Source organism: Aythya ferina (assembly GCF_964211825.1).
Source record: "Aythya ferina genome assembly, chromosome: 17".
Classification (NCBI taxonomy): Eukaryota; Metazoa; Chordata; class Aves; order Anseriformes; family Anatidae; genus Aythya; species Aythya ferina.
In genome coordinates, this window is record NC_140316.1 from 1,215,055 (window position 1) to 1,702,641 (window position 487,587).

General features: G+C 39.4%; 1 protein-coding gene and 1 long non-coding RNA gene across 3 annotated transcripts; both read left to right on the top strand.

Annotated features, from left to right (window-relative positions):
* Positions 1–240,241: 240,241 nt before the first annotated feature.
* On the top strand, positions 240,242–465,757 carry TMEM132C (transmembrane protein 132C). 2 transcript variants are annotated; one of them, XM_084491633.1, is made up of 10 exons: positions 240,242–240,712; positions 301,658–302,543; positions 358,845–358,991; positions 401,746–401,929; positions 428,126–428,269; positions 449,641–449,846; positions 450,355–450,628; positions 451,696–451,887; positions 462,627–463,658; positions 464,032–465,757. In XM_084491633.1, the coding sequence occupies exons 1-10, from the start codon at positions 240,616–240,618 to the stop codon at positions 464,053–464,055; spliced, it is 3,186 nt and encodes a 1,061-aa protein (XP_084347759.1). In that variant the 5' UTR covers positions 240,242–240,615; the 3' UTR covers positions 464,056–465,757. The 2 variants fall into 2 exon arrangements, with proteins under 2 accessions (XP_084347759.1, XP_084347758.1); XM_084491632.1 differs by having other exon boundaries at positions 240,243–240,712; positions 462,627–465,757.
* Positions 249,434–295,081, top strand: LOC311420600. Its single transcript, XR_014684414.1, has 4 exons — positions 249,434–249,541; positions 280,244–280,317; positions 292,382–292,500; positions 293,750–295,081. It is a non-coding gene; the product is annotated as an uncharacterized lncRNA (long non-coding RNA).
* Positions 465,758–487,587: the final 21,830 nt, after the last annotated feature.

Here is a 487,587-nt window from a genome sequence, read left to right on the forward strand (position 1 = left end):
AAGCGTAAATAGTATATCTGAGTATTCAAATACATGCAATATTATAAGTATACAATGTTATAATGAAAATAAGAGTCACGTTGCCAAAAACAATATATAAGTTATAGTATTAAAGAACAGCACAGAAAGAGAGGTCTTGGGAAAATAGGGACATATTTCCAGATTAAATTTACCAGATGCAGTGTGATTTCATGACAGAAACATTAGATAGAAACAGTAGGGTTACCTTAATAGACCATATGGTCACCTTCTAATGTCCCTATAAACCTTGGAATACAAAACTGGCCTATGAAACACAAAGGCAAGAAATAATGCTCACTGTTGTCCTAATCTTTTAAGAATTAAGTCAAAATCACATTGTACATCTAAGACTATATGATTGACTTCAATGGAATTAGGTGCATCAATAACTGGAAAGGTTATTTTCTCAGTCTGACTCCTTCAAATACGTACATCATCTTGCCCAACCAAACCATTCTGAATTGCACAATAATTCTGAACATATATCAAGGTTAATCTGAACAAGGACAGAAAAGGTGGCTTTTTAACTTCATTCTTTGCATTCCAGAATGTACAGTAAAGGTGCCAGTGGAATTAGACACAATCATCAAATACTGATTGGCAGCAAAATAACTGCTATGAAATATGTTGGGAAAAATGGAAGTATTATTCAAATTCTAGTTCTACTTTCAACATTTTTTCACTGGAGGGCAAGAATTTCTGGATTTCTGCACTGTGTTGAGACTGTTGACTAACACCTTTTTTAAAAATAATGATTTACAGCATTTGTTAAGCATCTTGCACAAGTCTATTCATAAACGGACTTTTTAGACATTAAACCAAAAAGTAGATGTTATTGGATTAGTCCTTAGAAAGTAATCAAAACCACAGCACTATTCCACTATCAACATCAGAGATAATCCTGGTGATTTTTTTTTTCTCTTTTTATTTGTATAAGGACCATGCACAAATCATCATGTAAAGGCCACAGAAGAAGTAATCAGAAAGGAACTGAGCTGGATCAAATACTTTACATTAAAAATAAATAAATAAATAAATAAATTCACGACTTCTTGCCTGCTTAAGAGATCAAGGACCAATGAATTCTCATATATTTTAGGACATGAAGAACTGCAAGCCAAGCCACATGAACTGTGCTATGCTGCAAAATGTTTGAGGACTTTAAAATATTTTCATACTCCAGAGGTTGGCATAGGCTGTGAATTTACGCTTTTTTTGTTGCTATGGTAATTTGTATTGTCAGAGTTTTAATAACCTCATCAAAAACATGCATTCAAGAGCAATGTGGCACCTCTACATAATTTAACACCAAGCCATTCATAGCTTGTGGTACCATTTGAAACACTGTGTAAGGAAATTAAAAACAAATAGAAATAAATCACCACAATACTGAAACCAATAAATATTTAGGCTGAAAAAGTGAGCAGCCACTGGAAAGAAAAATATATTTCCAGAGAAATGATGGAAACCTCTAACACAATTATTCTGCTACTAACAGCAACAGCAAGGTTAGCCAACATCAGCTGCAATTAGACCAGGACTATGTTTTTGTTTGCTCACGGGCATGCATGTGTGTGTGAAAAGTAATTTTATTCAACTGCTTTTCAAAAATCAGACTTGTTCGTCTTGAAAAACAAAGTGTACGAGCTATAAATGTTTGGTTAGTACAGGTTACAAATTACAGTTTAAAACCTACAGAATATTAGGACTACTACACATGACAAATTCTTTTTGAGTTCAACTTCATTAATGCCAATGGCATATAATCAGGGTGTAATTTTGTCCTGTGTCTAAATTTCCTTGGTGTCCTAATACACTATTAAATTACTTGTATCATTTATTTGGTAGCTTTACATGCTGCTTGTGCGTCATTTGCAGGAAGAGATAATTATGTTACAGTTCTTTAGTTTATTTTTCTGCTTGAACTTTATTGCCTTTTAACATTTTTCTAACTCTCTCTAGTAACTAAATAATGGAGGGAAAGGGGTCTTTAATAAATAATTATTTTTCCTGTGCTGTTATGGTACATTACATAAAAACAGAAACACCTTCAACCTCCATAGGTTTTTAAGCTGAATTAAGAGATCTCAAGTTATACAGGGCTATATTAAATATAATGTGTTAATTAATATATAAATTGATATATGTAAAAACAAACAAACAAAAAAACTTCTGACAAATAAGAATCTCATATACTGTGAATTTACACAAACCAGAGGTAACATGGTTTCATTTCAATGCCTGACCAATTCACAAAGTGTTACAATGAACAGTTCCCCCCTGAATGCATAGTTTTCCTATGGATTTTTTAAATATTTTTTTCTTCTCTGTACTGATTCTTTGCATCTGATTTGTACGTGTATTCTAGCCTTTCAGCCACAATCATACAATAACCAATATCTTATTCTATAGGCATGGTTTTGGTCCTACTGAAAACAAGACAACAAACACTTATGTTTTGCCCTAGCTTCTTTTTGCTAGTATGTATAGAAGTACTGCTGATACTGCTGGCTTCATATCACTATTGAATAGGAGAGAAGACAACTTAGAAGACAAGCACTTCAAGGAGCAAATATACATGGCATTTTAATGGAATGGACAACAAATTCAGTAGATTTGCAGAAAACCTTGTAGCAGATAGCTCCAAAGAGACTGGTAAAAATCCTGCAGGAAATCAAATTTCTTTTAATGCCATGATATTGGGTTTAGTACAGTGAGGCCAAGCTTATGAATTAGGGAATAGACAAAAGCTTCTGGATCAGTGAAAGTATTTCTTAAACAAACAAACAAAAAATAGCTCTCTCCCCATTGCTAGAGTTGTTCTAGTAAACAAATTGCTTCCTTATCAGGATAAGGAAGAGTTCACAATCTGAAATGGAAAAGTATTGTAAACAAACTTCTTGAGTTTGGATCTCTCCCGCCACTTAAGACACACAGTTCTGCTAAGTAACACAGGCCTGTTCTGTGGCACCACAGTGAGCGTATTTACTGCCTTCTAGTCCTCAAGGAATTGAAATTCTCCCTCAGTGCAAGGAGCTAGAAAGAGGCCTATTCACTGTGAATATTTTAATTTTCTTGAATACCTTAGGTAGTAATCAGAGGTTCCCCAGGTGCACAATTGTAAATGAATCTCATGTTGAGCTTTTATTTTTAGAGAAATATAATGATCATAATGCAGAATAGCACAGCTACATTTGTCACTTCATTTTAAGGGACTTCAAAAATAACTAGACTTAAAATATTTAAGGTTAATTGAGAAAAACACAGATTTATACTGTATAGACAAGGCTTGTGTAAAACTTGTGAATTGCCACAGGATAACAAGTGAACATATCTCTTTGATGGCCCTATGATGTGAGTGAGGGTGGGAGGATAGAAATGCATAGAATAAATAAGACAGAAGCAAAGGTTTTATACTAGGTGAAGCTAGTCAAGAAAGTTCCACTCATGTCAATGGTGACATCATCTATGGATGATCTATTTGAACATCATGGGAGGACACACCAAGAATTACAGGTCATGCCATCAACTTTTCAATTGTGGCATGGCAGGATCTTATGAACCTTGCTCCACAAGCAAGGATATCTCTGTTGAGATATCCTTGATGTTGCAAGTCAAATGCTATTTTTTCCATCTGTATGCTCTGGTAAGTGTTAAAATAACACTTTTGTTGCAACCACACAAAATTACTTTCTCTTTCCATGCTTTCAAATTTCAGATGTTTACCATCACTAGATCCTCCATATTAAATACTGTTTAAGTACTTTTCTCTCTTTTTAACAACTGTAGATGCCAGCAAAGACAAAGGCCCTTTCTAAGACTCTCTATAGAAGATAATGTCTTCCTCTAAGTAGAGAGTACAGTTGCTTAGCTAGAAAACTGTAAATCTCACTCCAAGACCCTGTAAGAATTTTGGTAGCTGTAATGTGGGATTCTATTGTATCAAAGCAAGTTTTAGCATCAATCAAATAATTACAATTCAATTCCTCTTTAAAACACTGATCCGTTCTATCTCATAATGAGAGTGTGCCAAGCCTTAGCAAGAGGGGCTCTTTAGATACCTGTCTAGAAATAATGAGGAGTTGACTCCATGCAAGCTGTTTGAGAAGGAAGACATCTGTCTACTTAAGTACCCAACCTGGGGCCAGGCTGCATCTTCTCTGATTTCAGTGAGCTATGAAAGCATATGAGAGAGGAAGCCAGTCATAAAATTCTTCCCTCCTACCAAAAATCACTTAAAAAAAAAAAAATCTTTCTCTTCTTGAAGAAATGTTGCCTACCCACATAAAACTGTTCCATACTTTTATAAAACCATGTCTCAGATAGCCAGTGACTAGACCAATCAATATGACATTTAGGGAAAAAATTGACAGTCAGTGATACTGCAATAAAGTATGTGGCTGCTGCCCAGTAAGCAGGCACTGTAGGTAATGGCCTACCTGTGCTGGGAGGTACGGCAGGATCAATGAGCTGTGTCAGGCTGGTGCAGGTAGGGACGGCAGTGATGGTATAAGCAAATGTCAAAAAAGTTGTCTCCGATTCATGATTCTTTTCTTAACATGGTCCCTAGATGGCTTGAGGAAAGTGCTGACCTTCACCACAGCAAAAAGCAAAAGCTTAAATCTAGCTTTCAATGTATCTTAGTAAGTGAGGCAAGTCATGCCTGTAATCCAGAGATTTTATTGTTCATTTTTTACAAGCCATATTCCAGACATAAACAAAGCCAGAACTTTCTGATGAAAATGAAGTCCTATGAATAGCTCTGTCCAATTATTCAAATAAATTCTTTGAAAATTTTGCTTACAGACATGAAAGGGAAATTTGACTTTCAGAACATCACATTTAGGGTGAACAATGAATTCTTTTTTCAAAGTGAAATGTCACCGAAGTTTTCAACAGAGGCTATCACAGCAAGTACAGCAATTTATTCAATATTCTTGAAACTGCCAAGGAAAAACTGATGATAACATGTCCAAGTTTGCAATTCAATTTGTTTTTGTTCTTTTCATTTTTATTTATTTTTTAATTAAATCTGATAGTTGTAGGACAGGTCTGCTTTCTGTATCACAAATGAACACACTAAATTCAGATGCTCCTTTACGCTTTTTATTCTCCTGGCTGAAGAAAGAAAAGAGGTTCCCTCTCCTCTTCCCTCCACCCTCAGCTAGCTGCAATGTTTACTTTAAACTTGTCTCTTTTTACTGTCCAAAGGCTTATCTAGTTCTACAGATTATGTTTAGACCTAAGCCTGAAAGTGTTTTAAACCACCTTATGTGTGACTGTAATTGACTCCAGTTCCTTCAAAACTTGGTTGCTGAGCTTGATCTCTGGGAACACTGGGTTAGTGCTCAGGAACCACACCCTTGCTCTCTGTACCTTGCTGAATGGATGCGAAAGGTAGCAAGACAGAGTCCTGAGCAAAAGCATCACTTGGTCATCCTTCACTCAAATAAAAGTAATCAAATTGCCACTGTCAGTCTGCCTCTCCCAGGCAGCTCTTCTACCTCCCCTCAGCCTATCAGGGACAATGACAGCAACTGAAATTCTTAAAGACAGCAGTTTCACACTGATTGAACACAAAATCTGCAATATTTTTGCATGTTGTATGTACTTTACAGATTTCTTATATTAAAGTATATCTGATTTCATTTACATTTAAAAGATCTGTCAGTAATTCACAGGGGATTTCAAAGTATAGGGGGAAAAGGTCTACAAATATAACAAAATATCACCTGCTGTCTTGACCAGTTTAATCCTACATAAAACACAAGATTTGGGCACAAATCTGTGTCCCAAACTTAAACACTTAAAAGGATGTCCATGAAGATGGAGTACATAGCATGAAGTTACAACTGAATACTCATTCTCGGTGATACTCAGTGACTACAATAAACAATACAGAAATGGTTACAGAAGAAGTATTTGGTTAATGGCATAAACCAAATAAAAACTTCAAGACAGAGAAATGTTGCAGATAATAAAGGCATATTGTGGATAGCAGAGACAGTCAGGCAATGCTGGTCTCATGGATATATTGCTCACGAGGTTAAGAGTAAGAATTGAAAAGGCTGTATCTGAGGTTTTGAGGAACTACTATTTTCAAGAAAACAATATGAGGTTTTAGTAGCTGGGGATGTGGGTTATTGCTGTGGTCACTCCAAAGTACTCTCTAGAGGTCCTTTGCCTTCAAAGCTGTAATTATATAAATGCTTAACTATAGTCGCAGTAGGCAGACCTAGGCTTGGGTGTTAACTTATAAAGTTGAGTTCAAACAGGGTAATCATGAAAGATGAAGTGCAGCTGAAGTTAATGGAGAGAAAAACAAGCAGTACATGCTGAAGACCATGGGATCAGAGAAAACTGCTTTTCCTTCAGCTGAAGGTTTTCTTTCAGAACAGAGAAGTGCCTTCACACTGATGGTAACTAAGCCAGTTCTAGGCACAACAAAGTAATACTGAGCAATAAATAGCTCATCGAAACAAAAAAAGGATAGGCACCAGAACTGATGCTGAGTTTTTTCATGGTCACGTGGTTGCAGTATAGGGAAAGTAGAAAGATGGAGACAGCAGATGAGGTTCTGCTGTTCTGTTGTTTAATCAGAGCTCCAAAGCATCCTTAAAGCACTGCCCTAGGCCAAAAAGCATTTCTGCAAATTCAAGTAGCTTTTTACAGCCAGGGATGGAAACCAACCATAACTTCTAATATGCCATTTCAGAGCTGGTAACCTATGCTGACTTCAACACCAGCATTCACCCTCCTTCTTGTCACCAAAACCTTGTCCCATAACAGAGAAAAAAAATAAACAGATGTAATCATTCTACTCCACATAGTCCAACTGGGGAGGAAGGCTGTGCTTGATCTGAAGAAAAGAAAGATTCCCCAGAAATGAGGCTGAAACAAAGAGATGCATAACAAGGAGCCAATCAATAAACTTCATTGGCGATGACAAGCACATCTCTGTTGATTTGAGTGCAGAGGTTGTTCTCAGACTTGTTGCGTAACAAATGTATTACTGTCAATTTAAAAAAAAAATAAAAACAAAACAACAACAAAAAAAGAAAACAAACAGAGAAAAAAAGCAAAAAGTATGCTGAAGCAGTTTTGACAGAAAAAAAAAACAACACTTTATTTTTGTGAAAACTCATTAGAAAAGCTTAATTTGAAATGCTGAACTATTTATTTAAAGTACTTTGGAAACAGAATAGTTTGGAAATTAAATATTTTGAAATGAAAAAATTTTTATAAATGAAAATATTGCCACAAATTAAATATGGCTTGATTGTGAAATACACGTTACTGACCCACTACCAAATCCCCTTATTCATTTCTACATACATTGCCACCACTTATTTGCAACTTGCTAATGTTCACTGATAATGCATCAGGGAGCTGAGACACAAAGAATCTGAGTGTTTCATGCATAGGTTGACCATTGTGCATTGTGCAGAATGACCCTAGGTAGACAATAGGCAATCTGTAACATTATTAGTGAGTAAGGTGTCTGTGATGCCAAACTGTATGGACTATAGAGTTTATCTACGATCTTTTCTTGTGCAAAAGATGACAGCAGTAGGTAGAGATGGGGAAGGATTTAAATCTCACAGCACAGCTGGAGAGATCACATGTACAGACAAGGATTTGTCTGAGGAGGGATTATGTACCTTCAGATAATCTCAAAAGGACCTAAAATCCTACTCTGTGGAAAGTAGAGCTTGTTTTTACCTACTGAATTATCATGTCAAGTTTGGAGGGGTGAACAGGATTTAGGAATATGGACAGCAGACAAAGACAGCTACTTTGGAACAAGAAAGGACTCACTGCCCATACCCCAATAGTATACTGTACACTGTATCTTTATTTCAGAGAAAAATGTGTAGATCCCATGGCATATAACTATTTGCTGAAGTACAACATTTTAAATTATGAATGAATATCTTTATCAGCAGTCTGAAAAGGAAATAACATGCCTATTTCTAAGTAAGAAGATAATTCACCAGCTAAAGAGTTTACCACATTCCAAGGTATGACACTGAGACTTAGAGGCATCCTTCCAACAGTTCATTTTTTAAAGTCTGTGAAAGTCTTCAAACTCGCCTGTCACAAGTTTCTAATTTTGTCCCTTGGAATACTCAAAAATAAAATAAAGTAAAATAAAATATTCAAGAAGGCTATTGAAAAGTGTCATAGGCTCATTAAATCACTCTTCCAGAAGTGAATCATATAAGTATAGCAATTATACTACTGAAGACTTTTATACACATACTACATTGTATTACATCAAAGTTAATCTTTGCACTGACACCTGACTTGCAGCAGTGTGTATAGAACCAAAATTATAAAAGAATGAACACCATAATGTGCTCCTAATTGTTGTGCTAAGCCTTAATACAAGATGGGGTCAGAGAGACAAGGAGCTTAATTGATTTTATTCCAGGAAACAAAGACAGCATGCAAAGAATCTGCTGCTATGATATCAGTGGGAACAGTCATTAAAAGCTTATTAGTGGGAGAGGTCCAGGCAATCAAGATATAAACACAGAACATTAAAGGAAATAAAGTTTGTCCAAAAAAAGCAGTATGACTTTATTTTACTCACTGAATTTATTCTGTACTTTAATATGATTAAGATAATTACCACACTGTAAATATGAAACTTAAGAGCCTATTCAGCAGGCAAAGAAAGTAGTTTAATGACTGTAATCAAGCAGCAACATCTAAGACTGAGATAGGTTTGGGACACAGCTGAACTCTGGGGAAGTTTGGTTCTATAGTCTGCATCTCCTCCAAGCATTATGAATGCAGGACTTAGAAATGTTGCGGAATTCCTCTTTAATTCTTCATGCAAATAGGCATACACATCCTTTTGGCAACAGCAGCATAAACCCTTTAAGAGATCAGACCATGCCTATTCCCCTGCAAGCGTGGAGGAATGATGACATTCCTCTGCTCACAATAGGATAAATTGCAATTCAAGGCTACAGAGGAACAGGGAATCCAGCTCTACAGCATGAGGGAAGCCTTTGATAACCTCTAACAGAGGAAATTCAGAATCCTGTTGGATGTTTAATGGTGTACTCATCACATCAAAGGAAGGGAATATTTACCTACCACCTAACAGGCAAAAGAAAGACACAATAAAATCACATACAGGATTATAATGTGATGTGGCTCCAGCCACACAAAAGTATGATGTTTTTTGGTAATTAACACTGCTGACTGCATATGAGAGGCCCCCTGTCTGTCTTCCCAAAATCCAGGACTACTACAATTGCTCTGAAATACAGCCTGTTTTCCTAAGTCCCATTCATCATGCTAGAAGTATACTCATAATTTGTATTATAGTGATAATGATCATTTTATGTCCTGAAGTGATAACAGTGTTGTGACCTGTAAGACCTTTTGGAAAAGCAGCATATCTACTAATTAGTGTGGAAATGGAAATCCATTTGTTGTTTACCAGTATGGTGGCTCTTCATATTTAACCATTTCAATTTTAGATAGTATTTATTCTTCTAATGACTATTAATTGTGGGCTTTAATGAGAGGGTTTGTAATGGTTTACTTCATTCCAATTTACTATACTAACTATTGGGCTACTATTACTTTGAGAAATCTAAGTTTATATTCTTTAAGCAGTCAGATAAGAAAGGAAGGTAGTATTTCTGAAAGAGGTAATATCTTTCTGGTGACCAAGTATTATGAGCAGACAAGCAGTAATTCAGTCATATCATTTGAAACTAGTTCCTAAAGTTAATAATATATCAGCAGAGTCAGTGCCTCTGGTGAGGTTACTAGAGGTCTTTGTTTAAAAAATGCTTATCGTTTAATATATCCTTGAGGGTAAAGCAATGTGCCAGGAATTCATAAGCCATATTGCTGCTGCTCTCTCTTTTCAAGTGGCCTCCTTTCAAGACCAGCTGCAGCACCAGAGGCAGAGGGGAAAGAAGAATAGATTGCAGAATCCCTGTGGAATATAGGTTTCAGAGAATGAGCACATCAGAAGGGGCTTGCATGCTCCCAGCTCTGGGAGGCCTGATATCAAGAGAATAGGGCTTTTTCATTAAAATGCAGCGAATTATTAGGACCCCAGCATTTAGTGAAGTTACTCACTGAAGGAAGACTAGACAGTAGAATAAAATCGGTGATGGAATGATTGGCAGAGTAGGAGGGAAAGCACAAAAGAGCAAGAAAAACTAGAACATGAGCAAAATAACTGACTTGTGTCTGCATTGCTGTGTCTTTGCCAGTTCCTGTCTTTGTTGGGTTCTTAAGAGGTAAGGAAGTGATGGCATGGGGAAAATCACAGCATGAAGATGTACTCAAATGAAAAATGTAATGAAATCCTAAAAATTATATACATTTAATTTGACAGCTGCAAAAATAACCAAAGTGGCAGAGGGAAAGGCTATGATCTGGTGGTCAATGGACTAGTGCTCAAGAAACTGGGGTTCAGTTCTGTGTTTTGTTGTCAATTTTTCCTCTTGCATTAAGAAACTTAAGGTCCTTGAAATGCAGTAAGAGGGGAGACTTCCCTTCTTTATGGTGGCAGTAAGGAATACATTTCCACTCTACACTTGGTTTTGTAAGGACTTAAGATCTTCTGAAATCAGCAATGGGCTCTATATGGACATTTCACAATGGCAGTTCAGCAAATGTCCAAGATTGGCAGCAAATAACATTGTTATTTAGACATAAACTGAGGCAGAAAGCTGTTAAGAAACTTAGCCAAAGTCACACACAAAGTCATATCCAAAGTCATGAACAGATCAGAAAATACAAATCCAATACTCCTGGGTAAAACAATACAGTTAAATACAGAGCTTAAAAAAATCAGATACAAATGGTGAGCTTCTTCTATACCAGAGGCCTATACTCTGTATTCTAAAAAGCCCTCCATTCCAAACTGCGTAGTCAGTTAAGAGCTGTCCGTTCCATATAGATAGGCCTGATCTGGCAAGATCTCAACTCTTCTATTTCCAGTGTGAACTACTTCAGTTTGATATCAGACTGATATGAGATACAATGGCAAACATTCCCCATTTTGAGTTATGATTTGGATCAGCTCTTGTTGAACTGCTGTTGCTGGTGTTAAGAAGAGGAGACCAAATAATGATGCCCTTGGTGCTATGTAAATTACCTTATTCCAAGAGTAGCTCCATGGAGATGACACACTTCTCTTCATGGACAGCAGTGCTATTTGAGATGAACAAAACACAGTGCAAATCAGTGTGAGTAGAGAGAGATAATCATGTTCTCACCTAAAATGAAGTAGATATTTTTTTTACCACAATGAGGTCTGCTTTGGGAACGTACAGACTTAACACATTTCAGCTTATTATGTAGCTAGAAAAAGAGGACCCTGTGTCTCTTTTTATATATAGGCTCATATGCACAGAAACATCTGCAGATATAAGGATAGACACAAGTCAGATACGGTGCATTACATGTTTTCAGAAAGAAAGAAAAAAAAGGAGAAAGAATAGTTCATGAAAAATAAAACTTTCAGAATAGTATTGCAATAAAAATGACCATGACCTCTGTGGTTGTGATGTGGATGTCCCCATCCATAACATGAAAAGCTTTTATTTATTTATTTATTTATTTATTTATTTATTTATTTATTTATTTATTTTTATTTTTTATTTTATTTTCTTCAAAAAACTCTACTAAACCTCATGGCCAAACACAGATGTATTTTTATCAACTGGTATTGAAGAAATTTTGGCCAAATCTGTAGACAGACTATGAGATCTCATTCTTAACACTCTTTATTAAATTTATTAAATTAAAAATGTGTTTTTTCAAAGATTTTCCACACACACCACATAACTCCATAAAAAATATTTATAGTTTGTCCAAAAAAAAAAAAAAGTTACTAGTAAAATCAAGTGCCCGCTGATATAGAAAAATGAAACAAAGGAAAATACATATTTAAAATTATAAGCAGTGAGAAAATAAAGTACATATGAATGCTAAAAGCATGGGATCCTAAATGAGAAAATCCTGAAGTCTCAGCCTGGCACTAACACTGACTTTTTACATGGCTGTAAGCACATCAACAGACCTACAAGCATGCCCATACAGCCTGCTCCTTGATACATACATTCCAGGGATAGGACATCTGTTTAACATAAGACTCTGATGCCTGAGTATGGGTAATATTTAACTCAACTAATTTTATTGACTCATGAAATGAAGTGAATATTCTGGCAAGCAACAGTATCAGGATCTGACTCTGAGCTATTTGGATTTAAAACTTGTTGTGGAAAGACTCATGCCGATTTTGAGAGACTTTGTATTGAGACTTACATTAAACTGTTTTTTTTTTTTTTTTTTTTTTTTTTTTTTTTTTTTTTGAAGATATAAAGCTCTATATAACTTCTAAACAGGGCTACTATTCACGGTGTTTTCATTTTTTAAAATACCCTATTGTCAGAAAATTTTAGAGACAAATAGCTGCAGTTCCAAACAAATGAAAACTAGATATGAGCCACAATGCTAAAATATAAAGAAAATCTAGATAAGCTAATCTATAGAATTTGTATGTAACTGGATGTACAACTTACTCTGAAAAGTTAATTGAACAGGTAGAAGCTGGTAGAAGCTACATGGAAGGTGGCTACCTTCCATGGGAAACTGATTAAGTAATAAATTCAAGCATCATCAATCTATTGTCAATCTAAAATAATGCACTTAAAATTGTTTCTTTGCTTGTTACTGCATTTCACTGTGTTGAATCATCAGTTTTTATTAAAATGTGACAATGCTGCACAGTAAACTACTAACCAGTTTTTAACAGAGAGGTTTAAGAGACAAAAACCCATAAAGTTATCTTCCTGGATGTTATCTGGCCATAAATGAGAGATATGTTATGATGATCTGACTTGACTTTATATGCTATGTAGGTGGAGAAAGGGAGCAGAAATCGTATCCAAGAAAGCTGAGAGAAAATTGAGACATCTGGATGCAGCAAAAAAGCAACTCAAAAGACAAGTGTAGGAACACCCTGGATTTTGGAGAGAGGAGAGGTGAGCAAGAGAACATTTTTGGTATTGCTTTGCATTTTTTATCATAAGTATAGATTCAGTTTTAATTAGAAAATCTGATTCAGAAAAATGCTTATGCCATCAACAAATACCTCTTTCATTTTGCCACTGCTCAGAACTTTAACAGGTGGTTAACTAACTCATTATTTCATGCAGGCTTTTTACCTACCTTTGTTTCTGAAGGCAGAAAAAAAAATCTTTACTGTTACATGTTTTTTTGGTAATACAGCAGCTGCTGTTTATGCTAATTCTTGCTTACTTGCAAATAGACCTATGTTTATTTTGTGCCATGCCAGCTGTCAACAAAGACATTTGAAGAATAATTTCCATATGTAGAAGAAAGGCTCTGCTCGCTCTTCCTATTGCTCTTTTTTTTTTTTTTTTTTTTTTTTTTTTTTTTTTTTTTTTTCCTCTGCATTTCAGGCTCAAAGGGTGTTCAACTGGAAAACTGTAAAAGATGAACTGAACCTGAAATGCCCAATGGTCCCACAGGAATCCATCAATTATTTTGAACATATGCATTGGGCATTCTGAACTCCTACTGTCTCTGTCGTTATTCTGAACTTGTACTCACAAACACATTGCTCTCCAAACCACTGCTAAGGACACCGTAACATTGGCATCCTCAAGTGGGAATGTCCAACTGTTGCAGGGTAACTGACTTGCAAGCTTTGGTGTTTAGCTGTATTTGAGATAAGTCACTCTACACAGCCTTATAATCAAAAATTTGTAAGTGCAGCCTTGCTAAACAGAGCATGTCACTGTATTTGGATCAGGTTCAGAGAACAGAGAGGGCTGGCAGACTTGAGGCCTATACCTGATTTTATCACCAGTAAACTGTACCTATAAACAACATAGTTTATCCCTTACTTATACTTTCATAATAAATAAATCTTTGGGGAACGGAGACAGAATGTCTGAGTTGTGTCTTCTTCCAACATCTAAATATGAGGCCATTCCCCAACTGAATATTATCTCAACTAAATTTTCCCTAGGCTCATGCTATTTTCCAAAGCATCTGGAATTTCTTGTATTTTCTTGTGAGGTCTGAAGTGAATAGTACCTTAATCCCTGAGACATTGCATTACCACATATTAGCCTTTAGTACTTTTACTGTTAGTATCATCAGAATCAAGCGGGAAAAAACACGTTAAAATCAATCACTCAGGCAGTCTTAGTCCTTATAGACAGAACTCCTTTATATCCTAGTGGTTCTACAGGCCTAGGTGAAAAAAGAAAAAAACTCCCAAAGAAACATATGCAGACCAAACAGCTATCAAGCAAGATGAAGAGATATTGATCAATTGTGTGTATATCACCTGGCAAGGCATGTAGAGCAGATATTGCTGCCAGCTTCTACTGAATGCATACCTGTATGGGTGCCTGTGCCCAGGTACAGGCTGCAGGGCCCCATGAGGTGAGGCCGGGGCCACTTCCAGAAGGTTCTCGGGCAGTGTGAGGGAAGGGCTATGTGCTGCAGGACAGCCAGTGCTGAGGTAAAAGGTGTGAGGAACAGCCCTGCCAGCACCATGCGGAGAGGAGGAGGAGGATGGGGAGGAAGTGCTGCAGGTGCCGGGGCAGAGGTTCACCTGCAGCCCATGGGGAGACCATGGCAGAGCAGGGCATGTGCCCTGAAGGAGCTGCTGCCCAGGGAAGGGCCTATGATGATGCAGGGGAAAGGTGTGAGGAGAAAGGAGCAGCAGAGGACCAGTTGTGGACTGACTGAAAAGGAGTTAGGAATGAAGGAGTGAAGTTTAGTCAGGGAAAAAAGGAGGAGGTGGCAGGCAAGCATTTTTTTGTTTGTTTGTTTTTGTAGTTTTTTATTTGTTTCTTAGTATCCAACTCTTATTTAAACTGGCAATAAATTAATTTTCCCCAAATTTTCCCCAAGTTTTCACCAAGATTACCATCATTTTAGCAATGATGTTAATCTAATTGGTGACTTCCCTGTCTTTATGTTGAGAGTTTTCATCTTATTTTCTCCCACATCCTGTTGAGCAGGAGGACTGAGAGCAGCTGGGTTGGCAACTGGCAGTCAGCAAAGGTCAACCCACCACAACGCTCAAAATGCTGATGCATGTGTTTTGTTTGTTGCATGAATCTGCAATTGTACATGGGAATTGTTTTCTTAATTTACTGTAATGACTTTGCAAGCACACCCTTCCACAGCTTTCACCTTTGAGTAGCAGTTCTTCCCATGCTGTGGGTAATATGTTCTCCTCTCATTTAGATACTCCACTTGATGAAGTATATGCCAGTTCCAAATTGTAACTGTTGTGTTATTTTATACAACATCCACAGCCACAGTATCTGGGTGCCTCCTACAGATTTACCAATGCATCCTCACAACACTGTATGGAACAGTGAGATTAAATAATTCACCCGAGGTTAGATGGAAAATCTGTGGCGAACAAGGAACTCAGCTGAGACCATTTACGTCTGAGTTGGTTACAATAATCATCAAACTATCTTTGATTGTTTTATTATATTCCATAGCAGGACAGAAAACTTCTGGCAAATACAGCAATTCCATTGTTTTGGAATAGATTCATAGCAGCTACTTGTAGCCAAATGACACAAGTATGTTGTCACCACCATGTCTCATTCAGGAATACCTGCCTGAAGTCTGCATCCACTTATTGCCAAGTCTTGGCTGGCCATGGATACCTACATTTATAAATCTAAGCAGGCAGAAGAACATGCCAGTACAAGTTGGTGATTTCTTTTTCTGCTACAATTATTTCCCAGCCAGCAGACATGAAGAGCATCACTGAATCTATTCTCACTCAGTGCACTCAATATGTTCCCAAGGACTCAATCTAAGATGATGCCAACAGAAATACAGTTACACTACTGTGATATATCTTATCCTATGTTAGCTGTCTAAGAGTCAGTTACCAAGGTTCAGTTAGAAGAAATGTCCCCCTAAAAGGCAAACAATCCAGTTTCAAGCAGTAACTTAACAACAGGGAATTTAACTCATCCTTCACTTTGCATCACTTTCACAAGAGACATATAGCAAAGATTTTTCTGAGCTTCCATTTAAGAGTAAGATATGTTTCTACTAACGTTTTGCTGTATATACAGAGCTGTTCTTGAAGAAAGTGATGTATAAATGTTATATAACATTGTTACAAAAATCAGAAGCCCAATATTTGGGTATATACAGTGTTAATCAGTTGAAGGAACTGATCCCAACTAGGTGTTCTTGTAAAAGTTATTAGCCAAAATATTTACATGAGGTATGTTTTAAGTCAGTGAAATGGAGGCTGCTAAACGAGAAAGAATCTGTGCATATTTCATTTATCTCCACTGCAGTCAGGAGTATGCTGGAGAAAAACATGAGGAAACATCCTTTTAATCATGGCTTTATATGCTGGTTGGCTCTTGTAGTTGTTGAGAAGGAAGGAAGGAGGAAAAAGCTGATATGCAAAGGGATTATGAAAAAGGGATATGTCACAGTAGATGTAATCTTGGCACATGGAAATTTTTGTGCAACCTGCCTTCTGGCTTTCAGCCAATAAAGGATGATCGCCAAAGCTGAGCTCTGGTAGGAAGAAGTGTGGGTAAATCAGTACAAAGTGAACCACTGGAGTGAGAAGAAGGTAGACGTGGTCCCAGCTTGACAGACTTATGTTAAATCCCCATTTCAGAGCTCCTGTGTGCCTTGACCTGAATGTTTTCATTAGGCAGGAGACTCCACGGCCGGGTGCTTCTTCAGCTCCAGCAGCTAAGAGTCAGTTTCACTGCTTCCAGGCCAGCAGCTGGCAGATAAGCTTTGAAGCCAACAGAAGTATGTCAAGTATTGCAAGCTACTGGCACACACATATCCAGGCTTTAGACTTGAACGCTATTTTTGGGAAAATGTTCTGAATTTCCATGTGGTTGGCAAGAGAGAGAAAAGTGGGTGGAGGAGGGAGAGCAAGTGCAGTAAAGCAGAAAGGCTCTGTGAATTGCCTCACCCTGTCTCTGAGAGTGGCTGATGTGTCGTCAAGGGGTAAATGGGAATACCAGCTTTCAGTTTAAATGTCTTCAAACAGTTTTCTTTAGTAACTTGTCATTTCTTGTTGAAAAGAACTCCTGCAGCGATGATTTGAGATGGTAATTTTAACAGTGAAAAACACCATTGGAATTATGAAAAATAAAATCCTGCTGTGCTACCATGTTACAGTATCTGTGTCAGTTTAGTGAAAAAAAAAAAACTAGCAGAACCAGGAAAGAAACAGCTTCTGTCTGTCTGGGAGGCTGTCTGCAATGTTGCAGCTCTCAACTGAGGACCAGCTGGGCTCTACCGTGAGATCTAATGAGCAATGCACAAAGGCTGGTTTACGAATGGGCACTGGATGGTGACACTACCAGGTGTTCTCATCACCTGCCATCTAGCAGGACAAGTGTGTACGGCCAGCAAGGGCCAAGGCAGGGGAACCAGTCAGTGTCAGGAAAGTTATGCATGTATGTTTAACCTTCCAGGTTTAAGTGCTCAGCATTCTAACTTGCAATTAAAGCTGACGAAGTTGTTGCTGAAAATTGAGTTTGTGGTATCAAGCTCTCACTATCCAGCCATAACAGGTTTGCAGCTTGAAGGAACCCAGATTTTGCTTACAGTTATCCAAACTAACGTTTGCTTTCAATACCTGGTCCATGTGTGCAGTTACAGTGATGGCCAAACTTGTCCTATCTCACTTGCATACTTTTGCATGTCCATTTGGACTGAGGAAAAGGAAGTGCATCATGACCGAGGGAGACCCTGAATGAACTGTCAACATTTTCTTGCAAAACAGTAAATAGTTTCTGAGAAAATGATTCATAAATGATGTATTGTTTTCTGACTCTCTCTCTTCCCCTGAGAAACTCCCCAAACTAATTCTGTGAAAATGAATGCTCTGGCTTAAAATATAGGGATAATGCAGTCCTGAAGTATGCTTTCATTTAACAGGTTTGAATTTATGGAACCAGTTTCCATATGCTGTTAACTACATGCACTATCAGTAAATGAAGTCATAAATAAATTACCATGAATATGAACAAACATCCAAAGTTATCCACAATAATAAAGTAATAATAATGAAACTATGAAAGAAACACTGCATATTTACCAGTTATTCCTCACACAGTATTTTGTAGGGTGAAAACCAATGCATCAGAACAGAAAAGTTAGATACTTTTGCTAGAAGGTTTCTATTTAAAAAATAAATAAATAAATAATGGACTAATGGTAAGTAAGCTTCAAATTCCTTGGCACAAGTTGTTTACATAGATTCTACATCTTTGTAGAATTTATACAAATTTATACAGATTGGCACTGTAGGTGGGCAGAAAACTGTGGAGGCATCCACATAGATCCAGTATCCTAAGACAAATCTTGAAAGGGCTCACAGATACCAACTGGCAGTATTGGAAATATAGAAGTCTAACTGCACATTCCTGAATTATATAACTGACATTTCTTTCACCTACAGTCATTAAACTCAATGAAATTTAAAGATCTATAAGTTCTCCTTTAAGTGGTCCATTTAGTCACCAGGCATTTGGGGCCAGTATGGAAAAAATATTCCATCTACATCATAGCAATTTCATAGCACTCTTCTGAAGAGTCCAGCCTTAGCCATTGCTGAACAGAGACTTGGTATGACACACTATGCTCTTTCTTACCATGGCACCCCTTAAAATATTTGAAGCTGAGTGAATCCGAAAATGGGTGGAAGCAAAACAAAAACAATTAAGGCAAAAATTCGATTCTTCATTATAGAATGATTAATGTCAAAGGGCAGGAGCTGATGGGAAACTGGCATACATGCATATAGATATTCAGAAAATTTAATCTCTGTCTGAAATCAGTAGAGTTCCATCAACTTGATATAGATACCTAAATGTTTAAGTAGATCAGGGTCCTGTTACCTCCTCACACCACACAGCCTGCCTTGCAATGCATTGCAATTCATCTTGTGGCTGAGACATTGGCTGACTTTTACAATGCACCAAGCGATGCATACATGTATCTGAAGACAGGACTGAGTAGCTTCCAATTAGTGGTTATATCATATGACAAGAAAGAGAAAATACAGCAGAGCTGTGAACTCCTTTTTATAGTTGTTGTCTAGAGATGGGATCAGAATAGCAGCTTCAGGCAGAACATCTGTAATGTGGACGGACAAATGTTTGCAGTTCTAGACTTTATTCTAGACTTTAGATTTTCCAGAAATTAAAATATGTTCATGGAATTTCATTCCCTCGCATGATAAAAAGGGGTAATCCTCCCTTAAAGCATTTCACTCTTCTATTTTACTATAAATGGAGAGGTGGGTGAGATTTATTTGTTAAACATTGCCATAAATATTTATCAGAGCAGGGCTCGGTTGAGAACAGGACATCTAAACAGATTGCTAGTGAGCTAACCCTTGGAGATCTTCCAGATTTCTCTCTTTTCCTCCCAGTTTTTGCCTCTTTGCAGAAAAACTAAATAAACATTTGAAAAGAAGTGCATGACTGGAACGATCCACCCTCTTCAAGATAGTGGTTTCTGATTATCAGCATGGCTGTTACTTTTTATTTATTTATTTATTTATTTTACAGTAGCAACCAGCTAGTACAGTGCATAATGTTAATCAGTTAGTGTCTTTCACATTTTTGAAATTCCTTGGAAATACATCCCCATCAAACTGCTTTGAAGTTCAATTTTAATTTAGATAAAAACTATCCCAAATGTATTGATAGTCTAAAAAGTGCCTCTGGCAGTTTATAATTATAATGCAATAGAGCTGTCAGATTTGATTAAAATATCATTTCAGTCACTCAAGTCCATGCAGCACCGTTTAGCCTCACATGATCATTTAAACATTCCTTCCCACTACTCAGTACTTCACCAACATTTGGGTATGTAATAGATATGGCTTTATTTACATGTTGGTTTTCAATCTTTCAGATCCGCCAGACCATCGGAATGATAAAGTTGTGCAGAAAAGCATCCTCCAATTTCCTTATTGTGCAGATATTCCTGTTGCAGCATTTCATTTGCAAGAGATTCACAACATAAGGCTTAAAACAATCTACTAGCATTATGGCTTAATAAAAGAGCAATATTGTATCACAAAGCAGGGTTTTGATGAATATCACTAAAGCTTAAAAGACCCATTCCAATCCAAATAAATAACATTTGGAGGATGAGAGTAATTCGAAGTTCTTGCTACTTTCAATACATACCACGAACAGTGAAAACAGAGCAGCTGAACTGCAGATAACACAGAAAGCTTAAACAACCACACTGACTTCAAATACTCAAAAAAAAAAAGCTGAAGAATTTTTCCTGGCCCAAAGCTTCAACCCCACACCTTTTGCACTCAGACTATGCAGGCGGGCATTTGGGAGATGGCAAATTTTGAGAGTGAAATGATATTAGGAATATCTGAAGAAAAATCTCTCACCCAAGCAGAAAGGCAACACCAAATATGAGGGATACTAATAAGAGATACTAATTTCTGTCCAGCTGTGGGGCTAATTCTGTGAAGTTCCAGGTGCTGTTGCTCTTCTTTAGGCCCATGGCAAGCAGGCTGCCTCCCCACTCTCCCTGTATATTCAAGATTTTCATATGTTCTTAGAATCCTGTTTCTGAAAAAGACACTGTGTCTGCAGCATCTGAAAAGCAGGAGACCTCTAACATCCTGTGACATGTATTTCCTTCAGCTCCACTGTCTCAGTCATTTCAAGAGATGAGAATCTGGCAATGGTTGGGTCTTGGCAATATTGGCTAAATGTCACTCTTTGTGACCCCCATCTCTTCTAGATGCTTTTCAGAAACAAAGACAGAAAAAATCAGTTCTGAGGGTTCATCCTTCACACAGCCCAAGTGCTGTGAATCCCACAGACCACCTAAATTCATCCTGTACAAGCTTTTCCTCCTTCCCACCCATAAAATAAGATCTCATTATAGGGTAAAGCTCTTATTCCTAGCCAGATCTGAAGGTCACAGCAGCAACCCCACTGATTTTAGTACTCAGAAAAAGTTCAACTTTTCATCTCTTTTACTGTGCACCTCAAACACACCAATAGTCTTTTGGGTCTGTTCACGGTCATGTTGAAAAATAAGCCTATTAATACAGCAGGGTTTCAAAATATTTGAAGAGCTAATTCAGCAGAGTTTATATCTCTTGTGTAGACTTCACTGGAGCCAGCATTCTTCACTTTGTATTCAGTCACTCTGAATATCAGTCAGGGCACTTTACTCAGCCATAAAAGAACTGCAAGCAGAGATGAATCTCATCTTTTTTCTTTCAGACATTTAGGAAGCCACCAGCCTCTCATTTTAAACCTAACTACTGAAGACAGCTTAATGAGGCTCAGGGAAGATCACCTTGAATGTTAGCCAACAGCCCATTGTCACAAGAAAAGTTATTTTTGCATCAAAAACCATGTAACCCTTGAATAAATCTCTTTGATTTTGCTTACACTGGGGCTGTGCTCATTTTTGCTCCTTCAGCTGTCGCAGTGGGAGGTGTGAATGTGTGTGGGATGCTTACGGTGAAAAAGACAAGGCTATCATATTAAAATCTTGGTTCTAATCATTAATTTAGGAAGAGCTATATAGAAGGTAGTGAAGAATGAAGAGTTTAGAGACAGATTCTTTCATTCATTTTTAAGTTTATCAGAGACAGCCAACACCACATAAAAAGCCCTGCACATATGCATGGACACTCAGCTCTCATCTTGCTACTTGCTAGTGAAATATTCTCATGTTAGGGCTTCATGGGCTTCATTTTACTTGGGGGGGGGGAAGGGGAGGGAACATAGGCATGCATACATATCCATCTTTTCATGCTATGTCCAGTTTGAGAGTCTATTCTGAGAAGAAATTAAGAGGAAATAAAAATAGCATAATTTCAGGATTGTGTATTTTCACACAGGCAGGGCATATATTAACACTCCTCTTTCCACAAGAACAGAGGCATACACTGGAATCTGATTCATTTAGAAGCTAATGCTGACCTTCAAATGGCTCAGAAATAATTCTGAAAGTTTCAGTATGATTGTTTAAATATGCCTTCAGCATTTTTTTGCCTGCCATTGATCAGGCAATTATTGCTAATAACTTCTTACCTATCGTTTATCTGTAAACCAATCATTATAATTATGCAATGGGGGTGCTCTGACCACTGCTTAATATGTGGAGCACAGAAGTCTCATCACTGATTTGAATCCTCTCATCTGACTGTTTCACTTGCCTGCCATCCTTTCATGTGTGGAAGCTATTTCAGGCAGGGGAGAATCATTCTTGTTGCATGTTTGCACAGCACTTATCACAAGGGGATTCAAACGTAATGAGAATGAAATTTCTGTTCCTGTTATATCAACTGGTCTTGATATGAAAATCATGTCTTTAAAGGAACATGCAACTGAAAAGCAGTTTGCATCAGAAAAAAAATGACCTTTTTCTTTTTACTTAACAAATCATGAATTTTTCTCATTTCTCTTGTGGATTAAGAATGTACAAAGTCAAGAGAAAACATCTGTCCAAATGGTGAGGAATGAAAGAAAGCCATATGCCTGAATTAACTGCTGCTTAGGAATAAGTAAAGAAAATCCAGAGGACTGGCTTGGGATTTAGTTCTCTGGAGGGGAAAAAAAATAAAAAATAAATAAATAAAATCACTGCAATCTGTTCATGTATGAGAGAGGGACAGGGGAAAAGACAGGAGGGCATAGTGATGGGAACATCTGCAGAAGTAATCCTTTTGAATAACAAGCAGCATGTACTGGTTTAGGACAAATAGCTGTTCAATGTGCAATAGAAACATCCACACAGGTGTAAGCAACTCTCCTTCCCCCAGTATGGCCATAGGAAAGGGGTGGGAATGATACCTAACAGACTGAAAACAGATGAGGGACAGGTACTCCATTAAATGGCACAACATCCAATTTCCAGTTGCTCCTATGTGCTCAGTCCAAAGATCGTGTTAATAGAGGAAGCTGTAGGCAAGCAAATTACCTGTCAGATGCTAGAGGCTTCTAATGAAGAAAGATTCAAAAAGCATGGGAAAATGCAGCCAGTAAAACAGCTTCAATTGCAAAATGGGTGAGAATATTTGGCAGAGGTGTGCAGCTCTTTTTTCAGTGTGGACACAGAAAGCTTGGTCTGGTTAACACCCACACTGAGTTAGTTTCTCAGCTCCTAGTGTTACAGAATATGATATTCTCTGGGAAGTGGTGACTAGGACTACTTGCAGTAGGTGTATGCTGGAATGCATGGAGGACTGGATGGGAAATATAGCTTCATTGTTGGGCTGCAGTTCTGGAGACTTTGTTTTAATTATGCAAATCACTTGGATTCCCACATCACTCTCTGAAAGCTGGGCGTTTGTGTGAGCTGTCCAAACTACTTTCGCAAGATGATAAATCATCCCCTAAAAGTCTCCTTCTCTCTACTGCGTACAGAGGGAGTCTAGCTTATTTAGACCAGAAATCTATTTTTCATATCTCATATATCTAAAGTTATGTGAGATAAGCCTCACCATTTTTCTACTTTTTTTTTTTTTTTTTTTTTTTTTTTTTTTTTTTTTTTTATCTTCTAAGTATCTGTCAGCAAACTAGGAATAACATTTCCAGTCACACTGTTGTGCTCTGAAGATATCATCCATTACAGTTTCGGAGGTGACTGTAATAACAGCTCTGTAAGAATATGAACAGATAAAAAGAGCCAGAGCTGTTTTTTGTTTGTTTGTTTGATTGTTTTTTCCTTTGTTTGTTTATTTTGATTTGTTGTTTAGGTATCAGTGTTATTTATATTTTTTATATCTAGCTGGAATTAAAAGTCCACTGTGAACCTGTGAACTGCAGTTCTAAAAGGAGTTCTATAGAATATCAAAGGCAATACTACAAAGCAACTTTTTATTTGGATGGAGCAGCTTGGGTGTTTTTGAATAACAAAGGGAGAGGATTTGGGTTTACATTCTAATAGTCTCAATTCTGTGAGGTTTGACAGAAGTAGCACCGAAAAACTCTTATCTGTCATGGTCCATTTCTGTATTGGGCAGATGAAAATGTTCGCAACTTCACATTAGAGCTGACTGGATGGAGCATTTCTAAATGTAAAAATGTTATATATGAAAACGGATTTGACAGGATTGAAGTGCTTCAAAAACAAATATCAATCTCCTGAAATCTAAACAAAACAAAACAAAACAAAACAAAACAACAACAACAACAAAAGCCTGAATGAATAGGGTCAAAATATTTGTTGTTCTTGAAGTATGAATTAAATGTTTTAGGTAGCTATGACTTTTAGATTACATGCTGAATGATACCTGTCAGAAAGATACAACTAGAATATGTCAGAAAGAGCAACGTTAAATATTTCAGCAAAGTTAATTGTAAGAGGCTCTGAGGTTTTCAAGAAATCTTGGCACTTCTTTGATTTGGAACTAACTAGATTATATCTTCAAGGGGCACAAATCCCATTTCAGATCCAGCTCTATGCAAGGTATCCATATGACCATACACCCTGCTGTTACCTATTAGTTGTACAAGGGTCATTTCTTGAAGGAATATCAGAGTGAAGACATTACACATTTCAGGGGGCCATTTTCTTTGTTCTTCAGATAACTTGACATTCAGTTGCATTGTAAGGAGGAGCAAGACACAGTACAAGAAAGCCATTTAAAGATGGTGATGACTTAAAGGCATCTAAGCTTTTGAGTTACTCAGATTTCTAAGGAATTGCTATTTCAATACTGAAAATCATTATTGTATTATACAAGCAGTTCTTAATGCTACATTCCAAACATATCTCAGGAAGTTTCAGCTACCAGGTGCTATTTTGATATAAAATGTACACAGAAGAGTTTGCAAAGAGTATATTATTTCCACCTGCATTTGCCACTGACAAAATGTATTAATTGCACATGGAAATCACTGCAAAGCTTTCAACCAAGTCACAGAGTTAAATACAGGGCCTACCAAATATAACAATCCCTCATTGAATCAAACACATTGCCAAGGTCACCAAAAATAAGTAGTCTGTTAAATATATCAGAAAACAGTAAATCACATGTACAACTGTGTTGGTGGATGCATGCATTATAGTACATATACTTCATAGCAGTTGCTGTTAAACATATCCAAAAACACCACATTGTTATAAATAAGATGTTTTCTGTTAGAAATTAACAATTTGGAAGAGGGAAGGGATGTTGTTATGGGACTCAAAGAATCAAGGCACAGATCTTGGCTCGGTCTCAGAATTTCTGCAAATTACCTCATTTTTCTCTACTTTGGTTCCATATTTGGAGCAGACTAATGCTGGATCAAAGTATTTACTTTCTCCATAGAACTATTCCACTTGGAGAGTACTTTTAATCGAATTTCAGGAACTGAATGACATATGTCACCAAAAGGGCTCTTTCAGTAATGCAACTGTCACTACAGATTATCAATGATTAACATCAAGTAAAGATTTTGAACATAAAAGTTTAGATAGAAAGTGATTGCCTATTAAAGAAAATATCAGGTTGCTCAAACCAATCATCAGTCACACATTTCAATGCAGCATGCTGAAGTTAGATAGGCACTGATGGACACCAATAGCGTCATCTGGCTGCTCCCTACACCAATTTTGACTTAATATTCTCTCCTCTCTGCTGTTTGGCTTTTTACTGCAACTTCCTTGCTCTCCTCTTGTTTCTTAAGGTAGCTACCTTTGTAACTTGAATCCACTGGCAAGACTGAAATTACACAATGACACACATCACAGAGTGAAAAGGATATTTGCAGACGTCTTATTGCATGCTCATCAGTACCTGCTGTTCCTTTTCCTCACCCTTTACCCATCTTGTCTCTTTGGATTTGTAAGGTCTTTGGCTCTGGGACTGATTCTTGTTCTCTAGGAGAAGGAAAGTCAAAGGGGAAAAAACCCTGTTGTTTACAAGTTCTTGGTCATTTCCAAAATAATGTGGTATTAGGATTCATAGGTACCCGATTATCAAGTCCATACCATACTTGGAACAATACACAGATTTGTTATTTTTAAAACAATGCACAGCTTTCTTCTTGGTAATTCTGGCTGTTTCATTCTCAAGAGTTCCTTTGATTTATTAGCCCTCTGTGTTAAAATAATGAATTATGTGTTGGCACATTGCATTTAACATAGTATACACAGGGGCAAGTGCATCTGCTAGCTATTAATCAAATATTCACTAATAAAGGTTGATTAAATGCATTTTATATATTTACAACAACAATGAAAAGCATAACAAAGCTCCACCAAAATTACTTGATAATAAATTATTAAAATGCATTTATCTGAGCTCTGGTTAGTGCATGGGATAGACAGAATTGCAAGATGGTTTTGTTCAGCACACAATAGCATTTACTTACTGAAACAAACAAGACAATTTTTTCATCCGTGACTTTCAGTTTCTAAAAAGAGAGAAGGAGAGAAGGAGAGAAGGAGAGAAGGAGAGAAGGAGAGAAAGAGAGAAAGAGAGAAAGAGAGAAAGAGAGAAAGAAAGAGAGAAAGAGAGAAAGAGAGAAAGAGAGAAAGAGAGAAAGAGAGAAAGAAAGAAAGAAAGAAAGAAAGAAAGAAAGAAAGAAAGAAAGAAAGAAAGAAAGAAAGAAAGAAAGAAAGAAAGAAAGAAAGAAAGGAAGGAAGGAAGGAAGGAAGGAAGGAAGGAAGGAAGGAAGGAAGGAAGGAAGGAAGGAAGGAAGGAAGGAAGGAAGGAAGGAAGGAAGGAAGGAAGGAAGGAAGGAAGGAAGGAAGGAAGAAAGGAAGAAAGAAAAAAAGAAAGAAAGAAAGAAAGAAAGAAAGAAAGAAAGAAAGAAAGAAAGAAAGAAAGAAAGAAAGAAAGAAAGAAGCCCCCCAATGCTGCATACAGCTGTGCACATCTTAAGTTAAATTTTAAGAAAGTTTTTCCCTACATATAATTTTCCTGTCCGCCAATCTACAGATTTAAGGTTTCAAATCAACTGTGTTGTTGATGTTGAAAATGTGTTGTAATATATAGCTGACATTGGCTTCCCCCCAAGCCAAAGTTTGTTGTGACTTTGGGTAACTACCTTGAAGCTGTCCAGTCTTCAGTAAGTACTACAAGTGGAACTTTGACAGGCAGTACCAAGACATCTGAGGCCTTTAAAAGGGATATTTAAGAATTCTTTCTGTTAGGAGTAGGTATTACAAAATCTTATTCCTATATTTAATATCTGGAGAGAAGAGTGGGGGCCTTTTTCTTTTTACTGAAGCTGAACAGATTTGCACAGAGCTAAGTGTAATTTTCTTAGAGAGGCCCAGTTCCCAGCTATAACAACAGATAAATACTCGGGAGTCTGTGTACCCCACTAAATCCTAAGTCAGTAAGAAAGCTGCATGTTTACAGGCAGCCAGATCTCCCTTGTTAATTATTGGCAGTTTCTTTAACTAGACTTAAGAGAAAACCACATTTTTTATTTATTTTTTTTTTCCTAAGTTGCCTTTTTATTGATTTTCAAGAAAACAGTATCCTGGAAAGTAAACATGGACTATAAATGAGATATTAAACATGCAGTGCACATACTGTTGAATGGGGGAGAACAGTATAGTATGTTAATTAACCCAGCTAAAAGAATACAAACCAGAAAGGCAATAAACAGATGTGGGAATTATAGGGGCTCAGAATCTGAGTTCAGGGAGAACAAATTAGGATTTGCAATAAAGAAAATTACGGTACAAGGCAAAATATTACAGGGAAAATATTTGCATCTGGTGTAAATCAATATTGACTCTGTTAATTCACTCCAGCTGAGAATCTGGCCTGTACATGCTTATGTTAGTAGTTAGGAAAACAACTCATTTGTTCTTAATGGAAAATATTTCTAGATGAAAAAAATCTTTCTCCTGATCACTTATATAACAGCTCATTTGTAAAGCATTCTACAGAGAGTAAATCACTTACCATTCTTTTCCATAAAACAAAGGCAGACATAGAGAGAATCTCACATTTAATCTGTTGTGAATGGCACTGCATGGTCAAGTAAGAAATTTATAAATAAGAGTGCAATTAAAATGACCTTTAAAGTTCTGCACTATAAAGAAGTACAAACTTGAGAAATTTAAATAATGAACAGCATATGAAATCTAAACTGAACGTCTCTTACAGATATTTATCTTCCAGAGTCTTAACTCTCTTCCAAGAACACAGGTGGGCAGAAGACATTTGATATGTGCCAATTAGTTACACTGAGTTTTGTTCCAGTGGTTAAGTCATCTTTGCCTGTATTTATTTGAGGGTATTGCGATGAGTTGGATGTGGAACAGCAGTCCATAGGAATACAGGCTTCATTTGTTTGACTTTTCACAGAACAACTTGGTTAATTGCTTTGATGATAAAACAGGATACCTGTTTGAGATGAGATGTGGGGATGGTATGAAACTGGTGGGGTTGCACCACGTCACTGGAGGAGATCAGTCTTCAAAATGACTTGATAGCTAGAGATCCGTAGATAGGATGAAATTCAATAGACAAGTGCCAAGAACTGTCTTTAGAAGGAGAAATCAAACACACGAATACAAAATAGGGAACTACAAGCAAGGCAAAAGAACTACAGAAGAGGAGTCTACCACAGACTGCATATGAATCAACAATATGTCACTGTTGAAAAAAAAAAAAAAAAAAAGGCAACTCTAATTCTGGGGTGTATTAAATGGAATTTTATGCAAGATGCAGGAAGAAGAAACTTCTCTGGAAGTTTTTAAAACAAGTGAAACAGGCATCTTCTAGGAAAGATGACAATACATGTAATCCTACCTCAGTGTGGGCAGGCAGACAGCAGATCTGCTGAGGTGCTTTACACTTTTCATCCTATGATCTTGTGCTCTCAGATGGAATTTAAAAGTATGAAGCCAGACAAAAGCAAACATATCATCAATAAGTTGATTTGAATTCCTGTTTGTATAGATGAGTACCTTCTCTGCTGCCTAGCTAATAATTTCACCCAGACTGTGATTCGGGCATTGAGTGAAAAATACACACTACATTCTTTGCTGAGCTCCTCAAGTTCATGAAGCTTTCAAGAGAATCTGGATTCATATGAAGTGCTATACGCTGTCTGTAGTTTTCTTTAGTTTTGACTATGCAGTTTATCTGAATTTAGAATTCAGAAGATAAAATTCCGTAGAAACCCAAACTAGAGTTTTACAACAAAAGCCACTGCATTTTGTGAAGTGAAAACTGTAAGAGCTCTTCATTCTCCCTTTCAATCCATAAAAAATCGAATGGAATTAGAGATCAGTCAAATGTCCAAGCAAAAGAGGCACTGTAATCATACTGAAGGATATTAATTGTGACTCCTGATTGAACTCTGTAGCTGCAATCAAACCAATGCCAGCTCCACCAAGAGTCAAAAGGAAGAAGTTGTGCTCACCTCAGCATGCAGAAAGTAACAAATATACGATACTTGGGGGGGGGGGGGGAAGGAAAAAAAAAGGTTAATTGACTTACTTTTCTCATTATCAACTAAATTTCTCTTTTTAATAATTGTGCTGCATTTCTGCTCTCAATTTATCTACAAAATTGAAAAAAATAGATGTAATTGGTTTTGATAAAGACAGATGAAAAAAGTTACTTAATTTTTCTAACTCTAAAAAAGTAACACCTTCACTGGGTTTCATTTTTAGTACTAAATGATCAGAGGCCATGTAATAATATGACCAAGTGTCATTATAAATTGAAGGAATAATTATAAAGTACACTTTCAATAAATCATGAATCTCAGAGCAAATTTATTAGTTGAGTTTCAGAGCTCCCTTCCCTCCCTTCACAAAAGCAGTTGGAAAGATGGAACAACCGGACCACATGGAGTAGATCCAAGGGGATTTTTTGGTCTCTATTTTCTGTTGTATCTGTAAAAGGTCTGAAACAATATGAAGGTGTTCAGACGTGGGAGGCTTTTCCCTATCAAAGCAACTGAAAAAATGTGTGTTTCAAAGAATGTGGACATGGCAGGAGGAGGAGGGGGGTGATGGAGAACACAGAATCTGCAGGCAGCACTGTCATCAGCTGGGGAGATTTGAGGAGGTGGCATGGGGAGCCCTAAGCCCCATCATTTTTCTGATTCCTCCCATCCAGGCCACCCCATGCTGGCACTGCCTCTCTGCTGCACTGACAGCAGGGCTTTTGCTCACTGGGCTGGCTTAGGAGTAGCAGCAGCTGAAAAACAGCCTGCCAGAAGAAAGGGAGAGTCGGTGCAGTGTGTTTTGGAATGAGCAGCAGGGGTCAGTAATTATGGAAATTGGTACCGGTTAGAAAATACCTCCAGATATGGCTTCTGCAAACCCTAGTGAATAGAGGAGCACAGCACAGGGTTCTGACCTCCATCCCTAAATCCCCATCCTTGGTTCCTTATCCTGTTTTCCTCCATATCATCAAACAGCTGTGCATCCCCATGACTATGTGAGCTCACACATGTTGTAGAGTTGTAGGTACAAGCAAGAACGTCTCAGAAAGTGGGGCACAGTAAGAACACTTAATACTATATTTAAGAAGGAAAAAAAAAAAAGGCAAAAAAAAAAAGAAAAAGCTGAGATGCCATTAATTGGTGCTAGTAGTGCATTGATTATCAACAGAATTGTGTAACTTCTATAGCCTGCTGAGTCTTTGCAAAATGTACTCTGAAGTTATTTAGGTAACTCTCTGTCTCAGTGGCTAGATATGATCACAGCAATAAAACTTTTTCCTGACATACATTATGCTCTGTCATCTATGTGCTCATTTTTCCTTCATCTGAAACATTATCAGAAATGTATGGTACTGTAAAGTTGCTGAAAATCTCTGGAGCTAGTGAGCAGAGCCTCCTGCTCACAGCAAAATGAATTAAGATATTAAATCAGAAAATTTTTACATCTGATGCTAACAGCTGTGGGTTAAAAAATACAAACACCTCAAAGCCTACTGTATCCAGCAACATGCTGAAGCTGGAAAGGAGATCACAACCAGTTCCCCAAACACCTGGCACACCTTGATTCTATCATGCCACTGATGTGCCTACTTGCAGAATTGCAGCATTCAGGTGTTTCCACAACAAAGAAACCTCCTCTAATCTCTCCAAGCTACCAAACACACTTTTTGTTTTTAAACACTATATTTAATCTGAGAAAATATCCATATTCAGACTATGTTGATGGGTGCTTATTACAAATTATCATTGAAGATGTATGAGAGTTTAGTTGGGACACTAAACATGTACATATTACTCTAGAATATATTTTCAGACTGTTTCATTATTATAAATTAGCACCACACTGTGCTGATGATGACAGATTTGGTTCTAAATTTAAACTAAAATTGGATTACAATTCCTGTTAGAAGCTTTTTTTATTATTATTTATATATATATATATATATATAATGCACATTACTCTTTTTCTGTCTTCTTAACATAGAATTCTCTTTGTCAGTGTTACCTGCAACTTACAAAAAATAGGAGCAATTCTGCTTTCTGGAAATATGCAGCTATCAATGCTTGAGAGAATATCTTTGATCAAACACCTGCTATCTAAGATGAAGAACACATACTTGCTGTGAAAGATTTTCTTCTAGTCAGATATACTAATAGTCCATTATCTGACACGTCATGTTCTAGAATGACTAGAAAAATACAGGTGTAGACTGCTAGCCAGTACATTAACTGTGTAAGCAACAATTTTGTTGGTTACAAATCTTATTTTGCTACTCATTAATACCCAATCATAACTGGGAATGTAAGATTTGCAAACCAGCTCTTATTGACTGACATCTTTTATGTCTTAGATTTAGTCAAAAACCTGGTGTTAGCATGTCTAAGAGTTGTCAGTAAGCAATGAGCTCTGTGCTTGACTGGGGCAGGGGAACACGGAAAGAACTGACACAGAAGGTGTAATAGGATGCATTTTCAGCTGTAATTAATGTACATAGTACCCTTGCATGCTAATGGTCTGGTCTGTCTGAAGCATGTCACAAGTTTTCAAGCTCTTACAACTTTATTGCCATGATGTTACTGATATAATTGAAATTACGTGACCATGTCCATCAATTGTACAAGCTGCATGATTAACTGTAAATCAATTCTTGGTTATAAGCAGTTCCAGTTTAACAAAGATCTCTCCATTGAAAGAAGCTTCTATTAACAAGAGATTTCTGTGACAAAGGGACTACTTTACCATTAAAAAAATTCTGTACCAGGAAGAAATTTTAGTGCTAATGAAGTATATATTTTCCTTCTATCATAATCTCCCACTCCAGGATCTCAGTGCAGTTCAAGGCTGCGTAGATACTGTGTTAGCAATGTCATTTTGCTTGTGAGGCAACTCAGATACAGACTCCATGAAAATCTTGCCCAAGCTAACATGCAGAATGTATTATTATCAGTGCACTTTATAGTCTTTCATCAACTCATCTTCACAACAGCCCTATGCAGTAAAGATGTCATAGCCTCATTTTACAGATGCAGAACTCCCGTGCAAACAAAAGATAGAGGTGTAGTTAATTGCATCTTGAAGATGGGCATCGGCTGGGGAGCCTAAACATTCCATAAGTTCAATGGAGTAGAACAGGCTCCTCCTCAGGTTGGTTGAGAGCCTTGTAACCAAGTGCTAGGCCTGCAGTAGAAATGCTTTTCTCTTTCCTTTCCTTTTTTCTTTTTTTTTTTTTTTTTTTTTTTTTTTTTTTTTTTTTTTGAGTGAGGTACTCTGTGTTCAGGGATCTTGCACAAGATGAATAAAAAACTTGCCCAGGGCTATACAGGAAGGCTGCAGAGAAGACCTGAACCCCAGCTGCTAAAATGTAAGACTGGTGCCGACTGAAGATCTACTGCCCTCCAGCTCCCCTATGGAGTCTGTGGTAAGAGGGAAACAAGGGAACCCATTTGCAGTGCACAGCAGTGCCCTGGTTTTAGAAACTCTTTGTAATGCTGCTTATTTTTGAGCACCATCTACTGGTATGTTAAATATCTACCCACCTATCTATAGAACATCTAGGTCATACACATGCTAGCGCCAGAAAGGGAAATGAGAACTCTTCACATCCAGTGTTGAGCCTTAATAAAACCGCTGTCCTCTTTGTCAGACAGGATTTACCATTACATTTTGTCATGTCTTGCAACAACACTGTTTTAACATGTTCATCTGAGTTACTGCAGCACAGCAACTATTTTGCAGTGACTGTCAAGCTCTTAATGTTACTGTGTGTGATTTGCACATGGAATTACTATGTATCATCCCTTCAAAACATAAACAGGTAACTCAGATGTGTCAAGAACTGTGCATCAAATTCATCTGTAGTGTAACTCAGTGGGAATTCAATGAAGTTGGTACTAGAGATGGATTTGGTCCACTGTCTCTTGATTCTTGATATATTGGAATCAGAGCCTTGCCAGGGATCCCACTGTGTATGAAATGGTTGCATTTGTCAGTGTTCAGACATCTGGTGATATGCTCCCCAGTGTTTCCTCCTTTCCAGAAAGAAACAAAACATATTCAATAATAAAAGCCTAAACCAAATACAAGCAACTGCAAATGCAGAAAATTTGTCTTGATCATCTGCAGAAATTAATCAAAATCTGACAGGCCATTTATGAATAGATTACTGGTTATAATAACTTTCTATTAATTTTTCCTTCTTGTATGTAGCTAGACTGGGATGCTCTAAAGCCATGTCATGGTATTTTTTAGCTTTCTAGGTGAAATATAAAAAAGGATAAGTATTATTTCTGACAGGGTTCTAATCATGCAGGAAATAGAGTGCAATGCTGGGTTGGCAGTAATTCATTTTCCAAGATCAAGTTACATCTCCTATCAATAACACCACAGTCATCAGTATCATTGTTTGGAATTGCACAGTATTTGTGGATCACCATGCTGAATACCTGCCACCTCCCTGAAACTTTGGCAGTCAAAAGTAAATTCCAGCCTCCCCACCCCAATTTTAAGTTACATTAAGGCCTTTTACTTCATTGGCAAAGGTTACATGGTTCTCTTTCTGTAATAGTCTTCTCAAAACTAGCAAAAAATGCACAGAAGGTCAACAGAACACATTTCTGTTTCCTCGCCTACATCAACAAAACCTTTAAATGAACCCTTGCCTACATCTATCCTCCTACTGCAATGCATGGTTAGCACTTAAAAGATTCATAATCATAACAACAATGCTGGCACACACATATCCAGATGATATGGAGGTTGAAATTGTCTTTTAAAGTGTGCCTTGATTTGGACATTTTTTTTGAAGAAAAGTGAGTATAACACATCTGGTGTCAGGTGTCTTTCAGTCTTACTCAGCACACACACAAGGAGACATATGGCAAAAGTATAATTTCTCTTTTTCAAAAAAGCAATTTTTCTTTCTGGGATTCTTAGAAGAAAAAAGCTTTTTATTTTTTATTTTAGTCATATGTCTCTCCTATGTATATGTTGGAGTTCGAACTGTGTGGTAGCTCAGACGAGAAAAGGACGTGTTAAAAGCTGTTCTCTTTTCTCTGTTCAAGAAAATAAGAAGAAATAAATAGCAGACACTAAAATCAAAGTAATACCTAACATTGATTACAGTAGTAATCAAGTCAGAGCCACACTGTTCCTCAGTGTGATTATTTGTTTGCTTTTCTAAAATTAAGCAGAGTGGTTGACAGTTGTTGTGGTTTAACCCGTCCAGCAGCTAAACACCACACAGCTGTTTGCTCCTCTCTCTGGGATGGGGGAGAGAAATGGGAAAGTGAAGCCTGTGAGTTGAGATAAAGACAGCTTAATAGACAACTCTTTAAGTTGGTGGAACTCTTCAGAAAGTTTCTCCACAGCCGAGATGCAGGCCTGTAATAAGAGGAGAGACTTTCTTTGTACTGCCGGAGTTGCTTAGCCACTTCATCCACTGTGGGTTCCTCATCCTCTTTCCAGGCCATTATTGCCAATGAGCTGGCATATGGTGATGGTGCATCCTGTACAAACTTCTGCCACATGGGTAGTGTACACTTGACTTCATCTGGATCTGTGGATACTTGTCCATTGTCTAGGTCCTCATAAATCACCTCCTGTATGGCTAATTCCCTCAGGTACTGGATTCCCTTCTCCATAGCGGTCCACTTGCCTGGTAGACATACAAGTTCTTTATTGAAGGGATACCTTTCCTTCACAGCTGACAGGAGATGCCTCCAGAGGCTGTAAGATCATGCTCCATCTCCAATTGCTTTGTCAATGCCTGCATCTCTAGCAAGGGATCCCAGCTGCCTGGCTTCCCTGCCCTCTAATTCCACACAGTTTTTGGCTCCAGAAACTCCGGCACCGGAGCAGCCAGGTGACAAGTTGCTCACCTATGCAGCAACCAAAATCTTTTCACACATCTCATAGCTCACGCTGGTATAGGTTTTGGGTAATTACTGTTGATTTTTTGACATTCTCATCTTCATCCTCCTGCATCTCTGATGGCCCAGCTTAGTCTTCTCTATACCTAGACCTAGCAGAAGACTCTCTGCATTCTAAATGACCTGAATCTCTATACCATTTTTTCACCTTGTCTACAGGGGCAACTTGCACTGCTACAGCTCATTTCTCTGACCCAGCCACAGGAGCTGGAGCAGCTGCAGGAGCTGGAACTAGAATGGCTGCAGGGGCTGGAGTAGTTTCAGGGTCCATCATAGGGGTTTTAGTTGAGCTTGTTGGGCCTGTCATAGGACTTGGAGTGGCCACAGAGTCTGTCACTAGGTTGACAGCATCAATTGCAGCTCGACAGGCATAGGCCAGATCCCAGCACGCTACAGTGATTTGTGTCACTTTGGAATTGCCAGAGCCATTGCTCCCTTTTTTCAAGTGTTCTACCAGTATTTTAGGATTTCACAGTTGTTCAGGGGTGAATTTCCAAAACACTGGAGGTGCCCACTGCTCTAGAAATCTGCCCTTATCCTCCCACACTCCCTGCCACTCACAACTATCCCACCTCAGGACAGATCTCTGGATGAGATCCCTAAGTAGTTGTTTAACATTAAACAAAAACTGAAGTGCATTCAGGAGACATAACAACAAGAACATGCTGGTCTGAGTATCCTAAGGATTTTCAACATCTTGAAGAACTATCATAAATAACTCGGAGGATAAGAGGGTGGTGAAGGAGAAAGGGAGAGTGAACAAGTAGGAAAAAATATCTTCCCCTTTCCCCTGCACAGGTTGGCTCCCTGACGAAAAAAGAGAATAGGTATAATTGTTAATAGTTTCCAAGATGTGGTTGCCAAAGTATAGAGTTGACAACAGTGCTGAGTACAAATACTAGGTTAGAGTCATGACCAGAAATTTCATATCATAAGCCATTGTTACACTGCACAGTACCATAACGATCTTAAAACAGGGCCTGGAAAGGATAAACAGCATGACAGGGAGTACATACAGAAAGCAACGTGCTATAAAACTCAATTTGGAAAACAGGCACAGCAGACTTGAAATTAAAGCCATCAACATTGTGACTAGCAACTATTAAGCAGTTCTAATACCAATTTTAGTTTAGCACACTCTGGTCAGATCTGTCACTATCTCAATCCTTCATGCCCCACGTTAGGTGCCAAAAAGGACTGTTGTGGTTTAACCTGTCTGGCAGCTAAACACCACACAGCCGTTCCCTCACCCTCCCTCTCTGGGATGGGGGAGAGAAATGGGAAAGTGAAGCCTGTGAGCTGAGATAAAGACAGTTTATTAAGACGGAAAAATAATAATAACAATAATAATAATAACGATGATAATAGTACTACTACTAATAATGTTACGAAACAAGTGATGCACAATACAATTGCTCACCACCCACTGACCAATGACCAGCCTATTCCCAAGCAGCCGGCCCCCCCACCCCGGCTAGCCACCCCTATATATTGTTCAGCATGATATCAGATGATATGGAATGGCCCTTTGGCCAGTTTGGGTCAGCTGTTCTGGGTCTGTCCCCTCCCAGCTCTTGCTGCACCCCCAGCCTGCCCACTGGCAGGACAGAGCAAGAAGCTGAGACTTCCTTGGCTTGGTGTAAGCACTGCTCTGCAACAATTAAAACATCAGCTTGTTATCAGCACTTTTCTCATCCTAATCCAGAACATGGCACGCTACCAGCTGCTAGGAGGAAAATTAACTCTATCCTAACTGAAACCAGGACAACAGCATATTCTGTTCTGGTACTGCACATGCTTATGCAGACGCATAAAGAGAGTATCAGACATACAAGTAAAAAGGATTCCACAGAAGTGAAGTATGACGAATTAGAAGAAACAATCAATGTAAGCATCATTATAAAAGTCATAGAAATGATTGAAGCAACTTTAAAGCACCCATGAAAATCTAGTGCTGTAAATTAAACAAAAACGACAGATTTCCTAAAAATGTTCATTAAATGTTGTTTTGAGTGAACCTGTCTTTCTTGGAGACATGACTGTAATTTCTCAGGCATTCAACCTTTGCTCTTTATTATTCCATGGTACATACAATCTAGGATTGAACTATACTAAAGATAGTTCAATAATAGCTCTTTGCCCCGATTAATACTTTAATGATTATTTAAAGAACCATACCTATCTGAATACGGTGTGTAGGTAGCTATCATTAAATAGCCATTGAAAGAGTTAACAATTACTTACACTTTTCTCTTATAAAGTTTTTTTTTTCACAATGAAGGACAGATCTGTCCCATTGTTTCACCTAAAAATTAAATAATTTTAATAATGGCATTGGACACGGTGTCTCTGATGGACCCAGTATTCCCCAGAAAAACAGACACTTCTTACACACACACACACACACACATTCACACACAATATCATTTTTCCATTGTAAAAATCAGAGCTGGAGAATTTCAATCAGTCATGTGGCACTGAAATTTAAACACTATCATTTAAATTTTTTACTTAAACAGGGAACATGAAGAAGTAAAGAAAAAAAAATAAAGAAAACCGAAAAGTAGACTTAAGTTTTGCAATGTTCCACTGAAAAACTGAGTGGATGTGTTATTTGATTCTGAGGACAACCAACACTGATCACAAGCACCCTTCCTTCCTTCTTTCACTTGAAACTGTGAATTTGTCCAAGTCCAAGGCAAGTTTAGATCTATGCAATTGCCCCTATTATTCCTGCTTAGCAACATTCAGTTGGCAAGTCCTGCAAGTCCTGCAGATCTGTCTCTCTGTCTCTCTCTCTCTCACCCTACCTTTTCTTTTTAAATTTCCAGCTACTGAAATACTTCATTTAAGGTATAGCTTTTCCATTAATGAAATCTAAGGGTTTTGGTGGAAACGTTCTGCAAGCTTTTTACCTTTAGGCTGTTTAAAGGAAGTAGTGAGAGGTAAATCAAAACATGTAATGTTGGGAGGGGAAAAACAAGTGAGGAATAATTCAGAGAAAATATTAAAAAAAAAAAAAAAAGTGAAGAGAAAAAAAAGAGAAAACAAAGGAGGCAATGTAAAAATTATTCTGATTCCTAAGTAATTTCTGCCACTTGTGATCCAAATGATAACGTCTGTGCCCTTAAAAAGCAAATTACTATTTACAGGCTTCTTGTCTCTGGCTGTAATCATTTATACATCTTTCAAAACTGCTGTTGGGACTGTCAGTAAAACAACAAAAAATAGTGGCAAACTATCATCTATTTCTTCCTCTGTCATTTCTCACTGTCCATTCGCAGTCCCCATCATCCATGTTGAAAATAAGCTTTTGGCACAAGGGTATATGTATATCAAAACAACTTCAAATGCCTGTGAAATATGAAGTCAGAATAATGTTTTCTTTTATTTTCTAGCATTTTTTCCCTAAAAATACTTAACACGAACCCCCCTGGAGCCTTTCTGTCAGCTGGCTGATCGGTTTGCGTACCTGCCACCTGACGATGGGTAGGTGACACGCTCTCCCATAGAGCAGGGGACAGAGGACTCCAAGCACGCAGCTAGTGCTGAATAGTGTCTTTCTCTCTGTATTGCATAATGAATGCATCATGATAAGGGTCTAATGCCTTGCAGATAACAATGAATGAGAGCCTAATATATAATGCATTTATTTATTTATTTTATGTGGGTTGTAGGTCACATTTGCTACTGTTGTTTGACAAAATCATAATAAACAGATGCATTTAGATGCAAGTGTCTCTAGCTTGCAATGTTCAAAAATGCCTAGGAAAATCTGAAATTCATGCCTGGGAAACTGTTTACCAGAAAAAGAACTGCAGCAGTGAGAGAAGAGAGCACACAGAGGGATGATTCACTTCAAGATTTTCTTTTAATTAGGAAGTTGGTTGCTACCTTCCTACAAGGTGACTTCTTTTGCTTTACTGTGACTTGTCAGTAGCCTGTTTTGTTGCATTGGTTGGATTTCTAATGCCACTCTGATTTACTGTGGGTATTAAAGCCAGCAACAAAGTTCTGCCATGTCCTAATATAGACTTAATAATCCTTATTTGCACCAAATGGCTGCTGAAAGACTCAAATCATTCACGTTCATAGAGGGCTTCAATATCATCAAGAGAAACACAGTAGAGAATATAATAATCAAATAAATTATTATATGCTACCATTCCAATATGGGTTGCAATAAGAAACACACAGAGGGGTCTTCACACTGGCTAATTTTAGGCACAGAAGATTGGTCTCTGTAAGCACTTTCTGTAATCAATAGAAAGGGACAGGCATCTTCAGATGGCAATTCAGAGCAGGAGCTAATTTAAGTCCACTGAATTGCACTCTTGAAATCCCCATCTCTCAGTGTTTTATATATTGGAGCCTAGGGAGATATACCTTGAATACTGACACAGAAAGGGAGGTAAATCTTCTGTGTTTTGTAAAAGAGTCGTGACACTTGTAAACTTGGGGTATGTCAACGCTGCAAAATAAGACAAAGTGCATGGAGGTCCAATTTAGCATTGCCTTGGACGGGTAAGTCCAAAAAACATGGTAACAAGCAGGTGTACTGGCAACAAAGCCCTTCTGGAAAGGTTTCTCATCTTGCAACAAGCACAGGACAAACCAGCTGTGCAGTTCTGGGGTGCAGCCTGACCCAGGTAAGGCCATTTGTACTGCCTGTCCACGCTGCTCCCCTGCCTGCCTGGTCCTGCAGGATGCCTGCCCCCACCTGCACAGCCATGTGCTGAGGGCTCCCTGCCCTCCCATTCCCAAGGGATGGTGTCCTCCTTGGCATTTTTCCTCCCTGCTACAGAACAGTCCCCTTGGCTTCCAGAGAAACAGAGAGAAGTGCAAGAGAACTGGAACTGCTGGGGATCCTCCTAGCACGACAAAGATGAACAAATAGAGAAAGTAGGACACATCAGACGTGTGCATTGCATGAGATGATACCTATTCATGTTTACTTTTAAACAAAGACTTTGCTGACAACTTAAAAAAAAGGTGTTTTTTATTATTATTATTTTTATTTATTGTTGATGCACAAAACAGAATAAATTCATATTCAAAAACACTAATGAGGTTCTGTACAAACTCTTTTCTTCTTTGGGAGACAGATGTTATTTTGAGGTGTGACAGTGATGGGGCTATTGCATCTTATCATCAAGGGCTGTGTTATCTGAAAATCAATTTTGCAGAAACATTACAGTGTATGTATGAGTCAGCAAGTCAAATTTGTCTACTATGTAAAGCAGTTGGAATAATGGGATTTCCGCCTTTGAACTCAGACAGCCATCTTACATCCTGTCCTTCCAAGCCAGCCTCTTAAATTTATTCATGTTGGTTATTTGTGAGTTAAGGGCAGCAAATAAAGCCACAGTCTCCAAAGCCAACCAGGGAAGGAGCTGGGACTCAGAGAGCTTCTTTCTTCCTGGACCCACAACTTCTTGCTATGGCAAGTTAAGTTATTTCATAGCCATACTACTTTAGGAGAGGAACTGAGGGAAAAATAAAGGAGCAGAGTCTTTTCTCTGTCTTCTGCCATTGCCTTATCCCTGACTTGCAACAAAGGGAGAAAATGAGGAGCTACTAATACATAACACACAATGGCTGCTTGAGCCACCTTCCTCCTGCAAGCTCTCTTGGAGATATTCATTATTTACCTAGTGCTAGAATGAGCAGCATGAAAGAGAAACAGAAGTAGAGTTACTTATTGCAATCTAAGAAAAAAAAAAAAAAAAGAAAAAAAAAAAAGAAGAACTGAGAAGATGGAAAGGAAATCAATATGTGTGATTGCTCTTCTCCATCCACTGTAATGTGTTGGTGAGGGACATGATTCATCTCTGCTGGTGAAAATTGGATTATAAGTGTTGTTGAAGCAGAAAGAGAATTTTGAAAGGAAAATATGTTCCTGGATTCATGGCTGAGCAGTCTGCAGAGAGACTTTTAATTGGGTATATGACAAATCCTGTAATAGAAGAGCAGTCCTGGCTAGAACCCTGAGGAACAGAAGTCAGCAGTTGTTCTGTTTCCCTGGCTTCAGACACTGGACCTCCTTTACAGACAACTTTACATTCCTCGGGCTTTCTGTGTTTCTTCCCAAATGCAGGTGAAACTTTGACATAGCAATACTCCTATTAAGGCTCCCATCAGAAAGGCAGAAAACGAATGTTAATAGAAATATTTCCTATTTACCAACTTGTTCCATTTGAAAATGCTAAACAACTTTAGAAATATTTCAGAACAGTGTGCCTGAGCAGTAAGATAAAGTAGCAAGGGCATGCCAAATTAGGAGAGTTACTTAACTGACCAAAGTGATTTTAGCTTTTAATTTTAGTTTATTTATTTATTTATTTATTTTTACTCATGGACACCTGCATATAAATGAACACACACTCTGCAGAAGGATGGATTCAACAGATTTAGTTATGTCGCTTGACCTGTTTTCTTCCTAGTTAATGGTGAGAACAGGCAAGCCAGGTTTTATTTAGATAATTAAGACCAGAGGTAGGGAAGAAATGTCAGAAAATCTATTTCTTGTCACATCCAGAACAGACAATGACTACTTAGACAATTAGGCAACCTCATCACAGGCAACGGGAGCATTCACTGTGCTCCGTTTGTCATCTGTGCCACTGACCTGCTGTATCTTTGGCAAATAGCTGCTTGTCCAGCTTGCCTCTCCACAGTACAGGATTGGACATTGTTCAGGTGCAGCATGGAAAAGAAATGGCATTGATGGCAGTTCCTCTACCAGCAGTCATGGGGGAACACTTAAAAACCTCCCCAAATTGCTCTTTTACAGTCTGCTCTAGAACTGGCCTTCGTCAATCCAGTGCAAACCAAGCAAAACTATAAATCATTAAAAATTAGAGTTTCAGCTTGTTAATCTCCGGCAGTTCACAGGCAGCAGTTTTACCTAACATTGGCTCCGGAGGACAGGTAGAAGCTTCTGGGACACCAGAGCTGCCCAGAGAATAAGCCAGGCTGCTCCTTCCAAGGAGAAAGCAGCAGCTGCATTGTCACTGTTTTCATGGAAGTTTTTCCTACTCTGAATTAGTGTAGACAAAAATAATTTTTTAGCAGCTTTACATAGTTGTAATAATCAACATTTAAAGGGTTGTGGAACATTATAATGAAGGGGTTTGATTTCAGTCCCTGACAACTAGAGAGGTAACTTCATTTAACATGGGAATGCAGCAGCAACCATGCTTCTGAGCCATTGTGGCTAATTCTGAAGACCCCATAGTGATAAAAGAACAATAGTGATTGAGGACTAATAAAAACAAAATCAGTGATGGTTTAATCACCAGCAGAAGAACAAGAATTGAGTGTTAGAAAACATCTTCTCTTTAGAAGAGTTAAGCTGTTATGCATACTGAAGGATAATTTGCTGTCGCTATTTTATTGTCATGCAATATATATTGTAAAGTAATCATTTTAATCTGCATGCAGATTATTAATTAGTGAAATAATAATTTAGCCCCGAGTGAAAACACAGGCAGGAAGAGGAAGCAGCTGGCTATTTCTCCAACCTTTTCCCCTTAATGACCCAGCTGCTGTTCAGGGACATATGATACAATTTTTATATTAACTCGTTGCAAAAAAAGCTGGTATGTGTAAGGCTGCATTGAGAGGATGTACTGACATAGATTGTGATGTGTATATATTATTTGTGCCAGGCTAATAAACTATACTTTGCCATTAATTTTAGTGGACATCTGCTGCTGAAAGGTGGCTTTCACTCACCAGTCAGACTTGTAACACTAATGACAGGTTCGTGCACATTGCAAGCGGGCATGCCAGAGCCTGTGCAGTCAGTAACAGCAAAAATTACAGGGCAAACAGCAGCAGAGGTTTCATGTGCCCATGGGAACTGTATGGTATTTCACTGCTCCAGTTATCTCTGTCTGGTCTTTGTCCTCTCTTGGGCCTAACTCAGAAGTGTTCCTTAGCTGCATCTAACTAAATACATACAGATATATATATACATGTACATGTACACACATATATAATATGGCAAAAAGCAGAGATGTTTAGTTATCTCATTTGCATCCTTGAGAATCTAAATAACTCCGCAGTTTTGTCTATACTGTGTTTGCTTCCATTTCTGTAGATACCTCGGTCATTTCTGGAAGTAGAATTCATTACCTGAAACATCCAAAGCATGCCAGTTGGGAGGAAGGAGCGAGTGTCTTAGCAATGAGTAAAGAGCTGGCCACTGTAATTGCTGATTCCACCCGCTGCAACCTGACATGACCAGCCCAATGTCTGAGAGCTAAAACCTGCAAAGTTACATTGTTTATATAAAAGATAAATTCTTATTAAATGTAATGAAATCTCTGTCTTTAAATTTCCTTGACTGAATGATAAGAATGATAAGAATTACCCTCCCGCGAAAGAGGTGCTGGTTCACAGAACTGATAATGAAATATTTCTTCTTTAACTATTTCCTTTTCTTTTAGTTCAAATCTGGACCAGAGTGCCCTGAAATTGAAACCAAGACTAACTCATGGGTGCTCCCCTTCTCTGATTTTCACTAGGGAAGTTGTGGTTCAATTAATGGGTCATGGTGACATCTGGAAGATGGCATGGGAAATCTATTTAATGCACAACCCTAAATGCAACTGGCTAGGAACGGGGTGTTTTTTTTCTGGCAATTCCCTTCACACCACAAGGGTGCAAGTAAAGGCAGCATGCAACACTCGCTACTTCTAAACTTCTCTTTTTTGACCACAGAAATGTATGTGTTCAATTACAAAGGTGATACTGGAGAGCCGAACCTGTCCTTTGCTACTCCATTGTGGTTCTCAGAATTCTCCCCTTGTAGTAGACCTGCAGGCTTGTTCAAATCAAGACAGACAGTTGTGGACAGCTGTAAGCAGCAAGGTGATTAAGGGATTTGCTGACTTTGGTGAAAGCAAATAGAAATGAAAACAGAATATGAATATATGTGGGAAAATCAATGCAAGAAATGCAGTGGAGTTTTAAAAGGCTTAAAGAAAGGATTTTCATAGCTTGTGGTTTCTTAGTAAGCTTTTGTTTTTACCTTAGTCAATACTATGACTTATTTTGATAGGGAGGAAAAAGTAATCTCAGCGATTGTTGCTGTATCTCAATCTGGAATTTCTGAGGAATGTATTTTGACTCCCAAGAAACCAGTCTACTGCATTGCTGAGAACTATGTGGCTGGTACTTAGCAATAAGACTTCTTTTAATCTACATGCTCCAAAAGAGACAAGATTTTTAGAAGATTTAGATTTAAAAAAAAAAAAAAATTATTGAGACCTCCTATGCTGTACATTTTGTGAATATGCATTCCATCAAAAGCTTTACAGTTTCCTTATCTAAGCAGGCTGCAATTATGAGGGCTCTAGATATCTTTGAAAACTGCAATGCACACCTACACTCAGCCAGCACTTTTCTAATTATATCAGCAACTCTTTGAATTATTGCTGGTTAAACTCTGCATATACACCTCTGAATAGAGGTGATCAGGGATTGTGCTCCACCTTCATTAGACAACGTGCACAAAGCAGCCAATTTTTGTCAGTCTAAAAATAAAAGCATTACTTTGCTTGGTAAGGGAGTCTTATTAACAGGCTACAGAGCTTCCCTGCTTCAGGGCAGTACAGCAGCAATTGAGGGGTGAAAGGACTGAAAATTGTTAACAGCAAAAGTTTGTTTTTAAGCTGGAAGAAATAATAAGATGGTCTCACACCACTGCCTGAAGTGTAAGTACTCAAGAAAACAAGGTACCTCGACAGCTGCTCTCCTTCAGAGTAAAGCAATGATTTTCATATTCAAATCCTAACACTCCTATACAAAAGGCTGTCATTAATTCAAAGTAGTCTTTTCTATTTTCAAGGAGTTAGTCTAAAAATAAAAGCAAAACCACAACAATGTCTTATTCTTTCCAACTTTATCTAATTTATTAAAGTTTAACGAGTCTTTGGCTTTTCATATGCTCACATATAGGTGGGAATTAACACAGAATTTTCAGAGAATGCCACTAGATTCAACACATTTGTTTTTGATTTGTTTTTAATTATCAGAGCAGCTTGCTTCTTAGCAAAAGCATAGGTGGGCTCTTGTAGCATATCTTACATGAGTTCTGTCCATTAAAATACGCCAGCACATCAGAAGTCTATGACTCAGTGTGCCTAGCTGTTTATGTGTGCAGACTGTTAATGAATATGGATCATACAAAGTGGATACTTGTTCTGATCCAATACAGGCATGACTATCTCTGCCAGTCTTCTGCTTGCTTTCCTCCAACATACAAATACATTCATCACTTGGATTTATGTCTTTTCAGCTGGTAGCTCACATTTCACTGTAAGCTTGTAACATGTCTTTTGAGTTTAGCCATCTTCACTCTTCTACAGTTCATTGCCCTGCCCAGGTGATACTGCATGAGACTTGATTGCCTTCCTCCGGTGAGCCCCCAGCACAGTAATTTCTGTTACACAGTGCCCAACATCCCCAGTAATTGCAGTGGGTTTTGAGAGCACCCACTGAAACACAGCACCATTTTACTGCAGCATGTGCTTTGCCTCCCTGCAGGCTTTCACTTGCAAGCCTGACCTCTGTGAGAGGAGCTGTCAGGTTGTGCCCTCCCTGTCACTTCCCCACTGGAGAGCAACATGGAAATAACCATGGCTGGAAGTGATTGATCAGGAATGGCACTAATCTACATCAAAATGCTGCCCAGGACACTGTATCTTGTGTTATCACACAAGCACAGTGAAATTTCTAAATACAAGCTCTTTAGAAGAGCATAAATCACTCCAAACCTACACATTTAAAATGTATAGATAAAACAGTTCATGTAACTGTCATACTTAGAAATTAGCAAAGCTCCATTAACGTTCCCCTAACTTACCATGAAAGTAGATGGAATATTTGAACACATCTGAAAATAGGACAGCTAAGTGCTATAGATCATGAATGCACCTTTCTAAACCATACTTAAATTCCACTGGTGTTTCAAAGAAGAAGATAAATAAGCTACACTATCAGATCTTTTTTTTTTTTGGCAATTCTCCTTACTTAGGATCATATGTAGAGAGAGCTTCTTCATCTACAGAATTTTAAGAAGCTTTTCAAACGAAGGACCACATTGTGCAAATAATCTTTATGCAGGGCTTCTAGTGGCTTCTTTCTAAGTATGAGAACAGCATTGCTGTTGCACTGTGATGTTTAAATACAGTTTGTGGGGCATCATGGACCAGTGGCTTCAATAGGGTTAGGAATTAGTTTTCTAGATAGGTATAGAAATACCATTCACTGCTGAAATGTATCCAAGATGTTCCAAGAGGAACATCAAAATAGTCCTATAATTTAGGTCAAATCAGGACACAATTTCAGAAAATATAATCAGGCATCCACCTATATCTTTATTTGCAAACTTGCATGATTCAAGGAATTATGTTCAGGCCATGGGTATATTGTTTAGCTTCCTACTATGAAGGTGTCTATGCAAATAAAAGTAGCATTGGTGTAGGGCATTTGAGAAAAAAATACACATGGGACTTTGAATTCTGCAAATATGTGAAACTATCTGTCCTCTGAATAAGCTATGGTTTGTATCCACTTACAACAGAAAATGGCTGCAGATGAAGATTAACAAACCAAAGAGAATGTATCATGAAAGAGGACTGTTAAGTATGCAAAAATATGATTAAAATAACAATAAAATATAGTGTTCTTATTAACCCTGAAAATAATGTTGGACCACTAGATGAACTAAATGTAAGTACGACAGTCTCTCATTTAGGTACATACTTGATATATCCAAATCCTCTCATCTGTGCCTTTTTTTTTTTTTTTTTTTTAACACATTCACCTACCCATTAAAGAGACACAGAACCAATATCTATGTTTTTTGATCCTCCTGTAAAATAAAAGAAACCCACCTAGTTATAGTCCTGTTCAAGAGCTGGATAAAAGAAGAGCATAGCTGAAGTGGATTCAGAGAAGAAATAATAATCAGCCATGTAAAGTTTCTGACTGGTATTAAATTTTTAGACCGAATCCCATTCCTCTGCTGACCCCTATTTGCTGCTCTACAGTGGCTGCACCCCTCTGCAATGTGACAAAGCCAATCTCAGTGGTGCAAACTGGCCCCACAGATTGCAAATCATAACAGCAAGGGCTGTTAAAACCTGAAACAGCAAGGGCTGGAAATGTAACCAGAAAGGTGAGGACTCGGTATTTTCCCATTTCTTTCTCTGTACTTTTTATGCCTGCAGACAAATTATTCTTTATCTCTTCATTTCACAAATTAGCACCTACAACAGCACATTGGAAAAGTTGCCCTCCCAGGCAACTGTACTGTTGGAAACCACTAAGTTTTCCTCAAATAACCACATGGACAGCTATTCTGGAGAATGCAGGAAGAGAATTCTACTTGGGAAGATGAAAAGGTTTAAGCTGCTGTGAAAATGAGGACCCAAACTGATACAGAGATTTATGGGCTATTGTCTTTAATCTCTCACTCTCTCTCTCCAATGAATGCTTCTTCCTACACTGAGTTGCCATAGTTTCAGATTTCTGTGGTTCCCTGGCTGCTGGTTACTACAACATTTTGATATGCCCTGATGATTTTATGATGTGTACAGTGTCTGAATTTGTTTTCACACTGTATATGGCATCAAACCTGCCATACTAAAACAGCTGTAATTATTCTTTACTCTTAAAATCTTTTCTTTCAGGGGTTCCTTTCCAGTTTGAATCTTTAAAAAAGGATTTCAAATTTCTTTTTGTTTAGTCCAACATATAGTTTTCAAAAATCTCTTTGAAAACTGCAGCTTAAAGAAAGAAGTAATTAAGTTTACATTATCAGAGTTTTCTCCAGTGCTGCATACTAGAGGGAGGTAGTAGTTAATGCAAAGTACATACAGTTCTGTGCTGTCAGTGGAAAAAATGCTGCTGGGACCTCTGGAGCAAGCTTCTTTTCCTGTGATTAATCCATACAATCTGCACAGATGTTTAATTATTGTTGTTTTCTTTTTCTTTTGCAGATTACATGTTTATACAGTGTATTATAAGCATGAAACTAACAATAGATATTTATGGTTTATATGATTTTTAGCAATTCAGCTTCCAGTCTGGAAGGCGTTAAAAACCAGGATTTGAAAAGTCTCTCTATTCTCTTTTATTTTCAGCATCTTCCACATTTGGATAGACATGCCAATTTGGTTCTGTTACGGTACGTTTGTTTCTATCTCCTTTGCCCAGATCTACATGTTTCTCTACAATAATCCTTGCCTCTTTATTGTATCCCTAACAAATTAATCTTTCCAAGTCTCTTTTTCCAGGTTGCCAGTCCTCCTTTCTTTGTGTCTGGTCTTGGCAAGATCTCTTTGCACTTCTTTCCCAACAAGGCCAGGTTTTAGCTTTATCTCTGCCTCATTTATTTTGCAGCTGCTTTGTTCTCATGCCCAGGCTAGTTAGCAACATGTCCTGTGGAAATGTAAAAAAAAATCCCCCCAACAACCAAACATCTAGTTCCCTCAATGTATTTGCATCAAATGCCAGTGCTGCTGCTTGAATCAGATTTCCAGGCATTTTCACTAATTTCTTTCATCCCCTAAGAAAAAAATCAAAACAAAACAAAAAGTCATGGCTTAAAAAGTTTGGAACAGAAGCACTTGATATTGGAGAGCTATGCATGATTACTGATGTTTGAGAATGTGGCAGCAAGCAGCAACTGGTCTGTCTGGAAGTAGGATGTCGTTCACTGCAAAATGTTTATTTCTAATCATTTTCTTCCTCATTGATTTTTTCTTCCTGTAGGTTTACTTTATCCTTCAGGCACTCTCTCTAGATGCAAAACTATGCTATACCTTGATAAAAGATCTCAAGACAGCACTCTGATGAAGCATTCCCGCTCTTTCAATGTTTCTATATCCATCAGTCTACAATTCTTCATGGCATGATCTCAAGAAGCAGAGGTAGGGAATTGTATCATACAGGACTGCAAGAAAATATTACTTTCTGTTGGCATTGCTGCTTGTGAATGCAGCATGAGAGGATGGAATACTCAAATACCCAGAGGTCCATTTAAATATCCAGGGCTGAAACCTTTTTGCCTGACTGATACGACAAAAGTGGACAGTTCTTGAATTAGATTTATACTGGTTTTATTTATCTATTGTTTTGTGAATTTGGGTTTATTTTTTAAAACGGCTGCCTTTAAGAACTGCTAATACCTTCCCGTGATATTACAGTCAGCAGCTGTTCTTCTCTTAGGAAAGAAATAACCAGCTGGTCATACTGTATGCACAATTTCATCTTTTTTATACACAGGATTTGTTGCTAATGGAAAATTCCTAAGGGCCACAAACCAGTATTATGAAGATAAATTACCTCTGCTTATATCAATGTGAATGCCACTCTTTCTGCAGCCTAATGTCACAAGTTTATCCCTGAATTGTGTGATTGAGATCTGTAGAGTGAAGGAATCCACAGGATGGTAAAGGAAGGCATTGTATGTTCATAAAGACTGGTTTTACTTCAGAGATAAATCTGCTGTGCATCAATGCCTTATTACATCCTTTCCTTACAAATGGAAATTATTGAATTTCTTTTGCCTCATTTAATTCTTTTTAATCCTTTTTCTTTTTGCCTTCTGGTGATTGCTTTTGCTTACTAATCGTTCTAAATGACTGCTATCTAAGGAAACCTCAATTCTGGATTTTTATTTATTTATTTATTTATTTATTGTGATGCTGAAAGGTCTAGGTCATTAGTTTGGCTTATTTTATGGGGAGTGAAAGCTGATTTCAGACTTGCTTGTTTTGAACTATTTTGTAGAATTTCAAGACAGGCAGGTACAAATCCAGGTCTCAAATAAAATAACTTCGAACTGTCAATGCTCAGACTCAGTGTAAATCTGGAGTTTTGTGGTCTGATCCCACAAAGGGTACTCTGTTTCTGTAAATTTATGTTCTCCCAGCTACAAGTAGTTCCGTATAAGACTACTTGAATGAATGGAGTCATTTGTTGGAATATCTATTTCCAGCACGGTCCCTAGAATCATTTGTGGGAATATCTATTTCCAGCACTGTCCCTAGATAATTCTGATTTAGCCGGTATACAAAGTCAGAATTTTATCCATCTTGCACTAACCTGCTACACATGGCCCCCATGCATGCACTTCTTCTGTACTATATCTCACTTCAGCCCAACAAAGCAACACATTTAGATGAATCATGCAGAGAACCCAGTTTGATTGTGAATTTGATCATGAACTGCAAAACCTAGAAATGCGTTATAAACACAAGTAAAATAGGGAGGCCCACCTACACAATATGTGGATTACCATCATCTTAAAACTATAGCAGTGGATAAGTAATTAGTTTTTGTTTCTTTGTGCAGTGTTTGAAAAAAAAACACACACTTTAATATAAATTAGATCCATCATTATTATAATACGCCAAGTGATTAAGATAAAATACAGGGAGACATAATGAAAATGTCAGCATTAGTGAAGTTAAAATTTCTCACCTCAACATATTGACTAGAAAGAGTGTGCAAAGGGGAGCAAAACCTGAAGTAGCCAAAGGCTTAGGCAAATTTTGCTCTGAGCCTGAAAACCCAGGCACTGGGTCATTTCACTTGGACAAAGTTTCCTAAAAGCTGATATAGGCTTTCCTCAACATAGTTTGTCAAAGCTGGGAAAAGACTTGTAGAAGATGTTATGTGGTTTGGCTAACATTTTTCTAATATAATATTGTAACAAAGTGTGGTAACTCTTGAGGACTCAAAGTCCTGAAGTCTCTGCCAAACACTTCAACAATTCTTGCTGAGAGAAGATGTCAATATAGTCACTGAGAGTTTGTCAGGGAAAGAACACTGAGGGGAAAATAAATAAATAAATACATTCAAATCTATAACTGATACAGCATGTTTCAAATCAGTAAAGCCTTTATTATTTTGGCTAGCAATTCCTAGATTAAGGCATGGACTACGAGGTATGTATGTGAGAGTGTCTTAAACACTCAGACCTTTCTGAAATATTGAACTGTAATGGCACTCTGCATTTTGCCTCTCTGGCTAGTCTGTGCATTGTATAAACACATCGAGGGACAGAGAGAAATGCCATGAAACATAATATAGAGTCTCTTTCAATAAGCAAGCAAGGCCACAGGGACAGATATAATCCTGCCTGTGCACCAAAAACAAACAATGCACTGAGATATCTTTCTTCATTATGGGAAAGTGCATATGTAGTAAGTTTTTTGAACCCCAGAGAAGAAAGTCAAACATAGTAAGACAGATAAGTATCTAAGTAGTATATAAGAGTAGTATTAATGTAGAGAGAAAGGGGGGGGTGAGGGGGGGGAGATAAATTAATCTCCATGCTTAGTCTGAGCCTTGCAGGTGTTGATTTTCATTGAACTACTAAGATGTTATTGATGTTCTCCCCCAGACAATTGGGGGAGGACAAACTGAACATTTGGCTTCTGCATAAATGGCAAAAACTGCAGATTAAGCACTAGGCTATTGCTTGCCTTTGGAAAATTGCCATGTAATAGCAAAGGAGCAAAGCAGTCTGAAGCAGCAGCCTTCTTTAAGAGTCTGATAATAGAGAAGGACTTCTCATAAAATATCTTTTTAACCTGATCACCCAGATGGAAGAACTGCCATGTGGTAGCATCCTGACCTTTACTGCCAAATATGAACCATCTCCACAGAGTACTAATCTGTTCATAATAGTTATTGCTTTATTTATTTATTTATTTATTAACATATTAATGCTTTACTCTTTCCTCCATTGCCTTTGAAAATTTGTGTTTGTTATTCAGGGGTTTCCTCTAAACTCACAAAGGAAAGATGATGCCACTGTATTAACATAGGTGCCAGACGTACTCTAAAATATATGGGACCTATTCTGTACAAAATAATTTCTTATTGTATATCATTTGCATTACAGTGATTTATGCCAGTAGAGGATTTTGCCCTGCAAGTAAAGAAAAACTAACCAAAGCTTTGCTACCTTGGGCTAGGGAGGTGATCGTCCCCCTGTACTCAGCTCTGGTGAGGCCGCACCTCGAGTACTGTGTATAGTTTTGGGCCCCTCACTACAAGAAGGACATGGAGGTGCTCGAGAGAGTCCAGAGAAGGGCGACCAAGCTGGTGAAGGGCCTGGAGAACAAGTCCTATGAGGAGCGGCTGAGGGAGCTGGGCTTGTTCAGCATGGAGAAAAGGAGGCTCAGGGGCGACCTTATCGCTCTCTACAGATACCTTAAAGGAGGCTGTAGAGAGGTGGGGGTTGGTCTGTTTGCCCATGTGCCTGGTGACAGGACAAGGGGGAATGGGCTAAAGTTGCACCAGGGGAGTTTTAGGTTGGATCTTAGGAAGAACTTCTTTACTGAGAGGGTTGTTAGACATTGGAACAGGCTGCCCAGGGAAGTGGTGGAGTCACCATCCCTGGAAGTCTTTAAAAGACGTTTAGACGTAGAGCTTAGGGATATGGTTTAGTGGGGACTGTTAGCGTTAGGTCAGAGGTTCGACTCGATGATCCTGAGGTCTCTTGCAACCTTGAAATTCTGTGAAACTCTGTGAAACTCTAACTGAGCCACTAGTGACTGTCATCTTGGTTCTCACATCTTTTAAGCCCAGGTTTTACTGAAGTTGCAGAACCAGCAAAACCGATGCAACCTAAGATCCAACTAGGAAACTTGGTCACATGGACAGCTGTGATTTCAATGCACCTCAGTAAAACCAGCAGGCTTATATACTGAATGTGACCTGATTTGTTGCGTTGGCTGCAGGTCCTTGGGGTGACTTAAGGATCTTTATCATTTTTCTCTGTTACTCATCCCTTTTGAGTTTCTGTAGATTTTCTCTGCAAGGACTGAACAAATTTAGCCCGATCGCACAACCAATTAAGGGGAGAAGATACTACAGTTAGCCATATCCTTCCCCTATTGCAAGTGAAATTACATTAAGATACATATTTTCTTATTTTTTCCATACTTGAGTACCTCCTCATTCAATAAGCAAAAACACTGCAGACACTGTCAACAATGTACCTCCTGTACTAGCATTCGGTTTTGGGGTTGTGATTAAACCACCTCCATTTCTCAGTCTTCATCTACTCACACTTTTTCTTTGGAGGTGGGCTGCAAAGCAAATCTCTTGCCAGCAGGAGGGCAGCAGCTCTCTTGACTGCCCCACGTACACCCTATGTGCAACTCCAATGGCAAGGAACCCAACAACCAAGAACGGAGCTGGAAGATAACGGGAGTGACAAAGAGAGGAAACAAGGACTCACTAAGACAGGGATGGATATGAAAAGACTGAGAAAAGGAGGAAGATCTGCCTGTCATATAGTAAGTATTTTCAAGCTCTTCCATGTCTGATTTTCCAGTATTAGGATTCTTGTAGTGGAGTTTTATTTGCATATAATAGACAGGTAATGTCAAGAAGAAATTCTGCATCTCTGACATAGTTTTGCTGCATACAGTATACTGTAACTGTACCTAGCAATTACTATGGATATGCTGCAATTACTACTGCCTTTTGTCAATGCTTCTTTGTTATTTTGTCAAGTACAAGATTTATGTGTTGGACCAAATTCTACTTTGAGTTACACAAGTTTAAAATGAGAGGAAAAAAAAAGCAGTAGCATGGTACTAAGAAACAATCTGGAAAATCATTTTAAAGGGACAATAATCCTGTGTAAAGATAACTGATCCACTGAAGGAAGAATGTGCTAGTTCCTCAGACACTGAAATAGAATCAAAGAGCCTCAAATTGACGAAGATCATACAGATGTGCTTGTTTTCAAGACTTAAGTTTGAAAGGTTGGTCCAGTTAAACCCTCTTGCTCATACAGTACCTCAATCCCAGGTACCTTGCAAGAGTCAGACCAAGTCCACATTCATGATGTGAAATACAGCACTTAATAGCATGTCAGATATAATGTGCTTTTGCATACAGAACAAAATCCTCTGTGTTGGTGGCCTTCCAACCAGCCAACTGACATTTCTAGAGGCCACAAAAAACTTCCTCAAAAGCTGAATCCAGTTCTCTGCCATCATTTGTATATGCTTGACCAAAGCTATGATCCTGACCTACTCCTTGTTTACGTTCAGGCTTTGACTTGTCTCACCGACTGGTTACCTCTCTGCTTAAGCACACATAGGTGTGTGTGTGTGTGTGTGTGTGTGTGTGTGTTCAGAATCAGTGATAAACATATTAAAAATAATACGTTGTTTCACAAACTCTAAAGAGGAGAATAAAGCAATATCCAAACTAAATAGGAATTGCTATCTAATGCAATGATCTCGTACATATCTCACCTCTCAGCACCTACTGTCAGCCACTGAAAGAGTCAAAATATTGGACTAAATTAAGCTATTTCTCTCTTCTAGATGAATTATATTTATTACTACACTAATCCTATGCATACTGATGCTACTTAAAAAGGAATCTGTACACAGACAACTGCACAGTGCCAGTTCTACAGAAAGACTTAGTATACCCTGAAGAATCAAAACCAACCAAAACATAATAGTATTTTTTTGCTCTCTTGGTGGCTGTGGTTAAATTTCCACAAGGAGTATTAGTTTACCTCCTATGCAAATCAACAATAGTGAACAGCCTTCAAGGTCAGGGCTAAGGAAATAAGACTAATAGCAAATGAGAATGGTACTGACAACAACTGATAAGGTGAGTTTTACAGGTGCTGAGTAGCTCATCAATCACATTTTGAGTCTATGGCATGGAAGATCTGTCCCAACTACTATAGTTCATAAATTATATAATGAAATAGAAATAAAATGAACCTGAGCATAGAAGAATTTACCATTCCTCATGACCTAGATTAAAGAACATTTAATCTTTTGATATCTTCAAGTCTGAATACAAAACATGATGCAATTAGCTTCTTTAGTTTAACCAGCAAGAAAATCATACCTTAAAGCACCATGACCATATTAGAAAATGTCACTGAGTTTCATATTGGTTCTAACTCCCCTGAGAACTGGCTTACTCCTCTTGATAAGACCATTTCCTCCCTACATTGGACATTTTGCCATAAACTGGATCTTATCTGAAATGAACTTACTGTTTTCTGTTTGATTTATTGCTGCCATTTCTGGATGTGTATTTTGAAGTCATGAGCTGTTACATGGATTGGAAGCATCTCCAAAAGCCTCATGTTTTTCACTGAAATGCATTATGAGCTGATCTTGTTTGAGAAGATAGGAGGAAAATCTGTACTTATATCACAGTATATATGTGCGGTTCAGATGATTTCTCATTTAATTTGTCTTGCCAGTACCTGACTCTCCCCTCCACAATACATAGCTGAGTGTTCTGGTGTGCAGCTAATCAGTCTGTCTTCAACTTTCACTGTTAAGTTATGGTGCCTTAGTAACAAAACTCATCATGTCTTGCTGCCAAACTAGCCCAGCTCTACCAGAGAGATTAACAGTTAAACTACATATTAATTCTGATACCACACCACCTTAAAGTTATGGTAATGGGTGTGAATAGGCAGTGAACAAACAAAGCAGTGATTTCTGTGTCACCAAAGACCAGATAGATCATCTTTTACTGGAATAATTTCATTTAAAATAAACATGTAAAATGCCAAACTACTAAACATGCATCACAGGTGGTATTTCAAAGGTTTGGAGCTAACCTGAACCTTGTATTTTACATTAACTGTTGGAGTCTGCATCTTACCAACAAGCCTGATTATTCTGCTTCTTGCTGTGTTTATTGTTTGCAGCAAAATTGTATTAATATAAGAATGAAAACAGCGAGAACAGTACTATATGAAAGCCTGGCTATGAGAATAGAAAAAATAACTCAAGTACTTGTGATCACTGATTATTGCATTTTCAGTGCTGCTGAAGAGATTTTTTTGAAGTATGTTTACAATCATCTCCAAGTTCTATAAATACTGCTTTGCTATTGACTTTGTGCCATGAATCTAGTACCAACAAAAATACTCACCCTCATCACTGCCAATGGCAAAGCAGCGCTTTCATTTTGCTTGGCCTTTGTGCAATTTTAGTATTCATAGGACTGAGAGTTCAATGGCTTAAAAACAATAAAAAGTGTGAAGAAAACAACTGCCAGAATGAAAAAATAATATGTTTGAAATGCTATGTCCTGTTTATATAAGAGCACAGAAAAAAATAGAAAAAAATCAGCAATATTACACAACTGTTCAAAAGAACTGGGTAGAAAACCTCGTTAAATATGTTCATACAAAGATTTTTATCTGTTCACTAGGTTCAAATAAAAATATAGCAGTGCTATTGAATTAAAATGTACAATTCGTATTACTTTTAAGGAAAGACTACTAAGTCTAAAATAAAATGTTCGTATAAACAGAGCGCAGGAATTTATTTGCCATGCCTACATTCCCCTCAACCAAGCGAACGTCAAAAATCCCTTGGATAGGAACTGGTAATATCCTAATAACTACCCCAGAGTTAAACACTGTTGGCATGGCTGAGCTCCTGCACTACAGGAGCACAGGGATGGGACAGTCCTGATACTGGCAGGGCAGTCCTACAGATCCATTTTAAGAAATTAGAGACTGTTAATTGCAGCTATAATTACCTCCTTAAATTCTGATATCAGACAGATCAGCATTATATTCTTTTACAGCTGCAGATCAGATACACTGAAAATGCCACAAGTTAGAGATGTCATGAATGGCCCAAAACCTTAATTTTAATTGTTGTTTTTTGTTGTTGTTGTTTTTGTTTGTTTGTTTTGTTTTGTTTTGTTTTTTCTTTTATTTCCATTTAATTGAGCAGCTTCTAAAGGCTATATTTGTTCTGTCATAGTGATTCTACTTTTAAGACAAAGCTCTACCCCCGACACTCTACAGTCCTGGTATAATATTAAAGACAGCAAACCAGGGAAGAGACAATAGCAAGGAACTTATTCTGCTATTACTGTCCTTACTATAGTTCTCCAGCGATATCTGTTTGGGTAAGAAGGACCTAAAGTACAAAAAATATAACTTGCTTTACAGAGCCTGTGTCTTCACCCTTTCCACACCCTAGATATCAAATGTATGCTCAGTCTTACATGCTAGCTAACTGTTAGAAACAAATGCTTCCAACTAGATTAATGTCATCAAAAAGTATACAAAGATGAATGCAGAGCATGTAGAACTTGGATTATTTAATGCATGAAGCTGAGACTCTGCTAAGCTTGGAATAAATGTGAGAGGTTGTTCAAGGACAAAAAGGCTCTGCACAAGGACCTGTCTCCAACTCTTCCAGAAGGAATTCTGAAACTGTAGAATAAGGAGCTACAGTAGGTGCAGAAGGTTTCTCACCACCAACTTAATGAAAACACATCCCTATTGTATCTGTAGACCTACTGGCAGTGAGGTTTTTAATTTGATTAAAAAAAAAATTCCTCATGGCATAATTTATGGAAGTCACCCTGAATTTCCCACATTTTCCTGAATATCAGATAGAAGCAGAGCAAAGAACAGGTAGTTTAAAGTAACATTTTGGTGAAGTTGGGACATTAACATTCACACGATACTTTGCTTATTTTTTATTTCAATTGTCACTCTAAATATAACATTGAATGACCTATTTTTCAGATCACTAGGAATTTGCAAAATTTTCTGCCTTTGCTTAGGGCCATGTCATAACATTCAACATATTGTGAAAGAAAAAGAAAAACATTATCATCAGCAACTCAGCCATAGGTATCACTAGTCTCTTGACTCTTCTTGCCTTGTACTACCTCAATTCCTTCAAGCATCATTTATCCCATAGCAAAACAAACCAGAAGTGGCATGAGGAAATGGCACAAGTGCTCTTCATGACAGAAGGAAAGGTATGGATACTAGTAAGTATTAACTTTTGATTGTGACACTTAGAATTGAGACTAGTATTTTCTGTTCCCTGATAGAGGAGAAAATAGCTTTTTCTAGTTGTAGTGTCTGTTTTGACCAATATTGTTGCCTGTTATACTTCTGGATAAAGGTCTGCCATACTGTCACAAGAATCTTCTTCTTCTGAACACTCTTCATGTACATCCTGAGCTCATGAATCCCCCTTGTTCATCCCTCTTATACTTATCTTGTCTACTTTTCATTACATTTATTGACATTTAGTTCAAGATTGCATATTTCCCAAAAGATTTCCTGGTTCTGTGGTAATACATCTTAATCATTGTTTTTTTTCTGCCTTTGACCTTACATCTATTAAAACAGCTTGTCATAAAATAGCAGTACTGTGGGTCTTTTATCATACTGGATACTTACAATCACCTCCCATTTTGTTTTTGTAGGTGATTCACCTCTATCATCTTGAAATGTTAATTTAACTTCCATTCAGGAACAAGAAAAAGAAATCAGTTAAAATAGCAGAAATGGCTAGGCTGCCTCAAATCAAAGTGAGTTGGTCCAGTCTCATAATTTAGTATCACACAAACATATTAAAATAAAAAATTTCCAATAATTACATTATTTTCAAAAAAAAGTTACAAAATATTATTAAGAGCTAATAAGATACACTAAGATTCAACAACTGCCAATAAAAATTAAGTTGAGTTAAAACAATCAGCATAAATAGCATGAAGGAATAATATTTAAAAAAATGGCATGTAAAAAAAATATAGTTTATTTTATTTATATGGTTGTATTCCTCTGTCACATGTGTCAGGGGACAAACAATGTTAAAAGTGTTCACTGAGAAAGTTGAGGATTAACAAAGCCAACAAAAAGGGTCTATAAATAAAAGCTGAAGTGATACAGTGGGAGAAAATGCTTCTCAAATGACTGGGAGGGAAAAAGCGCTATTAGTAGATGTGGTTTTGCTTTGAGTTTGATAAACTGAAAGAGGAAAGTGAGATATTGAAGTCACTCTCTTCTGTGGCCAATGCTAATCAACAAACGTGTTAAAGTATATATGGAAAAGGATTAATAATTCAGGATAGGTAGACAAAGCATGTTTGCCAATGAGCTTCACAAAAGAGTAATTAGATAGCTTTCTGTAGTTGGTGAGCATCAATAAAAAGAGATCAGTGCTGTTAAACATAATTAACCTTCATTTAAAAATCTGTTGATTCAGATGAATAGGTTATAAGGAAATATTTGCATTGTCTGGCTGCAGACTATATGAGGCCTACTCTTGTAGCCTCTGCAAAGTATCCTAGAAGACAAGTAGGAGTTTTTCTCATGTTAATAGTTCCTTTTACATCAGTGGGAAAATCTGTGAGTATTTCAACATGAGAAAGTTAGCCCAACCTCTCATTATCATAATTCACAATGGTCAGCCTTCTACTTGGGACTGTTAACTTTGCAGGGGATAAAATCTTAGTGCAATATCAACAAAAGACATTAGAAGGTGTCTGAAATCTTCCAAGATAATTTGGCAAGACGTAGAGGACCAGCTTTGGTTTGCACCTAATTAGAGAAACCTCTGAATTCTGGGGAACCTGTGACAACTTTTTTAAAATTTGCCACAACGATAATTGCAACACAGCCACAATGAGAAAAAAAAAGAAATCAGTACAGAAAGATGTTATTTGATAGTTGAGTATGAGAAAAATATTGTATAATAACAACAACAACAAACAAACAAAACAAAACAAAAACCGACCAAACAAAAAACAAAACAAAACAAAACAAGCTGAGATTGGACTGAGTGACTAAGAGAGACAAATGGAAGCTGCTGACAGATTAGACTGATTTCCAGGATCCACAGCCCAGTTTGATGGCAGATGGTAAAGTTGAAAATTAATGACAAATAACATAGATGTTGTTCTTGGTTGGTTAACTGTTGTTTATGTGATGTGAGAAACTAAGTTCACAGTCTACGATAAACAGGAAAAAAATACTCAAGGAGAAGCAAGAAAGGAAAAATACTTGATATGTGAAGAACTTTAATACTTTTCTGTGATTACTCTCTTCTCATTCAAATGCTGTAATTGAGTCTTTCATTTGAGCATTTTGCTACTGGTCTAAGACACTCCCCCTTTTTCTTCCTGTAAAACTTTGCTTCTGGTGACTATTATCATCAGCTGAGCAACAGGAAAATGAATGGCACAAACTAAGGAGTCCAGGATGGGCAATTGCTGTATGATAGAAACTCATCTCACATGCCCAACAATACTACTGACGAACATGTAAACTATGCATAAAGTTAAGAATTAAGGCTTTAAAAAAAAAAAAAAAAGATTATTTATTATTATTTTAAAAAAGAGGCATGTGGGATTCCACTGATTTCAAATGGATTAGTAGTGAATTCCTGGCATTTTGTAAACTTGTTTTTAAGAAATGATCCAAGGGGGAAAGCTTAGTGCACATCATGCTGGTAGACAAAGTTGTCTGGAATTCATTGACTTGGTAATGTCAAGGTTTATGGAAAAGTAGTAGCAACATTATGCGTAACATATTTGAGTTGTTGTTATAAGATATTTTGGTCACTGCATTGTAAGAGCATCCTCTCAGAGTACACCATTACAACTCAAGGCAAGCCCTTTTAGGGAGTTGTGCTCTAGAAAAGTATTAAATGGCTGTTGCCTAAAAGAACATCTGGGGAAAGGATCCCAGTAAGCTGTACGATGCTCTAGGGCATAAAGAAGATGGCTAGTCATGAAAATCACAACACTTCCAAACACGTCTTCATAAAATGTTATTGTTGAGCTTCAGAGACAAACAAAGCAGGCCAAGGTTCTCTATAAGTTTTTGGAGTTAGTATATAGCTCAGAAACATGTTCAGATGCCAACGTTAATTAGAAAATTTTGTTCTAGGAGAAATAAAAACAATTTGTTACATGTAACAGATCATGAAAGAACACATTTTCTTTTCCTGGAAAAAAAAGTGGTCCACACAGAGTTCAGGACAGCAAGTTCTGTGACTTTTTGCTCAGCTTTACATCTGATTTAGTGACCGACCCCCCCCCCCCCCCCCCCCCCCGCCTCTTTTTGTGCATCTCCTTTTTTTTTTTGTATTTTACCAAGATGGAAAACATTTTCTGCATATAACTTACTTCTCTATTATTTACTTGCCTCTTGAATTCAGAATTATGCTCTTGGGGATGGAATGGGAAGGTGATGATTTAGCTGCAAGTTTCTTCCAAATAGGTGTTCCAAAGTTCTACATAAAAATTCAGTTTAGTTAATTCCAGTAATATCATTCAGAAATAGGAAAGTATCATCAAGAAATCGTTTGACAGAGAACATAGAAGTTGCTGACTTTACCCTGAGCATACTCAGTCATATCTTCACCTTTGTCTTCTCTACAGAGTTGTTATCTCCATCATGCAGCTGGAATAGACAGTAAGGAGAATCCTCCAAACCCATATGTGGCTGTGCTCTCAGATATGACTTAGTTACTGTTGAAAATCTGAAATAAATCTACCTTGAATATATTCTCAAAAAGTTTCTTACTTGTAAATTTTATTTCTAAAATCTTCAGATAAAACATGTAGAGATATTGCGCATATCATCCCTTGTGTTCCTACATCTATCCAGTGCCTTGAAATTTCAAGTCTTCAGAACAGTAGTTTCATGTATAATAAATATAAAATTATCTAACAAAGGCTTTCTAAGCAATTCTGACAGAACATGAATGTGAAATAACACTCAAGAGATCACTCAGAAATCAATAAACTCAATCAGCTAGGATCTTAACTCTGCCTACAACAATAATACAGGGAAAGTGATGAAGACTGCAAGGCTACATTGTGGTTTAAAAAATGAACACAGAAAAGATCCTCCAAATGTTTTCATTAGGCTGGGAAATGAGTGAAAGGGGGAAAAAACAAAGCCAAACCAAACAAAAAATCACCAAAACCAAAAAGCTCAATCCCAAATTATGCATGCCATGGAAATGCTGAAATACAGAGTATGGAACTTGCCATCACAGACTATCCTAAGGAATACATCACTCTAATCTGAAAGTGGCCAGACCCACATGTTTCAAGAAGAGAAACTGCTATAGGAAAAGATTTTTTATTTTTATTTTTTTTCTAACTCAGGCGGTTTCTAACTTTCTAAGTAAGGATTGAGCAATGAAAATTACATTCAGATTTGCCAGCTTCAGTCATCTGGATTCAGCTTGTAGGAAATGAGAGAAAGAATGGACTCAGAAATTTACCCAAAATATTAATATTTGAGAAAAGAGAGATTGAAGCTGCAGGTTGATGGTATATCCTAGTTTGAGCAGACTACAATGAATCAAAAATTAATAGTAGTTAAAAATATTGAGCTTCCTTTTAATCGCTAATCACCATCATATTGATTTCAATGAGAGCAATATCTGACCAAAATTGTCCTTAAGAATTCCAAAAACCCATAGCTCTTCTATAAAGAAGGACTTAGTAACATCACTGGAAGTTATATGCCTCAAAAGAAAATCCTTGAGACCGTGTTTCTTCCAGACGTTCATAGGGATTCCACCACAATCCATAGAAGGGCTTGGGGCCTTCATACTGAAAAAAGATTAACAAGTAAAATGGAGCAAGCAGCAATGCTTGAGGTTAATCAGCATTACATGTACCCAAAGCATAGCATTAGAAACAATGCAGTGAGAGGGAATAAGGTGGCTGGTAGCTGCTCCTAGGAGGGATGACATGCAAGAGACAAATCTGTCCCCTGAATTTTCAGGAACACTGGGCATGCCAATTATCAATGAGGGATATGAAGGTCTGCCACAAAGCAGATCTTCATGCCACATGCATCAACCCAATTGTCCATGTGCTGCTTCATTCAGTTCTTTCAAAATACATTTTTACATCAGCTTCAGGTCCTCCATCAGGACATTACCTAAACATCATGATGTCTATCAGTGCCCACCTCTCCATTTTACAGGAAAATGAGCTGCAACATAAAAATAAGGAGTTTGCTACCACTGAAAGCCTACAGAAGAGCACTGACTTGAACACAGCCTCAACAGTCTCTCAGTAGTGTTGCCCACTCTCCCCTCTCCTGTTCTTTTCCCCCATGCAACATCACACAGTGCTATATATAAAGTTTTCCCAGTGCTGGTTTAATTTATTTAAAGTCCATCCCATCATTTACCAAATGAATGATTTTGTGGAAAAAGTCATAAGGAGCTTGCTAAGCTGGTAAAATTACCAAGTGGCTCAGTTTGGATTCCATATGTTCTTAATAAATGCATTTCCACACCAGCTCGTATTTGGTTGCTACAATTCATTTGCAAGCATGATTAATAATTCAGTCAAGATTAATCTTTATTTTTCACTCAGCTACCTTCAAACAAAATCACCTACTGCAATATGTATGGTAATCAACTGAAGAAGAAAAAAAAAAGCTTAGAAAAGGAAAAAACACATAGGTGAAAAAGTAAGGTTATTAAAATTTGAATTATTTCTTGCCTACAAAGTTTTAGGTAGTACTCGTTAACTTTGGATATGGCAGTTCCTCTACAGCTGCTCCACCTGATATGAATAAATAATTGACAGTCATTTGACAGCCCTTTAGAGAAAGCACATGAAATGTATAAATAAAACGTTACAGGATAATAGCAAACCTCCATACAATAGACATGAAAGAGAATTTGCATATGTATTGTATAAACTCTACTACTTTTGAAACTACTCAGATGAATATTGGGACAGCTAAGTTAGGTGCAGCAATGTAAATACCAAATGTAAATATGTAAATACCTCTTCTCTTTGCCAAGGGGTAGAGAAGAGTTACCAAAAAGTACAAAGCACCAGCGTATTGGTGTGCCTCTGAGAGCAGCCTTCCTCCCGAAAGTCTACCATCATGACAAGGTGGATGTTGTCCCTTGCTTCACAGAGGCAGCTGGTAGAAACTGTCAGAAGCAGTGCTGCTGGATTGCAGTTGTTGATTACTATGGATTAAGAAGGCAAACAATTCATCAAGTCATAAAGCTACATCTGCCAAATGCAGCATTTGTCTAGTCAGAACACTCACAAAATAGGCACAGAAATCATGCCATTGTGCAGTGTGGGAGCCTTAGAGAAGCAGGGAGAAGGCTCTTGCCTGAGAAATGCTCTGAGAATCTCAGATGAAATAAAACACTCTGGAAGGATACTTGTTCTTCTGATGACTATATATACATGTATATATAGTTATGTTGGTGTGACATAACCAGATACGTGGAAAAGGCAAAGGTGAAGATGCAGGGTTTCCTTCCCTCCAGTTCAGGACCTTCTCAGGCTATAGGAAGGTTTATTTTCTTGAATCACAAGGCTAGTCCCTAGTCCTGGCTGAGATTCTAGTTGCTTCCTATCAGTTTCAATTTACGTCATTTGTCTTTGAACCTACAGCAGCAGGGAAACCCCCCAAAAATATTTCCAATTGTAGGAGTGACAGGGAATAAAGCCTTTCTGGAGCTTTTTTCTTTTGTTTCAAGCAGAGTGCAGGCTGGCTGCAGGGATAAGGTGCTCAAATAAAATAATGAGGATTAGAAGGCATAAGAACATTAACTTCAGGCAGCATTAGAAGTGCTCTTTTTCACAGAAAAAAAAAAAAAAAAAAGAAATCGAGGAGAGTGCCCAGTACACACATTAAGAGTTGGTCTGAAGTTACAGAACTAAGCACTTTTCACTAAAGCTGTCTGAAGAGGATGAGGGCTCCTATTTAAATATGGGAAAGTGAAAAGAATTTACAGATTCTTGGTGGGTGTGGAAAAATATAGTGATAGAGAACTTGCTTTTCAGTGTCTGCAATCTATTCTGCTAGCTTGGCAAAAGATCAGAGATCTGCCTGTTCTTTTGCACAACACAGTTCGCACCTGGTCTGCCTGGCAGAATAGCTGAGAAACCCATGCAGCAGAGTGCCACAATGCAGGGACTCGCTACTTGTGCAGGAATTTCACAGGGCTGTTCCCAGCAGAGGAACAGTTGCCCTGAATACTTGTTGTGAGACAAACCAAAACACACACACACGCACAATTCCACGCTGAGCCCACCGCCAGGTGAGCTCTCCTGGCCAGATCCCATCCCCCCACAGCTGTTCTCCTGCATGAAGATGACTTCTTTCCTTTTTTATTTTTTAATCTTTCAGAATTATAATGAATTTGGATTTGACAATTCTATTCTTTCCTTTCTTTCCCCAAACAGCAAACTCAAATGATAATGAATACATAATGTGCAGTGAACTACTACATAAAGTGACGGCTGTTTTGGTGATGTCTCCAACCCATTAACACCTGGAGGTCATTAAGACAGCACAACAGGATGACCCTTGCTAAGGAGGTAGACTAGGAAAATATGTTTGTTTTTTTTTTCTTTAAGATATGAAATTAGAATAACATTATTTCAAAAGTGATAAAGACCAGAGAGATGTAACATAAGGAAGATGAAAACTGACTCACTGACTTATTGAGGGTGGAATATCCTATTGATTCCTTCTGTGAGAAACACTCCGTAGCCAATAACTTAGGCTCAGGCGAGGATCTCAGTGAAGTAGTAATTTATTCGCGATTGCAATGGCGGGCGCCCCACAAGCAGGAGAGAGCGCATCTACTAGTTCCAAAACACAGTTTATATACCTTTTGATGGCAGGACCCTCCCCTGTTTCCCCACTGAGTGGGTAATCCAGGTTCACAATCTATCTGATGCTTCACAAACAATGCATGGCCTTCAGTTGCCGGCCTGTTAAATTTCAAATTTCTTTTGACATTTTTACTGCTTGAAGTGGTAATGTTTCTTCACTTATCTGACTTGACTTGACACCGTCATTTTCACCTAATTGTCCTAAGGAGTCTGATTGTCTGCATTTTACAAGGTCGCCTGCTAAACTTTCTTATCACTGTAAGCATATCTCAGTACCACATTCCCTCCTTCTAAACAATGTAACTCTGCAAAAACAACATTTCTATTCCCACACTTCTTTCAGCACAGACAGCCCATTCTTGTTCAGCTGAGTTTGGGTCAAAGAATCCACAAGTATTTCATTATTTAGACAAGCTAACCTACTTAAACAAAAACATTATCAGCTACCACAGGATGATTCGAACTGACATAAATCCTCTGAACACGAAACAATGTCAAAAAGCAGACATTGATGGCAGTAAGTGTGCAGCTCAAAGACACTCAGCAACAACCAGCATTTACTTACAAATTATTTGTTCAAGCAGCTACTAATGTGTATAGGAAATAAGGAATTAATAGACTTAAGACATTGAAAACTACTGTGTTTTCAATTTGCAAACCCGAGTTTTCCAGCTGCAGAACAGACACTGGTATAATGACTTTCAGTCTGCCATTAACAGCCCTGTTTTTATTTTATTTTAATCACAGACTCCTTAGAGGTAATCCGTACATCTCACTGCAACCTGCAGATCACTGGTTAAAACCTACCAATGTACTGAGTTTGACTGAATCTGTGAAGGAAATAGGATTTTTATTTCGGGAATGTTTTAATTTCCAAGCTCATTCTGTAGTTTTCTTCAAAAAATAAACAAAAGAATAATTTTGAAAATTTCTGAAGAGAGGTTTCCCAAGAATTGCTTCAGTTAAGTAAAAAAGCTTTATATCAAATTTGACTTTTAAACTATAGAATACTTTTCCACTGAAAGGTCATTTCAAAACAAAAATTTACAATACGTATTCCAATGTCTCTAAAATACTGTCTTTGATCTGGTCAAAATACATTTGAGTAATCACAACAAAATAAATTATAAAATAGGTGTTCTATGAAAAACCTGAATTCTGGAAAAAGGTAGAGCCTGACAGATGCTAGAGAAGCATCTTTCAGAAGTTTTTGACCTACTGGGCAAAAATGACCTGTAAACAGCCAGCTGAATTGGCAGCTCTACAGAGGAGGAATTTGGAGAAATATGTAAGAGTTTATCAAAAAGAACCTAAAAGGACATCTACAGAATTTGCATAAAGTCTATTTAAGAATACAGTTTTCTAGCTGCAAATACACATGCATGAGATTCTGAGATTTAAAATTTTGTGAAGAAAGAGGTTTTCAGATAGAACGAAGTAAGGTTTTGCAGGGTTGAGATAAAAGTTTTGTTATTATTAAACCTTTGTTTTAAAAATGTAGTAAGTGATAATAGCTTTCTTTTATATAATAAAGAGCATAGGGTTCCTACTAATGGAGTAAGAGCAGCAATTAACCTTTTGGCGCATCAGTATGCCAAGTTTTAAATATTTGTAAATTAGGTGATTAGGATGCTTTAGCTTTAAAGCACTAGTGAAGTAAACCTGGGTTTTCCAAAATTTCTGCAAAACTGCTCTACTCTAAGAATTTTTGAAAGTTCAATAGTACTATAGTGGAAATATGAGGCATGTATCAATTTAGTCAGCAAAATAACGTGCATAACCCATTAACGTAGTTTACAAATGCATATGGATGGTTTAAAGACAAAAACTGTTATGCCAGAGTGTTTCACCTGGTTAGAATAAAAGCAGATCTGGTGTCTGTCTTCTGTGTCTATCAGCTTGCAGAGACAGGGAAAGGTGTAACTTGGCAAAGATTTTCTTGTTGAAGGTGTATCTTTTTTACTGCTTTTTTTTTTTTTTTTTTTTTTTTTTTCCAACATACATTTCCTAAAATAAAAGTAATTTCTATGCAAGAGAAGGAAAATCTAACCACTAAGCATTTATTTAACAAGCCCATTTGTAGCTTAATATTATTGTGCCAGGGAAAAATAGGCAGGGACAAACAGAGCCAAACTTCCCTCAATATGAGACCATTCTCCTGCAAGCCTGCTCTGGTCCCAAAGCCACTCAGCTACCCTGACCCAAACTGGCCAAAGGGGGTATTCCATACCATCTGACGTCATGCTGAACAATATATAGGGGTGGCTAGCCAGGGGGAGGAGGGCCAGACTGCTCAGGGTTAGGCGGGTGGTGAGCAAATGCATTGTGCATCACTTGTTTCATACACATTATTAGTAGCAGTACTATTTTAATCGTTATTGTTATTATTATTATTATTTTCCTGTCTTAATAAACTGTCTTTATCTCAGCACACAGGCTTCACTTTCCCATTTCTCTCCCCCATCCCAGAGAGGGAGGGGGGAGGGTGAGCGAATGTCTGTGTGGTGTTTAGCTGCCGGCCAGGTTAAAACACAACACTCATACAACTAAATGAAAGGGTCCCTCTGGTACTTTTATATTCCCAGATGCTTGCTTAATTGTCTAAGTCACTTGCTATTGTTTTTCCCATATCATTGCTGGCACTTACAGTTGGGCAAACGAGTTTAAACCTTGCTTTGAGGAACTATCTCTGCAAGCTGCTATGAACAACATATGCAGAGCTACTGGAAGGAGTAGACTTGGTCACCCAGGATTTTGTGGAGAATAACAATACAAATGAATGAACATGGGCTAAAAGATTTCTTTTTAAATTTGTGTGAAATAATTTGTCCAGTTGAGGCATCTGTCCAGCTCATTGCACAGTGACCTCATGTTGTCCAAATTAACGTGTCTTTGGAAAAAATCATGAAAATTAGTAAACCAGCACATTGTTCAAGCCACATGTATTGCTCAATATGTCCCTTTCTGTGATATATGCAGGCTGTGGTACCGAGATGGATTGATTCTTACTTATCACCATCGACTGGAAAATGGTCCTTCCGCTTTATAGTGTGTTCTCCTTGAGGTGTAATTCACATGAATCATCCCAACCGTTACTGTGGCCATTAGTGGGAATGATGAAAGGGCTACTAAGCATGAGGGCACAGGGAAGAGTAAACATAGGAGGACCAGTATGGGCAGGGATTTGAACTAGAAATAGTGGCAGCAGGAGACTTCTTCAAACACTACAGCAGGTATTATGGTGGTCTGCAGCAGACAACCCTGTCTTATGCTTTGTTAAGTAAATATGAATCAGCAAGTGCTCCACATTTGCTACCAACTGGCAGTGACTCTTGCCTGCTGTTTCGTTCAGTCTGTTCTGCCTAGTGAAATATAACCATTTTTATTACATTCCAAACATGTGAGTCTTCTCAGCAGGTTTCAATAATACTAGCTTGTTCAAACAGCCCATTTGTAAATATTTCAACTCCTCTTCTCTGGTGAAGAACAGGAAATTAAATAATTTCTTTTCATGTTCTTTCACTATATAAGTTTGTTCACTTTCTTGCTCTTATGCTAAATGTTTTTTTCTTCTCTCCTTTTTGCTTTCAGTTTCATTATTTAAAGCCCACTTCACTGGAATCAGTCCTCCATCTGCTAAGGAACAGTTCAGACAAAGTCCTCCTTATTCCTCCTTATTCCTCAAATCCTGATGACATGCTTGACTTACAGCTTACGGTAAGCATTCAGCCACAGACACATCCATTTAACAAAAAGACATTCACAGGTATTGTCTGAAGTTTCCATGCTCTGTCTCAGCCACACAGCACCTGATGAAGCATCTCCCCAGCCCTGCTGAGCAGCTCTGGGTGCTGCAGCAAAGCTGTGCAGCAACTGTTCCTGTGTCATGTAATGAGCACAAGCCCAGCTTCCTTCCCTTTTGGCTTCCACCTTGACAGGCCAAAAGAAAATCCTCATACAGCCATGGTCCCTGCATCTGCACCCAGCACCTGGTGCTCTGGAAGGGATTTTAGGCACAGACATGCTGCCGAATGCTGTTCCCATCCTCTTGCCTCAGCACTGGGGACCCCAGGGGAACAACACCCCCAGGTACTGCTGAAGACAGACTCAGCTAGCAGGCTGGTGCTCAGCAGGAACAGATTCACCCTGCTGGCTGGGAGCTGGCTCCCTGCAGAAGCTGGGCAACGTTCCTGCACCAGGCTCAGCAGCATATCCTTTATCAACTTATTGTTGCCCGGATTTTCTTCAGCAGCCCACAGATAGCACAGCTGAATAGAAGAACCTATTAGATCTTTGCTTTCCTGGAACATTAAAAAACAACTTTATAAACACAGAAGTCATTGGTTAAGTCAGACCATTCTGTTATTCCGTTGTGTATGCCCTTGAAGAGTTTCTATGGCACAGAGATGATGTGCAGGAGAAATTATAACCAGCATCACGCTAAATTTGTTTGTGCAGTTGTCTCTGTACAGTCAGCTGATGGAACTGACCCAGATTTTTATCTCTCCCTCCCTCCCCACCCAACAGATACCTTGCCCTTTGGATCCCAGAAACTTTTGTGAAATTAGGCAACAGTTTTCCCTGCTTCTGAAGTGGGAGAGCTCCAGAAGGAGAGAAAAAAAAAAAAAAAAAAAAAAAAAAGAGAAAAAAAAAAGCCAACCATAAAGAACTAGATTTAAGTTAAGAGAAGTTTCTCAGAAAGAATGGACCAGAAGAGGAAATGTCACTGCCATGAGCTGGCAGAGTCCATTTAACACAGTACCTAGCACCAGGGGTCAGATGAATGTGCTGTTCTACAAGAAAACCTATTAGCAGCCTGAAGAAAGGAGACATACTCTCAGTATATTCACAGAGAGGGTTAATGAGATTCCTTAATTAGGTACAATGGAGAAGAGAATTTGAAGCTTTATGTTTTAGCTCTATGATCAAACAAGACCTTAATACCCTCAGGGCATTGTCTGTAACAAGAAACAGTAAAGTGAGTAATTCCACAACCACAGAATCAGAGAGGAAGCAGATCCAGCCAGCTAGGAAACCACAGAGGGAACATATAAAATATGCAGCCTGAGTTTTGCCAAACAATATTCCCATGTTATCAGTTCTCACGTCATTGTGAGCTCCGAATTTTGTTTACTAGTCTATGTACATCACAGTCTAGCATCAGCTCTTTGTCCAGGTGACAGTAAGGCTCCTGGATGCAGAGAGACTTCCACTGGAGGGAATTTGATGTCCAGGAGAAAGAAGTCATCCCACTCTCACTGGCCAGAGGACCCATACTGCAGCTGAAATGAAGAGAAAGATGTGCATGCTTAGATACTTATTTGGATCAAAGTACCTTCATACCATGGCCTCTGCAACTTTCTGCAGGACAAGAGGTGCAAGAGCTCACAGTTATAAAACTGTCGCTTTAAGGGGTGTAGCCAATTAACCGTCATGGGTCCAGTCAGATTCAGGGTACTGAACTATCATAATCACAGATTCACCAATAACGCGTTAACCATTAGGGGTCTGGTTGGATTCAGAGCACTGAACTACCACGGTTACGGATTCACCAATAATGTACAACCACCCTTATTCTAGTCGTGTTTAGTGAGAACTGTCACGACTAGGAACAATGCAATCAAGTGTAATTTATTACAGCAACAGGTACACAGGTTCTTTGGATTGCCGGTGATAGTTACTGTTTGCAAAAGCAAGCTAGCATGCATGAAATACACAGGTGACACAGCTGTGCAGCCTGGAAATGAACACAGTAAAAAGGCACAAAGACTCTACAGAGATTTCTAAGTTTCCGCAGAGACACAGAGTATAACCAAGTGTTCAAATCTCACCCAAAGGCGTCCCAAATGGGGGGGGGAGTTGGGGGGGGGGGGGAGGAGAGGCTCAGCACATCGACTGATCCTAGGAGTTGGGAGGTCCTCAGGATGATGTATTCCATTAGGATAGTATCTCCCCTGGCGGCGGTATCTTCCTTAACAATGGTATCTTCCCCAATGATGGTATCTTCCCCTGACATCCCCTCTCTCTTAGGCCAATTTATATTATTTTCTATCTTTTAGGTGGAGCTTGAGTGATTCTAGTCAAGCATATCTTAGTTATGAATGGTGAAAAGTTCTCCCGTCTCCATTTAAAGTAATAGGCTCCAAGAAATTCAGAGCGCATGCTCAGTGACGGGTGGTCGCACATTGGAGGCGGGTAGCTTTTGGGATTGAGGTGTGTTTTGGTATTATAATGATGTTATAATGAGCAAAAGTACACTAGGGTACAGCATTTGTCAAAACATGACAGGTCGTTGGCTCAGGGCAGCAAAAAGTGCAGCTTATCAGTCTCCGTGTGCACAAGAACAATCAAGTCCCCACCTGGTCACAGAGCCTAGCCATGGTGTCTCCACTCTACACTCCGTACTGTTCCTTAGAGCTAGCACACCAGGTTCCCCAGTGAGATAGCATCTAAGGTTGGAAGCCTAGGGAGCACTCAGCTGTGTGCTACATGCACTAAATGCAGCTACATGCTAAATGCAGCTACATGCTAAACGCAGCTACATGCTAAACGCAGCTACGCCCTAACCTGAAAGCTCTTCAGTGTTGTACATTTTCTCTAAAATGTGAATATCAGTTTTATTTTCCTAGTTACTTTAGGCAATTACACCACAAAAACTCGTGGTTAATCTTTGTGTTTTACTGCTCATTAGGGGGAAAAAAGAAGTTTTGTTCACATATTTGAGAACATTGGTTTGAAAAACTCATTTTCAATAGTTTAGAGTACATTCTCTCCTGTCCTAGAGTCCCTCAGCTTTCTGATAGTCTTTAACCTAGATCCTGTACTGATACCTCACAACCCAATTTCAAAAAAAAAAAGAGATCTGAGAGCGGTCAGCACCTCTAAAAATTGGGGTGAAATCTCAACTCCATTGCCTTCACCAGGTCTCAGACATCATCCTGTTTCTGAGGGAGGTAGGCAGAGGCAATCTTTAATTACAAAGGTAAAAAGACTTCTTTTTTTTTTTTTTTTTTTTTGATCAAATATTTGTGGGGAGAGAGAGGGAGGATGTAGAATAAATCTGTGGGTTTGCAACACATTTTGGAAGCTGATTCAAACACATTATTCTTCAAAACAGGCTACATGCCCCTAAGTAAAAAAAAAGGTTGATGTGTTAGGGAACCAGGTCTTAATCCTTCCCAATTCTTGCTCTTGTAAGTCAGGAGGAATCTCAAATATGGTACACCCCAAGGAGCTAACCGCAGCCAGTTACCATAAATGTCCTCACAAGCAAAGCCAGTTTCTTGTTCAAACAGTTACAACTCCACTGAAGTTAATGGAGTTATTTTTGCAACAACTCCAATGATCACATTGTATTTTTCCCTTTCACTCCTTAAGCAGACGGACAGCTAAATGAAACACATACCCCTAGATAACTCCCATGAGGGACTGCCTTGCTGTGTTATGAAGATATCTATTCAGCTGAGAGATGTCTCATTTCTTAACTTTATTTTTCTACACTAGCTGCTAAGTCTGTGAAAGGAGGAGGAAGATCTACCTTTCCTCAAGAGTGAACATTTATGTCACCATAATAAGCTGTCAGTAGAGGTGTTTGTATCAGTAACACAAAGGCAATTCTGTACAACACTTACAACATTTATGCTAACATCAAATGCTATTAGGAGAGACTTACCAAATCTAGGAACCACAATGTGAACACTTTCAGATGTTAAGGGAAGTTGACAACACTGAAATGTGGTTCCTTGTTATTCTCTGAAAGTTCTTCCTTCTATCCCTGTCATAGGGGTTTGGGAGGGAGAAGACGACTTTCTCATTGTCTAAAGTGAATCTAAAATCATTTGGGTAAAAGAGTTTTTGCTACAGATTTTGTGTGTTAGCCAGCTCTGTCTATGCTCAAACATAGGCAAGCCAGTCCTACATTTGAGCTCTTATGCTGCACCGGTAATATTCACAGAGAAAAGTGTTAAAATTACTATCTTCTCTATTAACAAAATAATACATACTAAAATATATGTTGTTCTATATATTAATCCCTTATAAACAAAACAACTTTCTTTAAAAAGTAAGAAATGGAAAGAATTATTATTATTTTTTTTTTTACTTAACTCACCTGAGAAAATGAATGAAAAGTGAAAGCTAAAAGAAGCTTTTATATCCTTTTATCCTTTGACATTAGTGCATCAGGAGTAATACTGAACAAGCTAATGCATTTCCAAGGTTTATGAAGATGAAGAAAGGACAATTTTTAAGCAACTTAATAGCAAGATGATAATGGAAGAGGTGGCCTGGGAAATCACACAGAAATCTGGGGGAGCTGAACATCTCAATCTGAAGATTGCTACTAAGGGGAGGAGAAAGCAACATACCAGGTTATGTTTGGTTCTGAGTAGGTGAAATGCACCAGGAAGCTATTACACAGTACCAACTTTTTGTATTGATCCTCCAGGTAACACATGCCCACACAGTCTAAGTACTTTTGTAAAATTAATTTTGTCTCCAGACAACACAGATTTCCAGTGTCATGCATTTATTGCAAAGTAACTGAAATCTTAAGATTAAGTGGCCTGTGGAGTCTTTCATTAAACACTGCAAATCCTAGAGAAGAGCTTGCAGAATACCAGAAGTCAAAATTGACCAGCCTAAATGTAAGGAGATGCACAGCCAAGCATTTGCAAAGTCTGAGCAGCTGTCTTAATACAGTTTTATATAGCAACAGAAGCATGCACAGGCAACATCCACTTTAATAATTCAAAATAGATTTAACATAAGAAAGAAATAACAATTACATGCTACTGGAAATTGAAGCAGAAAGAAAAGATGTAAGCAGAGAAGAAATGGAAAAAAAATCTTTATATGAATTTACATTTTGTCACAATCAGGAGCACCCATGTGAAAAAAGAGGTATGTATATGTTCCATGGGTGGACAACTATTAACTTAAAGAGATTTACCTTGATCAACAACCAGATTCCTGATATTCTGAATCAGAAAGTGTGAAAATATATTCCAAAGCTTTCAAAGTCAACAAATGAAACTAAAAAAAAAAAGTCCTTGACAACAAGCTATTTGAAAATTTAAAGGTAAGTATCAGTTACTTATATGGGAAATTTAATATTTTATATATATATGTGTGTGTGTAGGGATATATATGTAAACATAAACACACATCACAGACACCCCACATGTAAATTAATCCCTTATAAAGGACTAGTAGCAGATTAGAAAAAAAGACTCCAAGGGACTGTGACAAAAATAAATATTTAGTAGCTTCCAAAAATGATGTGATCTAATGAGGGGAAAAAATAAGCTTTGAAATGAGATAGCATGTACAGAATTGTCTCTAAAACATCATTTATGTGATAAAACAGAACTAAAGTATGGACAATGATTCCCTTTGCTCCTGTAAATGACTATCTGATAGCCTTGAAGGGTTTTCCAGCACAGTTCATCAATTCTTATCATATTTAATTCATATACTTTCAAGAGAACTGTAGGGAAAACTGGTGCTAGCTCATCAAATAAATCCCCAAAGTAGGAAACCAACACCTCATTCTTAATCACATGGCATATCACTTCATGCTTGATGTTTTAGGGCCAAGTGCCGGGTCCTGCACCTGGGGTGCAACAACCCCAAGCAGAGCTACAGGCTGGGATCTGAGTGGTTGGAAAGCTGCCTGGCAGAGAAGGATCTGGGAGTATTGGTTGATAGTTTGCTGAATACGAGCCAGCAGTGTGCTCAGGTGGCCAAGAAGGCCAACAGCATCCTGGCTTGTATAAGAAGCAGTGTGGCCAGCAGGGCTAGGGAAGTGATTGTCCCCCTGTACTTGGCTCTGGTGAGGCTGCACCTCGAGTACTGTGTTCAGTTTTGGGCCCCTCACTACAAGAAGGACATGGAGGTGCTTGAGCGGGTGCAGAGAAGGGCGACGAAGCTGGTGAGGGGCCTGGAGAACAAGTCCTACGAGGAGCGGCTGAGGGAGCTGGGCTTGTTCAGCATGGAGAAAAGGAGGCTCAGGGGCAACCTTATTGCTCTCTACAGGTACCTTAAAGGAGGCTGTAGTGAGGTGGGGATTGGTCTATTCTCCCATGTACCTGGTGATAGGGCGAGGGGGAATGGGCTAAAGTCGCGCCAGGGGAGTTTTAGGCTGGATGTTAGAAAGAACTTCATTACCGAAAGGGTTGTTAGACATTGGAATGGGCTGCCCAGGGAAGTGGTGGAGTCACCATCCCTGGAGGTCTTTAAAAGACATTTAGATGTTGAACTTAGCAATATGGTTTAGTGGAGGACTGTTAGTGTTAGGTCAGAGGTTGGACTCGATGATCTTGAGGTCTCTTCCAACCTAGAAATTCTGTGATTCTGTGATTCTGTGATATCCTGAGCTTTGGGCAAAGCCAGCATTCAGATGAATAAACATAAGAGGCCCAAAGATCTTACGGTACCTATTTTTGGATATCAAGGATATTGCAAGTTTTTTCTAGTCTGCTTCTACCAGGAGCCTGCAGCTAGCTGATGTAGCAACACACGGTAGGATTCTGTCTGAGATGATAGATCTTGTCTCCTAGAAGATGATTATGCAGATGCCTTTGGAAGATGAGAGCATGGTAGGGAGATGTCCACATGGCATGTAACGGTACTGGTATAATTCCCATACACTGTCTGGCAGCAGATTTACGTTCCAATGAAAAAAAAAATAAATTGAAATGACTTACAGATTTTAAAAATATCAATTATTGTAAATTAGATTATTATTAAGTAACTCTGATCCTTATAGGAGGATGGAAATACCTTTCTTGAGAATATAAATTCAGAATGGGAGGTACATGTTTCAGACTTTTTTTTTTTTTTTTTTTTGTAAACATGATCATTCTGAGCTTTTCTTCTGTTCTGACTGGTTTGGTTTAACTTTTACTTCATCTCTAAGGAACCAGACTGCTTTGTCATCATGTCCCAGGATGTCACAATGGAGTCTGGCACAGGCACCAAGTGCGTGTGAAGTGTAACAGGGAGCTACACTAAAGGAAGACCTCCTCACAGCCATGGCTGAGCAGAGAAGCTGCCAGATCTTACACTGAAATCAAGAGGATCATGATGTGAAATTAATTCTAGCAAGGTCAAAAAGTGTTAGTAAATTTCAGAGGAGTTTTTGTGCTTCCAGCTGCTAGTATCTGTTCCTTCATCCCTACTCCTTGATGTGCCATCACCGTCGGCCAGGGAGCTCCTAGCTCTGAGCCTGTTTGAAGTTTGTTTTTCACAAATACCAACATGGCAGAGGTGAATAATAGGGCTGTTGTACTGGCTCTTTCACTGAACAAATAGGCTTTGAAAAACATTTATAACTACACTCTAACCTCTAGCACCTCCTCCTTCTTCAATAACTCTCTGAAATGCAACTCTGTTTTAATTAAGGTCTCAGCCTCTGTTTCTTGCTTTCATCATATTTCAGTTTGTTACTTAAAACCAAATCCTGTTCTTGTCCTACAAAGGTCCATAGGCCCTAAAGGAAAGTTTGTAATGATGAACAAAAAACACTTAATAGCATATTTTCAATTAGATTATAAGTAATAAATACTTTCCACAAGCATCAGTTAACAGTCTGCTACTGTAAATTAATCATTTACACAAGCATGACCTAACAGCACAGCTGTTCCCTTAACTTGAAGAAGTATATTCCTTACAAATTACAGTTCTACCAAGTGTTACACTTTCAGGTTTATTCTCAAAGGAATACAAATATTTAGATTATTGGAAGAGCCTTAATATAGCCTGAACACTCATGTCCATTTTTGATGATACAATTCCTTTTCCAAAGGAATCACTCTTCAGCTAGGATGCACCATTACAACTTAAGGATGTATTTGCATGCCAGAATCCCAATCTTCACAGCTGCTTAGGCTATCCTCTAAAAGATGTTCTTTGTAAGCATGACAAAAATCTCAAAATAGACACCCCTCATCCCCCTCACAACACAGTAACAAACACTGTGGTTTGGTCCTTGCGGGAGGTTTCTGCTGCCTCCCGTAAACACAGTTTCCTAGAATAACCTACCTCTGAATGGCAAGAAGTACATCAGGTCTGAGATGTTTCAAACTGAACATCTGCAACAACAGAGAATTTGATGACAAATATTCTTCCTCAGAAAGTTTCTGCACTGATCTCTAACTGTGTCAAAACACCAAAATTCCACCCACTTTCTATCCAAGCACTTACAAATGTTCTCACTACCGTTTGAAACCACAGTTTCAAAAGAGCTCCCCCTTAATTGATATATTTCTAATATGGAGGTAAGAAGTAAATGTTGCCACAAAGCTGTCTAACAGTTTTAACTGTAGCTTCTTGATTCTGAACGAAGCAATTGGCATAATAAGCATTAGCTGATGTGTGTAGTGTAATCTGCTTGACATGGACCACAAAATGTGACCTTTTTCCTTGGGATCTGCTTGTCTGCTGAATGATAGCAAAAAGCAGTATATGAAGACATTGTAAGTACTAAAAATTTTGCAGCAAGCTCTTGGAGCTTTCAGAAAACATTGATTTTTTTTTTTTTAATTATTATTATTTTTACTAAACCATTAGTATCGCAAAGGACAGATTCATTGAAAGATTGTTTCTCGGATATATATTTCCCTTTGCTCTCTTGATAAGATGTTTTCTCAAAAAATAAACTGAAGGAAAAAGTGATATATGTTTTTGAAAATAGCAAAATAATCTCACTAGAGATTGGAAGGGTATGCTTCAATATTCAAATTTCTAGGATTTGTATGCATTTTTCTCCAATGCTGTAAGCATAGTTGTCACTATCAATTTGATACCCAAACAGTGGAAAACAACTACACTCCAGCAAGAAAGTTAAAATATATAGCAATGGAATGCCCTTCAACTGCAGGTGAGAACAGATCAGAAGTCAGAACACACTGACAAAACTATTCAGAAAATACAAAATAATAACCAGCCTCTAGATGAGGCACTTACTGTGTGAGATGGTCAAACAACTATGAACACAGTGAGGGATTTCCCATCCTGCAAGAGTTGCTCCTGGAAAAAGGAGGGGGAAAAATGGTGGAAAGTGGGTGAATTTTAAAGCAATGCCAACTGTTAAATAGAGTTGTCTTTGCTGATATATTAGATTCAGGCTAGATTTTGACATAATTGAGATTCATGTAGCATGGAGAGGGCTCCATTCTGCTGAAGGGATTTGATTCTTCAGGGAGAGAATACTGGGAGTGAACTGCTCACTTGGGCAGGTGTAACCAACCTGCTAAATCCACAGGCCAGTTAGGGCTGAGGATTAATTGGGTTCATTAGGTTTCATCTCTGAAACCAGACTATTCAAACCTCAAAGTCATCTCATTAAATCCTGGATTTTCTTATGGGCAAACAGTGATCTTGTACTAAAAATCTTCAATACACATTGACCAGCTTTGGGCATTAGAAAGTTAGGACAAGACCAGAAGGCACTGCATTGTCATTTTTTCCTTTTTCTCAGGGGTTGAGGAGCATGAATTTTAAGCTTACTATGATGAGGACATGTGGTAATGAGCAGGGAAGTAAGCACTGCTCCTTTCTACCAAGCCTAATGGAAACCTGAGCAGCTGGGAATTCGATTCATTCTTACTTCACCCAGAAAAGAGGAAAATTTTTGCAGCTGGAGATAGTGACGGACTATTTTGTATCAGTCTACAAGCACCAATTCTACCAAAAGAGTGAGAAGTATACTAACTTAATGGATGAATAGACTTCAAAATCTTGATGATACGTTTTCTTTGATGCCTGAGCAAATGACACAGTCCTGGCTGTATTTTAATTTTTCGTGTGCTAGCTATATTATAATCCTAAATAGACTCCTGCAAATCTATTTAGAAGCATAATGAAACAAAAATCAAGTTTGAATAGAGAATGCATTGATTTTCTATGTCAGAAATTAAGCAATTTAGTATTTCTTTCAGTCAAGGTGCTACTGTTCTGTGCCAGTACTAATTAAATTCTAATGTGTTCTGAGCACAGAAATTATGTTGTCTCATAGTAAAGTAACTATATCAAATCGAAGGGTAGAGATGGCCTGATCAGATGAATTAACATAAACCAGCAGTCCTTGTCATTGCGCAAGTACATTTTTCATTAGAATTGACATTTCTTGATTATATATATATTTTAATAAGTTACTAAATGGAAGGGATAGGAGGAAGAGTTAAGTATTTCACAACTCTAGGTCACAGGATTAGGGATTGCAGAAAAGCAACTGAAAATTATTTAGAGGTTTAAAACTCTAACTCACATGACAAAACCCTCATAGGCTCTCCCAAATTTTCACATATCACAGAATCACAGAATCACAGAATTTTCTAGGTTGGAAGAGACCTCAAGGTCATCAAGTCCAACCTCTGACCTAACGCTAACAGCCCTCCACTAAACCATATCCCTAAGCTCTACATCTAAACGTCTTTTGAAGACTTCCAGGGACGGTGACTCCACCACTTCCCTGGGCAGCCTGTTCCAGTGCCTCACAACCCCTTCAGTGAAGAAGTTCTTCCTAACATCTAACCTAAAACTCCCCTGGCTCAACTTAAGCCCATTCCCCCTCGTCCTGTCACCAGGCACGTGGGAGAACAGGCCAACCCCCACCTCGCTACAGCCTCCCTTGAGGTACCTGTAGAGAGCGATAAGGTCGCCCCTGAACCTCCTCTTCTCCAGGCTGAACAAGCCCAGCTCCCTCAGCCGCTCCTCGTAGGACTTGTTCTCCAGGCCCCTCACCAGCTTCGTCGCCCTTCTCTGCACCCGCTCAAGCACCTCGATGTCCTTCTTGTAGCGAGGGGCCCAAAACTGAACACAGTACTCGAGGTGCGGCCTCACCAGAGCCAAGTACAGGGGGACGATCACTTCCCTAGCCCTGCTGGTCACACCGTTTCTGATACAAGCCAGGATGCCGTTGGCCTTCTTGGCCACCTGGGCACACTGCTGGCTCATATTCAGCCGACTATCCACCATCACTCCCAGGTCCTTCTCTGCCAGGCAGCTTTCCAACCATTCCTCTCCCAGCCTGTAGCTCTGCTTGGGGTTATTGCGCCCCAGGTGCAGGACCCGGCCCTTGGCCTTGTTGAACTTCATGCAGTTGACCTCAGCCCATCGGTGCAGCCTATCCAGATCCTCCTGCAGAGCTTTCCTACCCTCAAGCAGATATATATAGCTTTTCTCTGAAAAAAAGGAATTAGGATTGGTATTTGTGATTTTTCCTCCTAGTTGAGAGAAGAAAAATAATGAAATCTGAGAATTTTCCACATGACAAAAAAAAATTTCCCCACTCAGTTTTATTCGTAGCCTGTACTACCTCCCTTAGGGTGTGGTCACAAAAAGAAGACCATTTTCCATGTGTTACAAGTTAGTCTCCAGGTAAGAAATGTTCTCATCTTGCCTGAGGCTGAGCTCCTCAGGGAGTTAAACTGCTTGGCTTTCTTTTGCCTTCGTTAATTCTGATTCCAAAAGGCCAAAGTGAGATAGGAAGGAGGCATGGAGGTAAACCACTCTTTCCTTTGGGAAGAGCCTCTTGATGATGATGCTGTTCTCGTTGAGTTAAGACACATATCACAAACCTACAGAACCTGGTGAAACCTTGCTTCAGAGCATGCCTTCTACCTATTTGCAACATAATTTTGTACTAAATTCAGAAAAACACATGCAAATGTAATTCCTATCTCCCTCCCAGAGGCTAAGTCAGCTTCCTCTTTGCTGCTTAGATGCTGTGGCTGAGTCTAGACTGCCCTGCCAGAGATCCTAAGCCAAGGGCTGCCAGGAGTCCAAGACACACAGATCTCAGGGGAACAGCACAAAGTGAGCAGACCTAGGCCAGGCAATACAGCATATTCTGACTCTTCAGAATCTTTTAAACACAGTTTTTCAGCTCCTGCTTTCAATGAGAAATAGAAGTTTGGTAGTGAACTTGAACTAACTGCTCTTATTTCAAAGGATGTCTGCCTTAATAATTCACCTTAAACAATTTGAATTTGTGCCTCGGTTTACTTTTATGTAAAAATTGGAGAATATCTAACTCCTACAGCTCTAGTAACACTTAAATTAATGTACTGCTTTAACATTTTCCTTGATCAAAATTAGCTCTAGGTATACATGTTGCAACAGCTCATTAGGAAATCTGGTTGAGATTTATGTGAACAGTCAAGCCCAATGCTTTGGGCTGGTGTGCAAAGAATACTCGCATCATGTAACCGAAACTAATCAGACAGATTGGCTCTGCCAGCAGCAATGTGTCTTAACTGTCAAATATCCTGAACTTTCCAGCCACCTACACAACACACAGCCACATATGTGAACACCCAGAGAAATTAGTATGGATATTAGACTTCACCATTCATTATCTTGTCATCATTTTAAAGCCCAATTTTGAAGTGAGAGGACACATTGCAGCTTTTTAATTACCACTTGCCCCAGCTACTGCAATCACAGACCCATAAAGGAATCCCAGCATAAATTGTTTTTTGCTAATAAATATCAGTCAGGGATAAATAATGGACCTGAGCTCTTTCACCTTTTTATTAATCCATGATATCTGCTGTAAAAGTCTTGATGAAGGGAGCTCTAGCCTTGCAAGCAATGAGGTGCAAAGAAATGCACGTTAGGTTTCTGGATCTGCTGGGATTAAATCTTCCAGCAATGACAGTACAAGCGGGGAGACATGAAATACAGAACATGCCTCATTACCAACTAGCGCAGTATTCATAAACATTTTTTTTCTTAATTTATTAGTTTTGCAAGATTCACATAGGTACTATCCAATCCAAATCCTGAAAGGTATTTATCTTAGTAGGAAATGGGGACTACCTTAGGGTTGCTGTGGGGAGGAGAAGAGCTGGATTACAACTCCAGCACCTGGTACTGGAATTTGAGTGGGGTGGTCTTTTTGCATTGGCAAATCTATGCATGGGACTGATTAAACTTTAATTGTGTGATTTGAAGAGAACCCTCGCCATCCCAAGTCTTAACAGAAAACTGAATTATTTGCTCAGCTAGTATCAGTCTGAGGAAAAGGATCGTTTACCTTTTGGCCAACATGAAAATACAGGCATGTAGTAAGTGGAAATATTTGTGGGAAAAGAAGCCAGGATGTACCTGAGAGCTTGTTGTGGTTTAACCCGGCTGGCAGTTAAACACCACACAGCCGTTCGCTCACCCTCCCCCCTCCCTCTCTGGGATGGGGGAGAGAAATGGGAAAGTGAAGCCTGTGAGTTGAGATAAAGACAGTTTATTAAGACAGGAAAATAATAATAACAATAATAATAATAACAATAGTGATGATAATAGTACTACTAATAATAATATGTACAAAACAAGTGATGCGCAATGCAATTTCTCACCACTCGCTGACCGATGCCCAGATTAACCCTGAGCAGTCCAACCCTCCTTGCCCTGGCTAGCCACCCCTATCTGTTGTTTAGCATGACGTCAGATGGTATTAGAGTACATTGTGCACCAGTTTCTACTAAAGCCTTATACTTCTGTGTGTCTGACCTGCCAGGCCATCAAATCCACACAGTCTAATAAACTCAATTGCCCTTTCCTCCCCCTTCATTTCTGTGTTTGAAGGACTACCTGCTGGAAGTTGGAGCAGCAAATTTTTCAGAGAATCCCTTTTTCCTGATTGTTTTCTTTTGCAACTCACGTACCCATGCCTCTAGGGTCACGGTAGATTTTCCATTCCATTTTCTCATGTCCTCTCCATGGTCCCTTAGGTAAAACCACAGGGTGGCACAGGGTGTGTACCCACCATATCATCTTCCTTGTATGGATGAACACTTACCCTGTTAGCTGAGACACTGGTTTGTTCAAGTGGGGAGGAAGATAGATTCTCTTTAAGTTGGTAGAACTCTTCAGAAAGTTTCTCCTCAGCTGAGACGCAGGCCTCGGCTGCAGGAACCAGAGCGACTGCAGGAGCTGGAACTGCAGCAGCTGCAGGAACTGGAACCAGGACAAAGCTCCGCAGCAAAAGCCTTTATGCTCATCTGTGAGGCAGTTAATAATGAGCATCAGAGGATTTCCATGTTTTGGAGCATGCCAGGTTGCTCCTCTTATTAACTTTGGTATTTTAAGTCCCTATACGTTCTGTGATGCCTCCTTTCCACCCCCACCCCTCCCCCCCCTTGAGCCCACTGCCTTACTGAACAAACTGGGAACTAGTTTGGGGTTAAGTTTACTAAGCAGGTATTACATAAAAATGCAGTTTGAAGTCCAGAAGCAGAATATCCCAGGACATCCACATCGCCTGAAGTCCAGATTTTACAGACACATTTCATTTTCATATTTAGAATAACACCTTAGCCAACTGAACTGAAGGGATCTGAAGGCAACCATGAAGTTTACCCATGGTATATATGGAAAGACTGCATCACTGAATTAGTAATGTCTCCATGCTCCAACTACATGACAAGACAGTATAGTACCCAAGATATGAATAAGGACTAAAAGACTTAATGGTGTTTTTCAGAATAACAAAAATAATAGAAGCATAAAATTTTTATAAAGTGATTTACAATGTATTTCCTTTAACTCTTAAATCTTTAGCAGATGCCTTATTCCCGCTACTCATATTTTGTTTTGACACTTATATTCCACCCTCATCCCAAGGAGTTGTGCAAGCTTTCCTTTTTAGTCCTTTGAAGTTTTTACCTTTTCTCAACACTCAGCAAATTAGACTGCATGGGGGGTATCTTTTAAAGCTGCTTAAAGTAACAGAGGGTTAAACATTTTGTAATCCTTCTCCTCTTCCTTTTGCTTTCCCTTTTTCTTCACTTCTGCAGAAACACCTTGAAAGCTCTGTCTTGATGAGGATATAATTATGCCACAGTCTAGAGACAGTCACGGCTCATGGCATTTTTGACTTGCAGTAGAGGACTTTGGTCCTCCAAGCAGCACGTTCTCCTCCTGTCTCATCCTAGGAACAACCTTGAAGTTCTTTAAATCCAGAATTAGAATTCTGAACTTGCTCCAGAGTGGTTCAAAAATGGTGTATATGAAATACACGTAGCTGTTTCCTGTCAGACTTCTAAAATCCCTAGCAGTTAAACATATTTTTTTTAAGTCTTTATTTGCTATCAAGCACCTGAATCCTTTATATTTTACAAGCTAATGAGTGAGTTTTTGAGAAGAAAATGTAGCTGTTAGGAATATTAACTGAAGTTACGCTTAATGGAGAAGTGTGGTGTGTGTGTAAAAATCCCACTTTAATGTCTAATCTTGGAGAAAGTCCCAGAAGAGATTGATTCAATTTCCATTCAGTATGAGAGCAAAACTTAAAATTACTCTGGTGTATAGACACTTGCTATTCCCAGCATCTTTCAGGCAGCAGAGATTAGTGATGTGTGGCAAGACCTATGATGACTAGTAACAAAGGGCCTTAAAATGATGGTACAGTGTGTATTAATGGAAAAGCTTAAGGATTGGGTCTGTGTTACGTTAAGGGCTCTACAGTCAACAGCTTTCATTAACAGGTCTCCAAACCACAGATCAGAAATCTACAGTTGCTCACCCTTTTCAGGTAAAAGGATACTTAGAAAAAAAAATCTCTAAATTATCATTCCTTATTTGTGTTGCCTTGGGAACTGAAGCACAAGTTTTGAATAAAAATTTGTAACTTACAATGTGTTTTCAATCAACACTTAAGGGAAACTAGAACACTTCCACAAAGGGACAAAACCCAAACCTTTTGAAAATTCTTTTGAAATTCATCTTGCAGTATTATAAAATCACGACCATGTGGAGGAACTCACCATGAATTAATACCTGTAGCCAGCCACAGAAAAACATCTAAGGTTTAGATAATACCTGTCCTTCCTGAGCATCGGTTCAGTGAACTGAATACTTGCCATTGATAGATTTGAAAGCAGAACATTTAGGAAGAGCAGAAATACACAGCAAAATAATGACAATGCCAAATCAATTGCAGAATGAGTAGCAGTATTTACTGAACTAAATCACAAGGAAGCAGGAGGTATTTGCACTAAGGTTTCAGCTGGAGTGTCTTACTTCTACTTGAACTTCCTTAAACATTTAAAAGATGTGAAGATATATGGGCTTAAAATTGTTTCATTGCTAACAATCTCAGCTCTGTTAAGGATGGTTCACGTATTATAGTGGATTCAGAAACCCGTCTTGTATCAGATAACTTAGCTGCTTCAGGCTCCACTTTTCCTTCTACTGTGGGATATGACTGTTCTGAAAGGCTCAGTGCCACACTGGTGGGGAAATAAAAATTGTCCAATATATTTTGTATCCAGCATGAAGAATAAAAATATGCCCAAAGAAATTTAAATATTTTACAGTCATATATTTGTTTTAGAACTTTAAAAATAAAGAATCAAACATTCTCTAACATTCAAATTAAATACTTGAACTGAAACAGTTCAGTACAAGTATTTCATCATTTTATATATGTGTGTGTGCATGTGTACTTACTTATAAATTTTATTTTATTTTATTATTATTATTTTTTTAATGAATTCAAGACTAAATAAACCTGGGAACATGAGAGTCTCTGGAAAATAAAAAAAAAATAGTGTGCTCTAATAAGGAGAATGGATGTCTTATATTGGACTGTATGTGTGAAATATGAAATCATCTGTTAAAATAGAGGAAACCTTTTTGATATTGGTTAGGATGGAAGTTAGCTGTTTAAACCTGACAAGAAGCTACCTGAAATTCACAAGAAAGCATCATACAGCTGTTCCAGAATCAGCACATTATACAAACACTGTGGGTTTGTTGTTTTTATCAGGTGTTGTTTTGAGAGATGGGGGAAAAGGAGAAAAAGATGGTATTTCATTATTCATAGAATAAATATATTTTAATTGTCTATTGAATAAACTGAATTCGTTGTTAAAAAAAAAAAAAAAAAATGTCAGCCTTTAGTTAAGTGTAACAAAGGCTTTCCAAGAAAATGAATACATCAAGTTCAGTATTTAGATTTGTCCTTGAAGAGCTGGGGACACTGCACTTCTACATGAATGGCCTTAGGCAACAAAGACTAAAATAAAAGATGTGAAGGGGGGGTGAGGTAGTAGTACTTTATATATATATATATATATATATATATATATAAAAATATAATTTTTTTTTAATTATTTTTATTTTTTAGCTTTTCCACTTTGCAGTTCAGAGTCATTTTCATTAATCACTTGAAAAGTCATTATTATTTGCAGATTGAACAATGTTGATCCAGAAGGTAAAACACTTAATTTCCAAATAGCACATAGTTGATCCTGAAGAATGCCAAGAGAAAAGGATAAGAAAAGCCTCAGGATTTTAGCATAGCAAAATGTCATGGTATGCTTTCCCCAAAAACACATGCAACATTAATCATGTATGACTGAAATTATTTTCCTGTTCCTAATTTATAAAGCTTTAATAATTAAAGGAATAAATTATTCCATATGGAGATCAACCTATGGACTGTGTATATTAAAACCAGCTAACAGCATAATAGAAAACATACATGTACTTTCATTTCCGTTCATGCATCACAGTGCATTATCTTCCTTGTCAAAGAACCTCAATCATAGCTTCATTGACTAATTATACATAACTGTGTACACATGTACATTGTTAGGAGTTTCCTGGTGTTGACATTTAGTGAAGAATGTGTGTGCCTTCATCAATTAAATTTACTTTTCAAACTAATTTTCCACTTTGGCTGTTTCATAGATACTTTCTTTAGTGGCACAGTCTTGACAAGTCTTTAGCAAAAGATTTTGAGTTTCTAATAAGCATTATAATTGTTGTAGTTAAGGGCTGGAACAGACCTTGCATCATTGAACAAAACCTTGGGAGTCCAGCTAATTCCCTTCTTCTGATTCCATCCTGTCAAAAATGTAAAGTATGGAGAGGGGTGAGCCGTGTGTAATTCACAAGAATGCCAGGACACTTTACAGCTGGTATTTACCTCCATGCTAATTTATTTTGAGTGATGAAACACTTGTCCTGTTAGTGTCACACAAAATTAATTGTTAGTATTACTTGACTAAAGCAAAATAGACTGCAGAAAGGCAGAGTGTGTTGCAGAAGCCTAGTGGGATTTTCAAGAGGCTCTGAAGCCACACAGAATTGCAGCAGTTTCAGTTAAGCTGACATTTATAAGGGGCTAGTGAGCAGTGTATAATTATTAATATTAATAAAAAGTTTCCAGAGAAATCGGGGAACTAGATTTAGTGAGTTTGCATTCCAACGTATACAGATAGTATGAACATGTTACAGACATAGTCAGGATTCATTCATGAATAGTCACATCAGCAACCCAAAAACAAGAGCTTTAATCAATGCTTAATTTAAAAAAATCCAAATACAACCCTTTAATTATCCTTTAATAAATCAAACTTTAAATACAAGCAGATAAAAATACAAGCAGATCTCCTTGCCGAGGCGATCTGCTCCGGGGCAGATGCGTTCTGCAGCGGAGCGGGGGATCGGACTGGCGGGGCTAATTCTTCCGGCACCGAGCCCACTCGAGGGAGCCGCCAGGACCCGGCAGCCCTTGAGAGGGAGGTGAATGAGGCGAGAACGAGGCGTATGCGGAGCCAGCAGCGCCCCCTCCCCGGCCGTTCACAAGCTTCCCCTAGGGAGCGCGGCGACCAGGACGAGCAAACAGGGTGTGGCGCGTCAGAAGGGAGGGGCGCGGCAGTTAGCGCGGCGGTTCGCGCAGGCAGGGCGAGTAGGAAGGGCGAGCAACCCCCACGCCCATACGAACACCTCCTCTCACGGCGGTCTGCTGCTAGCTCAGCTGCAATGGTGTACACTGTAATACACAATAAATGTTTGTTCATTGTCTTTTGTATTATAAAAACAAGGAGTTCTGTTTGAGGAGCGGGAGTTGCAAAAGCTTCCTGCTGAAGTAAGGAGCTGTATAATACTTGGCTAGACACTATGAAAATTCTTTTTCTTAATGTAACAAAAAAGAGAACCCCCTCCCCTTCTCTCCTTCTGCATCTGAGTTGCCTCTTTTGTTCAAAGACACTGCTGCAAAGCTCATGTAACCATCTCTTGATAAGTTGCTAAACTAGTGTATCAGCATCCTGCCTTCCTGTCTCACGCTGGGCCAACATGACCAAATAAAAAAAGAAGTTGAACCACAACGCTGAGGAAGACTACGGCCTTCATCTTCACGACCACCAGAGGGACAGAGACGACCCCCTAGCAACAGTGCGCACAGTTGCAGAATATACCAGGATGTGTTGCGTAATCCCGGAATTACCAAGATATAAAAAGGGACCCTGGCGGGGGTGAGGTGCGCGCCGTTGACGGAGCTGAGACTCCCCGGCCGCCCAGTGCTGTTTTGCTTGCTGTTGCTTACTCAATAAATTCCTTCCTATTATTAATGCAATGCTCTCTGAAAATTAATTAAGGGCGCAATTTATAACAAATTTGGTGCCGTGACTCGGATGAAGGCAATCTGATTGAAAGACCTTCGGAGGGGGCACCCCGCTGATTTCAGCGGCCTTCGCTAGGACTACTTTCATTCAAATCCTTCACCAACTAACCCTAAATTCGGCAGCAAGCAAATAAAGCCGGCAACCCCTAGTAATCTTTGTGCACGAAGACCGAACGAAGACTCAAGAGTGAGTAAGTATAGGCCGGTGATCCGTTCGGTTGGTGTTGGGTATCCTAGAGCATGTCGCTGTGAGATGTCCAGCAGGACGAAGCGAGTGTGGACCCCTTGGTAGTGCGGTTCCCACATCCCGTGAGGGACTGGGCCACGAAAAGGGGGAAGCAATTCGTGCGTGTGTGTGTGAAGGTGCTCCGGAAGATGGGACAGAAGAAGAGTAAGCCTTCTGGTCCCATGGGTGGGGTAATGTCTGATGTTAGGTTACCCTGGGATTAATGATTAAAAATTGGGAGGATTCCCCTTTTAGGCGGGGAGGAATAAAGTAAAAATGATACATTATTGTGTTGAAGTCTGGGATGGTAAACAGATTCGAGGAGACCACCTTTACTGGCCCGTATTTGGGTCCTTTGAAGACTGGGTTTGCCAGACCCTAAATATTTATGTAAACTCAAAGGAACATTTTAGTTTGGAAAAAAGTGAATATGTACATTTGTGGATCAGCTCGGAAACTCAAGCCAATTTATACCCTCTAAAAGAAAAAGGAGGGGATGGGAGGTGCAAGAAAAACTGAGAATTAGAGATCCCAGTCCCACTGCCTCCCTATATTCCACCACCCCCACCTGCAGCCCCTCCGACTCCTGGGCTTCCTAATCCGCAACCCCAGGGAGACTCTGATAGCGACTCTGACTCTAGCGCTCAGGGAACAGTGACTAGGAATATGTGGCCGTCCCCATTAACTCCGGGGATGTCCGAGATTTTAAGAAAGAGACAGGAGGAGGGTAAGCAAGCTTTAATGGCAACTGGCATAATGTTTGCAGCTGCTGAGGAATAATTCTAACTGGAATAATAACTGTACATTTTATATTGTATATATAAAAGCCTGGGCATTTTTGTTAAAGCGTTCTTTTATACATATGTTAATATGTAAATATGAAAATATAAGAACTGCCATTGAGGTGTATGTCTAAGGGAACAAAATTTGCCCAGGCATATTATCCGCTCATCAGGTTTAAATGTCCCCAGTGTAATTGTCTACAGGCAGTTAATTTACAGTGGTCTGATTTTACTTATGTATCTATATATTGTGGATTTTGGGGGGATTGGGATTGACTAGTAAAGAGCTTCTAGGAAAACGGTGGAATATTAACCACTGTAGATTACAATAGGAAAAGTTCAAAGCAAAGAAATCCCGAGGAAAACCTCCTAGGATGTATACTAACACATTGGAGGGATATAGTGGGGTGAGAAGGTACAGAAAGTAAAAGAACTCTTATCAAATGTTGTAATCAATGGTGGCCACTTTATAAACTAGAGGATGGAGTGGAGTGGCCCCTAAATGGAACTATTAATTATACCACCATATTACGGTCAATGTTGTTTTTGTGGAGAGAAGGAAAACAGGATGAAATGTTGTATATTGATGTTGTTTCAGCATCTTGGAGGGAAAAGGTACGGAATTAAGTTGGCCCCTGACTGAGCCTTTGATGTTGGCATTAGAAAAGTAAAGACTAGAGAAAGATAAAGGAAGTGTTAAAAGGTTTGTTGAAAGTGTTAAAGGTATTCGAAGTTGAATGAGCAGGGAAAGAGGATGTAGGAATGTTAATAGTTCTGCCTCAGCCCGAGGCTGAGATCCTAAAATTAGGGATGTTAGCCCTCTGGGGCAAAGGGATCATGACCGTCCGAGAGAGAGTTGTTATGGAAACAGAAAAGCAGCTAACTCTTATAACAACCTGAGTTCATGTGCGAGCTCAGATTGCTGATGGGACCACTCAGGGAATTGCAGACAACTGCATTCCCCTGACCAACCCAACTGAGACCCTAATCATCCCGAAAATTATGATTGGTTAAGTAAATACTAAAATCTGGTTGAATTGGGAATTGAGAATATTATTCCGAGATACGGAATTATAGAAACACTTGACTCTGACCGAGGCCCTCATTTTGTCTCCAAAGTGTCTCAAGAGATTACAAAAGCTCTAGGAACAAGTTGAGAATACCACACTCCGTGGCATCCCCAAAGTGCTGGAAAGGTAGAGCGAATGAATGGTGAAATTAAGAAACAACTGACAAAACTTATGCTGGAAACTAAGGCTTCTTGGGTAAAATGTTTACCTCTTGCACTGTTAAACATATGGACACAGCCCAGAACTGATGTAGGAATTTCTCCTTTTGAAATGCTATATGGTATGCCCTATGACTTGGAATTGCCACTTGATCACCCTCAATTCTAATTAAGACTTGGAAAAAGACTTCTTTAACATCACAATGGGGAAGGTCCCTATGTTGTTTTGCTTACCACAGAAACAGCTATTTGAACTGCGGAGAAAGGATGGACGCATGCCAGCCATGTGAAAGGACCAATCCGGGAAGGTAAATGGGAGGCAGCTCTAGGCCCTGACGACTTGAAGCTGACACTAAGACGGACTCGATAAATATTTTATATTATCTGAGTATCGTGGGAAGGGGAGGAGGCCCTGTTTCGAAGGCTCCCTAGTAGGTTCCCCTGAAGAACACTGCTGCTACCAAGAAGAACCGATACCTTGTAGTTCGCTGCAACCGAACTGACAAGCGAGGCAGAGAAGTGAAAACGGTGGGGGACTGAGGTGCCGACAATTTAAAAACATCCTGGAGAGATGGGCTCCGACCACCTCCTATGATACATGGGAGTCAGTATCATCGTTTTGGTCAGCTATGGGTCTGCGCATCCCCACCAGCCTTTTAAATGGAGCTTGATCAGATGGAAGGATCAATTCGTCATCCAGCAAACAACGACAGCGGGTGCTCCCAGTTTCCGCATCACATTATGTGACCTGGTGTCAGTGCAGCCATGCTTTAACCAATCAGGATTTTATTTCTGCCCAAGTTCTAACCTGGGAAAGGGGTACTGTAATTACTCAAACGTGTATTATTGTGCATACTGGGGGTGTGAAACCATTGCTACGGACTGGACACTCGGGGCTGGTCGGGATAAATTCTTACAAGTGGGATATGGGTCGCAAGGTTGTAACTGACAAGTGGATCCCCGTTACAGGTGGCAAGGGCGTGGTATAGGGTATACAGGAACCTTCCACGGAAATAAAGAAATTTGCAAGGTTCTATATATAAATATAACAAACTTGGACGATACTAGCTGGGTACTAGGAAAAATGTCAGATTTTACAAACACAGAACAGATAGGGGAGGACTCATACTAATAAAAAGGAGGATGCTGATAGGCCCCAGGCAGTAGGACCAAATGAGGTATTGTCAGAAAGTGTCCAGGGAATCCAGCCTGCGGAAAATACTACAGTGCCAACCCTTGGCAGCCCTACAAGCTCAGGTAAAGCCGAGAATGATAACATAGCTGAGAATAACATATGGGGGGGGTCATGAATGCCAGCTACCAATTATTAAACAAAACAAGCCCAAATGTAACAAAACATTGTTGATTATGCTTTAGTATAAGGCCTTCATATTATGATGCTATCGGGGATACTGGGGAGCCCACCCGCACAAACGAGAACAACCCTCTACAATGCAGTTGGGGAAAAGACATAAGGGTAACACTAACACAAGTCACTGGAGGTGGTAGGTGTGTGTGCACGGTTCCTAGTGGGAAGTGTCACCTATGTAATATCATGGAGAATGGAAAACAATCAGCCGAGTGGTTAATCCCAGCCAACAACGCTAGGTGGGTTTGTTCGTGAGTGGACGTAACTCCTTGTCTATCACTAAAACTCTTTAATGTGTCTCGTGATTTTTGTATACAGGTAATAATTATACCAAGGATTCTATACCACCCTGAGGATTATATGTACACCCAGACACAGTGGAAAGTCATCATCTGGAAAGACAGGAACCATTCACGGTTCTAACTTTGGCCACCCTAATAATCCTGGAGGGAGATGGAGTGGGGACCAGGGTAGCGTCATTGGTTAAACAAAATCAAGAATTAACTTCCTTACGCATTGCTGTGGATGAGGACCTGACCCAAATTGAACAATCCATCTCGGCCCTGGAAAATCTATCAGGTCGCTTTCAGAGGTAGTGTTAAAAATCGTAGGGGATTAGATTTTTTTTTTTTACAACAGGGCGGGCTGTGTGCAGCCCTGAAAGAGGAATGCTGTGTGTATGCTGATCACGCTGGAGTGGTAAGAGATACAATGGCAAGACCCAGGGAAGGGTTGAAAAAAAAATAAAAAGGAAACGGGAGAATGAAGCCTGACAGAGTTGGTACGAATCTTGGTTTAATTATTCACCTTGGCTTACTACTTTATTATCAACAATAACAGGACCTTTGTTGTTATTAATGATAGCACTAACTTTTGGACCATGTATTTTTAATAAATTGATTGCTGACAAAACTTGTGAAACTGTCAGTGCTTGTTCTTGTGGGGGACTTCAACTTCCCAGATATATCCTGGAAGCACAACACAGCCCAGAGAAAGCACTCTAGGAGGTTTCTGGAGAGCGTGGAAGATAGCTTCCTGACGCAGCTGGTTAGTGAGCCTACCAGGGGAGGTACCCCACTAGACCTTCTCTTCACAAACAGAGAAGGACTGGTGGGAGATGTGGTGGTTGGAAACTGTCTTGGGCAGAGTGACCATAAAATGGTAGAGTTCTCCATTCTTGGAGAAGCTAGGAAGGAGACCAGTAAAACTGCTGTATTGGACTTCTGGAGGGCTGACTATGAGCTGTTCAGGACACTGGTAGGCAGAATCCCTTGGGAGGCGGTTCTGAAGGGCAGAAGAGTCCAGGAAGGCTGGGCGCTCTTCAAGAAGGAAATCTTAATGGCACAGGAGGAGTCTGTCGCCACGAGCCCAAAGATGAGCTGGCGGGGAGGAAGACTGGCCTGGCTGAACAGAGAATTGTGGCTTGAGCTTAGCAGGAAAAAGAAGGTTTATAATCTTTGGAAAAGAGGGCAGGCCACTCAGGAGGACTATAAGGATGTTGCACGGCAGTGCAGGGACAAAAGTAGAAAGGCCAAAGCTCATCTGGAGCTCAATCTGGCTACTGCTGATAAAGATAACAAAAAATGTTTTTACAAATACATCAGTGCAAAACGGAGGACTAAGGAGAATCTCCATCCTTTACTGGATGTGGGAAGAAACTTAGTTACGAAAGATGAGGAAAAGGCAGAGGTGCTTAATGCCTTCTTTGCCTCAGTCTTTAGCGGCAAGAGCAGTTGCTCTCTGGATACCCAGTACCCTGAGCTGGTGGAAGGGGAGCAGGATGTGGCCCTCACTATCCATGAAGAAATGGTTGTCGACCTGCTACGGCACTTGGATATATGCAAGTCAATGGGGCTGGGTAGGAGCCACCCACTGAGAAAGCTAGTGGAGGAGCTGGCCAAGCTGCTTTCCATCATTTATCAACAGTCCTGGCTATCGGGGGAGGTCCCAGTTGACTGGCGGCTAGCAAACGTGACGCCAATCTACAAGAAGGGCCAGAGGGCAGACCCAGAAAACTACAGGCCTGTCAGTTTGACCTCAGTGCCAGGGAAACTCATGGAGCAGATTATCTTGAGTGTCATCACACAGCACTTATAGGGCAACCAAGTGATCAGGCCCAGTCAGTATGGCTTTATGAAAGGCAGGTCCTGCTTGATGAACCTGATCTCCTTCTATGACAAAGTGACGCACTGGGTGGACAAGGGAAAGGCTGTGGATGTGGTCTACCTTGACTTCAGCAAGGCTTTTGACACCATTTCCCACAACATTCTCTTCAAGAAACTGGCTGCTCATGGCTTGGACTGGTGTATGCTTTGTTGGTTTAAAAACTGGCTGGATAGCTGGGCCCAAAGAGTCGTGGTGAATGGAGTCAAACCAACTGGAGGTCGGTCACTAGTGGCATTCCCCAGGGCTTGGTACTGGGGCCAGTCCTCTTTAATATCTTTATCGATGATCTGGATGAGGACATCGAGTGCACCCTCTCAGTAAGTTTGCAGATGACACTAAGTTAGGTGTGCGTGTCGATCTGCTCGAGGGCAGGAAGGCTCTGCAGGAGGATCTGGATAGGCTGGACCGATGGGCCGAGGTCACCTGTATGGAGTTCAACAAAGCCAAGTGCCGGGTCCTGCACCTGGGGTGCAACAACCCCAAGCAGAGCTACAGGCTGGGAGCTGAGTGGTTGGAAAGCTGCCTGGCAGAGAAGGACCTGGGAGTATTGGTTGATAGTTGGCTGAATATGAGCCAGCAGTGTGCTCAGGTGTCCAAGAAGGCCAACAGCATCCTGGCTTGTATAAGAAGCAGTGTGGCCAGCAGGGCTAGGGAAGTGATTGTCCCCCTGTACTTGGCTCTGGTGAGGCCGCACCTCGAGTACTGTGTTCAGTTTTGGGCCCCTCACTACAAGAAGGACATGGAGGTGCTCGAGAGAGTCCAGAGAAGGGCGACGAAGCTGGTGAGGGGTCTGGAGAACAAGTCTTACGAGAAGCAGCTGAGGGAGCTGGGCTTGTTCAGCATGGAGAAAAGGAGGCTCAGGGGCGACCTTATTGCTCTCTACAGGTACCTTAAAGGAGGCTGTAGTGAGGTGGGGATTGGTCTGTTCTTAGAACACAGACATTTCACACAATTTTCCCAAACGACTTAAGCACATGTTGGGCTACAACATCCCAAAATGGGGATACAGTCATCTGTAAGCCTGTGACAAACCTACTGTCTTGAAGATGAGCTTCTACAGTTTGTTATATCTGCATTTGTTCTCTATTCCTAACTCTCTCTAAACCATCACAAAAGAAATATACATCTGGTATAAAATCATAGAAATTTATACGAATTCAAGAATAGGTCTGTAGCAGAACACATAGTAAATGTTGTACAAACCCTTCTCTTTCTCTAGAGAGTTTAAATAAACTTCCTATCTCATTAAATCAGGAAATAGAACATGAATTTTTGAAAGGTTTATTTCTCAAAATTGTATTAATAGTAACACTCTTAATTTACAAGCAAGTAATTCAATTCTTAACCTATAACACGACACGAGACTGACAGAAATCCCTGGTTAAACACTGGTTGAGATTTCTACCACACTAGCTGTTCCAACAAATTTGGGAGTTTATCAACTTATTTCTCAAAGCAGCTTGTTCAGATATTTTTTCAGATTTTTTTTTTTTTTTTCTTCCTAATTTTCAGCTTGTCTAAGAAGGACAGGGAGACGTTCGTATTCCTTTGTATGTCACCTTTGCTGCTAATGCCTTGAACATTCAAGGTCAGTTCTTTATCAAATGTATCTATTGTTTTTGCTTACCTACTCAAATACATCAAAAGCCTAATTGACAATTTTTTGGGGGTGGGAAAGCAAAATATGAGCTTCTTGTAAAGTCTTAATGATGTATTTCAAATTTATATAAGTGGTTAGACTTTAAGGGTTACTTCATTGCGTGTTCTCTTGCTTATTGGCACCAACTCTTGTCACATAATGCCACACCTGGAAGTTTTAGTACCTCCTTGTTAACAATAGGATTGATATCAGCATATTGCAAAGCTAGACTAGAGACACCAAATCCAAGGAAGTCAGTGAGAGAAAATCTCTATTAATGTCAACAGACTTAGGATCAGTCCCAAGCAAAGAAAAAATGTTTAATGTCATGATGTCATCTTTCCTATATCTTACTTTCTTCATTCCCAGAGGGATCAATTTGTATTGGTATGTTATTGTACATCCATAGATGCTACCCAAAAAAGTGATTTCAAAGAGAATAATCTGTCAAACCTACTACTGAAATAAACCTGTGTAAGTAAGAATCCAACAACCATTTGCATATTTACTAACACTGTTATTACAAAAGTTGAAATGTATTGGCTGTAAAGTGAGGATAAGTAAGCATGATTAGGATGGCCAAAGAGAAATTATTTAGAATTGTTCATCTTTCAGAAACCACATGTATTGTTCTTAAGGAGATTATTTTTTCCAGTACAGTCCAACAATTAGTCTACATAATCATTGTTATAATTTGCCTACTGTATAAAAATTTAATGCTATGCTCCTGAAACTCTCACTTGCAAGAGAGGCTGCAATCAGTCTCAATAAAGTTCACACAAAGATGCACTTTCTCCCACTTTGGTGGATTTTTAGCAACTAGTAATATGTACTTGAAAACTAGTAATATGTACTTTTCATTCAAATGCAACAAATGTCAAAGAGTTGAGGGAGAGTCTCCTAGAAATACTGACTTTTGGAGGTGAAAGTTGTGCGTGATGTAGTAGTATTACTTTAAAAGATTTACATGAGAGATTCCTATGTAGATTTCTACAGAAGATGCATACGTTGTGGTGGTACCAAATACACATCTCATTCTTCATCCTGAACTAGCACATTTCTCCATCACTTGGGCTTCTACATACTATTATAATAAAATCATCCAAATGGTTGATAGGAAGTGATAGCATACTGATTATGATATTCCAAAAGCTCAGATTTGATCATGTCTCATTACAGATTTAGTTTCCTTGATACTTGAAAGAGGGATTCCTCCATTTGTTCTAAGAAGATGTGGGTGTTAATATTAATAACCATAAGACTGTTGCATTTTTGGCAGGCCAGACACTTCGTAGTGGAAGTCAGCTGACATAAAAGACTCATTAACTTCTCAAGCCTGCCTCTTCGTGCCTGGTGTGGAAATGTGACTTGCTCCACTGAGCTGGACTGAACACAGCTTTTGTTAACACTAGGGGTTTTTAATAATGACAAATACCAAGGTGGTCATCATCAAAGCTTGAAAGCAAAGATATTTATCTTAGATCAAAGGGGTGAAACAGCACTTCACAAGTTACTCTTTAAAAGTCTTCTCTTGGAAATGACTAAACGCTACAAACATGTTATAAGATTGAAAAGAAGTCCTGCTGACTTGCTATTTAAAATAAATACATTTCTAAAGAATGTTGAATACCAGAATTATTTCTTAATTAAACATTTATGGTGTCAGATCAAGCTTTCAGACTCCAGGAAATTTCAAGCCTTGAGGTTTCTTTAGTTGTATTAACACAGTGAATATGTATCTGAGTTAAGTGTTTAAGACATCAATAAGCGTTATGCAATTTGAATGTCTGTCTCAATATGGAAGTTAGAGGATGAACTGCTTGATTATCTAGCCATGCACCTAAACCCTGGTGATCTCCTTCTTAAACTGCATTAAGTCAGAATCTATACCACACGCAAGTCCTTCATTACTCTCCCTTCAAGGATGTCTCTCTTTTGCCATGGACTATGGCAGCAAGGAAGTTATAAAATATAATGTATCAGCCTGTTTAACACAGGAAGTGTTTGTTAAAGAAAACAAACAAAATCACAAACACAAGCTGACAGGCTTCCTGCACAGCTTGATTTATTTATTTATTTATTTATTTATTTATTTATTTAATCTAGAATTTCTGGAGAGCCCACAGAGACATCTTGTGCCTGGATAACAAATAGCAAGTCATCAGTATGAGACTATGGCCCTTCTTCCTCATTGCTCTAGTCCCCTTGAGAGACCAGGAACGCAGATAGCTGGCACTTACCAGAGTCAGTGCTAGGGATTGCGAAGCTTACATCATCTCTCTTGTATTTAGATAGATCAGCAGAAGGTGGTAGGGAAAGCTCAGTCTATTGAGCACCCAGAATAGCCGTAGTAGAATCCTTTTTTTTTTTTTTTTTTTTTTTTTTTGAATCATTATGTCTTAATAAAATGCTCTAATAGCTACTGGTAGGCATTGTGTCTTGAATCATACGTCACTCATATGTGCTGGTAACTGCATTGCAGCAAGGCAAGCTTTGTACAACATTCCTCAGTTTGAAACCAAACACTCAGATTCCTATACCTCTTCTTATTTTTTTGGTCAAAAATTTTGGTTTTAGTTACAAAACAGGTGTAAACAGCATGCCAGTATTTGAAGCAGAGTTAAAATATTCCAGCCACTTGTCAGTGAGATAAAGTACAAGCATTCTGAGCTGACAAGCACGGAGTGTGGTTTAGTCATAGGCAGCAAGAGGGGCTGTAGGCTACCTCAAGGAGGACAAAGCAGGACTGAGATTATTTCCTATTAAACTAATTCCTCAGCATAAATAATATTTACCATTTCCCCACATGAAATATCTGTCTCCCTCTCAAAACTAGATACTATTGTATAGAATTAACATTCATGTTGGGAATTCAGGGCCTAATCATACTTTCACTTATTTTTCAGAAAACCTTCAGAAAATGGCCTGATTATACCTGAGTAGTTAAAGCATTCACAAACATTCACTATTACTCTTAAATACATGTATTCAACCTAGTTATCAGTATTGATATAACTACCTTAGTGTAAGGTTGTATGTATATATATATATACACACAATCACACACCTTTACTCTTAAATATATATATGAATGAGAAAGACCTGTAGGGAGAGGTGCAGAGGGTGGCACAGTCCCACAGTTCAAGACTGCTCCACATCAAGGAGCACCCATGTCTGCAATGCTACAGAAAACAGTGTGGGGAAAACATTCCCAAGGACAAACCAGCTGCTTGCTGACATTCCAGCCAGCAAGAGCACACTCAGAGTGCTGCATTTTTGAAGTGCCTGCTGTTGAGGTAGGTAAGCACCAGCACTCTGTGCAGCCTCTGACTACCTCATTTGCCCTTAGATTTTTAATATCAGGCAGACAAAAAGGGAGGCAAACCACATGAGATGCCTATTCTCCTGATGTAGCCTTTGGATCATACCATGGGGAAGTATAACACTCAGAGGCTATACAGGCCACCTAAGATCCAAAGGAGACGGACAGGAAGACTACTTCTACACATGTAGTAGAATTCACAAATATCCCCTAAAAGAGCTTTCCTGATGTCACTTGTAAAAGGCGATCATTAAAGTTTTACTGTCATTTACTTAACCACTAACTGTGAAACCAAACTGACCAGTATAGACATGGCTTACAGTGTGCACCATTAACCCAATGAAAGATCTGCCATCTGCCTCCCTTATTTTCATGGCAGTATTATGCCAGGGCTTACACAAGCTATTTTTATTCCTAGTGTTACTGCTACACAGAATGGTAATTAAGAAAGGCATGCACTGAACTGAAAGGAGATGTGTAAGAGGCTCTGGAAAAGTGGCCCTGAAGCTATACTAGCAATAAAAATGAAGTTGTTATTCAGAGGCAAAAAAATGAGGTCACTAAAGGTGATGTTGGCACAGGATTTACTTATCCTCACTCTCTTCACAAGAGGCTCCTTAAGATTATCACTTGCTCAAAGGTACATTAATCTTTCAGAGATGAGAGAAGAATGAGAGTAACTGATTTATTTATTTTAGGTAGGCACGTGAAATAACTGTAAGTTTATCTGAACAAGAAAGTATGCCATGACCCCTCCCTCTCTCCCAATCTATCCTGGAAAGAAAAAAAAGGAAAAAAACCAGCCTCTTGGTTGAATATGGCATGTGACAACTTCAGAATGACTCTTGACCTGCCTGATGAAGAGTAGATGACTTGCCTGAGAAAAAGGCAGAAGCGATGCTGGAGAGCAGACCATATCAAAGAATTACAGCTTTGGGATTTGTGACAGTGCATCCAGCATCCAGGACAATAATAGTTTATGATGTGGAAAATGGTTGGCATTCTGGACAGTTGCAGTAGGAAACAGGTTTGATTCCCATCTGTGTAAAACCCTCCTTTGTATCTAGGAAGCAGACAGAAACATCTGCCTATCTGCTTAGCTTATGACTTGATTTCAGAGTGCCACATGTTGAGCTGTTGCAGTTTTGCAAGAAAGCATAGCATCAGATAAAAGTCCCTCACTCTCCACCTCAGCAATGTGCCTTAAATAGCAGCTGAAAAGCTGATTTAACCAGCTCACTGAAGAACGCCCTGGAGTAACACACAAGTATTCCTTCTGTCCTATAAAAGAAGGTGGATAGGCCTAACAGCAAGGATTCATAGCTGAGACATCTCTACATCCCAGTTGGCTGCTACAGTCGTCAGACATCATTTAGACAGAGCAGCTATTAGAAGTTCCAGGTGGCATGAACTAGCCTGGAGGACACCACTGTTCTGCTCCCTAGCCATGCATCAAGCACACATAAAAACAAAAACAAACAAACAAAAAAATCCAACCTGCAACATCAACAGTATTTCTCAACCAGTTCCTCTCATATCAGGTTAGAGCACAAGTACTGTGCATCTTTAACACCATTAATTTCCTTTTCAGAAAGAAGGCAGCCAAATTCCTTTGGCATATATACTCTCATCCATACTGCTTTAGTCTGCATAACTTTAGTGGTCAGGCACCTACTTTGGGTAACATTTTTTCTATCCTTAATGGAAACTCACAACAGAAAATTACATCCTCCTGTCTGTAGGCAAGTAGTTTGCTTGTGTGGATTGCCACAGTCTGGTTGGGCACTCTGTAACACTTCCCCTTCCAGCCAAACATGTTCACTACTAACCACAAAAAAAGAATCTGTGTAATAGCCAAATAGACACACACACACACACACACAAAAGGAATTAGCTTTAAACTTGATTATTGCTGAACTTGCATTATATATACACAAGCACAGTTGTATCAGGCTTGATTTTCTCCTAGGACATTTCTATGTCTGGTATAGTGATTTCAAGAACGGGAACACAGAGAAACACTAAAGTGTTAGTCTGATTTGTCCACATTTTACAGAGGGGGAAATTGCTTCCCAGGATGTAATGCTGGTGACTTTATCCAACATTAGACTTATTCCCGATGTACAAAACAGAAATCCACCAAGATTATACTGATGTAAAGTTTGCACATGCTCAGAATGAAGCTTTTTGTAGCTAGAGAAATTAAGAGATTTTTGTCTATTTAAAAATGGTTGTTACCAACAGCCCACTTACTATTTCCAACAGTATTTCATTTTTTAAATATCACATATAAACCTGAAACAGATTAAGGCAAGTCAACTTTGGACTCACACAGAACTGTTTCTTTCTTCCTTGATACAAACTGGCTTCATGGAAAAAAAGCACCACTGAAAAAATGAAGTAAAAATAACAAAAAGTTTTAAAAAAAGATGAAGTTCTTTGTATAGAATGAAGGAAAAAAAAAAGATGTTCTCTAAAAAAAAAAGTCACCTGAGATGTTGATGCTGCAGATAACATCTTTAAAAAAAAAGAACACTAAGAAAACTGCCATTGTTTGGGATATAGCAAAGCAAATGGGATTGCTTGATAGTGCAACTGATCTCTGTTCCATGAACTCTCTTCCAACCTTGAAACGTTTGATTTGTATGATCTGGATGGGACTGCTAAAAAGTTGAGAATTACAAGAATAAAATTTAAAAGACAAATCTCTTATTGACTTTCACAGATGCTGTAGGGCTGGTTCAAGAATCTGCACATACACTCATCAGTTGCGATTCATGACAGATCAACAGAACAAATTATGACAGCACTGAAGTATGCAGATTACATAATCCCATCAACATCAACAAAACATTCAGAAAAGGAGAAAAGGAGAAACCAAAAACTTTTATTGCAGTCAGTGTTAATATTGAAATTTTGTTCTTTTGTGCAGTGTTGTTCCATGGAAACCATCTGAAATCTCATCTAGTAACCCAATGGAGTATAAGAAAACAAAACCATAAAGCAAAACATTTATCTACATTTTAAGCAATCTACTTCTAAAGTGGATCAAATCACCTGCTCCCTTCTGAACAAGGAAGCTCATCCTTATAGAGAAAGATCAGTGGTATAAATCAGCATAATATAGAGGTATTTGGGAACTGTGCTGATTTCCCATTTGCCTTTTCAATGCTGTTCTGAAGGTGATGCATAAGATCAGGCACTTTAATTACAACAAGGTGTGCTCTGAAGGCAGGCCCTATGGTGCCTGGCTACTTCTAGCAGTCCAACACCCCCATTAACACATTGTCCCTTCATTGTACATACAGATTCTGCCACCCTATTTCCTCTTGCTAGGGAAAGAAGTAGGTGCAGTGAGCTAATATGTTACCACTGAATCCCTGTGGGATTGAACAATTTTTGCAAGTTGTTTGTAAGCAGCAAATATCTACCTCCTGCTGGTTCCTGCCATGAAAAAGGTCCCTGGTAAGGCTGCCAGGTTTGCTCAAACCTGGTATGGATACAAAGACAGCATTTGGTACAGGGTAAAGACAGAGAGCAGATGGGAGGTGGTCAAGCACACAGTGGAAAGGAACCAAAAAATTGACATCTTGCATTCAGATTATTTTGTTCTTGTCCTTAGGGCAGGAAAGGGGAAAGAAAAAAAAAAAAAAAAGATGTTTGCTCACATCATTAATGAACTCTGAGCCAGTCTCAAGTATCATCGCTTTCATCACTTTATATTGACTATTTTCTAACTGGGATTTTGAGCAACCTGATCTAGTGGAAGGTGTCCCTGCCTATAGCGGAGGGTTGGAACTAGATGATCTTCAAGTCCATTCCAACTCAAACCATTTTATGATTGTATGAGTGCTCTGGCTATAAGACACAGCATGCTTAGTCACAGACATTCCTGAATATTCTATGTATGGTCATTGTACATCTGCCACTGAATGGCCTACAAACCTCAAGGTAGAGGAAAAAAAGCAACCTGCACCCGGACAAGTTATCATGTAACTTCTCCTTGGAAATGATTTCCTACACTGTTTCCTGAAAGTAGAGCAGTCTTGAAATACTTCAAAAACGACATCCAGGCCAGCTACAGATGCTACAACAGACAAGGTGGGAAATCTGTAACATGATCAGAAACTGCTTTGAAACAAGAAGCGTGAACTTTGGTCAGCCATAAGGGTAGAGCCACGTAAGAACAAAACAGCCTGCTGTTGTCAAGAACAAGCCAAGTTCCCCATGTGTAACCGTACCTGAAGTCTCACAGTTCTCTCCTCTTTCCTGTATATGTGCAGTATTTGCTGAGTTTTGCATGTTATAGCTTATAAAATGAGCAGTCGCATGCATTTTTTTTTCCCCAACGACAAAATTCCGAAGTTTATACGTTCAAGAGACCTAATTCTGAGGATTTATGAAGAGATGGAAGACAAGTAATACTTCTGAGGATTTCTAAAGAGAAGGGAGACAAGTTCTTCTGACAGATCCTAACCCTCTTTAAAATCCAAATTCAAGTGTGTTCCTCTGTTAAAGTTCGAATCCTCTGCCTTTCTGCCAGCAGTGGCAATTGTGCCTCTGTGCTATCTTTAGCGAGGAGTTTGCATTCACCCAGCTCACCCATTTCATACAGCATTACAAGACACTAAGTAGATCAAATGAGTGTTTGGTTCAGTTGGTAATTTACCTTAGCATGAAAAGATTAAAAGCAGTTTTCTCATCTCTTTGTCTCCTGTTGTATACTCCTCTATTTTGTGGCTCCCATGCCATGTAGTTTCCACTTTGAGTAGAGATCTGCCAAGCCCCATAAAACCTCACAGAGAAAAATGACTGCACTGACATCACTAGACAGCTGGATAAGTGTAAATTCCCACACAGCCTCCCATGGTCCTTGCTCCCCGTGAAGAATTCCTAGAAGTACATGACACTGGATGTATTTGAGAGATACAGTGATCCTCGTAGCCAAAACAGCCCCTCTGACAAAGCTCATCTTCTCTGGAACACGTAGTTCTGTCCAGGTACACCTAGGCCATTGACAAAAAATAATTCTTGCCAACGAACACCATACAAAGTTATGCTAGCAACTTAGTTTCAGTAATTTAAATCCAGACTCTCATCACAAAATACATGCCATGTAGCCAAACTTACTTAACCCACTGCATTTAGAACAAAAACTATTTTCAAGTCAGTGTCCAAGTCAGATTTTACATTCCATACTATCAAGCACAGCCAGAAATTCAGAACTAAACATTTTGTCCCTTATAACTGCCATAGCAGCAAACTTTAATCATCTTTCCACCTTTCATGTGTGATGATGTACCTCAGTGGAAGGCAGGAACAAGTCCCTAAGGCTGTTTTGACAGCCAGCAGAGACAGTACAAATGTGCACCTCTAGCAAGTCCCCTGTGCTCTCAGATCGCAGAATAGCACAGGTTGCATCTGTGCTGCCAAGAGTTTCCCTCATGGTAACATGTTCCCAGGTTTTTTATAACAGATTTTTAAAGCCACACAGATCAGGCTTTACATGATGCCAGCTCCTGCCCTTAACACTTACTTTATTTTGGTAAACACGGATTTCTCCTGAAGTCTTACAGTCTGTATGATTGAAGGGCCTACAATAGTCTTTATTGTAAAATGCACAACTAAACTATGACCAAACATATAATTTGGGATCCTCAGATCAGTGTCAATCATTCTGTTGAAGCTTGAACACAGCAAAGTGGAACATATTTTTCTTTTATCCCAAATATCCATAAATAGGTCTCTTTTTATTTACTTGTGACCAATATTCCATGAAGTAATCCCTTTGCTATACTTCATCACAAAGCAATTGTTGTATCTGTTTATGAAAATTAAATTCAAATGGAGCACTGAACCACAAAATAATGGCACCTGGACTTTTCAACCGCTGTCAGTTCTGAGGGGAGGCACCAGGTTTGCAGGCATGGCTTGAAATGTTCAGCAACATTCCGTAGAATGCAGTATAGACTACAAATAAAAAGCAGAGTGACTCATTTACAGATTACTCTTTTTTTTTTTTTTTTAAATGTATTATAAAGCTTCAGACATGATACTGTTTTACACAAAAGGTCAGCACATGTCCAACACAGCAGGATCACTCAGATTGATTTAAAAGGGTATAACTACAAAAAAAAAAAAAACCACTTCAGGGAAAGCTAGAGAAAATTTGAGGGGATTTCTGGAATAACCCATCTAATTAATGAATTAAAACACACATTTTCTATTGGAAGTGTGGAAATAGGAGAGTTGCTGCCCGAAACAGGGCAACTAGCCACTACAATTGTTCTTGCCGTTTTCTCTAAGCATGAATTTTCCTGCAATGGAAAAGTTTGAGAATTCTGACGCCTAACTATTCGTAGAGTTATTCCACCTTTGCAATCAATAAAGAATTTCTCCATATTTTTAGTATCCTGCCTGCAGACAGGAAATTGTTGCATGGTACATGTTAAGAGACAGAAATGAAACAAACTGCTCTTACTGGGATGAAGTAAAAGAACAGACTGCTCCATGTTACATTGACATGTGCAAAGGGGAAGTTGCAGAGTTGCATGGTATCCATTACCTTTCCTTTAACAGTCAGTAATTTCCTATGCTTGTTTTCTCTTTCCTCTCTTTCATCTTATAGCTTTCTCTGTCCAGCATTATCATATTCTGCCAATGAATAGAGACTGGCACACTACATGTATTTACCATGCTCTGTGTCTTCAAGACATTTGTGTGCCATCTTCTCTCAGATAAATCACTTGGTGCATTTGCTCTTTAGTCTGTGCATGCAATATTTCATTTTTATGATACTAAGTTACATTATGACCTCAAGGGATGAGGTGGTTAAGTTCTAGGACAACTAATTTAGCAATTAGAAGCTGAATTGCTCTACTGAAAGCAAACTTATAATGACAAAATGTCATAAGCAAGGAAAGAGAGGATGGAGCACCATCCTCCAGCACAATTCATTTTTTACTGCTCTGTTCTCCACAAGGCTTCAAATCAAGATACAGTCAGAAGTTAACTTGGAATTTGCCTGGAATTTTCTTCTGAAAACACCTTCAGAACCACATGCACACATTACCTATGGATCTGATCCAGCTCCTGGGTTAGCAATTGCATTTGCCTGTAGGCACTTGGCAAAGAGCTTGCAAGTCTAAACGGTGCAGACAGTACTCTATGAACATCCTTGGGACTAGCTCTGAACAAGCCATACACAACACTCCATGGTGCCGTACAGATGTACTAACTTGAGCTGCAGAAACTGCAGAGCAAAGCACTCAGTCTGAAATAATATGGCATGGCTGATTGTTTCAGGTTGGCTACTTTCAGCTTTGACAGCTTTACAGAGGACTGCACTGCACTGCATAAAAGTAGCCTGACACTGAGTTAGAAACCCCCTGAGAAAAAGAATCACAAGATTACAACCTTAATCATTTTAACTTGGCTTATATTAGGAAGATCCTCCTCCTCCCCCCGCTTTTTTTTTTTTTTTTTTTTTTTTAAACTGCTAAGAACATTTCTCTACTGCTATAAATTGGGAGCTAACGCTAAGTGGAATGACTGAAGTGAGAAAGTTTGGCATTTGATACTTTAGCCATGGCTTCCTAGAAAGTTAAAAACACTTTGCTATGATTTAGTGCAATTAAATAGAGAGAGGTAGGTGTAATATATATATACATATCATGTGGTAGGTATAAACAAGGCAGCCTTGTTAATCCAAGCTGATATGAAATTGCCCTTTAAATAGTGTTAACATTCTTTTAAATATATTTTTTCTTACAGCTGTATTTCTATTATTCAGTTAAACAGGATGGGAAAGTACTAAAATAGAAAGTTGTTTTTTTTTTCTTCTAATTATAATGATTTTTACTTTTTTTTTTTAAATCATCTGATTTGAGATGTTTCTGCATGGTTTCATAAATGATTTTTCTCCAATGCCAAATAATGCCCAGACTTTGATATTACAGTGGAGTAACTCCTCATGCTAAGTGAAAACCGATTTTACTTCTCTAAACGAGGAGAGAGAAGAGTCTTGCAAAAGTTAAAAAGTTTTTAACTCAGTTTTCCACTACTTGAGACAAAAGACAGATAAAGTTCAAGTTTCAGAGCTGAGGTCTGTTCCTGTCTCATTTCTGAATTTTCTGGCCTGTACTGAAGCTCTGGGCAAACAGATTTGAGTGACATAGCTAGATACCAACAGATAATTATGTGCAATTGAGCATCTCAACCTGAACTTTTTCTATGGTTCCCTCAACTCCCACCATCTTCCTTGTGCATCCTTACTGCTCAGCTCTGGGCAGTCCAGATTTGGTGGAACTTAGGAGAGGGGGGAGTAAAAAAAATAGCAACCACCACCAACCAAAAATGACAAACACTACAACCAACAGAAATGTGAAGCTTACATGAAGCTTACATTTCTGGCCGAAGATTTTCCATTTACAGGAAAAGAGCCAATTCAACAGCCGGTTCAATTTAGGAGACTGAGGAATCCAGTCCTTTCATTCCATGTCTGCATCTCTGCAGAGTCAAACATTAAAAATGATTCAAGGCAGAGATAACTCAGTTTCAGTACTGGCAAAACTTCTTCAGCTGCTCATCATTCAGGTATATTTTTGAATTCCTGAGCAGTGTAGGAAGCAACAGTAAAGCTTGTATTTTATGCCTGGCTCAGTTACAAACGGAGACAAGCTATTACTTTCTCTTTCCAGGAATTCATTCAATTGAATCCAATTTTGAATGCTTTGGAGAATAATTTGAAATATAAGGAATTTTAGGTTCCTTCCCAGCCTTCACACTAGCATTATTCATCCACATCTTGCCAGTGGCTTGGAGACCATAAATTCGAGCAGAACTAATAGCAAATAGCAAAACAACATCTTTGATTACATTGTGAAGGTATAGCTTGTGTAAGCAAATATCTGGCAACTGTTCCCACTTCTGTGAAGCTCTTACACATAGTTTCTTCAAGTGGAAGTATTTTAGTATAATTGCCATTAAATGAATTATAGGAAGCCAATATAGTTTTATTACTAGTGAAAAATATTGCTGCTTTACATCATTAAAATGATTTTTAGAACTGTTGCAATCACATTGTGCCAATATATTTTCTGTCGATATACTTGAGATTCATTAAAATAGGTCAGTTTCACAGATCACTTCAGATATAGTTTATGTGCAGCTGGAGACATTTTATATTCTCCAGCATATGCTTTTCATTCTTCATTGTGTGCTCATCATACCATATACAACACATACTGGGAATAGAAAGCTTTTCCCTCTGTATTTGCTGCAATGTCCTTTACAATGTCCCTGTGGTATTCAGCTCTGTAGGCATCTCTAAGTCCAGACACGGTGCATCTGTGGAGCTGCAGCAACCCCTTTTTAAGATCAACTCCAAGTTTTATGGTAGATGTTGCCTCAACCAGCAATTTATCTGGCACAGATAAAGCTTTTCCCCTTTCAAAACTGCCAATTCATGATTTCAGGGCAGGCTGAGGAGAAACTCCATGCATAACCCATCCTTGCCTTCCCACTTGCCACCTGCTCACTAGGGGACACAGCAAGCATCTCCAGTAAGCTGTCCCTTGCAACAAAGCTAACCAGGTAGGCATGTTGGAGTGAGTTTTATCTCCTACCTTATTTCCCTGCAGAGATGCCTAATGCAAGTTACTCTTGCACCCAATATGATTAATTAGCACACCAGCAAATCTGAAAATCTATACACAATGACAGATGACAGGGCTCTCAGGAGCAAGTGAATAGAACTTTGCTTTCTGTTTATTACTGAAAACAACATTACCAGCCTAATGCTCACACAGCCCCAGAAGACATTATTCTAGAGTTAAAAGGACTGTCTATAACTGCTGCGAGTCCTCTCACAGGCTGGCACATAAGTGCTGACAAGGGTCTGTATAGCAGACCACTCATCCCACCTGCACAGATGTCAGCTGTCTCTTACAAATGACAGCTCGTCAGTATGTAGGGAGAGCAACAGAAGACAGCCTGGGAGGATAAGGAAGTCAAGCAAAAGCAGACCCCTTCTTAATAGTCAGGGGGAAGAGGTGGCAATAAAATAAGTTCCAGTAATCTAATGCTTAGTGTTCTGTCATCCAAGATGACCCATAATTCTGTCTATAAACCATGCAGAATTTATTTTCTTCAGTATTTTCAGGCTGGTTGTAAACTGTTGGCTCAATAAATTGATAGTTTAATTCATAGGACAAAAGAGAGGAGGCAAGTCCTCCTAGAACACTAACGAGTGTCAGGAGACATCAGGATTTTGATGAGTGGCCCATTGTTGGTCTTGTCATGCTGGCAAAGGGAATCTCAACAAACAAGTGTAAACTAATTAACGGCACCAAACACAGCAAGAAAAATAAATTTGCCCATGTTATTGTGCAGAAGAAAATGCATAAAACAACGAACTTGAATAACTAAGCTCAGAATTGATGGCTGAGTTTGCATTAGTAATCTCTTTCAGTGGGGAGCAATCTTCATCTTGCTTGAGCAGACAGTGGAAGAGAAATGACTTACTATTGTCATTGCTTATGTAAAAGGACTAGCAAAAGACTTCAAAGATGTAAAGATGAGGGAATACCAGCCCGGCAAGGAAGGACCAAGTCGTTCCTATAATGAATAATAAATAATGAGTAATCAAAAGAAAACCCATCCCAATAACTCCCTCAAAACCAAATTACTGAGAAGAAAAATAATACATAGGTTGTTTATTAATTCCAAAACAATTGCAATATTTAAGCCCTATTCTGAATGGTAAGAAGTAAGGTCTTCTGCACCTCTTCTGAATAGAATCAAAGTTTTTTTCTTAACAATCACTTCCAAGTAGTTTTAGTGAAATCCACACAATCACCCTTAGGAACAACACCTTACACATAAACATTAAGGACTATCCAATTTTAAGCCAAGTACTGTTGGTTCTTCATATCCAGCAGAAAGCAAATGAGGTATTTATTGTAGCCACTACAAAATAAATAGTTTAAAAGTAATAATATAATAATGTCAGAAAGCATAGTGAAAACAAAGACTGATGAAATAGCTAAAAGACAATAGGGTATTGCTACATGATGTATACACAACCACATTAGTGAAGCTGCAACGTGTTAAGTTTGGAGGCTCTTTTAATACTTGGTCTAGCTACAGTTTCCCATGTAATTGAATTGGGGTTGGGGTGGGAGGGGTGGGTATTGTTGCAGTATATGCCACCACAAGGGATAGTTAAAATGCTGTTTATGATTCTTCAGGATTTGATATTTCCATTACACAGGTAAGCACTGTAACTGTGGGTAAATTACAGCAACATACTGTATTACATAAGGAACCGGCATAAGCTTCTCAGGCTCAGATTCATTCCAATTCTTTACCGCACTGGGTCAACAAAAAGGAATGACTTTGGTATTTTTGGAATGTGTAATAAAATCTGATAATGAATGATATTTGTCTCTCATTACTACCAGCAGCCAGCCAGGTTTTACAAATGACAATTTAAACATTTGTTAAAGAGATTTTGCATGAAACATGCAAGTGAAGCACAATATTTAGTTATGTTTCCAGCCACCAGAACAAGTAGTCCCACTGTGACTGCATAAAATCAGAAACAAGTATAAAAGAAGTAAAAAATATTATGCTAATCACAGAGCTAGCAAACTACTGGTGGCCAAATCTTCAGCTCTTCCAAGTTTGAACTGCTACTGTTGGAAGTCTACAGAGGTACCTAACTGCCTTTGTAGAGCTGACCCTAAGTGCGTAACTTCTGTCACTCTGTAAAGCAAGGATTTGTTTCTATTTATTGAGGTTGCATTCTGAAGAGCACCTGTAAATCCTATTTTCAAAGGCAATTTAGATACTTAATAAGAATTACTATGGAGCTTTTACAGGGATGATAAATACAGACTTCTAAATTATCAGACATGTCACATCTCAAAAAAATAAAACCGAACATTTGAATATTATCCTGCACTTACAGCAAGAAAAAGACACCTTTCATCTTTTCCCAAAAGAAATATTTTTGATGAGATAAGACTTAACTATGCATCAGAAAAGGCAGCATCTCCAGGACAAGAATTTCCCGCTCCAGTTTGCTATTCTAACAATCATACAAAATTTCTAGATATGTATTACACTCTTCAAAAAAGTCATATGTGGACTTGAGACCATTCCACACAGCCAGTGGATAAAATTAGAAAATGCGTAATGTTCCATTCCTTATTAGGGGATAGGATGGCTTGAAAGTTAAAAGTGTATTCATACAGCAAGTAATTTTGCTTGTCTTGGTTGCAGTAAGGCTACTGAAAAAGAGACTCTGGAAAGTAAATATTCCATAAAATATACTAACACAAAATTTGGCTTCCTATGGCTGTCATTCTTCTAATGATAACAGCTATGTGTTCATCTTCATGAGAAAGATTCAGTTTATTGTATGTTATTCCACTGCTGGCTCTGGAACACATGAGTGTAACTTCATGATTACAAGCAGAATTAGAAACTCCTGCATCTCAATATATATTTCCCATCACGGGAAGAGAATACTTGTCACATTTCTTTCATTTACTCCATTTGGTCTGGTATCTTTGAAAGTCCAACTAAATGTGGAAGTCCAAAGATTAAAGGAATTTGCTTTCAAAACAGCAAATTTGAATGGTTTAATGGCCTGGAAATAGTTTACAAGCAGTTGGCTGTCTGCTCAACTTCTCATTACTTGAATTTCTGTTATCCCCTGTAATAAAAAGAAGGGGACTGCAATTACAGAGATAGGGCTACTGGCATGCAGTGTGACTTCCAGCTAAAAGCCACCATTTCTTATCAGATGGCTTCAGCTTTTGAAGCATGGGACATTTCACTGTGTTTTCTTATCTTTTTTAAAGGGGAATCCGGAGGAGAAAGGTGGTTGGAGGGTGCTAATGAAAAGGTACGTGGGGTAACCCAAGCACAGTCTGGGAGTCAAATGCATGTCCAGAAGATAAGAGACAGAAGTTGTAATATAAGCTGGTTGGCAGCAACAAGATGAATGGCACAGAATGAGATGTGCAAATTATGAATAAAGTCCAAGCTGTGTCATTGACTGGATTTAACAGAAGCTAAGAAAGTTAATAAAACTAAAATAAATAAACAAACCCCTGGGCTAGCAGGCAAAAGATGCATCCTATTCTCTACTACTGACCTGTTTTGCAATTTTGCAAAAGTTATTTTTCTTCTTTATACCTGCATCTTCTGCTTGTTATTGAAAGCTCTTTCAGATGTGAATAATTCCTTGTCATGGAGAATACTCTAAAATACCAGAGGTAGAAAATCCATTTCACTTGGTGTAACAGGCTCCCCACCAGATCCTTCACTTCTTTTTTTTTTTTCAGGTCTCCAAGGCAGTGAGTCCAATGTCTCCAATAAACAGTAATTAAATGTAGGAGGGAACAGAAATAGTAGAAATTTTCCTCTAGAGAAAGGAAAGGACAATACCATCATTTTTAAAGAAGATATATTAAAATGATACCTGCTCTGGCTTTGTACCAAGCTGGTAGCAGACTTATTTAAAAGGAACAAGTCATTTTAATTAGCTCTCCCTGGACTCACAAACACATGAGTCCTGGGTGGGATGGGCGAAGCAGAGAGAAATAAATATATATAAGCTTAAATAAAGAGCAAGCTGGCCTTGTTGCATACTGGCTCAGGTCTGCCAGTAATCACTTTCAACAACACAAGTCCACAGTGACCTCTGTTGTTCCTTTCATACTGGATATTAAAAGATGAAGCACTCATATTGTGGCTGGTAAATGTGCTGAGAGCAAGGAAATCAATGACTCCAGACAGGTCTCCATGCAGAAAGGGTTATCCAACATGAAATAATGAATTTTAGTTCAACTGTTTAAAGATAGATGCTGCAAAAAGAAAAACCCCTTCCTGATAAACTTTTTTTTTTTTTTTTAAAGCTAACATTTCTTTCATGCCCGCAGATCCTTCTTATTTTAAAGTAAGATTTGAAATGCATTTTTCTTTTTCCATTTCTTTTCCATCAATGTATTTCGTTAATGTGCTAAATATACTTCCAGCAGGAGAATTTCAAGTAGTCCCCCACCTACTGTGAGGTCCTACAGTTTCACAAGGGTAACCATTTCCATCAGTGTATCACACAAAGCCTACGAGCAGTGGATTGCCACAGACACAAATCTATCCAGAAAGGCAGCCTCACAGGTTAGCAAATGATTAGAACAAGACTGTGCTCAAGTCATACATAAAGCAGCTACATGTTTCATCAATACCTTCATGCCATTTCATTTAGGAAAACTTGCAACACTTTTTCATATTACAGATACGGATGTTTTCTCTCTTCAAAGACACTGAAAAGCTGGTATAATGCTGGAGCCTCCGGTTTCCTGCAGGAGGCAAAAATATTGGTAAGGAAGCTGAAGTCTCTCATCTGCACATCAGGCTTACCAGACCGTGAACACAGCATGTACTCATTTACACCCAGATGTGAGATTAGGCTCAGTCATTCTCAATCTTCCTTGACATTTGAGTTAAAGTAATATAGTTCCCCCAGCCTAACACCTTCTATGCTGCTTGAGGTTTAAAAGTCAACATCCTCTGAACCTGGAACTGAACGCTCCTGCCTTGATCTCTCAAAGGGGGACCTCTGAAGGCTTATTTGACTTCTATACTACATCAAGCTGCTAAGGAGTGATAAGCAATTCAGCATGAAAAGAAGCTCAAGACAGCATTTGCTTTTCCTTCACATTTACCACAATATTGATCTATATTTTTGGAAAACAGCCTCGATTTGTGATTTAGTAACAGCAGCCAGGTTAATTGCACTTTTATCTCTCCTGTCCATTTCTACAATTCCTCTGGAGAGCACAAAATGTTTGAGTAGATGATGCACCATAGATCTAGAAGGAGAGGAACAAATAGCAGTGGACCTGTATAAACACTGAGAATAGAGAAGCAATGCAAGAATTTACAAGCAGTCCTTATGCAGGGTCTAACATATCCCATGTGGATAGAATACAATTTATTTATTGAAACATAAAAATATTTATAAAGACCCTGAGCAAAGCAAACTGCCATAATTAAGCCACTGAGCAAATGAAAGTCATGCCAAACACACCAAGGCACCAAGTCTGTGAGTGGATTTCCTCATAATCATTTCTCCAGTAGAAAAGCAGTCCTCCTGTTTCATAACCCAGGCCAGGAGCTCTAACAGAACTATTTCCTCACATATGAAGGTATCAACTTATTCAGCAGATGCTTGTTAAAAAAATGCATTAACATACCCTAATACTGATCATTAGGACTTCAGCTTGAGTATATTACCAGCTGAGTTTTTCCCACTTGCAGATTACCAAAAGATTTTGATTTTCTTATCTGTGTGCTCACTGTTCAGGAGTCTTCAACCGAATGCTTTTTTCCTGCAGTTTTTGTAATTCTTGATGTGATGCTTGTTGCCTAACCCCCTCTCTGGGGCACAAACTGTACTGTGAATATAAAAAGAGAACTGATGGAGCTCTGTAACCAATCATGAGTTTGTCTGGCATCAACTATTACTCAAATACAATTATATAAGATTCTGAACTATTTAGAATACCTAAAAATAACCTCTCCTCCAGCTGGTTGCTCTCTGAACCATTATCATCTGCCATAATGATAACAGAGACTGCTATCAGACACAGGCTGCGTGGAGGGCTGCAGAAACTTCCTCCTACTAGTGTTTCCATGTGTTACAGGGAACAGACCCAGTCAGAAAACCCCTTTACTCCGATATCAGAGTTCACAGGTTGATTGGCAAAGGAGGCCATTTAGATGAAGCTTTTCTGCATACATGGCAATGTCTTGAACTCTTCCTTCTATGGGAGAGAAGGCATAAATTAAACAGCTACCTGGCAGTGTTGCAACTTCTTTAGTAATTAATGTTACTACACCAAAGTGCTTGAAGAACTGGAAGCCAAGATACAGCAATCTCCAAGACAGTTAAAATAATGAGAGCTTCTAGACATAGCATCATTGCTTAGTATTTTCCAGCAAGAATTCCTGCCATACCCTTCACCTGCTTGAGTCCTAGCCTATGTTTATAGAAGTCAGAAAAACCTCTCCTCTCATAGGCACATATTCCTAACATGTTCATTGTCAAAACCCAGGTAGGTTCAGGTAACTGTTCAGCCAAAGATTCACACAATTCTAGATAAATAGTCTCATCTTTCCATGGTTTTGCCTTTAAGACCACAACCCACTTACAACAAGGCTTCGCCCCCCCCCCCCTCCACATTTTATACATACCCAAATACAAAAGGAACTTCTAGGAACTACCATCATGCAAATAGAAATAGTAACAGACGGTTAACACTATTGATTTTGCAGGAAATAAATATTACACATCATCCTAAGCCAGTTCATCAGTAATTCCCCATAGGGGAGTCTGCCTTAGTTTCTCTAATAGCTGTACAACATAACTATGCTTCTAAGCCATCAGAAATAACATTTGACTGAATATTTTCCAGAATATACATCTGGGGCAAAAGCCGAAGCTACGATGTGAACAATTTAAACATTCACCCTCACACAGAGATCTAGCATGTGGCTTTATCCATCAGACATCTACTATTTTGGATATTTGAGTTGTGGTAGAATAGATCTGCCCACAATGAATTAAACCCTGGGTGATCATCAGGAAGCGAGGAACTGCTTGATTACTTAACTAATGGAAACTGAACAGGTGTACTCAAAGTTAGGATAAAATGCTTGTTTCTTTTGATAATAGTTTTATTTACTGATGAAAGTCATAATGATCTAGTGTCATAAAAATTAGCCTCAATTAATTTTTGAATTAATCAGATGTGTTCCTGGTAATTTCCTTGTCCTATACCCTTTTAAAAAATCTTCAATTGATAAAAGGAATTTTAGTTCAAAGAAACTCAGAGATTTCTTTTTAGTAGAGATTCAAGATAATTCAATTGGATTCAAGATTCAAGAGAATAGATGCAGAAGTTATGAGGGTGAATCTCATCACACTGCTTTGAAACCATGTATTAGAAGCCAATTACTATATCAAAGTCATCACAAATCATCAAATATCCTCATTAGCCACCATTTTATTTTGTTTTTAGTTTTCAAAAGTGACAAAGACTAATATAAACACAAATTTTTAACCCAAAGCCGAAACTATACCCAGCAGCAAGCTAGAGAATCTAGACACCAAGAGGGAGATGTGACTGGGGAAATCTCTTTCAAAATATCTTGCATGCACCTGTGCCTCAGTTACTTAATTTGCCTTCAAAGGGTACTTGTACATCTTCTAACTCTTGTCAGAACTTCATTTACACCTGCAGAAGATCAGACCCACGCAGATTAAATGTTTTGTGCTGGCATTTGCAACAGGGTGGATTTCAGTCACTGATTTAAGTAAACAGGAGTAAAGATGCAAAGTTCAAAATGTTACTGACTCACAGGAGTGAGTGGTCATTGCTAAAGACTCAGGACCATGCATTTTGTCTTGGAAATGCTGCCAGGCTCCAGGGGCTGAGGATGAAAAGGAGCATGAGTGAGCAAACCAAACTGACTGTGTAGTTCCCCAGACTGCTCTACTTCCCAAGAACGGGCCCTAAAGCTACTGTATGGTCCACAGTGACCCCAAGATAGGGCCACAAGGTACAGCAAATGGCTGCTCTGCCCACAAGGACTTCTGGGTTGGGGTGGTAGGATTCCCACATAATTGTTGCATTCATTAATCAAAATAAGAATGACAAACAACCTATAGATTTTTCAGGAGGTGGGGGATGGGACAAATGAAGGGAATGAAATTGTATTTCTCACTGCTCCTTCTGAGAATTGCCAGAGGGAGTCTTTGGGTGCTGCAAGTAAGTAACAGTAAAACTGTTTTTAATCTAAATCAACTTGTTACAGTATATTACACACTCTTTAGCATTACTTCGATGTTTCTAAAATATGTTAAACTGTATAATATGATAAGAAGTTACAGCTTTTTTTTTTTTTTTGTCACAGGAACAAAAATAAAAAATAAAAAGGAACTGATACCACTGACATGTTCAAGAGCACATGATCTGTTTTGATAGCACATTATATTTACAAAGTCTATCCCCAGGCAGGCTGTGCTTAAATGAATTTGGAATCAAAAAGTATGTGGTCAGGATAACTGGGAATAACTCTAGTACTTTTGTTTCTAGCAGTACATAAGTGACACAAAACATAGATGATCCAAAGCATACATCCAAATATATCTCCTCAAAACTTAATTAGAGAAAATTATTCCTGTCCACCTAGGATAACTTTTTTTTTTTTTTTTTTTTTTTTTTTTTAATGGCTGTTAGCATCACATATGCTTACAGATAAATGTTGTTTCTTCTGTCTGCTTCTGATTTAATTAGGCCATCACTAATTACAATCATGCACGGTCAGTTCTACAAGAAGAGAACATATAAAAACCAACCTGGCTTTTAACAAACAGACCTCGAGCTACATGTTTTGGGGGGAATACTAGTTTGGTTTCACCAATGCTGGATGATCAAATTTGTCTTTGGCTATATACTCTGGCATTTAATTGTAGAACTTTTTCCCTCATTCTTCCTCCTCCTCCTTCCCTCCTTTCCACAGGAACGTAACCCCTCTGAAATTAAGCATCAATGCCTAAGATACACAATTTTTTAATACAATCCAGAAGTCATAATCATACCCTTAGAAACAAGCAATCCATAAAGTAAAATGCATTCAGTGCCTGAATGTTAATGCAGCAATTAATCATTTTGATATTTTTGCTCTCTCTTGCTCATTTTCTCTTGATTTTTTGATGTCAATGCCAACTCAGCACACCATACTTTTAAAAAATCATCTTTCAAGCAGCAGCATTAAACACTTCACAGTGGAAAGCAAACAAAATCAATACATATTATAGTATTCATGGTATAACAAACACTACAGTTATGGTTGCAAAGACACTTCTGTGCTAAGCCTCCTTTCCCCACTCACTCTCACCAGCGTGAAACACAACAGCTTCTTCACAAAATCTACTGTTCAGTTGAGATGCCATGGGAAAATACTGTTACTTCTTTCACCAAGAACAACCAGCACTGTATCTGTGGAAGTCTTTATATATATTTGAAAAGGAACAAGCCTTATGAGGTCATCCAAAAACACCATAGAGTGTGCCAGGGTGAGCTGTGCAAGGCAGGGCATTCCTATTAACTCAGCATGGCACAAAGATCCCCATCGAGGAAGCCAATGCAAGAACAAAGGGAAATGAGAGGAAAGGAACGATTTCTATCAACAATGCAAGTTTTGAGGGATCTCCCCAAATTTTTGTTGTTTGAGCCTTCCCTTACCTTTCAGGGCACAACAGCGAGGACCCAGAACGAGCAAGACCAGGAACCCTCCTGCTGCTGCGACTGATGAGGAAACGTTCTAGCACCTTCCAGCCTCCCTCTCCAGGACTTGTAGTGCCAATAACAAGCCCTTCGCTAGCTCCACATAGGCAAGGCTGAACTGCCTGCCATGCCCCAGCTGAACCAGCCCTGTGCAGGTGCTTTCAGGTGCACTGCTCGCATGTGGGCACACCTGTGCATGGGGAACACTAACATGGGGCGTACTTGTGCTTGAGGCCCACACACACGTAGGCTACACTTGCGTGTGGGGTGCACCACTTGTACACAGTGCAGTGTTTGCATGTGGGCTGGCTGGCACGCAGGGCACACCACTGGCACACTGCTGGCTGTGCCGCCTCACAGCACTGTGAGAGCTCAGAGTTGCTAAGCAACATGGTCCTGCCCTTGGGGGGCATTCAGCCGGTATAGATGAAAAATTCCCACATAACGTTTTAATACACTGGGCATGTAGATATGCACGTGACAATTAGAATTCATTTAAAACAATGAAATGATTTATCAGCTGGGTTTGCAAATGACAAACTGACACTCGAGGTTCATTTTGTTTAGAGCTGTGCCTAGTATTTAGCCAAATCTCTGATTAAAGGCCAAGTTCTAAGGTTCCAAAGAATGAACTTCAGCTTTGATGCTGTAAACATCAGGTTTCTTCGCTGAATTAAATTTTGTGGGGGAGGAAAAAGAAATGAGGTGTTTGGTTTTTATTTCAGAGATTATGAAATCCAGGCGCATCTTCAATACAATGATTTGTCTCTTCCATCAAACTGCTGCATATGGGGCATGGTATTTTATTAGCAGAGGAGCGAAGAGGGATAATGTAGGACAAGATTAAAACCAAAATGCAGAAATCATAGAGACAGGAAAACAGAGTGTTTTGCTGTTTCAAATTTAAGGAGATTATGCACTGTAGTATTGATTCCAGTTTATCCTGAGGTTTACATGCATATTCTGGTACTATACATGGGAACAATAAATAAAAATCATCTCATGTTACTCAGTACTTGCTTCTAATGACATTTATCACTTTTTTATTTTCAAGGCTCTCTAGTTATTGCAGAAACTGTTTATATTGATTTATGGACATGAGTCCAGAAAGACTCCAGAGGACTTTGTGGGGTTTTTGAGGCAGTCCAGTTGCTGTGGGTGTGCAGTCACCCACATGGCTGCTGTGTGCAGCAAGCCCAAGCTGTGCCACCACATTGTGCACCCCAGGGACCTGCCACAATTCCCTCCTTGAGCTGGCTCCAGCTGCACGGCATTTGTTACCGTATTACAACAGGAGATCTGAACGTGGCTCAGGAGTCCCCTGCACAGGTAGCAGATGCATATGCAAACACATAGGAAAAGACATCCTTGACTGTGAAGAGTTTACTGGGGATCAGATTGCCCTAAATTATGCACAAGGTCACTTGCAGCACTGAGAGTATGACCATCTCCCAGTCTACCATGCTATCTCCACCAGCATTCTCTATGTAATTAAACATCCAGCACCTATACTGTTACTCATGTGCATGTTGTTACAATTCTCATTCCTTTTAATGATCATGAAAACCCACTACCTTTCTCTCATTTTATAGTTCCTGCTGCATTTGTTGCCATCGCTTTTGCTCAGTCTGCTTGCAACTCAGCTTTCTGCTAGTATTGTAAGTGCAATGATTTCTCTGCTTCTTTCTCTCCATTTTCTAACTCTCCCTCATGTTCATTCACATTCTAAAATTTTCCTTGCCTATTGCTTCTCCCAACAAGATTTGCTGTCTCACCTCTTTGAGCAAGACTGATATTTTCTTTCCCTCAGTGCTGAGTCATTGTTACCTTTTGCCAGCCTTTTGCATCCAAAGTGCTACATAACCAAATATCAGTGTGTTACTCTTTGTGCAATTTATAGCCCTGAGTTGTAGAAGAATCCTTGGTATTCAGGTCAAAACTTGGAGTGAGCCACAATGTACTGACTCTGTGAAAATGGTGATTCTGTCTTTGAATGACTAAGGGTAAATAATTCCTTAACTGAAGTGATAATAAACTACTGCATTGCAACAGAAATACCAGGGTTCCCAGCAAGGTTCTTTTCTACTAAATTAGGTCTATTATTACATTTGTTACTCTGAATCTGTTGCTTATACCTCAGAAATCACCACTAGCAGCTGATGCTGTGAACTGGGATGAAGAAGAAGAAATTCCCCTCCCATTGCAGCAGGCAAATACAGATCTATGATTACTTCTGTCCTTCCCTTCACATACTGTTGCTATTACCTCACTGCACAGAGATATTACCATATTACACTTTCCCTTGCAGTGTTGTGAAGCAGCTTCCACATAAGTTTTCACTCCATCAGAGCATGTTGAATTGGCATCATTTATTCTCAAAAAGATTTTTTAATGGAATGATAAAATTCACAACCAATGTTATTTGCATGAGATCATTGAACCAACCTGAATGACATTTGTTCTATCAACCATCAGTTCGTAGATAAGCAGCAACAAACAGTGAAGGACTTCATTCTTCAGTCTGAGCCTTGCTAAGAAGAGTTCTCCTAATAATTAAATGCTAATGTTCTTTCATGAGTACATTATAATGAAATAAATTGCTTCTAGGGAACAATAAACTTCAGGCAGCATCTGAAGCATTTTAACAGCACAGAGCATTTGGCTGCTGCAAGATTCACTCGAAAAGGAGAAAGGTAATAACATCTCAGAAACAATTTAGAAAACAATCTTCTGCACTTTCAGTGTTTCTAATAGCAAACTGGGACACTCCAATGTGTGATTTTACTCCTTCTCAATCACTCACTGCCACCTGGAATGGAAACACATATATGATGTGACTGCAAACCACTGCACTCCAGCTCCCAAAGCTTACCGTGCTTTGGGTTAAAGTTCTTCTTTCATACATGGAAACACTTGATTCTTCAGCCATTACACAATTAAACTTACTTCATGTGCTGCTTGCTTCCTGGAGAGGTTGTTCACAAAACTCAAGATATTTTTACACAAATCAGGTTTGCAAATTTGGAGGCTTGATCAAACTCTGAAAGAGCATTGGGAATCCCTGTGCTGCCTGGCCAGGAAGGTTTGGTACAACTGTCAAGCATTTTACAGCATCTCTGAGGATACAGCTCACATAAAATTCAATACAAATGCCATGCAAAAGCCAGGCTCCACGCACCACAACATTTATTTGTCTTCAGAAGCAGAATAAATGAAATGATCATTGTAGCTTCCTAATACTTTAAAGTTAGTTATAGAAATGTTTATAAAGGACCAAGAGAGTGTATAGCAAGTATCTTTCCAATGAAATGAAAGTATGCATGTACCCATCCAATTTAAGATATCATCATGCCATTTTAAAACACAGTAGGTGTAAGCAGCAAGCAGAGCAGCTAAAAAAAAAAAAAAGTAATGATTTATTCTCTTGCTGCAGGGCAGCAGTAGGAATTCATTTTTCTATTGTGGCTATTTTAACATTTAAATGGTGGTGGAAAAATCATATTTCTGCCATGCTGCTGTTTCAAAGTAACTGGGTAGAGCTTCTTCTGCTCGAAAATTGTTAGTTGCTACAAAGAGTTGATACTATGAGTGTTTTAAAAGAATAAAACATACTCATTTTTATAGTGCAATTTCCAAGAAGTGATAAACACACTAGCAAGTATGCTATAGAGATGTGAATGTAAGCTGTTCATGCTAAAGACTATCTGGCATCCTATTCAGAAAAGCTATTGTGACTGTTGCTAGGAATATAAAAGTATACAGAGGTCATTCTGAGTCATGTGGAAGAAGGAAAGGAAATTTTTCTTCTACTTTTTTTTTTTTTTTTTTTTCCTTCAAGTGGCACAATTACTTGTACATTGGCCTTTATCCAAGACAGATGGATTATCACCAGAACAATTTTCAGTAAACCCTTCTTGCATTTACATAATGTAAGTTTTTAACATTTAGCCAATTAAAAGAATTGGTGCTTATGGCTTTAAAGAACTTGTAGGTTAATTATGACTCTCTTTGTAGATACAATAGAAGTGATAAAAATAAAGCACTTTGGTAGTTAAGGAACCTGCTCACTAATTTATGCTACATGGATAAGACTACTATGTAGAAGTTGTTTTTTTGTTTGTTTGTTTGTTTGTTTGTTTTGTTTTGTTTTGTTTTTTTCCTTGAGTAAGAATAATGTGTTTATGTTCAATTTGTTTATGAAACAAAAACAAATAGTCCCCCTCCTTAATATCTATTCTACCAGTGGAAGTCTTGCAGGATGAGACTGATTTTCTAAGAAAAGTTCTGAAGACACTGCTTTGTTTTAAATAAAAAAGCTAAATATATTTCTTCTCATCTGTATTCTAAATCTGAACCCTTTATTTGAACTCTGTCCTTACAAGTTCTGATGTACATACACCTTTGCAAGAGACTTCAAAACCTGCAGAATGGAAATTTGGATTTAACCATTATCACATAGATAATCCTTGGCTAGACATGTTCTGTTTCTAGAAATGTAATTCCCCACAGAAAGGTCAGTAAGCACCTTTTAAAATTCTTTCTGAAAATGGTTGGTTGCACCATGTATGAAAGGATGGCATTTTGTTGGCATGTATGAAAGACACCATGAAATATATATATATATATATATATATACACACATATATAATACATATAGTGTATATATATTTATATATACACAGAAAGGCTTCAGTAGATTCTCCAATTTAAAGTGAATGAGGGTTAAGTGAAAGTTGGCAAAGTACAACATAGTTTGTATTACTACAGCAGAGCATATAGGCTCTGATTTTGATCCACTAAAATTTAAAGCAACTCACTCTGGTAGGTGCTGCACAAAGAGGAAGTAAGTTTTCTGTATTAATAAAAGTACTTAAACAAGAAAATCACAATAAAATAAAATAAAAAAAAAACCTTTTTAGATTTATTAGCTTATTGATCCGAGGACATTCAGAAAGTCTTCAACAGGATCAAACATTTACATTCAGAGCTCTGTATTCCTATTATCTCAATCCTTAAACAACCTCTCTTCTCAAAACATAAACAAAGTTTTACCGATCTATTACTACTTGTTTGTTGTTGTTGTTCTGTCCAAATTTATTACTCTAAATTACAAAAGTTCTTAGAACCATAGAAATAATCCAAAAATATTTAAAGGACGTTAAGTTTTCTCTTGTGAAAACTAACTATTAACTAACATTAAAGCACCACCTTTTTATTTCTCTGCCAAGGAGCAAATTCAAGACTATGTTAGCCAAAGGATATAGGAATAATCCTTTGTCTATGAAGTTTACTTTTTTTTTTTTCCTCCCATATTTTCTGTTTTAGAAAAATAGACCTCCTAGTATGTACTGTTAATAGTAATTACTTTATTTAGAATAATTTTTTTGTAGAGAAACATAAATCATCCTAGATTTCTTGAAACTTACTCTGTAATGCATATCATATGGATGGCTTCATAAGTCTTTCTAATGCCCAATAAAATATGCTACTCAATAGCATACTCATTACATATTAAACTGAGAATTCTGTTGCACAAGCACTAGTGTGTGATTTGAAAACAATAAAACCAGCATGAAGTTATGAATTATAATAAGGTTTCTGCATTTCTGATTTGTAAAAATACATTTTTATACTCTATCCTTAGCCAGCACTTGAACTTTTCGTCTAGTCTTGCTAAGTGAACATAATCAAAACATATTGTCTTTGTTTACTGGTACATATGAAGAAGATTCATCGCTTCTAAATTTGTACCTGTGTATATGTTCAGAAGGTTGGTTTTCCTTCTTCTTGTTCTTTATTTTGTTCTCCAGGTCTGGGATCAAAAAATTGAAAATTCCTCCTCTAAATGACTTTAAATTACCCTCTACTTCCCTTCGTACTGTTTTGGTATTCTGAATATGTGCATTTGGACTTCTATATACTTGGGTTTTGTATGGCATTCCCATTCCTCTTCTTATCCTTCCAGTTTCTTAGAAGAGATCCTTATATATGGAAGTGTAATTAGAAAACAAACAAACAAACAAACAGCAATGCATTTTTTCTCTTTAGAAAAAAAAATTGCTCTCTTCTATGATTTCATCATTCCTTAAATATCTAGTACCACAAGCTACCTGCATAGGCGAAAAAATGCTTTTGAAGAGAATGTCATTTCTAAAAGAACCAGAACAATAGTAACTTCAACATTGCATTGTGAAGGGGGAAGGTACTCAGACAATGGCCTACATCATCTAATGGAGTGCTGAAAAGCAAAACTATCCGCATTTACTGCCATCATTCACAGCATTGTTAATCTAGATTAACGGGCTCTACACCTGGAGAAGGAATAATAAAGAGGCAGTTTCTGCTAAATGCATTGTGACATGAAAAGGAATTAGCTCACAATGCTGTTATCACCACTGCAGCTACTTACTGGGTTTGGCAATTACAGCAGAGATTGATGGTACTTGGTAGCATACAGATTGCTTTATTGGCATGTGTCTGATAAATACATGCTAATCCATTAAACTAATGTCACAATTGATTCTTAGGTAGAATGCAGAAGAAAATCCAGGCACTAATCACCACTAACTATCATAAAGAAAACACAATAGCTTAATAATGAATTTCATTATGGTGGGATAAATTTAGCTAATGCCATCAGATTTATTATATACTGAATACTACTCCTGAATATTGTTATGTTGGAAGGAAACAATTCAGTAATGTGAAAAAGTCTCTGCTGATTTCTCTGTGCTAGGTTCTTCTACAACCAATGATAAACAGCTATTTTCAGTTTGAATGACTTTGATGTGAACAACAAGAGGAGAAAAAGACAACAAAAATGAGATTTTCCTGAAAGCATTGCCTGCAGGTAGGTGTCTCTGTCTCAGTCTATGCTGAACTGAACACCCATGCATCACTGCAGTTTAAAGGTGCATTACACAAAAAAATAAAAGCAAACAGCTGCAGAAATAAGTGCAAAACGGTCTGCTGAGTAAGGTGCTCTAGTATAATAGCTTATTATCCTCAGAAGAAGTCAAAAAGAGCCAAACTTTATGACTTCTCATGGGTTTCTTATTAAATAACTTGTCTGATATTTTCTGTTAGTCCACACATACAAGTGAATATCACTGTCTTTTAGGTCCTGCACAATATGATGATTGACACAGGAATGATTTTTAATACTTTGCAGTTGTATTTTTCTTGCAGAAGATTAACTGAAAGTTTTTTAATGAGGAAGAGACATTTTCAATGGCAGCACCTCTTTGAATTCTTGTCCCCACATAAAAAATATATACATTCATTTTCATTTTTCAGTTCAAATGTTCATCCAGGTACATTTTAACATACTTTGCTATAGGTTTGAAACGAACCTTGAAAGTATAGCTTTTAAAAATACAGATTTTCATTACTACGTTATGTGTGGCCATGTACCAAGACTACCTGAACATGCTCTAAAGTACTGAAGATTTTATAGGAATTGAAATCTCAAGTTACACTTCTCCGTCTGAATATAAATCTGTGATTACCAGCCTCTATTTGAGCTGAAAATTGCATTCTTCCAGATTAAGGCATGGTGCTAGACCAGAAACGTTGCCTCCCTGTGGCTGGAGGTCCCTAAGGTTGCCAGCCCCAACAGCAGCAGATCTCAGAGGGCTAATGTGCTAAGTAAATGATGAGGACTATCACGTTTTATTTTATGTTTGCAACAAGCTAAGCCTACGTACACATCTAATGAACATCTAATACACATCTTTTATGGCTCCTAATGTGACTGGTACACTAGTGCACAGACAGTAGTAGCTCGAAGACCAAAGCAACTTCCCCAGCATTGAAAGAGGTCCATGGCACAGCCAGAAAAGCAAAGTATTTCATAGCCTCATCCATTTTGTAATCTGTTAGACAGTTTTTCGTGTCTTCCAATTTAAATATCAAGAAAATTAAATGAAATTTAGCTGTCTTAGAGCACAGGTACTAGTCAACAAGAACAACAACAAAAAAGGCGATCCCTTACACTATCAAACTAGCTCCAAAGATTGACTTTTTTATTTTTTTTTTTCCATTTAGTTATTTCTGTGTGTCATCAAAACAAGATGAAAGGTAGGTTAAGCTTTTAAAATGAATAGATGAAATCACTTTGGAGTTTCATCACTGTCTACTAATCCAAGTCCACATTAAAACCACAGTGATAACGTTGGCTGTCCTATTAAATTCCAAAGGAAAAAAAAAATACCTCCTGCATTTTTGCTGGTTTTATTCCATGTTTTACAAATCTTGATGACTGAAGGTTTTGTTGTTGTTGTTTTTTGTCCATTTTCTTAAATATCAGTCTATATCATACATTTGTCATTTAATGACTAAAAGGGCTTGAGAGATTAAGGTATTACTATGCCAAATTGCATATAGGGAACTGAGACACAGAAATAACTAAATGAGCTGCCTAAGATGACGCAGCATATCAGCAGAAGACCTGGAAATTAAATCACCTGATTAATTGCCCAGTTGTCCACAGTAGGAAGAGCCTACAGATACATCAGGATCTTACTTTTTGTATTATTAGAATGATTAGAAGTGAGCATAATTCACTGGAAAATTGGACAGTTAGATCTCTCTAGCAGAGATCTAACTGTTCATAGCTCCTTTTTTTTTTTTTTTTTTTTTTTTTTTTTTGCCAAGCTTCTTTGTAATTTCTTTCTTTTCATGTCTGCCTAGCTTTGACAGTTTCTCAAGCAATTCTTGATGATCACGAAGATGTAGGTTTTCAAATATTTGGGAAAGCTTCTAAGATGTCACATCTCCTTTTCACCAGTACGAAAACAAGACAAGCAGTTGGCATGTGACTGGAAGTTAATTATTAAATAAAAAAAGAAGCTTTTCTACTGTTATAGTGGTTTTCTCTTCAGAACATTAACCCTTTTTACAGCCCAGGGGACACAATGACATATTTCTTGTTGCTCTTTCCAGTATTAATTTTTCTTTTCAGCTTCAGATAAATTACTCTAAGCATGTAGCTGTAAAATAGCTGATAACAATCACTTATAAATACCAGCTTTTTTTTTTTTTTTTTTTTTTTTAAAAAAAAAAAAAGGCTAATGGTGAAATTAAGTAAACACAGTTAAAATGTCTGTTCATAGCCTATGCAATTCACTATCACACAGCTTTTAGGACTAAGAGCTTAACATTGTTCAATGGATAATAATCAGTAGAGCTCCTTGCTATAGAATATTAATATTGCCACAACCTTAAAATGATTCAAAACAGGTTAGTGATATAAACAAAAATGTGGATGTCTAAACTCACACTGACAAATGGCTATGGGAATACATGCTGTTTGCCAGGCATCAGGCTGCTGTGAAGACACACAGATCTCCAGGGGTTTTGAGCTCCAAGCTATAACTAAACTTCAGCCATGGACAGGTACCTGACATGGGCTTGCTCCTACAGCTGCAGAGATTTTTCAAGTTTGGAAAACAAAGTCCAGGCCCATTTTCCCTCTATTAAACACTCACTTCACAAATTCTCACTTAAATATACTATTTCTCAGATTCTTTTCACTAAAAAAAAAAAAAAATCTAATATATGTTTTTAAATGATGAGGGAAACACTAGTTCTGTTGTGACCCTTGAAAACAGCAAGAAGTAGTACTGATTATGCAGTCACTAGATACTTGAACTGAATATAAGAGAGAGGCTGATGAAGCTGCTGTATGAGAAGTGGAGCTACAGTGAGTAAAAAAAAAAATAAAAAAATTCTGAGAGCCAAGTACAAAACTCCATGTGATAAGGAAGCATTGTTTTTGTAAGGGAACTAGAAGTTTATGGTGATAAAAAATACAGATAATACTTTTGCAAGCATGTGTTTTAAAACACCTTAAAGCATGTGATACAAGTTTCTGTCAGGACCTGTGGTTTTAAATGAAAAGTTATCATTTAGTACTTGGATAACAAAAAATATATTAACAGCAAGAACGGTGATAGAAGCCTCTTACCCTGGGAGTTTTTACTTCATGGAGGTTCCAATTTGCTCCTCAAATGTATTGATATAGATAAGAAACAATTTAAATGAATGCTGTAACTTTTACCACTGTAATGCTCACATAAGCAAGAAGAAAAAGACCGTATCTTGTAATTTTGTATATAAACGTATATAAATGACACGATTTGAAAATTATCTAGCAGGTATGGTTAGGAAAAAGGAGATAGAGTTTTACTGTTATACTGTATCAAACTGCATGATATTTTAGACAATAGGCCTGCAAGTACTCAGAAGACCTATGAAATACACCAAATGCATCTAACAGGCCCTTTCACCCTGGATCTGAATGTTAAGCACAGCTGATTTAAAGGCAAGGCATGGAATTGGCAACAGCCCAAAGGTATCTATGTGCTAACAGGTGCTGTAACTCCCTGGGTAATAAATGAGAGCACTCTGTAGTGGCATGTTTGTCACAAGGCCTAAGGGCTTACAACTCACCATTCCTATTTGTTTAGCAGAGCTTGATTTGTTAACCTTGTAGTGGCCTGTCTTTTCTTCTGTGTAGTACATGAAGTAATTACAGGTTTCATGCTACAACAGGTGGTTGCCAGGGTACTTTCCAGAGCTTGCAGCAATGATGCAGACAAGAAATCACAGACAGATGCCTGCAGTTGTGATGGCTACCTTAATTTGCTTCTTTCACTGGTCACAACTTCGGGTGCTTTATTATTCAGACTCTGTTCAGCAGCAGTAGGCTTACTGGGAACTTCCCAGTCCCTCCCACACATGGGTATTAAGAGAGGCTCATTTTCAATGCTAAAGGAGTGCTCAGGCTGGTTGATCCTAATGTGAAGGTTCTGTATTTTCTTACATGTTAATCTGCATCGCTGCCCTTGCATCTTGCATCTTATATAAAGTAACTCCAACTAGGTGAAACTGTACAGTCTGGAGGTACAGACTGAAGTGTGAACTAGTTCTCTACCTCTACCCAAGCTTCTCGGCTAAGAGGATTTTTGGACTGCAGCCAGAAGCAACATGTAGGTGGCATGGACAGCAAGGAATGGTTCTGAGAGTGCCTTAGGAGTTTTTGGGATAAGTCCTTGGAATACTGAACCTTAAATACTCCAGGTTGCTTCTGAAAATGAAAAGTACAAGCGTTAAATACAGACAGTCTGTATAAAATTTGGTCTCTCTTTCTTAATGAGGTGGTTGGTGAAGTCAGGAGAAGGCACTGCCTTTCCTCAGGGCAGTATCAGACCCTTATGTTAGAAAGCTGGGGTCAGTCAGTTCAATCTTATATTCACCCTTTCTATCCTTTGCTATCTCTGAGTACAGGGGAGCAGTTACAGTGGCTGAGGTCTTTCAATATATTACCAGATCTGTAACTCAACCTTCTGCCAGTAGTTTTAATTTTAAAATACTTTATTTTTGAGAAAATAGCTAGCATAATCACATTCACAAAAAAGATGATGTTCAGGACCTGAAAGTTCTGTCTTGAAATAAAGGCAGCCATGATATTTTTAGGAACTGTCTTGCTTTCTACAGGCACACCTTTCTTCAAAGGAACTCTGTCTTAGAAACATAGAAATTCAGGTTATTAAATAAGCAAGATGATAAATGCATTTATGAGAATCCTTTCTGGAAAGTATTTCCCCACCTTGAGGGATGAGGTGCTTTTATTGCAGAATTATCTCCTTACTGTTGAACATGAACAAGTGGAAGCTGTGGAGCTTAAACCATTCTAACTTTAGGGTTTCAAGTAAGTATGATGTTGGCCACACTGTATTTATGCTACTTGATTTTCTTGACTTTATGACATGGGTGTGACTTCTGATAAGCAGCTACATACAAAAGACTAGAACCAAGCACTATCATTTTGTACTAAGAAAAAAAACTAACCATTTTGCATCTTCTCATTGATAGGATGAATGAAGACTATAACTAGTGTATAATGGCTTATTACAATGAACAGACATTTTGACCACATATGCAATGCAACTTCAAACAAGTGCAATATAGCCGATACACTCTCTATAAAAATATTATACAAAATAGAAACAAGAAATCACCTAACATTCTGCTGTCTCCCAAAGCTCTGCTAACACTATAAAGCTTGGGAAAGTCTTGATATTGCTGTAGCAACTTCATGTAGAAAACCTCCCCAGACAGAAAACAACCTCATAAACTTTCTGTTCAATTGGTTGAAATTCACTTAAAAGTTAAAAAGAAATGTAAAAAAAAAAAAAAAAATTAAATTAAATGTCACAATTGGAAGCTCTTTGAAAACTGTATAACAGTGGCTGTTGTTATCCCTGCCTGTTCTATTTTTTTTGCCACAGACAAGTTTTCCCAGATAAAAATCTGAAAGAACAAATTCTGAAGGTAAAATTGTATACAAACCTGTATACAAGTGTAGGGATCAGTAGGGCTAACAATGTGATGCAGAATCATAAACATACCAATATATGAAATATATTCTATTATTCACTCAGGTACGTGGTGTACTATTTTGGCATGCAGACACATCTTAATCTTGAAACACATTGCATGGAAGTCAGCTGTGACACTGGTGATTTGTCATTACATGAAACCAATTCAGATTAAAATTTCTGACCTAGAAAATACTGAAACAAAGCAAATAAATGCTTAAATGCTACAAACTTAAAGTTAGCAGTGGCAATTACTGACTAAAAGTATAGCCTCTTGCTCATGTTAAGATTCTAATTATTTTGGTGGAGACATTTAAATCATTACATTTGTGATAATATCTACAGTTCCCAAATACTATTAGACTATCACAATTACTGTCCATATCATCTTTGCCTTGATGACCTTACTATGTGAATGAACAAGGATACAAAATATGGGAGATAAAGAGCAGTGTCACAGAATTTGGATAACAACCAAAATTCTGGTAGAAAACAACACTAAGGAAACACCAATAATGTTATTTTCCAATTTCAACCTGATAGAATAGCATTTCTTTATATTCATTGGAAAAGCAAATGAAAAAAAAAATGAATTAACCTCAGGCACATGATATTTCTATTGTTATTTGCAACACTGAAGTTTAATTAAAATAATTTCAAAATGAAAAACATAATTACATAAAATATTAAAATGCTTCATTCAGAAAAAGGTTAAAATAGAATAAAATAGCTTCACTGTAAAACAAAATGAAGTATCTGACATGGATGTAGACAGTCGGAGGCTACAACCTTCTTTCCCCTAAATTTAAGATTTCTGATGGGAAAAAATATGCTTCATCATATACTTTCTAACCTGCTTGGATTATTAATCCTACTCAATATATGCTACACCACAGCATAATGAAATCTTTGAAGTTACAGAGGAAGCTTGAAAGAGCAGTTCAGAGACAGAATCCTGCTTGTGCAGAGATGGAGGACAAAGACTTCATCCCATTGCACTTCTGGGTGTAAGAGTGTGAAACATATGGTTAGCTTGAGCACAATAGAAAGGATGAATTTTCAGAAACAGCTAAACCACAAGGAAACAATCAAAGGAAAAAGTAAAACCACCTCCAACTATTCTAGCTCTAGGGATGAGCAGCACAGCCCAGTGATAATCTGGGCACAGGAAAAAGGAAACAAATGCCATCAAAAATCAAAACGACTTAGAATTTGCTATCAGAAATTTGTAAACAGAGGGAAATCAGTGAGACAGAAAAAGATGTAAACCTGGCAGGAGACAGCAGGAATCCTACTGATAGCCACTGGAGATCTAGTCTTGAGGATAAGAAGAATCCTTCAATTCATAGTAGTGACATTCGCTCATCTTTTGCTTACACATGTGTTTTTTTCAAGACCGCAGCTCAAGAAAGTTCTGCTATGTATGACCTACTGAGTGATGAGCTTTGAAAAGAGGTACAGCAACAGCTAAGACAAGTGTCTTCACTAACCCACTGCAACACTGCAGCAATCTCCTTAAGTGGCAACTCACACATTTCAGGGTGCTGGTAATTAACAGCTGACTGTGCTCATGATTCAATTTCTCAATGTATAAAAGTAAAGATAATGTCTAAAGGTTACAATTTAAGTTTTTCATAGGATTTTTAGGATTAATAGATTTTTTCATCCCCCAACTCTTCAGCCTTTCTTCAGTTAATTAAAAGAAAGCTGGCCAGAATTTAATGGAAGAATTAACATCTTGCCTGGAATCATTGTGGGTTAAAAACTCACCTTGCTCTGCAAGGTTTTTCAGCACCAAGACTCTCATTGCCAAAAGAAAAATAAGGTATAAGCTTGCAAGAAATTCTGTCATTTCACCTGTGTGAATTATTTTCACCCCAGCACGAGATGGGAAAAATAGGAGAGGGAATGCTGTGCATTGGCACAGTGGGAAGGAAAGAGGGCTGCAGCAGCAGCCTGGGACTGTCCCACATGTTGCGTTAGGGAGCCTCCCTGTCCCTGAGCTCTAGATATGAGGAGGTGAGGTGGTAGTCACCACACCAGCCACAGGATGTGTTAGGGACTACAGTATATATCAGTATATACAGTATATAAAGTATATATCTTCATGAAGCCAGAATGCCTGGTTTAATTAATGACATAGCTACTCAGTATAGCTACTTCTAGCTAATATAGATACTTACAGCTACTATGAGTAGCTCATAGCTATTCATAGTTACTCAATCAATAGATGCACTTCGGGTGGATTTTCCAATCACCACTGCCAAACAAAAGGTACTTCCTTTATATTAACAGGCTTCTACTAGTGTCAGCAAACAAAGATTCATGAGCAACAATTTTTAAATGCAAGGACTTTCAGAACATTTGCAATATTCAGTCTTTTTCACCACTGTAAAATCTGAATTAAGAACCACTGAAAAGTTTTTTGCACTGAGGAAACTACTGGTAGGATCATTCTGTGAGGAACGAGGAACTTCCCCCTGCATTGTTCTGTGATCAAATGTAAACAAACATCGAAGAACAAACCTTTGAGATTTATTTTCTCACTAGTAAATGAGGCTTCCTTTATAGTCCAAGTTTAGTCTTTTCTTACAACCATTTAGTGTAAACTTTAAAAATCATTTCCCACATATATTTCATGCTTTTTTAAATTACTTATTTTATTTTATCCCTATCCATTTGCCATAGACTCCTCCTCCCCAGTTAGCTTTTCACAAATCTGTTCTTATAAATGAGTTTTTGGTCAGATCACGTATGGCTGTTTTAAGATGTTTTAAGATATATCAGATATTGTTTTATAGGCATCAGAAGGACTGACACATTGGGGTCTCCGTTTTCCATTATCACCTTTTAATTCAAATCCACACATTTATTAACAGCTTTAAGCAACAAAGGAAAAGTATTGTCTTGTTTGTAGAAGTGAACAAGTGCACTGCCACTGACAGAATTCTAGCTGGGACAGTGCTGCAGTAGGATGACTGCATAATAGAGCTTCAAAGGGGAGGGTTAAAATATATAGAAATATAAAATTTGTGCTTTGTTTAGCTTGCATAGTTTATGTGCAGGTGTAGACAGAGAGAGCCCTTCTCCATGTATCCAGTGAGTCTGATACAGGACACACATCCCTCAGCCCACACCCACCCTTCTATATGACCTGAACTTGGTCTGTCTCTAGAGCATGTATTTAGACACTATCACACTGACACCTAATTTTAGAGATTATGATGCCTCTCTTGTAACAATTAAAAACACTTCTGTAGGGAATATACATATAATCTGTAAACACATCAGTACAGAATTTAAGACTAAATTAGCTGCCATACACATCCCAACACCCGAGTAGAGTGTATGAGTAGAGAACAGCAGAGCAGCATGCTGAACAAATATTAACTTCAGCTAGAAATCAGGTCTATGAGAAAAAAAATAATAATAATAAACAAAACCAACCAACAAAACCCCAAACCTGTCAAAGTCCTTGGAAAATTAGCTGGTGTCAAGTTACAACAGAAATGTAAAGTAACCAAGAATAAACATGTTTCCCAGCAGAGACCAGCTGACCAGTGGTCTTTCAGCTGGGGTCAGGGGTGTCCTGGTTCAAATGCAGATGGGCAGTGAAAGGTGGTAGAAATCCACTTGCTTAAATTACGAGTTGATAAACTTACTTTTCCACATTCATACTTTATGAAAGTAGTTATTGTAAATCAGCATAGCTGCACTGACACTGGCAGAACTGGGCCCATTTTTCAGCTACATATAATCTAATCTGAGACTGTAGACTGAGAAACACGTACTTCACCACAAAAATTGGCTTGGAATATTTCATTACTCAATGTCATTTCCTTGTAGGAGCTGGGAACCTTGTGGCTGTTTTCTTTCTGCTGCTTTCAAAGATTCTTAACAATGCTTGCTTTGAAATTGTGTCCGCTCTTTTAAATGTGGATGCTCACCACTTCTGAGAGTGCTTGGGAGGAACTGAAGCAGACTGGCAAGGAGAATGGAAAGAAAAGACAAGAGTGTCTGGGGGAGGATATTAGAATTAAGAAAAAAATAAGTCAAAGGTCGTGGTTTGTTCACCAGTACAAAGTTCAGGGTAAATATATTCTGTAGGTGAGCACTGTACTTTGACTTTCTAGCAAAAACACTCATTTTTTGCTGCTGCATTGATGACAATCTAAGAAGCTTTGACAAATATTTGACCATTTCTTCAAATAGATTACTTCTTCATTCCTACGATATAAACAGTTATCACTGGATAATCTTTATAGTGTTTGATAAAAAGAAAATATAAAAATTAACTTGTTTTTCTTCTAATCAGAAGCAGTTTCTTTCTCTGCACACTCTATTTATTGTGAGGGCTCAGAGCTCCTTTTAATCAGCAGTCCAGACTACAAAACTGTACTGTGGTCGTTCTGTTACTTTGAAATGACTCTGTGCCGGTGGTTAAGGAGAGATACAGAAATATCTCATTTAATCTTCTAATTCTAAAATACAAAATACTTTTTCTCTCCACTGGTGGCTTGCTCTCTTCAGCTTATCGATGAACTCATATAGCTTCAAGTATTTAAACGATAGGGTGCAAGTAAGAACACATGTTTCCAAGCAGTGTGAAGGCTAAGTATTTCTTGTTTTAAATACGTGTTTTTCTTTGCATGAAAACAATTCTGCCAAATGACTTTTAAAAAGTTCATACTCAGTGTCCTGCCTTCAAATATATGGTTATAAGATTATCACTAAGTCTCATGAAGTGTTTATTTAACTTAGGAAGTCTGATAAACTCTTTCCTTGACAAAGAAAGTAGTCTTGACACACAATCTTTATTAACTATATTTTGCTTTTGAAAAATCTAAGAGCAGTTTTTTCTTTAGTGTTTTATATAACTTTGGACTTTGACTGACTGGACTACATGACATAGCTGTAGTTATTTAACTACTCACTATTTTTTTTTTCAGATAACTTTTTGTTTTGTTAAAAAGGCAAAAATACTTAGTTGATTGACAAGGAAAAAAATCCAAAAGTTTTTATTATTATGACCATTCCCATTATTTTCACATGCTCAAAAGTTTTTTTGGCAGAATTGTATTTTTATTGGATCAAATCCTGATTATTTTATCAGAAGTTTAATGGAAGATTATGCATGAATTAATACCTTCCATAAAGTGCAGCTAATCATTTGAAGTGTTTGGGCATAAATACAGTAAGATTCTTTTATGAAATGTCATTCATTCATTTTGGTAACAAACTTCAAAAGCCAAGAGAGTGTCTGAAAATTTTCATGTCACCGCCTCAATTTGAGATTAATTTTTCTTTTTAGCTACTGCTATAAGTACACATTACAAGTCAAATCCTGCACCAATAAACTTCTGCTACCTGTAGAGTTTTGACTGATTTGAACAACTTGAAACGTAAGTAGTTCAGCAGAAATCAGCAGAGAGAGTCTGGTATTCAATATTCTACTCAATCTATTGAGAAGATAGATTATTAGATTAAAGCTCTTGCTGATTTAAAGCTTCATATACATCCACAAAGGAAAGAATATGAAAATGAAAGGCTGCAGTGGGGTACAGAAATCATACTGGCCATAGGATTAGTGCAATTTTAGACATGTAGCTAAAGGCAAGAGAACAAGACCCAAGTATGGTGGTTTAACCCAGCCGGCAGCTAAACACCACACAGACATTCGCTCACCCTCCCCCCTCCCTCTCTGGGTTGGGGAAGAGTGAAGCCTGTGAGTTGAGATAAAGACAGTTTATTAAGACAGGAAAATAATAATAATAATAACAATAACGATTAAAATAGTACTGCTACTAATAATGTGTATGAAACAAGTGATGCACAATGAATTTGCTCACCACCCGCTGACCGATGCCCAGCCTAACCCTGAGCAGTCTGGCCCTCCTCCCCCTGGCTAGCCACCCCTATATATTGTTCAGCATGACGTCAGATGGTATGGAATACCCCTTTTGGCCAGTTTGGGTCAGCTGTTCTGGATCTGTCCCCTCCCAGCTCTTGCTGCAACCCCAGCCTGCCTGTTGGCAGGAAAGAGTGAGAAGCTGAGACGCCCTTGGCTTGGTGTAAGCACTGCTCTGCAACAATTAAAACATCAGCATGTTATCAGCATTCCTCATCCTAAGCGAAAACGTAGCATTCTACCAGATACTAGGAAGAAAATTGACTCTGTCCTAACTGAAACCAGGACACCAAGATAAATGAGACTCTCCATCTTCTTTTACTGAGAGAACTGGCAGAGGAGCTGGCCAAGCTTCTTTACATCATTTATCGGCAGTCCTGGCTATCGGGGATGGTCCCAGTTGACTGGCAGTTAGCAAACATGACGCCTATCTACAACAAGGGCTGGAGGGCAGACCCAGGGAACTATAGGCCTGTCAGTTTGACCTCAGTTCCAGGGAAACTCATGGAGCCGATTATCATGTGTATCATCATACGGCACTTACAGGGCAAGCAGGCAATCAGGCCCAGTCAGCATGGGTTTATAAAAGGCAGGTCCTGCTTGAAAAACCTGATCTCCTTCTATGACAAAGTGACGTACTTGGTGGATGAGGGAAAGGTGGATGAGGGAAAGGATGTGGATGTGGTGTACCTTGACTTCAGTAAGGCTTTTGACACTGTTTCCCACAACATTCTCCTCAAGAAACTGGCTGCTCGTGGCTTAGACTGGTGTACGCTCCGTTGGGTTAGAAACTGGCTGGATAGCTGGGCCCAAAGAGTTGTAGTGAACAGAGTCAAATCCAGCTGGAAACCGGTCACTAGTGGAGTCCCCAAGGGCTCGGTGCTGGGGCCAGTCCTCTTTAACATCTTTATCGATGATCTGGATGAGGACATCGAGTGCACCTTCAGTAAGTTAGCAGATGACACCGAGTTAGGTGTGTGTGTCGATCTCCTCAAGGGTAGGAAGGCTCTGCAGGAGGATCTGGAAAGGCTGGACTGATGGACTGAGGTCAACTTTAAGAGATTCAACAAGGCCAAGTGCCGGGTCCTGCACCTGGGGTGCAACAACCCCAAGCAGAGCTACAGGCTGGGAGCTGAGTGGTTGGAAAGCTGCCTGGCGGAGAAGGACCTGGGAGTGATGGTTGATAGCCAGATGAATATGAGCCAGCAGTGTGCTCAGGTGGCCAAGAAGGCCAACAGCATCCATTTTGTATCAGGAACAGTGTGACCAGCAGGTCTAGGGAAGTGATTGTCCCTCTGTACTCAGCTCTGGTGAGGCCACACCTCAAGTACTGTGTTCAGTTTTGGGCCCCTCACTACAAGAAGGACATGGAGGTGCTCAAGAGAGTCCAGAGAAGGGCGACCAAGCTGGTGAGGGGTCTGGAGAACAAGCCTTATGAGGAGCGGCTGAGGGAGCTGGGTTTATTCAGCCTGGAGAAGAGGAGGCTCAGGGGCGACCTTATCGCTCTCTATAGGTACATTAAAGGAGGCTGTAGCGAGGTGGGGGTTGGTCTATTCTCCCACGTGCCTGGTGACAGGACGAGGGGGAATGGGCTAAAGTTGCTCCAGGGGAGTTTTAGGTTGGATGTTAGAAAGAACTTCTTTACCGAAAGGGTTGTTAGGCATTGGAATGGGCTGCCAAGGAAAGTGTTTGAGTCACCAACCATGGAGTTCTTTAGACGTTTAGATGTTGAACTTTCCCTATACCTTGGGTCTTTATATATACCTTATATACCTATATAATTTCCCTATACCCTGGGTCCTTTCCATTATATATTCTCCCCCTTTTCCTTTGAGGAGGGGGAGTGAGAGAACGGTTGTTGTGGAGCTCAGCTGTCCAGCAGAGTAAAACTACCACAGCAACCACTTTACCAGAAAATGTATACGACTGAGCCAGAAAATCATTTTGAGCACCAAACTGTCCTCTTCAGCATTACAGATAAATCCCAAACTAAGCCTGGAAATTAAAAAATATAGTTGAACTTGGTGTATGAATGGACATGTCATGGAGCTATACAGTATTAGGCCACCAAAGACTAATCCTGAGCTTAAACAGCAGTTAATTTATTACTGGGCTAATTGAATAATGCATGAGACCTTCCATCTTTGACTAGTGAGCTCCATTTACAATTGCTGTCCAGTTCCCATAGGACTGCAATTGTCCTCTCTTGGTACTTAAATTCAAACATTCTGAATGTCATTTTGCATAAGTATTCTGAAATACATAAGCATGGCTACACATTACTGAAATTTGGCTGAAATTTGGCGAGTATTTAACTATGCTTTCCATGTTTTCCTCCTGAAACTTTTAACATCCCAATCAATTCAGACTCAGATATAATATTCAGATCTTAATAAGGCTGTAAGCAAGCATTCATTTCCTTTATAATTTTCTATTAATTACAGAGCAGCTAATGCATTTTAAGAGTCAGCTATTAATTCATTTACATTGGCTGTCTTTTTAATTGCCTATTAAGTACCTGTACTCATTTGAAAGATTTACATGGAGTTGTTGCCAAAAATGTCTAGTGCAACTGTACCAGATTCATTTTCCACCTGAGTTCTCTATTGTTTCCTTCCAATATTTATCATGGTTACTTTCTTGTCACACAGTTAGCCTTTTAGCAGTTTAGATCTAAAAGCAGTTAAAGCAGTTATCTTAAGTATCTTCCTCCATTTCCCTACCTGATGTTCTGATATTTAAAAAAAAAAAGGGGGGGCGGGGGGGGGGACAGGGAGAGGAGGATGGGCAGACTTGAGCAGATGTTGGCCAGACATGAATTATTTACAGTGAATAATTTTGTAATCTACAAAAGAGTATATACTAAAAATTAAGACATGTCCCTGCAGCCATCTCTCTTACCATTTAATCCAGGAGATTACAATGTCATCCAATTATTGTTGCTGAGTATTTCAAAGATCTGAAAACCTGAATTTGACTGGGCTGAATCAACTGAGGATCATATGGAAAGTTATAAGATCAGATTAAAATGAGCAAGAAGACAGAAAATGAGCAGCAAATGAACATAAGGAACACAAAGCACAGGGATTTGGCCAAAATCACCACCATAACAATAACTTATCTATAACAAAAATCCACAGCCTAGTCAAACAATCTTCAAACAAAAGAACTCTTAATGAAAGAACCATCTCATTAAACTAATATGTCTCCAGATTCATTACTTGCTACCAGATACTTATGTCAATAAGTTCAATAAAATGTAACAGCAAAATATGGAACAACAGCCTGAGGAAACTTCCAACTCAGATTCTGAGGCAGAAAGAGGAAGTTTATGTTTCACACAAGAACTAAAAAATGCAAAAATTATGCAATTCCATGTTGGAAAGAAAAGGAGACATTTTTAACATCTCAAAATGTACAAATAGTTTTCTTAGTCATTGCATGTAGCAATACAAATGAGGTTTACTGTCTCAGACAAATTAGACAATAACCTATTCTGCAACACATCATTCCATTTTCCAGATTCCCAGTTCATGGTTAGTTGCCAGATAAACAAGATTTGAAGCAGAATCTATTAGAAGATTTACTGGAATGAATCTATCACTGCACAATACTTGCACTTTACAAAAAGCATTTTCCAGAAGAATATTCTACTAGAAGATTTCTGTCTCTATCAGTAATTGGTTGATGCCCTGAAGCAGGAGTCCTTTTATCTTTTTCCCCTCCTCTAATCTTATCTAACATAGCTGTGGATGTTCTTATTATCCATAGAAATGTATAATCCCTTTTGAATCCTACTAAGTCCTTATCTGTCCCACAGGGTAAATTTTCTTTGTGTTAAAAAAAATCTGATTTCTTTTAGCCTTTTTAGTATCTGTAAGTGATCTATCTCCCTTGTCCTTGTATTATGAGAAAGGGTAAATAGAAGTTTCCTTCTGTATACTGTGTTATTTTGCATACCTCTTACACATTCTCATTTGATGAGGTTCTCCACCAGGATAACATTCTTAATCCTTTTCAACCTCATTTCACAGGGAAGCTGTTTGTTTAAATAGGACCTTTTTCCATTTAGAGGTACAAGGAAATAAAACTACGAGGTCTGAAATACATCATTTGATTCACCAGAGCTTTAATTTTACAGAAGTAGAATTCTATTGAAATCACCTTCTCCAAATTTTTAAGGCTCGTTTCTCCACTCCACCTGTGTCTATAATGGCAATATGTCATTTTCTGACCTCTTCTACATACTAGTTAATTTTGTTGTCCTTTTCAAAACCTCTTCTATACACTGAGCAGGCAGTTCACTGCAACTATCCAAAACAATTCCCAAATCTTTTTGTTCCAAGTCATTTGAATCCCAACACCATGCATAAACAAATCTCTAGGAGAGACAATCTGCACGTTGATTTCTCTACTTGAAATGTACTTGGTAAGTAATTGAAGAGGGATGGGGAGGAGTGAGGGACCATGCATGGATATTTATTTTAAGACATGTAAATGGCTGTAATACTCCCATTCTATAGCACTTTATACTAGCAGTTGAATCTCAATAATAGATAAAGCTATATTTTATTTTGATGACATCCAGAGCCCCCATCTTAGCTTGCATAAGGTGCACTTAACACAGATGTCTCAGCTACATAAAGTTGGTTACTCAAGTAGTGTGGATAAAAGGAAGATTATTATACCAGCTGTACAGATGAGGCAATGAGACAGAGAGAATTAATGTTTTGCCCAAAGTCTCGTAAGACATTCGTTATGAAGGTGGAAATTGAATCTAAAGTTCCCAAGACACAGTCTGGAACTTCAAACAAAACCACTGCTCTTCCCTATTCCTTAGAGGAAAAACAACAACAACAACAACAACAAAAACACAACAACAAGCTAAATGAAATCAACCTCCCTTAGTATTCCTGTATTTTGTTTCATCCTCCTATGTCCATCTAATCTTATTTTGTTGTTGTTATTATTATTGTTTTAATTGTTTATCATCCTTTTTCAAACTTGGTATCTTTTTGGGAAACCAGCACACTAGAGAGGTAGATGTTTAATACATAGATAATCCACTCATAATGACAAGCAAATCTTAAGGAAGGCAAAATGCTTGCATGCACAAAGACTGGCTTTTGAATAGTAATTAAAGAACACGCATGAGGCTTTTCAGTAACACTCAGCTGCACAAAAGAAGCAGAAGCTACAGTGATAAGGCAGCTCTTTTTCAGCCAGCAGTGCTGATAATTAAGTGACCTTGTCAGAAATTATAGATGTTTACCAATTCAGCAGAGAATATGTGAGGAGGAAACAGAAAAGATAAAATTGTTTTTATATGTCAAATCAACTGTAAAAAAATGCTGGCTTAAGATAGAAGAAGAAAAAAAGTGACACCTAAATCTTTATATTCAGAAGCCAGTATATAATGGAACTGATATGACAAAAGGTTGAAGCATACCTTTGTGCAGTTTTCAAATTTTATATATGTAAATCAACTAAATGTAGGGTGTTGGGCTGCTTATTTAACAGCTGTACAAAAGGGGCATTAATGTGACTTGGCTTGAGACATATTTCAGGCACAAGGAATATTTGTATCACTAAAAAAAAAACCACCTGATAACTGCAATTAATTCATTACTATTTTACAAATTATAGAACTTTGTGGATGTACATCCTAATGAATAAGTAGGGCAGTAAATGATAAAGACCATGGTTATTTTTGAGTCTCACATAATGAATTTGAGTCCTTTGTTGCCATGAGTAAGCACCCGTACTCTATGCACTACACTTTCCCCTGGTGAGAAGTGCAGCTTCCTTACATGCTCACAAAACCTTAGTGGAGTTGATGGAGTGGGGATCCCAACAAACAGTGCTGTCCTATTTTTAGGATAAATCTAGGAAGTAAGAATTATCCCAAAACTGACTTTAAACATTGCTTCTTCAAAACTCTCATTGTTTTAGCAGTTTGAGCATTGCACAGGCTGTCATTGGCTCAGGCCCTGAATATAACTGGATAAGCTGTTCACACTAAGTTGCTTGTCAGTGTTTTGCATGTGAAAAGCCAAAATTCCCATCTGTACTAATGTCTTGGTACATGATTAAGGATGATAAGTTTGTTATATCTCTTTATTGTTGTGATGAACCTATGCTAGCTCCATGGGAGGTCAATAAACCCTAGGGGCTTCTTAAGAAGAAGGCAACTAGCCCATGTGATGAGGATTTTCCTCATCACATGCTCCGGTAGCAGGGCCAGTTTGGAAACCAAGGCCATGAGCCACCAGCTCTGCACCAGCTGAAAGCTCCCGTCTTTTGGTGCAGTTCTCAGCCATTCCAACCAAACTGCATGATGCTTCCTTTTGCAGACAATGGATGGCAAAACACTGGGCTTTGTGTACTCCTTAACAGCAGTCCTCTGCCCCCTTTGCAGTCACAAAACCATGGTCCAGACTATTACTTAGACCATCTACACTGAAGGACAGAATTTATCTTCTGCTTTTACAACATACATTGAGATCCCAGCAGCTTCACTAGCCAGGTTCTATGATCTTGCCGAGACGATCAGCTCTGGGGCAGATGCATTCTGCAGCAGAGCAGGGGATTGAGACAGGCAGGGCTTTTTTTCGGCATTGAGGCCACTCAAAGAAGCCAAGGGAGCCACCAGGGCCCGGCAGCCCTTGCGAGGGAGGTTGATGAGGCGTAGGCAGAGCCAGCAGCGCCCCCTCCCTAGCCGTTCAAAAGCTGCTCCTAGGGAGCGGGAGTGACCAGGAGCCCAGCAAACAGGATGTGATGCGGCAGAAGTGCACGGCACACCAGTTTGCATGGCAGTTCACACAGGCAGGGCAAGCAGGTGGGGTGAGCAGGCAGGTTGCCCTCGTGGGTCACCCTCACCACTCTTTTGCAGCGGTCTTTCCCATCAGTACTTGTAAGCTGCTTGCAAGGAACCTGGCCATGGTATCAACCAGGCAGAAATCCGTGGCCTCCATATCTCTTGCAGCCTTTCCAGCCTCAGTCACCAACCTGACTACTCAGACAGAGGGCTCAGGGAAACACACCACTGTCCAGGTCTTGGGCTGCAGGGTATGCCTGAGTCGCCTGTCAGTATCCAACAGCAGCAGCAAGGGGTATGCCTGTGGGAGGTGTGCCCAGGTTGAAGAGCTGCTCAGCCAGGTTGCAGAGTTTTGGTGGTAGGTGAGCAGGCTCAGGAGCACCAGAGAGTCAGAGAGGGAAATTGACTGGTGGAGCTGTAGTCTACCCTCTCTGAGACAGAGAGCCTGCCACAACACAAGTGTCCCCTGCTTACACAGAAGACAAAAGTTCTCTCATCCCGCCGGGCAGTAGGAGGAGACCTAGGCCAAGCGGGGAGAATGAAGGCAGGTTCCTGTTCGGGGTGGTAGGTGAGCCCTGCCCCTGCCCACCTCACCTTTCCATCTACCCTTTTATAACATGTATGAGGTTCTAGAACACAACAGTCAGAACAATGAAGTAGACAAAAGCCCGTCCCAGCTGGGGAGGGTGCCTAGGGCAAGGCAACCTACCCCCAGCATTACTACATCATCTGTCAAAAAAGAAAGAAGGGTTATTCTCATGGGGGACTCCCTTTTGAAAGGGACAGAGGGCCCAATATGCTGACCGGACCCAACCCACAGGGAAGTCTGTTGCCTCCCCGGGGCTCAGGTGAAAGACTTAGCTAACAAAATTAAGCGCCTGGTACAGCCCACCGACTACTGCCCACTACTGGTCTTTCAGGCTGGTAATGACAAGGTAGCAATGAGAAGTCTGAGAAAGATCAAAAGGGACATTAGGGCTTTGGGGCGATTACTTAAAGGATCAGGGGTACAGGTTGTGTTTGCCTTTGTCCTTCCAATAGGGGGGATTGGTGCTGACGAGCGGGCTCATCACGTTAATGCATGGCTTCGGGACTGGTGAAACTGGCAGAACTTTGGGTTTGTTGATCATGGGAAGGTGTACGTGACACCAGGCCTGCTGGCACCAGATGGGATGCACAGAGAGGGGTAAGGATTTTTGCTCAGGAGTTGTCAGGGCTGATAGATAGGGCTTTAAACTAGAGTCAAAGGGGGAAGGGCATAAAACCAGGCATGCCAGTGATGAGCTAAGGGATGGTGTACTAGAATCAGAGGGACTGTGTGCCACAGAGGTCCTTCGGTTGGCTCCACAAGGTGCTGCTTGTAGGGAGGTGCATTTGAAGTACTTCTACGCAAACACACGCAGTATGAGGAATAAAATGGATGTGCTAGAAGTCTTGGTCCAGTCCCACAGCTATGACATCACCAGCATAAGTGAAACCTGTGGCTGGTGTGCTGCAATATATGGTTACAGGCTCTTCAGGAGGGATAGGCAGAGTAGACGAGGTAGCAGGGTGGCGATGTATGTGAAGCATGGGCTGGACTGTGTGGAACTTCAAGTTGGCTATGGCAAAGTTGAGAGCCTCTGGGTAAGGATTAAGGGACAAACAGATAAAGGATGTCGTAGTGGGAGTCTATTACAGTCCACCAGGTCAGGACAACAATGCCGATGAATTACTCTTTGCAGAACTATGAGATGCCTCGAGATCAACTCCCCTTGTCCTTATGGGGGATTTCAACTTGCCAGACGTCAACTGGGATCACCACATGACTGACATGAGCAAGTCCAGGAGTTTTGTAAAGCACCTAGATAACTTGGTGCAGGTGCTAAGGGAGCCAACTAGGAAAGGTGCCCTCCTAGATCTGTTGCTGGAGAACAGAGAGAGTCTTGTAGGAGACGTGGCAATTGGCAGCTGTCTTGGTCATAGTGACCATGAAGTGTTTGAGTTTAGAATTCATGCTGACAGAAGGAAAACTGCCACCAAAATTTCAACCCTGAATATGGGAAAAGCAGACTTCAGACTGCTCAGGGAACTAGTCAGCAAGGTCAACCTGGAAAATTGCTTTTGAAGGCATTGGCATCCATCAGTGCTGGACAATCTTTAAGCTCTGCCTCCTAAAAGCACAAGATCAGGTAATTCCAAAATATCAGAAGTCAGGCAAGCGGGGCAGGAGGCCGGCCTGGCTGACCAGGGTTCTTCTACTGGAGCTTAGGCGAAAAAAGAAAGTGTATGGCTGTTGGAAGACAGGTTAGGTGATGAGGAAGGAATATAGGGATGCTGTTCGTGTTTCTAGGGAGAAAATTTGTGTGGCCAAAGCCCAACTAGAGTTGAAGCTGGCCATTTCTGTGAGAGAGAATAAAATAGTTTTTTTTAGATATGTGAAGAGAAAAAAGTAGACCAAAGAAAACATAGGTCTGCTACTTGATGGGGAAGGTCTCCTCACAGGCAATGACATAGGCAAGGCAGAGACATTTAATGCCTTCTTCGCCTCTGTCTTCAGCACTGATGATGGGCTTCAGGACCCAGGGTACTCTGAGCGGGGGGACCATGATGGTGGGAATGACAAACTCCCAACTGACCCTGAACACGTGCGGGATTTGCTGCTCCGCCTGGATCCGTACAAGTCCATGGGTCCAGATGGGATTCATCCCAGAGTGCTTAAAGAGCTGGCTGATGTCATCATGGGACCTCTCTCAATTATTTTTCGATGACCTTGGGAATCTGGAGAGGTCCCAGTAGTCTGGAAGCTGGCAAATGTTGTGCCAATTTTCAAGAAGGGTAAGAAAGAAGACCGTAGCAATTACAGGCCTGTCAGTCTGTCGTGGTTCCGCTCGAGTGGGCAGCCGAGCTCCACCACAGCCGCTCTCTCACTCCCCCTCCTCAAAGAGGAATGGGGAGAAAATATGTGAAAAGGGCTCAAGGATTGAGATAAGGACGAGAAAATCACACAATAATTATTGTAACGGGCAAAACAGACTCGGCATAAGGAGATAGTAAGATTTATTGCCTACAACTAACAAGCGAGAGAAGTGAGAAAACAAAGGAAAAAAAAAACAAAAAACCAAAAGCACCTTCCCCCCCCATCCACCCTCTTCCACCTCCTCCCCCCGAGCGGCGCAGGGGAACGGGGAATGGGGGTTATGGTCAGTCTACAGCACTTCTTCTCTGCCGCTCCTTCTCGGTCACTCTTGTCCCCTGTGCTGTGGGGTCCCACCCATGGGATGCAGTCCCTGATGAACTGATCCGGCGTGGGCTTCCCACAGGCAGCAGCTCTTCCAGAACTGCTCCAGATATGGGTCCGTACCACGGGGTCCATCCCTCAGGAGAAAACTGCTCCAACCTGGCTCCCCTACGGGCAGCAGCTCCTGCCAGGTCACCTGCTCCTGCGTGGGCTCCTCTCCACGGGCTACAGGTCCGGCCCGGAATCTGCTCCGGCAGGGGTCTTCCACAGGCGGCAGCCTCCGTCAGTGCAGGGCCACCTGCTCCACCGTGGTCTCCTCCACGGGCTGCAGCGTGGAACCCTGCTCCACCGTGGTACTCCATGGGCTGCAGGGGGACATCCTGCTTCACCATGGTCCTCACCACAGGCCGCAGGGGACTTCTGCTCCGGCGCCTGGAGCACCTCTCCCCCTCCTTCTACACTGACCTTGGTGCAAGGCTGTTCTCTCACTCCCTTGACTCTCCCGGCTGCTGTGTGGCGCAGCGTTTTTTCCCTGTCTTAAATATGCTCTCACAGAGGCGCAAAACAACATCGCTTATTGGCTCGGATCTGGAAAACAATGGGGCCCTTCCCAAACATGGGGCAGCTTCTAGATCTTTCTCACAGAAACCACCCCTATGGCTCCCTGCTACCAAAACCTTGCCACGTAAACCCACTACATTCCACCCCTCGCCTCTGTTAAAAGCATATTTAAGACTACTCACAACATACCATCACTTTACAATTATCACAACAACCTTCACAAACTTCACTTACATCAAAAAGAAAAAGAATTCACCACACCAAAATAAACATAACATCATCACAGCACCGACAAGGTGGACATTTTACACACACATCACCCCTCGTCCCTTCACCACACTAACATCTCACAGTTACTGCTTTCTTAAATTCTTCACAACTTGTACATTCCTAACAATCATCCTGCACATATTTTTGCCCGTTACTTCTACTAACTATCATCCTTATCTCAAATTCCTCGAGCCCCACGTTGGGCGCCAAAAAAGACTGTCGTGGTTCCGCTCGAGTGGGCAGCCGAGCTCCACCACAGCCGCTCTCTCACTCCCCCTCCTCAAAGAGGAATGGGGAGAAAATATGTGAAAAGGGCTCAAGGATTGAGATAAGGACGAGAAAATCACACAATAATTATTGTAACGGGCAAAACAGACTCGGCATAAGGAGATAGTAAGATTTATTGCCTACAACTAACAAGCGAGAGAAGTGAGAAAACAAAGGAAAAAAAAAAAAAAAAACCAAAAGCACCTTCCCCCCCCATCCACCCTCTTCCACCTCCTCCCCCCGAGCGGCGCAGGGGAACGGGGAATGGGGGTTATGGTCAGTCTACAGCACTTCTTCTCTGCCGCTCCTTCTCGGTCACTCTTGTCCCCTGTGCTGTGGGGTCCCACCCACGGGATGCAGTCCCTGATGAACTGATCCGGCGTGGGCTTCCCACAGGCAGCAGCTCTTCCAGAACTGCTCCAGATATGGGTCCGTACCACGGGGTCCATCCCTCAGGAGAAAACTGCTCCAACCTGGCTCCCCTACGGGCAGCAGCTCCTGCCAGGTCACCTGCTCCTGCGTGGGCTCCTCTCCACGGGCTACAGGTCCGGCCCGGAATCTGCTCCGGCAGGGGTCTTCCACAGGCGGCAGCCTCCGTCAGTGCAGGGCCACCTGCTCCACCGTGGTCTCCTCCACGGGCTGCAGCGTGGAACCCTGCTCCACCGTGGTACTCCATGGGCTGCAGGGGGACATCCTGCTTCACCATGGTCCTCACCACAGGCCGCAGGGGACTTCTGCTCCGGCGCCTGGAGCACCTCTCCCCCTCCTTCTACACTGACCTTGGTGCAAGGCTGTTCTCTCACTCCCTTGACTCTCCCGGCTGCTGTGTGGCGCAGCGTTTTTTCCCTGTCTTAAATATGCTCTCACAGAGGCGCAAAACAACATCGCTTATTGGCTCGGATCTGGAAAACAATGGGGCCCTTCCCAAACATGGGGCAGCTTCTAGATCTTTCTCACAGAAACCACCCCTATGGCTCCCTGCTACCAAAACCTTGCCACGTAAACCCACTACACAGTCTCACATCAGTGCCTGGTAAAGTTATGGAGAAGTTGATTCTTGAAGTTATTGAAGTGCACCTGGGGGACAATGCGGTCATTGGTCCCAGCCAACATGGGGTAGGTCCTGCCTAACAAATTTGACTTCCTTTTATGACAAGATCACCCATCTAGTCGATCAAGGGAAACCAGCTGATGTGATCTTTTTGGACTTCAGCAAAGCTTTTGACACGGTTTCCCATAGGATCCTACTGGACAAAATGTCCAGCATACAACTTAACATAAACATCATCCAATGGGTGAGCAATTGGCTGACAAGCAGGAACCAAAGGTTTGTGGTAAATGGGGCCACATCTGGCTGGTGGATGGTCACTAGTGGGGTCCCTCAAGGCTCCATTTTAGAGCCAGTCCTCTTCAATGTTTTTATAAATGATTTGGATGTAGGACTAGAAGGTGTTCTGAGCAAATTTGCTGACGACACCAAACTTGGAGGAGTTGTGGACTCAGATGAGGGTGGAAAGGCCTTGCAGAGAGACCTGGACAGATTGGAGGGCTAGGCAATCACCAACTGCATTAAGTTTAACAAGAGCAAGTGCTGGGTCCTGCACCTGGGATGGGGCAACCCTGGCTTTAAATACAGACTGGGCGATGAGATGCTGGAGAGCAGCCCAGCAGAGAGGGATCTAGGGGTTGTGGTTGATAGCAAGTGAATATGAGCCAGCAGTGTGCCCTGGCAGCCAGGAGGGCCAACAGTATCCTGGGGTGCATCAAGAATGGCATTGCTAGTTGGCTGAGAGGGGGTGATTGTCCTGCTATACTTTGCGCTGGTACAGCCTCACCTCAAATACTGTGTGCAGTTCTGGGCACCACAGTACAAGAAGGACATTAATTATTAATTAATAATTATTAATTAATTGGAGAGTGTCCAGAGGAGGGTGACAAAGATGGTGAAGGGCCTAGAGGGGAATATGAGGAGCAGCTGAGGTCACTGGGCTCGTTCAGCCTGGAGAAGAGGAGGCTGAGGGGGGACCTCATTGCAGTCTACAACTTTCTCACGAGGGGGAGTGGAGAGGCAGGTGACCCATTCTGTGTAAACGCCAGTGATAGGGCCTGTGGGAATGGTGTTAAGCTGAGAAAGGGGAAGTCTAGGCTTGACATCCGGAAGAGGTTCTTCACCGAGAGGGTTGCTGCACAGTGGAACGGGCTCCCTGGTGAAGTAGTCACTGCAGCAAGCCTGTCTGAATTTAAAAAGCAATTGGACTGTTCACTTAGTCACATGGTCTAAACTTTTGTGTAGACATTTGTGGTGCCAGGAGTTGGACTTGACGATCCTTATGGGTCCCTTCCAACTCGGGATATTCTATCACTCTATGATCTCTCCTGATAGTGCCAAGTTCTGGAATTAGCAGAGAGAATGGAGTTCACATAACAGACACACAAACATTTCCAGAGTAGTGCCTGAACTCTTAAAACCAGAAGACATTTCTGTTTCTCATATTAAGACAGTACTTTACTTCATAAAGTAATTATGACATTTACTCATCAATTCTCAGAAAGAAATCATACACTTCAGAAGCAAATGTCATAATTTCATATATATATTTTTAATAAAGTGATTACACCTCTGCTTTACATTAAAAAAAAAAAAAAAAAAATCAGCCTTTAGTATCACACTGTGACTGGCTTCTTTAGAACAATAAAGTTTCACCATTTAAAAGTTACCCACATGCTATTGCAGAGTACTAAAACTACTGTACTGTGGCTGCTCCCATGCAGTGCTCCAGTAACCTAGTGGAGGGACTAAGGGATTACATGCAGCAATGAGCCCTGCACTGTGCTCCAGCCAGCTAGCAGCAATCCCCAGCTCACTATTATGCCAAAGGTCTCTTCAGTTTTACTTGGAAAAGATTAAAAAAAAAAAAAAAAAAAAAAAAGTAAAAATAAATAAATAAATCACACCCTGCAAAATGTTTAAGGAAGGAAATTCATTGGCAATGGCAGTATTTGCATTTCCTTAAGTATGATAGCTGTAAAACATACCTGGCAAATTAATAATAGTATGAATTTTAAATTATGCACCAGGTCTCTGTGAGATTATATCAATGTGGCATAATTAACACTGTTCTCTTCCAGATAAAGGTTTTCTGTTCTGTCAAAAATTTTTAATATACTTCAGTCTGAATAGATGATTTATTTTTTTTCAATACATATTAGTCAGCAGGGAAAAAAGCAAAATCACTCGTGACCTCTTAACTTACAGAAATAAATCAGGGTTTTTCAGAAGTCTGCATGCAGCATTTTCCAAAATAAGCAGCAAAACAGAATGGGAATAATACTGTTTTAACATTTGGTGCTAGGTGGTTGTTTTCATGTAGAAAAATTCAGTTTTTTATTTGTCGGCTTTTAGGACTATAGACCAAGAAAAACAGAATTTCAGTATTAGACCATGCAAATAGTTAGCCACCATGTGTGCCATCAGTACTCACAATATTTGGGATACTCTTATTAGATTTGGTATGCGCACCAAAATGTTATAAACCAATAGGTTTTAAGACATAACAGTTGTGAATATTCTGTCCCTCATGTGGCATGGACAAGAGTGAGGAGAAATACTGATTCTCTAGCAGACACATCTTTGTTCTGTAACACTGCAATGGAGAATTGCTTGTCTGGATTTTGTAAGGTTCTATATAAGCAAGTTCAGAAAATGATTAAGAGCAGAGGAGCCACTCTCAGAAATTCTGGTTAATAGTTTAATGTCCATTTCCAATGAAGTAGATCTCAAGTTGTTTAATACCAGTGAACTGCAGACAAAGGGCAGATGTTTCCTTCAAAATCCAGATGTGCTTGTGGAAGAAGTTACTTCCAAAATATTTACGGCAGTGAATATTCTACAATTTAGAGATGTGGACAAAGTTGAAAATAAGGGTAGAATTTTATCGTATATACAATTTGGGAGTTACATACGCTTACATTATTGACACTCACCACTGAAATTGATTTTGGCATGGGTCCCTGATTTGTCCAAGTAAACAAAGTTAATACTTAAAGGTATTTTTTTTCTAACATTATGTGTTAACAAGAATTGAACAGAGCTGTTAAGAAATATTGTTTTTTCAAAATATTGTATAGTCAAGAACAAGCCACAATTACCTTCAGTTCAGAAACCCAAGCATCACAACTATTTTTGTGCTGCTGCTTTTGCAGTTAAAACATGTCCACCCTTAGTTCAGTTGTACCACTAGTGTGAGCAATGGATAGCTTTCAGCACATACAAGGTTTGTGGAAATTGAAATGAATAGAAAAGCTGCAGCAACTAGTACCTGCTAGAGATGGCTGAAAAACCTGCAGAAAAACACAAAATTGCTCAAAATTCCATGTACTACATTAAGAATGTAGAGTGGGACCTTTTTTCCAATATGGAAGACAGAATAATTCAGTTATTTCTATAGACAATGAAACTTTTAAAGACACTTAAGATTTTAATAGAAAGCAAACATTTTGTTGCATATACAAACACATTTTAAGCAAAAATACCCAAATCTGAGTCAACCATTTGATATTAGGATATTAATATTCTGTCATGCAGAGAAGAAAAAAAAATCCCACGCCATCAGCTTTCATCTGGAGTGAAACATGTCAAAATTTCAATAAAATACAAGTTCTGTATAGTGAAGTGTAAACCCTTCTGTGGGTAAAGTGGGTGACAATTTTGTTTCAAAATTAAAATCCTCCCCCCAAAAATAGGTAGTTGTGCCCACCTTGACTAGCTGGTTTTGTGTAACTATGGGAGAGGTCTTACAGTCTCTTGCTTGTCATCATATATAATCCTTACTTTTCCTATCTGCTAGAAGGAGCAATTTACTACTCATTAGTGTATTTTTCATGTTAAATAAGTTTTGCAATAGCTACAACAATGAACAACACTGCTCAGTCCCAGGTAAGCAAGACTATGCCACATTCAATTTATGCTGTACCATTACCACCGGATGGCATTAGTTAGTTGTGCTACAGGAATGGATGTGAAAAGGAATAATTACATCTGCACAGCTTTTACCAATAAGAATTAAAGCATTAAAACCTAGTAGTTATAGTATTATAAGGGAAGGCCTATTGACTTTGCATTTTCTTCACAGTGCTCATGACTGGATTTCATGAACAAAGACTAATAAAGTAGTGGGTCATGCTGTTTACATATAGAAAGAACAAGTGACTGTATGTCAGTAATAAACCAGAATGCAATAATATTCCAGTTGCTTTTTTCCCCTCACATATTGGCATTTTGAGTACTGTTACTGTACCCCTCATAACAGGTAAATTCAAGTCCCAGCAATGGAAAACAACGCAGGTCAAAGCCATATTGCTGACAACCAATTTTCAGAGCATTTCCAAAATCCCAAGGATCTTGAAATTGAGTGCTTCAGTCCAGGCTGATAGATGGGTTTCCTTCCCTTCACTGTGTGTTTTAGAATCACACCAAAAATAAATAAATAGTGAAACTGAACAACCCCTGCCCTCAGATCTTTAACCCAACACAGCGAGACCTACATCTTGGCCCGTGACAGTGTTTCATTCACTGCTCCCCATGATGTCCCTTCTTTTCTTTTGGAGCACTGAAGGCAAAGAAACCAAACCTCTGAGGGGAGCATTGAACTCTTCCCCCCCCCCCCCTTCCCTCTAAATGTTTCCTCTTAAGGGTATTTTCACAGGAGAGAGATGACATTGGACTATAGACCTCATTACTTCCCCTCTCTCCTGCTCCCCCAAGATGACTCCAAATTTGTCTTTGCATCACTTCAGCAGAAGTAACTGAAAAGTGAAAAGAGCAGTATAGAAGTGAAGGAGGTGGTAGGGCGTCTTTGTGTTCAGGTGTTTGTGAGAGAATGGAAATCTTAGGAAGGTTGTTGAATTATCTCTCAAGTGCTATATTGTCTTGTTTTTCTCCAGGCCAGCTTAGCCATTCGCTGGGTGACCGAAAACGATCGCATGATGATCTGGAGAGGTGAGGGAAAAGAGGAAAGGAGAAAAGAATTTCTTTAGAAAAGGAAATGTGGAATAATTAAAAACCACACACACAGAAACCACTCTGAAAACAGGAAGCTCACTGCTTCCAAATACAAATAGAAATTGAAAACAAAAATACACATCAAAACATAATTCCCTGAAGTGTGATTATTAAGCCATATATATGATTTGTTGTTGATTGAGATGCTCAGGGCTGGAAGTGGTGATGCCTGCAACAAAACCATAGTAAATCTGACTATTCTTGATTATTTCATGCTTTGAGCAAAACACATCTTTTGAGAAGCAGTTTTAAATGCTCAGTGAAGAGTAAGGGACAGTTTCCACTGTATCATGGTAGAGATAAATTAATAACTAAAAATTAATTTGTTTGCTGTAAAAGTTAACATTAATCACTTTTAGACTTATGAACACTTAAAGCATCAAGAGCACAACTTGAAAGCAATGTTTTCTTCTCCATAACCTGTAGTAAAGAACAGTATTTGATAGAGAAAAGGGGTTGTGTTTGTTTTATGAAGCTCCTGGATACATTTCCCTTATGTAAGGTCTAATTTATGTTAATCTAATCAGCATTCTGCTGGATATATTTTTTTTTTTTTTTAAATAAGGGCCAATGGAATTATTATTATGAGCAATTCCTGAACACTAACATTCACCATGATACAAGAAGCGCCCTTCACACTGCTCCTAATTGCTAACACAAAACCTAGCAAAGGGCTAATACAATCTGCTGCTGCCACAAAACACAAAGAAATTACTTGTATGAAGTAGAATCAAAGCCTTGAATGACCACATGGTAAATTTTAGGATTGGAATAATGCTATGAATCTAATAGGACAGAATACAAATGTGCATATTAGGCACTGGCCAGATCACTAGTTCCTTTTAACTAAGGCAGACATTGACACGGGGAAGCTGAGGCTCAGGTAGCATGGGCACAAGTAACAGTACAACTCAGCAACTAACCCGAAGAATGGTATGAATCTCCATTTTTCATCTCACATACATAACTGGAAAGCCAGATGGCAACAGAATTTTAGTCATTAGCAACCTGGGGTAAATATGAAGAAATAGCCTACAGACAAAAGCCTGTTCTCCTAGAAGCTCACTGCATTTTAACTGTGTAACCCCCGAACTCTTAGAATAGTTTTATTCTCATTCAACTTATGTAATGAAATGATATTCAAACAGTTTGTAAACTTGTAAGCTCCTAAAATGCTGTTATCGAGAATATAGGTTATGGTAACTCAGGAAAAAAAAAAACAACAACAACAACAAAAAAACAATACTGAAAAATTGGAAAAGCTGGAGAAAGCTTTTCAGCAAGCTCCTCTGAAAACGGCAAAGCCAAATTGTAGTCTTGCTACCTATATCATGCATCTGGAAATGTGTGAACCATTATACTTACATGGCAAACACAACAGACTGATATCTCATAAAACATGACTAGCAGTTTACTAAAGAGAGCATAGGAGTCATTTGCTACTACTGTACCTCTGCTTTTTGTCAGAAGTGTGGTTACATCCCCTAAAAAACCTCTCTGGACATCTTCCCTTGCCTTCACGCTTTTTTTTACCTCACATCCAAACAAAAGGGAAAATACATGTATAGTAGCAAATCTCTTCTCCTATAAGAGGATCTAAATGTAATGTATTTATGAATCACATTAATAGTGGAATAATGAACAGATGAATAAGAATGAAAGCATTTAAATAGCAAAAAGAATCAGGTTTTACTATAAATTATTAATAACCAAATAATGACAATATGAAATAATAATAAACAAAGGCACAGTGATTATCACCCAAGGAGAAATAGCTTGACCTAAAGAATCCTACATAACAGATATGCTAATCTTATTTTCCAATTTCTAGAAACATTTTCTGTTACTTTTCAAAAACTCATTATCAAAGTCACAAGTAGGTAACTACTCAACCATTGCAATATTTTGGTTGTAAAACAATTTCATAGTTATTATAAAGTTTCTCTCATCGCTCTGTGGGAGATCAGGATGAATTCATTTATGCAAGAGTAATTTCTTCCACAGTCATTTTGTGAGATGATTTATTTGTAGAGGGGGACAGAAAATAATAAAGTCCCAGATTTAAATAGCACGTTTCATCCCAAAGGATCCTAACGTGCTTTACAAGATATATCTCTACACAGGAATGTCACTCGCCCCTGAAGTGATAGATGGCACCTGTTTAGGAGCATGCACAGAAACACTCCATAACAGTTTAAAGCAGGCAGTGAAGAATACCAGAGCCAGTAGAAACCACAGGTGGGATTGGAATATACTCCTAGTAAGTACATCAAAACTTTTGCAAGATATCACAATATACTTTATCAAGAACAACTGCATGGCTTTTAAGTCCCACAATGTACTTCTACTGCTACTACTTCTGCTGCATAATTTACAGAAGATCCCAATTCTGCAGGACACTCAAGTTCCATTTTTAAATGTTATAAGGAAAAATAATGTTCAGAGTTGATATTTGCTAGCAATAAAACACACCCTACCATTTGATCCATGCAGAGGAACCCACTCGTACATATTTCAGAGGCACTTAACCATTGTGAATCTCCAGCTTAATATCGCCAGAACATTGAGGGGGAAGAGAGGAAGGAGGAGAAAAACAACAAACAAACAAAGGAGCACCTGAATTTTCCAGGCAGTTAACCCTCACCATATTTTTCTTCTACAATAATTTCTAAAACATCTCATATGCCATGCCATGCCCTGCCCTCCCTCCCCCCCCCCCAAAACAAACAAACAAACAAACAAAAAACAACACTGAAATATAAGCAAACAACCCCCCAACCAATAAAAATATTAAACAGCAAATCATTGCTGAAGTATCAGGTGACCAGCATTTGTTCAGTAATTCTCTTGCTAATAAAACAGGGTCCTAAATAACAGCCAGGCATAATAACATTCACCTGTTCACAGAGTCAACCTTATACAAAATTAATTGCAGTCAACCAAAAGGCTTCCACTGACTTCACTGGCTTCGGGCTATGTACTGTTTTGCTCTTTCAATTCTACTGGAAACAGGACACTTCTTTTTAATTTTACTTTTTCCATTTTATCACGTAGTACTTGAATCTACTTTTTTGGCCAGCAGTTTCTCCTTTTGCCCCAAAGGACTTATTATTCAGCACCCACAGCTGCCAACAGCAGACCAGAACCACACAGATAGAATTATTGAATGCAAAGTCTGTTGATGACAGCAGTTCAAGAAAAAACCAGCAGCATAACTGCAGACAATTTATTGTACGTTTGATATGCATTTTTAATGGTGTCTAAGTAGTAGGTGGTGCAGTCTTTCCAAAAGAAGAAAGTAAATAACAATTGCATGCATAAAATTTATAGAACATTCAGGTTTCCCATAGAACAATTATTTAGGTCACAAGAATTACAGACAGGGAATTTAGGCATGGATTAATAAAAAAGCAATTTCCACTATCAGTGTTTTTCAGTATGTTTGATAATCCTTTTCTTTCTTTTTTTTTTTTTTTTTTTTTTTAATGAGACATAACCACCCTTACCCCTTAGGTCAATACCCAAATGGTTTGCATAATGTGTACAGAGGATAATAAATCGGGTCCACCATTTTCTGACCGTCATTTAGTTCTGAAGCAATCTGTTACACAAATCTGTTCCATGCTTGTTGGTAGTACAGCTTCAGCTTATTTTACAAAATATTGCTTGTTCAGGATTTTTTTTTTTTTTAATTTTTGTTGTTGTAGTTCTGTTTTGTTTTATTTTTTAGCTATGTCCCTTTTTCATGTATGCATCCTGCAATTATAATGTCCTTTTCAGGTCATGGTAGGGTTTGTATGTGCCTGAAAACCACAAGCGTTGCCATAATAAGAAAGTATTAACACTGAAGTTGTGCATGTGCTTGATTTTCATCCTTAAGACTCTGTTGTCATATACATGCCAAAACGCAGTAGAAACAAAGCAGCTCTATAAATTTATTGCATATGTTTCAAAATGTATTCGTTCTTTGTTTTCTATAACTATGTCCAGAGAACAATTCAATTTCTCAGCCACTTCTTGCTGTTTCCAGGTATGGTTCCATCCCACACTAAAAACAAAATAGCATGCAGACATTTGGAGGAGCCAGAATCACCTTATGCTGTGTATTTTCAGGTATACAAAGTTGAGTTTTCCTTCCACACTTTTCTCTTTCTCCCTCATTCTCTTGAGGAATGGATAAACTTTGATTGGTGGATGTTTAGTAAAGGTCACTACATTTTTAAATATGATCAGAATCATCCACTAAAGCATGAAAGTTTCTGTGTTTCCTGACAAAATGTAATTAATTTCTACAATCTTCCTTGTCTATGAGTACATGAAAGTACACTTTTAAATTATCGTAAATCTAAATAAAACAATGATGTGCACAAGGTTTGTATGAGGGATTGTCAATTAAAGCCCTATTTCTGTAAGGGAAAGCCTAAAACTTGCTTGTAGCAGCTGATGTATGAAGTATCATATGCATGTATTAAGGTCAGGTTTCAAATTTATGGTAACTAGCTATCACTAAATGTTTAGAAGCTGACATATTTCAGTCATTATGCCCAATTGGTGGATTTTTTCCAGACAACTCATTAACAGCAGCAGCAGTCTTCTGCAAGGGCACAGAGATATTTTCCTTGACAGGATTTTTATGACACCTGATGGGTACTTCTGGACAATGCTGCAACATAAATATGTAAATATTTATATTTATATTTATTTTTATTTTTCCATCATAAAGGTGCAAAACAAGGACTTCTAGGGATGTCTTTTTTAATATCTGCATTAAATAAGGCAGTGGTTTTCCAGCATACAAAAATACCATGTGTTACAGTTTAGAAAACAGAGAAGTATACAATATGCAATAGCAAGATGAAAAGTATCTTTACTAGAACATTACTACTCATACCTTAGTCCTGTTGGCATCTCTTGGGAAAACTGCATTCCTAAAATGATTTAAATTGTCACGGGAGATTTAATTACCTCAGATTAAAACATCTCATCCCATTAAAAAAAAAAAAATAGGAACTCCAGAACTATTAAGTTCCTTAAAAGATATGGATATACTCTTTGAAAATTGATTTAGAATATTACTCAATAAAAATAAAAAAATGCACAAAACCATTAAATGTAAAACATCGGTGTAAACGTGTCTTGGTTCCAGCCACTTGCTACTATGATGAGAAAAACAGAAAAGAATTCAGTTTTCCTGTGTGCTGATGATTCCCAATGAGCTTCTTATGTGAAATTAAAGAATGAAGTCAAAGCAGGCACGAAGAAACTATGCTATCAATTATGTGAACCATCACAGGTATCTGGATTTGTCTACCAGACACAGTTGTTGAGGCAAAAACATCGGGGTCATTAAAAATCATGATAGCATCTTGTGGTTAATGGAGTACTACAGAAAAAGGAAATGAGCCTTGAGAAGCCGAATGCCCTTTACTCAGTCCCCAAACATTATTTCTTCTTGTCCTTATGTTCTAAATTAATATCTTGTTTTCCAACCAGTGTAGCATTTCCATTACAATCACATGCCACTTTGGTTTAGCAAAGCCATTAACCACACTATTTACATCAATTACCATGCAACACTTTCTCCCACTATTGCTACTAATTCTCTCATCTGAAACATCTTTCTGTGAGGAAACTTAACATGTCAGCTATATCTAGAAAGTGTTATCAATGCTGTTGCTGCTTAATCACTAATCAGTGTACCCCAAGAGCTGCAGACAACAATGATCTGTGGTTATATATTTGTATTAACTATGTGATTTTCAGTTAGCCACATGAAATTAGCTGGAGAAATAGAGCACAGAGCACTCTATAAAAAAATAGTAATATGAGTCAGCTTTGAGATGGAACGAGGCAAGAAGTTGGCAGGGTCTATATATTCTTATACATCTCCCTATATCATGTGCTGAAATAATATATTCCTCAACGAATGCTGCATTGTAGCTGACATTTAGGTAATGATGTCAATGTGGACAATCAGAACTTATCCAAGGCACAAAATTTGCCCAGATGTTTTTCCCAATAGTTAACAGTGGTTTTTTGTTTGTTTGTTTGTTTGTTTGTTTTTTCCCAGATAAAAAAAAACAATGCAGTAATTTTTGCAACTATTCTGAAGCTGAAGAATCAAGTTCCCACAAACACAGTAATACAATGATTTGCAAAACAACACATCTCTCAGACTACAAACTTATTCTATGGCAATATCAGAATAATTTAACATGTGACGTAAGCACCATTAAAAACAAACATTTATCCATTTCTAGCACTGTGTATATTGCTAGTAACAATCATTTGTAAATGATTGTTAAAAACAAAGCAAAACAAAACAAAACTTGTAAAAACCATTTACTGTGTCCGAGTTTGCACGCTCTCTGTGGTTTTCAGGAAAGGCTGGTAGAGGAGTAAGAAGAACAGTGTTGAACAGGTTGTTTCATATCTGAGCTATAAAACTGGAGTCACGACATTTGTCATGATCTTTTTCCAGATGTTACAAATTAAATCAATGTAAGATTTCTACAGCCAGTCCTAAAATAGAACTGATGGTCCAGCTATACATTAAATAATGTAATTCATATTTAATATATAAATAATGTAATTCAGACAAAAAGATTTAAGTGGGACAGATTTAATTTATATTGTAATTCTGCCCTGTATTCAAATGCCTAACTCTGCCATGAACTCTGCCCACTGAACACTCAAAATTAAAGTTATTATTTGGAACCTGGTATTTTGTATCCTCAGCAGGGCTTGATATTTCTCATTGAATGAAGACTAGGATATCTTACAAATGTTTTGTCCCGGGGTCAAATTCATCTATGTCCAACAAAAGAGGAAGAGACTGAAATGAGTCTTCTACTAAAATAAAAATGAATGATGCCTATCTGCCCAGAAAAGTTGTGGATGGCCCATCCCTGGTGTGTTCAAGGTCAGGTTAGATGGGGCCAACCTGATCTAGTTGGGTAGCATCCCTGCCCATGGCAGGGGGTTGGAACTACATGATCTTTAAGGTCCCTTCCAACCCAAGCCATTCTGTGATTCTATACCTAAGAAAAAGTGGCTGGTCAGAAGTTATGAGACTGCTCTGATAATGTGCCAGTTCATTTGAAGCTCAGAGTGGAGACCATGTGAACAGACAGTCAAGTCGGTCTTCTGCCTTCCTCTTGGGCTGGATTCCCTGGATTTGTAAGTGATGGGTAGCTGAATCTCCCACCTCTAAAACAAGACAGCCTGGGCACCTGCACATTGGGTACTCATGCAGCCGGTAGAAATTAAAATTTCTGCTTCAGAGTGAGTGCAGTGAAATTTCTGAGTGCCTCAATACAGTTAAATATTTTAAAATTATCCACACAGAAAGGAATTAGACTATTGTACTTTCAAAACTGAGAATATTCTCCTGGAATGAAATGACATTATTTCAATAGACTTACTACATTCTTTATGTATGTTTTCTATTATTTTTCCCTCAACATCAGAAAGATACACATTCCTCCTCCTGCTGTCCCCCTAAACTCTTTAAATACTGTCACTGAATTACCTTTGTTTCTTTCCTTTCCTGGTATTCTAAGATTTACTTATAATCAATAATAATGGTGCAGAGAGTTTTTTGGCCAACATTTTAGGAGTCCAAGATACAGCCTAATCTGATTTGCCAACTTAAATATGACACTTTAGTGTCTGCTGTTTAACATCTACCATAATTATCACCATTATAGGAAAATATTTTATCACTATATGAGATTTTCTCATATGTCAAAATATTTCTGCATAGCACCTAGAAAAAAATATTCTTACAGTCTTGAAATATTCAAAATTTTCTGTCTTAATTCTTTCTCTAAATCAATGTAACTCAATTATTTTTAGCTTTATGAAATTAGGTCTTTTAAAAGCACTGCTATATACTTATGACAGATTTGGGCTTCCTTCTGTTTGCGCATTATAAATGTAATCTATCTATAATCATCTAGATAGTTTCTCTCTCAGGCTGGACAGTTTCATCAAATGGGTGATATTATGTTAACCTTAACAATGCCTTCCACTCAAGCAGGGAAAGACTAAATCCTAAATTTACAGATGTTAACACATTCTCAAGAAGATAAAAATTTTATCATATAGAATGCTCTTTTGGATATTTTTCCAAGTACATGGTTGTTTAGAAAATTTAAATAGCATTGGATTGGACTGGAAAGATAAACTGAGATTACTTCATGAGGCATATACCAACAAATAAGAAGAGGGAGAGAGTAGGCTGCAGGAAGGGAGAAGGTGGCTGGTGACCATTCAGGATCTGTTGTGAACTGACAGATGTGTCAGACAAATGTAAAGATAATGGAAAAAAATTATAATTTTGTGCAATACAGACTTTGCATATAGGCCCCACTTAACACTGTTCCTTCAATCACAAGTAACCAAAAGAGTGGACAAGAAGTGATTAAAAGCACAAGTAAATAAAAATCTGCATCCCTTGACATCTTGAAAAAACACACAGATGTAATATCTATGTAATTATTGTTCTTTAAAATGGACCACGCTGCAAATGGGAATGTGAAATGACATTTACTTGTTCGTAGTTTTAATAACATACGCAGATATTGTATAATGTGTGTCAAATGCCATTTGGCTCAGTAGAATCTGATTAATCTTAGTTCTTTCCACTGTATCTTCTGTCATACGTAGTCAATAATATGTGTATGTTGGGGAAAATTTCTGTAGCTGTCATAGTTACCTTGAGAAATGTTTACTTTCTCTAACAGTCCTTGTTTCTTTAACATCAGCAACAGACCTCTCTCTTTAACTAATACCAAAACTTCAGTTTTAAGAAAAGGGAGAGAGGAGAGAATTATCATTGACTTCAGAGAATAGATAAAGTGCTCAGAATCTAAAAGAACTAGGCTCTGACATAAGAAATTTGATTTTCTTTTCCATGACTGTTCTACAAATAGAGAGCCTGGTTGCCTAAAACAAACTAAAACAAACTAAGTTACTGGCACAGATGATACGATTTAATTTATCAGCACAGAGACACTGTTAGCATCTTGCTGGAATCCTGGGCTCAGAGTTAAGACAACAGGAATTTGGTTCTATTTCTTTTGTATAACCTTCTGCAAGCCACTTCACTGGGTCTTCGTTTTCTATGATAAAAAAAAAAAAAAAAAAAAAAAAAAAGCTCTATCTTTCAAAAGTATTCAGTGACTTTGGAAATCTGCAAATCCACATCTTACTAAAAGTCGGTACTACCAGGGCTCCTAATTCATCTCAACACAACAGGAAAGCGTAACCCAATGTCACTTATTTCTAGAGATCTTTGGTATCTGTGGACCATAACAAACATGTAAGAGTTAACCAACTCTTCCATATCCAACTCTACAATCAGTGACAGTTGTAAATCATGAGTAAAAATGAACTTCTGTATTTAAATTGTCACTCCATCTTTATTAACGTGTTCTATTATATTAAACTATTGAAAAAGATCTTAGACCAGAGCACAATCCTATGCACTGTAATGTATTTTGAAATGAATACTCACAATGAGCTGAAAAACTAGTAGGGGTCTGTCTTTAAATATTCCCAGGTTTTGACTTAAACTGACAAAAGCGGGAATTATTTTATTTTAATGTATCTTTTCTTTTCATTTCCACTAGGGTACTGTTTGAACTGTAATGTAAAATGAAAAACCCATTACCATCTTTCTGTATTCAAAACCTAAATACACAAAGCTGTAACTATCCAGCTGATCTATGAGGAGCTTACAAGCTGATTCACATTTTCTAGTCATTCAAAGTCCTTAAAATTGAAGGAAAGCAATAAGGTTTGTGTACGTGTATGTGTGGATACAAACACATATATATGCAGACATATATATATAACTGTAAATATATATAAATATACCTGCAGAGCAGGTCAACAATAACGATGTCTTTCTATTGCCAGGTACAGATTTTGTTTTGATAATCCAGCAGGAATCCTAAAATATTTACATCTATAAACTTCGTGCATTATAGGGATCAAAGATGTGGCTAATCAAAGCATATTCAGATTGGCAGTATGTGATAGAAGTACTCGGTGTTGACTTGCATTTTTGATAAAGGACTAATTTTAACCTGGACTTCTACTTTCAAACATAGAAAGTCTTTGGAGAATTTCTCATTTGTCTTAGTGATGTGCAAGAACCTTGAATAAGAGCACCCTAAATAGAGACCTAGTGAGGTGATCTGGAGCAACAAGATTGGATAAAAGTACTTTTATTCATGCCTTCTCTAAAGAAACGAACTGAGATTTATGGGTAACAATCAAACAGTAACAAATGGTAATCAAGATTTCCATTCTCCATGGTAGAGTTTGTTGATGTTCACTTCCCTACACAATACATACAAATCAGGAATGGAACAGAGTCAAACCCAGCCAAACAAGAATGAAGATAGAGAAACCATACACAGGCAGTTCTCACAAGCCAAACAACACTGTTAGGAAATTAGAGGACCTGGTAAGATATTTTTATATGAATGTCTGAACTCCTCAATGTTAATCTAAACCAGTAAAAGCATCAAAGGCTTAAAGAGTCATCCACTTACTCCTAGGAATTGCAGAGACACATTTAACTCCTAAGAACAATGTCACAGGAACATTAAGAGTCAGTCATGAGTAATCAATGATTTCAGCTTTAAGCCATATGAATTTCTAATGTCAGTCATCAAAACACTAACTGTCTTGAAATTATTTCTAGGATGCAAATTAAAAAAAAAAAAAAAAGAAAAGTTATATGGAAATTGTTTGAAGAAGTGAAACCCTGCATCAGTCATGGCCTGCCAGAAGCTATTTGACCAGGTTCAACTACTAGGAAGTCTCTTTCACTGCTCATTTATTCTCCCTTTGCCATGCCTATTGATGTCAAGTGTGAACCATGAGAAAGTTTAGAAAGCCAAAAAACAAGCTGTAAACAAGTGACTGAGGTAGAGCTACATGTTTTATTGCTGGCCTCTTGCATCAGGCTCAGAGTCTGGTGTATTAAACTGCCTTGCACAGTTATACTGTGCACTGATTTATAGTGTTTATGGCAACCAAAATTAGATGACTGTACAGTGTAAAAGAATGTCAGCCCTGCATTACAATCACTGTGTCTTGCTCCATCTGAGTGATTTACAGGAAAACACATTCTGTCATCAAGCATTTTTTAATTTTTTTTTTCTTTTCAGGAAATTTGACTTCACTTTTGTATTAAATGATGATTGCTCGCAAACTGGAATGGGTGAGCAATTGTGAATGCAACAGAAGCTGAAGCCCTTGGAGCTTTTAAATTTTATTTTTTGTATAAAAACAATTCCATTTTTAGATGGATGTGCACTACTAGTGGGAGGAGAAGGAAACAATGAACATGAGAAATGGAGTAGGTGAATATAACAGGATCCAATATTCTGTGCTTTACAGTTGATCAAAAACTTAAAGATGAATACTCTGGAACCAAAAAAGTGTTAATTTAAAACAGAAAATGTTATTAATGTAGATACATGCTTTGCTGAACAGAAAACTTTCCTGATAATAAACTTCAGGTAAATCACAAGGACAGCTTTGTTTTGATTCTGAATTGGATGCATTCTGATTTAGTTTACTATTCCAGCCCACTAGGTCTTATTCTGATTTTCATATCTGTCTTCTGAGATAGCCTCAGAAGTATTTTGAAGTTTCTGGTCCAAATTTTAGAGTTTTGATTGACCAGAAAGTTTTAAGACCAGAAGTCAGAAAGTTAAATGGAAAAAGTTGTTTGTTTGTTTGTTTGTTTTGTTTTGTTTTCCTAGCAAGAACAGAAGAACACTTAAAGAACCAGAAAAAAAATAATAATAATTACACTTAGTCTACAGGCAAATTGTCTTTAAGCAGGGAGAGCTGAATTCTTTGACCTCTGCAGAAAACAGAGACAAGGTTTCTTACACCTGTCTATTACTTTATGCAAACATACATGGAAATAGGATGATCTGGCCCTCCAAAAATCCTCCCAGGGAATACTCATCCTTTCACAGAGGATGTTAAAGAGATGAGAACAGCCTGCTGGTGCTGCAACACAGAGCTGATTTTCTTTGAAAACAAAATAAAAAAATAAAAAAGGGAATATATTGTCACTACAATGCCTAAGATAACACACTGCATTTGCACAATAAACAGTATCTGGGAGTTGCTTCCCAAATAAATATTCGAAGTTATTTAATTGACAAATACATCCCTTAAAGGAGAGTGAGATCTGCCACTGCCTCTGCAAGGTGAAACCAATTAAAGTTTCCACTGTTACTATCACAAAGGAATAAAAGAAACCCAACAATAAGAGTAAAATGCAATTATAAATATTTTATGACAAAGGAAACACCTGACAAAAAGGAAAAAAAAGTGTAAAATTTTATGAAGAAGAAAAGTATGTCTGCTTCCCTAGAAGAGATAGTTTGAATTGTGACTGGAACTTATAGGTCTCGTTAGTGAGACTGTTCTTTATGATAACCGATTTTTTATTTTTATAGAAGACAGTAGTAAGAAAAAGTGTATACACATTTAGGCACATTGATGAAGGGAGAGTATAAGAACACACATGGCCACTGCAGACAACTGATTCCACAGGAAGCACTCTGTGTCTTCTTTATGTTATAAATTCTGAGTCAATTTAGCTTTATAATATTTATTTATGGGGTCTATAAAAGGCAAGTAAACAGCGCTGGGTGCGTGGGGAGTATGGGCTCCTCCAACACACACACGTTACATCAGGTGTCTGGTTTTTATGCTCCTAGGCTAATACATATTCATTAGTACTTCTAGAAAAGGCAGGGTTATTATAATTAGTTCCCAGAATCTGAACCCTCCCACTAGCGCATGAGTACCAGTCTCCAGTGGTCCCTCTGGAGGTCTCTCATGCTGAAGAGTCGTAGTCTTCCTCCCAGGCTTTGTCCTTTTCCTTCTCCTTTGTCCATCTTGACCAGACATCAGAGACTAGCTCAGCGTCTCCAAACTTTGTCTTTTAGTTGTCCTTCAGCTTTCCCCTTCTCCTTAATCTCTTGGACAGATATCAGAGGCTTGCATAATGTCCCATGCAATAGTTACAATAGTTAGCAGTTAGTCTGAAACCCCTTTGTTCTCTTATCCCCAGATATCAGAGACTCAAGGTTTACCCTTCAAGCCCTCTATGGACATGAATAGCTGGAACATTCCTTACATTTACAAGCATCTTTTTGGATAATGGATTAGATAGACCATTGTCTGATTCTGTTCATATACAGCTTGATTTGCTTCAAAGCATCTAAAAACACTAAAATAGAAAGGTATTAGAGAGACTTCTTCACCTCCTCTTGAAAGGAGGGGAGTATAAATGTTTATAATATTTCAGTTTGAAGAAAAAGATTAACCTTTGCTTTCAGTCAACCTTGATATGGATATTTATCAGTAAAGAGAATATTTCTTTTAGAAATTTCAGCACTGTTCAGCAAGCTATAAGTAACTAACTCTCATTTGGTGATGTAGTTGTTGAGCCTACGGGTGGTACAAATCAGGATAGGACAGAGGGACCAAAGTAATAGTCTACTAAGACTATTGTCACTACATGAGGTAGCAACAATAGCACCCCATTTCATTACTTGCACCAGCATCCATTCCCATCACAGAGCATCCCTACAAAATGTACCAAAATCCTGCCATCCTAGATGTTCTGCCGCTTAAAAAAAAAAAAAAAGAAAAGAAAACAGGAAGATAAGGTCAGGATGAAACATATAAGAGCAAATTTCTCAAGAGATTTCCCCATTGCTGCTCTTGTCTTTCTTCATCCCATACTGACAGGAAGTGTGCTAACAGCAGCCTCGAATGGATTGCAGCAGTATTCCCACACTGTTCATCAGCATTTACCTACCCTCAAGATCCTTAGGTAGGCAGAAAAGCATTAACTTCCTTGCCCTTTCCTAGGTACATTTAACAGTGATAAGACCAGCATTGTTTTGATATCTGACCACTTGGACTTGAGCTGGTTATTTCCAGCTGACCACCAGAGAAGATGACAATTTACAATAACTATAAACATGAATGGTATTGGAGACAGTGATAAGTTGAAAGTTTTAACTTAGTCATTTATTACAAAAGTATGCTTCCCTGTGCCAGCTAGCACTGGCAACTCTTTTTCTCATTACTTCTTTCAATATACAGGCCTATGCTTTCCCCTAAGTGCCTTATTTTGTTCCAGCTCCTACTGATTGCAGTGAAGCCCAAAGACATTTTTTACCCTTTTTATCCCCCCACCCATTTTTACTATTGTATCCCTGCAGCTTTCAGACTACATTATGAAAACTGAATTTGCCTTGAAATGCAACAAGGCAGAGCCCCAGTAATGGGAGATCTCCTCATCCGTACAGGACCTGGTCCTTCAGAGACATAAATCAGGATGTACCTGTTGCTATCTAAAGACTAGGCCTATAAACAATACAACTGTGACCTAGCTGTTCCTCTTTCTCTGCGCTAAATAGTTACAAACCTGCATGCACTGTGTGCTTATCTATGTGCTAATACATCACCAGCATAGCTTGGATTTTCACAGAGTTATCCCTTGCATCCACAAGCTGATTTCTGTAGATTAGAACAGAAAAATTTTTGAAATATCTGAAGAATTCTAGAGCTGCCATCTATAACACCTCCTTCATTTTTATAAAGTAAACACTGTTGTTGGATTAACCATTTCTTAGTTTCACAATTCAGTGAGTCTGAAAAAAATCACACTAATTCATATCAAAGCAACTGAATTATGTCTTAGGAATACAGTGGATAAGAGCTACCATGAAGAGAAGAAATGATAAAAGCAAGCAATTACTGTAGTCTGAAAACTCAAAATCCATTCAGCATCCTTGTGGATCTGTTGACAAACAAGTCATACACTGCATTTGTAAAGGATGAATGGCTGTATCACTGATTTTCCTGAGATAATTCATGCATTTTTGGAGGAGGAATGGGCCCCTTCTGTGAAAAGCAAACAGGAAAAGTACAGATATTCCTATGTATTTTTAAGTGAAGAATCTGCAAAAGCAAGTGCATCCAGTAAAGACAGCTCATTAATAGTCAGAGGGACACCACTGAGCATGAATCCAATAATGCCTTCACACTTTGGATGTCTCTAATCATCTGTCACACTGTGGGCAAAAGCAGTTTAAAGTAATATTTTAGTAAAGGCATGAAAGAAAAAGTTAATCCTTCATTCTTTACCCCTTTAGTAAAGTACTACCCATCTTTTCAACGAAATACGGTTCTTGGGACAAAAGAGGGGTAAGATTTTTTGAGTTAGCCTCCCAATTTGAACCTTCAAGTCTAACATATAATATTCAGAAACCTATATTTCTTGCTATAATATACATTATTTATTCCTTCAGTTTTTAGTGGCATTACTATCTACAAATAGATAAAGTATCTACTCTAAATTCATGTTTAGTGTCACCTTACCTGTTCCCACTCTCCTACATTGTTTCTTTAAATAGAGTTTCAGTTAGATTTTCTAAATTTGGGAATGAGACTGTCCAGAGTTGGACTTGAATGCAAAGTAGTCACCTGTCATTTAGCTAACACTGGACAAAAAACCTTTCTGAAAACCCAAGGAAAAAACATAACCAGAAATCATCACCTGCACTACCACTGCAATGTGGGTTAATTATCAGAAGGAAACACAGCTGAAGCACTTATTTCTTAGTGATTGCTTTTCTTCCCTTTTTCTCCATCACAAATCATGGCAACAATGGGTGGCAGAATGAAGTATTTTCTCGACAAATGTTGCTAAAAGCAAAGGAAAAGAGACCAACTTCTGTGAGCAATAGAAACCATTAGAGAAGAAAATGCAGCTGGTTCTTTTAAAAAATATATTTACAAAACTGCTGCTTACAACAAATAGCACAACATTGAGATCAGCAAAACCTTAACTTTCAAAGGCATCTGTCTCCCTGGTAGAGCTTGACATTAATAGTGAGGTGTCTTCTTCAAGCAGGAGAAAAAAGTTTCTCAAATACAAGTTTCTCATTAAGAAAATTTCTATTTTCTCCCAGTCTTCTGAGAAAATGCATTACTCAGAAGCTTCCATATATACATTTTCTTATATAACTCCATGCATCATGCATTATACATGGGTATATATTTGATTCCTAAAAGACTGGTTTATAAACCTATCAGGATAAATTTGCAAGTAATGTTTCCATGGATAGATGCTGAACTATTGTTATTTATATTGTGGTAGAATTAGGAGGCTCTTATCCATGATACTTAAATGTATTAAGTGCACAATAAGATCACTTCTTCAGTGGATTTTGTGGTTTAAGTTGAAAAAAAAGAAAGAAAAGAATCACAAGGAAGTATTTTACAACAGGAAAACAGAATTAAAGAAAACAAGGGTATTTTGCAAAAGGCAGGAAAATCTTAGTGACTTTTTAAAAAAAGTCTAGCATGTCTATTCTGTGCTGTCTGATTTTATAAACAAAAGATAAATATGTAGTTTGAGGCTGACTTTCCAAGTCAACCCCAAAAGCTGTCTGAGAAGCAGCATATCAACATCTGGTGCTTGAAGTTACAAGCCTCTGAGCAGGCTGGAACTATGAGTAAACACTGATTTTCTTTCTTCCTGTCTTCCTTTCTTTATGAAAAGGTGGTCTTGAAAAACAGAAGGGAAGTTTAATGGAATTTATCTGATTCTGGTAAGATCAAAAGAAAGCTTATACTATATTATAATATTCCATACTATCTGGAAACTTCTCTGATCCTTTTGAAGCTGGATTATGCCAATCTGTGTTGTGCATTTGCTTGCATTGGGAAATTTATAGACTGCAATCAAATCATTATTAGACATACAGCTGTTAAGAGCCAGCAACCAACTCACATGCTTACTGGCAGTCCTCGCTTTAAGGGGTGGGGGGGGGTGGAGGAAAGAGATGACAAAGTACAAGACTGATTGCTTAGAAAATTTAGCAGGACCCAACCAGTAACTGCCTTTAAATCAAAGTTATTTTAAATGGCACATGGGTGAGGTAGGAATTCTAATTCATTTCAGCCAGAATCTTTTACTAAAGAAAATGGATATTCTAAATTAGCAGGAAGAACAACAAAGCAGGTTCTGATCTTACTATGGATAATTCTTATGAGTATTGCTTACCTAGGGAAGTAGATCTGTTGACTTCAGTGACATTTAGTCAGTTGGGCTACAGTGTGAGCTGGCCTGCGCATTTCTGGAAATAAGCAACTCCCCTTCCCCACCTCTTGAAACCACATAGAGAATTTGGAACAGGTCATCTAAATTAACCTAAGCATGGGACAATACTACTGACTGCAAGCTTTTACATCCTAGAAGCAGTGGGGAAGGAAAAGGCATAGAATCGTGTCTCCCTGCACTGTAATTCCTTACAAAGATGGCTGATCAATACGCTGTCACTTACTGTATCCCTGTAATAAAATACTGTCATTCATGGCATTAAGTGTGCCAGCAATTATGGAAGGACTGGGCTCTATGTGATGTGATTTATTTTATAAAACTTTCCACGGTGTATTTGCAAAAAAAAAAAAAACACCTTACACCTATTCATTAGCATGTGCTCAGCTCGAAGAAGGAAAATGATTATGCAAAGACTTGCAAGAATTTCAGTCATTTCTGTCCCTTTATGGATCACATAAAATACAGATTTACTTCTGTCCTCTTTCTATAAAAAGAGATTTTTGTGTATTTTGTACTGTTTGCTGTTGATTACATTATACTGATGAGAAATTTGCTACCTTTCCCACAAGCATGCTAAGCACTCAGGATGCAGAGCTCCCTTTATTCCTACTGGCTCAGGAGATGATCATAAGAGTACTGTTTTCTCTATGATAGTGTGTCTTCCTGTAATTTATCACAATTTGATTACATTTATTGATAATGCCACCACCGACACTACCAATTTTTATTATTTGTAATGGTTCAGAGAGAGGATGTTGAGTTTTTTATTCAGAAATCAGTGACTACTCACTTTGGGATTGCTGGCAACTTAAGTTAAGCGGGTCACTAAATCTTTGGAAGGAGGATAGAGTTATGGGAGCTTTCCTCTAAAAGATGTTCACTCATGTATTATGACTTCAGTCACTATAAATTACACCACTTTTAAGATGAAAGTAAGGAAACCAGTTGACATGGCACTTGGTAGGACATGGAGTGAAAGTTTGGCTGGGGACACCTCTACCTTGAGGTGGAGGTTATGAATCTAATATCTATATAAAACCAGCAGGACCTTAGTATAATGAGGTCTCATCCAAACAAATTGCAGACTAAACGACATGGAATTCAATTTCTCTACTTCTGAAAGATGAAGGCCAAGTTGATCCTGCCAGGGATTCAAATTTATGGTTTCACAGCTTCAAAATATGAACAGTATATCATTAAATAAAAGCCTCCTTAGTGGCTAGATAATATCACATGGTTATCTGAGCTATTGTCGAAAAAGGAGGAAAAGACTGGATAATTTGTACCACATATTGCATATACACTTTACAGCATGGATCAGACATAGGCATTTGCCTGAAAAAAGAAAAAAAAAAAAAAGGAAAAAGGAAAAAATTGGCAAAATATATTTATAAAGAATGAAAGGAGAAGTAAACAGCAAAATGACAGAAAGAAAAAATAGTTAATTTCCTGTAATCAGTTTTCCCATTTGCCTAGAAGTCACTTCTGTAAATCATAAAGTATCTTTACAGTTATCAGTGGCTAAATCTGGGCCAGATGAAAAGCTATTGTAAATGACTTAATTTAGTAACATTTTGTCAATTCTCAGCAGGTCGGGATATCACTCACTGTCAGCTTATGTCCTGTGGGAAGCATGTTCAAATACTGCCATCTCTCAGGTGAAATTCACCAGGGCAATGGTCATAAAAGCCAGCCAGCCTCACTGGTCAGGTTCATCCAAAAAGTATTACAGTTTCATCATAAATCCTGGATCATCTGTTTACGTGCAACAAAAGCAGATATAGAATCATAGCTTTCACCCACTGTGTAAGCTAGCAAAAACAATTACTTCTGTTCACATAGGGTAGTAACTTTCTCTTCCAGGCTAATTAAGTGGAAAGCTTTTGCTCGGATTTGGCTCCTCAGTTTAAAATTGAAGGCTGAAATGAGCAGGGTATCCTTGCAATTTCCACAGCAGACCATTTTTCTGCATGTAATCCATTACTGCAAATCTGAACAATAATTTAAAGCAGTGATAATCACCCATAGCATTGACCCTAAAGATCCTTACAGCAACACAAATGAGATCAAAGGACTAATGAAAGTCTCTTAATCTCTCTAAGCATGAGTTCAGTCTAATCTTACGTTTCTGTTTTTTAATCCTCTATAAATCTGTTTTTAACTTTGCTTAACATTTACCATCCATTTTCATGCCCTAATCTTGGAAAAAAAATAAAGAAACAGCATACATCTAGGTGTCCATTTGAGCATTTCTCCACATGGATATTTTTCGGTATGAAATACTATCTCTTGCCAGGTATTGGAGTGGGAAGTAGATGGAAGGGAGAAGTAGGTGTCTGCTATGCATTGAGGGATTAAGATTGATGAATGAAGTGCAGAAAGATTCCTTGCTGATAGCTTTTATGAGCAAAATATTTGAACAATAACTTTGAAAAACATTTCAAAATAAGATCATCAGGAACAGCAATCTCCTTTCACAAAAGAATTTACCCTGAATTGAAAAAAAATACTCATCAGGAGATGATATGTACATTCCTGATATCCTGGCCTGTTCAGCATTAACTGAGTTCCCCACCTTATTCATAGCATGAAGAAAGGAAGGGTTGGGGGAATCTTTTCAATCAGCAGTACTTCAGTTACCTGGCATTTGATCACAGCTGGCTATTCCTTTCCACCTTGCCAGCCTCATGTCATAGATCTCAGCTTCCAACAGACTTATTAATGAGGTCCTATATATTTATTTTTTTTTCTGTAATGCAACTATCACTCATAGATATTTTGAAGCTATGTCAACATTTTTATGTTACACAGATTTGTGTATTTTGGGATATTGAATACTTTCGCCATTAAGCATTATTATTTGCTAATGTGTAGTTAATAACAATGGAAAAGCTTTTAAACTGCTCTGAGGATTAAACTGCTAGTAGTTAACTGCTTGATTTGCTAATGGATACAGTGTAGGATTTAATATTTTGGTCATTTACATTATTTACCAGAAGAAAACAGACAGTCCTTTAACTACTTGTACTATAAACAATGGTAAATCATATTTAAGTTGATTGATTTCTGCATATACATGTATATTAACATAGGATTTTAAAAGACAATATGTCTTCATAATACAAGCCATCATGTTCAACTACAGCTGAATATATAGATTTATTTTTCCTTAAAAAGAAGAAACAATATCCATATTGTTTGAATTTGAGTTACTCTCTCATGTGATGTTAAGTTAGAAAAAAATTCAATTCTGTCCATAATTACCAGGGCTTCACTGATTTATATCAGCCATTGCTCTAGCGCCATGTATCTGATAGAACTGGAGATCTTTGTTCAAATACATCCAGACATACAAAAACTTCTAAGGATTATATGCCCTGCATTCACTCTGAGAAATACTTTTGCCCCTAATAAATTAATAAACATAGGCTGACAGCAATGGTGGAACTGACACCACACAGGCAACTCATGGACATTTTCCTTTTCATTTCAGTCCTGCCTTCCCTCTCTCACAGCTATTCTAGCAACCACATCATGAGAATGAATTTATAAGACATTAAAAGCCTAGCATATAACCCATTCTAACCATCCCCAGTAATTTCCAGTTAGGATTTAAAAGTCCCAAGGACAAGGTTCTTCACTGAGAGGGTTGTTGGCACTGGAACAGGCACCCCAGCAAGTAGTTTAAATGGGCAATTTTAAATTATACATTTACATGCATCCAACCTGAATTTTTAAACATGTGATTTTAGCTTATAAAACTCTAAAGACTTGGGGTTTTTACCCCAAACACTATTTTGTGCAGTATTTTATAAAATCAGTAGCACATGTCCCTGTGGAAGTTTACCACAAAGATTTTACAGAACAGGTACATTTTAATGCTAACTTCCTACAGGCCTGATCATTCTGCCACAGTCATGTTAAATAATGCTTTACTCCTCAAGAAATCCCACTGATATCCGTTGGAACTATCCAGAGATCATACCACTGTTCAGCATGGGCAGGCAATGAGTGAATCAGGGACAGATTTTCAGCTGGACACAAAGAGCAAAGATCTCAGGAACTACTCTCCTAAGATGACCCTCTGTTAGCCCAATGGCTGTCTAAACTGCTGAGGTGTAAATGTAAGACAGAGCTGATGTTCCATAAACTGCTCTCTCTTACAGAAGGGGTCACATTTAGAAGCTGAGAATTGTTACCCTGATTTGATTTACTGACATTGTGAAACAGATTCATGAGCGTTCATAATCAAAATGATTAAAAATTACTGCCATGAATGCTAAAGTAATCAAGTCCACAAAATGCACCACAAAAAAACTATTATTTAATCCACACCACATATGCAGTCTGGAAAGTGATATTTCTGTTGTCTGAATGGTAGTTGCAATACAACATTAAAATCACAAACCAAGCACTCTCATTAGTTGAATGGCTAACATAAATAGAGTTAAATGTAAGATCTGGCATTTCACAGAAGTCTGTTATGTCAACAAAATCAGCAAAGGTCAGAGAAGCATCAAGGAGAATTAAACAGGTCATCTGTAATTCTCTTTGTGTTTTTTTGTTTTGTTTTGTTTTTAAATAAAGGATCTTACCTCATCAGGGAGAAAAGAAAAATATTTAAGATCATTGATAGGAATTGAAAAAAAAGCAAGAAATATTTCACTATAAAGCTTTCAGGCACTACACCAATTACTCATTTGGATAATAACAGAACTCTGAGACCCAGACGTGCACCACCTTTCTCCTTGCTTTGGTGTCCTTTGAAAGGTGAGCTAGGCGTACAGGCAGAGATAAAGGTATGGTGTACTCCACCCATTGCTCCCTGAAGGTTCCAATAACTCCAGAACCAGAATTCAGGTCACATTCAGACCATCTTGCCTTGCAGGAAGGATGCAGCCAGGAAGCATACATGTGGACCTAAGACTGGAATGTGCCATGGAGTAAACCACAGTGCCCAAAGATTCACAAATCCAATGATTTTATGAGTTAACAATTGCTTCCCCATTAAGCCAGATGGAGAAATGTGGGAAGTATACTGCTGGATGTTGGTGTGGCAGGTTTGTGTTCCAATGACTAACATCATCTCAAGTTTCTTTGGGATGTAATATGACAATGTAGAAGAACATCCGACTTCAGGATCTTTTGTAAGTTTGGGACAGTGCCCAGCTATCTTTGGCTTCCAGTTTGGTTTGGCTCAAATTGCTAGCTCTAATTTTGGCATCTGAAAGTCAAGTTTATCAAAGCAGTTCTTGCCCTTGGTAACAGCTGTGTAACATTACTGCCATCAAATAATTTGGGTCTTCTTGCAGCCCTTAGAGCTCTCAGTTGCTTCACATGGCTTTCAGCTGCCATTGCATTTGGCCAGCAATTCTATTGATTATGCACAATGTTGGCAATTTGTGTGAACTTATTCCAGTTTGTTCTGCCAGGGGGCAAAAGGCCTAATGTGTCAATCATGATTAAAATATTTGGTTAAAAAAGTAAAGAAATTCAGTATACATATAAGTTAAGGGACTCAAGGCTTTAAATTAATATAGGCATTCTTTTAATACAGTACACCAATAAAATTATAAAAAAAAAAAACAAAAAACAAAAAACAAAAAACAACACTTCTAAATGCAAGTAAATATGTTCCCCCGAAGTCATAGAACAGAAGGGAGGTCTTAAATCATGGGAATGAACTATGGAAATAGCATAAACTAATCCATTTGAGCCTGAAGTTAATTATGGCACTGTAGCTGTCAAAAATTCATCTGAAGCACTTACTGCCTAAATTGGAGGTTGGCCATCCAAATTGAAATGTTATTTTTATTAGTCTACAACACTTACAGAAATAGCCTCTTCTTTTCTAGTAGGCTGTACCCATTAGCTCTAATGGAGTTATGCACATACATCACATGCATGTACATCACTCTACGCTGCTTTAACACTCACTGTCACATTAGACAATGGTTTTGTCATCCCCCTCCCTCCCAGTATAGTAGATTCCAAGATGATGGCATACCTGACACCATTCTCTGAAGTCACTACTGGCCACTTCACTACTTTACGTTGACAGGCATTCTAGGATAAAAAGTTTGGCTCATCATACAGATCTAGAATAACACCCTTGATTTGATTACATCTGATAAGAGATGGTTCATTTAGTAGTTACACTAGATATGTGTATATATCAATATACATACATGTATATATTTGTATATGCATCAGACAACCTGGCATCAGGGAGCAGCAAGAGCAGGGCTCTTCCAAGAAGGTGAGCACACCAGTAGCCATGAGAAATTACAACACAAGCAATTCCTCACCAGCCAGAGCACAGTCCCATAAGCACAGTTCACAGAGCCAGGAGCTGATAACTTGATTTCTCAACAGTTTCATACAAAACAAGATGATGAAGCAAATCCGGAGTACCCATCTCAAAGCAGTAGAAGATTAAGCTAGAGATGAGACTGGAGACAGAACTACAATATAGGCCCAAGGACCCCCTAGGAAACAAATGCTGACGCAGACCTAGAGGCAGGCACATTTACAGCATAGCTTACACAAAAACAGAAGGCTCAGACCCAAGCTTAAAGGGAGTTCCTGGGTCACACAAAGAGAGTGTGAAGTTGAAAGTCCAAGTGAGTCTGGTCAGTGCCATTCAGAACTACATTACTGCACTTAGTGTACTGACATCTGGTTCAGAAAGTGAGCTTTAAAATGACTCACCAAATAGACTTAAATCCACTGATGCAAAGCCAGAAAAGATCATATCTCAAATTTTGACCAAATCTCAGATATTATTAGAGATATTCTATCATTTTTTTGTTTGTTTGTTTGTTTGTTTGTTTTTTCCAAGAACTGCTGAAGAGCAGAAATATAATTCCCACTTTCCTGATAGGCAGTTTAGTCTTAGAGAATCAGATAAATTGCCTGCAGTCATTTAGGAAAGCTGCTGCAGAGCCAAGCCTAAAAATAAGGTTATATATAGCCCCTGTTAAGGAGCTGGTTTTCTTCTTGGAACAATAGGAATTTGGTCTCTCTTGGGAACTCTGCATGCCTCAGTGGTAGTGGTAATTGTATTTCAGTGTAATAACATGTAAGACAGAAAGACAGAAATGCTGTTTGTTTTTTTGTTTGTTTGTTTTTGTTTTTTAAATTGGCAGGTGGCTGAAAACAGCTTATCAAATACTTTTTTGTTTGTTTGTTTGTTTTGATTTTCAAGTGTGCTTGCTAGGAAAACTGGATTTATTTTTTTTCCTGTTATTTGGATTTCAGAATCACTATACTCCTAACAACCATGCTTTTTTTATAAACGTGAAATTTGGGTTATAAGAGAACAACAATTACAGAAATTAAAGTGCTATAAATAATCATTAAAAACAAGGAAAACCTGATCCAATGAGCCTTCTGGCTTCTACAAGTTTTATTCTTATCCATTGGGTGGAAAGGACAATACTGGGGATCAGCCAAGAGATGAACAGGAGTAACTACCTGGGGAGTAACTACCTGGAAACTACTACAGGAGTAACTACCTGGAAAGGGCAGAAACAGAAACAAAAATTACAAAACAAAAAGGTCTCTGAATTATCCTGGGAGGTATATAGATAGGTGGCTGAAACACTCATTCTATGAAGGTATTAGCTCTATTTTTTTCCTTCTCTCCTCTAAATAAATAAATCCAAAGTGAGCTCAAGCCAATATTTCAGATGGCCAAGATGGCTACTGACAGCAGTGTATCAGAGTATCTCTGTTTCCTGGTCTGTCTTGTAGTAAAAAAGCAATAATTAGGAACATCCTACCTGAAAGAAAACCTGGGTAGAAACAGAGTGCAAATAGCTCAATGGATGAACTTATTTATTTATCACAAACTCCAGTTGATTTTGATATTTCATACATTAAATACTTGGTTTATACACAAAACTATTGTGTTTTATATTATATATTGGACTTCAGACATTATTGCTTTCAGCATTATAGTGCATGTTAGACACAGATCTCTCAGTTAAATTAGATTGATTTTGGCAACCCTCAGTTGAAGTCTAGCAACATAAATCTCCATTGCACTCTTAGGGGCAGGATGATTCCATCTTCCAGTTTGTCTGGATACTATATCATACTAGAAAGGCATAATGAAAATGATAACATCATCTTCATGGCCAATTTAAAATCTTGTTTTGTACAGCAGAACATAGAATTTAGAACTATAGTTTTGTATATTAACTGAGCTGCACAGGAAACTTGAGGTTGTTTCTGGGTGATCTAGATCAATTCTTTTCTCTCTAGCTGAGCAATCTGAAGAAGTAACCATCTATATTGTCAGTCAACACAGGCTATTCTGCTTTTGGTTGTGTACAAACAGGATGTCACATCTCAGAAGACCAAATCCACAGAGGGGGATTATAACAAAACACACTATGAACCTTGCCTTTATTGAGCTTTGTGCCTTTTGTTATGATCCCATAATGCTTTACATTATTGATCTGGCATTCCTGGCAGCAATCTATCAATAGGAAATTAAGTTGAATCTTTTCCACTGAAGAAAAGGGTGACTAATTACCAGACATGTTCAAATAGCTCTTGCAGTGAACAAATTCTTGCACTTAGATTCCATATTTTATTAATGTTGGGATCCAATCTACTATATACCCAACAAATCATGTAGAGTTCCAAGCAAGAAGCAGCATTATACATATTGTAATATCCACCTTAGTCATCTCAGTTCCTCTTATTCAGAGAACAGGTGGCAATGAAAACTGATTTCAAGTAGTTATGTATAATCCCTGCTAAGTGTTTGTCAGAATTTACTGTAGTTGCTATGTACTATAGTAACACCAAATAGCAATTTTCTAAAGACTTTTATAAAAATCATGTTAGAATGCTTTCACCTCTGGAGCAGTTTGAAATGCAGAACACTCCAGCATAGTCAGATAGGCTGCTACAAAAAAAAGGATGGAAGAGAGCCACTCATGGAGCTTGGAGGTTTCATCATTTTCAGGACATCGGTGGGAGGTAGAAAGGATTATTTAGGTATGACAAAACAACCTTACTTTAAGACTGAGGTCATCAGGTGAGAACTGCTTATCCCTGTTTCCAGCTGCTTTGAAAAATAGGTTCAGGTGCTTGAATTGCAAATTTACTTTGTGCGCATGTGGTTGTACATAATGCAATATTGCTGTCCCTAAACCTGTAGAATACAAGGCACATGAGACAAAAACTTTAAAGCTACACAATGGGAAATTAACAAAACTCACTCTCATTCTTATCACAACATCACTGTGATATATAGCCTCTTTTAAAGCACATACTCTGCTCTGTAAGTGGGAATTATATTAGCAAATGCAAATGTATAGGAGTTATGATTTCTGCCTCCGATATCTGCCCTGCTGGAGGGTTCATGTGCATGCCACTTCTCTGGAATCTGGAAAATAACCACCCAGTGGTGTATGTCCTTACATTGCCACCAGTAGAAATTCAAATGAAACTTTCATGTCTTGTTTCCAGCCAGATATGAACTTCATTTCACTGGGATGCTCTGAAGTGTCTATACTGCACAGAAGAGGTCAGTGGAGGGGGAAAGAGACAGCCACAAAAAGTTTCAGTTTTGCAGGTAACTCTGAGTTATGTTTTTAATGCACTTACTTTTAAGACATTCTACATTTAACTGACCTGCCTTTCACCCAGCCTTTTACAACATGTGATGGCATTGCTAAAACAGACCAACTGAGAAAGAATCAACAGCTTGCTTTGCAAAACTGTTAGTAAATCATTTTAGAGTTGAAAGAAGCTTTTATATTAATGAAATGGCTCTGTATTACAAACCCAATCTGGATAACCTACTTAATCCCTTGTCATCTTAATTCATGAATTTATAGGATGAATACTCAAAGGTCTGTTGCCCTTGCCTGAAAGTTTTAATTCCTTTTTAAGTGTGTCAATATCATACATCTGAAATCAGTCAGAAATAAAAATACAATGTACCCCAATTTTTTTATACAAATAGAACTTGAAAGTATATATCTTAAGCATGTTATGTATTTTCCTATTGAATATCATTCCAAATATTAAATATATCATAATGCCCTACAGTTTAGTTAATGTGATTCATATTACTTAGCACTTTACATGCAGATTTTTTCAAAGGGAATTTGAAAACATGGATAATCCTCAAATGTGTCAGTTAACATTATTTAATTTGTATAATGTCCTTAAAATGTGGTTTAGAACACTTTTCTCTTTCAGTACAAATATCTTGGGGATGACAAGCAACTCTGGAAATCAAGAGAAAACATACAGTAAGGCCTACCATTTACAGCCTACACTGTCTACAACTCAGAATATTTCACAGTTGTTCTAGTTGTGTACCTCTAGCTCAGTAATTTCACTTATAATTTTTTTTGCTATTCCAGAATCTGTAACCAGCTGGAAGTTTCAAATTACCTTCAACTACAGCCATGGTGAATTCAAAGCTATATATACATGATTTTTCTGCAAATGAATTTATTTTTTCTCATGCAATAAAAAGGTTTTCAAAGGAACAATATTGATCCCTTCAATTCCCCAAGATAAATGTTCTTAGGCTTACTCTAAAGAATCTTCCTTTATATTGGAAGTTCATTCTAGGGTAACACTTTTTATCATGTTTTCTATGTTTGTTGTTGTTCTGTTTGTTTGTTTTTGTTTGTTGGTTTTTGTTTTTGTTTTTGTTTTGCTTCTGCCATAAGACAACTTTGTCATGCACCACTAAGGCTATCACAGCTTCCAACTGCAATGTATTGTTGACTTATTTATTTATTTTTGTTCTTGCTATACTGCCGATGCAGGTAATACTTCAACAGTTTTCTCAGCCAGTACCAACAGAGAGCTGGCTCATTTAAACTCTCTTTGAATTGTATCCAATTTGGCTCCAAGGCTAGATTTCTCATAGCATTACACAGGGCAGCTAAAGACCAATTTCTGCTATGGAGCTCTGTTTCCTTCTAGTTCTCTCATATGTACATCAACATATCATTTATATTTCTGCTAAATTCAGCCAGAGCTACATCACATACCAATTGCATTTTCATACTTTCTAGGATCCTTCTGTATTTTCATGTGTAAACAACCTGATGTTATACTGATTGCAATGGTATCTACAAGCTTTATGCAAGACTTAGCTATGAGAAGACTGACCGAAGCAGCCTATATAAAATATAAGATCTTGTAAAGAGTAATTCTTAGAGTGCAAAACCCAATAATAACTAATAGATTGGTGTGACACAGAGCACTAATGTAGGAGCTAATGCAGCACAGAACAAAATGGATGGAGATACTTAGAAAGGACACCCTCTGGTAGTGATATTCCAAGGGAATTTGATTCCTCCTTTTGTCAAATGGAGTTCCTTTCCAATTTCTCATCAGGCCAAACATGGACAGCAGTTTCAATAGGATACCATAATATTTTTCAGTCCCTTTTTTATCATTTCTAATGGTAAATGCTAGCAGTATATAAATGTTTGCTGTATCACACTTTCTTCTATCTGAAGATGTAAGGAGTAAATCAAAGCTGGAGGTGAGGATGGTTACTGGGTTTTCTTAGAACGGCACTCAATATATCACCAAAATTACCAGTGTGGATCTCCTGAGAGTTACTTGCAAGTATTATACTTTGTTGCATGTGTTTATTCAATCACTTTATGTCTCTAGGTCAGATAAGCAATGAAAGGCAAGTTAGAAACCTTGCTGATATCATTTTACATAACCTCTTTGATTCATTTTCAAGCAGATGAAGATCTAGCCTACAATCTTCACAGAATTTTTGAGAAGAATCAGATTGAACTTCAAATTGTCCTAATAGTCCCATAATTTTACCATTCTTTAATTGTCCAAATATACTTTTGTGTTCATTTGCTTCCTGAAATAGATGAAAATGATTAACTCTATGTTGAAACCAAGGCAGGAGTTCTTAAGAAAATCCAGGTGTCACTTTCACATCTACTAGCTGTTTGAGACAGCAAGTTTTACGGTTTATGCTTTGTGCAGTGTATGGGATTTACCATTCTTTACTCCATCAATAGCAAAATCACACCACATCACTTCTTTTATTTCATACTCCATCTGCTCTGCAATATCTCAAACTTCCCCAGTGCACCCCAAACTTGTACACTTCACCGGGCCTTTTCTTCAGAATTACTAAGGCACATTCATAGAGACTTTGCACCCTGGGCAGTCAAAAGAATTAGAAATATATGGGCTCACTTTCTTCACTGCTAAACCCTTGTCTGTGGCTCTTTTGAGTTTTCCAAAAGGTCCTCCTGAGCGGCAGATAAACAGTGAACTCTTCCTGCTGACTTCCTGACCAGTTTAGTATCCTTATTTAGGTAAATCCAAAAACACTAAGACTGAAAAAAAAAAAAATGTGCATTGGGGAAGAAGTTATTCTGGAAAAGACGCTGTCATACCTAACTGTACAGAGTCATCATTTCATAATCTCTTATGACTCTACATAACCAGATATTAGTATACGTAATTCTGTGAATTACATGGTAATTCTGCATGACTTCTCAAAGCAACAAAACTGAATTTGAACAAGAACTAAGTATCAAATTCACAGCTTAATTTGGGTTAGCAGATGCATCCACAAAACTAACCGTCCACTCCTTTGGGATCAGGAAATGGTTATGGCACTACGAAATCATTAAGAAAGGTTGAAGCAAATTGAAGCAAATACTTCACTGAAATTAAATAGTACTTTGGTACTCAGTTCTTCTTACTCTGCTGAGATTTGTGATCAGCTCTGGCAACAATCTTTTTCACTCCATTTACATTTTATTTTGACATCATCACAAGCTTCCTTCACAATCATAAAATATTTTGCATATTGTTTTCCCACTGCATCAGGAGACAAAACTTTGTAAATTGGTGTAATATGTGAATTTTGAAGTAGTTCATGCTGCTAAATGTTATGACTTTAATTGAACTTTCTGGGAGGCACATTATTCCACTTCTCAACATTGTTTTCCCAAGACACCTTTGATCTAAAAACAGTTTAGATATGAAACTCAGTTTGCTTCTCAGACTTCTATATTCATCACTTAGTTTCAGAGCAATAATATCCCACTGGTTACAACCTCTTCTACTTCAATAAACTGTCTTCTACATACTTCTGATACATTCTGTTCAAGTTAATGAGTTAAATTCCTTGACCTTGCTCCTCTTGGTGATGATGAGAAGACAAATTGCCAGCTCTGTGTTTCTTCCAGTCCAGTCTCTTCTTACATTCCAATGTAGTCTGCACAGTTCACTACTAGCAGTCACAGAGGAGGTATGGCTTTGAAATTCGTGAGGTAAGATCCATTAATGCATTTTCAGAATGGATAACTTCATATTCACAGAGTCAAAAAATTCCATGTACCAAATAACATCCTGTAATATAGTTATGAGATCAAGACAGAATTATTTGTACCACAGAGATTTCACTAAATCCTCATCTTTCATATGACTGCTGCAATTTTAACTTTCTCAAATCCAGGATGAAATTTCTAGTTGAAACAAACACAATCATTACACCAGCATGACTAAAACCTCAAGTAAAGACATACATCTAATACAGGGGAGATGAAGGTTTAAGTTTCATTTTGGTGACATTAATCAGAGGTAAATGAAGAGACTTTTGAAAAATCATCTCTTGCCCCACTCTCCCTGACTCTATGCAGCAACTTCCCTGTTATTCTGGGAATTGTCTTTCATATTATAAAAGTAAAGGAAAAAAAATGAAAGGAAAAAAAAAAAAAGCCTACACCTTATATCATCCAATTTAAACTGTGATGACAGCTTTAAGTTTCTATGAAAAGACAAATAAGCTGTGAATGGTTAATGGATTATTATAATGCCCTCTTATCTTATGCATAGAAATTAAAATTTCCTTTATGTATGAAAGAAGAGGCACACCAACTGATACAGCCAGTTCAAACTGGTGTTTGAAAAACATCTATAATGCTACCAAGAACAGCATTCAGTCCCTTGGCAAACAGACATATGCTATGGAAGGTAGTGACATTTAAGGAAAGGGATTAAATTTTATTTTTTTTTATCATAATTTATATTTCTGTATTTTAGCAGTAAAAATGTCAAAGATTCACAGACTTAAATAAGTCAAATTCTGTGATGCATGTACAAGATCTTTTCTGGAGAAACAGGAGGTTGCTCAAAAAATGCTTAAAACTTCCAAAGAGCTTCTTTTCTTTATAGGAATGCTAAGGGAATTTATTTATTATTAATAATTGATATTGCATAAAGATGTTATTGAGGCTAAGAGACAGTTTTTAATACTTCAGAGTCTAAAGACCCTGTCCTGGGAATAGGGCAAACAGCTTTCTGGGACAGACTTTAACACCTCAGGTGATATCTAACAACATTCAGTATCTCCCAGGGATGGTCCACAGTCATGCAGAACCAGGCACTAGGTCAACTGAGGTACCAAGATAGAATTGCAGTGTTGGTCACTGATAATCTCATCTTCCCCATTCCAAAAGTTATCTCCAGCTTCCTTTACCCTCTGTTTTCTTCTTCCTCTTCTTCCTCTATTACTTCATCCTACAAAGAAAGACTGGATCTCTGACAGGCTCAACTGCTGTCTCAAATTTCTCTTGATGGCTGTAAATGATCAAGCCCTACACACAAGCTATTAGTACAAGCTTCTAAAAAACTACCTTTTGCCATTGTCACCTTCTTCTCCAGGTCTTGCTTTACGACACTCAAGTTGCAGTACCTCCTTCATCTCATGCCAGCAATTCTTGCTGGATCAGAGGAGCCAGCAATCTGCCATCCCTGTACTTTCCCCCTGTACTCAGCTCTGGTGAGGCTGCACCTCGAGTACTGTGTTCAGTTTTGCGTCCCTCGCTACAAGAAGGACATTGAGATGCTTGAGCGGGTCCAGAGAAGGGCAACGAAGCTGGTGAGGGGCCTGGAGAACAAGTCCTACGAGGAGCGGCTGAGGGAGCTGGGCTTGTTCAGCCTGGAGAAAAGAAGGCTCAGGGGCAACCTTATTGCTCTCTACAGATACCTTAAAGGAGGCTGTAGTGAGGTGGGGGTTGGCCTGTTCTCCCACGTGCCTGGTGACAGGACGGGAGGGAATGGGCTTAAGTTGCTCCAGGGGAGTTTTAGGTTGTATGTTAGAAAGAATTTCTTTACCGAAAGGGTTGTTAGGCATTGGAACAGGCTGCCCAGGGAAGTGGTTGAGTCACCATCCCTGGAAGTCTTTAAAAGACGTTTAGATGTAGAGCTTAGGGATATGGTTTAGTGGGGGCTGTTAGCGTTAGGTCAGAGGTTCGACTCGATGATCTTGAGGTCTCTTCCAACCTAGAAATTCTGTGATTCTGTGATCCTATAAATGTTTGATTTTATTTTAGCACATCTTATCTCTAGAGCATCCTCTCTGCTCAGCAGTTGAGGCAACCATTCCATGTTCCTTCTTTGTCCTACTGGCTCAGGAAGAGCAGGGTGATATTCAGTTAAGGAAACAGTCAGAACAGAAAACATCAGATCACAGATTAAGGATTGTTCATTACCCATATATTTTTCTTCCATGGCAAATGTATTTTTCTATTATTATTAATTATTTTTTTAATTATTATTATCATCATTATTATTTAATGTTACTGTGCCAGGGGAGAACTCTTATTGGGATGAAACTGATTAGGTTTAGTAGATTTTAACAGAAACACATTAGAACAATTTTTATCACCAAATTCCTAATGTACTAACACCAATCTGGCACTAAAATATTTCAATATAAATTCAAGCCATCAGCCTATCAGTCATGTAATGTAATACAGATGTTGTAATGCAGATGTGTGTAAAATAATCACTTAATTACAAAGCTGTAGCTGTAGCAGTATTTTGCTACCTTGTAAAATGACACAGCACGTAAACAAGAAAAACAGCTCAATATATAGATTGCTTATTTTGTGCTACCTTCAGTTGCAGCAAACCATGCTATCTTCTTATTCTAGTAGCACGGAACTAATTCAAAATGCAAGCCACTTGCCTTTCTGGGAGTACAAAGTGGGTTGTTTAAATGGGACAATGTTGACACTCTCTTTTCCTCCCACTCCTCTCCAGCGCGAGACATAACCAGAGAACATATTTCAGATAAACTTTTTCAAACCAGCATCCTTAATTCTTTTGCTTTGATTGTGAATCTATGAAGGGTCTAAGAACCTGCCACAGACTAGAAGCTAAACTAACATGCTATTTATGCACATGCTTTATCAACATTACCTCTGGGAGACTTCCTGCTTTTAAGACACTGTGCAAGTAGATTGTATTTCACAGCAGTAGAAATCTCCTTTGTCAACAGTAACATTTTGTGTTTGGGTTTATTATTGTTCCTGAAAATAATCGTGTTTCCCTTCTTTAATTATACCTACCCACTACGTAACATTTTTTTAATTTACTTAATTTACAGAGGAAATTACTAGCATGTCTCATCCCTCAGGTGGGAAATCTGAGGTACAATGACATCACTGTTACCAATCAGCACAGATGAGAACAGAATTTAGGTTTTCCCAGTGGTCTTGTGCTCCAGCAAGCAACAAAACTATATCAAGTTTAGCTTCCTTTTATAAGCAGCAACTCCTAAATAATAGTCATATGTTAGGCCTCATTAATTTGTCCTGTCAAGAATTGTTATTAATTGACCATGCTTCCTCTCCTTAATCCCTGCATTCTCATACATGCCAAACAGTAGCTTACACCACAGAAAGTCCTTTTGACTCACATGGAGCAGTGGAAAGCAGAGAAAAACAATCAGAAAATTGTCTCTGAATTTGAGCCTTTGACCACAATAAATGTTTCCTTCCTTCATTGGTGTTTACACTTTCAAACACTGGACTATTTCCCCGGGAAACAATGTTAACAGGCCATGGCCAATATCTACTCACTGCTTTTCCTTCATTTTCCAATATATACCATAAAAACAGTGGTCTTTACTGCTTGTGGTGTAATTTTCTTTCCTTTCATTTGCTGTTTTTAACTTCAGCCTACTGTAAATCACATTAAAAGGACCTGCTTTCTAATCTTATTTTTTTTTTAATTGACTAATATATCTCATTTGGCACTTGTTACCTTGGTAGGGATTTCATCTTCCAGAAATATTCTGTATGTGACATACATGTAGTCCTCTAAGCATTAGTCAAAAGGAGACAACAAATTTAAACAGTAGATTTACTCTATTTGGACGTGAGGTTAGAAAAAAGAATGTGTTCCTGTTATGAAAGTCTTTTAGTATCCTCTGTTTTGCAAAGAGAAGACTTGCTATTCTGCTTGCTTGCCACGGAAGTTGTTGACATGATGTATTATCTTATACAAGTCACTTAGGCATGCTGTGCCCATTTAGCTATTCAAAATATGAAATAACTCTTATCTAATACAGAAGTGTTTAGTGATACTTAATGAGCTGCTAGTAAGTTTATTGCAGAGATTCCTAAGAACCAAATGGCATAATATTGCTTTATATATGAAAAATGATTAAAGCACTTCATGAAGTTTCAACTTGTAAATAAAAAAGGATCCAGCTATGAAACTCCATTTGCTACTCTGGAGGACATGGTATAATACTTGTATTTCTTAAGAATAGTTCTTTAGTTTTATAACAATGTTTATTTATCACCACAGTTTTACCAGTAATAAGGACTTAAGCACTCCAAGCCCCTACAAGATTTGGCTAGTTGTCATATGTTCTGTCTATTGAGCAGCATTTGCTCACTGAAAGTTTTCAAGCTAGCAATTATTTTGCACTCAGGTGATTTCTAGATATTGTGGTAGGAACAATGGTGGACAGTTTTTATTGCACTTGTGAAAGAAAATGCAGTCCTCCAATATGGTTTCATGTATCTTTGGTGCTGGTTACATTACATTGCTTCAGTATATTTAGGAATGAATTAGCTAAGCCAGGACAAACCTGCTTTAGACTCTCCTATTTCAGTGTAAGGGGAATTTACCTTGGTTTAGCTTAAACTGGCTATTAATTAAATTAATCCTGAAATAAATTCATTCATACTTGTATTGCTATTAGATTAGCTGAATAAATGAGAGAAGAAAAGAAGAAAACTCACTTATTTTAATCCACATAACTATCCTATGTAGGTTTTTGATATATCATTGCTTGGATACAAGGTTGTAGGTCCACAGAGTTTGCTTACATAACACAGATAACATTTAGAGGTACCCTCAAAAGTCATCTGAAAAGTCTTAATTCTTTCACCTATCTCAGTGGACCCATCTAAACTAATATATTATCATGTTTCCCGAGTAATTCGAGCCTTTGAGAACTGGAGTAAGAATTTATTCTTAAAGTAGATACTCATCTCTGAGGCAAGGGATTTGGGGGTATGGCCTGTGCATCACAAAGTAGCTCCAATACGTGAGCCTATGAAATCAGGGGGGGAATTCAGAAGGTGAAATTTAGCCTTCTTTCACAGAATTTCTATAAATTGCCATTCAATGGCAGTTGTTGAATCATTTCTTGACTGGCCTTTAGAAACAATGGTATGTTAGTGTATTTCTTCTCCATTTGCATCAATATATCCAGTCTTGACAACTTAATAGATTAGACCTATGTTTTACTAGCAAACTGTACAGCTACATGCATATATACAGCCAACAGAACCACCTCCCAAAGTTAGCCTTAGTAAGACATAGCATTTGCTCTTTATTTTAAAGGTTCTTCTACAAGCAGAATAGTTGTTAATACAGTTAGAGTATCTCAAGAGTAATTTCATTTGCTCCAAAACTCTATCAAATTGATTTATTCTAGATGTTTCTGTAATGTGCCCCTCATGGAATACTGCCATACCCAAAGAAGGTTAAGACCTCACTTGTAATTATAAAGAAACAAAATTTAAAATGTCAGGTCATGACAAGCTGACAATAGCCAGGAAATTTCATAAGTATAACTCTGCTCATAAGTCACCATGTGATTAGGAGATATGGGGGTAAGAGAACATCAATCACTATGTGAGTCAAGGGCAGTGACAAATGTTTTTGAAAGTTTTGGTTAACGTTTTCTTACTTTTTTGAGTGCCAGTGCTTTTTGTATGTTAGGTTATGATGAATATGTGCAAGACAGATGTGTCAGAACTGTTCCCCTCCTCTAAATGTGTGAAGCAAGATTTTATGAAATTATTCAGGTATGTTCTGAAACATCTAAAGACTTCCAATTAGTCCCATAAATAGCTGGTACTCAGAGATGTAAAGTGATGGTTGTGAAAAGAAGAAAGGACCTCAAACAAAACAAGAGTCAATCAGTAAAGAAAGGTCTGTGATTAGAGGAAACAGAGAAACTTCTTAACTTTATGACTGGCTGTTATATCCTGTTATGCACCTCAACACACTGTCAGAAATGTAAATGGCAGCCTGCCCACACAGCACATGGATCAGCAGGTGGTATGCATACAGCTGGGCATATCTGGCTGACAGCATGTTCAAGTTTGTCTTTGCCAGCTGACCAGATTTTGGGAGCCAATCTCAGTTATTAAGAAAAAGAAAGGATCGGTAATTTTTCTTCTCTCTTTTTTTCATAAGACTTTAAGACTTTACAACGGGAACGTTGCATGGTGGGAAATAAGTTCTGTCAACCCATTACAGCTGCCACAGAGCCCTGGGTCCTCAGAGAGGAAAGGTAAGTCACAAAACTGTTACCCAGCTTGTACAATGAGCACAGAGTAGTTGAAAAACTGCTTTATTTTCTGCAGCTTTTTAAAGGTCACATACAATGCATTAGGAAAATATGATGGTAAAAAAAATAAATGCTGTGACACTCCTTTGACTTGCAATCCACCATGGACAATAAGCTTCTGATGCAGAAAAATAAGCCATATTGGGACCGTATAAGTAGTCATATAAGCTATGTGATCCAAGGTACACTATACCCAGAAGTACTGATGTTGTGTCATGTTTCTGAGGGAAAAGTGTCTGTGTAGCCTGAGCTGGGGTTTTAAACACATTTAGTTATTCTAATTCAAAAGCTCAGGTGTCTCAGACAGCTCATATCAATTTAGAATTGCTCTAAGAGAACTGAAGTCAAAATCCCTACAATTTCAGGGGTTAGGCAGATCCTAATCATTTTATGTCCTCTCTTTCAAAGCAGGAGCACAAATAGTATTAAAGCATGTAAGGTTGTGGGGGACACTGAGCAAATGTCTACTTGTGTCAGGAGGCAGGAGACTAAAATAAGGAATCAATTTTAGATATTCTCTGATAACACTTAATTTTACCAAGGCTTTTCCCTAATAGGACTAATAGCCAGAATTTGATGACCTCCAAAGTAAATGACCTCCACATACTGACCATAACGTCAATGAATTCATGCTTCTTTCTGCTTGTTATAAATGTACACCTTTTTACAGCAACAATCCATTCTATTAGAAGAGGAGGGAAGCTTTTAAAAGAGGGTGGAAAGAAAATTGTATTTGAATTCAAGTCCTCTACGATGTGAAAAACATTTCGTATGTCTTATTTGAATGTTTCCTTATATCTACAAAATCTGTAGAAACTTCTCTGAAAAGGTATAGGAAATTTCCTTTCCTTTATTCAGATTCAGCTGACAGTACTATATATTCCTATCTCTAGGAGGGAACTGTTTTAAATCAAGTAAATTACTAGTAGCATAACTAGTAGCAAGTAAATTACTAGTAGCACATTACAAGCATTACTAGTAGCATTACAGTAGTCCATTTATGGACTATATGTATTGCTTAAATATCTAAACCTGAACCACAACCAAACATTGTTATCCAGAAGAAGTTAATGCCAGTGTTTACCTTTTGCTATTTTGTTGGCAGGAAAAATACCAGTGGAATGGCTTAGCAAAGGTTTTAAGTTTAGTGTAGTAGTGAAAAAAATGGAAATATAGAGGATGACTGTAGATGTTTCTCCAAAGCTACATAACTAGCTTTACTAGTTACTTTTCAACCTATAGCATCAGATCAGATATTTTCTGAGACACTTCAGGAAATACAATGGAAATGAGAAACTTTGTGGCTAAGACAAGAATATTGCCTTCTCTAGGATTCTGTGAGATTTTAATTAGTTGTCCTGATCTTGATCTCAAGTCAAGAATGACAAGTAGAAATAAAGGGAGAAAAAGGAGCTAACCAAAAAAAGAGACCTTTATTGTACCCATGCAGGAATGTTATCAAAGTGAAAGAAACCTGAGGGAATAAGAACTTTGAGATATGATGTTCTTTTCTATATAGCTGATGAAAAGAGACTACAATAGGTCAAACAATTCTAATTCCCCTCCCTGAAGTTAGTCATTCTTCTTGTGGTCAGTGTTAATCTGTTGTCTACTTAGTGAAGGAAGGATTGCATCTGTTCATGGCTACAGCAAGTAAGAATAAATTAAAAGAAGTAAGAATGTATATATTTGTGTCTTTCCATTTATCTGAACAGCTTACTGTCTGAAAGTCGAACCTCATGTGCAGGTCAGACTTTCCTTGACAAATGGAAATTTTGCATGTGGGAGGGAGTTCAGTTTAATGGTTCCTACATCCAAATCTTCGCTGAGGAGTGTCTGATTACTCTGAGCTATTCATTCCTCTTACAAAGCCACTGCATACTGTATTACCTAGGCTGACATCCTCCCTTCTTTTGTTCCCACTCTCCCACACTTCCTAGAACACTTGACAAGGTATAGAAAAAGGTACATGGCACATGACAAAGAAATAAAGTGCAGAATCCCTGCTCAGTGAAAAACCATAGGGAGTTATCACCTTTACTTCAGCAAGCTAAAACATCAATCCTGCATATACAGGAGTTACTAGGCATTTTAGGTGTAATTTCTAGGTTTTTGTGATGACCTGGAACAGCTATCTGCACAAGGTTAAAAATAAATTTTCAGGTAGGTAAGGAAGAAATGCATTTTAATATTTTTAATGAGCTGTATGTCGCCTGAAAATAAAATTAGTTTCAGAGCTTAACATTTCAATGTCATGGACAGGCTGCTAAATTTCCTTTTTATGGAATGTGGAATTGTGGCTAGGCACTTGGAGAAGAAAACACAACCTTGCTTCCTTTCCATATACATGATAATATTTGTCATAATAATTTAGTTTTGTTTCAGTAACAGAAATGTTGATGTTCTTCCATTTCCCCAATGTACATGTATTTCCAATTTCACACTTGCCCATCTAACATCAACTATATTGAAAGGGGTGCCAAAATATTCAACAACATTGAAAGAGCAGAGGAAAGAGGAAATCATAGTCACAGATTTCATTTCACTCATTTTTCTAAATTAATCAATATTTCATTTTCTAATTCTTAACTAAAGAACTAGCAATATACTACTTCTAATCCCAAATATGAAAATCTGACAAGTTGAATTCGAAAATTTGGTTTTGCAAAGACATTCTTCAAATGTAATCGATGATTATTACAAGCAGCAATCATATTCATGAGAACAACTACAACAAAAATAAACACAATCAGGTTTTGTCACATGATTCTACCATTAAAATGTTTCCAGGGTGATTTAACAAATTATTTCAGGCCATCTTGCCATTGAAAACACAGGGATTTTGTAACTCAGGGTTACTGACTCCAGGTAGAGTAGAGGTGTAGCAAAGCAACATTCATAATCATGATTAGTTATTTTTTCTTTTTCCCCTTTAATGCTCCAAAACTCACGTTCTCATCTCTGCTGCTATATAGCAAAGACCATAGTGACACTTGCTGGTGCAGTAAAGAGTCAGAAAATAAAATGCAAAAGGAAGATAAGCCAACTGCAGTTGTTTTTTATTCATCTCTTCCCTCGGGGATAAATGCTCTGAGGATTCTGTTTCCTGCTTGGCATATCAAGAGATGTACAATATGTAGAGGTAATTATTCTTCTGCTGATCTAACAGTGTAAGCATTCAAATTGCAACCTTGGCTATAGCAGGAGCACTATGCCACTTTGCTAAACTTAGTTGATTCAGTCATCTTTTTTATTTTATTTTTTTTTTTTTTTCAGATATCTGAAGAAATAAAATATTTCAATATACACTCTCCCTTTGCTCTCTTACCTGTCCATTTAAATGCCCCTGAGTTGCAATAACCTCTTATTTCAGTAAAGGACAGAAAAAGTCTCTCTTTCCCTGTGGCTGGCATGTACAGGACACCCCAATACTGCTCAAGGCTCTGCCAGCTTTCAAAAGTGCAGTGCATTGCACTGGTTCTACAAGGAGAATTGAGTACCCTCAGCATGTCGTGTAGCCAGAACCTCAGGATGTGTTTCTAGCTATGGAAGCTTGAGTAAATACCTTATAGTCCTTGTCTCAGCAAATTCTGCACTGCAAAGGACACTGGGAGACATAGATCTGATTTTATTTGAGGTGGAAAGTGGCTGTACAGACATATTACCAGACTGCATTGGCTAGAGGTAATGAATGGGTTAAAACCCCAGTACAACCCCTTCCCTCTAATCCACATCCAAAATGGAAGTTATCATGAAACTAGTATTAAGGACATGTTGTAGTGAATACTCACTTAGCTGAAAAAAGTTATGGGATCCTCAGGTCTGCTTTCATATTTCAAAGGTGAATTCCTTTACAGTCTTTAACAACAGCAACAAACAGCAAATAAACAGCAAAGAGATATTTTTGCCATTTGTTGATTATGATGACAGACAATTCCTCACAGGGAATTGCATATCCTAGATGATCACTTCATTCAATTTTTGTCCTGATTGAAGCAACTTGCTTGCCTTCCACTTGGGTTGAATTCATTACCAGAGTAGAGGCACTTTCCAAATTGTTAACAAGTAGGTCTAAAAAACTTTTAAAACTGAGCAGGTATTGCAAGGTAAGCATGGATTTTGCACCTTGTTCCTATGGTAAAACAACACCAGAGAAACTCATGGGTTTAGTCCTCAGCTGTGCAACATCTCAACATCTTTAAAAGGAAAAAATTTTCTGCTTTCTTTTCCACATATTTTCTTATGACCTTTCCACATTTTTAGACCTGTTCTAAGGAGCAAGAAGTACCATTCCCAGCCATATGTTTTTGCACAAGGGACAGAGAGGGGAAATAAAGAGCTGCACCTTTTCCTCTACAATGCATTTCAGCACTATATATTATTTGTTATGTGACTCAATTAAATGAGTTTTTGTTTGCTCCTTGCCATTCCCTGTCATTCCTCCCCTGTTGTCCGTAAATCACATCTTCCTTTCAGTGTCCCCATTTTACCTTCTATCTTATCCATGTAGACTAAAAGTATCTCAGTAGGCAGCTTTCTGCTAGACATACTATGTTATACTATTGTTATGTAAAATAGTATTTGAGAATTGTGTTTTGTTTGTTTATTTGTTTTTAATTGCCTGGAAGGAAAAAAAAAAAAAAAAAAAAGGAAAAGGAAAAAAAAGAAAAAGAAGGTTGTTTAAAAATGGGAGGAGAATATAAAAATCTATTTAGTATCAAAAAATTTCAAAATGAAAATTATTTGACTTGGTGAGTCTTCTAGCTAAGGCAATTCCACAAACTCAGCATGAACTCACAACCACATCGATCAGATCAAACATGCACATTACACTGAAAAATTACATCCTGAGATTATTGAGAGATTCTAGCTGCAACACAATATGATAGTTCTATCCTAATTTTTGAATGGGTAGCCAGCTATTGTTTTGGTCTTTAATCACTTACGCTTACGTTAGTGCAAGCAAGTCATATACAGAGCATAGGATGGAACAATCTTTCTGGTATCTTTACTTTTTCTTGCTATGACTAACCTACTGTTCAATATTCCTGGAGTAATTAAGAATTTGCTGCTCGTCTATACAAGCTCATCCTTTTCCTTTGAAAAGCTTCTACATACACTAAATGAGATCCTTTTTGGAGAAAGGATGCACAGTTTGGACAACTTTTTTTTCCTGGTTTCATTAGTCATCACAAATAGAGAAAAAGGATGTCAAGTTCTCATCACTGTTGAGCAATTTGCACTAATGAAGATGGTTATCAGGTATGATCTCCCCTCCAGACACATGGTCTTTCAGATAAGTTTGTTGTGCTCCAAAGCAGCCTAGCACACTAAATAACTGTTAGCTACAACAAATGGGAGAATGGAATGGACACAGGCCATTACAGCTGCAACACAAATGTTCCCAAAGAAATCCAAGTACCACTGTTGTGAGCAGTGTTCCCATTCATACCAGGGTAAGATTTAAAGTACAAGAGAGCATATCAAAATATTAGATACCATAAAGAAACTAGTAATTTGGAAGTAAGCTACAATCAAAAGTGTTGAAAAAAGGAACAGAGATTCCCTATTGTTATTTTTTTTTAAGATACTCAGAGGGAAAAAGTGCCATTGCTAAACTTTTTATCAATGAACTAGAAAAAGAGAAGATAATGACTGGGGACAGCAAGTGTCAAAAATATCATCTGTATTATGCCATGGGGCTGTTGAGCTGTGACATTCTGATAGAGCAAAAGGACTTGTAACAGGTGATGTAAAGTGTCTCTCTGAAACACAGGGGCAGATCATTCACCTTTAGAATCAGTTACTAAAAAACAAAGAAAAAAAGAAAGCAGACATATTACTTACCAGATGAGAATTGTCTCTCCGTTACTCATCCTCTCTCTGCCCCAGATGAGATCTGTCACCACTGCCCTTGTCCAGGAGAATGAGAGATTCAAGAAGACATCTGATGCCTGTAAAAGAAGAAACCTATGAGAACAAGAAATCAAAGGAAAAAGAGAATGCCTTTGTCAAGGCATCAGGCCTTCTTTCCATGTAGGGAATACTTTATATAGGGAATCTCTTTCCCTATAAGTCTATAGTTATTTCTTTATTTCCATCCATAATCATACAAGAATTACCGGGGTCTGAATCCTTAGGATGGATGTCATCCCTAATACTTGGCCACTGGTAGTATTTTGAAACATAGACTTATAGCAAAACTGGAAAAATGATCTTTCCTTGCAAAATATTTATGAGGAAGACAAACACTTATCTTGGGATTACATGTTAGGGAATTGAGAACATGTTATGTTCTCATTATAATGACACTGAGGTTGGAGAGAGCATACGTAGTGGTGAATTTGATGCTGAGTGTTTAAATAATCTGTCTGAGGTTGCAAGCTTGTGTCAGCCCAGAGATTAGAAGCCAGGAGTTTTAAATTCTCTCACCCATTCTCAGACTAGGGAGTAAAGCTCCCTGCAGGGAAGAATATTAAAAAATAAATAAAGAAAAAAAGAAGCAGCCTTGTTCACTCAATACAGGCCCTAGAGTAAGACTTTGACACACAGTATCGCAAATACTTCTCTATCCCTCATGTATCCTTTTCAACCTCCTCTGACTGACGGAAGTACTGACAACTTCTCAAGAGCCATCTGATCAAAATTGAGGATTAGAGCTTCTGGGGTTAGGAGAAGGGGAATTAAGTGTGGATGTACAACCCTAGATGTGAAAAATAACTTCACCCCTGCACCTAAGAACTGTCTCTATTTACAGCTGGTGTTAGATCCACTGGCAGCTTGACAAAGGCATTAATAAAAAAAAGGTTCTTCTTTCCAGTCATTAGATGAAAAGTGGAATATAGGCCACCAAAAAATAAACTACTCCAAACTCCCACATATCAGTAATAGGATGAGGAAGGCTGTGATGCTCTTCATCTAGGCCTTTATCATTATATTTATCTGTCAACATTTCAGAGTAAATACTTATAAGATTTTTTTCCCAGCCTTTGACGGTAGCATGATTTGTGATTATAATGCTTCATTTCTTGGAAAAAAAACAAACATGTTGGCATATGATTTTGCCCTCTTTTTCAAGTAGATTTCCCTGAATTTCATGGACACCAGTAAAGAATGCAATGTCACTTATCACCCTCAGGAAAATCACTTGTCCTGTCTTCTTCATGTCTTCTCCATGGCCTCTACCTGCAGTGCTCATCTAAACTGTACTGCTTTTAACATATGAATTAGCACTAGGGATTCAAAAGGTCTGACTTTAGGACAGATGCTTTGCAATGAGCTGGACACCACCAAAACAGCCCTTGTGAAAGAAGAGTGAAGCTACCTTTACTCTGTACAACCTGGTAGCAACAAGAATATTGAAAAAAGCAATGTCTATCACAGGAAACACCGTCATGTTTTGAATAACAGCAATATACAGATCCAGGATTTAAGGGTCCAACATTTCTTACCTTTACAGATCTGAAACTTTTTTTTTTTTTTTTTTTTCCCTGTATAAAAAGGCAATAAAGAACACTGACTGTGATTCAACTTACGTCTAGCTTCCTAATAAAAAGTTGGTCTCGGTTCTTTTGATGATTCTTTTGCTGACAAAGTAGGAAAAGCTGATCAACAAATGCATTGTTCTTTTTACAGTACAACTTTAATATTTTCCATGTTGTTACAATGGAGAAAAGAACTCCCTAAATCGGTCAAAATAAAATTTCTTTGGCATAAAGCCGGGTAAGATAAAGTGATGTTGTCATTGAAACTGGATTAATATGAAGTAGCAATTGATAGAAAGAGTAAATACTTTTTAAACCTAGAAATGCCAGTGCAATAGCCTACTATAAGGCTATTTTTATGCCTATTTAACAAGCATACCTCAGTATGTTTAATAATAGGATGTTAGATCTCCAGGGCAAAATATGGAGAGAAAATGTTTACAGCATGCACTTTGAGATCTGAAAAACTTACCTTAACTGATTTTTAAGGTGTTATTAAGCTTCTGCTGGCTTTTTAAAGAAATGGCTTTAGAGTGTTTTTCCATTATATGTGCTCATTATTTGTTATAGCAAGTGAGGTTTCTGTGTAACTAAAAATCGTTACAGCATTTCAATGTATGACTGTCCATAAAAGCCAGTCAATTTTCTTGAATGTAAGTGTGAAACAAGCAAAAACAAAAAATTGTTTCTCACTTAAGGAAAAAAATGCATTTTGAAATTAACTCAGAGTTCAGTTTAAAATCTTTCATCTCTCTTTTTCAATAAATATTTCCTTATGACCAAGTAGATGTCAAGAATTTAATTAAATCTTCTGACCTTCTTATAAGAATCTATATCCAGTCTTAAAAATCTATATCAATTCTAAACACATTAGACTATGGGAGCCTAACCAGAAAGAGGAAAAAGAATCATCTGCTGAGCCGTAAGACCTTTTAGCTTTCTCTCTTTGGGAATTAGATGAAGCTGGATATGTTTCTTTTAAGCTTCTTAAGGTATCTTTCTGCAGTAGCTAATAAAACCCCAAGCTATACACAGTAAAATTCACCCCTCTGCAAGGACTACATGTTTATGTCTCATGATAACTTTCAAAATGGGGTGGAAAAAAAAATCTCTGTGCATCTGTGTAGACAGACATGAATTCTATTCCCTTTATTTGAAACTGATAGGACAGAAATTAGGCAAGGTACATCACTCCAGTCCAGTGACACTTGAGTTTGACTAAACCCAAGCCCTCATCATTTTGTTACACATCTCTGAGTTGGTTGCACTACTGGCAGACTTTTGGTGGTTAGGTATGGACACAAGGAGGCACACACTACCTTTTTACTGTACAGAACCTAGCATCACTTCTCAGCTGGCTGAAGAGATGAGAAGACATGACTTTGCCTATAGAAACACAGAAAAGAGAAAAGAGATAACTGAGGGAAGCAAGGTACAGACAATAGTGTCATCTGTCCAGGTTGCATTCTGCATGGATTACCATTCTGCCATACACCTAGCTCCCAGTACTGCTCATCAGCTAGGAACAGCACTGCACAAATGTCATTCTGCAGCTTCTGGGCCAGAGCTGACACTCCTATCTGCACCTCTTGAGCATCAAAGGGATGATTTTCTACCATAGTCTCATCTGAATTCACTTAGAAGATGTCACTTACTATTCATGGAAGTACTTAATTGTGTAGGCCCCAGAAAGAGTGCTTTTTAAAAAGGCTCCATGCTCTAAATACATGACTGCTAAAACGTGTATCCAAAACGCATTTATACTGGCAGTAGTCCAAATATTCATTCAAATAAAACATCACTGTTTATTTACTACAGGCAAATAAGAAGAAGTGGACAGAAAATATTTCTGGAAATATTTTTTTGACTTAAGTAAATTGTGTTTATCAATGACTAAAATTACCCCACAACTTGAAAAACACATCAGAAAATTAATTAACATTTGAATGATACATGGAGGCAATCTCCTCAAAGAAATTCTTGATCATGTTAGGGCATTTTAGAACAAAAAATAAGAAGGAAACGTTGTGTGAAGGATGATGAAATACTGGGGAACAGTGTATGTTCAACATAAAGTATTCAACATATTGCTCAAGACCAGTAGGACTGGTAGAAGATGGCCCCTCAAATATTTTAATATGCCTAGATATGTATTAAGACTGGGATATTTTGAAGAAAAGCCTCTTTTCCTAAGAAGAATATGTATGTTAGTGATTCAAGTAAGTAAGAAGCATATATGAACTGAAGAAGTAAGAAGCATATACAATCATAAGTATGCCTTCTAATGACTTCAATCAATCCTCGTAGTTGCCCATCAGAGAGGCAATATGATATATTCTGAATATTCTACTGATGGAAAGACTATGGAACAAATAAATGAAATGAGCTACATTTCATATTTTATGCAAGAAAGTCCCTCTCATCAAAGAACTTCTTCCATAGTTTGCTCTACAGTGTCTTCTACTCCAGTAAATACTCAAAATGAAATGCTTCTGTGACTCAAAGATTTTATTTTTTTTAAAATCCATGCATGATGAAGAATTAAAAATAAGCAGACAATAAAAAATAAGGGAAAATCCAACTTAATCTAACCTCTTCACCTTTCAGATATCATCAAAAACATTAGTTTCTAGTTGATTAGGTCAGATTTCATCTGCTAATGCTGGGCAGCAATCAGGGGTTCCAAAATCAGACGTCTTCAAGAAATATGGTTTCACTTAGAACTGTACAAACTTCTTTTTACCCATTCCAACCACAAATTGAAAATCTTTAATAATGTCTTGAGCTATCCACTCACAGATTTGGACACTACAGATCATTAGTCATACAATAAATCTTGGTCTTTGTGAAGGTTGTCTGAATGTTTGGTTCACTTGCAGGAAGTCACAAGTGCATTAGGCATGGACCAAATTCTGCCATAGGATGCCCTGACCTCAAAAGAAAGTTGCAGCAGTGGGGAAAGTGACCACTTGTGAACCCAAAGCCAGCTTTAGCTTTCTGGGCTGATATACATTTTTTTTTTTTCCCTTTCATCTACAGAAGATGAACAACCTTATTTTTGTAATGAAAAATAAAAAAATAATAGTCCATGATGAATTTTCATTGACCTCCATTCTATCTACTGGTGGAACTCCCCTGATGTCAGGGGAGCCATTCTTTTCATTACTCTACCTATTGATTAGAATCAACATCTAAATAATCCCTTCTAATTTAGAGCATTATTTGGAAAAAGAAATAAGCAGAACAAACTTATGGTAAGATGCTACCATTCCTACTTGCCAGCTGTGTCACCAGACAATAGCATAACTGCATGTGGGAGTCAACCTCTTAAAGGAATTTATAACCCTTCTGCTCTTGAAAGGAACACAAAAGCCTTGGCATCATTTTGCCACTTGCATATAAAAATAGAGACTGAGTGAACAGCCTGCTCCACATCCAATAATCACTTTCCATTTTGATGCTTCAACACCTTTCCAATAACACCATCCCCTTTACAACTCTTAATTCATTAAAATCCATGCCTCATTACTTTGTTCTCCAACGTGTCAGTAGCTATTTTTATGATTCTTAACTTCCTATCATCTCTTACAGTCCTAAAAGATTAAATATGAGATGCTCATGGTTTTTACTTTCCTTTCCACATCTAGTGCTCATGGAAATGTTATTAATTGTACTCATGCTGGACTGATGTTTTTGTAATTGATTTTTCCATTCTTTTGAAACCACATATAGTGAATTAAATCATTTTCTGGAAGTTCTCATCATCAAAAGTCTCAGGTGACCAGAAAGAAGGAGCGTTGACTAATTAATAGTCCACCACCTCCTAATTCAATACCAAGTACTGCAGATTATTTATACCCAGAGCAACATTTAACATTAGAAACAAGCTGGGGAAGAAGCACATTTATTACATCACTGTGACTTACATATGAAAAGGGCTTTTCCAATATAGGTTCAATAACACAATTTTTGAAAGTTGCTTTACAACAAAATCAATTCTTTTCACATCCAGAAGAAAACCCTTGCCTTACAAATGATTAGCTAGTAACAGCATATGTAAAGACACTGCAGAAAAACTTGTACCCTTCTTTGGAAGAAGCCAGTCTCTGTACAATTCTACAGGTAATCAGGGGATACTGTATTGTAATGCATATCATGAGCTAATCCCTATCAGGAGTGAGGATGCAATGCTGTAAATTAGAACTAGTAAGATACTACTATGAATTCATCCATCTCCATGTAAACAAACACGTGCAGTCCAGTCCTAAGTACTGTATTTTTAGTATTCATGGCAATTTATTAGGGAGTTTGGATATTACAGGAATTCTTGCTATGCTTTCTATCATACCTCTATACAACTGGCTCCATGAATCACATGTTATTGCTCCTCTGTCTTTGAATGCTTGGTTAAAATTTCTGTTCTGTCTGAAGAGAACAAACAAACAAGAAACACTTCGGACACAGATTTCACAGAATCACAGAATCACAGAATTTCTAGGTTGGAAGAGACCTCAAGATCATCGAGTCCAACCTCTGACCTAACGCTAACAGCCCCCACTAAACCATATCCCTAAGCTCTACATCTAAACGTCTTTTGAAGACTTCCAGGGATGGTGACTCCACCACTTCCCTAGGCAGCCTGTTCCAATGCCTAACAAGCCTTTCAGTAAAGAAGTTCTTCCTAACATCTAACCTAAAAACCAGCCCTTCTTGTAGATGGGCGTCACATTTGCTAGCCGCCAGTCAACTGGGACCTCCCCCAATCGCCAGGACTGCTGATAAATGATGGACAGTGGCTTGGCCAGCTCCTCTGCCAGTTCTCTCAGTACCCTTGGGTGGATCCCATCCGGCCCCATCGACTTGTGCACATCCAAGTGCTGTAGCAGGTCACCAACCATTTCCTGGTGGATTATGAGGGCCACATTCTGCTCCCCATCCCCTTCCACCAGCTCAGGGTGCTGGGTACCAGAGAACATATGTTCTTGCCACTAAAGACTGAGGCAAAGAAGGCATTGAGCACCTCCGCCTTTTCCTCATCTCTTGTAACTAAGTTTCCCCCCGCATCCAGTAAAGGATGGAGATTCTCCTTAGTCCTCCTTTTTGTGTTGATGTATTTATAGAAACGTTTTTTTTTATCTTTAACGGCAGTAGCCAGATTGAGCTCCAGATGAGCTTTGGCCTTCTTAATTTTGTCCCTGCACAGCCTCGCTACATCCTTAAAGTCCTCCCTAGTGGCCTGCCCTCTTTTCCAAAGCTTATAAACCCTCTTTTTTCTCCTAAGATCAAGCCACAATTCTCTGTTGAGCCAGGCTGGTCTTCTTCCCCGCCAGCTCGTCTTGGGCACGTGGGGACAGACCGTTCCTGCGCCATTAAGATTTCCCTCTTGAAGAGCTCCCAGCCTTCCTGGACCCCTCTGCCCTTCAGAGTAATTTTCATTTCAGACATTATGAAGAACTGAACATACAGGTCCTCCTATGAGGAATACAATGCTATTCAAGTTTCTCTGTTCTTCTTTAATTCATTCATTATGCTAGCTGGAAGGCACATGTATGTGCGCACACAGGAGAGAAGGTGCAACTTATGCAACTTAGAAGTGGCAACTTCCTTACTTCCAGAAGCTGATTTTGAAACTGACAGTCCCTCAACATTCACTTTGGCTGCTGCCATCAGTATGTTTAGCAAATCAGTCTATTTGCAGTTACAAGTGATTAGAGCCCTATGTAAGATAGATAGCAAATTGCTATGCCAAATCAAAACAAGCCAACCCATGCCTTCAGGCTACTCTCAGTGCAGTTATCTGTTGCTAAAGAAAGCCATTTGACAATGTACGTGTCCTCATAATTTTCTCTGGCTGTCAGTCACCTTTATATTCTTTATATCTACTCATCCACAGTAAAAGTCAATTTTGCTAGCCAGTATGAATATGAATTTTCTTCAATGGTGAGTGACTGATATGACAATGTTCAGCATTTAATGTTTAACTACATAAATTCTGCAAACTGGAATAGAATGCTTCTTTTTAGTTTTAATCACATTCCCATCCTTTTACCTCCTGCTGCAATTAATAGAAATTCTTTAAAACCATCTCCCAGGAAGACTTGCAAGTATTCCTGTAGAGAACCACTACAAAAGCAAGCAAACAAACAAAAAACAACAACAAACACAAACTCTTTAGTAGTGCTTGCAAGGTAAATAATCATTTAAAAAGCTCCCCCCTCCCCTCCCCCCCCCCTTTTTTTCCATTTCTCTAACTTTAGCTTTGTACGCTGCTACAGAACTTAATGTGCAATGACTCTGAGCTATAATTTTAATCTGTACCTCATGGTCAATGAGGAAAACTACGTTTACTTACAGTGCCTTCACACAAGTCAGCCTGAGAATTTCCAGCCCACAGGAAAAAAGGTGTTTATCAAACTATGCTGATCAGGCAAGGCTGGAAAAATATTAACTCCTTTGATGGTATGTAGAGTATCTCCTGTGCTCTCCCTGTCTTTTATCCTCATAAAACCTCTATTAAGCCTTTTCAATTATAAATCTTTATTTTTGTGTTTAGACTGTCCAATTTTGAATACATGTCTGGGTGAATTTTACCATGTGTAGCTGTCCAGCATCTGGTCTTTTACATCTACTCCACTACTTGTTATGGAAATAGGTACTTTAACTTAATGACAGGTACTTTAACTTAATGATAAAGTCTTTTTTATTATACAGTAGAAATCAAATCCCACAGAGGAAATATGCAAAAGTACACTAGCATTTTGTAAAGGAGCACAAAGAGATTGGCATTTTATCATTCCATAACCTAAGCAAGAAATCTTTACAGCTCCGAGAGATAATAGCGGCTGCCAGTCTTAGAGCAATTAGTATTGGCACCAGCCTTCAGACAGCAGTGTAGCCACACACAAAGACTGTGCTGTTGTGTGGGGATGTAACTTCAACTGTGTTCAAAGGTCAATCACAGGAAGTTGCTCTCGTAAAGGGAAATAAATCAGGTGGTTTGGCTCTACAGAGAAGAGTAACTTTCCTTATTAACTGTTGATTTTGAGACTGCACAGGCAATACTTGAAAAATGAAGTGAGGATGCAGTCTGTGTTTTGCATTATAATTCAATTTAGCAATACCACACACACACAAAGCTTTATTGCTAATGGATGTACCGAGCAGACCTGACTGCTCTACATCAACAAAACAAAGAACTACACATCAACAGTAGGCTTTCATTAGCCGTAATGTTATTCCAAAGTGTGGCATATCTGTCAGGCAAATGTAACTGCATCTGACATCTACCATAGTTCTATTTGCCTGGCTGAGATGATATATTTCAAATTGAGGAACATCTGTTTCAGATATGTGATGAATCATCTTCAACTATATTTCTTACTTTCTGCAATCCTGTAAGATCAGACAGTGGAACAAAGTTACATAACACTATGATTGTGTTGTTTTTCAGTATTTCTGAAATTTTAGGGTTTTTTTTGACCTGTTGCTCATTTTGTGATTTAAAAAATCACAGAGAGAGAGCATATTTCCATTGCTAGAAAAGGAAGAAGATTAAATAAAAGCTGGAATGGCTCCCCTATTAGAAGATAATAGTTCTTAGTGAGGTACACAGTGGTACTTTTATCAGTGTCCCCTTCGACTGATAAATTATCTCCCTGAATGTACTAGAGTTGCAGTTGGTTGCTGGGGTATGGGAGGATAGGCAAGAAATGTTAAATGGTTTCAGTGGATCCACTGAAAACTGGAAGAATAAACACCATGTCATAAGCAGAAAATACTGTGAGAACCTTAGAGAGGAATTTGACAACAAAATAAGACCCTCTGATTGAAATGTTAAATTTCACACATAAAGAGAGGGATTCATACTCAGCCAATGGGACCTGACAGCACATTCACACGGCACATGAAGAGAATGTAATGTAGTACTCGTGCATGTCTTCTGCTTTTAAAAAGAAAATTTAAAGCTATCAAAAATAATAAGGCAGTTTTAAATATGCTATACCATGAGTGGTAATATGAACAACTTCATGTATGAGAAAGCACAATTTGCCAGTGCTCCAAAAAGGATCACTATGTATTTACTCTGTACACTTGCTGAAATAAAATCATTTATTTCTCAGTGGATAGTATTTACTGCATTCCAGTGATTTGCAGTGTAACAGAAGCAGACTGGATCTTAAGTGTAGTCACAACTTGCTCAACAGCTTTGCATGTTTGCTTTAAATTGATGGCTTTTACAATTTCTTCTCAGTCCTTAAACATGGAAAGCATTCAGACTGCTTGTTTAGCTGCTAGATAGCAACCAGTTTTGCCATCTTTAGAACTCACTTCTGTTTCTGGACATGCTATACATTCCTGAATCTTACTATACCAGGTGGTGTATTTCTGGCTGAGCAGAAAGGTATCTTTCAGTAAGCTTCAGATACAAACATGGATCTCAGCTTCCTTTAAATTCATTGGAAGTCAGGAATTTCATTTGGACTCATAGGCCATTGCTCCACTTAAGAACGCTTCCATTGCTGATTAGCACAAAGCAGACTTTTGTTGAGCATATATTCACAGAATCACAGAATCACAGAACTGTAGGCGTTGGAAGGGACCTCGAAAGATCATCGGGTCCAACCCCCCTGCTAAAGCATGTTCCTCAGAGCAGGCTGCCCAGGTAGGCGTCCAGACAGGCCTTGAATATCTCCAGAGAAGGAGACTCCACAACCTCCCTAGGCAGCCTGTTCCAATACTCTGTCACCCTCACTGTAAAGAAGTTCTTTCTCATGTCAGTGCGGAACTTCCTGTGTATATATTCAGCTTCCAAAAACGAATGCGTCACAGCTGACCATAAGCATGTCTCCAAAAGCAAACAGCCATATCAGAAGGTCATCAAAAGTAGCAAGACCATTTACAATAGCACCATCTGGTGTCTCTCTGTGATTTTATGATTATGGTATATGTAGCAGATTACAGAAGTTAACATACAGAAATTACCACAATATGCAACAGTCATATCCTGTTATTTCGGCTATTCTGTCCTAACCCTTCACAATGAATGAGTGATGCCATTTGTTTTTTTCCCTGTGATCTCACAGTTGTCCATATAGAATGAATTTAGGGTTTCCTTTGTCTTTAAAAGGAGGCAGATTTATATCTTTTTGCCTGCATTGGAACTTGGGATGTATGAGCAAAATCAGGAAACTGCCTGTGCAAATCAGTCTTCATATGTTAAGCAGGTTTTGATCTGCCTATGCCAAGTACATCTGGAAAAGTTGCCTGTTACCTGCTCTCATGCCTGGATTTTTCCCAGAGGTATACCTGCAGTCATAGCACTCTCAGAATATAAAGAATTATTTTCCTCAAAGGATGCACATCCGAAATGCAGCAGATTTTAAACTGGACATTAGACAAGGCTAAGGAAATCATTCTTCAGTTCCCAGGCAGACCAATGAAAAGTGAGTTCAGTACTTTATTTGTCTCTATTTGCTATAGCACTCTGCTTTATTAAGTGTGTGTAGTATCCCATGTAATGAGGACCAGCCTTTATAAATACGAACAACTTTACTTCTTTCTAAGTGAGTGTCCCCTGTGACTGAACTCTTAGGGAATGCTATTCCTGAAATTAATATTGAATGCTCTAATTAGAATGGTAGCAGTTAGTTACAGAATTCTCTAATGGCTACTTTGAAAAAACAATTTCTGTCTTTATTATGATAACCATCCAGATGAGATACTACAGTTGACAAAAGATTATTAAACAAGTTATTATTCAGTCAATGACTCACTCAGTGAAAAGCTTATACATGTAGTGACAAAGTCTATTGTGCCAGCAGTTAAAACTGTGCAGTGGCCAGCTTTTTAATACTTTTTAGGAAGTACAATATTGCAATAGATTGTTTGTTGCTGTTGTCATTGTTTGCTGTTGGTAGTGTTTTTTTTCCTTTTTTTTTTCCTTTTCATTTTTTTTTTTTAACTAAGTCAGTGGTAATTCTACTACAATTAAATCTTCCTAAGACATTATAAGATGTGATTAATGTATAGAATTACAAGCCTTTTATTTCATCTTATCTCAGAGAATGGCATAGGAGTTCACAATCTAAGGCATTGATCACAGAATCACAGAATCATCTACGTTGGAAGAGACCTTCAAAATCCCCAAGTCCAACCTCTGACCTAACACTAACCAGTCCTCCACTAAACCATATCACTAAGCTATACATCTAAACATCTTTTAAAGACCTCCAGGGATGGTGACTCCACCACTTCCCTGGGCAGCCTGTTCCAATGCCTAACAACCCTTTCGGTAAAGAAGTTCTTCCCAATATCCAACCTAAAACTCCCCTGGAGCAACTTTAGCCCATTCCCTCTCATCCTGTCACCAGGCACATGGGAGAATAGACCAACCCCCACCTCGCTACAGCCTCCTTTAATGTACCTATAGAGAGCGATAAGGTCGCCCCTGAGCCTCCTCTTCTCCAGGCTGAACAAGCCCAGATCCCTCAGCCGCTCCTCATAGGACTTGTTCTCCAGGCCCCTCACCAGCTTCGTTGCCCTTCTCTGGACCCGCTCAAGCACCTCCATGTCCTTCTTGTAGTGAGGGGCCCAAAACTGAACACAGTACTCAAGGTGCAGCCTCACCAGAGCCGAGTACAGGGGGACGATCACCTCCCTAGCCCTGCTGGCCACACTGTTTCTTATACAAGCCAGGATGCCATTGACCTTCTTGGCCACCTGAGCACACTGCTGGCTCATATTCAGCCGACTATCCACCATCACTCCCAGGTCCTTCTCTGCCTGGCAGCTTTCCAACCACTCAGCTCCCAACCTGTAGCTCTGCTTGGGGTTATTGCACCCCAGGTGCAGGACCCGGCTCTTGGCCTTGTTGAATTTCTTAAAGTTGACCTCAGTCCATCGGTCCAGCCTTTCCAGATCCTCCTGCAGAGCTTTCCTACACTAAAGCAGATCGACACACGCACCTAACTTGGTATCATCTGCAAACTTACTGAGGGTGCACTCAATGCCCTCATCCAGATCATTGAAAAAGATGTTAAAGAGGACTGGCCCCTGTATCAAGCCCTGGGGAACGCCACTCTTGACTGGCCTCCAACAGGATTTGACTCCATTCACCACAACTCTTTGGGCCCGGCTATCCAGCCAGTTTTTAAACCAACAAAGAGTACGCAAGTCCAAGCCAAGAGCAGCCAGTTTCTTGAGGAGAATGTAGTGGAGAATGGTGTTAAAAGCCTTGCTGAAGTCAAGGTAGACCACATCCACAGCCTTTCCCTCATCCACCCAGCATGTCACTTTATCATAGAAGGAGATCAGGTTTGTCAAGCAGGACCTGCCTTTCATAAACCCATGCTGACTGGGCCTGATCACCTGGTTGCCCTGTAAGTGCCACGTGACTACACTCAAGACAATCTGCTCCATGAGCTTCCCTGGCACTTAGGTCAAACTAACAGGCCTATATTTCCCTGGGTCTAACCTCCAGCCTTTCTTGTAGATAGGCGTCACGTTTGCTAACTGCCAGTCAACTGGGACCATCCCCGATAGCCAGGACTGCCGATAAATGATGGAAAGCAGGTTGGCCAGCTCCTCTGCCGTTCTCTCAGTACCCTCGGATATATCCCATCTGTCCCTATGGATTTGTATACATTCAAGTGCTGTAGCAGGTCACCAACCATTTCCTGGTGGATTATGAGGGCCACATTCTGCTCCCCATCCCCTTCCACCAGCTCAGGGTGCTGGGTATCCAGAGAACATATGTTCTTGCCACTAAAGACTGAGGCAAAGAAGGCATTAAACACCTCCGTCTTTTCCTCATCTCTTGTAACTAAGTTTCCCCCCGCATCCAGTAAATGATGGAGATTCTCCTTAGTCCTCCTTCTTGTGTTGACTTATTCATAAAAACATTTTTTTTTTGTTACCGTTAGTGGCAGTAGCCAGTTTGAGCTCCAGATGAGCTTTGGCCTTTCTGATTTTGTCCCTCCACAGCCTCGCAACATCCTTATAGTCCTCCTGAGTGGCCCGCCCTCTTTTCCAAAGATTATAAACCCTCTTTTTCCTCCTAAGATCAAGTCACAGTTCTCTGTTCAGCCAGGCCGATCTTCTTCCCCGCCAGCTCGTCTTTGGGCACGTGGGGAAAGACCGCTCCTGAGCCATTAAGATTTCTTTCTTGAAGAGTGCCCAGCCTTCCTGGATTCCTCTGCCCTTCAGAACCACCCCCCAAGGGACTCTGCCAACCAGTGTCCTGAACAGCTCACAGTCAGCCCTACGGAAGACCAAGACTTCAGTTTTACTGATCCCCCTCCTGACCTCACCAAGAATGGAAAATTCCACAATTTTGTGGTCACTCTGCCCAAGACAGCTCCTGACCACCACATCTCCCACCAGTCCTCTGTGAACAGGTCTAGCGGGGCACCTCCCTGGTAGGTTCACTAACCAGCTGTGTCAGTAAGCTACCTTCTATGCTCTCCAGAAACCTCCTAGACTGCTTTCTCTGGGCTGTGTTGTGCTTCCAGGATATATCTGGGAAGGTGAAGTCCCCCACAAAGAAGAAGCGCTGACGATTTTGCAACTTCTGCCATCTGCCTGTAGAACTCCTCATCCGTCTCCTCATCCTGGTTCAGTGGTCCATAACAGACCCTCACCAGGATGCTTGCCTTGTTGGCCTTCCCACTGATCCTAACCCATAGGGACTCAACCTTATGATTCCCAGCCTCAAGTTCTGCAACATCAAAACTCTCTCTGATACAGAGAGCCACACCACCACCCCTTCCATGCTGCCAGTCCCTTCTGAAGAGCCTATAGCCAGACATTACAACACTCCAGTCATGAGAGTGGTCCCACCACATTTCCGTGATGGCAACCAAGTTGTAGCCTGCCTGCTGCACAATGGCTTCCAGCTCCTCCTGTTTGTTACCCATGCTGCATGCATTAGTTTAGATGCACTTCAGTTGGGCCATTGCCTTCTCTCCCAGCCTTGCCATTGTTCCCCCTGGCACACCTCCAACAAGCCTTATTTCAGCCCTGTCCCCCTTCTTACTTAGTTTAAAGCCCTCTCAATTTGCTCTGCCAGCTCCTGGGCTAGGATCCATTTTCCCCTTAGAGATAGGTGGAACCCGTCTGCAGCCATCAGGCCGGGTGTCAAGTAAAGCACCACATGGTCCAAAAAAACAAAATTTCTGTGTTGGCACCAGCCCCTGAGCCACGTGTTTATCAGGTGGGCTTTCCGTGTCCTCTCTGTACCCCTCCCTGCCAACATAGGGATGGATGAAAACACCACCTGTACTCCCACTCTATTCAGTAACTGTCCCAGTCCCCTAAAGTCCTGTTTGATAGTCTTCAGGCTTCTCTCTTCAGTATTATCACTGCCAGGGAATATAGGAAGAAACAAGTGGAAGGAAAGGTGGGATTCAAAGAGAAACATTTAAAATATTGCTCTAACAAACAAGAGGGTAAGACTATAAAGTCTGTAACTTCTTCTCCTAGGAGAAGTGAGTGACAGGGAAATGATACTTCTCTGCAGAATATATATTTTGATCTAACTTGTTTGTCACCTGACACATTTAAACATTGAGGATGAGAGGTTTTTATACACAGTTTTGTCCCAGTTGTATTGCATTCTCACCATCACCCTGTCGCACATCTCTGTAGATCTGCTATATTATATTAGGCTAAGAGTGTACTGGGGAATTACCTTGCAGCAACCAGTGATAGAGCCATACCTTATTTCTCCATCAGTTAGATGGTCTGGATTTTCTGAACATTCCTCATTTCCTTGTAAAATACAAAATACACGTGAACACCAGAGTCACCTACATACCCTAGAAACATCAGAACCTTCCTTCCCAAATGAGACAGTGAGACATGTCTTCCTCACACAGTCTCTTGAAGTCTACCACACAAGTCTTTGTTGCCTTCCTCCTGAATTTCATGGTTTTCCTGCAAGCACATCCTCATGAGACCATTGCCAAGAACAATAGGGAGGCAGGCATGTACCGTCCTTGCAAGGCCTGCAAGTCATTATGGGTACTGTGCAGCAATATGAAGTCTCCTGGATGAGGCATGGAACAAAACCCTTATCATTTACAGAAAAAAGAAAATACGTATATATATATATATATACACACATAACATTTTGTTAAGGAAGATGTGGAAACCTTACTGCTTCATCCAATTTCTTTGCCTTCTCTGTCTAACTCACAGTTCTGTTTCAGAAAAAAAAAAAAAACATTGTTTCTCCCTGCCCTTTGGTGTTGCTAGTCCCACTGAAATCAGGGTTATAATTTTTATTTCTCTAACCCTTGGGTTGCAACCACTTCTAAAATGTCTTGGCAAGAAAGGCCTTGCAGAAATGTGAGGACATTATCATAAGACTACCTATTGTAGGTAGTTTGTTCAATTCCTCTCTCTAGGGATAAGCATATGAATAAGTGAGTAGTCATTGAAATTTTGAATTGGTTGTGTGTATTATAACTTCACTAGATAGCTCATTTTCCTCTGCTATGAAAAACACAAAGATACTTTCTAAAAAGACAGTGCACCAAGTTTTCTAATCAGATTCTTATACCCTGGTGATTGCAGATCATTTTGTGATAGAATTGAGGAACAGGCTATGGAGCTAAAATAGAATAGGCAATTAAAAATGTTATCTCTATGGAAGCTTATAATAACAATGATAAAAAATTCCACGAGAGAGAAGAATCCACTTAGAAAAAAGACTCTTTCAGTCAGAGATGCATGAAAAACTTCCAGTGAGAGAGACTGTTCTATGGCAGGAAAGTCTTGCATCCAGGAAAAGAGATGCTTCTGTCATGGCAGAATTCAGTAGGTTTGACTACAACTTAAAAAATCATGCAGTAGTAACAAAATCACTGATGTTTGTTTTATCTGAACCCAGATTGGCTATATAATCACAATAGTCATACTGGGGATTCTCTAAATAGGTTACTTATGAGCAAATCTAAAAGTATACAGGCAATAGTATACAGGTCTAAAAACTACTTCTCTAGTTTGATGTCCCTCAAGGGTCATTTTTTTTTACTTGAATCACGTCATGTTGGCAAGTCTCTGTCCAAGTGCTAGTTTGTATCAATGGACTGTACTGGATTCTCAAAAAGCGAACGTGAGAACAGCTGCTATTTAATCTGTTATTATCATGGCACTATTTCACTTCAGCACCATAAGATCCTATTTTAGAATACACTTTTGGTGCTGAACTGGAAATAACTTTGTTGATCCCCTATAAAGTATGATGGTAGAAAAATATGAAGGATCTTCAAAGTGCCCCAGTTCTTCTCCATGTAAAACAAAGAAACAAAAAACAGTTGTCCAAATAAATTTATTTATCTTGAAATTACACCGTTTTTCTCTTTCTAGTTGAAGGTGTTTGTGAAATTAAGTTAACTATGCTTTGCTGAAATGGTCCACTGAACACCGGTATCCTTGCTATATTCACTGCTCTTTCAGTGGCCATCAGCTTATGCTTAGGGTGAAGCTCACAAAAATCTTTTATCTTCACCTATGTCTTAGGTACTTTAAAATAATGTGGTCAAAATAATTGAATCTCACATTCAATGTAATGAATATAAAATAAAATCCCTATGAAAAATGTTAAGTGTCTTGAACAAATTGAGTGTTCCTAACAATACATACGCATACATCAGTATTGGGCTATCACCAGCCCTTACTGTAGAGCTGTTTGTCATTCATAGGAGACCTGCTTAGAAGTTTATAGCACATTTAGCACATTAGTCCATTACTGTTAGAAAGCATCATTGTTATTGAATGTTGTCCCTTGTCAAGGGTATGTCCTTACACTGGTGTCAGTGCTTACTTATAACAGTTCCTGAATATCCATTAGGATTACTTCAATATGTTCAACTGGGATTTAGTTACTGAAGGAGCTTTTCTTCTGGTGATTGGTACAGTGGCTAATTAGAAAGACCCAAACAACACTTATTTACAAGAAAAAATATTATTTGTTCACTAATCCAAAGAAACAAAGTTTGAAGGCTCAGGTGTTAAACAATTAAAAAATAATAATAATAATAATAATAATAATTTTTCATTATAAGCATGTTCCCTGGATAAACTTCCGCACTCTATAATTAATATAAATCCAGATTAGTTTTTCTCTCAGGAGGAACAGCTTCCGTTGCTTGCAGCACATTCTTTCTGTGAGTCTTCCCTGCCTGTCAGCTCTGTAATTGACACATTCTGGGAAACCTCTCTTGGCTCACCAAAAGCTCGCTCCCTTTTCTAGTTCTTTGAGGTTTCACGCTTCTTTGATCCTCCAATTAGCCTTGGGAAGAGTATCTATTCGGCCTGGATGGAGCCAGCTCATTAGCTTTTCTCCAAGTGATGACCCAGCCATTATTATCTTAACTACTTTGAAGACATTTATCTGAAGTCATTCGTATCTGTGTCATTGTTTTACATTTCCTGTTTGGTCCTTTAACAACCCCTTTACAGTCTGCTTTGATTTAACTCTCTCCATGCAGGGAGGAAGCAATACTGAATTGAATAGGGAAACATTTGTAACAGAGATGGAACAGCTTAGCACACAAAAGTACTCCTGATGAGAAAAACATATTTTCTTTTATCCAACACCTGTTTTATCATCCTTCCAAAATGAAAAAATCAGATAGGTAAATGGGAAGTGTTTAATAACTGCTACTAAGTCTGACCAGGCCTGAAATCAGATGCATGCATGTGTGCTAGAAAAGCAGAGCAAGACCCTTTTGTACTTTTTCTGCATACACACATATATGTCTCAATTCTGTGGTCCCTCTTATAACAATGTAAGATTTTCATAAAGCCACCATCATCTGCACCTCATCAATTAATAAATTTCCACCAAAAATCTCAACATTTCTGGTGAATCATGACCAGGAATTAAAATGCTCCTTTTTTTTTTTTTGGATGCAGGTGTGAAGATTGCATGCAGTTCTTTGTCAGGTAACCATCCTATACAGAAAAACTAAGCAGAAGAGCCACAGGGAATATCTATGTGACTCAGAAGGAACAAGAGTAATGTGAGTATTTTGAAAGATCTGAACATCACCTGTCTTCTCTCCACTTCACTTAAAAACAACCACAAAAATCCCAGCAAGCCTATGGAAGAAAATTTCAGACAAAGTTAAGCTATTCTGAAAATATCCAAAATCTGTAAGCAACTACAGCAATTTGCAATGTTATCTTTAACTGTGAAGACATTACCGTACTTATACAAGATCTGACATTTTGTCACTGCTGTTGTTCTACATAATTTAATTACAAGAAACATGAGTTATTTTCACAGATTCGGTCTAATTAAAATTAAATATGAGATAAATGGTTTGTAAATATTTCAAAAGAATAGGTTATTCGCTTTAAAAAAATGCTAAAGTTGTAGGTAGGCAGTGTTCCATATATAATGAAGTTTGAGATAGGGTACTTTAAAAAAGTTTTATAATTAGGTGTTCTTTGTAGCAGAATATAAATGAACAATATCTTGTGAGAAGCCTTATTTCGACAACCTGTGACGTAGTTTACATGCTAGGCTGCAAACTGTGACAAGTCAATGTTGGTTACAGTGCTTCATCAACAAATTGTTCACAAAGGAGTCACATGTGGAAAGCTCATAGAAGAAACTGAAAAGATATTCACCGATTTTTGTGCTAAGAAAGTTAAAGTTCAATAAAATAGGTAGGTCAGTTAAATTGGCACTGACAATATTCTTCTGGACACTTCTGGTCTTGGACAAGACATTTCAACTCTCAGAATGATACTTTGCTTTGTCTGTAAACAGTTTAGGCACGTGCAGATGGAATAGCCAATATATATATATATGTTACCTCTGAACATCCAATCTCTATTTACATGCTAAGTCACCAGAGAAATTAGTTTCAATGATTTCCATCAGAGCCATAGTTACAGCAATTATTGTGGCAGTTATAGAATGTTCCTGTGTTCACTTTTAATATCACTTATCAGCTTTTCTGTTAGAATGAATATTAATTCACTTAAAGGTGAAGAAAGAAAAGAAACAATTGGGAGAGGTCAATAAAAATGACTCTGAACCACTGAGACATACTGTAACAGACATTTGCTCTGAAGTTTAATCCAATACATTGTTGAGACTCTTTGGGTTTTTTTGAACATGGAACAATGGACAGTGAGAAAAAATCATGGACTTAACAAGAACTAAGGGATTCTATCTGGATTGAGGTCTTTCCTCCCCCATGTTCTCTGGAGAACAATTGTATAGAAGCTATTTCAGAAGATCAGACTAACAGAAAGTCAACAAAGTTCCCAGCAACATTCAGACTGCATGAACAACTTTTTCATATATATATTATTGTTTGAGTGACAACGTTGCTCTAAGTATAGGGGAGATTTAACCCTTTTGTACTTTTACCCATGCCTCAAGTGAATTTCACCTGTAGGACAATGAATGACTCTTTGCAAATATTTGTACTTATAACAGACAAATGATTTGTAACCTAGAGAATGATTATAAAAAGACACAGTGTCAAAGAAAAAATAGAGAAAAAAAATTGGATTTAAACTTGTATAGGTAGATATTTTCTACTGAATTATATATTGAGCTGTATGTAAAATACCTACAGAATTACTGTTGCAAAGGCTATGCAGGATGTCAATATTAGTCAATAATTTCAGAATCATTTGCACTAAGTCCAATTATTTAAAAATATCTGAACAGTATCAAAATGAGTTCTAAACTATTCTTACAGTTAGCATTTTTTAAAGTTTCCTATGTTATGTTTTTGCAGGAGGTATCAGCTTCAAAGGAGTCATCAATTTACTTCTAAAAATTCTACCTTAATATCATTTCCTAAAATTGTCTAAATTTAGAGAGGATTTGTAAGCTCAACAGTAAAAATTCAGCCAAAAGGTCAGCCGAGGACCCTTTGTGCACTCCTGGTTCTCACTTTTCCAATGTCTCATTCCGGTGATTAGCATAGGAGTGAAAACCCTGATTAGCTACCACTTGTGATAAAGATGATAAACTGCTGTTACAGCAGCTAAGAGGTATACATAATATAATGGAACGTCTACCTGTGTCAACACTAGACAGATTGAGTCTTCTCATGTCGCCTAATGAAAGCATTTTTTGCTGCCTTATACTTGTAGCTCTATACATCCATGGTTTCATTCCTGCAGAAAAATAAACAGAGGTGGAATTATTTCACTACTTGTGAAACATATTTCCCATTTAGAAAATAAAAAAGCAAATTTCAGTAATCTTTGTAATACGTTTGGGGTCATGTGCATTGATGCTAGGAATAGGCTTATAGGTTTTCTCCATTAGAATAAAATATTATTTTACTTTAAATCAAGGTAGTTTTGCCAATAACATCAACATATTCAGGATCAGTCCCCTTTCTGGGAATTTTGTACATGCTTTTATGTCTCTGGTTTTATTGTACATTGAGGCCCATTGACTTTTCATGGATGCCACTGTGGAAAAAAAATTATTCACTAATTATTATATGGGTGGATGTGACTATGTTGCAACACAATATTAAAATATTACATCGAGTAAAGAGCAGAACATAGCATGAATTAATTAAACATGCTCATTTTTTGATGGATGTGTCCTTCCATATATACCAGGCTTGGACAGAGGGCTGAGTAAATGGCAGATTATTGTCATTGTCATGGTGGCTAGTCATGAAGAAAATGGCTTTCTGATTTCACTAATTTACTTTTCACTCTGTCCCAAGTGATGGTTTTAGTTTATCACACCATCTTAGTTTTGACAGTTTTTCTTCCCTCTATGGATTAAGCACATTAGTTATGCAATAACTGTCTGAAACTTCTACAGTGGTTGAGTTCAAGATTCAAGACACTTGCTGGGGCTAGGTGAAGAAGAGAGAGTATGGATGGTCCACAGGGAATAGTTTAATCAGAATGGCCTTTCTATAGATACAGCTTCAGAAAAAGTTGTGGATGCTACTAAGGGAAATCACCAGGATTTTCAACGGAAAACCATATCAATTGTATAGAACACACTTATTTAATCCTGTGCCTGTTGAAGTAATATTTGCAACTTACTTAAAATTATGTTTTCTTTCTTTCTTTCTTTCTTTCTTTCTTTCTTTCTTTCTTTCTTTCTTTCTTTCTTTCTTTCTTTCTTTCTTTCTTTCTTCCTTCCTTCCTTCCTTCCTTCCTTCCTTCCTTTCTTTCTTTCTTTCTTTCTTTCTTTCTTTCTTTCTTCCCAATATGTTAATGGATCAGACAATTTAATTTACATACAAATGTACAAAGCAGAAAGCAGTTTCTTTGAACACACGTAGTACTTTTTCTGGCTATATTTGGGAATATTGCCAGTGCTTCAAATGAAAAGGTATGAGGCACATAATAGTGAGAGTTCATTTAATTCTTTTACTAAATACCAAGCAATAATGTTTAACTTGAAAGTTTTCATGTTCAAAGAGATCCTGCTTTCATCTTCTAAGTCTCTAAAGAACGCTGCCTTAGAAAGGGCTCAAGTAATGTACTTTTGCTTTCTTTTAACTTGAAGGACAGTAAGATTCCTTGTAGACAAAACTTCTTCCCTTTCTTTCTTCTACAGAAAGAATGTTCATATTTCTTCTCATTTTTTTCCTTTAGGAAGAAAATCTCTCCTCTTTGACATTTACTGCAGTCCATCAATCTATGGCCTACTGACTGAAAATACTTGCTATACCTTAACTAATTTCTGTAAGAAAGAAATAAAGAGAATAAATATTGATTTGGGAATTGTTGATGTTGAAGCATTTCACTTTAGAATCGAATTTCCTGTGTTCTGCACATGAACTCATTTTATACTTATATCCATCACCTCTGTAGGAAGCTCATCAACTATTTGAAATGAGGAAAAAAGAGAATTTTTGAGAGATGACTTGATGTAACTCACAGGCTGCTATGTACCAGTGGACAATGCTGACTGGCCAAAACAGTAAAACAGAGGTGATACCAATCACTTCTAATAACTGAATTCATATCTAAGGATGAATAATTTTAGGCTGAGGATTTCAGTACCACATGAGGTACACTTACTGCTATGAAATTAAGAAAAGCAGAGAGTCTTGAAAAGATCTGGTATCTCAGGGTTGTCACCCAGTAGATTCATATAAAGGAGTTAAGTCATTAATATTTTCTTGTACTCTTTACTGCTAACGCAGGAATTTTTATATCTCACTAATGATAAAACTCAATTCCAATAGTCCATTCACTATGATCAGTGTATTATAACTGTATCAGTAGTACGCAATGAAAATGTTGGATTTAACTGAGAGTAATGGAGAAACAGGTGAAATTTTTGAAACCAGATTTTTTTTTTTTTATTAGAATGTCATTAAATCACAGTAAATTAAAAAAGCAGACACTCAGTGATTCGCTAAAGAGTAACAGTATAGTTGCATCATTACCACATCTCACATACCATATCTTAGTATAAAATGTTTGAAAAGTAGCAAAAAAAAAGGTTGGAACAGACTGAGTTTTTCAACTTGACCTGTTGTTTATAATTCTATTATAAGATATTTTGAAACAATGTGAGCTCATACTTTCTCTTTGATCTTTTCATGTAATAACATTTACAAGTAGAATATTCAAGATAAACTTTAAATAAAGCTTTAAATCCCAATTCAGTTTCTGAAGATTTTAGGAGTTGGCCCTAGAAAATGGCACTGGTCTATTAATAAATATAAAGGACATTTTGTCACAGCTCTGTTAAATGTTAAATGCTCCCATTAGCTGAAAGTGTATTCTTTTGCAGTCAGAAGGGTATTAACCTTTTAGTTGTATGGGAACAATAATAAATCTATCCTCTTCTAACATGGTTTATCAGTTAGTGATGGCACTTTAAGGAACAACAATGAGCTCTTTATTCAAGAGTACATAAAACATAACTAGAATTTTGTTTAATGACTTGTAAAACTGTAATTTATTTTTATTTATTTATTTATTGGTAATTCCCTGACCTACTGTCCCTGGTTTCCATTACTTACATGTAATCCTTAAAAAGTGAGATTTATCATTGTGTCTTTGAAATACAAAGGATCGTGAGACTCTTCCCTGATGGGTAAGATTTTTTTTTTGTTTTCAATTCAGTGCACAATTATTAACTGTTTCTTTTCTTGTTCACATACTACCCTCCAGAAGAGGCTAAACTAAAGTTATTGCACTCTGCACACAATTTACCAGTGTTCACCATCTGTAGACAACTGTAGTATAGGTGATCAGAAGGGAAAGGAGATCTTTAACGTTGTTCTTTCCTGAGCTGTTAGCTTGTTCTCAGTATGCTATGAACTAAATAACTCTTGCTCAGAATAACTGATGACAGTGATATCTCAGATGTTATCCATGTCTTTGGCAATTACTGACATTTTTAAAAAGCAATTTCTGCATTAAAAAACTAGATATCTTTTCCAGAGTGACTACAAACTTCAGGTGATACCAGTAGTGTAGCATCTTCAAAGCATTTCTTAGTGGAAAATCACTTTCAGGAACGCTTTCAGAAATAACAGAGATAACACTGATGTCAGCAACATTTTCTATCTATATGAAATTATCTGGGAGTATCAGTTTTTGAGGAGACTAATCCAAGGTCCATTTAGTAGAATGAAAAACATTCTTTTGGCTGTGATGAACTTTGAGCTAATACTGATGACCTATGAAGAGTGTCCACATCTAAAAAATCACATTTAGGAATTGATAATAAAGGTAGTAAGCTTAAACAGCAAGGACTGAATTTTAGAAGAGTTGACATATTGATAAAAGCACAGAGGAATACTGCCCAGTGTGTTCCTATGCCAGTATGAGGTGGATGACTCAACCTACCAGCTTCCCATACCCAGTATCGAACCTTGGAAAGAAAGGGAATAGCAAGGGCTCTAGGCAAGCAAAAGGATGTTTCTGTGAATTAGTTCTCCACAAATCAATAATAATTTTATCTTTTCAAAAACAGGAAGGAATGGCCATAATGTTTTTACCAGTCCCACTTTCTCTGGAGATGGGAAGCAGAATCTAATTTGAGGCTACTGCTGCTCTTTCTAACAGGATATAAGGGAAGAAAATTAGTAAAATGGGCATCTACAGCAATGTTTTGGAAATCACTGTTTTTATGTTGACTGATTGCTGAATTCTTCTGGCCTATCTGCAGCTGTAGTTCTGTCTAAAAGCAGCTAAGCTGCAGTGTTGTGAGCAAAGGTTTAAAAAATAATAGCCTAGAATCTATTTATTTCCATCTGCCAATTTAAACATCGTGCTATTCATATTTGCATAATGTAAAGTATATTGGAATACAGATGCACATTAATTTAGATATGCATCCACTCTACTGAAGGGACAAATTTTGATGCCTCACAGACCTGATCTACTGTTTATTAGAGTCAATGAAAAGTCTTCCATCCATTAAGTGAACTCTGTCCCAACCTTTCAGTGTTCTTCCATCCTTATCAGTCAAAATTCCTCAGTTCATTACTTGGAGACTTTTCTTCAGCAACCAGCATTCTAAAAGCTCTGAACAAATGGTCCGTTATCCAGTAGTGAAGAGAACAGCATACAAAAAGCTACTTCCAGTCCAAAGCTAGTAAATAACCATAATCTCACAATTCCCAATAACAATACTACATATTTTTAGAACTCTATCCACCTTAGCTCCAAGGAGGCAAGCCAGGCTTTTGCCTGCATCTTTGCATTTAGAAACAGGATCAAGTTTCTCACCACTTTTTACTGAAATACTATGTGATCTTGCAGAAGGTGTTTGCTTGCCTATTTCTCCTCCTCTTTCTACATTGTTTAATTAGGCTGTAAATTCAACATGCTGACTGCCATCTAAAGTGGGACCTCAATCTTGATCAGGACCATTAATTGTAATACAACAAAATAAGAGATTTTACTAAAATTTTATATAATTTATATCATACCTGTTTATTAACACAATGAAAAAATTCTTTCTGTCTGTTTTCCCTCTATCCAAAGATTAATGATTCACTTTATCTTTAATTAACTCTGAACCTTTCCATACAAAAATCTCTTTATACTCAATATTACAATATAACACACTTTAACTTTTGGTTAGCCCTCAAGTGATGAGGCAGTTGAACCCAATGATCTTTGTAGGTCCCTTCAAACTGAACTATTCTAATATCACTATTCTCATTTTGTAACACACTAAATATGCTGCATGGGTATAAAATATTACATGAATTATCGAGAAGCCGCACCTAGCTTGAATTACCTCAGCTAGAAGATGTTATTTGTCCAACTGAGTAATGAATTCTGATATAATAAAACTGCATTTGCTCATCATTTTTCTAATGGTTGGTGTTTCAGACATGATAGAAAAAATGCATATGGACAGTTACAAGCAAGCCTCTAATTGCTTAAAACAACTATCACAGCTAGCATCATAAAATGAATGGAGCTTTATAAAATAATATTCTCTATCTGCAGTTGTACTACAGGGCCCTCTGCCGTGCAGTTCATGGCATAATGACAGAATAAACATAGCAGGTCAGTAATATTATCCTCCCATTAGTTCTAGCAGCGTAAGCCTCATAATTGACATGTTAGGTTTTCACTATTGTTTAAAAACCTATTTAGGAGCAAGTGGCAAGTGGGCATTATTTACCACTCACTCTGGGTTCCTAACAAGGTCAGACAGATTGCCTAACCTTGTCAGGTGGCAAAGCCATTTGGCTCAATCTCAGTTTGATCTGATTTCTGTTTCATAAACTAAACTCCACAGTCCCTTGAAAGAGCAACAATAGCTTTTTCAACGGGCTGAGCCCTTTCACCCTTTGTTTCTCTGTTTAAATAATATATCTCTCTTTGGTCTTTTGGCAAGAATGCTTGACCTTGTAAAAGTGACCATTCACAGTGCTCTGTAGTGCTGGAATGTGTTTTCATAATACTCGAAGGCTTCTTTATATTATCTAAGGCAAATGTTTTTTTATGAAAGTTGAAGTAAAACATTCACATGATCATTACAGGCACCTGGAATGCACAGTAAGAAGATCTCTCTCAGGAGGAAACTCCTCTCCTTTCAGCTACTGTTCTGAATCCAATTAGGATATATGAAAACATTTCTCTCAATTCTGAAATTAGAAAAAGAAGAGGAACTATGAAAAAAAAAGTTATTAATATCCTAACTAATTTGCTTTCTTTCTGTGTTTGTGAACTGCTGATGCTAATGGTTATCTTAGCCCATTACAATAGGTGCGGAAAGGACAATTTTGACCTTTCATAGTGGCCTGGGGTACAGTTCCATAGCACAGCTGAGGAAGAATAATAACTTGCTGTACCTAAAAGGTATAGACCTGTTTCTTTTCCCTTTCTCTGACTCTGCCTTCACATATTCCTGCTCACAGCAGTGTCTCCCTTGCATTGGCTCTGTTGCTTTTTTGGAATCTTCACTGATCTAATTTGTCAGCCACACAGAGAAGTGTTTGCCTTTTTTATTTACTTATTTATATATCTATATATATATATATATATTTGCTGTTCACCTGAGATGACTCATTTTAGTGGGGGGCCAATAAGCATGGAAATGAGTGTAAGGGAAGCAGGAGATACATGCAGTGAGGAGGTACAGGGAAACAGTGGAGCTGGTACAGAAATACAGTGGGAAACAAAGCTGTGGGGTATAAGACTTACTGTTCTGCAGGAGATGATGACTGCTGCAGCTGCAAGGAGGAGGTGGTGAGGGGTCTGGAGAACAAGTCTTATGACGAGCGGCTGAGGGAGCTGGGCTTGTTCAGCCTGGAGAAAAGGAGGCTCAGGGGCAACCTTATCGCTCTCTATAGGTACATTAAAGGAGGCTGTAGTGAGGTGGGGGTTGGTCTGTTCTCCCACGTGCCTGGTGACAGGACAAGGGGGAATGGGCTAAAGTTGCACCCTTGGGGGTTAGGTTTGATATTAGGAAGAACTTCTTTACCGAAAAGATTGTTAGGCATTGGAATGGGCTGCCCAGGCAAGTGGTAGAGTCACCATCCCTGGAGGTCTATAAAAGACGTTTAGATGTAGACATTAGTTTCACAGAATTTTTCACAGAATTTCTAGGTTGGAAGAGACCTTCAAAATCCCCAAGTCCAACCTCTGACTTAACGCTAACAGTCCCCACTAAACCATATCCCTAAGCTCTACATCTAAACGTCTTTTGAAGACTTCCAGGGATGGTGACTCCACCACTTCCCTGGGCAGCCTGTTCCTATGCCTAACAACCCTTTTAGTAAAGAAGTTCTTCCTAATATCCAACCTAAAACTCCCCTGGCGCAACTTTAGCCCATTCCCCCTCATCCTGTCACCAGGCACGTAGGAGAACAGACCAACCCCCACCTCACTACAGCCTACCTTGAGGTACCTATAGAGAGCGATAAGGTCGCCCCTGAGCCTCCTCTTCTCCAGGCTGAACAAACCCAGCTCCCTCAGCCGCTCCTCATAAGACTTGTTCTCCAGGCCCCTCACCAGCTTCGTCGCCCTTCTCTGCACCTGCTCAAGCACCTCGATGTCCTTCTTGTAGCGAGGGGCCCAAAACTGAACACAGTACTCAAGGTGCAGCCTCACCAGAGCCGAGTACAGGGGGACGATCACCTCCCTAGCCCTGCTGGTCACACTGCTTCTGATACAAGCCAGGATGCTGTTGGCCTTCTTGGCCACCTGAGCACACTGCTGGCTCATATTCAGCCGACTATCCACCATCACTCCCAGGTCCTTCTCTGCCTGGCAGCTTTCCAACCATTCCTCTCCCAGCCTGTAGCTCTGCTTGGGGTTATTGCGCTCCAGGTGCAGGACCCGGCACTTGGCCTTGTTGAACTTCATGCAGTTGACCTCAGCCCATCGGTGCAGCCTTTCCAGATCTTCCTGCAGAGCTTTCCTACCCTCAAGCAGATCGACACACGCACCTAACTTGGTGTCATCTGCAAACTTACTGAGGGTGCACTCGATGCCCTCGTCCAGATCATCGATGAAGATATTAAAGAGGACCGGCCCCAGCACCGAGCCCTGGGGGAGGCCACTCTTGACTGGCCTCCAACTGGACTTGGCTCCATTCACCACGACTCTTTGGGCCCGGCTATCCAGCCAGTTTCTAACCCAACGAAGCGTGCGCCAGTCCAAGCCAAGAGCAGCCAGTTTCTTGAGGAGAATGCTGTGGGAAACGGTGTCAAAAGCCTTGCTGAAGTCAAGGTAGACCACATCCACAGCCTTTCCCTTGTCCACCCAGTGCGTCACTTTATCATAGAAGGAGATCAGGTTCGTCAAGCAGGATCTGCCTTTCATAAACCCATGCTGACTGGGCCTGATCGCCTGCTTGCCCTGCAAGTGCTGCGTGATGACTCTCAGGAGGATCTGCTCCATGAGCTTCCCTGGCACTGAGGTCAAACTGACAGGCCTGTAGTTTCCCGGGTCTGCCCTCCAGCCCTTCTTGTAGATGGGCGTCACATTTGCTAGCCGCCAGTCGATTGGGACCTCCCCCGATCGCCAGGACTGCTGATAAATGATGGATAGTGGCTTGGCCAGCTCCTCTGCCAGTTCTCTCAGTACCCTTGGGTGGATCCCATCCGGCCCCATCGACTTGTGCACATCCAAGTGCCGTAGCAGGTCACCAACCAGTTCTTCATGGATAGTGAAGGCCACATCCTGCTCCCCATCCCCTTCCACCAGCTCAGGGTACTGAGTATCCAGAGAACAACCGGTATTGCTAAATACCGCTAAAGACTGAGGCAAAGAAGGCATTGAGCACCTCCGCCTTTTCCTCATCTCTTGTAACTAAGTTTCCCCCCGCATCCAGTAAAGGATGGAGATTCTCCTTAGTCCTCCTTTTTGTGTTGATGTATTTATAGAAACGTTTTTTGTTATCTTTAGTGATATGGTTTAGTGGAGGACTGGTTAGTGTTAGGTCAGAGGTTGGACTTGGTGATCTTGGAGGTCTCTTCCAACATAGATGATTCTGTGACTCTGTGAGGTGCCAACCCTTCTGCCTTTCCCAGAATTAGCTCTCACCACTCACCCAGCCTGAGCCTTCTTTTTGCTGTAGCAGCAGTTACATGGCATAACCAAAGCAGGTGGCTGGAGTGTGGTCCCTTGCTGCACCTCCAGCAATCTGTTGCTAAAGGCCGTTGCCTGCTTTGTGGCTCCAGGCAGCCATGTTCAGCAACTTTGATGTATGGCAGGATCTCACAGAGGAAAGGCTTAGCACTGTACACATTAACAATTTTTAAAGGAGACAAACTAAATGCATACTTTGAATAAGCCTCCTATGCTTTAAATGGCGCAATAATTGCATGTCTGAAATTCCAGAAGATCATCAAGAACAAATAGCTCTTGCTGCATACTAACTTTGAGCTTTCCCTTTATTTAGATGGCTTGTATATAATTGAGACACTTGTTTCCCTACAGACTCTTCACAATCTCTTAGAACCTCCAGTGCAAACCATTTTTTTTTTTTTCTTTTCAAATTTAAGATATTGCTCTGTCTGGTCACTCTGTCAATGCACTGAAATTTTCTCTTTATTTTTATACCCTTACATTATTATTTTTTCTACCATAGAGCCAATTAAAAGTCTGACCTAGAAGAAAGTACTTAACTACCATTGAGTCTGAATAGCTTCTCACTTTGAATTGCCATTAAGCTTCTTAATAAGGCACTGTAAGTAATATTAACCCCAATCTGAATTTCTTAAAAGGTAGAGGCACTTTTCACTATCATAAATTAGAGCAAATAAAATATCTTTTCTTTAGCCTATCCATCCTTCATATGGCTATTATATGGGATTGGTGTTGTTTATATTAAGTAGCTATCTAAATGCTGAAACTACATACCGATAGTTTAAGCAGTGGATTTTTTTCTTTTCTGTTAATTTTTAATAGAAAGTTTGAACAGAGTTGTTAAACAGATTCAATTTGTTTACTGAAATACAGTTCTGATATTCCTAGCACTTGATTCAATATGCATTAAATAAAATTCTTACTTCGTAACATGACTAATTTGTGGTCTTTAATAACATGCAGAATTTTGAAATTACTCTGTCTAGTGTTAACAATTGCTAAGGTTGAGGAATGAAACCGAGAGAAGATTAAAGGTAATCGTACTCGGTTCCCATTATTTCTTCATTTGAAATTTATAGCTAGCCCTCACTGCTACACCATCTTCAAGCTTCACAACAGAATCTCTGCAGTATCTGATAGGATAAGGAAAAGCTATTATTTCCTATAATGTAGAAAAGTGTTGCACAGAGAAAGTAAAGTTCAGGTCTTTTAATTTGATACCCAAATGGCACTGAGAAGCTAAAATATCTTTTGAAGTTTTCTTATTCTCAAATCTTTCAAATTAATAGAACATGGGTAGTAAGAATGGCGAACAGAGCCAAAACCCAAAAAGATCTATGCCAGGCAGTCAGAAGAACATGATGTTTAAATCATTGCCACCAATCAGTAGGAAAGAAAAGTGTAACCTCTTGTGAATTAAATTACAGATGTCCACTAACATTCTAGGAGAGTGAGCACTTCAGACCTACTGCAGTCTGTAAGGCAGGAGGCTTTTATCAATGTTTTAGAGAACAAGATTGAGACTGCTACCTGCTTAGGAGAAAGAAAGGGACATTAAGAATTTCTATTGCCTGTTCTTCCAAGCAAAAACATCCCACAGACCAGAGGGAAAAGTCTTGCGCAAAAGATATGGACGTTATTTATAGACAGGTTACAAGTATGCAGGTAATTTTTTTTTCTTCTAGATGAAAGTTAGTGTGTTTTGGACAAGAAAATGCAGTTAATATTTGAAATCAAAACACTGATTGAGTGTTTTGAAAGTATAATACATGCCTTCTTAGCTGAAAATTGCAGACAAATCCAATTCCTACTCTGTTGATTGAAAGCTTTTGTGTCCAAAACTTATGCAGTTTTGTACCTCACGTAGGACAGAGTATGTCAGGCTCTAGGTGCCAATGCAATATAATGATATAATACTAGAGGAATATTATTATAATACATAAAACAGTCTATAATACATATTATTATAGACAGCATAAAATAAGTAAAAATACAATTAAATTTTAATAATAAAAATGCTTCTATTGTATTGACAATAAAACCAAAGTTTTCTAGTATGCTGTCATGTATAATTTTAAATTAAGCCTCATAATAAAATTAAGAGCAAGCAAAAGCTTTCATGGTTCTTAAAAGCAGCTACAGCAAGTGATTTGAATTAACGCAGTTGATTACTGATTCAGTTAAATGTTAGATTTACAAATGAAATTAACTATTAAAAGCTAGAAGAGAATCCTTTCTTATCCCTTCAATTCTTATAAACCTAGGATTTCACTGATACTAAGTTTCTTCCAATATATCATCCCATCTCTGTTTCAAAGTAAGGCATGAGGAACAATTGTTTGAATCTACAGGATAATTTGCCAAAAAATATCGAGTTACATAATTTCTTTGGTTAAAAGGAGGCTTTTTTTTTTTTTCACATATCACTATGGCAGGGATTTATAAAATTTCTGAAACTTCTAGACTTACATAAATGCTGCTACTGTAATTTGGATGTTTTTTATATAAATCTTCCATATCTTTTTAACACTACTAATCTGCTCACCTAATAGTGTCTGTGGTAAAGAGTTCTGCAGACATTGCCCCTGTTCATAAGGGCAATTTAAAAATTGCTGTCTTGCAATTATATTGAATACCTCTTTGGCTTTGCATTAATTAAGAAATTAATGAAATTCCTGATTTACCTTTACATTATTATTCATTATTTATGCCTTTTGATCACCTCTACTGCAAACCATAATTTAACTATTCTTACCCCATAGCTACTTCTGATGACAATGCAGGAGAATGTAAGGATGTCTCATGGAGCAGTTTTAATTTAGGTTAATACGTGTTGCTTGAACACAGTTGTGGAAACTTGGACAATTCCTACTTTGTAAACAGTGTGGGAACTGAAGGATGGATGGACATTGCTGATATATAAATCATTATGTCAGCCTTGAGTCTACCAGATCTTTGAGCAGACAGTGAAATCAAGAAAATTTAAAATAATCCATCACCCCAAGTCTTTACAGCACTACTTTTAGGATTAACAGACAAAAATTATTTTAAGCAGAATCCATCTCTGGCACTAAATATGTAAGCTATAGTTCAATGGAAAGACAATTCTGAGCCTAAAATGTCAAATTTCTATCTTGCTACTAGGGAGAAAAGTCGTGCTGTTCTGATAGTGTGATTTATCTTTGATGTTCAAGGAGTAAACACCTATGTCTGCTTGGCACATGGATCCTATTGAACTATCAATTAGAAGTGTTACATTTACTCAACCGATGCAACCTAGAACACAGATATGGAGCTAGAAGTTCAATCTATTTCTCTTTGGGAATCTTGATTTTTCTTTTCTACTAATTCCTGTTGTCAAAGACAGTCAAAAAAAAAAAAAAAAAAAAAAAAAAAAGCAGTAAACACTGTTATATAGAGAGCTTTCTCCCTTGGTCCTCTCAATCTAAACAAAACACGTCACTTCAGGAAACTGAGTTGCTCTTTGTAACCACAAAATCTGATGCATCTATGGATGGATTAATGTGGGTCCCTTGCTGAATGAGGGGGGTGTCCTGGTAACGGGAGACGCTGAGAAGGCGTCTGAATGCTTTCTTTCCTTCAGTCTTTGCTTCAAGGACTCCCCCACAGGACTCCTCAACCCTGGAGGAACGAGAAAAAGTCTGGGAAGTGGAGATCTCTCCCCTTGTTGACAAGGGAGTGGTTCGGGAGCGTCTGAGTGGGCTTAATGCACACAAATCCATGGGTCCCGATGGGATGCATCCATGTGTGCTAAGGGAGTTGGCAGAGGTGATTGCTGAACCGCCCTCTATCATCTTTGAAAGGTCCTGGAGAACAGGAGAGGTGACTGAAGATTGGAGGATAGCCGGTGTCACTCCGGTCTTCAAGAAGGGCAAGAAGGAGGATCTGCGAAACTACAGGTCAGTCAGTCTCACCTCTGTCCCTGGAAAGGTATTGGAGCAGCTTGTTCTGGATGCCATTTGCAAGCAATTGGAAGAGAATAAGGTTATGAGGAGTAGTCGGCATGGATTCACCAAGGGGAAATCGTTCTCAACCGATCTCGTTACCTTCTATGATGGCATCACCAGCTGGGTAGATGAGGGGAGAGCAGTGGATATCATCTACCTTGACTTTAGCAAGGCTTTCGATACTGTCTCCCATGACATCCTCATAGCAAAGCTGATAAAGTGTGGGATAGAGGAGTGGACAGTAAGGTGGGTTGAGAATTGGCTGACTGGCTGAGTTCAGAGGGTGGTGATTGGTGACGCAGAGTCTGGCTGGAGACCTGTGACTAGCGGTGTTCCCCAGGGGTCGGTGCTGGGTCTGGTCTTGTTCAACATCTTCATCAACAACCTTTACGAGGGAATAGTGTCTGCCCTCAGCAAGTACACTGATGACACAAAGCTGGGAGGAGTGGCTGACACGCCAGAAGGCGTGAAGAAACCAAATGAGATTTAATAAGAGCAAGTGAAGAATCCTGCACCTGGGAAGGAATAACCGCAGGTATCAGTACAGGCTGGGGGATGACCTGCTGGAGAGGAGCTCTGAGGAGAAGGACCTGGGGGTCCTGGTGGCGACAGGTTGACCATGAGCCAGCTGTGTGCCCTCGTGGCCAAGAGGGCCAATGGGATCCTGGCGTGCATTAAAAGGAGCGCAGCCAGAAGGTCAAGGGAGGTAATCCTCCCCCTCTACTCTGCCCTGGTCAGGCCTAACCTGGAGTACTGTGTCCAGTTCTGGGCTCCCCAGTACAAGAAAGACAGGGATCTCCTGGAAAGAGTCCAGCGGAGGGCCACAAAGATGATATGGGGCCTGGAGCATCTTTCCTATGAGGAAAGGCTGAGAGACCTGGAGAAAAGGCTGTTCAGCCTGGAGAAAAGAAGACTGAGAGGGGATCTCATCAATGTGTATAAATACCTGAGGTGTGGGAGACAGAGCAATTTGGCCAACCTCTTTTCAGTGGTTTGCAGGGACAGGACAAGGAGTAATGGTCACAAGATAGAGCACAGGAAGTTCCTCACCAACATGCAAAAGAACTTCTGCATGGTGAGGGTGATGGAGCACTGGAAACAGGCTGCCCAGGGAGGTTGTGGAGTCTCCTTCTCTGGAGATATTTAAGGCCCGTCTGGATGCCTACCTGGGCAGCCTGCTCTGAGGAACCTGCTTTGGCGGGGGTGTTGGACCGGATGATCTTTCAAGGTCCTTTCCAACCCCTTCAGTTTGTGATTCTGTGATTCTGTGATCTGATATGAAGGAGGGAAGTGTAGACAGACTTACACACTCTTTCATGAGCTTCTATTGATCTCAGAGGATGTTATGAGGTGTGTGTCCTAACTCAGAGGCTGACAAACTGTGGTCTTCAAACCACAGATATTTAATGGAAACATAAATAGTCTGTGCTCATCTGTAGAATCATAGTGCCTATTGTTTTTACTTAAAAGTTTCATGACAATGGCAGTGATGGTATGGCAGTGATGGTGGTTTATGCAAGAAATATTCAGGGCTGATTATACTCCATTGATACAATTACCTGCTTCACTAAAGATTCTTGAGTTAAATTCTTCCCTCACTTTAACTTTCTACCATCAGTGCCTGTGATTTCTATGGGATTGGTGACACTTACAAATCAAAGTAAAGCGAGGTTTCCTTTGTTTCTACCCTGATGTTCATGTGAATGTGCCTGGAGATGTATTCACTAAGAGCTCAGCATGGACAGTTACCACCTAAATACACTCCTTTCTTTTACTTCTCATTAAAAATTTCTTCTAAAGTAACATGGCAATTTGTAGGCTCACATAGACCATGAGATAGGATCATATAAAAATTAGATTGAACAGGACCTCTAGAGGCTACCTAATACAACTTGCTGAGACATAAGAGTCACATCTGAGGTGGGTTCAGTGTTTCTAAATAAAACTGGAATACCCTATCAGAAGAACTTTGTAGCCTGTTGCATGCCTACTAAGCAGTTAACTAACAAAAAGGCTGAAGAGTGAACATAATATAGTGAAGTGAATTTTGACAATTTTTTGTCTTCTGAAGACAGTCACAAAGTAAAACTTAATTCTACAAATGTTTCAATTTATGATATGATAAAAACACTTAAAGGAAGTTCTTGACAGTAAACAGACAAGTCATAATATAGAAGAAAGTCTGTGGGATATTCAGAAGTGCTAAGAGACTCCAATAGTCCTTGCATAAGTGTGCATAAATTTCTCAAAATCTGTCTGCATGGCCATCTTCATCTTTTAGACACCTTTTTTTTTTTTTTTTTTTTTTTTTAGATTTGTTTCCCTAATTCTGTTTTTAAAAACATAACACAAGCAAGAGTCTTCATTCTTATTATTAAAAAGACAGCTGCATCTAGAATGTCATTACAATTATATTCATCCTTCATTTGATTTAGAAAAAAGAGACATAAGAAATGTATAAAAGTTCTTACTCCTGGCTAGATGATTATTATTTTTTAACTAGGAATATTTAATTGCATATTCTTCATTTTACAACAGTTATTGGCCACAGTCATCAAAACAGTTCCTAAAGCAATTTGAAGCATTATACTCTTGTAAGACTGTATTTGTTTTGTAATGTTTTCTTTATAAATAATATGCATTAGGTTAGAACATTATCCTCATTAGCCTAGGGGACTGTTGAAAAGCAGCATAACTATATGAAAGATTGAATTTCAGCATTTCAGGTCCTATTATACTGGATAATTAAATGAGAGCGTCTGCTAATTGTACTGCATCAAAGACTGACAATGGCTAGGAAGAAATAGCATGTTCCATTCATTAAGCAAGGATAATATGCTTGTTATGACCAAATAATCCATCATGATCAGAGAATGATCCGAGTATTGTTTATCTGTATGCCACATTAACGAGACTTTGTGCTTTTGTACTGCTCTTGAGTACCAGATGTATTGGAAAAAAAAACACAAGTCTACTTTCTGCTCCTGCTTTTCCCTGGCATGATGCAGACAGCCCTGGCTGATGCACGAGGGGGCACTGCTCGCACTGCAGAGCAATCAGTCGCCTTCAGCAAAGCAAATGCCAAGATGGAAAACTCCCCATCAATCAAAACCTTAGAACAAAACTCTCTCAGAAGAACTTGAAGCTTTAAATAAATCCACCTTAAAAAAAATTTCTCTTAACCCCTGGTCAGATGCTGTCACCTCAGTTATGATTGTCAGAGAATATGGTATTAATATGACCATTCCCATGTACAGTCACAACAGATCTGGTACGTCAAATACAGATTTAGAGTTCCATAATTGATACCACGTGTTTAAAGTAATGGTTAAACTCAAGCTAAGTGTCAAAAGGTTCACCTGGATTAGCAATTTATCCTGGGCACAGCACTTTGAAGTAGCTATCCTTCTTCAGAATGCAACCTGCAACAGATGTATCCTGAGTATTTCAAAGCCTTAATTTCCAGCAAATTAAAATATGCAGTAGTACAGTTACAAACAACTTTGAAATGCATTGTATCTGACAGAATATTTGTTTATTTAGTTAGTACATATATATTAAGACAACTAAATTACATTGAAGAAAATGTACTAGTCATTCATGATATATATATAAAGGTGGTCAAGATATTTTGATGTACATTACTTTGTGTATAGAAAAATAAGAGATGAACTAAGAGGGAACAGAAACATGTGTGGGTACATTTTTTCAACTGCTATTCATATATGTAAATGCTATGATATACACACATGAAAAACACTACATAAGACACAGGTATTACTTGTTTATAGACTTCTATTGTAATAGAATCTAGAGATCATAAGTTGTTCATCGTGGTATCTCCCAAGAGTCTGTAGTTTCAAGTTCTGGTTAGCTATAACACTTGGAAAAAAAAAATGGAAAAAAAAAAAAAAAGAAATTGTATTTACATTTTATGTTTCTGGAAGCTAATACTCCCAAATGTTACTGGTAACTCGAGTATTTACTATAATTATGGACAAAAACAAAAACTGTTTTTGAAAAACAAAATTTATACTATTATATATATACTATATATGTAGTTATATATTTTTCACTGTTTTTGAATTTAAAAAAAAATAAGGAATACAACATCATTATTTATGTATAAAAACGCTGGTATTTGCCTTAGAACAGATACCAATTTTGTGGATCAAGCTCATCTAAAATGTAGAAGGGTTCAAAAACAACTGGAAAAATTCAGAGGAGCAAAATCCATCAAAGACATCAATTGTTGTCTCAGGAATTCTCTGAACCTCAAATCTTCAGAGCCTGAGAATGGACTGTCACTGCACACTTGTTCTCTTGTACTTATCTCAAAGCATCTGCTTTTGGCCTCTGTCAAAAACAAGCCAGGTGAACTTTTGCTCTGACTTGGTGCAGCTAGTATTATGATAGAGATCCTTAGCACATGGAGAAAAAAAGATCAGATTCCTCAAAAACTTTAGTTATTAAAAATTATGGAAAAGCTTTTGCATGAACATAGAACATTTTATTATATAAGTGTAGAAAAATAAATTTGCATCTATCTGGCATGATGAGCCATGCATGATGGCATGACTTTTCTAAAGCTCATATCTCAGGTAAGGCACTCGCAGACGGAAATTAAAATGTAGAAAAGGTTCAGAGATCCTACATGTCTTTTAGGAAATGTCCTTTTTAAAATGATATTCCCTTTACGTTGTAGCTTTACTGGACTTGTTTCCCTAAAGCTTCTCGCTAATAAATTTGGCAGTCAGATGAAAGATACTTCCTTTACTTCTCTATCTATGAATAGAATTAGACAATAAATACCTAAAGCAACTATTAGCCACCTGTTTCTTTGTCTATATTATTCCCAAAGCTTACCTCATTTTGCCAGCAGTGTTGAATAGCAGGAGAGAAAGCCATATATTTAATCTCTTTTATATCAGTGATTTGAATACCTACTGTTTTTTGATGTCCTCAGTTATGTTTTAAGGTGTGATCTTACGGTCAAAAAAGCCTTCTCTTCAGATCTAAGACTGGAAAGCACACACCCATGACATCCCAAATTTTTGACACATGCAATGGATACATATTGCGTACATTGCTTACAGTCACAAACATAACTAGAAAAGATCACAGTAACTCTGTGAGATGGTTCCTTTTGCAAACAATGGTGCCTTGTGATCCTAAGGCCTTAATAAAAACATTGGTCAACTATAAAAACGACAACACTGTGATAAAGAGATACATTTCAGATGTCCTGAATACGAACCCATGCCATGCTGTCTGCATGCGGCACAAATGAATAACTGTAAGAGATATAAGTTACATATCCATTTCAAGGAGAAATGCTGACATTGAAGTATAAAAAAATTAGTTTAAGTGGTGGGTGCAACACATATCATAGAAGACAGAAGAGGAATGATAATGCACCCTGATACAAGGATGGCATAAAACTTACGTCCTGAACATTTTTTTCACTCTATTCCATTATGTGAGCTCAAGTGTCTGGCAGGACTTGGGGTGTACCACCTTTCCTTACTTTCTGTTGGAACATTATATACATGGAGCAACACAGAATGCAGTTTTGGCATAGATGCAGTGAACTGGCCATAACCCCATTCAAAGGATTTAAAAAGAAATCCTATATTTAAATTAAATGAGTTAAGAAAAGTATAATTTTGAATAATTACAAACAATATGTGAGAAGAGAGGTACACAATAAATTAGAAAAACATTTATTTACCTAGTGTTATTAATTTTTAAAGAATTCAAGAATATGGATGTAGCTATATGCCCATGTACTTTATAAAACTTTTTAGATCATTATCCTGTTATACACATAAAGACATTACAGAGCAAAGTAGATGCCTTGCTTAAATTCACATGGATAGACAAAGCCATACATATAATATAGTGCCAAGGATAACGATATATAGCTAGCTAAAACAGCAAACAAGCTTAAGAGGCCTTCAAGTAGTAGATGCAGTTAGTGCTAAATGATTACATCCATAACCACTCACATATATCAAGGACAACCTATGTTTTTTGGCTAAATTGCTATTTGTCAAAAATTAGTTTTCATTAGAGACTGATTAAGACCAAGATTACAGGCTGTAATGTCTATTATACTCACTTAAATCATGAGTGTTAAACTGCTGGCAACTTCACAACCCCAACATCTGCTTTCTGAAGTTCTATAAGATTATTTCTGCTGACAAACTTATGCTTGCAGTGCAGTCTTAGGGCTGGCTGGTGGGTTTGTGAATTTATGTTGTTACTGGAAGTCTACATAGCTCAAAAGATGGCCTTTTTTTGTCTTAAAATGAACACGTTTTCTCATGAAGAAAAAAATGTGAAAAATTTTGTGCTTCAACTATTTTCCTTTTTATGATGAATGTTACACATCTCTGTGCCTGGTATGAGACAAATTTATAGCTTTTTTATTGTCTAACAAAATAGCAAATTGGATAGCTGTAAGTACCTATTTTAATGTTCAGTTACCTACCCATTATGCTACTCCTCAAAGTGTATGATCATATGTTCGCCTGAGATATGTCGGTGAGATACATTCACCATACAGAACTTCTGCATATACAGCAGGTGCACCTTCAAAATACAAATTGTACAAAATATCTCAATTTCTGCACACGGGCATAGAGTTCCCCTATCAGTTGCTATCTGCATGTGGCATTACGTGCTTTGATTTGGTGCATTCTTTTTTCTGCTTTCATTTTTCATCTTGCATCAGTGAATTGGCATGTGACTTCAACATTGTGGTTGACAAAATCAAAAGAGGGTTTGGTGAGAGACCTTGATGTAGGTAGCATTTTCAGCTTGAAGGAAACTTTTGAAAAATTTAGGAGGCTGCCTGACCCTAAGAAATAAGTCAGCTTTGGCCAAGTCACATTCTATTTGTTCCTGAGAATGTTCTATATTTCCTTATGTTTACTGAAGGGAACATACTAGCCTAAACTAATGATCTTAGGCATAGCTTCTGTTGACAATTCTGGCTACAAAATATTGAATCTACAATTACAAGAAATCAAATTTCAAAGGAATAATGACAGCTGTAGCAAAATCTATTATATTTAGACATTTCTATACTTCTTCTTATCCATGAAAGCTGCTGCCAATGGGTTCTATATGGAATTTCCAAAATTTTCTTCAGATCATTTTATGCAAATAATGTTATATACACTCCAGTTTGGATAGGATAAATAGCACATAACTCTACACGTCAATATTTCCAAATAATCTGAAATTCCCTCCAATTTACATTATGTTGAAATTTTCTTTGCAATTTAAAGAAAACAAATGTTGGTACTTTATGAATGATGATTCCATTGTTTTTTGGTCCCTTGGTAAAAGTTGCCTTGGAAAGGCTTTTGTCTTGAATGTATCTGCTTTCTGTTATAAATCAGATGAATTGTGTATACACATTATCTACAAATTTAAGCATAGACAGGAATAAATGTTGGTCAGCTGTTTTGTTTTATCGTTGATTGTGGGATTCTTACATTTAAAACCTCTAACAAGTATTTGTAGTGTCTACAGAATTTACAATCAAGCAGAAAATACTATAGCTGTTACATGTTTGAATTATTTTTTCATTGAGAAATATTTCTTTACATTCCTGTGAAAAAATTATCTTAGGATTGCATCCATATGATACACTTTTTTTTTTTTTTCTGTATTTGAACTAGCTGCTATTAGCGTGATATTTTTTTTTCTATTTGAATCAGCTGTTTTTATGACAATAAAATCATGTAAACCATAACAGTCTCAAGCATGCTCCTTCATCATCACTTCCTCATCAGAAAACCCTATTTTAAAGCAGTTTTTCTTGACTTGGCTTATCAAACTGGGAACAATGCCTTGTGTAAACAATAGGCTTTATAGAATTAGCATAGACATATTTTATTCACTTTATTAAGGAAAATATCTAATGATAAACTTTGACACCTGTTTCACTGCCTGACAACAGATGGGGAGAACTTCACTAATTTTAGCTTATTAACCAGTCATAGTGGACTGTCTGTGACTCTTTACCTGAAGAATGAGGGCCTAATTTCTCAGACAAAAGCAGCGGGTTGCAAGAGGTCACCATTTTGTAGAGGGTATGTTGTTCCCCGCTTTGGGGATTTCTGCACTCAGTATTTTCTATTATGAGTAAAATATCAGAAATGATACCTGCTGGATTATCTGGATCAAGTTAAAAGATGGGAATAAAGCTGAGGCATGAGAATTACATTTAGAAGATGAAATTATGCAGAAGGAAATGGAAGTGCGAGAGGCTGGGTTGGAGATGGGTGAAATCCAGGTGGGTTGAGCAGTTCTGAGGGACTAGTGGTGGGCTGTAATGGCACAGCACACAAACCAGCGTGATCAAAATCTGTCATACATTTCTCTCACTCTTTCTGGAGCGATGCATATGTGTGTAGTAAACTTTCCTGTTTTGACAATGTTCTTTTCAATATATCTGTCACTATACCTGGACTCGAGAAGGGAGGACTGAAGACTTGGGGTCAGAGGTGTCCCATTATTTCTGAGGGGGCTTCCTCTACTCCCCAGGGCCAGCCGGTCCGGGGGTGCCTTCATTCGGGTGCCCTGCCCCTCCAGTTTGCCCTTGGCACGCCAGTGAGCTGAGACTCCCCTCTCCTGCCGTGTCGGCTTGGCAAACCTCCTCTCCCCTCGCATCCCAGGCGCTGCGAGCAGCGGTCTCTCTTCAGCAGCGCTTTCCCATGGGCGCTCTTCGTGACAGGACCGTCATCGGTTCCCGCTCTGCCCCCTCAGCCTCCCGGTGCCGGCGCTCCCCCCCCAAGCCCGCGGCTCTCCAGTCCCTCACGCCCCGCTCCCGGGGGAGGTCCCGTGGTTGTGGTGACAGGGGTGGTGGCACCCCCGTCCCCGGGGGCGGGCTGCTCGATGCACGCGTGGGTTCCCTGATTGGAGCTGGTCCTCCCTCAGCCCGCAGGTCACCGCCTCCGCTCCCCGCCAGGGCTGGGCTCCCCTCCTCTCAGGGAAAAGTGCGTCTGTGTGTGTGCGCGTCTGCCGCCGGCCCCCAGATAAAGGCACGGGAAGCGGAGCCGTAGCGAAAGGCGCCCGTGTTTTGCGGCGAGCAGCCGGGGGGCCACTCAGCCCCTCCGTTCGGAAAGTTTTCCTCGGCGGGGCCAGGGGTTCCGGCAGTCGCTGCACCCCCCGGCTCTGGGGCAGGGCTTCGAGGGGCCGGCATGGGCCGGAGCCCCTCGCGGTGCTGAGCGGGGTCTCGGTGTGTGCCTGCGGCGATGGCGAGCTAGCGGGGCGGCGGTGGCCGAGCCTCCCGGAGCCGCTCCTGGGACGTGTCCCGGTCTCGGCGGCATGGCGGGGACTGACCGCGGCGCAGTGCCCCGCCGGGCGGCTCTGAGCCCGCTGCGGGCGGCCCGCAGCCTGCTCCTGGCGGCCCTGCTCCGCGGAGGTAAGCGGGGGGTGGCGCGGGGTGGTCGCGATCGCGCTAGGGCTGAGCTGGGTGAAGCCCTTCAAGCTGGCCGTTCGCTTTCCGCCGCGGCTGCGTGTGGGCTGAATTCCTCCTTTTTCCTCTTTATTTCCTTTATCTCCTCTCCCCGTCTTTATTTTCCCTTTTAAAATGCTCTCTCTTTCTCCTCTGTCTTACAGTTTCGCCCCCCTCTCTCTCATCCCCGTGTTTATGTGGATAGGAGAGAACCTTGTGAGCTTGCATCTGGCTGAAATGGGAAACGGAGAAAGTTTCCTTCCTCCCCGCCTCGGCGGTGGTGGTGTGTGCACACATCTCGGAGATCCCGCCGGAGCAAAGGGCCCTTCTGCGTGGGAGGTGGGCCGGGGCCAGCGTCGGACGGGACGGGTAGCGGAGAAAGCTCCGAGGCACCAGGGGAGCAGTGGCAGTGTTAATTAAGACCGTAGAATAGCATCTTTTAAATGAAGCAGGAGTTGTACAGGGATAGCTCTAGATAACGGGTAGAAGCCCTATTACGTAGTCTGGGCAAGGTGGCTGTTACCTGGGTTACGGGGCCAGCCGAGGGCTGTGGTCGCAGGAGGTCATTTGGGTGGTCTGCTGCTGCCTCTGGTCACTGGGCTTCTGGGGCCAGAGTCACCTGGACAAAGGCAAGTCTGCTCTGAAGCGACTCATGGTTTCTATGTGGAATTATAGGTGACTGCCATGTCTCCATATCTGGTGATCGTGCTCAGACCATATTAGTTGTGAACATTTGAACACAGCACCTACCCCTTGCATTTTGGGGTGATGGAAACTTGTCAAGGTCTTTGTGATTCCAGCTGTTGTGGTCATCCCTGGGCAATAAGAAATATATATGTATATTTCTCTTATTTCCATTGTTAGTGGTGCTAACTGCATGGCCTCTTAATGCCAGTCATTTTAATATAGTACATTAAAACTAATGTACATCCAAGTGAGTCAATGTGCTGTGAAAGTGCTGATGTGAAGAATCTGAAATATGGGGTTTTGTTTGGGTTGCTTCAGTCTGGAGGTGAGAGTCCTATTAGCCACATGCTCACCTGCAGAGTCTGCAGGAGATTAAGACTTGTAAGAAGGGTTTGGCATTTTTTTTCTAGGGCAATATTTCTCTTCTGCTGTGCAGCTTTTACAGTCACAAATGCATCTTCTCCAATAATCATTTGCATTAGACTTAATAGAGTTAGGCACTCATATATGGACACTTTCTGTCTGAAAGTATTTTTACGAGAGAAATATGTAGGTGCTGTTTCTTAAGGGTGGGAGACAGTGCTACAGTGAGAGGTTATAAACAACCCAGCCTCGTTAAGCTGTTTCTCTCTGCTGGAACCTGGGTCAACGTTGACGCAGCCGTGCTGTAAAGAAGTCAGCAGTGGTGCCACAGCCAGCTGCTGCTGGTAGCAGCTGCTAGGAGTTGCTGGGCTGTGTTCTTTGGGAATAAAAGAGAAAATAGTACTTTCCTTCAGGGAAGAAAAGCAGAGCTTCTGAGCAAAGAATTTGCCTCACAGCATTGCAAGGTGCAGTACAGTTTAGAAAAGAGACAGTTAATTAAACTTACTTAATAAGGTGTTTGTATGGTTTCCTTGTGCGGTCTTATCAAGTATTTCATTTGCACTCCCCTTGTGTATTTGCACTCCTTTGGTTGGTGTGTTAGGATAGTGATTGTTCTTGAGAGCCAAAGTCCAACTAAATGAAAGTCAATTTTTAGCTTACAAGTGAAAACATCTGTAAATGTGCTGAGAAATTTACTAATATAGGCAAATTGTCATTTGCTATTTAAAGAGATACATTTACTTCTCTGAACTCATTAGCATCTCCTATCAGGCCTGAATTTCTGAGAAAACTTTCCTGAAACGTTGCCTTAGGCCTCGGTGTGCCATTGTTCTGTGGTTATTATCAGGCTAATAATGTTAATTCATTCAATCTCAAGAAAGAAGCTTGGCATTTAATTTAAGCCATGCCTCTAGTCAGACCAGGATGTATAAAAAGTCAGCGTACAAAAGTGTTCTTGCATTTAGGTACACGCGCATGCTTTACATACCAATTATTGGATGCTTTTTCTCTAGGTGGAGAGTGTGTGAAATCATATTTATGCAAGTAAATACCAAGTACGCATATATATTCCTTTCAGGAAATGTCTTCTTTTCAGCAAAGTGCTAATGCGTGTGCTTAAGCCTCTTTATAGGCAATAGGAGGTATGGATGTGCTTGAAGTTAGATATTTTAAATTTTTGTTTGAATTGGAGCATAAGTATGAAGGCAAGTGTACAGCTCTTTTTCATTGTATAATGCATAGATGACTGGGAATTCTGTGCCGTATTATCTGTGAACTAAAACAGAATAATAGAAACCAGAAATACAGAATTCTAAGTCCTGAAAATGAGTTTGGGGATGTAGAGCTAGAGGATTAGTTCACTTGCGTGAGAAGTAGGTGCATGCAAGAGAGAACATGAGCAGAAGGTACATCTGCATAGAGTAACAGGAATTTTAGATGCTTAAATAGCCTTTGTACAAAAATGCAGGCACAGTTGTGCGTCCAGAGGTTGGTGTAGCACCTGATTTGGCTCTGCTATTGCTTATATCAAAATCATGTAATGAGATCTTGTTTCAGTTACAGTGATGTGGGAACTGATTGAAGCTCTTTATTGTGAACTTTATTTTCTTCCAATTTTAAATTGTTCAAGCAGTTAGGTGGCTTTTTTATATGTTATTTTGGAAGATCAATAGCATGGCATACCTCAGTGTTATGGAATGCTTCCTAGATTTTCTTTCTCAATTTCATCATGTTAGCAGTAGCTAAGAACACAGCAGGCGACTTGAATTATGTTAAATTATAACTGCACAGTGTTTAAGTGACTAATCTAAGATATAACATCAAAATGTAGACAGTGCTATTAATATTCTGACTTTTCATATTTAATAGCAGATCTTAAGGTTTATTAGACACTGTACTTAGTGAAATATGCAACAATTGTATTATAAATGTCTGTTCAAGCATGTGTCTAACTGTATGACCACGTGATATAAATGTCATACCAGTAATCACTTCTCTAATGCATAATATGTGGCTGGCTCCTGAATTGTGGAGCTAAGTATTTGTGCCAGATTTGGAACTTTCCTATGTATGAAATCAAATAATGAACAGCACAGCATTAAGTTTTCTTAAGTTGCTAAATATTAGTAAGCAATGGTAAGCTATGTTCACTGAGATTAAAGGATATGGATTTTAAGAGTTGGGATTTAGTTCTGCATTTTTGAACTCTACTGATGACGCAGTGGTTCAGCACCACTGAAAAGTTGTCTTGTAATGAATAGCTAGAAGCTCTATAAATAATGGTAAACTTGTTAGAAGTGTTGGCACACAAACTTTCCTAGGCAGGGTTTTCAAGGTAATGCCCCTCTGCAGTAAATATCTCAGAGCTGTTGTCCCTAGCTGTGATTAGGGTCATGTCTCTTCAAGGCAGTTAGTCTGGAGACAAGTAAAAGTTTGAAATCTTCAGAGTGTGACCACATCACAGAAGAGGTGCTGGATTTGTTGCACTGCTTTAATTTCCAAGTTTTTGGTAAACTCTTCGATTTGATCATATGTTGTGTGCCAGTTTGTGCTGGCACACTGAGAGTTTTGGCAGTAGTTCGTGTCTGACAGGCAGCACTTAGATGTGTCCTAGCTGCTGTGACAGAGACAAAAAAGCCCTGTGAAATAAAAGAGGTAAAGTAAAATGGTAACAAGTTGAGAGAACTCCAGGGAAGCGTGTAAAGACAGCTATGGAAAATCATCTAATATGGATACCAAAAAGCTAAACTGAGGATGTAAGACAGAAAGCAAACACATTATGGGTGAATGATAAAAATAACACCCATCAGTTTGAAGGAGATGTTTAGTGCATACAGGGTGGGTTTGATGCCAAAGAGGAGAGGGGATTTAGTGAAAGGAAAGCTGTTTAGCAGGAATCAGATGCTGCCTCTGCTGTCAGGAATACTGCTGCCTTGCTGTCCGAGTGTTGATCAGTCATTTCCTTCTTACTTTCCTGGGCTCTTGTTCACTGTGCTCAACTTTTTCTTGGTTTGATAGTTTTTGATCCTGGTTTGGCTGGTACTTTTTTATTTTTTTAATATCTAAATGCTGCGATGATACAAATACAGAAAATAATCTGTGACGCTATAAGATGCAAAATCTGGGTGTTTGAAATTTGGATGCTCTGTCCTTCATAGTGATATGCAATAACTTACTGGCCAGAAAACCTGCCGTTGTCTAGGTCAAACTCTTGTCCTGACTTGCTCTTGCAGGCCTGAGTCTTTTATATTTTATTCAGCCTTCCTTGCAGACTCAGTACCCCAGCAAAACAGTTTCACAGTGTTCAGCAGTTATACTGTTTTGTGTCCTGTGGGCTGGCTCAGGCTCTAGTGACAGATGTGACCCCTTTGAAACAGGGACGGACAAATGGTGCATTGAAAGTTCATAGCTTCTGCAGTCTCCTCACTTAGAGGTATCTAATAAAAGCCTGTGGATGCATCTAGCTCAGGAAATAAATTTACTCCAGTAATGCCTGTGTCTGTTTTAGTTAGTAAATAGAAATACTCTCTCTTTATTTGTTCACATTTTTGGGGTCAATACACAGCCTCAGATCACCGTTTTCAGTTCTATATAGTGAAATGACCCAGCAAGTTTACTCTTCCATTTTCTTTGCTGTTCTAAAGCATATTAATCTATTGAGCTTGAATTCCATAAACAGTGTCATCCCCATCAGTAAAATTACAGGCATCTTTGCACCATTGGTCAATTAGCTGAATTTTTCTTTAGGGAAGTACATTTGGACTAAGTGGTTCTTTGCCACCACACTTCAGAAATGTGCTAATGTCTTACTATTGCATCACTGACATCTTGGGTCAGTAACTTTGTGTGCAGAGACAACCTCTTTTGGCACATCTTTTGCTTGAATAGCACAGATCATACTAATCATAGTTCCACTGTCATTATTAAAAGTGTTCTTTTACAACTGCAGCTTCAGCAGCTTGACAGATGCAAATGGCTAGATGAGTCTCTTTAATTGAATGCTGCTTTTATTATGTACTGCAATAAGAATTTAATCTGATTTTACCATCCACTGGTGCTACAAGTGTCATGTCTAAGGTCAAGCACCTTTTTTGATGTTTCCTCTCATGCAGCATTTTCAACCATCTTCTACAAACTTTATTAAAGATGCAATTTTGTAGAAGGACACTATTCTGTAATGGTGTCATACTTCTATCATAAAGTTAGCAGAGTACTATTCTATTTGTTAATTTCTGTTGCTAACAGAATTTGGGTGTTCAGTGCTTTTTGTTATATAGCTTAAGAATGGGAAATGCAATCTTGCTGCAAGGGAAGACAGAATTAAGTGAATTGGCCTTTTCAATAACTTGAGGCAAACTAAGTAACAATATAATGATGAGGGATTTGGCATTTGTGTGAAAACTTTGAACTTAAACAAGAATAAAATCGGGGGGAGAACTTCCTCTTTTTGGAAAGACACTTTAAAAAAAGTTTATGCTTTTGACTAGAACAAATCCTTAATGGTCTCCTCAGCACATGCAAAAAGTCAGCTTCTCTGTGCATGAAGAGGAAGTCTTAAGTAAATAAAAGGTAAGCTGATATCCTCTGATATTGATGCAACAGAGGGGTTGGTCCACTAGATTCTGCTCTTTAACTGCAACATAGAATCACAGATGTTGAAATGTATCTACAATGATACATCTAATGTTGTATTGCTTAGGTAATTGCTATATTTCTTTGGTTAATTAAAAAAAAAAATCAGGTGAACTGTTCTTTCTTCAAAAATATTTTAAAAACTGATACAATTACAAAACAAAATGGGGAGAAAGGGGTAAAAAGTTTTTTTTTAACTTTGTGAAAGTTTTCTTTAAAAATTATCAAAGCAAAATTTAGATGCAAGCACAATTTCTTTACTTCTAGTAAATGTATTCAAACATGAATTGACAATAGCATAGATACTAACAATGTGCTCTATATAGTATTTTTCTATAATATTGTTTTCATATTGCAGAAATGAATCAGCTCAATATGACTACTATGAAAGGATTTCTCATTCAAATGTCTTCTGAAAAGCATTTCACCTTTACATAACAACTTAGCTTTTTTCTTCCCATTGAGAATGAAAACAAACTTCAAAATGTTACAGTTTCCATCCTTGTGAAATTCCTTTTTCCAGCCAGTTGTATTGCTTGAGGGTACAGTTCCTCACCAGCTTGAGCCAATGTAAATTGGTGTTGCCAGACTTCTGCCCTTGCCCAAACTGAACAACCCTGGTTTTGTGCCACCACTGGCATGCATTCCTCTCTAAGCTGCTTCAGGACGATAAAGCACATACAATATTTTTTTCATAAAGGATAAGTTTGTATCAACACGGGATCAACTGACTGCTTATGTAAGCAAAAGCAGGAGGGGAAAAAAAAATGATAGGTCCAAGTCGTGGTGAATGGAGCCAAGTCCAGTTGGAGGCCAGTCACTAGTGGCGTTCCCCAGGGCTCGGTGCTGGGGCCGGTCCTCTTTAATGTCTTCATCGATGATCTGGACGAGGGCATCGAGTGCACCCTCAGTAAGTTCGCAGATGATACCAAGTTAGGTGCGTGTGTCGATCTGCTTGAGGGTAGGAAAGCTCTGCAGGAGGATCTGGATAGGCTGGACCAATGGGCTGAGGTCAACTGCATGAAGTTCAACAAGGCCAAGTGCCGGGTCCTGCACCTGGGGCGCAATAACCCCAAGCAGAGCTACAGGCTAGGAGAGGAATGGTTGGAGAGCTGCCAGGCAGAGAAGGACCTGGGAGTGATGGTGGATAGTCGGCTGAATATGAGCCAGCAGTGTGCTCAGGTGGCCAAGAAGGCCAACAGCATCCTGGCTTGTATCAGGAACAGTGTGACCAGCAGGGCTAGGGAGGTGATTGTCCCCCTGTACTCAGCTCTGGTGAGGCTGCACCTCGAGTACTATGTTCAGTTTTGGGCCCCTCGCTACAAGAAGGACATCGAGGTGCTTGAGCGGGTCCAGAGAAGGGCGACGAAGCTGGTGAGGGGCCTGGAGAACAAGTCCTACGAGGAGCAGCTGAGGGAGCTGGGCTTGTTCAGCCTGGAGAAGAGGAGGCTCAGGGGCGACCTTATCGCTCTTTATAAGTACATTAAAGGAGGCTGTAGTGAGGGGGGGTTGGTCTATTCTCCCATGTGCCTGGTGACAGGACGAGGAGGAATGGGCTTAAGTTGCGCCAGGGGAGTTTTAGGTTAGATGTTAGGAAGAACTTCTTTACTGAAAGGCTTGTGAGGCATTGGAACAGGCTGCCCAGGGAAGTGGTTGAGTCACCATCCCTGGAAGTCTTTAAAAGACGTTTAGATGTAGAGCTTAGGGATATGGTTTAGTGGGGACTGCTAGCGTTAGGTCAGAGGTTGGACTCGATGATCTTGAGGTCTCTCCCAACCTAGAAATTCTGTGATTCTGTGATCTGTGAAGTTGGGGAGAAATGGCTTAAGTAATTACGGTACTGCAGCCTAACACTTACAGCAATATGGCTTTAATTTCTTCATGTGACAACACAGTAAGAGAAGAGATTATATGAATTACTTACATTATATACCCAATGCAGGATATTAAACGCTGAGAGGTTAGAGAATGAACACTTGGTGAACCACACAGCTTTAATTTTTATTTTTATTTTTTGTACTGGGTGTTTTTTCTCATGTTGATCCTATATAAATAAGTGATGTTTACATTAATGTAGTGCCATTTCTACACGCAGCTAGAATGCGTTTTTGATGACTAAATTGTTTTGTTGAATTAAAGACAAAATAAAAAACAAAACCTCCCATCAACAGTTTTTTTGGTCTATTTTTACTATTGGGACTAGTAGCACTGCTTGTTATTAGAACTGCCATTAAAAGAGTTGGGTTTTAATTTAAGTTTTCCAGTCATTAACTGTTTCAGCTGAAATATTCCATGCCAAGCATCTGCTTCAGTCTGAGTAAATTTTCTTTCCAAAACCTGAGCCAAGAGTTCAATGGTTTACAAAACAGATCTCGTAAACCAAAGATATTAAAAAAAAACAAAACAAAAAAAAAAAAAAAAAAACATGTAGAGGGAGGGGAGGGGTAGTGTGGATTTTCCTTTGTTTAAAAATAGTTGCTGACCTTTTCTACAAAAAGTGCTCGTACCCCTATGAAACTCCCCAGGAAAGAGGTCTTGTGAGATCACTGAAAGAAGTCTGAGGTTGGTTTGATGGGATGTCAAGTCAGAAACATTAGAGAGAATGAATTTGCTCATGACAAGGAAAAACTTGTTGCATCTTTACAGTTAAATGCTATGAAAATTGCCTTGCACTAGGCCTATAACATGATAGGGATGAGCTCTACTTTCCCTGCAGTTACAAATCTGCACTGCATAAGTCTGACCTGGGCAAAGCATAACATATGGTTAGGGTCGCTGTCCATCCTTGCGTTCCCAACGCTTTGTCCCCCTTCCTAGCTGCAGGGTGGACTTACTGGAAGATGAAATTGCTTCATAGTAATAAAGGAAAGACAAAAGCAAGAGTTTAAGGTGGGAAGCAAGGTGAGCTAAAAGGAGAATGACACAGGAAAGTATGGTCTGAAAACTAACAAGATCAAGAATCAGTTTGGGGACAGATGGGAGAGAGTCAGGTGTTTGGGTGAGGAGGAAGAAGACTGGAAGTGGAGGGAAGGGTCTGATTGTGGAAGGTGGTGCGGAGGAGGAGGTTAGGATGGGGGCCTGCAAAAAGGCAGGAATATTCAGAACAAGATGAAGGTCTGTAAGGAAATGTCTCAGGACTGGGATGGGAATGACAGAATGAGCAGAAATGCATTGGGGAGACAGACAGGGAACACGGGCAGGGTTAGGTCACTTCCTGGTGGAAAGAAGGACTCAGGTTTGAGCAGAATGGGTATAAAAGTGCACAGCTGCTAGCATGTTTTTGTCAGATCCTGGGATGTGGAATGAGATCCTGTAGTAAAGGACTGTGAAGTGATGTGGTGTATATGAAGAGGAAACCATTAGACAAATAGGGAGCAGGCCTGCTGCCATGTTGCCCGGTCCCAAGGCCTGTTGTAATCAGGCAGAAACTTCCTGTTGCCATCAGTGGGTATGGAGTTGGGCCCAGCTGTTTTCTGTTTTAATTCATGACTTTAATTCTTGTGGTCTGCAACTGAATTACTTGTAAAATCACTGTACAATGCAGTGGGACCTGTGCTGGGACAATGAAACCTGACTGAAGGCTAGTGTTTATTGGGCTGTTAAAGCATGCTTGGTACGTGCACTCATCTTCAGGATTTTCTCGGTGGGAGAAAATGATTATGGCAGAGAACACAATTATGCCTTTGCCATCTTTAATCTTTTAAACCTGACTTAATTTTTTTCAAGAACTGATTTATTATTTATTTATTTATTTAAATTTCACACCTCAGTAGAAAGATCCAGAATATTTGTAGTCTGTAGAATCAAATGACTTATTACTCTGCTGGCATGAAATAAGAGTAGCAAATACAATAAATAACTGCTGTGGAGAAGGTAATATAATATTGACATCTCAGTGCCTCTTAATTTTCACTGATGAGAACAGATTGAATTTGGCTGCCCCTTAGGGAGGGTGGACACCTGCATGTGAATAGTATGAGTATGAAAAATGAGGAGAGCTTCTGCATGAAACTTACGTAAAATTTTGTAGAACAATTTGTATTACACTTTTGTCAAATATATTGGTAAATTTAGGTTGTCGATATTTGCACTTCTGCCTTTTGAAGGATGAGTTTAATTTAGGAATTTTTTCAAATCTGCTTTGCTCTTCTGGTGGGTACTGATACTTGATCTTGTTTCAGTGCTCCTCATGTCCAATAATGGACTGATCAGACAGAAGGTGATTTTCTTTGTGTACAGCTGTAATTTGTGATTTGGATTTGAGTTATACAGAGTATGGGTAACTTGACTAGAAAGGACTCCACGCTTTCTGTGCTATGAAATGCTTGCTTAGTGAATTTGTACATGAGGTGGTCTAGCAGTGAATATTCAAAGGGAGCTGCACATGCCTAACAGAAGTGTAAAGCTTGTGCCTCTTGTAAAAAAAAATGATGTGACACTACATGAGTTGGTGATTGTTCTTCAAGGGTCTCTTGTCTGACCTGGTGTATCTTTATTGTATATATTTGAATCCCACTCTCATTACAAAGCTAACAGTTTTAAAAGTGTTTTATTTAGCAGAGTAACTCTAATAGCTTTCCTCTTTTATGTGTTCAAAAAGGCTGTGTTTTGTGAGAAATATTATTGAACCAATACTACTTTAAATGACTTTATGCCTCTCTTGTTCCTAATCATCCCAATAATAATGTCAAAAAAATCTATTTGAAGAATACCGAACTAAGGTGCTGTCTTTCTACATATTTGTTTAACATGTCCTCATGTCATTCTGTCTTAGAGAGAAAAGGGAAGAAATTGTAAGCAGGGTTCCTGTGTTTCTTAGTTCTCTCTCCAGTTGTGTGTGTAAATGTGAGTGCTTAGGTAACTTCTGATTTCATTTGCTCATCTGTAAAACAGGAATGACTAAAGCATTTGAGCACCTTTCTGTTATAATGTGGATAGAAAAAATATTTTCTTTGAGGTAAAATTGCAAATTTTTTTTTACAAGTTTTGCATTTGATTAGTAATAATTCACATTGCTATCTGTTTCAATTTTATCCAGAAATACCTACCATGATATGACACTAATATCATATGATGGTATTCACCAATTCACTGGATGTGCTCCTCAGTCATATTTCCAGATGGAGTCTGGAATTTAATGTATTGTGCTTTGGGACATCAGCAAAATAATGGAACAAATTTTTCCAGTTGTGTGTAACAGTAGGGTTTAGTATATTGTGAGTTGCTTCTTTTCATTTGGAGTATCACATAGTCTGGATGAAAGGAGAGTGATGGTCTGGAAAGGCAAATGCTAATCTGGAAAGATGTGTACTGCAGTGTCCATCTGGAAGATCCTTATTACATTATACATAGTTATTCAAAGAATCATAGATCCATGCCTTGGCTACTTAACAGTTTAAATTTGGATATTACGGTATTTCAGGCTCAAAGCATCACAATTCCTCAAAGCTTCAGGCTTCCATTGAACTTTAGTTTTCATTTTGAAAGTTCATTTGGAATTAAATTAGCTGTAGTGACAAAACTGTGACACTTTAATAGGAATCATCAGATGACATTTAAACATGATCATGTAGTGCTGTAACGCCAGAATTGGCTTGAAGTAAAAATCATGCCTTGAGGCAAAGTTGTTCAGGAGAGTCATAAAATGCAAACAGTTTATTTGAAGAATACTTATATTGATTTGGTTTTGTTTTAATCACGAAGAGGAAAAAGATCCACTTTTGTTAGTAGCAGAGATTTGTGAAGTTTGAGTTGAATCTACAGTTCTGAGTGCCTCTACAGTTTTGGATTCTGACCTGGACCCTGAAGAGGATGTCTCATGTTTGTATTTGGACCACTGTTAGTTTGATACATCTAAATGTTAGGAATGTTCTGAGCTTTTTTGTATTGTGTGGCTCTTGTGCATAGCCTCTTAACATTTGAGAAGAGTACATCAAATTGAAGCCTTGGATCACCAGTGCTTACTAGTTTCTCTCGACTTTTTGTAATTCATTATTTTGTGAATGGACTTTTCTGAAACTAAAAATTTGATTTTAGTGTTAGAAGTTGTATGTGAATACCTACAGACACTGGCATAAACTGTTATCTCAAGCTCTAGCTCACTTGTAATGAAGCAAATTCTACTCCATGGGCACTTGTTTATGTCCTATACATTGCATGTGAAACCCTGGCTCTGCATATTTCAGTAGGAGGCTTACCATTCATCGAGATCTCAGCCCACATGTATGTTGCTCTGTATGCATCTAATTCATGGCTGCTAGGTACAGTATCTGCAGTATACCTTTCTTCCCCGTGTGATTTCTCTCCCTATGAAGTGAAACAGATTGGATGGAGAGGACATTTTTAGTGCTATTCATGGGCAAAGAACAGTTCTGTATTCTTTTACAGCATTTATATATATTCATTTGCTGGAAGAGGGGAACTAGTTCAAGATGCCAGATCTCATTTGGCACTGCTAGACCCTATCAGAGTTGAACTGATTTTGGAAATATTTCTCTGTTAATTAGTCTGTTTATAAGTGGTAGATACTGTTTGAAAAACACTGTTTCAGTGTCCTTCATGGGAGAATGTTTAAAACAACTCATTGGAGTCTGTGTTCAAACAATTCAGAATACATTTAATCCAGATAAACTCCTTTACTTGTAACAGTCAAGTTATATGTACTTATGCTTGCTTTCTTTTTTCTTTAGGGTGAAAACTAACATAATAAAATGTACCCAGAGCTTTCAGTTATTCTATCCTGTGTCTTGCTGTAGCCCTACACAGGGTTTCAGGAGGCACAGAGAGAAGCTCTGACATTTTGGTGGAAGGTCTGTCAGCACAGCAGCTGTTCACTTTATCTATGGCTTTATCAACTAATTGTTCATGTAGTGCTTTCTGGCTTCAACTTGCTCTCGGTACTCCTGGATGTTTGTGTTCCTTTCTACCTAGAATAGCTGAGTGATATGAAAGGGGGGCTGGTAGAAACAAAGCACAACCAAAGCAACTGTTAATATTTCTTCGCATTAAATGTTAGAGGGCATAGCTAGAAAGCTCACATTCTGTAACTTGTTCTGTTCTTAAGGGTTTGGATATTTAAAGCTGTCACTCTGACATATGCCATCCAACCTTCCACCCTCTTGAAAGTAGGTTGTGGGTTGCCAGCCTCTGTTAATTTCTAATCATTTTTGAAGACATCTTTGGGTTTACATTGAAATTTAAATTATATTCTAACATGCTACAATGTAAATAGCACTATATGCATGTAGGGGGAACATGCATTTCTGCCTTTCTGCGTGCTTCCTCCCCAGTCATAACTTAGAACTAAAAATGAAATCAAATAGTTTAAGCTTTAAGGAAATCATTTTGAAGAAACAGAAAATTCAAAACACATGGCCTACTCAGAATGTGAAGACTTAGTTTTTCCAATGAAGAAAGATTTCTTCCCTAACTCTAGTGGGTTTAGTAAGCAACATTTCAAAGCAGTTTGAGATGAAAGGTCTGTGGTCTAATTCGTTGCATATGTGATATTTCTTAATGGATTGGTACTATAGTAAAAAAAAAAAAAACAAACAAACAAACAAACAAAAAAAAAAAGGAAATAGTATTTTTTAGTTTATTTTTTGGCCTGATTTGATAGTTTAAAAATCAAGTTTAGTCACAATGTTATCTGAGTGGCAAATATCTGAATATCAGAAAATGACATCTAGATTAATTGGTTAGCAATCTTCGCTATAATACCTTCTTAAAATGGGGCTTTCTCAAGCTGTAACTGTTTTAGCTGAAGTTTTCCATGCTGCATATTTTCTGACTGATTTGAGAAAGTTTCTGTGAAGTGGTTCAGTTGTTTCCAAGAACAAAGCCAGCTAGAAATTGAGTTCTAGCCAATTAGAATCACTTCCTTGAGCAGCTCTACTTGGGTGAAATCCTGTGATTTTCACTGTTAGAGGCAAAGATAAATGGTGTTTTCTGTAATCTCTTACTGAAGTGATGATGATGTATGAATGCTAGCACTCATTTTTACTAAGATTCATGACTGCAGATAATTCCTACAAGCATGTCCTTGCACTTAAAAAAAAAAAAAAAAAAAAAAAAGATAAAAATGCTTTTGAAGCCATATAACTTTTTAGTTAATTCTATGAATAATCTATTCAAAGTTGCCAGAGTTCTAGGTCTGAAAATTGTGTCTAGTCTGTACTTAATTCAGCTGCTGGCTTCTCCATTCTGTGTTCTGAGAATGTTGTCTTTGTGGAGCACGCTGCATCTCAGATAAGGGTGGCATGTGTTTTCGTGGGGATGATTCCCTTTGACTGTCATATGCCATCATAGTCCCACCTTTCAGAGCAAAAGCTGTGGATCCAGGGAGGCTCTTGTGTGCTCTCAGAATGCCTCCATCCTCTTTTATACTTCGTGCAGAAAAGCGGGAGGAAGCAATCTTGGGGTGTGACAAGAGTTAAGGAATAAGTGGTTATCTGCAGGTCTGCTGTCTCATTTCATACATAGATGGATAACTTCCTGGGAAAAAAATCCCAGATTTTATTTTGATGGAGGTTACTGTCTGTGAACTTCTGCTTCATTTGTTACAGAAGCAGAAGGTGTGTAGATATAGCAGGTTCAGCATGGGTTTAACTTCTTAATCTAGACAAAGAGGAACTTTGGTATTTCTGAGTATAAATAGCCTCTGTGGCTGTCACTGTTTTTTTTGTACTCGGTGACAATATCCTGGAACACTTTCAGTAGCCCCTCAGGAAGACCACATGAGTGACTCGTGAGCCAAATGCAAGCTACAGAAGGGGGATAGGTAGGGGTTATATGATTCAGAGCATGTTATGTTAACCTTCACAAACTTCCCTTGGCATTTAGGACTCCATTTTCTGAATCCCTTCTTTGTCTTTATTTACTGTAACTGGACAAGTTTGCAGGTTAGCTTGTAGCTCATGGAAGGCGCAAAGATTGTAGGAAGATAAAGGCAGTTAAAGGAGTTTAGTAGGGCTCTGGGGAGTTGTATTATGTTCTTGTTCCTGCCACAGTGTTAGTGAGATGCTGCAAAGAAAACAGATTTGTACATTATCCTTTCATACTTTTTTTTTTTTTTTAAAGAGCTGTCCTTAAAGTAAGTAAGAGATTTACTCTGAAATTATGCTAATACTGTATTTTTCAGGAAATCAGGCCATAATTTTCTAAATAAGGAGTCTGTATTAGCAGATACTTCTGAGTTTAGTTACTAATTTAGCAGTACTGCAGTTCACACTCTTAAAAATTATAGAAAATTTTGTTGTAGGAAAGTGCTGTGCAAGTAATTTTATTAATATTTCTGATATGCTCTGTGTAGTAGTATGAAAAGCTTGTTGGAATAGTAATAGTTCTGTGCAACACTTCAAATAGTCTTGAACTAGTGCATAGGTTATACATAATGGTAAAGAAATGGTGAGCTGTCTATTCTTTCAGCCATATGAAGAAATTATTTGGAAGAAGGAATATGTCATTAGAGGCAGTATCTTAATGCATATGTATGTGGGGATGAATTAAGTTTAAGTCTGGATTTCCTTATTACTTTTCTTTCAGTGCTTTACTTGGCAAACATAACATTCTTTTTGTGAAGAAACCTTCTGGCTCATTGTAGGCTATTCCTGCTGCTTTTAATATCCTTTGAGATTGATTCATGAAGTGCCAACATCTTGAGCTGCGGAAAAAGAGTAACAATCTTAAAGAAAGACCCTGGTACATGGGAATGGATTTGAACTTGGACTGTTTCAGTGCCACTTTCATCAGAAAGACATGTTATTCAAAGAACCTTTGCCATTAAGTAAAGCTATCAATTTGAGCAGTTCTATTTTGATTAAATACTGGTAACATTAGTGTGCAAAGAGTATAAAGAAAGTGTTTGGATGAGGTTTATTGGAATATTTCAGAAAACTAGTAGAGGTTTCTCAGGTAACTTTTCAACATATCTATATGTGATAACTACTTGGCAATATTTTTCCTTCAAGTGAGTAGATGAACGTTTTTGTATTAATAACATTCAAGTGAGTAATGTCTTGGTGTAGGATAGGTCAATATTTGTTTACATTTCACTAGCTGACAGTTCATCACAGAGAAAGAAATGTGGAAACAAAAGAAAACAAGAGAAAAGTTCAGTGGAAGAACGTTAGGATACTTGGTGCATCTTCAGGGGATGGTGGTGGACCCTCAATACAACCTGCTTCAAACAGTGCATGTTTTGGAAACTTAGCAGCCACAGAGGTAATGGGAAGAAGGACCTGTGGCCTTTTGGCTTCTCTTCATTAGTCCTTGAACAGACTGCAGGAGAAAGAAAATCAAAGCTATGCTTCCTTATAAACTAGGAAAGTTAAATGTGGTCACTTTCTGGCTTTCTGCATGTGGTCTGAGTAGTTTCAGAAGTATCTTTGATTTAGGAGCACATCCATAGGATGCCTTTCAGTAGGTTTCAGGTGAGATAAAGCCTTTTCATTGATTATAGGGAGAGCTGAAAGAGCACCTCATTTAAACACCTAAATGTAGTGGAATTAATCTGTGTAGGCTTCAATCATTTCAAGCTTTATTGCATTCCATTTTTTTCCCAACAGATTTCAGATCTATAGAATCCTTATTTGCCACTCTCAGGGAAAGAGGATTCAATGCATTGCAGAAAAAGCTGAGTGCCTTCAAGGTGAAGAAATGGTACTGACCTGTGTTAGGTAAGAAAGTCAATACCATAAGAACCTCTCCTAGTTCTTAATTTGATGCATTTATATATATATATATGTTTTTAAGGTGAGAGTGGAGTAGAGACAACCTGTTTGCAGATCTTCTTGAATGTCTTTTTCTGATTGTTTCTGTAGGAAGAAGTTACATGGTAAGCTGACTGTAAGGAAAACTTTGTTCTTTGAATGTCAAGGTGGTAATAACCTTCAGAAGGCAGCAAAAGGGTACAAAGACACTCCATTAATTATTTCCTTTTTGTGTGTGTGAAAAAGGAAAGAATCAAGTATTTTGACAGAAAATCAGAGTTATCTTTAGGAAGTCTATTCAGTGGTTACAGAGTTTCTGGATACTTCATAGAGTTCTTGTCAGTTCCTTACATGATGGTATTTTCATCTGCCTACTTGCACATTAATAACAACTGCAGTGCAGGAGGTTCCTTAGCTGATAAGTCAGATTTTATCCTAACATACTTTTTGCAAGAGGACTTCCTTGAAAGAAAAAAAACCTTGTAGGCTGTTTTGTTTTCACCACACTATCATAGACCTGTTGTTTGTAGTTCTGATGGCTTATTACTGGTTTCTGGAACCCGTTTTAGTTTCCTCAGACTTACCTTATTTTCTCACTTCCCCCTTGCTCCCCTTAAATGTCATTTAAAAAAAAAATTAAAAAAAAAAAAAAAAAGTAAGGAAATGTGGTGGTGTTCAAATAATTGTATCTGAGAACAGCGATCTTTGATTTAGACAGTGCAGCAATGCAGTCTGTGTTCCAGAAGCATAAGTTTTCCTTTAATAAGCAGCATTGACCTTGAGGGTTTCTCGTTAGTTCAGCGAGTGATAGCACAGAGTGGATACATCATGGTATGTCATGAAACCCAGACTGAAATCCAGAGCTTTAATACAGACAGCAAACCCAGAAGCTCTGCTTGGAAGATCTGCAAAACACATGGGACTCTCTGCTCTGTAAATAGAACAGCTCAGTATATCACCAAAACAACATCAGGCAGCTTAATTTGCTGCTATTCCTGCTCAGACAGCCTGTCCATATCCAGATTATAAGTAGACACATCTGCAATTATGCTGTGCTTCTTGCCAATCCCTAGACCTGTCCTCGAGAGCTGTGTAGACACAGGCATTGAGCTCTGTTACATATGAAGGCGAGTCCATCAATTCCATGCCATGGGTACCAGATGCAGGTTTGAGTTCTGGCCAGATTGCCTTTGGCAGGACAAAATTTATTGCTTCTTGTTTTATATTTTGCTTGTTTTTTAAATGTGGCCATTATGTTGGCCAAGTTCCCATAATAAACTATTTTTATGTACCTAATTCATTCTCAATGAAATAGACCAATACATTAAGGATCCTGCAGTAAAAACTGTAGCTCATTATGTGTTCTTGTGGTGTATGACATCAGTAGAATGCCACAAGTTAATTACATTCTTAATTACAGCTTTGTATTGAATTAGGGACCTATTATACATAGAATAATTGAAAACCTGCTGAGATCACGTCTGGTAACAGCTAATTGTATCCCATGATATTTTTTCCCCCTAAAATTTAAATAAAAACTGGTATTTCATTTAGCATGCTTTTAATTAATTGACAAGAGAAATGTAATTAGAGTGGAGGCAACAGACCAACTATATTTAAAATAATAACTCAAAAATTAATCACATTTGGGGGAAACAAGTTTCCAGAGCAGGAGGTATTCTGTTGCACTTCTGGAAAAACCTTGAGCAGGAATGATTGAAAAAAGGAATTGCTGCTTCTAGAAGAGAAGAAAGATCTAAACATTTGGAGGTATTGAGTGGTCTTTCAACCTAAGGAAACCTGATATCCATACAGCTTCAGGCATCAGAGAGCTAGGAAGAGAACTGAAAACCTAATGGTTTTCAGAGTATTGAGAGGGGCAGGGCATATAGCTGTATTGTACCAGGAGAAGTGGTTACTGGTGGCCTGAAGAGCTGAGAAGCTTTCCCAGCTTTTCTGGACTCCAGTGGAGTTACCTGCTAGCTGCCAAGAGCAGAAGAGAGTTTCACTTCAGCATCAGTGGTTAAGCTTGTGACTTGGGTTCCTTGACCTTCCTGCTGTGCTTCCCAAGGCCCAGCTGCCATGGATGTGGCAGGAGTTGTGGAGGCTGCTTTGCCATGTGGCATCAAAAGAGCACTACTGCAGGTAACAGGAAAATGTTTTATTTCCTCCTTTTATTTTTTTCTTTTTTTTTCTGAAAGTATTAACAGCAGGAATGTGCTAATATCAAGACCGAGTAGTTAGCTAAATTATGCAGGATAAGGGAATGAGAATGGTGATTAGCAGGAAAGCACATCGTGCATCTTTTCTTCAGCAAAACCTTGTCTGATCTTAAGCAGAACTAGATTTTAAAGAAGTTATTTAAGGATATGCTTCTGAACAGTATTTTCAACATCAGTTTCTGATGCTAACATATAAGCAGGAGGTTTGGATCTGTTTTGGGAAATTATTCTTATATACGTTCAGACATTTATTTAAATCAGTCAGCAACAAAGCTTTAATTCCAGCATGAAGAATGTCACTTTGTTTGCGGAAAGATTCTTTTGTTTCAGGACATAGCTATATTTCCTGATCATAGCCATAGTTAGAGTACCTAACTTCTTTCTGGTTGATATCTTCAAAATTAATGCGCACCTATTTGGACTTGTCTATACAGAAATATGCATATGCTCTGTTCATAAATGGAGAGCATATGCAAGGATAAAAATGATGCATGAAAGCAGGTTTACGAGATCTTGCTGTGCTTGGACACGAGCAGAACTGCTGGGTGCATCAACTGCAAACTGGCTGGCAGCCACAGTACACAGAATGGAGGGAATGTTTGCCTAAAAGACTAGATTGTGTCAGGCGTGACTAAGCAGGAATTTTAGCTAAAATGTATTAGCAAATTGAATACTTAGAGGAAAATGAGAGTGTTCATGGTCTTATCTTTGTTCATTTGAGACTGGACTTTATTTTTTTAATATATAAATCAATGGGGGGAGGAAAAAGCCTCTGTAGAGTGTTTCCTGAGTTTTAGGAATGCTGATATATGTGAGTGAATATTTTGCTTTTGCAGTTCCTTTTGGAGTATCCATTCTTTTTTAATATCCTTGTAGCTCTGGGAGCACAGTTGGATTGCGTTTTTTAAAAGCAACAACAAAAAAAACTTTTAATTACCCACATGCACTAAACAGGCCCAGTGAGTGAGACTGGGTAAAGGGAAGACACTTTGAGCTTACTTTCTAACTGAAAGGTATAACAAAGGCTAATAGCCAAGGCTTATTTTACTTTATGGATGGTGTTCTTGAAGAAAAGAGTTGTAGGACCTGCTTTCTTCTCAATCCCTAGGCCTGTGGGAATGGCTGCTGCAAAGCCATAGCTTGATGGAATAAGCTATTCAGCAGGGCAACTAGCAAAGAACTGACTGTGGTACAGATTTCCTCCCTTTGATGTGGTACCTTTGTGTTTATGATGGACTAACATGGTACTTCTCTTAACCCCTTTTTCCCAAGAAATTATAAGAATTTGAGAGGAAGTGTGTGACTTATATATTTTTTTTCTTCTTGACATCAAAAAATACTTCCTATCGGGTAGAGGTCTGTAGCACCTCTCAGTTGTACTCAATTGTGTTAATAGACGAGAACCTTTGTTGCTATAAGGTTTCTGGAAAAATTGTCCTTTTTAATTAATAAATAGGGTGAGTACATTGCTGAAATACATGACCCTGCCCACTTGATCTTTTATTCATTTTCTTTTATGGACTGCTATGTTATTTCCTCGTTACTTTTCTCATATTAACCTTAGAAGGTATGTATGCAAATTGGTGAACAAACCACTACGTGCATGTTTCTGTAATCTGGATAGACTTGGTATGTAAAACACTGCTGCTCTACCAAGGTTCTGGGAACTTCTAGAATGTTGAAAACAAGGATGCTGGAGGCTCACAAATGAGTTAAACAGTAAATCTTCTACCACTTTATTTCCCACATTCCTGGGAATATGGGAAAAGAGCATTTAATGATGAAGCAGACATGAAATAGTGTGGTTAAAATAACAGCAAGAAAACCTGTTAGTGACAGATAACGGTTTTCTAGCTGAGCTAGTGCATTGAGCCTAGCCTAGTGTGAACAATTATTTTCATTATATCAATGGGATAGAGCTGAATGACTTGTTTCTGTGCTATGAATAGCAGGAGTCAATTGGAGGGAAGCAGTGTCAGAAACCTTACGTAAAGCCTACCTGTGGGATTTGCATTTCCACAAAATTCATGTCCTGTTTCCTGAAGTCAGGAAACACTGTAGGAATGCTGGTTATGCATCAAGTATACGTTACAGACCCAGAATATTCAGCATTGAGATCAAATTTACATCCAGGGAGCTTGCACAGAATCAATCTTCTGATGAGCTTTGGGGTACAAAAGAAAGGGACCAGTAGCCTAAACTGGTGAATTCAAGTTGATTTTTCTTGACAAGTGATTTCTGGAGGTTTCCTATCTCCTGAAGGCTGCAGGAGTGGTTATGTGGAATAAACTGACAGTAATGGGCAACTGTCTTTCTCATCTCTGTCCAGTCTAGATTAAGCCTTCCGTTTTTCAGTGATAATACTAGATGAAGTATGGGTTGGACAGCAGCCAGGTGTCAGCACATGGCAGAAGGTTTTAATTCTGCTTTTAGAAACTAGATAAGTAGTGTGCTAATATAAGCACGACTCCCTTCTCAGTTGTACAGCTTGAGTGAAGATGAGCATGACACTGCCATATCGTTGTGTTTTGTGTTAGAGCTTGTTAAAGCTGTAATTATTACAGCTGTCTCTGTAACATATTGTCATAGTATTAAAACATCTATTTGATAATGCAATGACAGTAACTAGGTAATACTCTGAAGATTTTTGCCTCTCTATTATATATGTTTTTCCCTGTTGTGTTAATACACTGGTGCTACTCAAGATTCACAAATGTTGTTGTTTTCTTCCAACCCCCTTCCAATTTCAACACTGAAAGCTGTGTTTCTGAGTAATCACAAAGTTGTGCATTTAGCTGCTTCCTCTCTAAGATTCCATAATTTCTTGAGATGCATTGCAGCCACAATGTATGCCGTAACTCGTGCCCAGAAAAAGCTGATTATGCCATAGTGTGTGCATTCTGATGATTCATGGACATCTCCTGGTTTCAGTGAAGAAATTTAAATCAGTATGCCTCTGAAAAGGCACGAATGGACTGAAATTGGTGTTTGAACATTAACTGAAGTAGTGCTTTTTAAGCTGTCTTTTTCATTCTCTACAGTTTTTAACCCCTTCCACTCTTTGGCAAGTCTTTGTGCTTGAGTTTGTTCATAACCCTCTTTTATAGGGGAAAGATTCCCTTGTCCTGTGGCTCCTATTTTTTTTTTTTTAAAGTGGGTTTATGGTGAAGTGTTCTGGAGAGAGCAGTGCTGAAAAGTGACTGTCTTTCACCTATGCTTCTGTTATGGAATGTGGGGATTTCTCCACAATGACATGCTGATTACAGATGAGCCTGAGAGTCATTTTGGCATTGAGAAATTTTAGAATCAGAGCCTGGATTTTCAAAGGGTAGTGTTGTTTTGAATGGATTAAAAAATAAATAAATAAAGGAGGGGGTCTAAAAGGTCTGACTATGAGTGCTGGTAGGTGCAGAAAAGAACATGCTGCCCTTTTGACTGAGTTACTTGATATAATACCGGACAAAGTTGTGACAGTGCACTCAGAAGCAGTCTTGATGAGTTCTGTGCCAGTCTGCTGTTAGCCAGATGAATTTAGTACTATGGTTCCTCTGATCAGTGAGTAGATTTTCCTCAGATTCTCTTACTTCTTGTTTCTTCCACAGCTTTTTTTCTGTGGAAGACAAAATACATCACAGGGACTTAGATTTATTAACTACTGCCTGAGTCACTTTGCATGATGTCAGGGGAGGAGAGAAGCCGATTGTATCCTTGGAACTGGTTTAACAAAGGCTTTGGATAATTCCCGAGATTTTTAAGATGTTGGGTTGGCTTAAATGATTAGTATGAATGGTTCAGAGAAGACTGAAATATTTAAGGCTCTATTCTGCCCTTACTTGTACCCTTTGCTATTTTAACATTCTCTGGATTCACTTTTTTTCTCTGGATTTTCACATTTGAATGAGAAAGTAATGTTGTGTCTCTCTCCCTTCCTGCCTTTCTGCACTCTCCCCCATTCAGCCTGCACAGAGTTGGTATTCTCTCTTCCAGCTGTTGCTGAGGATCTAGGGAATGTTTCCAGGTATGTAGGAATGGGGGAAGGCAACGTCTAGAAGGGGGGAGGAGTGGATCCAAATGGCGCACAGCCATCATTTCCTGCTCATCACCATTGTGATGATAGATACTCCTGAAGTAAGCAGATCCCTTCATCTTTAGCAGCTCAGGAATGGAGGCAGAATACTTTACTCTTCACTCCTCCTCTTCATCTTTCTCTCCCCCCTTTGGAAATAACATTTCCTCTCCTGGCAGAATCTGTTCTGTCTTTTTCCATCTCCCTGTTTGTGATGTCATTTAAATCTCTTCAAATCTTCTTTATTTTTGTTTTTGTTTATTTTCTGGTAATACCTGCAGTAATGCTTGTAACTTCATCTGCTGAGAGAGCACTTATTTATGGCAGTTATTCTTCCCACAGTGATAGACGCAGCTTAGCACGAGGCAAGGAGATGATGACTAGACAAACAGGGAAGTCCAATCCAATGCTATTGATATCTGCCACCACATGAAGATCAAAATTTATGACCTCTAAAATTTGGTAGTTGCTTAAAGAAACTTAGGTGTAGATGAGTAGGTTTTGTTTGCATGTAACACAGTTTATATTCCCTGAACAGTTGTTACTATCTCTGTGTCCATTGACTTCTGATTCTCAAACCAGACTTCTCAGTTGTATGAGTATGCGATCATCTACTGATTCTAATTCTTCACTAGGACTGTTACTTGTGGAAGAAATTATGGGAAAAGGGATAGCGTATTGTTTGAAAGGCTTCTGAAAATATATCATTTAATGCTTACTGACAATGATTTCCATTTGACTGGGCTCACTTGGAATATCACTGTACCTGGTGTTCAGGTATCACCATTCTTGATAACTGTTTCAGTTCTATCTCTTTAAAATGGCAGCTGAATGCTATTCCTAATGTGATCCTATTTGCCATCTGTGACAGTGTAACTAGGAACTATTCAGTCAAAGTGAGAAGCTTACTTAGCCTGGAATGTGCTTTTGTACAGTCCCAGGTGTAATGTGCTTGCTAGTGAAGTCTGAATTCAGCATGGAAAGGACTTGGTCTGCCCCATTCCTGTGGTGTATTTCATTAGTGAGTGCTTTTCACAGTTAACTTGTATAGCTGCACTGAGTTTCATCTACGCTAAATGGATTCCAGTTATTCCCCTGACCTTTAACTCCTCTTTCAGAAGTTTATGCATCAAGGAATGTGCTTTGATGTGGTTCTAAGGAAAGTCTATATCTCTTGGTGTTTTAATACTTTTACTGTATGAAGGTATTGGGGTATCTTTGCAGCTTGCCACCGTGAATGGACTGGATAACAACTGGCAAGTCCTGTATGTCACAGACAAGGTATCAGTCACTGTCAGGGAAGATCGTTCAACAGCTGTATTTTTCTTGCTGACTCTTCCACATACTAACTCCACTATGAGAGTGAGGGTGTTGGATGAATTTCTTCAGGCAAATTGCAGTGGTATTAGCCAAACAGGTAGAACAGCTACTTGCCTTCTGCCTCTCAGCCCTTTCTGACAGGTGTCTTCATGCCTTGTGAGTCAGGACGTTTCCTGTGAAGTTTGAAAGTATGGTCCAGAGAAATGCTGAGTATCTATATCTCACCCAATTGTAAAGTCCGAAGTCCAAGAAGTCCTTAAAAGAGAATTCCTAGAGTTGCTTAGGAGGGCTTTTGGGGCATATTCAGGAATTAGCGCAGAGATGCTCTTTTTGGGCATTGGCTTTTTGGTTGCACTCAGCTGTTGGAGTGATGTGCAATGTGATATGGCCAGATACGTGATGCAGTGTGGTGTCTGGGAGGATTATCTCAAATGTCACTTGCAAGAAAATTGATCTAATAACTGCTGTTCTGAGACAGGCTATCAGCTGAGCATCTAGTCTGCAATGTGTTTTGTTACGACCTCTGTCCAACCACAGGCAAACAACAATGGCATTATTGTGCAGGGGATAAAGGAGTATGTCGATTGTTGAAGATGTGGAGGGAGTTCTACCTCCAAAAAGCCTGGAGGACTTTTTATAGTAGCTTTGAAGGGCATAGCACTTGGTGTGATGATTCACTACTTCTGATAATTTATAGTTTAAAGGTGGGCTCTCTTTATTCATACAGATTGATGGTTCTGAAGGAAGCAAATTTGTCAAAAAAAAAAAAAAGTAATCCTTTTTTGCTTAAGAGCATTGCTTTTCTTCCAACTGTACAGGAAATGAATCTGATTGCTTTGTTCCTTTGCAGAATTTTTTTGCTTTCTCACAGTAACAGATTTTTTAATTGTACTTTTGTTAGCAAAGATTGACACACAAGGTCCCCCCCCTCCCCTCCCCACTTTTTTTTTTATGGAATGGAATCATGTTGTTCTGGAAGAGCAAAGAAGAGGGAAAAAATCTGCAGATCGTTTCCTCCACATGCCCCAAGTAAATTTTTTATTCACCCTTGTGCACTTAAATACTTGCTACTGCATAATAAAATCACTTGGAAAATCTCACTGGGCTGAAAAATGGTAGAGTTTGCAAAGCTGCTATTGAGTTTTTAGGATTCTGGAGCTGATGATGAAAGGTAGGGAGCTTCGGGGGGGGTCTGACCTCAAGAATCCTGGAACTAGAGAGGGTCAGATGGGTGCTCGAGGACATGGGTGAGAGACTAGATAGAGTAAGATATATGATGATTGGTCTGTTCCCCACTTGGTACTTGGAAATAAAGTAATACCTAAATTGACAACTGACTGCATGCTTTAGTGTAGCATTGGAGTGGGTCAGCTTGCTATAGACATCATTATTCCCTTCCCTTCATAAGAGGAAAAAGTTTAATTTTGTTTTATATTAGATATATCAGGAAAAACAGTATATTAATTTAGCTGTTCACTTTGTATTTTCAGCATTAAAAATGCATTGCTCAGATTGTGTTTCTGACTTTTCCCCATGCCCCGTCCCTTTCTGCAGAAGTATGTATATATATGTCTTTGTGTACAACATAAATATGTATAACAAATATTTTGGTGAACTGCTTGCTTCTATGCCTGACTTGTATTTGGCATGCACAAGTTATGTGAGAACTTTTCTGTGTTGAAAAGTGGCCGGGATGTTACTTTCAGGTTTGTTAGCTTAGTGATGCACTGGTTTACAGCCAGTAGGGATGAGGAATTGGAAGGTTGCTTTTAAGCTCAATGACAGATTGCCAGGAGAACGAGGGCTATAAAGCCATTCATTTGACTGTCCTCTGGGGAGAGTCAGCCATCCATCCAGCTGAGTCAGCGGGAGCAATAAGGCAGGAGACACATGCCAGGGAGCCATTTAGAAAATGTGCTAGCTGCTTCAGGGGATTAATTTAGTTAATCGGATTAGTTTAACAAGTGTCAAGAAGAGAACTGACCAAGTGACCACTAGATAAACTATTTTACCAGTAATCTATATAAAAAAAAGATCAGCGACAACAGGTAGAACTTGTATTTTTCCCCCCCCCAATAGTAATTTCAAATAATAAACATTTAGCAGCATATTTCTTTATGCCAGTACTGTTATGCCTTCATGTTGATACCTGTATGTGGATCGATTTCAAATGGTTTACATTATGCACTGCTTCTGAGTCCAGTTTTTCCTAGATCTTCCCATGTTCCTTTGTTTCATGTTATTTTCTGTAGTGTTAAACATCCTTCACAAATCACCCTCTTCTCCCTTCAGGCTCGTGTGCTCTAGGAAAACTCCTGATACTTTCACATGTGAGTGATGAAAATGGTTGTACTGTATTCCTTCTCACTTTTTTATTCTGTTTTCCCCAGTGAGGAGCCAGGCCAGCTCATGTTACAGTTGATACAAAGAAGGAAGTGGGTAGGAATTTGCATGCCAAGGAGAGTAGTGCTTAAAAATGGGCTCATGAGCTCAGTCAAAACTGAATTGCAAAAACTGTGTTCCTAGAGACATCAAAAACATGACTTTTTTTTTTTTTTCAGAAGGAAATAGAGAACCAGAATTGTAAGTTATTGAGTAACTGCCTCATTTATCTGTATCTCCTGTAAAACCTTGTGTACGATTAAGATGCCACAGAGGTTTAGCTGGAGGCAAAAAATGGTAGTTCTACCAATATTGAGGGAGCCCTTTGACTTAGACCAATTGAATCTGATGTTACATAAAATGTTGTTAATGAGGAAGACACTTAAGTTCTTTGTTTTAATGCTTTTTTTTTTTTTTTTTAAGTGGAAGAAGCCTTTTTTATTGCTGGTATTTGATATTGTAATCAGCTGTAAAGAAATGGAGACATCCATCCATCTATGTTTTCTGCTCTTGGTGATTTGAACTTATTTCACTAAACTCGTCAAATGCATCCTAACAAGCTAAATCAGGTTGCAGTGTTCATTACACTCAATAGCATCCTTCACCATGAGTGTTTCAGTAGAAATCAATACAGAATAATGTACAAGTCTGAAGTATTTTGAAACCCTTTTATAAATAGTAGGGAAGCTTCCCCCTCCCCCTCCAAGTTCCTTGGGTTGCTTTACATGTACTTTCAAATATATTTATTTTGAGGCATTTTCTTTACATTTGTTCAGTAGGAAACTAATTGCATGAACTCACATACTGTATTTTGAGGAATTAGTTATTAAATAGTAGCGACCTAAAATCTTCTTTGATTATATGTAACTGTCTGAAATACAACAGTAGTTCAATGTAACAGCTGTTGCTTATGAGATGAAAAAGTAATTTATTCTGTTGATAAAAAAAAAATCATTATACACTTGCAAGGAATAAATGTTAAATTCATTCTCTTTACTCTACATTTTTATATCTTAATCCTGTTCAAATTTCTACTGTAATATTAAAAAAAAAAAATCTAATCTTTTCATGAAGATGATTTTGAAATCCTTTGCAGTGGAAAGAAAGAGGATAAAGAATTTCCAAACAGAAGTTGTATTCTGTGAATGTAAATAGGTTCTGCACCATAATTAGTGTTTTTACGAGGGCTGAACTGGAGGCACTGTATTTTCATGGGAAAATCCGTTTGTGTACCATCCCTAATTTCTGCAGTACTGAATAACCAGGCTCTAATTCTGCTGTAATGAACCATGTGTTAATGCTACAGCCTTCTGTCCAGCCAGAAGCCAAGACACCATGTCTGACTTTGTAATGAATCTTGCAGTCCTCTTGTTGACTCCGTGGGTAGGCTTTTGTTCTAAATCTGTCCTCAAATATGGCTAGTTTTCATTGAAACTTACAATGCATCCTACAATTGTGCTTAGATTTACCCAATTTGCTAACTTTCCTGGAAAGTGTGAATGTTTTGTACCCTTTAGGGTATTTCCTTGCTGTTTTTCAAACAATAGAATTTAAAACAGTGGAATTAACTAGAGCTATTCATATTTTGCAGTTTAGTTTTCTTTGATTTATAGTTTTACAGTTTTTTAAAGATATGAGTCAAACAGAACTAACACAGTTCAAGTTTTGCTGTGTATGTCTAGGTGGGAAGGATTATTCTTGCAGCTGCGTTTCTTGGTAGGTCACTTAACAAACACTTTTCTGTGTTCTGATCAGTAACTCATGTATTTTTTTCCTCAGATTGACTTATTATCCACTACCAAGATGATGATTCTTTTTAAACTTATAAACAAAATGTGTTGAATTTGTCATGTTAACAGCATGGATACAGTTAGATCAGGAAGGTGTGGACTGGGTTCAGACAACTGAGTTTTGGAAATAACATTCAGATCCTGATCAAATGTGCAGAGCTTAAGTAAATGCTATCGCTCCTTCCCCGCACAAAAAGTGCATCAAGTGTGCTCTTCAAGCAGCCATCAGCAGGCCTGCACACTGTGTGTGGATGGTGTGGTGTCATCCTACTGAGATGGCCACCCTTGTGTTCGGGAGAGAGCCTATGTGTGCCCACATCCAAAGCCTCCTGGAGGTACTTCGTAGCCTACAAACTGATGTGAAGTCTGTATGAGCTGTGCAGAAGTGCTATTTGTAGCTCCCACTGGATGTAGGTAAAGAATGTGAGTGCAAACTGATTTCTGCTGTATCTATTGGTCTATGAGGTAAGTTTCTTCTGAGTCTTGTTGATTTGCAGGCGTGTGTAGCACTGTAGGTTTACATATAGAGTCTAAACCAATTCAAGTGAGCACTTGTAGTCTGTCTGCCCACCTTTTCTCCATTGGCATAGTTGTTGCTCCTGAGAGTATGTGTTCATCATTGCATCTCCGTGTGGCAGTCAAAGAATTAATTACTCTGAAAAGGGACAGGCCTCTTCTAAGGAGTTTCACAAGTTCAGCTTTTAATGGATCTCTCCCCCCTGCTGGGGCTGCACTGCAGCTTGTCAAAGCATTTGTGGCGCCTGCACGGGTCATTGGCTCCCAATGGAGAGACAGTGTTAGAGGAGCCGTGGCACTGGTTCCTAAGGCTGATTTACTTGGAGCTGGGGGCAGCGAGGGAACAGGAGGAAGGAAAACTGTAAGCTCTTGGGTCATTGTTCACAGGAAGCAGGTTTTAAAATTCTCCTTGGGGGAGGGTGGGGGGGAGTACTATATTTAAAGCCAGGCTACTTGTACATGCAAGCATTAACCTCACTGGTTGCTTCCTACACTGATTGCCGAAATGGCCTGTCTGCAGTGGTGCTAGATGTTGTTTCATTATCTAATGTCACTTATTGATTTTCATTAAAAACATGTCAGCATTGATTTTTCTGAAGCACCCTCGGAAATGCATTCTGACCCCTTTTTTATGTTGAATCCACTGCAGAGTCTCCCACCGAATTAGTCTAAAGTGGGATTATTTTCTGACTAAGAAAAGTTGATTAAATATTTTGATGTATGAGTGGTTAAGACTGCTTTAAGAACAAAGCATGCCACAGGGAAATGAACTGAGACACAGGAAATGCTGAAAGGGAGGATGCTATAAAACAGGCACTTTGTCCATTCATGCATTGTTATTTAAAACTACCGATGTAAATCAGTTGAAGATTTGGTCTGTGCATTACCATCAGTTTACACACTGATGTGATTGTGATGTGATTGTGATGTTTACACACTGTGTATTGATGTGATGCTGATATGGGGAAGGAAATATTTTTATGTATAGTTAAAAATAAAAATAAAAATACAGACAGGTATACTTTATCTCATGAGTTTTCAGGGAGCCTAGCATATCTGTTCATTGATTGTTAAAATGCTGATGATCATTAACTTAAATTGATCAGCTCTTTTTGTCAAATGCCTGTGTTATTTTCCTGCTTTCCTCCCGTGGCTCACCATGCTTATATTCATATTTGAAAATCAGTAACAAGATGTATGTAGTGATGTATGATGACATGAAATATTTTGCGGACCTTTGTGGGGTAGCTCTAGCACAGCTACCTGTGACTGCGGGACAACACTGGTCCAAGACTTGTACTTATATTCCTTCAGTAGTTAACACTTGGGACTATTTTGATAAAAGCTTAAGTTAGAACAATTGTTTGTTTATTTATTTTTCCACAGAAGTGACAAACAGCTAAAGATCAGTGGCTGGGAAGTTCTGGTGAATTGGCAACTGAACTTGAAGGTGTGGCGTCATTTGGGTAGCAGTGGGCTGTGGTATTTCAAAATCATGACCAAAAACAGAAGACTTTTTGAACTTTCTTTGTGTATGTCTATTTGTAAATGTAATAAATGGCTCAGTCTTCAAAATAGGACTATAATCAAAGTTTACAATTTATTAAAGGAATAGAGGTAAGCAAACAACACTGGGTGCACCGGGAGTCTCTGCTCCACCAAGATGCACGCCAGCTACATCAAACAGCTGATTTTTATGCTCCTAGGCTGATACATATTCATTACTACTTCTAAAAAAAAAAAAACAGGGTTATTATAATTAGTTTCTGGAATCCAAACCCTCCTACTGGAGCATGCGTATCAGTCTCTGGTGGTCCCTCTGGGGGTCTCTCATGCTGAAGGCTCATAGTCTTCCTCCCTCTTGTCCTTCTCCTTTGTCCAACTTGGGTGTATGTCAGAGATTTGTGCAACATCCCCTGCGAGCTTGGTCTTTTAGTTGTTCTTCAGCTCTCCCCGTCTCCTTAATCTCCTGGCCAGATATCAGAGACTTGCAGTGTCCCATGCAATAGTCATAATAGTTAGCAGCTATTCTGAAACCCCCCCAGATACCAGAGACTTCAAGGAAAAACCTACAAATACATTTCCCTTCAAGCTCTCTATTGACACGAATTGCTAAAACAGTCCTTTGCAAGATACAAGAATTATATACATTAACCACTCTGTTTTTCTTAGACTTGTGGTTATACAAGGGTATGTAAGACAGAAGGTCACATTCATCATACCATGCGGCCCTAGCACTGTTCCGTACTGACACGAATCAGATTAACATATCTCACATAAAGATGGGTAAAATTTTCCCTAAAACTTTGGATTTTTCCCTATAAAACCCGTATTTTGGGTAGATCATTTCTTATTTGATTTTTCCTTATAGAATCCTCTATTTTGTGGCAGAAAATGTGGCCCCAGACTTCTGCATGGCTGATTCTCATCTCCTGGAGAAACAACTCTGCGTTTAGCCAATTATCAACCTTGTTTGCCTGCCTTTTGCTCCTAAAATTTATGAAGAGAAATTTAGCATCATGTTTGGGGGGGGGGGGGGGCGGCAGAAGGATTTTGTGTTATATCTACTTGTACATGATACACACTGTTACTCTCACTTTCAAATCATTCCCATGAAAATGCGTTACTCGAATATTAGTAAACATGGCCAAACCTGATGAGGTAACTTCTCAGGTGACAGAAATAACTCTTTTGTTATCTGAATATACCCCTGGCTTCTGCTTAGTCAGCAAAGTGCTTTAAGTTATCTGATATATTCGAGGGAGGAAAGTATATCATTGATAGAAAGGGACATTTAGAAACTCGGTATGGATGCACAACTTGGTGCATAGAAGTGTCCAACTCGGTGACGTTCTTGCCTTGTCCTAATATCCTTTCTGTTTGAGGGCGGTGGTGAGAAAGTACAACTGGAGCCTTTGTGGGGGTAGAGGATATTTGCTGCTTTAGGAATAATGCTGACCAGGTGTGGCCGATGGGGTATGCATTACAAAGCTGCAGAGTACAAAGCTCATGACTCTCCTTCTGGGGATGAGTCTGCCAGACGGCTGGAGCAGTGTCTGTTGCAGGGGTTCTTGACCTTTTGATCGCAGATCCCAAGGGAAAGTATCTGAGTGCCTCTCCACATGCTCCTCAGTGGATGGCTCTTTAAAAACTCTGTGCTGAGATCATGTGTACCTCATCTCTCTCATAATTGTGTGCATTTTTTGCCTTTTTTTCAGTGTATGTTCTCAGGCTGTCTGCCTCTTCTTGGTTTCTCTGTTAATCTGTGACTTATATTCATTTTACTCTTATTAATGCGTATTGTTCTGCAGCACAGTATATTTTAGGATAGCTATCCTTACAAATTCTTGCTTTCTAAAAACCTTGGGGAATCCAGCAGTTGTTTAAGCAGGACCAGCTGATGCACACAGGGTTGCTCAAACCTCCTGTGCCCTCTGCCTCTGTCAGGTACGTAGGTATCTAACAGCAGATGGACTGCTGCAGCTCTCTTAGATAATAAATGGATTCTAGAATAGCACCAACTTCTTGCCGCTTCATGTAAACATAGTTATTGTTACACAAAGCTGGGCTAGAGAAACAGAGTGGTCCATCAAACAGTGTCTGAGCTCTGGAGGTGGCCTTCTTCAAATGACTCAGAGGAATGCAGGAGAAACCCCCTAATGTGCCTAGACAATTATGCAAGCCTATATGATAGGGCTGGAGGGAGGGGACTGGATTTCTTCCTGACCCCCACCCGTCAGTCAGCTTAGCCCTGAAGGATAAGCTGATCTTTTGAAGGCTTAAAATTGTTGAGACTGGAGGGCATTTCTAATAGGTTACTGGGTTAGCAAAGAAAAATGTCGATGCTGTGTATGGTATCAGCTTTGCTTTGATCAGGCATTGTTGTGTGTACACACGTGCACACAACATGGATTTACTAGCTGTTCCTTACCTCTTACCTCCAGTCTGCTTGCTAAATCAGAACCAGAGGATCTGTGCAATGCAGTCCTCAAGAGAACAGATCTGAGAGCTTTTTCCAGAGGTGCTGACTAACGAAGGCTGGCTCATTGTTGACAAAACAATGAAGGAGCAACGTATGAACTCTGCCTTGCTCTATCATATGTGTATATGTAAGTGCATAAAATAGGAGGAGGATGCCCTGATTTGGAGCTTTCAGTGCTGGTGAAATATGAATAATAAAACCATAAGCAGATGCAAACCTACCAGGAGCAGTGCACTGAAAATACAACTTTTGAGAGGAAACATCTTCACCCCTCACAAAGAGCCATACCATAAATTTTCTCTCTCTTCTGGTTTTAGTGCTGTTGTAAAAAAGCCCAGACCAGCTTTAAAAACCTAAAACTTTCTCGTACAATGGCCTGGGCTGAGCTTTGAGACACTGCCACAATTCATTGTCTGGGGAAGAACCCTTGCTGGGAAGGCTGTGATTTATATCAGCCTGCCTGTCATGGGGTGAAAAGAATGCCCAGTTTTTCATTTTGATCAAATGTTAGGTTTGAAAGCCACCCACTGCTGTAAACTCAGTTGGAGTGGTGAGATGAGATGGAGCCCATTGCATGCTTTGTTGCTGAGATAGTGTTTTAAGGCTGTCTGAATCTGTTTCCCATTGCTCAGTGCAGGGAGGAAATATGCGGATTTAAGAGAAGGGAAAATTAAACTGAACGCTTTTTTCTGTACTCTTAGTGAAATAGAAAATGGGGTGAGGGCAGTTCAAGAGTACACTCACTTCACAGTAGACACTTAGAAGAAGCAAAAATCTTTGTAATTCATTTGAAGCCAGCATAGATGAACCTGTAGGGAAGATGAGAGTGGAATTTTCCAAGGAGACTAGCAGAGATAATCACCTAGCTTCTCCTGAAAGCTGATAGACCAGTCCTTATGCCTAAAACGGGAGTGGGGGGGGGGGGGGGTGGCTGGGAGGAGGGACACGACTGTTTTGTTCTGTAATTGGATTTATTTTCTTTCATTGGATTTCTTCCTTTTCCCTCATCCCCTCTTTTTTTGTCTTCTGTTTAACAGCTATTGCTTGGACTTTCCTTTCTGAAAGGATGGTTGCTGATACAGTTTTATTTCTATTAAAAATCAGCAATAATTCCTATCTTTTTTTCTTGACAGTGTGGGCAGCAGCACATTGGGCTTTCTCTGGTTTTGAGTTTCATTGTAAATTTCCAACTTACACTAGTCTTGTTAAAGCATCTGATTTATAAAAGCATCTGATCTGAGTTTGTGGCTTTGAATTCAAATGACATTCATCTTCTGATCTTTCTTAGGTTAGTGCTCATTTTGGCTGAGTTTGCTGACAATTAAAATTTTTACCTCATTAATGCTACTTGTGTTTATGCAGTCCTTCCTAGCACTAATTTAAATCAAAACTGACTCTTGTATTAAGGATATATATTAAAAAGAAATAAATCTCTGCTGTTGAATATGGCTGTAGACTATGATCTCAATCTTCAGTTTGTATAATGCTAATGAGCAACTTCTGTGAGTAAAGAAGTTTACTTACTGAGTTCAGAGTTCACTACTATGAATAAGAAAATCTTTCTTACCTACCTCTACTGGTATTAGATTTGTAAATGTAAAATTAGATGCTGTAGGTAATTCCCCTGTTCCACCACCACAAGCTGTCTGAGTAGCCTTGGGCAAGTCACATCTGCTCAGATACAAGAAGGGGTAATAGTCTCAGAGGTTTTCAAACTAAGCATGTTCAAGATTATAAAACTGGTGACGGTGGCAAAGAAAAAAATCTGCAGTGTACTTTAACCAGTATATTTCATCAGTCCTTCAGGTCAGAGCAGATTTAAAGGCCATCTGTGGTGTGACTCCACTGACTTACATAAACCAGGATCAAACTCAATTCATGCATTTGTGTGGTCTGACCCCTTTGAATTCTCTGGTCAAGTTATGTTAGGGAGGGAGAGAAGCACAAAGACACGCAAAACTCCAAGTGAACCTAAATAAAACAAAATCCTGTCAACAGCTGACTACAGGACTCTTGTGCAATTTTTATCACAGTTTCAAGAACAGAAATAGCTAGCTGAAATGTGCCTTTCAAATTAAAAATACACAATTACAAATACACAACACCTTTTTTCTTTAGGGCAGTTACTATGGGAATTATGAAGTAAATGATTTTTCCCATGAGATAATATACTACGTTGTAATGACAAAGCTGATAAGCTAGAAATTTAATTATTACTTCATGAATGCCTTTTTAAAAACCTTATTTTTCCATCTTTATCTATAAGTTATACCTGTATTTATTACATGTTTTGATGTTTCCAGGCATATGGAGAAGAGTCACATAATTCTGTTCCCAGCTGGAAGTGACCAAAAGGACAGACTGATTACAATAGCTAAGTCTGGTCTGTAAAGCTGGTTTGCAAATGTAGGAAAAAAATGATAATTCAAGGTCTGTTTCACCAGGACATCAAAGGCTGAGGTTTTTCAACATCACTAATTCCCAGCTGGAATGTGTTAACTGCAGCCATTATTGTTCAAAACAGCAAACATCAGGTAATGTTGCACTGTGGAGCTGGAAATGATTGTCAGACTTCTTACAGCTCTTGTTCTTGAAATCTGCATCCTCTTTTTCCTTCTAAGGCTCAGCTGAATTCTGAACATCTGAACTTACTATTGACATTCTTGATTAAATAGCTGCTGAAAATTAGGGAGTCCTTTGAATGAATTCAAGTGGTTCCTGGAAGTTTAGGGACCTCACTATCTCACAAAAATGCTTTCACCATAGTCCTGTGATGTAGAGAGCTCTGGAAATAGCTGGAGGGCCAGATCTGATCTCTTGTGAGACTATAATTTGCTTAGGGGAGTTCTTATGTGACGTTCCCTCCCACACCTGAGTTTTGTTAGTTGTATACATTTTATAGAGCAGAAAAAGAGTGCTGCTGGAAACTGTCTTAAAAATATGGGTTCTGAAGAGTTTGGGGGGCAAAGAGTGTAATTTTTTTTAATCTCCATTTGTACAAATAATTTACAGAATAAGGATTTTGCACAAGTAAGAGGGTCTGAAGACTGGAACGTGTGGCCTACATGGGATTCACATAGAGCAGGTGAAACAAAAAATACTTCATTTCAAACACCTATCGCGTGGCTTTTCTCTCTGTTCTCAAGGAAATGATGAAGAAAAAGACAATTTTGCAGCTGATTAATCATTGGGAAACAGTAATCACTAGTGGTGTGTTTTGGATCATTTTTCAAGGACTTTCAGACAAAAATAAACAGGAGAACTACAACAGTAGCTTTCTCTAATTGTTTTTCTGTGCTCAGCCCTATTTCATGTATACAGCAAACCATTTCTCTTCCAATTTATCATCAGTGATTTTTTGGGCATAGATTCAAAACATCCTGCAGAGCCCGTTCTAGAAGCTGACTTGATGAGAGCATATTTACCCTTTTTTTTTTTTTTTTTTTTTTTAAAAAAAAGGAGACTATTTATTATGGAATTAGTTCAGTCTCTAAAATTGTAGCTTAGATTTTATAGACTACTTAAATGCATATATCTGGTTGAAAATAGTTTGAGACAGATCTTTACCAGGTGTAAATTGGTACAGCCTCTCCAGAGCTGGAAAACTGGTGACTTATAAGTGCTGAATGTTGGACACCTTTGATTTTATTTTTTTTTTTCTCAATGTGTGTAATGCACTGAGAAAAGACAACCCTCTTTAATCTAATGAGAATTTAGACACTAATCAAGTGCTAAAGAGGCACCATGCTGAGGCTGAAAGCTAAAATCCTGAGGATGAAATCAAGTAATTGCTTTATCTTTCTTTTCAGATATCTAGAGATACTTAGAGGCAAACTAAAAGAAAATGAATGAATGTAACCAACTGGATTTAGCTGTGGATGGATGTATTAAACTTCCACTGAAAGGAACAAATAAGTGACATTCACAACAGCTTACAGAGGCTAACACCAGGCAACACTGGCATTCTCACATCTTTGACTTGGTATATCCTCTAAGTGCCCAAATTGATGGAAAATGGGCTTGATTTAGGGAGAGAGAGAGAAAACAAAACAAAACAAAACACTTTTTTTGCTGAAGGTAGCTCATAATGGAAAATCTACCATAGATATTTACATTTGTTCACTAGTCAATTACATGTCTCTAATTTCTCTGAAATCCCTGTGTTTGCCCAAAGCCTGAGTAATGATGGCAGTAGAAGATTCTTTAGTGATTTTTCTTATGAAAATATGCAAGACTAATGGCTGTCAAAGAAGCAAGCCAAAAAAGTCTAGGAGATAGATCACGGAAGATGGAGCACTTCTTTAAAATGAATCATTGAGTCTGCGTAACATCCTGACCATTTTACGATTACATTCTCTTGCAGCCAACTCTTTATACTTTGTTACTGATTGAGATATTATTGGTCCTGGATGTTTTTTTTCCTAGCTTTTCCTGGTGTAGATAGATCTATGCTCCTCATCTAGATTAGATACAGAAAATAAAAATGTTTTCCCGAAGACTGAGTAACCAAGCTGTTTCCAAGGAAGAACTTCAGCATGTAAAACTGCACATAGATCAAATTCTTGCACTGTGTTCTATGTGTGTGACCTTATTGATGAGTAGCTTCATTTTTTCTGTGGGTAGTACCTGTTGCAAGAAATGTCTTATGCTTACTTGGGTGTTGAGAGCCCTCAAATTCTAATATTTTCTTGTTGAGAAGATCTAGAGGTGACTAAACAATGTTGGGAATGACTTAGAAAACTAAAACACTGAACAATCTGAATGTTGAGTTCACTGCTGTCTGTCTTTATCAGAAGTCTGTAGGCAGACTAGTTCTGTCTGAATTTGGTGTAATACAACTAGCCAAGAAGGAGCTGGCGAATGTATGGAGTGATCAGCTCTCTTCTGCCTGATTATTATATCATTCTTGAGTTCAGAGGTGGGTGGGTTTTTCTGGAATCACTTAAACTTCAAGACACACTTTCCCATTTAAAAAAGAAATACAGAAATGCATTAGTCATGGGAGAGGGAGCCATAAATGCAGGCAGTGAATATACTGGGACAGTTGGTGCCTCCCACTGCACTTCAGAGGCTTTGGTTTAATTCCAGTGACACTGGAGCCTTAACCAGTGCAATTACCACTGAACCTCTAGATTCCTAGCAACTAGCAGGTGAAGAGAGAAAGCAGTTATCTGGGTAACTAGGGAATTTAACAACAGAACAGTCTACTGTTTCCCTGGCATGTTAATGTGCAGTGATTATATACCCAGAAGACTAGCTGAGTATCTGGTGGGGGCAAGAACACAGAGCAGCAATAATTTTAGATGCCTTACAAGGAAGAAGTAGGGAAATCATACAAATAGTTGGGATAGGACTTAGATTTCAAATCTGACTGTTAACTTCCATGTACTATAAGACTATCTAGAGTCTTTGTTGTGATACATGTAATATAAATCAAGTTCATTTGTTTGATGTGGATACTTATAATTCCTTTGCATAACAGAACTGTTCAAAACTGTTTTTTCTTCCTGATGGCTGAAGTTGTGTACAATTACTGCTTTGGTGCTGCGTAGGACTTCCTGTACTATACTTTTAATAGATTCTGGGTTAGTTTTTGCCATGAGTTGGGCAAGGTTTCACCTGCTCCTCAGTTTTACAATCTGTTTAAAAAAAAAAAAAAGCTATTGACTTCCACTGAAAAGGGAAATGGTGCCAAAGTATAACAAGTGGTTGCATCAGGTTTGCGTTTCTAAGTGTAGCTGATGTATCTAACAGATTTCAGCCATTCAGATTTTACTGAACATCATGATTCCAAAAAGAACTTTTGGATAAAGGAAGGGCACATTTATTATGCTCTTCCTTTTTGTGGAGATGTAGACATATCGATATATCTGTGCTAAGTCTGACTATATGCAGAAGTTGGATAGATGATATAAATAATGAAAATGCCACAAAACAAACCAGCCTCTGTATTATCTTTCATGTTCTAGGATGAAGCTACACTTTTCTCCATGCATATTAAATCCAAAACTGATTCTGGAAAGCAGTTCATCCTGTTTATCTCTCCAGCAAGCAGTGTGAAGTGAGATAAATGTTGATTCAATTTTAATTTGTTGGACTACAATATGGGATTTAACTTTGATGGTAGTCTAGCAGTTAAATCTTCGGTAATTTTTTAGTATGTAATGGTAAAGTTTGACTATCACTTACATTTCAGATACATGTAAAGAAATACTTAAAGCAGATTTCTCAAAACTTCTTTGGCAGACATATTGTAACAAATAAGGAAATATTATAAATATTATGTATTACAGTGTCTCATCCAGTCTCCCAGGCACACTGTGAAAAAGGAGAGACATGCTACAAGTTCATTCTCTTTGCTCATGGGGCTGGCTCTTTTTTTTCCTGGCACAATTGTCTTTTTGCTTTTTGAACTCCATTCCTTTGCCATTGATTGCCACATATTGTAAGGCCTGACACGCCCTCTTCTCCCTTCATATCTGTAGTTAAAAAAACCTGCATAGAGCTAAACCTACTGTGGAAACATGCTGGTTTAATTTTGGTGTTGTTCAATTGTTTTCAGTTGCTTCCCCCAGCCACCAAGTATTTCAGGATGCTCTTATAGTAGATGAGGGAATTTTGGGAGGTGGGAATAGGAATTTGTATGTAAAAGGTGGGATTTGTGGGGACTCAGAAGTAAAGATCAACTGAATGAAATGTTCACTTATGATTTACTGCTGAGAGTACATTTTCAGTCGGAAAAGCTGTTGTGAAGGTTGCCTCCAAGTATATCCTCTGAAGGACTGAAAAGGTAGTAGTCCTGTTTATTTTTCTTGTCTCTCTTCCCCAGAATACTGAAAGCAACAATAGAAGTATGGCTAGGAAGGATATTGCCTCGGGTTAGCAGTCTACATGTCAGTCACGGTGAGTTTCATCCTGCTTCATGTGAAGAGCAAGATCCTGACTGCAAGCAGCTACTACATAAATGAGATTGAAAACAATCAGTGTTTAGTGTCCTAGTGAATGATCTAAAGACAGGAATAAAATCCAGGTGTGCCGATTTACGGCTTATTGCTCTGACCATTAGAGCATGCTTATCTTTTAAAGGGTTGTTTCAGCAGGCAGCGTTACTGCAAGCTGCAGAAGTTTAAAAAGCCAAAGGGATGTTTTTCTTCAGTTCTTGAGTGTTTTTTTGTTATGAGGTTTGTTATGGTTCAGTAGAAGCTCTTTGAATCGGTGATAGTGCTGTGGCTGGAAGGAAATGAAAAGAAAATATAGTACAGGAGGAGGTTTAACGAGGGAACATTGTTCATGCTGTTATTTGCTGGTTACAAGAATTAAGTATGTCCAAGAAGCTACCTACTTGAGTATATCATGATATGGATTCCTGCCCAAACTATAATACTAATATTGTAGTTAGGGGGCTTTCTGCTGCCATATTAACAACTTGACAGATGCTATTAGAAAACAGTTTACATAAACAAATGCTACTAGTATTTCATAAATCTGTTGTGACTTGTTGCTACTTACAGAGAGTCAAACGTACAAGCTGAAGGAAAATTAGGAGATAGTTTTCTGTTTAAAGAAAAAAAAAATCTGATCAAGGAGATGAAACTAATCCTTTTAGATACTAGTTGTTATATATGGAGTGGTAATTCGTGTCGAGAAAATGGTTGATATTAATAAAGAAGGGGGAGATTTGGGAGTGTGGCCATGGGGATCAGAAAGCCCTGTGGTTGATGATAACACCAGACTCTTAACGATGAGGCATCAGGAATGTAAAAGAGTTTAGAGGGAACAAAGAAGGGTGATTCAGGAGACTCCATGCAGTCTCGGGTTGCTTGTTCTCCAGCCGTTAAGGCATGGAAGTTTCTGGGTATTTGCCGTTGCTGTTATTTGCAAAGTTGTTTGACCAATGAAAAGTTGTTTCCGACAAGGACTGATGTGGGGAGAAGGGTGTAAGAGGGGAGCCTTTCCTCAAGATAATAAAAATAGGCAACACGATGTGATGAAGTTATGTCATCAATAAAGAAGCAGAAAAAGGAATGAAAAGGAACAGGCTAGCAGAATGGAGACCAGGACGGGAACAGGCACATTGATCGCCTCATGAAGATGGGTTCGGCCAAACTCAGCAAACCGCTCAGAGAAGCTCGTACAGAAAGTCGCTGGAAACGGGCGCACCGGAGCTGGGAAGAAGCTCAAGCTGAGAGAAGTGGACCTGCGCAAACAACTGCCTCTCGCTGGTAAGCAGTTGTGCATTGTGGGGAATCATACGTCCTTAGGAACAAAGACTGTCCTGGTAACCTTACAGCTTATTCTCCTCCTTAACAATCGGACAGTTTATGAGTCTGAAATATGGGACCAAACTGAGGTCAAGGTGTGTGACTCTGCAACTAAAAACGACAAGGTTGCAGTGGGATTGCTCGGCACCTGGCGAGCAATCTCTGAGGCCTTAAAGAGCCGTGTGGGACCACAGTCAGAAACGTGTGGTTTGCCAGACAGTGAGGGAGCTGCGGGCTCCTTTACTGATCCGACTGCTATGCCACCAGCCCCTCTGCTGCCAGAACCATCGAAGGCTTTTGCTGTTACGCCCCCTGTTGACCTAAACGTGCCTTTTGACCCAGGCCCTATTGGCCTTGAAAAGGAGATGGATGTGCTTTTCTTTGATCCGGGAAGAACGGGATACATAAGGCCTGAAGACCGAGTTGCTTGACAACTTAAAGCGAGACATATTGTTCAAAAGGAATGGAAAATGGAGACTTGTTTGTAGTCAAGAAAAGGAACGGAAAATGGAGACTATTGAGTCATGGAACTTAAAGGATTGTTTGTTACCTTTCCTGATTGCATGTATGTATAGGCATACTTGGGTTTAGTATGTAAAAGCGATGTTCTATATATTTAGAATGTTTGATGTTCGTGTGTGCGTGTTGGTGGAGTGTAGACTCCCCGCACACCCAGCGCTGTTTACTTGCCTTTCATACCTTTTATGAATATTACTAAATTTAGATTGAGTTGAGACTTCATTTATAACATAGTGAATGTTCTTAATTCATAGCAGGTTCAGATACTGCTTTATGTGATAGGTAAGAGCTAGTCCTTTATTTGGTGCTGTGGAATGAAGCTTGCCAAAGGACATTCAGGTTTATTCCTGTCATTGCTAGCACATGCATCTGATCCAGCATTCACAGGAACCATGTTTTTTTGTCCTCTGGATGAAAAGAATGACCAGGGAAGACGAGTCGTTTGTGCTGTGCCCGGTTGAGCCTGGTATAAATTTTCATGAAGAATAGATCCAGTTTGGCTATGCATATTGGAAGCTTGCAGGTATCTCTGACAATTGCTGTTATGACGTTAATTGTGTTGCAGTGTTTTAACTGTGACCAAGTACCTGTGCTAGGGGCTTGACCAGCTGGGTAGAAGGGTGTTTGTTGCCCTAAGATTATTCTATGCTAACAGAGCAGGAATCAGTGGTGGGAGAAAGGGTAACTTGTACCAGTACTTGCTCTCAGATAGTTTATGAAAGACATGTCATGTTTAGAGGTCCAAAGGTGGACCAACTCTTTTCGCCATGTGTCCTGCTGGAGAGGCAACCTTGGTGTTACAGGAAAACTGCTGATTGGGTTGCTCAAAGGCTTCTCTGCTGGCTGATAGCCAGGGCAGCACAGATTCCTGGCTGAAAAACCAGCTGTTTGTCACTTCAGTTGTCAGTATTGAATGTGCAAAGGGAAGGTCTAAGATAGACTGAAAAGATGAGACCAGCAGTATAGATGTGAGTCAGCATCTCATTTGCTGTGCTTGGCATTGGTGTTAGGACAGAAAGATTTAGTAATTATATAAGGTAGTTCAGCAAAGAGCAGTTCTTATAACCTTCAAACTGAAAACACCATGTACACTGAGAAAAATAATATCCATTAACTCTAAAATCTTAAATGTACAATAAGGTTGGCTGTTGGGTTTTGAAATGCTGAGCGGTAAACATTCTGCTTAAGTTTGCTTCTATTTAAAATTGAATCTCAGTAGATTTATATGCAAATTTCATCAAGTACCAATCTTTGTTTCAGCCATTGGTGTGTGGATTTTTCATTAATTTGAAAGCATTTAAGAGGAAAAGAGCCAGTGTTTTTCTAATTGGGTAAACTAAAGTAAAATTGCTAAATCCATATGTAGGCACCAGACTGATTTGTTTCTTAATGGGGCTAATTTTGCTGAGACTTGAGGGAGTTTAGTATCTCTAAAATCAGGTTGCATATGTAGGTGTTTAAAACAAAGGAAAGAGGTTGGTCCCGCTCCTAGGTGCAGGTGCCCGCTGTGCAGCATGCATTGCATTTACATAGTGGTCTTGGGGAAACAGTTTAAAATATTGCTGGAGTCTAGATTATGTTTTATGTGAAAGTTATAATTTCATATATTTGAACACTTTTTTCAATATATCTTGCCTAGGTTTTCACATGTCAGTCCCAAGCACCAAGGAAGTTTGGAGCAATTTCATCAACTTAACTGGAGTAGTATCATGCCGTTATTCTTAGCAGGAGTCAGACTTTCTTTGCCTACTGTAAAAACATTTCCGAGAATGAAATTTCTGCACTCCATAGAGTGAGAGTGGTATCAAATATCTAGCATGAAACAAATTGTAGTACCTCCTCTTCTCCCACCTGTATTGATGATGGCATCTTATGATATAGGAAAATACAAATTAAGTAAGGTTTTATGAAAAATGTTTGTTTTCATTTTCTTTGTGAAGTTTGACTCTATTGTACTGATGCATGTCAATGTGTTGCAGTTTTGTAGTATTAATAATGCCACTTTCCATTACATTCCCAGTCTTTCAAAGATCAATCCCAAGTCATTTCTGAGCACTAGTTAAGGCCACAGCATTTCTTTCTGCAAAAGAAGTCTTACCCTTCTACTTGGTGCATTTATCTACCTATAAATAGATGAGATGGTATAAGGTAATTCAGCAAGTCTGGAAGAGCTGCAGATAGAGTCTCTGCTATGGAATTACCTTAATGTTATTATTTAAAGATAACAAAACCTTCATCTGAATTCAGAGTTTACTACTTTAGTGTGATTACAGTGGAGAGTCACATGGTTTATTCCTGACAAGTGAATTTGAAGCATTCTGTTTCTGATCACTGCAGATTTTTAAGTGATTATTTGTAGAAGCAACAATGATCAGAAGCTGGACTATACGTTTGATGTGTTTTAAATAGCTAAAATTTGTTTCCAACTCTTTTGCATTTGAAAGGGCTCAGTCCTTTAAGAATATTTTCTTTTTAGTTCTTCTCTAGTTATCAGCATGCAAACTTGTCAGCTCTGCTCCTCTGAAAAAGCCTCTTGGACCAGCAGGTTATTTGGCAGCTAGTAAGTTCGTTATGCCTACTGTAGTGGTATGGGAGGCTGAAGCAGAAAGACAAGAACCTGTGTGGAATATGCTTTTTACCTGTTCTGCTGTGCATTAAATGAAAACAGGTTTTTGGCTCTGAGCATCTGCATAAATTCAGTCTGAATAGGAGGCAAGTTATGCAATGAGATCAGTTCTGAACAATAATACAGCTAATAATACACAGCTAATCTTTTAAAAAAAAAAAAAAAAAAAAAAGAATATAAATTGCTACCTTTTGAGCAGCCAAAGAGAGTCAGGGGCTTGTGTAGGCTCTTAAATTTTGCCAGATTTCATATTGTTCCACATGAAGGCTAGTTTTCTTGTGTGTTTCAAAAAAGGTGTGAGCATTAAGAGGGTGTACATCTTAACCTATAATGACTACAGGTGTGGGATGCTGTGTGTAACAGTATTAGTTTAATCCACTTTATTAATATTCCCCCCCCCCCCCCCCCTTCTGACCCGAGGAGACTTTTTTGACCTATTTTGCATCCTGTGACTCCATTTGCATTCTCCAGTGCAGGCAGCCATTGTTCTGCTGCCATCTATGCTCACCTGGTAGGGAAACAGTTACCAGGTTGATGCAACTCCCAGTTACTGCCTGACTGGGCTAGATATGAATCAGGGATCTGGAGGAGAGTTGCTTTTTCATTTAGCCGGGAGAGGTACTAAAGGATAAATGTAAAGAATGGTAACTCTTTAAGGAGGAAAAAACAAGTGGGGCAACTCATACCAAATGCTAGATGTCGTTAACGATAATGCTATTAGGATAGTAGGATAGCACATTGTGCAAGAGCATCATCTTCCATCCCTGATGAAATGATTTTTCTGGAGTGTGGTGTGTGTTGTTGGTGGCCTGCAAACCTAGTTTATGAATCCCTGCAAGCATGTAGATCTAAAGCATACACTAATCTCTTCTGAATTTGGCTGTGAAGTCTCTGCCAGCTTTCTTTATTGTAAAACAGAGCCCACGTAGAGGGGAACTCTTCTCAAGAAGTTGGCATTTCTTTGCTGTAGACTTGTTGTGACATTAGACAAGTTGTTATTCTGTCTGCATAATAATTGTTTCCTTGTGAAATAAGGACAGTAGCACAGCTGTTGGTGATAAGAACTGTAAGCTATTGTGGCCAAAGGGATGCCTGATTATTACTGTTATATATGGAGTGGCAATTCGTGTTGAGAAAATGGTTGATATTAATAAAGAAGGGGGAGATTTGGGAATGTGGCCATGGGGGTTGGAAAGCCCCGTGGTTGAGATAACATTAGACTCTTAACGACGAGGCCATCAGGAATATAAAAGAGTTTAGAGGGAACAAAAAAGGGTGATTCAGGAGACTCCATGCAGTCTACGGTTTCTTGTTCTCCAGCTGGTTCTCTTGTTCTCCAGCCGCTAAGGCATGGATGTTTCTGGGTGTTTGCTGTTGTCGTTATATTCAAAGTTGTTTGACCAATGAGAAGTTGTTTTGAAAAGAACTGCTGTGGAGAGAAGGGTGTAAGAGGGGAGCCTGCCCTCAAGATAAAAAAGGCAACATGAAGTTACATCAATAAAGAAGCAGGAAAAAGAAGTGAAGAATCACAGAATCACAGGCTGGCAGAATGGAGACCAGGACGGGAGCAGGAACATTGATTGCCTCATGAAGATAGGTTCGGCCAAACTCAGCAAACTGCTCAGAGAAGCTCGTACAGAAAGTCGCTGGAAATAGGTGCACTGGAGCTGGAGAGAAGGTTGAGCTGAGATAAGCGGACCTGTGCAAACAACTGCCTCTCGCTGGTAAGCAGTTGTGCATTGTGGGGAATCATACGTCCTTAGGAACAAAGACTGTCCTGGTAACCTTACAGCTTATTCTCCTCCTTAACAATCGGACAGTTTATGAGTCTGAAATATGGGACCAAACTGAGGTCAAGGTGTGTGACTCTGCAACTAAAAACGACAAAGTTGCAGTGGGATTGCTCGGCACCTGGCGAGCAATCTCTGAGGCCTTAAAGAGCCGTGTGGGACCACAGTCAGAAACGTGTGGTTTGCCAGACAGTGAGGGAGCTGCGGGCTCCTTTACTGATCCGACTGCTATGCCACCAGCCCCTCTGCTGCCAGAACCATCGAAGGCTTTTGCTGTTACGCCCCCTGTTGACCTAAACGTGCCTTTTGACCCAGGCCCTATTGGCCTTGAAAAGGAGATGGATGTGCTTTTCTTTGATCCGGGAAGAACGGGATACATAAGGCCTGAAGACCGAGTTGCTTGACAACTTAAAGCGAGACATATTGTTCAAAAGGAATGGAAAATGGAGACTATTGAGTCATGGAACTTAAAGGATTGTTTGTTACCTTTCCTGATTGCATGTATGTATAGGCATACTTGGGTTTAGTATGTATAGGCATACTTGGGTTTAGTATGTAAAAGCGATGTTCTATATATTTAGAATGTTTGATGTTCGTGTGTGCGTGTTGGTGGAGCGTAGACTCCCCGCACACCCAGCGCTGTTTACTTGCCTTTCATACCTTTTAGAAATATTTGTTTTATAAATATTACAAAATTCAGATTGAGTTGAGACCTCATTTATAACATTACAGACAGCCACACACTTCTCTAGCATTTCTTATTATGTAGCCCAAGTCAGGACTAAGGTGCACAGGCAGAGAACATGCAAGCAAATCTGCGTTGTGCCTCCACTATAGCTGGTTCTAATTAGTCATTTTTATGAGCTCCAGAGTCGGACAAAAATGAGGAGCCCTCCCCTTGTGTAGTTTCCTGTTTGCTGGGTGCATGTAAAAGAGATCTGGCTATGCTGTATGTTAATAATGAGCTGATAATGTAAGCCAGCTGAGAGATAGGGAGTTAGTCTGGTCCACTGCCAAGTGGGAGGTGAAAGTTCAGGAACTGACTCATGTTGCCAAGACCTGGTCCTGTGGAGAAGGTCTGCCCGTTAATAGATTGAGTTTCTCATTAGGGCTACACAGCATATGCTTACAGCTTTGGGGTTTCAAGCTGAAACCCAATACCAGTAAAAGCCTGCTGAACAGAGTGGCAGATTTACTGGTAAATAAAGGATTAGAGGAACATTTGGCAGGGTTGTCAGACTGGAAACCTGACTGGCCTTTGAAGATTACTCCATATTGTAGATCTTCCCTTAAAGTTTATTCCAAGAAGAGACTTGTTCTTAAATTTACCATACAGCTCACAGGGCTGGAGTTTTACATTGTCTATTTTTTTTTCCTCATTTGAAACATATCAAGGCTGCAAGATGCTCATGTCTGTCTTCTAAACCAAATGCATGCTATTGCCTCTAAAGTAAAACTTGTAAGTTATTAGCTCTGAGGAGCCTGATATAAACAAGCTCCCCTCCTGCCTCTTGCAGGCTTTTTTTTTTTTCCATGGAGAGTGAGTACCATACGTAAGATTTCACAGTGAGCAGCTCAGTATTTACGGCATCTCTGAAACTACCCTTGTTTACTTCTGTTTTGAATGAGGATCTCCAGCAAGCTAGCACAGTTGCCTGCTTGGGTTACAGCATGTGATGTTTATTACAGCCAACATGAATGGAGTGTATATGTGGCTAAACAGCTTTAGCAAACCTGTATTCAGACAGTTTTAAATAGACTTGTGTATATATATGTATATACACAGCGGTCCAGAAGCCCAACAGCTGATGAGTGTTAAGACAGTACTCTGGGGCTTTAGGGTGGCATTTTCTTTATATGCCTTTATTGAAAAGAAAGATGATTCCCATTAAACTTTAGAGTTTTCAACTTGTGCAACACACTGACTCTTGTGGCACTTAGCTTTAGCTGGCTAGCTTTACCTGGGGAAACATGGAGTCAAAAGGAGCTGCAAGATAGGCTTTGTAAACTGCTCAATGTTTGACTAGTGTATGGTAGTATGCTTAACAGAGTTACCTTTTGCTCTTAATTAAACTATTGTTTTGTTAAGCAATGAAGGAGACAAAATTGAAAATGTGAAGTCAGCAGTGGATTTTATCTAACCCCTCTTCCTACATAAAGGCTTTTCTTTTTTCCTGCCTGCCCAGAAGCCACAGGCATCTTTAATCATTGCTGAAATTGTATTGTCTTGATCTCAATAGCTGTGCTAGCCCACAGCCTCTTTTGATGCAAGACATTTGGCTTCAGTAAAGTTGCAATAGGGAGAAGGTATCTGGCTTTTTCCTTCCTCAGACATGACAGGACAAGTCAGTCTGAGAGGTCAAGACTTGGAGTTACAGTTTATCACAGAGAAATGAATTGCAGTTATTAGTGTATATATGCAAATACGTATTTGTATGTGTGCACACAAGTATTTATTTCACCATAATGTGCTCTTTTTGCTACATAAATCTTACTGCTTTTTTGTAAACTAGAACTAGTGAAAAGATTTTTCAACCTCAAAAGGAGCCTTTTGTCAGATAGCGTAGGTCAAGCTGTTGGTTTGGAGTCTGCTAGGTTTAGTTTTACCTCTGAACCACTTTTTTATCACTGACTGTAAGAAAATTCATAAGGTAGAGGCTTCTTGGAGAACGCTGCCTAGGAACGAGCAGTTGGTGCTTAATATAGATCAATGAGAAAGTACACATGGGTATACGAGGCATGTGGCAGGCTTGTCTGTGTGTTACCATAGGAGTGCAAGAGGCTCCTTACCTGTCACGTTAGCACAGCAAGGCAGTGCTGCTGAGCAGTGGGGACAGCCCTGTGCGGGGGCCTGTGGTCAGCTATAGCAGGGGGTGAAAGCCGTGCTCAAAGCCAGGCTTTTACAGCCTCTCGGGCTTTGAGTGTGCCTTGGTCTTGCAGTGTCTCACTAACACAACCCTTACCACTTGTTATTAAATCAGTTGCTTTTTTTTCAGCTGTAATGCCTTCCTCTGCTGCAAGTTCCTTTGTCACCCAAGCTGATGGGGTTGCATGCTGCATGCTTGCAAAGCAGACAGTGAGTGGGTGCAGCCGATGCTGCCAGCAGTGAGAGTGGACAGCGTTAGTTGTATTGAGACATCTTTAGCTAACCACATCAGCTTCTCTGGACCTTAAGGGGCAGATTAAAACACTCCTAATGTTTAATACCATAAATCCTGAGATCTTGTGTAAACATGTTCAGTGATCACTCATTAATTCCCCTTGGGAGCCAGGCTGAATGAAGATGCTTTTCAAAGAAAGAAAAAATTAATTTTATCTTTAAGGACTGCGCCTGTTGGGGAAAAAATGTAGGAGGCACTTGTACTTTAAGCTGTGTGAATTAGAGATCTGTGGCAGGGACATGAGGGAGGAGGTAGTTTTGGAAGTTATATTAGGAGAGGACAAAAATACTGCTCGCAAAATGTATAACAAGGCTCTATTTCATTGATTTCCAGGGAGGTCTTGCCAATTCTTGAGCAGCAGCACTTTAGTATGATACATTCAACCTCTTAAAAAGACAGTGCAAGTGTCATTTGCTCTGTGTAATTTTGTGGCACTCAGCATAGCAAACTCACATCCATCATGATCATTTGTCTTTGCCAATGACTTTAAGGACGCTAGAGAAGCAACAGCAGCATAGGAATCTTAGGAAATAATCATGTTTTAAGCAGCCCTATAAAATAGACGTGTTCTGTTGCACCTTTGGAGGTGTGCAGGCCATCTTTGCCTCTTTCTTGAATGCACTCTGCATCATTCCTTGTTGAAGTCTCACCACCAGACTATTGCCCTATTTTGTATGCTGGATCTGGGTTCTTGTAATGTATTTTCATCTTAAGCATGTCATGTTTTTTTTGGCTTGTGAATTTATTCCTTTCAAGACAAAGTTTGTATCAAAGAATTTGGCCTCGTTGGTTTTTGTATGCTAGTTCCAAAAGTGGAATTGCCAGATGTCCTCTCCCAGACACTTTTCTCAGGTATTGCACAGATAGTGTGTTGTGGTTTGACCCTTTCTAGACAGGTAATAGCAAGACAATTAGAGCAAATAAAATAGACTTTAGAGAAGAAATTCTAAATCATCCTTTCCACCTTAAACAATGAAAACATAATTAAGGGCATGTGTGCCTAATTCTTTCTGCATTTCCTCACCATCATTTATCATTCTGTGAGGTTTACTTCTGTCCCTCAGGATTCCTTCTTCTGAATCTCATTCGTAAACTTGTCATTTTGACTTTCCTATGCCCAATACTAACACCACAACCACCATAATGCTTTGTTCTTCCTGTCATTTCTTCATCCACTCACCATCGCAGGTAAGCGGGAGACAGCAGTTTACAGAATGGCCAAAGTTCCTCTGCTGTGGGGACTGGGACTTTAGGGACTCTCTTCCCTCCTACTTCTGCCCAGCAGCACTGACATTCACCAAACAGATCATCCAGTGGCTGCTGTGGAGAGCTGGGATGCTGCCGGCTTTTGTGAGTCAGGATGGGATACATGAGAAAAAACACAATCTGTGTTTTTGGGGAGGGGCTGCTCATCCCATTATCTGCTGGTTTTTGATGCATTAGCAGCAGCTAGTTTTCTCCATGTGGATGAGAGCAGACACCAAATGGGAAAATGGGATTGTACCATCGCTGCTGCTGGTGTAGCTCTTCACAGTCTTCTCTGGAGGAAAGGTGGTCAGTTGTTTAGAAGCAGCCATTGGACTGGATCCAGTCTGCAGGCTACTAGATAAGCCTGGATTTCAATAAAAATGCTTTACTTAGCAGTATCACTACCACCTGACACAGTGGTGCTGAAGGATATTGCCAGTTTAGGTGCCACAGGGTGCTTTAGGATGTCTCTGAAACAGTACTGCAAACCAGGCGGTACCCAGAGCTATTTCTAGTGCTGCCTTGCACACACTGTTTTCCTCGGGTTTAGGGCAGTTTTTAGGAGGGATTCCTCCCTGTCCTCTTTGTGCTTTCTCTTCTGATGTGGGGCCTTTTCAAATGGAGAGAGAAGGCTATGCAAGTTTGAAGGCTACTGCAAAAGTGTCACCTCTTGTAGATGATATCACCTTAAAAGCAGCTCTTGGAGGTGCAATGACCACAGTAACACAAGTACTTTAGCAATCCCTTTTAAATAATTACTCGGAAAGATGGTATTTAACCAGATAGATTTCCACTTGGTTTCTGTCCTGTTGCTGTTGGTGTGGTGGGCTTTCTTTGTGCTTGGGGACAAAGAATTGCTTGGAGGTTAAAGGTGACACTGAGTTCATTTTTTTGAACGGGCAAGGCTGACCCCACCCCCCAGCCTCATTTCTCAATTGCCTCATAGATCCTTGTGGCACTCTGAAATAGAGATGATTAGTGGAGCTGTAGCTGGGATAGTAGGATATTCTGACGTGCTAAGGCACGGCACTACAAGCAGGTGTTGTAAATGTGCACGCGTTGTCTGGTGCTGTTCCAAATTTATCTGTATAGGAGGAGAGTGAACAGGGATACGTGTTGTCTTTTACTCTCAAATGAAGTTCTCTTACAAATATTTTTTTTTCTTTCAGTAAACAACTAGAAAAGTAACCTCTTGGGGTTGAGTTTCTAGCTACTGTAGCATACCACTTTTCTGGCTTTAACAGATTTATTGATTATGCCAGTGGAGAAACTGTCCTATGAGTGAAATTCTGCAACATTTAATCAAAATTAGTACTTCTGTGGTATGTTATAAATTAATTATTTTATATTAAATTTGCATAGATATTTGTAGATGCCAAATAGGATGACAAATCTGGAAGGGGTTGGTTTCATCGTGGAATCCAGGACCCTGAGAATACAGCCACTGAAATACAAGATGTCAGTTATGAATGTGTCATGAGGTATGCTAAAAGTATACTAAACCTAGAGAAAGCCTAGTCCATATCTGATAAGTCCTTTTTTTCCCATGTTCAACCTTAGAATTATGAATTGTCTGATTGTGCCTAGCTCTTGGAGTAACAATCCCTTATATTTGTGTAATACAGCAATAGAGATGGTGTGGGCCTTTTGGCACTAATGTAATATAGAGTCCTTTTGTTTGTCTCCGGCTTTATTGCTATTTAGCTTCTCAGAATGTACCTATTTAACAAGAAAAATTTTCCCTCTTCCCTACTGAAAGGTCGGGGGGAAGCATTGTAATTCATTTATTGAATCCTCTGTGTCCTCTCTCTATACCTGTGTAGCTGCCAGCTCTGTCCAGCATAGATCTGCACACTACTCATGCTGAGCTTTGTACTCTCAGTTCTTGTTGATTTTTGTGGCAGTGGAGAGTGCTGAGCAAATTGCACCATTCAGAATCTAGGACCCTAATCTCTACTTAAACAAGGAGCCTGTGTAAAGCAATCTAGTGTCTAAACAGAGGAGTGATGCCTATCAGCATCTAACAAAGACTTATACAGCAGAGGAAAGCACAGTGCTGTTAAATGAGAGACAGAGACGTAGGACAAGAGATTGACATGTTGCCAAGGCCAGAACTATTTGTTCAATGTTTGTGATTTGCGTGTCCTTATTTTTGAAACACTTCAGTAATTTTTATTTTTTTTTTTTACTGAGATATCACAGTCATCAGTTACATTAATATTCTGGCCAAGGTTTTGAAATTTAATGGGAGATTGTGTGCTATGTTCTTGGACTAAATTGGAGACAATTTGCTGAGACCTGTCTTTCACAATTGTATGCCTGTAAAAATTAGACCTCTTTGGCAGAGGTCTAATGGAAAAACAAGAATCCAGGTCTCTGAGAAGTTACTGGCTAAATCAGAAAAACCTGGTGATACTGTCTACTTATTCCCCACTGACTCAGGGGGTGGCTTCCCCTGAGTCATTTTTCCTGTTTAAACAAAAAAAAGAAGTCAGTGCTTTACCTAGTCTTTCTTAGATGAGCTCAATGTTGTATTTAATTACAAATTAGTCAAACTTTTCTATTAAAGAAGAGAAGCTATCACTAAAGAAACTGTCTAGAGTCATGCCCTATGGCTACCACATGTTTTCAAGAGAGCTGGGAGCAAACTTAGGTGTATGAAATCCTTCTCCCTTTCTATACAGCTATCAAACAAAATCAGCTTAAGTGTTATTTGCTTTGGGTTTGTAGTGCTGACACAATAAATGAATGCAGAATCCATGGAGTTTACCGCAATGAGACAAACAGTGTTGGAACGAAAGGCCATCATATGCCATTTTACCTACTGTATGTTGCTCTCAGGGTACTGACATTTGCAGTTACTGGCAAGGGGAGGAAAGCCTGGGCATTTGAATGGTGTCTGTATGGAAGTTTTTAGAAAATTATCTCTCAACAAAAGCTGTCATTAGCAGAAATTTGAGTTCCAGATATATATCTTTGTTTTTAAACAGTAAACTGGCTTCAATACATCAGATGGCTGCGGCAGTACAGACATTCAGTAATGTCAGTGCTGGCAGTAAGAGTTATTTCTGAAACCTTCACTGACCTTTGCATATACACTGTTGTTTTACAGACTTTTAAGGTTATCAACTAGTCTGAGAAAACAGTTTATAGATCTCAGTCCTGAATGTCAGACTGTCTTTGACTAACATGTCTCAGTTATATGAACTGAGGTTGATTGAGAAGGTTTTCCAGTGCAATAAGTTAGGGGGGTGATGTATAGAATGGTGAGCAACAAAAATTGGAGCTTTCAGACTGTTATTAAAAGACTGGAAGTGCATTTCTAATGTGCAGTTCTCGAATGTTTTCATTTTGTGTTTCTAAATTGGAGTTTAAAGAATCTTTTCCTGTTTGTGAAGAGGCTGTGCATCAGAAAACAGTATTTGTGGTTTGTACATATGTGCCTGCAGCCTCAGTAATCCTAAGGAAAATGGAGCAACCTAGCAGATGTCGGATAACGCTTTATATTGCACAGGTCTAATCCTGGTTTCTAATAGATAAATACTGAAACAAATAATTTTACTTGTACTTAATGTCATTACTCCATATGGTCTGCGTATCTTTTGAAATATGCAAATCCTTAATTAAATTATTGGTGTGTTCTTGGCCTCTATACCTTCCTCCCTTGCAATGAGTTCCATCATCTAATCACACCATGTATGAAAGGATCTCTTCTATCTACCTTGATTTTTTCTCACTTAGTTTCACTGGCAGACCCTTTTCTTTTAGTATGTTAGAAAAGCACAGAAGTTCTGTTGTATCTTTGTTTATGCATTATTTTAGGTAATCTTGTGATGTTCCCTAATGGTTTTGAAATGACTGTTCTGTTTCTGCTACTGAAATACAGGCAAAATGTGTCTATTTGTACTAAGTCCACAAATGTCTGTTGAGATTTACTGAAGGTTTTGCCTGCTGCAGGATACATGAGATAAAGCATGTCCTTAATGAATCTCAGTATGTGGGAGAAGCCTATGTAATGGAATATTATTGCAGTTTTCATTTAACAATAAACAGTGAAATCTGGTATTCTGTCTCCTTGAAATCAAATAGGACATTTGTTCAAAATAACTGGTTAAATCATCTCCTGACAGTCTTTATCTGGCAGCATAATTAAACTCTGTGGTCTAGGCTAGATAAGGTTCCATCTACACCTGGGTTAAAATATATCTGGGTGGTTACCGAGGGTGTCTGTTCACATAGATGGGAACAGGGAATATGCCAGTCCAAGTTCATCAACAAAACACTCAGTTGTATACTTATCCTTCAACATTGGGTCTCAGTTTAATGAAACCTGGATCCTAAAATTCTGAGAAAATAGTTAACAATCATTTACTTGACAGAATTGCCCTCTTTGGGTGCTCAAAGAATAATTGGGAATAGACTAATTTCCCTCAAACATGTTCACAAACATGTTCACTATATGGATTTCTTTGACAGATTTGTTTCCAGTTTATTTTTAACTTCACAAATTGGTCTCAAGCATTCACTGTAAGCATTTGACACTTGACATTGCCTATGTGCAATTATTCAAAGAGTCTCTGTTCTCTCACTGGATGAGAAAGCATATTTGATGGGCAAGCATGAAAAATAGAAAACATGGTTTCTGCGGTTACCTTGTCATCTCAGTTTTTCAACTGATTTTTTTGAATGGTCATAGATCTGTAGACTTTAAGCCAGAACGGAGTATTATGCTCTAGTTATAGCTGTACTTAAACATTAAATTGCAGTAAAAATAAAATATATTTCAGAAATGAATCCAGTCTCCATATGAAGAAATGGACAAACCCTTACTGCTGCCTGTAATTTATGCAATGGTTAATCAACCTCACAGTTAAAAATACTTCATATTTTTAATTTGAGCTTGTTTGATGTTTTTAAGTTCCAGCTGACCTCTGTAATAGGAAGATATCCTTTTCCAGATGGTAAGGAAAGAGAGCTAAGAGGTAATTCTGAAATCTAAATGAATATTCATAGGCATTTATTTCTTGCTGTATTTGCTGAGCTGCAGTTCTAAGAAAAATACTTGCTACAATATTTTTGTACACTTTGAATTTACTAAATGTGCTGTCAGTATGAAAAAATAAGGGAAAATGGACAAGAAAACATAGCTGTTGATGTTTTGTTGTGAATAAAACATCTGTAATGATTTAAGTGTATCTTTTCTACTTTTATTCTTTCCCTACTCTGTTTGCATTTGCTGAGTTGGAGCATGTGATTGTCTGTGCAACAGCGGGACAGGTTTGGACTAGTGGAAAGAGTCATGGAAGAGAATTCAAGGATGGGGATTTTTGTGGGAGGATGGTTGGTATAATATGCTTAGAGCATGTCTAGCATTCCTGGATGTAGGGGTAACACAGGAATGGGAATCTATGTAAGGAGGAGGGAGTTTTTTAAAAAGTTTGCAGGATTTGCGATGGTGCTGTAAATAAACAATGTCTATCTTTGTTGAAAATCTAGTTGCATGTATTTGTTGGGGAAAAAAAAATCAGTACAGTGCAGCATTCAGTTACAGCTATGTTTAGGAATGGAGGGACAAGTCGCTGGGTAAAGCGGTTATAAAAAGGAAGAAGATCCTGGCCTGGAAGTTACAGACTTCTTGGTGGAAGCTTCAGCCATGGTGATGTGGTAATGGAACAGAGATTGAAATTTGTCTACCAGTTCTCACATGGTTTGTTTCCTGGAATGAGTATTTGCAAATGTGCCTTTATGAGGGCTATGCAAGGTACAAAGAAAGATTCTCACATTAGTCCTCTTTTGCACAGGCAGATGTCTTCTGTTCTCACTGGCTTTCTCTGGCTAGGAGCTTTCTGTCTGGAGGGACATGCAGATGGTTTCCTTGAAGGCTTGGTGGCTTATCAAACATCAGTCAGCAGAGATGCCTGGCCGTTGGGCAGTAATCTCCCACCCATGAATGAAACCCTTAATTCACAATCCAAAGGAAAGTTGTTTCAAACCAACCTCATAAAAGGTTGGCTTAAATATATTAAACCTTTATGACTGTTCCAGTGAATCCAGCACCAGGGCTCCTGCTCCATGTGAAATTCCCCCAAAGAAAATTCTTCTAGTGAAATCCAAGAAAAAATAATGCAGATCAGAAAAAAAATAAATGGACTTGTTAGGTAACAGGAATTTGAGCTGGCCTGTGATGCTGGAGCCAATGATGTGTTCAACAGATGCCTGTTTGGGTTCAGGTGAAGTGCTGCACAAGCATGTGAAGCCAGAAGGATTAGAAAGTCACTAGGCTGTTACAAAGAAGTAATTACTTGTAAGCCTTAACTTTTGTTCTTGGCTAGTGGTAATTTTGTTTGCTGGTTCTCAGTCTTTTCAATGCTTGACTTCACCTCTGAACAATTTGTGGCTCTTATTTAATACAGAAAGGTAAAGCACTTGCTGCCTATTTGTGCTGTAGTTAGAGCTGGTCTGCAGTACAGAAATAGTATTTCTGCAATTCTGTTCTTACCCTTTTCCATATTCTTGATTTACATTTTGGTTTGTAATGACATATAAGTTCTACTTATTTGGACCTAATATGGAAGGTCAACAAGCATCGTTCTCTGATGATCAGGGCTTTCAGATGAAGCACCCATGGCTTTTCAGGATATATTTACACCCTTTAGCTAATCTGTTTGGGTAAATGCGACTTCCCTGATGTAAATAAGTTAGATTTTTATAAATGTACTTCGTATTCCTGTGCAGAAACCCAGTTCCATTTTGCTGATGCAACTGTGCCCACATTAGCAGCTGAACCTGCAGTGAAATACTGCTCCCACAGCTGGTACTTCCATAGTGGTACAACACTTCTGTTTAGACCTTGCTTTAACACAAACTCCTCAAAATGTGCTTGGGTGGTTGAGGAGAAAAAAGTTCAAAATTGAGATGTATTCTCAAACATCTGAAACCGCTGATAGGCATGGCTTCTTTAAGAGCTGCTCTATTTATTTTTTAAATAAGTAATCATGAAGTATAGGATTACTTTGTCTAAAGTAAGTTGTGATATGAAACACAAAAAAACTTTGGCATCTTGTTAAATAGGTTTTCTGATTAAATTAAAAACAAACAAACAAAAACACTTTTGTGGCAGAGCTGATTAAACATACAAAAATGTTCCTTGGAGATCTCGGTAATTGTACCAGGACATGCAGGTTACAGGGTAGAGATGAGTATAAAACAAATCCCTGAAATGATGGCCTTTAGTTGCTGATACACATGTCTGGGATTCTAAAATAAAGTGGACATTTTTAACTACCAGCTTCATCAGTAAAAGGCTCAAAGCATTTAAATAGATTGTCTAAAGTACAGCCGTCACTATAGAATTATAGCTCTCCATTATGTAGAGTGGGTGGAAATCTTTAGACTACAATAAAGAAGCAAAACTTTTTTTTTTTGCTGTCATTCTGACCAAATAGATTTTGCTGATGTTGCTCAGTTTATTGAAGTGGAAGTTGCATGGCTATTTTTCTTAATATTCAGCTAGGTCCTACAGACCTCATCCACGAGATTGATTCAGGATAAATGGAGTGCCTGCACAAGTGAGACCACCATCAGTCTGAGTATGTAGTACAGCAAAAGTCCTGGGAATTGCAGCAAAACAACTGTTAAGTTTCTAGCATAGATACTGATCAGCAGCCCTTCGAAATCAGGAGTTTGTTTGTCTCTGCAGCCTGCTGAGTTTTTCTGTTTCTTTTAGACCTGTTGAAGCCAAAGGTATTCCCTCAGTAGCACTGGCTAAGATGCCAGTTCTGGAGCAGGGCTTCAGTGAAATGCACCCGTGTGTTTCACTCAAGTAATGCTTATGGGCAAGGAAGTGCTTATGTGTTTCCTTGAATTAGAGCTTGCTGCTTTCTGATATTACAAGGCTATTGGCTTTAGAAACAAGGACACCTAAAAAAAGTTCTAATGCCTTGTCGAGTCAAATTCAATATCCAAACTGATCAGGAAGAAACTGAATTCTTGTATAGCAACTTTTTTTAAGGAACAATATTAGCTGTCACATAACCTCATTACACAGCAATTCAGAAAATTGGCTTTATCTCAGCAGGCTCTGCTGTAAGTGGAGGGATTTAGAGAAAAGTGAAGCTAAACTGCTACTGTTTCAGTAAACCAAGTTCCTGTTGTGTTTCTGGACCAGAAGGAATGTTTAGGTTTTGCTGTTTCTTGAAAGATCCATGGTCTGAATATATCTTTACATTCCTTATTTCAGTATTATATGGCTTTGGGATGTAACCCTAACAGAGCACTATTCTGATTCAGCTAAAGGAAAGTTGGTGCACTTAAAAATGAGTGCCATTATTTTGGACAGGAGTGGCACCTGTACATTCCTTTCCAACAGAATTAAGATGTATGCCATAGACTCAAGATTTACAGGATTGAAACAGCGTGCTACACTGAAGTTCTATTTTAAATGTGGCTTTGCTTGACAGGGTATTGTGCTGGTAATTCACTGTGTACTGGTATTTTCACGGGCAGGCCTCTTAGCTTTCTTTTTTTTTTTTTTTTTGTCTTTTTGCCTTTTATATATATATATATTTTGTTCATTCATAGCAGTCTCCTCATTTATGAGAAATAATTCTACCATCCAGTGGTGGTGCATGAATTAAACATGAGCAAGCACATCTTAATTCCTTATTTCAAATTTATGGCTGCCATCCTTTGAGAGCTCTGATTTTTTTTTTTTTTCCCCTCTTCTCCACCTGTTTCTTACATTTTTACTTAACTAACACCTGCCTTCCAAAGCTATTCCCTTCCCCAGCACCGAGTAGTGCCAGTGCACTGGCTATGTGCATACTCAACAATATCGCAGTGAAGTTGTCTCTGTTAACGGCAGCCATTTGGAGTAATGATAGTTATTGATTATTTATTACTTGAAAACATTTAAGTTTGACTGGATAATTAGCATGCTAGCAGCCAGACATGCTAGAAAGACAGTGAATCTATTGGGGGGAGAATGACACAACCTCAAACTGCAAACCCTTGTGAGAAAGACAGACTGTTTTCTCAGCTGTATAGGGTTTTTGAGATCTTTAGGTGTTCCTAAGCTTCAGACAGGTCCAAGCATTTTGCGTTGTCTTTGCTGTTGCATTTCTTTAAAGTGGTAAACAAATACATAACCTTAAATCCTGATGCTGATGGATTCCCCAAGGACATTGGAACACGGACATATGTCTGAGGGCAAGGTCTATTTTTAAGTACTAAAGACAGTCTAGCACAAGATGCATCTTCATTCAATTACCCTTTGTACCTATAGTTATCTCTTCAGAATGGGTTAGGAAGAGGGCTTGTGAGTATTAAGTAATCCATGCATTGTATTTTAAGGCTGTCCTCTATTATTTATCCTAACTAGGCAATAATTTTTCTTTCAACCTATTTATCACCAATATATAAGTTGTTAATTAATCTTCATAATAGGCACACATTTCAGTCAAAAGGAATTTGATATTTAGCTTAAATGTAAATTGGGCCAGTATATACAGAAATACTAATTTGCTTTATGTGTATTGTATTTTATGTATTATCTCTACACACACAAAGCACTTGTAATATTCCTAGCCTGTGGTATGTATCTGTTTAACTTTAGAAGCTGACTTACAGTCAATATTAAATTATAGAGGTGCAGGTTGTAGTGCTAGAAGTACTAGTACAAGGACAAGATTTCTTGACAGAGGAAGAGAATGAAATGGGATGTGTCAGTTCTTAGAAAAGCAATTTCTGTCTTTGGCTGTAGAACAGAAGCTGAATTTGATCTCCAGGCAGTGTTCCTTACAGGGGTGGTGATGAGCAGGTTTTTCAGGGCTGGGGTTCAGGGGACCGTAGCAATGTGCTGAATGCTGTATGTGTGGTGTAACTGAACAGAAAGATTGAAAAGACAGCAGGGAAGTTTCTAAGTAGGTAGGAGGTTTAAGCAGGGATGGCATGGACAGAAAAGGTGGGGAAAGTAACCCACACTGGTGGTTCAAGTCACCCTGTTTATTTATGAATTGGTTTTGTGAGGCTTTGACTCAGGCTTATGGCCAGTCCATAAGAGAATTGGTGTGAGCAAATTTCAATATTTGAAGTTTTGTTAGGGAGGTGAGACATTGCATAGGAGTGAAAAGTAACTGCACAAATAGAAGTATCCTATTTCTCATCCAGGTGACAGTCAAAGCATTTAGTGAGTTCCTGAAGTGAAGCCAGTTCCTCCATGTGATTTTGTTGTGTTAGGTGAGCACAAGGTTCTGTTACCTCCAGTTGAAGGGCAAGTGTAATACAGGATTAAGTCTTGCATGGACATTACCTGTAACGGCAGGAAAAAGGAGTGAAGTGCTCTGTTGCAGTTTGCCTGTCTGAATGCTGGAGAAAATGATCACCTGTGTATGTGCGTGCGTGACAAAACTATGCTAAATAAATGCAAGGTGGCACTGACGTCTACATCACTTTTTTCTTGTATGTATGGAATGCAAAAAAATAAAAATAGCTACACGTAAACATTTTAACTTCAGTGCATATTTTTGCTCCAAATTATAATCACTAGCTCATCAGGTAGCTTCACTAAACTTGTAATAAACATACCTTGGAATCCAGAAGCAGACTTGACCTAACCCATATCACCTTTTCTTTTATTAGTGGCAGAGAGCCGAGGGGTCTTGGACAATAATCAGAGATTTTTTTCACCTATTTACCTACCTGTGAGCTATCGGATCTTCAGTGCTGAGACATCTTTCTTCCTCAAAGAGTCCAACCAAGACTTCATGAGAAATTCCAGTTTGCAGTCCAGGGTGGAATCATTCTTCCCATACAAAGCCAAGAGGCCACCGGTGTTAAATGCCAGCTATGGACCTTTTTCTATTGAACAAATTGTGCCCCAGGACCTAATGTTAACTTCCAACTTCTTTGGATCTGCGAACAAGTTTACTTATAACTGGAAACTCAAGGCCTTCATAATGAACGACAAAATTTATGTGAGCAAACCCAAAGTTCAGGTTCTGTTCTACGTTGTGGGCAGGGACTGGGATGACTACAGCACCACGGAGCAGCTGCCCTGCCTGCGGGTGTTTGCCTTTCGAGAGACACAGGAGGTCAGAGGCAGCTGCAGGCTGAAGGGGGACTTGGGGTTGTGTGTGGCAGAGCTGGAACTCCTGGCAAGCTGGTTTAACCCCCCCACAGTTGTCACAGGCCGTAAGAAGCCATCTGATTTTTCTGAAGGGATCCCTGTGGAGCTTTACTACACTGTCCAACCAGGAGATGAGAAGGGAGAATGTACTGCTGAGGATGTACGGAAGGGAAATGCTATCCGGCCAGGAAAAGATGGCCTGGATGAAGCCATGTCCCACCTACAGAGGATTGGATCAGTCAGCCTTTATCAAGGCCAGGAAACTTCTCAGCTAACGGAGCTACGGCTGGACAGTAACATTGTCGTCTGGCTGCCCTCAAAGCCTGTCAAACAAGGAGAAGTTGTGAATATTTATTTGACAATTGCCACCAATTCTACAGTGGATCAGTTCATACTCAGGTATGGTAGGTTGTTTTTTTCCTGTTTCTAATGTGGTAGCATACAGATGTTGGGGGCAGGAGGCGAGTTGCAACCAATTTGCAGTTAATGCACACTGGAGATTGTTCTTAGTCATTGAAATCCATTATTTAGCTTGAACACTGAAGAGGACTGAAAGCCTCCATCAGTAGGAGTTTTTTTTAACATGTATGCCATGCCATTTAACGCGTGCCGACATTAGGCAGCACAGCACAAAATATGGCAATTCGCTGCCTTAGTGGGGCTATTTCTGCAGAATGACAGGCAGTGAGGCACCAGAGAAGTTCTCTGCTTTACAGGGTTTTTAATATCTGCTTTTTATTGCACAGGCAGAGTTTAAACAAAGCAAAACTTCAATTACCTGCTTTTCTCAAAGTGCTCTGACAGTGCTTTGCCTCTCCCACACAGCGGTTTTATGAGAACTCTACAGGAAGGGGTTATAACTACCTACTTGTGGTTAACAGCAATTGTCTTTGCCAATGTGTATACCCTTTAAAATAAGACCTAATGTGTTTGATATTGCCGTGGTTTGTAAAGAACCACAAGAATTGAGTGCTGTTATTTTGGACAGGAGTCGCAAAACAGTACCTGGGAACATAAGAAATGCCTTACTGGTTCAGACCACCTTCCTTTCATTTTCTTCTTTAGCAGTTTCACTACCAATGAGATGAAAATCCTTTGAGGATGACAGAGTGGAAAACTTGTTAATCGCTGAAATATTTGATATATCTTTTTTTCTGGTTACCCGGCTTTGAATTCAAGGGAAATCTCCACGGTGATAAGCAACAATTGCTCTTTAAAGCCTCAGAGAATCAGAGTTTCCCAAAAGATTCTGCACATGAAAGTATTCATTTCTAAGGCTTATATGAGTTAGATTAATACATAGTTGACAACTACCAAGGAGAATAGCCTTTAGAACAGGAAGTGTTGCTTGGCAGATAAAAGGCTTTTATTTTAAAAAGGGGGGATTTCAGTTATCCCAGAATCATTCTGATGTTTGCAGCTTTGGTTAAGTTGGTGAGATAATCTCCTGGACACCTGTTTACTGAGTGAAATCTCCGTTACAGAAGTCTTTTCTGACTGCAGTGCTTATCTTTTATTGAAAATCCTTTTCCATGAAATAGTAGAAACAGAATGCTATTCCACATAACAAGCATGGCTGTGATGAAAGAAGAAATCCAAAAGCAATGAACTGGATATTTGCTGGGTGGATGGGAGAGGGGTGTTCACCCTTTGAAGGTCTGCTTCAGTCTTTATCTTTCTGAAAAGAGAGTTGAAGGTAAAAACAAGATTGCTGCAATTTGATGATGTATTTCTTTGCTCTGAAATGAATCTGCCTAGGCAAGGGTATCATTAGCATGCTGAGAAGTGCAATAGATAGAAATAGTAATGTGGGCTATCAGTAACTGCCTGTGTGACTTGCTGTTATGGACAAAATGGATTTGTTTTGTTTTTTAGAACAGGTAGCTGGTTTATTTGAAGTGAACAGTCTGATGTTTATTGGAACATTGATAGTTCTGTGTTAATCACAAATGCAGATCTCAGGCCATGTTCTCTCATTGAAACGCCCTTTTGGTGAAAAGGGGATTTGCATTTTTGCTTAAAATTATTTTGAACCAGGCCAAGGTAAGAGGATGAAAATACCAAGAATTTTAAAAAGAGTTCTGCTTGCTTCCAGCAGGAATAAGAAGGTGGTGATTCTTTCTTTCCATCAGGGGTGGAGAGGGGAAAGGAGTAAGCACACCAAACAGCACAGATCTTAGAAGGCAAGTCAGCCCTGTGCTACATCTCAGGACAATGTGCAATATTTCCAAGCAGCTGTCAGTGAGAGAGGGAGTTAGGAGAATCTTATCAAGTAGTGATAAAGCGCTGGCAGCATTAAACTAGAATGCTACTTAGTGTCTTTGCTAACTATGGTGCATTGTTCAAATTAACTAAAGCAAGAAGCCTTGGGCCCCTTACCAAGGTATGTAATATTAATAAGAGTGTGAGCCTATCTTAAGAAACTGCTAGAAACTGGTCCTGTGGATGGACAAGAGCCAAGGAGCAACTGAGTCTGCACAAAGACAAGAGGTCAACTAGTGGTGATGAGGAAGAGTCATCAATCTTCATCCCCACGACCCCCAACGACCACCACCAGAATACGCTGCGCAAGTGCAAATGGGAGGAGTTTATGGAAATGACTCCTTGGAACTAATTTTAATACGAAGTGGGGACAGGTTACGAACATGTATAGGAGTATTGTGAAACTTCATGCATATGTAACCCTTTACTGCATACAACCAAGGCAAGTTGCCGCATCAGGTGCGCATGACTTTGGCAGGAGTACCCCCCGTGCTGCCCAGTACTGAATAAGCATAACTACTTTACAATCTTACTGATTGTGGAGTCTGTTATCTGCAAGTCATCAGTTTTGGAAACTTACTCTTGCAGGCATGTTAGTCTTGTATCTGCAGAAGATGCCGATCCATGCAGTTGTTAAGGCATCAAATAGAAGCATTCCTTAAGTACAAGAGAGTAGTCCCATGTAAAGGAAATAGGAATTGTTTTAACAGCTTCCCTGATGCTGTAATAGGAAGGGGCAGCTGGTACCCACTAATGAAGCTCATGTGTCATTGTCCTGCAAGGCGCTAATGATGTGGATACTTCTGTCACTGCTAAGGTTTTTCTTCTGTGTTTTTGGTGACTGCTGGTTGGCAAAACTAAGTTCACCTTTCTGGTTCTGTGGTGGAAATCTGTCTTCAGTGAAACTTCCTCCATGTGGAAGTGTGGAATTTGACCCAGGAGTCCATGCAGTGCCTATACCTTATAGGGAGGAGCTGACTGAGCACAACAGCCAGGGAGCAGTGAGTGCATATGCTTGTTCTGCCTAGGGGCTGCTTTAACCTTCTCCATGGCCATTTGCATGGTTAGATATAGGGCTATATGCTCTCATATTCATGGGTTCCCAGCAGAGCAATCCCTACATCCTGTGACATGTATTCACATTTAATCATCCTAAAGAAAAACATGCCACACATTATCCCCAGGCACAGTGGGTTGGTTTGTTTATTTTCTGCTTCTTGTATATTATTCATTGAGGTATTGCAACATCCAATGCTGAAGTAAACAGCATGTGATCATTGCTTTAGGAATATAATAGCTACAAATCTTCTCTGGCAAAAGTAAAGTAGAGCGGTCTATGACCTCATATCCACAAATCATCAGGATTGAAACTGTTCTTAAACCGTGGCTTAATTCAGAATCCTATTTATTGTATCCATAAACTTATCAGCCCAAGAACACCAGTAAAGTCAAGGAGAATGACTAATATGACAAGGAGTGAAACTAATTATGCATGGTAGTACATTAACACAGTAGGAACACTGTCTGAATAAACAGATCTTCCTCTCTTGCATCTAGTCAGTGCAAGCTATTGTGAAAGTGGTTCAAACATTGCTGACAGGTTATAGGATGTAAGTGCTTCACACAACCCTCTTCTTGTCTTGCTGGGTGAACTTTGGTAAGTCTTTGCAAATAGAAAACACCTGCAAAGTAGAAAATGTGAAGAGTTGGTCAATGTCACACTCGGGAGTATGAGAACTCTTTCAGTCCTGTTCCTAAAATATTTTGGCTTCCTGTGATGCAAGGGAATTCACATTTGCTATACATTACTAACAGTAGAGTGAATTGGAAAATACTGGTAAAAGATGGGTGGAAGTATCCTGAAGTCTCCTTGCACTGCATTTCTACTGTTGGGAGGGGCTTCTGGCCCCCAGAGAGGAGAGGAATTGCACTTATGTCTGACTGCTCAGTGAGGAAAATTCCTATTACCTCTAGCAGTTGGGTAAATTATGAACAGAAGAAAGGGCAGTGTCATTATAACTTCCCTGTAGAAATCAGCACAGGACAGAAAAATTAAGAACTATCAATACCTGAAATACCGATCACTTAAGCGCTCTGTGTGCTTCCCAGAGCTGTTGTAAATTAACACCACTGGCTTCTGCAGAGCTGCAGTGATTATCACTTTATGAATTGCTGTGTATTCAAGCTTTTCTAATCTGAGTCATCATTTGTATATACTGTATGTAAGGATTAGAAGGCAAAATCCTATCCCTGGTCCTGAATGCTTCTGTGAGCTGTCCTCATACAGCAGGCTGCAAATAAGGGAAAAATAATAACCATACTGAACACAAGCTATTTGCAAGAGATTAACTTTGAGAAAGTAACACATATCTATGTGTGTATATATCTGAAGATATTTGAAGGTAACTGGGAATCTGGCCACTCAATTTTTATTTGTAGTACTGGGCAGCCAGTGAGCTAAATGCATTAGGCAGTTTTGAAAAGTTTGGCCTATGTGCATTGCTGACTTTGTTCTGTAGACCTAAATACTTTTCCAACTGCTACACCATTAAAGGATCTTTCTGTCTATTTTTTCCATGGCATGATATACCTACCACATTTGATCTGGTGCAGTGCCAAAACAAAAGATGTGGGACTGTGAAGTGCTTTGTTACTCTGCTAGGCAGCGGCTAATCTTTAACATACAGCAGAAGGTGCTGAACTACCACGTAACTGGATTTACTGCAAGTATTGAGCAGGATAAGGGAAAGGGGATGAAGTTACCTGTCCTGATTAGAGAAAAGGGATGAAAAACCAGTAATAGTGATATTTTTTTTTTTGTCCATCAGGATTATTGTTAGATTTTGGCAGTGCAGCTTGTTCGCCTGAAGGGTGGTAGGTTGTACACAGTGTTACTGAATTACTTTTGTGCAGCAAACAAATCAACTCGAGACAATGGATACATAGTAATGACAATCTACAGATTTAAAGAAGGACAAGGGATAAGGGCAGTGAGGAAAGCTATTAAACCAATCAGTGGAGGCAGCTTTATTTGTCAGTTCCTAATGAGTATTGACAGCAGGCTGTGCTAGGTGGTATTGAGTACTGCTAAAACCTAGAAGATGGTCACATCCAGCAGCACTACAGAAAGCCCGTGGCTAGAAAAGCAGTTATGGTCATAACACCGGTGTGCTGCTTGCTTGTGAATCTCAAGAATTCAAAGATCAGATTGTGATGCATGAACAACCATTTGGAGAAACTACTAATGGAAAAGAAGGGTCAACTATTTTCCCAGCATCAACTTCACCTGTTTTGTATGGAAGACATAGGTCTATATGAACCTCCCTAGGGAGTAAACTGCTCAGAGGAGCTAACTCTGCTTGGCCCTGCCCATACCCGCTGTATGTAAAGGAAACAAAAGTAATTGTTTTCATGTAGTTACTCTTAAATTTGCTATTGACACTTGAATCATACTGTATTATGAAACAACATTCTAATAACCTGAGATTTACCAGTAAAAATTGTTTATCAGTTTTTAATGCATTTTTTAATGCATCATTGTAGTAGCATCGCTACCTGAAATGGCATTGTGTTGACTAACTGAAGCTGATGTTAACCAGATCATAAGAGACCAAAACCAGAGATGAATTCACTCTATGATTTGTGTTAGCACATAACTTGTGATGTATATTATTCCAGGTACCCATTTTCCACAATAAATGTAATGTTGATTTCCAACTCAAATTCTTGAGGAACATGCTTTTGTGTACTGCTTCATGTTTTAAAACTAATGCAATTCAGAGCATAGCAAAGAGGTATAGATTGGTTTGGTGGGACGCTTTTCTGGTTTTCTTCAGATGTGAGTCACAACAAAACATTTTTCAGTTCCTGTGTAGCTTGATATAGCTTAATAGTGAAAACACCTAAATATTTAGGAAAGATCTAAGCATAGAAGGATTTCAGTCCATATCTTGAACGGAGAGGAGACAGAAGCCCTCAGACTTCCTTCTGTTTTATCATTATTTCACGTTCCATTTTCAATTTACAAAATCTCATCTTCAAAAACCCACACAAAGATTTAGCTATTGCAGGAATATGAAAAGTAAGATATAGTCTCTGAATGCTAGACTTCCTTTTATGGTGCATTAAACCTTCTCTTTGGTTGTGCCTTCTGTATTCTGATGTATCAATAAAACTAACTGGATAATTCTTGACCTGTATAGAGAAAAACGTGTCTTGGGCACTCTAGCTAGCAAAGTGCCTTTGTTCTTCTCATCTGACAGTTTCTCCATTCTTATTTTCATCTTGAATAAACAAAATGTAAACTTTCTGGCTAAGATCTTTGGGAGTATTCTTTACATTTTTTCCTTGTCTTTTTCAGAACAGTCACTTAAGTCAAAACTAGACCGTTAAAGTTATGAACCTTTAATCGGCATTCAGAGAAACTGGAGAAACTCTTCCTCAGTCTTCCAACCTATCAAAGGGCTCTCCCAGTCATGTTGTTATTAAGTAGAAGTCATAGAATTGGATGCTAGGCCAGTTCTGGTTTACAAAAGTGTTCAGAACTATAAATTACTGCTTGAGTTATGATGAAGGTTTTTATATATTTTGTCCAGAGGCTTAGCCTTGTGAAATGTTCATTCTTACTGTGTGCAGTTTGCAGGTTTTTTTGTTTTCCCTTCTGTAAAATTAATAGTAACAATTCAGCTTCAGATCTACAGTGGAGCAGGTTAATGAAAAAAATAAATAAAAATGGTGGTCTAGTCATTGTTGTGCACTAATTAATAAATCAAGAGACCTGGATTTTCTTCCTATTTCTATTCAAGACTTTGGGCATAATGTTTTATTCCTGTTTACATAACCTTTTTAGTTTGTTTGCTTGTACTATGTACTATACACAATTCAAGGAGGGTGCTGGGCCTTGCTTTGTGTGCCTCACTCAGTACAGGGAGCCTCTAGACCCTGTAGGGCATCTGCAGATTACATAAAACAAGTAACAATAAGGCACATAAGAGTTGTTAGACTTGGGAGACTATGTTTTTTTGTAAATAAGGGTAATAGTAATTTGCAAATGTTTTGTTCAGGTTTCTTTGAAGTAAATACCTGGGTAATAATTCAGGGCAATCATAGTATCATTTTTTATTTTCTTGTTCTATAAGAAATGGAGTATAATCTATTGAAGTTCTCCTAATTCTGTTGTTTACTAGACAACATCACAGTGACATAAAAGGGTAATTATTTCACAGTATAACTTCTATAAGCACTTGTGATATCAAAAATCTTTTTTCAAGAGAATGTGTTAATGCTATTTGAAGAGAATGATATCACACTACAGTTAATTTCATTAGCCTTAGGAGGTACTTTTGGTGGACATCAGTGTCATATTGGAGACAGCTGGGTCATCCAAACAAGCAGCTCATTCTCCAAAATAATTTGGTGAAGGGGTCCATTAAGCAGATGGAGAAAAGGTCAAACTTCTTCACCAGAACAAGCAAAGCTCACTTGAGTCTGTGGTAGCAGTTAATCAGGTTTGGTAAAATTTAAAAAGTAATTGATTATTTTAAATTGAAGCTACCTGCTTAGGGAAGAAAAAACAAACATAACAGATATTCTTTCCCTGACTGTCTTTAAAAGCACAAGAAAACTTGTGTGCAATGCAATGTGCTCTTTAGCACTGAGAATAAGCTATAAATTAGTTGTCAGAAGGCAGTCTCTATTCCTTGCTTTGAAAGTCATTTGCTGATTGACCATGTCCGAGTCACGGGATCAGAGCTTTGCAACCAGTGAACCAGGAACTGAGGTTAGATCCCAATATATTCAGGAGGTGAGCAGTAGGGTTCAACATTGCTAAAGTTTGTAGAAATGTGACTGCTCAGCACTGAGAATCAAAATCTATTGCATCCATTTGAAAACTTTATCATTAACACCCTGATGAGCTGGCTGTAAAGTAGAATTTCTATTATGCAGAAGTCTTACAAAACCTTAAGTCATCAATGTAATACTTGTGGGAATGTTCTTTGCATTGTGAAAGCATTTCCATAGTGCAGACTCATTCTGTGTTTTTTTTTTTTTTCAGCCAAATGCAGGGCTTTCTCCACGTGACTGGTTATTTGACAGGTAACACCTCCTTTCCTCTAGTTGCAGACTCAGGTGTGAAATCCAACCAGTTGAGTGTAGTCAAACCCTAAGTGTTATATTAACCCCGCTATAAAATATATTCTAACTTTTGTGCTTCAGGCTTTTATGTTTGAAATCTTTTCCCTACTGTGCTGATAGAAAAGTAAAATAAAGTGATAGGGGCTGTCCTGGGGGGGACCATAAGTGGGGGAGAAGAAAATTATTGCATCAGCAGCCAGTCAGCAAATTGCTGTACCAAGTTCTGGGGCTGAACTTTTCAATTAGCATTGGCAACAATATGTGGAGGCATCTTGTTAAAATCCTCTCCTTTTCCCTTCCCTATCCTCTTCAATCTCAGCAACCTAGTGTAGTAATTTCTGGCTTCTTTTCCAAATATGCTATAGCACGTGTTGCTAAATGCTCACTGGTGCCCCTGGCTCTTCTCCTTCTGTTTAGAGACACTGCTTTGGGGTATGGTGTGCCTCCTGCTAGCTTCTGTCTGCTGACCTTCTTGACCTCCTGCATGTTTGTGCATGTGCAAGGATGTTCACAGATCAGATAAGGCACCTCTACTTAATTTTTGGTTAGACAGTTAGCCACTTATGTGACTCGAGTTACAATGTTTAATTAAATCCTTGGTTACTTGCCTAATTAGAAACAATGGTAGCTCGTTAAAAGATCATACCATATGAACCCCAGTTCTCCCAAACCAACAATAAGGATGGAAATTTCATACTACCGGGAATGGATTTGAGTTGAACCAAGAAAATGTTTTCTGTCTGTCTGAAAAAAGGCTGTGATCTGATACATTAGGGAACCTCCTGGGAACCCTCAGTGTGATTATCTGACAAGCTGTTGGGTTCCAAGGCCACTGTAAGCAGAAAAGTGTGTGAGCCTGTAGGTCTGAATGGAAATGAGTATCCCTGAGAAAAATTGTATGAAAAAAGCTTTAAAACTCAGTGCATCTGTTAAAGCTGTAAAAGCAGTAGATGCTGGAAGGGACACCAAGTCATAGCTCAGTGTTTTGTGGTAACTTTAGGGTGAAGGAGGAGGTATGGGTAATAAGCCAAGAATAGGTACCTGGCCTGGAAGAACTGTAAAAATGTGGTTTTATCTGTATTGTTTTATTGGTGCTTGTGGGTCTCATTATTTAAGACAAACTGTCAGATAGATTGCAGTTCCTCTTTTGGCAGGCTATCACTCCTTCCTTGTGACAGCATGTATACAAGGAACTGAAATGGTTTATATGGCACTTTATAGTGCCATATAAACTCCTATATAAACTCCATATAAACTCAGTGAAACTCCCACAAAAGGCATGAGGATGGTGGAAACTGCTGCGGTGGTCTAGGAGTTGATTTCTACCAAAAAAAAAAAAAAAAAAGACAGAGCATGCATTCCTATAGGGTACAGGACATCTGACTCCACTTTTGTCACAGTTTCCTTTGCAAGACTATTGGGTGTTCAGTGCTTCCTTTAAATCCCAGTCTTTGCTGTATGTGCATCTTTAGAGAGGTGTATTGGTATGTGAGATGTTCTCTTGAGAAGGAAGTTGCATTTCTATAGGCTTTCAGCGTGCTGAAAAGCGGTTTAATTTACAGTTTAGATCAGACTGGGTTAAAAAGAAATTAAGCATCTTTTGTTTGTCTGGTTCCTGGTGTGTTACAAAATGTGTCTATTAGCAAAACTGCTGGGGGTTAATTTGCACTAATCGTCTAATCATCTCCAACAACATTGTTTTAGGTTTTTGTATTGCTGCTGAGATCAGTAAAACTAGAGAAAAGAAGACTCAAGAAATATCTCATATCTTGTGGGGGGAAGCATTTTAGAGACAGCCCTCTGCATTATCAGCTGTCAGACTGCTCAAAAAGACTTGCTTTTTCTTAAAGCTCTGGCTCTAAGATGTAAGCCTTGATTTCTCAACGTGCAATGAGACTGAGCTTTTTGTATGAGAGAGACACTCATTAAAAGGAATATGTGGTATTTAAATGCCAAAGTCCAGAGCTCAATTCCTCAGCTTCCCTGATTAGTCATTAAAGAGAACACATAAATAGTTGTGAATCATGAATCACAACTTGGTTTTACAGATTATGGTCCAGTATGTCAGGCATTCTGAAGTCACACGTTGTCTTTCATTTGCCCCAGGAGTGCTGAAGAAGGCAGGTCAGCCCTCCAGGTGACTGTTAAGGCACAAATGTTGGTGCTAACCAGCCTGAGGGGGTTCCTTTTTTGTCACATTGGGTATTTGTAGGTCCCATTTTGAGGAAACTAAATTTTCCTGTGGATTGCATGGCTGCTTAGGATTCTGAGCTTTTAAAAGGGTAGGTGTTGTGATGCTAGTTGCTGCAGTCACTGAATCATGGGATGTACCAGGACTCAGCAGGCTGTAGAAGTAACAACAGAAGCAACAAAAATGTTTTTCTTCTTGAGATTACTTCTAGCTCAGAAAATTCACTGCTTGTGTGGAGCTCTTCTTCTCTGAAGGAAGTGTCAACCCATAATGAGGGTCTGTCCCCTGGAATTATTCCTTAATTTAGTTCTGTCAAAAGTAATGGGATTATTCACAGGCTGCTCTTTATCCTTCTGGACACAAGACATTCATGAGAGACCATGTTAGCACCAACTTCTTTTCCATAGCTGCTTGATTAGTTTTCAAGCAGAAGGGGGTGAACAAACACTTTTTGTGTGTACTTAGGTGGTGTTGGTTGCCTGTTGATGTTGATGATAGTGCACAATGTAAACTTCATTGTGTTGTAATACTGTTTTCTGAGACATGATAAAAGGCTTGTGTTAATATGAATCTGTCAACTCAGTTCATTGTGAAGAGGACCAAGCAGGTCTGAATGGATAGGCTCAGGATGAAGGCAAGAACAGAAAGCAGGTGGTGTTACGCAAGTCGATTGTAGTGTCACAAGGGTCACATGACTTTGCAGGGGATATTGTAGTGGTGTTTAAGTATGTGACTTTGCATCCTCGACACTGGCCTTTGATTTCCTGATGGACACTGCTGTGCTCATGATGACGTGTGAAAGCGCTGATTCCAGACCTAATGAGCTCAGCTTGCCAGCAGTGTTTCCGAAAGGAAGTCAGCAACCTTGCGGGGTAGGTCCATTAGGGCCTGAGCTAGGTGACACAGCTTCAAAGTAACTCCCCGGTGACTTTTCATGGTGAAGTGCTGGTATCTTTGAGCTGTAGGAAGCCCTAGGAAGGATATTGCAAACAGCAGTCTAGCCTGGCCAGAAGTGCATGAAGTAGATGTGTAATCGCCATTGTCTAAAACCCCAGGGTACTGCTTAAGAATTATACTCATGTTAACTGTCTCAGACAAAACTATTGTAATTAATACTGGGCAGAAGTACTGACATAGCTGAGAGAAGATTTTATCTGCTGTCTGTAGGCAATGACAGATGGTTAATTTTAATATTATTTTTCTGGAAGATCGTTAAAGAAATCCTTAAGAGTTGTTTAGGAATTAATATGCCTTGCCTCTTCGTGTTGTTAAAGTGACTAAAGTGCTGTTATCTGTATTTTACATTCTTTAATTTTCCTAGCATCTCACGTGATGGTTGCTTTGTCCATTACTGTGGTAACATTTTTTTCTTACTCAAAGTAAACATTGGCATAAAACCTACTCTAACATTCTTTTTATTCATCATGTATACCTAGTGGATGCCATAGCTGTGCAAATATGTCATGATTGTAGTGGATAGGGAGCTATAAACTGCAAGTCTATGTATATGTATTGTCATGCTATATGCTGGTTTTGCCTTTCAACTCATACGTAATTTTGTCAGCTACTTCAGCTCCTGCCTATGTTTAATTAGATTTCAAATACTTCGGGGGGGACCAGTCCCTGGCTGTATTGGTGAGCATTTAAGAGAACTGCGGTCTAATAGCGGATGAGGCACGCTAACTTTCTCTTGCTCTTAAACAGCTCCATCTTGAAGCTGTATTGATCCCATGATCCCATATTGAACTCTTGGCAGTTGTTCAAAATCTCTCCTATGCTTTTTCTGAACGCTAATGATGGGAGTAGCAGTTCCTTTTCCTGTGCTAGCACTTCTGTTTTGTTGCCCTAAAAAAAAAAAATAACAAAAAAAATATCTCATGACTAGCTGTATTAAGCTCTGGTAGCCCTGGTCTCTTCCACAAGGCTCTGCCATCCGTTTCTGTTTAGATTGCAGCTGCTCAAAGGCTACAGCTCCTTCCTCACAGCAGGGAGGCAGCTCGCTTCAAGCCCTAACACCCAGCAGAGCCATGGGCCACCCCTATGCCAGGAGAGCCGGTAGGTCTGGCTCTTGTCAGAAGGAAAAATCAAGTTGAAAAAAATATTTCTGCAAGTATATTCTAGGGTTCTTCCTGCCCCTATCAAAATTATTTGATAAATGTAGCAATTCTTACTGTTTCAGATTTATTTTTTTTTTTACTCTACAAGAAGGGGCCTGCATGTTCTGTGTTATATTCTATATGCTTTTAGGATGATTGGGATGGAACCTCATTAAACGTTTTTACAGCTCTCATAGGTTCATCTCTAATAACTATTATAGGGATTTCCCATGAGGGAATGACTGTACCACCTTGCACTAAAATCAAGAGCAATTCAGTCTGATAGCCCACTGTACTAGGAATGACTGCATTAGAAATGCTCTTCATGGGTATAAATGTTTGCAGGGTAGAAGCAGTAAGCCCCAGTTCTGCAAAAAAGGCTGTTTGAGCATTTATCTGTATGTGCTGTGGCCAAAATTAAATATGTGCAGTAATTTTTTAGAGTCAAGATGGTGCTTTATGAAATACATCTTAATCCTTGAGGTGGAAATGTACTAAGTACCGCAATTAATATTTTTAAAAGGATCTGATTGCTTACCCAGTTGATGTGAATCATCTGATAATTTCTTCTGCAGTTAGCTAAAAGTAAAAGAATCCTATAGGTAGCAAGGCTTCAAAAAATGTTACTCTAGATTGGAGACAGTATTCTGTATGTTCCTATTCATGATGATATTCCTACAGTAAAGTTAATACCAAAGGTGGTGTTTTGGGGAGTGCCTTGCCTAACCTTTTGCAGTAGGCACGTTAGGTAAGAGTACTCAGCAAAAGGAGCCACAAGGACTCTCTTGTTCTCACTGGCTGAGCGGGTGAGTCATGGCTGGATGTAAGAGCAATCCCTGGGAATGGGAAATGGTCAAGAACTTCTTGTTCTGGGAAGCTCTGATTGTTCAGAAAGGCAATGATTGTCCTGTTGTGTCTCATAATTATATCCGCCTCCATGTATCCCACAGCTATTCATTTCTATTATGTCTTTTTATTTAAATCCTCGCTATTCAATGAGGAAATTTAACACATTCATGGGGAGAGCAAGTGAACATCAGTGCACTCTTCTCTACTCAGAAAAGCTTTAATGGATAAGGAATGTTACTTTGATATTGTTTAAATGGTGCTTAAGGGGCTCCCTGGGCTATTTACATTGTTTCCATGATTTGCCTTTTTCTGCCAAACACTCAATTGACTCAATGTCAGAAACATCAAAGAGAAGGGGGGAAAAAAAAAAAAAAAGGCAGGAAGATTGCAGTAACTGAATCTTTACCAAGATAAGAAAATTAATCGGTCATTAAAAATCAGTACAATATACATGTACTCAGGCTATGCAGTGTATAATTTTGTCTTTTATTTCCCCTTATCCAGAAAAATAGAAAGGAAAGAAAAATAAGAAACAAAATAAATTTAACTCCGGCCATATTCTTATGATCTGGGGGAGGAAAGCAAACTTCTTTCCTCTCTGTTTAATTTTAGAGCTTCACCATTCAAAGCAGGAAAGATTCTTCTGTGGAAATTCATTCCAGGTAGATATTTTGGACAAAATCAGACCCTGGATTTTTGTTTATTGATTTGTAGGAAATTTTTAAACCTTGCACTAATGCTTCTTGTATCCCTTTCTAATACAGTATCTTTCATTTCCTCCTTGTCACAGTTCTTTCAGTGACCACCTGTTGCGCATGCTTGAGATAGATGTATCACAAGTCCCTCAAAAATGCTCGCTGGGACCCCTACACTGCTGTGCAATATATTTAGAGCAGATTTTCTTAGAGGCACAAATACGATGCCATTATAGAAGTGTAGCTGTCAGATGTGGGTATGTGGAACAGAGATTGGGAACCAGCAGCCTTGAAAGTATGCTTTCTTCTACGCTCTGGAGACAGTATGATGCTTTCCAGCTTTTCACATGTTGAACCATAATTCTTGTGTTTAAGTTTTAGTCCTTGTGCAGATCCTGATGGGATCATTTCAATTAAGCTTTCTATTCAGATGTGAATAAATTTATGTAACCGAATAAGTGTTGGTTACGTTGGAACTTGAGATGTATGTTGCATGTGCACCCAACAGTTCAGATACATTTCTCTTTAAGCAACCTGAGCAGTTTTTTGCTTTTTCTGCACTTTCTGCTCTTTTCCTTCTCACTGGAGAGAAACATATAGAGGTTAGGGCTGTAATTTCTCTTGTCTGATTAAACACAATGTAAGACTTGCATTTTGATCTGATATCTCTTATACAGGAGGAGTGATATCTTTCTAGAATGTGATGAGAAGGGACAGAATGTTATCACAGTCCCAGTGTGTTGTATATTAAATTTCCGTGTGGTTAGTCTTGAAAATAATAATGTGAGAATGACTCTGACTTTTCTGAAATGATAGTCTTCCACAGAAGAATCTTTCATACACAACTACTTCAATACAAAAAGTTATGTTTGTTTTATATATGTGTGTATATATATATATATAAATATATTAAAGAATATTCTCTTGGTGCATGTGGTACTGTGTAATGATCACGGCCATAGGTCATGGCATAAGATGCTATCCCCAGAGCCTCAGGATGATACTATAGCTTTTTGTCACTAGGTTGGTCCTTCCATGTATTGTATGTCCTTCGGCACACTGTGGGACTTGTAACACTGAACCAGCTCACAACAAATCTGGTGATCTTTCAGAGAGGGGTTGTGACTCCTCCGTGGAAGTTTGCAGAGGGATAGAGAAAAACAATGTGTGCCAGGAGTTATCTATTATTATTATTATTATTATTATTATTATTAATCATCATCATCATCATCTTCCCTATCATTGCACAAGATTTATTGCAAATCCAGCCCTTGATCTACCTGAAACCAAGGACTGGTTGAGGCCACCAGACAGCTGCTAGGTTGCCTCCAAGAGAGCAGTTTATAACCCTGTCCCCTCTGCACTGGGGAGCAGAGCTGCAGGTCTGCATGAAGCACCTTTCAGTCCATTCTGTGGTGCTGCTGGGGGCAATGCACCTGCTTTAGCCAGAGGGCTTCCAGGAGCTGCTGCTTTGGTCATCTCCGCAACCACTGCCACCATGAACAGCAGCTGCAAACCAGTCATTCCTCAACCTTTGCACTCCTGAGTTGTAAATATGACACACAATCAATGTCAGCAGACTCAGGATCAGTTACTAGCTACTGCCCAGCATTATTATTTTAGCATTCTAAAGATTTGCTCTTGTCATAGGGGAAACTCATTTCCGTTTGAGCACAGTCATAGCAAAGTTTGTTTTGTACTTTAAGTGTATGCCTTAGTGTATAAAATCCAATGAATGTATCTTCCTTTTGTAGAGCCAAGTGGAATGTTATTTTCTTGTTTGATTTGTCTCTTCTTGCTTAATCTGGAGCTGTGCCAAGACTATGAATATTCATGACGCTTTTAAACAACATTTTTATTTTAAACAAAAAACAGATCTGAAGTCTTTCATTTGTCATTCTGAACTCAGCTAGTGAAAGCCCTATGGATAGATACACTTTACAGTGAGCATTTTTTTTCCCTTGTTTGTTTTCTTATTGAATGAAAACTTGCTGTGCTCAAAGTGTTCATGAGTGGCCAGTAAGCCTGAAGTTATTTCTGTATATAATCTGAAGATAACATATTACAATTTAATTTGTCATGTAATTCATCATAATTTTTATATTTCACATATACAAATTATTGTATATTTCATACATGTATAGCTTAAGCATAAAGTAGTAAAGTGTTTGATCATCAAGTGAAAGCATAGAAGCAGAGGACAGATCTAAAAGGGTCAACAAAAGGTGTTTGCTTTTCCTAGGGCAGGTGTTCATACTTAAGCCTTTCACCTGTAGGGCACCTTGGCTGGCCTGTCTGCCACCACCTGCAACTGGCAGCTTGTGCTGCTCATAGGGACTCTACTAGGGTCAGCAGAGGTGGTAGGGAAGAGAGGACTGGACAGGGTTTCTGCTGCTTGTGGTCTTCTGGATACCACTTAGGCATTCTCCACCCTGAGAACTAATAGCTGAGTCTCTGTGAATGAGAAATTTGTCATGTTTCTTGTGTGTGTGTGCACGTACATATATATATACACCTCCGTATGTACACATACATGTAGGTCAACAGCAGCATGGTCTCACAGGTGTAGAAAAGGGAAAGTGAGAAGAAGCAAGAGCAGCAATAAAAGCAAGGTAGAACTTTCTGGTGTGTGAAAAAATAAATAACCATAGCTTTTAACAACAGGTGTAACTGATTTGAGATGTCCATACACATTTATTTTGCATGGTGAAGCTCTCCCAAGAGCTACCTGTTTTATTGTTCAAAGCAGGCTGACAAGTATCTCCTCCTTCCAGGCATGTTATCTAGGAGAACAGTTTTAGGAAAAAATGTCTGGAGATATGTTCATACAGTGCCAGGTATGACCCTGCCTAGGATCTTTTTTTTTTTCCCTGTTAAAACATTTTTATTGATTAACAAAACAAAAACAAAACGGCAAAAACAAATCATTAAAAAGGCCACAAAAACAAAACACTGGCTTGCATTTTAGTGATCCATTTGCATTTTGTGATAAGCTAGATCCCCTCATTGGAACGTGCAATTTTTTGAACTTTGTTGAAATGCCTGTTATAACAAAGGCTTTTATCCTGAAATATTTTTCATGTGTTCATTTTAGAAAAGATATTCCCAGGTGTGAGGTTTCCACCTTGACAAAACTCTATCCAGGTAAAGTGTTGAAGATGGAGGAGAAAAATTCCTCTTCTCATTTAATGTACTCATCTTGGTTCTTAATAAAAATCACGTTCTTTGTGTGTCTTAGTCCTGTTGCAATCAGTGATAATTTCTTATTAGGTATTATTAGGAGTTTTTCCAAGGTGATAGCCTCACAGTCTGAGGATTTGTGGTGTGTTGTGAAAGTACCATGAAACTCAGTTTTACTGATGCATGTAAATGCTACGTAAAGGTTACAGTTAATGGCATGGGTCTCCATTGATCCAAAATCAGATCCTGCAGCAATTTAAATCCATGTCAAAACCTCCATTGACCTCAGTGGGGACAAATGAATACTTGTGCTAAGGAATAGTAGCCTGTAACACTATGCTCCAACTCCTCATTATCACAGTTATTAACAGTTAAAAACAGACAATTAAATCAAGACAAGTCCAGAAAGAGAACTAACTTCTGAGGTGCCAGACCCAGTATGGAGTTGTTTGTGCAGGAGTGCTAATGAGGGCACGGGCACAGACCAACACTGAGCAGAAGCAAGAGAGGTCTGATGCAGGGTTAAGTTGAGGACAACACCACTGTGGCTTGTTTAATTGGACATTGGTGGAGGTCAGTAAACACATTAGGAAAAATACCTGGAATAAATGTTTATGGAGGTAGAATACGTTGGAGTTACTCTTTATGTATGTTTACACACAAATGCACACATCCTGCTCCACTGTGGGTGGCCCTGAAAGAAAAGTCTAGAATTTGCTTTTGCCCACAAGCAAAGGGTTAAAGTAAAGTTACGATTGCAATTTCCTGCTTTTGGGGTTGGTGATGCTGCTTTCAGTCCTGCTGAACTGTCCAGCCTGTGCTGCCTTTGCAACCTGTTGCCAGGTGTGTTAATTTGTGTAGGGTTCATTTCTAAAAGAAGTCTTTATTAGCAACCCAAAAGTTTTGTATAAGCTAAAGTGAGGCAAGATTTTTTTCCAGATACCTTGAAAAATTTCTCATCCTAGCTAATGGGGGTGGGCTAGAGTAGATTCCACACAGAAACCTTGTGAACAAGAGAAAGAAATCCATAAATTAATACGCAAGTAATATGCAAGAAGAGAACAGAAAATTGCTCATAGATCATTTAGAACTGAACCCATTGCAATCCATAGTGAGTTAGGTGCCACTGATTTTTTTTTTTTAATAGTTATGATGGCAGTGCGATAGCTGAAGTTTGTGTGCAGAACAATGAAAGTGTTTGGGGCATCCTGCAGGAGAAGCTGTGTGGCAGTAGTGGGGAGGACTTCTGAGCCCTCGCTGCAGAAAGCAGAGAGGCTGCTGTGACTGAATTGTGGGAAAGTTCTGCTGTAGCAACAAAGTGTTTGCTCTTAAAGAGGGGGAAAGTACATAGCATCATCAAAGAGGGACAAGGATTCAAAGGGATACATATGTCTAAAACGTGTGGGTCAAGTTTATTTGTAAGGAAAATTTGTTTGCTTTTGATTCCTTATAACATTTCCCATGGAGACTAGCAAATGTATCTGCCACATTTTTGGCAAAGGGATTTATCCTAAACCTGAAACACTTAAATATGCATACTTACATAAATGTGGTCTCTATTAGTTACAGCAGTATGACTTTTTTTTAACTCCAGACTTTATTATTTTTTTCTCCTATTGGTTATATTTTAAGCTTAAAATTGAATTATTAATTAAAGTGATTTGTTTTTATTTTTTCTTCTCAATGGTTATGCCATATGTGCAAAGGTCTGTAGAACTAGGCACAATTAGTGATGGGCTGTACTGTAAAAACTGTGTATAGAGTGCCAGTAGGCCTGAAATCACCTGATGTTTGTAGCTATTGAACATCATTATTAACTGGTTGCCATTTACAGAAAATATTTGGACAGCAATAACTCAGGCATCCTCTCTGGCTGAGCTTTTCAAAAATGCCCATTAACAAAGTTGAAATTTTAAGGTTGGGTAGGATAATGTCAAATCAGTCCCTATTCACTGAACTGCTCTGGCTCCAGTACCTTTCTTGGGCTGTAATAATGCTTTTTTTTTTTTTTTTTTTGGCCTTTGTTGTTTCTTTTTAATCATAATTTATTTTTTCCAAACAGTGATGCTGAACCCCCACCACTTTCTGTGGATCAGTTTCCTTTGTTTATTTTTGAATAAACATATGGCACAGCTTTCTCTCACGCACACAGAGCTCTCACTGATGTCAGCAGGAGCATCACCACCTTTGATATGAGAGAGCCAGGATCAATAAAAGCATGGCTGAAAGCTGACCAACCTTATATTCCTGTCTTCCTAAACATATGATAGTTGGAAAAACAATCCATTGAGACCTAATTAAGTTAAGTGCCTTTAGAACACTGATTGTGAGTGTCATCAAGGGTTTATAGTTGACAAAAGGGATACAAACCTTTAAAAGCCTCCATGCAAAAAGATGGCTATGCTCATGGCCAGAATAATTGCCTCTTACCTGCAGCAGAATAGTTTGACTCAGTCTACTCTGTTTTTCTTAGTTTACCAAAGGACGTATCTATGCATGTATTTGTATACAAATATATACATATATTTAGAAACAACACTTAAAGATTCTTCATGTAAGCAGAGAGAGGATTGATGACCCTATCAACAGCCTCTCTAGTGCCTGGGACTAGTTTCAGGCTGTGCAATAGGGCTTATTTTGCATTTGCTTTTCCCTCCATGCAGATGCCCTTCTTGTCTTTGTGTGTATCTTACAATACTTTTAATGGCTGAAATGAGATAGTAGTGACAGACTGAGGGAAAATTGCCAAGGTTGTTTTGGCATTGTTTCCTTTCTCCCTTTGGCCCCCAAAAAGAGAGGGAGAGAAAGAGCAGAGGCTTTGGCTTTTTGCCAGTTTGCTCAGTGATTTGCAGACAGCAGGCAGATCTGCCTGTGAAGATGGATGGTTGCAAGCACTTCTTTAGGATGTTGTACCAATGACAGATGTCAAGGCAGCCATCTGTCTGTTTTGCGAGAGCACTGGTTACCCACCTTCAGCAGCGATGTGGCAGAATTGCAATTCTGACTTCTGACAGTGAGCTGATGTTAAATGACTCCTAATCAAATTAAAGAAGGTATGCAGCCGCAGTGGGGCTCTCAGTAAACTGTACGTCCTCACATCTCATTTTGCCTTTGTTATTTGTATGGGACTATATCCATGATTTTGGATGACTGATAAGGTCACAGATTGCATTTAACACAGTGAGATCAAAATCTTCACTGCTGGGCTTCTTTACTCAAAAAAATAATATATATAAAAAAATAAAATATATATATATGTATATTCTTTAAATATTTCCTCACAGCTGGTGCTAAGAGCTGAAAGATCCAGTCTACCATGGAGGCAATGTGTGTATACAGAACTCATGTAAAATATAGCTTGGACTTCTGTGTTGAACTTGGTGAGTGATGGACTTTGGCTTCCCAGATCTTGAGCTTTCAGAGTCCAAACTGGCAGAACTGTCAGCTGTGTTTGGGGTTTTTATCATGTTGAGTGAAGGAAACCAGCTTTCCTGTTGAAGCTTCAATTTTAGGGTTCCCAAAAGATGAGACCTTAGGTCTGTCTGTCTTAGGTCTCATTTTAGGTCTAATCTTTAGTCTAGGTACATCCCCCACTAGGTCATTATCTAATAATAACTTTGTTATTTTCAGGAATCAGTATTGGTTTTCAGCATTTTGGCTAAAGGCAAAAAAAAAAAAAAAAAAAAAAAAAAAAAAGAATATTAATTCCCACTAACCTAAAGATATTAGGAAGTTCCGAGCTATCTCTAGAAGCTACCGTAAAGACGATGAAGTATTGTAATGAGCCTTTTCAAGTGAGAGTTCTTATATTTTGTTTGGGGAGTATGACTTCCAAAATAATTTAAAATACTGTCAGACTCTCTGCCCAGTCTTGTTCTCATTGCATTATACAGTAAACCTGAAGGATGGTCTTTTTTTATTTTATTTTTTTATATATTTTTAGAACAACCCAGGATAAAAATAGCATCTTTCTCACAGAAGCAGGTAAAAGAGTTTTCACAGACCCTGCCAACAGTGTTCCTGGCTCAGAGCATTTCTATTTATCCTTCTTTTCTTAAAGCACTGAATTCACTTTCAAGTTTGCAAGCATAAAAAAATAAAATAAATCACTGAGATCCAAATTTGATGGTGCACTTGAAAGATCCAGGAGGCATTCCAGCTGCATCTTGTATTTGAGTTGTTCTAAAAATTAAGCACTAAGCTGCCAAATTATTGGATGCTGGCAGCACTTCCATTTGCCTAGCAGTGCAATCTTATTATAATTATTGTGGTAAGGCTTCTCTACGTAAGAAAATACAGGACCTCCAGAGACCACAAAATGAACCACAATAAAAGAGTTCTTCCAAGTTTTGGTTATGACAATTAGGAAGATATGGTTGGTGTGGCTGATGCTGGCAAAATCCTTTGAAGCCTTGCTTATATATTGTCTTGCTGCCATCCATCACACTTCCACATAGTGGCAGGAGATGTCAGCAGAAGCTGTTGCTGCACCATAAAATAAACTTGGTGTATGTTGTGCATTCAGGTTTAAGACTGTAGCCTTGAGCAAAAAATCAAAGTAGGAAGAAGCATTGAGCTTTGTTAGTATCACTCTCTCATTTCTCTAGACTACATAAGCACTTAATACAAATAGTTTTGAATTTCAATCTCTACCAGCTTCTTTTGGAAGCTTTGGGCCCAAAGTGTTTTTTTGTTTGTTTGTTTTTTTAGATCTGTTGTAAGCGTAGACTAATCCCAGTAAAATCACCGCGAAGAAGAACTGAATTTGGCCTAATATTACAGATTACTTAAAAATTTATTTTAGCTAGCTAAAAGTTGGTTAAAAAATGCAAATGCTCATAATTGTTTATTTTGAAAAACAATGTTTACCTCACTGTGAAGGCACTGGCATTGGAGAATATGAAATGATGAGAAATATAAACAGAAACATCCTTCATTGTCAGGGGAACTTTACTACAGAGGTGCATTCAATCAGTGCTGGTTCCTTCTCATTAAATGATGTCACTTAATTACAGCTCTAGGTGAAACAAAATGATTTGCAATAACAATGTCTATTTAATTAGCATGATACAAATATAAGCTTTTCTTGCTCATTATATAATGCATAGACATGACCTCTTTAAATGTATTTAGTTTTATTGACATTTTAATTGGCTACCCATGCACAGTTTCTCTGTGCAGTGATTTCCGTAGTAACACAAGACAAATGATTGTGCCACTCAGGCTAGGCACCACATAAAATTACATCGCTAGCCACTTTCTACTTCTTTTCAAAAGTGGTAGAAGCGTCCATAAAAAACTGTAGTACAAATAGCAGAACGAGAGAGAAGGGCATGTAGTCTTACCCTACAACTAGGCTTTTGTATTTTAAAGTGACCTGCTGGTTCAGGTACAGGGTCAGTGGTAGTGAGCTCCTTGACAGAGCTGCCAGATCACTAACATGAAGGAAATTGCAAAGGAGAGATTCTACTGCTCTCAGAAGCTTGTTTAGGCACATCACTAAAATATAAGCAAAAATACTTAAGTCATCAAAGCAGTAATCTCATCTGTATGGGGGCATAAACACTAGGAATAAAGTGATGCTTTCTTTTGGAAGGGCTCAGCAGGATCATGTGTTGTTTTCAGTAGACTAGTATGAAAGCTGTATCTGTGTACAATTTTTAACACTGCTGAAACTACAATCAGAACCTCAGTTTATGGCAGCAGAGTGCCAAAGTGTTTGGCCTGTAAATTTGATGTTTTCAGATTGGAAAAATGTTGGCTGGAAATTAATATGTCTGAAGATCAGGTTTGTTTCATATGGCACACATAAAATGAAAGTGTGATTAGTTCATACACCAAAAACATAAAGGTTATAAATATTCTATTAACAGCTTTGAACAGAACAAACGACCATGTCTGCTAGATTGCAAGCAATGTATTTCAGTCACAGCAGATTATTCTGTTTGTAGTAAAGGGTGATGCATAATGCAACGTTTAATCATTTATCATTTTGCAGTACCATTCTGAGGACAGTTCATGGTCTACCATTGAAACAAAAAGTGGAAGTTGTCATTATAAGTAATAACAGAAAATTTAGAAAAAGTCTGAACTTGCTCTGTGTTGTGAATTTACATGAATGTAAGGAAGTGCGGTTGGTCCATTTGAATAGGTAGATGAGGGTTCTACCACATACATGAAAGTATAGAGTTAATTACGAGAGGGAGCTTTTTCCACTAGATATTTGAAAATGTCCTATTCTCAAGATAGAGGCTGATTTTTCAGGTGAGATGTAATTAAAAACCTCACAAGCTGTGGTCATTAAAAACTCTTTTTTGCTCCCTTTCAGATGTAATGTTTTAATCTCGTATTGTCTTTGATACCTGAGATGATCTTCTTGAAATACTTTCTGTAGCTGCAATTCTATAAACAGTTCTGCTCTTTCCTCTAATGCTATTTCTGTGAAATGTTATATAGCTCTCTCTTTCCAATTGTAGGAAAAACTTCATTGTTTTGGTGTTTATAGCTGAGGATTATTAGGAGCTGAGTTTGCCTGAAATTCTTGGCAAAACAATGTGCTCCGTGAAGAGTACATCTTTGGGCAATCAAATAAATTAATATGTCAAATTTTAACATAAGCAAGACTGAACAACCTGAAAATGAAACAGAACTTTCAGTTTATAATAATAATAATTCATCCAATAACAATTTTCCATTTTTCCTGGCCTGACCAGCTGAGCTTATACTTGATAAAATCCTTTAAATGGTGCTTTTTTTTTTTTTTTTTTTTTTTCTTTTTTTTTTTCCCTGCAATTTAAAGTATCCCACTGGGGAAATCTCTGCCTTTGCAGTTGTATCCCTGCTGTCCCCCAGACCATAATAATCTTAGGTACCGATTTTTTCCAAGTCACTTCCTATTGCCATAAAACAGTAAAACAGTTAGCTTCCAAGTGTGACGGAAACCAGCTGTCCTTGTATAAGGAAGACAAGATTAAGAAAATCTTGAAGAGAACTCCATTTCTTGTTTTAATGGAACTAGGATGAAGCATGAGTGACATCTTTTCGAGGATGATATCCAGACATAATTCAGGCTAGATATCACTGGCTCTGTTATGTTCTCATTGATTATGTCTGAAAATGGTTGCTCTATTCCTTTATCATTACTGAGCATGCAATATTTTTTATTTGTCCATACATTCACTTACAAATCCAAATGACTCTTTAGAAATGTTTGAATGTAGTTTCCACCTTCTTAAATGTTAATGGAGTGGCAAATCAAGCCATTATTAGATTTTTACATGCCTAATACATCTACAGAAGTGTGAGGACTAAGATTCCAATTCTGTGTTCCGATAAGAGGTTCTTCCTGTCTCTCTACAGCTGTCTTTGAAACCCTCTCAAGTCCTTCTCTAGAAAGCAACATGTAGGTCAAATAATGGCATAAGAAAGGACAGGTAATTTTTGTATTTATTTTTCATTCTGTTTTTGGCAGCATCTCTTTCAGGTTGGCTTAATCTTGTGCTGTGTTCAATACATCTGTCAAATGCTTTATATTACATGTGGTGGTTTAGTAATTAAGTAAGGTAGTTTAATAGAGATTAAACTGAACACAAAGAATTTTTTCATTTGGTTTCTCCAACAAATTATGAAAACTCTTTTTTTTTTTTTTTTTTTAGAAGGAGACTCAACCTTCATTTGCCCTGCCTCTTATAGTTTCTTGCAATAAAAGAAAATGTTTTACTGCAGCCATTTATGTACTCATTCCAATTTAGTGTTTCTTCCGCTTTCTAAGAGGTACTTGCATAAATTCTGATGGGTAGCATAAACAGTTGTAGATTATTCTTACTCCCATATCTCTGTGTGCATGGCCATCATACAGTCCTTCATTGGCTTTTTTCACCTTCCTCTCCAGTTTTAGCAGGAGACTGGCTTATCTACATTGCTCTTTTCTCCTATATCCTGTAATAACCAGAATGTCTGGTGGCAGTACAACATAGAAGTTGCTTGTGAGTTCAGTTCCATTTCTGAGCTTGACATTCAGTTCGTTGCCTTTCCAAAAATAGTATGACTCATTGCAGACCATGCTATTAGTCTTCAAATTATTTGAGTGATGGAAGGGATAAAAGGAGAGTAGAGAAGTATAGCTAGTTTGACTTTCAATTCTGGTGCTGGCAAACAGGGTTTCTTCCTGTGGTGGTTACTGCCTTACAGTGTTACCATGACTGAAGTTAAGTACCAGACCCATCTGAGTTCTTCATCCTTTTTCCTAGTGAGCATAAGTGAAATATTTTGATCCTTTCATGGTCGTTAGGGTTCTTGACAGAGGTCAAAAATCAAAATTACTTTCTCACCAAAATAGAGAAAATTCTGATATCTCAAAAGGAAAAATTATACCTCAGTTTCTTTCCTTTGATGGTCCATGTAATCCTTTATTATTATTTTGAATATCTGCGTTATGTCCTTTGGAGTGATGGTTTCTCAAAATCTGGTTGATGATAGGTTGTATAAACTGGGGAGGAGTGGTAAATCTTTGATGGGCTCCTCTTTTGTCAAGAACTCCTCTGCTTTGAACTTGTGGAGTCATTCAAATTGTCAGGTCTCCTTTGTTTAAATGGGCTTTGAAGTATTATTTTACTGTTTGTGAAGTTAGTACCATTCTCAGGGCAGAGGGGAAAGTCATGCATTGTTCTGGGTCAGCCTCATGGGGAGTAGAACTGTTTCTGTTGCATGGTCTTCCAACCTAACTGTGGTGCAACCAGGTCTACATTTCCTTCTCCAGAGCGCTAGAGGGCAGATTCTGCTTTCACAGTGTGTGTTGTGGTGCAACAGACTTTAAAGAGCTTTGGGTGAGGCTTTCATAAAAAGGACATATATAGCAGGATGTGGTTTAAATTCAGAGATTGGTCTGAATAGTGAAGATGTAATTGGGGTCCAGTGTTTACCAAAGCTCCAGATTTTAAACTATTTTTTTATATAACCCTTTAAAAAACATAAGAGCAAAATTTCAAAGCCTGTTGCAAGGCTTTGAAACTGAGGAAGTGAGAGAGATGGAGAGAAAATTGAGGTGGAAAAAAACGGAAGCACTGTGTTGGATGGAGACAGAGATACAGAGAGCAGTATCTTTCTTCATCACAGATGTGCATGTTTTGTTTGAGAAATAAATAGCATTTCTTTTTAAACTTCCTCCTTGATTTCAAAGTTCTCGGCAATCAAGTGGGTTTATATTATCATCAGCGTTTCAGAGAAGGATGAAGAACAGAGGTTAAGAGGCCTTGTCCAATGTCACACAAGAACTTGGTATTGGATCCAGGAATAGCTTCCCATCCATTACACCATGCTGTGACACAATGCTGCTATATAGAGAGGAGCTTACTGTGCATCTGTGATACATTATGCAGCTGCAGAGAGTATTCAGTATTTGAGATTGTAACAGCATAGATAATCTAAACATAGAAGAGACGGAAAAAGTCAAGTGATAAAACCTGCATCTTTGTAACCTCCCCCAGCATAACAGCAAATCAAAATTTATATCTTAGGTGGCACAAATCTCCTAAAAACAGAAACAAAAGAAGAAAAAAAAAAAAAAAAAGCAAGAGCAAAAGAAAATAAGTAGAAACTTCAGTAGATGCAGTGTTTATATTCTGGTCCAAACATCTTTTTAATGAGAGCAAGAATCCCTAAAATTAATGAATATGAACTCATTATGATGAGGCAGTGGATAGAAATGTAAAATGGGACATTGCCTCCAGACCTTCTGCAGACATTAGAGATTTAGTTGTTCAACAGTGAAACACATAATCTAGTAAATAAAATCTTGCTTCCAGCAAAGGTAGGCTCCCATACATCCAGTGGCAAGTTGCAGTCTCGTGGACTTTGTTTACAGTGCCACTGCTTGGGACTGATGAACTTACCCTGTGCAAAAGATAAAGCTCTAGAAACCAGCAACAGTAAGCTGCTGTTCTTAAGGATGAGACGTTACAGAACTCACGGCGTGCTTGTTGCATAATGTATTGTGGTCATATTAAGAGAATATTTTTAGGTTCCTGTTTATCTTCCTGATGAGTGCTTATTTCCTTAAATCACAGGTTAAATAAACAGTCTCTGCTACATCCTCTCAACTTACCTAAACTCTTCTAATAGTCTTCTAACTTTTTTTTTCCTGCACAATTAATTTATTTCTAAAGGCCCCTGGTGGGCAGTAAAACGGGGTGACAGCTCTAGAATAGCAGGAGATCAATAGTTCCACAGATATTTACACCCTCTCCTCAAAGCACATAATTTTTCTCTATTAACCACAAACATCTGGGAAATCTACACCCTTCTACTTCCTGCTACACAATCACGCACTTCAAATGAAGCAGAAGGTGTTACTGTTGAAGGCATTAATACCTGCTTTTGTAATATGTAAATATGCAAAGTACAGCCTATGATTAAAGAAGCTGCTTTTGTATATGATAAGGATGGCATCATGCAGTTAAGTAGGTAGCAGAATTGTCTCAATATTTATGTATGATACTCGATACTTTATGCACGAAAGAAATCTAAATGCACTATTATATTGGTACTTACTGATGTGAAATCTCTACAAAACTTCCGTTTGGCTCTTTACACCAATGCCTTTTTATTTATTTATATTTTGCCTTTCCCATGGATTTTCTTGTTAAATGTAGAATAAGTTTCTGTTGTCTTGACTAGCTGATCTTGAGCCAATAATACCATCCCCTAATAATATTACCAAACTGGCACAAATGAAAAAGAAAAACATAATGCCAGCTCTTGGATGAGAGTCATGAGATGAAGATAAAGAAATTCCTGGCTTCCTAATTCTTTTACTTCTTTTTGAGGGAAAAAAAATATACTTTTATTAGCTTTTAAGGTCAGATGGTAAAGCAGAGGTTAATCAGTTTTACTTTAATTTTGGATGCAGTATCATAAATTGCCATTCAGGGACTGGAGAGAGCAGCATAAACAATCCATTTTGTTTATGGTTCTCAGCACTGGAACATAAGTCAGGGGATCAAGTCACGCGTAAGGAATTCTTACATTCAGCAAAAACAGCCAAACCACCTGGTAATGTAGCAAGTTTGTTGTTTTCCACATCAGATTTCTGCTTTCTTGGAAATGATCAAAAGCTACAAACAAGTGTAATTAGATTAAAGAAGCAAGATTTGAATGGAGTTCCTTAGCTGAGTGTTTGTGTTGAGAATATGTAGCACATAGCTCTGTGAGGGTATGCAATCCCTCTGTCCTTCTGTCTGATGGTCTTAGAGATGGGGTGGGACAGTCTTCTGGTACCTGCCTGAAATTTGGGAATCTGTTTTATTTTCCTGTCTTCTGTTGAATTCTGTTATGATGAACAAGTAAATGCCTTGAGTCTATTATTCAGCAGTCTGTCTGTAAATGTGCCAATACTAAACTATTTAATGAGACTAGTGTAGGACTGAATCTATTGATGGTTGTGGTGATAAGGCCCATATAAAGTCACTGCAGTGGCTGATTTATTGTTACTGCTTTGAGATTATGCCAGGGATTAGAGAATACAGCTGCTCTTTCTGCATTTGACACCTGCAAACGCTGCAATGGTAAGACAAACTTTCTTAAATTCATATTGGCTTTCTTGCTTCCTTTTGTGCATGCTGGCCATCCTGTTTGCTAAATCATTTTCCACTAAGCTTTCTATTTGTTCCTCAGCTTTTAAACACACAATGCAGGATTCAAAGCTTGTAAGGAAACCTTATAATAGAGGAGCATGTATTTTATAAGGGAATCTTCTGCTCATTTTTTAAGCAGCCAGTGATTTCTAACAGGTTTTGTAAACGTATTCAGGCTGGCATTCCCACAAACCAGTGTGGTAATTGATGGCTTATCTTGCTCTGGGAATAACCTACAGGTTCCTTTGATTATCTTCACATTTTTTGTGAGAGTCTGAGCATTCATTTCTGGCTCTGTCTAGGAGATTCAGGATGGCATCACACAATTAAATGATCTATCTTCAGTTACACAGTTCTTTCTCTTTTGCTGCAGGGAAAATTCCATCCATTTTATGCCTGACACGTATCATTGCTTATGGATCATGATGGGGAAAGGTTAAGAAACAGATAAAGAGGACAGTTGGGACTAAACCAATCATATAATCCCTCTTATTTCAATACATTTCAAAATTCTGCTTATTTCAGCTAACTGTAGCTACAGAAGTTTCTTGGATAGTTGAGAATCACTCTAGTTTTAGACAACAAATATTCTGTCACAGATCTAGTGCTGTAAATGCCAGGGAGTATTGAAATCTAGGCAGTGTGGAAGAGCCATTGGACTCCAGAGCCAGGACTCCAGTGGTGAGCACGAGCAGTCCAGATTAAAGTCATTGTCTGGGCTGGAGCACTGGAAATGTTTCATACATGACACGTGAAACAGCACTGAAACTGTATTTCGCCCTTAGTGACCTTGTACTTGTCACAGCCATAAATAAAAGAAGGGCTAAATCATGTTAGAAGCTCTCTCTTGCCTGGTGTTGCATTTTTTGTTTGTTTTGTTTTTTCAATAACTTTATTTAGGCTCCCCTTAGAAAATCATTAGCAAATGTCTGTAACTTCCTTAATGTCTTCCATTACATAAAAAATAATCAGAGAAATATCATTACTTGCACCTTCATAGAGCCTCAGGGTCCCAGGCAGGCTTTACATGAAAGACAGACTCAGTCCTGAAGAACCTGCTATAATTCATACCCTGTCCTGACACCGAATAATGACTTAAAGACAAATTGGGGAGGGATGGGAGTGGTTTTTAGAACCTAAGAAAACAGTAATTGTGACAATAAAGGGGGGCAGTGCATTTGGGGTAGTGGTTGAAAGTTTTCTTTTTTGGCCTGTTTCATCTTTTTTCTCTGTACTTTGCAGAGAGAATCTTTACATAGAAGCAGAGCGGTACTTTTTTTCCTTGAAATTTCATGAATTTCTGCATCAGTCTCTACTGTTTTCACTGAAATAATTCTGTATTAATGAGGTTACCTGAAACTGCAGTTGTGCAAATTCAGATTGTCTGTGCTGCTCCTCAAGGGCCCCTTTAAAGATGCGCTTTGCATCTCTCTGGCTATCCTAAAGCAAACACTTTAAAATAAAACCATATGGTAAAAACTCAGGGCAGCTCCCTGTTGGTTTCCCTCCTTTGCTTCCAGCATTCAGCTACTCGCATTAACTGAGCAAGGAAGGTACTCTGGTATATTCCTGCAGCATTTCTGTTGTGCTGAGGGAGACACCAGATATTACGAGATACTAATCACTGTCACCCGGCAATACCATCCTTAGTCTTAAGTCTCAAAATTCTACAGGCAATGATAAAATTTCCTCCTAAATTAGTGTCACTACCACTGGGAATCACTAGTGCTCTTTCAGAGAAAAAAAATTTGAGAAGTTGCCTGCTTTCCTAAGGAGGTGATGGGTTTCTTGTGTTCCCTGTACTATGCTCATTTTTATGTTTTGACAAGAGAATACCTCTTTACCCATTATTGTGTCATAGAATAACGTGCCTTTTAGTTGGCTTTTCCATCTGTTGCCCCGAATTGCCTATATATATATAGGCAATATATATATATATTAGGCAATTTTATTATATATATTATAATAATATATATATTATAATAATATTATTATTGCCTATATATATATTATATATATATATATATAGGCAATATATATATATTATATATATATATATATTGCCTATATATATATATAAATATATATATACCTATATATAAAAGAATATATATATATATATTCTTTTTAATAGTTTGTAATCAGTCATTCTTCCCAGTTGCCCTAAGTATGCCCTTTTATTCCATTCCTCTTGGGACTAAGCAGAGATGTTATCTGAAGGTCATTTAATGTCTTTCTGTAGTTCACTGGTGAATTGAATTTAAGAAGAGAATAATAAAAACAGGGCTTGCATCAGAAGCACCTGGAGATTTTGATTTCCTCAGCATTGAAAACTGGGTGCTTTTTGTAGGATTTTGAGTTCCCTAGAAAATATTGTCCGGAGGGTGGATTTTTTCCTTCTGTTATTAAAGGGTGTCATCTTGGGAATTCTGCACAGGCTATGAAATTTTCTAGTAAACAGCTCACAGTTCAAACTCCTTTATCACTGACCCTAATGCTTAATAAATAAAATCTTCTCCTGTTATTAGACACCAAACTTTCTTCACGAATTAATGTTACGGTTCAGTTAGTGGAATGCAGAAGGATTGACAGGATACTTTTAAGGACTTACTTCCAATCGTGTTTTGCTTTTTAGATGCTCTTTAAAGACGCCAAAAAGCCCACACTACATTTACAGGTGTGTAGCCATTTGTGCTAATGCTTGCCTCCAAGACTCAACAAGACTGCAACAAGCTCAGCACCATTAGCTGTTTTCTGATTTCATACATTTCTTGTTAAAGCTTGGAACTGTTAGTGAGAGAAGAAAGGCTAAGTATAGAAGCTGAGCAGATTTCTTATTGTTCTGAGAGGTGAACTGGTAACAAAAGTCAGCACAAGGACTATTGATTATGCTATAATACCCTGTTGATATGAAACATAAAAGAAGAATCCCAAACCTCTAAATTTCTTATTCTCTCAAAAGTAACCAGTGGATCTTGTGCCTTGCAAAATTCCCCCGATGCTCCAAAGGCTATCACAATCAGCTCTATCCATTGATTGCAGTGAGCTTTCGGTAATGCCTTTACACCTGGGCAAAGCGGGTGTGAAATGAACTGTGATCAGGAGAATAGAATTTTATATCAACTTAGGCATTTTGGAATACATAGGAATGACTACTATTTCTGTAGTGCAAGATCATGTTTGCAGATTTTTTTTTCCAAGTATTGGAATGATATAGCAGTAAAGTGTGTGTGTGTTGGGGGGGGGGGGGGGAATCCTCTTCCCACTGCCTTCTCATTTTGAATTTCAGACACTTTGCTCCCCTTTTACAGCAGCAGTATATCATATTAACAACATCGAGCATTTCAAGGTTAGATGGTAAAATGTTGAGTCAAAAAAAAAAATGCCTTCCCAGGGATACTCAAACATTTCAGCTCATGTTTGGAAGACAGTGCTGATGTGCCTACTGGTTGATTTCACTTCAGAAATGGACAACAAAATGATTCATCTAGACAGAGTCAAAAAGCTGATCTCAACCTCAGTGCTCACTTTTCAAACATAGTCTATGATCAGATGTCTTGCATATTGGTAAGGCGTTTATTTATATACAGTGCTACTTCTGGAGATATTCAAGTTTTTCAGACCCATATGGCACAGTATTTCATATGAATGTCAGCAAGCTGAGTCCTCATCAGGATTTCATATATACGTGTCACCAAATTTTTCTGATTCAGCTCCATTGCTGTGTCTTCATACTTCCTGTAGGAATTAAAGTCAGACCAGGAATTATCAGTGACTTTTGCAAATAATTCTGTCTCCTTCTTACTTTTTGAATGCGATGTAATGGCTGATGGCTACTATATTTCTATACTGTATTTTTTTTTTTAATACTTCTTGTCAATAGAATTTTAAGGTACCTATAAAAATTTAACAATCTCAGTATCTTTTCTCTGGTTTTGTGTGTTTCTGATTTTAAGCAGTTCAGTTTAAAAGCTGACATTTCCAGCACACAAAAGACACTTTGCAACAAAAAAAAAGGTAGGCTTTTGTCTCCCTGTGAAGCCCCATGGGATACATACTGGTCCTAAGATATCCAGGGCTTAGTCCTTCACACAGGAATTCAGGTTCTCAGGATGGTAGGATGAAGCCAGTGAATTCAGGCTGCATCCCAAGAGTTAACTGCATAGACGTGACCATGTCAGCAGCTTGTGCTGCTGGAGAGACAGAGGTTTCCTTGGTAAGTCTGCATCTGCATCATTTTTATATTCATGCTGCTTATTCCTTAAGCTGGCAATGGTGCCTACGCATAACACCACTGTAGATCATTCTTGGTCCCTGCTTGCGAGTCAGCAAAGGATGTTGTCAAAGTCTCACCAAAAATATGTGCACACCTTGACACCTAATTTGCAGCACTGGCCATTTTGCAGAGAACAACTGTCTTGTTTCACCATCATTTGTGGCTTGTCCGACGAGTGTAATTGTAGTTTATGCTACTCTTTATGACCTGACTTTGATTTAAGCTGTTATAATTTACAGGTTTGTTCCATTTCTTTGAATCATTGATGACAAGGCTTGGTGATCATAATTATCTTCTTGGCTTTAATGTTTTCTAGCAATAATTACAGAAAATTCAAAGGAGGTATAAACAAGCAAACATGACAACTGTGTTATTGCAAATAAACATGCTGTAAAAGACCCATTGTATGCTTTATGCCTGCCCCATAATATTTACTAGTACTTTTTGAATACAAATAGCCTTGCTGGTTTCTGCTAATATATATTTATTCACATATTGGAGTAAGGCATTTATCAGATAAAGGTATAGACAACCTGGACTGATTCTGTTATGATTACAACAAAATGAGGCTAAATGATGAATTGTTATAACAGAGGAAAAACTCTGATGTAATTGAATAGACTAAGCAGGTATTCAGAGGGAGATTAGTATTTTCAAGGGAAAAATAATATATTAAATCTCCTGAAGCTAGGAATTATTCTATATATAAAATTTTTTTCTTCTGTAAAAGAAAAAAAAAGTCTGTAAAACTACATTTCAGGTGATAATAGTTTCCAAAAATATAGCATAATTCAGATGAGACTGGATATATTTGCAAACAGTGATTATAATTTTCAATTTTTTTTGCCAGACAACATTATAGTGACTTTCATTTAAACATTACGTTTATTATTTCAAGCCTTAGCAGGGCACTTAGATGGTATTTAAATTGTGTTCACGCCTGTTTTACTTGGAGGGTACACCAATGTATTAAAATATTAAAAGATTTGTTTGCATGGTGAGTAAATAGCTGAGGAAGGACTAGACTGCATCATTCATAGTCCCCTACGCCAACTACCAAATGTATAGTTTTTCTGAGCTGTTTCATCGAAGATAAGCACCCTTGAACTATAAACATGCTAAACTATGTTTTCATTGCAGTACTCAGATCTATTTGTATGAATGTTCTAGCTTTCTTGCACAAAGCTCTGAAAATGTCATGCATGAAGACAGTAGATATCTTCTACTTGTTCTGGAGAACAAGTCCTACGAGGAGCGGCTGAGGGAGCTGGGCTTGTTCAGCCTGGAGAAGAGGAGGCTCAGGGGCAACCTTACTGCTCTCTACAGGTACCTTAAAGGAGGCTGTAGCAAGGTGGGGGTTGGTCTGTTCTCCCATGTGCCTGGTGACAGGATGAGGGGGAATGGGCTAAAGTTGCGCCAGGGGAGTTTAGGTTGGATGTTAGGAAGAACTTCTTTACCAAAAGGCTTGTTAGACATTGGAACGGGCTGCCCGGGGAAGTGGTGGAGTCACCATCCCTGGAGGTCTTTAAAAGACGTTTAGATGTAGAGCTTAGGGATATGGTTTAGTGGGGACTGTTACTGTTAGGTCAGAGGTTGGACTCGATGATCTTGAGGTCTCTTCCAACCTAGAAATTCTGTGATTCTAGCACCAGCCAAAGATGTCAGTCTGCGGCTTACTTTTTAGTGTTTAATTCTTGAATTTTAAATGGATTAAAGGCACTTTTATTTTTTAAAATGCTTTATGTAAAAATAAATATATTTTGTTAGCAAGAAAGGTTTCTCTCTAAATTTACATTAGCAGGTCTGCAACCAACACAAGCTTGTTAGTATCCTATTTTCCTGCAAAGCTGCACTGAAGAGGGCTTTAAATTATCCCATCTTATGAATGGTTTCCCTTTTTTTTTTTATCAGTTGGAAAACCTTTACAAGCCTCATAAGAGTCCTTGAAGCAGTTACCTTTGAACAATTACACCAGATTGTTATAAATTTTCCATATTGTTTTTATTGCCTCTCTGAAGTGATCTGGGATTTTATATCCCTACTTTTTCATAGGGTTTGGTTCTCCTGACAGATGCATGCTTACATCTCCCAGAAACTCTAATGAGAGGCGGGCATTTGTCTGGTTTGGAGACAAGAACTCCTTATGCTTATATTGAATTTATTCTTCTTTCTTTTGAAATAGTATGTAAGGTTGAAAAAGAGAACTAGGACAGCCTCATTCCATTCCTAGCTGTCCTTTTCCTCCACAATATAATCACATCCTTTCTTGACATCTTCAGTGAATTACAAATTAGTAAGCATAGTTTGTACTTGCATTTTGAATCCTAAAAGAATATCTGCTAACACTCTATGAATCAGAAATAATGACAAGAAACCAATACTCCAATTAAGGGATTAGAAATACATTTCATCTCTTCTAGCTGGGGTTGGAAGGCTGCTGTTTTCACAGGTTTCAGTATTACTACTTTCTTTGCTATTCTGCTCACACACGGGCATTAAGCAGCCGTCTAGGACATTTTAATTGTATTAAAGGAGCTCATTCCATATTGTTTTTCGTGCATTCCAGATACACAGCTATTCTGTGTGTGTAGATTTTACATCATGCATACACTCAGATGTGGCTGTATCAGATTTAGGATGTACTGCACAGATAATTTGTGTGCATATAGCAAATCCAAGGTGTTCTGGACTTTTCAGTGTTGGCAGGTAAGGACATAGGAAACAGGAATTCAATTTACAGCTCTCGTACAGGCTTGGGCAAGTTGGACAAAGCAGTTCATCTCTGGGCATGCTGCAGTACTACTTGTCTTTTGAACTTGTCACCTTGACATTGGCTACTCACTGCTTGGACTGTTGTACACTTTGTTGGGTTAGAAACTGGCTGGATAGCCGGGCCCAAAGAGTTGTGGTGAATGGAGTCAAATCCAGTTGGAGGCTGGTCTCTAGTGGAGTCCCCAGGGCTCAGTCCTCTTTAATATCTTTATCAATGATCTGGATGAGGGGATCGAGTGCACCCTCAGTAAGTTTGCCGATGACACCGAGTTAGGTGTGTGTTCTGCTCAAGGGTAGGAAGGCTCTGCAGGAGGATCTGGAAAGGCTGGACCAATGGGCTGAGGTCAACTGTATGGAGTTCAACAAGGCCAAGTGCCGGGTCCTGCACCTGGGGCACAACAACCCCAACCAGAGCTACAGGCTGGGAGCTGAGTGGTTGGAAAGCTGCCTGGCGGAGAAGGACCTGGGAGTGATGGTTGATAGTCAGCTGAATATGAGCCAGCAGTGTGCTCAGGTGGCCAAGAAGGCCAACAGCATCCTGGCTTGCATAAGAAACAGTGTGGCCAGCAGGTCTAGGGAAGTGATTGTCCCCCTGTACTCAGCTCTGGTGAGGCCACACCTCGAGTACTGTGTTCAGTTTTGGGCCCCTCACTACAAGAAGGACATGGAGGTGCTCGAGAGAGTCCAGAGAAGGGCGACCAAGCTGGTGAGGGGTCTGGAGAACAAGTCTTATGAGGAGCAGCTGAGGGAGCTGGGCTTGTTCAGCCTGGAGAAGAGGAGGCTCAGGGGCGACCTTATTGCTCTCTATAGGTACATTGAAGGAGGCTGTAGTGAGGTGGGGGTTGGTCTGTTCTCCCACATGCCTTGGTGACAGGACGAGGGGGAATGGGCTAAAGTTGCGCCGGGGGAGTTTAGGTTGGGTATTAGGAACAACTTCTTTACCGAAAGGGTTGTTAGGCATTGGAATGGGCTGCCCAGGCAAGTGATAGAGTCACCATCCCTGGAGGTCTTTAAAAGACATTTAGATGTAGAGCTTAATGGTATGTGTTAGTGGAGGACTTGCTAGTGTTAGGTCAGAGGTTGGACTAATTGGTCTTGGTGGTCTTCCAACCTAGACGATTCTGTTATTCTGTGATATATGGGTACAAATTTCTCCTCCTACCAGTTTATCTAGTGTTTTGGTTATGACTGGAGCCTCTAAGCGCATAATACTACGGAACAAAAACCCTACCTATGAAACCTGGAAACAAGACTGTGATGTAGTTGATATATAGAGAAATTGTATGGTTGTACCACAGACAGCCTGTGGTAGAGTTCCATTTTATACACAGGTCTCATGAGACCTGGTTCTTTGATTTAATCCTAGTTATCTCTCTCCTAAGTGCTTCTGGTATTATAGCTGTTGCAAGAAATCTAATTAGTTAATGCTTGTACACTGTGTTCACATTCTTAGATGAAAGTCAGCCTACATGCATGCATGAAGTGCCAAGAAATATAGTCAGTAAGCTTGCTTGCGCAGCAGGATATCTTGAGATTAACATGGTGGGGTGACTTCCAGTTTTCTTTTCTATGTCTTTGCTAATTAAAATGAGTAAATAGCTGCTAATTAATCTGGGCTGATCATTTTTCTCTTCTAAATACTTTTGTTTATGTGATCAGGGTCACTAAGACTGTCAGGAACTGCTTCTAAATTAGTGCTACCTAAAGGATAGTAAGTAGTAAGTCCAGCGCTATGTGAGGCTAGCTTTGAGTATCAACTCAAAAAGGCAAGCAGAAAAATCCCTTATAATAATGAAAGGGTAGGGAAAATACATCAGTTGGCTTTCACTTTTGTGCATCTGAGTTCGTATCCTGTCTCAGCACAAAAGCAAACAATGTTTTGCTGCTCAGCACTGCAGAGCTCACACGTTCCCTGTGGTTGAAATTGTCTGCTCCAGAGATTTGACACAGCCTTTGTTGAGAAGCTTGTATGCCCAGTTGTAATACTCCTATTAATGCAAAAATTCATTAAGAAACTAGGTAGAAAATGCAAAGCTTCTGTGCTACTTCAAATCCACTAATCCTATTTTGACGACTTAGATGGTGAATAGGCTTCAGACTGTTGGTCTGCAAGGGAGTGAAATTCAACCCAGGTGAATGAGAAAGAGATAAGGCTTATTTTAGTGCAATTCTGTACCATCCATTAAGCTTGTTTGATCCTGAAATCGGGAGCAGAAAAGCCTGCGCAACCGTTAAAGGCATTTTGGAAATGCAACATCATCCAACTATGTTTCCAAACTATTTGACTTTGACATGCTAAAAAAAAATAATTGGATCTCTACCTTACAAAAGTTGCTGTAGGTGTCACGAATACTGACAGTTTCACAAATTGAATAATTTGGAGAATAAGAGGGAAAATGACCACATCACTATCAATTGTAATCAAAAAGAATGAAGAAGAAAAAAAATAAAAATTCTTCCTGATAGAGATATCAGCTCAACTTTCACTGTTTGTCTGGGATTGCATGGTTGATTTGGAAAATACCTCAGACCCAGAGTCCTTTATCTGTCTATATGGCTGTGGAACACGATGAAGAGAAGCTCTAAGCTTTACCAGTAGTGCCTCATCCAGGCATTTCATATCTGAAGTGGAATGGTCTTGGTTTAAGGTCAAAGAGCAAATAAATGACAGTTTACTTGGATAAACAGTTGGTATTTGCTGTTGTGAGGGGATGGACTACCAACTCAAACACACAAACCAGTCACTGATACCATTAGATTTTGTGGTGTACAAGGCAGAATGTGAAAACAAATCAGGTGTTACACATTCTTGTCCTTTATTTCCTGTGTAGTCAGCGTATGACCTTGGTGAGACATTCAGCCCTTCTGAGCTGCCTGCCCTCTGCAAAACAGTGCAGTGTGGCTTGGATCATAAACAAAAATGCTTTTCATGCCTGAAATTGCTACACCTTTAATAAGCATATATAAATAATATTAATATGGACCATATTTGAAGTAGAACACTAGGAATGAAACGTCAGCATCAGCACCAAGGATCACACATACTCCATCCCCTCTCATTTTTATTTATATGCATCAGATTTATCAAGCACCTTCAGGTAAGACAGAGAGAAATGCTGAAGCACACAAATGCCTCTTAATATGACCTTCAGTTCTCTGCTTGCATTGCTGCATCCTGCTGAATAGAAAAAATTAGATGTCTATGGACATTTTATGTGCTATATGCTCTTGATTTTTCTTTGTTTGGTGCTATTTATCCAATCACAAAGCATTTTATGAGAATATGTCAGTCTCACACCAGGGTAATGGACATTCTATTACTCTCTCTCTGCAGACAGCGTTGAAAACATGAAGTGTAAAATCAAATTCATTACCTAAAGTCTCAGAAAAGAGCAAGATGTTAATTGCAACTTGGCTTGTTAAACTTTGTTGTTCATTGCCCCCTCTATTTAATTAATTATATTTCTGTTTCATATTTGGAACAACTGCATGTGTCATGTAACACAGTGATACTTATCCATGGAATCTGGAGTTTATGCAAATAATTTCTGTGCTGCCAAAACATTTTAAGAATATATTTTTATTCTTAATAGTTCATAAGGCATGTTTGCTGATAATAACTGTTCTGTGTAAGGTGCCACAAACATATAGGGTTTAAACCCAGTTTCTGGTGCTTAGTACATGAGAATCATCAAATCAGTTCTATGCTAGATTATTACCTGAGGAGTCTGATGCAGACAGTGGAAAGAAGGCAAAACAAAACAAAAGCAAAAACAAACAAACAAACACACTTTTCTGTAACTAGAGCCAGAAGTTTTGAAATCCTGAGTAGTGAAACCTCCATTCCAACTTTTTTGTTCATTAGTTGATTTAAGTTGTTCTGTTACAGGTTATGCATCAGGTGTTAGGTAGTGGATGGGCTCTACTGGTGCTAGATGGGACTTGCTTTCTTAACCATCATAAATGACATTTGGTATAGCTGGTGTTTCATCATGCAATTCATCCTCTTCTCCTGGGGAATGAACTGTCCTTTTTGCTTACCTTGTAGCAGAGGGTTTTTGTGACTCTAGCCCTGGCTGTCTGCTCAGAACATTTTTATGCAGGCTTTCAAACCCTGAAATCTGGTCAGATTTATCAATGCAACACTGTACCAAGGAATAAGTTGCTGTCCTGAGAGGTAGGTCAAATCTAATTTCAGATAAACTGAAATTCTTAAATAACTTAGGCACTGTTGTGGCCTGTAATACCATGCTTTGAGTTGCACTGTGTGCAGAGCTTGCCTGTGTACTGCTAGCACAGCTTGGTTGTGAATTAGGAACCCACCATTAAAACTTTGGCTCAGCTCAATGCATACAATGCTCTGAGCTTCTTTCCTTGCTTGCTCTTCAGGTTATAGTTCCTACACTATCTCATTAAGCCAAAATTTGTATTATTGGCTAACTGACATGGAAGAAATAATTCCACTTAAGTTTGTTTCCTGTTGTAACTGTTTTGCAACGAAAAGCAAGACTGACAAGGTATATAAATATGAATTCTTCTTAATTTTTGTTGCAGGAAAAAAGAGGAACTATCTCTAGGGGCCGCAGATCACTGCGTGTAACTGAAGAGGTGAAATAAGAGATGCTGATGTGTTGTGTGGTTTAAAGTGGTTTGAGGTACCAGCCTGTTTGTTGCAAAACATTCCTGTTTGGTAGCATTTCAGAGACTCCTGGTTTGTTCCCTCCTTAGGTTTTGAGTCAGTGGCTCTGTAGGTAGGAAAAAGGAAAGCACTGTCCTTTGGAGCTGGTGACAGTGAATTGATTTTTGGGTGCCTCTATTTTAGGCCACCCTCTGCGAAACACTTTACAGCAACATGTGCACTCATGCCATGATTTCAGTTTTATAACAAAAACGGCAATACCAGAACAAAGTCTCTCGCCCAAGGCATATTCCATATGTTACTTCTCAGTGCTTTATTTTCAGGCCTGCAAGAGACAAACGCACTTATTCCATTAATAAAGCCTGTGACTTAAAGTGCAGTTCTACCCTGGAAAAAATAGAAATGTGGAGTTCTAAGTTCATTTTCCATCAATAGCTTCTCCATTAAATTTGTTCAGATTACAAATGAAAAAGTGGTGTTATTTTTCAAACTGTGCCTGTAGGCCTCAGCCTTGCCTGTGAAAGCAGCTTTTTCATTCTCATATGGAAATCACAATGAAGAGGGCAGAGATCAGTTCGTGTGCTCCATTCCACCTCTTCAAGGTGACTTCTTATTTTTTTAAGGTTCCCATTATTTACTGCTATGAAGCCCCAATTAAAGTGTATACCAGAGGCAATAAAAATTTTAATAATTAGAATATACTATCAATATTCAGCTAAGGGAATAAAAATACTGTTTCCACACTTTTCTTCCCTCAAGAAACTCAATTTGTAAAAGTTTTAATAAAATTGTATAAGTACGATTTTGTTCGTTTAAGTACCCCTCCCCGTAATGATTTCATAACCTGAGTTTTCAACTCTCTGCATTATCACTAGAAAATAAATCTCCCCTACCATTCACATTATGCATTTATTGCCTCTGTGAACCTCACGTTACCCTTGGTATTACTGCGGCTCAGCTAGCAGTCCTTGTCCTTACCAAAAGCTTTAGACAAATGTCATTAGCCGATAGAGGATCCAGCATGCATTGTGGAAAATGCATTCATCCTGGGGCCTTAAGCTTTGTGAATAGAAGAGGTATAATAAATAAATAAATAAAATAATAATAAAAAATAAAAAAAGGTCATTGGTCTTCCAAATGCCACTCTTTCAAACAGAGGCTGGGAAATTCCAACAGAAAGGCTTCACAAAAAGGTAAAAATAAGCATCTGTTTTCAAAGAAGTTCCAAAGTACTGAAGAGTTTTAATGGATCAGTGTGGAAAGTTGTCAGGGGAAGAAGGAGTAGAAGGTGGTGGTAGGGGTGGTAGTTTTCTTTCTGAGTCACTTGCAGCAAAATCGTTTTGAAAAATACCAGTATAATAGGATTAGGAGGGAAAAGATTCTTAAAAATTAGTAAAATTGGATTCAGAGAGCAGGTTGATAATGAGAGACAGAATTAGATGGTGGCTAAAAGCATTCTTTAGCAGCTCTATTTCAGCTGGCTGATAAAGAAGCCGATCCAGCAGTCCTCATTCAGGCAGAATTCATCTGGGTCAGCACAAAGCTTACTTATACATGTACATGGTCTGCAGGATCAGGCCTGTACCAGGCAGCATTTGGAATTATGGATAAACATGCTCCCCAGACAATGCAGAAGGTGCAAAACTTTGCACGAGCAAAGAAAAAAGGCACTGATTTACCTGGAGGAGGAAGGGCCCTGCTCTCAATCTCTCCTGGTGACCTTGGCTCTCAGGAGGGCTAGTGAAGTTGGGTCTGGCACAGGTGACCCAGATACTTTGCTTATGTCTGTCACTGACATGTCCTGAATACCTGCATGTCTAGTTTTGTGGAGTTTCTCATCAGATACACAACTCCATATCAGATATTTCAGGGTTACCTCTTTATCTCAGGTCTATCTAGTTAGCGCTATAGGGAGGTGTTCAAAACCTGACTTAATCCAGCATTCATTTCGAGAGATTTTTCTGAGGCTTTTCACTACTACTTTTCTGTAAGAATATTTAAACATTTGAAATAGTTTGTCTCATCTTCTTTTGCTATTTTTAATATGCTGAAAAGATGGCCTTAAAATGTCAGAAATAAAAGGGAAAATGGCCCACTGGCATATGAAATAAAATGATGTCACAACCAAATGATCTTGTGGTATATTGCTGTGGATACTTCAGTTTACATTATATCAATATTAATTTATTGCAAGGCTGGCACACGTTTTGGATATTTATTAACTGTTTGAGTGCTTGGAATTGTACTGGTAGCTTTGCTCCGTGTAATGAAAATGCTTGTATTTAGTCAGCCTAGTGGTTCTCCATGCTGCAAATTAGTAACCCCTTTCCCTTCTGATGACAGAAGCAACAAGGCTATGAGGTTGTGATAAGTTTTCATCTCCATGTGCAAATAACACTCAGATCTTAGATAATTTACATGAAACAAAATCCTGGCTCTTGCAGCAATTTGCAGTGTGAATTTACCTTATCTTTTTCTTTTTACAAACTATTGGGGGGTATAAATCCTCTAATTATGTCTTAGTACAAGAGCATATTGGGGCTTCCAGCTACTATCCTGAGGCTGCTGTTTCTGCTCATAGTAATAGTAATAAAGTCCCGTCTTTGGTCTCAGTTGGGTTGCCTTTTCATTTCTGTGTTTGCTGGAAGCATCATCACACTGTCATGGTTGCATTTGTGTTAAATGTGGGCATTGAAGCAGAACATATTTTGGGTGTATATGAGTCTCGAAGTATTCTGATTGTGTTTATGCGATGTTTTCTGATTAGTAGAAAATGCTGAGAGCTAATAACATTCCCAGCTGGATGTACAGAGGGACACATGGACTGGAGCAGGGGATTAGAAGACCTAATGCTAGATTAAGCAAAGATACTGAAATTTTTAGGGGACCTAGGTACTAAAGGCCTGATTTGATTATCGTCCACATCAAAGTAAAATCAGAACTGGCTCTGAGTTACATTGGCTTGAAACGTATGTCACTGAGCAAAGACTTATAGTATCTGATGACCTTTAAAGTCAGTGTCTGAAGTCAGACCTATCACCTTGAAAGTTGGTAACATGAGCTGTGCCAGGCCTAAAGGACAGGAGATTGAGAACATCAGGGTCTTGCTGGACTAAATATTTGTGGAATTTTGTAGAAGGATCTGAGGGACTTGGTAATTTCTCTCTCCCATGGGATCTGAGTGTGAATGTGTCTGCTGCTCACAAATAAATAAATAAATAAATATAATTGCATGATTGGCTGATGAAATCAAAGTGGAATAGCTGGCAGCCTTCTTACTGCTCTCCCTGTGTTTTTCTATCATTAACATGCTAGCTAGCTTTGCCACCTCCGATCAGGGAAAGGTAAATCCTTCCTTTTGTAAGGAGCAGAAACACTTTCCCTGAGTACACAGAATAATGGCCTCTTCTGTATATTGTTTGTATTCTTCTTTTTGTACTTGTCATGTCTCTATATCCTTGGTTGTTGTATACACCATAATTCTTAGTGGTTTTATCTAAAGCCTTTCAAATAAGGAAGTTGAATAGCTTAGGAGATGGGTAGAGGTTTGCCAAGACACTAAATTGACTGACATATGTCATGTGCAGGGCTGGTACCACCACCCTTGGTAGCTGCTGAGCAACCTCATCAGCTTTCTGGTGCACAGGGGCCAGCACTGTAACATCCCTCACAATGACAGGCTTGTCATTACCATAACACAAAACCTGTAGACTACATTTTTCTCATCTATTTCTAGAAGTACTCTGCAGAATAGGACAGAAATGGAGCAGAGGATCACTGCATGCCCATACTGGCTTTCTGTTTACCAAAAAAAAAATAATGTGCAGCACCTTTGCCAGTCCTAAGTATCTGAAAATTATGAATCAGGTGCCCCCAAATGAGAGGGAAGAGGGAGGAGGATGTATAATGCTATATACTAGTGCTCTTTCTGTTCAGTAACTACTGCTCCAGCCATTATAACACACTTGTGACATTTCCAAGCTTTTTTCTACAAACTGAAATGGCTTTAACAGAGTCTGCATAGGAGATTGGAGGGTATGAAATGAGGTTCTATTGCAGCCCTTGGAGTCTGATTGCAGGGGCATGCTTCATGTGTGTATTCATGTATGTACGCATGTACTTGGTTATCAAAGGTTTTATTTATTTTTGGATGTTACTAGTCTGGTACAGACAGTGATGGGGGTAGCTGCTTCAGCATATTCAGAAAGCACATTCTTTGTTGCTGCTGAAGCTTGTGCAACTCTAAATCAGGTGCTTGTGTTCTGCCCTGTCATATGCTATTTAGGTCTAGTGCTTTTTCTGCTGCATCAAACTGAAACAAAATGATTTTCATCCCTGCAGTTAGTAGCTGGCTGCAGTTGGATTAATTGAAATGACTTCTGGGGAGAGTCATGGAGGGGAAAAAGACTCCCCAGGAGATAAGAAAGGAAACATGAATTATGCTGACTTGTAATCCTTACAAAGAAAAGGAATAAACACGGTAAGTGTTAGCAATATGCTAGTCTATTTCATCTTGTGGGTGGCTTTTGTCTCGTTTTAAGTGTATCATGACCTTAATATCTACATCCAGGAGCAAGCTGTTGCCCTTGGTTTTCACTGAAAGCTGTTTTTCTTTTGATACATCCCAGAATCTTCCCATTGATTTCTGCAATATGTCAAAGGAGCTCAGCAGTTTGTTGACCTCTCAAGACTTCACTCCATACATTTTGGCCTCAGGAGTTCACAGTTGTCCTCAAGTGCAGGTTCAACCTCCAAAATAAATAAATAAATAAATAAATAAATAAAGATATATATATATATATATGTATAAGTCTTGCTGAAATGGCTGACGCTACGTAGCCCAAGGGAACTGTTGCCCTTGTGCACATCCAAGAATGGTTTGTCCTGGTTTCAGTTAAGACAGAGTTAATTTTCCTCCTAGCAGTTGGTAGGGTGCTGTGTTTTGGATTAGGATGAGAAGAGTGCTGATAACACACTAATGTTTTAATTGTTGCAGAGCAGTGCTTACACCAAGCCAAGGATGTTTCAGCTTCTCGCTCTGTCCTGCCAGTAGGCAGGCTGGGGGTGCAGCAAGAGCTGGGAGGGGACAGATCCAGAACAGCTGACCCAAACTGGCCAAAGGGGTATTCCATACCATCTGAAATCATGCTGAACAATATATAGGGGTGGCTAGCCAGGGTGGGGGGCTGGCTGCTTGGGCATCAGTCAGCGGGTGGTGAGCAATTGCATTATGCATTACTTGTTTCGTAACATTATTATTAGTAGTACTATTATCATCATTATTGTTATTATTATTATTGTTATTATTATTTTTCTGTCTTAATAAACTGTCTTTATCTCAGCTCACAGGCTTTACTTCCTCATTTCTCTCCCCCATCCCAGAGAGGGAGGGGGGTAGGTGAGCGAACGGCTGTGTGGTGTTTAGCTGCTAGCCAGGTTAAACCACAACATGGTTGTTAAGATAATATTGATGACCTAAGTGAGCCTGGCAAATCAGAGGTGTAAAACCTGATCCTGTGACCATGCAGTGATAAACAAAAGGCTTGTGGTTTCTGATGTAGACATCTGCCTGCTCACTCCTAACTTGTCCCCACGAAAAAGCTTCTCAGCCTTTTGTAAAGGGCAAACAGTGCCTTGTTTAAAAAAAAGTGTCAAGTCATGCTTTTATTTTGATTGCAGTGTTTATTTCATCTCTAACTTGCTAGTGAGTTTCTATAGGAAAACCCTTTTCTTTGATAGTCTGTATTTAAGGTGACAGCCATCTGTGGTCAGATAGCAGAGAATTGGCTGAGATGTTCTGCAGCAGGAATTGCTGTTACAGTTAGGTATGAGCCAGGAATAAGGCAAACCAAACACATACAAAAGGGAAATGGAAAGCAACTTTCAAGGGAGTTGCTGCCTGAACTCTTGTTCCTAATCCTTCGTTGTAACAGTCCTACAGCTGGGCAGGCTCATTTTTGTCATAGTCAATTTATTCGTAGTTTTCTATAACAGGAATTGGACACCGCTTACCTAATGTACAAAGAATTTAAGGGGCTCCTGTTGTTGCGGTACATTAGTCAATGCTATTTAGATCTAGACAAGAAAAGTCAGCTCAAAATGAGAGGACGCATGTCCCAAAAAGGAGCAAGTGATCAGACGGGAGAACAGGCATGATCATGAGGTAGAGTCATGAAGAGAGCTTCTCCACTAAGGAATTGTGTAAAAGTTGAGGGAAGCTTTTACTTAACTTAACAAATACTTTTGGACGCCAGAAGTCCCCAGACCAAGAGGACCCCTCACCAGCTTGGTCGCCTTTCTCTGGACTCTCTCAAGCACCTCCATGTCCTTCTTGTAGTGAGGGGCCCAAAACTGAACACAGTACTCGAGGTGCAACCTCACCAGAGCCGAGTACAGGGGGACAATCACCTCCTTAGCCCTGCTGGCCACACTGTTTCTTATGCAAGCCAGGATGCTGTTGGCCTTCTTGGCCACCTGAGCACACTGCTGGCTCATATTCAGCCGACTATCAACCATCACTCCCAGGTCCTTCTCCGCCAGGCAGCTTTCCAACCACTCAGCTCCCAGCCTGTAGCTCTGCTTGGGGTTGTTGCACTCCAGGTGCAGGAAACAAGCTGCAGGAGAATGGGATGGTTTTCTACCTAACTTGAACCCCCTGAGCTACATACTACAAGTAATTTATAAAAATTTATTGTTTTCTCACTCCTGAGCCACATGAGTTCCATTGCATGCCCTTCCCACTGACAGTGCCCACTGGCTGTGGCCTGCCAGCTAGTGGCCCTGTGGAAACCCATGTGTGCTGCATGCATCTGGTCCAAGGCCTTTGAGGTCAGCAGCAGTACTTGGGCTTACTTCTCTAAGTATTTGTGCCGATCTCAAGGGCTTCAGGTCTGCACCTAAATACACAAACTACCAGCAACTGCCTCAGGGCACGAGGATCTCTGCTATTACTGGGTAAACTTAAAACATGAAAGAACCCAATTTGGAAGCTGCGGTACTGTAGATCACTGGCAGCTTTTACTGGATTAAGACTCAATTCAAACACAAAGATAGCAGTTTTGTCTGCTGTATTCCCCTAGACCATCTTTGTAGTATTTCTATTGTACTGTTAGCGTGCAGATTAGAATACTAGGTGTGCAAGAACAGCAGCAGTGTCAATTGTAACTTAAAGTGACTATATGCAAGTCTGAGGATCACGATGAGGAAAGCAAGTATTAGAGTACGGGGGATAAAAAGGAAACCTGTTGCCCTAATTCTCATTTTAATCTACAATTATCTTTCTTAGCAATCTTTCTACTTTGTTGATGGCAGTTCTGGCACTCATCCATAACAAGAGGTTGCCCCTAGCTGGTTGGAGCTGCTCAGTACTTCAAAGAGACAGGACTAAATGGATGGCAGCACAAGTTATGATAGCACCCATGGAGTCAGCAAACTCCCTGCTGTGTGGGACATCAAGGGAGTTATCTTGTCCAGAATAATGGTAAAATGCTCCAACCCAGAGTCCACTGATTAGAGTAGAAAAGATAGACCGATTAGAGTACAAAGGAGTACTGCATCTTGGGGATGAACCACCTGCTAATCAGTCCCTTCTTTTATCGTTTGTACAAATACATACTATAACACCTAACATTTGAAACAAGTATTTGCCTGAATTACTCCTCTCTTTCATGATGTTTTAAGGATATCTGCTCTTCCTCTTTCTAGCAGTTGATCTCAGAAATATATTTGTCTAAGGGAAAAGGAAACACAACCTTCATGGCTGATGGCAAAATTGTGTCCATAACAGCTGCTGAAGGGGGAGTGTGGATGGGATTAAAAACACAAAGGGATTGCAGAGGAAGATTACTTTAAAAAGATACTTGTGGTATAAGTAATAATCCTAATAACTACTGCAAACATTAAATATTTTCCTCAGCGCTGCTGTTGCTCTGGCAGCTGGGGGAATGTCACAAATATGCTGCTTAAAGATCTTTTTGTAGTAATAGAAACTGCATGGAGCAGCAAATAAAATCTCAATACATTTATTTATCAAAAAAAAAAAAAGGTCTCTGGATCTATAAATTAGATCTGTGGAGGTGATGAGCTTTTATTTAGCACGTGCAGCTGAATCGGTACTCTGGATTCACCACGAGTTTTTTGTTTACTAACACCCATCCCTCTCTCTCTGCAAGCATGTTTTGGTGTGAGACAGCTGCTTATTCCAACTTTTCAACAGACAGCAGAGCATAGTTTCCAATGGTTGCTCATATAAGGCGTAATACCTCATTATAAATGAATGTTCACCTTTAGTGAACTTCACAGGGAGTTTACCTAGATGTGGGTTATGCATAACTTTCTTCAGTTCCTTGCAGGGCCATGAGATGGATATTTGACTTGTACCCATTGGTTATTTTGAGTTTCACATCATAAAGGAGCCTTTCTACTCGTGTACTCTTTAAAGAAATTGAAAGGATGAATAAATCATAAGAAATCTGCAAATTCAGCCTGTCCTCTCTTCAGTTAAGGTTAAGTATCTGAAATGCTTACCGTGCGGAGTGCAATGGTATTGTAACACTGCTGCAAACACCTCCCAGGCACTATAGGACTTCAGTTGTCTCAGTAAGAGCTTCCTTTGACTTTCTTATGAGCCCAGATTTCCTGCTAATTCCATGAGGTAACAGGAAAAGGGTTATAAAACAAGAGGTTGAAGAGAACAGTCTTGTGATCCTGTATTTTTGTGCTTCCACATTGTATGCCCCTATCTGTTGATTAATAGTCATATTATTTTGTAAACTCTGAGGTGAGGAAGAGCATCCTGTTCCATATTTGGATAGTGCTTATCACAATGGGATCTCCATCCTTCATAATGGGAAGAGATTTTTATGTTTTGGGATGCCCATATCAATCATCGCAAAAATATTAAGGATTACAAAAGCAAGCATGGAGTTCTTCTTTTGGAAAACACTTTTTCCTTCTGTGTTTTCCCTCTTCCATATTTCTTAATAGGGGTGGTGATTCCCAGTTCCAGAGGACTAGGAGCTGAGGCGCAACAGCTATGTCCAAAGAAATTCTTGAAGCTATGGACTTTGGAGTTAAGCAAAGGAGGATGTATACTAAACTGGAGCTATCTGGTGCATGACTTTTTTTTTTTCTTCTACTTTGGGCCATCTTGTTTAATATCTTGTCACTGCTCTGATAATTTGAGCTAGGGCAGAGAGCAAACATAGCTTACAGTAGCCATGAAGTCCCTTAGGTTTAGAGCTCCTATGAGCTGCCTCAAGTTTAAATACTCTTCTCGACCAGTGGATTTGAGAATGACTTGGTAATAACTAGGTTGAAATGTGGCTGTTTCTCTGAAAACAGGATGAACTGGAGTAAGCAAGTTAAACACAGTAGCAGCCCTGTGACAGCTCCTGTGAACATTAGGAGCTTACAGTGTTTATCTTTGCTGGAGGCAGAATATTAACAGGTTGTAAATTCAGACTGGATTTCCTTTCACCTTGGAAGACAGATCCAGATTCTCTGTGTTGTGTAGTTCCCTCTTGCTTTTATTTATGTATATGTATTTTCCTCCTGTCTTTCCTCTAATCCATTAACTAGTGCTATTAACATTCAGAGCTGCAGAAAGCAGTTTTGCCATGAGATATATTAGAGGGTTAAATGACTAGCTCTTAGACTTCAGTAGTGTTAGCCAAGCTTCACAGATAACATATCTTTTTCCTTTTCTTTTTACATAAACAATGAAGTACCTGAGATCTCAAGAGGACTGGGAATGATAATGAAGAGTTAACCATAGAAATTGGCCCAAACCAAAGAACTCCGTGACTGGAAAATCCCCAAACCCATTTAATTTCTTCTTAGGAAAAAAAATAAAATACAGCTGACTGCATCCACCTCATGCCTTGCAGCTGAGCTCTTCAAAGCTTCCTAAAGGATTTGAAGCACCTACTCCATTGAAATAAAAGACAGCTGATTTTCCTAGTGTCTCAGTGAATTTCAGTTATGTAAGAAGCACTATAAAAGAACAGCCCCTGAGCGATTTTGAATCCCAGGATTCCTCACTGGAAGGGGAAGGAATTTATATAATTTTGATGGACAGTGAAGTCAACAAAATATGCAATTTTGGGGAGCTGAATTTAGTGCAATTCAGCTGACAAGAGGAAGTTTCAGAAATACTGCAATATTGTAAGCATTGTATGTAAGCAGCGTCAGCTGCTTACAGAACTAAACCTGTATTCAAGAAGCTTAGGCATTCTGGTTTAGAGGTTCTTAAGGATTTGATTACTGTATTTTCGTAGTAAAATATTTCAATTTTTGGTATTGACATGGCATTTTTTCAAAGTTGTTTCAAATAGACCAACATTCTAAAAAGTGAAAAGAAAATGGGAAGAAGCCAGAAATGTGAGCTAAATACCTACATTTTCAGGGACATTTACTTTTTTTTTTTTTTTTAATTAAAAATAATAATAAAAACATTTCCCAACGGCCTTTTCTGGTTACTATGTGAAAGAGAAAGTGCCTAAAGGAAAACAGATGCTCTGAGGATCAAGATTTTCCATTATAGCTATGATCAGCCCATACTGTAAATCTAGAAATCAAAGAAAACAAAATTCTTGCATGGATGGCCCTTCATACTAGCCTATTTAATGGGAACCAAGTCTGAAATACTGCTGTTAGCAGCAGTGTATTACCTAATAAATTTTGTACCTAAATGCCACAGATGAGATGGGGTTCTCTTTTACTACCTACCTGTGCATTTGGCTTGTAAATGAAAACCTCCGTAGCAAAGGGGTGGCCATGCGAAGCACAGGTGGAAATCTGCTTGCTGGGGTAGGACGGAGGCAAACAGGGCTCCTGAGGCTTGTGTAGAGTCATGCAGGAAGCCTGAAGCTGACATCTGATCCCCATTATTCCCCGAGCAGAGCCATAGCCACTTAATCACATCCCATGTACTGGCCATGTACTCTACAAATCAAAGAAGCATATTTGAAAGGTTGACACGGCTAACCAGGCCAGAGTCTTATGTTCTGCTTGTGGCTTCTCAACTAAGACCAGCAACGAGGCCTCTAATGAATATTATTTTGCAAGGCAGATGACTGTCCATTCAGAGCTGTGGTGAGATCTATCAACTCATTTCACATAGATGAAAGGAAAAAGACTTTCTTAATAAAACAAATCTTGCTTAATTGCAGTGGTTAGTCTCCTGCCTGGTTTTATGGGTTCCTGCAGCTGGCTTTAATCTCCTGATTTATGCTGGGAACAAAGAAAGAAAGGAGTGAAGTTAAATCATGGCAGGAAGAAGTTGAAATTTTTTTGGCAAAACCCAGAAAGGTTGGGGACTTACTGTATGGCACAGCCCAGAAACAGGCCACCAGGAGAGGCTCCCTGGGTCTGAGGTGGTAGGGTAAAATCATTTCTTACAATGTGACCTTAAGAATCAGTAATGTCAAGGGTTTCTCCTAGTCTGGGCAGCTAAGGGAGGAGTAGCAGAGCTGCAAGAAACATTGAAGCTCCAGAGAGGACTGACCGAAAGGGGTCAGTATTTGTTAAGTCGAAACACCAGTTTGGCAAATACAAATAGATGGGGACTTACCTGTGGAAGTACAGTGGGTTTAGCGCCAGCATTTCCTCACCCTGTGTGGTGTGGTATGGTGTGCCTGCACTCAGCACACGAGACCTAAGGCCTACCTCACAGATGAGCTGGTCCCCCCACTTAGACTGAATCTGAATCAGTTTTTAAAAGTTACGTTTTAAATACTTGCTAAAGAAAGGTCTTCCAGCACAGCAGCTTGGACAACATATGTGAGCTGAAGAGACTGTACAACTCAGTGGTCACTGATCTGAAGCTGGCCTGCGCTCAGATCAAAGTACAGTGTGCTGGGAATAGCACGGCATTTATGAGGAGCATAATGCAGAAGATGCAGAGCTAAGTATAACCCTCTAAAAAGAAACAGTGCAGAAACCAGAAAGTTTAATAACTGGAAAACTATTCCAGGTATTATGGAGCCTATAGGAATTTACTATTGATTTAGCTTTTTATTCTCAAGGGGAGCCTTGTGTACCCCAGCTGCTCTGCAAACTTTCTGTTGGAGTGCAGCCTGTCAGTACTGCTAACCCTGCTAACAGGCTGTGCCCTGGCTGTACCAGGGAAGCGTGGAAGCATGAAGCAAGGACTCTTCCTTATTTCTCTGAAGTGACAGAGGTGATGCTCTCTAGGATTAACAAACATCAGCAAAATCAGAGCGCTTGAAGAAACGTGTGCAGCACTCAGCAGCCTGTCCTGTCTAGGCCCTGCTGCAGGTGGTAGAACCCTCCCATGGCTATAAGCACTTATGCAAGATTAAAATTTAAATTTAAATAGGGAATTATAATTTGAGCTCCTGCAGTTGTAAGTCACATCTTTAGCTCTGACTGCTGCTGATTCAATTGCCTTTCAATTACTGTCTTTATCAGCTGTATAGTATTATGTCTAAACACTGCTGAGGTTTCTTGTAGAATCATAGAATCATAGAATATCTCAAGTTGGAAGGGACCCAAAAGGATCATGGAATCCAACTCCTGGGTCCACACAGGACCACACAAAAATCAGACCCTATGTCTGAGAGCACTGTCCAAATACTTGTAATTTGAGGACAGTGAAATGGAATGGCAAAATTTTCATCTGCAGCTCTGATCAGCCTGTATTAATTAGAAGTGTTATTTCTAAGTTTAACACATTAGGAAGGTAAGGTGCAAAATGAAAATCTTTGTGTACAACTAATAGCTTCAATTGGAAACAATATTTGCTTGGAAATTGCAAACTTATACAAATGCATTCAGTGTGAGATTGTGTCAGTAAATATTTTTACTTGGTCTGGATGACAGTTATGTAACGATATGTAGGTGAGCTGCTGGAGACTTTTTCAGTAATGTCTTTAAGATGCAGCTTGCTCAGCATGCCAAGTGAAATGTTTTAATTTTCCCTTTGAGGGAATTAAAGAGAAATATGTTACCCAGTTATTTTGAGACAAAGTTGAGGAAGAGTTTTCCTGTGCTGTGGGTTAATAACCTTAGAAGTTGAAGCAAGAAGCCCCATTCTGGCTACCATGTGTTCATAAAGCTTCAAAATCTCCTTCAGATGGAGTCTCCTGTTTAGAATGGGATTGAAGCCGACCTCTGGTATTCTGTTCTGTTCCTAATGATGGTCGTTCTTTCATCTTTCCATTGCAAGGTCTGCTTTCGTCAAAAGATCAAAAAATGTGCTTAACTTTTCATCAAACCCAAATAAATTAGCTGCCCTTGAAGTTTTGTGCATATGTAGGTGGCTTGCTTAGCAGGGTATGTGTTTAGATCCAGGGGAAGGGGAGGGTGATTTTTGTTACTGATCAGAAGACCTGGAGCTTTGCTTTAGTTTATCCTACTGTCATGGAGAGCACATAGGCATAGTGAGAGAGGACATTTACTGACACCCACAGGAAATGCTGTAATTAGCTAGAAAAAAGTTGGGGTGGGAGATTTTGACTCCACTTGGGTCCAAAGTGACAACTTCTGGCTGTGCTGGTGGATACTTCCTGGCTGTAGAGTTGTGCAAAACCACCTTTCTGTGAGCATAAGCAGCCATGGCAGATGGGAGAATTTTGCAGTATGAGTAGGTGGGGAAGCATGCACTGAGGGAACCTGGAGTACTTCAGCTGTTTGTCACCTCTGTTTATTGTTGCTGCGCCTGCTTCCCTTAAGTAAACATGCTTAGTGTATATGTACTGCATAGATCAGGTGGATAAATACAGGAGACTGTCAAGCAATTTGGCCTTCAGGTCCTCTGTCTCAAGGTTTATTGAGGTACTATAACTTGCAAATTTTTATATACAAAGTTGGCACTATTGGTTTTAAAAAACTAATATTTAATCACAGGCATACAACAGGGTCAATGGATTTTTGTTAAGGAATTAAATAGACTTTTCCTTGCTAGCACTCAAACACTTAAGTAAATACAAAATTAAGTGAAAACATTTGTGGCATATGGGTACAGACTGCATTTAAAAATGCATGGGGCTCAGTACTGTCTGACTTAATTCTGATTCATCCATTGACCTTGTTATATAAAACTCAATGCCCTTTTTAGAGGGAGAGTTGCAAATTGTGCTTCTGCATATTTATTTAGGAAGTTCAGTCTTCTGGGTGTTCATACCCTAATTCCAGTGCTAAGTGCAATCACAACATTGATTTTTCTCACTAAACATAACCCACTTTACCCTGGGATGGATTTTTTTTTTTTTTAATGGGCTTTATATAATGGCATATGTGAAAATCACTCAACTTAATGCTCCATATTGTAGTTAATTAAAAAAAATGGCATTTTAGCCATGGTCTTTTGTCCTCTGGTAATGTATTTTACTGCTAACCTTGACCACACAAAATGTCTATCCTAATTAACAGGAGACCAGGTATTGACTATGTCAAGCTACATGATGGAAAGAGCAATTTACAGCTGCTAAGGAAGTTGTAATTGTGTTGAAAATCCAAACATGAAGAACTTCATTTTGACTGACATTATGCCATTTCAAAGTCCATCTCAAAGAGCAGCTTCTCCCCGGTAGCTAAATATCAGTATCCTAAAATATGTCCAAATGTCTCCTAAAATGCATACTACCAAAAGCATGCAGATGGATTTGTATGCATTTCAAGATTGGCGGTAGTGTTTTCTTATTAATGAAATTTATTTATTTATTGTTCATTTATTTGAACTGCATGCTGGAAAATTTAATGGGGCTTAAGGCTTTAATGAACCTTCAGTAGCAGATTTGATTCTCCCCTTACTTTTTCTTGGTTTTATTTCTGGGTAATTCAACTGAAGGCATTAGAGGTACATCAAGTTTGTGCTAGTTTTACTAGAACAAGACTGTAATTTGTGAAGCTCCATTGTGTTTCTTGTTGCAAATGAGAGAATTAAGTGCTTTGCTTTTATACAAAGAAAAAAAGATGTTTTCTTTTTCAGTGTCTTAAATTAATTGTTTTTGTCTCAGTGTTAAAAAAATAATCTTCAGAAATACAATTATACTTACTCAAATTATTCATGACTACATTTTTAAAGTGTTTTAATGTCTAAAGATATGCATATGCATCTTTTCGCATCAGTCCTCTGGGCTGGTGGAATTTTGTGTCTCTGTCTTTTTGAAGAGAAAGACTGTATAAGTACTGCTTATTCTTGATGTTTTGTGATAGAACTAGAGGACAGAAGTTAAATGTTCTGCACCTAAATAGCATCTTTGCTGGGAGTTCTTCATACAAATGCCCCTTAATTGAGCAAATATTCATTAATTAACCCTCCATTCAGTTATTGCTGATATCCATCACTCGATAAATACCGTTAACTTTTTACTGGGCATAACAAGTAACAGTGGCAGAAATTTGCATCCTCGAAGAATATCACTGAATTAAAAAGCCTTGTATTAGACAATGGCTGCATTCTCTCCAGGCTGGAGATTCCAAATAGAAACAGAAATTTCCTTGGAAATCTGTCACAGAGAAGGCAGAATAGCAACCTGTCCACTGATAGCTAGAAGAATACTATATATATAGATGGATTATTTAAAATTCTCAAGTGAAATATTCATCTTTGCAATGATCAAGCACAAGCTTGTCTTGATACAGATGAACAGAACCTTATGAAGTCTTCTCTGTTGGGACAAATTTATCTTTGAATGAAATTGTTACCAGAATAAAGAAATAAACATCGAGTGCAGATTGTCCTACAAGTTTAGTCTTTGTCATAACTCCAGCCTACTGTTGGCAGAACACATAAAGGCACACAGGAATTTGATTCTGTCCAAAAAAAAGAGTAATAGGTGGCCTTAGATCTGCACTCACTATATCAGTCTATATTTACTTATGGATTGGAAATGTCTTTTATACTTAGCTTAGTTTTGATACATTGAGATTTCCATGCCTGAGCTATATTAGGAAGATCACAGTCCTGAATGACTCCTATAAACTTTTTACAACTGCTGTTTCCAACAGGGCAAAGGTGAAGAAAGGCGTAAATATTCTCAATGCAAAGACAAGTGATCCCCAGCAATGGGATGTGAAACAAGAAGTGGGGAATGGTGGAAAGCATTCGACTGCAACGGTTATTTGTCAGAGGATAGCACCAAGTTCAAGGAACAGGTATGAAACCTCATCTTCGTGGCACATTAAACTCATTTATATCCATGATACCATTCATTGGTTGAAAGACATAGGGCTCACATTACCGCTACTCATAGCTATTAAAACTGTAGCCTGGAAATCTGGAGACACTTATGTTAACTATGGTACCATCTGCTGATCTATAACAGGATATCTCAGTTTCCAGGTAATGAAATTAATCAGTTTAAATGAGAGAGAAAAAAAAATAGGCCTAAGATTGGGAGAGGGGATCATTTTGGCATGGATATAAATATCCTTAATTTTAAAGGTTTCTATTGAACGCAATTTTTCAGCTAGATAGTTTTGACCTTGTTTCTCTGAATGTATCACAGCCTCCATGGTTGGCTCACCAAGCAAGTAATTAATTCTTCCAGGATGAGCCACTGTAACTTTCAGGCATTGGTACAGGATAATTTAAAGCTTTCAGTATTTAGTGTCCTGTGTGTAATATGGCAGAATCCCCTTCTGCAAAGCATTTCTTCTTCCAGAACTAGCGTTTCCTTTGCTAGGCTATGCACTGGTAACTGTCAGAGGCAGCCACACACTCCAGGAAGCACTGGTATGAACTGGCCTGCCAGTGCCTGCTTTCCTGTTTGATATGCTTGTACTGAGAGTTAGTCTAGCTGTTCCACAGCCATAAAAGTGGTGCTTTTTCAGGAACTCTGATTGTCTTCCACATCATACAGTGAATTCATACACTGTTGGTTTCAGTGGAAATCATTTGGCTCATGCTGGGTGTCATCTTTTGAAGTCTAACAACACTGTTGTTCATTAGTCCACGTAGAGCATTTCCATTGTACAGATCCGAGCAATGTTTCACAAGCTCTACACTTATTATTAGCCTCAAACCCAGGCTCATTGAAGAGTATCATATACCCTTCAGTGGATTCTGTGTAGGCTTTTGCTTTCCCATGCGGTGGATCTTTACTACCTTCAAGCATAGAAAACTTGAGCAGGTTTTAACACTTATATTCTATGCCCAGTTTGAGTGCCTGAGAAAATTAGACTTCCATAAAGTGTGGAAATTTCTCTTGTCGTGAACAGCTCATTCATTCATTGTATTTACACATAGTATCATTGCAGCTAGTGTGATTTTTAGTGGAGATTAGGGGGGGTGAGGGCAGGGGTGGTATGGAGTGAGGAAAGGAAAAATAACTCATTTAAGCCTACCAAGCCTACCAGAAGTAAGGGAAAAACAAACAAACAAACAAACAAAAAGTTTAAAAGGAAAAACATAGCTATAGAACAGAGTATGATTCTGAACGTATTTACAACTGCAGGACTATAATACTCAGGTTATCAAATCCCAAATTAAATCTTCTTAATCCAATTTGCATAAAGTCTAATTAACCTATAAAAATATTTGTAGCACTGATTATGCAAATAAAAGTCAATGTTTTAATTAACACCTTTCTCTCCTTGTGTATGCAAATAGTCCCTGTCTTCTGAAAGCATGACAAGCCTAGGTTTGAATGAAATTTTAATATACAAGGATGAGCTTGATGGAGAAACTTAGGGGTGTGTGTACTGAGATCCCAATGGGAAAGCACATGATGTTGTGGGCATTACAATTACTGAGCATCACTTGGAGCCCTCTGTGCAGAGTACAAATACTCTATTAAACTGATTTAATTTGGCCAAGAATTGCAAGCCCCTAATGGGATCTTTCTGTGCTGCCTCCAGCGTTTTCAGAGTGATTTAGCAGTGTAGTGCATCTGGGCAACATGCAGTTCTGTAGCAAGGTCAGTGTACATGTGAGCTACCACTCTGGAGCTCCAGCATCAACACCTACTAATTTTCTTCTGCAGTAAACTCAGTGATTTCATAGATACATTAATTTAATGCATCTATGTTAATTTAAGCAGGGAGTGTTATTTTCCATGGCCTTCACCAAAGAGCTTCCGAAAAGTAAGTAAATATTTATATTTCTTGAGTGTTTTATGAACATTCACACAGCCTTTCGTGAGGATGATAGTATGTTCCTTTTCTTTGAGTGACCAGCTATTTCTATCACAGCTCAGAGAATGAGCTAACAGGAAAGGAAAATGAAAGGTCTTCTGCAGTTGTGCCTTATTCCTCTGTACTGAAACTAGCAGGAGTAATTTGGATCTCCCTTTGTGTTGTCACATGTGCCCAGTTGGTTGTGAAAAGTCATAATATTTCTTAAATTAATAGTAAATTCTCAGTGTATTGGTGTGCTGCCTCCTGCAAACTGTTTTGTGGAAACAAGATAAAACCTCATCCCAGAGCTCCTTCAGATCATAATGAAGAAAGTGATGTGTTAGGTAGTTAAGCATGTGAATAGGAACTCCTGGCCTTTCTCTGCACACTCTTATTTACTTGGGAGTCTCCTTGACACACCATGGTGAACCTTTGCACTCCTTCCCCTTCACATCCCTGGAAACAAACCCCCAGGCTACATAAAACAACTATTTTTTCTTGCCATGTTGCTTTTCTTTTCTTTCATCTTTCTACTATTGTAAGTGTATGGTTGTAATTACTTTATAAGAATTTTGAAGCAAGCAGTTTGTATCCAGGTGCAACACCACTCAGCAGCTAACAGCTTTCACATTATATAAGTAATAAAAACCAAGGGACATGTTTTAGGTACCTCACAGGAATAATTGTTTACGCTTACATTTTGAGAATATGTGGGCCATGGTTTTTTACTTTTTAAGTAGTATTTCTTCTATTTAAGTGTGTGCCACTAAAGCAAAGAGACATAGCTTCTTAACTTTGATTTATTCAGAAAAACTTTGCCACTGCAGCAAGTAGCTGAAAACAGCTTGAAATCAGCAATGTTTGTATGCCTCATAATGCAATTTGTGCTGAGATTCAAGTAACTACTGATGAGGATAGCAACAGTGTGTTGATTAGTGAAAACAAGGCTAGACTACTGCTTGGTCAGTTGTTTTCCCTTGTTGTTTCTCATGTCTGGAGGACAGCTGGTAGATTTGAAATGTGTCCTCAGGACAGATGAAGAGATATTTCTGGTTACTATCACAACCAGTTCCGTATCTTAGCCTTGCTTCTGTTTGGTTCCGGGCAAGTATGGTTGATTTATGATGTACCACATCTACCCTGAGAGCAGCTTCACTGAAAAGTCTTGTATTTGCTGTGTAGCTTATTCTGGACTGTCACCACAGCATATAAAGTCTGTTCCAAGACAGAGCAAAGGTTATTTTTAACCTAAGTAATTTTCACAGACTTTTTTTTTAATAGCATATCTCTACCAGCTGGTATGCTGCCAGACGTGGGGATGAAAACAATGGATTAAGGGTAGGAATGAGATGTTTTAGGGGAATTTCTTAAGCTGCCTTCTCTGCCAAAGCAGGAGTATCCTGTATCTGCTATGTCAAGCACTAAGTAGCAGCAACAGGGGCTAATCTAGACCCAGCTCCCCTTCCTGCTTCTTCAAAGACTTCTACAAGCTGCCTTTGTTCTGTTCTTGGGCTTATGTTTCTGCCTGTGGATGTTTTATTTTGTTTGCACAGGAAGAGTCACCAGTGCTTTTGATTTCTGCCAACACAGCAGTGCCTGTCTCCCTAACTGGGCAGAGAAACAGAGTGTGGTAGAACGGAGAGACATTTAAAAAAACTGACATAATGGAAAACTGCTGTGATGTAGCACTTTATCCTCTTGGCCTTGAACCTTTTGAGAGGCCCATGGGCTTACAGCTCTCCAGCCATCTGTCTGATAAAGAGGCAGACTCAGGAAGAGTGCTTCCAGATGTTATGTTTATGTTTCAGACTGTGTCACAATCACTTCCCCTGCCACAAGCACACACTTTTTTTTTTTTTTTTTACTTTTTTTTTTCTTTTTTACTTTTTTTTTTTCCACTGGCTGGGTATCATTGCATTCACATGGGAAAAACTAATGATGTTACTAGGTTGTGTTTCATATCATCAGGGCACAGAGGAAAGCAACAAAGCCATTACAGTTCTGTGCAGGTCCTTCCCCTGCCTGGCAGCACCATGTGTTGCCAAGGGGTTTCAGCAAAGTGAAATTATCTTGTGCTGGGAAAAAATAAAAATAAAAAATGTGAACAACAGGTCTCAAACTTGAAAAACCACAAGCCACGCAGTGTGTGTGTCTGGCTATATTTGAAGACAGGCAGTGCATTCCCAATGTATGGGTACACAGAAGAGCATCCAGACATTATAAACAGGGTTGAAGATATTAATTATTTGAAATCTGGGTCACCTTTCTCTTGCACAGTTTGGGGTCAATGTGGTTTGCAAAGCTCAGCAGGGTGACAGTGGTGCCTGCTGACCACAAAACCTTGCAGTCTGAGCAGAGGACATCCATCTTCACAAGGACTTGGAGGTTTGGTGCTCATGGATCAGGATTTTTTCCATAGAGTCATTTGTCCTTCTGACTGTTAATTTATGCAGGACCCAAGCTGGCATGACACATGCCACTACTGTAGTATTAGCTGCTTGGGAAGTCGTATATGGTCATATCTGCATCTACAGAAACTGATTTGTCCAAGCCAGAGAGATGCTTTAGAAGGAAGATGTCAGCAGTGGATATCTTTTTCCATTGAAGCCCAAGAGGGAAAAAATTTCCTTTAATTTATATAAAAGTCACAAGCGAACAAGTGTTATGGCCTCCTGAGTTTCGTGCTTTAAGCATTATGCATATTTCAGAGCAAATTAGGTGCAGTCTTTTAGTCTGCTGGCAAGTTACCAGTGCAACCCTCAGAGCTTGCAAGGCCAGTCACTCCTGTGATGTGCATCATTCTGCTTAAAATGACACAGGGGAATTTATGCACATAGCTTGCAGCAACAGTTTCAGGAATAATACAGCTAAGCCTTTACCTACTGCTTTAAAGATCCTTTCCTTCCACCCTTTCTTGCCTGATTTACCCAATAAATTATCTTTGCCTGCTGTCTTAGCATTCTAAGATTTCCCTTTATGTTAGGATGCCTGCTTCAGGTCAAATTAGGTCACAGATGTCTTCAAGCATATGATGTAGGTGCCAAAGATATACTGGACATCTGCACATATGGCAGAGGATCAGCCAGCTGTGCCTCGTAACAGTGTCTTTTCTAGGGCACAGGAGACTTGGGTTAAAAGGTTGCTTCCCAAAAGAGCTCTTCATACAGCTCCTCTTTTGCTGCTTTGAATGTCAGAAGTGTTTATCAAAGCACTGACCTGGGGACAGAGGAGGGATGAAGGATGCCTTTCATATCTCTTTCAAGAGGAAGCTGTCTGCAGGATGGAGGCAGATGCAGTTACCATTGCCTCACTCTGTCTGGTTGCTGCAGCATCTGCACAAACTGTCTTGAGGGGAAATTCTTGTTTCTTGTGCCTTTCTGTCTTATCGGGTACTTGTGGGGAGCAGGGCCACTGGTTGAACCTTATGAGTCCTGAGTGGTTTTGACTTAATGGGCAGCTCTCAGCTGCATTAAGGGAAAGCAAATTTCATGGGTGCTCTCATGAACAAGGACTCTTGCTGAAGCTGAAGGGTCCTTTCTTTTCCATGCACTCAGTAGTGCAAGTTCAGAAATAACGAATTTGAGATAACTGTAGAAATCGTCGTGACAACAGCATCTGTCTGTCTAGTTTTCATCTCACACCTACCACTGCAAGGCCTTGCTCCATAGCTGGCGTGTCTTGGTCCTGCTAATATGTAAATAAATAACAATAAATAACTACTATCAGTAAATAGTTTTTCTGGAAATGTGTTTTTAACACATTTGTTGTATGGGCATAAATACCTGCTTTATGATAGAAAAAGGCCAAACAAACCAACAGGATCTGCACGAGGCAATCCCATGAGTTTTCTGTCCAAGAAAATAAATTAAGTGAGATGAGACAGCAAGATGCACAAAATCAGGCCCATCCATGATCTTCACAGGAGTTCCGGCCCAGTTCCAATAAGTTAATTGTTTCTTTGTTTTGTTTTGGTGTGTATTTGTGTGTCTACTTTGGAGTTTGTGTCTGTTGGGAAGAAAAACTAAAGCATGAAGAGAAAGGTCATTCTCCAAATATTTCTTGCACTGATGAAAGCATCAGATTTTGTTTGCTCAGCAAATCTGGGCAGTTTGGAAATGCTCTTTACAATGCTTATCAAAACCAAATGCTGGACACTTAGCCAATGCATGCAGTAATCTAGCCTTACTGAGAAAGTTGTCTCACTTGCCACCAGTTCCTTCCCTCAGGTTGGAGGTATTGTTTTATTTCATTATTATATAAATACAGCAGAGCCCCTCACGTATTAAATTGAATAGGATGTGCAATCATGGAATAGTGGGAGAGTTTTATATCCATTTCAAATTGATGGACAGATTCAATAATAACTATAATTCCTGATGTCCAGGGTGAGATTATTGTTTGACTTCTGACAAAACAGTAATTTCTCACAGACTGACTAGAAAACATAGTCTCCTTCTCAGTCTTTGGCTTATGTCAGAGTATGTGTTTTGTAGAGCTCCTGGATTTTATAGTAGGACAGGCTGGCCGTCCCCCTTGCATCCTCTGCAGAATAACTGCTGTCTTCTCACTTCTTGCACACAGCAATCCTCATTGCCTTCCATTTTAATAAGATGTAATTCTTAGCCAGGTTGTCTGTGAAAATCTTTCCAATGCAACTTGTTCATGGACTGACACTTTTGTTAATATTTTTTTCTTTGCATTTTAAATAATGAGTTCTATTTTTGGACAAGGTCAGCTCTCATTTATCTGTGAGATTTGGCATGGGTAGGACGTTTTAATAGCTATTGTCATGCAGCCTTCCTTGTGATTTGGAGACAGTGGAAGATAAGAGACAAAAGATGCAGAACTGGGGAGGAGGGGAGGAATTTGTGCATGTGTATTTTTCCTCACACTCTCTTTGAAGCAGAAACATCTGCTGAAAGCCATAAAGAGCTGAGTTCAGCAATACCACATCATGATGCCAAGCAACTCTGCTTTCCTCTGTAACTTTCATAGCAGAGGAAATAAATCAGTCAGGGAAAAAAAGAATGAAGAAAATTTAGGAGAAAGCACCAAAAGCCAAACCTTTCTAGAATATAGTGAATACGATCTTTTTTAGTATTCAGCAGAGTAAATTGAAATATTTCATACACATGTAAATCCTCTCTATCATTGATACTTGTGTTTTCACAAAATTCCTCTGAACTCATTTGATCTGAGTTTTATTGTAGGGATAGTATGCAGCAATCCTAAGCATGCAAGTACTATGTTAATTTTTCTCCTCCAAAACGCTGATGAGCATCTTGTTTTCAAGGTGCTTAAAACTGGTCAAGAGGGACCTCTGGAAAAATACACTACAATCTCAAGAGAATTAGATGATTTGGAATGTTTTCCCTATCTCACACCTCTGTCAGAAAGAAGCAGCAGCTAACCAGATGATGAGGGGAAAGTATCACCAATTGTTTGAGACCTTTGCCTTGCCTTGGACAAAGCATGCTGTATTATGTCAGGTGAACCACTTGTTTCGGCACTGTCTTACTGAGATTTACTTTTCCACTCAAAGATGCTTCAGTTTTATGAGTTACTACCTATTTTAAGCACAGACAAAATCTCTTTTCTGTTTCTTTATTTTGTTATTATATAATAATGGTGATTGTGGTATGAGACAGGCAGAAAATTACTATATAGATGTCTGTTGTAAGCCTTACAAGTTAAGCAAGGTTGGTAGGGAAATCAGCAGATTATGGTAAGTGCTGGCTCAGAGGATTTCACGGTGTGTTGGTGGTGCTGTGTAGGGCTGTCCCTCTAGTCACCACTCCTGGCTGTCCCTTCAGTTCAAGCCATTAACCGCTATTCCCAGTTGCAAGTATATGTAATCAAATATGTGATGTTACTTGTGTACCTGTGGCAAGTGATGGCTAAACACTGCTCCTGCTACCTCTAGAGCTCCTGCTGAACTACTGCCTCTTTATTCAGCATCTGTCTTTCAGCATTGTATGTCTCACAGGGCCTAAATAATAGAAAGATTGAATATTTGTGTTTTTATACACTGCATTTTTTCTCTTGTTAAAAATTCAACATGAGTTTAAGTGCATTTCATTAGCCTCTGCCATTACACCCATCACATATCTTCCAGTTGGAGATAATTGTAATATAAAAATAATTTTATAGGCATATAAGGCATATAAGCACATAGGCATATATATTTATAGTGATATATTTAAGTGATAATTTTATCACTTAAAATCACTTATGTGCAGTGTTTGTATAGGAAGTTTGGTTTTCATAAACACTTGGCAGACCTAACTGTTGTCTCATTAACACCATTTTACATTGGTTTAGCTCCACTGAGTTGAATTATATTAATCTACTGATTCTCAGTTTTGTAATTTAAAACAAGATCAAGCCTTGTAGGATGTTTGTTTAAACTCATTTGCAGTATCCTGTTCTGTGATTGCAAATGTATCAGTTTGAATACCAAACCAGCATAAGGTCCTGAACTCAAACAATTTTGGAGACCTGGTCTGACAGCTGTGATTAGTGCATCAGTCCACGTGTGTTTGGTTCCTTCAGACACTCGTGTCTCAGGCTGCCTTTCTTACTGTCCCCTACTGAAATGTTGTCCCCATGTGCAGTGCTTCAGCAACATTACATCAGTGCTTGGAAAACCTTCCTCTCCTTCAGTTATCTTAGAAAAGTTATAGCAATGACGGGGCATCTAATAGATACAGCTCTCTTCCTACAGCTTTGTATTATTTTTTCAATATTTATATGCACTCTTGTCTATCTCTCTCTATCCTCTGTCTTTTTTCCTGCTTATACTGGTAGGCTTGCTGAAGCAGGCTGTGTGTTTGTTATTTGGGCAATATTCAGCACAGAGAGGTCCAAGCCTGTGACAAGGATCCTACTATACTAATAAATAGTCACCTCCTTTATCTGGTTAATTCTGTGTCTCTGCCTGAAAATAGTTGAATGGATCCATTTCCTGGTGTGAAGCATGTGTGAAACCTTTCAAGGCTGATATGGGGAGAATATTGACTTGTAACATAACTACTAATAAGCCACATTACCAGTGCTTGAGGCTGAATGCAGCAGCAGCATTATTGTTCTGCAAACACTTTAGAGCATATGAGCACTGCTAGCAAAGAACAGTTTGTGTAATTCAAGCTGGACATAACACAACTTGGCAAAACTAAGGACTTCTCACATTTTGTTATGATGGATTTCATTTAATTCTCCCTGCACATTTTGCATAGTAGATAGAGATAACATATGCTTTTACATGCTTAGAAAGTAAAAATCTTTGTTGTAGACAATACAACTCCTTTAATAAAAAAAAAAAAAATTAATTGTATTAGAGATCATTGCAGTTCTCGCCACATAACTGTCACACAAGAGAGTGTAACTTGGCTTCTATAGGTCATCATTTGCAAATTGTAGTTTATCTATAATTCAAGCTGCAGGGAGACCTCTGGCATTTCACATTCTGGGTATGAAGAGGGTTTTTCTTCGCTATCACTTCATGGTGATCAGGTGATAATCAAAACTATGTTTTAAAAGGCAGCTTTTTTTTTTTTTTTTTTCCTGAGCTGTGCAGCCACAGTCCCTTAAGTCTAAATCAGTGTAGAATTTGTCTTGTTGTGTCAAGTGCTAGTACAAATCACCTGGCTTGAGTTGGGTTTGGTTACATACATTGGCATGTCTGAAGGGACATAGGAAGTGTTTGGAGGATTCTGTATATTTCCTGGCAATTGAACAAGGGAGAAGTAGGCTGCTCTTTTGGAAGGTGGGGGATGTCTGTGAGTTCTCAAAAACTTCATTAGGATCCATGAAATCTTACTAAATAAGCCCCATGGTGTTCTGTTAGTTTCAGCAAATGGTATTGGATGATTAAGATCAGCAATCATATTCTTCTGTAACACTTTCACAATTAAGAATGAAAAATTAAATTGGAGTAACAATGTTATACAAAAATTGCCAATGTGTTTTGAATGCACTTTTTCCTTAAGCAAGGAAATCCAGTGCTTTTTCCTGAAGAAATCTGTGATGCATCTGTATTACTTTGAAGGGTCTGAATGAGGAGTGTCCACAGATGGTATAAATCAGTGTAGGCTACTGAAATGATGTATGCCAGTTTGTCCCACTATCATTCACAAAGAACTCATAGATCTTTCCCATCATTACTTTACTGACATGCTAGTAATTTCACTGGGAAGCAAATTTATTAAAGAAAACTGAGATACTTGTTGTAGTAGAGTTTTTTTGATAGATCAGTGCTGAATTCCAGATTGCTGAATTCCAGGAATTTCAGTTCCAGTTAAATTTACAGGGAAGAAACCTTAGCTTCATTGAAGTAAACAGCAACATTTTCTTTGCAGTCTGAATTTCACCCCAAGTTTAGACTAAATTCTTACTGTTCTTTCCTTCCTTCTCTCTGGTTTGCAGCTCAGAAAACTAGGTAATGTCTTTCCTGTTCAAGGCTGTGAACAGCAGCTTGCCTACTACCCTACCACATGTATATTTGCATACATGATCATAATTATTACAAAAGGAATTTTAAGTAGCACCCCATTGATTTTTTGTTTCCATGCTGTAAATTAATGGACTGAGCATGCACTCTTTGTAATCACACTAGTAGAAATTCAATAATGACTCTGCCAGAGTTCTTGAGTGACCTCAGCCACTGAATTCATTCCGATTTCAGCTACTTTTAATGAGACTGGCATATTTAGCAATGCCATCAGATGGCTTGAAAGCTAAGTGCTCTGTCAACCAAAGCATTGCTGATAAGTCAACTAACAAGAATTTCAATGTTTGTATCTGTGCTCTTACCCAAAATAGTTTACAGCTCCTATGTGGCAACGTTCATTTTAATGCACAAGGCAAAAGACATTTCTGATGTATATAATCTCCATGAAATATTCTGTTACAGTTACAACATTTCAACCAAACCAGAGCTCAGCAAGTACCACTGACAGTCTCTGAAGGAATATAATCTGTCTGGTTAGTTTAGCAATTGTTCAGCTAGATTTAAAGTTTTTAATTGTATTTTATTATAATTTCTTATGGCATTTTTGTCATCTGTGAAAAAGTGTAATAGGATGGTGAGGCTCTCCACTTGGAGATGCTATTTCTCATTTTTTGTCTGTAGAAATGCTCAGAAATTTAATGAGACTGACTGAGAAGGAATATTTACAGACAGATCTTGTTCATTGTTTCAGATCTGTTTGGCTATCTGTAGTTGCTTACTTGTACAGTTTGGTTTTACCTGTTCTGATTTCCTCACAATGAACTAAGCTCCTACGCATTTCAGATGAATGATATTTAAATACAAGCAGTAGTAAATACAAGCAGTTCCTAACAGTAATCTTTATTTACAAAAGTTAACCTAGAAGCATGATGGTTAGTGTAGGGGACTTGATAACAAAGAATTGGCTAGTAACTCAGCTTTTTTTAACATTCCTCCCAGAACCATTCAAGAAGGGATTGTCGCCATGTTTTGTTACCAAAGCTGTACATATTATTTTGACAGGCAGCCTCTCCTGTTCTTTTCAGTATTCCTGGGGCTGGCAGAATTGCTGAGGTGAGATGAAACATAGTCATCAAATATCATATAATTGCCACATCCTTCAGTGATGGAAATCAGCAGAGATTTGTTCTGGATCTGAACCACTGTATGAATTTATTAAAAAACAAAACACCTAAAAATATATCCACAGTCACAGAACAGACTTCCATTTAGAGCAGAACCTAGAACATTTGAGGGCAGTGTTTTTCACAGACCTGGCCAACCACGCTGTGTGTAAACAGGCTCCAACTTTATAAATGTTTGCGAAGTGTGACCTTTCTTCACCATTGTCCACTCTCAGAGGAATACTGATTTCACTGGCTTTGTTTTGACTGCTGGTTTTAAAATGAAGTCTCTGCAGTTGGCAATACAAGAAGTTATTAGAACTATTCCAGATGTCACTGAAGACAGACTCGAGAAAGTAGGTAAACCCTTAAATTTCATAGTTGCTGCTAGCTTTTCATCTTTAGCAGGAAAAGAGATGTGCTTTTCATGTTCCAAGGCTTCTCCACAGTTCAGAAGCCTAAGATGCTCTACAGCTTCATTCTGACCTACACACTAACTCACCAAATCTTGTGTACCCTGTCTCTTCAGTGAGGACTTGAAGAAGAAAAAAAAAGAGTCAGCTAATTAGCTAGGTCACCAAATGGTCAGGCTTGGCAGGGCTGAAGGGAGAAGCACTCTGTGTGAGCATGATAGAAATGAAGAGATACTCATCCAGACCAAACCTCTCTTGAGACCTTAAAAGTTTTCTGTCCCTAATTAAAATCAAGTGCAGATTATGTGAGCATTTCAACTTCTGTCTCCCTTGTCTCTTTATTACTCTTTCTCAGATCTTAATGCTTCTGACTGTGATAGCCAAAACCTCTCAATTATTGTCACACTCTAAATAGCTTAATGACAATTATCCTTTGTAGGGAAAAAGAGAGTTTAAGTGAATGGAAGTGATAATTAGATGCAGAAAAAATATGCCAAAAGTCATTGTCACTTTGCTAACTAGATGTAATTTAAATTTTACAAGAAGGTATTAAAATTACTACTCTTGGAAGAGAATCCAAAACTATAATGGTTGTTCCTTTTTTTAAGAGAAACCACCCTTCTCCCTGGGGCCAGTACCATCAAATCTTTTGTATTGAAAATAGCATAGTGCTAAGAATGGGGAGGTAAGCTGTTAGGAAGAAATATATACTTTAAATATATAACTTTATCATTTACTGTATACCATTTCTGGTGTTGGCTCTCTTTTTTGACACTTTTGCAAGGGAATGCATATAATCAAACCCAAATCTGTTTCCATTGAAACTGAAATACATTTTGATGATTCTGGAAAATATAGCTTGGCAAGCCCTGAACCTGCAGACTTTTCCAAAGCTTCCTAAAAATCTGGAAAATTAACCTTCAAAATCTTTGTAGGACTGCCTTCCCACTAGTCTCTTCTGTAAGCAGTTTCCACATTCATCTGTCTTTCTTTTTGCTCTGTATTAGGTTTACTGATGTGGGTAGAAATCACCTCAGTAATTTCTTCCTCTTCTAAGGCATGTCATGGAGATATTGGCCATTATTCATCTACTTGATGTTCAGGTTTAAAATACCAAATGCACTGAACTCATTTGTCCCTCCTGTTTCAATCAATTTCTGGGTAAAATATTGATTTGATTAATTACCCATTTGTAGCACAAATGTACTGGAAGTTGCTCTGGTGACCTCTGGATCATCTAATGGCTGATACATGGGAACTCTCTGTCACAAGCTGAGCTTTGGCCTGTACCAGTCCCAGAGGCTATAATGTCAGAAGTGGGAAATGGTTGATATCCTGTATCCACAACGTTGACTTTAAAACTGCTGCACTTTCTCCTAGATGCTGTGTTCTGGGATAGAATCCAAACATTTCTTATTTCCTAGTGTTTCAACCTGTTTTGTCTGAGTCATGCTCTCAGACATCAGCAGAAATCCATCCCAGCCCTGGGAGAGTCATGCTACAGAAGAGCTGGATTATATGTCAGAGAGATCCAGAAGAAGCCTCAGTGATGCTCCTGCATTACTCACCCATTGTCTTTAAGGCTGCCTAAGCTCACCTAACACAGCCCTCCTTCATTCAGCTTCAGATTCTTTTAACACTGATTAAACCCTGGGGACTTTGTTCCTATCTAGGGTGGTTACAGTCTCTGCTACTTTACTACTAAAGCTATCTGAAGCAAGGGAAGCCTGTGCTGCTAATTCTATGTATGTATGTTCTTTATCTCTCTCCTCCTTGCCAAGCTTTAAGCTTTGCCTAAAAATAACCTTAACAATAAAAAAAAATAAGCCATAGTGCTGCCGAGCTGGCTGATTTGCTGGTGACCTGCCCGTGAGGACTGCGTTACTCAAGAATTCACTTGTCCTTTAAACATGAAAAGATAGACAGGTGGAGCCTGGGGTATTACTTGGTACAAACCAAACATTTTAAAAGCACAAAGTTTCAGGCCTTTTCTGGTAATGGAAAGTTTTATTTTCAAAGTGCCATTTGACATTTAGAAGATTAACTAGTATTGACTTCCTATGTGAGTTGGGCTCCTGAGTATCTGAGTAACTTTTGGAAACCTGAGTTGGCCATCTGTTTCACTTAGGCGTTGCAGTGCCAACTAAAGCAATGCATAAATACTTTGATGAACATAGTTTGTAGTACCTAAGTTTTAAAAAGCAGTTATTTCAACAGTTTGACACCTATTGGAATTTTCAGAAGGTCTGGGGCCTCGAATTCCCACTGCCTGGGAGAGAAGGCAGATGTGTTTGAAAGCAACTGTAGTTTGAAAGAAACTTGTGCTTTTGAAAACCCCAGAGCTGCCCCATCACTTCTGAAAGTAGAATTAAGGAACTTCCAGAAATTTTACCTCCCATCCCAATCAGACATCTGACAACAGAACCTGAAAATGAAGATTATTTCTTAAAATGGTTAAAAGAGTGAGATGGAAAATTTTAGCTTATGTAATAGGAATCTCCATTGCAAATTGGTCTGTAGATTCTGAGAATGAAGCATGCAGGGCACAGCTGAGACTGCCAGCATGGCCATTTGGGGCACAGAGGAAACTTTCTGTTATTGATTCTAACTGAACACAGACAGGAAAGGCAGATATGACTACAGTCTAGCATAGCGTACGCCAGTGTTTGAGCAGGCCGCTGGCATTGGAGGGATATGAAGAATTATTTGGGAAAAACTTTGCATTGAAAAAGAACTTTGCATTCATTTTTGCCTTGAAGGAAATAACTAGTCTAGAGAACCAGCCTGGGCTGCATTTTGAACAGCCATCTCCAGGCCATTTATCATCAGGGAGGCTCATAAAAAGAGCTCTCAGTGCCCTAACCCATCTTGAAAATGATTCAATACCCAATTTTATTTGGGATAATCTGAGTCTCCAAAACTTTGCAGGATTATGTCACCTTTCTTCCTTTTCAATTTGACAGTGAATTTAATGCTACTGAAAAGTGGCTGTTTGATAGCTTTGGAGATTGTAGAGAGTTCACTGATAAGACATGGAATAGCATCAACTTCTTCCTGCTCCTCCCCTCTGATGTCCCTTGACCAGAAAGACAAGAAAGTCTAGGAGGTCTGTGTGATTTTGAGCATTTTATTTTTTTCATACTCAAAATGCTTAACAGAAACTGTTCTATTTTGGTAACACTACATGTTTTGATGACAATACAAATATATATATATATGTATGTGTGTGTATATAAATATACACACATACTCTGTATGTGTGTGTATATAAATACACACATATACATACTTATATATATACATATATACATATATATATATATATATATTTATATACACACACATACACATATATATAAGTTGGCAGATTTTAGCCAGTGCTAGCTCTGTCTTACTCTTGGATCCAGATGACATGCATGCAAGTTGCCAAGGTTTATTACATTACCATGCCAGTAAGCCAGACAGAATGATGGCCTGAGTCTACCTCCAGTTCATTTTACTGCATACAGATTGTAGCAGTTTTTCCCATTTCCCACGCCAGTCATCTTGACCATATACAAAGTCATTTGTAGATGTGCATTGTCTGAGAATGTAAAATCCATACAGATATGACTGTGGTAGAAATTTTTTTGCGGGAGGCCATGTGGGCTTGCTTTGATGTGTCACTGTTTCTCTACATTTACCTTCCATTTTCAGAATTTAGAATGTTTAAAGCAACTAGTTTTTTTGTTTAAAGCCGTTAATGCACTTTTATTTTTTTTTCCCCAGTATAATTAACTGTGTTTTGATTGTTATTAAGGAATTTAGAGCAATGGAATGTGTTCAAAGTTGATACTGTAGCTTGGTCAGAAGTATATAAAAGCCCTCATTTTGTGATTTTTTAGGTTTAACATGAATTAACTGTTATTTGCACTTTCTGCAGAAGATGAAGCTAGACTGGCTAACATGATAGTAGATGCAAATAATTTTTTAAAAGATTTGATTCCCATTATGAAAGTTCACTGTTTTCCTTTAACACAATGTCAAGAGTACTTAGAGCCTTACACAGTAGGCGGAGCTCTGCAAAATCTTCAGTACTCAATTTAGCCATGCACTTAGAGTTTTTGTCCTTATTTCTCTGATGGACCTCCTGTATGACCTTGGGCAAGTCACTTCATTTTTCTTTTCCCAGCTTGCATATCCAAAAACACAGTACTTTACTCTTACTCCCAAGAGCCATGGATAAAAAAAAATCTGTCCGAAAATAGTACAAGGAAGGGATTAGTATTGCTATTGTTGTTGTTATTGTGTATTTATTTAAGCAGTGCGTTCTTATGGTCTTATGCATCATATGAGCAGACCTAGCAAAGGCAGCAGGACTGTTTATACATTGAAAGTGCTTTGTTGGACAATGGCCATAAAGCAGGGATGAGCCTGTAACCAGCAGATATTCCCCGAGGCATTTAGCAGCAGGAACCACGTTCAGAGCCACGTTATGAGAGTGGATAAATATATAAATAATTGTCATCAGGATTTAAAGTCATTCAGGAGGCATAGGCTACTTTGCATGTAAACAAACTGTAGGTCTTGAGGGAGTCTGTGTCTCAGCTAAACCTGCTCATGTATAAATCCTCTTTTTAGGCTTTATATTTTGTAATCATTGTAATCAGCTACAAGTGCACAGGATTTGCACATTTTACCACCAATAAGGAAGTCAATAGGAGCTGTGCACCCTACTCACTGTAGCTGCCCTTCAATAATTAACTCCTTCCCATCTCCTAAATCTGGAGTCAGGCACAGCATCAGCACTTGAGATGTCCTTTTTAGATCATTCATCCTGGGAATATACATGTGAGGGACAATTAATTGTTTTGTATTTGTCTGCTTATTGCTGTCTTCCTCTCTTTCCTGAGATACTAAACTGCTGACTTTGTTGTTCCTGGGTGAGCAACCACTCCTACAACTTTCTGAATTTTGGGCACCTCTCTGACTTCTGTGCCAGGAGATCAGGCACATGCTTACCGAACCCTCCAGTTTCATTCTGATGCTTATTTGACCTCCTTCCCATCATATGCATTGTGTAGCATTAACCAGCTGCGTATGTTCCCCTAGATAAATAAATTTTACAACCCAAATTCATCACTGAAACAAACTGATGCTGGGAGGTACATTCTCAGTTGATAAAATTTCCCACCAAAAATATTCCATTAACCCTTTTTGCAGTTTCTTCAAATGTTTTCATTTTTGTATTAAGGAAGTTGTGGTTGTTTCACCATAAACAGCTTTTCAGGAATGGCAAAAGTTGCTTTGCCCATCAAAAAGAGGTGACAGATGTTCCAGAGAGTAAGAGAGAAAGGAAAATACTTAGGCTTTTACCAGACAGCTATGTTTGAACTTTTCTCCTGTAGTTAAAAATGTAGAACTGAAACCTCTGGGAGAGAGTGCTGAACATTACTTCACCTCAATCATCACTGCTAAGTATTATGATTGCAAGAAAGGAATCCTTAATATCCCTATTACACATGGAACATTTTATTAACAGAGAGACAGTTGGGATTGGCTTATTATTTTTTTTCCCTAGAGGAAACAGTAAAATTTGACAGGCAATTTTGTAAATGAAGACAGTAAACAGCTGTCGAAGATGACAATGTCTGAGTGGTTTTGTTGTTTCTATGAAAACTTAGTTACATTCATTTTACATTAATTTTTCATCATCTTCTGTTAAATGAGAATTGCTTACACAGTTGCTTCAAATGGAACCTTGATTGCTTTCCATCTACTGCCAAAATCAAAGAAGACAAAAAAATAATAATCAAACACATAAAAACATTCACAAGCAGTGATACAATAAATTTGTGCTATAATGCATTGATATTTGATACATTAATTTTTTTCTATGCTGCATTTTGTGTTCATGTGTGAGAAAGGCATACATGTTCACCATTTAAAATCAATACTGTGTTAAACATCAGTAAAAGCAGTTCTGGCTGCTATTGGGAGCCTTTGGTGTAGTATTACGGAAGTCCCCAAAAGTCTAAGTAGCAATGTGGGAGAAATTAAATTAAATGTATGCATGGAAAAGGAAGTGCTAGGACAGCCTTGCAACAAAACCACCAAAGATAGATTTAGAAGATGGAGCTTCAGTTCTCACCTCGCCCACAGATTTCCTGTATTGCCTTTGTAAATATTGTTTAAGAGCATAGAAAGAAAGGGTAGTCCTTGAGGTCCAGGCATTGAAATGAGAGGTCCCATTTCTAACTGCTGCAGTTATTTAGTGTGATCTGGAGCAAAACACTCCTTTTTCTCTGCACCTTATTTTTCCATTTATAAGTAGAACTTATAAACTTAATTTCCTTATTTATTTATTTATTTATTTATTCCTTCTTCGATGTGGACCGCAAGGCCTCCTAGTATGTGAACAATCCTTTACTAATATAACATTTAGCACAATGGTGTGCCAGTATTCACTGGGATACTGTAAAAGGAAAGAAAGCAGAATAGTTTCAAAGAGTTTAAGCTATAATTCAGTCCTGCTTTGAAGTACTTCAGAGGAATTTAAAGCTTCTGCTGACTCTCTGCATATGGATGATTTCACCCAAGATGGATATTTCTTTGAGTCTGAGAAAGTGGACAGGATCTATTGTTTGTGAGTTCACAGGATGATCAGGCAAGCGTGAATGAAGGTAATTTGTTTTGTTTGTTAGATCGTACACTTAATAACACGAGTCCTGCTATGAACTTTTACAGAATTTTGTTTTGGCAAAAATGTCAAGAAATGCAACCGGGAGTGAAAATGTTGATAAATATATTTCCAGGACTTAAGTTGTAGTTTCAACTTACTAAACAACAGATATTTATGCAGCCTTAATAATTTTTGAAACATTACTCATCGCTCAGTCCTTCATAAATACTTTTTAGAATGTTTCTAAATACACATAATTTTTCCTTTGCAAGGCTTCACACCATGAAAAGCATTGTTCAGGAAGGGAAATCACTGCCTTTTTAACAAATTGGTATTTCAGAGTTGACTACAGTCTTTTTTAATAGCTTCTTCACCAAAAAAAAAAGTTCAATTCATATGTGCTAATGTCTTCAAGGAGTTCCTGTTTTTCTTCTATTGAATCATTTCTCTTAACAGGCTTAATAGAAGGACAGGCAAGACAAATGACTTGCGTGAGATCATACGAAATTCTCAAAGGAGAATTTGTCTGTAAAGAGACCATCTGATCTGAATTCCCCTGTATGTAAAGGGCCAAAGTTGTGCAGTTAATATCACGGGAGTTTGATGGCAGATGTTGGCTAGCTAAGCATAACATAAATCTAATGCATAGGTTAAGAACAGTGTAAGGGGAAGGGAACTAGATGTCATTTGTTTGACAAATTCAGCCTGACCAACAGGCTTTCTGCATCTCTATTACTTCCCACTCTACACACACACACACACAGACACACACACACCATTTCATTCACAAGTTCTATCTTCTCACTTCTTTGGCTTGTCACAGATACGTTTGTACTTGCCAGTAAATTGCATTAATAATTCCAGAAACTTTTTTTTTTTTTCTTCTGCTGGCATAAGAAGAATATGGAAGTCATATGTGTTAATTTAATACAGCCAGATAAGATATTCTGTTTTTTTTCCTCTTCAGTTTTCTCTGTCCATTTTACCCAGACATTCTCCTTTTGTGAACCAAACCATCAGCAAGAGGATTGAATCAAAATCCACTGATGTCAGGAAATAATGTCAGTTTGCACTGCATGACATCTACTGAGGATGAACAGATGACCTCTGATAGCCCAGAACACCTCTTACTTCCCAGTATTGCCTTAGGCACAATTCTGTCTTTATTTTTGAATATTTGAAGCTCAGTATTTCTATATTTCCCCTTCTCTATATTCAAAATGCTCCATCTGCTTTGGGAAACCCTTTCAATTAGTCATAAAGGCCAAATCTCTTTATAGAAGTAACTGGGTAGCACAGACAGCCCATCTGTGAAATTAAGAGCTATCTTCCCAAGAAAATAAAATTCTTGGAAGAGTTGGCAAATGCTGATAGTTAAGAAAGTATTTGTCCATTTTCAAAGATCACTTAGGTTGAGTGGTGTGTAGATATGAGGATGTCTAGAATGTGTAAGAGACTCAGGTCATCCCATCTGGAATATGCTGACCTCTTTGTTCTAGTACAAATCATATATTTGGCAACTGTAAAATATCTGCAGCAATTTTTGTCCCGCATTTGACAGCTCTGTATGCACCCTGTTGGCTTAGCACTGCTCCCTCACCAGTGTAGCAGAGTTGAACACCTCTGGAAATTCCACTCCGTGTGTCAGATTACTCTACAAAGATCATCTCTGCATTAGCCAGAATTTAAAATCTCTTTAACCAAAAGATTTTATTTAGTGATTTTAACATGGCCCAGCAACACTGGCATTTCTGTTCTGATCTCGAGTCACAATATTGAGCATGATACTTAAGGTGACCTTAAGGAAGCTACAACTATTCCATTATTTTGTGACCAAAAAACATTTGGACATCAACATTTTTACTTTCCATGGCCAGACATGAATAATCCCTTGGCCATCCACATTCCTGAAACCTGGTTGTTGAAATAATCCTGGAACAAGGAAAGGGATTTGTTGGGTTTGTTGCACAGTGCTTTGCAGCCTGACATTGAATATGTTGCTGAGTGACATTAGAGCACGTCTTCACAGAATCACAGAATTTTCTAGGTTGGAAGAGACCTCAAGGTCATCGAGTCCAACCTCTGACCTAACGCTAACAGTCCCCACTAAACCATTTCCCTAAGCTCTACATCTAAACGTCTTTTAAAGACCTCCAGGGATGGTGACTCCACCACTTCCCTGGGCAGCCTGTTCCAGTGCCTCACAACCCTTTCAGTGAAGAAGTTCTTCCTAACATCTAACCTAAAACTCCCCTGGCTCAACTTAAGCCCATTCCCCCTCGTCCTGTCACCAGGCACGTGGGAGAACAGGCCAACCCCCACCTCACTACAGCCTCCTTCAATGTACCTGTAGAGAGCGATAAGGTCGCCCCTGAGCCTCCTCTTCTCCAGGCTGAACAAGCCCAGCTCCCTCAGCCGCTCCTCGTAGGACTTGTTCTCCAGGCCCCTCACCAGCTTCGTTGCCCTTCTCTGCACCCGCTCAAGCACCTCGATGTCCTTCTTGTAGCGAGGGGCCCAAAACTGAACACAGTACTCAAGGTGCGGCCTCACCAGAGCTGAGTACAGGGGGACAATCACCTCCCTAGCCCTGCTGGTCACGCTGTTCCTGATACAAGCCAGGATGCCGTTGGCCTTCTTGGCCACCTGAGCACACTGCTGGCTCATATTCAGCCGACTATCCACCATCACTCCCAGGTCCTTCTCTGCCTGGAAGCTCTCCAACCATTCCTCTCCCAGCCTGTAGCTCTGCTTGGGGTTATTGCGCCCCAGGTGTAGGACCCGGCACTTGGCCTTGTTGAACTTCATGCAGTTGACCTCAGCCCATCGGTGCAGCCTATCCAGATCCTCCTGCAGAGCTTTCCTACCCTCAAGCAGATCGACACACGCACCTAACTTGGTATCATCTGCAAACTTACTGAGGGTGCACTCGATGCCCTCGTCCAGATCATCCATGAAGATATTAAAGAGGACCGGCCCCAGCTCCGAGCCCTGGGGGAGGCCACTCTTGACTGGCCTCCAACTGGACTTGGCTCCATTCACCACGACTCTTTGGGCCCGGCTATCCAGCCAGTTTCTAACCCAACGAAGCGTGCGCCAGTCCAAGCCAAGAGCAGCCAGTTTCTTGAGGAGAATGCTGTGGGAAACGGTGTCAAAAGCCTTGCTGAAGTCAAGGTAGACCACAGCCACAGCCTTTCCCTCATCCACCCAGCGCGTCACTCTGTCATAGAAGGAGATCAGGTTCGTCAAGCAGGACCTGCCTTTCATAAACCCATGCTGACTGGGCCTGATCGCCTGCTTCCCCTGCAAGTGCTGCATGATGACTCTCAGGAGGATCTGCTCCATGAGCTTTCCTGGCACTGAGGTCAAACTGACAGGCCTGTAGTTTCCCGGGTCTGCCCTCCGGCCCTTCTTGTAGATGGGCGTCACGTTTGCTAGCCGCCAGTCGATTGGGACCTCCCCCGATAGCCAGGACTGCTGATAAATGATGGATAGTGGCTTGGCCAGCTCCTCTGCCAGTTCCCTCAGTACCCTTGGGTGGATCCCATCAGGCCCCATCGACTTGTGCACATCTAAGTGCCGTAGCAGGTCACCAACCAGTTCTTCATGGATAATGAGGGCCACATCCTGCTCCCCATCCCCTTCCACCAGCTCAGGGTACTGAGTATCCAGAGAACATCCGGTATTGCCGCTAAAGACTGAGGCAAAGAAGGCATTGAGCACCTCCGCCTTTTCCTCATCTCTTGTAACTAAGTTTCCCCCCGCATCCAGTAAAGGATGGAGATTCTCCTTAGTCCTCCTTTTTGTGTTGATGTATTTATAGAAACGTTTTTTGTTATCTTTAACGGCAGTAGCCAGATTGAGCTCCAGATGAGCTTTGGCCTTCCTAATTTTGTCCCTGCACAGCCTCGCTACTTCTTTAAAGTCCTCCTTAGTGGCCTGCCCACTTTTCCAAAGCTTATAAACCCTCTTTTTCCTCCTAAGATCAAGCCACAATTCTCTGTTGAGCCAGGCCGGTCTTCTTCCCCGCCAGCTCGTCTTTGGGCACGTGGGGACAGACCGTTCCTGCGCCATTAAGACTTCCCTCTTGAGGAGCGCCCAGCCTTCCTGGACCCCTCTGCCCTTCAGAACCGCCTCCCAAGGGACTCCACCAACTAGTGTCCTGAGCAGCTCAAAGTCAGCCCTCCGAAAGTCCAATATAGCGGTTTTACTGGTCCCCTTCCTGGCCTCGCCAAGAATAGTGAACTCCACCATTGCGTGGTCACTCTGCCCGAGACAGCTCCCGACGATCACGTCCTCCACCAGTCCTTCTCTGTTTGTGAAGAGAAGGTCTAGGGGGGCACCTCCCCTGGTAGGCTCACTAACCAGCTGCGTCAGGAAGCTATCTTCCACGCTCTCCAGAAACCTCCTAGACTGCTTTCTCAGGGCTGTGTTGTGCTTCCAGGATATGTCAGGGAAGTTGAAGTCCCCCACGAGTACAAGAGCTGATGATTTTGCAACCTCTGTCAGCTGCCTGTAGAATTCCTCATCCGTCTCCTCATCCTGGTTCGGCGGTCTATAGCAGACCCCGACCAGGACACTAGCCTTGTTGTCCCTGCTGATCCTAACCCAAAGGGACTCGACCTTGTCATTCCCAACCTCGAGTTCTACAACCTTGAAAGACTCTCTAATATAGAGAGCCACACCACCACCCCTTCTATGCTGCCTGTCCCTTCTATAGAGCTTATAGCCAGGCATTGCAGCACTCCAGTCATGAGAGTGGTCCCACCACGTCTCCGTGATGGCAACCAAGTCATAGCCTGCCTGCCGCACGATGGCTTCCAGCTCCTCCTGTTTGTTACCCATGCTGCGTGCATTGGTGTAGATGCACTTCAGCTGGGCCATTGCCTTATCCTCCGGCCTTGCCATTGTTCCCCCTGGCACAGCCCCAACAATCCTAGCCTCAGCCCCATCCCCCTTCCTACCTAGTTTAAAGCCCTCTCAATGAGCCCTGCCAGCTCCTGGCCCAGGATCCTTTTTCCCCTAAAAGATAGGGACCCGTCTGCGGCCATCAGGCCAGGTGCTGAGTAAAGTGCCCCATGATCAAAAAACCCAAGATTTCTGCGTTGGCACCAGTCCCGGAGCCACGTGTTTAACAGGTGGGCTTTCCGTGTCCTCTCTGAACCCCTCCCTGCCACCGTAGGGATGGACGAAAACACCACCTGCACTCCCGCTCCATCCACTAACCGACCCAGTCCCCTAAAGTCCCTTTTGATAGCCTTGAGGCTTCTCTCTTCGATGTTATCACTGCCCGCCTGGACTATCAAAAGGGGGTAATAGTCAGAGGGGCGTACCAGGTTAGGAAGCTTCCTGGCAACGTCCCTGACCCTGGCCCCAGGGAGACAGCAGACTTCCCTACGGGTAGGGTCAGGCCGACAAATAGGGCCCTCTGTTCCCCTAAGAATCGAGTCACCAACAACAATAACCCTCCTGTCTTTCTTGGTGGAGGCAGTCCTGAGGCGCGGAGTCGACCTCCTCGCCCCAGGCATCCTCCTGGGAACAGTTGCTACCTCTTCCTCACACACCGGCCTCTCAATCTCTAGGGCCTCAAACCTGTCTTGTCACAGATGAAAGTACAAAGTTGTGGAACAGGAGAAAATCATACTATGATCCCAATTTGTAGAATTAGGGGGAGGAGAAGGACAACAAAAGGAAAACCCATCTCATGTAGAGCAGCCACGTCAACTCTGGGAGCGGAGCATTACAGTTGGTGGAATATTTAGTAGCAGCCTATAAGCAGCTCTCTGCTGGTGGAAAAGGTCATCTCTTCGTTTGCCTTGGGCATCAGAAAATACTTTGAACTTGCTCTGGCTTCTCCAAGCTGACACTGCTGCTAGAGAGTGCGCCTGAGGGTACAAGAGAGGTGACAATGAAACAGTGGCCCTATTTCCATCAAACTCAAAAGCAGAACGCCGATTGACTTGAGTGAAAGTAAGGTCAGGACGAAAGTGTCACATGTAACATATTTTAGTGTTGTCACCATACTGATTTTCAGACATGGGAGAATGGTTAGCAGTATTCGCTGCACAGCTCCAAGAGTTTTGAGAGATGTTGACACAAATTTTAAAAGATGGATCATTTCCTGCACACTATGGTTTTTGTACTTAAAGAAAAAGTGCCGCATGCTGAGGGGAATAATAATGTGTCCATGATTCACTCCTTTTATAATCTTGTTCTGAAGGGGATGCATCTGACAGATTGCTACCACAGGAATATCAAACTAGATTAAGGATGTGTAGCTGGGAAGCGGCCGGAAGGTGCAAACTCCTTTATATTTATGCTGGTAATTTCTAAGACCACTCCATCTTGCTGGCTGTCATCCTTACACATTTTTAACCTTTTCAGTGTTGCTCCTGCGAACCTATTTTTTAAAATAAGAATCTGTGCCAGTCTTGAATTTTCCTTGCATACAGCTGTGAGTGTATTTGCCCATTGGCAATTCGGATTAGAGCATGGCACACACTGTACTGACAAAACTCAAATGGTTGTCATACCTCTTATCTGACATTCCCATAGCTGTGGAGCCAATTCTGCTGGTGTTCTCATACGGGAGCAATTAACAAATTTAAGAAGGTTTCCACAGCATGTAGTCAAAGGTGTAAATGCAGTTCAATCACCCCAATTTAACAGCATGCATGAGATGTACTACTGTGGCTCAACTGAGAGGTGGGATTTTGGTAATCCACAGTAACAAGGCTCTTTGCAATCCCATGTGCATGTACTGTGTGTAGAGAAGCACTTTCACTGTTGGCTTGGTATTACTTCAGAGCCTTGGAAAGCTGGACTTTCATGAGTCCAATTCCACCTTTCTGATCAAGTGAAGTGTCAAAAGTCAGCAAAGGGCTGGAGTGGTGACTAATACTGCCGCAGATTTCAATAACAAAGGGAGGGCTTGTTCTTTAGAAGCTTTTTTTCTTCCTCTTGACAGTGTCCCCTAAAAGTTGTTCATATAATTACGCAGAAACCCATTTTGATTCACCTAGTATAGAAAGGCGTATAAAAAGGTATAAAAAGGCAATAATCATTGCTTGGAAAAAACTCACAGTAGATTTAAAAATCTTTGCTCTGGGCTGTGAGACAAATATGTAACTATATGGTGCATAGAGAGATTCTGTGCTAGACTCTTGTTTATTACTTTCTGTAATAAAAAACTCACTGTTGTTTAAAGAGTAGTCTGATATCATGCAGCATATGGTTCCCCCAAGCACTCCTACACCCTTCCTAAGGGTCAAGTTAAGATAAAAACTTCTTCCTTGCAGTGGAAAGTCACATTTATAATGCATGGCTTCTCTCAAAAGCCTCATCCAAATCCTCTATAGTAAGGAAGTGGTTGTTTTTTGCTGGTGGTGGTTGTTTTTTTTTTGTTTGATTTGTTTTGTTTTGTTTTGTTTTTTATTTTTTCTTTGAATCAGGGCCTGATTTAGCAAATTTTAAATGGAGACTTCTCAATAAATTGGACATATCTGTTTTCTAATTGAGGTGCTGTAGAGAAAAAACAGATTTGGAAAGAACCAGAGGTGTCAGAGTCATCACTTCAAAGTTGCTCTTTAAGTTTATCTATAAGTGTTTCATCAATCGAGTAGGCACTTGCTTTTCTCATAGGCCATTTAACATTAGGATCGTGTCTCCTTCATTTGTCTTCCTGAAATACTGAGGACACATGGTCTTCGTGTGCCTGACAGTCAGATGGGAATGTCTGCGCACTACCTGAAAACTGATGTCCGCTATCACGTCTTAGAAGGAACATTTTAGCTACAAATATTCAGTTATTGTACGAAGGAATTTTTGCAAACTAGCTGGCATCTTCAAGAAACTTTGATGAACATTTTGCTTAAAGACAGTTCTGCTACATTAGCAAATATATTCTATATTTTCCTGCTTTTTCATTCTATCAAGCAGAAGTGTCAGATGGGACTGCCAAGAGACAAAGACCCAGGAGATTTTTTCTCCATGCAAACATGCTGAATCTAGACCTGAAGTCTCCATCCTGCTGGTGACAATGTCTTTGTGACTAATACAGAATTACTTTTTTTTTTTTTTTCCCAAAACAAAGTATGTTCTGTGGAGAATTTTTCAACTTGCTTGAGAAAAGAAGAACATTAAAAAAAAAATAAAAGAAAAGAAAAACTGTTTTAGTAGAAACTCCAATGATTGCAATTTTAATGCAGCATTTTAATGTTGCCACAGGGGAGAAGTCAATAATAAATACTTATAGTACCCTCAATACAGTGGATATAAGGAGAAAGAAAAATATAAATATCCAGAAGGGAAAGGATGAACTTGCTAGGGAGATCTTGAATTATACAGAAATCCAAACATAGATACTTGGTGTAATCTCAAATCTATCATACCTGACAGTATGCTTTTAAATGACTCCTTAAAAATGTTAATTGCACATCATATGAATTTCAGCAATGACATTTCTGCCATTGAATGTCATGGGGACATTTTTCCTTTTATTACTCTTGAAGAAGAGAAATGAACTACTAGAGTTAGACAACAAATAACAGTATCATGAATTCTAATGGATTTACCTCCAGTATTTTTGTTGGTTCAGCTTTTATGTGCTTCTTTTTATGTTTACAGCGAATGAGAGCTGTGCATGGTTAGGAAGGCAGCATTGTTAAGCACTGCATTATGAACTGCAAAATAAAGTTTTGTCCATCAGATTTCCAGAGCTACAGATGCTGAAAGCCCTGGGGTCCATGATATTTGTAAATTCGAAGATGTGAAATATGTTCATCTGATTTGTGTCAATATGGAACAATGCTAGGGCCACATGATAAAATGTGACCTTCTGTCTTACATACCCTTGTATAATCACAAGTCCAAGAGAAACAGAGTGGTTAGTGTATATAGTTCTTGTATCTTGCAAAAGAATGGTCTAGCAGTTCGTGTCAATAGAGGGTTTGAAGGATAAACCTTGAGACTCGGGTCTGGGAGATAAGAGAAAAGGGGGAGTTTTTGAGATAACTGCACGAGACACAAATTTCTGACATCTGGCCCAGAGACTACTAAATAAGGAGAGAAGGGAAGCTGAAGAACAACTGAAGGACAAAGCCTGGGAGGAAGACCACGAGCCTTCAGTATGAGCGACCCCCAGAGGGACCACCTCTGATATGCATGTGTCTGGGGGATGGTTTGGATCCTGGGAAACTAATTATAATAACCCTGCCTTTTCCAAAAGTGGTGATGAATATGTATTAGTCTAGGAGCATAAAACACAGCCGCCTGATGTAACTTGTGTGCGTCTTGGTGGAGCGGAGACTCCTAGCGCACCCAACGCTGTTTGCTTGCCTCTATTAGTTTAAGAAATTGTAAACTTTAATTGCAATCCTATTTGGGACTCAGTCATTTATTACAACGAGATGGTTTATAACTACAGACCAAGGCAGTTGGACACCATTTTGTCTAATTTCCACAGAATCTTTGCTACCATCATCTCTGCCCATCATACATTTTGGTTTTAAATATGTACAAAGAAGGGGAGAGAGAAACACGGGAAAGGAGAAGTGGAACAAAACATCCCAGCAACCCCTGCTTGTGTTTTTGAACCTGTTGTTACCATCACTGGAGCCTGGTCTTTTCCTGCATAGGGAAGTACTTCAGGTTCTTAATAACTCCTGTCGGTTTCAACCAGATGGTGCTGCACCAGTATTGAGCAGAGTGATCCTGTGTGGCCTTATCTGCCAGTCTTATCTATGTAAATACTGGCAGGTAAACCTTCAAATCGTCACGTTGTTAATCCTTCGATACACGTGTAACAAACTCATTCAATCTCTACATGATTCATATGTGGTCTCCATTTGTGGTGTATTTCTGGAGAGCCTTGTCACTCATGCCCAGTTCCTGGACAGTAGCTCTCATCTGATTGCTGCTCTCAGCCATGCCACTGTGAGATCTGTAGCTTATCCTAAGGAGGACTTGCTGAGGCGATGTGCTCTGGGACAGATGCGTTCTGCAGCGGAGCAGGGGATCGAGACAGGCAGGGCTTTTTTTTTCGGCATTGATGCCACTTGAAGCAGCCGAGGGAGCCGCCAGGACCCAGCAGCCCTCCTGAGGGAGGCTGATGAGGCTTAGGCGGAGCCAGCAGCGCCCCCTCCCCAGCTATTCAAAAGCAGCCCCTAGGGAGTGGGAGTGATGAAGAGCCCGGCGAACAGGGCAGGCAAACGTCGTGGCGTGGCGGACAGGAGTGGCATGGCAGTTCGCTCAGGGAGGGCGAGCAGGGAGGGCCCGCCACCCATAAGAACAAATCCTCTAATGGCTGTCTTCTACTAGCTAGGCTGCAATGGTCTACACTAGACAAAGAGCTGTCTCTAGAAAGTCTGTATCCACCCAGACTGACTGCCCACTCAAAAATACAGCAGTTCAGGTCTCCAGATGCAGACACTGTCTGAGCCCTCTGAGGGAGGCAGAGATACTGTGTGTGTGAGGTGCGAGCAGGTGGATGACCTGGTCTGCCTGGTGGCAGAGCTCATGGAGGTGGTGGAGAGGTTGAGGGCCATCAGAGAGTGTGAGAGGGAGATAGACTGGTGGAGCAACTCCCTGCAGGGCCTGAAGGAGAGGTACCGAGCTGAGACACCCCAAATGGTGGTGGACCCCCTGCCCTGTCACAGTTGGGCAGAGGGAGGGGACCTGGGAGTTCAGGAGGAATGGTCCCTGCTCGACCTTGCAGGCAATGCCCTCCCCTACCGGCCCCACCTTCCCAGGTGCCCTTACACAATAGGTTTGAGGCCCTGGAGCTTGAGAGACTGGTGGGTGAGGTTGAGATAGAAAGTGTACCCAGGAGGATGTTTAGGGTGAGGAAGTCAACTCCACACCTCAAGACTGCCTCCACCAAGAAAGATAGAACGGTAATCATTCTAGGCAACTCCCTTGTCAGGGGAACAGAGGGCCCTATTTGTCGGCCTGACCCTACCCGTAGGGAAGTCTGCTGCCTCCCTGGGGCCAGGGTCAGGGACAATGCCAGAAAGCTTCCCAACCTGGTTTGCCCCTCTGATTACTATCCACTTTTGATAGTCCAGGCTGGCAGTGATAATATTGAAGAGAGAAGGCTGCAGACTATCAAATGGGATTTTAGGGGACAGGGACGGGTAGTGGACGGAGTGGGAGTACAGGTGGTGTTTTCGTCCATCCCTACAGTGGCAGGGAGGGGTACAGAGAGGACACAGTAAGCACACCTGATAAACACGTGGCTCAGAGGCTGGTACCAACACAGAAAATATTTTTTTTTGGACCATTTTGGTTTTTTGGACCTTTACTCAACACCCGGCCTGATGGCTGCAGACGGGTCTCACGTATCTGTAAGGGGAAAACGGATCCTAGCCCAGGAGCTGGCAGGGCTCATTGAGAGGGCTTTAAACTAGGTAAGAAGGGCGGACGGGGCTGAAATAAGGCTTGTTGGAGGTGTGCCAGGAGGAATAATGTCTAGGCCAGAGGAGAAGGCAATGGCCCAACTGAAGTGCATCTACACTAATACACGCAGCATGGGTAACAAAGAAGAGGAGCCGGAAGCCATTGTGCAGCAGGCAGGCTATGACTTGGTTGCCATCACGGAAACGTGGTGGGACCACTCTCATGTCTGGAGTGCTGCAATGTCTGGCTATAGGCTCTTCAGAAGGGACAGGCAGCATGGGAGAATCTCCATCTTTTACTGGATGCGGGGGGAAACTTAGTTACTAGAGATGAGGAAAAGGCTGAGGTGTTCAATGCCTTCTTTGCCTCAGTCTTTAGCAGCAAGAGCAGTTATTCTCTGGATACCCAGCACCCTGAGCTGGTGGAAGGGGATGGGGAGCAGAATGTGGCCCTCATAACACACGAGGAAATGGTTGGAGACCCGATACAGTACTTGGATGTGCGCAAGTCGATGGAGCTGGATAGCATCCACCCGAGGGTACTGAGAGAGCTGGTGGAGGAGCTGGCCAAGCCCCTTTCCATCATTTATCGGCAGTCCTGGCTATCAGGGGAGGTCCCAGTTGACTGGCAGCCAGCAAACATGATGCCCATCTACAAGAATGGCCAGAGGGTACACCCGGGGAACTATAGGCCTGTCAGTTTGACCTTAGTGCCAGGGAAGCTCATGGAGCACATTATCTAGAGTGTCATCACGCGGTACTTGCAGGTGATCAGGCCCAGTCAGCATGGATTTATAAAAGGCAGGTCCTGCTTGACGAACCTGGTCTCCTTCTATGATAAAGTCACACACTGGGTGGATGAGGGAAAGGCTGTGGATGTGGTCTACCTTGACTTCAGCAAGGTTTTTGACACTGTCTCCCACAGCATTCTCCTCAAGAAACTGGCTGCTCTTGACTTGGACTGGCGCACACTTCGATGGGTTAGAAACTGGCCAGATAGCCGGGCCCAAAGAGTTGTGGTGAATGGAGTCAAGTCCAGTTGGAGGCTGGTCACTAGTGGCCTCCCCCAGGGCTTGGTACTGGGGCCAGTCCTCTTTAATATCTTTATTGATGATCTGGACGAGGGCATCGAGTGCACCCTCAGTAAGTTTGCAGATGACACCAAGTTCGGTGTGTGTGTGTCAATCTCCTCAAGGGTAGGAAGGCTCTGCAGGAGGATCTGGAAAGGCTGGACCGATGGGCTGAGGCCAACTGTATGGAGTTCAACAAGACCAAGTGCCGGGTCCTATACCTGGGGCGCAACAACCTCAAGCAGAGCTACAGGCTGAGAGCTGAGTGGTTGGAAAGCTGCCTGGCGGAGAAGGACCTGGGAGTGATGGTTGATAGTCGGCTGAATATGAGCCAGCAGTGTGCTCAGGTGGCCAAGAAGGCCAACAGCATCCTGGCTTGTATAAGAAGCAGTGTGGCCAGCAGGTCTAGGGAAGTGATCGTCCCCCTGTACTCGGCTCTGGTGAGGCCGCACCTCGAGTACTGTGTTCAGTTTTGGGCCCCTCACTACAAGAAGGACATGGAGGTGCTCAAGAGTGTCCAGAGAAGGGCGACCAAGCTGGTGAGGGGACTGGAGAACAAGTCCTACGAGGAGCAGCTGAGGGAGCTGGGCTTGTTCAGCCTGGAGAAGAGGAGTCTCAGGGGCGACCTTATCGCTCTCTACAGGTACATTGAAGGAGGCTGTAGTGAGGTGGGGGTTGGTCTATTCTCCCACGTGCCTGGTGACAGGACGAGGGGGAATGGGCTGAAATTGTGCCAGGGGAGATTTAGGTTGGATATTAGGAAGAACTTTTTTACTGAAAGGGTTGTTATGCATTGGAATAGGCTGCCCAGGCAAGTGGTGGAGTCACCATCCCTGGAGGTCTTTAAAAGATGTTTAGACATGGTGCTTAGTGATAATGTTTAGTGGAGGACTGGTTAGTGTTAGGTCAGAGATTGTTCTAGGTGATCTTGGAGGTCTCTTCCAACCTAGATGATTCTGTGAGGACTTATGTACTAATCTATGTTGCTGTCCTCTAGTTTAAGGAGACCAACATAGATAAGGAAGAATTTCCTTCCTGAAGCTCAGGTCACACAGACAGCTCTCTCTCTAGTTAAGATGCAGGCATTAAACCATAATTACTTAGAAACTTAAAATTTAAATATCTTCTCAGCTAGCTTCTATCTCATGCACTTTTTAGCATAAAATAGATTTTTCCACTATGAACTAAAAATGGAGATTGTCTAAGATGGCTCCTGTAGCTTCCTCTCCCTCTTTATACCTTCAGAGGAAAGATAAAAGAAAAAAGCTAAAACTTTATTTTCCTCTTTTTTTTTTTTTTTTTTTTTTTTTTTCCTTTCTAACCTGTATTTCCTCTATCGTACTTCAGGAAGCTTCCTAAATTCCTACAAATTTAGGAATTCCTAAATTCCTAAAAAAATTCCTCCTGTTCTTCACACTTCTCCATGCACAGCCTTGGTTTTACAGTACTTGTCACAATTTTCTATTACAAACTCTCAATGCAGTGCAGCAAAGCTTTGCCAAGAGCTGGTAAAATGTTTCTTTTCAAGTTCGACCTTGCAAGATCATACTGCATAATCTGAGAGAACAGAATACTATTCCTCGTCATCATGGCGATAACTTTTGAACACATTTTCAGCATGGACCACTCTTTACTATTATCTGGGGCAGTGCCCTCAAGTGTAAGCGTACTTACAAATAATTAGTATAAATGAATTAGGCCACTCTGCCTGACTCTCCTCCTCTTTTAATTTTCACCTGTGTTGTTCCTTCCATTTATATAGAGCTTCATCTGATTTGCACTATTATAGCTGAGTTCAATTCATTTATGTTACTATCAGTGCTCAGACATTTCCTTAGATTAGTTTGTGTTTTTGCTTTACCTTAATTGTATTTTACTTTAGCATGGTAAAGAATGGATGAGCAGTATACAACACTGAAAAGAATTTACAAGGTAAGGGTAAGATTTAAGTAGTACATCTTATATTCTTCAAATACTAGTAAGGGGAATAATATGGAATGACACATGAAATATGATCCAAGATTGGGGTAAAGGAATATATTCCTGCTGCAGAATCTTCCATAGTGAAGCTTGCAAAAGTATATTGACTTTCAAGAAATAAAACTACTTCTCCACCTTCCCCAGGCTGATATTTTCTAGCTCTAGGTTGTACACAGCATTATTTGATTGCCTGCAGCATCTAGTCCAAGGAACTCCACACAAACTGAGTTTACTCTGTGATGAAATTGCAACTGTTGAGGTTATTTCTGAGAGGGAGTGGTTCATTTCAAGATCTTTTACTCTCTATTCAGGCAGCTTCAAAGGCACCTGGAAAAGCTCTTCAGCTAAATTGCAGGTATCTCCAGATAGTTGCCACCAACCAGTTGTTGATCATTGCTTCTCATCTGAAAAATCCTTTTACCTTCTCCATGTATTTGAATTAGAAAAACTACGGTCATAGCCAAATGTAGTGTAGGGGAGGAGCATGGGCATGGTGCTATAACCCACAGGCTTGGCTTTTCATTGTCCCCCGAACTTTGCTCATGGTTAGCAAGTTTGAAAAAAAAAAATTATAAGTTCACCTTTTGGTTATTTTCTTTACTGTTTCACCATTGTACTCAAAACTTACATATTGTTTTTCTTTACTATGCCATTACATGGATGATTTCTTTACATCCTTTGCCTCTATGAAATGCAGATATTTTATCAACTTTACATGCTTGATGGATGATCAGTTTGGTAGGTGTTTTTTACTAAGAGGCATTTGCAGATACCAAATTGAAAAGGAATGGGGACCTGTATGCCCAAATATTTTTGGTGTGTGAAGCATAGCCCAACAGCAGATATTCTAGCAGAGCAGTAAAAGAAAAAAAAATCAAAAAAATCACAGGAAGCTATAGGAACTAGAGTCTGAAGACATCTGACTTTCAAGTTAGATGTGCATATCAAACATCTGATTTACATATGCTGTTACTTCTAAATAAATGTGATTTGTGTTGCCACCATATTCATAATGCAGTTGCATCTACAAAGCAGATGCAAATGTCTGATACACTTACATCTACATGAGCAATACCTGGAGGCATGTTTTGCATAGCAATCAGCACTTAGGCTAAATCCCTTTCTTTGATCAATGTGTCACTTGAGGGCATAACAGACCACAAGTGTCATGCAGTAACACTTAGTCCACTATTAGTAATCAGTTGATAAAGAAATCAACTACTGTCAATAGCAACTGATAAATCTTCACTGGGCAGGGTAGTTTTTGGGGGCTACTCCAATATCAGACCTTTCTACATCTCTTTGCCATTTTGATCATGTTTTCAAAAACACATTGCTAATTGTGGGTACCTTGCCCTTCTGCCAGGGCACCTGTTTGGCACCTGAGAGCCCATGCCCAAGAAATTGGTGCTCTGTCTGAGTCATGCTGCATTGTAGTGACTAGAAATATGGGTTGGTATGAGTGACAGACACAAGCAGAGACTAAAAGAGGAGGCAGAGTTCATCTGACTCATAAATGGATTTAGCACACAGAGTGTCTTTTTATCAATCAATTACAGCAGCACTGTCCCTTATAAATGAAGTAAAACCCACACACGCAAGTTATTTGTTATCAGAAAAAAACTTTATATAGGCTGCTTTTTAAAAGGTATCCTGCCTTGGAATACCTTTCAGTGGATGCTCCCAAACTACTAAACCAGGCAAGTAAAAGTGAATGGTAAAATGTGCTTTTGTGTGTTTGATCTCATCTTGCTTTTAAAAGGCTGAAAGAGCCATATAATCTAATGCTGATGATCAGAAGGATTCTGACTTCCTTTCACCATTTGTAAGCACTGGGTTTGCAGTGAATCTCTCTGAAACTGTGTTCAGGGTCTCCTTTCCAGTGATGTTCCTTGGAAGATTTTCAGTGCTTAAACACTTGCTGTTGCCAGAAGAGGAAAATACTGATTACTTAAGGTGGTTCTGGAGAGACTCCAGGACTGAGTGCATACTAAGTAAAAAATGTCTTTCTTAGAGGCAAGAAGAGATGACAAATCCCTGAGCAAGTTTATTTCTTTAACAGTCTGCCTACATATTTTGTTATCTGAAATTATAATGAAGACATTAGCAGGATAATATCTTGTACAAACTGAGTGGAAAGTGAAATAAAAGTGTGAGATGGCGATAGCTTAGTCCTGGGATTTGCACATAGCTTTTACCCGATGGCAGCAGTCTGAGGTGGAAGTTCACATGACTACTTCCTTTGCAAAAAGGGAAAATCAATCTTATATCATGTGCCTGGATGTGATGTAGTCTCAGAGAAGACTAACGAGTCTGTGATCTTGACAGCGACAGTTATTAGTTATTAGTGACTCTAAAAAAATATTTTGGAAGAAATCAGTGAGATGATACCCAGTCAAGTTTCCCTTCTCTAGGGACTGTCTCATTCAACTTTTTTCTTGGCTAAGAGAGGAGCATTTCTGCTTTTCTGTATTGTGATCAGCAATATGATTTTTGCTGTTTGTTGAGGATAGCAGTTAACATCGCTGACTGAGGTTGGCATCCATGAGCAGCGCTTGTAAAGAGAAGTCAGATAGATACCACATACTCTTAATTTTTGTTTGAGACTACAAGAAAAATAAAATCATTATTATGGGAAATAAAGGCAAAGGAAGATCACATCCTAGGCTCTCTCTACCTTATGCCACCCAGGCAGTGCATATGCAGCTAAGAATTTCCCTAGCATGTGGGAGCTCTCAGCATAATGCAGCAGTTCAACCACAAATGGTCTTCTGCCTCTGTCCTACACAGAGTTGGGTTGAACCCAGCTGAGATCATGGTTCTCATAAAGTTACTATATTCAGGTGCCTGAAGTGGTAGACAGACACTGTTCTATTCTTTAAAGCTCCATGATGCCTAATTCCTATTGATTTTATTTTAACTGTAAGGATCTGTATCTTTGTGTCTTGCCTGAGGTCATTAAAGGATGCTGTGGAAGAGCTAGGAAGTGAAATGAGATTTCTTGTCTCAGTCCACTACTTTAATCAAAAAGCTATGTTTTATGTCACAGTTTATGACAAGAAAACTAAGAAACCTTATTAACTAATGCAGCTCTCATCTGGACTGTATGAAGAAATCAAGTATAGCATTATATCATCTGTTTAAAGATATGCATGTAAATTTTGTTGTGTTGCTCAAGAGTTTGCTAAGTGATACCTCAGATATTTTCCTTTGAAGACCTTCATAATACTTTTAATGTGGTAGTTTTCATGAAATTATGTCCTCCCTGTTTGTTAATTGCCAAAATAGATCATCGTTTTATTTCTGCTCTGCTGGTTTTTATGGCTTAAAGATGAAAGCTAGGCTAATATTGCAAATAAGAAATTTAAACTGTGTTTTGTGTAGAGCAGTTGGCATTCTTTAATTACCACTTGCTTTCTACAGTTTTGCAAAGGGATTACCTTTGTAACAGCTCTTATTAAGGACCTGCTGAAAGAAAGTGATATTAAGCATTTGTACTCCATTTGCTGATCAAGCCTTTCAGAACAGAAATGGATGGCTCAAGGGCACAGTGGTAGATATAATGGTGTTTAGCTCATAGGTGACTAATTCAAAGGAACCTGGGTTGTTAATGACCCACCCTTTGTTAGAGCTGAGTGCTGACTATAAAAGGGAATTGATGTGTATAGAACTGTGCATATAATTCCATCATCTTTAAAATCATTGTAAGTCACTTTCCAGATCAGGTTCTAATTTTTGTGTTTTGTTAATTTTGGTTAAATTGCTGTAATTCATTATCCAATGTGGTTAGAAAGGCTGCAGGAGGATGAAGAAATTGAAAACAGCAGAAACAGGGGATCATATGTCCTGAACCCCATTACAGTCTTAGTGGGAAGAGACATTGGTGTGTGCATGCAGGTAGGATGAAGTACAGGTCACTCTGGGGTCCAGTTTGACCCTTGGCTTTTGATGAGAGCTCTTCTGTGTTCATGGTGGTAATGTACTTCAATCCATTAATTTTGGTAAAGATAGGATGTGAAGTGTAAGTGGGGGAAAATGGGGTTTGTACTCTTTTCATTTTTTTGTGTCAGTTAGTAAGTGCTGATCTTGCGTTGAGATGTCACTGTCAAACTGGATAACATTAAAGAGGAAAAGAGTTGATAAATTTTCAGCCTGTCTAAATAGTCCCAGTTCCCTAAGGACTTTCTGTGAAAATCTGTTGGAATAAAGGATGGCAAAAATGTTTTTAATCTAGGCTTTTTAAAATTTCTCTTTTGAGAGCCACAGTAGTAAATCAAAATTATTGATTTAAACTGCAACAGTCTTAAGATTCACTTATTTAAGAGTCAAAAATGCTTTATTACTCAGAGCAATAACCCAACACTTTGAAATCTCTCATCAGAGACTCCTGGCCCACACATGTAGACAGACATTCAACAAAGATTTCTGTTTGTGTGTGCATCTTACATCATCAGAGATCTCTACACTGTTTTTATTAGTAAGTATCTGCCTTCCTTCTCCCACTGCACCCTGAAAGCCTCTGCAGCACTGGCTCTGTGGTTCTTACTTGGGGACTGAGCTGAGTGCTGGCCAAGTGTGACCAGTTCAAGCTATTTCAGCACTGACACATCAAACATCATTCTACCTGTTACTAGACCTCTGCAGAGAAACAGAATCTGTTTTTCATTCTAGCATCTATTGTATTACCCACATTATGAGTCTGTCTTATGTATGGCTTGTGATGATGCCATGTTTTAAACCCTCTGTGTTGAAGAGAGGGTTAAATATAGCTTTTGATACAGCCAGTCTTGGGTTTCCATGCAAGAAAAGTCTCCTGAGAGTACTGAAGGTTTGAATGGTCAGTAGTTTCAAAGAAATGCTTATTATCATGCTCAAAAAAATCTAAAATCAAGAATCCTGGTTACATTTGCACAAGTTGACATCAAAAGGGTGTGTTTATCTATCCATCTGGCAAGATGTGGTGAGTTAGAATCACAGACCATTCCTGAATTGGAAGGGACCCACAAGGAGCATTGAGTCCAGCTCCTAGCTCCACAGAGGAGTTGCAGGGCAGTTTCTCCCAGTGTCTCTTCTGTTTTGCCTTTACTGCCTTTTATATTATCTTTACATTAACAGAAAATTTCTGGTCCACCTTCTTTTTCTAAAACTGTGCTCCTTAGAAGTGTTCACACAGCTCTGCAGGACAGTTTCCCCTATCCTCCTAGGTCAGTAATTTACTGCTATCCTATGCTAGTGGTAAATTAGGAACCCCATCACCAACTTGTTGGCTCAGCTGCTGTACCCAGTAAGTAGCATGTAATCACTGCCGGCTGCTCCTGCAAAGGTGTGGCTGTGGGTTCACTGTGCCTCACTTAATGCCTGTGTACTCAGACCCGGATTGGCTGTTTAGCAGATCAAAAGGAGTCCTTACTCCCCTTTGCACGTGCATGGTCCAATCTAGCCATGAATGATTAACATATTTATAAATCAAAATAAATCTGAGGAGTGAATTGGCCCAGGAGAACTCACAGTCCAGTCAAATTAGACTCATATATCCACCCCACAGCAATTTCTTAGAAGCCCAGCCTCCATGAAGCTTCATTTGCAATCTCTGTGTGCTGTGTATTTTAGAAAAGCTTCATAATTACTTGCTGTTCCGGCTGCTGAACAGTTGTAAATGTTAGATATTAAGGAACTGCTGTTTCAATCAGTGAACAAGCTCTGAACGTTAAATGTGCTTCATGAGAAGTTTTTTTCTCAGCCATTACATATCTCTGAAGGCATATTTTTTTTCAAGTGGATGCTTTCCCAGCTGTTGATCATCTCTCAGTTTCTTGTGTATGAAGAGAGAAGGAAACTGATGGTAGTATGACATTGTATAAAGAGATGGGTGCGTTACTTACAAATGCAGGCATTGAAATAATTATGCAGGTCATCGTGAGAAAGTACCAAAAAAAACTTTATTTTGTTCCATATGTATTTTTGGCTACTGTGCCGTGTATCTTACAGAAGAAATATTTAAGCAATGTTTTAGAGAATTCTGTACAAAAATTTTAGTACTATTTTTGATATCTACCATTAGAGTCTGATACTTTGGGAAGAAGCCTGCCTGTTTGCTAGGCCAAGAAGATTTTTGGCTGGGATAGCCAAAGTGCTCAATGAGAACTGGAAACTGAAATTAAGCAGGTGTTTGAGGCAGTGTTGTAAATGGAAATAGCAGTGATTTCTTCTACAGAATAGCTCAGCAGTTATCAAAAAGACTTTTCATGTACTGAATGGTGTTGAAATTTAAAATTCACACACTGAAGACCATTTAAGACTAGAAACAAGTGCTATGGTTCTCATTTCCATTGATAATGTAATGATGATGCAGTGGTTTTCCTGAGATTTGGAAAATCACAGAGCGCTTCCTTACCCTATAACAGTCTGCCACATGACTTTGTGTGTGTCACAGCCTCTCCTTCATTCCTTGTATGCAAAATTGAGATTGCTATATCTACAGTGTGGTGGAGAAGAGATTTAGAAGTGTCTGACCCTCAAGACCGTCTACAACAGATGGTATATAAATAGAGCATGGGCAATAAATCCCTCATTTTAGCCCAAGAAGATCACATAGTGGCAGATGTAACTGTCAGTGCTGCAGGAGTGATTCTTATAATTCTACATTTGGGAGAAAGGAAGCCAGTTTTTGTAAGACTTTCTTATGGTGGAGTTAGTGCTTTTTAGAGATACAGGCTGTTTCTTTTTGTTCTAGTAAAGTAACATCGATGAGAATGCAACTAAGATAGTAGTAATCAAGTGTGATTTACATTACAGTTGTAGTTTGCCACGCAGCACTCCAAATGAGTGTGTTTATTTGTATAATAGATGAAAAATGTTGAAATTTTCTTTGATTACAATAATCCAAGTCTGTATGTGTCATAGTCTTATAATATAAATATAATAAATATAATAATATAAAATAATATAATATAAAAACCAAAAGATGTACTAGAATCCTCTGGGTATTATCAGGCTGGAATAAGACTAGAACCCTTTCACATATGAACTACAGAATATTTATATATGTATGAAATATGGAATAAGCATCCTGAGACAGTAACTTAGAGAAACTATGTCTACACTGAGAGCCGACTAATCCCTGTCTTCTACTTAATCTCTGGAGCACTTCCCAAATGGGGAAGTGGAAGTGTGTAAGTGTGCACTGTAGCCTACATGAGGTAAGGTTCATGATGCATGAAATAGCACTGCCATACTGCAGGTGAGGTCAGGAATTATGTAAAACAGATGTAATCTCCTCATATTTCCTTGGACATCATGACAAAGATGTGTGGATACCTAGAAACAGCTGCTAGAGCAGGCTGTGATCTGTCCACATTGGAGTTAAGTGTGCCATCAAATGTTTAATAAAGACAGCATACCCAAAGTTTTTCTTCGGGTATTTCTGCTGGAGAGCTCAAAGCCAGGCTCAAGTGTGTGCCTGCAGGTAAGCAGTATAGACAGTTGATGAGCAGAACTCCAGGCAACTCTTGGAAAATGAAGTAACAAGGAAAAATAGGTGGTGTAAATCAAGAGCTAAGAGCCAGAAGGAGTTGATCAGCCCTCACCTATGGCAATGCATCAGGAATCAACGGGCTGGTTGGAAATAAGCTCTTTCCCGCCTGTAACTTCCCACCTATTGCTCTCTGGTCCTACTAGCAGAGTTGTGTGATTTTGTTGGAAAGACACACATTTCACATCTGCTCAGAAGCTATTTAGAGAATTGTACACTTTCTGATCAGGGAAACTTTCCAGGCATATATTCACTCTTAGAGCGTCTCTGATATGTGCAAAAATTTATTCCCTATTTAACATAAGTGAAAGCACTGAGATTGTCAATCAAAAGTAAAACCTTTTTCTCTGTCAGTTACTAAGCATCAGATCTAGAAATGGTGAAAATAATGGCCTTTCAGGTGTCATTAATCTAAGACATAATGGTGTCTTTAAGAGCTAAATTAACGCTGTAGCTCAGGTGATTCAGATACCTTTGCATATAATCATGCTTTCAAATAAATTACAAAATTCAATCCAGTATGTATTCATTTAGAGATGTCCCAGAAGTGTGTAAACTACAGTTATCACAGTTGCCTTGTGTTTACAAGCTCTAAGATTTATTTAGTAGGAACTCTTCAAAAGGGAATAGGCCAGTCTTGAGTTATGAATTGCTAAACCCATCCATCTATTGCATTACCACATAAAACCACTCTTTAAATGCATGGAGGAAGTATGCCACCATCGCAAAAGTGTTACAATGTCTCTCTTTTTACAGAGAGAAAAAAAAAAAAAAAACAGCAAGACAGCAAGGAAATAAATGTAAAGCATTAGGCAGTATTAAAACTTTTCAGAGTAAGCCATCCAAATGAAATCTCATAATCAAAATAATAATTATCAAGGGAACACATTTACTTTCAAAGTAATCATGCAAAGTAAAGCACAAAACATGCCTTAAGTAATAAAATGGTGATTTCTGTTCAAGAGGTAAAAAGAAAGTTTAGCATTTGAGAATATAAGTGCTTTGTACATGATCAGTTCTTGACAGATTTTCTCAGAAATGGACCTTTGTTTATTGTACATTTAAAAAAAAAAATCAGAGGGAAAAATTGAAGCTGTTTTTTGCTGAGTACATCCAAAGGCGTGACGAAGGTGGAAATGGGTTACTGAAGCTAGGAAGATGCCCATCTTTCCCTTACTTTTGAAATTATTACATTGAAATTATTTGAAAGTAATTATTGAAGTTATTTGAAAGTAATAGTAATAGGGTTTGGTAGAAATACTATGCTGTGAAATAGCAGAACTTTCTTTGATATGGAAAGACATGTGGAAAGCACTGCAAAAGTTAATGCATATTTTCTGATGCATATAATTTATCTTTTTTTTTTATTTAAATAAACTAGCAGATAGTCTAGCAAATTTCTTTCATATATTTTTATTTCTGATTACGTTAAAGAAATTTAAGGTGAAAGAAAGAATTTCAGCCTGTCTCTCCTGTTTGTTATTCAAATTATCTTACGTTTCCTGATGTTAGGATATATTTTACTTGCCATAGCTTTGTTCTTTCTGTTTGGTTTCAGTTGCATGGGTTTTGAATATCCAGAACATACTTCTAAGCTTAAAATATTCTCTTCATTCTGCCATTTCATTTAGCCATGTTCATTTTTTTTAATGGCTGCTGTGCTGCATATATCTACTTCAGTTACACTGAGTTTTGTTGCTAAGGATTTATACAAATTTGATGACAGAGATGTACAATGAATCTTGTTTGTCTTTTTGTCTGGGCTAATTCTGGGCTCTTTGTCATCATAAACTACACTGGGCTTAAGTTTGGCTGATAGGGGTCAAATCCATCTCGTAGAAGGGTTGAATTATACTTACAAAGATTATAATAAACATATAATGGAGTAAGTATATTTTTCTTTCATCAGACAGAAAATCCTGGGTTTTATTCCTCCACATAGTGTTCATAGTGTTCACCTGACCCATTTTGAATAATTTCACTTTGTATACTCTGAAGAAGTTGTAGATTGGAAGGGGACTTGTGTTATATCTGCATATAAATGGCTGCATTTTCTAGTAGCTAATGTGATTCACCTCATTTGCCATCCTCAGCAAAAGTAATAGCTCTTGCCTTTCCCTGTTTTCCTCTTTCAGAAGTAACAGTTTATTCAATGAGGTCGTGCAGATGAACTTTGAAATAGCCAGTTTCAGCAGCCTTTCTGGAACGCAGCCCATCACCTGGCAGGTGGAATACCCTCGGAAAGGGACAACAGACATAACCTTGTCTGAAATCTTCATCTGCCAAAAGGATCTTGTTGGAATTGTTCCCTTGGCAATGGTAAGAAACTGTTTCAGCATGTTGCTCCATCTGATCTGTATCTGGTCTGAGAAAACACACACCAGGCCTCAGACAGATTTGCAAAGGAGGGTTCTCTGCCCTGCCTCCCATTTTATAGCATTATAGGATGACTTGCTAAAATCATGCCCATGTTTAATAGTTCATAGATGTCACACAATTTCAAACCATAGAAGAAAGGGATGCTACCACTTTAGAAATCTCTCTCAGACTTTAAATCTTGAATTTTTGTCATGAACAGTTCCCTCCAGGCTACTAGTTGGCAGCACGCAGCCAGGTAGATTTAACTACCCATTTCTAATTTTTTGTTATACAGTTTGAACTTGCAAGGTCCCTTGAGTACCTTTTGCTAAAGAATAAGTTGCTTGGTCCTCAGTAGGCTGAGGCTGATTCTAATTTTGCTGGCCATTTCCCTAGTTGTTGAAGAGCCTGTGTACATGCTGAAGTAGGCTCTGAGCACTGATTTTACACATCCTGAACCTCAGGAAAGGGAGAGGCACAAAACTGACAGATACCTAGAACAGGATCAAGAGTCACTTAAACAGAGGAACTGGAAGTGCTACTGTTACTCAATGGTAGAGATCAGGATTTGGAAGAAAAGTTAGACATATCCACCCCATTTGTGAATTTTGCCTCTCCTGTGAATAATTGTGGTGTTAGAATCCTGGCATCCTTTTCTTTGAACAATGTTCTATGGTTTGCAGCAGATAATTAGATGAGCATTATTTCCTGGAAGTCCTGGTCTTCAATATATTCTTCCCCTTTGAAGAGTGAAGCTGCTGCTCATAACTAATGAGGTCATGCCCAGCAATTTCCTGATCCAAACTCTGTTAAGTCAGCAGAAAACCTGTGCTGCATTCCAGATCTGAGAAGAAAATAATTGTCCTCATTATTGTTGGAGTTGAGCAGGGAATACATATTTGAACTTCTTTCTTCTAAAGGCTGAAAATGCGCATAAGGAAGTCTTTTCTAGTCAGGTTTTATTTTGAGAATAGGTACCTTCTGTAGCTTCCGTTACCAAATGGCAGACATCCATCTACTAGTGGACTTAACATCTTTTTCTTGTCCATTTTTTTGAAAGAATTCACTAGCTTCTTTCTATATTCCATTCCTGAGGGAATCAAGATTTTCTTAATATCTCATGACAGGGTCTAATGCCTTTGCACTTGCATAAAAGGTTCAAGCTTTATGCCAAGACTTATGTCTATTCTATATTAAAATTAATCCACTTACAAGGGTTCTTTTAAGAACTGGAGGTGTAAATTAATGAATTTTGTCAGGTATAAATCATATAAGGTGAGATCCTTTATTCCCAGCAGATGTACTGTGGGTTTTTCAAAGAGTTCAAACAATGAAATCATTAAACCTTTCTCTTTGCAAAGCTTTCTTGTGTTTATTTATCTCATTTCCGTACTTTGTGATAACATTTGGCTGGAGCCAAAATATACTGTGTAAAAAGAATCCAGTTGGGTGAGATGCCAGTGCAAAATTGGATTTGCTTGCAGGATATTAGTAGATAAAGGGAATTTTCACAGTTTTCTGTTAGCTAAGGCTGCAGATCCAGCCAGGGTGCTTTCTTCATTTAGGCATTAATCGCTAGTTGAGCTGATTACCTGGCAATTCTCCTGTTCAGAAACAAGAGCCACACTGAAAAGAGAGAGGGGGATACTGTATCTACTGAGAAGTCAGACCATATTCTTTATCTCAACTACACACTGTAAAGCAACAGCACATTATTGTGCACAGAAATTAGATCTCAGTGTTTATCAGCAAGTGTGCTTCATAAATCCTCTAGAGGGTAGAGAGGATTATATTGATTTAAGCATGGAGTGTTCCTATAGCAACACTGCTAACATCAAAACTAAAATCTGTCATTCAGAGTTCATAGAGTTGGCCCTCTAAAAAAAAAAAAAAAAAAAAAGAAGAAAGGGAGGGGGGTGTGGGTGTGAAGAAGGAGCCATTGCTATTGTGCTGGACTAGGATGTGGGATTTCCAAGATCTGATTGAGTCTCTGCCATTGGTCTGATGGGTGTCCTGGTCAGTCTTCTGGAGATGAAAGCAGCAAACCTTTGTGTGGTTTGATAATGACGTAATGGTTGTCTGTGACTCACAGAGTAAAGCATCTCTCATGTGAGCCATTCCAAATGCTGAAACTTATGAAACAAAAAGGATCTTTTATCCTTTATTGGCCTATGACTGAGTATGTTACAAAAAGAAGATGAAAAAGAAGAGTGCCTTCAAAAGATTAGTGGAATTGATGCTACAATATTTTGGATTGAAAGAGATTAAAGAAACATTGCCAGTAAGAACTGAGCCTAAAATTTTAAGAGAGCTTTACAGATTTTGGATCAGTAGAGCAAGTTGTAGGATGCAGCTGCTGAAAAATCAGTAGAAATTAATCATAAAATCAAAAGAGAGGATTTTTGTAGAATCCAGATGCTGTGTGCCTAAGTGTGCAGCTAAGTAGTATGTACAAATAAGAAGCAGCAACACAGTGATGCTGCTACAGTTAATGCAACAGTGAAATAAAATGAATAAGAGAAATATCAAAGCTGCTGGGCTGAGAATAAGTGTAACTTTTTTCCCAGGAAAAAAAAAAAAAAAAAGAGAGAGAGAGAGATGTAAATTTCAGGTAAGTATATTTCCTGTGCTCAGAAGTTAATCTGAGTAATTTTGGAGGACATTTCACCATTCAAGGTATTTAGAGAGAAAAATGAGACAAAAAAAGTAAAGAAAATGTAATTCTAACCACTTCTCTTGCTTTCTAACTCTCAAATAAGAGAATTTATTTATAATTTATTTAAGTATGTACTGTAGGTACTGTGGGGAATGATGCATCAAAAATGGATCCTCATCACACATACGTAGTACTTTATCAAAATGTTGAGTATGACACTTGGTGTAACCATCCACTCCTTGTACCTTTCATGCAGGCTGCATAGGGTTCTCATCAAAAGATGAGATTAAATTTGTTTTCTATATTTCCATCATTGAGTAGCAATAATTAACAGAAGCAAGACATCTTAAAAGGTAATGTCACATATTAGACCAACTGATACAGATGAAGATAGATGCTATTTCAGGCACACAACCCCTCCTTCAGATTCCTTACCTCACTTACTTAAATCACAACAGCTGCAAAATACTACAGATACTGAAACTCAGGCTTGTAAAATTCAACAATTAGGGCAGTTAAATAAGAAAATAAAAATATCATATAAAGCAAAATATATCCCACTGTTTGCTGACAGGAAAAATCTATTGCAAAGGTTGAACCTTCTAGTAGAGAAAATCTACTGTCTGAGTCATGTGCTATTCGAGCATTTCTGATTTCATGTTACTTGTCGCAGGATCAATTAGAAAAGTGCTTTCATAGGAGCTTGATTATCTGCTAAGCAGCTTTTGAAAACCTCTTCAATTAATCACAAGTAACCTCAGAACTTACCAATTAAGGTGTACAAGGTTGGTTAATTTACTTCCCCCATTTTCCTCAAATTTCTATCCTGTCATGTGCAAATGCAGCCAACTATATCGATTTTGCCACTTGACTAGATTAAAAAAAAAAAAGAAAAAGAAAATTGATCACATTTGTAGCATGCATGCACACATGAATCTCAACAAAGTAGTCTATATATTTGTGTTAAACACTAGACCATGTGTTAGAAAATCAAGCAAGAGATTTCTTCTCATGCTTTAAGCATATAATACAGATTTTAATACCATTAAATTTTGCTTTGGGATAGAACCAGGTAAAAGACTTATTTAAAAGTTCATTTCTTGATGCCAGTAAGGCACATTGGTATTGAAGGATAACTCCTTTTGGAAGGTAGATTGATGAATCAGAGGTTTAGTGTTTATGCAAGACAATCTGTGTTCCTGTGTATGGAATTGCAGTAGTAGTCCTTAATCATATAGATAAACTCTTTCTGAATTAGTTTATCTCTAACTGTGACTTGCATGAAATCCAGGTATTTAAAGTGCTGAAGTATAAACCTGATGTCAGAAGCAGAGTTCTTGTCTGAATGTACTCCAAAAGACATTTGTCACCGTGGGAAGCCATGTAACTTGCTCATCCATGCATTTTTCCTCTTTAAAATGACTCTAATACTCTTCTGGTAGGTCTTTCAGGCTTCATTCATATGACCCTATAATCCATTGAGAACTGCTTGCAAACAAATTCAAGTTGGAGTCGTTCTCAGGCATACGTGTGTGCGGTTGCTGCTGTTTCACACCCCACACACTTAGAAGCTTGTCTTTTCTCCCAACAGAATCAGTGGGTCTAATAAAAGATATCAGTTGTTCCTACACACCCTGCCTTTCTAGTGATGTAAACTGCATATTTTCTTTTCATAATAGTTGCTGGTTAATCCAATTTCAATTTTTTTTTAATCCAACTTGAGAATTTTTTACACAGAATACCCTGGCATACCTAGCAGTAACATGGAGCTGAGAGTCTCCTCTGCTTATCATTAAGCAACACAGTTCCACACATACTTTTTGCTATGTAGTGAGTTGTTTGGTTTCCAAGTGCCTTTCTTTACATTCAGAACTCAGTGTAATGATGGATCTGCTGCAGAAGTGAATAGAATTCATTTCACTAGATGTCTAGCCATTTAAGACAAAGGGCTGTGACTCAGACAAAAATGCTTTTTGACATTTTTGTGTATCCTTGTTAACTTGCTTTCCATTAAAACACTGAAAATTTAGCTTGCAAGGCAACAGTTGTTTTATATACACTTATATGTATACCATTCCCTATGATAAAGATTTTTTAAGGTATTTCATTGCAATGAAGGGAAACTAAGTCACTATATTACATTTTAAAATATGGACCTAAATAAATAGAGTTCTCTCTGCACAGTCTGCAATTTCACACCATAAAGCTCCATCTATTTCAAGGTCATGGAAGTGCAGGATTCTCACTCCCATTAGTCTTTGAGTCTTGAACAATGCAGGAGACAACAGGCACAGCTAGGAGTCATACGGTTCAGGAGTTTTCCAAAGGGCAAAATCTGAGGCTATCTGAACACATCCATTTCCCAGTTTGCTTATTGTAAGCAAACTAACAGAAAATCTACATACTAAACTTTTTAGCTGGTAAGTATTGTCTCAGATAATTAAATTATGAATCACATCAAATAAATACTTTTAACACAAAACAATTTTTTTTCATGTAAAACTATCCTGTTACTATTAGAAATACTAACAAAAGTAAAAATTTGTGGAGTTTAGTTACAGGACTGTGTTCTCAGTGAGAGACCAGACTTAAAATCTTCTGATGCTATGGCAGAAGCAGTAGCCCAGATCACTTATATGCCTACCATTTCCCTCGTGGTAGGTTACAGTTGTTTAAATGAGGGTAGCATTCCTTCTCTTTAGGTTTACAGTGGATATAATTTCACTAAAGTTTGTGTCATTGCTCTATATTTATACCAGATGAACTCAGGAACCCGCATACCTGCTTGTAAATTGGCTCTGTCACATAATGTGTTGAGCTGTGACTTACTATGCATATCGATCGATCTTATCAGATCAGAATTTTCTCTTTTGTTGTCTACCCATCAGGAAACAAAAGTGTGAAGGAAAAAAAAAAAAAAAGAACTTTTGTACTATTGTCCATTGATTCTAACTTGGTCAGAAGTTGCAAACAACATGAAGAACTTAAAATGGCTCAATTTAATAGTCCCTTTTAAGTCCCAGTCATCATTTCTAAAGCCACTGTACTTTTGATTCTAGCTTCTGTTTTCCTTTTCTTTGCTATGATCACATTCACTCCTACCTTTTGCAGGAAATGAGAATAGATCAATAAGGCTATCTCAGCTGGCTGGAATTACTTTTTTTCCACTGGATCAAGTTATATGTCATTTTCTATGCAGCACAACAGCATACATAATTTCCTCTTTCAGCATCCCTCATATCTGACAATGCTGTTGAATAGATTACTTGGGGATTTTTAAAAAGCTGGGGAGAGGTGGAGCCCACCAGCATCCAGATTTTTAAAGTGTTCTATAAAATATCTCTGCCATATAGAGATTGTTTGTATTTTTTGGCCAATTCCTTTGCCTGTAGTAGAGAGATATCAATACAAGGCTTAATATATATGCTGCTCAGCCTTGACAAGAGAGAAATCCTGTGAACCAAACAAAACTTTGCAGATCAGCCAGAATGTGCAGTAAAACAGCCAGCGACTCATTTACTGGACTTTTACTGTTATGGTAATACCTAAATGCTGCATAGGCAAATGACAGGCAGGTCAGAATCTCCTCTAGAAAATTTTCAGTCCACAAGTCAAGATGATGAAATTCAAGGTGTTCAAAGGTGGATAAACCGAGCTCCACGAAGGGCAAAGTATGGACACAGAGACACCAGACATCACACCACATTTACATCCTAATGAAGCAGGAAGTAAAGATTTGAGATCCCCCAGCCTGTCTGTCCTTGATGCTAATCCGTCGTGCACATTAGAAGTCTTCTGGTCATGGTCTCTTTCTTCTGACAACATGGCACAGTGCCGGATGCTTCTATGCTGCTTCTCAGCATTGGAACCTATCTAAGTCCTCATTCTGCTGCAGATTTCTTGGTATTGGTTCATGGCACTGCATTGTGGGAATTGCCAAGCCTGGAGATTGTTTTGTACTTATGATATATTGGGCTAGATATAGGGGCTGCTGTTAGTATTGGCTTAGGTTCATGATACCAGTCTATCAGAAGAAGACATCTTAAGTAACAGTTTATATTTGAAATGACAGCTGATTAAAATTCTGATTGTTTAATGTAAACACAAAGTCAATTTCACAGCTGCCACATGCATGTGAGCAGAGACATAATAATGAGCCAGCAGAAACTGAGTTTTGGCCCCGGATGATAGTGCTTGAGAAGAACAGTCCGGGGCTGTGTGTTTTGATGCTGTGTCTGCTAAGGACTGTATTCATCATATGTGCCCTCCACTGCTGCCTTCACTGTCAGCTCAGATGTTGGGAAGAGAAGCACTACTGAGCAGTGGCAGCAGACTGCTTTCTGAGGCTGACATTCTGTCCAAGTTTGCAGCTGAAACAGATTTGGAATTTAAAGGTGGAGAAGTTGCTATCTTGTAAGGCTGTGGTGTGAAATAGGTGATTCACCAGGGTTCATCCATGGCGCACAGTGGGAGGCAAGTGCTGTGCCTGATTCTGATTCTCCTGCAGCACTGCAGTTCTGCTGTGGGGGATTTGGATGAAATGGGAAAGGAGAAGGAAGAGCAGAGAATGTTACAGAGTTCGTTCATGAGTTGCTGGCAGAGCTGGAGGAGGATTCTTGTTTGCCAGATAATGCCTTCTCCTGTGAAAGTTAATATCTTAGTTGGCTTTTTTTTTCTTGTCTAAACTAATGCTCTTTCATTAGCTTTAGCTATCAATCATCTTAACTGATAAATGCAAGTCCAGACACTGCCCAAATTTATTTCAGATGACAAAGATTTGTGGTTTAGGCTAGAGAATAAGATAGTCTCCACCTTCTCATGCTATCACTTATTGAGATGCTGGGATGAGCAGTGACTGTCAGAGCAGAGCAGGGATATTTGCAAACACAGTGTGTGCTCAGCCAATGTAACCATTAAGTAGGTTAACTCTGACCCATACTGAAAAACAGGAAAAAAATCTGTTAATTATCAACTTTTTAATTATGGTTTTGATCTGTAAGGAAAGTTTTGATGTTTCTGGGGAGTACTTCACCATCAGGTGAAATACCTAGCAGAATTATGAATTGTTTAGACTGGACCCTAATTAATGAGATCCTGAGGTGCTATAGCTTGGCAAAGAGACTAACTAGACAACCAGGAGACTTTACTATAATGGAAGGTAATGAGTGAGCATGGGGAAAAAATAAAAATCACCAGGACGTTTATAAGACTCAATGTTATAATGAGCTACCCCAAGGATTAAAATACCCAGCAACTTTTCACCTTTGGTTTATTATTAGATGCATGTTTGCCTTACCCAGCTTTTAGTTCAAACTTCATTATTCAGCCAGACTCTCAGCACTGAGGATGTTTGTCATGGAGTTCATTAGGAATCTATACTGTGAAGTCTGTAGTTGTGCTTGAGGGAGATGAAACAGTAAAACCTAGGATGGGGGTCAGTAGTGCCCTAGTGAGAAAACTAGCACCACTCTTCTGGCTTTTCTCTTTCCCTCTCTGTGCAGCAGCTGCTAAAAGACATGGGGAGCAACAGTGATGAGAGGATTTGATCTGTGCATAATCTCAGAAACAAAAGGGCTCCAAGACAACACCAAAGTTTGGGCTGCTGTTAGTACTTTGCTAAGCCAGAGGGGCAGTACACAAAAGTCTTTCTCCAAAGCCAAAGCTCTCCAGATTGATGCACATATACAAGATGGCTATAAGTTAACAGACCAAACTTCATACAGCATGGCAGTGATACCATTGCTGTATATCAGCACAGACAGTGAACCTATCAAGATCTTTTTCTTCATCAGAAACAAGTCATGCCTAATATTTAAAGCACCAGCTTTAAATATTTAAAGCATCATAGCATGCATGTCGGCAAGTCAGCACACTGGTGAGAGAGGGAATTTCAGGAAAGAAATGGAAACAAGAGTAAAACTGATATTAATTTTAATCAGATCCTAGTCACTTAATCTTTTCTTTATCAAAACTGATTGCCTTTCTGCAAGATCTATTACCTCACAAAACAATAATATGGATGAAATGATGTAATTTATTCCTGCAATTTGGTTTTGGAAGTCCTCTATCATTGAAAAATAACAGCAGCACAGCTTTGTTCATTACAGCAGTTGAATATTGAATGCTCACTGTCACTATCAGGATTAGTGAGTACGCTGTACTTTGCTCTCCAAGGCCTATAGGACAAGATCTGTACATGTTTTGGAGGTTGTGAGATGGGTATTTTGATTAAACTAAGTGAGTGTAAAAGAAGTAGTTCAAGTTCACTGGGGAGTTTAAGAAAAATGAGAGAGGGAAACATGAACCTGTAAATTCAATATTAAAAAGCACACTAGTATGTTAATCAACCACATAATGTTGTGTTTACAGACAGTGTGGTTCTGCAGCACAGCCTGTCCTTATCTGATGTTTGCCCGTTTATCTGTATTATTGTGCCCCTGAGCTACTTCTGAAAGACTAAACCTTCAGGTTCATTGTGGAATTTTCCTCTCAGTGTCCCATTTTGAACTAGTTTATCTGCTTGTCTTTTTTTTATTATTATTATTTTTCTTTAATGTAAATATTGTACCCAGGCATAACACTTTTATTTTAATTTGCATAAACAGATTTCACTAGATGCAGGTGAGGAAAGTGCATGTGGACAAAATCACCTTGCGTGATTTAAAGGTAAATTTTCTTCCTTTCGTGTTCTAAAACATTGCATAATTGAATGAAATCCAAAAGGTTTGCTGTAACCTCTTAGTGATCTTGAATTCTCATTCTGGAGAGCTAACAGAAGGTAGAAGGCCTCCTGCTGCATATATTATGTCAGCAGCAGAACCCAAACCAATCAGTCTAAGACCTGGATGTACTTTGGAATCATTTTGTTTAGGGTGCGATATGCCTGTGTGCCAATATCATGAAGTTTTATATGACTTGAAGCTTCAATTGAGCCAGCAGAAAACACTATGTTTTAAACTCTGGATCTGGGACAAAACGTCAATTGCAAGCATTGAAAAGCAGTGACTAAGAGAGGAGCTGCCAGCTGGCACCAAGTATCCCACGACATATGTTTTAAGAATGCCTGGAAGCTTCAGGAGTGAGCTCGGTGTGGAAATAAATGTCATTTGAGACTCAGTAGTTCTTCCTCGCTGTTCTTACCTCATTCAAATTATGGGCTACTCATTAAGCACTGGGGAGACTCTGACATGCAAAAATAGGAATTGTCTGATGGACCAGGAGCCACATGCCTGGACTTAGTTTCTGCTTATTTCGTATCTAGGCAGAACTCACACACCAGTTCACTCATCTTTAGAAAGGACACGGTAGTAAGTACTTACTACGTTACAGGATCATTCTGTACTTCAGATTGTTTAACAGTGAAAGCTTTCTGCTTAAACATGAATTCCAGTCTCCCCCACTTGGTACTGGCCAGAAGAGTAAAAACGTAAGTGAAGCAAAGTTTGTAGCTAATGTCTTTTATTAGGTCATCTGATAGAGTCAGAAAGAAAACAGATGCGCTTTCAAGCACTAAAACCTTTTTTTCAAGCCTCTTTCAGTGTCGTAAGTTGCTCTGAGATGCTCAGATAAAGATAATGGTCACTGTGTTTGCTTCAGGTTATACTCATAAAATGCTGCCTTAAGCAAAGGATTTTGATCCCTTTGTCCTTCATATCACTGACTCACACAATGGGCATAGCAATGTCTTTCAAGGATGCTTCTCCAGCCTTGAACCTCTAGCTAGCACGATCATGCAAAACAGCCCTTGAAGGTAAAGGGCATCTCTGCTTGAATCAGGAGGAAAGAACTGGATCTGTGATTATGTATACTTTCTACGTTTATGTAGATCTACATTTATGCCATTTTTACTTCCTATATATGGTAAGACCTGCCAGTCTGTTAGTCATGTGTCTAGTCAATAATTTAATTTTCTTGTATGTCACTCTCTCCCATCTTTTTAACTGTACTAAGGTTCTGATGTCTGTACAATATCTTCTCTCATTAATACAATAATCTTTTTCCTGCCCTCTGTGCGCTTTGCTTATGTGGACCTGCAATGAAGTCAGTGAAATCAATAAGCTATTTGAAAAGGGAAAATAATCTAGGGGCAAGAATAGGAAATAATAATAAGAATGATTATTTTCTGCATTTGTATTACTACTTTTTCGTAGAAGTTCCAAAAGAAGCTCTATTGTGTCTTGGTTACAGGTTGTGCTTATCAGAAATTAAGTCTGTATAGCCAAAATAAGGAAAGAACAAGTAGAAATTTTCTCTTGCTGTTTCTAAAATAGACGAAACTAAATTGAAAGATTTTAGCAGAAGCTGTCTGTTTCTCTTCCACTGTGGTTTAAATAGAGTTCTGAAATCCAAAAACCTGAACCAAGTGTTTATATGCACTTGATGGTCAAAAACTGAGGACTTTAAGTAATTTTGTAGAAGATGAATACTCCACATTAGAGGGCGAAAGTACTGACAGTGACAGCCCTGTTAGCTTTCATGTGGTTTTAGTTAAAATAAATTTTTATTATTACTATATAGCATTAATGCTCATTAATAATCAATAACATATTAAACAGCACAAATGAAACAAGTTCACAACCCTCCAGAGTGGTCACAAAAGTCATCTATGTATCATGCAATACCCCAGTTACTTAAAAAAGGGAAATATGAGGGAGGGGGGACTTCATCCTTAAAGTCCATAAAGCATTTAAAATTGCTTCAGCCCAGCTGTAGAATACATCCCACCTCATACTGTGATTAGTGCCTTGCAGCTTCTGTGAGGCAGTCAGGCTAGATAATATTTTACGTCCCTCATCCAAACTGAGCTGTTTATTCTTGGTCAGTGTGGCCTGCAGCACTATATAAAACATGGTTTATATCAGCAGAATCTGTGGGCTCCAGCTGAAATTCCAGGAGCAGATTGTAGTAGGTACCATATTTTTATGTGCTGTAAAAGAGTTTCTGCTTCTGCTGTTAACCACATAGAGTAAGGATGTAGCCCATTGTAGATGGGGTGCTGTTACACAGAGATGGAAGACTGGAAACTTACCTTGCTAAGTTAGAAGAAAGAAAGAGGTGAGCCAGGTGACTACACATAGGTGTCTAATACCGTTATATGCTGTAGAGCCTCAGCCATCCATCCAGCACTTCCAGGTATGACACAAGACCTACATGACACCTGTGCCCTTCTGGAAGAGCATCTGGAGGCCAGGCATGATGCCTACAAGCATATAAATGGCACTCTATTCTTAGGCATTTCAATCTTTCCCCAGAGCTGCAAATTGTCAAGTGGAGCTGTGGTGAAGCACATCCCTGAAAATGCCATGTTTTTTGTCTGTTACTGTGCATTTCTTCAGTATGTAGTTTAATTTCCACAAAACAATTTAATTTTACACAAAATGTACTTTCTTGACTAGTTTTCCTGATACTGCTGAGCAATACAGCAATACACACTGAAACACATAAAAAGTCCACATAGGTAGTTGTATTATATAGGTATAGGTACTCTCAGGTCCTCACCATGAAGCTTCTTGACTTCCACCATTGGGAAACCACACTGAGATTTCCATCCTTGCTTCCCAGCGGGACTCCGTGTTACTGTTATACTCTGTCTCCACAGGCTGCACCCAGCCAGTGATGTCAGTGATGATGCTAATTTCATTTCGACCACAGAGAACGTTTGCAACATGTTAAGAGAGAAGTTCACAACAGCAGAAGTATCACACTGATCCAGATTATCACTAATTGGTGGAAAAGCCCTTCTATCTGTCATATAATTAGCTTTATAGACAACTAAATCAGTTTTGCCCGAGGAATAGGACACCAGTCCTTCAGGTTCAAGTCAGCAGGGCTATGAAGTGCAGGTCTGACTGCAGGGAAGTACATTAGGGAGGACTCTTTAGGGTTTACTCCACAACACTTGATAGAATAGAGCTTGGCTTTACTGAAGCCACTGGCAAGATCACTGCTGATTCCAGTGGGGTAAGGTTTTAAATCATGATGGCTGCAAAAATTTGCAGTAAGAAATATGTGAGATAGAAATACATATAAAACAAAAAGTTCTGCCTCTGTCTGTCTACAATGATTACATGGATTCTATTAACACAGAATGTATCATAAACTTTTTTCCATTGTAGTTGGCATGTATATGTGTGGATACAGACTACTCACTTATATGTGTAGGGTGGAATTGTGTGTGCACCCGTGCATGTGTGCTAATATGCTTGTGTTTTTTCAATCCGCAACTATCGGTTACCACTTTTACAGCAGTATTGTTACAGATATATGGCCAACTATATAACAGTGCTGCAGGTTTAATTGAAATGAACACGGGAAGAATTTCAAACTGTTAATGAAAATTGCCTTTTTACTACCAGCTATGTTCCCATGGTGGTCACACAGACTGGAGACACCACTAGAACTGTGCTGCTTCTGCTTAATGATGGAGCAAACCCAGTTTAACTGGGGGTCCTTTTCCAAATAACTTCCCCAGACTCATGAAAAAGAAAAGCAAATGACTGACACATCTTGAGCCTAGAAAATGCCTTAAATTGACAAATTTCACATATTAGTCTTTTTGCAATAAAAGAGAGCTGTAAGCCATGAAGTGATTTCAGTAAAAAAATATATCATAGCTCCATCCATGGCTGCTTAAGCATCCATGAACCATTCCATTATAAAATCACCAGGTGGCTATTGTCTTTCTCTTCCATTCAGGCTTTACCAATATTCCCACTCCGATCTGTGATAAACTTAATAGGACCATTCAGCAATGGAGAAAAACATGAGAGGTGTTCATCATAGCTGAAAGCTTTTCCAGACAATTATTCCTTAGATGTTTGAGTAAATGAAAAGCTATTTTTGAGATTAAAAAGGACCGAACATTTTGCAGGTTCTGAGGCTATTTTATTGCCAAAGCTTTTGGAATCAGTAACAAATATTTATCCTTTCCTGGGAATGTCGTAAGTAGCTACAGCCACTGAAGTAATAATCTTGATATGTTTATTGCCACTCTATTTTCCAAGTGTGTGGCTACTCCTCTAAGAGTGTTCGTTAGAAGAAAAAATGTACTTCTGGGTATGTAATGTAGATTTTGTCACATGTCTACTATATATGAAATATATATAGTTTAGGCACTGCATAAATGTATAAAATCCTGAATTTTCAGGAGAATTTAGGGCAGTTAATTGCTTATACATGAGGTATACTTATATTCAAAAATATCCATAAGCATACTTATATCCTTAGGTGACAATGGTCTGAAACAAGACTGAAGTTTTTCAATTATATTGGTCTCAGAATAAGGTCTTTTAACCTGTTGCTTCACAGCTTTTCATCTGTATGCATTTTTTTATACTCAAAATAGCCAGTAATGATGCTGGGGTAGGAATATCTCAGGTAATCACCCACATTTCAACCCATAAGTACAATTCTTTTCTCTCTACATAATATGGTTCCTATGTAAATGCTTTCATTTCTAAGTCAATTTAGCAAAATACTGCAAGTTAGGAATGAAATTCACAAAGAAGAAGAGCAGGTGGTTTCCTGTGTTACATATATGCATCTTTTTTAAAATCAGTCTTTTTGTTTCATTTATGTCTAAATAGAGAGAGATAAAATGAGGGCTTTTGCTTCCCATCTTCTCCAGTCACCTTCATGTTCTTATTCTACATTTTAAGTAGTTACAGAAAGATGAAATGTGGGCTTCTGCTTCCTATCTCCTGCAGTTGTCCTTATGTCCTTATTCTGTGTTTTAAGTGGTTCCAGAATTATTTCCTGTGAAGTCACTTACATACTCTTCCTGCACACAGTAGAAAATACCTTCTTTCTTTGAAAATATGTACCAGCCACTGGATCCTGATTTACCCATGCTACTCAACAGGAAATAGAGACAGCTTTAGCAAAATACTTGTCTTTTTAGTGAGTTGTACCTAATGAGTACAACTCATTAGTACCTTTAGGGGTACCTTTACAACTCATGAGCACCTTTTTAGTGAGTTGTACCTAGCGAGTTCGGTGTCACAGCTCTGACAAAGCAGAGTCCCCCAGCCAGGAGCTCAGTCACTGTTGATACATATTGATTATGATGGATGCTTATAAAAGACAAACTGTGCACATTTACAGCTTTTGAGACAGTAAAGGAAGACTCAGTCAAGCATGAAAATGTTCTGTGGATTCTATTTCATGCCATTATTTTGCATTTCCCATCACCTGAGGGATTAGATTATCTAATGAGATCATCTTGTCAGAGTAATTTAAGATGGAAGGGAAGTTTTGAAGTTATTTCTTGTGGTCCTGATTCATTAAAAAAAGTGTCAAACGCAAGTGCAATATACTGTCATGTGTAAGCTGTGCATGTTACTCACTATTCAAGTAGCATAACAGCTCTTATGACAGGTGGAAAGGAGAGTTGGGACAGTGTGCTCACTTGTCTGTGGTCTTGGGAGAGTCTTGTCTGACATTTCTTTGTTCCAGAGAGGATGCTGGTTGTTGCTGCTGGAGGGAGTTCCTCTCCAACCTGCTTGGTGGTCAGGCAATTCTGTCTGTCACATTTTGGGTATGTGGGGCTTCTAAACTTCTCTGAGAATGTGAGTTCTCCAAGGGTTCAGTTATCATTACTTTAATCGAACTCATGAACTCTGTGGGAAAGGATCATGTATTTCTCATTCCACATTGCTTTATGCTAGGTAAAGACAGATCTTAGGATAAAACTGTGTAGGAACAGTCTCTTACTATACTCATTGCTCAGCATATTGAGATCCAGATATCATGTGGAGCCAGAATGGGGTTATTTTTATATAAGTAATAAACACAAATAACATAAATATTCAGACAGTGGAACTTTACTGTTAGGAATATTAATGGAAGCACTTGGATTCCACAAGGGAGAGGAAATAAGATTTCTCAGTTAGTCTTGGTGCCTGGGGCAAAATATTACAGCTCCAAAATCAAGTTTTAACTTCTCATTATAAACTGTGTATAACAAACTTAAACAAATACAATAAAGTAAATATTTGCTTCCAAAATAAATTTGTTAGATTATGTCTGATTTTCTATTACTCACAAGCGCAAGAAGTGACAGGACCTTCAGAGGGCTGACTCTAAGTCACTATAGCCTTCATACAGGTATAGATACACGGGGCTAAGTAATGGCTTTATAACCGTTCTCCATCTGTATAATGTCACTAACTGTAAAGTGAACAAAGCAATTTAAGGTATAACTAATTTTGTTCAGTTGCTCCATTTTCTTCTTACATTTTAAAAGAGATGCTCACTTTTAAGAGATGAGAGAATTATATTTAGCAATTGAGTGTTCATCTGCTACATCAAAGTAATCATTGGGCATGTTCCCTTTTGCAAGTTTGAAAGCTAACAGGATAGATTCACTGCAAAGTGTGGATTAATCGTCAAGAATCTAAAGAAATTTTTCTGTTTTCCTATCTGCTAATATATTCTACATTCCCTTTTTCTGCCTGCAGAGTTTAATTTATGAGGATTCAAAAGTCCCACTAGAAGGGTATTTGAAAATTGTACTAGCAGGGAAGAAAATGGAATGGTCTGTTGCTAATGGGGAAGGGCAGGAGGGTGAGTGGTGGGCAATAGTTAAGATTTATCTCAATATGGAGACTATAAACAGAGACAAGATCATTGACTAAAAAAGCATTGCATTTGCAGAACACTTTGTTCCCATTTTGAAAAGACACTGAGATCTTTGTCATAAATTACATGGCTCACAAAAACTATAAGGAAGATTGCAATGGGCCTGAGACCTTCCCATTCCAGCTGTGTGGTGTTTATTTTCTGTCCTTCTGGCTCCGGGAATCTGCCACTGTTTTCCTTGCCATGGGCCATCCCCAAGAGAAAAGGGTGAGGGGACCCTGCCTAACCTGTGCACTGGTGTCTTTACCTGTGTACTGACAATGGTCAAACCGACTGTTCTTTGAGATGACAAATATGAGTCTGAATCACTTCCTTACATCCCTGTTTCCAACTTTCCTCCATTTACTTTTCAAAACTTCTGGAAACCCTCACTGGAGACATCACGCTGACCAAGCTCTTCAAACAAATACCATGCATACTGAGGACAGAACAATGCCAACGTCCACCTTTGGGTCTTTGTGTGGGTGATGTTTTATCTGTGTTTGACTTCTGAATTGTTTGTTCTTCAGGGCAGGTATTGTCCTTAATTTTTGTGCCATGTCCATTGTTGGTCATTTAACAAAGATTTAATGAAGAGAAGATACCTCACAGGGCTGTCAAGTGTCAAAAAGAATTAGCATCCAAAAGAAACTGGGATCTTTTGTTCTGCAGTACTGTTCAAAAACAGACTGCAGAAATGGCCGCTTTTGTTAAATAAACCTGTTTCTTATGTAGATTTTGAATGGCCTGGTTTTCCACCACTATTAATCTGTTCATTATTTTCCATTTTCCTTCTCACTGTGGACCTAGCTAATGTGGAATAACCTGGATTCCATCTGCATCCATGTTTGAATACTGAGGGATGCAATTAAGTAAGAAGGTGTCTCCCTTGGTTTTACTGCTTAGCTGCATTACCCTGTTTCTTTTGCAACACAGCATTATTCACAACGTAAAAGTCCTCATGTTTATAAAATGAGGAATGAAGCAAAATGGGATTTACATATGGTAGGTTTATGGTTTTGGAATCAAGTGAAGGAAATGAACAAACCAAAACTCCACAACCAAAATATGTCTTCCCCTACTGTCTGGCATGGGGTGAATTTGCCTCAGGGAATGGAGAAAACTTTGGTCTGTAGGAATTTTCTTGTTCTTCTGCAGTGTGTCCTGAGAATGTAGAGGCAATGTTAGCTTCTTTCCATTCTTTATAAATTGTCTGTCAATGTGGTGTGTCAGAGAATCCAGTTGGCAGCAAGTTCAATGTGTAATTTATTTTTAATCATGGGATTACGTAGATAAAACATAACCTGCTGCCTAACAATATCAGTTTGTTGATCAGCTGTAATCTTAGTAGTATTAGTAACTCAAATCTGCAACCGTTGTGTCACCAGACTCACAAATCAGCATAACACCTGTCTGCAGTGCAGTACTGTTCTGTGCAGCACCGTTCTGTGCAGCACTCTGACTAGGATGCCCTGGAAACCTGTGGTGCATAACTTTGTGCTCATCGGTGGAATATTTACGGTATTTGCAACTGGTGTGCATGGAGTTTACTTTCTATCTCCCACATCTCCATCATCTTTTGTAACTGTGTGGCCAGGGTGTCACTGTTCATCAAGGGTGAGGGGTTGAACAATAGTTGGAAGCACAGTGCAGCTCCTGGAGCTCTCCTCCTTAGCCATCGTCTCCACCAATTCAAGTGCTGTCAACAACATGCAAGGGCTTGCTTCTTCTGTCCTTTTTCTGTTATGCAAGAACTCTTGACTTTAAGATGGACAGTGCCTGATGGCCTCTTTTCCATTTTTTTTCACGAAACTTTCCTTAATTTTCCTTACAAATTAAACCACAATTGGCTTTTCTGTGTCATTCCTTCAGGTCTGCAGTGTAGGTCTGTTTCTCATGAGGTACCATGTTTGTACGAGGGAGAAATCTTAATGCTAAACTATGATTAACATCATTCTATGAGATTCCACTTACAGAATTTTCAGCATGTAAACAGGACTGTTCTCATGACCTCAGGCTCCCATGGATTTCTCTTGATAACACCATCTAATCGGATTTAGAGTTTAATTAAACAGCTGTCACTTTGCTTCCTCATTCTGCTGCAATTTAATGTTGAATTAGTTCCTAAGTTAGTCATGGCCGAATGCTTGCCTTCTTACAATTGAGAGGTTGGATGAACATAAGGTTTGCTCTTCAACTAATTCATGCAACTAAGGTTCATATTCCATATTCTTGCTCTTTGCACAGAGCTCCCGCTGACACTGATGGAAGTTCACTGACAGAAAATATGATGAAGTAAATGGTCAGATTCCTGAAGTGTCAACCCTAGTGCTACCTAACTTCAAATGGCCAAATGTGAGCATGTGCATCTTCTCAGCTCTGGCTAGAACACATGAGTTTTATGAATGTTATTTTCCCCTTCTAAAAAAGTACTGATTTTCTGTGAAGCAGCACAATGAGTGCAGCTGTGCAAGTAAATGTTTAGACCAACATTACTGCTAGGACTTGGACTTTATCCAAATTAATTCTGATAGAACCAAGACCAGTGTATGAACAAACGTTTATGGTACTCTGAGTCATGACATCAGGGTTAATTTACAGTCACAATTCCACCTGGCTCTAAGCAGGAAAGCTCTGAGGCTTCCTATAGATTGGTGATACTTGCCTCAAATTCTGTGTGTTGATCTCAATGAACACAAGTCTCTAATGTAGTGTCTGACCCTCTGCCTGCCTCCGATCTCACCATTTTCCTTTGAACTACTCATTAATTCTTTTCCTGATTCATACAAATGTAATGTCAAGGTTTGCAACTGTGGTAGCTTGGTACAGGTGTGCACAGGGGAGTCCCAAACAACTAGGCTGATGTAGCTTACCGGTTCTACCTTGTGGGCTTCTGGATTAATTTTTGTTGCTGCTTTTTTCCTTATCAAGAATGCAGATGAATGTAAGTGTGCCTTTCTCTGACCGATTGCACTTGAGTCATTACTAATCAAGTGCTTAGCTATCAGGAGGTGGGAAAGCCACCCAGCCCTCTTTATTTATCTGGAGAAGGCAGATGAACAGTAGCAGTTTTATTAATGGGTAATGAAAATGCTATGTTGGTTGAAGATGTTTACTCTGTTCTGTTTATGAGATCTAGCTTGAAATTAAAAGTTATCAACAAATTTTGACAGTAATTTCTTATGCACACAATTCATGGTTTGCTTTTGAATATCTCCTTTGATGAGAGCCTTATGTTTCACCACTGGAGACTTGCTCTAACCATTAGAGGACGAAGAAAAAAAGCATTCTTTAATGCTAGTTTGTTAATTGAATATGTGTGAATAGCAACAGTTTCCTTGAAGGGATGCCCTGTTAACAGGGAAGAATCACCTTAATCAGTATTTTGTAGGTAGTTTCTCATACCAGAAACCTCGCTCTATCTGCAGTGTCAGTCACATGGTGTTAGGATTCTGTCATTGTACTATGAAGACAGTTCAGGGCTTCCAAAGAAGTCCAAAGCTCACGTGTCCTTACTGTGTCAATGAGAATCATATGCGTTTGACTTCAGAAATGACAGCCCTCCATTTTTTTTTTTAAGAAATTTTCATATACATAAAGGATTTTTTTTCCAACCTGGGTATTGATGCTTGTTTATAACTCATCCTCTTTCTGGTCTTTCAATTTACTTTACACTACTTTCCCTGTTTTTCATTTTACTGGGAGCAAGTCCAAACATTGCTATCAGATGCTTTCTGTTTCTTTTGTCACACAAAATAAATTTGAATTTGAACTTCAGCTGCCTGCACAGACAGTAAATTAGTTTGGGGGGGGGGGGATTTTAAGAATTGAAGAATGTGAAATTGGCCAAAATATTGTGGTTTTGAAATGCACCAATATTTTATATGAGTTTTTAGTCTCTCTAAAGGTTTCTTAGTAATGTTGTTTGTACTTGTTTTTATACTTAATTAGACTAGGAGAGTATATTTCATTTTAAACTAAAGCATAAAAGTCACTACCTATACCAGCTATTGTATTTCCTGCAGTTACCTGCTGTGAAGATGATTGTTTACCTAATGTTACTTGAATATTTGTAAAAATTCAGCTGCAATTTCTGCTTATCAGTGGATGACCGAGACTGTTACAGGGGGTGGCAGAGTACAAAGTCTGGGAGCCGAATCTGAGTCCTCTTGTCTGCGGTGCACATTCAGAGTGCTCAGTATAGCAGAGCAGACAGAGTGACAGTTCTGTTTAATCTCCTTTTATTTTTATGGGTTTCAGCTTAGCTTTTCAGGAGTCTTGGGCCATGGATGCTCCCATACGTTGTTTAGAGTTTTCTGCCTAACAGCTTGTGTGAGGATGCAGACAATGGGTCAGTTTTGCGGTATATTAAAGCCCTTGGCTGTATTGCAGAAATATAAAGGAAAAACAGAGAAAGCAGAAGTTATGCCATAAGGCTATTCCATATGCAGTGCTGTAGGGTTCATGTTATTCTATTTTAGGTCTAAACAAAAAGACAAAAGAATCAAAACTCAGTTCCTTGGGTCTTGCTTGTTTAAATACCACAGTGGAATAACATAGAGCACTACAGAAAAAATAAAGTGGCAGATTTGAAAATTGCTTTTACCTTACTGTGTAATATGCTAATTACTTATACATGTACTTCAATATTTCTAAATCTGTGTAATAACAATGAGTCGTGACTGCTATCAGTGATTAACTAAAACAAAAAACAAACAAACAAAAAAAAAAAACAACACAACTTTTAGTGAGGTGGTGACCAATTGCTTCCTAATACTGAGGATCTCTAATGATTGTAGTGGTACTAGCTATGAAGCTATTAGATAACATGTCCAGTATATTTCCATTCCTTTGTGCACATCATGAATCTGAAATTCCTGAAGTTGATTGTCATGCAGAGAAGAGATGTAAAACTTCAGTAGCCTTTATCATGACAAACTGCCTTTTACAATTTTTATGCAGATGTGGCTCTGAAGTAATTCATCAAAATAAATTCATTCAAATGCACAATACTTCCTTTAATGAAACCATTAGCAAAGGGCAGAAGATAGAGGTTTCTAATTGCTGATAATGTGTTAGCAGTCAAATTTCCTCTCTTTTCTGTAGAGAGGTCTTGGGAAATTTCAAAAGGTTTTTTAAACTTCGTAATAGTGGCTTTATATCAAACCCGCTTAGAATTCAGATATACCAAGAATGACCTATTAGAAAGAGAGAAACAGAAGTGACAGATTATTACTTAGTAATTTGTACATCAGTTCTGCACTAAGGAGTGCAGAAAGCAGAAATATCACTCACACTACCTATCAGGCTTTTTCATTTTAAAGATACAGATAATTTTCTTTTGTCCAGTGAGGAAGGATCATATTATTTGGGATCAGTGAAGTAGAATAGGCTTGTTTAGGATACAAGATATATAGGTTATTATACATATATAGGTTCTTGTATTATAAAGGTTATTATATTATCTGTAGTTTAGGTAATACATTTTAGGTCAGAAGGGCAGGGTGCGGCAGTTTGCATGGCAGTTTGCAAAGGCAGGGTGAGCAGGGAGGGCGAGCAGGGAGGGCCCGCCACCCATAAGAACAAATCCTCTAATGGCTGTCTTCTACTAGCTAGGCTGCAATGGTCTACACTAGACAAAGAGCTGTCTCTAGAAAGTCTGTATCCACCCAGACTGACTGCCCACTCAAAAATACAGCAGTTCAGGTCTCCAGATGCAGACACTGTCTGAGCCCTCTGAGGGAGGCAGAGATACTGTGTGTGTGAGGTGCGAGCAGGTGGATGACCTGGTCTGCCTGGTGGCAGAGCTCAAGGAGGTGGTGGAGAGGTTGAGGGCCATCAGAGAGTGTGAGAGGGAGATAGACTGGTGGAGCAACTCCCTGCAGGGCCTGAAAGAGAGGTACCGAGCTGAGACACCCCAAATGGGGGTGGACCCCCTGCCCTGTCACAGTTGGGCAGAGGGAGGGGACCTGGGAGTTCAGGAGGAATGGTCACCTTGCAGGCAATGCCCTCCCCTACTGGCCCCACCTTCCCAGGTGCCCTTACACAATAGGTTTGAGGCCCTGGAGCTTGAGAGACTGGTGGGTGAGGTTGAGGTAGAAAGTGTACCCAGGAGGATGTTTAGGGTGAGGAAGTCAACTCCACACCTCAAGACTGCCTCCACCAAGAAAGATAGAACGGTAATCATTCTAGGCAACTCCCTTGTCAGGGGAACAGAGGGCCCTATTTGTCGGCCTGACCCTACCCATAGGGAAGTCTGCTGCCTCCCTGGGGCCAGGGTCAGGGACAATGCCAGAAAGCTTCCCAACCTGGTTTGCCCCTCTGATTACTATCCACTTTTGATAGTCCAGGCTGGCAGTGATAATATTGAAGAGAGAAGGCTGCAGACTATCAAATGGGATTTTAGGGGACAGGGACGGGTAGTGGACGGAGTGGGAGTACAGGTGGTGTTTTCGTCCATCCCTACAGTGGCAGGGAGGGGTACAGAGAGGACACAGTAAGCACACCTGATAAACACGTGGCTCAGAGGCTGGTACCAACACAGAAAATATTTTTTTTTTGGACCATTTTGGTTTTTTGGACCTTTACTCAACACCCGGCCTGATGGCTGCAGACGGGTCTCACGTATCTGTAAGGGGAAAACGGATCCTAGCCCAGGAGCTGGCAGGGCTCATTGAGAGGGCTTTAAACTAGGTAAGAAGGGCGGACGGGGCTGAAATAAGGCTTGTTGGAGGTGTGCCAGGAGGAATAATGTCTAGGCCAGAGGAGAAGGCAATGGCCCAACTGAAGTGCATCTACACTAATACACGCAGCATGGGTAACAAAGAAGAGGAGCCGGAAGCCATTGTGCAGCAGGCAGGCTATGACTTGGTTGCCATCACGGAAACGTGGTGGGACCACTCTCATGTCTGGAGTGCTGCAATGTCTGGCTATAGGCTCTTCAGAAGGGACAGGCAGCACGGGAGAATCTCCATCTTTTACTGGATGCGGGGGGAAACTTAGTTACTAGAGATGAGGAAAAGGCTGAGGTGTTCAATGCCTTCTTTGCCTCAGTCTTTAGCAGCAAGAGCAGTTATTCTCTGGATACCCAGCACCCTGAGCTGGTGGAAGGGGATGGGGAGCAGAATGTGGCCCTCATAACACACGAGGAAATGGTTGGAGACCCGATACAGTACTTGGATGTGCGCAAGTCGATGGGGCTGGATAGCATCCACCCGAGGGTACTGAGAGAGCTGGTGGAGGAGCTGGCCAAGCCCCTTTCCATCATTTATCGGCAGTCCTGGCTATCAGGGGAGGTCCCAGTTGACTGGCAGCCAGCAAACATGACGCCCATCTACAAGAATGGCCGGAGGGTACACCCGGGGAACTATAGGCCTGTCAGTTTGACCTTAGTGCCAGGGAAGCTCATGGAGCACATTATCTAGAGTGTCATCACGCGGTACTTGCAGGTGATCAGGCCCAGTCAGCATGGATTTATAAAAGGCAGGTCCTGCTTGACGAACCTGATCTCCTTCTATGATAAAGTCACACACTGGGTGGATGAGGGAAAGGCTGTGGATGTGGTCTACCTTGACTTCAGCAAGGTTTTTGACACTGTCTCCCACAGCATTCTCCTCAAGAAACTGGCTGCTCTTGACTTGGACTGGCGCACACTTCGTTGGGTTAGAAACTGGCCAGATAGCCGGGCCCAAAGAGTTGTGGTGAATGGAGTCAAGTCCAGTTGGAGGCTGGTCACTAGTGGCCTCCCCCAGGGCTTGGTACTGGGGCCAGTCCTCTTTAATATCTTTATTGACGATCTGGATGAGGGCATTGAGTGCACCCTCAGTAAGTTTGCAGATGACACCAAGTTCGGTGTGTGTGTGTCAATCTCCTCAAGGGTAGGAAGGCTCTGCAGGAGGATCTGGAAAGGCTGGACCGATGGGCTGAGGCCAACTGTATGGAGTTCAACAAGACCAAGTGCCGGGTCCTACACCTGGGGCGCAACAACCTCAAGCAGAGCTACAGGCTGGGAGTTGAGTGGTTGGGGTCACTGATTATACAGCACTGCAGGCACAAGAAAAGCTGAGCTGGAGGAAGTTCTAGTGACTCCCAGGCAGGTTGTCACAAGTTAAATTCAGGTAATTTATTCACTCTGATGCTCATAGCACAGAAGTTTTATCTCACTGTATAATCACATTTTGTTTTTTATCTTCTTCTTCTATCAAACCCCACAGTGGTGTGGGGTTTGTTTGTCTGTTTGTTTTGTATGTATATGATTTACTTTTTTGTGTGTTGAACTTCATAGATTGACATTAAATACAAACATGGATAAATCCCCAAGCCACAAAGTATGCTTTAAATCTGAAACTCATTTCTATTTATGGTATTGCTCTTCCTCTGGACCTGTCCCTTTAAATTAGATTTCTCTACAAGTAATTCATATCGGTTGCTAAAGACATGCTGGATCTGAGTAGAATAATTTCAAAGCAGAGCTGAGATAGCCTGAAAAGATGTCCTGTCATTTCCACAAAGTCTGTTGCTGCTCCTTCACCCTGGAGTCCTTAGTTCACACTGCTTAACACTCTGAGCCACAAAAAATAAGGTGTTAAGGGACTGAGGCAAAAGATTAATTTTAAAGGACGTACAGCACTTGCAATAGCCAAATGCACAGCAAAAAAAATATATGTTGAACCTTCTTTTTGGTGAAGCTATGTGGGTTATTCAACACTTGTTTCTCTGTAAGTCTGCCTACGGAAGTGTGGGCTGAGGGGGATCTCCATCTTATAACGAGTTCCAAGGATGGCCTTAGTCTTTCCAATAATGTTATTTGTAAATCTGGCTCTAATTTACTGTGTTGTGTAGCTCTGTTTACATAAATGCCATAGGAATAATGTTCTTATTTTCCTAAAACAACCCAAATCCCTATTTTAATAGTTTTTTGTTTTAATTTGATGGTTTTCAGTAGGAAAACCTGTGAAATAACAAGTTGCAAGATGAAAAGAAAATCTGACATAGACTTCAAGCTCAATAAACTTGAATTGAAAACAATTTCGATAGTATCAGTGCCCCATTTTGCTGCTGTTGACATTAACAGCTGCAGTCCTTTTGACTTTGTTGCTGAGAATTTTGCTGAATATTTTTTTCATTTTATAGAGCTTGAATTTGAAAAGTTGGAGAAAACTTTGAAGATCTTTGTGTATGGGAATCTTGGGACTACAATGATGCTGAAACAGTTCAGGAGTTAGAAGAGTTAGCTTAGTCGATGGTGCACTGAAAGGCTTTTATATGCCATGACCCAAGTTCAAACTTCAGATTTCCTTGTTATTTTCCTTGCAGTTAATAGCATCACTAACTCCTTCTGGATTCCTTACATTGCTTCACTGGCCATATCAACGGAAATTAAATCATCTTGAAACAGTTCCAGATACAAAGTTCACAGAGAGGCCCTGTCTTTGCATTGGGTTTATATTCAGAGAGTAATATTTTTGCTTTTGATACTCTTGCACCCTGTCCCAACTATTGTCAATCAAATCCAGTTCTGTAATAATCTTGAACTGATGTATTGGAAGGTAAATATTGGGAAAAGCCCCAAATATTAAAAAGTATAATCTGTCTGCGACGTGTGCATGTCTGGACAGAACTGAGTTGCGGTCATTTTGTTCACTATTTAACAATGTGCAATGCAGGTGACAGTGCTTGTTTAGCAGGTAAAATATAAATGGACTTTTACTACTTATTACCGAGTTGTGCCTAATAGAAGATGAGATTATTAGAAGATGAGGTCATTAGCTGCTGAGAATTAGTGCATTTCTCTTGAGTATAAGTCCACCTGAAGAGCTGGTGCTCAGTCTTTGGAAATGTCTTTAACTGTCTCGTAACGGTGCTGTACTTTGTTTTGTGTACAGGATACAGAAATACTGAACACTGCAATTCTCACAGGAAAAACAGTGGCAGTACCTATCAAAGTGGTCTCCATTGAGGAGAACAGTGCTGTGACAGACATCTCTGAATCAGTTGAGTGTAAGTCCTCTGATGAAGATGTCATCAAAGTAAGTTCATGCCCTATGCTGGCTTCTGAAATTTCTTGTCTTTTTATATAATAATAACCTGGGAACAGACACTAAATCTAGTCCTGCAAATTAATTGTTCTTTTGTTTCAAAAGCATAATGAGGAGGATTTTTAAGAAAAGAGAGTTAGCAGCATGAATACAGCCACCACACCGAGTTTCAATAGAATTTCAGTGTTTAATTTTTATTTCTGTCCTACTTTTAAAATGTCTTGGTAATGCCACCTCAAGTCCTCTGAGTATGGAGTTTATTCACTGCAAAAATATTGCAGTTCATTCACTGCTGTTAGTGCTGCCTCTCCAGACGTTTCTTATTACCTTGCCAGCTGTTATTATCACCTTCACAGCTGCATCAGTAGAACGGATTGGATAAATATTCCCCAGCAACTCCAATGCAAAGTCATCCTGGTGGACTTCACATTCTGCTGAGAGCTGTTTTGAATTAAGAAATTTTTTTCTGCATAGAAGTGGCTAGAAAGCACTCACATTGCCTGATCCATTGATTTAGCACTAGCAGCTTAATGTCACACACTAACAAATACCTGTGGGGTCATACTGTCTTACGGCAACACAACTATTTCTGCTGTGTATGTGTAGTCAAAGCCCTGAAGGAAATTCACAGTTGTGCAGAGAGTCAGTACAGAGACAGTACTGTTCAGGAATCCTGTTGCAGCTTTCTACATAGGATTTTTGTAGTTTATGATCCTTGAGCAGGTTTGATTTTACTCTGGGTCCATAAGCTCTCTGGAAAAGGAATTTGTTATGTTATATTTGATATACATCACCACATGGTGCATAGAAAATGACAGCACAATGATTTCTCACATAAAAATTCATCTGAAAAAAAAGTCTGAGTTTTAAAGCTTTGGAGCATATTGATCAAAAAGAAATGAAATTCCCAAATCTTATGAAGATGAGTGTGTTGTTCTTGCAGTAATTGCAGCACATCCTGGACTACCACAGTTCTCCAACAATTTGTTTGGAAAGAATGTTTTCTTGAAGCACTATGTCCTTTGATTAGCACTTGGGACCCTGCTGTGCTCTTCTCTTCTTTTCTACAGAAGTAATTTATCTCCGCTAAAAGGGTTTCTTAAAACAGAGTCTGTTTGCACTATTGGAACATTTCTAAGTGGCTTCTAGCAGCCTCCCTGTGTAGCCACTCTGAAGTTAAAGTGGAACAAATAACTTGAGGCTAGCACACAGTGCCTATTGGAATTGACTAGAGAAATGTTTCAGGTATAATTTCTTTCAGAAATGTTTTGAAATTGCTCAGACAAATAGGGAAAATGTCATCTGTATATTTAAAAATATAAACAGAGTCCCTAGAGGAATGCATCTGTGACATAAGAGCTAACTGCTATAAATCATACAGCTAGTTAAAAAATAGTGTTGTCAATGAAATGTGTTGAACAAAAAGTTTTTATCATCTCATCAGAAAGAAAAAAAGGTGGTTTGTTTTTGTTTCGTTTGTTTATTTATGGTCAGAAAATTTTCCAGTAAATTTCTTTATATGGGCAAATGAAGCTTGGTGTTTGAGTCAGATAGAAATGTTTATATTTGTTCTGATTTTTAAGAGTATGCAGAAACCTTAAAATGGAGCACAAAAATATTTCATCCTTAATTCATTTCGAAATTCTCCATAAAGGTTTATGTTAAATTCTTTGGATGTATCATCTTGCCCTGTAAAATACTATTTTAGATATCTTGTTGGTAGTAACCTTTCTGTTAAAAAACAGAAGTCTATTTATCATAAATGATACTTCTTCATACAAGATCATGGTATCTTCAACAAAAAAGGGTGCATGTGTTTGCAGCTCGTGTTCCTAAGCATCCCTCTCATAACAGAATAAAAACACATTTAAATGTATGAAAGCCTGTAGATGAATTTAAACCACAAGCTAAGAAAAGTAATGAGATATTGATGAGAGCTATGTAATACTTAGACATATTATCATTTAAAGGTTCACAGAAATATTTTTGTTTTATTTCAGTTCTGTGGAATTTCTGATTGCTTTGGATTCAGACAAGCATACTCAGTTATGCTGGAAGTTGGGGGGACTGCTGCTTGCTAGGACTTAACTTGTAATATTTGTCATTAACTAGATAAGTATCCATTTGTATGGGTCATGTAAACAGCCTAGTGGTAATGTTTTTGCCCTGCAATTTGAATGGCCATCAGATAAAAGCTTATATGTATTAATTTTTACAGTGCCTTCAGTTTGGCTGTAATTACATTATTCTCAGTAGCAGAGCCCAGTGGAGATGTAGAGATAAGATATATCTAAAGTAACAGCTAATAGCTTCCCCAGTGATAATCTCGGTCTCGAGGCAGTTCAGTGCATAGCTCGTATCCTGTCTTAATCTGCTGACTATAACTCCTTTTACATTTTTTTTATCGTCTCATAGTTTCAGCTCCAAACAGCACTTTGTTCGTTCACTTCCAAATTCACTGTTGATTTTCTGACCTTTAAAAGTCTTTGAATGCTCTAGGCCTTCACACAGGGGTCCAACCTTTAAAAGAGGACAAAATATTTATTATGGCACTAAAAATCAAGCCGCAGCCAAATTCTGCTTTGCTAAGCTGGAATTTACTAGTAGGATCCATATATCTGGATCCATTAATAGTGATTGCTGTTGCATACGTAGCCTCTTTTTCATCTCCTGGAAATTAAAGTCAATTGTGGCTGCTTTTGCCAGAGCTTTGTGTGGTTTACTCAAGAGCAAATGCTGTTCCGGGTTCTAACCTGGCAGTTAGCACAGATGCGGTTTCATGCTGTGAAGGAGAGCAGAGTTTCAGGAGACTTGCAATACCTTGTGACATTTCCAGACTGAGAACTCTTGTGGATGTGTTCTTTTTTTGTTGTTGTTTTATCTACCTATCTATTTAGTGGTGGTGTTTCCCCTCCCCCCCCACCCCCCCCAAGAAAATAGCCTGAGCTCAAAAATCTTCTGTGCTATTTCAGAATCTACAGTAAACATTTTGGGTTTGCATTTCATTATTCTTGGGCTAGCTTTTATCCCACCACTACATGAAGGGATATTACATATATGGCATTGTATTTTTATTGTATTGCTAGTATTTATAATCAGTAAATTGAGTGAGTGTAGTAGACATGAACCATACTCTGAAGACCTTATTTACTAGTTTCTTTTCATTTCAGATAGCATTTCGCATTAACAGCTTTGATAAAGTTTTAAGATCAAAACATAGATTCACATAATATTTGTACAAACATGCAGCTGCTGTGATCATCAGAGGAACAGAAGTGTGGATCACACCTTTAAGATATCCCTTGGTAGCTGTTAATAAACAGTGGGCTCTTATTTTCTTTGGGACTGATGAGCAGAGAAAGACATTAATAGTAGGTAAAGGCCACTGGAAGAATGTTAGGAATTTGGGTTATGAGATTCAATTCAGGACAAGGTGTCACAGCTGTCCTGCTCTTATCACAGTAGGTTGAAACAAAATCCCAGATCAAAGCAGCGCTGAATTGTTGGGGGCTGAAAATTTGACTAGGGGTTTTTATAGTTGAACTTTAGTTTAGTCGTGAAAAGCTTGGAACCACTGCTGGTTTCAAAGCTTTCAAAGCAGTACTGATGGGACTCACAGACAACTGTCAAGGTTGCAGATCTTTTTTAAAGGGCCAATCCAGTAATCGTTCATGCACATAAGTAACTTTGCTATGAATACTGCAAACATCAGTGAACCTACTCATATGAAATAGTCCTTTAGGATTCATACATATTTCAGAGATTTTGCCATTTCTGGTGGAAACAAATGTATACAATGAAATTAATTCTTACTAAATAGACACAATTTATGTTGGAATATGTGCTGTTCATTTGTGATCTGTTCAGATTAAAGGCCAGTCTGAAGGCTATATAACACATAATGCAGGAAAGACTCAGTTTGCTAATGAGGAAGCCGACAGATGGATGTTATCCTAATAGATAAATAAATAGCTGTTCACTAATTGTAGTAACTTATTTTTATTTTTAATTGGGGCCATATCACAAGACCCTATTTAGTGAGGAAAAGTAACCAGCACTTCATTATTTAGAAGATACTTTACTATTGTTTTAATATACCCAATCACAAACAAATAGTTATGCTTCATCCTCTTTAATTCAGAGGACTGTAGACTCAGAATGGTTTGGGTGGGAACAGACCTTAAAGACCATCTAGTTGCAACCCCCTGCCACAGGCAGGTGCAGTTGTTCAGATAACTACAAAGAAATTGCACTGCTCTTTCTTGCCCTCCAGTATTTGCAAAACTGTTGGTGTTTTAAAGGAGATATAGAAAGCACTGTCTTCACTTTGATAGGCAGAGGAACCACTAGTTAGCAGCATCCATAGGTATTTTTATTAAAAGTTGAGTTATGCATTTTTCTGCCAGTAGATTGACTGTAGTTCCAAGCTGAGTGGCTGAACTGCAGGCATCTAATAAAGAATCAACCTCTTCAGCCTCAATGCTGCACTCATTAAAGCCATCAGGAAAGTTTACCCTGAAATTTTAATGGTACAGGGACAGTCCCTCAGGCTGTCTCATCATGTCTCATCATATTCCAGAGGAAAACTAAACAAACCAACCAAACACAACAAAAACAATAACAACAAACATAACATAACATAACAAAACAAAACAAAAAAAGGAGAGATCTATGTACAATAGATATCTGTAACTATTATGGAAGCCCTTTCATCAAACAGAGAAGGACTGGTGGAAGATGTGATTGTTGGGAGCTGTCTTGGGCAGAGTGACCACGAAATGGTGGAGTTCACTATTCTTGGCGAGGCCAGGAAGGGGACCAGTAAAACCGCTGTATTGGACTTTCGGAGGGCTGACTATGAGCTGTTCAGGACACTGGTAGGCAGAATCCCTTGGGAGGCGGTTCTGAAGGGCAGAGGAGTCCAGGAAGGCTGGGCACTCTTCAAGAGGGAAATCTTAATGGCGCAGGAGTGGTCTGTCCCCATGTGCCCAAAGACGAGCTGGCGGGGAAGAAGACCAGCCTGGCTCAACAGAGAATTGTGGCTTGAGCTTAGGAGAAAAAAGAGGGTTTATAATCTTTGGAAAAGTGGGCAGGCCACTAGGGAGGACTTTAAGGATGTTGCGAGGCTGTGCAGGGACAAAATTAAGAAGGCCAAAGCTCATCTGGAGCTCAATCTGGCTACTGCTGTTAAAGATAACAAAAAACATTTCTATAAATACATCAACACAAAAAGGAGGACTAAGGAGAATCTCCATCCTTTACTGGATGCGGGGGGAAACTTAGTTACAAGAGATGAGGAAAAGGCGGAGGTGCTCAATGCCTTCTTTGCCTCAGTCTTTAGTGGCAATACTGGTTGTTCTCTGGATACTCAGTACCCTGAGCTGGTGGAAGGGGATGGGGAGCAGGATGTGGCCTTCACTATCCATGAAGACCTGGTTGGTGACCTGCTACGGCACTTGGATGTGCACAAGTCGATGGGGCCGGATGGGATCCAGCCAAGGGTACTGAGAGAACTGGAGGAGGAGCTGGCCAAGCCACTGTCTATCATTTATCAGCAGTCCTGGCGATTGGGGGAGGTCCCAGTTGACTGGCGGCTCGCAAATGTGACGCCCATCTACAAGAAGGGCCGGAGGGCAGACCCAGGAAACTACAGGCCTGTCAGTTTGACCTCAGTGCCAGGGAAGCTCATGGAGCAGATCCTCCTGAGAGTCATCACGCAGCACTTGCAGGGTAAGCAGGCAATCAGGCCTAGTCAGCATGGGTTTATGAAAGGCAGGTCCTGCTTGACAAACCTGATCTCCTTCTATGACAAAGTGACGCGCTGGGTGGATGAGGGAAAGGCTGTGGATGTGGTCTACCTTGACTTCAGCAAGGCTTTTGACACCGTCTCTCACAGCATTCTCCTCAAGAAACTGGCTGCTCTTGGCTTGGACTGGCGCACGCTTTGTTGGGTTAGAAACTGGCTGGAGTCGTTGTGAATGGAGCCAAGTCCAGTTGGAGGCCAGTCAAGAGTGGCCTCCCCCAGGGCTCGGTGCTGGGGCCGGTCCTCTTTAATATCTTCATCGATGATCTGGACGAGGGCATCGAGTGCACCCTCAGTAAGTTCGCAGATGACACCAAGTTAGGTGCGTGTGTCAATCTGCTTGAGGGTAGGAAAGCTCTGCAGGAGGATCTGGATAGGCTGCACCGATGGGCTGAGATCAACTGCATGAAGTTCAACAAGGCCAAGTGCCGGGTCCTGCACCTGGGGCGCAATAACCCCAAGCAGAGCTACAGGCTGGGAGAGGAATGGTTGGAGAGCTGCCAGGCAGAGAAGGACCTGGGAGTGATGGTGGATAGTCAGCTGAATATGAGCCAGCAGTGTGCTCAGGTGGCCAAGAAGGCCAACAGCATCCTGGCTTGTATCAGGAACAGTGTGACCAGCAGGGCTAGGGAAGTGATTGTCCCCCTGTACTCAGCTCTGGTGAGGCCGCACCTCGAGTACTGTGTTCAGTTTTGGGCCCCTCACTACAAGAAGGACATCGAGGTGCTTGAGCAGGTGCAGAGAAGGGCGACGAAGCTGGTGAGGGGCCTGGAGAACAAGTCCTACGAGGAGCGGCTGAGGGAGCTGGGCTTGTTCAGCCTGGAGAAGAGGAGGCTCAGGGGCAACCTTATCGCTCTCTATAGGTACCTCAAGGGAGGCTGTAGCGAGGTGGGGGTTGGCCTGTTCTCCCATGTGCCTGGTGACAGGACGAGGGGGAATGGGCTTAAGTTGCGCCAGGGGAGTTTTAGGTTAGATGTTAGGAAGAACTTCTTCACTGAAAGGGTTGTGAGGCATTGGAACAGGCTGCCCAGGGAAGTGGTGGAGTCACCATCCCTGGAAGTCTTCAAAAGACGTTTAGATGTAGAGCTTAGGGATATGGTTTAGTGGGGACTGCTAGCGTTAGGTCAGAGGTTGGACTCGATGATCTTGAGGTCTCTTCCAACCTAGAAATTCTGTGATTCTGTGATATTGCTTAGATACCAAATAGGTATGTACTCTGACTTGAATCAGTTGCTATATATTGGGTCAACACAATTGTTTGCGCTCTGAAGCACAGGGGCTGGATGTAAGGCCAAAATCAAAAGCAAGCTTCAACCACAGCATAAGGGAAATCATCCTGTCCTTTATTTTAGCCCTACCTAAAACTGTGTGGTTATTCCCTGCACAAGCAAGGCTGATACTATTAGTGAGAGCAGATGTTCCCACACTCTGCACATCTATCAACCTGAATGGGGATCAGCTTCTCCCCACCGCTGATGGGCTGACTGGGGGCAACATCCTGCTGAGGCACCAGCTCCTGCTACCTGATTTACTTAGTGTAGGGGCCCAGCTGGTCCCTGGATCCCTCTGAAGTTGCCAGGCATGCAACAAAAAGAGAGCAAAACAAGGGCTCGGAGAATGGTGAGATGAAGTATTAATGGTGGAAGGATGTCTGGTGTTAAGTTAAAGAAAGTGGTGCTGCCAAAATTTGTTGGTCTCTCAAAACCTCCCCAAAGATGAATGGGATTCAGGATGTGACTGTCCTCACCTGGTGCACTGCAGCGCTAAAGTGTATGGACACGTTCAAGATTGTTGAGGAATGACCTAAATGTCTCATGGCTTGCTTTCCACAGGACTAATTGAAGATCCGATCCTTTTCCTATTGAAATTAGTGTTACACTGTTAGCATTGCAGTTGTGATATCATAGTGAATCAGTGCTTCTGGTCCTAAGCAGAATTTGGAGATAGTTTTACTTGGTTCAGTGAAAAGTTGTTATGGATAGTGCCAAAATAAACAAAGCAGGAATCTCATAAGTATCTGTCAGAGGCAAACTAAGTCTTCTCAAAACCAAGCTTCCCATGGCCTCTGAGGGTTCTTCCCTGTGCTTTCTTACTACCAGCAGCATCTGGAGGCAAGTAATGATGTGGTGGTTGTGATGAAGTGTGATGCAGACGTTGATTTCAAGGGGAAGCAGAGTTTGAGAAGATGTCAGTCCATTAGAAATCCTGGCAGGTTTAATTTAGAAATCCTGGCTTGTTAAATTTCCTCTCATACCTTTCAACTCCTGCTGCAAACAGTAGGGTAAGCATCCAAACTTGCATTGAGTTTCTGCACCTTGGCATATACATATATTTGTATGGGGCTTTATTGCAAAGCTTTCAAGACTCAGAGGGTTTAGGGCTTCACATTATGTTTTCAGTGCAGTTATAGGAGAAAACAAAAACAAGGGGCTTGCAAGAAAGAACTGGTTGTTCCTACCGGCTATTTTGATCGAGGAAGAACACTAACTTCCAATAAAAAGCTGCTACAGTGTATATAATGCAATTGATTTATTGCTCATTTTTCACTTAGATCAAATAAAACTCTATTTGGAGTCTGTTAGCTAGGTGCAACTGTTGTAAAGATGAGCACGCTGAATAACAAGTTGATGGATAAACTTTTGATTGAAACAAGTCTTATTCCTATCTCAACCCTGTGAAGCAAAAGGAGAAATGAAACAGGGTTTCCTGGAATCCAATATGGTCTAATAATAGGCCATACTTCGTGCTTGAATGTATTGCTCTCTTCTGTGGTTTCACAGAAGTCCTACAGGATGCAGCAAAAGCGTACAGTGTTCAATCTGAACAGTAGCAGCCACCAGCAGTCTTCCTCCCCTGTAACATGGAGGCAGCTGCTCACGGAGTGACAGAGTGTTGATGCCTCCTTCAAAAAAAAAAAAAAAAAAAAAAGTAGTAGCTGTGAAACTTTCTGGCAGGAATGCAGAAAAGTTGCATTATCCCTTGTGAAGCATTTGTGCATTCATACTTAGGCACGCAAGTCCTTTCTTGATTAGCTCCAGAATGGGGAGCAGAAAGCTCAGTCCATGTGATGCTGCACTGAGATCCAACACAGCTGCACTGCTTTGGGGTCCTGAGCTAGGTAGGATCTCTGCTTGGGGCTGTAGGGACACACCAGCAAGCTCAGAACAAGCCTGGGATCTTTGTCACATGCTCCATCGGCCACATGTTGCAGATACCCACAAGGGGCACCACAAATTAACTTTCCCGAAATGAATGTGCAGCAGCTGATGAACTGCAAATACAGTTTCTACTCAGCACAGCTTAATACAGCCTTGAAAGCTCTCAAAATCAGAAGCTATATTTCTTTGTGAGTACAAACCTAGCACTTTTTTATCCGATGGTTCCTCTTTCCCCTTCTGATACTATGTTTTCGTGTGATCTGTGTGAAAGTGAAAAGCTTTCAGACAACAGAAAGTCACAGTATGGAAATTCCATTGTTTTGCAGTTCTGAAGCCCTGCTACTTTGTAGGCTTTTCTTCTGGTAAATCCAACATGGTATTTTATATTATGAACAGAATTGCAAAGAGAAAGTCCACCTCCTTGCCCTCCCTGATAGTTTCTATAGTCCTGTGATTTACAGGGATCAATATACATCAGCAGAGCGAAAAAACTTCAGAGGTGTTATAGAAAAATGAATCTTTATTGCACACTTCTGTCAGATACAAATACGACATATAAGCCAGCAATATGTGGAGTTTTCATAGATGTTATATCATTAATGTATGACACTATTGCCCAAACAGTCAGCCTCAATGGAAATTGAAACTCAAAATAGACATAGTCTGAGATACTTAAATTCAACAATAAAAGGTGTAAATACTTTGCCATCAAATAACAGGCGAATATTTCAAAGGCAGCTAAAGGAACGTTTAAGCCATATCCTTGCAGACTTCTTTCCCTGTCATCTCATGCCTTCATGCAGCTCACTCTCTGTGTTAGTGGTGCCAGTGTGGAAAACCTATATACCCCAAGTGAAAAATCAAAGCAGAGTGGCAGTAACAATGCCTGAAGATCCACAGAAAGTGCTTCAAAATCAACTTCAAAGTTGTGAGATCAAGACCAGGAAAGGGAATTGGAGAAATAAAATGAATCTCGTGACAGGTATAGATTTGATGGGAAGAGTGGCAGGTTTCTCCAGACCTTTTTGAACAATATAGGAGGAAGAAATAATTATTTGCCTCTCTTTTCTTTTTCTGCTAATAGTTACAATTTACACATTGTCAATTCGCATATTGTAGATATATATTCAGTTAGGAAAAAGCAAGCAATGTTATGTTCTCAAATTTGTAACTACTGTCTAAAGTGTCTAGTTGGTAGAAATTAAAAGTCTTTGCATTTACCCTGTGATCTTTCTTTGACATGCAATATTTGGGGCTGTGCTGTCTATGTAGTCTGGCATATCCCTAGTGAGTAGTAGCCAAACTCTGTTCTGCCCCATTTTCAGAAATTACTTGACTTGAGAGTGCACAAAACAAGACAGATTTTGTTTTACGTGATAATGGTAGCTGCAGAGAGTTCCTGTGGCTCAGTGCAGCTACAGTTCAGCTTCAAAAACTGGACATTTGGGAGCAAATAGATGCCCTCCAGTCTCAGCTGGCATTTTGTGCCCCTTTTACTCTCTCAGTTCTGTCATAGTCAATGATATTTAGTTAGTTAAATGTACTGCTTCTGCTCTGCAAAGCTGCCAGCGAAATCTTTGTAATGAGATTAGATAATGTACAGCCTTTTCCCTAAGAAATGCTCTCTAGCTTTGGGGGTTTTCTAGTTAGTTTTGCTAATCTGGCTGCTGATACTGAAAATGCAGACACTTCTCAGCAGAGAGAGTCCAAATTGCTCCTAAACTATGGCCTGACTTTAGAGTTGTCTCCTTTTCTTCAGTGCTCAGGGCTCATTCCCCATGTTATTAGTGCAAGTTGCTGGGAACTTTGCCTGAGGGCTGATTGCAGGGATTGGAACCACATTTGGAAGGTGGCAGCTGTTCACTAGCACAATGCAACGTGAAAGCTGCAGCCATGTTATTCATTGAAAACCATGGAGTTGATTCTAGGAGTTGCAGAATGTAAGAGACTTCAGTAATTTATTAAAGTGTAATACCTGCCCTGCTGTCATCACTGCTTCCAGAATGGGAGTGATTATTCCTCGGTTATTTCAAGAAATAAATTCGTTCTTTTTCTTTTGTTGGGTCATAGGTAAAAATACAACTCTTGGCATTATTTTTGCTTGCAGTGTGAAAAATCAAGCTTTTCATTTATTATGACAGTCCTATCAGCGTAGTCTTCATTAATGTATTTACCTTTATGTTTTCCCTCTGAGGGGAGCTTTTGGCTTTGCTTTCCAAGTCACTGAACACAGCACCAGGTGAAGTCATTGGGAACAAGGGTGGCTCTGGCAAGTCAAGTCACATTGGCAATTAGCAACTCCTGTAATGGATGCTTCCCTTATACAGGCTGATCTACATGTTACAGAGCTGTAAATATCATGCCAGAAATCACAGCAGAGGTCTGAAGCTTTAACTCTTACTAGACTTAAACAGTTTAGCATGAAAAAATAAATAGTACAGACCTTGAAGCAGCTTCCATTTTCCAGCGGTAAGTTATTGATTATTCAGGGTTCTGCATCCAGGCATTTAAGTATTTCTTATGAAGTTGCCATCACATAATGCTCATGTAGCATAGGACTTTCTTAATTTATAAAACCATAGTCTCAAAACCTCTTGAATTTAATAGAGAATAATTGCCTTTTTACAGAAAATATTGTTAGAAGAATATTTTAGCACAAATTCTATAACAAGGACACATATGTTAAAAAATCCTAAAGAACCACACAAAAATCTAGTGGACTGGTTCTCACTGTCTACTATTTTCAATACGATATTATGTAATTGCCAGTATATTCAGTGAATAAGTCATTCTGGTGCTCTGTATTTATTAGAGGAATTAATGACTTTTTTTTTCCTTTTTTTTTCCACAAAGCTTAACCTCCCCGTGTGCTTCAATTGCCCTTCTGGTATGTAAGAGGGATAATACCGAGCTGAAATACTAAGAGAGTTATCTCTTTGAAAAGTGCTGAGTATCACTATTCTTTCCTAATTATCCCATAAGTTTTCTCATTGAAATTGAGATTCTATTCAGAGGTACTGGAAAAAGCTTTTTGCTCAAAGAAGTGCTTTCATCAATATTTAAGCATTTATGTAACCTTTGAATATTTATTACATTTATATTAGTATAACAGACATGGGCAAATGGATTTACACACCAAAATACAAGATTCTGGACCTTTCCAGCCTGATAGGGGCATTTATCAGAGAAACCACTATTCAAGTACTACAGAACTTTTTATTTTACATCAAGGATTAATTTGCTTAAAGACGCACAGCAGTATTTCTTGTCATGTCAAAATTAGACTGAAAAGAATGTGCTACTAAGTCCTAGAGGACAGATTGAAAGCCACATATCACAACTCTGGCCTGGCCAGAACCCTGAGAAGAGAGCTCCTCAGGGCTAGACCTGTTCAGAAAAAGGGAATCTGTGCTGTGTCTTGTTGAGAGACAAAGTCCTTCAAGAAATCTGTAATCAGAATCAATCATATCAGAATGCAATATTCTTGCTGTTATAGCCCAGATATTATTCTGAGGATTATTCTGAAGTGAAACAAATTTTCTGGCAGCTTGACAGTATTTCCAAATGAAATTTGGAACATTGAAGAGCTTTCCACAAACCAGCTGCAGAATCCAGAGTTATGCAGGATTTATAGACTACTGTCTTGATGGAAACTTCCGTGACAAGGGCCCAGCAGTTTCCCTTCTCAAAGGATTATCTAGGAGGAGAGGACACAACTCTTTTCCCATTTCCCCTTCCCCTTCCCATTTCCCCTTCTTGGCCACCTGAGCACACTGCTGGCTCATATTCAGCCGACTATCAACCAATACTCCCAGGTCCCTCTGCCTGGCGTGTATAAGAAGCAGTGTGGCCAGCAGGGCTAGGGAAGTGATTGTCCCCCTGTACTCGGCTCTGGTGAGGCTGCACCTCGAGTACTGTGTTCAGTTTTGGGCCCCTCACTACAAGAAGGACATGGAGGTGCTCGAGCGAGTCCAGAGAAGGGCGACGAAGCTGGTGAGGGGCCTGGAGAACAAGTTCTACGAGGAGCGGCTTGTTCAGCCTGGAGAAAAGGAGGCTCAAGGGCGACCTTATTGCTCTCCATAGGTACATTAAAGGAGGCTGTAGTGAGGTGGGGGTTGGTCTATTCTCCCATGTGCCTGGTGACAGGATGATAGGGAATGGGCTGCAGTTGAGCCCTTGGGGGTTAGGTTGGATATTAGGAAGAACTTCTTTACCAAAAGGGTTGTGAGGCATTGGAATGGGCTACTCAGGCAAGTGGTGGAGTCACCATCCCTGGAGGTCTTTAGAAGACATTTAGATTTAGAGCTTAGTGATATGGTTTAGTGGAGGACTTGTTAGTGTTAGGTCAGAGGTTGGACTTGGTGATCTGGGAGGTGTCTTCCAACCTAGACAATTCTGTGATTCTGTGATTTCCAATACTGACCTGCAGAAACCTTACACAAGTCATTTTTGTCTAATTTACTTAAAGTGGCCTGCAGCCGAATGTGCCTCTACTTTATGTATGTATCCCAGAAAGTCACTCATCACCCACAGTTCCAGCTCATGCCAGTCACATCTAAAATTTCTCTTTAAGAATACAAGTTAATTTTAATCATTTTCGTCCCAGTCTGCACTGAGTAAGCAGTATCCTGCTAGCATCCTATAAGGTACTTATCAAGCTGCTTTTCTACCATAATTACCTTCCTTTGATTTCTCCAGCATTTCTACTGCTTTTTTTATACATTCAAGTGATGGAAGCCAGTCAGTTTGTAAAGCACCTGACAAAAAGTAGAGTTTAAAATATTTTTCCCATGGATACTGAAATATTTATGCCTTTATTTGTAGAAGTCTTCAGTTGTACTAGGCTAATGAATACAAGCAGGATATCTGCTATTATTGTAACACAGAATCACAGAGTGGCTGAGGTTGGGAAGGACATCTGGAAGTTAGTTTGTCCAGCTCCCCTGCTCAAGCAGGTGCAGTTAGAGACATTTGTCCATATCTCTTCATTTCTGTTCTAAAATTTTGAGACTTTTTAAACCTCAGGATGTTTAATTAATGGCAAACCACACAGACTCGTTCCTAAGAAACAAGGAACTTGTCTTTCTTTTTAAAGACATTCTCAGCTTATATTTGACATGGAATTTGTCTTTTGAAAACAATCTGCCTCAACCAGTATTTGAATGAGATTTCTTAAGAATCTGTAGCAGAATTTAACCAACAAAAGAGGGATATTCTTATAGAATTGTCAACAGCCCCTTTATGGCTGCAGAGCCCAAGGCTGCACATTGTCACATACCTTATGGTGACTTCAGGCAGCTCATGTTGTGGGAGGCTTCTCCCTTCTTGTAGTTCTACAATACAGAGCTCATTGTGGGATAGAGACCTTAGTCTGAAATGAGTAAGTAAAGGAAGACCCAAAGGTTTTGCATTTAACTGGTAACTATACTAGGAATCTCAATATTCATCGCAGCTAATTTGTTCATTGCTAGATGGAAAGGAATATTTGCTCCCCAGATCACAAAGTCACATAGTGCCATAGGTAGTGTGATTCAGGACTTTTTTTTTTTTTTTTTTTCCAGGCAGTAGTTTGCTCTGTCAGCTCAATAAAATGTGATTTGTTGCAGACAGAATCTATCCAAGTCATTTAGAAAACCAATGGCCTTTGCAACAAAGGGGTACAAAAATATAATGCCAGGAAAAAAAAGAGACAAAGAAGAAACCTCTGGGGAATTGTGCTTAGCCCTGTCTTTTGCTGTCTAGCCTCTTTATTTTAGTTTTAATTTGGTGAGAGAAGTTAGAAAAATAGAGAAAAGGGGGAAAGTAGCTAAATGCAGCTTAATAATGAAAGAAACTGCTGCAATAGCATCAGAAAGCTCTTTAAAATGCAAAACTTCTTGCTGATCTGCTATGCAGAATGGAAAAAAAACAAACGATCACTTAAAGGTGGTGGCTAAGCAGGCTTTCCCTTCATCATCTCTCACTTCTTCTGATGCCAAAGATAAGAAGCAGTTTCAGAGAGAAAATGTTTTCATAGTTAAAGCATAAATACTACAGGAGTTGAGAGACAGATAGATCACTGTTCAGTCTCCAGCCTTCCAGGCTCTATCAGAAACTTCCTTAAAGTATTGTGGGCAAGTCTTGTAGATGAGAGCTGGTCACTGTACTGTTTGGTGACCTCAGAAGTGATGCAAAACCCTGGAGGAAACACAGGGTTTATGAATGCAGCTTAATAATGAACTTTTCTATTGCAGAGTTTGCATCATGTAACCCCTACCCTTTTTTGTGAAGGCAGTCTGCTTAGCAAGTTAGACCTTCCATCATGAAATAGATGCTGAGATACTACTCCCCTCTGCCTTTATTCCCCTGTACAGCACAAGCTGGGAAGCCCAATGCCTTTCTTTGTAAAAAGCAATGTTACTTCAAGAACAATGGGTACCTGAAGGCACAAAAGTTAAAATGTGTGCAGTAATACAATATAAGCTTTGCTCCTCCTGTACTCGTTCTATGCTACATCTTTATCAGAAATAAAGGAACAGAAGAAAAGCATGTGTAAGGACATTAGAAATGCTTGTACTTGGTGAAAAGAGTAATGTTTTTCTTGATGCAAGTCATAAAGACCTGCCACTGTTGCTGATGCATGTCCAGTACTAAATATTAACCTGTAACAATTTTAAGGGCTGTTTGGTAGCTACAGCAGCCACTTCCTTAGGATGCTGTATGTATTTGTCTAGCCATTTGTTTGTCACATACCCATGAAGGCATATAGCAGCTTTACAAATGCAGATGGAGATTGGATCTTAGCCCAGAACCATTTAGGAATTGCAGTTTTGCTGCTATTGTTATTGTATTTTTTCCCTGACAGCTGCATTTGTTCTGTTACTGACAATGTTGGGCTTTGGATGATATTAACTCGTACACCTAGACCAGACCTGGTCAGTCTGAAGTTGAATATGTTATCAGGAATCTTTATATCAGTATGTGCATGTGGTTTACTGTGTGAATAAATAAGAAGCTTTTACAACTAACTCAGAAGGCTCATGCATTTGCCTTCGGGATCAGCTCCATTGAAATGAACAGGACTGAACCAGTTTCAGAATTGGAATGGTTGCTACTCCAAGTGAAATTAAATTAGATCTTAGTGACCAGCCTCCCAAAAAATTCTGCTCAAAGAAAGGTAGGGCTAAGGAAAGAAGAGCTATATCTGAAGCTGCTTTCTCAAATGTTCTGGTGTCTTCCCCTCCAGGCACACCACTTCCCATTTGGCACTAGAAGTTGTTCTGTGCTCCAGGCACAGCACTGACTCTTGCTGACCAGGGCTCCCTGGGCTGCATTGCTTACACTTGTGGGGGAAGATGGACAGAGAGTTGAAATGACTTTTCTGAGACCATAGAGGAAGACAAAAATTAGAATCTATATCAGCCAGGACTTCCTTGTACTTTCATTGAGAGTGTTGTGGAATAGGTAACATTCATTTGTACTATATTGTTTAGATGTGAATTGCTTTTAACCTCAGCCATCCTCCAACTGCTTTCAACTTCAGTTGAAAATTTGATCTAAGATTCTTCCTAGACTCTCCATCTCTGTTGAAGAGACATTGGCACCTGCAGGGAGAAGGGGAGTAATGCTGCTGAGTGTTGAGAGAGTCACCCACTGGCCATTCCAGTTTCCATGCAACTGAGACAGCAGCCAGACTTCTGTTCAACATCGGCAGCTCAAATATGGGAGCTGAATGCAATATGTCCTTGTGCTCTAAGCAGAAATGACTCTGTGATCAGGCAGTCAAGGCTGTACCTCCTGACACGTGGCCCTTGCTTGCCTCTTCAGTAGTTATTTTAGTGAGAAACACTTTCATGATGTTTCCTCTTCTGCAGTGAAGCTGATGCAATGGCACCAGAGAAAGCAAGAGCAGCAAATTTAGGGCAGGGTTCTGAGTCACTCTGCTGTATTATATACTACATTATGCACCTCTGCTGCATAGTGCTTTTAGGTTAGATCAAACAGCCTAGTGTGAACAAAGTCCATTTCTGTATTGCCATTCAAGTTGCCTTGTAAAAATACAGCATGCCGTTTGTATTGATAAAATGAAGGAATTTCTGCCACCTTCAGACTTTTAAATCTGTCTTAGGTGGTCTGAGGGAGAAGCCCAGACAAACAGGTGGGTCTTCTATTGTAGTATGTAGCACTGTTTTCAGCATCCAGAGACAGCATAACCCTCTTAGGGAGTCATAGAAATGTTTGTATTATGTTCTCTGAAGTTTCCTCTTGCAGTCTTACCATCAAATATTTTTACCAGAATATGAGAAGTGCTTAAACCTGACAGACAATACAAAGTGGGATGTGTATGTCAAGCTGAGAACAATTTAGCTCCTGTATCGTGGTCACAGAGGACACATATCTTTTTTATTAGTGTGAGGACATGAACATTTCCAGCAAACAACCTTCATTTGAATACAGTGGTATGGGGAAGGGGAGTGGGGATAAAAGGCAACAGATCATAGAATCATAGAATATCCTGAGTTGGAAGGGACCCTTAAGGATCATCAAGTCCAACTCTTGACACCGCACAGGTCTACCCAAAAGTTCAGACCATGTGACTAAGTGCACAGTCCAATCTCTTCTTAAATTCAGACAGGCTCGGTGCAGTGACCACTTCCCTGGGGAGCCTGTTCCAGTGTGCAACCACCCTCTCTGTGAAGAACCCTGTTGTCGACGGAAGGAAGACACAGACGCTCAATATGAGTGAACAGTGAACTTCCAACTTTAATGGATAGCTCAGTCGCCTTTTATCTAGTTCGAACATAATCAACTCATACATATTGCAAAAACTAAGCTCAGGATTGGCTAACACTTCCCGCTCTTTTCAGGTAGTTCCTCCCTCTTTTAGCTACCGTCCCGCCCTAGGGACTTTCCCCATGGCTCAAGGGCATCGTGTCCTTGAGCCTGATTGGCTCTCAGCCAGCTGCGTACGTGCCAGACTCATGTGAGTTGAGTACGGTACTTTACTAGCCCATTGCCTCCTAACTGCCCAACATCCACGTGTCCTATTTCACTTAACCATTCCTCCACAGAACCCCCTCCTGATGTCAAGCCTAAATTTCCCCTGCCTCAGCTTAACCCCATTCCCGCGGGTCCTGTCACTGGTGTTAATGGAGAAAAGGTCTCCTGCCTCTCGACACCCCCTTATGAGGAAGTTGTAGACTGTGATGAGGTCTCCCCTCAGCCTCCTCTTCTCCAGGCTGAACAGGCCCAGTGACCTCAGCCGTTCTTCGTACGTCTTCCCCTCCAGGCCTTTCACCATCTTCGTAGCCCTCCTCTGGACACTTTCCAACAGTTTCATGTCCTTTTTATACTGTGGTGCCCAGAACTGCACACAGTACTCGAGGTGAGGCCGCACCAGCGCAGAGTAGAGCGGGACAATCACCTCCCTTGACCTACTAGCGATGCCGTGCTTGATGCACCCCAGGACACGGTTGGCCCTCCTGGCTGCCAGGGCACACTGCTGGCTCATATTCAACTTGCTGTCTACCACGACCCCCGGATCCCTCTCTTCTAGGCTGCTCTCCAGCGTCTCATCGCCCAGTCTGTACGTGCAGCCAGGGTTTCCCCGTCCCAGGTGCAGGACCCGGCACTTGCTCTTATTGAACTTCATGCGGTTGGTGATCGCCCAGCTCTCCAACCTATCCAGATCCCTCTGCAAGGCCTTTCCACCCTCATTCGAGTCCACAACTCCTCCAAGTTTGGTGTCATCAGCAAACTTGCTCAAAATACCTTCTATTCCTACATCCAGATCGTTTATAAAAATATTGAAAAGTACCGGCCCTAAAATGGAGCCTTGAGGGACCCCACTGGTGACCGCCCGCCAGCCTGACGCAGCCCCATTTACCATAACCCTTTGGGCCCTGCCTGTTAGCCAATTGCTCACCCATTGTATGATGTTTTTATTTAGCTGTATGGTGGACATTTTGTCCAGTAGGATCCTATGGGAAACCATGTCAAAAGCCTTGCTGAAGTCCAAAAAAATCACATCAGCTGGTTTCCCTTGGTCCACCATACGGGTGATCTTATCATAAAAGGAAATCAGGTTAGTTAGGCAGGACCTACCCTTCACAAACCCATGCTGGCTGGGACCAATGACTGCTTTGTCCCCCACGTGCGCCTCAATAAGTCCGAGAACCATCTTCTCCATGATTTTACCAGGCACTGACGTGAGACTGACAGGCCTGTAATTGCTAGGGTCTTCTTTCTGACCCTTCTTGAAAATCGGCACAACATTTGCCAGCTTCCAGTCTACCGGGACCTCTCCCAATTCCCAGGATCATTGAAAAATAATTGAGAGAGGTTCCGCGATGACGTCCGCCAGCTCTTTCAGCACCCGGGGATGAATCCCATCCAGACCCATGGACTTGTAGGGATCCAGGTGGAGTAGCAAATCCCGCACACGTTCAGGGTCGGTTGGGAGTTTGTCATCCCCACCGTCCCGGTCCTCCAGCTCAGGGCACCCTGGGTCCCGAAGCCCATCATCGGCATTGAAGACAGAGGCAAAGAAGGCATTAAGCGTCTCTGCTTTGCCTATGTCATTGTCTGTGAGGAGACTTTCCCTATCAAGGAGCGGCCCTATGTATTCTTTAGTTCTCCTTTTTCCATTCACATATCTAAAAAAAACCCTTTTTATTTTCTCTCACAGACACAGCCAGCTTCAACTCTAGGTGTGCTTTGGCCACACGAACTTTCTCCCTACAAACACGAACAGCATCCCTGTATTCTTTCCATGACACCTGGCCCTCCTTCCAGTAGCGAAACACTCTCTGTTTCCACCTAATCTCCATTAGAATGTTCCTGGTCAGCCACGCCGGCCTCCTGCCCTGCCTGCCTGACTTGCGATATTTAGGAATTGCCTGATCTTGTGCTTCTAGGAGGAATCGCTTAAAGAATGACCAGCACTGGTGGACATCGAGGCCTTCAAGAGCAGTTTCCCAGGGGACCTTGCTGACTAGTTCCCTGAGCAGCCTGAAGTCCGCTTTCCCCATATCTAGGGATGAGGTTTTGGTGGCACTTTTCCTTCTGTCACCGTAAATTTTGAACTCAACCACTTCATGGTCGCTATGACCAAGGCGGCCACCAATCACAACATCTCCCACCAGACCCTCTCTGTTTTCTAGCAACAAGTCTAGGAGGGCACCTTTCCTAGTTGGCTCCGTTAGCACCTGCACCAAGAAGTTATCATCTAGGTGCTTCATGAACCTCCTGGACTTGCTCGTGTCAGCCGTGTGGCACTCCCAGTTAACGTCCGGCAAGTTGAAGTCCCCCATAAGGACAAGGGGAGTTAATCTCGAGGCCTCTCTTAGTTCTGTAAAGATGATGTTATAAATGTATGTTCAGGTGGGGAGACACATTGCCACCACTTATGATACTCATTATGGGTGATGAAATACAATTCTGATGGATGGGAGCAAGAACGGGAGTTGAAGAGATTTGCTGGGTTTACTGTTAATATCTGCAGACATACCAGCTCATTTAGTAATGTAACAGCTCCCATTGCTACCCAGTTAATATATGATTAATGTGCCACAGGATTTCCCCAGACATTTATGACACCTTTAGGAATAGATATGACAATGACTTTATTACATGGAGTCACTTCATACTATTTGCATCCCTCTTAAAGATTTATAAATTTGGGAGTGATTTTATCACTGGTACTCAGTAAGGTAACAAATGAGAAAACTCAATGGTCTGTAAATTACAATATTGATTAAAGAAGCAATTACTGATATAACTCTTACATGACTATGATAATGCTTGTTTATATTTCAGGACAATATTTACATGTTAATGATAAATCTAATGCAGTGTTTAGAAATACTTTACAGCTTTAGCCAAAATGAAAACTTTTATAAACAGATAAAGTTTATTGTGGAGGGGAGGAGTAGGATTCTGTTGTTCCTCAATGGCAAAATCCGTTACAGAGCCAGCTTTGTGTTGAAGACTGAAAGCAGTCTCACCTCCTGCTGAAGGTCAAAACTCATTTGGTAGAGTTTTGGTTTGCTGCTTACCTCCACTGAGACCTGTTATGGTTTGTTGGGTTCCTCTTGGCCAAGCTGTGAAGGAACTGTGCTCATTATAAACTCCACAGCACTGTGATCAGCTAGTGGCTCACTGCAAAGGAAACAGACAATCAAACACCAGTTTCGTAACTGATATCCAGTTTTTAGACATCTCCAGCACAATTGCGCCTCCTGGATCAATGAAGGATTTGCATGTTCAGCTGCTCCCATTGTAAAAAGCTGTCATTTTCATGCATTAAGAGATGGGAGTGTTTTTTGTTTCTTTCGGGGGTTTGAGATGCCAGGGTTACACTTCAAACCTGTTTTGTCTCAGCAAATACCATCTCTTTTTTCTCTCTTTCCCCCTCACCTTAGGTTTCTGACAGATGTGACTATGTTTATGTCAATGGTAAAGAAATGAAAGGCAAGGTGAACGCACTCGTGAATTTCACCTACCAGTATCTGAGTGCTCCTCTGCAAATCACAGTCTGGGTTCCACGCCTACCTCTTCAGATCGACATTTCAGACACAGAACTGAGCCAAATAAAAGGCTGGCGAATCCCCATTGTTTCCAACAAAAGGTGGGTTTGAGATGCTCAATTTCTTAAGTGTTTTTGTGAAATAATAGAGTGGATTTTAACTCGCAGAGAGAACAGCTTCAGCACCTGCAACCACATTGCAGTTTCCTTGCAGTTGTTTCCTTGAGGAACAGCAGCTCTGGAATCCTCAGCTCTGCACTGGCCATCTGCAGATACATGTATAATAAAGGTTTTAAAGTCGGGGGGGGGTTCTGTTTGTGTGAGTGTGTCTGTCATGTGCAACAGGGAACAATGTAGTGCAACAGTAACTGTTGTTGTTCAGACATTGCAGCTTAGATGAAGAGGTGGTACAGTCCAATTCTATGGTCCTTCATCATACTAAGTAGCCATGAATCAACAGAGGTCCTAAGACAACAGAAGGGAGGTCTTAATAACTTAAGGTAGTGCTCTCTATTAGCACTTTAATGTTAGTTTTCACTAGTGTTCTTGAAAATGTGTTTTGTTTTGTTTTGTTTTGTTTTGTTTAACACTTTATTTTTTATTGAAAAAGACTCACCAGAGACAGTGATGATGAGGATGAAGATGAACGGAAAGGAAGAGGATGCACTCTCCAGTACCAGCATGCCATGGTGCGAGTCCTGACACAGTTTGTAGCTGAGGATTCCAGCCCTTGGGGTCAGCTGAGCTACCTGCTGGGCTCCAACTGGCAGTTTGACATTACAGACCTGGTGGTGGATTTTATGAAACTGGAGGAACCTCACATTGCCAAGCTGCAGGAAGGCAGGATTTTGATCGGACGGGAAGTAGGAATGACAACGATGCAGGTACTGTGCTCTGGACTGCTGCATTCTGCCACTCCCATAGAGAATCTATGCACTGGCATAAAATCTAGTACAGTGTTCTGCTATCTTGAAACTGGATAAATTTCCATTACATTCCTGTGACCTTTTAGAGTGTCACACACAGCATTAACCCAGGGACATTCATCCAAGCTAGTGCTGGTTGAGACATGCAGCATGGTCAGAAGTGGGATACCATACAGCCTTCAGAGACTTTTAAGAAAGGCGGCAACTGCAGGCTCAGTGAGAAGTTAGAGCTCTCGTTCCTTATGGATGCAGGCTGCCACCAATCATCTGATAGGCACCATTTTGACTTTATGACACAGAAATCTTTAGATAATGCTGATTTGCTTTTGACGTATTTAAGCATTAACTCAGGAAACAAAAATACAACCTGGTTAATAACCCTTAAAGACTGACAGTGGATGTTGATGACACCATTTCCCAGTTCTGCCCCAGCTGCACAAAATCTCAATAAAGCTAGTCTATCCAATATGATATGGATATATCATATATGGAGATACGGAGAAGAAACTTAGTGCATGAACTAGCTGCCCTAAGACCCCATAAGGACTGAAATATGGCTGTCAGTTTCATTAACAGGAAACACTTCCTACTGCCTTGATGTTCCATTAGGAACGGCAAAGATAGAGAAATGAGAATTTTCAAGCAAAGAAGTGAAGGGCAAATCCTAAATGTCTCTAACCTCCCTTTTAAATGTTTGAGAGGTAAGTCTGATGAGCTCATCCATATTGGGACCCAGAGTAACAGAAGACAGTTTTGAATCAACTCTTTTAGTGAAGTGATTCAAATAACACAACAGAGGCAGCATACATGTAGTTCTAAGTACTGGCTGCAGTGTTCTCAGCCATACACTCTGTATTGAAAGTTTTTTTCCCACCCTTCACATGAAATCAGACCGTCTTTGCAGTGTGCTTGTCTGCTACTCATATGCATAAGATTTTGGGGACAAGAAGGAATGATGGCCTTAAGAAATGTTATTTTAAATTATCAGCATTTTTCTAAATTGATTCTTTCGTGTTTCTCAAAAGGTTTTGTCTCCTCTGTCTGACTCCATCCTGGCAGAGAAGACAGTGACTGTTCTAGATGACAAAGTGACCATAACAGACCTTGGAGTCCAACTGGTGGCAGGGCTTTCACTCTTTCTTCAGCTAAGCGCAGCAAGTAATCAGGCTATTGTGGCTACAACCATTGCTCAAGAACTACTTCATACTCCTAAGCAGGTAGTGTACACTCCAGTTTTTACTGTTGTTTCTTTTTGGTATGGGACAATGTTTTATCAAAGTGAATTATAGATGACTTAATTATGTATTTCAGTAACAAGTTTAAGACATGTCTATGGTGATTGCTGTTCTCTAGAGTTACTCTAGAATTTTCTTCTAAGTTCTTCTATTTTCTTCTAATTTTCTTCCCTTCAAATATGGACTTAATCCACAGTAAAAATTCTGGCTATACTACAGTTTGTATTATTTACATTTTTAGTACCCTTTCTTTAAATGATGCCACATCTGTTATTTTTGCAACACAGTCTCTGGACAGAGATTTCTGTTAGCTCTATAAGCGTGCTCATGTTTTCCATGCCGGAGAGCTCGGAGCTCTGTGTTTCACAACAATTTAATATTTTGAAGAGCTATAAAATAGAGGAAGAAGAAAGCCAAATACATTTCTTTTACCTCCTGGAGTCACAGCAGACTGCCAGGCTTCCCTGTCCTTTTGTTTTTCAGGTGGATTTTGGGGAGTTCATCATTCAGTTCATTAGGGTGTCATTATGCTGATCCTACTTAATTTAAGCCAGCAAATTTCCATCTCTGTAAAAGGAGGCTTTCAAGCAGCGTGTTTTAGGTCACAACCCTTATGGAAAAGAGGACTGGGGAACAACAGCAGATCGAGACAAACAGTCGTTTGGGAACAGATTAAAAACAAGGATCAGTAGCAGCGGAACAACCTGTATGTTCATTGCTCTCATTGTTCATTTCAGTCAGTTGATTTGAAGAGTGGGACTGGGGACCATGGGGACCATGCAATTAACACTGTCCACAGCTACTCCTCTCACAGAAACTGTATTTTATCTCACAGAGATAGGGAGAGATTTCAAGTCAAGTTTTATGGCCCATTTTCATGATTATTGCTACCTAACTTTCTGGAACATAAAAATAAGTTAGATTGTTTTATAACTTAGTGACCAGAAAATGTCCAAACTAGAAGGACATGCTGCCCACCTGTTCAATTTACTGCATCCTGTAAACATAAGAAACTTATGTAATTAACCCATTTATACTCTTTCTCCAGGGCTTAGAAACCACTTCTCACATATTGTCTTCAGACAAAGATGGTAAAAACGAAAGCTAAAGCACGCCTCACCCAATTGTATTATGTAGACAGAACAACATTTCTCCTGCAGCATCATTGGAAGCATCATGGCTCTGAGTGCAGATAAAAGAGCTTGTGAATCTGGAAAGGTTGCACAGATACGTCATCAGCTACTCAGATTTATATCTAATTTGTTCTGAGTATGCAAACATATTTATCAAAAACAGTTTATGACGTGTTAAGACACAACATTTCAGTAGTGTTCAACATGACGTCTACTGCCTGAGCCTACAGAGAGCACTACTGGATTGTGCTTATTAAAGATACTGACTGTAAAGCAGGAGGCAAAAGAAAATCAATCACCTTTTTCTCAGTAAAAGAAAATTAAAATCTCTTAGTCACTTGCCCTTAGAATTAATGCAAATGCAGTAATGCTTATGACTAAATTTAACAAGAAGTAATTAATGAATTTAGAGTATGCCAGCTGAGATCCTTAGGGAACTGGAATTTCAGAAGGTGAGTGCTGAGTGCTTTCTGAAAATCAAGCCCTTTTGAAAGAAGTTTTTTTCAGAGGTGCAACCCAGAACTAAGCATGCACTTGAATATTGCAAGGACTTCATTATTTATGTGTGTCAATTCCTTTCACAGAGGTTTACAAAATAACCCAAATAACTCATGTAAACCTTACAGATGAAGCTGAAAAACAAAATAACAGTAAAGACAGCTGAAGGTTTAATTTTTCTCAGGAATTATTGTAAGTATCAACATTGTTATATGGAAAAAAATAATTCTTATTTGAATATTTTCAAATAAGTAGGCCAAGGCAGCCAAAGCGTGAGTCCTGAAAAGTTGGTAGTTTTTCCAAATATTTAGCAATCCAAAGAGGACAAGTCAAAGTTTTTTTTTATTTTGGATGACTAAAGTTAGATATATCTATCTATATTTTGGCAACTCATAACCTGAGGTCACCTTGAGTGATGCTGAGCCCATGCCTCCTTTCCTTGAGGTCAGGGGGTCATCTTTGGTGCTAAAAGTGGATCGATTATTTAGGTGCCTAAAAATAAATGCAGGTTAAACAACTTCTAAATATCAAAGCTGAAATATCTTCTGAAAATTTGGAAACATTCTATGTTTAGTGGCCATCTGCTCAGGTAGGAAAGCTGTTCCATTTACCTTGCAGACCATTGGTAAAATAAACATTACCATCTTAAAGCTTTATTCCAAATGTAAATAAAATAAAATCTTAAGTGTTTAGGTCATTTCTGATCTGAATGAGCTTCAAGGTCTCTTACATTTCAACTGGCTCTACAGAGCTAACTCACAGTCATATCATAGTTTTTTCGTCACTGTAGGATATACAGACCACTGTATACTGTGGTCTGATGGACCAAAATGGGAGGAGAAAAACTAAAATTAAAAGGAAAGCCTTTAATAAATAGCTGTGTGTATTAATGTATGTCTCAGTGCTACTGGAAAATTCAAGCCATTTTCTTAAGGAAAAAAAAAAGCGATGTTAGCACTTGCTAAAGGCCAAGTTCTTCTCCTTCATATGTGTAGTTCCTGTTGACACCAGTGACAAGACCCAACCCTGTGAGGTCAGCTATAACCTCAGGGAGCATCCTCCGAAATGTCAGCTGTCCTCTGACAGAAGGCGAAGATACTCAGCACCACCTGAATGAGTACGACAAGCTGGAGTTACTTACACCTTTCTGCCCCTTGGATTGACACAATACTATCCTGGTTTAGCTTATGTCCTTCATGCAAACTAGTTCTGGGAGTTCACTGACATCTCACAGTTTTGAGATACATATCAATATTACATATTGAGAGTATTTTTATGGTATGGTTTCATTACCCCATTCTAATAATATAAATTACTCTTAAATTAGATTTCTATCTTCTTTAAACAGAGCAATGTAATGGCACATGAATATGACAAAGGAAATAGACAGCATGGGAAAGAGAAAGGATGTGTAGTTAGATAAGAATCTGAATTCTTCCCTTGCAAATACAAGCAAATTCCCACTGGAAAGGAATCTCACATTAGCAGATTGGACAAAAAGGAAAAAAAGAAATACACAGTAGGGGAATGCATTTTTTGAATTAAGATCTGAGTGTTGGCTGCCTTTCATTTTCACATCATAACAATCAAGTCCAATTTTTACTGCACAAGCCACAGGCTTAAAAATAAATGCATATGTAATTCTTTGATATTTCATGTGATAAAATAGCCCGGGAAACCCATTTCAGCATTCAAGTCCCCAGATAAAACAATCAGAGCTGGCGTAATAGAGGCAGCTGAGAACAGTGTTCCTTTTCGTTTTTTAGGGAGGAATGTTTTCTACAGAGCAATTCTGCTCTCTCTTTCTTTCCTTTGGTGTCCTGCCTCACTTCAAGACTACTGCAGCTAACTGCAGCAATTTAGGGCTTATTCACAACTACTTTTATTTGTCCTTTGGTGAATAAAGACCATTAAAAGGATTCTTAATTCTGGGCATTAAATGAAATGAAACATACTGATCAGTCCTCTCATACATATTTCTAAGCAGCAGAATTCTCTCAAATGCAATCAGTCCTACACATTTTACTCACCTAATTATTGCTTGATGTATACAGGGTATCATGCCCTGGTATCAAGCTGATCCCAGCTTTTTTTGAGCAAGTACTGAAGGACACTTTATAATCACAATCTTTCATAGTAAAAGGTTTCTAGTGATGCTGACTGTGATGCCACAGATGGGCTTAGTGGAACATAGTAAGATAAGCAGTCTTTCAAGTGTTTTATAAGGCTTTAGAGGGCAAAATAATCATCACTATGGCTCCCAGATTTTCATAGGCAACCTGTGCAAGTCCCGGCACTGCAGGACTCACTAGATTTCTGACTAATATGCTTTGCTCTGATCTTCCAAACCAGCTCTGCTTCCCGCATTCAGGTTGCCTTTTGGAGTGTGAGCCTGATTGTTTTTACTAGGTGGAACAGACACAGACAGCAAACAGTGGTGTTTGTGGTCAGCTCTCACAGGGGAGTTTGAAGCATTCCAGATCAAGCAGAACAGAGCTCCTTGGGGATTGCTGGTTTCCATTAGTGTCACGTTACTTATTTATCCTGGAAATTTCCCCCTAGTTTTATCCTCCTAAATATAACATGGATGATAAAAGATAACAATATTAATAGAAAGCAAAATGCAAGCTTATCCAAGAAGACTTATCAAGTGGCATCTTTGGACTGATGAACAGCAATGTAATTCAGGGCCAGAAAAGGTGTTGAAGGTGCAGTGGATCATGAAAAACAGGTAAACTTATGCTTATGTGGTCTGTAGCTATAACTAGAGTTGAGAAGGTAAACAGCGAAAGCACAAGGGAAAATGTAGAAAAAATGTATCCTGATAAAAGTTTTTTTTTTTTATGTGCTTAGGGAAATCATGGTATTTGGTAATCAACAGTGGTGGTGGAAAGCAGTTTCTTCATCTCTTCCAGATTGGATTGTTCTGTCATTAATGTGATCTAATGTACAGTATCTGCCTCACTTCACATCATCACAGTCACCATATAAATCATTCTGTTCTCTAAGAGACACTGACACTAATGTGTGGTTGTGGTTCATTGTTCATAGAGTGCAATTGAGTATTCGTGTGTACGCATAAGTGAAAGAGAGGGGAAAAGTAGAGGAAAGAAAAGAGAGAGAATCCCTCAAACTATTTGTTTATGCTTAATAATTAATGAACACAAGCATTTGTCACTTCATTGTTGAGGGCATCAGACTGGGGGCAGCAGCTTAGTCGGTAAGAAGGCTCCAATCCATCTTCGTTTGCTGATAGTAATTGGAGGACCCTGTCAGAGATTCGGAGGGGATTTATTGATGTGGTATGTAGGATTTGCAGAAACAAATCTTTGAAGGACATGGTACTAAATCATTTTTTTTTCTGTCTTTTTTTCTTTTCAGCTTTTCAGAATTTATAATCATTTGGGAAATTTACTTACTTCCCCTGTCTTCAGTTCGCCTTCAACGATGTGAATGAGAGGAGCTATCTTTTGCCAAGTGGAATATTTGAGCTGATGCAATGTATTTTGGCAGGATTTGAGATTCTGTCCCTCTTCCTCCTTCCCCCTCCCCTTTTAATTAACATAGCATAAACATGACAGTGTTGTCTTGTGTTGTGTTGTGCTGTGTTATGTTGTGTTGTGTTGGAAAGAAATTGGTTCTTCCTAACAAAAAAAGGTCTCTTGGAGATAAAAATAATTCAGTGCTGGCTGAAAATAAAAGCTGGGATATTGTACACCCCTGTTATCTATAGTAAATCACATGTGTGTCTGCAAATCTCAGCTAACTGGTGTTTTGTTCTTTTCTACCTCTGCTTCATAAAACCAAGTGTGCAGGTTAATGAAGGAATAGTGGACAGAATAAAAGTTGTTTTAAAGTTGACTGCAAATTTGTCAAATTCTAGCAATTTGGATGAAATTTTCCATGCTGGCTACCTCTTAATCTGAAAGGTACTTGAAGACTGGAAAAATAGAAAGGAGTCAAGACAGGAGAACCAACCAGGGGTGTTGATAACTTGAAGAGAACAGCAAAGAAGAATATATTGCTTCTTGTACATCTTCCTCCCTAGTGTGGACAGAGACTTCAGATCCCACAGAGCTTCACTTCTATCACCAGTAGAACCAATAAAACCTACTTGCACAGTAAGGTCATAACCAAATGTGGAGCTCTGCAACACTAGGTATGCTATTTGGCTGTAAAGGAATACACAAAGGATTTAGCAATGTGAATAATCCCCATTTAGAGACAGGAAATAATGGAAGTCCACAGCTGAGCAGAGAGGAGGACTCTTCACTCATTTCCTCATTCTGCTCTCTCTCTCAAAAAAAAAAAAAAAAAAAAAAAAGTACAACTGATAGGCAATGCCAATCCTATTGCAACATATAGTTGTAATGACGCTGGTGTTTTTGTCTTACGTAGGTTGATGAAAAATACATGTATCTTAGTTACCTCTGTCATAGTACATAAGGCTGCCCTCCATCTCTAGGGAGAAGGAAAGCAACAGGGATTTGAATTACTAGGGGAGATACATCTTTTTCTCTCTACACATATCCATAGGGGAAAAAAAATCCTTTATTTTCCCATGGATGGGTTTGTTCTGCTATGGATTTCTACGATGTAAATATCAGCTGTGCCTTGGCTGTTCAGCCATTGCTCAGTTGTTTCTCTAATGGAAGATCAGCTGTTTTAATTTCCTAATGCATTTCACCCTTTCCAGCTCTTGAGCTACTCTGGCTCCATTTCAGCTCTTTGAATCAACAAGAACTTTGCCTGCTTCCTTGTTGTGCCACAACTTATTTTCCTTCTTCCAATCCCTCAGGAACTTGCTGATAGCACTTTGGAAATCAAATATTCAGTATAGTCCAGCCTTCTGCACAGCTAAATGCCCCTTGCTGTTTCCAATGAAAAGCTTTAAATTTAACTAAAAGGGTTGTGATTCCTTTTGTCTATAGCCATAGCATAAAAAATTGCAACCAATTTGCTAAAATTGCCAAAATTTGCTAAGGAGTTGGCAGGGCTGATAGATAGGGCTTTAAACTAGAGTCAGAGGGGGAAGGGCATAAAACCAGGCATGCCAGTGATGAGCTAAGGGATGGTGCCCTGGAATCAGAGGGACTGTGTGCTAGTGAGGTCCTTCAGTCAGCTCCACAAGGTGCTGCATGTAGGGAGGTGCGTTTGAAGTGCTTCTACGCAAACGCACGCAGTATGAGGAATAAAATGGATGAGCTAGAAGTCTTGGCCCAGTCCCACACCTACGACATCATCGACATAAGTGAAACCTGGTGACATGAGTCCTGTGGCTGGTGTGCTGCATTAGATGGTTACAGGCTCTTCAGGGGGGACAGGCAGAGTAGGCGAGGTGGCGAGGTGGCAATGTATGTGAAGCATGGGCTGGACTGTGTGGAATTTCAAGTTGGCGATGGCAAAGCTGAGAGCCTCTGGGTAAGGATTAAGGGACAAACAGATAAAGGGGATGTCATTGTGGGAGTCTATTACAGACGACTAGGTCAGGACAACAATACCGACGAATTACTCTTTGCAGAACTATGAGATGCCTCGAGATCAACTCCCTTTGTCCTTATGGGGGATTTCAACTTGCCAGACGTCAACTGGGATCACCACACGGCTGACATGAGCAAGTCCAGGAGGTCTGTAAAGCACCAAGATGATAACTTCTTGGTGCAGGTGCTAAGGGAGCCAACTAGGAAAGGTGCCCTCCTAGATCTGTTGCTGGAGAACAGAGAGGGTCTTGTAGGAGACGTGGCAATTGGCAGCTGTCTCAGTCATAGTGACCATGAAGTGGTTGAGTTTAGAATTTATGGCAATGGAAGGAAAACTGCCACCAAAACTTCAGCCCTGGATATGGGGAAAGCAGACTTCAGGCTGCTCAGGGAACTAGTCAACAAGGTCAACCTGGAAAACTGCTTTTGAAGGCATTGGTGTCCATCAGTGCTTTAAGCACTGCCTCCCAAAAGCACAAGATCAGGTGATTTCAAAATATTGGAAGTCAGGCAAGTGGGGCAGGAGGCCGGCCTGGCTGACCAGGGCTCTTCTACTGGAGCTTAGGCAAATAAAGAAAGTGTATGGCTGTTGGAAGACAGGTTAGGTGATGAGGAAGGAATATAGGGATGCTGTTTGTGTTTCTAGGGAGAAAATTTGTGTGGCCAAAGCCCAACTAGAGTTGAAGTTGGCCATGTCTGTGAGAGACAATAAAATAGTTTTTTTTAGATATGTGAAGAGAAAAAAGTAGACCAAAGAAAACATAGGTCTGCTACTTGATGGGGAAGGTCTCCTCACAGGCAATGACATAGGCAAGGCAGAGACATTTAATGCCTTCTTCGCCTCTGTCTTCAGCACTGATGATGGGCTTCAGGACCCAGGGTGCTCTGAGCGGGAGGACCATGATGGTGGGAATGACAAACTCCCAACTGACCCTGAACACGTGCGGGATTTGCTGCTCCGCCTGGATCCGTACAAGTCCATGGGTCCAGATGGGATTCATCCCAGAGTGCTTGAAGAGCTGGCTGATGTCATCATGGGACCTCTCTCAATTATTTTTCGATGACCTTGGGAATCTGGAGAGGTCCCAGTAGGCTGGAAGCTGGCAAATGTTGTGCCAATTTTCAAGAAGGGTAAGAAAGAAGACCCTAGCAATTACAAGCCTGTTGGTTTCACGTCAGTGCCTGGTAAAATTATGGAGAAGTTGATTCTTGAAGTTATTGAAGCGCACCTGGGGGACAATGTGGTCATTGTCCCCCCAGCCCAAACCAACATGGGTTCATGAGGGGTAGGTCCTGCCTAACAAATTTGATTTCCTTTTATGACAAGATCACCCATCTAGTCGATCAAGGGAAACCAGCTGATGTGATCTTTTTGGACTTCAGCAAAGCTTTTGACACGGTTTCCCATAGGATCCTACTGGACAAAATGTCCAGCATACAACTTAACATAAACATCATCCAATGGGTGAGCAATTGGCTGATGAGTAGAGCCCAAAGGGTTGTGGTAAATGGGGCCACATCTGGCTGGTGGATGGTCACTAGTGGGGTCTGGGGTCCCTCAAGGCTCCATTTTAGAGCCAGTCCTCTTCAATGTTTTTATAAATGATTTGGATGTAGGACTAGAAGGTGTTCTGAGCAAATTTGCTGACGACACCAAACTTGGAGGAGTTGTGGACTCAGATGAGGGTGGAAAGGCCTTGCAGAGAGACCTGGACAGATTGGAGGGCTAGGCAATCACCAACTGCATTAAGTTTAACTAGAGCAAGTGCCGGGTCCTGCACCTGGGATGGGGCAACCCTGGCTTTAAATACAGACTGGGCGATGAGATGCTGGAGAGCAGCCCAGCAGAGAGGGATCTAGGGGTTGTGGTTGATAGCAAGTGAATATGAGCCAGCAGCATGCCCTGGCAGCCAGGAGGGCCAACCATATCCTGAGGTACATTAAGCACAGCATCGCTAGTCGGTCGAGAGAGGTGATTGCCCCGCTCTACTCTGTGCTGGTGCTGCCTCACCTCAAGTACTGTGTGCAGTTGAGCACCACAGTACAAAAAGGACATTAAACTGTTGGAGAGCGTTCAGAGGAGGGTGACAAAGATGCTGAAGGGCCTAGAGGGGAAGATGTATGAGGAGTGACTGAGGTCACTAGGCGTGTTCAACCTGGAGAAGAGGAGGCTGAGGAGGGACCTCATCATGGTCTACAACTTCCTCACAAGGGGGAGTGGAGAGGCAGGTGACCTATTCTCTGTAAACAACAGTGATAGGACCCGCGGGAACGGGGTTAAGCTGAGGCAGGGAAGTCTAGGGTTGACATCAGGAAGAGGTTCTTCACCGAGAGGGTGGTTGCACACTGGAACAGGCTCCCCAGTGAAGTAGTCACTGCACCAAGCCTGTTCGAATTTAAGAAGAGATTGGACTGTGCACTTAGTAGCGTGGTCTAAACTTTTGGATAGACCTTTGTGGTGCCAGGAGTTGGACTTGAATATCCTTATGGGTCCCTTCCAACTCAGGATATTCTATGTTTCTATGATTCTATTGGAAACCATATTGGGTTGTAAATTTGTACTATGACTGGATGTTAACAGGGTGGCAATGTTTTTCCCTGATGGTGATTTTCAGCCCAGTTTTTCTGATGTACCCAAGTGTAAAGTTATTAGGGCCATCTGTGGTTTAAGACTGGTGAAGAAAACTTTTCTGTGTGAAGTTGCACTCCAGCAATCTGCCTGCATGTCTTCTAGCTAAACAGGCAAGACATAGAGGAAATGCAAAAAATAAAGAAATCTCCTGCAAAGAACGCTACTGAGATGTGGAGAAGTAAATATCTGTATCATCTGGATGGGATTCAAATGGCAAAGAGATGACCTCTAGCTTTGTATGTGCTTCTAATGATGATTTCTAACAGTGCTACCTGCAGAGAACAAAGACAGTCCAATTAAATCGAAGCCTTTTGTGCTGTTATCATAGAGCTCATACCAGAATCCCCATCCTCCTCTCCTTGAAACAGAAATGCGATGGAGTTTTCAATTATTTCAAGGATAAAGTGTGTTTTATTTAAAACAAATCTTTCTCCTGCAAAATAGCAATTGTTCCATGAGTCTTTTTCTTTCAGGTGAATCTTTTTCTCTAACCACTTCCAAAACAGTCTGGTAGCTCTTTATCCTTGCTAAGATTTTTATGCATTGTTTAATTTGACAGCTCCCTATGACACCTGAGCATGGGCAACATGAGGAAATTAAGTGTTCTGTCAAGTGCCTCTAGTAATTTTTCTGTTTTGTCTCTCACAGGTTTTGTATGACTGGAATGTCTTGCTTTCTTTATAATCATGTAAATTGTAGCTTGTTAATGAATACTTTGTTATTTCGGACATCTCATATCAATTATTTCATATGTTCTTTTGCAAAATATTTGCAGGAAGGGTAGCAGTGGAATGTTAGTGAAAAATGTGACCTATTTTCTGCCCCATCAGCTGAAGCTTGGTTTGCTTTAAATGCAGTCCAGAGACATTGTCTCCCATTTCCTCCAGCTGCTGTTCAGAGCTGAGCGATCAATAAGCTGCAGTGGCTTTAGCTGTTCTATTTAAGATCCTGTCTTTAACCATACCCCTCTTCTTTCAGGAAGCTGTGGTAAGCACCTGGATTCAGTTCAGTGACAGCTCTGTTACTCCACTGGACATTTATGATCCTAAGGACTTCTCTCTTTCTGCCATGTCATTAGATGAAGCTGTTGTCTCAATCCACCAGAACGCTGCCTTGAAATGGCCAGTTGTAGCAGCGGAAGGTGAAGGTCAGGGCACATTAATCAAGGTAGACATGATGATTTCTGAAGCCTGCCAAAAGTCCAAGAGGAAAAGTATCCTGGCTGTGGGAAACGGCAACGTCAAAGTTAAGTTTGGCCAGAATGATGCAGACTCTGACCCAGGTGGAGATTACGATGCTGATGAGATTGAAAACCATGCTAGTGACCGGCGGCACAAAGTGTCCGATCAGGAGCGGTATGGCCAGGATGGACGATATTATGGTAGCTCTTCAGCAGAGCGAGAGGAAAGTGCCATCAGGAAAGTCAGCACCACAGCAAAATCTGTAATAAAAAATAAAGTGATGAAAAACAACAGACTGGATGGTGGCAAACTCTCAGATGACAGCCAGCTGCAGAACATCCCCATAGATTTCACCAACTTCCCTGCTCAAGTAGACCTCCCAAAAGGCAGTGCAGGCATGGAGGAAAACGATTTGGTGCAGGCACCCAGAGGCCTTAGCGATTTGGAGATCGGGATGTATGCTCTGCTAGGGGTCTTCTGCCTGGCAATTCTAGTCTTCCTAATAAACTGTGCGACATTTGCACTTAAGTACCGCCACAAGCAGGTTCTGGTGGAAGGACAGGCCACCATGACCCATTCCCATGACTGGGTCTGGCTAGGAAATGAAGCAGAACTGCTGGAGAACACAGCAGATGCATCATCTCAGCAGGATGAGCACACAACCATTATTGACCGAGGGACAGGTTGCGAGGAGAGCAACCAGCTCCTCAATGGCAGTGCTCAGAAGAACATTCAGAGCCAGGTTCACAGGCATGCTGACTCAGGGGGCAAGCTTGTAAAGGAACAGAAATCCGAACCTTTACATTCGCCAACATCTAAACGGAAGCGGGTAAAATTCACAACATTCACTACCATCCCACCTGACGATGGTTGTCCTACTGTCAATTCAATCCTAAGTAGCAATGATGATGACATTAAATGGGTGTGCCAGGATATGGACCTGGGGGACTCCAAAGAGATAAGAAATTACATGGAGAAGTTCAAAGACAAAGTGTAGCTCCTGGCTGTTTTTTGGGGGGTTTAACCACACCTTGATGCCTTCAGTTCTACAATATATATTGGGAGAGAATAGGGAAAGGGGAAGGAGTCACCAGGAGAAATGATGAGGCAGTTTTTGTAATCAGGGAAAGAAATTTGCCAAATTGTCCATGGTTATTTTTTTTTTCATTTAAGTTTTTCACTTTCTTTTGTTTTTCCAACAGCTATTCTGCTATTCACGGATTTAAGAAGTGAAACATAAATAGCAGAAAGGAACAAGGAAACGGTATGACCAATATAATGAACTGGGCAAGGTGAGGTTGTGAAAATGTATTTTATGTCTCATAGAAACAATAATGATACTAATGTTTCAAAGTACCAAAACTATTCAGGAAAAAAAAAAAAAAAAAGAGAGAGAGAAAGAATATAAGAGCATGAAAAGAATAAGCAAGAGACAAACAATGACTTGTTTGTGTTACTAATAGAACATCCCAATTTTGGACACATGACCAGTACGGAGACTTTTTAGACTGGTATTCAGGCTGGTTCTTTCTATTCCTTCATTTGAAGTGAAGATGTGTCTTTGGTATTGAATATGAAGGAGAAAGAAATTACCAGGTATTTTTATTTTTACTTTTCTGATTGTCTTGTAAGTTGAAACAGTATCATTTTCCCTTTCATAATATTCTTCTAAATATTTTAAAATCAGGAAAAAATTCAACCCAGTAAGTTCACAGTGGACCAATAATATTATATTTCTAAGTTAGCTATAAAAAATCTGCTGTCATTTAAAGAATTCAGAGGACAAAATATCGACTAATAATCTCCATGTGGCATCTCTTCTGAAAGCAAAAGCCTCACTTGTTTCATCCTAGCTAAAAATATGTTCTCTTTGGAAGGAGCGTTCTTTTTACTTTCAGGTTTGGATTGTTTGTTTCATTGTTTGTTTTAAATTTCCACAACCAAAGTTCTTGTGTTTCACCAAGGGAAGAAAGTGCTGGTTTATGTTAGTATGTTGAAGTAATAACCAATGGGAGTGCCCCCTGATGCATTTTAAGTGTACCTGGAATGAACACCATGCAGGTCAAATATGTACAGTCTGGATTTTTATTTTTTTTTCCAAGTCCATGAATTCATGGTTTCATTGTATAGTCTCTGTTTATTCCAATGTCACCAGCTCTCACCAAACTCTGAAGCTAGAAGAATGGACTTTAGGGCACAGATTGTCCTCAGACTTGCATTTCCTTGTGCTGGGAGAGCTGGCCTCTGGACAGACTGTTGGGAGAGGGGAAATGTTACTGAAGGAAGATCAAGAAATAACTGCAATTTTTATTTTATTTTATGTTATTTTATTGACAGTAGACCACCTAAGACTGAACATTTTAGACTAGATTGTATAGCTATTGTTTTTTATTAAAAAAAAAGAAAAAAAAAAAAAGAAAACCATAATACAAACCCAGCAATGAATCTAAAGAAAATACAAAATAGAACCATAAATTCATTGTGTAAACTGGCAGAACTACATTGACTCAGTGCCAGTTTGCACCAATGGAAGATGCAGATCAAAATCTATACATTGAGGAAACCACTGACAAAATAAAACCTTCTGTAACTCCAAGGAAGATGGTATGTCCAACTATCCAACCTTTTGGAAAGCCGTGTTATTTCTTGATTGTTAGCCAGAAGCATTTGCATAGTCCTGTCTTCATTCATGTATTTTATTATTATTATTATTATTATTTTAATTACTAAATTCAGTATTCTGTTGTTTTGTTGTTGTTGTTGTTGTTGTTTATTTCTTGGACAAAATCAATCCTGCCACACAGTAATATAGATGGACATTTTAACAAAATAAGCCTAGTATGTATTGTAGACTGAAAGAATGTAATATTTATTTATACATGTTATACAAACTGTAATTAAAATGCTTTACATGGCTTGACAAATTAACCTCTCTTTTCTGAGGGGAGAGGGCTGTTTTTGTCATTTCTGTGTTGGAGTACTGCATCCACTGTCTAACAGCTGAAAAAAAAAAATTTAAGGCACTGAAATTAGAGAGGAGAATAGAGATGTATGAAAGTTCTTCACTGCTCTGACCCTTCCTTTGTGAACCGCTTCCCCTTCCCACCCAACATGTGATGATGATGATGGATGGCAGGAGAAGACAGAAGTCAGGCACAGTTCATGGCAGTGTCAGTATTAATCTTGCTCAACTTCACGCCTACCATCAACATGAGCAACTCCAGGACTCTAACGTCTGATGTGTGCAACTTTCATGCAGCCCAGTCATAATTAATTATGTTGCTTCTCTGATTGATACAGTAGGTTCAGATGAAAGCAAGTTTCACTGAATCACAAGTGACATATACAAAGCACCCCATATCCCAATGGACCCCAAACTACTTCATAAGCTAAACACAGCGATGCATCAGCCACACCTCAGGGACATTTACAGTGCAGAGCTGCAAAATACAACAGGAGAGGAACAAGAAAGATACATGGAACAAAAATAATACACCATGGTAGTACAGACACACACAGCGCAATTGTTCAAAATGCATTTTTAAGGCTGTTAATGTGCTGAGCAGCTCTTGTTACAGCATGCCTGAAGGATGGCATCTCCAATAACCGAGCACTCCTGAGCACTTTCTGGGATACAGATACAGCGCTGATGGGGAGGAAGGGAATTGGTTGCTAATTCTTTATTTCTAGTCCATACACCCTTTCTTTGCTTTTGGCAGCTGAGATTTTATAGGATCAGAAGAGGAAAAAATATCTCTATCCAACATAACAAACAATTGGCTACTGAGAAAAAAAACCTTATGAGGTGAATTTATTGTTCTCTGCATGTTAGTGATGACGTGCATGTTTGTTTGCTTGTTTTATCTTGTTATCTCATTGTATTGACTAGGAAAAGTGTTTCACAGTGAATGAATACATTATTCCTAATTCACTTCCTCTCCAAAACCTCAAGCATTTTTTTTCAAGAACTAGAAACACATCTTTATTGAAATTAAGGGGAGGGGAAAATCAGTTTCCCATGGGAAACTATTTTGCAATTCCTTTTCAAAACAGTGACGTAAACTTTTGTCGAAAGACTCATTCCTGTATTAATGCAGCTCACATTGGACTCAACACTCCCAAAGAGAGAACAGAGCTCTTCTATTATGAGTAGGAAAGTTATGGCTTATTTATTACTTCAACTTAGATAATCACCATTGTTTCCTTCTTGTTTATTGACTGTGTGTATAGCTTTCTGTTTGCTTTTCATATTTATACTTAGGCAGTTTGTTTGAAATAACTCCCCTTCAGAAAAAAAAAAAAAATATATATATATATATATATTTAATATAGAGTGATGGTCATTGTGTCATTGACCAATACACAAATGATGCCTTGTTGGGAGCTGAATTTCACTGATGAGTAGCCATGTGTCAATTCTGAGTGACAATATTCTGTCATGATACATTAGAAAATGTGGTCTCCACAGAATCCTTCTGCAGCAGGTGGTTTCAGGGCTTGCACACATGGAGCCCACTGAGTGCAGCCTGTAACACCACATTGGATGTTGGCCGTTCACAAACACATCCGGCATTTTACATGCATTGCATATTGCCATGGATATTTGTTGCATTTCTGACTTACTCTTTATCTTTTCTGTGCCATAATAATCACTTTGTAAACAGTGACAATCACATGTAACTGCCCACATGAGCACATGCAAGGCCAGGAGGAGAGGCTTAAGCAGGAGTTTTGTTGGGCTGCTGGACTCAGGGCAGGCAGTGCAGCCACTTTCCCAAAGTTGACTGAAATGGAAAAACATTACTGAAGAACTTGAAATGTTTTTCTCTGGTGTTTTTTTTTTTTTTTTTTTTTTCAACACATGCCTGTTATTGATGTCTTTTAGTTCCTGAGTTATCAACTAATGGACTTCAGCTAACCCCCATGTTGGCAACACAATGGGGTTTAAGGCTGTAAAAGGAAGACACGTGGCAAAGGAAGACAGCCTGTCATAATATCACATCTTACTATAACGAAAAAGAAGAACCCCTGCTCCAGGTTCTGTACTACGTATGCAGTAACAATTGAAATATGGAAAATATGTTCAGACAGGGCATGATGTGTTTAACAGAAGGGCCATGCGATATGAGGCTTGTGATGGTTGAGAGGGGGAAGCACTCAGGAAGTCCCAAGATACCACTTCAAATCTTTTCTTAGTCACAACTACAGCATTTCTCTCTAGATCTACACCTGCTGTAAATCTCTTTGTCTCCACTGAAGCCATCTGGTACAGACGTGTTAACTGACACCAGCCAGGAGTCTGGACTTTTGATTTAATGTATATGAGAGGTCCTTGACTATTTAGGAAAAGAGTTTTAAAGACATTTTGCCATATGATATAACTGACTTGGTGTGTTTTGCAGCACAAGGGGTTTGTTTTCCCCTATCATGAAAGTGGAAAGATGTGAAGCTAATGGCAGTGCTCTAGAGGCTTGGGCAATGACTGCTTCTCCTGGCAAAGCCTGCTCTCTTTGGCAGCAGCAGAAATTTCTTCACGTGTCTTGATATTTCCTTTACTACCACCACCCAGCCTGGATGCTGTTTCAAAAGAAACAGAGAAAACATCTTCTGCTTGCAGCAGCCTGCTGCCTATGTCTAGATGGGTTGAGCTGCAGCAGTGGTGATGAAGGGCTTGGGGTGCTGATGGTTTATTCTCTCCCACAAGTGTTAAACTTCAAAGGAAAAAGTACTTTTGTATCTGAGTGGTGGTGACTTTGAGAAGGGCTGGTTCGCTGTGCTCTTCGTAGGTCTGAAGCCCAGAGGAACCCTAGGGGAGGCCATTGATTTTGACTCCTGTAACTTGTGGCTGAACAGAAGCATGTCTTCAAAATCACTCAATCTTTACAAGGAACAGGGAAGATGGGCTATATTTCAAGAGACAATGGAAAGGAGGAAAGGATTAAAACAAAACAAAACAAAAACAAACAACAACAAAAAAAAACTTATACCTACCAAGACATTTATTTTTTTCTGAAGTTACATACAAAACATGGTGCTTCAGAGCCAGAAAATAAATAAATAAATAAATTTCAATTTGTCTTCCACTGACCAAAAATACCCTCAAAGTCCAACTCTGACTGAGCCCCCATAAATGATCATCTCAGCAGGGAGGAAACCACCAGGCTGTGAAATATCATTTATTTAAGAAATTCACATTGGGTCAAATGCCAGGATTTACATTTCTTAAGCTTTGTTGTGCTACAGTTACAAAGACACTGGGATCAGGCACAGAGAGCCTCTCTGAACATCACTCCTGGCAATGTGCCTTCCTTGCCAGATGAGGGAATCTATAAGTGCCAAGGGTGCATGGCTGCAAAGATAACATGCTGCAAGGTACATTTTCCTGTCAAGGAGCCAAGGTGGAAATTCATTAATAATACTTTGCACTTAGAGGAGAGCCTTTCATCAGAGAAGCTCAGTGACTTACAATTGTTGGGAAAGGGTGAAGGTGTGAGCAGGCTGAAGGAGGCCTATTTTTTTTCAAATGAGACAACACCCAGTGAACACATTCCCATTTTCAGGGTGCAGGAGCTCAGCTGCATCTGTACAAGGTCTAGACTTGTGTGCCCCGTGAAGGTAATTAGTGAAATCACCTGATGCAGGCAGTAACAAGGAGCCTAGCCTGGGGGGAGAGGAAAGCATGTGGGTTGGTGCAGCTGAAGAGAGATCACAGTGTGAAAGCTTCAGTAGATGGGATAGAGTGAGCTGGTCTGCCAGGGAGATTTCACCTCGGTGAGAAAGTGAGTCCCACTTTTTTTTTTTTTTTTTTTTTTGGGGGGGGGGGGGGCGGGGCGGGGCTTTCTGTTGTTGTTTTAATTACTGGGTGCTTTGGGGGAAAGGAGGACTCATCCTGCTTGCTTAGGTGCCCCATGTTTGGGAACAAATGAGAGGAGCGGTGTTGCTTGCCCCTTGGCAAGGGGAGCTGCTAAGGGAGTAGGATGCAATCTGCTGTGTGTCTGGGGTGTTTCAGGGCACAGAGGATTGTGTATTTGTTTGGAAACCAGCAAACCTTGAAATCCCATACACCTTTAGGAAGAAGAAAAAGGCTGAGATTGTCTCTGTGCTGCCAGCGCAGCTGTCCAAAGAGTTCTTGGCTCAGAAACCCAGTAGTGTATGTTTGTGCTGCCCAGGCCAGCTTTCCCCAAGCTCACCCCTGGAGGTGAGACAAGTTGTAGAGTGCTGCCTGAAGGTACAAAGTGTGCAGGGATGCCAGCGGAGAATTTTGTTCAGAGATTGAACCTGGCGTAGCTTTTGTGTCCCTGTTACCTGCTAGAGGGAGCCCTTGGAGTGACCTATCTCAGTCTTGCATGTGGATTTGTTTTTAAAAGGATTTTCCAAAAGAGAGCCCAGGTGATAGCTGGTTGTCTAACACGTGGATGCTCAGGTGACTCCGACTTCGGGATGGACTGAGGGCTAATTCAAGTGTGAGCTAGTGCCAGGCAACATACCTTCACTGGAAATCCTGCAACTCTTGCACTGTCAGTGTATCCCAGCTTGCCAAGCTGTTGCTTCATAGCTTTAACCTTCTAAATGTTAAGTGCTTCTCGGTGCTTTCCTGAAAAGCTAAACCAAAGTGAGATGTGTTCTAAAGATTATTTATCACTGTAAGAAGTTTGTCTGCAAGACTGCCATATAAGCTATAATACCACTGGGTATTATAGTCTGTATTTAAAGCAAATACTTGAGTTTGAACAGAAGATGAGGGCTTCTGTGAGGTGTGTCTGTAGACATTTTTCTGATGTGTGTGCATGAAAACACCCTAGCAGCTAGGCTGGCAATAGGACGGTGACACCCAATGCTTGTGCACATCTATCATCTATCTATGCACGCTTTCTTCTTGCCCAGGAAGGAAAGTAGCCAGCACAGTGGGAGGACTGCTCTGTTTTGAAATACTCCTAAACTGGATTTAAAAATAAGCTGTCAGCAAAGATGCTGTAGCAGACACTGATTATGATGCAAATTACTAAACAGCTCTCCCTCTTGATTATTGATTTCGGTCAAGCTCAGCCCTATTCGTTTTATGCTTATGCTAGGGAGGGATTAAAGCTCTTTGTATGACATGTCCGGTTAAAGCCAGCATCTTGGACACAATGTGTTGGTGCTCAGCTGAGCCATGTGAAGTTGCACAGTTATCCCATGCTAATCATTCCCTTGGCTGCAGGAGGGGCTGCCTTGTGCACTCTTGGGCATGTCCCAGGCAGTGGTGTATCTTTCCAGAGGTGCACTAGCACATCTAGAGATTGTAGGTAACTATTTTTTTTCTTCAGCACTGTGGTAGTCTGGTTGTTTCTGTCTACAAATGCAAGCTAGGAGGGAAATCTTACTGAAGGCTGTTGTTGTTTCACCACTATGTCACGCTTGGTATAGTGGAGGAAGCACATGGCAGAGAAATGCCTGTCTACCACTGGCCACATCTACTCATTCACTTCATGTTTGTCTTACCACCGGGTATTTAAAGCTGCTATCTAGCTTTCCAGCCCTCTAAGCAGTGCTAATGAAAAGCCACTAACACAACTTCATGCTATCCATGTGGATTGTGGGGAAAGGAAAAGTAAAAAGAGCTGTGGACAGTTTTTATTGCAGAACTGACAGAATGAGAGCAAAGTCCCATGAGAAAAAACTTAAGCTATATGAAAGCTCACTATGAAAGATCACTTTCTTGGTTTATTTTTCTGCAATGTATGTATAATTTCCCTGTCTGTTGTTGCCTTTCCTGGTTTGAAGTGATAATTCTCCTGGTGTGGGGCTAAGAGGCATGCAAACCATCTGGGACTTGGGCTAGCTTCACTGCCTGGTTCTTGTTAGGGGGGCAGGAGCAGCCCAGCAGGTACTGGAGCCTCCGCTCTGACAATTGATGCTAATACCCAAGGGAGCTGTATGATGAACAGCACTGCTGGTAAGGGCTGTCCAAATAATAATCTGGCTAGATGTGATAGTGAATTATTCTGGGGGCAGGCCGTAGTTAAGTGTTTTCTTATGACAGGGAAGACTGGTTCCCAAACAGATTTGTACCAGAATATGAGGCTTCAGTTAGCTGCACTACAGGCAAAAAGCCCTAGTCTGGACATGAGGCACCCAAAATGCTGTGCAGCTAAAGACTAGCACTTCAGTGACATTTCGTAGCAATTACAGAGTTATTTGGGGACTCCTCTTTGGTTATGATGACACTATAGATTTTATAAAAGTGAGCTGAGATTACCATAATGATGAAACTCTATTAATTTAATATGATATTGCTACAGGGTCTTTTTGTTGCCTGTCTGAAAACATTAATATTATTTAACAGAAACACTTTGGCAAACCAATTAGCCAGCTCCCATTCTTCCACTCCACCCCTGCATTTTGGGATCTGCCATTTACTTTTTCCGTCATGTCTCTAGGTTCATCATACCACATTCATCAGTGTGGCATGAGGTTTACATATGCACATTCTTGGAGTGTGTTTTTTTTTTGTTGTTTTTTTGTTTGTTTGTTTGTTTGTTTGTTTTTTTAAATGTACTCTGCTTTCTAGGGCATTGTGTTTTCCTATTTTTTAAGCCTACTATTACAAAAATAAAATGCAAGACATTGTTGATGGAAATGAGTGGGTTGGGTAACTGACAGCTTCAGGGCGTTTTGGAAATTCACTGAGCAGACTAAAAGGGAAGTTTCCCTGCAATGTAGAACACAAGACATTTGTTTTCAACTGGCAGGGAAAGCCTGTTATAAATCCAGCCATCTCCCACATACCAGAGTGCTGTTCTGTGTGCTTCAGACCTCTTTAGTGTAATGTGTAGGCTTCTATTTTCCATCGGATAGTACTGATGGGACCCAGGTGGCTACCTTCAGGTATATTAGGTGTGTATATATATGAGGGTTTCATTGCTGCTTGAGTTGCAACCAGCTCTGAGGAAATGTGGGACCCTGGATGTCCTCTCCTGCTTCAGTCCCTTGGTTCTTGCCCTGTGACAAAGGCTGGCAGGCTCTGGTGATACAACCTGGGTCTTTGTCTTCCCAGCTCTTATTCAGTTCAATGTTTCTATACCCTAGATTAAATTGCCCTTAGCTTTAGATTTATGAACCAGGTTATGCTTTGATGAAATAATCAGTCCTGTGTAAATTTTATTAAAATGCTGAGCAAATAAATACAAAATGAAACAGGCATATTGCTAATCAGGTACCACTTCACTAAACTATCAGAATGGAATAATGCAGCAATCAAAGGCTGTGATTAAAACTGAATCTCTAAATCAGTGGATTTAAGTTTACCTGCTGGTTTAATTTGCTGAATTGTTATCAAATTCAATGATAGGACTGATGCTAAGAGGAATTACTTTGGGCTGGTCTTATTTGAAAAACATATGGAGGAGCTAAGTCCTTTCAACTGATGATACATGTATAAACCAGTGCTTTGGTCAAGACAGCCCTTCAGCTGGTGGAGGGCATAAGCACATGGGTGGTTAAAGCAGACGGGACATTAAATAAAACCCTTCCCAGGGAGGTACCTCAGTGCAAAAAAAAAAAAAAAAAAAAAGTGCAGAAAATTGACTTGTCTGTATGTCTTGCATAAAACTATCAATGTTTGCAGCAAATGCATGGCCTTGTCCAGTCTTGTTCTATTCCCCCAGTTCTGCTATTTTCCTTCAATAATGTTGAATCTTCCAGCAGACTTGCTCTGGAAGCATTGACTGAGTTATGTGCAACTCTTTAGATCTTTCTGTTTCTCAGAACAGGGAAATATTCACAGCCTGGCATTCTCTTTTGGGTTCTTACTAATAAACGTTAATATCTACATCTATTACAGACCCATTTCTAGCAGGAAGGGAGTATACAGGGGAAGGGAAGAGGGGAAGGAGTTGGAGAGATCATGCTGTGGAATCATCTCCATGTCTTTTGTGGTTATCACAGCAGTGCCTGGAGAAATTTGGAAAGAGGTGAGCTAGCTATTTCCCACTTTCCTGCTTCTGCACCAGTGTCTGTGTGAAGCAGTGTCCTGCCTTGCAGTATGATCCTTCATGGCACAGTGAAGGTGATAATGAATGACCTTTTAACTTTGCAAAACCTTCTCAGTTAGCAGTAAGCATGTGTTCTTTCAGAAATGTTCTGGTAGCAGCATGAGGGCAGGGAAGGGGAGGCCAGCCAGGAAACTTGAGGTCAGCTTTGAAGCTGAGGTAATGGATATAAAAATCTTCATGTGCTGAGAAATCATTTAAAGAAAAAGTATTGACATAATTAGCCCACTTGTCTCTTTTATCTTCAAGCATCTTTCTAACAACAGTTATTTCCTACCTTAAATCAGGGAACTAATACAAGTAACGTCATAACTTCTGTCTTAAAGTCTTTTAGAAGTTGTCACTTCTAAAAATAACCTTTTCAAATGCTGTCTGCAGATGTGTGCACTGTGTGTGTATGGGCTAGGGAATTTTATTGTGCTAAGCTGAGGAAGAGAACACTAGATTCAGATCTACTTCCTTTGGTAGGAAGGTCAAAATAAGGCAACAAAAATAATCATGAGTTTCATCACAAAAACTATTGGGAAACTGGAATTTGCTCACAGGTAATGCGGGAGTTGCCCCTGAGAGAAGCAGTCACATGGAGATCACACAAACAACTGCAGTTGTATATTGGAACAAAACTGGATGGTTGAGCAAGGCTTGATGTAATCCCGGCTGCAACAAGGACTGCAGATATGCTTGCTAGCAATCTTCCATCAGAGCCCTACAGTCTATTCAGACCAGTTTAATTAGTTCAGTTCCATGCAGCTAGTCTGCTAGAATTGAGAACTCCTGAATCTCCCTGAGATATTGGTGACACTGGTTAAAAAAGTACTTTGAAGGCTATTGTAGACCCTTTGTTATCAGAGCTGTAGCAACTGCCTCTCTTCAGCCCCAGGCAGTTGGTCAAAGCTTAGGTGCATTAGAAATGCTGCTGAACCAAAGAGCAAGAACAATTTTAAATGTGACATCTTTCACTGATGAGTGCCTAAATCCTGTTTTAAATGGGAACTCAATGTTCCTGGATCCAAGGATATGATCTAGTGGAAAACAGTTGAAGTCATGCCAAGCACCTAGTTCTGAGTCAGTAAAATTGAACTCCAGAAAATCATGATCTTTGAGCTCTCCATCTAGCAGAAATATTAGCAATTACCTGGCAGAAAATCTTTAAGCTAAAAGTAACATTCATTTGGCATCAGGGAGTGCCCCTCAGGACTAGGCACTGCTTGTCCTGGGCTTCTGTCCAGAGCTTTTGTCACTGTAATGTTTATGAAGAAAAATTCTAATACATCTCTTATGAGAAAAAGATAGCTCTAAGATTTCAAGGTTAATTAAAACCACACTGACAGTGGAAGACCAGGAACTGGTGCAATCCTGAATAGCCAAGAAATTTCTTAGGAGCACGGGTGCTAGCCTGACGTGGGAAAGGGAAACTACCAAGTGCTCACCTAGGCAGGAATTTTGGCCAAGGCTGCAAGATGTGATTAGCTGCTTAACTGGTGTTAAAAATGTCATTGATGAAGTATGGCTGTTTTGTATGCAAATACAGGCATGCAGTACTATCTGCCAGAAGATGGCACTCAAAGTATGGCATGCTACATACCTCAGAGTCCTATCTGCTTGTTCCTAGTATAGTGGGTAATAGTTTATGCACATCCAGACCTGGAGGTGACAGAGTTCTATATAATCAATGCAGCCTAGGGTTTCATGAATGGCTACATCCTTGTGACTCAAATGGGTCAGTCATCCAGGAAAATAGGTTTCTTTTCTGCAAATGAGAGGTCACAACTGAAACACTTGGTTTCTCTGAGGATCTGAGTTTTGTTGCATAAGTCTGGCACTGCTCTGCATCTCTTGGGAAAATAAATCTGCCCTCTGGATAGCACAGTTCCACTGCACTGTGTGAGTTTAGTGAAGGTATACGATTCCCTGTCTGATGCTCCATTTGTATTTGCATCAATCTGCTGCACCTTTAATATAACTGACATACTAGCTTCAGGACAAAAAGTAAATGTGTGGAGAAATGTGTTTGTTTTTTGTTTGTTTGTTTGTTTGTTTGTTCTGAATGAATAAAAGATCCCCTGAGGAGTCCCAAGATGGGTAATCCATCTGAGCAACTAATTCAGACCTATTGCAGAATTAGTGTGGCTCTGTGGGCCTTTTTTTAGCACAAACTCTGATTGTGCTAAATGTTTCCAGAGTCCAGATCTCTGCCTCGGATTATAGCAAGGATAAAATAGACTTGTGTGCTAACGGGTGACCACAGGCTGGGACCCAAGTATAGTGCTGCTAGTTTTCTTAAGGTGCACAGTTCTCCTATGTTTTCCCTATAAGCAGTCTAAGCGTACAAACAAACACAGAAACAGGGCTCAACATAAACCCTCTCAGGAGTGCGAGGAGGCAGCACAGGAGAGCAAGGGCAGACTTCAGGGTGTCCCTAGGCCTGTGAGGCAGCCTGGTCACTAATCAGGGTCCTGGCGTGTCTGAGTCCCCTGGGAATGCCTGGCTGCTCTCCAAGTATCAGGATGACAGATGAAACAGGTGTCTCATTTTCTCCTGATTCTTCAGGGAGCCTAGCTCTGATTGTGCAACCTGGGGTTCCCTTTATGACTATGCACTTCCCACAGCTCAAACGCTTAATCAATTGTAGTCATCAAGCTGCAATGTGCCACCTTAGTGGAGTAGCTTCTTCTGGTTTCTGACTGCTTTTGGGTAGATCTGGGACAGTTCTGCTTCTGAAGGGTTGGATGTAGGGAGCTCTTCTGTAGTCCTTGAGGATTTGAAGCTGTCCTTGGGCTCTGTGAAAGTAACACTGTTGGTTACATCTTGATTCTTGTGAGATGGAGAAATAAGGTAGAAAGAGCTCTTCCTCAGTTAGTTCTTTCTGCTCAACTTTGGGACCTCAGTTTGGTAAAAAGGCACCCCTGGGTTATCAATAATTCATCAGCTTTAGGCTAAAGCAGAGCACAAGGGATCCAGTTTTCTACTGGATATAAAGTGGCAAGCTCTGCTTTGTCCTTACAGCTGGAGCTTTAACTGTGCTCCCTGGTGATCCAGGTGATCCCTGACTTCCTTGAGGGTTCACAGCCTGCAGACTACTGTGTGTTGCCACAAGGCACTTCAGCTAAATCCCTGCAGAACCTGGCAAATGGAGGACCAAATAAAAGTAATGGCCCTGCTGGACTGGCCTGGGAGGTGCTGGGGTGCAACATGACTTACAGTGAATTATTCAGGGCACTCTGGCTATCCAAGAACTACTGAGAGGGATTTATTTAGTTTTGCTTCAAGTTTGGCCCATTCATAATGGACTGCTTCTTTAGAGGTAGCTCTCCAGGCTTTATTGTTTTCAACAAAAGAAATAAGCTAATTGTGAGAGCTGGAGGCCTGGTGGCCAGGAAGCCTTTGGAAACCAAAGTGAGCTGCTGTGTTAGAGAAAGGAAGATCTGAAAAAGAGGCAAATTAGAACTAGGAACAAAAAATGTAAGAGAAATACCATGACCTTTTCAGGAAGGCTGGATTTTGATCAGTCTTCTGAAGTTCGATTGCCACTTCTGATACTACTCAAATTGCATTTCTTCTTCATGACTTCATGTATGTCCATCACCTGATCTCTGACCCAGCTGACAGGGAGTCTATTTTTTCCCCTGAGTCTGCTTGGAATAATTTTAGACTTCTAATTAAAAACTTTCCTAGATTATTATTTTTTAAATATAGATGTTGACCAAAAAAATTGAAGCCTGAATGCCATTTGGGTAGAAATCCCCCTGGTGCCAGTGCTGTCTGCAGACTGATGCGGTCCCCCCCCCAGGAAAACCTGCCTTTGTCATCCACGCTTGGTGGCAGTCCTTGTGATGTTTGGTCACCTGCTGAAGCTCAGCATGCCACTTGATCCCATGCTCCAGCTCTTTAGTTCTATCTTGTCTGTGGTATCTCAGGGTACATTTCAAAGGCCCTCGTTGTAGGCAGGGTTATTCAACCAGTGTCTGTAGATAATGTATTGGTGCCCAAGTCCTAGCCTTCATTTCTGTCTCCTTCCTTCCCGTCTTGACAGGTTCTGTTCAATTGCCCTTGTCTCTGTGTCGGTCTCTTCTGTACACCTCTGACCTGGATGCTGAAGAGAGAAGCCTGAAGGCTATCAAATGAGACTTTAGGGGGCTGGGACGGTTAGTGGATGGAGTGGGAGTGCAGGTGGTGTTTTCATCCATCCCTACGGTGGCAGGGAGGGGTACAGAGAGGACACGGAAAGCCCACCTGATAAACACGTGGCTCAGGGGCTGGTGCCAATGCAGAAATCTTGGGTTTTTTGATCATGGGGCACTTTACTCAGCACCTGGCCTGATGGCTGCAGACGGGTCCCTATCTTTTAGGGGAAAAAGGATCCTGGGCCAGGAGCTGGCAGGGCTCATTGAGAGGGCTTTAAACTAGGTAAGAAGGGGGAAGGGGCTGAAGCAAGGATTGTTGGGGCTGTGCCAGGGGGAACAATGTAGAGCTTAGGGATATGGTTTAGTGGGGACTGTTAGCGTTAGGTCAGAGGTTGGACTCAATGATCTTGAGGTCTCTTCCAACCTAGAAATTCTGTGATTCTGTGATTATCAAAGGTAAGCCTGAACCTGCAGCAGTATAGTGGGTTTCCCTCCTCCCCGCTCACAAAAGCTGAAAACTCCACAAAACTTATGAGCAAATACTGTAGATGTAGAGAGGGGAATGGACTGGGAGAATGCTGATTCTGTTTTGTTTAGTAAGTGATACAAAAAGGGAAGAACTAAATATTTAGAGCCCTAAAATCCCTGGTAAATCTGCAACTGAAACTTTTGTTTTACAGTTTGTTGCCACAAATGCATTTATATAAACAAAGATGTTATACAAGGTTTTGTTTCACTATGTTATAAATAGTTAAAGAACAAAGTAGGAAAACATTTTCTGCTAAGGGAGAAACACCTATAAGGATAAAGTGATAGTATGTTGTTGATCACTCTTTTTATTAGCTTAATCATTGTGTGAGTACTTTCTGAGAAGAATGATCTGCTGTCATAAAATGGATTCATCTCTGTACTGGAAGTTCTGTGCTACCTTTTTTAAATCATTTGTGGTGCATTAGGTAATAGAAGTGGTGATGGTTTGTCTAAATTTATAATTCTCCTTGATGGAGATTCATTAGTAAGTACCTTCTTGAGTCTGACTTGGCTTGCATTTAAGTCTTTTTGATTGTTGGCCTTGAGTAAAACGTACAGCTTCCCCAGTTTATATTATTTAAATTTTGAAGCCTTCAATCTGACTACACTCTTTAACGTGTAGAAGTGGCTAGACAGACAGACTACATTTCCAGAGGGACCCCAAAGCAGCAGGAGAAGGCTTTAGGGTTTATCTATTAGGGTTCTATTGTTGTACGTGTGGTGACTTTTGTGTGTGTGTGGTGAGTATTACTTCTTGTGTGTGTTTTTCACTACTTTGTTTTGGTATGGTCTCTAGGAATCCCTGGTTCAGGCAGTGGCCATGCTTGTAGAGTCCTCGGGCAGCTCTGGCTTACTCTGTGCTAGCCTAACACAACCATTGTACTCAGGAGCTGCCTCTTTGGGAAGAAAGCCCGTGGACGGCTGGGGGTGTGCATGGGAGGAAAACTTCTCTCAAAGAGGTTTTTGCAGAAGAGGGAAAGCTTGAGGAGAGGCAGGTAGCTCCCCTGTTGCTTCTGCTAAAAAAATGAAGCTCAGAGGACTGGGGAAGGTTTTTGATCATGTTAAATCTTGCAGAGGAGGAGATACATCTACAAATTTGTTAAAAGACATTAGTGGAAGTGCTTTCCCGTGGCTTTAGGAAGAATCTGGCCCTCGCTGTGGGGTCTGAAGCAGAGGACTAGCATCTTCAGAGGGAAATGGATGCCATGGAATGCTGTCAGGAGTGAATCTGCCAGCTCTGACCTTACTTCAGTTTTCTATCCTGCTGTGTACTGAAGAGTGTCTATGTAATGTTTAGCCAGGCAAAGATGCAAAAACCTTGTAATTAAGCAGGATGCATCCCCTGTTAAGAAGCTGTTGCATTGCCTGGTACAACCTGTCCTGCTCTTGAGCTGGAAATGAAGCAGCTGCAGCAGCACACCTGAGTTGTGGGGGTGACAAAGAGGGTGTTAAATGCTGTGCTAGGTGCTTTATAATACTGTAGAGTTCATCAAACAGCATGAAGATCTGACTGTTTGCCCTTTTTAAAATGAAGGGAAACTGAGGCCGAGGTACAAAACGACTTTCCTGAGCAGGAGATGGTTCAAAGCAGCTGTGGGGCATGGGGTGGGCCTGCCATCTCTGTGTGCCTTGAGCAGTGCTGTCTCCTGCTACCAAAATGCATTTGGGTACCTCTTGCTGAGCAATGTGACTGCAGAATGTTCAGAGGGTTCCTACTGAGAAATACTCTCAGATTCAGCCACTGAATGCTCCATGTCATCAGGAAGTCTCTCCCCTCTCCTCCCCACCTGAGGCTCCTCAGAAAGCTCGCTGTCACAGTAATTCTGCTTTCTGTCAGCTAGGCTTCACTATGCCGTAAAAATGCCACCTCCTGTTGTAGCTATGTGCTTCTCTGAGACGGACACTTATCCAGCCCTGCAGGGCCAGCCTTGTTTCCCAGATCCAAAACATCTTCTTCCATCTCTTTCATACATCATCACCAGCAAAGCACAGATATTAATAAAACTCAGATGCACAGAACGATTATTGTTGGTTATGTCAACTAAATTTAAATGGTTTTCCCTCTCTGGTAAGTCATACATGACAGACTTATGAAATAAGTTATGCTGACTTCCAAGGACTGGAATTTTGTGGCTAACAGCTGTTGTTTTTAAAGAGTGACTTGCCTTGGCTGGAGGAAAACAAAGGCAGATAAACATAATGTGATTTGTGAAGTTGCTTAGTGGAGGCTTGTCAAACAGGGCTGTCTAAATCCTGGTGATAAATATGGGGCACTTGCTGGTTTGTGACTAGGCAAAGCTTTTTGTGCTGTCGAGTTCAGCTTCTGCTTCAGAGAAATCAGCTTGCTCTCATCTGAGAGCATCCTGTGCTTTTTCGGCAAGCAGCATCAGATGAGCACTGAATTAAATCCCAGGGCTTTTTTAGAAGGTAGCTCTGTCTGGTAGAAGACTAAAAGCAGATTGTAAGTGGCTTGCAGGAGGCTACCTGACACTGAGTGAAGAAAGACCTCATCTAGGTACTGGGCTGGGGCTCCGGGCATCTCATGCTGTGGGAGGATGAAGGGAGAAGAGCTGCTCCTCGGTGCTCTGGAGTTCACAGGGAGGCATGTCCTCCCTGGGTGTGGTGGCCTTCGGGTTTTCTCAGGTGGGTTGGATGTTTGCATTTTAACTCAAATCTAGATTTTTCTCTTTAAAAAATATCTAGCAGACTTCCAGGGGGCCACCAAACATAAGACATGAGGTTATTTAAATAGACTACTTGGCCATGAGACTTACTGAATTACGAGGAGGTTATTTTTTTTTTTTATCAAGTATTTAAGAAAATGCAAGTTAGAATGAAACCAGGAATAAGAGCTTCTAGGTACTTCTGCTAAGTGGTCTTGATGTCTGGGCACAAACAAAACACCAATTCCCTCCTGCCCTTCCCTATTCCCCTTGGGATGTGTGCTCCTTGCTCAAACCTTCTGTCTTTTTGCTTATTTGCCTCAAGGAGCTCTGCCTGCTCCTCTTGCTCTGCCCCCATCGTTTCATTAGGTTCTAACAAGGCATCCAGGTGCTTGAGTTTGGAGGCTTTGACACTCAGAGGTTGCTTTGTGGGGTGCGACCAGGAAGATGTCTAGCTTGTTCAAGACCACTGGACTTCTCTATTTGCTTCTGAAGTGAAGCTGGGCTTACCCTTTTGCTTAACAGCAAACAATTCTTCCCTCTCCCTGGCCTGCACTTGATATTCTCTTGGATTATTTGTTCTGAACAAGTTGGATGCTCTCAACTTTTGTAACCTTGAACGTAGGGTTAACTTGATTTGCAGGAAGAAATCTTTGTCGTGTGGAGCACACTGTGTTTAGTTGCTGTAGTCATTGCTGCTCTCCTCAAGAACTCAGGCACTACTAACCTTCGAGAGGAATGACATTAAGTCATGTTGCTTTTGTACTGAATCTTGTTTTGACAAAAATGTCCTCCAAAAGCAGACAATAACTGTTCTAATGTATTCAGGCTTGTAAAATGGAAGAGGACGTGGAGAACTCTGAAATCTTGTGACTGGCCTGATGAGGAAAGGCCTGCACCTCAAAACTGCTGCTGATGAACAGCTCAAACACAGAGTGCTGCCCCAAGATGTTACAGTGGCTCCCCTTTTATTTTATTTTTATCGGTGTACCGGCTCTGAGCAGCAGCAATGCAGCCAGCCACATGGAAGATGTATCTGAGCTTCCAGTCCTGAGCTGTTCCCCAAGAAGAGGGAAACTCTCAGCAAGGTGACAGCAGAATGGGAGCTGGTAGCAGTGCTGTGCATCTCTGTGATAAATAGTGCACTGCAATTTCAAGAGCTGTCAAGCAAGCACCTCTTGCCTCCATTAAAAATCAGTGTTTACACAGGAACACTGAGAGCAAGGAGCCCTGTGCTTATTTGGTATTCAAGGATGCAAAGAGGAACATAAATAATTTGTTATTCATACTGGCAACTCTAGGCACTGCCATAGCCCCAATTTCAACAATGTAATGGACAGTATGTTATCTCATAATGCGTTTTGAGATCAGAGCTGATTTAAAGGTTATTCATCCTGGGAAAAATTATGCTGTAATTGAATTTATCTTGCCTTTATCTATTCAAGGAGGCATAACTACAGTTTAAGGGAGAAAAATACATCAAGGAGCTAAATTTTTATTGTCAGTTTGTAGAAAAGATACAAATTATTCCAACAACCTTCCTCCACCAAGTGATATTACTTGTTGTGTAATCAAAGTCCAGACTGGAAAGTAGAAACTTTTCAGCAGATAAAGCTCTACCTTCAACTCAAAGGATGGCTGAAATGCTAGTGGGGTGAAGTGGCAAAGAGCAGGGAAATAATGAGGTTTATCTAGAATGAATTAGAAAATAAACTGTGTGGTGTTTAAGGGAAAAGGAAATGTTCAGCTGTGAGAGATGGAAACAGAGCAAGTCTCCATCTTGTGAAATGGTAAGTAATGCGCATGGTGAGAAACTGGGTAGGTGGCAACTCCTGTCTGGTAGTTGGCTAGGACTGGAAGAAGCCTTTATCCAGGTTAATGGGTGAGGAATGAGCGTGGTAGGAACCACCAACTTCTGAGAGGTGTGGTCCAGGACTGCTAATAAGCAGCCCGTGCCCTTTCCAGGGTGTGCATGGCCTCCCAAGCATGGTGGCCTGGAAGTGGAGCAAGAAGTGGTGTCTGAGTGTGTCATGCACCCTTGGCTGGTTTTGGTAGGCCACTTCTGTGTGCCTGGCTTTGAGCCTTCACACTCATGTACCCATGTACAGGAGACCCTTAGAGCGTAGGGAGACAACACTGATTGCAGAATTGGATGTCAATTCAATAACCAGATTATTTCAAGATATTTTTAAAGGGAAGATTGCCCTTAGCTGTTAAAATAACAATCCTGAATGTGTCTCTTTTTATATCTTGGTTTCCTTGCCCAAATACTGCTATTTTGATAAAGGGAATAGAATTCATTTACCTCCAAGATAACATTTTATGCTAAATTTCAGCCAGATGGTACAGAAAACAGCTGAGGCATTATAGCCCCCAAACTAGGCCTTAAATAGAAATGATACGTTGCTATAAAGCTGCCACTAGCATTGTTCTAACAAAGGAAGAGTTATTTCCCCCATTTGCTTTCCCATTCCTTATTATTTACATGTATCTCCTGTTCTACATTATCCATGCCATTCCACCTCTCCTACTGCTTGTTAGAGGGAAGAAATCCATCCTTCCCCTCAGGAGCAGCAGAATTTCATGCTTTTCTTCAAAACTCAGCTTTTAACAAAAATTTTCCGGATTTTGGTGCTTCATCTCCTCTCCCCTTGTGCTTCCTCTAAACTGGTCTCATGCAGCCTGATCGACTCCTCTGAGATACCATGCTACAATGCTGTGGGGTTTCTTCCTTTTTTCTTCCTTGCTTCCCTCCTACCCTGCTGAGGGTTGCTTGTAGGCCAGTGCATGTTTTGTGCCCCTGCTCTAAACCTGAATGTGGGATGACAGCTCTCTTCTCAAAGGGTGATTTTAAAAAGCAGCACTTCAGCAAAATATTTATGCTCTCAGTCTGAGAACTTCCAAAGCCTGAAGTGATTGCACAAGCACTGAATGTTATTTTAGTGGCACTTGAGCACAGTCAATATTTGGACAGCACTGAGGGAAAAAACGAGCAGCCTGAGCGCTGCTTACACATGGTGCAGGCAGAGCGAGCCCGCTGTTTATCCTCTGTATTGAGGGATGCTCCCTGGTGAGGTCTTTACCTTCGTTAAGTCAGCCACTAAGAAAATGAAGTGTACTGAAAAAAGCTCAGCTCTGGGAGGTTTTCAGCTCCTCAGAGATAATAAAAAAGCAAATAGGACTGCTGGCTGCTCTGCAGTCTGCGTAACTTGCCTCTCCTCTAGTGTTCACAGGGCTGAGCCTGGAGTATCACCAAGCTGTCCCTCCAAGCCCTGTTACCTGCTCAAAAGTGGTGGCACAACAGTGCATGGTTTTCCTTGCCAGCTTATGTCTCCCCATGCTCATATCCTCATATCCGCTCCTGAGCTTTGCTTTTTTCAATGCAAAGAGCAGCAATGGCAAGGTCCAAAAGCAAAGATCTGACCTTAGCTTATCACAAGGTCTGTCCCTGTTCCCCAGGGGATCACTGACAGAAACAGGGATGTGCCCACTTCAGGCTTCCTGTGGGACCCTGTGACTCACAGCCTAACACAACCCCTGATCAGTCTTTTCCTCACTTTCCTTGTGATGCAATCTGGGATTGTGGTGTCACAGCTATGTACAGTGCAAGTGGAGTATATGTATGTGAACTCTGGGCTTCATTTTAACTATTAGGGAGAAAAGAAATCTATATTTTTACTATATGTATCAGTTCAGTTAAAAGTGCCAGGATACTGAGAGTTAATGAATTGGCTGAACTGTGCTTGTGCCACTGCTGGAGCTCAACAGTCCCCAAATTTTTGTTTTATTTTTATGGACTACCTTTCTGATATTATTCAATAAACCGTCTTTCCAACTTAATGCATCATTGCTTCTGGATGACCACAAACTCTGAAACACACTCAAAGCCCAGCTGATTTTTAATATTTTAGTACACGCATTTTTATGTCTTGGTTCCGTGAGTTTTTACAGTGTCTGTGTCCCTTCAGGTGACATCAGCACTCAGCTTTGCTTCACGGTTCTCACACCTGCACATGAAGCCCAGCATAGCACAGCTGATGAGCAAGGAATAAAGAAGCAAATGCATTGACTGATACAGAGTAGAACTGGAAAATCGATTTGATGGAAAACAAATTTGATTATACCAAGAGGTATTCTGCTTTTGCTAGTGGCTAAGCTGTTATCACCTGAGTTGCCCGAGGGGAAAACGAAGTTTCATACCCCAGCTGGAAAATTTCACTATGATGCTAGTGAAGGGTTTAGATGGAAACAATTTTTGGGGGTGGAGAGGGGGGAAAGCACTTCCTTCAAATGCTTCCTTGAATACTGATAGCAGGGACTTTACTCTTGAATTTTGTGAAATTGGGAAGGAATCCTCCTGGGAGCAGAAGCTGCCTTTGCTTGTTGAGTGGTGCAGCCATGCAGAGAGTGGTGTTTTGGCCCTGGGACCAGAACAGCAATCAGAAGGGTATGTAGGACAGCACCATCATTGTGAGCCTGTGACTTAAGTACAATCATTAAGGGAAAACTGTATCTCCAGCACATTGCTAAAGTAGGGCAAGGAGGGAAGGACTGAACCACTCGGGAGCAGTTCAGGAGGCCCCTGAAGAAGCTGCATTTCCCTTCTCGTGGTAGTTGATCACTTACAGTGGGCTGCTTCTCTCTGAACACTTAAATGAGAGGATTCATAGCATACAGGCTTGAAGTCCAAAGAGAGTCCTACCACAAGTAAACACAAAACCAGAAGCCATCCTATAGCTGGCTTTTCTAGAAGGCCTCATGTATCCAAAATACAGACAGTTCCCTGCAAAACCCAGCAGACACCACCATCATTACCACCAGGAGAGGGTGGGATCATCTCGCCCCTCAGTTAGTGCTCGGGGCTGGACCCACACTTGCTCAGAAGGCAGGTGATGTGCAGGAGGGTAAGGGCTAAATGTGCTTGGACGGTAGTGATGGGCTATCCCAAAGGCTGCCTTGTCACAGTGCATTTGTTGTAGCAGGCCTGGGGGTTGAGTGGAAAGGATGACACAAATGCAGATCATCGTACCATGTGCACTGGAGTGGCATGAGACAGGTAACATAAGTATGCAGTTCACAAAGGGGAAGGCATACTGAGCATCAGGAGAAAATAAAACCAGGTCAGATTTATATTCGTTCATAGCGGGAAAGGTTCCTCCCACCACACTCCAGTGTGGCCAAGATTCTTTGATGCATGGGCTATGTGAAGGGATTTAGACTGGATCCTCTGGCATGACATTATTCAGAGCATGTGTGCTCTGGGCTTGGCTGGTTGCTGTGGAAATCCTAAAGTCATATGTGTTGTCACAACATGGCCTTATCTGTGTTCCTCCTACTACACCACACAATACTCTTGTCCTGGGTATGCAGTCATGGCTCTCTGCAGCTGAGTGCTGAAATTCTTGGGGCTGAGATGCATCTGATGCACAAGTGATGCTGCTGAGTGCAGTGTGTGGGGAGTAATACACAAGTGACAGCTGTGGACCAGAGAGTGAGGAGATTTGTCCTCATGTTTTGGATGAGAAGAGAGCAGAGAAGTGGTTTTGGTAGCCAGTGATGCTCTGTGGTGTATTGCCAGGCTCTGGTTTCCAACAGGGGTATACAAAAACAATTGTAATTGCTGAAGGAATTTCACATGTGGCTATGCTAATTATTTGTCTCTTCTTATTTTGCCACGCTTGGAGAAGAAGTGCAATCATCTAAGCCTGTGATTAGAGTTTACATGATGAAGCCTTGAATCTGACAAGACGTTAATTCTTTTCTAATTCTTAGTTTAATCCCTTAAAACAAAGAATCTTAAGGTGCATTAACATGTTAATGATTTGAAGAGACTTAAAATGCCCCCATCATATAAATTAGGGTCACTATACTCATTAGGGAAATGGAGGGAGCTGAGGCACAAGTAATGACCACAGGCTTGTTATCTGACTGTGAAAAAGCAATGTCAGGTGTAGGATTGAGGCCTCCCCCCAACCCTGTCCTCTGAGGCCCGGTGGTGACCCCACCAAAGGCACAGCCTATGTTCCCATACCTTGCCAGGTAAGTCTACTGCTGGGCTGCGGAGTGACTTCCCCAACCCACGTTAATAACCCAAAGCCCCTCATTTCCATGGTTACAGCACTATTTCCATGGTGACAGCAACAGTAACAGCAGAAGGGAGCAGAAAGTTGGACTGAGAGAAGTCCTTGTGGCAGCAGGAGAGGAAATGGGTGCTGCTGGGGCTCACTGTGAGGCTGCACCATGGGCTGTGGTTGTGGCATCTCCCTTCAAGGCTGCAGCAGTGGAGTGGTGGCAGCAGTGTGTTTGCTTGGTCTTGTCATGGTACGGGGTGAACTGCTCAGAGGTTGGGAGACTTGTGTGAGTGAATTGACGCCATAGCAGTGGGGAGCAGGAGGGGAGAAAATGCTTGG

Bases quoted from the DNA above. Each gene is read 5' to 3' on its own strand.
- TMEM132C (XM_084491632.1), top strand. From the start codon at position 240,616: ATGGCGGGGACTGACCGCGGCGCAGTGCCCCGCCGGGCGGCTCTGAGC. The intron at 240,713-301,657 runs GTAAGCGGGGGG...TTCTTTTATTAG, and splicing joins GGCGGCCCTGCTCCGCGGAG to TGGCAGAGAGCCGAGGGGTC. The intron at 302,544-358,844 runs GTATGGTAGGTT...TGTTTCCAACAG, and splicing joins GTGGATCAGTTCATACTCAG to GGCAAAGGTGAAGAAAGGCG.